At 49.4% G+C, this 576,716-nt stretch overlaps 2 protein-coding genes across 6 annotated transcripts; one reads left to right on the top strand and one right to left on the bottom strand.

Moving 5' to 3' along the window:
* Positions 1-55,680: 55,680 nt before the first annotated feature.
* TWIST2 (twist family bHLH transcription factor 2) lies at positions 55,681-108,061 on the top strand. The gene is made up of 2 exons (XM_004427734.3): positions 55,681-56,292; positions 107,349-108,061. The coding sequence occupies exon 1, from the start codon at positions 55,775-55,777 to the stop codon at positions 56,255-56,257; it is 483 nt and encodes a 160-aa protein (XP_004427791.1). The 5' UTR covers positions 55,681-55,774; the 3' UTR covers positions 56,258-56,292; positions 107,349-108,061.
* Positions 108,062-223,551: 115,490 nt separating this feature from the next.
* Positions 223,552-562,882, bottom strand: HDAC4 (histone deacetylase 4). 5 transcript variants are annotated; one of them, XM_087424602.1, is made up of 27 exons: positions 562,602-562,882; positions 517,990-518,231; positions 403,603-403,674; positions 362,994-363,238; positions 341,304-341,454; positions 331,852-331,972; positions 325,189-325,310; positions 313,836-313,967; positions 310,567-310,679; positions 306,581-306,697; positions 306,298-306,496; positions 299,006-299,244; positions 288,596-288,853; positions 285,354-285,540; positions 282,001-282,134; positions 278,540-278,645; positions 270,212-270,258; positions 265,977-266,084; positions 263,582-263,637; positions 261,656-261,743; positions 259,560-259,679; positions 258,615-258,712; positions 247,387-247,505; positions 245,405-245,538; positions 230,279-230,363; positions 229,003-229,144; positions 223,552-228,457 (listed from the first exon to the last, which is right to left on the bottom strand). In XM_087424602.1, exons 2-27 carry the CDS (start codon positions 518,009-518,011, stop codon positions 228,418-228,420), a joined length of 3,255 nt encoding a protein of 1,084 aa, XP_087280728.1. In that variant the 5' UTR covers positions 518,012-518,231; positions 562,602-562,882; the 3' UTR covers positions 223,552-228,417. The 5 variants fall into 5 exon arrangements, with proteins under 5 accessions (XP_087280728.1, XP_087280726.1, XP_087280725.1 ...); XM_087424600.1 differs by having other exon boundaries at positions 278,525-278,645; positions 331,858-331,972; XM_087424599.1 differs by having other exon boundaries at positions 278,525-278,645; positions 562,602-562,881.
* Positions 562,883-576,716: the final 13,834 nt, after the last annotated feature.

Raw genomic sequence — 576,716 nt, 5'->3', positions numbered from 1 at the left:
AGAATTCTCATTTCCAATGATCAGCAGAAGAGCAGGGAAAGTGATTAGAGAGGGCCAGTGAGTACCAGGGGACATCCTGGAAGACTTCCCAGGGGAGGTGATCTTTAAGAAGAATTCCAACGGGCAGAGAATCATGGGAAGAGATTTGAATAAACATGAGCAAAATTGCACTGTATTAGACATAACAGACTATTTCAGGAATTCATTCATTTGATCAATCAGTCTTTCTTGTGCCAAGTGCATGCAGGGCAGAGAGCCAGTTCTGGGGCAGAGGAAATAGACATTGCGGGGTTCATACACTTGTAAGAAGAGACCAAGTCAAAAGTATCACTACGAAAGTAACTAGGAGTGATAAATTGCGAGGCGCTGCTGCCAAGAAACAGACGAATGGGGCCTATAACAGGAATAATGGGGTGGGAGCTCCTACTGAGAAGGGGAGGTCACGGAGGACATCCAGAGGAGCAGAGACCTGAAGTCTGGGGGTGGAGGAGCGTGCCAGGGAAATCCAGTCGTGCAGTCAACGCTGGAGCCGAGAAAGAAGGGATAGGGGAGCAGGGCCTCATCTTACTAACCCCTGTCGGCCGAGGAAAAGAGTGCAGGCTTGCCCTAAGCGTGCAGCGGCACCACTGGAGCATCTTAAATACAGCAGTGATGCGATCCCGTCTGGGTGTGTAGGTCACCCTGGCCGGAGTGGATGTGGACCAAGACGGACAGAAGGACAGTGGGAAACTGTGGTTGTCGAAGGCCAGAGAGGCTCTGGGCGTGGAGAGAAGCAAAGGGCACAGGGACCACCGTGTTCCACCGTGAGAAGTGGACAGGGTTGGCACTGACTGGATGTAGGGGTGAGGGAGAAGGATGAATGGAGTTGCCCTGCCAGTTCTGCTCCAAGTAGCTGGGTAGACGATGGCCCATTTAAAGCGCTGGAGTCATGAGCACATGGAGTGTGAGATGCGTCTGGTCCAGCCGGGTGGAGATGCTGGACACCAAACCAACAGAGGGACATAGGAAACTGGAGCTGGGGGCTCCGGCACTTACATTCAACGGAGAAAGAGGAGAAAGGGGCTAGGACTGAGTCCTGGGGATGGTGGATTTTAGAGGGAGGAGCCTGGAGAGTGGCTGACATGGAGCCACCACAGAGCTGGGAGGGAAGCTGGGGGTGTGGAAGGTGGATTGTCCGGCATGACTAAAATGATCGTTAAATGTCATGGCACCCTCCATCTGAACGTGGACTAGCCTGTCCTCTGGTGTGCTGTAAGCCCTGTGGCCACCGAGTGCCTGCTTCCCTCGCCTGGGAGCAGAGACCCATTCCCAGCTTTGCTCTGACGCTCGGGACACCTGGGTAGGCTCAGACCCTCCGATGAAAGATTCCTGCTAGAGAGAGGAAGAGGGTCTGTTAGAGACGCTATTCAATGGTAAAGTACTCTGAAGCTGCTGGTGAGCTATAAAATGCATATGCACATGTGAAATCATGGTGATGATTCTCCTATTCTGCTAATTTCTGAGAAGGCCAGCTTCCCCGGGTCTGTGCCCTGCGGCTCTCAGCTCCAATACAACGTCAACGGCAGCCACCAGACGGTTCTCAACACTCGGAGCCTCGCACCCGGTGCCGGCCTTCCTGCTTTCTAGCTGCAACCTCAACCTGGGAGCCGGGGGCAACGCAAGTCTGAGGTGGCATAGAACATTCCAGAGGGTCGGACTCGATTCATCACCCATTTCTCTAGCCTCTCATCCATTTAGAGTGTTTTCGCTTTTTGCAGTCATATGTCAGCAGACTGCTTTATTTTAGGAAATTTGTTTCTTTTACCATCAACTTTCTGCAAAAGAGAGTCGGGGAGAACGCAGGAAGCCCCCACGTGGGAAATGACAGGCTCCCGGCTCCAGAGCCCACCTGGGCCTGCAGGCAGCACAACACGATTAATGAAAAACACGCCTGGTGTTTCCGGCTAATTTGGTTTCCTGCCAAGACAAATTAGCCCAAGTCGCTCCCGCTTCCCTGGGGCAATGTGGCTGGCCCTTTGGTCTTCTTGAAGCCGTAGGCCGGCTCAGCCATTAGGCCGCGGCACATGGAGGAAGGCTGGTCCTGCACGGTGACCACACAGGGCAGTTCTCCTTTGATGATCCATCAGGGGTTTTGCTAAATGCAGTGGGAGAGAGGGAGTTCCTCCCTGGTAGCACCAGGCCTCTCAGCCCATACCTGGCAGTCCCTCTGAAGCACTGGGGTGAGGAGGGGTCCGAGAGAGATGGAGTCGCGAATTAGCACAACCTGGAGGGAGGGGTGTTCCACAGAAGACAGCGGGACGTGGAATGGCAACCTCCACCCTCCGCTCCACCTGACACTCTCTTACTTTCACTTGAATCGAGAAAACCCTTCACGTGCCTTAGACAGGGCAAAGCTGTACCCCAGAGCCGTGCCCCTGTCCCTGTGGCTACACACATGCTCTGCAGCACAGAGCAAGGGAAGGTGGTCTGCTCAGTCCAGCAAGTACATGCTCCCATGTGGGGGCTCAAGCATGTGGCCCTAGCAGGCTTTTAATGAATAACCTGTAAGTCTCCTCTGGGGAGTTGGAGGCTTGGCACAGTCACAGTTCTCGCATAGAACCCATAAAAGAACCGAGTTCTAATCTCATGTTGAGTCAAGACCAGCTCTGAGCCTCCTTCATTTACAAACACTGATTTGGCACCTGCCCCAGTGCCCTGACAGGTCTCACAGTTGTGGGGGCTGAGTATCGGTCCTGCCCCCTCCCATGGAACTCGGTGACTGCACCCAATGACTGCAGGTCTTATTGTGAAGGGACACCTGGATCTGGGGGTGTGAGCTCAGGCTTCAGACTCAGACAGATGGACGCCCCTGAGCGTGGCTGCCAGCCCCAGCACATGCAGCTGTGTGGCCTGACCCAGCCCCAAACCCCAGTCACACATCTCAGAATGAAGATCCGACAGCTAGCTGAGAGTCGTGAGGATAGACTGATGCGACTCGATCCACGCTAGCCTGGGCCTTTGAATTCCAGCAGACAGGTCAGGAGGCCACTGCAGGCAGAAGAAATGGCCTGAACAAGAATAAAGGAGTGGAAATACGCCTGGTGTGCTGGGAGACAATGAAACCAGACATGGGCGGTCCCGGTGACGGGTCTTTGGTGGTCATGGGTCGGGCCAGGAGGAGACAGCACCATGGTCCAAATGGACAGACCTGGCAGAACAGCACCACAATTGGAGAAGACAAAGCCAAGTTCAGAGTTCAAGGTCAGTATAGAACAGGGGACAGGATGAAGAGTTGGCCTGGGGCTGGGAATGAATGAGCCACCTCACTGGGCAGGGGGAGGCCACAGGCAGGAGTCGCATTTTTTGTTATCAAGTTATTTTTGTTATCACCCCTTGTTTATAGAGACTGTGTTTTCCTGAATTATGCAAAGACTATAGAACACACTTCGTAGAATTAGCTTATGTGTCCTAGAGTAAAGAGCTTCCAAAAGCATGTTCTTGTACCACCTCTCAAGCAATCTTTTCTTCTTCTGTTCTGCTGGCAAATCTTTTCTGCATTTCCATGATTACAAAGCCCTGGTAGTTTTCCATCAACTGATTGTCTGGGATCTGCAGTTTGAGGGCTGGTGAGTGGGCTGCAGCGCCTTCCGAAAATACTGGTGCCTGGGAGGCCTTGACCTCGGAAAGTTTCTGGGCTGAATGGAGACTTCTTGTTTCTGCAGCCTGGTTCTCTCACTTTGGGCAAGAAATTTCATTTATAGCTAATCCAGATTCTAACTTATGTTATCTGTGGTTCCTTTTCCAGAAATAGTAAACAAAAAACTTGAAACTCTAGACTCTTCTACTCAGGGTCCTTCCCGTTCCAACCTCTACAGTTACAGAATTTATTTCTTCAGATGTGGGAACATTTCTCCTTTTGCAGCAGCCGTCTTTGTTGTTGGAGGAGAATTCTTGCACAAGCCTTCATAGTTGGTGTCTTTCAAGGAACTGGTCCATTTCATCTAAGCCATTGAATTGATCAGCATAAAGTTGTTTGTAATAATCCTTTATTCTTTTAGTATCTTTAATATTTGGGATTGCTATGTACACTTGATAAACTGACCCCTGTATCAATACGAAATAGTCTTCTTTATCCCTGAGGATATTCTTTTCTTTGAAATCTACTTTGTCACATGTTAATATCACCACGCTAGCTTTATGTAAATTAGCCTTAGCACGGCATGGTATATCTTTTTTCTATCCTTTTACCTTTAACCTATTTATGTCCTTTATATTTGAAGGGCTTTTTATGTAAGCAGCACAGACTTTGGGTCTTGCTTTTTATCCAATATGACAATATCTGTCTTTTAATTGAGGCGTTTAGACAATTTACATTTAATGTGATATTGATATGGTTCAGTTTAAGTCTACCATCTTGCTATTTGTCCCATCCATTCTTTATTCTCCCATTTTGCCCATTTTAGATTAATTGAATAGTTTTTATGATTCCTTTTTATCCCCTTATAAAGCTTGTTAGCTATAATTCCTTTCTTTGTTATTTTAGTGGTTGCCTTAGGGTTTCTATTATACATCTTTAAGTCATCACAGTCTACCTTCAAGTGATATTATACAGTAGTATGCTTCCATTTCTCCACTCCCACCTTTATGCTTTCTTGAACATTTCCTGTATTTTGGGTCTGCTGGTGATAAATTCTTTCAGCTTTTGTTTTCTGAAAAAAAAAAAAGGCTTTGTTTTACCTAAATTTTTGGAAGATAGTGTAGTTGGGTATAGAATTTCAGGTTGACAGCTTTTATGATTTTGTAATTTAAATATGTTGCTACACCATATTCCCACTTGCATTCTTTCTGATGAGAAATTTGTTGTCTTCTTATCTTTGCTCCTCTGTATATAAAATGCCATTTTTTTCTGGCCACTTTTAAGATTTTCCTCTCCATCACTGGCTTTGAGCAATTTGATGATGATGTGACTCAGGGTAGATTTCTTTAAATAATTTCCTCATGATTAAGGCTCATTCAGCTTTTTGGGTCTTTGATTTTATAGTTTTCACATCAGATTTGGAAAATTTTTTGACTATTATTTCCATTTTTGTCAAATACTTTTATATCTTCCACGTCTTTGCTTAACTTTTTGAACATATGGAATATAATTAGGATAACTTTTAAAATTTCTTTACCTGCTGATTCTAACGCCTGCATCAGGTCTATTTCAGTTTATTGATTTTTCTCTTCCTTGTAGGTCCTATTTGTTTCTTTGCCTGCCTGGTCTTTGATTGGATGCCAGATATTGTGAATTTCCTCTTGTCTGGTGCTGGGGGCTTTTATGTTCTTGTAAATATTCTTTTTTTTTTTTTTTAATTTTTTGTTTATTGCAGTAACATTGGTTTATGATATTGTAAAAATTTCAGGTGTACATCATTGTACTTCTATTTCTGCATAGATTACATCATGTTCACCACCAAAACACTAATTACAACCCATCACCACACACATGTACCGAATTATCCCTTTCACCCTCCTCCCTCCCCCCTTCCCCTCTGGTAACCACCAATCCAATCTCTGTCCCTATGTGTTTGTTTATTGTTGTTATTATCTACTACTTAATGAAGGAAATCATACGGTATTTGACCTTCTCCCTCTGACTTATTTCACTTTGCATTATACCCTCAATGTCCATCCATGTTGTCACAAATGGCTGGATTTCATCATTTCTTATTGTTCCTGTAAATATTCTTGAGCTTTGTTCTGGAATGCAATTAAGTTTCTTGAAAACATTTTGATCCTCTTGAGACTTGCTTTTGGTGGGACCAGAGCCTCGTTTAATCCAAGGTGCTTTTTCTCCATTGCTGAGGCAGGTGCTAGTATCCTCCCCAGGGCCCCATGAGGTTTTCCAGTATGGCTGGCTGGAACAGTTCCTATTCCCAGATGTGTGAGTGCTGGCCACTGTCCCTCTAACCATTCAGGCAATTCTTCTCCTGGTCTTGGGTAGTTTTCTTCGCATACATCTGCTGATCAGAGATCAGCTTAATACTCCAGGGTGAACCTCTGCAGACCTTCAGGGTTCTCTCCTCCCTGGTACAATGCCCTGCAAAATATAGCTGCATTGGTCTCCCCCAACTCTCAACTGTATCTTCTCAACTCGTGGGTCTGCTGGGCCCCAGCTGGGCCCCCCTCTCTGTGCTGAGGCCTGAAGCTTGAGGCAGTGAACCAGCCCATCATGGGGTCACTTCGTTTCCTCACACCCCATGGGGAGCTGTGTCCTTCACTGCCTGATTCCAGCGTCTGGAAAGCCATCGTTTCCTCTACGTGGTCTGGTTTCTGTCTGTGTTTGTTTCAGGTAGAAGGAAGTGGCAAGGTCTTTCATTGTGTTTCAGCTCTCTCCATCCTCACTAGATCTGTCTTTCTCATCTTAACACCCCAGTGCCTGGAACAGGGCCTGGCACTCAGTGGGTTCTGAATACATGTTGATTGCATGAATAAATGAATCCATGATGGAGTAACAAAGCAAGTAGCAGGCATTTTTCACAAGCATAAGAAGTGCAACCACAATTTTGTGCACTTATTTGTATATGAGTTTGTTTCTTCTCCATGATGCTCTTGAGGCCAAGGAGCCTGTTGAATTTATCATTATAACACTCTCAGGACTTAACAACTTTGTCTGGCATGCTTTAGGCTTTTAATAAATATTTGTTCGATGAATAAACGAGCAGGAGGCATTTACATGTGTGTATAAACAAATCTGGGTTGAGATATGAATATGTCAACTCTTTCTTTAAGCCCAGCAGCTCTGTGTCTCTATTCTCTGCCCCAGCTCTGCGCCTGACGATGCCAGCCAGCAGCTGACCTGACGAAAGGGGGAGTTGAAGGGGGCAGCGGTCCACTGCAGCATTCACTTTCATACGTGATGTCTTAGTATTTTCAAGGATTTCAGATTATTTTGGGGTGGAAAGAGGAAGGACAGAGAGAGTTAAAGCAGAAATGTTAGCTGCCATTGAAAATGAATCACAAGTAGAATGGTAACAAGAATCAATTGGAAAACAGAATGAGTCTTCATGAATGCAAAACCCAGGTCAGGCCTGGCAGGTAGGAGCTGCTCACGACTTCATCTTGATTCAATAACTAATCAGTCACTGCGGGCACCACCTTTTAGAAGGACCTCTCACCTTAAGGATGTTCTTTTATGCAGATGTGGCAGAAGGATACATGACGAGGCTGATGGCAGGGGCTTCAAAGCAGCTTGCATCAAGGAGACGGTGCTGGCCTCAAAGGGGGGGTTATAACATATTAACAGGACACAGGACACAGGACACATTCCCAACCAGAGAAGCGGCTGTGCCATTCACTTAGGGGATGGTGGGCTGAGACACAGGACACAACCCCTCTGACTAGACAAAAGCAGAGGCCACAAAGACAGGAGAGTAGAATGGTTGGAGAAGGAACTTTTCAATTTTTCTCCCCTTTCAGACTAATTTTGCCTGTCTGCAATCTGTAACAGGATGGGTTCACCAGCACAGCATTTCAAATGTAGCCTGTAGGTAACACTGGAATAAAACCAGGTTCCCGGCAGCACGGAGAGCCAGGAGGCCCTTGGAGCCTGGCCACCCAGCCTGCCCGCCTCTGAGATTTCGAAACCTATCACCCATGAGCCTGCCAGCCTGGGGTGCGCAACGTTTGATTTTTAAACCCTGGGAGCTTCCTCACCTAGATTATTTTGCCGTGTAATCAATACCTCACCCTAAAATATTTTATAGCTAGTTTTACTGTTAAATGGATTCTAACTATTTGGTGATTAGAAGATATTCTATTTTTGAGCAGTCTCAGTTCTTCAGCTGCCTCCATATGTGTTCTCAGTCACCTGAAGAAGCTGTGGGAAGCACTGAGCCCCCAGAGAGGCAGCCTGCAAGACTCCAGGAAAGAACAAACCCAAACCTGGCTCCACGTGCAGGGACAAAATCCGCTGTGTGCATCGCCCTCTGGTGGTCACGCAGCAGATGAACTGCTTCAAGGCAAGTTACAAGGAGACTACAGTTTCTGCACAACAGAAACATGTTCTCCGTTAGGAAAAGCATTGCTGATCATTCCTTTTTACATGTTCTGTGCACACACAGAACTGTAGGCAAGTGAGATGTTACATCAGGATTATTCTCCTCTGCCATAAGGAAATAGCATGAACATTAGATTTTTTTTTTAAACTTTAGAACTATAGATCGTCATTTTGGAAGTTCAAAATCACAGGATGTCCAAGCTAGAAGAAATGTCTGAGATGATCTTATTCAAATCCCCCTCTTGTAAAAATTGGGGAGATTCAAGTCCAGAGAGGTGAGTGACTTACCTAAGGTCACACAGCAAACTGCTGACTGTTTCCAGAGCAGAGCCCTAGGTACACGGCTTGTCGAGTGCTGGAAGAGGCTCTAGAAATCAGACAGCTCGGTCCCTTCATTTGACACAGCAGGAACCGGGAGAGCAGCGAGGTGCAGAGACTAGGGCCATGCAGGAGCCCTGATAGTGGGCTCTGGAGCTGCCTCAGCCCTGAGTGATCCCATGGGCAGGTGGGTCACTTCTCCCATCTGTGTCCAGTCCTCTTCCTGAGCTTGGACCACCTCTTCCCCCAGCCTAGCAGAGGGCCCTTGTGCCAGGACCAGACAAGAGAGGCTCGTGGGAGGGGTGACTGGACAAATGAGGCCCCGGCTGGGATTTGGGAAGAGCAGGGCCAGGATGAAGGACGCAGGACGCTGGTCTTGCTTGGATCTGTTTTCTCACAGCTTCTCTGGCCACTTCTATCTCATCTGATGGGGCCAGTGGTAGCTGCTCTGCAGCCTCATGATGCAGTTCATGAATTTTAGTGTTTTTTTTTTTTTAGTTTAGTGTAAAAATAAAAACGTTATTTCTTTTCTTAAATTGTTGTAAAATATACATAACAAAATTTGCCGTCTTAACCATTTTTAAGTGTGTAGTTCAGTGGCATTAATTATATTCATATTGTTGTACAACCATCACCATCATCCGTCTCCAGAACTTCATCTTCCCAAACTGAAACTCTGTCCCCATTAAACTCCCCACCTCCCTCCCCCAGCCCCCGGCACCCACACTCCTACTTTCTGTCTCTATGAATCTGACTACTCTAGGGACCTCACATAAGTGGAATCACACAGTATTTGTCTTTCTGTGACTGACTTATTTCCCTTAGCATAATGTCCTCAAGATTCATTCTTGTTGTAGCACATGTCAGAATTTCCTTCCTTTTTAAGGGTGAATAATATTCCATTGTGTGGATGGACCGCATGTTTATCCATTCATCTGTGGCTGGACTCGTGAGTTTTCTGTACAGTTCATGTGGTTTTATTGAAGTCTGGCAGTGAGGGCTGCCATCACACCCTCTGAGGGACAGTGACCTCACAGTGAGGGGGAAGTAATGCAATCACGTCACTCTCTGAGAGTGGACGTGTGTCCCTTCGGAGCCAGGCGTCCAGGAGGCCCTCACTCGAGGTCACAGGCATCTTGGGCAACCTGGCTTCCCTCCTGCCTGCTGAGGAGCTCTCCTGACCGGGACACAGCTCAGGCTGCAGCCCGGGATCAGATGCTGTTTGAAATTTCTAATTGGATTCAGAAAGATCCACAATCTGAAACGTCCTTTCAGCTGATCTGAAAACACAGGAAGCTTGTTGGTAGCCACAAAGGTCGTTCTCAAATGAGCAATTACCAAATGCAGCCGACAGAAATATCATTAGAGGGAGTGCAGGTGATAATGATTTTGTTACCGCGAAGTTCAATGCGGGAGTCAGCGTCGAGAAAATACAGCAAGTCCCTCACGGTGTTATGGGTCTCAGCCCACTCCCTCTCCACATACTTGCAATTCTCTTCAAAACAGAAGCTGTCCATAACTCGTGCTTTCTCTTACCTCTCACTTCACTTCACGTTCTCCCTGAATGTAAATGCCATGGCGAGGAGGGGATCTTACAAATCTCCCCTATTAACATTTGCTTTCTATTCAAGTCTGCAGCCATCCTTCTGTAGAATCCCCGCTGATAGTGAAGAAGTGCTGTTTCCTGCAGCAGCATGCATACAAGCCAGGCTGCTTCCCCCAAATCACAATTGCAACAGGAGGCCGAATTAAACAGCACACCACCCTCGCTGCAACTCTTTCACATTTCTTTTAGGGAACTTCATTTTAAAATCCTGCAACAGGATCACCATTTTCTATTCAAACAGGCTTACTGTTTCCTTCCAGATCATTAAAAGATTAGGGAGCGATAGGTAAAGGTAGCTTTTTCTTTGATTTCACGGAACACTCTTTGTGCAAACAGCAGCAGAAGCCCAGGAGGACCTGCGCTGGCTGGGGGCGCTGGCCGGTGAGCACGGAGGCCGCCGGCCCCAGGCCGCCCGGGACAGGAGCCCCGGGGCCCTGCATCCTGGGGCTGCAGGCACTGGGCAGTCTCGGGTCTCCAGAACCCACCGAGCAAATCATCAGGGGTTCCCTAAAGTTCAGTCAAGCTCCCCGAATAGCAAATAAGTGCAATGAGAGAAAGTTAACGTGAAGTTCAGTAAAACCCTCAACGATGAGTGATGAAGCTATTATTCTCTCTTTATGAACTCCAGCAAATTGCTCGGAAAATGAAAGTGCCGTGAAAGAAATATTTCCATTGGGAACGAGGAATGCCCTACGTGAAACGGTCCCTTGGACATCTTCTGGAGGAAGAAGCTATTTCTGTGACTTTAAAGTTTTGAATATATTTTAAGCGATAGCTTGGTTAATTATGACAGGATATTTTAAACAAACCTCCAATTTTTCCACCTAAGTGATCTTCCACTTAAGTCTTTTAAAAACTAATTTTTTAAACTGAAAACGTGTTCTCATAGCAATTTCTTAATTTCTAATAAACTTCATATAGACCATTTGATACTTAATGGAATTCTTTTTTAAATTACTTTTTAATTTTCACTTATTTGAGCTCTTAGAAAGCCGCAGGTTGCTAAATTAAAACTTAAATGAATTTCTTCTTTATAACAGTTAAGTATGTACCAAGGCCTTACCAAATTTAATTTAAGTGGCAAATCTATTTAATTAAAATAAAAAGTAATTTAAAATTATGCAGGAAAAGATACCATTTAAATCACACAGCTTTCTTTTTTGCTGTAGCTGGGTAAGGTTTGAATCTTCTAAACTCTTGAACTATTAAAATGAAGCAAAACCTCTGAGTAAAACATTGGCAAATCTAATGTCAACTTAGGTATAATTTCATTTTCATTAGTTTGCCTTTTTTCTTTAATCTCTGGCTTTATTGAAGATTCACTTCACTCTTCATATTTTGGTAGAAATATTGATAGTTCTGAGTGTATTTTCCTGAAAGGGTTTCCTCCGAGGAAAAAGATGGTTTTAAATTCTATCTTCCTGTTTTCAAGGCAGTGTTTCTGACACAGCACAGTGATATTTTCGATAAAAATGTCTATACCGAGCCTCTGGGTTTTCCTAAATTTGTCTAGATAAAAGAGAAGGACAAAAACGTTTTCCATCTGTAATTTTTTAATGTTATAAAACATTAAAATAACCTGCATTAAATTAGCACTGGAAATAGTATTCTCTGTCTCCAAACATTTTTAGAATTGAGAATTGTTTCTCTTCTCTACTTCTGGAGCGCTTATCATTCTTTTACAATGTCTATGCCCGTATTTACACATGGACACAAACACATTGCAAAGCAGAACACTTTTCTAAAATACATTCCCACAGCATTTAATGAATGTGTTTGGTCCATCAAAGTGTTGTATAATAGAGACTTTATTAAAAAATCTGCTTGGAATTATTGATTCTTTACTAAGCCTTGTCATAGGAAGTATATCTTACAATAAGAAAACAATATAACAGGAGTGGAAAGTTTACTGAAGCTGATTTGGTGCAATATTCCAATTGACGTTCACTTTTTAGAGGTCAAATGCAAATTCAACCACATCCAGCCCAAGTTCTGCATTTAAGTAGTCCTGTTTGTTTGGAGAAGAATTGATTGTCCCTTTGTCCAGGCACGAGTAAGCCAGCTCTCCCTGCTCGGACTCATGTGCATTATTCTATCTTTGCAATTTCCTGGAGCTGTCTTCTTGAAGCAGGCTATATAGTCTTTTATTTTATCATGCAAGTGCTCCCAACAGATTTATGGCAGTGGAGGCACCTGCAGGGAACCCCCCTTCTCATACACATCTGAAAACCCTGCCACGGTGTCTCTATCTTTAAGGGAAAACAAGTTTGTGCACTTTTTCTGGATTCATTACAGGAGTTGACTGCCCGGGTTAGATCCTGCTTGTAAAACTCTGCAGGTGTGTGGATTGTCATCCAGTCCAGCCAGAGAAACCGATGCCAAGGTTTCAATGCAATTAGCAGCGTTTCCTTTCACTCTTTTAATCAGTTGCTAACACCTCACTGTTTAATGTCACGGCGAGAACAGTTACAAACAACGTTGGGCGGACTCCTGAAATAATAAAAAAATCTCTGCTAAGTAACAACATAAAATCCATCATTATTCAATACAGAGGAATTTTGTTTCATTGTAACAAAACATCAGCTCTATTCCTGATGCTTTATTTTGATTGTGGAAATTCCTTTTTTGACAAAGCCATTTCTCTGCACAGAGAAACATTGTATCTTTTGTTTATTTTCATCAAAGTAGGGAATGATCTTTTCCTCGAGAGCAATTAGCCCTAGCCCTGTTTCAGAAAACGGTTGGACACAGAGGCTTAAAGAAGAGAATATTCCTTCAAAAATTACTAACCATTAAGCCGTAAAGACAACTTAGAGGTTATTTTCCTCTAGCAAATAACCATAATTTCCTTGAAATCTAGTTCTTTATGTAATTAAAGTTACTTATTTATTTGAGGATTTAAATGTGCTTTAACATTTTAAATGGCCTTAGTGTCTGTGTAAAAGTCAGCATTTGGAGCCCGTGTTGGGTTCAACTACACATGTAATTTTACCACTGCTCTGTAATGCATGTTGTTGTTCCTGTAATAATAGTTTAAAATGCTCGAGTGCCCAGGGAAAGAATCAGCAAGTCGTGCTATACCCGGGCTGGGGCTCTTACTATCCTGTACTTCTCAGAGACTCCCAAATGAGTCCCCAAGCTTGATTTCTTACAGCAAGGCAGAGAGAGTCTCGGAGCGTGTTTATTGATACAAAATGTTCAAGACTGACAGACAGGCCTTTTGGTATGATCAAGCGACTTTCTGTGCAAATCTTGTGGAATGTGGCATTCCAGACTTTAAAGGGAAGGGGAGATCGCCATGGTAACGGCACAGGGGGCTGGAGATGGGGATCCCCTTGGGAGCTCAAAGGCCAGCAGAATTTTAAGCATTTGCAACTTAAAAAAGAAGAAGAGGAAAACTCCGTAACTCTGCCAACTATGTCTACAGAAATGGAATACGATTAGAGGTTCCTCAGAAAGATCCAAATAAACAGCTGAAGCCTGCACGATATGCACTGGAAAGGATAGTCGGCTAAAAAAAGTACAGGTCCTGGCCTTTTCCATTGAAGAGGGAGATGCTGTTGCTGCCTAATGTCCGAGAAGGAGCAGAGTTCGAGGAAGAGGCCAGTGACCGGCCAAGAAGTGTCCCTGGCTGGGGTCTGCCCTGCCTGTCTGCTCCTCACCACCCAGGTTCTCGTGTCCCCCAGCTGGAAAACCCAGGGTAATCCAAAGGTGGGCTGGAGACCCCGCCGGCTGAGGTCCCTGGCGGCCTGGCTGAGCACACGGCTCAGAGACCCACAGAGCCCGGCCCAAGGCAGCCAGCACTTGGTTCGTGGCTCCCAACACTGGCAAGTCTGCATATGTAGAAACAGCTCCCATTAGCACAGAAACCTCCTAGGATCGAAAATAATAAACATAAGTGAGTGGAGTATTAAAATGACTGTAAACGAATGTGATTTGTGGTTGTAGCATGCGCGAGAGGAAAAAAAGATAACAGATTCGTAAATGGGGCTAATTCAAACACACTAGGAGCAGAACCTTATTATAGTGCTCTCCTCCCTCCCAAAAAAAACCATTCTGAAGGTGTAAAGCAGGAGTCCACGGTAGCTGGTCAACAGAGTCGGCACAGGCGGGCATCGGAGGGCCCATGTGGTCTCGGATGCCCTCGTCCTGAGGCAGGAGCCCAACAACCGGCCTGGCGCTTCTGCAGGGCTCACAGCCGGAGGCCGAAGGATAGATGGCAGTGGAGGCAAAATGCACAGAAGGCCTCAGGGAAACCACAAGCCAGCGGTGAGCCCAGGCATGGCCCAGCTCCCCGACCTCTTGTTCCAGCTTTGTTAACATGTGAGAGAAGTGAGGGCTCGGCCGTGAGTTCTCTGGATAACGAAGTCAGAAAAGTGATGCCGTTCTGGATATTTGCAGCTGGGTTGGTGCAGCCCTGCCTCCTGGCATGGTGGTGAGCCTGGCGTGCACAGGCCACCCCCCAGGCATGTCTACCACCATCTTTATCTCACAATGCCTCTGATAGGCACGAGCTTCAACAATTTGGAACAAAAATATTTCCAGTAGAGATGACGAGCGGAGATTCAGGGGTCCAGCGATCCCAGCCTCTTGGAGGAAGGCAGGGCAGGGGAAGGCTCTGGTGTCCCCGGCAGGGCCTGGCTTGATGCAAGGATTTCCCACCTAGCTGGTGACCTTGGGTGCCTCATTTTGCCTCTCAGAGCCTTTATTTTCCTGTCTGCAAAGTGGGTCTAATAATACCTTTGCCACCTCCAGGGGCAAGCAGTCAAAGAGAAGAACAAATCAGGCCCCAACGGAGTGAGGGGGAACAGAGGTGGGAGACAGGGGATGTCCTGCCTATTTCTGTTGTGACTCACCTATACAGTGAGGAATGTGACCTTCGTTCTTTTCCTGATTGTAAAAATGACCTTTAGTGGTTATGAAAGTACTTAAGGAAGTACAGAAGAGTGTGAAGGAGAAAATAAAGATAATTCCTGACTCAGTAAGAACCAGAGAGAACATTTGGTTATCTCTCCCCTTCCTTCCTGTTCCCTCTGACACTTGCAAATGGGCTCATGATATATAGCCCTTTTTTTATTGTGATAAAATATACATAACATTTTACATTTTTATTGCGATAAAATACACATAACAAATATACATACTGTTTTAACCATTTTAAGTGTATAGTTGAGTGGCATTAAGTTCATTTACATTGTTCTGCAATCATCACCACCATCATCTCCAGAAGTGTTTTAGTACCCAAGACTGAAACTCTGTCCCCATTAAACACTAGCTCCTCATTCCTCCTCTCGCCTCAGCCCCTACAGCCATCATTCTACTTTCTGTCTCTATGATTTAAGATTACTCTAAGTACCTCATATAAGTGGAATCAAACAGCATTTGTCTTTTTGTGACTCCCTTATTTCACTTAACACAATCTTTTCAAGGTTTATCCATGTTGTAGTATGTTTCAGAATTTCCTTCCTTTTTAAGACTGAATAATATTTCGTTGTATGAATGGACCACATTCTGTTTATCCATTCGTCTGTCAATGGACATGTGTGTAGCTTCCACCTCTTGGCTATTGTGAATAATGCTGCTATTAACGTGGGGGTACACATGTCTGTTTAAAGCCCTGTTTTAAATTCTTTTGGTGTATACCTGTACGTGGGATTGCTGGATCATATGGGAATTCTATGTTTAATTTTTTGAAGAACTGCAATATTGTTTTCTACAGCAGCTGCACCATTTTACATTCCCACCAGCAATGCACGAGAGTTCCAATTTCTCCCCTTCTTCTTCGTACTTGTGTGTGTGTTTTTTTCTTAATAGCCATCCTACCAGGTGTGAAGTGGTATCTCATTGTGGTTTTGCTTTGCATCTTCCTAATGATTAGTGATGTTGAGTATCATTTCATGTACTTATTGGAATTTGTATATCTTCTTTGGAGAAACATCTATTTAAGTCCACTAAGCCCATTTTTTAGGTTGGATTGTTTGTTTTTTTGTTGTTTGATGAACACAGATTTATAAAGGGTTCTTCTCACTTTATATATGGGGAATATCTTTCCTTGTAGATAAACGAACTTCTACATTCATGGTTTCCAGCCTTTCTGCCTCCCCCCCCGACCCCATGCCCTCACTCTTGAAACAGTGGGCCATGTAGTGGTTAAAGACACAGACCTTGGCTCAGACCCCACTCCACCCCTTACCAGCTTTGAATTCCTGAATTTTCTCACTGTAGAACGGAGATTCAGTAATGCTCACTGCATACGCTGTGTGGGTGAAACGAGCGAATCTATGTAAAACACTCAGAACCCCACTGGGAACACAAGAAACACTGTGGCAGAGTTAGCTATGCTGTTTGTTGTTTGTTTATTGTTGTTGCTGTTCCTCATTCTGTGCACTGAGTCTCCATTCTAGTCGAAGACAAACCAGAATCTTGGGGAGAAGGGGGGGCTTCTGGATGTGCTGAAGGATGAGCACCTCTGACACCTAACTTAATAGCTGACATATGCTGGTGGCAACATGTGCCCAGAGCTGCCTATGTTTGTTCTATCAACTCCTCTCACCCTTACACCACTCCCTATAGGTGGGCAACATTGTCTTCTCCCTCTGTGGCTTGGAAAAGTGACACCTTCGAAAGATCACGTCACTTATCCAAAGTCACTCGGCTGCGGGGGGCATGGTGAGGATGCAAACTAAGAGCCATATCCTCAACCAGCCCTGCAGGGATAATAGTTTGCCCTGACCTTGAACTGCTCTGTGTGATGTACCAGAATTTGTCTTGATTGTGGTGGTGGTTACACAACTGTATACATTTGTCAAAAGTAAAAAGGGTGTATTTTAATGAATGCAGACTGTGCCTTCCTAAAATAGGTTACACAATTTCCCTGCATGTGCATGAACATTTTTGTTTTGTTTTAGTTTGAAGGCATTTTAGTGACATTTATCGTGCTGTTCACTGTAAGAGACTCTCACCTTGCAAATGTGGAAACAATAGCATTTACCCGATCAGCATCGCCTTTCCTGGGAAGGTGTGAGCCTGCTGGGGAGGCCACGTGCTGCCAGAGATTATAGGCCGTGCTTTCCTGGGTCAAATGAGCCAAGTCTGCAAGTCTGACTTGGAGTTAGCACCTGCCAAGGAGCTCGGAGGCTGCAACCTCCTGCCCCCCTTAATTCTGAGCACTGTCACTGAGCCCAGAGGTTTGGGTCTCTTCTAGCTTTAAATTCTACCCTTCTTTGAGGATAAAAAAATTGTCATCTGACTCTGGCTCAGTTTGAACAACCTCAACCTGAGAGGTCTCTGGTGCCACAGTTGTGTTTTGGAAGCATTTGTAATTACATTTTTGCTTTATGGGGAGGATGTCTGCAGAGAAGAGTCGCACGTGTGATCACGCATGTGTGTTGGGGAGAGACAGAAACAAGGTGGCGGAGAGCTCTCCTGGTGGCCCTGCCGTCCTCTCCGAGAGGCTTCACTTGGACATCCACACCGCCCGGCTCTGCCAGTGCAGTGGGTGGAGAGCTGGTCACTGCGCCCACCCACATCATGGCATCCTGGGCCCCTTGCCTCCAGCCCCATGCCTGCTGGCCCCCTCTGCATCTTCTGCCCTCCCTCTTGGTCCCTGGAACCACTCTTGGTCTGCCCTAGCCCTGCTCTGTGCCAGCTGCACACCAAGCCCTTCCCGGTCCTCTCTCATCATGCTGTAACCTTTCTCCCAGCACCTTGTCTCTCTGAACACAACTCCCACCTGCTCTGCTGTTCTGGAAAGGGACTTTCAGCTCAGCCTGGGTGGGCATTTCAGACGTGGGACTGTGAAATGCACCTTGGCAGGAGAGAGAATACTTGAGTGGCTTTTGAAGGCAATTTTGTTGAATTAGGGTTGCTGGCATTAAAGACACACACACACACACACACACACACACACACACACACACACACTCTTTCTGCTATCCTCATGTTTTGAGCAAATTCCACGTAAATGTGATGGAGGGTAACTGTAAGTATCTCTTTACATATTAAATATTTTAAAACTAAATCTCACTTTCTAATGAACCACTGGCTATGTCTCCTTGATTCAAAAAATCAGTTAGGAATTTTGGAAGGTGATGGAGTTGTTTTGTATCTTGATCGTGCTGGTGGTTACACAGCTGTATACATTTGTCAAAACTAAAAAGGACAAATTTTTACTGAATGTAAGCCATGCCTTGATAAAAAACAGAAAAACAATAGGTTACAGAATGAAGTCAGTGGATTCGACAGATATATGAGCCACGTGACACCAAACAGCCCATTCGTGAACTTTTTAAATTTAATTCACTGAGTCAGTGGTTATTCCGGAAACTTGCAAAGAACCAATTCTGAATATAAACCAGGTTGTGGAGCACACTCTTGTTGTCTTTTTAGGTCTCCTCTCTTTGCTAGGAGTCACACTGCCTTCCTCCGGGGACCTCACCCTCCTAGACACGGAATGGTGGTCTAGAGCGGGCTGACCAGCAGAGAGCTTACCCTCAGGCCATGAGAGCTGCCACAGGACCCAGCAAAGGCAATCAGGATGCTTCCCCAGGGGGAGGGAGGGGCTGGTCTTCTGGGAGGATGCAGGCACAGCTGTGAGCCTGCGAATCGCTAGTGGCCGGTGCCAGGTGAAGGAAGACGAGGCGCAGGTGAGGGAGATGGAGCTCGTGGACAGGGGAACAGTGACAAGAGGAAGAGAGTCTCGACAGTGCCCCGCCCTGTTTCTGCCTGGGTCCTCCCGCAGCACCTCAGATCCCATCCAAAGCATAGATCGGCTCCACAGCACCGGTCCTCAGTGGTCGGGCAGCCCCCTGACCTTCTCCGGAGCAGGATGTCCTAAGTAACGAGCCGGTCTTCTCTGTTTGGAAACAGTATTGACTGTTTAAAGTGTCTTTTCCAACTTGGCCTTAAAAAAACGCACACAAGCTGTACAATTATCCGTGCACTTTAATCCAGCAATTTCCTTCCAAAACATTACCCTAAGGAAATAATTATGAATCTGTGCAAATGTTTAGCTGGAAAGATGTTCATTACAGCTTTGTTTATAATAGTAAAAATAGAGAAATAACCTGAACATAAAATAACAGGAGTGGAAGTGAGCCATGGCACACCCATACAGCGGAATGCCATGCAGCCTCGGGATGGCATTGGAGGAGAAGAGTTGATGAAAGGGAAAGATGTTAACAGCATGGTTTTGAATTTACCAAGCAAGCTTTGAAAGAGCATGATCACCTTTCCGTTGCATGGATGTGATGCCCAGGGAGAGGCAGGGGAGGATGTCCTCTGAGATGCTAACAACGAGCACTCTGCAAGTGGGACCCTCAAGGAGGCTGTTTTTTTTTTTAAAAAAAACTTACATTTCCTATTTTTTTCACATTGAACATGTATTGCTTTCGTATTAAATAGAAATATCAAATTTATAATTAAAGAGAAATAAATCAAAATAATAGCCATCATTCCCTTTTCTAAAAATCTCATCGTACAGAGGAGGAAATCAAGGCCAAACAGGACGGAGAAGCTTGCCGGAGTGTTGACTGTGGGGCCATTGAAGCCCCGCTGGGCTCCTCCCAGGACACAGGCTGCAGAGCAGCTTGGAAGGAGAAGATGATGGCAGCTACCCTGTGGCTCCGTGCCCTGTGCTCCCTGGAGACAGGGTCCCGGCCGGGTCCTCAAGATGACACTTTTGCTTTCGAGTCCCATTAAGAGAAGAAGGACCTGGATCAGGCTGGTAGAATGGCAGGCATACAAATTTGATTACTGTCAATAGCTGTTAAGATCACCCTAGTCTGTAAATACACCGTCTTCACTGCTTCTAAGTATACAGTTCAGCGGCGATGTTTTCTAGTTTTCAATGTACTCGTCTTTTGTCTCCTTGGTTAAATTTATTAGTAGGTATTTTATTCCTTTTCATGCGACTGTGAATGGAATTGTTTTCTTTTTTTTTTTTTTAAAGATTTTATTTATTTTATTTTTTCCCCCCAAAGCCCCAGCAGATAGTTGCATGTCATAGCTGCACATCCTTCTAGTTGCTGTATGTGGGACTTGGCCTCAGGATGGACGGAGAAGTGGTGCCTCGATGCGCACCCGGGATCCGAACCCGGGCCGCCAGCATTGCAGCGTGCGCAATTAACCACCAAGCCACAGGGCCGGCCCTGGAATTGTTTTCTTAATATCCTTTTCCGATTGTTCACTGTTAGTGTATAGAAATGCACCTGATTTTTGTGTGCTGATTTTGTACTCTGAAACTTTCCTGAATTAGTTTATTAGTCCTAACAGTTTTTTTTGTAGAGTCTTTAGGAAGAGGGAGGTGGGCAAGGGCAGATGAGCATCAACAGAGAGAAGCAGCTCGGAGAGAGGGAAATTCATGGAGGTCCGTGCAGGCAACTCTAAGAACTAAAAGATGGCTCAAAGGGCAGGAAAGACGTGCTGCACACCATCTACTGGTTACCAGGTGTTTGAGATAGCCTCACAGTTTTCTTTGGGGTCATGGATTGTCCCTGCAGTCCTTTGGGCTCTGCAGTGGCAGTGCAGGTGTAACGGAGGGTACGCTGGAGCAAGGAGGAACTTCTACCAACTATGGTGCAAAAAGAAGGTGGACTGAGAAACGAGCATGATGAGCAAAGTGTGCTTTCTCTCGGAAGAGAGTAGGTGAGATGACGTAAGAGGATGGAAAAGCCATTCCATCCCCACTGTCCACCGCTCACTCCTAGCTCTGGGTCTGCACCAACCGTGTGGAAGTGGAGCCTCAGGAAGGATGGGAAGGTGATAAGACAATGGCCAGCTGCTGAGTACAGGGGAAGAGACAGCATTGAAGCTGCCAGTCCCACAGTCTACACCAGAGGCAGCCAAAACTGACTTTACCTGCAGAAAACTGAACTTGTGGTGAAGATAAACTTTTGAAACATTATCACAAAATTCAGTTAAAAATAAAAAAAATTATGAGAGAAAATGATAGACAAAGAGGATAGAGAAAAAAGATCCAACCCATGATATAAAAAAAGAGAAGACGGAAAGCAAGTCAAAGTTATAATCGAAGAAAACTTTTCTGAGCTGTTTGAAAATTCCTGAGTATGCAAGTCGGGAGGATTCATCAACTCATTACTCAGAATGCTGTTCACATTTGAGTCAACATTTTGAAGAAAAGAGAAAGAAAGAGAGCCGAAGAGTAGATGACAGAAAAGTGAACGTGAAACTTAGAATTGATCACACCGTGTTTCTAGATAGGAGGACTAAATATCATAAAAATATAAATTCCTCCTAAATTAATTCAAATTCAGATTCCTGCAGGATTTCTCTAACTTCACAAAAATAGGTGCATGTGGGAGACGTCGTGTGAAAACAGCTTCCATAAATAAGGGAAAGGAAGGAAAATAATGGGAAGAGAAGGGAGACGATGAGCCCTGCCAGATATTACAGCAATTTCAATCCACAATAATGAAATGGATTTCCGGTCATTACAAAGGACCCAGCAGTCATGAGATTTATCTGTGCCTGCTCCAAACACTTAGAACTGCTGATTTAAACTTAAAATATTGAGCCAAGATAAGAAGCAAGAAAGGCAAATCTCCAGTTCCCAGAAATAAAGAGGAAAATCCTAGCAAATGCAGTGAGCAGAAGGGACAACTGCAGTGGGGGCTGGAGTTTTCACAGCAGTGGAGACTACAAGGGACCATGATCACGTAGAATCTGGAATTGCTCTTCTTACTTGAGTCTAGGAGATGAGCAGAGGGAAAGTTTTCCTCCACGCATGAACAGAGAGCAGAGAAATCTCTGTGCTCTGGTCCCAGGTCACGCCTGGAAGAAAAATTCCTTAACATAGCTGTGAAATGAGAAGGAACTCACCCTGTACTGTGTACAAGTGGGACGCCCCAACGCCCACTTCAGCTCTTGGGGGTGGAAATACTGTGCAGAACAACAAGCTCACAGCCCGGAATTCACTCTGGGTAAGGCCAGTGTTCACTGAGATGGATCACAGAACCCACTCCCCTACAGGAGAATTCTCACCCAGAGAACTAGAGTTAATGGAATAATCCGAATGACACTCTAAACAAAAATACTTTAAATATTCAAAGAGCCAAAGTAAGAGAAAGAATCCTTAAAACAAGAATAGGCAATTATGAAACAAAAATAAGCAAATTTGAAAAATAATCAAGTAGAAACCCTAGGTTAGTGAATTTTTTTTAAAGCTTCAATTATAGACGTGATGTAGCTGAAGAGAGAAATAGTCAACCGGAAAAAAGTCTGAAACCTCATCAGCATGAAGCACAGAGAGATGAAGAAAAATAAGTGGAAATACAAAGAGAAATAAGAGACGTGGAGAATAAAACAAGAAGCTTACATATCCACTTAATAGGAGTTCTGGAAAGAGAATGGTGAGACTTGGGAATAGGCCATGTTTGTAGAGATAATGCCTGAAATTTTTCCAGAATTGAAGGAAGGCATGAGTGCTATGATTTAAAAATACCCTCAAGTCCTGGACAGGATAAATAAAAACAAATTCACATGAAGACAGAGCATAGCAAACTGCCAAATACCAAGGATAAGGAAAAAAATCTTAAAAGCTTCCAGGGATAAGAAGGCAGGCACACAATGAAGGAGTAACAGAGAGGCAGGTGTGTGAATCTCATTGGTAGACCAGACGTCAGAACACAGCAAGCTACTATCAATAACATTGGTCAATACTGATTGAGGATAGACAGACTAAATGGACAGAATGGATAACCCAGAAAGAGAAAAGAGAAGTGTGGATTTGACAAAGGAGGCATCACAAAGCAGCGAAGACTGGGAGAATTCGTCAATAAATGGTGTTCCTATAATTAGTTAGCTATTTGGAAAAACACACAGTATATCTGCCTCATACAGTCACCACCGTTAAGATTAAAGTGTTAATTTTAAACATAATTTTATAAAATGTGGTATGAGTGCATTAAAAGTGTGTTTAACATTGCTGATGGTCAAAGAAATGCAGATCAGAGTAATAAGTTATCATAAGCAGAGATTTTTTCAAATGTTAATGTCCAGTGCTTGGTGGGGTGGGGAGTGTCTAGGTGATTCTCCTAGATTCTGGCAGGAGTGGGGTTACAAACCGAGAGAACACATTTGGAAAGTGATTTGGAAGTATGCATCAAAAACGATCACATGTCCATTGTCTTTGACCCAGTAATGCCACGCTGAATCTACTTTAAATAATCAAAAACGGAGACAGTGATTTACGCATGAAGATGTTCATGACTACCTCATTTATAGTAATGAAATCTGAAAATAACTGTGATGTCCATCATCAGGGATATGTCTTCAAATAAATAATGGAAAAATAAGAGATGAAATATTATACAATCAGTGTAAACTGTTTCCCAAGAGTTTTTACGAACAGAAAACGGACGTGGGACGCTGTTAAGCACAAAAAAGCAAGTGATAAAAAACGAACACTACGCTCTTTTAATGAGCACACAGCTGCACAATATTCTTGGTGGTAGTCGCTCAGTGGTAAATTATGGAAGACTTCTATTCTCCTCTTCATGCTTTTCTGTGTTTTCCATCATAAGTGTGACTGCTTTATAAGCACAACAAAATAATGAATGTTAAAAAATATTAAAGCCCTTGATAGAAAAAGAATCCTTTGATTTGAAGTTGCTCTGTGGTTTCAAGAATGGCAGGAAGTGTTGTCCCAGGTTCCTGTGTTGCTGGGTGTCAGAAACTTTTCTCTGGGGAGAAAGGATGCCATGTGGAGCAGTTGTGAGTGAGTGAGTTTGAGGACAGTCTTTGTTCTGGGACAAGCCATTTAGTGAGAAGGTTCTAGAATGTTAAGTGCCCTTATTCCTTAGCTCTCTGCCCTTGAGCTATACTGCCTGTCACCTTCTCTCCTTTCCACGGAGGACTCAGCCTCAACTCAAAGAATTGAGGCTGCCAAGCGGGAGACCAATTAGTACAAAGTAAATATTTCTCCACCGGGAAAATGGATGGAGGCCACCAGAGCACTCCTCTGAAGGCAGAAAACACCGGGTTCCGTACACCCTGGGCCAGCCACAACCAGAGATGAAAGAGACAAGAGAATGTCCCACAACCTCCTGGGCCGGGGCCGGCGGGGCAATTAGACCTCAGCATTTATTTATGGAGCTAATTTTTCGTGTATTGCTCCCATTTCCGTCTGCAGATAAAAAGCAGAGATAATCGGCTTGGCGCTCGAAGTGGATGCTTCAGGAGCCCCGTGTGGGGAGGGCTGTAAGCAGGAGGGTTCTGTAGTGCCTGGTTCTGAATCAGGGTCAAGGAATTCCAGTCCCCCACGGGCTGCAGTAGCTCCCTTCTCGCCACTGTGTCTTGCTCCATCCGATCTGTGGAGGGGGTATTTATAGGATTTCCACCATTTATGGGAGGCTCTTCCAAAAGGAAAAATAAGGCAGAAGTGATGTATTTTCCTACTAAAAGCTTATGGCTGCATCATTTTCTCTCATTACCCTCAATACATCTCCACTGCAGCATCAAAGCCCTCCTCAACCTTTGCCCCACCACATTTTGATTCACCAGCTATTTTCCTGAATTTGATCTCAGAGATTATTAATAATTAATAATGGGAAACCTACTGTCCCAACTGCTAGCAATCTCTCCAGCAAATATGAGTTTCTTCAGGAGTGTTCTTCAGGCTTTCCATCGTATCCCTGCACAGAACAGACAGGCTTCCAGATCACGTTTGGGGACAATGGGGAGTTTAAAAATTTATAGCGATTTGCTCTCACAAAATTTCTTCATCTGTCTTTGGACCTGCCGTTAGTAGCCTTAGGGTAGAAATTAAAAATAAAATAAAACCTCATACCTTAAAAACCAGTGGGGTGGTAGCTGATGAAACAAGTAATTGTAAAATTAAAGTATTTTTGAGCTAATTGAAAAGAGAATGGTCTGTTTCTTCCCCCTCAGAAATTACTACTGCCTCTTTAAACCTGAAATTAAAATACCAGAGAGAGAAAAAGGTTACTAATGTGTTTTGAGATTTAAAGTTAACTTTGTTATTTTAAGAATCTAGAAGTGCTTTTCCTGCTCAGACAATCATCTATCAGCATCCTCTAGAAGTTTTTGAAAGTCTCTTCATACCAATTGTACTGCCATTTTCAGTTAAAACATATTTAGAGAAACGTGAAATGATTAGTTAATTCAAACATACTCTATTAATCAGTGCCACGGAGAGGACTTTAATACTGATGAAAACATGCCTTGTGGGATAAACAGACACATTCTCTGCTGCATCTCTCAGGGCGTGGGATCAGATCCAATAACTTGAGAAAATAAATATGACAATTCTCCTACAAACCTTAAAAGTTAGTGTTAGTTCTGTTACATTGAAAAATAAAATAAAAGAGGCTTCAAACATATAGTAGCCTTGCTTTTTAAAATAGGCATGAAAAATCCAAAAGTCCAAAAGAATGAACAAGGAAGGAGTGCAAGCCAGTGAATATTTAGTTTCAGTTTTCAGGGGGATGAATCAATTAGTTTAGGTGTTTGAAAAGGATAACCTGGCCTTGTATTGGTGCATTTTCACTCCCAAGCCAAATAAACCACGTATACAGGAGAGATTCTTTATCTTTTACTTTTTCCCAATTTGTCTTCCAAAATGCACATGGACGTCTAGCTCATTTTCTGTACTTTTAGCTGTGTCTCTGAACAGTTGCTTATCATTTTGTAGTGGTTATTGTTATAAGCAGAATCTTATCTAAAAAATGATGAAGGAACTGGAAGAAAGGGCTACTTGAAAATTTAGGCTTGAATGTTCTGTAAAGAGGAGTCTCTGCTGAAAGCAATCCCTCTCTGGTTCTCTATTGTCTAGGGGAGGAGGAACTACCTTTGAGTATCTGTTACCTGTCTTGGGAGGCACAGGTGTGTGGGTGGGCGTGGCCTATCTAAGCTCTGCCCACTCTTGTGGATGTGATTCCGCAGACCTGCAGAGTTTGGTGTTGACTCTTTGAACCCACCTGAGGGGTCCGAGACTGCAGGCTTTCCTGGAGCGGCCGGGCAGGGTCAAGCAAGCCGCTGGGTGGTGGAGGGAGCTGCTGACATCAGCGGGGCCTGGCATCTTGACTTGCCCAGGGCTGCAGCCCTGAACTCTTTTCTGAGCCCAGGACAGAAAGACAACCTGGGAGATGCCAACTTTAACAAACTTATATATGACACTCGTTCTGAGTTAACACTTTGTTGGCATATAAGACCTCTCCATCCCACTCCCACACCCCAATAAAAAATTTCCAAAAATCTAAGTCCAAAGCACTTATACCAATGGAAGAGCCAAGTGCCCACGATGTAAGATAAGGGAGGATGCCAGCCTCTGGGTGGGAGCGCCACATCAATTTCATGGCCCTGGCTCCTCGCTCCCTCCCCCCCTCCAAACTTCAGCCACTGATGGGGAGAAGACAGGGTGGTGAAGCCTGCAGGGCTGCTCTCTGTGCTGTGCATGCTCTTGGTTGGGCTGCATTCTAAGCTGGAGTTCAGAGTCCTCTTTTCAGCTCATTCAAGTCATTGGCAGAATTCAGTTCCTTGCAGTTGTAGGACTGATGTCCTCAGCTCCTAGAGGCAGCAGTTCACAAGATGGTTGTTTGCGTCTTCAAGGTCAGCAGGAGAATCTCTTTGACCTCTGGACCATCTTTTACAGGGCTCACCTGATTAGGTCAGGCCCATCCAGGATAATCTCCCTTTTGACAGGCCCCACTCATTCTCAGGGGGAGGGGATCTCACAAGCGTGGGTACCAGGGGTTGGGACTCATGGAAGCCATACTGGAGCTCTCTCTATCACATTTTCCTGTCTCCACATGGTCTTTCCAGTATGGCAGTTTCAGAGTAGCTACATTCTTACTTGGTGGCTCAGGGCTCCAAAGTACCACGGTCCATATTTCTGTCTCTCAATGGTTCTTTCTTCCTTCCTGATGCTCTAAGAGTCTTTCACTCTCTTTCTGTTTAGAGAATGTCCTTAGCCTTTCCTTTAGAGTAAGTTTGTTGGCAATAATTTCCCTTAGTTTTCCTTCATCTGAGCACATGTTTGTTTTGCCTTCATACCTAAAGCATAATTTTGCCAGATATGGAATTTGGGGTTGACAGTTCTTTTATTTCAGCACTTGAAAAATGTTGTGCCACTTCTTTCTGGCTTCCATGATTTCTGTCGAGATACCTACTATCATTCAAAGTGTCTTTCCCCTAGGTAAGGTGTCATTTCTCCCTCATGATTTCAAGATTTTTACTTTGTCTTTAGTTTTCTGAAGTTTGGTCATGATGTGGGCCTGGGATTCTTTCAGTGTTTCCTGTTTGGGGTTTGCTCAGCTTCTCAAATCTGTAGGTTTATGTCTTTTGCCAAATTTGGGAAATTTTCGGCCATTATTTCTTTGAATAATTTTCAGTCTCTCCTCTTTTCTTTCCTCCTGGGAGTTCAATGACATGAATATTAGATCTTTTGTTATAATCCCACAGGTTCCTAAGGCTCTGTTGTTGGTTTTTTTTGCAGTCTATTTTCTCTCCATTGTTCAGATTGGATCATTTCTATTGTTCTGTCTTCAAGTTCACTGATTCTTTCTTCTGCACTCTCCATTGTGCTGTTGAGTCCATCCACTGAATTTTTGATTTTAGTATTTCAGTTATCGTATTTTTCAAGCATCAATTGACTTGGATGATGTCTTTATTTTAAATAGATTACATATGACTTTTTGTTTCTTTTGGTGAGGAAGATTGTACCTGAGCCAACATCTGTGCCAATCTGCCTCTATTTTTTGTATGTGGGATGCTGCCACAGCATGGCTTGACGAGCGGTGCATGGATCCATGCCTGGGATCTGAACCCGCGAACCCTGGGCCACTGAAGTGGAGTGTGCAAACTTAATCACTACACCACTGGGCTGGCCCCTACATATGACGTTTTTTGTGTGTGTGTGTGAGGAAGATCAGCCCTGAGCTAACATCCAAAGCTGATCCTCCTCTTTTTTGAGAAGGAAGATTGGCCCTGAGCTAACATCCATGCCCACATTCCTCTACTTTATATGGGACACTGCCACAGCATGGCGTGATAGGTGGTGCGTCAGTGCGCCCCCGGGATCCAAACCCATGAACCCCGGGCCATCGAAGCCGAGCACTTACCTGCTTGTGCCACTGGGCTAGCCCCTACATATGACTTTTAAACTGGTGTTTCTCTCAGCATATCATTCTATCTCACATTACGAACCTCACGTAAGGCAGAAATTCCTTTTAGTGATCACTGTGCACTTTCAAAGCCACAAAATCAAACCTCCGGAAATACTGTAAATTCAGAATGGGTCAGCTCCACTCTATAGAGATGGGGGTACCAGTATCCAGAGCTTACTTGATTCATGACACCCACCCAGGAAGCTTTTAGGGGTTCTGATAGAAGACACAAGTGTTCCCTCTGCACAGCTTAGTGACGAGATTGCATTATGGTGATGAGATCAGGCCGGAGGCCTTCCTCCCTACTGCTAGAGTTGGTCCTAATCTAAAGATCCTAAAAGTAGAGCCTAGAGTCCCAGGAAAACCCCTTTTTGAGGTCTGGGTTATGAGACAAATTTCTTCAGTTTTCAGACTCCCTACTTTAGTTGAAGCCTGAAGGTCTTAAATTAAAAATGGCTGATATGACTTGACGTTAACGCAGGAGCTTGAGTGCAGGCTCAAACACACAAATTTGAAATGTTAGCATGTGATTGACCTTTAGCTGGGTAGTTTTAAAGGGCCTGTAGGTCATTTGTGCCTGGGAACAACCCAGAAGGCTCATTCGCTCTGGGCAGGAATCCAGACCCAGCTTCTGGGGCCCTAAACCCGACAAGCCTATGGTCTGCTCTCTGGGGCAGCTGAGGCCACAGGCCCACCTGGCCTGGGCTATGAATGAGGCCTCTGCTGAGCCCCCTGTTGAACATGTGGGTCCTTCCCCTCAGGGCCATCAGGGCAGATGGTCAGAACAGTCCTCCCCACCTCTCTGCCATCGTAAAGCTCTGGACACTGCCTAGAGTGACAAGAAGCTGCCACCTTCACCCCCTCTATGCTCTAGCCCCTCCCTCTCCTCCTCCAGTGGGTCTTAGGAGACTGGAGTATCCACCATCATCTTGATCATCTGAGTGCTCTGTGTTAGGGCCTGTATTAAGTTTCCTAGGGCTGCCATATCTAATTATCACAAACTTGGTGGCTTCAAGCAACAGAAATTTATTCTCTCACAGTTCTAGAGGCCAGAAATCCACAATCAGGGTGTCAACAGGGCCACACTCCCTCTGAAGGCTCCAAGGGAGGATCCTCCCTCACCTCCTCTGCCTTCTGGTGGCTCCAGATGTCCCTGGTTTTGGCTGCCCCTCTAATCTCTGTCCTCGTCTTCACATGGCCTTCTTCTCTTCTCTCTGTGTCTCTCTGCTTCTGCTTCTTATGAGGACATTTGTCTTTGGATTTAGGGCCCACCTGAATAATCCAGAGTGAGCTCATCTTGACATCCTTAACTTAATTACATCAGCAAAGTCTCGTTTTCCAAATAAGGTCACATTCACAGGTTCCAGCAGTTAGAATGTGGACGGATCTTTTTGGGGACCACCATTCACCCCACTACAAAGCCCAATCACTCAGAAGGGCAGAGCCTGTTCCAAGTCCACCTCTGGAACCAAAATGTCCGTTCTTAATCAGCTCCTTCTAGGACTGTCCCCTCTTCTCTGGAATTTCATGTCCATGGTTTAGTTTGTTCTAGGCCCATCCAAGAACAATGCCGAAGGCCCACATGCGGGAACAACAGCCCGCTTCATTCTGACATTGCCCCCGTGGAGCAGGAAGTTTTCACCATCTCCTCAGGCCGGTAAGATGCACTCCCATGATAAAAATGTTGTTTTTTTTAAGTCATCTGGAAATCAGAACAAGAAAGTTCTCCAGTTAACTTTGCCACATCTGGGTGCTAGTGATTCATGAAGGAGCCTCGTTCTGGTTTTCATTTCAAGTGATGTTTACAAGGAGTTTAAGCGGTTGCCTCTCAAAGAGTCCTCTTTAATATATGGCCACTCACTTCTCACAGAGCCCGGCATCTCCCTTTAAAAGCAGAATAACATTTTCCACAACCATATCTTAGGAAACATTGGAAGGATTAACAAAACTCCTATTTGCAAATCAATTTCAGATCTACTGGTCTGCAAGTATAAGATGTTGTTATTTTATTTGCTAATTAAAACCATTTCCCTAAAATTTTGCTTTCCTCCCTAATTTGAATAACAAAGAGAAACAGAGATAGAACCACATCTGTTGACTCTTCTCAAATATTTCTGAATATGGGGTGGAGGGAAAACATGAGACACCAAGAGCATGACGCACAGACACCGAGGAAACCATGGATGTGCTGACTGGCAGAGGGTCAAAGCCAAATGGACAAATGTGTTTCTATTTCTGCTGGCAATTAAGTCCCAGCTCTCCAACCTCCAGTGCAGGATTGGACCTGTGTTCACTTCTCCTCCTTTGTGACAGGATTGATTCGGTGTTATCCTGGTCCACGTTAATTTTTTAACATACCTTCTTCCTCCTCTCCATCCTTGACTTCAATTTTCAACTCAAAAAATGTTGATTACATTAGAGTGTCCAAGGATCAAAAAGAAAGGAGGTAGATGGATGTATAGCAAATTAATATTAAATTAATACGAGGTTAAACCTAAATACTTAAATGGTCTTGGGAATACAATTTTTTAAAGGTTTTTAACTTAATGCAATTTGTGATTCCATACTGCCAAATAAGCCAAGGAATGTACTGTTTTCCCTTCTCATTTCAGCCATTTGGCATCTTAGACATCAGTGCCCTTTCTGACTCTTGTCTTGTGTCTAATCACATCTGTCCGAATACAGATAGAAAATACCACAGACCCAAGAGTGATTGCAGTTTCTCAGCTCTGTACAAGGAACCACCTTTCCAGAGGACAGGGACTCTGAGTAAACAGCCCTGGACACAGGGTTCCTGCTTGTAACTTGTTTGTTTGCGTTCGAAATCCTGAATAAGCAACCTTCAAAAGGAGATGGCTCTCTGGAGGGGCAGCTGTAGGCATTGGACAAGTTGACCAGTTCTCCCAGTTCTTTCAATTGTAGAGGAGTTGGAGCAGATGAAGAGAGTTGGACATTTGAGAGATAAGATGGATGGTGTAGAGCACACTTGTATTTGGTGCTCAGCAGACTCTCTCCCTCCTTGAGGGGGTAGCAGGAAGTCATACCTACCCTGGACTTGTCCTAGTGATGTGTGATGTGGGTGGGACTGACCCCACCTAGCTTTGTCCGTAGTCCCATACTTGTTTCTGGTAAACATGGCTCATATCATGCATCCATCACTGACTCCTCGCAACCCCACAGCCAGTTGGTCACAGGTCCGCTGAGGCCTCCTGAATACTGACAACAGTAGTCATCATCGCCATTTCCTTTATTGCTATGTGCCAGCTACTGTGCTGGGCTCTTTCCCTACAACTTCCCATAAAGCCCTGAAACACTGTCCTGAGAGCACTCAGGACACAGGGGCTCTCTGCATGGTAGATGAGGATGATGAGGATGATCATACCCACATTTTAAAAATTAGAAAACTGAGGCTTATGGTAGCTGAGTGATTTGTGTTAGAAAGTAGGTAGGGTCCAGGACTTGAACCAAGCCTTCCTACGTCTTTCCTCTTCAGCTCATCCTCCTGTTTCTTTCCTCTGTACTCCCCCCGCCCCCGGACTCATTTAGGCTCACCATCCTCACTCTACTCCGGGCTAGCATACAGGGAACCAATACCTCTGTCCCCAGCATTTCCTAGCCTACCTCCTCCACCCCTCATCACCAGAAGCAATTCCCTCTTGAAATCTTGAAGCAATCAAGCTCAAAAGCCTTGGCCCAGCATCCCACTCCTCCCCAGTCTGACCTCTTCCCACACCCGGGCCCCTTCCCTCCAGCTCCCTACTCCAGCCCTCCTTTCCAGGGAGACTATGCTACTCATTATCCTGCCCCTTCCACGTGCATCTGGTCTCGTACAAGAAACCACCACCTGCTCCTGTTCCTGGAGGACTTTGCCGTATGCCCTCCTCCTGTTCACACCCTGCCTTCCCTGGGAACTGGTGCCTGCCCCTCTCCTGGAGGAGTCTTCCCTGACACACAGGCTCTTGGCCTTCACCCCGACATCACTCCAGTGTCTTGTGTGGTGCTCTCTTCTCTCTCCACTTAGTCTGAGCACTTGCTGAGGTCAGGGCATGCGTCCTCCTCTGTCCCCCCCACAGCCGTTTCTTGGCCCTTTCTTTGACTAATTAAACCCTTCTCTCACCATTCTACCGTCAGGGTCCTTAGCAGCACAGCTCAATGTTGCTTCCCTTCATCCGTGTGATCCCTAATGTATCGGAACATACTCATCTCTCCTTCTGCTCATCCTCAGAACTCTAAACTGTGCTTCCAGAGCCTTCTGTATTCTCTGAGGTCTCTCTGAGCAGGACGGATAAGGCCTACGCTGATGGGGGTCTGAGCCTCCACCCTCCACACCCTACCTCCAACCAGAGCAGGAAGTCTTATCTACTCCATGTACTGAGCACTTACTAACCTCTCTGGGCAGACTCCTGGTTCTAACCCTGGCTCTGCCCCTTACTCTCCACATAGTCCTTGGGTAACACAGCCACACTGCTGCCTCCTTTTCCTCACCTGTAAACTGGAGAGAACATCAGCCCTCCCCTGACGAGTGCTAAGAATTGAAGGAATCAGTACTCAATGAGCTGAAGCTTCGTGGGATGAACAAGCCATGGAGGCTGGCCTTGGTTCTTGCATCCTTCCTACTCTTGGAGTTCACAGTCTCTGTGAGGTCACAGCACGTCCTTGGTAAGAGTTCTGAGCCAGCTGCGGGCCAAGTCAGCATCATTTCCTCCTCTCTGGGGCTCCGAAGGTGTGTCTTCAGTCCCTGTGGAAATCAGAAACAGCTTCCTGCTGGGAGCACTTAGCAGTGGTGAAGCCTTATGAAAGCAGAGTGAGTGATGATGGAGTACTTACTCTGTGCTGGGTGCTGCACAAAGCTGGCCGCAGGCATCTCCTTACGAGCCCGGGTGGCCCAGAGCCCACACTCTCCCTCTGTGACGACGCTAAAGGCCATTGACCCAGCTCTGGAATTGGAGCGCTTTCTCCTGACCCATCTCTCCAGCTCCTGCTCAACCACTGTCTGGACCACCACTGTCCCCAACTAGATGTAGGCTTCTCTTCCAAAGACACGAGCCAGAGAGATCCCATATGCCCTTGGCACCAGGGTCAGCTGGGAACCTGATGACGTGAAGTCGAGATAGAGTTGGAAATATAAGAACGGGGGAAGGTGAGCAAGGATACACGTCTAACAGTGAATCTTTCTCGGGATTTAAGGAACAAGATTCGGACTTCAGATAAAACTCATTGGCAAAGTAAGCCAACCACCGTGAAAAAGGGTGATATCATCAAGTTTGGGGTTTAAATGACAATGTGATGTTGAGGGTTATCCACTGGAAAAGGATCCAGAAGACGGCAATGAGGATGGCAGCTCGGGCTGAGGCTGGATGGAGCAGGTGCCCTGGTTCAGGAGGATCTAAACTAGGACAACCTGATGAATTCTGGCTCTCGTTTGCTTGTTTTTTTGTTTCTTTGTCATATTGTTCTATTTTCTCAGAGATTTTCCCAACTTTCATCTTTCAAATATTCTGTTGACGTGTTTATTTCAGGATTCACACCTTGTTACTGTTTTTTTTTAATTTTATAAGGATTCACTTTCATTCTCTGTTCCTTTTTCACATCATCATGTTCTCATTTCAAAGATGAAAATATCCTCTCACTCTGAAGACCAAATGATTTGTTAGGATATTTTTGTCCCCGAATCATTTCTATTTCTCCTAGTTGTTATGCTCTGAGTTGGCATTTTATGCCCTTTCTCCTTCTCTACCCCGTGTCTTGATCTTCCAGATAAAAAGCCTCTAGTTAAAACCTGGGACTTAGTTATTTTTGTATTCTATATGTAACTGTATCTGATTTAAAAAATGTGCTGGTCTGTACCATAGTTAATTGACTTATTTCCACTCTATATGTAGCTGATCTACAATTTGCTTAAATTGTAAACCGAATTGGGTTATAGTAGCTGGGTAGTAAAATGCTAATTTGGGATTAATGATACTAAATACAATTCATGCTATGGCATGGTTCTGTTCATATTAACTAGAGTTTCATGCAAGAGCCACCATCAAGGTGTACCCATGTCCCAACTCCCCCGATTCACAGCAAAGCCACCTCATTCTCTTAGGTCAGAACTGCTGGAAGTCTTGGTGCTTCCCACAGAGCTTGTGAAATGCTGTGTGACACTGGGCATCCTGTGCCTATACTGTTCAAGGCATGAGAACTCTGTTCTAACCATGTGACACACCCTCCAAGGAGAAACTGTGACGCAGAGAGAGGAGCAGAGGACAGGAACTCTGCTGAGGGCACAAGGGGCAGGGTGGTTTATAACTCCAGGATTCAAATGTTTTCTTATTCAACAGCTCAAGAGATTGATCCAGACACATATATTTTTTCACTCAAAATTGTAGGAGAAGCCTGGTAATTGGGAGACCTCGGTTCAAACTAATTCCAGCTCTCACTGGCTACGTGAGCTTGGGAAAGGAACTTCTGTTTCTAGGCTTTGCAATAAAAGGATCAAGACCAGCCCATCTGCTCTTCAATATTCCGATGCTGAGTGGTGACTTGGGGAAGGGATGGCATGAGAGAGGGATCCTGGGCAGCGTGCCCACCCTGGCCTCCCGACACTCCTCTACTTCCAGGAGTCCAGTCTTCCCATCTACAAGGTGTCATATTAGTAACCAATACTTCCACAAAAAGGGGGCTTATCACGAACTTTAAAACGGAAGGTAAGAAGTCACAGTTTACTCCTGATTCCATCTTCCTCTGCTATCAAACTCCCTCACTGGCTCTTCAAAGCAGACTTTGAAGAGAACGGTTTTTTTTGAACATCTTTATTTGCCCAAAATGGAAAGAATGATCTCATTAGAGCTGGAGCTGTGATTTCACTTTAGGTTCGATGGGAAGGATCAGCCAGCTCCTTGGCAACAAAGCCCATTAAACACACACATGTTCGCTAATAGCCAGCGGACGTTGGCAGAAGCCCTGTCATTTAATTCTACATAAACACTTTCTGTTCCATATTGCAGACTTTTAAAAAAGAATGTGCATTTGACTCTATTTCAATTCAAGGGGAGTTTAATTAGCACCTACGTAGGAAGGGCATTTAGGTATGTTTTGTTGGAGTGTGGACCATGTGTGTATGAGGTTTTCCCCCTTTAGGGAGCATACAACCTTATTGTGGAGACAAGACTACCTCACGTTTGACCATCAATAGTAATCATAGTAATCTTAATAATAACAGTAGCTAACACTTATTGGGCACTTACTGTGTACCAGTTTCTCTCGAGGCACTTTCCAGGGTTCACAGGGGTTGTCTGGCACACAGGACTGTCAATAAATGGTAGTTACCACCCAGACTTCACTCTTGTTCAGTGTCCTTGGAAGGGGCCAGTCCTGATTTGACCAGTGACTGAAGAGTCCTCCAATCTCGTCTAAGCACTGGAGAGCGGAGGAAGCAGCTCCACCCTTGGGCCCAAGGCTGACTCAGGGCTCTTGTCTCAGATAAGCTTTACCACAATGGACATTTTAACTCCTTAGAGTAGGAACAACCTAAGAATATCCCAAAGCCAACCTCCGCATCCTGATCTGTTCCCACAAAGTTTTCACTCCTGCCTGCATCTGCCAGGCTGCCTGATATTTTTGCAGCTTAAAAAGAGCTGGTCACGTGCTGGGAAGGCACACAGCGTCTAATCAGTGATGAGGATCATGCTGGTCCCGGGGACACTGAGCTTCCTAAAGGCCTGTGCAGGCTGACCTTCACTGACAAGCAGTCATGGAGACACGTCATCTCTTGCGCCAAGACCCTGAGTGAGACAGGTTTTTATGCCAAGTTGGTCCCCATTATTGTTCTAATTGAATTGTCAGCTCCTCCTAATGTTCGCAAGGTTTATTCCTTCAGATTCCTCAGTTTTACTCATCAGACAGCAACACTGAATGTCAAAGCTTCAACGGCACAAAGTCATTTTTAAATTAACAATAAACCAGTTAGACTTCTCTGTGACAGGAAAGGTCACAGCTTCCTTTATCCTAGGTCCTAAAATGTCCTAGTAACTATTTCCTAAATCAATTCACTAGTGTTCTGGGAGGTTGGTTTACTGTATTTAGGAAACAGCCTTTGAAGGGTGTGAAGTTGAGTTTCTCTGCACGCCTTGTGCCCAGCAGGACCACTGCCGATACAACTCAAGTGTATCATGGAGCGGCCTGACCACATCTTTTTGGGGTGGATTTTTGTAGTGAAAGAATAGTTATTGATTTTAATCAGACTTTATTACACATCCATCAAAGTTGTTTTCATATTTGGTGGGGCCCTGGCTAGGGAGACCCTTAGAAGGAAAATTAAGCAAATACAGCAATTAAGCAAATCCAATTGCCTGGAGGGACAGGAGCTCCCCAGGCCTGACTTCACCCAGAAAAGCAAACAGCATCAAGGGGGCTGCCAACGACCAAAACTCTGCCCCAGAGCTTTGGACTTACCCTAGATGATTGGTCCAGAAGGGAGCTATGTTAGTTTCCTAACACCGCTGAAACAAATTACCACAAGTTCAGTGGCTTAAAACAACAAATTTATTATCTTACAATTCTGAAGGTAGAAAGTCTGAAATGGGTCTCATGGGAGCTAAAATTGAGGTGTCAGCATAACTGCATTCCTTCTGGAGGCTCTAGGGGAGAATCCACTTCCTTGCCTTTTCCAGCTTCTAGAGGCTGCCTGCATTCCTTGGCTCATGGCCACATCACATCATCCAACCTCTGCTTCTGTTGTCCTATTTCCATCTCTCTGACTCAGACCATCCTGCCTCCTATTATAAGGAGCCCTGTGATTAAACTGGACCCACCCAAATAATCCAAAATCATCTTCCCATCACAAGACCCTTAACTTAATCACATCTGCAAAGTTCCTTTTGCTATGTAAGGTCACATATTGACTGGTTCTGGGGATTATGATGTGGACATCATAGGGCACCATTATTCTGCATCCATAGGAACAAGGTTCTAAGTCAGAGGACAGTGGTGCTCCTTCTGGGAGGGGAATCATGGGAAGTGAAGTTCCGTATTAGTCACAGAGCCCACACGGGGATCACATGTGGAGAGGGAACAGGGTCATTAAAGGAATGGCCTGGAAAATTCAAACAGTAAATGTGAGAATGAAAATGAGAACACCGTCTAACACCCACATTAGGCTTCACTCTTTTGCACTCTCTGTCTTAACCATTACAACAGCTTTTTGAGGTGTATACCATTATCATCCCAATTTACAGAAAAAGAAACTGAGGCTACAAAAGCTTAAGTTACTTGCCCAAGATCACAACTCTGAGTACATATGTCATAAGCGGTGAGGTCTGAATACAAATTGAGGCCTGAATGCCCATCTTTCTCTTTTATGGTGAGTTTAAATATTTCAGAAACATGAAAACAGATGTCCTAGCTAATGCTATAAGACAAGAAAAAGAAATAAAAAGTGCACAGACAGGGAAAGAAGAAATAAATCTGTCTTTGTTTGCAGAAGACGTGAATGCCAATGAAGAAAATCCAAAAGAATCTATGAAAAAACTCCTGGAACTAAGTGATTATAGCAAGGTTTCAGGATACAAGGATAATATACAAAAGTCAATCACTTTCCTATATGCTAGCAATGAACAAGTGGAATTTGAAATTAAAAACACAATACTATTTACATTAGCATCAAAAAATATGAAATACTTAAGTATAAATCTAACAAAATATGTACAAGATCCATATGAAGAAAATTACAAAATTTTGATGGGAGAAATCAAAGAAGAACTACATAAGTAGAGAGATATTCCATGTTCATGGATAGGAAGACTCAATCTTGTCAAGATGTCAGTTCTTTCCAACTTGATCTATAGATTCAATGTGACCCTAATCAGAGTATAGTAAGTTATTTGGAGGATACTGACAAACTGATTTTAAGGCTTACATGGAGAGTCAAAAGATCCAGAACAGCCAACACAATAGTGAAGAAGAACAAAGTTGGAGGACTGACACTACTCAACTGCAAGACTTAATATAAAGCTATAGTTATCAAGACAGTGTCTTATTGGTGAAAGAATAGACAGATCAAAGGAACAGAATAGACAGCCTAGAAATAGACCCTCATAAAACAGGTAACTGATCTTTGACAAAGGGGTAAAGGTAATACAATGGAGCAAAGATAGTCCTTTCAACAAATGGTGCTAAAACAACTGGACATCTTCATGCAAAAAACTGAGTCTAGATGCAAACCCTTCACTTTTCACAAAAATTAACTCAAAATGGCTCATAGACCTAAATGTAAAATGTAAAACTATAAAACTCCTAGAAGATAAAACAGGAGAAAACCTAGATGACCTTGGGTATGGTGATGACATTTTAGGTACAACACCAAAGGCACAATCCATGAAAGAAAGAATTGATATGCTGGACTTCATTAAAATTTTAAAAATCTGCATTGCAAAAGACAACGTCAAGAGAATGAGAAGAAAAGCTATAGACTGGGAGAAAATATTTGCAAATGAAACATCTGATAAAGGACTGTTATCCAAAATATGCAAAGAACTCTTAAAAATCAATGCTAAGAAAACAGACAACCTGATGAAAAAATGGGCCAAAGACCTTAACAGACATCTCACTAAAGAGGATATACAAATGGCAAATAAATAAAGATACTCCACATCATCTGTTATCAAGGAAATGCAAATTAGAACATTGAGATAACACAACACACATATTAGAATAGCCGAAATCTGGAACACTGACAACACCAAATGCTGACAAGGATGTGGAGCAACGGGAATTCTCATTCATTGCTAGTGGGAATGCAAAATGGTGCAGCCACTTAGGAAGACAGTTTGGCGGCTTCTTACAAAACTAAACATACTATTACCATATGATCCAGCAATCACACTCCTTGTTATTTACCCAAAAGAGTTAAAAACTTATGTCCACACAAAAACCTGCACATGGATATTTATAGCAGCTTTATTCATAATTGTCAAAATTGGAAGTAGCCAAGATGTCTTTCAGTAGGTGAAGGGATAAATAACTGTGGTACCTATGGACAATGGAATATTATTTAGCACTAAAAAGAAATGAGCTTTCAACATTGAAATGACATGGAAGAAACTTAAATGCATATTATTAAGTGAAATAAGCCAATAGGAAAAGATTACATACTGTATAATTCCAACTATATGACATTCTTCAGAAAGCAAAACTATGGAGACAGTAAAAAGATCAGTGGTTGCCAGGGGTTGGGGGGAGGAATGAATAGGAGGAGCACAGAGAATTTTTAGGGCAGTGAAAATACTCTATATGATACTATAATGGTGGATACATGTCATTATACGTTTGTCCAAACCCATAGAACGTACACCACCAAGAGTTAACCTTATGTAAACTATGAACTCTGGGTGATTATGATGTGCCAATGTAGGTTTTCCAGTTGTAACAAACGCACTGCTCTGGTAGAATATGTTGATAATGGAGGAGGCTGTGCACGTGTGAGGGCAGGGGGTATATGAGAAACCTCTTCCTCCCAATTTAGCTGTGAACCTAAAAGTGAATGAAGTCTTTAATAAAAAAAAATCATGGAAGTGCCATGGAAAGGAGACATTTTTCATGATCCCTTTCCAACAAAAAGTCCTTACTGGAAGGAGCCATCAGGTTAAGACCCTCAGATACTGGAATGAAGCATGTTGCCTGTGACGCAAAGATCTTTAGCCCATAATTCACGATGCCAACAATTTCCTGCTGATTCCTCTAAGTTTAAATCACTTTGACAATGTGCATTCTCTGTTTCATGTGTTCTTCAGATCCTGTCTCTTCACAGGACCATGCTTCATGATGTAAGCTATAGACAATCCAAGTTTGTGAAGTTGATTAATGTGTCATGTGTCAGAGAAAGGATCAAAGGTTGTGTGTGTGCATGCTCTAATATGGTAGTACGTCTTTCCAAAAGTTCAGGGCTCTGAGGCTCCCCTCTTTACAGAGAAAAGGAGGGGGAAACACAACCCCACTGAATAAAAGGAGAAAAATCAAAGGAAAATTTACATGGTATGAAATAGTTTCATGATCCAAAAAGATAAGAAACATCAGAATGAAGAGAAGCAAGGAGCCAAAGCACAAGGGTGAGCTGCTGAGTGACCAGCGCTGACCACTCCTCTCTCGTCATCTGGAAAGAAGTGAAGACGTCCATGGCTCCTGGGTCTGTACAGAGCCCCAGCTCAGAGCCGCCCTGCAGCGTCTGTGTACTTGACCTCGAACAAGTACGGACTCCAGGATAAATCCACAAATGTGTGGGCCAGCTGTCCCACTCAATGCAGACTGTAGATGTAAGAGTCTGCCTCTCGGGACTCTGGTTTTAATGTGTCAGTGCTGAGCCAGCCCATGCTTGGGTCCGGGAGAAGCTCTGGCCACATGAGCCAGCACCAGGGAAGGGATCTGGAGACTGGGTGGACAAAGTAGGAGGCTTCCTCAAGGCTGCTTCCAGGAGCAGAATCACGGCCGAGGAGAGTGAGAGTCAGTGCTCCAAGACCTGAGCAGTCAGCGCTCAGGGTGAGGGTGGGACCAAGCAGGAGGTCAGGGGTAAGGGGAACACAGGAGCAGTTGAGGGGGCAAGGTGCTCAGGGCACCAAGAAGCTTTGGCTGTGCTGGGGCACCTGAGCCCCTAAAAGTTGGATGCCTGTTTAATTTATTGTCCAAAAATGACGCTTTTTAGATTGAAATGGAATGCTATAATATTCACACCAGGACGTGTGTTTCACACTACCCATGAGGTGCTAGCTCCATATTGGTACTGTGGTTGGAAGGGCAGGAGGAAGGACACCACTGGGGACCTCTATGGATGTGCCTGCCTCATAGACACGGCCAGACTCTGTCCATGAGGGCCCTGAATGGGATGAATGGTGCACAGAGAGGATGCACTTTATGACATTAGATTTTACATGGGAAAGAGTTCACATCTGGAAAACCCCAGTCGTTCCACCTTTGAGAATTTATAAGTTAGCTCCCCCCAAGACTTGGAAGACTAGCAAAATTACTCAGACAAAGAGACCCATCCGATGCAAGTTGAATACAAGCTCTGGTAAAGAGTGATCTCAAAGACAATCTAATGCTTCTGCAGACCACAAATGGTTATGAACTGGTGAGGCAACTACATCATATACCTTCATATGCCTGAAACAATGACCAGCAGGGGACAGCTGCAATGAGACATCAATGAAAAAGCCTTTCAAAATTCAAGGCAGGGAGTAAAAAGCTGCAAGAGAACATCGCTCCAAATCTACCCATGAGAAGAAGCCAGATAATCTGTAAGGTCATGATTTTTCTCTGGTCCCTTAGAGAACTGAGGTCACAAGGCAACAGGTAAACTAAATTCCAAACAGTGACAAGCTCCCTGAGGAGAGTTGGGACACATGGATTATTTCATGTTTGGTAGAGCATAAAAAGAGGTAGTTAGCATAAAACAGGGAAAAAAGAAACAGCTGAAATGGAATGATTTCTTAAATGCTGAAGACAGGTGTATTGGGTGGAATGGCGGCTCCTAAAAAGCTGAATCCGCGTCCTAATCCCTGGAACCTGCTGCCTTACTTGGAAAAACGGTGTTTGCTGATGTAATTAAGGATCTTGAGATGAGAGATCATCCTGGATTATTCAAATAAGTCCTAAATCCAATGACAAGTTTCCTTATAAGAGACACACAGAGAAGACAGACAGGCAAAGGGGATGTGAAGACAGAGCAGAGATGCGAGTGAGGCAGCCACAAACCAAGGACGCCAGCAATTACTAGAAGCTGGAAGAGGCAAAGGCAGGAGCTCTCCCCTAGGGCCTCTGGAGGGAATGTGGCCCTTCCAACATCTTGGTTTTGGACTTCTGCTCTCCAGAATTGTGAGAGAATAAATTTCTATTGTTTTAAACCACCAAGCGTGTGGTAATTTATGGCAGCACTAATAAACTAATACAACGGGCTGACATGACAGCTTAGAATTCTAGACACAAGGGGAGTCTGCACTCACTTACCAGCTTTTTTCTATGGGCCTTTACCAAGTACTTCCAAGAAAGAGAGGGAAGGAGACGTGAGAGAGTTTTTCTCGGTGGTGCACAGGCACGAACACTTGCCTGCTTTATGGACCCTTCTCTACTATGGAGCAAAAGCCAGCTGGGGGAGGGCCAGCGCCCAGGGCCCAGGAAAAGATGCTCTGCCTCTGGAGGAGAGAAAGAGAAAAAGCATCTCCCGTGTAGGAAGGGCTGAACCCACCTTAAGCACAGGATCCTGCACTGGTACAAAGCAGAAGCTGGCTTCTTCCTCCCGGAGGAGGATCAGGCAACTCTCTCCCACCCAAGACCCTCCGACACACTAACAAAGCAGAATTTGGCTCTTATGAGAGAAAGGCATAAATGCTGAGAAAGCCTCATTCCTGAGACCTAGATGTATACCTAAGACTGAGGCTGGAGCAAGAGAATTGAGAAGCTGCTCCAAACCCTGCCATGAGGATCGGCACCAAGTAACAAGCAATCGCAGCCTCCCACTAGGAGACGGGTCAAGAACATGGAGAAATTCCTCTCTCTGGTACAGACGGATGGGGCACACTGAGAGCTGAGTGTACAGCGGGAATGTGGAGGGAAATCCCACAGCATTCCAGGCCCATAGCAAACACTGGGAAGCAGCAGCCTAGAAGTTAACTCTAGCAGTAAAGCTCGACACCCAACTCAACTACTGAACAGACTGGCTCCACTCCCACACCAACAGCCTGCCTGAAGATGCCCATTTCCAGGCGTGAATACTATTTAGCTCAGTCTCTACTGTTTCTTTCACATGCAATGTCCCACATTTAATAAAAAAAGAAATCATGAGATTCATACAGAGACTATAAGAGGTGAGTCATCATCAGGAAATAAAGGAATCGGAAGAACCACACTCAGAGATGACCTAGACGTCGGAACTATCAGACAGAGATTTAAAAGAACTATAACTAACACAGCAAAAGGTAGAGGATAAGATGGACAGCATGGAAGAATATATGAGAAATTTCAGTACAGAAATAAATATTTCTGTAAGATGAGTGAAAGGAAAATGCTAGAAATAAGACGTACTATAAAACTATAGAAATGAAGACAGTATATATGAACAATTGTATTGCAACAGAATAGGTAGTCTGGAAATAGTCTTACACATACACAGTCAATTGATTTTGACAAATTTGCAAAGAAAATTCAATTGGGAAAGAATATTCTTTTCAGTAATTGGTACTGAAATACTTGGACACCAATATGCAAGAGAAATGAACCTCAAATACTACCTCACACTGTATAAAACAAGTAACTAGAAGTGAAGCACACACCTAAATATAAGTAATTGGCTCTGGAGTGATTGAGGGCAGAGGAATGTGTTCCAGACTGCAGGAGTCTGATAAAATGAGGGAGGTGGGGGTGTGGACTCAGGATTGGTTGGTTTGCATATCAAAGGCGTGTTCTCAGGCAAATTGTTCGCTTTCTCCAGGAATTAGCTAACTCTGGGAGGGGCAATGTCTCTCTGGGTCTGCAAGGCCCCAAGATGTCAAATCATAATAAAAAACAGAAAATAAAACACATGATTAATGCACCCCCTCCTCCTAACCCCTAGCAATCACTAATCTACTTTCTGTCTCTATGGATTTGTCTATTCTGGATATTTCATATAAATGGAACTATATCAATGTGGCCTTTATTTTTCTGGCTTCTCTCATTTAGCATGATATTTCCAAGGTCTATCCATGTTGTAGCATGTATCAGTATTTCATTCCTTTATATGACTAACATTCCATTGTATGGCTATACTACATTTTGTTTATCCATTCATCCATCAATGGACATTTGAGTTGTTTCCATATTTTGGCAATTGTGAATAATGCTGCTGTGAACATTTGTGTACAAGTTTTTGTTTGAACACCTGTTTCCAATTCTTTGGGGTGTATACCCAAGAGTGGAATTGCTGGGTCATTCTATGACCATTCTATGGTCATTCTGTATTTAACTTATTGACAAACCACCAACTGTCATTCATAGTGGCTGCACCTTTTTCCATTCCCACCAGCAATATATGTGGGTTTCAATTTCTCCGTATCCTTGTCAACACTTGTTATTGTCTGTTTTTTGATGACAGCCATCTACAGCTGAACTTTTATACATTACTGGTGGGAATTCAAATGGTCCAGCCATTTTGGAAAATAGTTTGGCAGTTTCTTCTAAAGTTAAGCATACACTTACATAGGACTCAGTAATCCCACTCCTAGGTATTTACCTGAGAGAGAAGAAAATATGTCTAAACAATGACCTGAATGCAGTTTTATTCATAATCACCAAAAACTGGAAACAATCCAAATGTTCATTGACTGATGGATGGATAAACAAATTGTGGTGTCTCCATACAATGGAATAAGTCAGCAATAAAAAGGAACAAACTATAGATACATGAGACAATGTACATGAATCTTAAAAGCATTATTCTAAGTGTAAAAAGCCAGACACAAAAGTCTATGTCCTGTATGACTTCATTTTTATGACTTTCTGGAAAAAGCAAAGCAGGGACATAAATTAGATCAGTGGTTGCTAGTGGCTGGCTAGGGGGAAGCAATTGACTGCAAAGGGTCCTACTTTCTGGAGTGATGGAAATGTTCTTGATTGTGGAGGTGATTCCACATTTGTCAAAGATATCAAATTTTAAACTTAAAATGGGTGCATATTGTAGGTATATTATACCTTTAAAAAATGGTCGATTAAAAAACAAGAATGAGACCCAGTTCTCCGTGCCGTACTTGGGGAGATCCACTTTTCTGCTTTAGTGTATGGAATATACTTGCTGGCTGGCTGAGGATCTCAGTGTCTCAAGACATACAAGGGAGTTACAAGAAGATGTGCTCGCGTGGGAAGCTGGGCTGATCCCCACTGACAGCAGCAGCAAGTACTAGCAGGCTGTTTTTTTGTTTGTTTGTTTTTTACTAGAAGTTCATCTTCTCTTCCTCCTCCTCCTCCTTCCTCTTCATTGAGTTGACCGTTTTCCTTAAATTTGAGCATAAAGAAAATATCTGGTTATTTGAAGATTCTCACTACTTGCATTGTTATTGATTATATACCAAAATATTACCTGTGGAATTTTCATAGAAGAAAATACAACATTCCAGATTCCTTACAGAAATAATTAAAAGAACAGAAAATTAGTGCAAACTTTTTCTTCCTTTTAAATTGCAAACCTCTATATAGCCAAAATATTCGTGATTTGTAATATAAACTGCTCAGCCCTGAGCTAGCTGGCCGTGGGTTTCAAAAGGATTAAGGGTGTAGGAGTAATATTCATCCATCATACAGCCCTAAAGATACAACACATCTTATGTACAAAGTACTCCTGTCCGGGGAAATAAAGGTGATGCTTTTATCCTTTGATACTACTTTTATCCTTTGATACTGTTCATTAGTTTCTCCTCAGGGAGGAAAAAAAGTATTGGTCAAAAAAATAAAATAAAGCTAGTTTCACTTTATTTTCAGAGTTCAGATAGCATCCCCTCGGAGGTTAGGCATGAGGGCCTTTTTGAAGAGGAGGAAGGAAAAGTCATCAGGGCCAGAAAGGAAGAAGAAAGACAGAATTAGAGGGAGAAGACTGGAGCAGGCAGGCCTCGTGCCCCTGATGGGCTTCCAGCCAGAGGCAAGGCAGCACCCTCCATTGTCATGGGCGGGGAGGGAAACTGGAGTACCCTGGGTTGTTACCTAGTCATCTTCCCTGGTAGGATATAAAGAAATAAAGTAGGAAAATGAAGTCAAGTGAAATATTAAAAAACCTTTTTAAAAATATGTAGCCTAGAGCAGTTACATCTCGCCCCATGACCCTACATAAACACGGACCGACACACACACACACACACACACACACACACACATGCATTTTCTTCTTTAAACAAGGACATCCAATCGCTCTCTCTCCTGCTCACTTGGGAGAGCTCTGCAGCCCGGCTCCCCACTGCTCTGGTGACCTCTATAAAAGAGAAATTTGCCATACACCCAGAAGTGTTTCCCCCAGAAGATTTCTTTGATGCGTTTTTATATTCAACTTATAATCAGAGCTTTAATACACAAGTTTAATTTCAAGTTTATTCCTTAAAACATTTTAAGTTAAATCTGTATGTTTATTTAGACAAGCGTTGAGGACTTTTTAAGTCAAATTTTCAACTCATGAATTCCAAGTTTTCTGAAGGACATTTTAAAACATGTATATACTTTTAATTTAAGATCTGCGAAAGCTCAAAAGTGTCATGCAGAAGAGAGACCATAATTTCTAATTATAAAGTATTGGGGACGATAAATTCACATGACCCTTTCAGGAAAGTTTATGACCAGGCCACAACAGGGCAGGGACTTTATGAGGGGTCAGGGCATGTGTGGTCACCAAAGGCTCCCCTGCACATTATTTAGACAGATTAAAGAAAATCACACTCCCCATGTCCTGGCAGTGGCCCTCCCCTTTCTAAAACGCCACCAAGCATCAAAGTGTGACATGAAGCTTAAGTTCCCAAATAGCGATTTCAGTTTCTGAAAATAAAACCTAGATATCGTCATGTTAGGGGAACCATAGGGATCATTCACCCCAACCTGCTATTACACAGAGGGGAAACTGAGTCCCGCATGGAGGAAAGGACTAACCAAACTCATCCCCTACTCAGTGACAGAACACAGAATCCTGACTCTTTGCCATCCTGCTCTATCTTTCTTCAACTTTTTTTGTATTGAGATATAATTGACATATAATGTTATATTAGAATATTAAGTGTACAACATAACGATTCTACATTTGTATACATTGAGAAATGATCACTGCAACAAGCCTACTTAACATCCATCATCACACATAGTTACAAATTTTTTTCCCCTGTGATGAGGACTTTCAAGATCTACTCCCTTAGCAACTTTACAATATACAGTACAGTATTCTTAACTATAGTGACCACGCTGTGCATCACATCCCCATCACTGTCCTGTTCTGTTTCTAGTCTTCCGCACAGCCTGGTGCTGTGGCTGGGTTTTCTTAATTTTTTTTCTTACACGATGAAGCAGTGTTTAAATTGCATGTCTTCTTGTTCCCAAGTAGTATAACTAACAGCGAAAACATAATTATATGCAGCAAGCAGAGAAATGAGTGGATGTAATCTCCCTAGTTTATCCCAAGCCTACCTCTAGGGGATTCACGATTTCACTAAGAGAAGTCAAATCCTGTAGCTTCTCCCTCTTAAATCCCCCCTTATTTCCTCCCTTGCTCCCTCCAGCACTGCTGTTATGTGGTTCCTTGGTTCCTAGGTCCTTGGTTCCTGGGTTCCTTGGTGCCTAGGTTCCTAGGTTCCTAGGTCCCTGGTTCCTAGGTCCCTGGTTCCTAGGTTCCTAGGTTTCTAGGTTCCTAGGTTTCTAGGTTCCATGGTTCCTAGGTCCCTGGTTCCTAGGTTCCTAGGTTTCCAGGTTCCATGGTTCCTAGGTCCCTTGGTTCCTAGGTCCCTTGGTTCCTAGATTCCTTGGTTCTTAGGTTCCTTGGTTCTGTAGTTCCTTAGTTCTTTGGTTTTGTGGTTCCCTGATTCCCCAGTTCCCTAGTTCCTTGGTTTCTAGGTTCCATGGTTCATAGGTTCCTTGGTTCCTTGGTGTTGTGGTTCCCTGGTTCCCCAGTTCCCTAGTTCCTTGGTTTCTAGGTTCCATGGTTCATAGGTTCCTTGGTTCCTTGGTGTTGTGGTTCCCTGGTTCCCCAGTTCCTTGGTTCCTTGGTGTTGTGGTTCCCTGGTTCCCCAGTTCCCTAGTTCCTTGGTTTCTAGGTTCCATGGTTCATAGGTTCCTTGGTTCCTTGGTGTTGTGGTTCCCTGGTTCCCCAGTTCCTTGGTCCCTTGGTTCTGTGGTTCCTTGATTCCTTGGTCTGCTGGCCAGACTTTTGCAACAGCCTCCTAGTTGGCTGTCATCTTCCTACTGCTCTCAGAATAAAAACTGGTCATCATGTCTTTCCTTAGAACTCTCCTTTGGTTCTCATTGCCTCCAGAAGGAAAACTAAACTCGGTAATGGATCCTATGAGACCCTTGAGAGCCTGGCCCCAACCTTCCTCATAATGCCATCACATATCATATTGGACACACCTTGTCCATCAGCGCAGCGTCTCTTGCAGTGGGAACCTCCCCACCCTCAGGGCCCCCAGCTTGCCCTTGTGGTCCCATCTCATCATGAGAGCAACCACACAACCTGGCTGGTCGATCAGGGCTCCTAGACCCCCAGCCACATGGTGAAAGTCCATCCAGTCAGGGTCCCATGCCCGACTTCTCTAATGCCCAACATGCATTTATTTGTTGCATTCTTGCTGGAGTGTGGGGGTGGAGCAAGAGGGGAAGACACTTTAATTAGGATTTCTTTCCTAGAAAGATAGGAGGGCCCCTTGCAGCAAGAGAGAGTGAAGCTCACATGTAGAGGGAAGCATATCTGAAGGATGGAGAGGGAGAAGAGGGACACACATTGTTGAAACTCCTGGATCCAGCTAAGCCTGAAGCTGGAATGAGCCTGAGCTTCCCAAGTAGTGAGCCAACAAATTACCTGTGTGTTAAGCAGGTTTGAGTTGCATTTGTATCACCTACAACCAAGAGAGTGCTGGCCACTGAGCCCCCGAGCTCCCAGCCACAGGGATCGACCTATTGCAAGGACATCAACGCCTCTTTCATCCCGTGGGTCTTGACACATTCTCCTCTCTTCGTCTGAATGCTCTTCCTCCCTCCTCTGCCTGGTAGACTTGCTCGCCCTTTGCTGAAGTCTCTCCCACCACTCTAGACCTGCTAGTCTCTCCCTCCTCAGTCTTCCCTCAGCCTGGGTTCATAACTCCACTACATCTCTCAACAAGCAGTCTCGTGCAGTATCTGTTTATGTGGCTCCTTCCCCACTTCTTAGCATAGTATTAACCACACAGTGATAATTAATTAAAAGTCACCGTATCAATGATCTTCTGTCTTCAGTTAATTTCTCCCCATGGTGTACAATAGAGTGCGTGTTTTTGTTACAGCATGTGGTGAGGAGAGATGTCAACCGTGAGTCCTGTTCTCTCTCCACCAATCAGAGTCAACAGCATCTGCTGGTTCCCTTTGAAAGTGCAAAGTCTGAAGAGATTAAAACGAGTTAGGGGCCGGGGAGGGGGTGGGAGAGGAGAGGCCAGAAGATGTGAGTAACAAATTTGAAGATTAAAATCAAACAGGATAGGACAGTGAGAACTTAAAGGAACTGTTTGAGCAAACATCTATTCAAATTATATTAAACCATGGAAATGAGGTTTCTATTTGGGCAATCAGAATATGCATTTATTTGTTGCATTTCTTGCAGGAGTGTGGGGGTGGGGGAGAGAAAACAAGACTTTCTGATTCACAAATTGAAGTTAAGCTAAATTAAATCCAGCCGTGCCTAGAACAACAGTGGATGATAACCTCGTAATCCACTGCGCTTGGAAAGCTCCTGTGTGGTGAGACCTTCCCAGGAGGACCAGGAGGCGGGCTTGTGGGGGACCCAGCACCACCCGGCCCGTGAGTGCCTGTCAGCGGACTAGAAAAGGAGAGAGAGGGGTTAATGCCTTTGCAGCCTCAGTTTCCCAAGTCATGAAGTGGGGCTTCACTTCTGGCCCCAGCTCACTGCTGGCCACCAAGACCCCCCACCCTGAGGGGTCAGGAATGAGCTGCTGCCCACTGGAACTGTGGAGCTGGAGGGGGTCACAGGGTAACCTGGCTCCTGAGTCCACCTGGAACCCTCCAAGGAAAGTAGGGAGAACACCAAGCCACTTCCAAGGCCTGCTGTTTCTGCACCTGCATATTAGCTTTTTAACAGCTTTTAAATTATTCCAAGCAGCTTCCAATTAAAAATGGTGGCTTGTACATATGCATTTATCTCTGCTGTCTCCCTTAAATCCATCTAAAATTGGACTAAAGGAACCAAAAAGGAAAAAACCCAGAGCTCAGAGAGAACAAGAGAGGAGTTGGCAGCAGAACATACTTGGGAAGGCGGGACGAGGCTGGAGGAGTGTTGACCAACTCAGTGGACCGGGGAGGCCACAGAAGCCAGAGCACAGGCCAGGGGGCCGCCACTGAGAAGCGAGCTGGCTGAAGCCCATGCAGAAGCATCCCCTGCCCTCAGTCCATGTCAGGAGCAGGCACATCTCCAGATCCCCTCCCAGACCCCAAGAGGCCAGGTGCAAGCCTTCCCCCCAAACTTGGAGAATTTGAGCCAGAGAGGGGTCAGACAGGGGTTGGGGGTGGGGGGTACCAGGCAGCACCAAGAGGAAATATGAGGGCCTGTACTGAAAACAGGGCCAATGTGTGAAAATTCACATTCTGGATGGTGAGAGCTCTACCCAGGCTTCTTCTCTCCCTTGGGGCCCAGGACCCTGGAACTGAGGCTGATGCTCCAGGACAGGAGTGGAAGAATTCCTCTCTGGAGAGAGTGGCCAGCCACAAAAAAATAACTGACAAATACTAATGACTGGAGGTCTCCTCCAAATACGAGTGGGCCCCCACTGATCATCCTAAAGTAAGTCTACAAGTGACAACGGGCCCCCTTCACCAACACACACACATTCACATATACACACACACCAAGCTGCCAATCAACCTTTTAATGCCAAACTCTTGAATCTAGGCTTGGTGTTATGACTTATGTTAGACCACGGGACATCAGCAAATACGATAATAGGGGCCTGCACTTTTGGGGGCTGGGGTTGGAGTCCTGAGACTACAATGAGAATGAGCTTAAGCCAGCCTGCTGGAGAAGCCACATGGAGAACTGAGGTGCCCCAGCTGACAGCCTACCGATCACCAGATCTGTGACTAGAGCCACGAGATGACTGCAGGCACAGGAGTGACAGCAGGCAAGACTGACAAAAACCCCACCCAGCTGAACACAATCCAAACGGCTGGCCTGTGCAATTGTGAGCAAATGAAATGGGTAGTGTTTTAAGGGGCTACATTTGCGGGTGGTTTGTTAAGTGACAATAGATACCCGAGACAGACTTGGAGGATGTGAGGAAGTCAGTTTCGTAGCTATGGGGGGTGAGGAGGGGCAGCAAGTTCCAGGCAGGTTCATGTAAGGGTACAGGTCTGTGTGGGGGGAGCTGCCAGGAGGCCAGCATGAATGAAGCGGAGTGAGCCAGAGCCCTAGGACAGGTGGTCAGAAGCAATGAGGCATTATCATGGCCAGATTGGGCAGCCTTACAGATCACGGTAAAGAAGGGCTTTTACACAAAGTGAAATGAGCCCTTTCAGGGTTCTGAGAAGAGGAAGGCCTAGATCTGACTGCACCCCCATGGCACCATTTAACCTGTCTGAGTCACACGCCCTGGATGTCCTGGAACTGCCTGCCAGATCCAGAGGTTGGGGGATTTGGCAGGAATCCTTCATGGGTGGTGCTAGGTCCTGCCCCAAGGAGCATGCCTCTAGCTGTGTGATGTTAGTTAGCATGGATGAGGTTTGCAAAATGATGATGACATAATCCTATCGTGCTGCCTTCATTTATGATCTGGAGTATGTCTGTAGAGCAATATATTTTCTCAGCAACTCTTATGTTACTTTTAAGTATAATTTGATAAGAAAGGCTAGTTTGATTTGAATGAAGAATCAATCGTGAGTCAATTTCCTATCATCAGCCAAAGGTGACCAATAAGTTTTTTATTTGATTAACACTAAAAACTCACGGATTTTTACCATTTGATGTGTTTCCATCCATTGCAATTATTCTTATTGATTCTCATCTTGTACCATCTTTGGCCTGTGAAGGCATCTTTAGGTTCATTACTGAATCCTTCTGACATGACCCCAGGAGTCATTGATAGCTTCCTTATTCTGGCATAATAAGATGCTCCAGGCTTATCGCGTACATGTTTTCCCCATTTCCCCAAGTCAGCCATTTCTTCAAGGAGAGACCACAATCTGGACGCTAGTTGTGCTCATTGCCATTGGATCAATCAACGTTTCTAGGTCCTTTCAATGGCCAGGGCCAGAAAATGCACTGTTTAAGAGAAAATATGTTATGAGTTCATATTGATATTCCCAACAAATTTAGAATGACATGGTCTTACCTAACTTGTTTCACTTTTTATTTGTATTTCTTTTCTTTCAGGCTGGAAATCTTGATTCCCAAAGACACAAACATAACAACTTATTTGCTTTAGCTTACAGTTTCAGAATGACAATAGCAGTATTGTTACTAGAAATATGAATACTGAAAACAGTTTAAGCCTTTTTCGCAGTTCTTTTTGCCTTTACAGTATATCCCATTAGGGATGGATCGTCAAATTGCAGTGTTAAAGCTATCTTAACTTCTTCCAGTCTGCACGGTTAAGCCACCAAGATGATACAAAATTAGGAACATTCGTCTGATTTTGCTTTTGACTTTTTTAGGGATTTCTACTTTTTTCATTGTGATTTTTTTATAATTACACAAAACATTTATATGATTCCAAAGTCAAATCTACAAAAAAAGGTTTATGTGGAGGAACCTGGCTTCTGCTCCGGACCCTATACCCTGTTCCCTCTCTTATGCTTCTTATGTCACTGTTGATCTTTCCATCGTTGGTTTTCAATTGAAATTTGGTATATATTCCAAGTGAAAAAAAATCATGAGTTTTTTGCAAGAACGACTTTGATTAGATCTCAAAGGCATTTATAAATGTGTGCCAAAGGCCAATGTTAGTCCCACATTACAAGTGAGTGTTAGTGACATCAAGGAAACAAGGCACCCTGGGGAGAGCCCTTGGTGTCCATCTTCCAGACCACAGTCCAGAGTGTGGGTGTCTCAGTCAGAGTTCCGTTGTAGAGAACAGGGCCCACGCTGGCTGGTTTATGCGGGAAACAACTTATTAGAGGATCTGAGAGAACTGCTGTGGAGCCGAATAAACAAGCTCTGGGTAGAGCTTTCGGAAATGACTTCCAAACTGTACTGCAGACCTGGAGCTGCTGCTTCGTTGTACCAGGACAGCAGTGATTCCAGAACCGCCCTGGAATCAAGAGGCTGCTGCTGCCAGCTCCCACGTGACGCCACTCCTGTTGCACTCCAGCCCAGAAGATGGATGCTCTAGACCTACCTCCAGTGACCAGACACTGTGCCGCCAAGAGAAACCACGCGTCTCCACTCCTGGGCTTAAAAACGGGGCAGAGCCTGTGGCCCTCTTTCCTTTCCACATCCCACAAGAATGCATCTTGCAGACCAGGGCTGCCAGATTCTGAGAAAGGTCATTTTTCGCTTTCCATTCCCTCGATTCTGGAAGAAATAGTAGAAGAGGCTGGAAAGGAGAGCGAGCACCCATCCACCATACACATAGGGAGGAACAATGCTCTTAAACACTGTTGCGGTCACAGGTGTGCAATGGTAGAACCATTGTAAAGAAGGCTTGTCATATGCCCTCCTGAGCAATTTTTCAAAAGGAAACTTTTAAGGGGGATTTTTCAAACGAGAATCTTGCCTGTATGTGATGTGTGCCTTGGACCTTGGTTTGGGCCCTTTCTGAGTACAACTTCACCCCAGCGGTGTTCTTGCTGTAATTCAGGCAGATGATCGGCAGAAAGTGTTCAGATGCCCATCACCAGCAGGAAAGACAGAGAGGGGGGTGGACCGGGCTACAAGGCAGGCTCCTCTCCTCCCTAAACGCTCTCCGGGTTTAGAAGGAGGAATGTCACTGGGCTCATTTAAGCTGGGCCAGAAACGGGGGTCTGGGTCCTCGAACTCCCCAACCTGAGTGACACACAGAGTTGGTAAAAGAGCAGCACATCGCAGCTGTCCTGCGCCGAGTCGAGCCAACAGTGAAAGGCGAGTCGGGGGGAAGGAGCAGGCCGGTTCTGAGGCTCAAAGTCCAGGAAGGGCTGCGCCCTGGCGCCGCCGGAACGGCTGGGAACCAGGCTCCTCTCACTCTCTTTTTTGTTCCTTAAATTTTTATTTTAGAATTTTAGAATCTGTTTTAAAGAAACAGATCTAGAAAGCTATTTTGCTGCGCTGGATAAACTGAGGGCCTTCCCAGAGCGGGGTAGGGGGACGGCCAGGCGAGTGGGGCTGGGCGCGGCCACTCCGAAGGACCCTTAGTCCCGGGACTGTGAAGCCTGCGGGCCGGGAAGAAGCTGCAAACAGCGCTGTCGCGTCGCCACGTCTGTGTGAGGGCCTGCTCTTCACGGAGCTCTGCCTACGCTCCCCGGCTGCTCGGGAAATGTGCCCTTGAGCGACCGGGGGGCCCGCACAGGGCCGCCCTCCGGTTTCCCCACGCAGTGGTCGCGGCCCGGCCGGCCGGCCCGAGAAGCAGCCGAGGCCCGAGCGCTCTCCCGGCCCCGAGTTCAACTTCAATAAAAGGGTCCAGCCCGCCCTTGATCACGCGCTTGCCTGACGGCCCCGCTCAGGCCCGGGCCTAATTGAGCCCGGTCACCTGGGAATAGGTTCAAAGGCATCAAAGCTGTAAACCATCTCCAGGCCCCGAGCCAGAGCGGCCTGGCGAACAAAGAGCCCCCCGAACCACTTCAAACGCGCCCGCGCTCGGCGTCCAGATGGCGCGGGGCCGGGGTCCACGGTGCCGCCCGCCGAGGCCGGGTCCCGCGCTCCCGCCGCACCGCGCCTTCCTGCCGGGGGCTGCCCACGGCCGCCCGGTGCAGGGGAGGCCGCGCAGGCCGGGCCCCAGACGGTTCTGTGCCGCTCCCCAGACAGCCCTCCGTCCGCTGCCGACTCGCGAAGCGAAGGGGTTGCGCAGAGGCCGGGCCTAGCGGGCGCCCCCGGCCGGCTTCCCGCATCCCGGGCAGGACTGGGCAGGTGGGCGCGGCGGGCACCCGGCGCTCCCGCAGAGGCTCGCTGTGGCGCTGAAGGTATAGAGCACTTAGAAGGAGGATCTGCGAAAAACGTCGGGGCCGGGGCTCCCCAGCAGGTAGCGGTGAAAAACGGTCCCCGATACACGGCCTGGGCAGAGCGGGCCGCGTCTTCACGGATCTCCGCAGTGCGTGCGTGGGGAGCAGTGTCTCCAAGGGCATCTGAGTGTCCCCACGCCCGGGGTCGGGGCGTCGGGACCCCCGCCCGCGCAGGTCCCCCACACCAGGCCGGGCCCCAGGCCGCGGCGCGAACTCGCTGCGCGCCCGGAGGCAGCCCAGGCGCACCCAGGCCTGGGCGCCCCCGAGGGCTACCCGCCGCGTCCTCACCTCCTAGAAGCGTACCTAGGGTAGGACTCGCCTCCCGCGCCCCTCGCGCCCCGGGAGAGAGCCTGGAGCCCGGCGGGCCCGATCACCACGTTAAGGAGCAGACAAAGCCAGGTCGGCTGAGCCCAGGTTGCGGGGCGGCCAGAGAGTGGCCAGATGCCAGGGTGGAGGCGCAGGCGGCGCGCGAGGGCCCGGCCTCCGGGGTGCCCGCAGCGGCCCGGGCCGAAGGGGGAGGCAAAACTGAAAGTGCCGCGCCGGGGGGCGGGGGCGGCCGGCGAAGGCCCCAGAACTTGTCCTGCCCCCGGCCGCGGCGGCCAATCAGCGCGCCGCCCTCGCTCCTGACAACTATTTAGCAACCAAGCCCGGCTAGAGTTTCCAAAAAAGTTAGAATAACTTCCTCTCCCGGAGACCTCGGTTTTGCACAAGCCGGCCTTGAAATCAGAGCCTTTCGAGCAACTCGGAGAGCGTGTGCTCGGCGACCGCGGGCTTGGCCAGCGGCGCGCGCTTGGCGCCCGGCGCCCCCAGCCCCACGCGCGCCGGGCAGGCGCCATGGAGGAGGGCTCCAGCTCGCCCGTGTCCCCCGTGGACAGCCTGGGCACCAGCGAGGAGGAGCTCGAGAGGCAGCCCAAGCGCTTCGGCCGGAAGCGGCGCTACAGCAAGAAGTCCAGCGAAGATGGCAGCCCGACCCCGGGCAAGCGCGGCAAGAAGGGAAGCCCGAGCGCGCAGTCCTTCGAGGAGCTGCAGAGCCAGCGCATCCTGGCCAACGTGCGCGAGCGCCAGCGCACCCAGTCGCTCAATGAGGCCTTTGCGGCGCTGCGCAAGATCATCCCCACGCTGCCCTCGGACAAGCTCAGCAAGATCCAGACGCTCAAGCTGGCCGCCAGGTACATAGACTTCCTCTACCAGGTTCTTCAGAGCGACGAGATGGACAATAAGATGACCAGCTGCAGCTACGTGGCCCATGAGCGCCTCAGCTACGCCTTCTCCGTGTGGCGCATGGAGGGCGCGTGGTCCATGTCCGCCTCCCACTAGCGCCGCGCCACCCACGTCCGGACCGGCGCGCCAGGGTAGGTGCTGCGCGCGCGACGGGTGCCCTCCGTTGCGGGGGGCGGGCGGCCCGGCCTGCGCATCCTCCCTCGTGGAGGCCCCGCGGGCTGCGGTGGCGTGGATGGGACGCACTTATCCTGCTTGCAACAGATGGGGGTCTGTTGAGAAGTCCCCATGTCCCAGGGGCACCCCTGGGGCCTTTTGCAAGCTTCCATGCAGGGTGTTAGTCGGCAACGGACGGACTGGTGACTGTTGTATTTTCCATCCTTGTTGTTGCGTGGGGGGTCTGTGGGTGACTGTCGAGGGAGAACCGCCTGGGGCGGGCCAGGGACAGGGAGATGGGAACCAGTCGCCCTTTGAGTCCCTCGGAGCGGAGGCCGGCAGGAGAGCTGCCCGAGCCGGGTTGTGTCTGGTTGTGGCTTCGTCCTCTTCCCAGGGAGCAGCAGAGCGCGTTCATCGCGCAGACACTCAGTTCTCCCCGGCTGCTAGTGCAGGGCGACCCGGCCCGCGCCTCGGGGGCCCAGCTGTCAGCGCCTTGACCAGGCCGGTGGGCGCAGAGGTTCGGGCCGGCGCCTAGGTTTGCCTGGAGAGGGCGGGAGGACCGTGCCCTGCACTGGTGATTCCGGGACCAGTGCCCCCAGAGAGCCGGGGACGGCCCCGCGCCGGGAGCGTGGGACACAGGGCCAAGGCTGAGGCTCGGAGACCGGAGCGCAGAGGCCGGCGTAGACACCACGGCTCGCAACCCCCGCTGCCCGCAGGCAGGTGGAGCGGACCTCGGAACTGGGGGCCTCTGGTCCCAGCCTTGAACCTGGAGAATCTGGGAGGGGGCTCTGCCCGCGCCGCGTCCTGGCGTTTCACCCCGCAGGGGAGTGCCAGGGATCCAGGCTGGGAAACAGGTTTGCGGAGAAAGGGAGGCGGTGCGGGCCGGGCCCTGCGCGGGAGAAGGCAAGGGGGACACAGCTGCTGAGAGCATTGGAAGTTCTGGTTTCCTCTGGAAGAGCGCTTAGGGCGTCCTGCACCGGCTCCTTTCACCAGACACCTTGGAAGTCCCTTTAGACAAGCTCTAACTGCGGAGGCACCGTCCTTTCCGGAGGGCTCTGGGAGACAAGTGGGCATCTCCCTTTCAAAGGCTCTCTCGGGCAATGAAGGATGCAAGATTTTGGGGGGAGAGACGGGTTAAAAATCCTTCCTACTTAGTGTGCTTTAGTTTCTTGCTCATCTTGCAATGTTTTTATAAAAGTCTCTACTTCACACAGAAGGAATTTAGATAATCAAGAGCGTGCAGCCCCCCCCTTCTCCCTTCTCCCAAACATATCTATTTCTTTTTTATGTGGTTCTATAATATCTGCGCATGTTTCTGCTGTGGCCACGAAAGGCTGATCTAGCACAGGTGGATTTTATTTTATTTTTTTAAGTTTTATTTCTGTGCCACTGAAAATTCTTTGGATAAAATAGCCCCCTCAGATAATGATCGTTTTTATAGGTTTTTAAAAAAGAGTTTTTAGCAGAGAATAACTTATGGGAATCTTCTCCTATCTTTGTCAAAAACAGATGGAAAGTGTCTCAATCACATATTTCTCTAGCAAAGAAAGTTTGGATTGGCTGAGTACTAAAATGCTACAGTGGGATAATACATTAATTCTGGGTTTTGCTGCCTAAATTATGAGCCTCCATTAGTTAATTCCATTTACTCTTGATCCCATCCATAGTTTACAGCACATCTGAAATAAGAACAAACAAATGAGGAATGTCATCTTTTAAAAATGTACACATATAGCTTTGTTTAAGGAAAATGTCAACAGAATTATCATTAAGACTTCCCTCCAGAAAATTATTGAAGGCAAATACCAGGAGATATTACCTTAATGAAAATTTAGTAGGATCATTTAAAATTCATTTAAAAATAATTGCATTCCTAAAACCAAAAATCAGACATAGATCACAATGAAAGATTATATAAAATAAAAGGCAGTACTTGTAATAAGTAAATGAAAAGTGTTAAGAGTTTATTTGGGGGAAAAAATCCTTAAAATGTAAGAGATACATTCAGCTGGAGAGCAAATGATCTATATGGGGGCCCATTTATTTTTAATCTTATATATTTTAATATAACTGACTAGGTCCTATAAAACAGTTTCTTTAGGTAGATAGATACGCACTCTTTACAAGAAGAGAAGGGAAATATGGAAATTCTTGATACACTAATGATCCTGGACACACCTTGTTTTTCCTTATCAGGCATGTAGAACAAACATTTTTGTATCCTTTTTGTTTTTAACCCATTAGTCTCTATGAGTATAAATACAATCATAATTGATTTCATTTCCTGAAAATGTTGCTAAATGGCATTCTTTTGTAGCATTTAAAAGAAGCGTTAGTTATATATATTAGCAAAGAATTGTTAGACCTTTCAGCAAATTGTATGTGTTTTCAATGTCTAATGTGAGATGTTTTCACATATATGAAAAGAGCTGTGTCTAGACAAACAGCAACAAGAATAAAAAGCCTAAATTGTTCCTTGATATAAAGAGAAACACAGGAAATAGTGGAGAACGGCTGGTGCTAATATTTATCTTGACTTTCTTTTTTGGGTCTGGCATTTAAAAACATGAATAGACAATAAATCAGGTGTCTTTGGACAGTCAGCTGGTTCATCTAATTGGGAAATCTCAGAAGGAGTTTTCAGTATTCTCATTAAATGCCTGAGAGTTGGGAACAGGTCTAAGCACCTGGCTTAGAGAGTGGAAGAAGGTGACAATTACTTATTGGGCATTTTTCCTTTTTTCTGCTTTGTGGTTAAAAAGACCATCTCTAACTTCTGCAATGTGCACAGATTTTCAGTAGGTTACTGTACTCAAGAAACTAACTTTTTCCCTAAGAACTTTTAGTTACTTTGGACAACAGAGTATGACCCTCTTACCATCCAGTATGTGTAACCCTTTTCCTCCCTTCTGAAAATTTACTTCTTGGAGGTGCTTGTTGACTGCTACATTTGGAATGTTAGCTGGTCTCAAAAGAAAATTAATTCCCTATGGAGAATGGAAATGGAGAATCCCAGGAGAGATTTCGATTGGCCAGAAGAAGTAGAATAAAAGACTGAGGTACCTGAAATTATAAGTAATGTTTTGTTATAAAATACCCATCGATAAGATCTGATGTAGAGAGCTGACCTCTGTTATGTGGACATTGTTCCCTTAAATATCTGTCATTATTCCGTCAACCTTGCATGAAGGAAGTCTTGCTACCCATCTGGCCAGGGTGGGGGCTGGAGGTACAGGACTTTGAGAATGGCTGTTGGAGGTGATTTGAAATATACTGCTTTATTGAGGTTTTCTGAAAACTGTACTATTTTCAGACAAGTCTTGAGCCTGAAAGAATTGACTTTTCATCATCCTTGCCTCACTGTATTCTGGATAGACGGCACAGATGCCAGATTCCTTTCGCCTGGCAAAAAGATCATAAACTCTTTCTGAGCAGAGCACTCTAACTCATAACTTTCATTTAAATCTGGGCTTTAAAAAAAACAAATATTTTAATAAGCCAATTTTAAAGGCTGAACTTTTATGACAGGTTTTAAGCTTAGTATTTATATTAATCTATTCTCCCTGGTGTCTTTAAAAACCCTGTGAATGCACACTGGAATGTCTGTTTATGTTTGTGTCTTTTCCTGGGAAAGGATAAATGTGCTGCAAAGAGCAAACCAAATACAAAGCTTTCCACTAGCAAAGAGTTCACGAACGAGGCAATAAAATTCAAAGAAGAGATGAATAAGTTACTGGAGCCAAGAAACAGAAAGCCATAAAGAAGAAATAGAATCTAAGAGATACAGACGTGGATGTGTTCGAAAGGAAAGCCAAGATGAAACACTAAAACCAGAGACTGCTTAAAAAGATAGTCCACATGGTCACCTGAGTCTACATATGTGATGAAATTGTATGGAGCGAAACACACACACACACGCATACACACACACATACACGAGTGCACATAAAGCTGGTGAAATCTGAATAAGGTCTGGAGATTGTATCAATGTCAGTTTCCTGGTTGTGACATTGTATTACAGTTCTGCAAGATGTTACCACTGGGGGAAACTGAGTGAGGGGTATAAAGGAATCTGTCTGTGTTATTTCTTACAACTTCATGTGAGTCTACATTATCTCAAAATAAAAAGTTTAAAAGCAAAGATATTCCACAAGAATTTTTAAAAGATTTTCTACGTTCAAATGAGCAAATTATATAAGGAATTATTATGCCTTATCTCAGAGGAATAAAGTAAAAATGTGCTTTGAGCAAAAATCCATTTTTTCCTGATATTATTTGCATTGTTGCGCTTCTTTACAGACTATGAGGAATCTCAACATATTTCCAATATATAATTAATTACAGGTGGTTCCTTATAATTCTTAAACAAAGAGTAGAATCCCAGAAATCTGAGAGGAAAAACACCGATCAATACATTTATTCCTATACTAATAAAGAAAATATTTTTCAAAGAAATTTTAGGAACTATTTACCTGAAACTGACACAACATTAGCTTTTAAAAGAGTAAATCTACATTGACTTGCATGAAACCCCCACTCACACATACACAATTCTAAAGCCAATGATTTATAAAAATTATTCACCAAAAAGTATAGAGATTAAAGTTGTAGTATTTAAAGCCATACAGAGAGAGAGAGAGGAGAGAGAGAGAGAGAGAGAGGGAGAGAGAGAGAGGGAGAGAGAGATATATCAAGTCTTAAACTCAGTCATGGTTATTTTAAAGTAATATTTGTTTGCCCTAGGAACGTATTTTGTGTTTTGGTTCAGTAGTAAACCTTTGAATGCAATTTAGTTATATTAAATGTGCCTTAATTTAATGTTTATTTTGGAATGAGATACAGTGACATTAACGATGTGATTTTCATGCTGATGTAAACTAAGGCACGATGGGATTTTTCTTCAGTGATTACTAACGGTTGTCACGTTAAAAGGAGACTTGAATCAGAAACTGGAAAAGCCAGCACGTAACTTTATTTCAACATGAGAGGAATTTTTAGTCGTTAGTTTAAAATAGAGTCATTTTGAATCAAAACAGTGTTTTACGTGTTTCAAATATCTGTATTATTTTATCCACAATTCTATTGTTTAGAATAACATGATCCTGTGATTATGTGTAAGAAAGAACATGGTTGAGAGGGCTGAGTGCATGGTGTCTATTGAGGCTGGCAGGAATCGCCCAATTTCCCATCTTAATATCGTTTTCTTCTGTTTTTTGACCAGGGAAAGATTTAGATGACTTAGCTTCTCTTGGGGTCTCCTGTAGAATTGTAATTTTACTTCTCAAATCCTAAGAGCAATGACTTTAAAATTGGGCAAACCCCTCTTTAGATCAGAATTTCCCCGTCAAATAAATGAAGAATAGGGCTGAACCCAAAGAGTCTTCAGTTATCGAATTCAGTTATGCTGGAAAATACTGCTTTCTTTTTAGCTCACATTCAGCCTTTAAAAAATAGCCACCAGCATCTTTTGGAGGAAAATTGTAAATTTAGTTAGATTCATATTTCTCACTGTCTAATGTGATGGAGAATTCACATTTGTTTTTCTGGAAATACAGATCTGGTGTGTAACTGACAGGAAGGATTTGAGCAAAAACCTTGTTTTTTATTAACCCTTTGATGGTGACCCAACCCCATGGCTGAGGGTTGTGGTGTGGTCACAGCCAGAGACTTTTCCAAGTGTCAGGCAGAGCAACTCAGAACAGGAAAACCGAGGGCAGGTTTTCAGCCTTTTGCTCCGAGAATGAAGGAGTAGGGACCCTTTATCTAAATTCCCCATGGAGAACAGATGCCTAAACTTTTGTTGTTAATGCTATTTTTCTATTGCTATAGAAATAAAATGCCACGCTAGCCTTTCTGTTAAATTCTCTACAAGTATGTCCCTCTTCTTAAGAGATTCAAGAGGTTTTTGCTGCTTCAGAGGCAAGTGGGGGCTCCAGGAGGTACAGCTTGTAAAATAAACAAACTCTCTAAAAGAAAACACAGGCCAATAGTTTATAGTCTCTGACTCGACTGCCACGGTGGATTTCTTTGTGTGTTCTCCTTTGATTTAACATTCTGTAAGGAAAAATGCAAGCAGGCGGTGTGTTCTTTCAATCACGAGATCTAGAAATAAATGTTGAGTTGCTATTTCCTTTCATTAATCTCAGTTCTTTGAGTAGACTTGGTTTGCAGGGAGCGCAGAAGGGACCACAAGTCAAAAGCCATTTGCCTTGTTTGACTTTCTGGACCTGGGGGTGCGAAAGTGCCTGTTACCTAGTGGTCTGCTTCCATAACTCTGACTTTTAACTCGGTGGAGGAATAACCAGGCCAGCTAGCCTGCAGGGTAAGCAAGATCTATACTGATTGGGTTACTTCCGGAAAGCTTGTGTGAATTTAAAATCCCATTCTTAATGAAATTGCCTTAATAAGTACACGGTAAGGTGCTTATCATTTCTTTGGGAAATGCCTAAATTACTGCAAATTGGAAAGGAAAGAAGGGAGGAAAAGGCATTATTTTCTTTCTCAAATTGAGCATCCGTATGTCTCTATTCCATATAATTGGGTTCGATTGAAGAACAACATCATCATTGAAGAATTATTTTCTTGAATTTAAATAATTCAGGATTTCCTGAATTTAAATAATTTCCAGAATTAAATAATTCCAAGTTATGTACTATGTATATATTGGTTCCTAACTATGCAAAATCTTCAGAATGCACCCAGCCAACTGATTTGTCCTCTTTCGTGATATCTGTATGCACAGGTGGGAACCTCAGAGAGAACGATTCGGTTCTCTGTGCATTTTTTCAGTCTGGTGGGCATTTCTTCTCCAGCCGCTCTCCCTCCCACCCCGCCCCACACCCAGCATACACTCTGGTATTTATTCTTTAGCTGAGATCTCATCTTTTTATTATTATTAGCTAAAGTCCATGTAAGGTTTTGTATTATAACAAAGGATGAACAAAAAGCCCGTCACCAGGTTCCAGCAACAGCACACTTACACACGGGGAGTGAATGTGTCATCTGAGGACTGAGTTGCACGGTTCTGGGTGTCCCGAAAGTTCCGTGCAGCTCAGTATTAGATGTGCGCCCACACCCCCTCCCCACCTGTGGGCTTGGTGCCTCCCTCTCCTTGGTTGCCCATCATTGCTGTTTTCTAAGAAAATTTTTCCATTGATACTAGAACAAAAGTGCCCCCAATAGATGTCTGTACTCCAGGAAATCTGATGTGTCCTGTTTTTATTGATTTCTCTTGTGCAAAATGACCTGCTTCAACCATCCCAAAACTGTATGGGGACCGTGTGGTGACTCCATGGGTGGGTGCGTCCAGGACTGGTCTTTTCCCATGTCTTTGGGAGGGCTGAGGTAGATCACCACGCAAACGGCACTTGTCCCAAGGATCCCTCCTGTGTGATTGCGAAGATGTGATAAAGAGTCCATGGAGTGAAGTATTTTAAGGGCAGAATTAACTTAAGGCTATTTTGCTGGATGTTAAATTATTGCCAATTCCAAAACTCCCTTTTAGACTATTTTTTGAGGATAGTGATTTTCTTTTAATTAAACAATACACAAAAGGCTCGGACTATGATATATTTATCTATTCATTTCAAATGTCGCTATTATACTCTATTCATTTTTGTTTTATTGCATTTCAAAAGCAAACAATTTAATATAATTTCAGTGTCAAGCAGTTTAATCTCCTTGTGTGTCTCCAGCGACTCTGTAAACAATCTATTATTTACAATCTATAATATGAAAAGGGTAGCTTTTTCAGGAATGACAAGGTAAAAGAGAAAATGAGGATATGAACAGGAAAATGATGTGCAGGGAATTTCACAGAGAATGGGGCAGTTGAGGGAGTGGGGTCCCTTAGTAAGAAAACAGAAGGATCCAGGCTGGTGTGCGGCATGTCCCTCCCTCTACTCTTGCTGTGCATCAATCACCTCTCTCTCAGGGTCCCTCAGAAACCTGGAAGACAGTGGTTTGTCAGAACAAGCACCCTGCCTGCCTTTCCAGAAAAATGACACTTTGTAAAAATCCAACAGAGCCACCTTAATGCTGCCATAATAATGCTGCAGACGCGAGGCCACCCGGGCCACGGTGCCTTCACCCCCCATTTGCTCCCAGGCATCAACATCGCCCTGCAAGGGCATCAGAGAGGTGCCAGAGGGGGCCCCTGTCTTGAAGGAGCCTGCCACAGTCACTAGGTGCTTCAGGTGCCAGAGAAAGCAGAGGGTCCCCCAGAGCGGGGTGGTCAGAGTCAGAGTCACCGGCTTTACACAGGGGTGGGGACCCCAGGAGGAGGGTGCTCAGCTGGCCTGGGCCCTGTGTGATTTGGAGGGACCCTCCGATGACAGTGGAGGGAAGCAAGACCACAGACCCTGCTGGCTGTTTGCAAACAGCTGTGCACTGCCCTGCAGCTTCCCCAGACCTCCGGGCTGGACGGGCCTTGGAGCAGCTCGCTGATCCACCCTTCAGGTCATGCTGACGAATGTCCTCGCGTGAGCCCAGCGAGGCTCAGCGTTTGCCAAGGTTCGTGAAAGGAAGTGGACACTCAGCATTTATTTCCTCCTCCTGGATTTCATAGCTGTAGATAGGACCCTACAGTCAAATTCCACTTTAAAAGCCTCGGCTCCTCTGAAAACGACTTCCAGGAGAAGATCACGCCTGCCCACCTCCGAGGTTTGCAGGAGAAATAGAACCAGCCTGGCTCCGCTCACAGAAGCCAAACGACCATCTTGTCCTGCTCGTAAAGCATCCTTTTGCTGGGACAGCAGAACTCCAAGCGGTGATAAAACGTTACTTTCCCAGATGACACGCTTCATCCTCCTGGCTCGTTCCTCAGAAGTGTGTCAGTGTGGAGAGTCTCTGAGCCAATCTCTTGGACAATCAGCTTGTGTTGTACACTTTTTGAAAGTTACATTTAAGTATCATTTAATGTTAATTACATAATTTCGCTTTTTCTACCCAGAAAGAGGGAAAGGGAAAGTGAGGAGAAAAAAGCAATGCTGGCGTGCATTCCTGGCTCCCTGGGTGTGACCACTGTGCTTTCTCCTGCTTGATTCTGCACAACGTGAAGCAGTATTTAATGAATTCTGAGAGCTTTTAAATGTTCATGACTATATGTAATCAATGTGACTCCCCACGATGGATTTTTCGATTTATTGAAGTTGTCATTTCCAGAATAAATCACATGTAATTCTTTTTCTGAGTAAAATTCTCTGACGTGGTATTTTTCTATTTTGGGAGATTTTAATTAGACAGAAAACCAAGGCTGTTGCCTTCCTAGGGGCAGGCTGGGTTCCCAAATTAATCCCTTGGGCAAAAAACCCATCACTTCGTGTCTAGGGAAGCCACAGTCCCGAATACCACTTCACTGAAGTTGAACACAGAGTGGAGACGTTTTCTGCTCTCAGTCCTACGTTCTGTGTGGCCTTAGGTAACTGGTCTCTCTGGGACTCAGTTTCCCTCTCTGTAAAATGATGGAGTGAGTTTCTTATGGCCCTCCAGCTATCAAAATTCTAAGAGCCAATGTGACCCAGCCATTCTTTCCTAGGTATATATCCCAAAGGATTGAAAGCAGGTGCTGCAACGAAAACTCGCACACTCATGTTTATAGCAGCACTGTTCACAATAGCCAAAAGGTGAAAGCAAAACATGTCCGTCAACTGAGGAGTGGGTAAGTGAAGTGTGGTTTAGCCACCACACGGTGGAATATTACTCAGCCCTAAGAAGGAATGAAGTTCTGATTCATGCTACCACGTGGATGAGCCTTGAAAACATGCTAAGTGAAAGAAACCAGACACAAAAGACCAAATATCGTATGATTCCATTTATATGAAATATCCCGAATAGGCAAAAGTGGATTAGTGGTTGCCAGAGACTAGGGGGAGGGGGAATGGGATGTGATTGCTTAAGGGGTGTGGGATTTCTGTTTGGGGCGATGAAAAAGTTCTGAAACTAGATAGTGATGATGTTTGCACAACAATGTGAATGTCGTGCACTGCATTCTACCGAGTTGTATACTGTAAAATGATTAAAATGATAAATTTTATGTATATTTTACCACCAAAGGAAAAAAAAATCCTATGACTCAGACCAGGGGCCTCTCTGGTGACGATCAGGACTTGGGGGTGGAAGTATGCTAAGCCTTCAACTTTTCTCCACTTTCCAGAGACGTTATCCAGTTCATCCACATGATTCAATGCTTATCAGATGATTCTCGTCTAGTCCAGTTGTGCCTGCCTAAAAGCATTTCCTTTTCGAAATCTATTTCCTAATGTGCTCATTAAAAAAAAAAGTTCCTCAAACAATTCTGCTTAACACGCTGCTGCTTCTGCCCGCCCTCTGATTTCAGCAGCACGTTGATTGCGCCTCTGGCAGCCTTTCCACCGTAGACTGAGTTCTCACACTTTGGGAGATGGGGACAGGGGAGGGAGTGGCCCCAAGGTTTTGCGCTGCTTGCAGTCAATCCATAGATGAGAGCAGGAGCATTCTCTGCATCTGTGGTGGCGGTGGCCTATGAGCATTTAACCCATCACATCCAGCAATGGGCTTCCCAAAGCTCAGGGTCCATCTGCTAACTAGACCATTTCAGGCTCACAGAGACCCTCAAAGGGTTGATGCTCCCACGAGGGACATGATAATTCCTGAAAAATGGGGCCTCCGGCTCTGGGCCACTCTTCTAAGTAAACCTTCTGTTTCTCCAGTATCGATTTTCTAAGGGCTGGGAGCAGAGCAAAGCACAGTGATGTGCATGTGACCAGCATTGTGGGTGCTGCCCCCAGAGAGAGGGACCTGGGAGGAGGGTGGCATGAAATCATTCAGGGCCAGGTGGGTGGTTTTCTCTCCTTTGCTCTTTTTTCTCTTCTTCCCTCTTTCTGTTAACCCTTTGCATGCTTCCTGAGTCACCTGTATCCTTAGGACCCACCCAAGAGGGATGTGCAAGAGAGTGGCTCTCCCAGGGTTTCCTTAGCTGGGACTCAGGTCTGTTTCTTTTTTAAACACTATCACCTTCATAGTGTTATTCAGTCAGCATTTAGAGACACTTACAGAAACCCCGAAGATGCCACTGGGCTCGTGGATTGTTTGTGTTTTGAGAACCCAGACAGAAGGGCTCAGGAGAACCCGGAGCAGGTCCCAAAGCATCTTACCAGAAGAGTGGGTTGCTGAAGGCCAAAGAAAACTGTTCAGTTGATGCCGCTGTTGCCCTGTCCCTGGTCCTCTGCCCCCACCAGAGAGAAAACCACTGGGGAGGGAGGGAAGGAGGAGACAGAGTCCCAAAAGCTGCTGCCAGAGAGAGGACTCTAGATGGAGACAGAAGGACAGGACTCTGATTGCCTGCCCGACCCCTAGTTAGGTTCTGCAGTCAGCCTGACAAGGACCTGGGTCACTCCCACAGGCAAGACATGTCCTGTCTCAGGGTACCCATCCGTCACTGCCCTGTGGTTCCTCCTGCAGCTGGAGGCACGGAGCCCAGCTGCAGAGCGGACGCTCTTTGATTCATCAGCACGTTCTTCACATTTGTGGCACACTCGCTTCTCCCAGGGACACTCTGCTCTCCCCTTCGGCCTTTTCTGCTTCTTAGTAAGTGAACCTGAGGCTTGGCCATGTCCACTGTGCACTGCAGGCAGTGGGCCACTGGGGCCAGCACTCCGGTCAGGATAAGGTACATAGAAGGGGATCTCTCTCCTTTGGCCATCCAGCTGTTATTGAGAAATAGCATTCAGCTGACATGAACTGAGTTTGCACCCTTGGGTGCACAATGCACACAGTGCCCCCCCATCTAGTCCCCTGTTCTTCTCACTGTCCCGGAAGCTGGTTAGGCATGGGTGTCACAATGTCTACGCACTCAATTTCTCCCTTAGAAGGTCTGCTGCCAAAGGGAATAGAAAATCAGGCTTCCTGGTGAATCCCAGTGGGATGCGTTAATTTTGTCCCATGGAGGTCCCCTGGATCTGTCTGGCAGGGATCACCTACAATGTGTGGCCCCATCATGGATGGAATGTGGCTGGGACACCCAGGTCCGACAGAACCCAACAGTGAACATTCAGGGAACTGAAGTCACATTTACCAATGTGGACCTTCACAGCCTCTGGTTCCTAAAGCTGATCATTCGAAGTATAGCAAGCACAAATCACAAAGAAAAAGAATAACTCCGACTGAATTAAAATCTTAAACTTCTATATACCAAAAAACTATGATAATCAAAATTTTTAAATGAACTGGGAAGGAAATATTTACAACCTATTTTCCAGTGGATCAATATTCTTACTGGACAAAGAGCCTTTAAAATTCAAAAAGAAAAAAGATACTTACTTAGTGGAAAATAAGGGCAAAAAATATGAATTTACAAAAGAGGAAATTCAGTTGGCCAGTAACCATATGAAAAGTGTTGAACTTCAACAATAATCCAAGAAATTCAAAATAAAACAGGAAGATACTATTTTTTTTTTATTAAAGTGGAAAAAATGTAATGATAATCCCCAGTGTTGAGGAAAATGTGAGGAACCAGGCCATCTTGTCCCCGCCAGTAGAAGACAAATTGTAAAATCCTAACAAAGAGATTTTGACAACAGGTTAAAAAAGATTTTAAAATTGGAAATACCCTTTGAGCGAGCAATTCCACTTTTAGGAATTATCATAAGTGAATAATGGCGGATCTGCCTAGCAATAAAGACAGTCATACCAGCTTTGCTAATATTAGTGAAACATTTAAAATGTCCTGGGAAGTTGGTTGAATAAATTGTGGTTTATCCGTATAATGGAGCACTATACAGTCAGCAAATTTTGTGTCATAAACAAATACTTAATAATGTGAAGGAAACGGTTGGACAATGGAACAGATCGTATGATCCCAGGTTGAAAAATTCAGAGTGTGTGTGCTAGCATGGGTGAGTTTGTCTAGAGAGTGAGAGAGGCAGGAACGAATGTCCCTAGACCAAAATGTTCATGAAAGATCTTCCTTTCCTTCTTATTCTTGTTGCTTTTCTTTATTTTCCAAGTTTTCCACAAATGCTGTGTATTATTACTTTTGCAATTTGAGAAAACAAACCAGGGCTTTTAAAAGAGAGAGTGGAGGGCACATGCCAACCATCACTTCCTCTGGACTCTGGTTAGCCCTGTCCCCTAGTTCCGTGCTCCTGCAAGACAGCCTTTTGCCACCCCGCAGGAACGCTCTCCCAGGAACGTTCACTCAGTGTTGCAGTTTTGGTTTCTACCGAAGTAATGTAAGAAAGTGGCCTTACAACATATATTTTTGTATCTTCTCCAATCCACCACTCAAGACCCTGTCCATTATTTTAATGCAGTGCCTTTAATGTTAGGATAATTTGATACATTCTGGAATTTGATACATTCTACATACAACATGGCCCAGCCTGGCTCCCCGAGGAACTCACAGGCTTGCTCTGGGCAATGGGGGCTGTGGATCTTTCAGCTCTCGTGCCTTATCTCCTAGGCAGTTCTGCATACGGTGCTTGATTACAGGATTGTAATCAAGGATGTACATTGCTCATCCTTGTTCCCCGTTCGGTCACCCCCACCCTCTGTTTGGTTTCACTGTCCTCATTTTTCTTTATTTGCTTGTTCTTCTCTGTGTATTTGGGGAGATATGTTCTTAATCATAAACCACTTCGGATTTGTGGAAGCCAGTGGAGAAAATACAATGAACTCACTAACTGTTCCCCTAACCCAAGCTGGGAAGAGGAGCAAGAAAGGACCCCTCCTCATCTTCTGGAGGCGTTTGTATCCACCAGACACCGGAATCTGAAATTAAAATCACTCATCCGCTAGCTCCTGGCCTTCTGTGACTGATGGAGAAGGGTCAGGACTAAAGGAGAAGTTGGGGATGCCAATGGATTTTCAGCCCCCACCCACCCCTGTGGACCGGGTCTCCAGAACCCTGGAGCCTGGCTCTTTGCAGCCTCCTGTAATGTCTGAATCACACCTGCACCTCCCGGGGCCCTGAGACCAACCAGTGTCCCCAGGCAGAGCCCCAGACTCTAAGTCTCACATTTTCTTTCAGATTCTTAGGCATAATCTAATTTGCACTAGGCCAGTCTTCCTTCACACCCTGGGCTGAGTTTGATGCATACTTCTGGCAAATTCTGGGACCACACTCGCCAGATGATTAAATCTTTTCAGATACATGACTGAAATATTTGTAAGTTTCCGTCACCACCGGTGGCTGTGAGGTTTCCAGGAGGAAAAGCCCTGTGCGAGCACCTTCCTCCAGGTCCTCTCTTCTCTGCATGACACCCATGAGCCCACAGAGCAGCAAGCTGTGCTTTAATTCTCAACCTGAAACCACAGATGCCTTTTGCCGTAGAAACATAAAGAAACCAAGAGGTTAATGGCCGGCCGGGTTAGTCCCCACCGTGGGCCTCCTGCATGAATCAGAGCCGACTGGGGAGCAGGAGTGACTCAGAGCCGTGGCTTTTTGTCTTCTGGCTCTGCAAATAAACAAAGCAGAAAGGCTTGAATGGGACGCCAGGAGCGCAGGGCAGGAGGCAGCTCCCAGCTCCTGAGTCGGCCCGGGCAGGGGGAGCATGTGCAGTCAGGACCCTGGGACCAGGACCTGGTGTGACCAGGGCAGAGAGGCTGATGCTCACAGGGCACAGCAGGGCCCAGAGGAGTCAGGGGTTGGGGGGAGGTGGGCGCAGGCCTTGGCATGCTGTGCAGACATGCTGGGCCAGGGTCCACCCTGTGCCCGGCCCACATGGGCACACAAGGAGTGCTGCCCCATGCCCCGCATCCCCCCCTCAGAAATGCCTGTTGAGGACACCCCTGCAAGCAGTCACCCTCCTCTGAGCTCCTGTGCTCTAAGGAAGGGGCTCCTTGGGGTTTCCCCTCCTCAGACTCTCTGCAATGTCCAGAGTACACGGTGTAGGGCAGGGACTGGGTGTTAAGATCTGCGGAGGGGCAGAGGGCTCCAGAAGACCCAGAGGGTGCAGCTGGGGTGAGACCAGGATTCCGGGGTGGCATGGTGGTCTCCTCCCAAGACCTGGCTGCAAAGTGGTCTGAGGGGTCTCCTCTCTCCCCCTCCAAACTGCTGTGAAGGGTAGAGAAATGGCACAAAGCCACCCTGCCCAGGAAAAGTATCCAGGGCAGAGAAGATGAGCAAAGATGCTGAGCACTGACAGCTGAGGTGCTGATGCAGATCTGTCGCCACCCCAGCACTTGGCAAGTATGGTTATTTCAATCCAGAAAAGGGCACAATGAGGCTGGTGCTCTTACCTCCACTTCCCAGATGGGGAAACTGAGGGGCCTGGGGTGCTGAGCTAAGGGCATCCAGCTAGCAGTGGACAGAGCCAGGAACTGAACCCAGGCAGTCTGAGCCTTCAGCAGATTGTCTGAAACATGAGATTTTCCCTGTGTCAAATGTGGCGCAGCTCCTATTCCTGGGACGTGTTGTCACACTGGAGAGCTCTATTTCAGACGAGGTAGTAGTCCCCAAATGCAGTGGGCGGTTTCCTGCAGAGAGAGCGAGCACTGGACCTGGATCCTGGCTGGGCACCTGAGGCCTTTCCTCCAACCTGGCCACTGCTTGCGGGTGGCCCGGCCAGTTCACAGCCAGGTGGAGGCTGACCCTGCCTCCCAGGCCGCCCCAAGCACCTGTGCGTTTCCATGTTGTCAGGATTCAGTGAGGCGGACCTTAGAAATGCATGCTTCCTAACCCAGAGAACCCTCACTCTCATTTAAAATGTGTGGTGCAGGGGCCGGCCTGGTGGCGTAGCGGTTAAGTGCACACATTCTGCTGTGGTGGCCCGGGGTTCGCAGGTTCGGATCCTGGGCGCACACTGATGCACCGCTTGTCAAGCCATGCTGTGGCGGCGTCCCATATAAAGTAGAGGAGGATGGGCACGGATGTTAGCCCGGGGCCAATCTTCCACAGCAAAAAGAACAGGATTGGCATCGGATGTTAGCTCAGGGCTAATCTTCTTCAAAAAAATAAAACTAAAAGTAAAATAAAATAAAATGTGTGATGCAAATAATAAGCGGATTTAAATGCTCTCCTCAGTAGGGGACACTCCCCACCGTCTACACAATGCCTGTGTGTGATCCAATGTGATTCCCAATCAGGGAACACTTCCCGTCACTCCATACAGTGCCCAGCTGGTGACAGATGGGGCCCTTCTTCTTGGGCCTGTCCTCGGAACTAGTGGTACCCTCTCTCCAGGACATTCTTTTTTTTTTTTGTGAGGAAGATTATCCCTGAGCTAACATCTGTTGCCAATCTTCCTCTTTTTGCCAAGGAAGACTGGCCCAGGGCTAATATCTGTGTCCATCTTCCTCTACTTTATGTGGGACACCACCACAGCATGACTTGATAAATGGTACATAGGTCCACGCCCGAGGTCCCAACCTGTGAACCCCGGGTGGCTGAAGCAGGACTCATAAACTTAACCACTACACCACCAAGCCGGCCCCACCAGGACATTCTTTTTAAAAATTTATTTATTTTTTATTAAGACTTTACTTTTTAGAGCAGTTTTAGATTCACAGCAAAATTGAGAGGAAGGTACAGAGATTTCCCATGTATCCCCTGTCCCCACACACACAGCTTCCCCCATTATCAACATCCCCCAACAGCGGGGTCCATTTGTTACAGCTGATGAGCCTACACTGACATGTCACCATCACCCAGAGTCCATAGTGTACGTTAGAGTTCACTCTTGGTGTTGTGTGTTCTATGGGCTTGGATAAGTGTATAATGACGTGTTTCCATCATTATAATATCAGACAGAGCAGTGTCACTGCCCTGAGAATCTTCTGTGCTCTGCCTATTCTTTCTTCTTTCCCACCTGTCCCCTGGCAACCACTGATCTTTTTACTGTGTCTGTAGTTTTGCATTTTCCAGTTCCATAGTTGGACTCATACAGTGTCTAGTATTTTCAGATTGGCTGCTTTTACTTAGTAATGTGCATGTAAGGTTCCTGCCTGTCTTTTCATGGCTTGATAGCTCATTTATTTTTAACACTGAATATTCCATTGTCTGGATGGACCACAATTTATTTATCCATTCATCAACTGAAGGACATCTTGGTTGCTTCCAAGTTTTGGCAATGATGAAAAAGGCTGCTATCAACTTCCACGTGCAGGTTTTTGTGGGGACATAAGTTTTCAGCTCCTTTGGGGAAATACCGAGTGTGATTGCTGGAGCATATAGGAAGAGTATGTTTAGTTTTGTAAGAAATGTTCAACTGTCTTCCCAAGTGGCTGTACCATTTTGCATTCCCAGCAGCAATGTGTGAGAATTCCTTTTGCTCCACATCCTCGCCAGCATTTGGTGTTGTCAGTGTTCTGGATTTTGGCCATTCTGATAAGTGTATAATGTTATCTCATGGCTGTTCAGGTCATTCTTCACATTTTCATCCAGAGGCACCTTTCCAAGTCACGGATCTGATCTCGTCACTTAAACGGTTGATGGAATAATATTCGTAATGTACCCCGCAAAGTGTCTGGCATTCCCTGGACCCTGCTGAATGTCAGTTCCTTTACACCATCCCCACATGGGCGCTGCCCCAGGTGCCTTCAGCCGCGGGCCCTGCCTGCTTTTCCGGCGGAGCTGCACCTCTGAGCCCCGGGCGTCCTCCACGATGCGCTCCACAGGCTGAAGCGGTTCTGTCCGTTTCGCGCTGTGCCCAGCACCTGCAGCAGGGGCTGACGGAGCAGGTGCTCCATAAGAACAGGGGGAGTACATGGACAAATCCGTGTGTTTGTCTCCCGAGAACACCCGCCTCTTCGTGCTCTGTGCTGATCTCCCTCTGCTGGCATGCCCCCCACCTCCACCCTTCCTCTGTACCCCAGTCCAGAGCCCTCTTCTCGGGGGGGTTTGTGGCCATCCCTCCTGTGGCATTTGTGGTGACACCCCCCTGTGCTCTCCTGGTCGTGATACACCCCTCAGAGTGGCTCTGTTGCTGCAACTGTCTCCAGACGCGTCTGTCTGCTCATTATCTCCTGAACGTCTTCAGGACCACATCTTAGTTGTGTGTACATCGCCTGGCCCAGCCCCTGGCCAGGCACATGGTTTGTCCATAGGGCATACTTGTACGATGCAGAAATGCAGGAGTGGGGATCGGGGGAGGACCCTCTTTTTCCCTACCAAGTACACAAAGAAATTATGCTGTCTCTGTGATACAAAGACACATTTTCTCTTGTAACAGGAAAAAGAATTCATGATTTAGAATTCCCTGGCTGCCTTCTGAGGAGAATGCTCCTGGCAGCTTGGGGATCTTGGGTTTGCTGAAAACAGAGTCAGCCTCATCTTATAAGGGAGTTTTCCATTCTAGAAGCCAGTGGCAGTTTGTGAGAATGGGGCTGTGAAATTGGAGGGAACATAACCATAAACTGCTCTCTGCAGAAGAAAGGGGTGAAGAGAGAGAGAGAGAGAGAGAGCTGCCACAGTATATTCTAGCAGGGGAGATATTAAACAGAAGAGATACACGTGGCTCTGGGTGGAGGGGTATTGTGATTTTGGGGAGTGAAATGCTGTACACTGTAGGATGTTAATCTCCCCTGCCTTCAGCGCTTGCGCACACAAACACATACACACTCCTCAGTAAAATACCCATTTCTTTTTTATTTTTTAATAATTTTATTTATTTATTTTTTCCCCCCAAAGCCCCAGTAGGTAGTTGTATGTTATAGCTGCACAACCCTCTAGCTGCTGTACGTGGGACCTGGCCTCAGCATGGCCAGAGAAGTGGTTCATCGGTGCTTGCCCGGGACCCGAACCCGGGCCGCCAGCAGTGGAGCACGAGCACTTAACCGCTAAGCCGCAGGGCTGGCCCAAAATACCCATTTCTCACCAGGCTTTATGTAGTGGCTTTGGGGTGGGGGCACAATAAGGAGAGTTCCAGGGGTGGTGTGGGCTGCATGGGAGAGAGTCGTGGCTGGGAACCCTTCAGTAAAGCAGAAAAGAGCATTGCCCCCTGCAGCTGCAGAATGCCCGGCCTGCCTGCTCTGTGCCTGGGTGCCCGGGCCTGGCACTGAGCCGGCTGTCAGCAAGCATCCAAAGACTGAGTGCAAGGAGGGGTGGGGAGTCCTGTGCACAGGTGTGGGCTCCACAGAATCCTGTGTCACGTATGAAGTGCCTCAAAACCAGAAACTGAAATGCAGTACCGTCCTCATCGGAAAGGAGCTGATGGACGGGCTGGGAGGCTGGGGATGGAAGCAGCCCTCTCAGAGGTCTCTGGGCATATCCCCAAGGGCCTGGGAGATGCAGGAAGGAGGACAGTGCGGAACCACAGGGTAGGCATGTGCCAGATGGTGCCAGAGCTGGGCCGAAGCAGGAACCAAGGGCTGAAGGAAGCCTCAGGTCAGAGATGACGGCCAGCAGGAACAAGACATGAGGGAGACTCGCCCTGCCCGAGTGAGGCGCGTCCGCACGTGCAATGAATGGGCGGTTGATTGACGGCGTGAAGGGGAATGGAGGTTCCCAGGAAGAGTGCCGTGCAGGGAACGTGGCTGGCATTCCCGGTCACCTCCCTGACAAACACAGACTGGCATAGACCATGTCCCTCAGACGCAAGCCCGAGCTGCTGGGGCTCCTCTGGGTGCAGCTGCTCGTGGCTCCCGGAGGACTCGAGGGCCCTTGGACGTCGTCTGGTACAGCTGTTTAGAATGGAGTTCTTGGAGCCCTGGGGCCTTCTCTGGGGTGGAGGCTACAAGCCTCAAACCCAAGAGAAGGGGTGGGGGCTGAGCTGGTGGGCTCCAAGCTTCAAACCTGCCGGCTGCCCAGAGTTGACTCCCTCACTCTGGTCCACGGTGGGCTTCCGACGAATCTGCAGCCGAGCAAGACTTAAAAAAAATAAACAACAAGATGAGAAACTTGAGGCTATAGGCTCTGGTTCAGAGGCGAGGCAGTGAGTCTCAGCAAGGGGAGGGGCTGTTTTCCAAGTCATGCAGCACTGGGGGACCCTGGGTCTCCTTCCTTTGGCGTCACTCCATCGTGCCATCACTCAGCTGGACCACAGGAGCCCCAGCTGCCCCTCATGAGACAGGAGATGTTGTGTCCAGGGCGGGCATCCTGCTTGTGACCGTCTGGGAGACAAGCCCTGTTCCGGGTTTGGTGGTCCTCGGGCCTCGGGGCCCTCGCGCTGTTCTTTGCTGCTTACACATGCAGGCACAGCTAGCCGGGCTCAGCCTGGTGGAGGGAGGGGCTGAGTGATCGGCACAGCGTGGACGGGGCAACCTCTGATGGCTCAGCAAGTATTGCGGGAGCCCCTGTCTGCTGAGCACAGGGCAGGGACTTGCATTCATCAAAGACAAGCCAGTGATGGGGTGGGGATATTCACTGTGTTTTCTAGAGGCAGGTGTGGGTCTCAGTGGGGTTGTAATGCTTCAGGCCCAGTTCATGTGCTGGCTGGGGGCTGGGCTGGCATTGCAGCTACGCCCTCCTTTTTCCCAGTCTCCAGGGTCCTGTGATCTTGAAGCGAGAACAGTGCAGTGTCCTGTGCCCCAGGGGAGTCTGATGTTTGCCTGGGACTGGTTGGAGGTGTAGGGGGTAAAGAAGGACCAAATGCCAGGGCTCAGCACAGCCACAGCTGGCTGCTCTGTGGGGACTGATCCTCTGGGAGCAGCTGCTTCAGGGACTGACGCTATGTCGGAGGGAGTGCCGTGTGATAGGGCTGTGATGGGCGGCGGTGTCCAGGGGCAGTGTCAGACTGCGTGGAGTGGGCATGGGGGATGCAAATGTCTGACAGTTTAACTTGTTTCCTGCAAAGGCCCAGGCCAGGGAGGACGCCGCAGAGAGACATTGGTGCGTGCAAAGTGCGCTTGAAAAGTGAGCAACGTGGACTTGTTTGCACAGAGTGGGGAATCATGTCAAGTGCTGCGAGGAGCACTTTTAAGAAGGGATTTCACAAGAAGCCCTGGCACAGGCTCCTGCTGCGGCTTGTTTACCGCCATGGAGATGGAATTTTATACTTTCAAAAAGAACAATCTGGGCTCTCTCGGTAAAACTCTCAGGAGACAGGCAACAAAAGCAAAAATAGACAAATGGGACGACATCAACTCTAAACACTTCTGTGCATCAAAGGACACAGTGAACAGAGTGAAAAAGGCAATTTGTGGAATGGGAGAAAATATTTGCAAATCATGTATCTGAGATGGGGTTATTATCTAGAATATATAAAGAACTTCTAAACTTAACAACAAAAAAAACAAATAAACTGACTGAAAAATGGGCAAAGGAGTTGAACAGACATTTCTCCAAAGATGATACACAAATGGCCAACATGTGCATGAAAAGATGCTCAACATCACTAATCTTTAGAGAAATGCAGGTCAAAACCACAGTGAGATATCTCCTGACATCCATTAGGATGGCTGCTACCACAAAACAGAAAACAACAAACATTGATGAGGATGCGGAGAAATTGGAACCCTTGTGCACTGATGGTGGGAATGTAAAATGATGCAGCTGCTATGGAAAACAGTATGAAGGTTCCTCAAAAACATAAAAATAAAATTCATAAAATAGAAATCCTATTTCTGGGTATATACCCAAAAGAATGGAAAGCAGAGACTTTTAAGAGATATTTGTACACCTGTGTTCACAGCAGCATCATTCACAACAGCCAAAAGGTGGAAGCAATCTAAGTGTCCATTGGAGGATGAATGGATAAATCGAATGTGGTCTATCCGTACAACAGAATACTATTCAGCCTTAAAAAGGAAAGAAATTCTGACACGTGTTACAACATGGATGAACCTTGAAGACATTATGCTAAATGAAATGAGACAGACACAGAAGGACAAATACTGTATGATTCTACATATATGAGGGACCTAGAGTAGTCAGATTCATAGAGATAGAAGCTGGGCAGAGGAAGAAGTGGGGAATTGTTGGTTAATGGATATAGGGTTATAGATTTGCAGATGAAAGAGTTCTGGAGATTGGTTGCACAACGATGTGGGTATTCTTAACACTACTGAACTAGACACTTAAAAATGATAAAGATGGTGAATTTTATATGCTATGTGTTTTTTACTACAATTAAAAAAAACTTTCAGGAGGTGTTCTGCCATATTAACTGGAAGAGGAACAAGTCTTGGGTGGAGGGTCCCCATCATGGGTCCTGCCTGCCCCCATGCCCTCCACAAGCTGATGGTATCGCATCCCCCAGAGGGCCCCTAGCTGGGGTCCTGGGTCAGTTCTGAGTGTTCAGAGCCGACTTTGGGGCCCTCAGACTTGGAGGCCGGCCCAGGCAAGGGCCATTTCGTTTTCTCATTTGACCTTTACCCCCAGGGAGTGGGAGTTCTGGTTGCCGTGATGAGATTTGGGCTGACAGGGGCTTGAGCTGTAGGGCCAATACTCTGGCCAGGCCCATGTAGGGGCTTGACAGGTCAGAGGAGTGACCTCAGGTGCACAGCCCTGGGTATGTCAGGGCTTCCAGCACCTTCTAATTGGAAGCAATACTCACAAGTTTCAAAGAGAAATTGCAGAAATTGGAGCACCTGAGTGTCTTTTTATTTGTCTACGTTTAGATTTAGTAACTTTTTGGCCATCCCTGTGGAAGGAAGGGTGATGCTCTTTCTTTTCTAAGAATTGGATTAAATGTCTATTAATTTGATACAGATACGTATCTTTCGAGGTCATTCAAACAAAAGGCTTCAGCTGTTTTGCAAGCTGTGAATCGTGAAATAGCACATGCCTGGGGGAGAGGTGGGCCTAGCCAGGGAGGTGGGCGCATTGGGCCTATCAGATGCCCATTCAACTATTGGCACCTGGGAAGCTTGCTGGACAGATGACCAGTGTGTCCCTGTTCTGCAGATGGAAAATCTGAAGGTCACAGACTTACGGCCCTGAAGCACACGCTCTGTGGGGTAGTTCAGAAGAGCTGGTATTATGTGATGGAGTTATTCCTTCAGAACCCATCCTTCATGTTACACACACATTTATTGAGCACTGACTGTTTGCAGTCCTTATGCTTGGTTCTGGAGACGTACAAGTGGTTATGATTTGGTCTCTCCTGTGGAGGATTCACCATCCAGCCAGGGAGACAGGTATGAAAGCAACCAAGTATGATACTGCATGTCAGTGTTGTGCAATGGTTTGTGAACAAAGAAGAGACGGATTCATCTCCTGGAGACAGTAGGGGAGGCCAGACAAAGACGTGGCACTTCTGTGAATTCAGTCATTCAGTCAACAAATATTTGTTGTGCGTCTCCTATGTGCAGGGCTCCGCGTTAGAGGTTGGGGTTCGGCGAGGAGAAAGACTATCCTGGCCACTGTAGAGCTTGCCCTGGCGGGGAGGGAACAGCAGATAGGAACCACATCAAGAAGCAGACATCAGGTCCGTAGTCACAGGAGCTGTGAAGGGAAATAAAGCAGAGAAGGAGGATGGGAAATGACAGGCGACTGAGTCACAGCGGCCACTTAAGTCTTCTCTGAGAGGGCGACTCTTGAGAGGAGAAGTAGATGGAGTGAGGGGGCCCGCAAGATCGGGATTAGCAGGACTGTGCCAGGAGTGCCAGGAGAGGAGCCCAGGTGGTGGGGACAGCGAGCGTGGGGCGTGAGAGTGCCCAGAATGTGGGGTGTGCACGGGGGTGGGCAGGGGATAGCTGACGGAGGGGAGGGGTTGGGAGCTATGAGACATTCACATGCGCACATTTCCAAATGCAACTTAGTGTCCTACTAAGTCACCCTGCCAGGGACGGACGGAAGCAGCACTTGAACAACAGTCACATTTGAGAGATTTGCAAGTGAGCCTGTAAGGAATGTTCTGGAACATCTCAGCACCATAAACAAAATAATGAAATGTGTTTGTTCAGGTCTTGCTCAAGAGAAGCTGGAAGCCTGTGCTTCTCCTCCTCGTCTACTGTCCCTATCCCCAAACCCTTCCTGGGAATGGGGACTCTGTTGTGCATCGGTTCAAAACTGTGTTGGTAACTCACTCTAAATTGCTGATCCATATTTCTTCAAGAAAATAATAATTCACTTGCATTTCTACACCTCCTTGAGATGCGGAACTCATCTGGAAGACACAGGGTCCGAAGCAGAATGGTGATGGGTGGGGACCATCTTCCCACATTATAAGGTCCTGAGGAATCACAGACTGAGGCTAGTAACCCGGGGGGTTAGCGGCCACCATTTTTCAAGGGAAACATAACACCTTGGGGAGCACAACTGCCCAGATGCTTTCATTAAATCCTCCTGCGTTACTGAGTCCAGAAAATGGAAATCTAATTTACTTAAAAAACTGGACTTTCCTGCTGTGGTTATCTTAATTGCACGTGCAGTATTCCTCTTCAGTCCCACGTTATTGGGGCTTAAAATGTCCAATTTAGTTATTCAATTTTTTTTTTGCGAAAGAATGAGAAAAACATGTAAGGCTGCAGGCCCCAAGATGTCACAGTGTCCTTGTGCTTCTATGATGAAAGGCTGACCTTTTCCAATGATTTGTATCAGGGTTGGATGGTGGCCCAATGACTATCTCCCTGCTGGACACCAGTCTGCACCCACCCCCAACCCCAGTCCATTTCCAGCTGCCGGCGGGTATTTTTCTAAGGACACAAATCTTGGCTTTTTGCTCGTCTCCTGGAGAACCTACAGAGGCTCTCCTCCACAAAGGGATTGAGGTGAGCATCCCTTGGATGTCCCCTGTGATTCAGGTGGGGAGGTGCCTGCCTGGGCTCCCCCCGGTGCCTGAGCCCTCAGGATGCAAGGGAGGCTGTGGGAGTGGGACTCTGTGTCTCTCTTCCTGCTACACTGGACCTCTCCTTGTGGAGCACCTACACTCATCTAGGCTCTGTCAATGACTCTGTAGAGACTGCATGAAGGAACAAAAGCAAATGAAGGACGGCAGAGCATACGCAACTTGAGTGGATTCATTTTCTCTTACTCCCAGAAGGCTCAGGAAACAATACAGAAAATATGACCTACTGTCATTGGCTTTCCCACCTCTTAACTGGTTTGACTCAAGTGGCAAATCCTGGCTATGGAGATGGGACATCTGGAGGCTGTCACTGTCTCAGGCCACAGTGGACCCGGCTCTGTCTTTTCACTCTGGGGTGGGACACGGTGGACACTTGGCCCTTCAAGGAGACCTCATGACACTATGGACAAGGTCCAGCTGCAGCTCTTAGCCAAGGATAAGAAGGCCACTTCCGAGACTCCTCCAACAGAGCGGCCCACTGTGATAGACTCCTCACTGTTCCCCCTGCAGCCTCCTCTGTGGGGGAAAATGATTTTACCCAGAAGATCAAAGAAGAGAAAATTAAAAGTCTATGCAGTCCTGGTCCAGCATTTTAATGAAGGGTGCATCCCCTGTTGCTTTATTTCTCACGTGGCTGGTGCTCGTTGTTTATTAGGAAACTGCAGAACTGCACATCACCTTGAAACAGGATTTGGCTCCCCGTGAGCTGGACATATAGGAATAGATGGGAGCCAAGAAAATGCCGTGAACTTCAGCTCCCTGACCAGGGTCACGGGAAGGCTGTAAATCAGGCCAGACAAATTCCCATGATGTCAGTCACTCGGCCCAGTTTCTGGGGGTCATGGGTCTCTGTGCATTTCTCCCCCGTCCCCAAGTACCAAAAAAATAAATTAATAGATGGAAAGGTTACCTCACAGATCCTTGGCAAAGACCCCTGGAATAGCACAGCTTGGTCCCGAGTGAAGGTCTACTTCAGAAGAGTCTGATGCAATAGAGGAAAAATAAATAAAAGACAAGGGAAGCAGTTTCTTGTGGGGCTTCCCCATCTGGCAGGGCTGGAGGAGGGGGGCTTAAGAGTGCAGGGTGGAGCCTGAGGCCCGCAGGCTGGGGCTCAGGTCCTCGCCCACTTACTGCCTGTGGGTGTGGGGGCCCTGACGGAACTAAGACCTGGTAGCTCAGCCCTGCCTCTGCCCCCGCAGGTGGGTGTGGGTGACCAGCGGCCACTCGGGAGATGCAGCAGCTGCCGAGCCCTCGCCAGAGGGAAATAAGTTGGTCATCCGGGCAAGGTGTGCAGTGGGGACCAGAGGGCTCTCAGTGGCTCATAACTTTGCTTACTCCTAGGATTTTCAAAATTGGGAAGAGAAAAGCCTAGGAAAAAATGACTCTGAAATGTTTCATGTCTGCCTCCCAAAGAGATGTCAGGCTCAAAGTGTTTTCTCTTTCGGTGACTCCTACTTTCAAGGATCATTCAGGCAGAAATGGGGCCGCTCTGCTGTGTCAGCTACCCCTGGGGACTGAGGAAAAGCTCCCCTTTGGGGACAGTCCCCAACACACAGAAACTAGTTCAGAAAAAAGAAAACGTCTCGGAGTACTTGTCGGAACTATGATACCAAAACCTGTTGAAGATTTTAAAAACCCCAAAACAAACTGACCTATCTCATTAGGAACTTAGATCAAACTCTAGGTAAAGCATAAGAAAAATAAATTCAGCAATGTTTTGGGGCTGGCCCCATGGTGCAAGTGGTTAAGTGCGCTCACTCCGCTGCGGTGGCCCAGGGGCTGCCGGTTCGGATCCCGGGTGCGCACCGACGCACCGCTTGGCAAGGCATGCTGTGGCAGCGTCCCATATAAAGTAGAGGAAGATGGGCACGGATGTTAGCCCAGGACAAGTCTTCCTCAGCAAAAAAAGAGGAAAATTGGCAGATGTTAGCACAGGGCTGATCTTCCTCACACACACAAAAAAAATTCAGCAATGTTTCACAAGAGTAAGACATGACATGGAGGTTTTATTTATGGACTATAAGGGTATCTTAACATTCGGGAACCTTTGCCAGGTTTTTGACACACTCTGTTGATATGTGTCAAGAGCGGTAAAATTGTTCATCATCTTCTCCTCAGTTATGCAATTCAGCGCATGCACAGCCAAAAAAGAAAATAAATAGACGATTCTATTTATTCTATCTCAATAGATGCAGAAAATGCATTTGAGAAAATTTAATGTATTTCTGATCTAAAATCTCTTTTTCTGGGATTTAAAATTTCCATAAACTACAATAAAAAGATCCTTCCTCACCTTCATAGAGAGCGTCTATTTCAAAAGCGCTGTGGATGTGGCAGTCGCCTCCCTCCGCACGAACGTCAAGAGAGTCCTCCCCAACCTACTGTGTTGTAACCTTGCCTCAAACATTTTAAATGATTCTATAAAACAAGAAAAAGAAATAGAGATAAGATGACTAGGAAGCAGAATGGAAAACAAGATTATTATTTGGAAATGACACAACTGTCTACCAGGAACCTTGCCTCCCACCCCATCACCAAAAGAAGAAATCAATTCAAAACCATTAGAACTAATGAAACCTTTTGGAACGGAGGCCAATTACTAAGTGAAGATTTTTTGTGTGTGTGTGAGGAAGATTAGCCCTCAGCTGACATCCGTTGCCAATCCTCCTCTTTTTGCTGAGGAAGGCCAACCCGGGGCTAACATAGGTGCCCATCTTCCTCTACTTTATATGGGACGCCGCCACAGCGTGGCTTGAGAAGCGGTGTGTCAGTCCGCGCCTGGGATCTGAAACTGCGATCCCTGGGCCGCCGAAGCGGGTCGTGCTTACTGCTCCGCCACCAGGCTGGTCCCAAAGTGAAGATAATTTTTAAAAATACTCTCATACATGCTAGCAATAACTGATTACATCATATAATGAAAAAAAAAGATTCTGTTCAGAAAAACAAAAAATATGTAATACCTCATGTATACTTAATGAGAAAGGAAGAGGACTTGAGTGAAGAAAAATCTCTTAGCTGGGGAATCCAACAGAATATTTTTTTGACTGAGAAGCTCTGCTTACTGTGAGGCTGTTTGGAAATACCTATTAATGTGAACTTGCCATTTCTTTCTCAAATTAATTCACATATTTAATATAATTTTTAATTCAACAAGATTATTCTCAGATACACATGGGAGACTAAGACAGCAGACGTATCCAAGAAACGTGCGACAGAGAGAAGTGAGGAGGAAGGGCTGGTGCTGCCAGGTAGGGTATTTCAGAGCCCTGGTATTGAAATTGCTATGGGGCAGGTTGAGGACTAGAAGAAAATGGAATGAAATAGAGCCATAGAGAGCTCAGGAGTAGCCCGAATATAGGTCATACTCAGGTCCAGGTAAAGGGGACAGTTGTCATGAGTGGGGAACTATTCAGACTGTAATTCCAAAAAGGCTGAGGTCCGGCAGGTCTGCGTAAGAACACCTGTGGGGGTTGTGAGGACGGAAGTTCTCTGTGCATAGCTGTGGTGCCCTCCTCCCTGGCTGCCCCCCCTTGTCCGTGAGCCCACTATTCAGTAGCTAATGCCTGGGTCTCTTTGCCATTAAGGGGGACGCAGGATGTGGGCGCCACAGCCAGGTCGTGTCCCTTTATCAGATCCCATCTGGAACACCTGTAGATCCCACTCCTGCCTTTCAGAGTTATGGTTACACTTACTTTTTCCTACAATGTTCTAATCTAGAGTCAAATGGCAACCAGAGACTATAAACTCCAGAGCAGCACGAAGAAAAAGTGGAGGCTCCCTGCCCCGCCCCGCAGGCCCCGGAGCTGGTTAAGGCCGTGGAGTCCGCGTCCGGGCACGTCCTGGGGTCCTGGCCATTGTCAGAGACAAGCCCATGGGGACGCGGGAGCTCCGCACCGCTCGCCCTTGGATGCGGACACAGTGCGGGCAGCAGCACCGGTGGATCTGTTTTCCGGGTGACGTCACGATCCCCAGTTGAATGTGAAGACTGTTCCTTCAGGAGATAACACAGGGTGAAAAGATTTCCCCAAGACCATGGCAACTGCGCAGGGTTAATCTTAAACACGGGCCCAATAGCCGCCTGTGGCTGTAGGGACACGTTTAGTGGTGAGAACAAGACACTGCGGCAGTGTGGGGTCTGTGCCTTCAGCTGGAAACTCGAGGTACTCTCTCTTTATAGCCGACCACCTATAGGAGCTGACTTTTCGTTTTAATGTTTCATTAAATGTTAATGTTGCAGGCTGCGGTCAGAATTTGTCTATTAAACATACCGAGTGAAGGCATGTAATCGTATAGAAGGTCTGAGAACCCAAGTAAGGAAACGTGAGACCATAGTTTAAGAAAGAATTCTGATTGTATAGTATCAAGTGGGATGTGTGCGTTATGCGGAGAAGGAATCCAGCAGGCACGGAAAGCAGGAAGGGCTCCCTGTCGTGGGTGGAAGTACATTCTTTCCCAGCTCTGTCCCCACTCAACTGTGCGCCCCTTAGGGCAGGGGTCCATCCTTGTCTTACTGGGACCCCAGCATCTTGGAGAGGCGTGGGGTTGTGCCCTCCTGGTGAGACGGGCAGTCAGGGCTCTGTTGGACAGAGTCTGGGGGGAGGATCAAACATCGGAAGTGGATGCCCCGTTAAAAAGGTGACAGTCCATGCCCATCTGCCCCGGACTGTCCGGATTATTCCTGTTCTTGGAGCCCAATTATTAACAGTGCCCCTTTCAGTCTCAAAAGCATCTCACTTGAGACAGTGCATCATATGGTCATTCTGCCCAGCAAACACACACCCGCACACACGCGCGCGCACACACACATCATTCTGCAACGCTCTGCCTCTCCTTAGGGGAGGGGTGTGCATTAGAACCGCTCATGGAGTTTTCCTCTCTCTGCCCTGCTATCCCCGCATTCCAACATGCCCAGCTAGGGAAGTGAGTCACTCCCCCTGATTCTGATGTGCCCCCCCCCCCACCCCCCGAGGCCGGGGCCTGGTGTCAAGCCACGGGGGTTAGCAGGAGCTGCTGGCCATCCTGAATCAAACACTAGTCCCTGGGCTGTGGACATCACAGCCCTGCCAGCCCTGGCCCCGATCAAGCAGTGTTTGTAGGAAGCGAGCTGGACACAGAGAGGGGAGGCCGGGCATCCTGGTGTGGCGGGGGTCAGGAAGGGCTTCCTAGAGGAGTCAGCGCTCCACCCAGTGCTCGGAGGCGGAAGGAACATTCTGCAGAGGCAGGAGCAGCCATCTTTTATATGGCTCTTGTTTGTGGAGGGCCTGTCTCCAAGTTGGAGATAAAGACTATAGCCAAGTAGGGGAGACTTCAGGCCCCGAGGTGGGAGTGAAGTCCCCAGGGAGGGTATATGCCCTGTGGGCAGAAAAGGACCTTGGACAGAGCCCTGGAGCCACCAACCTGTTAGGACATGGGAAAAAAATGGCATTACTATTACTATTATTATTATTGTTAAATGAGCAGTGAGCGCCGTTGTCAAGACTGATGAACTCTATGGGGCTTGCCTCTTTCCAGCTGGTCTAGTTCACTGTGTTTATGTCATCTACTGGGGGGTAGTGGAGAGCAGAGTTAGTACCTCCTTCATCTTGGTGCCCCTCACGGCTCCCCTGCTCACTCATTCATTCATTCATTCACTCATTCACTTATTCATTCGTTCATGCCCTCAACCTGCCAGGCACAGGGACCAGTGTCCTCAGCAGCAGGGGGAGTTCCCGGTGGGCTCCTACCTGGGCGGGATTCAGAGGATGCTGTCCCACCTGGTGCCGTGTCTCTGCTCCTGAGCTGGGCTGGGCTTACTTTCCTGGTGGTGACCTCTCATCCTCATCTCAGCTCAGTTCCTTCAGCAGCCAATGCTTGAGCATCACCCGTGTTCACAGTCCTGGGCAAGTTCCAGTGGGAGTTCTGAGTCTGTACGTGTGTACGTAAGGAACCGCTTTCTGGGGGAGCTGCTCTGCCTCCAGATGGAACACTGGGCATTAAGGGGCTGGAGGGACGAGAAGGTGCCCACCCACTGTATGGCTGGGTTTTCCATCCATGTGAGCCGTCCGGCCTTATAGCAACTCCGTGAATAAGACATGGGCCCATCTTCTCTCTCTGTCTCTTTCACACACACACACACACACACACACACACACACACACACACACACACACACAGTCTTGCTTACAGGGTGCACAGCAAGTCAGGATTTAAGTCCAGGCCCCTCTGGGTCCGAGTTCCTGCCCATAACCGAGCCTCGATCTTCTCCCCTCTCCTTCCTCTCCCAGCAGGACTCTGGGTCCCTCAGGCCTAGGGGGCACTGTGTGGGACAACTTGCCAGTCACGTGTTCTCCCGAGAGCGTGGGAGCCCGAGGCCCCTCTCCAGCCGTCACTGCTGCCTACCTGCGTTCCCTGGCCTCCTCCCAACCCGGGGACTATTAAATAAGATGGCGGCTGGAAAACAGATCAGCAGTTTTTTCCACTTTTGTGCTGCAGCCCAAACAGAAATGTAGAAGCCGTTCTTCACCGTGCCAGTGTGCCCTGCCTTGCAAAACAGGCAGCACTCTAGAAGCATGTGTAAATTTAATTTGGACGAACGTTGACTCATGTTATTATAATTTCAGAGCCTCTATGCCTCGCCTCTGACTGGTCTTCTGAGCAGCAGCACCAACCCTGAGCCTAGCTTCCTCCCTTCTCTGGCCTCTCGACCAAGGAGTTAATGATCTGTAAAAACACTTAAATTCATGAGGAAACTCCCTGAACGGAGCAAATCTGTTTGTGCCTCACAGATTCATTTTGTTCCATGGTGAGGGCACTTACTGGGAGCGTCTCTGTTTGGAATACTGTGAAGTGATAACTCAATTTTAAGAGTTCTCCAAGAACAAAGCTTCCTTTATACACAAAGTAGAAGGATGCTTTCTGAGGAGCTCTTCAGAAAAGTGGGGCAGTGCCGGCTGCTCAGAGCCAGGGCAGTGGGGATAGCAGCTGAGGGACAGGTAGGCTCAGTCCAGGTGTGTGCCCGGGAAGGGCAGGGCTCAGCGGAGAGCCACGCTCTGGAGTGACAAATGTCTGAGCTCCTCTGGGTTTGATGGCGACACCTGACATCTTTACCTCCTGTGCTATTGGCCCAGTGCATTGGGGCAGCTCGTCCAGTGTGGCTCAAGGAACAGACTCGAGACGGCATGAGGGAAATATCTGTCGGTCAGAGCTGCCCCGAATGCAAATGGTTGCCCCATCCTAACACCATGAGCTCTGAGGGTGTTCAGACAGAGCTGGACAACCTCTGGTCAGCGTGGCCCCGGAGGGGTAGTTTTGGGTGAGATGGACATGAACATTTCTTCGAGGATTCTTTCCTTCCCACTTCTATTTTTCTGCTAATTCTTCTAGAGACACAAGCAAAGCTTTTGCAATTTGGACCTCCATTCTTTGCCCTGTTAGTTCTCCTGTGGTTCCTGAACTACCTTGGGGGACAGCTGCGGCGTTGGTGAGAATCCTGTTTCATTATGAGGTTGGGCTGGGGTCTGCTTCCTCTGCCCACTGAAGTCGCGCCTGGTGGACTGTCTGTGCTCCTGGGGGCCCAGACCCACGAGCTCATGGGTGCCAGCAGAGCCCCGCGGTGGTGGAGACGGGTGCCTTCACCACAGTACTCATTTAAAAAATTCTCTGCTGATTTTAAATCCACTCATGCTTACTTCTGCAGCTGCTCATCTCCGAGGAGCTGGGCTGGCTTACTTGACGCTAAACAGGAAAAATAGGGAGAGAAAAAACAGAGAGTGAATGGAGAAGGGACAGGAGACACAGGAGAAGCGAAGGAGGTGGAGATGGCCAGGCCAGCCTTGATCGCTCCCCACCCTCTAATTCCAACAGAAGGAAAGGGATGGGGATGTTGAAGACAAATCAGGGGAAACATTCAGCATTGGAGCAGAAGAGTTTTCTAGAAGTGTGGCCAGGGAGGAACTCTGAGCACACGGAGGGAGATGAATAAGGTGTATCCCCAGCTCCGGGGGTGTTCGGGGTTGGGGGGAGGACATGTGGACTCTGTGCCTTGTGGGGAGGGGCGCGGCTTTCAGGAATGAAAAGCTGAGAGGGTTCTGTTTTTACTGGTTTTCCAGCTGTAAGATGTACATAACTGTGGCTTTTCTCTCTGTTTGCGTCTGCAAGACTTCAGTAATTGATGGCCGATAAGAGTCGTTCCGCGAAGCCCGTAGGGTCTGGTTTGAGTCCATCCTTACCCGCAGCATTCAATGCTGTCGGCCCTTCCCCGGGTGTTTTTCTGAATTCCTTCCAGCCTTCTTCTTCCCTTCAGAAACCTTCCCGTCAAACCAACCCCCTCCCCAGGAAGGCACTGTGAGAACTCACAGTGCTAAACATCTTCTGGGGAAAACAGAGGATTCCACACCTTTAACCAGTTCTTTGAAACAAATTTGTCAGATGCCAGCTGTGCCCCTGGATGGAACACGTGAGTGAGCACTCAAATCTCCCTTGAGATTCTAAAAAATCATGAGACCCCCTCGGACCGTGGAGACCCCTGAGCCAGGTCTCCCCACTTCCACCTGGGAGAAGTGATGTGCAGCTTGGGAACAAGACATGACCAAGGTCACTAGGATAGCAGAGGGCAAAGGGAAGATGGCAGGGCTTAGCCTGGCCTGATGGAACCTTCCTTTGCAAAGTAGCCTTATGCCGGAGGGCAAGTTCTAAAACTGGAGTTCTGAAACTCCTCCTGGAGTAGGGTGTCTCCTCTCTCCCCCGCCCAGTCCTGCTCCAGACGTCCAGGTGTAAGCCCTGGTGGAAGATCAGAGGCCATGGTGTGATTAATTAATGGGCTTGAGGGATGTGGTTGCCTTGCACATGCCACCAGGCAGTGTGTGGGTGGTGGGAATGAGCAGCACTCTTGTCCTTGGCTGGGTGTTGTGTCATGAGGCAAAGATAGCCTATTGGAGCATCACCTTTATTACAGACAAAGGCTGAGATGAAGGGTCCTAGGGTCACGTAGACTCACCCCCAGTGCTGGCAGAGCTGGACCAAGATGGGCCTCCCCACAGGGTGGGAGGTTGTGGGGAGCCTGCTGGAAGGGTGGGGGGAAATGCCTGCTCCCTGCAGCCAGCTCCTGCTCCTAGAGGAAGATTCCAGGGCCTGAGCTGAGCACACTCTGTTTTCTTTTCCCAAATCCACCAATCATTGGTTCCTCCAACTCCCCTGGGGTGGCATGGATATGGATGCAGAGGGAGGCCAAGGGTTTCATCAACTGAGCCTCCTCCCCGTGGAAGAAAACATCTCAGTGTAGAATACACATGAGGACACATTCCCCTGAGAAGCTCAGAGCAATCTACAGTCAGTTCTGGCTCATCAGAACCTCCTTCAGCTTCTCCTTCCTCTCAGTTCTCAGATTTCTCCCAAAGAGTGGAGATGGCAGGGAAGCTGTGCCACTGTGGGCATGCCACCTCCCTCTCGGGGTCCCTGTTGCCTGGTCTTCAGAATGGTCTGCCTTGCTCCCGAGCTGTCAGAGGGCACATTGTGGGGCTGGAGGGTTCCCTCCTCTGGGCTGTGGTCCGCTCTTCCTGACCTTCTCCCTCCCAGTGCCCACATGGTACCCGCCAAAGCCCTGATAAATTCTGCCTGATTCAGCCAGTTTTATTTAGTCCAGGCAAAGAGGTGGAAAATGAAAAAGTGGCCTCTTGTGAGCTTATTGTACAGATTTGACCAAGGGACGAATACAGCCCAGAAATTTTATTTATGACTGCCCCTTATGGCTGCTAGTGTTCTTAATGTCCACTACGTCAGCCCATAGCCCAGCAGAAGGTGTCCAGGTCTGGGCATGGAGCCTTCCCCGTGTCCTGTGGGTTGGCACCAGTCAGCGGAGCAGGTGAGATTCTGTTTGATGATACTGAGAGTGATGGTAAGAATTCGCCATTGAGATCTCCAAGAATCCTGCAAACCATATTATAAATGCCCTTCACAGCCCTGGGGAGATGAAGGGAACATTATTGGAACACTTTAGGATCATTTCCTAAAGGGAACCAAGGTGGTTTTTACATTTTTAAAGTATGTTTGTAATCTTAGCTTACAATCATATTACTAATGATTTTCCCACTAAGATGTAAAACCTAGACTGAACTTTATTCTAAAGACCAACAGAACAGCTCCATGTTTTACTGCCCGCCAAGACCCACTTCTCGGGTCTGAGTCCCCAGCTGCTCGTGAAATGACATTAACCCCTGAACTCCTGTAAATATTCAAGGTCACAGCTTTACTTAGTGTTAATTATGTCTTCAACTCAACAATTAAAATACCTGAAACTCAAGCTAGACTATATTGGGGGGGGAAGTGGTTTCTTTCCACATCCTTTCGGTTCACTAAAAAATTTTCATGTATGTTGTCCATAGTACAGGTGTGAGGAAGAATTCAAATTCCTTCTGAGAGGATGCTGTAGGGTGCTGGTGCTGAGCACAGTGCACATGGTAATCCCTCATCCAGCCCTGAGTTTACCTTGCTCAGAAGTTGAGAAAGCATACTTGCGGGCTGTTTTGTGGAGCCACAGGGATGTTGGACGTGTGCGGCTCTCCCGGCTGCCATTTTGGTGCGAAACTCTAGGTGACACCTATAAGCTGAACAGGGCAAGTGGGTTGGGTGGGACGGCAGGGACAGGCGTGACATAGGAAGGATCGTGTGTTTGGTCAGCAGAAGCTGTTTCCAGGATGGATTCCCAGCAGCAAGAGAAGCTTCCCAAAGAAGGAGGTTTCAAGTGAGCCTCCCGTTGCCACACTTTCTTATCGTGGTGGAAGTGGACTTACCGAGAGAGCCGGGACAAAGGGGGAGAGGCGTTTTGTCTAGGCAGCCCTTGAAGACGGAACTTGGAGCAAACTCACTAACGAAGTCCAAAAACCCACTTGAACGGTGTGCAGCACCCCAGGGCAGAGGGGCCAAGAGGACTCCAGTGAGAGGCCAGTCTGCTCGCGCGCCTGGGGCTTTCTCCCATGCCCAGCACAGGAGCCGTCACAAAGCCCTGGGGCCGTCGAGCAGTGACACTGCAGCTCTCTCCACCACAACGGGCCTCCTGAAGTGACGGGTCCCAATGGAACCTTCACACCAAGGACACCATGCTGCAGTCCTGAGAACCAGGTGGCCACCACTCAGAGGAGGGAGGGGAGAGCGGGGGTGGCACTTCCCAGCCCAGTGACAACCTACCTTCCCTTAGCCCGCCACATCACCCTAGTGAAACAGGATGCAAGTTAATGACAACGACCCCATTGTTACCAATTTAAGGTAGAATACGTGTCATTGCATTCATCTTAGTGTTTTTGTTGGTTTTAATGAATATTTTTTAAAAAGTTAAGTTCTTTCACTGGTTCATTCATTATTCTGCTCTCCACACCTTTTCCCCCATAAAACCAAACTTCCCCAGCCATGATTCTGCTACCTGTGAATTTTCTAATGTCTGATCTCAGCATTTGGCAGAGATTAGTCTAATTAAATTATCAGTTTCTCAAGTGACCATCTACTTATACTTTTTGTGTTTTAGACAATCGTTTGTTTAAAAACCCTGCCTTGGCCCTTGAGGCAGACTCAGTGGTACACCCAGGCCCTGACTCTCTCCCTCCCACTCCTCAGGACCCCCACAGTGAGGCAGGGCCATGTGACTGTTACAGCCAGTGAGCTTCGGAGGAAGTGACAACATTTCCAGGCTGAAGTGTAGACGTGGAGAGACACTCCAGTCCCTCCTCCACTGCCCCGAGTGACCGGAGAGCCGTGCGTCACAAATGGTGCAGCTGCAAGCCCGTGGAGACTCGGCCAGCATGAATCCTGAGTGACTGCGTGGAGTGCAGCCCCAGCCAACGCGAATGAGCAAGAAGAATGAACAAGACATAAAGGACTGTTGCGTTGCCCCACGGAGATGTAGGGGCTCGTCTGTTGTAACGAAACCTCGCTTGCTCTGACGATGAGAAGGAGGACAATCTGATAACACGCGGCTCGCTCTCATGCTGTCCTGGAGTCTTAGACATGTATGCTTTGCTTTGTGAAATGGGTATTTGCTTGAGAAAATTGTCTAAAGTGAGTCCTTTCAGATTTGTTTTTAGAGGAGCTCAATTTAAAGGCACTTTTCACCAAAGTTTTTAATAAACCATCAAACCTTTCCAGGGTGTAACCATGGCTTCATTTATTTGTTTATTAAATGTGGATCTCCATACCAGATTTCCTTAAAGTGACTCTTATTGGATGTTGAAGTGTTTCACTCATTTTGCACTTTCCCTACCCATTATTTGAATTCTTATCTTTGATTCAAGGTGTATTAGCTTATTTTCAGCATCCAGCCTCTGTTTCTGGTTTTGTTGAAGCTTTCTTCTCTCTATTGATTTTCCTCCTTTATGTATGCTTGCAGGGTAGTGTTTTATTTTAAGTTGTGTTCAACTTGAATTCTTCAGAACTACACAGAACATCTGCGTCACATCTATTTATTGACAAAGCTTTATTAAAGAGACACTAGAAGGGAAGGTGGATTTCTGGATCTAGGATTATAGTAGACAGCTGAATTCCCTTATAAACATTGACGTTGACCCTGCTTTATATTCATGGGGTCTGTCTTGGCAAAAAAAGTACTATAGGATGTTAAGCTAGAGTAAAGCTCTGCATTAAAATGGGCAGAGAGAGGAGGGGGATTCCCACGTAAGGAGCAGTAGCCCTTGATTTCGCCAGAAATATCAGAACAAATATTCAGAGACCTTAGCTACTCAGCTTTGATAATAACTCCAAGGTCTTGTTCCCTATCTTTGGAGCTTAGCTCTGCTATCTTTCAAATAAAAATAGTTGTTTCTGGCTTCCAAACTCAAGCATATTGCTGCAATCAATGAAAAAGTACGTGGGAATATACGCAGCTATGCATGCTACATGTGCGCTATGATTCCCACAAGTGACCGCCCGGGCTGATTCTACCGGAAAAGAAGAAACCGGAAGTTCCCTTTGACACGTGAGCAATCAACAATCTTCTTTTAAGACAAGGGATTCCAGCACCCTCCTTGGGCACGTCCCAGTGCTGCAGCAGGTTCCAGAATGCAAAGAGGCTCCTTCTCCATCTGCTGCCCAGTCCCTGCCATCCTCAGAGCTCCTCGATTCTGCAGAGGTGTCGTGGAGGCAAAGTGAGAAGTCATGCCTGCAAGAGAAGCTGGGTCAGATCCAACTGTCATTCAGTGCCCTCAGTTTACACCGACTTCTGTGTGATGGGCCCGTTGGAAACAACGGGAGTGTATAATTTCTACCCCACACTGTGGATTCAGTAGGTAATGACTGGAGCAAACTCGGGACAAAGGTGATCCTTCTTGTGTGTGTCTATATATGGTATATGTATATATGTGGTGTATATGTATATATATGGTGCATATATATGCATATAGTATATGATGTATATATACATATAGTATGATACATATAGTATATATACATATACACCATATATATACATATAGTATATGATGGTATGATATGTATATACACACACATGTATGCATACTATATATATACCAAATATATAAATATCAAATATATATAAATACCAAAGGCACTAAAGCCACTGCCAGCCTGCTCTGCCCTGTCCATCCCAGTGTCTCCTGGGTCTAGAACATTCTGTGCATGATAGGTATCTGTCGTCGAGTGGTTGCATTTCAAAGAAAACTCTATTTGTATTTATACCATAAAATCATCCTACTTGAGTTATTTAACCTGCAGTGTATAGTCGTCCCAAATCCCAGTGAAGTCAGTACATATGACATGGAGCAGGATTCTGTCCCTTGGACGCCAGTGGCCTCATTTGTTAATGACTGCTCTGAACTTGAGTGTGTTCACGACAGATTTCTTAACACTAAGTGAGCAGCTACTATATGCCAGGTGTATGCCCAGGCTGGACGCTCACAGACGCTGACCACAGATCTCTGCAGGATGTCACAGCTCAGGCCTGGGTCACACCCACTGCAGCAGAGCTGGCCCTCAAGAGCCGGGCAGAAGTCAGCATTTCCCCATCGTGACATCCAGGGAGCATTTTTGTTTGTTTTCAAATGCTTTTCTCCCCCAGTCCTCAGCTTAGGAGGAGGTGATTAAGAGCCAGCGATTTTGTGAAGCCTGTAAAGAAGAAGGAAGACATTCTATACACCACACAATCTAGGAAATGGTTTCGCACTCAGGTTTTTTTTCCAGAAATCTGCGTACATGTGCAGTCATTTCTCATTCATGTCATTTTCTGTAAAAACTCAATGTTAAGGAAAATATAGCATAATTCAGGGGTTCTTTTCTATTCAAAAATATTTTGAAAACATAATAAATTCCATAAGATTTATTTGAGTATGTTGTACTTTATAAATGTGGGGTTTTAATCAGGAATATTGAATTTTTAAAAATTGAGCAATAATGAGCATATTTCTGAATCTCTTCACTTGACCCTGGGGGCCTAGAGCTATCTGGGGTTAGGGCATTACTCTGTAAATTCTCACATCAAGGTCAAAGTCGGGAAGGCTCAGGCGAGTATCTCTTCCCCGCGGAACCTGCCCTTCCCAGATCGGAACCGCCTGCGGGCCCCTGAGGTTTGCGGGCTCCAGGTGTTTGAGGTCAGCTGTGGGATGAACCGGAGGGCGAGAGGAGCAGTCTACCAAATGTCCATCCCCTGGCAGATCTACGAGGCGTGTGAGCAAAGGCGACTGCTTCACCCCTCAAGAGGGAGGCCGGGATTGTGAAAGGCATATGGAGGCCCAGAGACAAGAAAAAGGGGAAGTTCAAAGCAGGGGTCACCCTCGGCTGGCTGACAGTGCACTCTCTCTGGGAGCCTGGGTGAAGGTGTGTGAGCTGGGAGCTGAGGACAGAGGCTGGCGCATTTTCCAGGTGGAACAGCCAGTCCAATAAACCCCATGTCCTCGGGATCCCTGCTGCCTCTCCCACTCTCTCTGTTTGCCTTTAGAGAGACTGAGTACTGGTTCTGCGGAGCTCACCGAGATGTCTGTCTGTTTGAATTGGCAACCCCTGGGTGCAGGAGAATCCGTCTATGCAGGAGAAGCTGTCTTTAATGCAAGCAGGAGAGGTGGGACCGCTGAAGTTTAACAGTGGGGTTTTTCATGAACCGTTTATCCATTCTCCTTCCATTTGTCCATAAGGTGACCGCTTATCCATCCTTCTTCAGCTCTTGTTTGCCATTAAACCATGCACATTCTGTTTATTTCCTCCCGTGGTGGGGTGTTGCCTGGTACCCATGGAACCCATCCTGCAGCAGCCATGGACACCTTCCCTTGGGACCCCAGAGCCTTGGCTCCAAATGGGCAGTTGCCAGGCCGCCAGCAGGATGGTCGGTCTCAGCAACGACCATCCACAGCCACATGGCCTGTCCGGCCCGGGGTCACTCACTCACCCTGACCTGCTTCTATAGCTGATTCTACCTGAACTGGGCAAAGTCTTCAACACTTGAGTGTGTTCTAGTTGATTTCTAAATATGATGTGTTTCCCAACAGAGGTCAGTTTCATTCATACAGGTCGGAAGTTTTGAGAATATGAAATGGGCTAAAAGTAACTGAATCCAGAGCTTGGGAGGGAAGGGCCTTGTCCCTGTTGCCATAGGAACGGGTTAGCAGAGCTCCCGACCCCTCTCCCGACAGCTGGGATATCCACATCGCCTAGAAGTATGTCCTCCACGGCAGGACCCCCTGTGTGCTGTTGGTTTTTCCAAATCAATAACACATCACAAGCATCTGCCAAAACCTGGGTTCCCAGAGATTTGTAGGACTGGGGATTGGATCATAGTGGGATTCTTCCCATTGCTTAGTAAGGTTTTCGCATTCTTCTGAATATGCATGATTGTATGCATAATATTTTTAAAGCAGCATATTTTATCTGGGTCATTCGAAAAAAGAGTGCCCAATAAAATAGATTTAGGTGTAGTTATTTCTGTAAACTGTTTTGCATTTTAAAAATTGCCTACTATTCTGAGATTAATTTTGGGAACTAAAAGCTGGCAGTAGTTATGGAGAGTCATTGTCAGAGCCGATTCATTACTGGAAACAGTTTTATAGCCTCCATTTTTCATTGTTCATGGGAGATAGTCTCAGAAATGTTCATTCACACTTCCCAGATTCTGTGCCTCCCACTAAGAGATGGGGCGGCATGCTCTTCTGACAACAGGGGTCTGGGTGAGCTTCCCAGCTCTTCGTTCCTCAGCTGTATGACCTGAGCAGTTTGCCACCTCTGCCAGCCTCGGTGTGTTTGTGTTGAATTGTGGAACATGAGGGCGCCTCCTTCAGGAGATGGTAGGGAGTCTTCAGCAGATTCCTGTATATAAAGCCGGCCATCATTCCCAGTTCCTGGCACACTCACTGTCACTCCAAATGTGTGGAAGACTGTTCCTATCTAGCCCAGTCTGCACTTTACCGGACCTGCCCTCCTCAAGGTCACCTGGTGACCCCCAATTGCCAAGTCCAGGGTCCTAATTATCTTCTCTGAGGGTGGTCCTCCGTCCAGCAGGGGGCACCACTAGCCAGCTCCATGCGGTCCCTCTTACAGACTGGCCCTGCACAGCACGCCCACCTCCTCTCCCTCCGTGTGCCCCTAAATGTCTGTATCCCTCAGTTCTGTCACGGACAGGAGCACAGAGCTGGAGAACGAGCTCTGGGTTTGGGATCCAGAGGCCTGGGTTCAAATCCTCGCAAAGCAAGTTACTTGTTAGGTCAAACCTTCAAAGGGGAGGATAACGTCGGCCTCGCTCATGAGCTGCGTCTGAAGCCCCCAACCCAATTCTGGGGTCAGAGCTGCCCACCCTGCTGAGCGAACTTAACCTTCAGGGTGTCCCGTAAACCCTACTGCTCAGCCTGATCAGCACTGATCTTGTTATTTCCCCTAAATAGAAGAAGCACCTTCTCTCGTGTTCCTTATTCAGTTCCTGGGGTCACTACCCCTCCCGTTGCCCAAGTCGGACCCCTCGGTCCCCCCTCGCCTTTGCTGATTCTCCAGCACTGCCTTTGTCTTCCCCTGGTCCTTGGCCCGGCCCCTTCCTCCTGGACCGCTGCAGAGGCCGTCCCACCAAGGCCCTGCTGTGGGGTCTTCCCCCTGCTTGCTCTCCTTGGAGCCCACCCACAGTCATCTCTGGAAGCGGATTTGACTGTGCCAGTGCTCCCTTACGCTTTTCTCTGCCTCCCCATTGCCCTGTGGGGTCCTGCCAATCTCTGGCCCCTCCCCAGAGTCACCACTCGCCATTGCCACCAAATCCTCACCTTCCTCCACCCACCTCGCGTGGGCCCAGGAGCCCATGGGCCCTCTCACCCCTCCTGCCCCGGGATCATCCTTGAAGACCCACTCCAGCCCCTGAGTCTGTGAAGACCTCCCCACACCCCCCAGAAGCTTAACTGTTGCCTTCTCTCTGCTTTTATTAGGAAGCTTTTTATACCTTTATTCTAGCACTTTTATTTTGCTATAATCATTTATATTTATAATATATATTTATATTTTATAGCAAAATCATTGTGAATCTTTATGTCCCTTTACTATACGTTCATTAGAAAACACTACATTTTTGTTACAGTAATTTGTTTTGTTGTCTGTCCCCAAATGAACTGTGAAGTGGTGGGGGACAGCGCCCGAGTGCTCCTTATTACACGCCAGCGTCCTGCAGAGCGCCTGACCGCAGCGGACCTTCGATTAATGTGCCTTGGGGCTGATGCTGCTGTCGCTGGGAGGGCTGTGTCTTCAAATAGTCATTTGTCAAATATATAAACCTTTAGTAGGTCACTGCCCCTGGTCTGGGCCCATGTGACAGGTGCTTTGGGAGTGACATCAGTCATACGAGAGGAAGGATTTTGGACCCAAGGCTGGCAGATCTGAGTTCTGGTGGCAATTCTGCAGCCACCCAGTGACTTGAGATAAGCCACCCCCAACCCCAGCCCCCATCTCTTCATCTCAAATGACATCATTGAATGGATCCTCTCTAAAGGCACTTCCTGCCCCACCAGCCTGAAATAGGGCCCTGCTGGGTGATTTCTCATTCCACCCTCTTCCACTCGTGCATTTTATTTGGAAGCTGAATGTAGTAACATCTGGAGAAGCCATAATTCACCGGTTGAAGTAGTTCCTGGATTTGGAGGTCCCACATACTGGGAAGAGGCCGCATCCCCTCCAGATAACCAGTTATCTGGTTACTCGAGACTGCTAGCCCTCACTATCTTGGAGCTTGGGAGTGCCCTGCGCAGCATCCCGTGACTCATGGAGAAGAAATGGGAAGGCCTCCCTCCAAGGAGGGCTGGACGGGGTGAATACTGAGGAGCGCCAGCGGGAACGCTGGGCCTTCCTGCCGCAGCTCCCCCGGGAACTGAGCAGAGCTGGCCTGGGAGGCCTGGGGGCGCCAGGGTGGGCTCTGCAGGGCGGGTCTCTCCAAGGCCATGACACTGGGAGGCACTAAGTAGAAGGGACCTGAGGCAGAGACAAGCTCGCCCTCTCCCCGGGCTGTTCTCAGGCTGACTTCTCCTTGGCAGACACAGTCTGCCTCAATCCCTGAAGCCAAGGCCAAGGAGAGAGAGACAGAGACAGAGAGAGAGAGCTACTTCCAAGCTGGCGTGAAGTCCTCACTCCCCTGGAGGAGCAAAGCCAGCAGCTCCACTTCAAGCCACCAGGGAGCTGTGGAAAAGAAGCCCTGGCATCATAAACACGGTCACTCCACATGTTTCCTCTTTCTCACGCACGGCAGGCGAGCCAGGGGTCAGAGGCCCGAGTCCTGGCACCAGGAGAGAGGGCCAGCCTGTCCTCGCCTGTTTTCACCCTGCCGCCTGCGCCCCCAGAGCCCCAGGACCTAAGTGAAGGGGGCCCACGCAAGTAGTGTCCCCAAGCACGTGGCTTGCTGTGGAAGCAGAGGGGGACCAGAGAGCACAGGAAGTGTCAGTGGCACCGGCCGCACACGGGCACAGTCCCTCCAGAACACACAGCCTGTGCTAGTGTCAGAGCAGCCTTCTTGACCATTGCACTCCGACCTGAACGCACCAGAGCCGCTGGTCCTGGAAGTCCACAAGGTCGTCTCTGAGCGTTGCACACCAGGCAGCCCCTTGGACATTTCTCTGCAGGACCAGCAGAAGCCCATCAACCCGCTGGGTGTCCTAGGAGCTTTGTGGGTGCCATGGGGGAATCCCGCTCACGGACCATTCCTGGGAAAGCTGGACTCTCCAGAGGGGAATGGGCCAGGCCTCACCCCACAGAGAAGCTCCTGGATCTTAACTCTGACCCACTTTGCAGAGCTCCGTGGCCGGCGCCGTGGCCTCGTTGCCACTCACTGGCCTAATGAGAATCACGTGGCCGTGGCCTCCGTCTGACTCTTTGGAAAAGGGCCCAGGGGCCAGCAAAGAGAGACCAGAGCGTCCTGCCTGTGATAGGCACCGCTTGGTTCAGGGACCACTTACAGATAGTCCCTTAAAGGGTAGGGACACCCCAAGGGGAGGGAGGGACCAGAAGAGGGAACAAGGTGGCCGGGCACAGCGGTCTAGAGGAAGGTTGCGAAAACAAATTGATCTCACAAGTCCATTTGCTTCTTGACTTTTGTTGGCCTCAGAGAGAGAACAGAGTTAGCCTTTTGTCCGATCCTCCCCAGCCGCACCATCATCCCGTAGGGATGTTCTCAGGATCCTTAAACTTCTTTGAAAATCAAGTTGTAATTAGTAGCGTCCGACCTGCAGAAGGCGGCTCGGGCATCCGTCCTGCCATCCTCAGTTTTACTAGTGGATTCTTAAACAGTCATGGGGTGGGGTGTGCTTTGTCTGGCATTTTGGTTTCTCTATCCTTCCTCTGCTCTGGGCTTCCAGGCCCAGCTCACAGCCAAGAGAGGTGCACAGAGGTTGGCAGGGTGGGGAGGGGGCCTGGACTGTGAGGACACTCGCCTTTGTCCCACAGGAGATCCCCATGTGCCACCCTCCCCACCCAGCACCCAGCAAAGGCGGCGGGACCCCCCACCCCATCTGCCAGGGAGTGTGGTCCCTGTCCCCGGGCAGGCATGCCTCTGCCCACTAAGGGGCAGTCCTGTCTGCAGCCTCTCACTCTCCCAGTTACCCCGGCCTCATTGGAGCTCGCAGCCCCCAGGTCCAGCCTCGAAGGAGGCTTCCCGTTCTCTCCTTTGAAAGCAAAACCCTTCATTTCCTCTCATCCCTAGACAACACATTTGTCACAGAGACAGCCTGTGGGGCAAGGCGGCTCTGGGGGAGCCAGCATCCTGCCAGCTGCCTGCTGGCATTGCCCATCCTGGCCAGGCCAGCAGTGGGTGAGGAGGCTGCCCAGAGCCGGCCTGCACTCAGTGCCGGATGGGCTCTTCAAAGCCCTTACCCAGATGGAAGAAAATCTGATCAGCTGAGTGCGTGACCCTTCTCAGAGTCCCCAGGCACCCATCGCTGGCACACCTGCTGCCCGCCCATTTGGTTGGGTTATCATCAAGGTGTAGCCAGACCAGCTGGACACATGCTGGCTGCACAGCTGTGCCCACTGCGTGTCCCACTGTCCCCCAAACCTGCCTGCCTGCCTGAGGCTGTCCCTGGCAGGACCTGGGGGCTTGTGTGTCCGGGGCTCTCAGGCAGAATTGCAGCTGGCTGGTACAGCCTCAGGGCCTGGCTGCCAGCGATGGGGCCAGCCCCCAACAGGGAGCATCAAGATGCCCCAATTCTTGTTGCAGGCTTGTCTTTAGCCAGTTGTGTGTCTCCAGCAAGTCATAGCACATCCCAGCCTCAGCTGTCCTCTCTGAACAGGGATGTGAGTGATACAGTTCTCTGTGATGTGGCTTGGTTGCTGTCTTGTGGGTTTTCCTTTCCAGAACTCGGAGATCCCTCTTCATCTGACACCATCCACCTTTCTGGAGCGTGGGGACACTTCTGTATCTCCTTCCCAGCTGCATCTCCCCCATTCCCTCCACGTCCTTTGTCTTTTGCTCAGAAGCTGGGAGACTCCATGAGTCAGTCCCTGATTTATTAATTTTTTCATCAGTGTCGATTTTGCTTCCATTATTTTTTAAAATTTCTACTTCCATACTTTTTGTTATGGAAGTTCTATACTTGTCTCTTTCAAAGCAGACTATTCTTATTTTATCCACGCACACTTCTCTGGCTTCTCCCCAGACAGCAAATTCCGCTGTTTTGAAGGTTTGTTGCCCGTTCTCAGGCTGTTTGCATGGCGCTCAGCTTGGCGAATTCCCCTCCGTGGTCCTCCGTCACCTGATGTGGATCATCGTTTGTTATCAACTCATATTTATGGGATATTTGACAGATGATATGAAGTTAGTTCTATCCCTCCAGCCAGCTCTGAGGAGCCGTGTTCAAATGGTCAGGAGGCTGTGTGCAGACATGGGAGGGGATAGAGGCCCCAGCTGAAGAACAGTGCTTCACAAATGCCCGAGGTGGTGTGGGGCTGGCCAAGGGGGAAGGGCAAGACTCCCCAGGACAGGTGGCAGCTGTCAGCTTCTCCACCACTGTGCTCATTACCATTCATCTCTACCTGGCACATCCTCCCACCCCAGCCTGCCTGGGAGCCCAGGAGCTGAGGGGTCTTTGTTTTAGGCATAGTGAGTGGGAGGAGGGAAGCAACAAGTGGCGGCAAGATCGGACTGGCAGGTGGTAGCCCCTTCTAGTGAACTGGGCAGCGTAAGGGCGCCGTAGAGGTAAAGACTCCTTCACTTTTCATGCTGAAGGGGCCATGGGAGCTGGGGCAAAGCTCTGGATGTCCACTCTGTGCTGTGGGGGATGGCCGCACCCTTGGGTTTCTGTGAGCTTCCTGGCCTCCTGATGCCCACCTTCAGCCCCTCTGTTCTCCACTGGCAAAATCTCAGAGGTGTGTGTGTGCGCATGTATCTGACAGAGGAACCTTCACATCTGCGCCCGTCTCCCTCCACTCTGCTCTCTTCGGCAGTGTAGCAGAGCTCGAGGTGCCTGGTTCTTCCCCTTTCTGCTTGCAGAGTCTTACCTGTGCTTCCTTTAAAACAGTTATCACTGTCTACCCTGTGTTCTCATTGTCTACAAACATGTTTTTTTCTCCCTGTTGGATTTCTCTGATTCATCTCTGGGCTTTTTAAACAACTAGTGGCATCCCTGGGACACGATAGATGCTCAGTACATGTTGGAAAGATGATGAATGGAAGGAAGGAAGGAAGGAAAGAAGGAAGGAAGGAAGGAAGGAAGGAAGGATAGATGGATAGATGAATGGTGGGTAGATGGAGGGAGAGAAGCAAGGAAGGAGAAAGTGTAGATGGGTGGATGGATGGAAGGATAGGTGGGTGGGTGAGTGGGGGGGTGATGGATGGATGGATGGATCATGGATGGCAAGAAGGAAGGAAGGAAAGAAGGACGAAAGGAAGAAAGGAAGGAAGGAAGAGTGGATGGATGGATGGATGGTGGATGAATAGATGGAAGGAGGGACGGAAGGAAGGAAAAATGGAAGGATAGATGGGTGGATAGATGGAAGGATGGGTGGGTGGGTGAGTGGGTGGGTAGATGTGTGGATGGTAGGTGGGTGGTTGGATGGGTGGGTAGGTGAGTGGATGGATGGATGGATGGATGGGTAGATGGATGGATGGGTGGGTAGGTGAGTGGATGGATGGATGGATGGATGGGTAGATGGATGGATGGGTGGGTAGATGGATGTGTGGATGGATGGGTAAATGGATGGATGGGTGGGTAGATGGATGGGTGGATGGATGGTGGGTGAATGGATGGAAGGAGGGAGGGAAGGAAGGAAGAAGAGATGGAAGGGTGGATGGGTGGCTAGATGCAAGGGTGAGTGGGTGGGTGAGTGGGTGGGTAGATGTGTGGATGGTAGGTGGGTGGGTGGGTGAATGGGTGGATAGTTGGAAGCCCTTATAATAAACTCTTCCCCCTTAAGCCCACCCCTGCCTCACTCTCTGGAGACTTTTCATTAATGTTTCTTTCACTTCCTGTGTTAGGACTTGGGGATATGGAGTCGAATGAGACCCTTTGCTGTTATAACACTGATGGTCTGGTGTGGGAGAGAGAGCAGTAAATGCCCCTTCTCAGTCTAGCCTGCTCTGCAGCTCTGCCTGCACTCCCTCCTCGGCCGGGCAGGCAGATGCAGAGAGTGAACCACATACAGGATGTGCACACACGGTTTCAGGTGGCTCTTATATGTGGGAGGCAGTCTTGGGCCCCAGCTGTTTTACATTTGTTGCTGAGAAGGCCGCCCATATCAGGAGACATGGCTGGGGTCAGGGTGACATCAAGGGGGCTGGGGCCCTGAGGCTCTCGGTCAAGAAGACTAATGAACCTGCCGCTGGTTTCTGCCTGAGCCCTGGGCCCCTGCGGGCATGCGAAGCAAACCCTGAAATGCACCACGACTGGGGGATGGCCCTGGTCGTTTTTTGGCTTTTCATGGACGATACTGTATTTCCCCTTGGAGGGATGGTGCAGCTCATATATCAAAAACTGTAGTAATTATTTCCTCCCACTGAGGAAGGCTTCCATTTAGCTTTCTCTAGCTGCCCACCCCCTTATTAATTATCTAATTACAACCACATTCTCCAAGAGAGAGCAGGCTTTGACTTTCTGCCCAGGACCACTTAAAAAGGCTGACATATTTGGAGTACTCTGAACTTGAAAAAAAAGAAGTGTGTGTGTGTGTATGGGTTTCCGTGCACATCAGTTTTAGGGAAAATGTGTCTTAGCCTTTTTAGATCTTGGTCTTGATTCAGCAAAGGTTTCTAGAGTTCCCTGAGGACCTAGGCTTCAGTGTAGAGTTCTGTGGGGAGGGTGCTGGGGGCTGTGGGGAGAGGAAGCCCACACCTCCTGCTGCCCGCTGCTGAGCAGCATCAGACACACTGACACACACCTACTGACACACACACACACACTCTTACACACAGAGACACAACTCTCACACTGACATGTGCACTGACAGACAGACACTGCTGAGGATATCACCCAGCCCATATCAAAAATCATTCTGTGTTTCTATGCCTTTACGCATCCTCTCCCAGGACCTGGGATGCCTCTCCTTGACCTCTTCCCCCAGTGGCAAATTGTTTATGGTCACCCATCTAGCAGCCTTCTCCTGGGTGAAGCCATTCCTGACTCCCACCTCCCTCTCTTAAGTCCCTCTCCCCCCAGCTCTTGTTGCAGACCTCCTCTATCTCAGCACTTAATGCACAGCCCACAGAGCCTTTCCAGCAGCTGCCCCTGCCCCCGGGGCATCTCTAGGGTGAGGGCACGTCTTCACCACATCAGCTCAGCCCTAGTGGCAGCATGGGTCCCAGCACAGAGAGGGCTCTTGGGGGATTCTCCCTGAATGGACTTGCCACCTTTGGGTTCTAAAGGTTATCTGGTTGTTGACGTGTTTGTTCACCAGACATGGAAGTGAGCGCCACGTGCATCAGGCCCTGCAATGGGCGCTCAACATCCCAAGGCACCCAAGGCACTCTCCAGCCAGTTTTGAAGAATCCCTAATAAAGTTCAGTCTCCAGGGGAGGATAATGCCATAAATTCGGGATTGGTTGCAAGCCGGGTGTGCTGTAGCACTGGGCTCCTGCAGGAGAGAGTAGTCAGAAGAGCAGGCGACAGGCCAGAAGTGGCTCTAGCCATGAGATGCTGCCTTGGAGCAAGGTGTGGGAACCCTGTCCTCCTCAGTACCTTCAGCCTCCAGGTGGAGGGCCTGTGCAGCACACCTAGAGGTCCTTGACCAGCTGCTCGTGCCCAGCGATATTCTCCCCGTGCCCCTGGGGTGCCCACCACCATGACTGACGATCTTAGGCTACAGTCGCCAAGTCACTCTCAAGTCTGGCGATCGGACGCCCTGGCCCCGAGCTTCTTTCTGGCACACCTTCTCTAGCAAGCCTCATGGACACAGATGACAGCTTCTGTGGTCTGGGGGCCCCACTCGCTGGATCCCTCCTGTACGTGTCCCCTCTCCCTGCCCAGCATCACTCCATCAGGTCTCCCATCTAAAAACCCCTCCCTTTCAGCAACAAGCTTCAGTCCCAACCACACCTTCGTTACGGGAAGGTAGGGGTGTTTCAGGTAGAGCGTGAGGCCCTTGTCAATCGAATGGACTCCCAACCTGGTGCCTCACTGGCCGAATCCTGTGGTGGTGAGGTGGTAGAGGCAGGAGGAGGGGCTCTGAGTAACCCCTGGAACGGTTCTCTCACCAGGACACTCTGCAGAACAAGGACGGCCAACTGGGAGCCGGAGGCAGGTCTGGCCACAGCCCCATCTCGATTGATCCGCGTGTGTTTTTACAGATCAATTATGTGAGCTCGGGGCCTTGTGGTGATGGGACAGCTGTGTATCTTGATGGCGACGGAGGATGCCAGAGTCGACTGTGATGAGATGGCCTAGACCTACACACACTACACACACCACACACCACACAGCACTACCTACCACACACACACACCACTCACATAACCACACACATACACCACATACACACCACACATTTAACCACACACACAGGTAACCACACACACACATCAGACACACACAACACACACATAACGACATATACCACACACATAGCCACACACACACCACACACACATAACCACACACACGACACACCACTACACACCACACACGTACCACATAACCACACACCATCCATGCCACCATAAATAAAACTACATGCCACACACACACCACACACACACACACCATGCACACACACCACCACCGACCACACACATAACCGCACACACACATGCACGCACACACCACACACACGAGAGAAATGTGGATAAGCTCTGCACTGTGCCGCTGTCTATTTTCTGGTTGTGATGCTGCACTAGACTTGTGCAAGATAATACCACTGGGGGAAACGGGGGGGAAATGTACCTGAGATCCCCTGTACATTTTTTCACAATTTCCCGTGAATCTATCATTATTTCAAAAGCACAAATTCTAAAAGGAGAGTCCCCCCTTGACAGCTCCTGCCTCAGCAGCTGTCCCATCTCTCCGCGTCCTCACCTCCTGCACCTCTCTGTCCTCTACAGGCGGGCTTTGTTCTCCCCTGCTGCCCTGAGGCCCCAGTGGCTGCCTCCCTCTGACACTCCTTCCCTTCAAGGGTCAGGACTGACCTTCTCATGGGACCTGCCCAGGGAGCCGCTCACCCACGCAGTCAGTGCCAGGGAGCCTGCAGAGCACCGCGGGGGAGGAGACTTTGGTGGGCACAGGATGCAGAAGATCCAGGCCCTTGGGGTCTGGGAGCAGCAGGAGATGGCCCCTGGGGACAGCGGCATGCAGATGCCTGGTGGCCTCCACCACTGATCACCTGTCCTGTTTCTGCAGGAGGACAGGGCAAAGGCACGCATAGGAGCAGTGCCTGCTCTCTTCTAGCGCCTCTCCTGTCCACCCTCAGAGTCCCCGATGAGAGAGGCCCTGTGCCCCCAGGACGCCGAGGGATGCAGCCGCGTCTCACCCTCCCTCTTCCTTGTCTTCCAGACTTTCCCGCGGGGCTGAGGCGCAAGTGGACTTGGGATGCATCCAAGTCTGTAACTTCTGAAACCTGAACAACCTCAAGGCAGCCTCCCACCCACCGCTGCTCTCCAGCAAAGCCTTCAGACAAGGGGACAGCAGCAGCCTCGACTGGAAGACCCCAGACTGCGCAGCCTCCTCCCCCAGAGACGGTCCCCACAGAGGAAGTGGCCCTCACGGTCCTTCTTGCCAGTGACATGCTCAGTGTCATCCTTGCCACTGTTGGATTTTTCTTCTGGGTTTTATTGTTTTTTTTTGGGGGGGGTGTTATTCTTTCTGAAAATCTCTAGATTCAGGAACACATTTATGAGGATTTGGATGTTGGATTTGTATTTCCCTCTAAGTGCCTTTTTTAATGTATATTTTTTTAATAAAACAGAGATGCATTCCTGTACAATTCTGTTTAAACTGGACCAGGGCTCTCAGAGAAAGACCCTCGCGTTCCCTTCCCACCCCTAAACCTCTGCATGGTCGTTTCAAGTAAGCCTGGAATTCTTCTCCCCACTCTGCTCTTTCTGTTTCCCCGTGATTTTCTCAGCTAACCATTTTTTTTTTATATTTTCTGTTTCAGTGTATATGTTGCTTATTTGTTTTATTTATTGAGATATTTTTAACAAGCTCAGTGACTGCAATGTGGCTATGTATACTGCTCCCCCTCCCAGGAACAATAAAGATGTCTGTGCGGCCCTGGTCTTCCATCCCTCTCTACTTCACAGCACGAGAAAAAACGGCCTAAGAAAGTTGGAAATGGTCGCAAAAATGACTATCACTTCACTTTAAAGGGGGCAAGAAAAGATGTGAGCCATTTTATGTCATACATAATTGTAGAACTTTCTAGAAGCTACCAACTCTAACATGGTCGAGAGTATTAACAGATCCAGGTCCGGAAAGCAGGTGAGATTGGCCTCAGCCTCTTCTATGGGCCCATCTTCTCAGCTACTGCCTCCCTGCAGCCTCAGCTGCTACAAATTATGCTTTCTAGACCAGTTCCTAGTCTTTAGGTCAAGACTCACCCATCCTGTGTCCCACCCCTGCTGTCCAATGTCAGCTCCGCAAAGCCTTCCCCACCCCAGGTGGACTTCCTTACTCTCCCCAGATGTGACATTCACGCCATGCCTTCGCCTTTCTCCTAGTGGGTCGCAGTCTGTTCTGCATATGTCCAGCCCCTGTGTTGACCATGAGTTCACATGTACTTGTCCAGCTCCCAGCGCCTTGTACACACAGCAGGGCGAGGTTATAGAGGGAGCACCTATATGTGCAGATAAGGATGGAGCCCTTGCCCAGAAACCCCAGAAGGGCCATAGTCTGCAGCCAAAGAGAATCTCGCAGGGGTCTGGTCCAGGAAGGCAGGGAAATAGTTCAGACACATCTCTATGAGGGGCACAGAGTCCCACATCCCACCTGCTGGCCTCCTTACCATGTCCATGGACACCAGTGGGAGTTGTAGGTGGCCCCCAGGTTGACAGCTTCCAGCTGGGGAACTACAAGTCACCAAGTCACCACCCTGAGCCACCAGAAGCATGTCCCCTGGGGTACACCTGATACCAGGGTCTGCTGAATGGAGCTGTCCACAGACAAGAGACCATACAGACCCCACTCAGCTCCCAAACAGGATTCCAGGGAGTGGGGGATCTCTGGCAGGATGGTGGTGGCCTGGGAAGCCTCTTTCTTCACTCCTACTCCTGCTCCCAGGCCCACTGGAAGGGCAGGAGCTCTAAAACACCAGCCCGACCTCAACTTCCATCACCTGGCTGGATCCTAGGAGATCCTGGTGCAGCACAGCATCCTTTGGGGCTGTGCACCCATCTGGGGCCCAGTCTCTGCAGCAGGAGCCCCAGCACCCACCACGTACAACAAATGCACACACATAGGCACACAGGTGCACACGCAGACACGTGTGGGCACACGCACACCTAAACCCCTTGTAGAGACTTTGGGAAGACAGAGCTGGGCTGCTGTGGTCCTGGAGTGAGAATCTGCTCTTGCCCTGTGCTGTCCTACAGGGTCCTACAGAGGCCTTTGGAGGATACGGGGCCTCTCCTTGAAGTGATTCAAAAGAAAAACCATAACAAATCCTATCAGATCAAACTTACAGAGGGGACGGCCATAAAGAGCGGCTTTCCTGATTTCCACATTGCAAACTTTGTGCTTCCTCCTCCCAGAGCTGGAGCCAGTCAGTGCCTGGTCTGCCTGCAGAGCGGCCGGCCCTGGGTCTTGCTGTGGGTGACCAGGCCTGTGAGCTGCCTACATGCAAGCCCGAGGCCGGGGCTTGGCCAGGTGTGACCACAGTGGGGGCAAAGGACCTATGCAAGTGAGGATAGCCGCCCAAACGGGAGAGTCAGAGCTGGAGCTCTGGGGCCTCAGGCAAGGGACCCCAGGGCCAAAGTCCAGGGAAAGACCTGAGGTCATATCCCAGGACCCAGGACCCCTTCCAAGCCCTGGACCCCATTCCCTACCTGGACACAAACACACTTGGAAGGAGCCTCACTTCCTCCAGGCCTAGCCCTGCCCCTGTCCCTGTCTACCTGGGTCAATGCATGGCCCTCCCTGGACGTCACTGAGCCCACCTACCCACACAGGTCTACACATCAGGGCCCTATCCTCCCACCAGCCCCGGGTCTGTCCTGGGGATTCTCTTGACCATTTACCTTCAATTCTGAAACCAGCCACCAACCTTGGGTTGCATGGAAACATGTAGCCGTGAATAGTGGATCTACTTCCCATGTCCACTGCCCTGGACACACTCCAATATGAGGCTGCTGAGAGACGGGGTTGGGCGTCCTGGGATATACATGTGTATACGTGTGTGTACACATATGTATGTATGCATAGGTGCTCTCTTGTAGCCAACCGTTGGGTCCCAGAGATGGGAGTGTGGGCTCTGGTTCTGCAGGGCGGCTTCTCCTTGCCCAGGAGTGTGGTGGGGGCTGCTTACCTGTGGTAGCTCCTGTTCTGGGTCTCAAGGCTGCTCCCCTGGGGCAGTTAGAAGCCTTGGCAGTTGTGGCCTCGAGGACTCTCTGCGTGGCCCCAGTGTGCAAATGCTTGCAGGACACGTCTGTGGCCAGATGACCTGCGAGTCCCCAGAACAGTGAGGAGTGCTCTGAGCCACAGGAGCTCTCGAAAGGAAAAGCTCACCCCAAACCCACCTCACTTCCTACTCCATATTCACGGGGAGCCCGACGGAGCCCCCTCGGGAGAACAGAGCTGGCAGGCTGGGCCAGGTCAGACCCAGGGCAGCCCAGGGCAGACGTGGGGAGTGGGGGTCCCGGCGGGGCAGCTAGTGCTGGCAGGACTCTGCACCCAGCAGTGCCCCAGCATCACTGACCAGGCTTGAGGGAGGGTTTGGACTCAGATCCACCTGCGTGTCACGTCGAGAAGAGACGGCACCATGGGGGGTGGGCGCCTCTGTGGGATCCCAGACCCAGACCCCAGAGATTAAACATTGCCCTGGACTGGAGTACCAGCTAACACCAACAAGGTCTTGCTTTTTGCTTTCCAAAGCAACTGCACAAACAGAAGGTGGGGGCCCACAGGTCCTAGCCGCCTGAGGGGAAGCTCAGGAGGGGCGCAGAGCCTCCCAAGGCTGCCAGGAAGTAAATGGAGACTCCACGGCCTGTGTGGAAATGCAATGTCCAGGGAAGGCCTGCCGTGTGGCCCTTGCCCGTCTGTGGGATCCCGCTTGGCTCTGAGTGACACATTCTGAGGGGGACATTGACAGCCCTAAGCACCCCAGGAGAGGAGTGGGTGGCCCTCGCTGGGAGACCAGGCTGTCTCTGAGAAGCCTGGGGCATGGGTGGCATGATGGGAACTCCGGATGTCTGAGGAGGGGCCCTGTGGAGAGGCACGCTTAGTCCATGTGCTCGAGAGCCTGGAGCGCAGCCTGCAGTCATTTCTCCTGCTGCTCTGTGGGGCTCCTGAGAAAAGGTGTGTCCCTCATAGAAACAGTAACATTAGATATTCCTTGCACATATTGCCATGGCGTGAATACACGGACCTGGCCAGTCCTCCACACAGATGCCTTAAACCCACAGACTAAAACAAGAGTTTGCAGGGGTCTGCAGCAGGCCATGGCTGCACGAGGAGGGCACTGGGGAGAGTGGGAGAGGTGGCTGTCTGCCTCTGGCCCTCCCTGCATCCTGCTTCCCTGCCTGGGTCTTCACCCACACTTCTGCCTTCCGCTTAGGCCTTTTAACTTGGGGCAAGATGAGTTTGGCCATGAGATAGAGAGCTCCTCAGCCCTCTGCACATGGAGCACCTAGCTCACTGCCCCACACAGGGGGCTTCAGGGGACCCTCAGCAGCCTCCCAGGCCACCTGAGCTGCATGAGCCCTGCCAGGGCAAGTAATGGCCCGTGGAACGTAGAGATGCACTGATAACCTCATGGGAATGAGTGCTAGAACTTGATGCACAAAAGGATGGTGAGGACCCTGGTCCACTCTGACCCCCAGCCAGTAGGAAGACTCTGCAGTGTCCTACGCCTGAATGAAGCAGACAGCTGTCTGGGAGGGTCTGTAGCTCCAGGGTCTTCAACAACAGTCAGTATTTTCTCTGCCCCAGGCTCTTTGCTGTTGGCGTGACCACACTGCTTTGCTTTTCAGTCCCCTTGTCCCCCAGTGGACTTTACTTTCCTTCTGCAAGCCCTAGTCTCCCTGTGACTAGGTCCCCAGTATCCACTCTGGGACCTGCTTGCTGCCAACTGCCAGGTCTGTCCTCAATGAATGACAACTCTTCATCTTGACCCAGGCTGCCATTCAAGTGTGTTATGGGCTGAACTGTGTCCTCCCCAGATCCATATGTTGCAGTCCTAACGCCCAGCACCTTAGAACGTGACGACAGTTGGAGATAGTGTCACTATAGAGCAAATCGAGTTAAGTGAGGTCATTAGGGTGGGCCCTAAACTAATGGGACTGGTGTCCTTATAAGAAGAGATTAGGACACAGACACAGAGAGAAGGATGACCATGTGAGGACCCAGGGAGAAGATGGCCATCGATAAGCCAAGGAGAGAGGCTCGAAACAGCTCCCCCCACACACACCCTCAGCAGGAACCAACCCAGCCCACACCTTGACCTAGGACTTCCAACCTCCAGACCTGAGAGACCATCCATTTCCGCTGTTGAGCCGCCCAGTGTGTGGTGGTTTGTTACAGCAGCCCTAGACAAAGCTGTAAAGCTCCCTGCCCAGGTGTTTGCTCTTTTCTGAGAATAAAATGAGAGAGAGACGAGAGCAGAAATGCAAGGAACTCATGGAGTCGGCCCTCCTTCTCAAGATTGCAAATGTTTGGAGGGAAGAGCAGCGGATTCCTACCAATCGCCGCCTGCAGCCAGGCCTCTCGGAGGGAAGGGAGTGAAGGTGCAGACGAGGAGGACAAAGACGGCACGATGCTGTCAGTGATGCTGATAACTGGGTACTTGGACAGGAGCATGGCTTCCTGGTCCCCCTGAGGGTGCTGACAGAGGAAAATTCTCTGTGGACACAAGGAGAGAGGCTGATGCAGCCCCCCTCTGCCCTTAATCCCCCCGCCTGTGGCAGGGAAGGGGGGACGCCTTGCACCCTCGCTGTGAGCACGTCGACCTGCAGACAGCCATCCTCCATGCAGACTTCACGATGCAGAAAAAAAGAGGGCGCTTGGCTAATTGCAGAATGAAGGGCCAAAACTGAGGCTCTCCCAGTGGGTTTCCACCCCACTTCAGACGTTGTGTCCAGCCCAGGCCAGCCGCCATCTGACCGGTCACCTCTCCTTCAGAAGCAAAACGTCCCGCTTGGAGCAAAAATAATCCAAACAGGCACAAAAGCTTCACAAGCTGAGCTTCTACTTAACAATGCGCTGTTGGGGGCAGAATTCCGTCACCCCACCTCAACCCAGGCCCCATCCCGTAGGTATTCCTACTTCATGAGTCTTCCGGAAAGTTCTTTTCTCGGGGTGGCAAATGGAATGAGCAATTTGATCCTTCCCTGAGGTGTTTTCAGAGCCACCGTGGGAGATTTCTGGCCTTCCTATGTGATTTCCTGGTCCCTTCAGGTCGATTTAAATTTACTGAACTCGGGGCTTCAAAATCAAAGTTTGATTTAAGGGAGAAAAAGTCTGATTGCAGGAGCTGTAGAAACTCAGTGTTCCCCAAAGTGCCACACAGCACGACCCAGAGGAAGAAGAGGGTGGGCAGTTTTAACTGTGGGTCCGTCACGGTCAGACCTGAAACCACCTTCAGGTATTCTTACTCTGGAAAACGTTTCCAGCTGGAATGCGGCAAATGAGGTCCATCTCCTTGGGCAATGACAAAATCGAAAGGCGTTTAGAGACTAACTCGCCAAAATCTCGAGATCTCATGTCAGAGGAGGAAGAAAGAGGTCGAGACTTTAGGGGCCGAAATCTCCACTGTTCTAGGTTTTACTGTAAAATGTGTGCCCTTGGATAGATCTTTGCTCTTTCTTGTGCTTGAACTATGCGTGTGCGTGCTGGTTTTCTCTCCTGGCTGCAACTCCAGGAACTCGGGCTCCTTCTAAGTTCTGCTGGAAGGGAGGCGCACTGTCGACGTCTCGAGCCTTCTCTCTGCTCTGGATGTTGGATGTGTCTTGCTTCCCGTCTTGTGGTCCAGATCTTCTCACTAAAGCATTCCAGGCTAAGAGGCCTCCAGACATAATTCATGGGGAGGCTCGGCATGGGCCGCAGTGGGGCTGGAGCTGGGAAAGCCTCTCAGAGATCGTTTTGGCTACAGCACCCGTCAATAGATAAGCATGGAAAATGTCAGCAGGTGGTCCTGAAGGAGCAGGTGGGCCTAGCATCCAGCCCTTTTCCCATTGGTTTTTCCAAACACACCTTCCGGGTCTTCCAATCACCCACGGCCTGGCCTTAGCACGTGGTGCAGAGGCTCCACCCAGAGATACTTGGCGACAGCATCTGCCCCATGGGTGGACAGGCACCAGTTCAGTAGCTCCTCGCTGGACTCCGAGTTCCTGGAGCTTTGCACAGCAGAGCAGAGTGTCGGCGCCTGGCTGCACTCTTCACTTGCCACCTACCGTCCTGGAGTCGGCGTTAGTCCTTGTGCTTCATCCAGGTGTTTGGGTCTTTTCCAGCATGACCGTGCAGCCCACGTAACCTGCTAGGAGGGGCTGCAGGCTGAACCAGAAGGAGCCCCAAGAAACCGCTCCGGGAAGGCAGCGAGAGCACCAGCAGAGCCTGTGTCCAGGCTCCGAGCACACACGGATCCTGCGGCTCCCTGCCGTCGGGGCAGATGGACACACTGACCCGGGAGGTAGGGAGCTCTCTCTGCACTTCCATCAGGGCACAGCTGGCCATGGCCAGGAGCGTGGCTAAGCCTGGGGCCGGAGAACTTGGGGATGTCTTAGCCCTTGTGCTCCAGTGCCGAGGTTTGAGCTCACCTTCTGCTGGTCAGAAACAAATGAGGAGGGGAAGGAAGACGAACCTCCAATGGACTCCGACGCCACAACATGCCGACTAAGGCCTCCGCTTCGAGCCTCGGATGAAACTTTCGCTGCGCCAAGCCACGTGCAGTTTGGGCCTGAAAGATGCATGGATGGTTTCGATTCTGTTTTTACTGGCACTTTCTTTCTACTTTTTCCATTGTTCCACAGCTGTCATTTGCATGTGTTGCCCCATGTCCCTGGAATAAGCAGGGCAGAGTCACTGCTGGAAACTTAATCTGGGGGTCTCAGTTTCCTCAGCTGTAAAATGGGAAAACAAACCCAATTCTACCTTTCTTATGCGGTTTTGTGACAATAACTAAGATAATCTGTGTAAAATCATCTTGTACACAGTCTCAAAATGTGTGATTAGGATAATCTGCACAGAAGCACCGTGCAGATAAGGGGCGACCTGCCTGCACGCCCTGAATATGTCATCCAGCCTTCAGGTGACCCCCCTGGAACGAGCAGACAAATGACATCCCTGCTCTGGTAACGCAGTGCTGAGTGCCTGATTGGTTAGTTGGCTGGTTTTCAAGCCATGGGACTGATTTTGGGGCGTGGGACAGAGCGGGAGGAAGCCTGGGCTTGTCCGCTGCAGGGGCTGAGCCGAACAGCCCTCTTCACAAGTGCCTGCTCCCACCCATTCAGTACAGAAATTCAAGGAAAGTGTCTTCTCTGCACACACCCCAACTCACAAATGTTCTTCAGTTTTAAAACAGTGAGCGTGCTGTTAGCAGAAGCTCAGCTAAACCAGATGTCCTCGGTCCTCAAGCAGGGCTGAGAGCAAAGTTTCAGCCGGGGAGAGGAAGGGCCAGCAGGACACCTCTGCTTCCCATGCCCCGCAGCTGCCCCCACCTTCCTTAACCCCCCTTCCTGGTACCCCCACGTTCGGGGGAACCACCCAGCAAACCTCGGTTCCAGGGGCCCGGGGGAGGCTGAGACCCGCAGAGTCCCTTGGTTTAGATGAACATCTCAATGATCAAAGGAAATGGGAATGTGCCCAGAGGAGGTGCTTAGGAAGACGGGTGTCTGAGGCTCTCAGGCTTTCCTGGAAGATGCCCCAGCTAAGCTACAGGTCAGGGGACAGCAGAAGAATGACTCCAAAATCTGCTGTGTACTCAGGAAGGGTTGGGTCCCTGCAGAGGCCACGACGGCTGCTTAGGGTCTCAGGTCCCAGGAGCGGTCTGGGGGAGGACAGTGCTGGGGGCGCCATCTCACCTGGGTTCTGAGAGGTGGGTGATTAGAACCACAAGTGCTCGGGGGCAAGGAGACGAGCCAGAGGCGCAGCCCCCAGTGCAGGTGTGAGGGAGGCGGAACTGAGGGCCTGTGGGCCTGGTGCGCTGGCTGCGGCGCCGGGAAGGTCATGGAGCCACCTCCACGAACAGGGCACAGCCAGCCGGCCGGGCTCCCAGCCCGGGCAAGTGAGATACAAGGCCAGGCTGGGGTGTCGAGATTGAGGTGGCTGGAGATCTCGAGGTGAAATGTCCAGGAGGCATTTGGGGTTTGGATCCAGCACTTGGAACATGGAGGGGACAAATGTCCAGCACAAACGGGGGGTGTGGGGGTAAGCCCAGGTGGGGTTGCCGAGGCAGTGACCATGAGCAAGAGGACAGACGTGGGGGATGGCCGCCCACACTGCAGGGCGGGGTGAGTGGAGGAAGAGGAGCTGGTGCCTTGTGACCTCAGGAGAGCCCACAGCCGGCCGCCCCAGGGAGGACGGAGGGCTAAAGGCCTGTGCCCTGAGTCGAGGGGAGGCGGCGCCTCGCAGGAAAGTGGAGGAGTCTGTGTGTGGTCGATGGTGGGGAGCTGGGAGCCCTGGGCTGTGGTGTGGGGTGCAGGAGAGGGGACAGCCCACAGGGAAGGGTGTTCACGGAGAAAGACGGACAAGCAAGGGGAGGGGAGGGAGGGCGCAGAGCTCTGCCGAAAGGAGGAGAGCAAAGGGGCCTCTGCCAGAGGGCCCCATAGAAGACCAGGAGACAGGGCCATGGGGGAAGAGGTGGTGGGCATGGAGCATGGAGGAGCGTGGGCGGCCGGGCTGACCGGGGTGGAAGCCTGGCAGGAGGGCCCGTCTCAAGCATGGGGTTTGCAGGTCCGTGTGGATGGAGGCAGCAGGTGGCCCAGATATGCTGCAGAGTTGTAGCTTGCTTGGGAATCTCTGAGCAGCACATTCTCCGGGCCCCAAAGGGGGTGTTACTAGGGGGATACATGCCTCATCCAAGCCACACCACCCCATGGGGTTCTGAGCCCCGGGCTTCTATGGGGACACCTTCAGCAAGTGGTTTCCCAGACAGGTGCCTTCCAATGCATGTCACCGCTCCACGGCCCCATCACCTGGGGAGGTCTGGAGGGCTTGAGGAAAGTAGCTCTGGGTTGGGAAGAGGCAAATATGGCTCAGTGAACATCAAGACTCCAGCTGGGGATGACTCCCTTTCCTCAAGGCGGGGTGGGAGGTTTACAGCAAGGTCTCCCTCTGCAGAGTTGCTGGGGGCAGCATATGAAGCTGCCAATAACACAGAGGGCAGCAGGGCACCTTAGTGCTCTTGGTCTTGCTGCATTATCAAGCAGCTGGATCAAACTTCTCCTGAAGCTCCCTGAACCTATGGCTTCACTCCTGAGTACAGAGTCCTTGCTGTTTATGTCCATTTGAGCTGGATTTCCTGTCAGTTTATGAAGCAAGAAGTCCTAAAAGATAGTGCACTCAAAACTTCCACCAAAATAGACATTAGATCTTTGTTTGCTAACAATTGTCATGCTTGCAGAATTTTGAGGGGAAAAAAGAAAACTTTTTTGATACATCGGCATCATAATAACCCACATCCAAATAGTAACCTTTACAATGGGACTGAGGAAAATAGAAACTGCTTCCAGGTGTGATGTTCTGGGAATCCAGGTGAGCATGAGGGTCACCTTTACACCTGCCCAGGCCAGGAAAGGTCTGTGTGCATTCCTGTTCCTGCTTCTGGAAGAAGAAAGAACAGAGACAGTTTTCTGATTTGACAAAACACAACACAAGAAACAACCACAAAACAACAGCAAATAACCTGGTTTTTCCTCTGAGTCCTCATCTGTAAGGAAGGGATCACGGAAATTAAATATAACCTGCATGGCTCTTGGGGAACAGAAATGTGATGACATATGAGCAAGTCACCTCAAAAGCTGCAAAGGGTGACCCAGGCATGTGCTGTCAGTACTGGGGGCTGTGTTGATGCTCCACATTTTTGATGCTCCACATTTTCAATGAGATTGGAAGAAATTTCAGATGAGTGTTGAAAGCCAATTCCAGCCTCCGGGTTCCTGGACTCGAACGTCCCGGCTTAGGTCATGCAACTCGCGGAGGGGAGGACTCTCATTCCTGACTAAGACACCAAAAGTAAACATTCTCTCAGGTCAAGGTCCCCGAAAGCTGTGCTCATGCGTTTCTTGATCTCTGGGTGGCATTCCCACTGCATCAGCCATCTCAGGAGCGGGGGACTGTGCGGTTCCAGACCAGGTGGCGCCCACGAGCAGTGCGCCAAACCTCCGGTGATGCGTCTGTCTTGAAACTCATGTCTTCACGTGTTCAGAGCAGATGAAAGCTCTCAACCTGCCATCAGTGGTGGGGTTAAATATTTACCCAGCACACAGCAAGTATTTTTTCTCATTTATGTTTTTTTTTTAACAGACTCTTCACAAAACAGTACGTTACTTCTTCAGTCTTCTTGTTACTTCTTTGGTTTTGTTCAGATTTTAAAAACATCATTTTGATGCCAAGATTAACAAAATCTGGCTCTTTATGATGTTGGGAATTGACCCAACAATTCACAGATTAAAAAAAAAAGCAAAGCTAATCAAGTTGGAAAACGTTGCACATTCTGTTCATCAGATAGCCCTGCTGACCTGCAGACCTGGTTCCTCCCACTGTCCATTTTGGGAGTTGTAAGAACTAATGAAAAAACAAAATGAAAGCTCCCTGCCTTCGTTTTTATGTCCTTTGTGTTGCGAGTGTCTTCCTGCCTACAGCTCTTCTGTGTAAACAGCACTATCTCTGCACAGCCACCCCCGTCCCTCCTGCCTTGGCGGATTGGAGCAGGGTGGATACTGGACTCAACAGCAGCCAACTGCTAAGCTGCCAAGGGCCCATGGCATGGGTGGCCTGGCTCAAAAAGATGAGCTGGGCCAAGCAGAGTCCTCTTGGGAATTGAGAAAGATAGAGAGTGATCTCAGTGGAGGTGGGGAACTGAAGCCAAATGCATATATATCTGGAGTTACAGCAGGGATGGGGGCAGGGTGACATACAGGCCCTGAGCAAGCTAGAGAGATAAAGGAGCAGAATCCACGAGGACATGGAGAGAGCTGGCTGACAAAGGAGCCCTGCAGAGAAGCAGAGATGACTAGACTGCCCCGGGAGCAGGTAGAGAGAAGAGTCACCCAGATCCTTGATGTCTCTACTTCTAGACCAGGCCTTGGTCTACGGTACGTGGCTTTGTCCAGACATATTTTAGGGCCCCTCTCGCATCCTCTTGACCCACCGTCTTGCTCCAGGTACTACTGAGGAATGAGCTGCGTTTAGTGGTGTCCTGACCGCACTTCACTCAGGGCATCAAGTGTTTCTCATTCTCTGCCTAGGGCTTCCTGGCCATTTGTCACGAGATGTCCTGGTCCAATAGTGCAAGAGAGTCCACACACCCTGGGGCCACTCTTGGCCCATAGGACAGGAGCTGGAAGATAAATATCCCTCTTCTACGTCTCAGGTGGACAATTCTGAGCCCTTCTCCATGACTGTTCAGAGGACCTCTAGCAGAATTGAGCCCCCATTGCCTGGAGTATGACCAGCTCAGTGACGCACCCTCGGATCAGCTTTCCCTCTCTCCCTGTTTCATTCGCCCAGTGCTTGTAGTCTTTGTTCCCTGGATACTTTACAAAATAAGCTACCTATATAAACATATTATCTCAGACTCTGCTTTGAAGGGGAAGCCAAGCCTTTTCTTAGGGTAACTTAAATGAATCTCTCTTACTTGCAACAAAATAACTCAATCTAGAAGGTCCTTTAAAAAGCAGTTAGACCTTCTACTTCCAGGAACATGGCAAATTAGGTTACTCAAACCAAATTCCTGCCAAAAAAAAAATTGCTGTGAAAAAATTTTAAAATCTTCTTAAAAGCAATGAAAAGCAAACAAGATAGTAAGAAATCAACAGGCTAAAATATAGAGAAAAATGGATCCACAGAGAAAAACAGAGCATGTAGGCTGTGAGTGGCCCAAGGGCATTTGAAGATGCAAGCAAATTTGAACAGCACCTTTGATGCTCCATGTGTGCAGAGACTTCTCAGATGGGGAGTCTACGAAAAGACCCACTCCACATCGACCTGAGACACCTTGCTCTTCCCATACCACACTCAGGGGACTTTAGGGACAGGTGGCTTGGTGCTGAGTGGAATTGAGAGGAAAACCCACCTGTGAGAAGTGGTAAACTCGAGCCAATCCTGACACATGTTTATAGCCTAAATTTACGTCACCTTGGTGGCCAGAACAAAACAAGAATGGAATTTTTAAAATGTTCAAGTAACCCATAGGAAGACAGGAAAAAGGTAACAGAGAAATGAAAAACATAGAGACAAACAGAAAGCAACAACAAAAAAAGCAGACTTAAAGCCAAAACAGTGATGAGAGGAAAATTTATAGCACTAAACGCATACATCTGGAGAGAGGAAAAGCATCAAACTAATAATCTGAGCTCCCACCCAAAGAATCAATAAAAAGAACAACAACAAAAAAAATCCAAAACAAACAGAAGGAAGAAAATAATCAAGATAAGAACAGAAATCGATGAAATTGAAAACATAAAAGCAATAGAGAAAGTCGATAAAACAAAGGGTGTACTTTGAAAAGATCAATCAAATTGATAAACCTCTAGCAATACTGACAAAGAAAAAAGAGAGAAGACAAAAATTACCAATATTAATAATGACACAGAGGATGTCACTACAGACTCTTCAGACATTGAAAGGATAGTAAGGGAATACTATGAACAACTACATAAATTTGTCAACTTAGATGAAATGGACCAATTTCTGGGGAAAAAAAAATCTGCCACAATTCACCCAATATGAGATAGATAATTTGAATAACCTATAAGTATTAAGGAAATTGAATCTATAAGTTTAAAACTCCAAAAAAGGGAAGTTTAGGCCTAGCTGGTTTTTCACTAAGAATTCTACTAAATGTTTAAATAGAAATGAACACCAATTCTACACAATCTATTTCAGAAAACAGAAGAGCAGGGAACTCTTTCCAATTTATTTTATGAAACTGGTATTACCCTGATACCAAAACCAAACAAAGACAATACAAGAAAATAGAAAACTTTAGACCAATATCTCTCATAAATATTGATGTAAAAATCCCTAACAAAATATTGGCAAATAAGGTTCATCAGTATATAAGAATAATTATACACTATGACCAAGTAGGATCTATTCTAGACATGCAAGGCTGGTTTAGTATTTGCAAATTAATCTATACATATATATATATATATGTATATATATATATATATATACATATATATATATATAATGCATCATATTAAAAGGCTAAAGAATAAAAATCAAATGATTATGTCATTTGATACACAAAAAGCATTTGAAAATATTCAACGCCTATTCATGATGAAAAATAAAACTCTCAGAAACATGTGAATGGTGGGGACTTCCTCAACTTGATAAAGAGCATCTATTAAAAACCTACAGCTAACATTATACTTAATAGTGAAAGACTGAATGCTTTCTTCCTAAGATTGGGAATGAGGCAAGGATATCCACTCTTACCACTCTAATTTAACATATTGCTGGAAATTTTAACAAGTTCAGTAAGTCAAGAAAAGGAAATAAAATGCATACTGTTGGAAAAGAATAAATAAAGCTGTCCCTATTTTCAGATGACATGGTTTTCTCCAAAGAAAATCTCAAGGAGTCTATAAAAAAAAACTCCTAGAACTTGTAATTGAGTTCAGCAAGGTCATCGATACAAGATAAACTTACAAAAATCAATTGTATTTATATATAATAGCAATGAACACATAAACACCAAAATTAAAAGTACAATACCATTTACAATTGCTCCCAAAATATTGAAATTCTTAGGTATAAATCTAACAAAACATGTACAGGACTTATATGCTGAAAACTACACAATGCTGGTGAAAGAAATCAAAGAAGATCTAAATAAATGGAGAGAGACATACCATGTTCGTGGATTGGAAGGCACAACATAGTAGAGATGCCAATTCTCCCCAAATTGATATACAGGCTTAATGCAACGCCTATCAAAACCCCAGCAAGATTTTTTGTAGATATAGACAAAATTATTCTAAAATTTATATGAAAAGGCAAAGTAACCAGTAGCCAAAACAATTTGCAAAAGACTAAAGTGGAAGGAATCAGTTGACCCAATTTCAAGACTTACCATAGAGCTACAGTAATCAGGATTGTGTGATGTTGGCAAAGGGATAGACACATAGATCTATGGAATGGAACAGAGAACACAGGAATAGACCTACACAAGTATACCCAACTGATTTTTGGTAAAGGTGCAAAAAGATATTCATTGGAGAAAAGATAGGCCTTTTAACAAATGGTGCTGGAGCAATTGGACATCAAGAGGCAAAAAATGAACTTCGACCTAAGTATTCCTCTTTTTTTTTTTTTTATTTTTGTTTGAGGAAGATTGTCCCTGAGCTAGCATCCGTGCCAATCTTCCTCTATTTTGTATGTGGGTCACTGTCACAGCATGGCTGTGCCCGGGATCTGAGCCTGCGAACCTGGGCTGCCGAAGTGGAGTGCACAGAACTTGAACCACTAGGCCACAGGGCTGGCCCCTAAGTATCCCTCTTTATAAAATATTAACTCAAAACGGATCACAGACATAGATATAAATCCTAAAACTATAAACTTTTAGAAGGAAAAGGAAGAGAAAATCTTCAGATCTAGGGCTTGGCAAAGGGTTCTTAGACTTGATACCAAAAACACCATCTATAAAAGGAGAAATTCATAAATTGGACTTCATCAAAATGTAATAACTTTTGCTGTGAAATGCTCTAAGAGACTGAAAAAACAAATAAAATACTGGGAGAATATATTTGCAAAGTACATATCTGACAAACAACTAGTATCTAGAATATATAAAGAATTTTCAAAACTCAACAGTAAAAAAATTAAACAATTCAATCAGAAAATGGGTAAAACATGTCAATAGACATTTCATCAAAGAGAATTCACAGATCGCAAATAAGCACGTGAAAACTGTTCGCCATCATTAGCCACTAGAGAAGTACACATTAAAACCAAAATGAGAGCCAGCCCTGATGGCCTAGTGGTTACAGTTCGGTGCTCTCCACTTCAGCTGCCTGGGTTAGCTTCCTGGTCACGGAACCACATCACTTGTCTGTCAGTTGCCACGCTGTGGAGGTGGCTCACATAGATGAACTAGAACTACTTACAACTAGGATATACACCCATGTACTGGGGTTTGGGGGAGGAAAAAGGAAAAAGAGGAAGATCAGCAACAGATGTTAGCTCAGGGCAAAACTTTCCCTGCAAAAAAAAAAAGGAAAAATAGGCAACTTATTAAAAAAAAATGAGGTATAACTACTCACCTAGCAAATGGCTAAAATAAGAATTAGTGACATCAAATGCTGGTGAGGTTGTGGAGAAACTGGACCATTTATACGTTGCTGGTGGGCGTGTAAAACGATACAGCCACTCTGGAAAAGCAGTTTGTAAGTTTCTTAAAGGACTAAATGTGCAACTACTCTACGACCCAGCACTTGCACTCCTGGGCATTTATCCCAGAAAATGAAAACTTATGCTCACACAAAAACCTGTACACATGTGTTTATAGCAGCTCTATTCAACAGAGCCAAAAACTAGAAACAACCCAGACTTCCTTCAAAGGTGAATAGTTTAACAAGCTGTGGCCCAACGGTACCATGGAACCCTACTCAGCAATAAAAAGGAATGAACTATTGATACACACAACGGCCTGGATGGATCTCCAGAGAATTATGGTGAGTGAAAATAGCCAATTCCAAAAGATTACATGCTGTATGATTCTATTTATATAACATTGTTGAAGTGACAAAATTCTAGATAGAGAACAGAATAGCAGTTGCAAGGAATTAAGAAGAGGAGGCAGAAGGGGTGTGGGTGTAGCTATTAAAGGGACTACATGAGGGACCCTCATGGTGATGGACTGCAGAATGATGGAATGACGGAATGTTCTATATTTTGACTGTATCAATGTCAGTTTCCTGGTCCTGATATCATACTACGGCTTTGCAAGAGGTTACCATTGGAGGAAACCAAGTAAAGAGTACGTTGGATCTCTCTCCATTCCTTCTTAACATTTATTGATTTATTTATTGAAGTATAACTTATATACACGGAAATGTACAAATCTTGCATTTTGTCTAGTTGGATGAGTTTTAGCAAATGCTCACATTTGTGTAATACACACCCAGTCAAGATATAGACATTGAAAATTCCTTCATGCCCTTTCCTAGTCAAATGATGCACTGCCCCCCCAAAGGCAATTATTGCTGTGATAGCTATAAAAACTGAGTCACTCTGCCTGCTCTAGAGCTTTACTACAATGGAATCCTACAGCATGCACACCTTTATGTTTGGCTTCCTTCACTAAGTGCGTTTTTGAGACCCTTTTTGTGTTGTGTGTGTCTATTTTCTACAACTACATGTGAACCAAAAATTATCTCGAAATAAAAAGTTTAATTAAAAACAGACAAAAACATACATCAAAATAAAATTTTATGAAGAGAATACTGTGCACCGTGAAGAATGCTCCTCTGCACACTGTGATACTGTGGAAAGAGCAGCGACTGACACAGACCAGCGTGAGTACCTTGTGTGTCTCACAGCTGCACCTTTTAAAGGATATGACCTTGAGCCAGTGGCTACCCAGCTCTGAGTGTCCCTCTTTCTACGTGAAAGATGAAAGACCTCAGAGTATAAAAATCTTCCAAACTTTTCTCTTCCATGTTGCAAGCACAGTTTAGGTGACTGTGCCTGCTGATATCATAGCAACGTCTGTACAGGGTCTGTGCCTGTAGGTGTCATAGCAATGTCTGTACAGGGTCTGTGCCTGTAGGTGTCATAGCAACGTCTGTACAGGGTCTGTGTCTGTAGGTGTCATAGCAACGTCTGTACAGGGTCTGTGTCTGTAGGTGTCATAGCAACGTCTGTACAGGGTCTGTGTCTGTAGGTGTCATAGCAACGTCTGTACAGGGTCTGTGTCTGTAGGTGTCATAGCGATGTCTGTACAGGGTGTGTGCCTGTAGATGTCTTGACAATGTCTGTACCAGGGTCTGTGCCTGTAGATGTCATAGTCATGTGCGTACCAGGTTCTCTGCTTGTTGATGTAATGAGTGATGCTTTTTCATTTAGTTCCCTTGTAAGGCATGAAAGGACAAGGGGGCAGAGCCTGAACTTGCTCTTCTGCCTTATTTTTCTGTTTGGACCTCAGCACAGGCCCCGTGAGGTTCTGGCCAAGTCTGTCATGTTTCCTGGTGGCTCTCCATGCCCTAGTACAGTTTTTAGCATATCAGATCTGCTCAATAAAGTGTGGAACCGATTGACTTGCATGGTCAGTCCATTTTGGTCCAGCGTGCTAGCCAGCACTGCCAATCCCAGTGGAAGGGCCTAACCACTCAAGGGAGAGCCAACAGCCCGCGGGGGCTCCCTGCATTTCTGTGCACCACGGGGCCTATTCGCTCCACTTTTCCAAACAAACACAGCCTGCTCTGCTCCATCACGTGCATGCCCAGTTGTCAACAGGGCAATGATGTAGGTACATTGCCAAGTCCCGTTGGTGCCTATCTAACTTTTCCCAGCACACTAGTGTTTTGCACCAACAAATAACTAGCTGAATGCAAAGTGCACACGCACAGAGGACACGACAGGTCCTGGAGGAACACAGCATGCAGGTCCTGCCCTCTCACCCCGTGGTCCCTGTCGTGGCCCAGTGTCCACAGGCGCTGGTGCAGAAGTGCTTCCTGTGCGTTCTCTGTCTTGATCCTTGTCCCCACAATTCAGCGATGTCAGCCCTTCTCACACCCTTCCCGTCAAGCTGCCTTCCCTTTTTTAAGGTAAAGTCCTACATTCACCATAGTATTTCTGTATTAGTCAGGGTTCTCCAGAGAAACAGAACCAATAGGATAGATAGATAGATAGATAGATAGATAGATAGATAGATAGATAGATAGATAGATAGATAGATAGCTAAATATGAGGAGATGTATTATAGGAACTGGCTCAGGTGGTTATGGAGACTGAGAAGTCCCGCAGTCTGCCATCTGCAAGCCGGAGACCCAGGAAAGCTGGTGGAGTAATTCAGTCCAAGTGAAAGGCCTGAGAACCAGGAGCACCGATGTCCAAGGGCAGGAGAAGACGGATGTCTCAGCTCAAGCAAAGAGCGAATTCGCCTTCCTCCGCCTGTCTGTTCCACTCGGGCCTCACAGGATTGGGTGATGCCCATCTGCAGTGTTGAGGGCGATCTTCTTTACTCAGTTTACGGATTCAAATGCTAATCTCTTCAGGAAACTCCCAGACACACCCAGAAATAATGTTGTACATTATTTGTGCATCCCTTAGTCCGGTCAAGTTGACACATAAAATTAACATCACGATTTCTTCACTTGTTAAGAATCTAAGGCAGCTTTGTAACTGTTATTATTGCGATTACCATTCTCGTGTTGACATGTTGGTTACAAACTCGTAAGGTTTTTGCATTTGCAGCATGCTCACCTGACGCATCCCTTGCCCTGCACTGCAGTGCGAAGCTTGCAGCCCCCAGCAGTCCACACTGCTGCCTGCCGAATCCAGCCAGCCCACAAATGCCTCACAGAACCATGACTGAATGCTCGCCGTGGGCTGTGCCATCTTCTCGTCCCTTCCTATACCAGCTCCTGTGGGCTGGGTGCTCATCTGTACTCTAACCACTCCACATGGATCAAAGGTGAAGACAAATTGCCTCGTGCAAGTATAAAACATTTTATACCACCCACACGGAGGCCGTGAGCTCCTGTGCACACCCACGAAGTGCATGCACGGAGCTGAGCTGGGCATCTGTGTGTGGGGTGTGCTTTACAATCCGATGGGATGTGCTTCCTCCCAACTCTGAACGGAGAACAATGGATGTGGTCGACTTTCCAATCCTGCCTCCCAAAGGAGCCCCACGCTGTGGGTCCTTGGTGGCCCAGCCAGGTGGCCGTCAGCTCTGTAGCCACAGCGTCCAGTCACAGCAGGGCCTAAAGCCACTTGGAGAGAAAATACACGTTTGAGTGTGCTCCTATTCTCTTACGCACTCTCTGTCTGTGTCAGGCTGCAAATGGTTTCTGCCTCGTCCACTTTCCCCACCACACTCGGGAATGAATGACTCTCTCTGCTCCACCACCCAAGCTTTCAAGCAAAAGTTCGGTCAGCCAGCACGGCCTTGCGTAGTCAGGTCCAGCTGGAAGAGGCGACTTCCAACCCGTGGTAGTGACTGAGCGGAGGAGCCCGGCAGCTCCCTCAGCACAGGCTCCACTGTTTTCCTGGGAATCTAAACCCCAGAGCGTCCGGCAGGTCCATCAATCTCCCGCAGGGCGACCCCACAAGGAAGCCTGCCTGCCAGATGTCCCTGCCAGCTTTTCTTGGGAACACACACCCGGAGCCTGTGCACGTGTGTGCACACACACGCACACACATGCACACACCCCACACACACCCATTAATCAGAGCTCTGTTTCCATTATCGTCCTGACCTCACGCCAAAGCTGCCTTGATCAAGGCGATTCCCATCGCATGAGGACCACGGATGCTTTCCGAGGGCTGGGAGGGTTTCGTCAGCTGGGCTCTTTCCAGCATGAGTCACTGTCCGCCCCTTCTCCTTAATTAGAGTTCTGGGAGTTGCTGGTGTAACTCTGGTGAAGTCTAGAGAAATTAATCAAAGTATATCTTACACTTGAAATGCAGTCAGAACCACCATCCGGCCAAATCCCCCGACGCTGGCACAAGGACAGTTGGAGCCCTCCCTCCTTATATTTTTTAAATTAGTTTGCAATTTCCCATATGCTCAAGGCTTGCCTTCCTCCCTCGATCTGGCACTTTCCTCCTCAGTATTTTGCTCTGGGAGGCTTTTCATTGTTTTCCCAACCATGGCAATTTCTCAATCCACTGCGTAGCATCCGTCTTAATAAGACGGTTCTCACGGAACCTGGGCCCAGGAGGACCCCGGCACATGCCCCTCCTTGGACTGAGCCCCTGTGCATCTGTGCCCCTGTGCCACCCTGGTATGTGGCCACGACTGAGCCAGAACGGAGGAGTTTCCACCGACCGCCAAGCTAGACCCGCGTCCCTGCTGAACTCAAGCCACCCTCCAGCCAGGCAGGTGCTAGGACACGGGGTGCCCTGTGAGGGGCTTCTAGTGCGATGATTATCACATCCAAAATACCCCTCAGTTCACTTGAGAGACTGAAACACAAGGGGATGATGGCAAGACCAGACATGAAATTAGAGCTCTGATCACCACCTGCAGCTGCAAGCCCAGGACACTAGCCCCTTATGGACAGTCACCAGCCCAGGAAGCCAGCTGCTGTCCACAAGTCAGACTTGTGTTGTTGTAGGAAGTCAGACCTCCATCTCTAGGAACAGTCCAGGAAGCCAAACAATAACCCCTGAAACAACCAGCCCTGTTAAAAAAACAAAATTCACCGGAGGACACTTGAGGATCTAATTGGCTTTATTAAACCATTCATGAACCAGGCAGCCTCCCATCCAGCAGAGGAAAGGTGCTCCGCGGAGCTGTATGAAATGGGAGGTTATTATAAGCAGAAGGAGGGTGGGTAAGGAAGTCATTTGCAGAAGAAAAAGGACGACTTCAGGCCAGGACATCCTCTTTTAGGGGGAAGGAACCAGCAGGGGTTTCATCTGGTGGGTTCCCTCACCAGTGCTGGTCAGGAAACTTCAGATTGACCGTTATTCCTGAGAAAGGTTGAAACTGTATCTTGGTTTGCTGTCATGGGGGCAAATACCCTGCTTTGGGCCTGTTAGTTCTTTAACAGCCCCAAACGACCAGGACTTGATTAATAACTGACAGCTTCCCTAATTTTTGTCCCCGCTTCCAACTTAGGACCAACTAGAGAAAACCAAATAGGCGCCCCAACCAATCCCCTGGGACGCCCCACTTCTAATTAGCCCACCCACAGCTTCCCCAGCCACGGCCTCAAGGCAGGGCCCACCTGAGCCCCCTTTGTCCACTGTCAAGCTCTCCCACGCCTCTGCCTGCCTTGGTCTCTGCAAACGCAAGTGGCGGTGCCGACCCCCTCACTAGACGAGGCTCTGCATCAACAGCCCTCGCTTTTCTCATCTGGGTGGTCTGCGTTCATTTACACACACTTCACGTCGGAATGAGTCCCATTTCTTTGAAACACACGCAGCGTGCCCGGCACTCCTCAGGGACACACACGGCTCACGCTCCTTCTCCACGATGTTCATCAGTAGCCCTGAGACCCCTTCCGGGAGCCATTCTGCGTCTCAGGCTGGAATGCTCCCACGTATTGTGGGTCCCTCTAACTCAGTCTTTAAGGCTTTTGGAAGGTAGTTTGTGGCTTTGTAGGAGACCTTATTTGGTGGCATGAGGCCAGAAAGTGGCAACTCAGGCTCCCCAGGCTCCAAGTTCTTGGGCAGCTGGGGCCTCCCATGGCCCCTGCACAGCACATATGACCAGGGGAGACGTCATCGCTTGACACAGGGGAAGCGCCGTGGTGCAATCTGCTTTGCAAATATACCTCCAGCGTGGTATGGGGGATGAAGGAGATGGAGTGTGGTGGAATATTGGAAGGAAAGAAAGACATTCTTACAGTGACCCAGGGGAGCCACAGGGGCTGAAACAGGCAAGGAAAGATCGAGAATCTTGAGTCATCAAAGACCTGCCCTTTCCATGGAATCTCTTTTAAGAAGACAGACTCCATGTGACTTTTGGATTTCTAGCCCAAATGGCCCTAAGCTCTCTTCATGGTTTGGTGCTTAAAAGGATTAAGTTGGCCAGATGTCTTCAGAAGGATTTCTGCAGCACAGTGCCATACGTGTGTATACACAGTTGGAAGGGGGTTATCACAGAGGTTTTGAACACACCAGGTCACTTCTGAGAGTGAAAGTTATTAGTGATCACACCGGGACAACGAGCATAGGCTGAAATCATGGTCACCTACCTAGTTGACCAATAGGTGAGCTGCTCGCTGTGGAGCTAATCAACTATGGGGACAGTTAAAAGAAAACAAACACACCTTACTTTGAAAAGTGAGACCAAATCCCTGACATCGGCTGCAGCAGTTGCACAAAAGTGGAGAGACCGATGTTTATGTCCTGGAAGCGCTCTGGTTACGTGCACAACACAGACTGGGCAAGGTGCACAAAGTGGGAGCCTGCTCCCCTGCCGCCCTGGCTGGGCTCCCATTCCCTCTGATGGGCTTCCACAGATCAGGAAACCCAGGTCCCTAGAGCCTGTAGTGACTCAAGCTGGGCGGGGAGAAGATCCTTCTCCCCACATCTGCAGGAACACAGCCTGGCTCTGACACCGGGGTCCCTGGGGATTTGGAGGCCCTCGGACACAGGCATCAAAGCTCTGCCCATGGGCGCTGTCAGCAAAGGCTAGGCCCCCTCCCAGCCATGGGAAGGAGGTGAGCACCAATAAAGGGGCCAGAGCAGAAGTCGAAAACCATAGTGGACAGACCCCAAGGGCACCTGGACCAGACAGGGGGCTTTGTGGCCAGGGGAGCCCTCCCCCTGGAAATGCCTGGAAAGAGTCATGAGTCTCCCTGCAGATCAGGGCAAGTTCAGGAGCTTGGTGCCACTCACGCCCATGTGGCTCTACTGGTCCCCTCGAGCTGCTCACTTGTGGCCAAGTTAGGGTGACATGTTTATAGCCTTTTCCTCCAAATGTCATCAATCTAGAAGGTGTTGTGTTATCAGAGATTCTATTGCTGTTACTCATCTACAAGAACCATTCCTTCCACTTACCCTATTTTGAGGCCTTTAATCTTTTCCCAATTTTGCTTGAAAAGGAAGCAAAATTTACCAGCCCGTCTCTGCTCTCTCTCCATCCCTTGCTGATTATCATACCCCTAAAATAACAATCTTGTACCTTAAATCTCATTCATGTTTTCTTACCAGAGGATATTATCTCCAAGAATGTTCAGAAACAAATTATATCTGATAAACATGACTTGTGCATTGAAAGGAGATCAATCAGATAATTCATCAAACGAGAGGGTCTGTGGGCTCCTCATCTTTTGTTCTAAGACGGCGGTTCTCAGCCAGGGGCCATTTTTTCCCTACAGACGTTGGCAATATCTGGAGATGTTTTTGGTTATCACGTTGGGCCAGGAGGGTGTTAGAAGTTGTAGAAGCCAGGGGTGCTGCTAGAACCCTGCAATGCACAGGACGCTCCCCCCCCCGCCCCCCGAGAATGATCTGGTTCAAAATATCAGTGGTGCTGAGGCTGAGAAACCCTGTTCTAGATTAATTCCAAATAGCCCTCTAATTGGTTTTGTTTGGATGAGTTCTTGGCTTTAGTGACAGATTTCAGCTTTTTTCATATCTAAATTTATTTGTTTCCATTATTAATACAATCTAAGTTTATTTTTACTAATCTCGTCTATTTCCATGTTTATTATTTTTCCCTCCAGTTTCCTTAGACCTTCTTGAGATCATAATATAGACTCAGTTTGATCATTTTCTTTTTTTGATAAGGAGGCATTTCTAGCCCTGCAAACCCCTCCAAGTGTGCTATGGCTAGAATCCCCCCCTTTTCGTGTGTAATTTTTCATCATCTTCCGACTTAAGAAGCGTTTGACTATATTCCTCATCTCCCTGTCCATCCACTTGCTATCGAGGAAAGTGCCTTTTATCACTAAGTGGTGGGGCCCCTTCTTTACATTTTTGTCGCTAAGGTACCTTTTCCTGCTTTGTGGCCAGAGAAAGGAATGTGTGCACCAGCCCTTCTATGTGTCGATGTGCAGCATGTCCTTGTGTGCCATCAGCCGGGGGAGCTCTTCTCATCCTGTTTCATTTTCCCTGAACATCTATTAATTCTGCTCTGGCAGTTATCTTGATTTAGTTGTTACGGGACTGCATGTGATGGGGCAGAGACGGGGGTCTCAGATCTCCACTGCTCCCTCTGCCCTCCCTCGTCCTGCTCAGCTACCTCTGCCAAGGCTCCCACGGTGACCAAGTCCTCCCGGGTCACTCCGTGCCCTTCCTGGGACAAGCCATGTGCCCCATATGACTGGGCCATCCCTCTATTCTCAGGGTCGGGGCCCTGACTGGAGCGAAGGACAGGGACCCTGAGATGCGGATGGGGACAGCCAAGTCGACGCGCTAGCAAATGTGGAGATGGATTCCCCTGAACCGCTGGCCTGCACCAATGGCCCACTCCTCCCTATTAAAATCGAGTGCTCTCTCCCTCCCTGAACATGACCCAGAAGCCTCTGCCTCCTGAGACAACATGCCCCCAGGGGCCCACCCCAACCCTCCTCCTGGCCACCAGAGCAATAAGTCAAGTCACGTCACAGTGTCACCAAAATGGGGTCGTGGAACCTTGCCAGCACATCCCACAGGAGCCAGGAGGGCCGTGAGGGAGCCAGGTCAGGGGTGGAAGGTAAAGTCGCTGAGGGGGCGCGCTCAGGAGATGCATTGACGTGTTGTGCTTCTTCAGAAGCTTAGAGAAACCCTGCTCCACACAAATGAAGTAGCAGGGCAAGAACTGCTGTGGTGGACGGTGGACGGAGGATCAAAGGCTCAAATGCTGGCATGTGGGGCCAGCAGACCCACCCGAGGGCTGTGCTGCGAGCCAGGGCCCCACACGCCCTCCATTTACCGAAGCTGTGTGCATGTGCTAGCAAGGGGGCCCCAGCATCCCTGGGAGCTCAGGGGTGGCTGGCCTCTGTGGGCTGGAGATGGCGATGGGAGATACCATTACAGAGCCGGGCGCCCAGATAGCAACGGGGTAACAGAGTCCTGGGCCGTTAGAAGCTGAGTGGCGCTTGACCACCGGAAGCAAGGTGGGCACAAATGTGTGGTGAGTGGCGGGTCGGAGGGGCAGCCATCTCTACGTAACTACTAAAAGCACTCTGAACACGTGCGGCCTCCCAGCAATGCTAGCTGTCATTGAGACAGGGTGATTTCTCATGGCGATCTCGGTGCATCCTTCCCTTGGGGACACAGTGGGGGCACTCGGCAGGCCTGCGATGAACCTAGGGGGGCCTGTGGGGGCGCCGGGCCAGCTCATCCTGGGTGCTGTGGATGATTCTGGTGCTTGTGCGGTTCTGGCCGGGATAAAGCCTTCCCTTGGAGACTCCATGTGCGGGGGGAGGGCATGCTGTCTCCCAGGTGGCTGCAAAGGCAGGCCCGGCCCCCACCCTGCTTCTGCAGCCCCTACACCAGCCTGACTCACTCTGTTTTCCTTTCCCCTCAGGTCAGCCCGGCAGCTGAAATCCTGGCCACTTCTCTGGGGTCCTTTTCCTGTCGTAAAAGACATTCCTGTTCAGTACAAACTTTGTTTCTTTTATTTCCAGCTGACTGTGATGTTCAAAGAACACAATAAAAAAGTACCTTCCTTTAAAAACAAAAACAAAATTAAGGATCAGCTCTAGATTCCCACCCGGGAGAAGGCCCTCAGCCATTCTGGAACATTATCTACCCTCGTCTCTCCCCTTGGGTTGGATACATATCTCCTTCCAGAGGCACCACAGCCCAGAAATGTGTGTGCCCACCCTGGGCTTCACGGTTTTTCCTTGATGTGGCCCCTGGAGCCCCCAAGAACCCTGAGAGCAGCGTCCTCTCCCGGCCTGTCTAGGCCTCGGGTCTGCAGGCCTGACTCAGACCCCTGGAGAATTCCATGGGGCGGGGAGGCTGGCCCAGCGCTTGGGTTCTGAAGATCTCTTTTCTGGAGTTATGGGGGTGCATCGTCCAGGGGTGCTGCGAGAGGAATCCAAGTGAATCGCCCCAGCTGCAGGCCCCGCCAGTTGTCCTCTCGGCCTGTGCCCGAGGCCAGAGTCTCAGAACTGCCCCTCCTCCCACCCTGCCCTGCCTCCCCTTGGCCCCTGCGCCCACCTGCCCAGGATAGCAGAGGAGTCTCCACCCAGGCCTTTCTTACTTTGTGCCCCCCTGGCCCCTGGGGCCCCAGTTCAAGCAGATGCCCTCACTGACACCCCCGGGGAACAAGGTCCCCCTGATTCATCCCCCTGGGGTCGTCTTTGAAATGCCGGGGTCCCAGGAAGAAAGATGACCCACTGGAAAGCCTGCTGACCTTGGAGGCAGGAAGTGGACACTGCATGGGTTCCTCCACAGATGAGCGCCCCACTTTGGACAAGTTCATTAACCTCTCTGACCCTCAGTTTTTTCATCTGGGACATGGGATGAAGTTCAGGGTTAACCTGTTGGAGGGCCTTCCCCTGCTTCCCATTAAAACGGGGAAGAAAATTCACAAAAACCTGCGAGCAGCACTGTGAACTTTGTACACAATATGAGGTGAGGGTAGAGCTCATTGTATATAGGCATCCAGTTGTTCCAGAGCCACTGCTGAAAGACTGTCCTTTCTTCCAATGAATCGTCTTGGCATCTTTGTTGAAAATCGAGTGACCATATCTGCTTGAGTCTCCTGGATGCTCTGTGCTGTTCTGTATATCTCTACGGCTAACCTATGCCAGTGTCTTGGTCTCAATTTCTGTACTTTTATAGAAAGCTTTGAAATCAGGGAATGAAAGTCCTCCAACTTTGTTCTTTTTACTTATTTTTTTCTTTTTTTTGTGAGGAAGATTAGCCCTGAGCTAACATCTGTTGCCAATCCTCCTCTTTTTGCTGAGGAAGACTGGCCCTGGGCTAACATCCGTGCCCATCTTCCTCTACTTTATATGGGGCACCGCCACAGCATGGCTTGACAAATGGTGCATCGGTGCGCGCCCGGGACCTGAACCTGCAAACCTCGGGCCACCAAAGTGGAGCACACAAACTTAATCACCATGCCACTGGGCCAGCCCCCTGTTCTTTTCACTTTTTAAGAAATTATTTTGGCTCCTGTAGGTCCTTTGTACTTTTTATATATATATAAAATCAGCTTTGTGATTTCTACCCCCCAAAAAAGCTGCTAGAATTTTTATTAGGTTTGCACTAAATCAGATCAATTTGAGGAGAACTGACATCTCAATAACATTGAATCTTCTGATTCATGAATGTGGTATAACATTCCATTAAGAGAGACCTTCTTTAATTTCCGTATATTTTGTGCTTTTCAGTGCACCAGGCTTGTACATTTTTTGTTTAAATTATTCAGAGTATTCAATATTTTTATGCTATTGTAAATGATATTATTTTTAAAAATTTCAATTCTCATTTGATTCTTGTTTGTGAATAGAAATACAATCAATTTCTGAACATTGATCTGCTTTTCTGCAACCTTGCCAAACTCACTTATTCTAGTAGCTTTTTTAGAGATGTTTTGGGATTTTCTATATAGACAATCTTGTCGCCTGTGCACCTAGACAGTTCTTCTTCATCTTTTCCAGCTGGTATGAGTTTCAGCTCTTTTTGTTGTCTTATCGCCCTGGTGGAGCCTCCACGACAAGGTTAACTAGAAGTGTGAGAGAGACATCTCTGCCTGGTTCCTGATCACGGAGAGAAAGCATTCATTTTCTTACAGTAACTTAATGTTAGCCATAGACTTTTAGTAGATGTAATTTGTTGAGTTGAAAAGTTCTTTGCTATTCCTAGTTTTTTGGGAGTCTTTTCTCTTTTAGCCATAAATAGATACTGAATTTTCCCAAATGCTTTCTCTGCATCTGTTGAGATGTGACTTCTCTGCGTCTTTCCTGTCACCCTCTGGTGATCCGCTCTACTCCACTCGCTCCCAACCCGCTCCCCTCCTCAGATTTGGTCAGAGTGGTCTGTGTGATGTGTGGCAATTGTCTGACCTATTGAAGTGTGACATGAGAAAAGGCCCAAATTTCCTAGTGGGCGGGCACCTGCCAGGGAAGACTCTTCAGAATAGACCTGTCCCAACCAAGGGCCCAGACCGAGGGGGCAGTGATGCCTCCCTGATGGACAAACCCCGGGCCGGATGGGCAGGGACGGTGAGCAGCCCTGGAGAAGGGGTCCCTCCTCCAGAGCAGAGGGCTAAGGATTTGGTGAGTCTCCCAAGAGCCCAGCTCACACTCAAGACTGAGGCCCTGCACCTCGATGAGGACAGAGCAACTCAAATCAGAGGCCTCCAGACTGACAGCGATTTGCCTGGAACGTGCCTGAGCTCCCAGGAGCTGCTTTCTACCTTACAAATGAAACCAGAGTGCTCACCCATGCAGGGTGGGAAAATGTCCAGGCCCCAAAGGAAGCCTGCTTTAATAACTAATCCAGGAACCACCAACGCCTCAGGCAGTGAGCATTTCCCAGCCGGACACGCACTCCTGTGAAGGGTGACGTGTGGTTAGAAAAGCACTCACTGCGGGTGTTACGAATGGAGTGGCTGGAATAATGACTTTCATTCCTGACCTTGCTTCTTTCAGCCCTCAGTCAACATCGAACAATTCATTCTTACTGAGAGAGAATCTGGGCAAAGCAAGGAGAACATCACGAAGAATATTGAGTACTAAAAACAGCTCTTATTCCACATGTTTAAGCAAAGACAGTTAGCTAGGATGTGTCATGAGCTGGAGAAAAAAGCAGCTTTGAACAGCTAATGGAGTGTAGATGAGACATGCCGATTCTTTTAAACATATCTGGAGTCTTTTCCAGGATGACCAAGTTGTTCAAGAATTGTGTGGCAGGTGACATCATCAACTGCGACAACTCAGCCCTCTGCCCTGGCAGGCAGACATGTCCACTTTGGGCATGAGCTCGTGACTTGCTGTGGCCAATGGAGCGTGAGTGGCTATGGCCTGTGCTACACCCAACAAGCTCACACCCGCCCTCCTGCCCTGTGTCTTCAGCCAAGATGATGGGATGTCTTGGAAAGGGACACCTGCAGCCTGGACTCTCGACACATACGGCAGAGACACAGCCCCCATGGAGCGTGACATTTTGAGCTCATTTGTTACATGGACTAACTTAGCAAAAGCTGACTAATACAATATTGGAAGTACCCATGGATAAATGTTTAATTTGATTTTTTCCAGATGGGGTTTTTGTTCTTTAATGAGATAGTTAAACATTTTGCAAGGCATATAATCATATGCTTATTCTGTGACTTTAGTTAATTTTCCTCTTATCCATTTTAGAAAATAGTTAAACTTTTCTGTCTCATATTAACAAAAAGACAAAAGAATATTCCAGCTGTCAGACTCATTGGTTTTAGCAGCATACATCTTTCCTTTATTAAATGCATAGAAAAAGTTTGAGCTTAATTTGTAATAAAATACTGCTTTTTATGCTTAGTAGTTATCAATATTTATAGCATATTTATATAATCTTGATCATTAGTAACTAATATTAGCTGCAATGATATTTTTATCCAGAATAAAAAAGTTTTAACACTTAGAGCTTCATGATCACAAGAAGTAAACAAATTTTTATATTTCAATATATGTAAGTATCTTTGTTTTGATAAGAATAATAGGAAACAAAATAATAACAGGGTGATCTATAAGAACTTTCAAACATAAAAATACACTACATTAGGATAAACATCACTGGAGGAAATGAAATGGAGTTAGAGCTAAAGAAGAAAAAGGTGATATACAAAATTTCTGATAAATAGAAATTATGTATTTTCTGATTCTGTATTATGTATTCTGATTATGTATATCTGATTATACGTTTTCCAGGTCGATATTAGTAGGTGTGGATTCATTATGATATTTACATTCTAATGGATACATTTAAAAGTGTGGGACAACAGTTTTACTTTTAAGTATGTTATTTATAATATCATGGAAATTATAGACTTTGCAAATTTTTAACATATGATTAAAATTTGTAGATGTAAACTTAAAATGCATGAGGAGTACATAGTTTTTCCAATTTTTTTAAGAAAAAAGTTTGAGGACCACAGATCCAAAGCTTGCCTGGCAGTGTCAGAAGGAAAGGACCCAGAGAGTCACCCTTTAACCCTTTGACCTCCTGAGACACAGTCCTGGAATCTGGCCTTGAACCTTGGAGATGGTGTGATGTGCTGAGAGGTGGAAGGAGGGAGCCCAGAGGAGTTCTCAGCAGCCCTGGAGATCACCCCTTCCTCCTGGAAGCCATGGCAGCCTCCTTCTGCCGCATCCTCTACCTGCGTCAAAGCTGCTGGATCATTTCCTTGTTTGAAACTCTTCCCCAGTTTCCCTTGCCTTCCTGACCAAGATGCATTCCTTAGCTTGGAGAAAAAGCCCCTTCTGACTGTGTTTTGCTTATCCCTAAAGCCTTCTCTCCCACCACCCCACTAGCTGACTTTAAGAGTAAGACAATATAGGAGCCAGCAAAGGCTGTGAAGAAAAGATGCACAGCTAGAGGGAGAGGGAGAGGCTGATGGGGACATGGCGGGCAGAGCAGGCAGAGAGCAGGCTCTGTCCCAGAGGGTAGAGGGTCAGAGCATGAATGGGCACCAGGACTGCCACCTTCAGAGCTTCATGGGCATCTCCTGGCCCCTCTCTCAGCAGCCAGCCTGTGTGCCCATCCAGTGTCTCACGGGATCTGGTGTTCTGACTCCCACACATTTCTTAAACAAACCCCTCAGTGCTTGATGTGAAATGAGCCCTTCTTACGAAAAAAAAAAAAAATTGACTAACGAACTTTAGAGTCATAAAATTTCTCCTTGTCTCTTTCTCCCTAAACCCACTAAGACCTAAGTTCAAATAGCAGAAAATCTGTTGGTTCACTTGAGGGCAATTTTTATATTTTCAATACGCAGACTTCCCGTTTAGGAATATGGCGTACTTCTCTATTTTTTCATTGCCCTTTTAGCTCACAATAAAGTACTGCGATTTATTCACAAAGGTTTTGCACATTTCTTATTATTTTTATTCTTGGCGCTCTCTGTCCATTGTGAACAGTTTCTTTATTACATTTTTTCTTCTTTGACTTATTAAATGGAGCAAAACAGGCAGGTTTTCTAATACAAAATCCTGTGTTTCTGCGATACATCCTTCCTGCGGAGGACGTAATATTCGTTTAATAGACTGAGGTTGATTTTCAAATATTTTATTTCGTATTCTTGGGCTTCTCTTCGTAAGTGGCATAGTCTTCTTTTTTGCGTTATCTTTGTCAATTTTGAGAATTAAAGTTATATAAGCTTGTAAAATATATTGGGAAATGCTTTATCTTTTTTTATGTTTTACATCATTATGTATAACATGGGAATTATATGTTCTGTTAATATTTGAAATAATTCACCCTCAAGCCATCTACACTTGGTACCTCTTGGAGATAACACTTGCACAATGTTTTCAGATTTTAGTGCTTTGGGTTTGTTTAGATTTTTACTGTTTCTGAAATCAATGTTGCAATTTGTATATTCCTTTAAAATCATCCATTTCACTAAGATTTAAAAATTTTTAGCATACATTTCCACCATTTTATCATAATTTGTTGTTTCTTCCATTCCTAATTTTGCTTATTTTGGTTTTTCCTCTTCTTTTAAATAGGGCTAACCAGTGATTTTGTCCATTTTATTGATCTTATTTAAAAGAACCAGCTCTTAAATTTTATCTGTCAATTCTACTATTGTTTTTGACCTGGCATTTGTAAATTCCTTTATTTTTCTTTTGCAGTTTTTCATGTGTGATTTTTCTTTTTAGTTCAATGTTTGGTTTCTTTATATTAGGACTTCCTTATTTCATATTTAAGGTACTTAAGTCTCTGAATTTTCCTGATATACAGCTTTGACCCCAGCACCCGGTAGTGACTGTGAAAATACAGGGTCATCTTTAGCTTGTTTATATAATGCACCTAAATTGTTGTGTATACTACACTCACTTCATTATTCTTTAAATAGCCTTCAATAGAAACCTGTCTGGGCCTCACCAGGGAGAACCCATTATTTTTTTATCTGAATGCATGGAGTGACTTATATATAACTTTAATAATTTTTTTCGTGTCTGTCTACACCATGAAACTTCAAAACTCTAGATGGAAGTTCTGATCGTTATTATACCTTAAACCCTTGATGCAGTGACTGGTATTTAAATAATAATAATAGTAATAATAATAATAGACTTTTTCACTGCTTACCGGGCAATATGCTAAGATTTTTACATGCATTATCTTATTTAATCTTCAAAACAACCCTGAGAAGTCGGCACTCTTTCTCCCCATTTTATAAATGAGAAAACCAAGCTTCAGAGTGAGTGAGTTGCCCAAGGTGTTACTTCGAGGAAGTGGGGAAGTTGGGATTCAGACCCAGGCGGAGGTCCAGCCGTTGACTATTGCCTCTTCTGCTGTTTATTGAACTGGCAACTGAGTTTGCAGGTCCTGTTACATACTTGGCACTGGGTATTCTAATGAGAAGCTGCTATTTTATCCTTCCAATCATTTAACTGACTCTTTCCCCATATGAAATGGAAAGGATGTAGTTTACTACATTCTATAAAGGGCTCGATGGACATAGTTAGAGGTCTTGCTTCTCCTGTGTCCCAGCTTCAAATAAGACAAAAGCTGTCTTTCTCAGCTCTGTTTTGCAACCTGTAACCTTTTCTTCTCTGTCTCTTTTCATGTTCCCTTTTCTTGCCATTAGGAAGTAAATCTGCAACTTTCCCAACGAAGGCTACATGCCAGACATTCTTTCCAGGCCCTGGGCCCTCACTGGCAGCCTCCTGACCTCGCTTTCTGCTCAGCGGATTGGCTGGAACGAGGGATGGGACTTCAAACCTTCTCAACGTTCCAGCCGAGATGGGAACACCCAGGTATTTGAGAATGAAAATGAAAAAATATGCCTGCAACTTGTCACCTTCCCCCACTTCCCACAAAATGCAGGGAGGCCTCCCCACCTCCCAGCGTGGCTTTGGCAGTTAAGTCAGACCATGGTGGGAGAGCACTTTGGACCATCAGCCCGGCTGTCTCTGTCACAATTCTAAAATATTGATGGGACCATGGACCTCAGGTGCCCTTCACCCCAAATGCGTCCTGCACACTCCTTCCTGGTGACCAATCTATTAAGCAGCCCATCCAACCACACCACTCTCCAGCTTGGAGTCCATCCAAGACTCCAGGGTATGGCCAACCCCGGGCCTGCCAGGCAGGATCCAGAGATCAGCACCTGCTCACCACTCCAGGCTCACGTCCCACCACCACCACCTTCACCTCCCTCTCCAAGCCCCACTGCCGGCGGCAACATCCTCACCATCACCCCCTCCCCATCCCCACTCTCCCAGTACTCTGGTCCTTGCAGAGCCAACCTCCACCCCCGAGACTCGCATGTGTGACCCTCACCAGCCTTCTGCAGGCTCAGCACACTTCTCCTTTTGCCCCGAGCCCTCTCCATTGCCGTCACTGGTGGGGTGTGGGCTGTCTCTCCTACTGGACGGGGCTTTGCCCACCTTTGATTGTTACTGCAGTGCCCACACATGGTGGGTGTTTGCTGATGTCTGGTGAGTGTGTGAACAAGTGATCTTACTGCACAGAAGCCTCTGGGCCCTCTGAGAACTGAGGGTGACCGGCACAGGCCCCTTCTTTCGTGACTGCACCTGCCCAGCAGACAGAGAGAGTCCCGGGCAGGACTCAGCACCCAGGACCATCTAATGCCCCACTCAGATTAGGGCGGTCCCCAAAGGGCCTTGTGACAATTTGGACGAGAACCCTTCTAGGCTCTCTCCCTCTGAGGACCTAGGATTCCCACATTGCTGCCCCATAATGCCTCCAACCACGACACACAGGACGCCAATATCATTCTTCCAAAGATGCTGCCCTGGAGGCTGCAGTGTGCTGAATGGTGGCCCCAAACAGGCGTGCCCAAGTGCTAAGCCCTGGTGCGTGCGAATACGCCCATACTTGGAGAAAGGGTCTTTGTAGATGTGATTAAGTGAAGAATCTTGAGATGAGATCATGCTGATGAACTGAACAGGCCCTAAATCCAGTGTCAGCTGTCTTTATGAGAAGAGAAGAGGCAGAGGAGAGACCCAGAGAGGCAGAGACTGGAGTGACACGACACCAGAAGCTGGAAGAGGCCAGGAAGTTCTCTCCTAGTGCCTCTGGAGGGGTCGCGGCCCTGCTGACACTTTGATTTCGAACTTCTGGCCTCCAGGACTGGGAGAAAATAGATTTCTGTTGTTTTAAGCCACCCAGTTTGTGGTAATTTGTTATGGCAGCCCCAGGAAACTAACACAAGGCCCTTCACGGTCTCGCCCTGCCCCCCCATCTCCAACTCTCTCCCCGTCATGCTGGCTGCCTTCCTCCACCATGCGGGGCCACATCAGGACCCCTGGAATGCTCCTCCACAGATGTCCACACGGGGCTTCCTTCCCACCTGCGGTCTCTGCTCGAATGTCACCTTCCCCCCTGAGGCCCACGCAGCCCACCCCGTCCCAAATGCAGCCCACCTGCCACCCTTTTCCCCTGCCCCATCTTTCTCTGTCCCTGGAGCCCACTACCTTGCAACACACCCCGTAGTTCACAGATGCTCCTTGCTCACTAGCCGCCCCTGCACCCACTAGAACGTAAATTCCACCAGGCCAGGGACCCTGATCTATCTTAGTTTCTTCACTGACACGTCCCAAGCACCTGGAACAAGCACTAGCCCATAGTTGGTGCATGGAAAATATTGGTGAATGAATGAGAAATTCAAGAGCAAAGAGCAGACTTTCGTGCGAGGGTCTGGATAGAGAGGGAGGGCAGCCAGGTGGTCGGGGCTGAAGTGGGGGAGAAGTCCCATCGTGCTCTCCCTGGCGGGCACCGAGAGTTACTGCCCTGCTAGGGCACAGGAGGAGAAGGAGTCAGCCCGTGTGAGGCTCCAGGAACCGCAGACTCACTGGGATCAGACGTCCTCAGTGTGCGGAGGAAAGCCTGCCCCCATTACTAAACAGCCCTTGTTTTTGCGTGGATCGGTTTCACGTATTAAGTGTAATAGCAGATGGGGAGGCATGTGATATTTTCTCAGTAAATACCAAGCCGGGCTGGGATCGGCGTCCATGCCAGCTGACCTGCAAGTGGAAGGGCCCCGAGGGCTCTTTACCGCTAGAATAATGTGTTGTAAATTGTTGGTGCTCACTGCAGTTGGGGCTCTGGCTCTGCTGCTCCTCTCTCCATCCCATTAATTACTGCAGTGGAGGAAGCTGGCTCAGGACTCCCACCAAGGTGATTTAACTGGTGGGGTTATTCTGCGGTATTTGGGAAGGCGTTTTTCTTATCCACAGCATGTTCCATCTGAAGCCAAGAAATTCCTTTGAAAGGGAAGGCAGAGGGTCTGGGGGTGAAGCCACATATCGGGAAGCACCTTCAAGACCCAGATGCAGGCAGAGTGCCCGGGCGCCCAGGAGCAATCCCTGCCCGCTCCTGGACCCTTGGAGCCAGGCTCTGTGCTAAATGCCTTGATCTCCTCGAGGGCCCTGGGGAGGGGACCACGACATCCCTGATGTAAAGTGAGAATACAGAGCCTCGCAGGAGCTGAGACTTGCATCGCTAAGTGGCCAGCCAGGATGTGACTCCAGGTCCCTGTGGTGACCACTGTAGGCAGAGGGGACAGCTCCTGGTAATTTGCAGCCCCAATAAGCCCCTGCGATCTCCACTTGTTTTCACCCTCCAGGGTCTTCTGGGGCTCCCGCGGGTGAGACCACCTTCGCAAGGACCATGAGCTCACCAGCGTCAGCAGGGTCTCGAGTCCTGAGACAGGCAGGGGGTTGTCATCGGCTCTCAGTGACTGGGGCGGTTCCGACGCCTGACTCTTTGTTTAATTAAGGGTTCCCAGGCCACCCAGGATGCTTCGAGGTCTCAGCTCTGGGCTGTGCCTTCTGGAGCTACAAGTGTTGCTGGGAGATGATTAGAAAGTCCGCCGAATTGAGAGAACACCCTGTCTTTCTTTATTTAGATGGCGACTGTGATCACTGTGCAAACGTCTTGTCTTCACCTAAAACTGGAGGTGTCTGCTCCTCGGATGCGGGCACGTGCAGGGCCCCGGGTTTGGGGCGCATTTCTGCTCCATGACAGAGTTCTCCACTGACCTGTCTGTGTCTGTGGCTTCTGACCCCACAGGGCTCACCCTCCCTCGTCCCCACTCCCTCCTTCCCCATCAGCACCCCAGGGACTCCACCCTTCCATTCTTCTACTTTCTCACCCATGGGCATTCTCTTTCTATGCAGCATCTGAACTGATCCTTCATTACTCATGTGCTGACTTGTTCATGGGTTGGAGCGCTCAGCCTGTGACTTTTACTTGAGGACATTTGACTCTACAAGTCCTTCTCTTTGGCTGTCACTCATCCCCCATAGGGACAACTGACATAACTAGATGGTCCACTCTTTTCAACCAAAGACGATTTTGTACTCATCGGCTCTCAGACAAGCCAATTAGTCTCTCTCTTCTCACACTCACGCATACACAAAGTCCAGGGAGGTGTTTTCTTAAACCCACTGACCTGCATTCTCCTATCATGCAGCCGTCCAAATTGAAAATGGCTTCAGCGGCAGCGCTGCCAACGAAAACACAGCTTCTCACATGCCCGATGTCGGCACTGCGTTCAGCCTGGGTCTGCCCAGCCCCCTCAACAGGCTCTGGCTGCCACAGCCCAGGCACCTTCAAGGCCCTGCTCTTGCGACACCTCCTCTGTGAGGCCCTTCTGGGTTCCTCTGGGCAGACCGTCTCCCTCCACCTCCCTTTTCCCACTGCAGGGTCCTTATGCAAACTCTGCTCCAAGCCTGTCCTCCATGCTCATCTCTATAAATATTTGGTGAATTTAATGTCTTATATGGAAGAGGCATAGGCTATGATTGCCTGGTTGGCAGGGAAAAGATTTGAGAATGGCCCCAGGCCATGGAAACTCTTACTCCTCTCTTCCTGGATTGAAAGTTCTAGAGCAGATTTGTCGCTCAAGACAAAGTACAGACCCCAACATCAAATGCAAACAAAAAAATCACTGCTGAGTGTCAGGGGTCACAGGATGTAGTAGAGAGAGCCGGCGCCCTGGCAGCTTAATAAACCCTCTTCTTGTTAACTAAGTGGCCGGGGGCCCAGGGCAAAGGATGTAATCCGCCCCCCATCCCTGAGCTTCGAGCTTCAGCTGTCTCATCGCCTTGTGGGGAAAATAAGACAGTCTTGCAGACTGTGGTAAGCTTTTAGTAACGTCCATGACATAACGAGCATTACCCTGAGGAAACTCTTATCAGGTAGACCAGGGGGCAGCTAGAAGCTCAGGCTCCCCTGCTTCACCTGACCTGGGGCATCTCCCAGCTCCAGGACGCCTCGGTCTCCTCATTGGCACAAAGAGGATGCCCTTCCTGTCCTGTTTCACTCATGGGGTGGTTGTAAGAACGAAATAAGATAACATGAGAAAATGCTTTGAAAAAGGGGACATTGCACAAATGTGAGGTGTTGTGCTTCCAAGCTCTTATCTGCAGACCTTAGAGAAAAGAAGGGTGTGTTTAAGTCCTAACTATTCTTCCTTCCATGTGTTTGCACATTCAGGGAAAGGGAAGAAGGACTGTACTAGCCCCTCCTGCGGAAACGGACAATAGCCACTTCTTTGTCCCGTGTGGTCAGCCCTGAGGCTTGGGCTGAGGGCTCTCCGCCCAACTCGGGACGGCCTGGCCCTCTGGGTGCGCTGCCCTGAGGACCCCCTAGGAGACATGGCCCTGTGCTCTGGGCTTCCCTCTGTCTTTCCAAAGTCTGGCTTCCAGCCCCGAGCCGTCATCCACGTCCGCTGCTAAAGCGCGACCATTTGACCTCCCAGTTCCTTCTCAAAATACCCCTGACAGTTCCCTGGATGAAAATGCAGTGGCACTAAAAGAACATTTATGTGACAAGGCCTTCTAGGCAAGAATCGGCTGCAACGGGTTTGTTTAAAAGTGCAATCATTGAGCTGGGGCCTAACCGGCCACCTCTGCTGACCTGGCCCTAACCAGGGGGAGGACAGGCCACATCGGCAGGTCACAGCGGGAAGCCCAGGGGCTCGGGTTACCCAGAGCAAAGGTGGGAAACTCTTGGTGGTCCTGGTGGTCCCTCGGGGACCCGAATTCCTCCCTGCCTTCCTGCTCCTCCGGCCTCACCTCCCGGGACCCTTCCCTTACAATCACGTCCTCCTCAGGTGCGCTTCCGCCCACGTGGCCCCTTGCCGAGAAGGACGAGGGAGGCGCTTTCTTGCCAGTTTGTCGAGGACGCCACGGAGGTGCCATAACCCCAGAAGTTGTTACCAATTATTTTGCAAGATAGTAAAGCTGCCTCCCAGAAATCACACACAGATTTGATCGCATAAGTGACTCAGTGACCTGCAAAAAAGAGAGAGCGAGCGAGAAGCAGCACATCCTGGAAGTTGTCCTCGAGCTCATGACCCGCAACACTGCTGAAGCCCAGCCCTGTGACCGCGTTGACGACTCCTGATACGTGAGAAACATGATGCTGGATTTTCAGACTTGAGGGAAGACTGCTTGTAGACTTAACGATTTATTTCCATGTGTGCCACGTTTTGTTGATAAAGTTACAAGTGTTCGCTAAGTTACTCAGTGAAAAATCAGGAGAGGACTCTGCCGGATTCAGTCACGAGGCGCGGGACTAGAACACCCTGGACAGAGGGGCCCAGGGAGCTGCCCCCCGCCCCTTCCTTCTCCTTTGCCCCCTACCTCTGCCGTGTGCCATGCGAGAGGAGAGGGCTCACGGGTCCCCCTGCATCTCGGGATCCTCACCACCCCAAAAACATTTCAGTGTTCACCAATTGCTTGGTATCCCCCATCCTGCCAGCACCAGAATTAATCAGATGCCACCAGAATGCAGGAAGGGAGCCCAGGTAGACTGGCCTCACCTCGCCTGGAGCATGGTGTGGGGCGGGTGGGGGCAGGGGGTGAGGCTGTGGCAGCAGCCAGGACAGCAGGCTGGAGGCAGAGTGGCCGGGGTCTGGAGCCCCAGGACTATGGCATCCTGGCAGGAATCCTGGCTTCTGAGCGATGGTTTAGGTGGGCAGAGACGTGGTGGGAGAAATGGAGCTGAGTCAGCCTGAGGCAGGAGGAGGGGCAGAGAGGCGAGGGGCGGGGGGGAGGGCAGCCAGTGGGCATCACGGGTTGGTGGGGGGGTAACTCCTGTTACCCCCCCACATGGGCCAATGTCACACGAAGAAAGCACAACCCTCCTGTTTGCCTGGCCTTGTCCTGCCTTTTCCCAAACAAAGAACCCACGATTAGTTTCCTTCCAAAAAGGATTGGATTTTTCCTGAGCTCAGTTGCATTATAAATGCCTTGCTGGCTTTCCTAATAGAAGTGTGGTGTGCGTGACGTGTTGTGGTTTTTGTGTGTGTGTCTTTAGTGTGCGTGTGTGGTAGATATGTTGAGGTGTGGTGTGTGTGTGTGTCCTGTGTGTCAGGGTGGGGTGGAGAAGGGGTTCCAGGTCATCCTGCCACACCCAGAAGCATCTGCAGATGCAGGACATGACTTTAGAGAAGAGAGACCGCCACCCCCGGGCAGCCAGGGGAAAGGGGATGCCCTCGTGCTGGACAGTGAGGGATCTCAGTGTCACCAGGAAGGGGGCAGCTTGAGGGAAGTGGATGTAGGAAGGTGGGCCTGTCTGCAGGCAGATGAAAGACCCAACAGGAGCAATTCCTGGGACTGTGACCAGGTTGTCACATTTCCGGCCCCACTCTCCAGGCTGGGCCTTTCCACAGGAGCTCACAGGAGTTTATACTCATGCCTTGGGGTTTCCCAGGCCAGGCCAGAGGTCCTGGAGGTCAAGGGCTTCATGTCAGTACCTGGTAAAGGGATAAAGAATAAAGAAAGGTCAAAGGTCAATGTCAAAGAGGGAACAGACACATCTGAACCCTCCCTGTGTCCCCACATAACCTGGAGGAGAAACGGATGTTCTGCCACTGGTTTCCACCTTGGACTCCAGGGAGGGTGTCTCCGGCTGTGGCTGAGATCCCACGTGTGACACATCGTGGGAGAGACGTGTCGAGGAGAGAGATGGAGGCTGGGAACAAACACCTCTGAACTGAGCACTGTCCCCTGCCCTCCCGCTTCCAGGCCAGTGCCCCGGTGTCCTGGAGAGGGACTCTTAAGGCGCTCACAGGGCCGGCTTGGCCACCTCAGGTGCCTCTAGAGGCGGCTCAGGCCCACCTGCTGGCTCTTCACTTGTTCCTGGGCCTTGGACAGGTGTGGGCCTCACTGCTCCTCTTCCCTCACCTGTGACCGGGGGACAACAGCACCTTCCTCATAGGTCGTCAGGAGCATCAAACGAGATGATATTGGAAGGCTCGGACAGTGACGCCCAGCACATGATCCACAAACACGGGCTACCGGATTATGTCACTATTATTATTATCAGTATCATCAAGCCACGGTCACTGGTTGCCCTTTGCCACAATCAGCTTGCACCCAGAGGTGCAGAGGTGCTGACCTCCCACCTGCACCCAGACCCCCCACCTGCACGCTGACCTCCACCTCCATGGTAACCCCCACCTGCGTGGTGACCGCTCCCTGCACAGTGACAATTGCTAAATCTCAAGGCCAGTTGCAGGCACCCCCAATGATGCCAAACCTGTGGGTCCACAGGCACCTCCAGGGCAACGAGCTGGAGCGGAACCCATTCTCTCACTACAGAGCTTACCTGCGTCATCGCACAGGGGGAGCAGGAGAGGAAAGGGAGGAGGGACCCCAGGGAGGGCGCACGAGCAGAGGTCCCACCCCAGGGGCCGGGGCCATGGGAGGGCATAGCCCGTGTGGTCCGACGCTGGGGAGCGGGACCTGAGGTAGAGACGCCCAGGAAGGGGCCAGCAGGGAGGGGAGTCTTCACCACGGGGTGGACCCGGGCAGGCCCTCCCTGGCTCGGCTGGGTTCTCGCTCTGAGTGCACCACGCCGGGTCGGGCATCTGGGTCCCTGGAACCCTTGCTCCCACTTCCCCGCTTAGCCGGCTCTTAGCAGCCCTCTGTCTCTGAGCACAACTGCCCTCGCCACGTAGGGGTATACCCCACCCCTCGGACCATATGCCTGTTGTAGATCACTACTTGCACCTGTCACCCCTCCTCCCTGCGGTTCACCTGCCTGAGGAGGCCCCAGGCAGAGGGCAGCTCAGCCCAGGGCTCCCACATCCTCCTGGCCAGCCAGCACGACACTCAGCCACAGCTGCCCAATCTGGACTCTCCTGTGCCACCTGGTGGCTGCCATCTGCAACTGCAGAAGGCCTTGCGCTGCCCAAGGGGCTGACCGGGGCGGCCACTTCCAGGTCCCCGAGGCTGACCCAGGGGGGTCTCTGCTCCCCCCGGCCTGGAAAGCTTTGCCGGACCCCTGGTAGCTGCCCACATAGGCTGTGTTGCTTTTCTGTGGCTGGATCTGAGCCCACCAGGTTAGGACGGGGGACAGGGGGCTCTCTTGTCCCAGATGTTAAGGCTGTCCTTCTGTCTGCCCAAAAAGGCGGCCTGCTCTTTCCACCACCTCGCTCAGCCCCTCGGGTCCCCTGTCCTATTCAGTGCCCTCCTGTGCCTCAGGGGTCCCCGCTGAACAAATCAGAGGCAAGTCCTGGGGCCCCTTGAGTGCCTCCATCCGGTACACACCCTGAGCCCACATCCTCGCAGACAGCCGCCCCCAGGGCCAGATGGCGCCCGTGACCCTGAGGCCCCCATCCACTAGGGAAGGCGCCAGAGGGAAGAGTGACGTTCACCCCACCTTTACTCAAAAATCTCACTCTCAACCAGCAGCCCCAAGATGCATCCACGTCAGTCCCGCGAGGCCCATCGAGGCCCCCGTGAACGGATTTCCTGACACACTAGTCCCCTCGATGACTGGGACCTCCACAGTCTTCACTACTCACTCGTGTGTTTCAGGGACTCGCAGGCTGTGCACTGCACACCCCCGGAGACAAGACACGTCGCCTGGCACAGGGCCTGTGCCCCGGGGACCAGTGAACCTGCAGCTAGCCCGTGAGCCCACCAGCCGCACCCACAGAGCTCGGCAGCCTCGCCCCTCCTGTGGGGCCACTTGAGCTGCCCTCCCACGCCAGCCCTGTCTCACTTTTAGCTCGGTGACCTTAAGTGCCAGCGGCCTCGTCCAGGACAGCTAGTGTCTCTGGCCACTTAGCGGGGACAGTGTCGGGCTCCCGTAGAGTTACCGCAGGTACAAATCTCCTTCCTCCAGCCGGAGGCTGCGAAGGCAGAGGCAGGGGAAAGCAGCCCACCACTGGCACAGTGGCTGCCAGAGCAGAGCCTGGTGACGACCCTTGCTCTCCCGTGGCCGGCTGTGCCCGTGCCCACAGGCCAGGCCTGCTCCCTCCCCAGGCACCACAGCCTTGTGTGAGGCTGTTAGCTGCCTCTTGGCATCTCTGACCCTGGAGTCCAGCCGAGGAGCATGCAAACCCCAGCCTGAAGCCGAGAAGCTTCCGGGACGCCCTCGTGCACCCTGCCAGGGAGGAGGATGAGAGGTTGGGGTGGGGGAGCCCAGTGGTTGCCCAGCAGTTATACCCCAGGACCCCCTGTGGACCCCGTAACCTTGTGGGGCTGAGTTCCCTGCCTGGGGAGGGCCCCTTCATGCAGCCCGGTCTTCAGAAGCCGTAACAGACTCCCGCCCCACCCTGGACCCGCGTGGGCACCAGGCGCTGCAGGAACGCGGAGACCCAGGCCGGGCTGAGCCAGGCGCCCTCACAGACTCCTCCTCACAGCTCCCACCCAACAGCCGGGAGGAAGGGACCACTGTGCCTCCTACTAGTCGGGGCAGAGCAGGCAAGTGAGGACAAAGAGCTGGTCAGGGGACCCCAGCCCCCGCGCAGCCCCCCACAACGAGGGTGTCTGGGGAACTGCATGTGAGAACATCTCAGTAGGGGTGTCCCAGCACGTCAGCTGGAGAGTGACCAGCACTTGAAGACTGCCCAGGTACCGGGTGAACGGCGCCCCCCTGCTCCCCCCACCCCGCCTGCCCGCCAGGGTCTGCCTCGCCCTCGCCAGGAGCAGGCCCTCTCCTTGTCTGAAGGTTGGGCGGAGGGGGCGGTCGGCACACGTTTCTGGGCCTCACACACCCTGAGCCACACCCCTTGGCGAACCCAGCTCTGTGCAGAAGTGGAGTGGGCCCTGACAGCCGCTAATCCCAGCATCTCCTCTCCCCCAACAGTGCCCTGGAGAGGCCCGCCCTGGCCACTTGGCAGGTTTCCACTACTTGGGTCCTGGAAAGAGGGGAGTAGGATCTTGCTTCCCTCCCTTTCGGAAGATGTCCACAGCCCGCTCAGCCCCAGCAGCCTTTAAGTTCCTCAGATCAATATTTTCTCTCTTTAATTAAAAAAAAGAGAGAGAGAGATTTTAAGCCCCATTACACAAGGGAAACCTTGCCTTGGACATGTCTGGGCATATACTATACTAGCACATAAAGGCTCTGACAAGTCCTGCAGCAAATGTATCTGTTTGACTTGGTTCAATCCAGTATTCTGCCAACCTATGTGATCACGGAACCATTTTCATATCATACTTATTAGCATCCTCCTAAACTAGAGATTCATGGAACTAGGGTGACCAGCTCATCTCAGGATTTGCCTAAGACCTTGCTGGTTTTAGCAGGGAAAGTTCTATGTCCCAGGAACCCTCAGACCCAGGCAAACCAGGACAGTTGGTCATCCTACATGGAACCCACTTTGGGGAAACTGCTCTGATAAATTATTTCCAAAACACGTTCCACTTAACTCTTCTTCCTTCCCTTTCGCAGATGCTTAAAAGAAAAAAAATTAAAAAAAAGAAATAAACAGGAAAGAAATTCATGATGAGAGCTGCTAGACTGTTGAGCCAAGCTGAAAGCCCTCGAATTCAGGGGGAGGGAGTGGAATGGGGGTAGGGGTGGGATGAGGTGGTCACTTCGTCAGCATCAGGAAGGGAGTGCCCCCCGTGGGAGATGTGGGCATCCGTCAGAAGCCCTGTGACCCTGTCCAGACACTGAAAGATTCCTGGATCCCAAAAGGGCCAAATAATTCATGAGGCTTATATTTCATCTGAGACTTCACAGTTATTTATTGGAAAAATATCTTCTCTACTAGGAGGGGACGGGAAGAGGACCTTTCTCCTCCTCCTCCGTCTCCTCCTCCCTGTCTCCAGGCCGCTTGGCAAGGAGCTGCATTCCATCCCCATGCGGGTCCCTGGAGCCATCTCCGTGGCTGACAAGACAGAGATCTGTCCCCAGGTCACGTCATCAAGAAATCACCCTGGGCTCTGGCAGCCTCTGCCACGGATGCCTCTGACCTGGCCCACGTCCAGCGCATAAGGGCTATGGGGAAATCACTTTTTCTTTTAGACATGTTGACCTATTATTTTAAAGTTTCAATTTATTGCACTCATAGCATAACAATAAGACGGGAAAAAATCTAATTTAAAAACACCCACTATTCTCTCCACCCTAACAAATTGTGTTCCTGTTTCTCTCTTCCTTTCTGGCTATCGCACATGCACAGATATAATCGCTCCAGAGTTATAACCATGGTGCAAACAGAAGTTTGTGCTTTGTTTTTTTCAATAAACACATCCTAAAAAGTTCTCCCTGTTACCGTTAGTCTTCGTAATTACTTCAAAGAATGGGGCATACCATTCCAGTGAGAAAACCCAGAGTCATTTACCTACTCTTTCTCATAATTCAGACTTAGAGATTGATTCCAATTTCTTGCTTTATGACCAAGGTTGTAATAGCATCTTAACACATATAGCCTTTCCTCTGTCTGTATTATTTATTGGCATAAATATCTAACAGTGAAATCTGGCTCAGCTATCCTATGGCATTTCAGAGTCATTCGAACACTCTGAAGACAGAAAGATGCTGTTTATCATTGTGGCTGGGCACAAGAGGACACAACACTGATTTTGCTTTTGTTCTTTTTATAAATACAGATGACTACATAAACCGTAAGTAAGATTAAGAATAATTGCAGGGTGATGTCAGTGGGGACGGCAGAAGAAGGACCTCTAAAAATTTTCTATTTATAAGCTATGAGAACACTGGCAATAATTGTCAAAATCAACTTTCTCAGAGCTCTAGAAATTAACCAAAGTCTTGCTACAATCCAGGGAACCTTTATCCAGGAAAAATAGCCCAATCTCAATGAGAACAGTGGGCTCTGTCGCCTTTTCACCTGTTCCCGCCTCCCTCCCTCAGCTCTGCAGAAGCCTTGAGAGTCAGCGGTCCTACAATCTCAGTGAAGAGCAGCAGCCCGGCAGCCACTGCAGGGGGTTCCTCCAAAGCCCCGTTCCTCGTTCATCACTCGGCGCCTATTCGTTCCAGTTCCCTGGAAAATGGCAGTTGCTGATCATCTCAGCAGCCTGATGTGGTGATAATAATTAGGGAAAACAACAAGATGACCAAAAAACCTAGAAGGAAAAGCTCTAGAGATAAATGTCCAGAGGGGGCTTTGAAAAACTGAAAAATAGTAGGGATCTGGATGTCCATGTGTGTGTAGGGCTGTGTGCATGCTCGAGGCTGTGCACATGCCCAGGGAAGACTTGAATAAGGCTTAGGTCTCCCCACTGGCTGAACTGAGGCTCTGTGAAAGCAGGAAGTGAAGGCTTATGCAGAGATGTAGCCTGAGAGTGGAAGGATTGCCCCCAACCCTCAGAAAGAGCCCCTCAGCGAAGGCTGTGAGACTTATTTGTTCCAGGAAGTTAAGAAAATCTCTGTCCAATCATGAGATGCTCACTAAGCTACGTGAGCATAGACTTCCATGGTCACACATGACACAGAATAGAGAATTAGTTCAGGAAAGTTACTAAACATGCAAACACAGCAACAACAGCAAACCCTGAGGAGGAGAATCTGATTTTCAGAGTTGTCACAATATATTATTTAAAATATTCAGTTTTCAACAAAAAAGTATGAGCCAAGCAAAGAAACAAACAAGTCTGACCTATACAGGGGAATAAGAGCTGTCAGTAGAAATGGTCTCTGAGGAAGCCCAGATGTTGGACTTAACTAGAAAAAGAATTTAAGTCAGCTATTGTAAATATGTTTAGAGAGCTAAAGGAAACCATATCTACAGAACTAAAGGAAAATATGAGAACTTTGTCTCACCAAATAGAGAAGATCAATAAAGAGATAGAGGTTATTTAAAAAGAAGAAAAACCACTTAGAAATTCTGTAGTTGAAAAGTACAGCAACAAAAATAAAAACCTCACTCAAGGGACTCAACAACATGTCTGGGCTGTTGGCAGAAAGAATCAACAAGCTTGGACATAGGGCAATGAAGTTTTTCCAGTCTGAGAAACAAATAAAAAGTAATGAAGAATAATGAACAGAGCCTCAGAGACCTATGGGACCCCATCAGGCATACCAACATTTATATACTGGGAGTCCCTGAAGGAGAGGAGAAAGAGACAGGGGCAGAAAGAATATTTGAAAAATAATAGGCAGAATTTCTAAACCTGACAAAAACTCTTAATCTACACATCTAAGATGCTTAATTTACTCCAAGTAGATTAAACTGAAAGAGATCCACACCTAGACACATCATAATCAAACGGTCAAAGCCAAAGATAAAGAGGAATCCTGAAGGCAGCAAGAGAGAGTCAACTCATCACATATAGAGGATCCTCAACAAAATTGACAGCTGATTTCTCATCCAATACCACAGAGGTAGAAGGCAGTAGGATGACATAGTCAATGTGTAGAGAGGAAAAAACTGTCAACCAAGAATTCTATACCCAGCAAAACTACCCTTCAAAAACGAAGGGAAATTAAGACATTCCTAGATAGAAAAAATTCAGAGAATTTGTCACTAATGGACCTGTCCTACAAGAAATGTTAAAGAATATTCTTCCAGCTAAAATGACAGGACAGCACACAGTAGCTGGAATCCAAATAAAAAAATAAAGAACCCCTATAAAGGTAACTACATTGGCAAATATAAAAGACAACAGGCATGTATCTTTTTTTAACTCCCTTTTTTCTACCTGATTTCAAAAACAACTGCCTAACAGAATAATTATAAATCTGTGTGATGAACTTACACCATATAAATATGTAATTTGTGTGATAATAACAGCACAAAAGAGGGAGAAAGTAAAGGTTCTATATAAGAGCAAAGTTTTTGTATACTATTAAAATTATTTGCAGTAATCTGAACTAGATTGCTATATGTTAAGATGTTTATTGTAATCTTCAGGGCAACCAAGAATAAAATATCTCAAAAAATATATAGTAAAAGAAATCACCAGGGTATTAAAATGATACGCTGGAAAATATCTCCTTAATACACAAAAGAAGGCAGAAATAGAGAAACAAAAAAGACATAAGATATGTAGAAAAGGGTTCCAAAGCAATTCAAGGGGAAAGAATAGTTATTACAACAGATGGTGCTGGGACAATGTCTTAATTTTCTATTTTAGCCAATCTGGTGAGTGTGTGGCTGTATCCCCATGAACTGGTGTGTCACTCCTTATACGTCCTAGAGAAACTTGTGTGCATGGGTACTGGGAGGATGTTTCAGAATCTTCACAGCAACATTCCTTGTAATCACCCAAATGTCCTTCAGTGTATAACGGATAGATACATTGTGGTATATTTATTCAATGGATAATGAACCTAACAAAATACAGTTACATGCAGCAACATGGAGGAACTCACAAACATGATGAGCCATAGAGGCAAAATTCAAAAAAGTACATAGGATGCAATTCCATTCAAAACCAGGTGAAACTGTGTGTGTTTGGGGAGAAACAGAAAAACATGCAAAATAATAAAGTTGTACTCCTACCTCACACCATATACAAAAAATTAACTAAAAATGGATTAACCTAAACATCAGAGCTAAAATTATAAAGCATTTAGAAGAAAATATAGGTGTAAGTCTTCATGACTTTGTAGTAGGCAATGGTTTCTTGGATATGACACCAAAAGCACAAGCAACTAAAGAAAACAGTAAATTAAATTAGACTGCAAAATTTTAAACTTTTGTGATTTAAAGCACACTGTTAAGAAAGTAAAAAAAGCAACCCACAGAATAGGAGAAAATATTAGCAAATCATCTATTTGATAAGGGACTAGTATCTAGAATATATAAGGAATTCTTTTTTTTTTAACTTTATTTATTTATTTTTATTTTTATTTTTCCCCCAAAGCCCCAGTAGATAGTTGTATGTCATAGCTGCACATCCTTCTAGTTGCTGTATGTGGGATGTGGCCTCAGCATGGTGGGAGAAGTGGTGCGTTGGTGCGCACCCGGGATCTGAACCCGGGCCACTAGCAGCAGAGCGCGCACACTTAACCACTAAGCCATGGGGCCGGCCCTATAAGGAATTCTTATATCTAAACAGTAAAAAGAGAAATAACCCAATAAAAAATGGGCAAAGGATCTGAAAAGATGTTTCTTCAAAGAAGATATACAAATTGCCAATAAGCCTATGAAAAGATGTTCAACATCATAAGTCACTTGGGAAATGCAAACAAAATTGCAGTGAGACACCACATCTACTGGGGCGGCTATATCAAAAGGTGGACAATAACAAGCGTTGGCGAGAATGTGGAAAAATTGGGACCTTTATACATTGCTGGTGGGAATATAAAACAATGCAAGTACTTTGGAAGACAGCAGTTCCTCAAAACGTTAGAATTATAGTTGCCATATGACCCAGACAAATTCCACTCATATGTGTATACCCAAATTAAAACATATGTACATATAAAAACGTGTACATAAATGTTCATAGCAACATTATGCATAATAGCCAAACAGTGAGACAACAAACTTTCCATCAATTGATGAATGGAAAAATACAATGTGGTCTATCCATACAATGGAATATCACTCAGCCATAAAAAAGGATGAAGTGCTGACACATGCTACAACATGGATGAACTTTGAAGACATTATACTAAGTGAAATAAGCCAGACACAAAATCACACATATTGTGATTCCATTTATAAGAAATATCCAGAATAGGAAAATCCGTAGAGAGAGAAATTAGATTAGCAGTTGCTGGGGTCTGGGGAGAGGGGGAGGATGCGTGTGACTACTAATGGATATGAGGTTTCTCTCTGGGGTGATGAAAACGTTCTGGAATTAGATAGTAGTGATGGTTGCACAACTTTGTGAAGATACTAAAAACTGCAGAATTGTACACTTTAATAGGCGAATTATGGACAGTATGATCTCATTTTGGTAGAAAATGCGTCTGTGTATTACATACATTTAGAAAAAAAATCTAGAAGGATATATAATGAAATATTAACAGTGGCAATTTCTAGGATATGGGAATATAATGTTTCTATTTACTTATTTTCATTTTCTAATTTTCTACAATGAGAATATGCTGCTTTTTCAAAAAATAAAAGGTTAATTCTAATTAAAAACAAATGTCATTGCAAAAAATAATTGCAAAGCTAATTCCCATGTAACCAGGAAATAGCACATTGTCAGCCCCCGGAAGCCTTTCCCAGTTACAACCTCCTTCTATCCACCCACCCTTAAGGGTGGCCACTGTCCTAACCTTTGCAAAGACCATCCCTTGTTTTTCTGTTTCTCCCCAAACACGCACAGTTTCACCTGGTTTTGAATGGAATTGCATCCTATGTACTTTTTTGAATTTTGCCTCTATGGCTCATCATGTTTGTGAGTTCCTCCATGTTGCTGCATGTAACTGTATTTTGTTAGGTTCATTATCCATTGAATAAATATACCACAATGTATCTATCCGTTATACACTGAAGGACATTTGGGTGATGACAAGGAATGTTGCTGTGAAGATTCTGAAACATCCTCCCAGTACCCATGCACACAAGTTTCTCTAGGACGTATACGGAGTGACACACCAGTTCATGGGGATGCATTTCCTCGACCTTAAATGCCACCATTTCCAAAGTGGTTGGAACAATTTACACTCTCTCAGACACATATGAGAGTTCCTTTTGGGCCACACCCCTGGCGACATGCTGCCTTGTCATGCTTTTCTATTTTAGCCAATCTGGTGAGTGTGTGGCTGTATCTCATTGTGATTTAGTTTGCATTTCTCTGACCACTGATGCAGTGGAGCACATTTTCATTAGATTATTGGTATTTGAATGTCTTCCTTTATGAAGTGCCTCTTAAGTGTCTTGCCTGTTTTTGTCTTCTGAGTTCTCGTTTTTGGTATCATCACCGTGCAGAAATTCTTTGTGTGTCCTGGACGTGAGTCCTTTGGAAGGTATGGGTGCGGCAAATACCATCTCTCCCTTTGTGGCTTGTCTTTTCACTGCCTTACTTGTACCTCCTGATGAACTGGAGGGTCCTACACTTATTGGAGACCACTGTAACTATCTTTTCCTTCATGGTCAATTCTTTCTGTGTCTTATTTAAGAAATGATTTCCTACTCCAAGGTCATTAAGATCATTTCCTATATGATCTTCTGAAAACTATAGTTTGACTTTTGTTTTCAGTTTGTGAGCTGCCAGAATTGATTTTTGTGTGTGATGTGAGGAAGTGGTCTGTCCAGCTACTTGGGTCCTGTAACAAATTACCCCAAAACTTTGTGGTGTAAAACAACGGTATATTATGCTGACAGATTTTGTGGGTGAGGAATTCATAAAGGGCCCAGCAAGGAAGGTTTTCTGTTTGTTTGTTTGTTTGTTTGTTTGTCTGCTGGATGTCCTGCAATGTCAGGACATTTGTTTTGAGGGACTTTGGAAGGCTGAGAGCTGGAACTATCTGAAGGCTCATTTATTCACACATCATTTGATGATGCCTCTCAGCTGGAGAACTCAGTTTCCTTTCACATGGAGTGGGTTTCCCCATATGGGCTAGATCTGACTTTCTCTCAGTGTGGTGGCTGGGTTTCAAGGGCAAGCATCCTGAGGGCAAGAGAGCAAGACCCAGGTGTAAGTTGTATTGCCTTGGATGACCTAGCCCCGGCAGCCACTCAGGGTCGCTTCTGCACATGCTGTTGGGCACGGTGTGTACCAGGGTCTGCCCTAGTCCAAGGGAAAAGAACATAGACGCAGCTCTTGATGGAGGAGCATTAAGTCACAGTGAAAGAGAATGTGGTATGGGAGATATATTGGTGTAGCTGTCTTCCCAAAATGGCATCCAATTCCATTTTCCCATATGGATATCCATTGTCCCAGGATTATTTACGGAAAAGTTCATCCTTTACTTAATGATCTGAAATGCCATTTCTTGCATATATCATAGCCCTCTATATGGGAGATTCTTTTCTGAGCTGTTGTATTCTGTTTCATTGTCCTATTTGTCCATCCCTGGCCAGTGTCGCACTACCTTAATTATTATGGCATTATAATAAGTACAGGTGTTTCACAGGTCAAGTACTCACTGTGGTTGTTTTTCAAAAATGTCTTTATTCTTCTTGACTCTTCATGCTTTCTTATACATTTTAGTGTCATTTGGTGTCAAATTCCACCCCACAAAATAAATACAAAAATTTTGATTGAGACTGCATGAAACCTATATACCTATTTGGGAAGAGTTTACATCTTTACATATTAAATATTTCAGATCCATAAACATAATATAGCCTTCCATTTATTTATGCCTTTTTCAAAAAAATCTTTAAAAAAATTCTCTTTTCACCCCATAGAATTCTTGTGCATCTTGTTTAAGCTTATTCCTGGAGATGTCATTTTTCTTAACGCTATTTTAAATTATATGCTTTTCAGTTTATTTTTCTATTTGTTTCTTGTATGTAGAAATGTAATTGATTTTTGTACATTGATTTTATACCCAGAAACTCTGTGAGAGCCTTATTAATTCTAATAAGTTCCTCTTAGGTCCTTTTATGTATTTTTGTTTTGTTTTGTTTTGCTGAGGAAGATTAGCCCTGAGCTAACATCTGTGCCAATCTTCCTCTACTTTATATGTGGGTCACCGCCACAGCATGGCTGACAAGTGGTGTAGGTCCACGCCCAGGATCCAAACCCGTGAACCCAGGCCACCAACGTGGAATGCGCCAAAGCCAACAACTACACCATGGGGGTTGGCCCCACTTTTGTGTGCTTTTAAACACACAGTCACCACCTTTCTGAGTCATGACAGTTTTGCCTCTTGCCCCCCAGTCCTTCCGATGTTGCTCTATTCCTGGCTTCACCATGCTGGCTAGGACCCCCAGGACCATGTCAGCCAGGAGCGGGGTAGAGCACATTCTTGCTTTCTTTCTGATCTTAAGGAAGAAGCTTCATTTTTTCACATTAAGAATGATGTTTAACTATGGGTCATTTTGTTAGCATGTTAAATTAAGTTCCCTTCTATTCCTGGTTTGCTAAAATTTTAAATAAGTTTGATTTTCCTACACTGTTTTCTAGTCTATCCTGTGGTCATTTGTCTCCTTTTACCTGCTAATTAATTTTCCATGGTAAAGCAACTTGACCTTCTTGAGATAAGGCTACCTTTTTTTTGTGAGGAAGATCAGCCCTGAGACAACATCCATGCCAATCCTCCTCTTTTTGCTGAGGAAGACTGCCCCTGGGATAACATCCATACCCATCTTCCTCTACTTTATATGGGACACCGCCACAGCATGGCCTGACAAGTGGTGCATCGGTGTGCACCCGGGATCCGAACCTGGGCCACCAGCAGTGGAGCGTGCGCACTTAACCACTACGCCACGGGGTCGGCCCCGAGATAAGTCTACCTTGGTGTTCCCATTTGAGAATAGTGACTCTTAGTGAAACTGTCCCAGGCTCGGTGTCTCTGCCCAGGTCTTTCTCCGTGACCTCCTCAGCCTACCTGAGGACGCTCTCTTCAGGTAGGATATAAATAATAGGATATGTGCGTATATATATAGAAAAAGATTTATTATAAGGAATTGTCCCATGCAGTTATGGAGGCTGCAAGCCCCCAGATCCGCAGGGTGAGTTAGCAAGCTGCAGACGCTGGAGAACGGATGGTAGAAGTTTCAGTCTAAAGGCCGGCAGGTTCAAGTCCCAGGAAGAGCCGATGTTTCAGTTTGAGTCAAAGGCGTGGGAAAAAAACAGTGTTTCAGTTCGAAGGCAGGTAGGCAATAGGAATTCCATCTTACTCAGGAGAGGGTCAACTGTTTTGTTCCTATTCAGGCCTTCAACTGATTGGGTGAGGCCCACCCACATTACGGAGGGCAATCTGCTTTACTCAGTCTATTGATTTAAATGTTAAACTCATCCAAAAATCCCGTCACAGAAACACTCAGAATAACATGTGACCAAATATCTGGGCACCTGTGGCGCAGTCAACATGACACATAAAATTAACCATCACACTCAGGGTGGCCATTTTTACTGCAATTCCTTTTTGATCTGTCAGTTCTGCTCTTAGATGAGCAAATAGTGATGCTATCTATAGCCAATTCATCCCCCTATTTCCTCAGAGCACCTTTTCCTGTGGGAATGAATGCAGACCACCCAGATGAGAAAAGCGAGGGCTGTTGATGCAGAGCCTCGTCTAGTGAGGGAGTCGGCACCGCCACTTGCGTTTGCAGAGACCAAGGCAGGCAGAGGCGTGGGAGAGCTTGACAGTGGACAAAGGGGGCTCAGGTGGGCCCTGCCTGGAGGCCGTGGCTGGGGAAGCTGTGGGTGGGCTAATTAGACGTGGGACGTCCCAGGGAATTGGTTGGGGCGCGTATTTGGTTTTCTCTGGTTGGTCCTAAGTTGGAAGCAGGGACAAAAATTAGAGATGCTGTCAGTTATTATTCAAGTCCTGGTGTTTGGGGGCCGATTGTCACAGGGGTTGTTGTTTCACTTCCCTAGAGATGGAGGTCTGACTTCCTACAATAACACAAGTCTGACTTGTGCACAGCAGCTGGCTTCCTGGGCTGGTGACTGTCCATAAGGGGCTGGTGTGCTGGGCTGGCTGCGGCAGGTGGTGGTCAGAGCTCTATTTCTATATCTGGTCTGGCCATCACTGCCTTGTGTTTCAGTCTCTCCCTCCTCAGCAGGTAACTAAAGAAAGCAGGAGGCCCAAGGCTTCCAACCTGGTTTATCTGTTTTTAGCTGTAAAATTAAGTCAGGATCAGGCATCTGACTCAGAGATGGGGGAGATAATTACTAAATGATCCAGATTTGTTTAAATGTTTTTCACATGGCTCCCAAGAAAGGATCTGGGTGATTTGAAGAGGGCAACATTGTTTGTTTAGGGCAAAAAATATTTTAAAATAATGTAGATCGAAGCTTGAGGAAACCAACTATTCAAGATCTCGCTTGACTGAGGTCAGCTCTAATATGGTGCGTCTGTATCATGAGCTGAGCATTCACTTTTGTGGGGCAAAAAGCTGCTTTTCTAAGAACAAAAGCACAGGAAACCCTGAGACTGGTACAATTCAGGTAAATGAGTACGTGCTCGACCATCATGTCAAAAAATACATATTTTGATTTGTGCAAACAGCTTTCATCTTCCGTTCTTTTCTAAACATCACACAGCATTTTTCTATGGACTTAGATTGAGTTCATTGACGTTGGCTTTCATTGAACTTTCCCGGAGGTGATCCCCCAAGACTCCTCAGAGGTACCTCCAGAGCTGTAATCAGGGACAAGCTTAATTAGAGAGCGGGAAACCCAGAGAAACTTCCAGAGACGGCACCTCCATCCCTTCTCATTGCAAATAAACACACTATGAAAGGAGGGCCTTTCCTTTCGTTAAATCTTCTCTGTGGCCACTGCTTGGGAGTTACTTCTATATATTTGGGTGCATGGAAGTGATGTCACATTTGGAGTGATCAGTGTTCATAAGACCAAGTTTATGAGGTTACTACTTCACAAGCCGGCCATCTTCAAACCAGAAAGAAATGAAGGCGGCCTCCAAGCATCAGCCTCCCCAGATCCAGTCATCCCACAGAAACAGGCTTCCAGTGGAGGCGGCCTCCGCGGGCGGAGCTCTCAGAAACTGAGCGGGAATGCAGGATCCAGGCAGCCGGACTCTGACCTTGGGGCATGAGGCCCCGCCTTGGGGCTGGGGCCCAGAAGTTGACCATGGTAGAGGGCAGTCCTGGGGCTCAAAGCCCGCGTTCCTCTGGCCAGGGCTTTCCCCTCCCGCTGGGAGGTGCCGGGCCTCCATCTCACTGAGGGAGGCCCGTGTCAGGGCTTCTCCACCGCCCCCACTGCAGAAGGGGACACTGGGGCCATGTCCATAAGGGGCTCACCAGGGGCCGGCCAGGGCCAGGCTTGAGGAGAGGCTGCTCCAGAAACAGTCATGTTTACCCGGTGCTCCTGCAAAGGACAGCTCATTTTTTGTCAAATATGAATTTTCTAGTTTAACCATCTCCTCTGCTATTCCCATCCAACATTAGAACCAGACCCTGCAGAGCCCACAGGCCCGCCTGCCTGTGTGTGTTTAGAAAAGAGTGGCCCTTACACGGCTGTCTTGCGGTTCATCATCTGAAGTCACCTGTGTCACACCTGGAGCTCAGGTCGGGGCCCCGAGGATGATAGCCACCCTCCCCTGTGATGACAGGGCACCTGGGTGAGCCCCTCTACTGCTAGGCAGTACTGGGCAGCACTGAATATTTACTTGCAAAGGTACAGAGGAGTTCAGGGGCACCATCCCCAGGGAGTCAGGGCGCCGCTCCAAGTGTGTGGAAGGCTGCCTGCCACAGGGCCTCAACTGGACTCTAGCCCAAAGGGACATTAAGGACAATCCTGGGACGCTGCTAGGACCCAGGACTCAGCCCCACAGCCTTGCATACTGGGCTGCTAGAAGCACCAGGCCTACCCCCTGCCCATCTCACTGCCCCTCCACTCACCTCTCCACCCCCTCTAACCTTCCCTTGAGAGGCACCCGGTAGGTACCCCCCCCCTTTCCCCTCTCCTGTGGTCTGGCTCCTCCTGCCCACCCTCTCCCATCCCAGTCCCCTGGATGGCCCTTCTCTCCATTATTTAAATGCACAGAAGCCTCTCCCATTAAAACAACAGGAGTTGACAGTGGTGGTGGACGGTCATCTGGCTAAAACCAGAATGTGGTGGTCCTCCTGCCCATTTGGTGAGAGGTGCAGGAAGGGGGTCTTTGAATTCGGCCTACGTGCCCACAGCAGGTCACATTCTGGGAGAGCAGGGGCCTCCAGTCACCCCAGCCCTGAGGACATGTCCTAACACCCATGGGACTGGCGGTGAGCCAGGCTCTGGTCTGAGCGCTGCCCCTCGCCTGGGATGAGCAGCCCGGCAGAGCTGCCTGGCTGCACCCGGGCTGTGCACAAGTCCAGACTCCCCAGGTCAACACGCAGGGACGGGGGTCCCCTCTCAGTGATCCGGGATGCCCTCAGGTTACCTTCTTTCCGGTTATTATCAAAAAGCCCCAACTAAAAACTGTCCCAGGTAATTTAGGGAGAAATGCTCACTCTTGCAGGGAGATGCACCTTGTATGGAGGGCTCCAGGCTCAGGCAGAGTTGGGGTCAGGGCAGGCTGGGGTCAGGGGTGGGCGGGATGGGGGGGCGGTCAGGATGAGGGGCGGGGCCTGGAGAGATGTGGAGGCAGGAACTTGGCAGGGTCCGGGATCAGAGGGGACCTGGTAGGGGGTGGGCCCTGGGCAGGGGCAGAGGCGACAGCCAGGGCACCTTGGACCCGCAACATGGGTGGTCTTCCCTGCAGGGCCCTCCAAGACCCTCTTTAAGACACCTATGCCGTGGCGTTGGCAGGACTGGTTCTACATTTGTCCTTTTCAGTTGCAAGCAGCACCACCCTGTCGTCCCCACCCCACACCCTGTGCTCCTAGCCCCAGTCTCAGGGGAGGTAAGGCTTGGGGACAGAGCTGGATGGAGGTGGGCACAACCCTGAGAAACTCTCTTCTCTCTCCTCCAGCAGCATCTCCTGATGCGGCACTGGCACCTGCGCCATTTTCCAAGTCTACCTGGGGACAGTCACCTGGGCAGGGCCAGGAAGAGGGAGGCAGGCCATTTTATGATGTATCGGAGGCCCACGCCTCCTTACTTTGTTCCCCACTGGACTTTAGAGCCAAGGCCTCGAGTCACCAGGGGAGGCTCTGCCTGTCCCCTTCGGGGGACCACTCCTCATCTGCCTGGTTTCTGGGTGGAAGTCAAAGGACAGGTTGGGGGGCAGGGCAGGCAGGTACCTCGCGACCTCCTGACCCTGTGAAACATATCTGCTCTTTAAATGCTAGAAGAGCATAAAGATGGATGCACAAGGCCTGCTCACCACCCAGCACGGTGCCCACTGCGGGAGCACCCCTGAGTGAAGGGAGTGGCAGGGCACTCTTGAGACATAATTTGAGAACATAAAAAACAATGCGAGGCTGATTTCTTGGCCCGTCAAATGGAGAGAGGGTCAAAACAAAACAAAAAACCCCAAACAAGATAGATTTCGCAACTGGAGGAGGAAGCAGCTTTGTAAGTGGCCAACGAGAGCCTAATTAGAGACTTCCACTGGAGTTTTGCAAATGAATTATTTACAATTCTTCAGAGGGAAATGATTATAATAATAACCTTTACAATTCCAAAATTAAGCTTATTATGCTCTTTTCCTCTGCTCCAGAAATTCTCTGAGGTCTGTCATCAAGCAAAATGCAAGCAGGAGCGAGGCAGCCCTTCTCCCTGGGGGTGGCACCTGTGGGCCAGCCCTGGGCGGAGGTCATCCCGCGTGGACCGGGGCTGAGTGTTTAAAAGGGAAAGCTAGCCAAGCATCCTCTGTCTCTTCCCTCCCTCTCCTCCTCTCTTCTGTGATTTAAGGGTGCACTCTTTGCTCAGTCAGGACCCGAAAATTCGTAGAGGCTCAAAGAAGAAACCAAAGCATCTATTCCTGTTGGAACTGGCAAATTAAAATAAGTGATACAGCATTATGAAAAAGTAACCAAAAAATGAAGGGCGATTTGCTGCTGCCTTCTGGGCATGCAGCGGTGGCAGTCTGATGGGAAATTAAGCGTCTGTCTGTTTAGGATGCACAGCTGCAAAGCCATCGCCTCAAAAGAGCTGGAAACTGCTGGCTGATCCTGATGGATACCACCCAATGGGGTGCAGAGTCGACTCCGAATCCCCAAGAGGGTAAACTCGGGGCCCTCTGTGCAACAGTGAATAGGACGCCTCACCCTGCACCCCAGGGTCCCATGGCCGGCCCTGTCCCATCTGCTCACTCAGCCCTCATCCATGGCCCACCTGTATGTACATGGGGGATTGTTTGGGGCAGGCCTCTGGCTGCAAGCAACAGAACCTAACTCCTCTGAGCGTCAGCCCTAAGCCACCTTCATAGGCTCTCGAACCCACGAAGACATGGAGGCCCGAACTGGAGACACCAGGGCCCTCTTGAGGTTCAAGCCAGAAGAAGCAGTAGGTCCTGCCATGGGCGTGTCCAATCCCCGGGCAGTGAGGCAGCGCTATGGACAGCTGGGTCTTGTAGCGGGTCATGCAGACAGCTGTGGGCTGCTGGAGGAAGAGGGCTCGGCATGGACCTGATGCTGGGGAAACTGCAGCCAGCCACCCTGGTGGGTCCACCTCCAGGGCTGCATACCCAGGCCCAGCGCTCCTCCTCAATTCTGATTCTTTTTCTCTCTTTCCTTCAGAATCCCCTCCACACAGCAGTCTCCCTGTCCCAGGTCCCTATCAGTCAACCTACTACTGGCCTCATATCCCCTAGCCTCCCCAAATCCGTGCACCCTGCAGATGATCCAGGGTCAGCCTCCTTGGAACCTAAGCATTTCTCTCTCTTTCTACCCCCACCCCAGCGGTGGCCCTCCACCCTTGGATCTTCCTTCTAACAGATGGGTATGGCTCTGACTTTTGGGATCAGTTTTCTCTGGCCCTCCGTTTCACCTCTCATGCTTGGACGGCCCCACCAACCCGAGAGGGAAGGACATCTTCCAGAAGACACCTCCTCACCCTGACCTTTCTCCACTCACCTCCTTGAACTCTCTTGATGAGTCCTCACATTTTCTCTTTGGCACAATGTCCCTTTGAGGTGGCTGTATTAGAGAAGGTCATCCTTCCACCCCCTCCCAGAAGCCGTGGGACATAACCGAGAGATAATAATGTGAAGAATGTGATGACCACATGGCACTTTGGATGACGGCTTGCGAGGCAGTGCCAGAGAGAGAGTGGGAAGTGAGATGGTATTTATATGATGACCATGATACCCAAAATTTGTGTACTTGCATGGCAGGAATTGGGAGAAAACAGTTAGGTGAAGGTGCTGTGGTCTGGAGGTTTGTGTCTACCCAAAATTCACATGTTGAATTCCTAATGCCCTAATGCCCGATGTGATGGTGTTAGGAGGTGGGACCTTCAGGAGGGGCAGTGTCCTATAAAAGCGGCTTCTGAGGGCTCCCTGTCCCCTTCAGCCATGTAAGTACACAGCAAGAAGGCACCAGCTATGAACGAGGAATGAGTCCTCACCAGAACCCGGCCACACTGGTGCTTTGAACTTGGACTTCCATTCTCCGGAAACGTGAGCGAATTCCTGTTGTTTATAAACCACCCAGTCTAGGGCATTTTGCTACAGCAGCCCAAATGGACTAAGGCACACGTCTTCCATTTTCAATGCCTGTTATTGTTGTTATAACAGTGTTTGCACAAAAATAAAAAGGCAGCTTCTCTCCCTTGTCTCTTGGCTCTCTGATTCTGTAGCTGGTGGGCATTGTTCTCTCACAAAGCAACACTGAGAAGCTTGGCACTGGTTTATTTCTTGTTTGTTTTTTTGTTTTGTTTATTTTTTTGATACAAACCTCAGGCTTGTCAGAGGATAACCCAGAAAACCAGCATTAATGCCAAAACCTGTAACGGCAGGAAGAGTGGGATCAGCAGCTAGAAGCGATCCCACCTCTGCAGGGAGCCAGCATGGGGACAGTCAGCTGTTCTGGAACCCTCTGCAGTGGGGAGGTACTCCAAGTAGCTGGGCATGGCCACCTTCAGCATCAAAACTCTGATGCATTTTGGTAGAAATCTTTCTTTAAAAATGGATTACCCACTTCTCCCATCTCTTAAAGGAAGTGAACTAAATGATATCCTTTTCCCTAAGGACTCAAGGTCAGCAACATGCGCACAGTGCTCTGTTGGACTGAGATGCAGCACTGGGACAACCTCAGGGCTCGATTGACGGGGGGATCGGGGGAGACCTCAGGGAGACCTCGGGACTGGGCCCCTTGACCGAGAACTGTCTGAATGCTTCCCTGTGAAACAGCACAGCAAAGTGGCGACCTCTGTTGAAGCTGGGCGATAGGTACATGGAGGTTTGTGGTATTCTCTACTTTTATATAAGTTTGGAAATTTTCATAATAGAAAATTTTTAATTATTTTTCCTGTTTTGTATAGTTTTTCCTGCCATCCACGGAGACCCTTGGTGTCAGGCTGGTCAGATGTCACTCACTGCTCTTTCCAGCGAACGCCCCTTCCAACTTGCTTCTTTTCATACCCCAGGAGCCAGCAGTGTAGATGCTCACACTTGTTAATGTTCCACCTAGAGCACAGTCCATAGGCTCTGCCTGAAGGAGGGTGGGCTCTTGCTGGTGGACTTTGTCACATCTCTCCAAGGGACTTTCCCAGTTGGTGGAGGATTCCAGCTGGGCGAGGGGTCCTTAAACTTTCTTCTTGACCTTAGGAGGAGGGTTAGAAAAGAGGGAGTGAAGTCAGCAGAGATCTGAATCTCCTAGGGAAAAAAAACATGTGGCTTCCTTTATAACTATGGGGGGAAAGTCTTTCTAGCCATGAATAAAACTCCAGATGCAATTAAAGAAAAGAAAAGTTGAAAGGGTAAATGGCAAACTGAGGGAAAATGTTTGCAACGTATATCACAGATAACAGACTAATCTCCCTGATACATAAAGAACCTTAAAAATCCCAGGGAACAAAGATCCACAAATCTGGTGGGACAATGGGCAAAGACATGGAACAGATAATTCAAAATAAAATAAATATCCTTAATCGTATGAAAAGATGTTCAGATTCACTCACAATTAATTAAAATGAGACTAGTTACCATTTCTCATCTACCAGATTGGGAAAAAAGAAGTGGTGAGCTTGATAATGGACACTATGGGAAACAGACACTGAAACGTTGTTGGTTGGAATGCGAAACGGCATATCCTTCCGAGGGGGAATATGGCAATATTGAACCAAACTATTTATCTATTTACCTTTGGACCCAGTAGTCCCTATTCCAGGAATTTACCCCAAAGATATGCCCCAGCTATACGAAAATACATTTATACAAAGTTGTTTAACATAGCAGGGTGTTTTTGTTTTTGTTTTTTGTAATTACAAAATATTGGCAACAGGCTAAATGCCCACACGGAGGAAATGAGTTGACTAAACATCTGCACAGTGGAGTACGATGCAGCTGTGGAAAGGATGAAGGTTGCTCTGGAATGATGGGGAGTGAAGACCAAGATAGACTAAGTGATAAAAACGAGGTGCAAAGAAGTCTGTGTAGGGGGCTAACTCTTGTGTAAGAAGGGAAAGGAAATAAGAAAAAAGTATACAGACTTAGTTTTGCAAAAAGAAACCAAGATAAACTGGAAACTGATGAAATCAATTTCCTACAGGGCAGTTGCGGGTGGGATGGGAATGGCTCAGGGGGATCAGGAGGGATGGCTACTTCTCTGAGTCCACCATAGCCCTTTTTGACTTTTGGAATCAAGTCAATTTTTGCACATATTCAAAAAATTAAATTAAGTCAACAAAGAAGGAAGGAAAAAACCTAAAATTGCATATCAACAGAAACAGATGAACCCAACCACACATCAAACAGCTGACAGAACTGTGGCAGGTTGTATTTTCCAAAGATGTCTGTGACCTCATCCCTCATCCCACAAATCCTTCTGCAATGGACCTTGCTGTGTCCCCTATCAAGGGGTGGTGCCCGTCTGTCCACTGTCCACCCTCTTGAATTGGGAGGTTCCTGTGACTGTTTGGACGAGTGGAATACGTCAGGAGGGATGCTGGGTCGGCTCCAGGAATAGGCCCTTTGGCCTGGCAGCCTCCGCTTCCTCTCTCAGAGCCTGGAACCTCCATATAAGGGGTTCAGGCTCCTCTGCTGAAGAGGCAGGCCATGCAGAGGGGCACTGAGGCACTGGGTATGTGAGTGATGAAGCATCTTGGACAGCCAGCACAGATGGAACATAGCTTCAGCCCCTATCTGGCAGAAGTGATGCTGTGCTAGTTTCAGATGTGGCTGAAAACCAGCCCAGGAGTTTCCACTTTCTACCTCTTAGAGGGCTGAGCTGCTGTGTGAGAGCCCCAGGCTATTCTGCTGGAGAGAGAGGCAAGTAGAACGTATACTTGTATTCACCAAAATCACTGAAGCCATCTTAGAAAGCCAGCCCTGTTGAGTGTTTGGCCAACCCCAGCCTCAGCTGCTGACTGCGTCCACAGGAGACGCCCAAGCAAGAATCACTCAGCTGAATACAATCATCCTGCAGAGCTGTCAGGGAGAACAATAAGAGAGTTTCAAGCCTCCAAGTTTTGGGTGGTCTGTTACACAGCAACAGATGATCAGAACAATAACCACAAAGAAGAAAAGAAAAGAATTTATTTAAGTAACTTTTAAGAATAACCTCAGTCTAAAGAGAAAATTATATTTTTGCTGGGTATAAATCTTGGGTATTTTTGCTGGGTATAAAACAAAATGATTTCTTGTTGAAACTGTTTTGAGTGTATTCTATGATTGTGTAAATGAGTAATTTCACTGACCTTCTGAGAACAGAGAGAAACAAATGTGGAATAGCAGAAGGAAAGGAAGAACCCTGTGGGGTTAGACTTAACTAAGCAGTGTGAGTATGCACTTATGGTTTTAAACTGTGTGTGTGTTCTTACGTATATAGGTATCCTGGTTCTGTCTACTGAAAGGGCCTAAAGACAATGACACCCATCATCAATGAGCACATTAGTGGCCAGAGTTGGTCCCTAAATGCCATCTATTCTCCACTAAAAGAAACCAAGATTCCTTGGAAAAATGGTTGATTCCAGGGCTGAAGCAAACAAGATGAGCCTAGAATGTCTTGTTCTGCCAGAATGTAAAAAAAATGCTCAAGATATGATGGAAGGATTTAAAAGGAAGGGGCTCCCAGTGGTTGAACCTAAGACAACTTGAGCATCAAAATGAAGGGTGACAGCAACGGACTATAGTGGATTAAATTTTTAAAAGAGACCATGTTTCCATATTAATTTTAGAAAGCAAACCAACAAGAGGAGGGACGTTTTCTCTTTACAGTAGAATATCAACTAATAAATGTGGAAAGAATGACAAGAGTTAGGAAATCATAACTTTGCAACCAATATACTAATGAATGATTCAAGCAAGAATCATCAATGGATGCTAAAACCAACGAGTCCAAGTATATTAGGAAACGGTTTGTGTCCATAGTTTCAATGGAGCCCCATATTTTTAACTACTAAGAGAAAAGGGTATTTTTACAGTGGAGAGATTTGGCAACACACCCTAAGCAAGCAATCAAGTACAGCACCAACCATGGGACAAAGTGACTTCCCACACCTTCTGAACTGATGCACGGAGAAGGACACAACATCAGTGCAAAACTGCAAAACATACATAAAGGAGCCATCAGACAAACCCAAGCTGAAAGACATCCTACAAAACAACTGACCTGTACTCTTCAAAAACGTCAGGGTCGTAAAAGAAAGGACACAGCCATGTTCACAGCAGCATTATTCAAGATAGGAAAAGGTGGAAGCAGCTGAAGTGGTCCTGCCCGGCGCTTTACTGCCTGATGGGTATCAGCCGGCTTGAGAAAGATGTCTGCCATGCTCAGCTCCTTCCAGGGCTGATGAGCGCCCTGTGCAGCTGTTTAGAGCCTCACATCTTGGAACACAGTGAGTCCTCACAGCCCCCAGGGAGGAGCGTGAACAGTGAGGCTGATTTTCAGAGGAGAGGTCTGCCAGAGGTTGAGATGTCTACCCAGTTAGTGACAGAGCTGACTCTAGAGCCAGTCTCTGAAATGCCCTAGACCTGCTCCCCAGCCTCCCATCCCACCAGGCCACTGATCCAGGCGTGGTGTCTGAGCAGAGACCCAGGGCCACTCCATGGCGGGCTCCAGGCTGCCCTTCCCATCTCCCTGAGGGTCTGGGGTGGTGGGAGGCAGACTGGGAAGTGGAGCCCAGCAGGCCCCTGGGGCTGCACAAGGCTGTGCTTCCTGCTGGGCCTGGCCAATGCCAGCCCAACCAAAGATGGCCAGGTAGTTTGAATTGTGCTGAGGGCACCTGTGGGTGACCTGCCCATCCCCACAAATGGGAGGCAGGTGGCCTGGGTTCCATGGGGATCAGGGCATGCCCCCAGTTTTCTTTTCCTGAAAACACGACCCTTCTGGGAAAGCCATCACTTTCCCTGTACCTGCTTGTCCCCAGCTCTGCACACCCTGGTCCCCTTACTGTCAGAGAGCTGCAGCCTGTGCCCCTGGGCCCCCGCTTGTCCCCTCGGGAGGCTGAGCACTGGCTCTTCGTTGGTGCCACCTGAAAACCTTGGCTGCAGGCTCCTCACTGGCCCTGGGAGCTCTGCTTTAGCGTGTTTCCGTCAACAGTTCAGCGAGAGCTTCTTCCTGGGGCGCCGGGCTGAATTTCTTTAAAGGATGAAAAGGGGAGAAGTATTTGTAAAAACACAACCTGACAAAGCACTGGCCCTCAGCTCCTTGCTGGCTGCCTTGTAAAAACCGGACCAGCCTCTTGGCAGGCTCGCCAGGGCCCGGAGGTTCGTGGCTCACCCGCATTTCATAGTAAAACTTTCTGAGCTCACGAAAGATCATCCGAGGCCGGCTCTCCAAAACTGGCTGTTGTCCTCAGCGTGTGCAGCAAAGTCCATAACATTTTTATTGTTTTGGAAAGGGCCTGCTTGACCTTTCTATGACCTAAAATTAACACTTAAAGCTGGAGAGCACTTTAAAATATCACCTTTCTCCTCCATCCCTGAAACCCTGGTGGGCCTCCCTGCCGAGGACGGGCCGTTAGACCTGGGCACAGTGAGGGCCGGCTTTCCCAGAGGCTGCTGCTGGCCACCGTGGCAGTGGTGGCCATCGTGACCATCGTGACCGTCCTTCTTGGCCACTGAAGAGGACTGTGGGAAAGCACTTTCTTTGTCTACACTGGTGCCTCTCAATTCTCTGGTAACACCAAAAAGATTAAGACTTTTAATCCCACCTTGGACCCAAAACTATTGCCCTTGGCTGCAGAACAACAAAGAGCAATTAATGGAGGGCCGGAGATTTAGGAAAACAACAGCTGGTTTAACGAGGCTGAGAGGACCCTTTACGAGGCCCCAGCACCCCACCCACCTCGTCTCCGCAGAATGGCATGTGACCGCACCTCCAGAGACCCGGGATGCAAAGGTGCAGGAAGGGACTCACTGTGACTTTAAGTCAAAGATTTAAAGCATTTGGTAAACTCTGAGTAATTAAATGGCAAAACCGCCCAGGAAGGAAGGACCCCTGGAAGGAAGGTCAGTTCAGTAGAGGTTAAGGGAGGAGATCACTGGAATGGGGCCCTTCTGCGTGCAGGGGATCCGGCCGGGTCATCTTTAATTTCACCAGCACCAGATTCAGCTTTCGAGACGGAGAGCAGTCACAGCAATCCTGGTGGCAGGTCCCCACAAAAGAGCCAGCCACTTTGTGCGTCTGCGAGTTCCCCACCACAGAAGGCAAACTCTCCCTGAAGCCCATCTGGGATCCACCCACACTTAGTAAAGACGAGGATTTATTTATATTTTTGAAATAGGCATTTGTAAATATTAGGTTAAGTGTTATGTAGCTTTTAAGTGTAGCCTCGTTCACATGTGGGGGAGAAGGTTTGTATTAGAGTTCTGAGAAGTGGAATCGTGAGGGAGGAAGGCCCAGGAGGGAGAAATAAAAGGGCCACTTGGCAGCCGGAGCAGGGAAGTGGGTGAACCCGGTGGGTCTCTGAACCCCCCTCAGCTTCCTGACGGAACAATCGCTCCACAGGACCCGGCTATAGGATGCTTGCCTGTATGTGAGCTCTCCACGCAAGCTGGAAGGTTTTCTCATTCTGAGAAGACAGTGAAGCTCAGAGAGCTTCAATCTTGATCAAGGTCACGGGGCTGAAAACTGGAGGAGCCAGGGATAAAAATCATTCCTGCAGCGTGAAGCCTGGGCTCTTCCTGCCCCAGAACTCGGGCTTCCGGAAATCCTGACCCTCTGAAATACAGTCACGAAATGGAGAAGAACTTTTATTAAAGTCCCCTGAGCAGCCATAAAAATATCTGCGCTCAAGGCGGCCCCGCCCTGAGCTCCCAGGGGTTGTGTTAAGTGTGAAGTCAAGAGGGTGAGTGTCACGGGCTCGCTGTTTGTGCCTTCGTTCCCGTCTCAGGGAACAAAGACGTGCTCAGGACACGAGTTAACAAGGATTAACGCAAGAGAGACAGGAGGCCGGAAGAAGAGACGCCAGCTCCAGCTCAACGCAGCCCCCAGAGGACTCAGGACGCTCTTGTTTGTCACCTGCTGTGGGGAACTCTCCTTCCAGGCCCTGGCCAGTGCAGGCTGACCTTCTCCACTGGCCTGCGGGCTCGGCTATGGCCTTCTGACTCATGTCTTGACTTCTCACCCTCCCCATCAGAAGGACTCACTTGCCGCCTTTGTCATGATCCACGGTAGAATGTCCCTGTTGAGCAGAGCTCTCAGGCCAGGCCAGGTCAGAGGTCATCTGTAGTCCACCAGGGATGGCCTTGGACTGATTTCCTGTCCCCGGTCCAGGTGCTGTGGCCAGCATGATTTGGTCACAGGGTCAACGCCTTCGGAAGGGAGCTTTGGGCAGAAGATTTTTCCCAGAAAGGAATAAATTGGATGCACTGACTTCCCCCGATAGTGACCTTCAGCAGTCAGCACAGGAACAGGAAGGAGGGGGCAAGGCTCCGGAAGGTGCCGGGCCCACACTGGGTGAAAAAACTGATTTGTGCAAGAAATGCTCAGTTCTCAAGTGCATGCAAGCTTACGACTGTCCAGTCTTTGAGATGGTTGTCTTTCCCTCGTCACGTGGTATTTCTGCTTGTCGCTGTGTGGGGATTGCCGCTGTTCACAGTTATTTGCTCCCCTCCCCCAGGTGAGATTATACAGTTCACCTGCTGACCTCAGGTGGGCCTGAGACTTGCTCTGGCCAGTGAGATGTGGGCGAAGCGGGGTGGGACACTCCCAGGCTGGGGCACTCAGAGCAACCTGTGGTCTGGGTGTCTCTCCTCCTTCTGCCACAAGATCAGCAGTGTCCCAGGTAGAGGCTGCTCCATCAGCCTGGGTCCTGGTCCCAGAGTGGGGACAACATGGCGCAGGGCTGCAGCCCACCGAGGCAGCCTGGAGGCTGGGTGGGAGACTACCCCTGCGTAAGCCCTGAGACTGGATGCTTTTTTGTCCCTCAGCATCACTCGGCCATCCTGACCACAGGCCCTGGGAAGGTTCCGGCCTGCAACAGAACTTCTTTATCACTGAGGCGCTAGCCTTCTGCTATTTGTATTTGCTTCACATCCTTTTTCACTCTTTCTTTTTTAAACCTGTCTCCCGTTCGTTTATGTGTATCACTGTAAGCAGCATTTAGCTGAGTTTGGGGGATGGAGGTTTAATGCTACAGTCTCCAGTTTTTACACATAAGTTTATCCCTTTATATTTACAGTGAGTACCAAAATCATTGAAATTATTTCCATCTTATGTGATATTTCGTTTACCACAATTTTCCTTTGCTTCTTTGATCCTTTCTGCCTTTTCTGGGCATGATAAAGGTGTTTTGAATCCTTCTTTTCTCCTCTGCAATGGTTTGGAGGCCAGAGGTTTTATTTCTATTGTTGCACTGGCTCTCCTTCATTTTTAGCCCACATTCCTAACTCTACAATTTTTCTAACGAAGTCTAAAGAATTGACATCCTCTTTCTGAACAAGGAAAGAGATTTAGTATCTTTTACTATATCTTTTGTCATTATTATTGTTTATAAATGCAAAAACAATGACTAGTATTCTTAAGTGAGCTATTAATTGTATGGCTATGCTCTTCAATCTTTGGCAGGTGTAGGTGAGGGTTCTTGTTTATCCTCCTGCTAGACCCCGGGCGTGGGCTTCAGTCTGAGGATGTGCATCTCCCTCAGTTTTGGCATCGTCTGTACAGATGTTGCTTCTCCTCTCTTCCTTCAGCTCTTCCCTTCTGGAACTCCTCTCCACTGGGTGGGACCTGCCCAACCAAGCTGGCAAGTCTCCTAATGCTCTTTCATTTTGTCTTACGTTTTAACCTCTATCTTCACAGGATACGTTCTTGGTGAATTCCTTATGTCCATCTTCCAATTCACGTACTCTCTCTCTGACTGCATTTGTTCTAGATTTTATTCCACCAACTGGCTTCTTTTCTATCTCAGTGACCATCTTTTTCATTTCCAGGCTTCTAATTAGATATTTGCTGTTTCTATCATTTCTGATCTTTTTTGTTTCTGCCAATTTTTGCTCTTTTTAGGCTATAACTTGGCTTTTTTTTTTGAGATGCTAAAAACTTATGTTAAGGTTGCTCTAGTATTTTCATTTAATAAGGAATGAGTTTGTGGATTTTATTTGGCTTTTTTTGCTGTTAGTTATCCCAACAGATTTGTGTATTTAGATTTCCAGATACAGCTTGGGTGGAAGGAGGTTTTCTCTTCTCTCTCCTTGTATCTCTCTATCTCTCTCTCCCATTCTGCCTATCTCTCTCTTTCTCCCTCTCTCCTGTCTCTCCACCCTTCCTCCTTCTCTCCCTATCCATGCTTCCCCCCAACACACTCTCAATCCTGTCTGCCTAAAGATTTTACATGTTCCCGCCCAGCCTCTGGAGATCCCTCCTCGAACCAGATTTCACATCACTGGCTGTGAGCTCTCATCCCCCAGAACACTGGGTGTATCACAGATATAGTCACTGAGCAGGTGGTGCTCAACCCAGGTCCTAGATATGAGGCTGCTTCCTCCCACCTCACTGGGTCCGCATCTCTAGAGAAGCTGAAGACCCAGGCAGTACCCAACTGGAACTTTCTTTCTTCTTCCTCTTTAGAGCAGTAAGCCAGCCTCTGTCCCCACCCACCCCAGGTGGGGCTCTTTCTGTCACTGTTACTACCCCTGTCAATTCAGACTTGGAGCCCAGCATGCACCCAACTTACACTTCACTCACTGCTTTGTGTCTTCTATTTCTGTCTCTCAAATGTTTGTCTTGTTGTGTAGTGTGGCTGTGACTTTTAAAAATGTGTTTTATCTGTTGTTGCTCTGCATCAGGAGCAGAGAAGAGACCTCAGAGCATTAACTTAAAATGCCTTGTTGTCCAGAAATCCAGAAGGCTCATTTCTTTATTTTCTTAAGCCCAACTTTGAGCCCCACACAATGGGGCTGGAATAAAATGCAACATCCTCCCCTCCTAGAGTCACTCCAGAATCAAGGAGCTTCCATGGTGTCCAGGAGAGCACAAAGAGCCTTGAACTGTCATCCACCATGGTGGACCCTCACCAACACCCTTCTTCTGCCTTTGGATCGGCAGCTGTTCCTGTGCCATGCTTGTCATTCAGGAATCCTCGCCAAAGAAAAGAAACTTGGTCCCTGAGTTTGGCTTCCCTGGGGGCATAGTGTGGCCAGCCCTCTGAACTTCCTCCTTACTGGACTCGACGGCTGGGCTCTGCTCAAATCCGGAGCCCTCTAGGCCTGCCAATCTCTTTCCTCTTCCCAATCTCAGGGAATCGCTCTCTCCGACCCACTCACCCCTTGGGTTTAGGGTTTTATGAAATGGGTTTAGGTTTTTACAAAAGACAGAAAGAGCCTTTGGCTTCAAGCTGCTTTGGCTTTCTGCCTGGAAAAGAAAAATCCCTGAGGCAAAGAAAATCACAAAGAGCAGGGTGATCTGCTTGAAATCAGATGAGGGAGAGAAATCCAGAAAGCAAAATAAAGATTAATACTCCCCCCCAAAACTATCCCATCGCATGTCCTATAAGAGCTGTAAATGAATGAATGAGCTGCCATTCTGAGAAGCAACAATTCTTGGGGGAAGGTCTGACAGTCACCCAGCCCAGAAGCTCAGGAATGTGGGGACATTTAGTGTAGGGGCCACAGCCCACCCAACAGACCTGAAGGCATCACGTTATAGCCTCACGTATTAGGGGCTACTCATAGCGATGACCTTGAGTTCCCAACAAGATGGTGACTAATTTTTTTTATTGTATTCTGTTTAGTAAGTTGGGGGAGTGTGTTTATATGGTTTAGAATGCAGTATTTTTTAGAAGTTTGTCTCTCAAAGAGGTAAGATGCAATGATCTGGAAAATTCTTGGAAACACCCTATTTTGCAGCAGTGCTGGATCAACGAGGTGTCATGTGCCTGCCTTACTGTCTCACAGCATTGTTGTACAATCCTCTCACGGACTCAGTGGGGACGCCCTGGCAAGTCCCTCCCTCCTGAACTCCACTGCAGCCATCTGTAAAGTATGTGGGGTAGTGGGGTGAGTGGTGTCACCTCCAAGGGACGTGTCCACCAGGAACATCAGAACGTGACCTTAGTTGGAATAGGGCCTTTGTAGATATAATTAAGGTAAGGATCTTGAGAGGAAATCATTCTGGCTTAAGGTAGCCCTAAATCCAACAAGTGGAAGACAAGATGAGAGAAGAGAAGCGGAGAAGACACAGAGACACAGAAAGAAAGCCATGTGAAGCGACAGAGACGGGAGTCACACGTCTGCAAGCCAAGGAACGTCAAGAATTGCCAGCAACCATTGTAAGCTAGGAGAGAGGCATGGAAGCTCCAGAAGGAATCAACCTTGCCAACACCATGATTTTGGACTTCAGCCTCCAGAACTGTGGGAACATAAATTTTTGTTGTTTTAAGCCACCCAGTTTGTGGAAACTTGTTATGACAGCCCTAGAAAACTAATGCAGGAGGTTTAACTAAACAGTCTTAAAGATTCCTTACAGATCCACAGTCTGTGTATGTGGAACGCCTCTGAAGAACATAGCACAAATATTACTGCCTTTATCATCTCCGTTTTATCTTGACTCTGAGCTGGCTCGGGGAAGAGGCTGCCTTTCCAAGCTGCTGCTCCAGAAAGCTGAGCTTCAGCCAATAAAGCTCACGGAAGAGTGGCTGCGGGCTTTAAGGAGATCTAGCCAGGAAGAGAGGCGACTTAAGGGTCACAATAAGTGACCTCACATAGCTGAAGTCTTCTCATTTGGAAAAGAGATTAATCTTATTTTCGGTGGTTCCAGAGGAAGCTCTAGAAGAGGGGTCAGATTTCAGTTCAATATAATATAATTTCCTATTGGGAAGAGGGCTGCAGCCCTCGAAGAACAGAGCAGCCTGCCGCTGGCAGCTGTTGCACAGGAAGTCAGGGGCCCTCTGCCAGAGAGTGGGAGGGGGTCTCAGCCCAGAGGCTGGTTGGATCAGAGGACCTTAAGGCCCTTAAGGCCCTTAAATATGAGTTTCTGGAAGCTCAGTATTTCTTGGGCTGTTCGACCTCATCAATGCTATTGCAATCTGGTGAAATCAGAAATCTCCAGCAAGCAGGGCCCAGGAATCTGCTTTTTTGCAAAGAGCAATTGTGTCACACTGGGTATGGAGACATGGGCCACTGACAGGTGTTCCCCGAGCTCGACACACCCCGACCAAACAAGCTACAGCTGCAGGGGCTGACTCAGCAGAGGGCCATCCCAGAGACCTCACCTTCCATACCACGGGTACGGTCCCACCTCTTCAGCAAACGCCTTGTCAGCCTGTCTCTTCTGGTTTCTGAATTTGGACCAAGATTAATAATTGGAGGCAATTTCCTACAACAAATGCCCGGTTCTCCTCTTCCCATTTTTTCTAAATCCACCTCCTTCAGGACACCTTTCCTCGCTGCCCTTCCCTGTCTCTCTCACTGTCGAACTTAGAGAGCTAGCTCCTTATTTCACTGAAACCATCGGCATTTGTAGATGTGCTTCTTTGTCTGTCTGTTCCCTGGTCTTTCCTCTGTCTCTCCCGCTAGACTGCAAGCTCTGAGGGGGCAGGAACGACCTTTGTCTTATTCATTCTTACAGCCCGGTCCTTCCCACGGGGTCCTGACGCATAGTGGGTGCTTAAATACATTAGATTTAGGTGTAGCTGCAAGTACAGAGACCCCAAATTAGCATCGACTTAACCACGCACGGTTTTTTTCTCTCAAGTGAAAACCCCGGAGGCAGGCAGTCTGGGCCGTTTGGGCATCTCTGCTCCACAGAGTCCTCGGGGATCCAGGCTCCTTCCTCTCTCTGCTCTGCCATCACGAGCCAGTCCTCACGGTCTAAGATGGCTGTCCAGGCTCTGACCAGTGTCCCTGCGTCAGATAGCAGGAAGGGGGAAGTGATGATTAAGAGCCCAGCCACTTCCCTTGAGGACCCCCCTCAGAAGTAGCACGGAATACTCACACTTACATCCCATTGGCCAGACCCTAGTTACGTGGCCAGACACAGCTGCAACGGAGGCTGGGAAGTGTGGTTTTATTCCAGGCAGCCGTGCATGCGGCCAAAAAGCATTCCATTTGTCCCATGGAGACAACTGGCAGCCTCTGCAGTTGGGCTCGATAACTATCACGTAAATAAATAGATGCATCAGAGACCATTCTGAACCTATAGAATTTTCTGGTTACATTCTTCATTCATCAGAGAGGGCATGCTGTGTTGTGATTGATCTCTCTGCACATATTTTGTCTACCCCAGGTGAACGTCAAACCCCCGAAAACAGAGATGTCTTTTCTTTCTCTCCTATTATTCTCTCTCTGTCCCCACAGCTCAGGGCCCAATGCCTCACACACAGTAGGTTGCTGCAGATGTCTGATGCTGGTGATGATGGAGGAGAGGATGGTGATAGTGATGCTTTCTACAGGACTTGTTGCGGGTGCTCATCTGTCTTGAATGGTTTCCAAATGGGCTTTTCCTGTCCTGTAAAGTCCAAGACAAAGACACTGGAGAACAGGGCAGGGCTGCTAACCTATTCCAATCGGGAAAGGACTTCTACATCATGGTGACAGTGCTCCATCAATCCCTGAATCAATAGACAGTTGCTCTCGGTAGAGAGAGAAACACCACCCATCTGACTTATTTTTGATAAATAAGGGAAACGTGGGCCCCTGGCCCTGACAGGCCCTCTCTAGTTGCGGAGTAATTGATCTGCATCGCCCCGGCCCGTGACTGCATCTTCATCCTCACCACAGCCTTTTCCTCTCTGGTGAAGCAATCCTTTTTTCCAACCAGACTCATCAATTTGCCCTGAAGAGGATTTGTTTGTCCATCATATCAGGCTGGGATGGGAGCACATTTAAACTTTTATTGTGTATCTGAATAATATGTATACACTTTGAAGATCTTCAAGATAGGGAGCAATTCTTCATGTCTTCATCAGAGTTCACACTATTGCCTGACACTGACAAATGCTGGCAAGAGCTGTGGATGGGGCCGTGTCTTGCCCCTGGCAGGTCCAGACATCCCTGCGGCTCTCCTGAAGACTGGGGAACCTGCCCTCGCCCTGCTTTGGCCCCCAGTTGCCGGGTTCTCTGGACCCCTCTGCTCCTGGTGGCTCCACCCGCTGTTCTGCCCTGCCCACCAGGCAGTGTCTTAGCCTGTGCCCGGCGTTGGCGATCCCTCCAGGGCCCTCTGCTGTCCTCCCTGTGTCGTGCCAGGGCTGACCCAGGTCCACCTGACCTGATTCAACAGGTATCCTGAGATTCTTGCTCAGTTCAGCAGATGATGTTGGTCCTCTGTTGGTCCTCTGTTGGTCCTCTGGTCCCACAATGCTGGGCCCTGGGACACAGCTGTGAACATATTGGAGGTGGCTTCTGCCTTCTTGGTCTCCCAGTCCAGTGGTGAAGACAGATGCTCACCAAACAAAACACAAAGACATATATAATTTTGAAGGGTACCAACTGCTTTCAAAAGAGGGAGCACATCTAACTGAGGCTGGGGTCCCAGGAAGGCCCCCCAAGGAAATGATATTGAATCTGAGACCTAAAGATGTTAACCAGGCAAAGGGGTCATGGGGTTGGGGTGGGGGCAGTGCTCCTGTGGGGCACTAAGGGGAGATGAGCGGGACTCCTCTGGGAGCCCCGAGCTGGCCCATGGGGCTGGTGCTCGGCGATGGCAGCAGGGTGGCCTAAGGAGGCTGGGGAGTCTGTAGGTGGCCGGCGTGGGCAGGCCCTTGTGGGCATTTCCTGGTTTACTCTGGGTGAACGAGAAGCCACCAGTGGATTACAGAGCAGGGGAAGGCCAAGAGCTGGTTGGCATTTGTTCAGAGCTCTCATGCAGCCACACTGCTCCGAGCACTGTCACAAGAAAGCCAGGTTCCAGGCAGAAAGCAAAGGGGTCGGGGTGCCCAGAGACGCCCAGGATGGAATGCACTATGCTGGGCAGACCCCAGACCCCGCCATGCCGAAGAATAGCCATTGATATTGAAAGGAGGATCATGGAAGGGAAGGGGAAGCTTCCACTGCACAATTTTGCTTCAACGTCTCGGCGAGACCGGCTGTGATGCATCTGCTGGTCAGCCTCGCTCCCCGTCGGTCCCAGGGGATCTCCTGGAACTCGTGGTGGGCAGCATCAGGTTTAAGATGTGTTCAGGGGCCCATTAATCAACTTCAACCTGCCCCTTCGCAAGGGAGAGGCAGACTTAGACAAAGAAGGACCACGGTCGTGGACCACATGCTTCTCCACACGCAGCCAGTGTGACAGCCGTAAAATGACATTTCGTGGTTTTCTCAATTTCTCAAGACTCCTCGGGCTTCTTCCGTTTCTCAGGTTCTGAACCCGTCGTTGTCAGGGGTAGAAGGACACGGTGGATAAGGTCGCAGTCTCTGAGTTCAAACCCCCTTCCCGCCGTGGGGCCTGGGGCAGCTCCTTAACCCCAGCTCCTCAGTCTCCGCATCTGTAGGAGGGTTAACGATGCCGCCGCCCGTCTCACAGAGCAGTCGTGGAGGAAGTGAGCAAATGCGCGTAAGACTTTAGGAACGGTGCCCAGGGCGTGAGGGATGTCAGCTCCAAGTACTAATTAATTATCAGGTTTTACCGGAGTGCTTTTTTAATTAGTTTTTTAAGGCCAAGTATGGATTGAGCATAGTACACCTGTGTATCACAGATTTTGTGAATAATTAATTCCAGTTTTTAGCTTATCAATTTTTTTAATGTCTGCCTTATCCTTTTTTTTTAATTGAGATATAATTGACATATATTAGCTTGCTGGTTCTAATTTTGTTAGGTATAAGAGATTTTTCTTTTCTTTTATATAATCAAATATAGCAATATTTTCCTGTAGAGAAAACCTTAGAAAGGCTTTTCTTACCTTGACATCAGATAAGTATCCACATACATTTTCTTCTGGTTATTTTAGAGTTTGCCCACCGTTTGTTGAATAAGCCACCTTTTTTTCATTCATCTATCAAATACTAACTTCAGATGTGTTATGATCCATTTCTGGACTTTCTCAGGCATTCCAGACAGATCTCCTTCTAATTGTGTATCACTACCATATTGCTTAATTATCATAGTTTCATAATATATTTTAATATATGGATTTCAAATTTTCTATTCTCTGCTATGCTAAATTTTAAGAAGTTGTGGCTCCTTTTTCCAACTTTTCATTCCAGCAGGTGTTGAGGATCATTCAGAAGTATTTTACAAGGTTCCCTCAAAAAAACAAAACCAGAAAGAATTCTATGAGACTTTTATTGAAATTTAATTAAACATATAAATTAAGAAACTTGGAGGAGGGCCTACCTTTACAATAAAGAGTTTTGACATCTAAGAACATGATCTGTCTCTCTACTTACTAATTTTTCTTTTATATCTTTCATAAAAATTCTGTAGTTTTCTTCTCTGAAGACCTATGTCTTTCTAACAGAATGAATTCCTATTTTTTAAATATTTTTGTTGCTGATGCCAATATAATTTTTTCATTGTTTATTATAAAATATTTTTCTGATATAAAAAAGCAAATGATTTTCACATATTTAATATGTAACATACTAAATTGTCTCATTGGTTATAAAAAATTTTAGACAATTTTTTGAATTTCCTTTAGACGACTAAACCACCATCAAATGATTATTATATTGTCTTCTATTTTTTACTATCAATACTGCTTTATTTTTCTTCTCTTGTAGTGGCTAAGATTCCAGAACATACCCATGAATAGATGTGGGCATTTATGTCCTATTCCCGACTTTAATAGAAAATCTCTAATCATTCCCACATAGTAAGTGTGATGCTGTTTGTTGGAATGATAGATAGTTTCTTGATCAGATTAAGAAAGATTTTGTTGAAGCTAACTAGACTTATTGTGGTGATCATTTCACAATATATACAAATATTGAGTCGTTGTGTTGTAAAAAAAAAAAAAAAAAGACTTCCTCTATTCCTAGCTTTCTAAGAACATCCATGTCAATGATTGTATCCATTCAGAATGCTTTCATTGGCAAGTAATAGAATATATGACTAATAATTCCTTAAGTAACTGGGAGCTTATTTTCTTAGATGAAGTACTGATGAGATAAACTCTGAGATATTTTTATATCTTTATATATCTTTCACTCTGACAACAAAATAACATCATTATTGGGAACAGGGGTTCTGAGTTGTAGCCCCTTTTCTCTAATATCTGTAGATGTTTTTCCACTGTTTTTGGTGTCTAGTGTTGTAGATGAGCAGTCTGAAGCTATTCTGATTGTTTTGCTTTTTTAGGAAACATATTTCTTTTGATTGAAAATTTATTGGATTGTTTTTCTTTATGGAGAAACTACAGAGCTTATAATTTTTTATTCAAATTTATTTAGGTAAAGTTTGCATATAATAAAATGGATCCATTTAATTGTACATGTTGATGAATTTTAACAAATTTATGCATCCATGTATTTATTAAAATTTCCATTATAATCCCAGTCACTCCACCAGATCATAACTGATCTGATTTCCATCACTATAGATTTGTTGTTTCTAGAAATTTCATATAAATGGAACAATACAGTATGTATGCAGGGTTTGCAATTTTTACATTGACATAGCGCAGACTGAATCTTTCCTCATCAGTCGAACTTGGAACTTGATGAGCCCGTCAATGTGTAGTCTCCAGACCTTCCTTAACTTGGAGGTGTTTTCTTCTAATATTTAGTTATAACCTTTCCCCTATCTGTTATTTCCTTCTATTTCTGGAACGTCTATTATTCTCACATTCCATCTCCTGGAACTATCTTCCAAGTCTCTCAGGTTTTCCTTTGTTGAGTCTATCTCATTATCTTTCTGCCTTCGTCTGCTGAGATATTTCTTGTCCTTTTTCTTCCAGGACCACAAATCAGGGTATATGTCATCATCTCTTCTTTAATCAATCTGCTGGATGTTTTAATGTTGAAATCATGTCTTTAAGCTTCTGGAATTCTTTTTGGTGCTGGAATTTGGCTCTTCTTACATGCCCTTATTCACTACTAGTCCAGGTGTTCATCTGACTCCTCCCACTGGTTTCACTGGTCACATTTTTGGATGTTCACTCTGATATTCTCTCTATGGCTAGGAGCTCTCTCCCACCCCCCATCCATAGGGGCAGTTTTTCCTTTTTTCCTCCTTTGTCAGAAATTTGGGGCTCAGATCTGCTGCTGGAACAGCAGTAACATCCAGCAGGTGGAAAAAGCAAACGAATCTCCCACCCCACAGCTCTCAGATGCTCCTGAGCCCCTAGAGGAACTTTCTTTGCCCTCCTCCCTTCGTGGGTAGAGAGGACTCAACCCACCCATCCAGCTCTCTCTAGACGTTGTTACGTGGGCTTCATAGCCCTCTTCCTCGGGTCAGCTGACCCCAGGTCTGTCTTCCCCTGGGCTCTGACCCTGCCACAACCGACCACCCAGCTCACAAGGGTGAGTGTGTCAGCCAGCTGCCCCAGGCCCCTGTGGTCACTGAACTCTGTAGAGGAGCTGGGAATGGAGAGGGGACTCACTCCGGCCTTGGTGCTCCCCGAACACCCTCCCAATCGTCCTCGCTGCCACTGGATGATGTGACACGCTTTTCTTTTACAAAATACGAGTGTTTTCTATGTGCTGACCTTTTCTAGATGACCAGTGGCTGACAGTTGTGTGCTATTTGCACATGTTTTTTGGAAAAATAAACATAGTCTGCCCTTCAAGGTAAAGTTGACATTTTAATAAAGGATGAGAAAATAGCTTTTTTTTTAAAAAAAAAAAAAAAGATCCTATAGAGATTGTACTTTGAACACTGGTGTTTGGAAATTTTCCCAATGTTATATAATCTTGTGGCTTAAAACAAAATTTGTCATCCACAAAAATTCTTATACCTGGACACTTTAAAAACTTAAGGACAAAATTTTCTCATTTATTTGAAAATCTTCCAAATGATGGGATCTAGTGAGTTTTAACTCCATTAGTTAAAAAATTTAAAAATACAATTCTTCTCAATTAATTTGCAAGAACAAATTATTAACATCAGGGAAGAGGAACAGTGACTGGACAAAATTTTAACAAAAAGCTTTGCATAATTGTAGATGGGATTGAAAATTGAATGCATTTAGTAAGTACAGCCAGTTAATACATTCTCACGTTTGGACCTCTGTGACTTTGTAAGCAATTAAAATGAAGTTAGAAACAGACCTTTGAAGAGCTATGTCACAAACTATTAAACCAGGCACAGTCAGCAGCACTGCTCGCACTGAAGATACGTGTTCCTGTGTTTCTAAAGCACCCAGTAAAGTAGTGCAGTGGCATATGTGTATATTAAATAAACAAATAAATGTATTTGCTGGGTGTCACTTTACTGCCCCTCAGCTCCAAATCCTGCATTGTTGGCCCTGCTGAGCCATGCTGCGGCTGGGCCCTGTAAACACATCCCCGTGCCAGCTGGTACGTTAGGCTTTGTCAATAGCGGGGGCTGGAGGGACACCGTGAGCACCGCACAGGAAGGGGCTCCTCCTCCTGGTTCCAGGGTGTACCTCCCAGCTTGTTCCTGAGGGTGGCTACCAGCAGGGCATGGGACACCCCCAGCGAGTTTCAGCCCACCACCATGTGGGTGGCCTCCCAGCAAGTTCTGCCTGCCCTCAGAGGGCTGCTTCCCAGCCTGCTCCGGTGGCGCCCAGAGGGTGTCTTCCCTGGGAGTTTCAGCAGCACCCTCTGGGGTGGGCTCCTAGGAGTTCTGCAGACACCCTGGCCGGCTCTCCAGGGAGTCTCCAGGGCTCCAGCAAGCAGCTTCCCAGGGCATTTCTGTGGTACCCTAGAAGGCAAGTTCTCTGCGATCACTGACTCGACAGAGTTCTCTCTGCCCCTCGGTAGCTCGCCCCTGTTATGAGATAATAATTCCTGATAGTGAACTTTCCCTTTCCACGTTACCCTTTTCACGGTTGTTGTCTCCCGATCAGACCCTGCCTGAAGGAGGGAGCACTCACACAGGCCTGGACAAGGCTGCCTCAGGGGACGCACACCTCCTTGGTTGGCTGATGGTTGGTTTTCACAAGGAGGTTTCTTTCTGGGCACGTGTAGTTTGGTCAGAAAGTGGCTGGGCTCTCTCACTGGTGTTGCCTTTAAACCAGCATTCATTGTTTCAGCTCCAGGCCAGGAGAATGCGCCTCATTTATTTCTCACCATCCTTGCAACTTTAGCAGGAAACATGGGCGTCAGAGGGGGGTTGCAGGGACGCAGGGACAGAGCCACGGAGACTGGCCACGTGGCCAGCACAGGCGTTTCTGGCCTGCAGGTGCCTTTAAAGGGACCGAGGTGGGGCAGACGTGGGCAGGAGCTGGGCTTGGGCAGAGTGGATGGGGCACACGCAGAAAAGCCTCGTGGGGCGAGCTCTGCACACCGGCACCAGGGCAGCCAGAATCGGGGGCAAAGAGACGCAGCTGCTCATCCAGGGCCCCAACAGCCCTGGGTGCCAGGCCTCTGACAGCCAAGGACAGGGTCCTCCAGGGCTTGGGGAGCAGCCAGAATGCAGAGGCCGCAGAGTGAGCCCCAAACCCCCTGCAAGGACCACACAGGGATCACCTGTAACCACCGTGGGCCTCCTGCCTGGGCTGATCCAGGGCCGCCCTCCCTCCCAACTGTGGAAAAAAGCAGGAAGATACAGACTGGGCACCGCTGGCCAATTGACCATGGGTGAGCTGGGTGCTGATGACTACTGCAGGGTACTGCTGGGTGCTGCCAGGTACTGACGGGTGCTGCTGGGTACTGGTGAGTACTGCTGGGTACTGATGGGTGCTGCCGGGTACTGATGGGTGCTGCTGGGTACTGGTGGGTACTGCCAGAAGCTATTTTTTTGGCCTACAAGGTGATTTCAATGGCAACACACCTGGCAGAGTGTCGGTGTTGGTCTCAATAGAAGCAGCTTTCATCATGATGTCTGGGACCCAGTCTTCTGCAGGCATCTGAGTTATCAGCCCCTGGCATGCCACGTCTCCTCAAAGTCGGGCATCTGAGCCGTCAGCAAATGCGTCTTACGCCAGGCCCCATGGAGCACGTTCTGGGAGATGCTAGTAGATAGTACCCTAAGAGCCGGGAGGCCAGTCCTTGTCGAGTAAGTTCAGGGGACGCCTCATGCTGCGTCCCTGGAAGGCTCCCTGAGGCTTGCTACAGTGCCCCAAAGGATCTGAGAAGCCCTGCAACCAATAACATAAACCCCTTCAGTAGCATTTCCCAAACGCATATGAACACCGACTATTTTTTTTTTCTTATGCCACAAAACTCTTAACAACCTGGTAGACCAGGGTTTTGTGGAACCCCAGCTTGGGAAACTCTGGTTTGGGTCATCTTTCTCAGGGGAGAATACACCATTCACTATCTATGGGGAAACACAGGTTTTCCAAATATGCTTTAGAAGACCAGGCAGTGGGAGTATAAGCAAAGCCACAAATAGAATGGACATGACATCATTTCATTAACAACGCCCTTGCTTGAGCTTAATGTATGACTCTAGCATAGGACCATTCACAGTTATTCCATTTATAACGAGAGCAGTGAGAGGGGCAACAGGGGACAGGGAGAGACAGAGCGGAAATGTCATGCTGTGAAAGTGGGATAGTATACAGAAGTAGAGGGACCTGGCAACCGTGGAAGGTTTTAACAGTGTTCTGAAGCCCCTGGGCCTCCTGCCCTCCAGCTGACCATCTGGTAGGCAGGGGGTCAGGACATGCACAGCCAGAACAGTAGTGCAAAGTCGAGAGTGCTATGTGACAAGGGAATTCTGGAGAGGCTCAGGGAGGATGCCCAGGTGACCCTGAGGATGAGGTGGCCTTGGGTTGAACCTGGGTGGTGGCCCTTTGAGGATGGCCATTCCTGGCAGAGGGAACAGGCCAAGCCTGAGGCGGACGGTGGGTCCCATGGGGTTAGAGGGACGGCTGCAGAGTGACTGCAGGCTGGAGGGACTGAGGAAGCTGGAAAGGGGGTTGGTGATGGTAACCCTGGGCTCAGGACTCACGGCCTCGGACTTCCCGGAGGCACACGTCCTTCTGACCAGTAGGTGACCCAAGGCAGACCCGGGCTACCTCCCGGAGCCAAAGTTCCTTAGGATGCAAAACAGGATCCTGATGGGAGGCCAGGCAGGCCGGGAACTCACAGAGCCCCCTGCTCCTCGTCATGGAAGCCTGTGGACGCCTCGCTACAGAGCCTGGGCTTCACATCATAGGCAAAGCTCAGCCAAGGAAAGTCTTTTAGAACAGAGAGTGACCAATCAGGGCCACTTCTGGGGAGACCAACCCGGGCTGGGGCAACCTGGGGAGCAGATGGGGGGCCAGGGCGGAAGTTCTGCATGATACCCCCCAGGCCACCCTGCCTTTTCCGATGACAAGGTGGCTCTGCTGCAAACACGGCTCTGAAATGGCCCCTCCTTCCCCACGTCCTCGTAGGAGTGGCGCATCCTGGCCAATGCAGGTTAGTTAATCTTGAATCATTTTAATCTGCTCAGCGAAGTATTTCCACCTTTGGGATCTGGATGATTCATAAAAGAGACAGAACGCTCCCCTTTACAAAGGAGAGCTGAGCTTGAAGAATTTGACTCATGGGAGCAGATCCAAACATACATAATTTTTCTGCTAAAATTGGGAATGGAGGAGGGTTATCTGTGACCTCAAAGTTGCTTCACTGTGTTCCTCATGCACGGACATTTATTTGGCTGTTTTTAAAGTCTCTTTTAAAAATTGATGGGAAACTTGGCTGTATGTAAAGCTTCAATGAAAAGTTTTTAAAAAATGGGAAACGAAACAACTTAAATTTTTAGTGCTAAAGGAATGGTTATACAAATTAGCATGTATCTGTGCAAAGATGCATTGTACAGTCATTAAAAATAATCGGTGTATTTACTAGAACCAGACAAAATCATCGTGAAATATGTTAAACACAAACATGTAGTATCCGACAGGAGTCAGGGAGTCAGGAGCGCCTGCTGTGGAGGGAGGGGCCAGCTGGTGTGGGTGCCACTTGACCACCTTCTGGGAGACAGGGATGGGGACAGGAAGAGACAGGGACAGGGAGAGACAGAGAGAGACAGAGGGAGGGAGAGAGAGAAGCTTTGTGTAGATGGTGAGATTCTGGGCAAAACATTTTTAATTTCCTTCCATACTGTTTTAAATTGATTTAATACCAAATGAGCGAATGAAATGTTTTGTTTTTTCATGGGGAGAAGGTCAGTTGTTGCCGAATCTGCATCAAAGTTGCCTCTGATTCTGCAGCAAAACTTGCTCCTCAGGGCAGTTTTCCCCAAGGAAGGTCCGGCTGCTTCCAGCACCGCTGGTGGAGAGCTTCTGGGAAGATCCAGGGTGCCCCTCATCCCCAGGATGCCATGCTGGCTCCTTTAGATGGTCCCACTGGCTTCCCTCCCCGTACACAGACCCACATGACCCGGGAGGGCAGCAGTAGGGGGCACATCCCACTCCAACACGACAGAGCAAGCTGCCTGCCTGCTCCACCTTGTAGCCCGGGGGAGTTCAGTCCGTGTTCCTTGGGCCTCTAGCAGCTCCATGGGACAACCTCAGGGATGACCATGCTGGTGGGGGGCAGAGGGACAGTGCAGTGGTCATGCTGCCCGTGCTCTGTCGCCCTCAGCAGCTTGTGCACCGTGATCTGGTCAAGGCTTCTTTTTCAGGAATGGCTCCACTGTTTGGGGAAAATGATTTTCGGGACCCGCTGGTGTGGTAGGAAATGCATGGACTTGGAGTGCAGAGACCTGAGCTCCAGGCTGGCAGTGTGACCGTGGGCTGGTCACTGCCCCCACCCCCGTGGAGGCTTTCCTTCTTCACGGCACAGGGAAAGGGGCGGTTGAGCGTGGGGCTCACGTGTGTGGGCACACATCGTACCCGCGGACCAAGGCGAGGGAGGGAGAGCCTGGGAACCCCTTCATGTGGATAACGGCTTAAAGAATTTGGGGCAAGGGCAGCTTGGAGAGGTGGAGACAGGCTAGGCATCCTCCGATGGGAGCAGAAGGGACTAGCCTGTGCTGTGTCTGGTGCCAAGGGCCAAAACTGGTAGAAGGTACCAGGGAGAATCCTATCTCATATGAAACCAAAATCGACAGCCAGCACCACCTAGCGATGGAGAGGTGCCCGGGAGGCGTTGAGGACCTGCTGACAGAAGTGTGGACACGGGGCTTCAAGCAACGAAGCGGGGCCGTCTCTGTGGATTTGAATCCCATCCACCCCGTGCGGGTGGCGAGTCCCCAGCCCTGTCCCTCTGCCTGTGCATTGTGTTACGGTGATAACCCTGGAAATGAATGTCGGACGGAAAGGTCACCCAGAGCTGGGGCTGTGGAGGGACGGCAGTATGTCATATCTGTGCACGGCAGCTGCCATGTATGGAGTGGACATCAGTGACCATCTGCTTCTTCCTTAGAGGAAGATAAACCACGGGCACGTCTGTCCTGGGAGGGGCTCAAGTCACAATGCTCAGCAGGTGAAGGAGGGGTGCCGTCCTCCCTTTACATCCCATTACGGCTCCGCTGGGTGGGCTGAGAGGCCGGACTCCTGCGTGGGGCCTGTGCACATCCCTCCAACCCAGCAGGCAGCTACAGCACAGTCTTAAATTAACAAGGATTTAAAAAACTCACATGAAATCTCTGTACACCCACCTCCTTCCCATCAATTTGCCGCCCTCCTCGCAGTGAAGGGGTCCAGGCGGTGGGCGGCAGGGTCCTGCAGCCTCCTGCACGGCCGCGGCCCGGAGCCCAGTGCACATACTGCGTTGTTCCGCCACATGTGGTCTCCTGTGCCCTCCCTCGTTTCTCCCCCGTCCGCTCTCTCCAAGGAGGAAATTTGGCCCTTGTCTTGATTGTTGCTTTTTCGCAAGGATGTCAGAAATCTGGCTGGAGGTCCCGGCAGCCGCCCTCGTCCCCTGCCCCTGCCTACGCCAGCATTCCATCCCATCACGAACATCTGGCTGCATCTGCAAGGCTGAGAGCTCCTTCTGGGCACCAGTATCTTCTGGACCTAACGCCCCAGCAAAGGAGGACCCCAGCCCACCATGTTGGCGTGAACCTGAGGTTTGGCCATGGGAGGCGTCCCTGCCCCCCACATCCGCCTCTGCCCTTTTATCCACAGTCCTGCGAGATCCTGATCTAATCAGATAGCTGCCCTGTATCTCTCCGGAGCGCTTGCAGGGCGCTGGAAGCTCTTCGGCCGTGAGGTCATCTCTTGGCCTGCAGCCTCTAAGCTGATGCTCTCCAGTATTGATCCTGTCAGCACTTCAGGACATTGCAAAGGCTCCCCAGGGAAGGCCTTTTTAAATCTGTAAAGCCATCCCTCTGCAGGAGGACCCTCCCGCAGGGCAGCTTCAACTCCCAGGAGCAAAGGGCAAGGCGGTGGGGGCCCTGCAGCAGCACCCGGGAGGGCCGAGCGGGTGCAGTCACCTGCCACCCCCTGCATGGGCCCCTGAGCGTTCCGGAAGGAGGAGGTGGGCCTCAGGGCCTCGGATGGCTCCTGCCTGCCCATCAAGGGTGACCGGGCTGCCCTCCCACACAGGCCTGGAGGGCCGCAGCCCCAGACCGGACACAGCCTCCTCCCTCAAGGAGTCTGGCAGCAGGAGAACGCGGACTGAGCTGGCACCAGCGCTGAGTAGGCGCTTTATGTACCTGACCCCCTGATAGCTATCCTGACCCTCTGAGGGGAGACACGAGTTCCGTTGAGGATGAGGAATTCACCACAGCGGGAAAGACCAGAGACAAGATTCAAAACCAGACCCGCGTCTGCCCCCGCGCCATAAAAGGAAGGGGTCGGGAGCACCATGGGAGTGTCTCCACGTGTCCACTGGGGCTTTCTTTGGGCCCTGCCTTCTCCTAAGGCCACCCCCAGTCCACACTGTGGAGAAACAAAGACCTAAAGAAACCGCCAACCCAGGGACACCTCCCCTCCCTGCCCTCAGCCAGGATTTCTGCTCCTAGATGGGGCAGGGGCAGGGGGAGGGAGGTGAGGGAACGCAGGGGATGAGATGGAGAGGACAGTGGGGTGTGCTCACAAAGGCCTCTGTCCCTGGGGGCTCCCCTCCTGTGGACAATCCACTTCCAAAGGCCCTGGATGGGGGGCCTGGGGGACCCTCCCTGTGGATGGGGGTGAAGGGAAAGCTCATCCCTGCCCAGGGGGTCTGAACAGCCTTTTGGGGATGTCCCCACTCTTCCGGCTCCAGGGGCTGTGAGACAGACATGCTTGTCCTGCAGAGGATGTCACAACTGCACACACATGTGCACAGTCACACACGTGCACACCTCCACACACACACACAACCACATACGTGTACACGTGCACACACACACATGCTCTTCAGAATATCGCCATCCCCAGAAAGCAAACCTTTCAAACCAAAGCCCCCACCCCAGCCCACCCCGTCTGCCCCCCCTTCCTGCCTCCTTCCCACGCTGATTTACCGGCCCCAAGGCGGCTCCCTGCAGAGCATGAAGAAGCCCAGACTCCCCGTATTTCCTCATGGATTTCACTTCCTTGCCAGAAAAGTTCAAGGTTGGGTCAGATGCTTCCCCTTTGCACTCTGAGCTGAGTTTCCCCAGCCCCCTTCCCAGCCGGGTAAGCAGTGTCCCTTTGGGGGTGGCAGTCCCTGAGAAGAAAGGGTCCCAGAGCAGAGGGCAGGCAATGGGCACGCCCTACCGGGCAACTCCTGTGCAGTGCCACGTTCTCCTTGGATGTCCTGCAGTAGAGTCCTGTTCCCTCGTCTACGTCGCCCCTGGACAGGCACTGGGAGTGTGGGCAAGAAAGAGGTGGGGGCGGCTGTCAGTGAGTCAATCAGCAAACATATCTGGAGCCCCTTGTGTGTCAGCCTAGGCTGGACTCTAGGCATGAAGATGGACAGGCCAGCGTGGCCCTGACCTCGTGGGGCATCGGGTCTCTGCCTGGGACCCGTGTGCCAGCCCCTGCCTGCCTTCCTCTGGTAGGCTGTTCCCCTGGGCTCTGTTCCTCCCTCACCTGGCTGCCCCTTGTACTGGAAGTGTTGTGTGCACCCCAGTACACTCACACCCAGGAGGCCTCAGCAAGCAGTGCCGTTCCCCCTGGGAAACATTTTCTGAGGAGAGTCCTCAGAGGGAGAATCCGAGAGCTGCTGGGTGGCAGAGATGATGGCCACCTGGTCAAGCGCTATTTAGGGTCCAGTCCCAGCTCTGCCGACACCTCATTTTAACACTGGTTGTTGTTTTTTAATTAATAACCTCTTTTTCTTATTAAAAATCAATGTGCATTTATTGTTGAAAATTTAAGAGGCACAATTAGACCAGCAAAAATGACAGCCCTCTAACGTACTTATAACTCATCCTGCAGAGGGAGCGCTGGTAACCTCTGATGACCAGACTTGCAGACCTCTTTCAACACATAGATCACCAGATGTCTTTCCAGTCCCCAAATGGGATCATTCTGCATAAACTCACCTTTGGTTGGATAGTCCACCTGTTCCCGTTCTTCTACTATGAGGAGCAAGGAGTCAGTCAACGACCTTGTGAGTGAACTGTGGTCCACGTCCTGTTATCTCCTAGACTAACATTCAGGGTTCAGAGTCGCTGTGCCTCGTGTCTCCTTTCCTGCAGCTATGGGGTCCCAGTCTCTCATTCATGTGATGAGCCTGGAACTCCTTCATAAGGCAGGAGGATGGTTTTTCCTTACTTTCCTAAGGGCTAAGAGAGCTGTATTTCCACAATACAGGCCTGAGAACCGAGGCCTGATGAGCCGTGCTCCCAGGAGGAGACTGCCCCCATCTCCCCAGGAGCAGAGACAGGGACGTCCCTTCAAGATGGCGGGCTGACGCCACGAGATCCCCTCTCCTTCTTCCCCAATCCCCATGGAAATGATAGATGAGTAACTGAAATAACTCGCCCATGGCTAGGCTGGAGAATCTCCCTATCCGAGGGATTGTGAGGAATTTCTAGAAACAAGAGTAGATGGAACTCGGCACGTGTGTGTGGTGATGGGTTGTAGTTAGTATTTGGGTGGTGAACATGATGTAATCCATACAGAAATAGAAGTGTAATGATGTACACCTGAAATTTATACAATGTTATAAACCAATGTTACTGCAGTAAACAAAAAATTAAAAAATAAATAAAAATAAAACAGAATGAAAACAGAAAAAAAAAAAACAGTAAATGGGATCAACCTAGAGCAACATCGACAAAAGTCAACCTGCCAACGGAGCCTGGAAGGCAGCTTCTCTGTGAGACCAGGAAATCCCACACTCCCAGGAAGCACACTGAGATTGGGAGATGCAGGGCCCAGACTGACCAGTGGGCACCTGCTGTCAGACCACTCAGACTGGAATATGCACTGAGGGAGGCGGGGCGGGTGTGGGGGCCCTGAAGCTGAGAGTGGAGGGGCACAGAGCCCCAGGGCCCTGAAGGCCACCAAATGGAAGGGAGAGCTGGGTCCCCCAGGGACTTCCTCCCGGCAGCCCCCTCCTTCTGTCTCAATCTGGGGGGACCCCCTCCTTCTGCCAGAGCCCAGCCCGTTCCCACCCGTATCCAGCTTTTCAGCTTAGATGTGTGTTTTCTCTGCAGTTGATGGCTGTCTTTTTAACAAGGTTATAAAACTTCCCCAGAACTGCTAGTGAACACAAAGACGTGCAGAAAACAGTTGTGCTGTGAGGACATGCGGGTGTTGGGGAGCCAGATCGGCTCACTCCCTGGCCAAGTGACTCACGCAGAGCAGCAGTGGACCACCCGGAATCGGGTCTCTGTCACAAAGGTGACAGCTTCCTGCCGCCTCTGGGGTTGCATGGGAGGGGGCAAGTGCGGAAGGAGGAGCCCGCAGACGTCCCCCTCTTTCCTCCATCCCCCAGATTCAGGCACTGGCCTACGGTTTTGGGGTTCGCTCTTGCTGCACATTTGTTCTCTCTCCTGAAAATATTCTGAATACAAACGTTTCTGCATTTGTGTTGTGCGTTACAAATACGAAAGGCCGTCAAACTTGGGAAGGAAATAGTCTGACATCCTACCATTTAGAGTTCAAGTTCGACATCCTGGTCACAGACCTGGCCTGAAGCAAGGTTAGAGCGGGTGCGTCATCACCACCAAATCACTCTAGTGTGTGACAGCAATGAGATCCCCTTAAAATGACCGAGTGTGTCCAGTGTCCACCAAGGGGAGGCCAGAGGGCCAGTGAAGACTCTACACCATGTCCATTTCCAGCCAGCTCCCCCGTTCATCAGAGCGACCATCACAGGTGGCCAGCAGATGGCCCTTGTGGGGAGTGGGGCACACAGCCCATTGTCCAAAAGCCCCCTTACTGCCGACAGAGGGGAGAGCACGCGCCCCAGAGCGCAGCGGGCGGGACCTCGAGCCACCGCCCTGAGGCCGACAGAACTGACAGTGAGCTATGGAGGCTTCTGTCGTCTTTTGACTCGGCCGTGACATTCTTGTTGCATTTCATGAAGGTGTCGGTCCACAGTGGATGGGACATTTTAAAACACTGGTCCTTCCTCACACACTGTTGGAGGAGCACTCGTCTGAAATACATAAATAATAACAAAATCTATCCCAATAACACTATCAAGTGCCCTCAAGTTGCCGCTCCCTGAAGGAGCATCTGCCGCGGATGAGCACGGCGGATGAAGAAATGCACAGATTGCTTCTCACTGCTGGAGCCTCCTGGAGACGTTGCCCTGCGTTCACTAAATGACACTTAGATAATGCCCCCTGTGGTTCTTCAGTCATTATTCGTAAAGACAAATTAGACACGTGGATAAAAAATAATTTTTACAGTTCAAAGAAAAAGACTACAAATTGATGGATGTGGATCCAGGAGGTGGACCTGCCATCGGTGCCCTCCTCACCTCTTCCCCAAAGATTGTGGCAAAATAGCTGTGGCAAGCTGTGGGCTGGGGTTTAAAATAATGGACAGGTTGGATAAGCTATTTGAGTCGAGACCTAGGCAGAACGAGGTAGGAGCCACGTGCTGTTTAGCAAAGCTGGGTCCCCGGGGGCGGGTTGGAGGGGCACAAGCAGACATGGGGAGACCACACAGGAGTGGGGCAGACACACTGCTGACCAGGGATGCTGGCTTGGATGAGGGCGTGACGGAGGAGATGGAGAGAAGAGACTTACTTCCAGAAACATCTATGAATCACTCTCTGTTTGTGCAACACTGTGCTGTGACCCTGTGGGGTACAAGATCATGACAAAATGCCATCCTTTTCCCAGACTAGTGAGTCTTGTTTCCAAGTTAAGTGACGTCTTTCCTTTCCCTGTCACTTATTTTAAACCCCGAACCTAAGAACAATGAGAGAAGACCCCAAGGCCTCTGTGGGCCATCTTGGAGGTTTTTAGGGAAATGGGGCAAAAGCTAGTTTCCCTCTTTGCTCTGATGGCTAGACACTCGGAGCCTAACTTGCAATCCACCTCTAGCAACTGCACAGGTGGTGTGCCTTTGGGATTCCGTTTTGACTCCTGTCTCCAATCTCATTTCCTCTTCTTTTTGTCCCTTTGCCCTGGTTTCGTCATCGTGTCTATCTTGTTGGCTGAGCGCCAATAAAGCCTGGGGCTCAGGACCCTGTGCCTGCCTCGGCTTCTCTCCCCCATCCCACCCTACGAGGATGTGGCCTCGCGGGTGCCAACTTCTGTTCAAGGACCAGGGTACTCCACGTCTGTAAACACTCGTCAGCCAGAACCCCACAGATTGTCACCTAATTTCTTCCAAGTGGCGATGCCAGGCAGCGTATAAAGGGCAGCGGGAGGGCAGGAATTCCACCCTTTCCTCAACCCCAGCAGCTCCTACCTGCGCAGCCGTGGGCCCTGTGGGGAGCCCGATACCAGTTTGCCCCTCATCCTCTGTGGAACAATCAGGAGCTTAGAACAAGAGTACGGGCCATGCTCTCTTCCCTCAATCCCAAACCCCATCAGTGCTGCAAAGCCTGGAACCATCTCCCATCTGCTGTGCATTGAGATGGGGCATAGCTGAGGACTATGAGCTCTCGTCTCTCAGCTGATTAGGAACAGGGTCCTACAATGTACCCCATATTCCAGGTGAGGGAACTCTTCATCACCAGCGTCGTTCATAACTCACTTTTTCCCAGAGAATTACTCAGGCCATGCTGAAATGTGCCCAGAGGCCACATGGAGGATGCTTAGAAGCTGACAGCCCTTGGGGATTGTTAAAGCATCAGTTGCCCTTATATTTCTAATCACCAGCTTCTGCCTCACGGTTCCTGCTGGTACCCGGGGGCCGGCAGGATACTCACAAAGCTGTCCTGCAGTTTCAAACCTTTAATCCCCAGCTTTGCGCATCTACGAGACGTCCATGTGAATAAACACGTCTGTCCCTGGCACAGAGTGACCTGGGCCTTCCCGCCTGCTCAGGCCTAACTTGTCTGGGCCTCGGAACATGGCTGCAGCCTCAGCTACCCAGGCCATTTTTTTGTCACAGGATCTGAGACGAGAATATGTCGTGTATGATTGTGAAACTCAGTGTATAAAGCTTCAGAGTATCTGCTTCTTTGTGGGTTATTTGGAAATTGGTTCTCTCTCACCTCTAACCAAAGCTTTTTAAATGCCCGTGAATTTCTTGGGATCTTCCTAAGATCCCATGTCTGCACGTGAGGGGTGGTTCATGCACTGCTGCTGCAGACACACCTATTACAGCAATTAGGCTGCATGCCCACAAGGGTATACTGTTTGAGAAGAAATGCATCCTTAACTATGGCACAAATCTATAATCTATCAAATACAAAGAACCCGGCTATCTCTAAGTTAATTGCCGGTCATAAAATCTTATCTTAAGAGTTATGTTTATCATCCATGCTCACAATCATCCCAGACAGATACAGCAAGTTAGCAAATTTAGCACAAATAAATGGAGCCCTTTCACGGAGAAATTTAATGATTTTTCTCCCCCGATGGTTGCACAGTGAGTCATTTGATGACAAACTGAGTCAAGAGGAATTTTGCTAAATCAAGGCTTTACCCAGATAATATTAATCATGATACAGACCTGTTAACACTTTAAGTCTTTCGCAAAACAAGAATGTACAGTCAATCGTAAATGGCAGCCAGGAATCTTGGCCTCTGTTTCCAGAATCACTTGCCACCACTTTCTGAAAGGCTTGCTGGTTCCCTCCGCCAGTCTTGCTCAACGCCTCCGACAGCAGGCCAGGGCCTGCCTGCTCCAGGGCCCAGTGGGAGGAGGCTGGGAGGGCCTGGAGGTTCCGGCCAGGCGGCCGCTCCACCAGGATCCCCTCCACCCGCCTGGCTGCCAGGCTCCCCTGGCACTACCTCCCGGCAGAAGGCCCCTCACCTGCTGGTGTCCAGGCCATGGCTGTGGTCTACACTGCAGGGTCTTGCTGTCGGGCAAGACTGTGGCCCTTCTGGTTGCCCTCTTTGACTCTGTATCACCACAGAGAGAAAAAAAGACAGGAGGCTTCAGTTAACCCGCTCCACTCAGGACATCTGCCCATCCCGCAGCCCCCGCCCCCGGCCAGGCCTAACAGCTGACTCGACACGAAGTGGGGTCCTCGGCGGTGCCCCGGCTCACGCGGAGGGTGGGGAGGAGGGGGGAGCACAGCAGCTTTATGCTGCTTCCTGCGCTTTCCGTAAAAGAAAGAAACATCATCTCCATCGCCATCTGTTTTCTTTTTCAGATAAAATCTATTTTAGGACAGAAGTATGCGCTCCACTTTACCATGCGTGCCTCCCCAGCACTTGGACGTGGCCTCCTCCGTGGGTGGCTGCAGCTGTGGCCCACTCCATCCCTCCAGCATGCTCAGAGCCGGGCAGGGGGTCAGGCCCCGAGAGCGCCTCCCGCTCTGGCGAGCCCAGAGAAAGCTCGTAAATAAAAGTGTGCGAGCCCCCACAGGTGCCTGCCGCTGTCCGGGGCCCCACCCCAGCTCCACACAGGCTGCAGGACCCCCGCACCCCCAGGGCCTCTCCCAGCCTGGTGAGCCCCCTGCAGGCGTCCCACCAGGGGCAGCGTGCTGACCTCTGAGACTCAGGGTCAAGCACTTCGACGGGTACTGCTACCTGCACTCTTCATCTCCCTTAACGCCCGTGCAGAGTGGGTTAGGGTCTCCGGAGCAGCAGAATCTGTTTTAACTGAAATACATTGTCTTAAGGGCTTTGCAACCAGAGAGATGAACTCCCTGGAATTCCAAGGCTAAGATCTGGTGGTCCTTCTAGACCGTGATCTCAGAAAGAAGCAGGCCAAAGCCGGGGCAGAACTTCAAGCCGCGTTTTCGTGCCTGCAGCCGAGACGGTCACACATCCCGGGTGTTAGCGAGAGGACGTCGGTGTTTGCCCAGCCAGGGTGTCCCCGCATTGTCCACGAGGGCGCTCTTCCTGGTCAGCACCACCCCATCCCACCGCCACAGCCTCTGAGCACCACCGCGCAGCTAGCTCTGGTCACCTGGGCAGCTTTAGCCAAACTCAAGCCCTGCCCCTCTGGTCGCACGGCCTAAAACTCAGCTTGGCTGAGTTGAATGGCTTAAAGCAACTGTTACCTGGATGTTGGTGATAAGGAGAGAAAATATATAGTTAAATATACGATAAAAGAAAAAAAAGTCTTGCAGCCCATTTTAGCAGTGAGGACACACACATTCTTAGTCAGCACATTAAGTGCATTCCTGGGGGGTCTGCCCCTGGGGGCCGTCAGCTAACAGGAACAACACGGTGCTGGAAGCAGGGAGAGAACAAAGCAGGAGGGCCCACTGCACGGAGGACCTCAGACACAAACCCTCCTGCCGGCCAGCGTTCGGTCCATTTCCATCCTCCCCAGGACACACAGCTCAGCCCGAAGGGAGCCTCAGGGAGAGCTTGAATCGGATTCACGGTGGTGTGTTTTGAAATATTGGCAGGATTTGTAGGACACCAGGAAAAATAAGAAAAAATAAAAATAACAAGGATTTAAACAACCAACAGTGGAGAAAAAAGAAAGAACTGGCCTGAGCTATGCAGAATAAACGTTTTTCTCTAATGATGGAGGGCAGCGCTGAGGAAAGAGCCGGAATGCCACGGCCTGCAGAGCCCACAAGGACCGGCTGGCCCTTGGTCTCCGTGCAGGCACCAACGGGGTCAATCACGGGGGTGGAGGAGATGTCAACGTGGAAGATCTCGGAATTTTCAAGATGACCCTCCCTGAGAGTGAGAAGAGAATATTCTCCCCATAGCTAACAAAACTGACGGAGTTACAGACCCATCTCCGGGCCTCAGTGTCTGTGAGATGTATCAGCCCAGCCCCGGCCGCCATCAATCATGTTAGCACCACGTCAGGTCTAAGTTTCCAGTGCAAATTTGGCATTTCTCAATTTTTCAGACTTGCGCTCCTGCAAAGCTGCTCGCATGCACAGGCCCCCAGCTGTGCCACCACACTTGGTGAGGTCCTGTGGGCAGGTGTGGCCGGCACAGCACGTCCCTGCAGGGGGCCTTCAGCAGCCCTGGAAGGCCCCACACGCATGGGGTGGGGAGGCCAGAACACCGGGCCACCAAGCCCTTCCCCTCGTCACCCCAGGAGAGCTTTTATATTCTAGGAAGACACAATCAGAACCAGATGTCTCTCCAAACAGGGGAAGGGCCAAGGCACGCCCTGTGCACAGAGCCACTGAGCGTCCCCAGGCCGGTGGCTTTTGTCTGAGGGGTGGGCCGCTGCCACCCGCGCAGCCGGGGCCCTGGGCAGCCTATGGGCAGCCAGGCACAGAGCCGCACTCAGGCTGGCTCGGGGGCACAGACGCCCAGGCGTGGCACAGGCTTGAGCGTGGGGGGCCAGTGGCTCCACCCTTAGGCTTCTTCTCCTGACTTCCCGGCTCTGCTCCCCCTCTTCCTCTGTCCCTCCCTGTCGCCTCGCCCTGCCCAGTGCCCCGGAAGCCTTCCAGCTCCAAGCCAGCCTCATGATCTCTCAGCTCAGCTTTCTCAGTGGCTGACTCAGCCTTGGTTTCCCACAGCCAAATTCCCAATCCAGCTCCTCACCGTGAGCCAGCCTACAGGGGTCATAGGATCAGAGTTGCTGGCCTGTGCATCAGAAGGCTGTCCTCAGGATATGGGACCATGGTGGTCCAGAGGGATGGCCTATGACACCGAACCCTCACCAGAGGTTCCCAGGATGGCAGCAGGAGGCAGGAGGCCCTGCTTCTGTTTCCTTAGAAACAGCGAGGAAGCCTCTCGTCTCAGCCTGCGCCCACTTTCCAGCCTTTCTCAAGCCACAGCCGCTGCCTGCTGGCACATGAAGCCCTCTTGGCAACTTGCACTGCCCCTGTCTTCCTCCATCCAACCCCCTCAAGCCATCCCTTCCTTCAGGAATTATGGACAAGTACCTGTTCTGTGCCCACTGAGGTAAGTCATGGTCACCATCCTCAAGGAAGTTGCCTCCCAAAGAGAAACAGACCAATAATCGCAGAGGACTAACGATTGCTGGGGTGGGCCCTGTGCAGGTGCCACGTGAGCACGGAAATCCAGCCGCCTCAGGCAGCACCGCCCACCAGACCCCTCTGCATGGTGCAAGCATCCCGTCCCCGCACTGTCCAGCACGGCAGCCACCAGCCACGTGTGGCCATGGAGCACCTGAAATGTGGCTAATGTGACTGAGGAACCGGACCTTTCATTTCATTTCATTCTAATTAACTTGGATTTAATGTAAATAGCCACCTGGGGCCAGTGGCAGCTGTATGGGACAAAGCAGGCCCTACAGGACCCACAGAAAATGCCGCCAAATATCAGAATCAAGACATTTGTAAATACAAGATTAAAAACAACGTGAGCAGCTGGTGAGACCCAGGGAATGAAATCTATATCTGTGACTGGAGAATGTTAGCATCCACAGTGTCCATAGCTGACCAGACATAACCCTGTGCCAAGAAGAAACGCACCCAATGGCAATGAACCTGAGCGCGTGCACATTTGCTCAAGAGGCGACGTGTTCCAGCCACCAGTCATTAAAGACTTGAAAACCCAGCAACCCTCAGGAAGCACCATACACCTAGAATTTGAAAACCAAGCACAAACATTAAACCCCAAGGTTATGAGGGATGGGTGGTCACACCCTGGCCCATGCGAGGGGCCCATCTTCCCCAAGGTCACAGAGAACAGACCAAGAGCTGAGAGCTGTCCCCTCCTCACCCTGGCCGCACTGTTCCAGAGGTGTTAAAGGTTCAAATCACAAGGGATTTGGGACTGAGGGGTGCCGGGGGGTGGAGGCAGCATTTTGCACAGGGAGGAATTTATTTAATGAATAAACACTTTGTCTATGTTTCCTGGAAGTCATTTTTCCCGCATAAAATGGCTTTATCAGTAGGATCTCACCACCATTCCCCACTCCTGGGGCGGCGCACAGCACAGAGGTTAAGATCAAGATGAGGCAGCTGTGCCTTGGGCTCCGAGACTCTGCCGGGTGCTGGCGTAACCTTGGGCTGTGCCTTCAGTCTCACCTGCAAAATGGGGATGGTGACAGCGATACCGCTTCCAGGGCCGGCAACGAGACAGGATGAGCGGGTGTTTGAACAGCTCCTGGAAGTGCACCTGACCGTGGCAAGCTCTCCGTGGGTGTTCCGTACATAAGGATTTTATGTTGGAGGAGCGCGGGGATGGCAGCAAAGGATGAAGACAGCTCCCGCACGTGCATGAGGGATGCTCCGCTATCAGCAGAGGCTCCCCGGGGGTCGGCTCCATCGCCTGAGAGCCTCCATCTGGAAAGGTTGAAAAGCCAAAGGCCGTATGGCCCCTGGCAGGTTGGGTTTGGGAATGAGGAAGGCTGCAGAGACCAGGCTGTGCTGCAGGCACCCGGGTCTGGAAGCATCAAGCCCTGCTGCTGCGGCCGTTCGCCATCCCTTCTCCAGCTCCCCGGGCGGAGAGCCACAGCTGCGGCAGCTTCCTGTGACCCGTGTCCTACAGGGGAGGTCTCAGAGATGGTGGGCAGGAGGTCCAGCTGGGAACCTGAGGCTTGAGCCCTTCCAGCAACTGTAGGCACCTCATTCCTTGTGTAGAATTCCACCTCCTTAAAGCACCTGAGTGGTTTATGGTTTCCTGCCTTGAGCTATGATAGACTCCTCAGGAACATGGAATCCCACGTCGCCATGAAAAATGAGATTGGATCTGCTAATGAACCCGTTTAAGCATTCACTTAGATTACGACAGAGCCTGCAAAAACTAAAACAGTGGTTTTGTTCAGATGTTGATCTTACAGAGAAGTTTTCTTTCCCAATTTATTTATACTGAGGTATAATTTATGCACCATAGAATGTACCCATTGTAAGTGTACAATTCAATGATTTTCAGAAAATTTACAGATTGTGCAACCATCACCATTACCCAATTCTCAAACATTTCCATCACCCCAAACCAAAAACTTTCCTCATGCCCATCTGCAGTCCATCCCTGCTCCCACACCCAGCCCCAGGCAACCACGGACATGCTTTATGTTGCCATAAGTCTGCCTTTTCTGAACATCTTATATGAATGGAATCACACGATATGGAGTCTGTGCAGCCGTCTCCTTTCACTAAGCATCATGCTCCACATTCATCTAGGCTGTAGCATGTGACAGTGCCTCGTTCTTTTTTACCCCTGCATAGTATTCCCCTGTGTGCATAGACCACTTTTGTTCATCCAGTCACCACATCCACACATGTGGATTGTTTTCAGTCTCTTATGAGTAATGCTGTTTTCAGCATTCTCATACAGGTCCTTGTGTGGACACGTTTTCATTTCTCTTGGGTGTTGTATTAGTCCATTTGAGCTGCTATAACAAACACCAGAGACTGAGTGGCTTATAAACAACAGACATTTATTTCTCACAGTTCTGGAGGCTGGAAGTCTGAGATCAGGGCGCCAGCAGATTCTGTGCCTGGTGGGGGCTCACTTCCTGGTTCACAGACAGCCATCTTCTTGCTGTGTCCTCACATGGTGAAGGGGGTGAGGGAGCTCTCTAGGGTCCTTTTATGAGAGCACTAATCCCATACATGGGGGCTCCACCTCATGGCTTAATCATCTCCCACTGGCCCTACTTCCTAATACTACCACCTTGGGAATTAGGATTTCAACATGTGAGTTTGGGAGGGATGCAAACCTTCTGACCGTAGCAGGTATACACCTCGGAGTGGAACTGCTGAGTCATATGGTAACTCTATGCTTAACATTTTGAAGAACTGCCAAACTATTTTCCAGAGTGGCTATACCATTTTACATTCTCACCAGCAATGTGGCTGGACCATCTGACATTCCCACCAGCAAGGTGGGAACTGGAGGGGTCCAGTTTCTCCACATCCTCATCATCCCTTATGATTGTCTGTCTCTTTTTATTTTTATTTTTTTTGCTAAGAAGATCAGCCCTGACCTAACATCTGTTGCCAGTCCTCCTCTTTTTTTTTGCTGAGGAAGAGTTGTCCCGGGCTAACATCCATGCCCATCTTCCTCTACTTTATATGGGACGTTGCCACAGCATGGCTTGACAAGCGGTGCGTCAGTACATGCCCGGGGTCCGAACCTGTGAACCTCAGGCTGCCGAAGTGGAGTGCCCACACTTAACCGCTATACCACCAGACCGGCCCTGATTGTCTGTCTCTTTGATGACAGCCATTCTAGTGGATGTAAAGTGGTATCTCGGTGTGGTTTTGATTGCGTTAATCCTAATGACTAATGATACTGAGCATCTTTTCATGTGCTTATTAGCAATTTGTACGTCTTTGATGAAATAGCTCTTTATATCTTCTGCTCAATTTTTAATTGTATCATTTATCTTCTTATTGAGTTGTAAAAGTTCTTTACATATCCTGAATACAAGTCCTTTACCAGATACATAATTTGTAAATAATTTTTCCCAGTCTGTGGCTTGTCTTTTCATTTTCTTAATGGTGTCTTATGATGTGCAAAAGTTTTTAATCTTGATGAACTCCAATTTATCATTTTTTTCTTTTTATGGACAGTGCTTTTAGTGTCAAATCTAAGAACTCTTTGCCTAAGGCAAGCTCCCAAATATTTTCTTTTGTATGTTATTCTCAGAGCTTTAGGTTAGGTCTATGATCCACTTTTAGTTAATTTTTGTGTACAATGTGAGGTCTAAATTCATCTTTTTGCATGTGGATATTCAATTACCTTAGCACCATTTGTTGAAAAGACTTTCTGTTCCCTATGGATTTTCCTTGGCACCTTTGTTGAAAATCAAGTGATCATAAATGTAAGCATTTATTTATGAACGCTTAATTTTTATTCCATTGATCTATATACAAATAGCATACAGCCATGATTGTTGTCACTTTAGAGACAGTTTTAAAATCTGGTAGTATATGTCCTTCTAACTTTGTTCTTTTTCAGAATTGTTTCAGTTATTCTGAGTCCCTTGCATTTCTAATTAAATTTTATGGTCAGTTTGTCAATTTTTACAAAAACATCCTGCTGGGATCTTTATAGGATTTCATTGACTCTATAAAACAATTTAGAGAGAATTATGATGCTGAGGATATTGCATCTTCCAATCATCTAGATCTTCTTTAATTTCTCTCAGCAATGTTTTATAGTTTACAAAGTAAAAGTCTTGCACTTACTTTGTTGGATTTATTCCAAAGTGTGTTAATTCTTTTTTGATGTGCTTGTGAATGTAATTGTTTTCTTAATTGCGCTTTCTTATAGTATGTTGCTAGTACGTAGAAATACAAAGGATTTTTGTGTGTTGATCTTGTATCCAGTAACCTTGCTGAACTCATTTATTGAATTTATCAGTTTTGTGGATTCATTAGGATTTCCTACCATGTCATCTTGAATAAGGGCAGTTTTACTTCTTCCTTTCCAATCTAGATGCTTTTAATTCTTTTTCTAGCCTTATTTTATTAGCTAGAACCTCTAGTAAGTGTTAAACAAACAGAGAGAGAGCGGACATCCTTGCCTTTTCCCCAATCCTATGTGGAAATCATTCAGGCTCTCACCAGTATGTAGGATATTAGCTGTAGGATTTTTTAGTGACCTTTATAGGAATAAAGAAGCTCCCTCTATTTCTAGTTTGTTGAGAATCTTCATCATGAATGAGTACTGTATTTTTTCTAGTGCTTTGTTTGTGTATGTTGACACGACTGTGTGGTTTTTCCCTTTATTCTATTAATGTTGATGTATTACTATCTTGGAAAAACTCACTGTTTTTCTTTACACGCTCACACAGAACACTTCTGTGACCAGGGTTCTCCACACATCAAGCAATTCTGTGGCACCAGCTGACTGTCCTACAATTCGATTCAATTCTGATACTAACTGGAGTCAGCACAGACCCTGCAGGTGAAGGGCTCAGTCCCACAAGACTGACCTCCTCCACTTCAGACACCAATTGCGAGTCCAGGTTGTCACTTGTGCTTCCGACTGGCTATAAATTGGAGTTCCCATGATCCCCTCCTCAGGTTCAATAATTTGCTAGGACAGCTCATAGAACTCAGGAAAATACTTACTTATGTTCATTGGTTTATTATAAAAGGATATGATAAAGGATCCAGATGGAAGACATGCATAGGGCAAGATACAGGGGAAGGGGTGCAGAGCTTCCATGCCCTCTCCAGGTGTGCTACTGTTCCAGGATCTCCATGTGTTCAGCAACTTGGAAGCTCTATGAACGCCATACTTTCAGGACTCTTATGGAGGCTCCATCACATAGGCATGATCAATTATTAACTCAGCTTCCAGCCCATCTCCCCTCTCCAGAGAATGGGTGGTGGGGCTGAAAATACCAAGCTTCTAATCATGGCTTGAGCTTTCTTGTGACCAGCCCCCCATCCAGGGCCCCACCAAGAGTTGCCTCATTAGAACAAAAGATGCTTCTATCATCCAGGAAATTCCAAAGGATTTAAGAGCTCTGTGTCAGATACTCCGGTTACTCAAGAAGTTACAAGAGGTCTGTGAACCAGGGTCAAAGATCAAATATTAGCAGGAACTGGGGGCAGAGACCAACATATGTATTTCTCATTATTTTACTTACATTAATTGATTTTCAAGTGTTAAACCAACCTTGCATTCCTGGGATAAATCCCACTTGGTCATGGTGTATAAACCTTTCTGAATGTTGCTAGATTCAGTTTGCTGATGTTTTATTGTTAAGGATCTTGGGCTCTATGTTCATGAACATTGGTCTGTAGTTTTCTTTTCTTGTGATATCTTTGCTTAGTTTTTGTATGACAGTAATACTGGCCTCATAGAATAAGAGTTATCTCTTCCTTTATTTCCTGAAAGACTTTATGAGGGATTTGTATGTTTCTTTGTTAAACATTTTATAAGATTCACCAGTGAAGCCACCTGAGTCTGGGCTTTTTTTGGAGAAGATCTGTAATCACCAATTCTTTTTTTTTTTTAACTTGCTATAGGCCTACTAATGAGTAAATTTTAACTTTTTTTGGTAATTTCCTTTAATGTTATAATATTGGTGATGTGACTGGGATTTTTTGAGAAATTATAAGTGTACAATAAGTAAGTAAATAAATATAACAAACACTCCTTCTTACCAACAAAAATAGTCAACTGTTAATATTTATTTATATTTGTTTCCAATAAAAGCCAGGAGAGAAAATAATATCAGCAAAATGCCAATTATGTTGATGAACAAAAATGAGTATACAAAATAGTTTTGAATCAAATAAACTAAACAGCAAATAGCACATACATACTGATGGAAATCACTAAAAATCTATGTATAACAGGACCACCAAATAGTGTGGAGGAGTGTTACTGGGGGAGAAAACCAGAAAAGCCTTCAGAGGCTGCTTGGAGCTGGTGCAACAATTTTAAAATGTCAGGAACCCTAAAGACAAGGCAGCCATTTTCCTACATGATCGGCTGAATCCAGAGACTCGGTGGAAGTTTAGGAATTTTCTAAAAGGCAGACTGAAAATTCCTATATGTTTGAAGTGTGTGGAAACAAAGACCTGCTTAGGAAGGATTCCTGTTTCAAATATGTGGCTGGTCTGCTCCTCAAGGCTTCTGCCAAATCTGGGCAGCAGCAGAGCACAAGGTTGTGGTGCAAAACCTACGACTGCGGAAGACGGACTGAATCCCACCTCCACCCCAAGTCTTTCTGAGCAGGGAGACAGAGGCCTGTTATTCTTGTAATCCAAAGCTCAGAAGCATCTCCTCTCAAAACTCTGCAACCAGAGGTAAATCAAAACCAAAGAAAGCTGTAGTCCAGCCCTGACGCAGCTTGATTCTTTTTTTTTTTTTTTTGCTGGGAAAGAGTCACTCTAAGCTAACATCTGTTGCCAATCTTCCTCTCTTTTTTTTCTCCCCAAAGTCCCAGTACATAGTTGTATATTCTAGTTGTAAGTCCTTCCAGTTCTTCTACATGAGCTGCCACCACAGCGTGGCTACTGACAGATGAGTGGTGTGGTTCCGCACCCAGGAACTGAACCCAGGCCGCTGAAGCAGTGAGAGTGCTGAACTTTGACCCCTAGGCCATCAGGGCTGGCTCCCAGCTTGATTCTTTATAATTTTATTTACTTATTTTTTCCCCCAAAGCCCCAGTAGATAGTTGTATGTCATAGCTGCACATCCTTCTAGTTGCTGTACATGGGATGCAGCCTCAGCATGGCTGGAGAAGCAGTGCAACGGGGCATGCCTGGGATCCGAACCCGGGCCGCCAGCAGCGGAGCTCGCGCACCCAACCGCTAAGCCACGGGGCCGGCCCCAGCTTGATTCTTAAACAGAAGCATAAACAGAGAAAAGGAGGTGCCATCTCAGGAAGAAAAGTAACACCGACCTCAGACTCTATGGCAAAATACCCATATACAATCAAAACTTATGGAACTGATAAAGAAACAGGAAAATGGCATTCACGGTCAAGAGAAAAAATAGTCAATAGAATAAGACCCTTGGATAATCTAAAATCAATGGTAGAATTTAGAAAAGGACTTTGGTATAACTACATTAAAGAAAACAGAGGAAAAGATGGACAAAATGTATGAAAATATGGGGAAATTTAAGAGAGAAATTGAACAGGTATTTTCTAAAACCACACCAAACTGGGCAGCAAGGAGTGGTGAAAAGAGCCAGGGTCAAGATCCAAGGACCCCGACGATCCCTTGCCCTGCCCCTGCGGCTGGGCTTGCAGAAGTCCATTTCAGTCTCCTCAACCTCCCTCCTTCTGGCTGCGAGTGGGGTGAGGCCTGTGGTCACATCCCAAGAAGCTCTTTGATTCCCAGGATGCTGGAGGTGGCACTCACAGCCCCACCCACACCTGCCCCGAGAGGGATGACCTATCGCCTGTGCTGTGTCCCGTCCCCCAACACCCACACTCAGGCATCCCCTGGCCAGAGGCTCTCCCCACTGCGTATTCGTGTCCTTCCCTCTTCCTCTCCTTGGCTGAATTACCCTCCTAGAGAACTAACCCCTATTTCACAAGAACACCAAACTGCATTTCTCATCTACTCACCACCATGACCTGGAAAACTACACTTCCCAGCTCACTTGGCAGCTGCTGTTCTGGATGCGATTTAGGTTCCGCCCAATTGTTAGGACTCAGGTGAGATTTAGAAAGCAGAAGTGACCTGGTGTGGCTGCTGTGGGCAAGGTTAGCAAGTGTGAGTGTCCTGGTGGTGAGAGCCCACATCCCAGTGTCTGGACACCAGCTTTGTGGGTGTGAAAAGTACACGTGGTGAGGGCAGCAGTGTTAGTCACAACAGCGGGTTCCTGGTCTCAGTCCTGGGTTCAGCAGTGGGACATCTAAATCGACCATGCAAGTGGACCCCTGGCATTCACCCCTCAGCCCTCAGTGAGTTTTAAATCCTGACTGCCCATGCTGAATCCCCTCTGCTTCTAACACCAGAAGTGGATATCTCTGACCCCGTGGGTGCTGCATCCCCCTTGTGAAGAATCGTCTGGAAAGTCCCACACTCACTTCTGCTCCCACACCATCAGCAGAACGTAGTCACACGGCCACAGCCACCTGGAGGGGATGGTGGGACACACAGTCCTTTAACTGGGAGTGTGTGGCCCTGAGTATAATTGAGGTTCTGTTACTGAGGGGGTGGGGAGGACGACGGTAAAACTGGCAACAAGCAGCCTCGGCCATCGATTTCCAGGAATTCAATCTCTTTAAAAGTCTGGTCAGCAGAACAGTGGCCTGAAGGTCATCTCTGAGGTTGACCTCAAGGTTTGTCCTTGCCCATCCTGGGTTTTTTTTTTTAATCAAAACGGTGAATGAAGACATTCAAAGATTTGTTTACTAAATGTCCAGCTGGCAGAGGCCAGGAACAGTTGGAAAATGAATTTAGATTCCAAGAGATCCTGATTGGCTGGAATGGAGACTGTAACTAGAAAGCTGAACTCTCACGATGAGGAGTGGATCCTGCCCTTAATAGTCGAGCCCCCGGCAGAGCAGCAGTCTGAGAATAACCAGTTTCCCTCCACCAACTGAGGGGGACCTGTGCAGGCAAGCAACCCCTGGGGAGTCCAGTGTCCTCACAGCCACAGGAGGGGTGTGTCAGTTTCCTGGGGCTGCCACAACCAATGACCACAAACTTAGTGGCTTACAACAACAGAAATTTATTCTCTCACACTTCTGGAGGCCAAAAGTCCTACATCAAGGCGTCGGCAGGACTGCACTCCTTCTGAAGGCTCTGAGGGAGGATCCTCCCAGCCTCTTCCAGCTTTGGGGGGCTCCAGGTGTCCCTTGACTTGTGGCCTCCTCATTCCAATCTCCCTCTGTCTTCACATCACTTGCTCGTCTCTCTTCTCTCCTTGTGTGTGTCTCCTCTGCGTGTCTCTTAGAAGGACACCTGTCACTGGATTTAGGGCCCATGCAATTAATCCAAGATGATCTTGTCTTGAGATCTTCAACTTGGTTGCATCCACAAAGACCCTCTTTTCAAACAATGTCACCTTTACAGGTTCCAGGGGATAGAACATGGACATATTTTTCTGTTAGCCACTATTCAACTCACTCTGAGGGTTTTAGATAGTAGAACCTACAGATGAAGAAGGAAACGTGTGCAAAGTGCCTGACACAGTGAAGACCTGTAGACATGCCCCCCCACCAAGTCTCTTCAACTCATAAAGACTGACCCATCCTCACTAGTCAGGAGGCACCAGTGATATGAAGTTCTATAAGTTTACCATTTGAAGGTCGGGACTTACTAATAATCCACGTGAAAAAGCCTTGCGTATTTTTAGTCTTCTAGCTCAAAAGGAGCTGATAGCGAGGTGCAAATATCCAGACGGCAGTATTCCTGGAGGCCGTGTGGTGCAGTCAACATCGTGGCCTTGAGTCGGGAGGCGGCCCTGGGACCAGAGGTGGCTCTGCTACTGAAAACCAGTGGTTGAAGCTCAAAGTTTCTTAGCCTCTTGGAGCCCCAGTTTATTCTTCTGTAGAGTAACGCCTCCTTCTCAAGGCTGTTGTCAGTTTTAATTGAGTCAGATATGTAAGCATGTAGCTCAGTTCCTGGAACATCATAAACCCCCAATATAGCAGCTCTTGTTGCAACCCCCATGTTGAAATCATGGAAACACGGGGTCCTGACGGAGTGAAGGCCACCTGGGTTGGTAGAATGCGGGTATGCACGGACTGTGTGGTCTGAGGAATCGAGGCACTGAGTGTCCATCTTCCAGGAGGCGGCCCTTGGGGGACGTGGTCACGGTGCTCATGCTCCTCACTGACATCACCGGCCTTCCTACAACAGTCCTCCGCGGTCCTCTTCCTCCCTGACCGGTCTGGGCACCGGCCGATGGAGCACTCCTTCCTCCTTGCTGTCCCTGAGGCCCCCGGAGCCGCGCACTCTGGGGGTCCCCTGACTCTCCTCCACTTTCTCTCACTCCTAGCACATCTCGCCTTCCAGCACACAAGACAAATCACTTTTTTGTTGTGCTGTGTGTCTGCCTTTCTGTCCACACTGGAATGTGAGCCCCTCCCTCGACCTCACTCCATCCGCCCAGACAGTGCCCGGCATGTGGCCGGCACCCGGCAAATCCACATGGAGCAAATGGAAGCAGAGATAAGCGCCCAACTGTGGGGCCAGCAGGAGCAGAGCCATTGCAGGTGGGGTGGCCGCTTCAGCCCAGCATTTGGCAGAGCTCCCCAGGGGTCCTTGCTGCCCAGACGTCAACAGCTGCTCCCTGGGGCAGTGGGCTCCACTGGGGTCCTCCAGCAGAGAAGGAGGCTCCACCACAGGGCCCTAGAGCTTCCCACCAGGGGAAGTTTGCTTTTCCTCAGGATACTGGGGAATGGTTTGAGATGTCTGACATTTTCAAGCTGCACCACTGTCACCTCCATCATCTTCTGACCAGGGTCAGGGGTGGGGACCAAGGGTGGGCGGAGCATCTGGACGCAGCTGCAGTTCCAGGCAGCACCATCAGGTGGCGCGGGAATCTCACCGGCCTCTCCAGGTGGGCCCCAGCAGGTGGGGGCTGGGCAGGAGCCCAGCCCTGGGCTCCCCACTGCCCCCCAAACACTGCAACCTCCTCTCCCTGGGGCGCCCTCTGGTGGACGAAGTCTCCCCAGCTCTCACAGAGCCCCCCGAGTTCAGCATGTCCACCTCTCCCCGCTGCGCTCTTGCCCAGGTGAGGAGGGGGAGGGTCCCAGGCTCCCTGCCCCCAGGGTGAGAAGCCTGGAGAAAACATTCCCCACGCACTGGCTCTTGGCAGTGACTTTTGAAAATCCGTCAGCTTAAGTTAACAATGTGTGAAAGCATCGTTCACACTTGGTCGAAAGGGTCTGGACATATTTAATACAAAAAACCTGCCTGGAGTCGATGACATTAATCTCACGTCCCCAAGGCCTAACGAGCAGCTTTGTTCCCCAAACCAGCGTTATCAGGGGTTAGGGGGGAGTTGGAGATTAGCAGCGCCCAATCCAGGGCGGGGCTGTGGTTTCCAGTGACACCAAAACCCAGAGGGAGAGGGGAGACGGGGTTCCAGTCACTCAACATAAAATGTGCCCCACATTCAGTCTTCCTACCCCTCTGCCAAGTGGCCTGAAATTTTGAGAAACGGAAGACTGTGAAGTGCGCCTTGCTTGCCCCGCGGGCATGGTTTCGCAGCACCCTCAAAAGGCGTCCTGTGTCTTGTTCTGGGGTGCTTGGGGTGCAGCTGGCTGCTCTTGGCGGGACACCCCCGAGAGGCCCACCTCTCAGGCAGCGTTGGTGAACCTGCAGCGTCCCAGGGCCCCACTGTCTGCCTGGCGTCTGAGCTGGCTCCAGGAAAGAGGGTTTTCCTGCCAGGCGCCCAGCAGGAGCTCACGGGCACCCACAAGCAGGGACCGGGCACACCCTGGCCACGAGGAAGGGGCCCGGATCTCAGGGGGCTGCCCCTCCCGTTTTGCGCCCTGCATCCGTCGGGCCGCCCTGCTCTGGCTCTTCTCTGGCTTCTCCTCCGATCAGGTCACACAGGCCTGTGACCGGTGCCCAGCCCACCCCCTTGGGACGTATCCAACACTCCCCCGTGGCTTTTAGCTCTGAGGTCCGAGGGAGAATCCAGCCTGCTCTGACCGTCACATCAGTCCAGCCAGGCCATGCAGGCCACTGCTGGGTGCCCGTCCTGACCACATAGGATGACTTGGGGCAGAGGGTCCCAAGCTGGTGGGGTCTACCTGAGATGTGACCCTTGTCTTCTGTGCTGTCTGGTGCAGCCTGGCCCTGACCGTGGCGGTGCCCGATACACGCCGTGAGCACCTCTCACCTGCCACATCTTGCTTGAACCTGGGGACAAAAAGAACAAGACGCTGTCCCTGTGCCTAGGAGCTCTGCAGGGGGCGGAGGATGGCAGTCACTCTGCCTGTGGGCACTGCAGGGGCTGGACCACCAGGGACTGGGGCAGAGGACTTTAGAATTGTCCTGAGATGCGGGAGCTGATGAAGGCCCCGTGCTCTCCTCCCAGAGAACATCGCACGCAATGGCCAGGGGGATCCCAGAGCCCTGAAGCCCCCCCAGGATCCCCGGGACCCCAGGTTAAGAACCCCTGAGGTTGCGGGTCACCATAGGCACGTGATGGCCCTCAGACGTTAAGCCAGGCTGTGCCAAGCGCCACCCTGGCCCACCAGGAAGGCCTCTGTGAGTTTCCTGGGGCTGCGTAACAGAGCACCAGCCTCGTCGTGTGGCTGGTTCTCTTCCCCCGTGTGTCTCCTCTTTGTCTCGTGTAAGGACAGCTGTCATTGGATTTGGGGCCCACCTGGATGCTCCAGGACGGTCTCATCTTGAGATCCTTAACTTAACTACATCTGCAAAGACTCTTTTTCCAAATAAGGTCACATTCACAGGTACCAGGGGTTAGGACAGGAATATGTCTTTTGGGGGCCACCATTCACCCCACTACTGCCTGTGTCAGTCAGACGGGGCTGGCTATCAGAGAGGAGGGTCTCCCCGCAAATTCGGGCAGTGCCCCACCCCACCCAGCTCAGTCCCAGGAGGGGCCGCAGCCAGGTCAATGGCGTGCCTGCCTCGGGCCCCAATGACCCTGTCACTGTCCGTCCTGGTCACTCCCCTCACTGCTCTGGGCGCCTCCAGCAGCCTCTGGCCGTCCGGGGAAGCGGAGACCTCTGGGTCCCGGGACTGACTTCCCGCTGCTGACCAGCGACATGGACCTGCTGAGCCCAGTCTGCTCCCAGAGGGTCTGGGGCACGGTCTCCAGGGGAAATCGGAAGGCAGGACACGGCCTGGGGTCACTGTCCAGAGGAAGCAAATGCCACTCTGAGACTCTTGGGGACAGCCCAGCCCTCCCCAGCCACCTCTGCCTGTCTCTGGAAGTCTTCGCAGAGGATGCTCCACTTATACTGAGGGTCAAAGGATGAGGAGGGGTCAGCAGGAAGACGTGGAGGAAGGGCATGCCAGGGCGAGGGCCCAGCAGAGGCAAAGGCCCGGAGGCGAGACTGGTGCAGTGGGTTCTGGGAGCCCTGCCAGCAAGATGGAGCAGGTCTCCCACAGAGCGCCTGAGGCTCTGTGGGGCTCACGCTCGTGAAAGCGTGTGTTCTGTGCCTAAGCGGGCTCAGGGAGAGCTGGACAGACCCCAAGCGGGGTCCCTCGAGGCAGAAACTCTGAGGCAGGAATCCTGTTCTTTAGTGGCAGTGGGCACTTGAACAGAGGCCGCAGCTTGGGAGGCCCCTGTGGCCCGGGCGGCAGGACAGCGCTCAGTGCAGCGAGAGGGCGAGCGGAGCGGGGAGAGCCAGGCAAGAGACAGCGCCGGGGTCCCCCGGGCTTTCCTGTGTCCGCGGGACGCCCGCCCTTCATCCAGCACCCCTTCCTCACCTGCCCCTGTGGGGGGGTCTCTGTCCTGGCAGCCTGAGAGGGCGTCATTCTGCTCGCTTAGTAGCAGTTCCAGACCTGCGTTTGTCATATTTCCACCTTCCTCAAATACATCTCATAAGTGACGGTACCACAACGTACGGTAGCTTCTCCAAGCAGAGGGCCCCCCACCAGGAAAAGCTGACTTACGGTGGGCCCCTCCGTGCGCCCTCTGCACCCCGGAGACTGGAAGGCAGATGCCCTCTGGGCTTGGGGGCTGGAGCTCAGGGGAACGTGGTAGAAAATACTTTCCACGCATTTTACATTTTCTTCGGAACAGCTATTAAATTCCTTGTGGAAACTGTTCTGTGGGGCAGAGGCTGGGAGAGGCAGCTTTGAAGCAATCTTCACTAATGTAAATATGATGTATTATTCAGGGTAAGATATACTCTCCTCTAAGAAAAAAGGAAACGGTGTCTATCCACAGTGCATTACTGGAAGGCGCCCCTTCTCTCTCCTCTTTGGATGCATTCTTCCAAAGCACAGCTTTTGTTTCTGCTATGTTTACACTGCGGACGACACTTTGTCCTCTGTCCACCCTGACACAGTTCATCCAGCAGCGAGCCAGTGACGGGCAGCCCACCCCGGACGGACGGCACCGACGCGCTGACCACTAGGGCACCAACACGCTCCCAACTGTTAAATATTTCCAGTTCTTTCCGACGTTTCCTTAAATAATGCTGAAATGAGCATCTTGGTGCAGAAAACGTGTTCTGTCATTAGATTTATGTCCTTGGGACAGGTTCCCAGAAGTGAAATTACCAGGTCGAGGCACAGCCATTTGTAAGCTTCTTAATAAACATTCTCACGTCCGTCTCTAGCAGCGACCGTCCCACCAGCAACCCACTCTGGCCACACACCCTCCCGGCGGCAAATAGATCGGGTCAGTTCAATATATACAGCCCCCAAAGTAGTGTTTCTCCTCTGGTGATTTTTTAGATTGTTCTCAAGGTCTGTTAGCTTTCTGTGTGTTTACTGAGCAATTGTATCTCATCTTCTGTCACTTTTCTGCTCATGGTTGTTTTTTTAATTTGTATGAGCTTTGTGGAGATTGTCAACATTGAATCTTTGTTGCGTTGGCTCCTCGGTTTGTTTGATAAGTTCAATGTCATTAGATTGGAAGTTTTTATATTTTATTTAGTCCGATTTATCAATGTTCTTCCTTTGTGATTTCTCGTTTCTATTACGTCTTTCTAACTTTTCATTGTGGAAAAGTTCAAACGTACACAAGAGGAGAGAGAACAGTAAAGAAGCCCCCGTGCTCCGGGTCCGGCTCCCTGTGTCCACACCCCCACCGGCTCCGCTCACGCAGTCAGATAATTTTGCAGCACATCCCACACCTCCAGCATCGCTCGCACTGGCTTCTTTCTAGAATCCCACTTCAACTACCACACCACTCCTGTGACTTGTAAACAGTCTTAGTCCTGCGCTCACCGGAGAGAATGCAGACCATAAACCTGGACCTTCTCTCAAAACGCGTAGATGCTCCCTGTCGCCTATTCCATCCACCCAGATGTATTTTGACATTCGGTGCAAAATATCAATGGTGGTCTTTCTCCAGACAGCATAAGTAGTAACTCCAGGCCAGCGCATTCACTGATCTTTTCATTTTAAATTCATCAGAAGTAGCTATGTTTCCACCCCAGGCTGGGCCTGAGTTCACGGGTCTGATAGCACACGTCAGGACGCTCGCGGGCTCCACATCTCCTCCCCTCTCTCACAGTCTGGACCCCTGTTACTGTCTGTGAACTCTGCCCGGAAACTTTGGAACTGTTTTGTAAGACTTATAACCACACGTCCTCCAGGCCATTTGGACTTGGGGTGGTATTTACTGAGTCCCTCCATAAAGGCAGGTGAGGCTGGCATCTTTTTATCAGAGTCTCGGTTTATTTTGAGGTTTCTGGAGTCTTCTTTGTCATTGCCCAGCTCTTCTTCTAGGGGGAACTGCTGCCCGTCCCACAGGGGTGAAGGGGGAGCGGAGAGTGTGGCAGAGAAGGGATGAAGGGTGCAGCTCGAGAAAGGGAAGGAGGGAGGGAGGGAAGAGGAAGAGAGAGAGGGAGGGAGGGTGGAAGGGAGGAAGGAAGGAGGGAGGGAAAGAAGGAAGGACAGAAGGAAGGAGAGACAGAGGAGGGAGGGAGGAGAGAGGGAGGGAAGACGGAAGGGCATGCCCCCTCCACCTCTCCTCCATCAGTGCTGGGTGGGCACAGCCTGCAGGTCAGAGTCGAACCTTCCCTGCTCAGGTGCTCCCCAGCCCCCACCCCAGTCTCCTTCTAGGGCAGGGCTGCTCCCTCCAGGAGCCCCCCGCCCCCCAGGCCAGGGCACACGCCACCTGCAGCCTTTCGATTCCTTTCTTCCCACCCTTTGAATCCCACCCCTGCCTTCCCGGTAGCTGCATCCAGTCTTCACTCAAACCTTGACCTGCAGTCAAATCGTGATCACGTAGACCTTGGCTGTGTCAGCCTAGGTCACATCATCGTGTGTTTACCTGTCAATCACTAGCAGTTGTTTCATTTCAAGGGGACTTTGTAAGAACTTCACACGGTATCAGCCTGAAGTCCTAACGCCCATTAAGGATTCAAGCTGACTTCCAGGAGAGACTGAACTCATGTCGATATTAAGAACGCATCAGGGAGATATAACACCCAAAACCATACTCAAAAGGTTTCAGTGGAATCACCTTCTGGGTCCTCAGAGTTTGCAATATTATCTGTGTTACAAGAGTCAGATTTAAAAGACACTAAGTATTTAAAGTATAACACAATTTAGTTGCAAACCCAAGCTTACATTTTCATACACTCAAGTATCAGATAAAGGACTTTGAAGCAGCATAAGAAACCAAGAACGTTGCACCTATTTTAGTTTTTGTGCATAGATTCCAATACTTGCATGAATTAAAATGCCACGCTTTTATCCCAGTTTTCCAGATTGGACTTGCACTACCATCAGAGAAATAAAATATGTTGTTACTTTTGAATTCAAACCACAAAATAGTTTAATCTGCCAAAGAGTTTACTTTAAACATGAATATTAAGTGCATTTGAAAATTAAAATTCAAGTCATATATTTATTTAAACCATATAATATTACCACCCTTTAATTCTTGGTTAAAAGATTTAGTATCAATGAGACGCTGAATGGGAGGCCTTTTCAATTCGTCATTGTCACCTTTCAGCGTTCATTTTTTTCTGAAAGAAAGTGTGGGGTCCATAAGCTTGGAATAATTGCTTACCTACTGCTGATTTAAACACATTTAAATATCTAACTCGTGCAGAAGGGGTCATGGTGAGACAGCTTCCCCGTCCTCAGCTCCCTAATGGAATAGTTGACAGTCCAGTGATCACGGGAGGAGCAGGAGCCCCCGCCTCTGAGGGGCGCTTGACCGAGGCTTGAGCCCCAGTCTGCCCAGGGTCTGGGTGCACCGAGCCCTCCTCTGCACACGTGGAGGTGCCGGCTGAGGGACACCGGGGCCCTTAAACTGGTTTCTCCCACAGTTACACTGCAGGGGAAATAAGACGGAGGAGAACCACTGGTTAGGAGACGTGGGGACACGTCCATCAGATGCAATGTGAGGCCCTCCCCCGAATCCTGATGAAAACAAAGAAGCTGTGAAAAACACAGGCAAACAAACAACATAGAAAACGAGACAAGCGGGGAAATTTCAACACCAAGTAGATATTTGATGATGTTAAGGTACTGTCCGTTTTAAAAGCATGACACAGTATCATGTCGTGTTGAAGAAAGGGGTCCTTATTCTTTGAGGGGTGTCTGCTGAATATTCACAGGTGGATGATATGCGTCTGGGATTTGCTTCAGAATCATCCTGTTTGGGGGTGGGGTGTTGACTAAAAAAACTCGGGGTTTGGAGCAGGTTGATGGACACGCAGGGGCTCAGCACGATTCTCGCTGCTTCTCTTACGTTGACTTTTTCCACTACAAAAAGAGAGTAGGGAGAATCTGAAGACTAGAAGAAGATATTTGAAACTTATAATGCATAAAGGATTAGCACCAAAATAGATTTTAAAACTCTCTGCTTCCCAATTCTGATAACCAAACAGGTAAATGGGCCAAGAAGACTTAACCCCAGAATCATTCATTCAGCCTGTTTATTGAGGTACTATCGGGTTCTAATCTCAGGGGATACAGGAGTGACCCAGACAGTTGGGAAGCTTATATTCTAGTAGGCGAGACAGACGAGCCCACAGGATAAGAATGGTCACGTCAGTGGGATGGAGAGCCTTGGGGGCTTTGAACAGGTGCAGAGTGATCCCACTGGAGCACGGAGCGTCGGCAGGGTCATCCTGGCTCCTGCGTTGAGGAGACTAGAGGGGTGAAGGGCAGGAGTGGGGAGACCAGGCAGGAGAGAGCTGCGGGGACCCTGGTGAGAGATGGGGCGCTGGGCCAGGGGGCAGTTGACTGAGTGAATGATGGACACGTAAGCTGACAAGATTTGCTGATAAACCAAAGTGAATAAGCCCACGAGAAGATGATCAGTTTCACTCGGTGTGCGGTGGGCTGCCTCCAGGATGGCCTCCAGGGATCTCTGCCTCTTGGTGCTGTGATGCTCTTGGCAACTTCCTCCCCTTGAGTGTGGGCTGGCCTCTTGCTTCTAAGTGACAGAATGTGGCAGAAGTGGTGGCAGGTCACCTCCAAGCTCAGGGTATCAAAGGCCTGTGGCTCTGTCCCGGGGCCCTCTCTCAAACTCTCCCTGCATCACTTGCTCTGGGGGATGCCAGGTCATGAGGCAGCCCTGTGGAGCGGCCCATACTGCGAGGGACAGAAGCCTGCCAATGGCCATGGGAGTGCGCCTGGAAGTGGGTCCCTCACTGACGAGCCCGGGCCAACAGCTTGACCGGCACCTCGAGAAAGATCTTCAGCCAGAGGCACCCTGGCAAACCACACCCAGATTCCTGCCCACAGAAACTCGGAGTTGGGAAATGTCTGTCATTTGAAGCTGCTAAGTTTTGGGGTAATTTGTTACACAGCTATAGATAACAAAACACTCTAACTAGCGAACATGCAAATTCAAACAAAAAATTACATATTCACGCCTAACAGATTGGCTGAAATGAGAAAGTATGGTAATAGTAAGTGTTGGTGCTACCATGGGAGACCAAACTCCTTATCCAATCAATGCTGCTGGGAGTGGTTCCCTCACTTTGGGGAGCGATGGTTACTATCTAACAGAATGAAACTAGGCAGAGCCAGCAACTCCACTGTGGAGAGAGCCCCCCACAGATCTCCTCAAGAAGAGACACAGGATACTCTGTTCAGTGTTACATGTGGATGAGAAAAATCAGTAACAACTTACACAACTATCAAAAGAGGGATGGTTACGGGGGCTGGCCCAGTGGCGTAGTGGCTGTTTGTGTGCTCCGCTTTGGTGGCTTGGGGTTCTCTGGTTCGAAACCTGGGCACAGACCTACACACCGCTTGTCAGGCCATGCTGTGGAGGTGTCCCACGTACAAAATGGAGGAAGACCGGCACAGATGTTAGCTCGGGGCTAATCTTCTTCAAGCAAAAAGAGGAAGATTGGCAATGGATGTTAGCTCAGGGCCAGTCTTCCTCACACAAAAAAAGAGGGATGGTTGTATCAAAGTGGGATCTTCATACAATGAAACACTACCCAGCACTTCTAACGAATAACCTAGAGATGTGGGCATCAATATAGGTAAATTTCAACACACTACGGAGTCAAAAAAGCAAGAAGCGAAGACATTTACAATACAACGCCAGGTACTGTAAATATATACATCAAAAACACTAAGATTTACTTTTATAGAGATAAAATTATGCAGCAAAAATGCAAAAACATGGACAAGGAGTTCACTCACCAATCTCAGGGCAGTGTTGACTCCCAGAAAGGGAAGGGGAGGGAACGTGGGGCTGAGCTGTATCTGCTACGTTTTGTTTATTACGTTTATGGCAAAATGCGAATATGTGTTCAATTTTAATGGTGGACACACAAGTCTGTTATTTTCTCTCCTCCATGGTTGAGGTATTTCATAATTTCAAAAGGTAAAAAAGTATCAATTCTTTATAACATACATTAAAACATAATTTTCAGATAAAATGATCCAAAAGATGTGTCACAAAAACCCTACAGTGTAATGAAACTGAAGAGAAGCTGTCCTCAGGAATCTCCTTGCCCTAGAGTCAGGCTATTCTTTCAAGGTTGCTTTTCCCTTCTGTTTGTTTTCTTAGAAAAGAGAATTCCTGTTAGAATAAGATCCTCTTGTTTTGGGTAAACTAATAAATATATCCTGATAAACATCAACCTTAAGCATGAAAAGGCTCTGGTTACATTCTAGCCCCTTACCTCTTCACATCCCCTCCAAGTCAGCTATCACTGCAATGATGCTGCATAACAAATACCCCCACCTCAGGGGCTCCACCTCCAGGCATTTCTTGCTTGTGGGTTGACTGGGGCGGCTCTGCTTGTGTTGGGGGTCAGCTGGGATGGCTGTGTTCCACACGCCTCACTCTGAGGCCCAGGCACGGAGGTCAGAGACCCCTGGGTGTTGCAGGTTGGGTTCCCAGAGAGCAGACCCTAAGGTGGAGTTTGGTGAGCATGATGCTTTTTGAGGAGTGCCCTTGGGATCAACAGCTGTGAACAGGACAGGAAGGACCCAGGACCTGGCAGAGGAAGGTGCCCAGCTGTGAAGGAGGCTGCCAACACCACCAGGAGTAGCTAGGACGGCCCCTGAGTTGGGCCCAGGTGGCTGACCTTCACCTCACCCCCTAATTAATTAGTCACTGGATGTGGGGCCCGGGAAGGGGTGGGAGCTTCACCCGAGAAGGAGAGTGGTCACTTAGGGGTGGCGGTGTATTCCTGGGGGGCCGCGGCTGGGTGTCTACAGACTCCCGCCTAGGGGAGAATGTGTGCCTGGCTGTGGGAAGGTGGACGGATGAGCCTGCCCTGGTCCCCTCCCTTCGGCCTTGTTCACCTCCGAGGTCATTTCCAGCCCAGTATTTTGGGGAGAAAACAGTGCGAGGACTTAAATTATTGGACATGTAAAATGAAGATACTCCCATGGCAAAGGGTGGCAAGGCTGCCAAGGAGTCTGGGTCCAAGGGGCCACCCCCATGGGTTCAAGTGATCCCCATCCAACCACGTGGGAGCCCGCGGTGCGGGCGGGCCAGCCCCACAGGGTGCCCGCCAACCAGAGCCAACAAGGACGAGAGCACACGGGCAGAAACCAGAGATAGGAGGGCAATTAATGCTGTCTTTATTTACACCACAAGAGTAACAAGTTGAAGGATGAGGTACAAAATACTGGACTCCGGGGGAAGCAGAAAGAGTCGGCTGTCGGAGGAGGACACCGTGCTTGGTGAAAATCCACCCACATGAAACAAAACAAGAATGAGAAAACCAAGAACAAAATCTCCAAGTCCACTGAGCAAAAGAAAGAACCATTGGAAGGTCCAGACAATCAGAAAACTGATGAAATTACAGAAGAAACAGGTCTTGGCTCCCCGCGCGGAACTCCCACGGGGCGCGGACAGGCATCAGGTGGGATGTGCTGTCGTTACAACTGTGTTTTCTACAACATGTCGGTAATAAGCTCTTGGGTGAATAGGGTCAGCCCCCCTTATATAGATATTATAGATATAGGTTTGTCACTCTCATCAATTGGAAAATGGCGCCTCCAGTACGGAGCACACACACCAAAAAACCAAACAAACAAACTGTCTGCTTTCTTTTTCTTTCAATAGGAGAATTTTAATCATGTCAGAGACAAAGTGAGCTGAGCTCAGAACAAGCTCTGCTTCATTACAAGGAAGAAATGGTTTCCTTTCGATGCAAAGTATAATTTTAAACCACAGTGCTCGCACAGTTCACGACTGCTTAGTTTAAAGTGAAATCTTAGCCATACATCATCTCAAAGTAATTAAAAAGTCAACACAGCTGTGCGGAAAAGGGGCTCATAGGGCTGCCCGGTTCTCCATTGGAATAAGCAGTCAGAGGGCCGGTGAGGGGGGCACACGCCTCGCCCCGTGCAAGGAGATAAAAAGAAATGAAACAAAAAATTCCTCCAAGTCAACCAGAGAGAGACAGGCAGTTCGCTGTGAATTCTGCACAGTTTCCCGAAAACACTGTTTCCACATAAATACAATAAACTCTATTATTGGTATGTCACAAGTGCTAGATAAACTTTTTTTTCTTAATATGACAAATGTTTAAGTAGTCCTTTTTATTTTTCTTACAATAAAAAGTACAATTTCTTAAGAATAAGTTCAATAAGACGCAAACGTTCCCCCCCACTCTCCTTCAAGGTTTTGTTTTACAGAAAAATTTCCACCGTTTGTAACTGCAAATGTCATGAGAGGAGAACAGAAAGGCATTTTTCTTCTTCCCCAAAGCTGCCGAGTTTGGCGTGCAAAATCCGTATACAATATAAAGACATGCCGGCCAACAGTCCATGCAACCTCCAGATGTAGGAAACCTAAAAAAATATATCATATATATTTCTATTTATATATTTATATATGTATCAATGCCCAGAGAACACGTGGGCCCAAAAGTCTACAAAAAGAAGAATGGAATGAGCACGTGGCTGTGACCAGGGAAGAAGGAATGTTCTGATCAAAAATTAACAACAATCAACTCCACTGCTACTGCTGCAAAAACCAGACCCGCTTTTGTGTCAGACCAAGACAAAACGGTCCTTCCTCTGGAAACAGACTTGTAAAAGAAGTAAAGAAAAACTGAAACACTTTGACAAAGTGGCCCTTCGGAACCGGAGGGGCTGCCAGTCCCAGCCGGTCGGGCGCGGCCCCGGGACGGCCGCCTGCTGGTGGGGCTCGGGCGCAGCGCGGCGCAGCCGGAAAGCCAAGAGGGCAGGGTTGACACCACGCGTCCCGGCGGCGTCGTGGGGTTTCCCACAAAGGGATATAAAGTGCTCGCTTGCTGATCCCCGGCCAGTGCCCTCAAGGCCTTTGCAAAGGAAGAAAAAGGCTAGAGGTGCAGGGAGCCAAAAGGGGAGGTGTGAGGAGCCCTCCGGGACGCGGCGTCCCTGCCGACACGGGGCAGGCCCCCACGGTCTGCCCTGGATGGCCGGCCGTGCAGAGGGCTGAGTGTGTCTTCAAAGAAAAAAAAAGGCTACATGTCATGCTCTACGCACGTCTGTGAAGCTGGAGCGAGCTGACAATGAAGCACGCTCCCCCGGCCAGGCCTCTGCAGAAGATGACTCCGCTGAATGGGGTTGGAGGTGACCCCCACAATGATAACGTGACCACCAAGAGGGCCATGTTATCCCATCATCTGTACAAAACGTGAGATGTCTTCCTCCCCACGAGCCGTGGCTGGCAGTGGGAGAGCAGGCAGCAGGGGGTCCCCATGGCACTGTGCGGAGACCATGGAGGCCAGAAGAGCCAGCCGGCCACTGGGCCTTGCCATCACCCTCACCAGGTGGATCGAGCTGCCCCCACACACCAGCTCCTCCTGCCAAGTTGGGCTTCAGAGTGGCCAGTTGGGAGGAGATAGCCAAACATGTCCCAAGACCTTTCTGTCCTGCTCTCAAACCAGTGTCCTGGATCTGACCAACAGCATCCTGATGACCAAGCCGATCCAAGAAACTGGATTCATTTGGTCAAAAGTCGGCTGTGTCAGTATCTCTTTCAGAAGCTACCCTGTAAACGTTACCAAACTCAGACACCTGGCCTGGGGTTCCCTCCGTGGGCACGCTGGGCCTGAACTTCCTCCCACAAGTCTGAGCTCGATACACACTTTGGAATGAAATTGGCGGCTTCAAGTGCTGGGAAATAAGTTACCAGTAAAAAGTGATGGTCAGTTACTGTCCAAGAGAAAAAGAGCCAAGACTGGCTGCCCTCATCAGGATCTGTGCTGTCCCTGCAGGCTGGCAAGGCAGCAAGGGCCTCTGCAGCCACCGGCTCCAAAATCCAGGGCCCGCTGCTTCCAGCCAGGGTCTGGGCCATGTGGCTGCAGCAGAAAAACCAGGAATGGGGACCAGGCCCCACTCTGGCCCCATGCATTGCTGACATACTTAAAAGGTCTTTGGAAAACTGAAGCTAAAATTCTATCCTGACAACGTGGTCAGAGAAGTTTAAACACGAGTTTCATGATCGCCGATGGCCCGTGCTATCCGGCAAGGTACCCAGCTCGGCGCCATGTGCAATCCTCCCCACACCTGCTACGGAGGGGAACATAACCCACCCCCATCACACTACTGCTGTGGAGGGGACGAAAGCCCCTTCGCTTCTGGATACAGCTCCTATGACAGAACCAGGAAAGACACACGGTCAGGACCACCATGAAAAGACCTCAGACCCCTCTTCTCATTCGATGCTCACTTTGTGAAAATAAGCTCTGTGGCACAGTTCCGTGCACTGCAGAAAACTGCTCGCTGTACAAAAATAAACAAAAACGAAAACCATAAAAAACACCTTGAAAACAGTTAAAAAAAAAAAGTACAACCAAGAATTTAGAAAGGAAAAAGGTTGAGACATTATTACCATTCAGAAAACTGGTAAATAGTGAGAAAAAATGTAAAAGTCACAAAACAAGGCTTATTCAGGATCTCTTTGTGAAAAATTCATACAAAAATCAACAGCAAATTTATATTCTTTGCTATAAAAACTCATTAGGTACATATGTGCATGGAGGCTTGGCGCGGGTAGGAGTTCTCTTAGAAAATAATTAGAATGAAATACAAACGTGCAGGGTAGCTGCCCAGTGGCGAACGTGTTGGCGATCTGAAAGCCGTCCAATCTGGAGTTCAAAAATACACGAGTGTCCAACGAGATCCCTTTCCATAAGCACCTTGATATCTAAGTCACAAGTCATTCATTCGCCAGGGACCTTTACAATCTGCATTTATTATATATATATACTTTTTCTATAAATGCATTATAAATATTTTATCAAGATTTCATAAGAATCAAGTTTCTTAGCTTGGAATACATTGGAATATATATTATACATATATATATTTATTTATACCTAAAATTTAAGCAATACTTCATGCTACTTGCTTTTAATAAAAAGCATTCCGATCGTAACACTGAAAGTGTGCCCAGGACATGCTTCACAACCAAATGGAGATGCTCAATTATCATATGATGTACGAGAAAAGAACACTTTGGATTCATTTAAAATTTGTTGGACTTCAAAACCCCCAACAGTATTTGCCACTTTTTTGGAACTACCTCCATTTTTCTTCAACAGCAATAAAGCAAAAGGAGGGCTGCAGGACTGCAGCCCTCTGGAGCCGCCAGCTGCGGCCTGCGCCCGCTCTGAGCGCCGGGCCAGCACACAGCAGCCTCCTGCCCCTCGCAGGGCACTGTCAGGCCCGACCAGCCACAGGAAACCGTCCCACCCATTCCTGCTGTTTATTTTTTCTTAAGGCATTGTTCCTCAGACTTCAGAAACCCCAGCCACAAAAATCCATCAGAGCAATTAAAAAAAAAGGCACAAACTCGCATCTTCCATAGGCTTTGAGAAACCAAAGCCAGCCCTGCAGGCTCACATTTCTGTTTTGTCCAGTTTTTTTTCCTTAAATGCTCGTCCACTCTGTCCCCCACCCGGCTGCACCCCCCGCCGCACACGGCCCTGGTTCACAGAGGCAGGCAGAGCCGTAGAAAACGTCCTCTTTAAAAAAACATAAGCTACAAGATGAGTTGAGTGGTTTACACGGAGACTGTGGAATTGTGGGTAATAACCAAACTTTAAGCACCAGTTTTAATCAAGTTTGTTTTGTATTATTAGATCTTTGATTTTCTTTTCCTCGTGTCAACTGAATCGGGCAGCTCTGCCACGAGCCGCCGCAGGCTTCCTCCCTCCCGGCTTCCCTCGTGGGAGCCGAGGGCGGCCTGGCTTCCGTGCGCGTCCGTGTGTCCGCTCGGCCCGGCGTCTGTCCCGGGTTCCGCGCACTGCTGCCCCGCCCGGAGACCCGAGGGTCTGGGCAGCCAGAGGCTCCCCGGCGCCGCCCGAGCCCTGCCGTGCCTGGCGCCCTAAGAACGCCGTGGCAGGACGCAGAGTAACAGGAACTTTTCTTGGCGGAGCTTCAAGACAGAGACAAACAAACAAGAGACCCGCGGCTTCGGGAGAGGCTACAGGGGCGGCTCCTCTTCCATGGGCTCCTCGTCGGGTCTGCGGCGGCGCCCCAGGCGGAGGGGAAGAGGGTGTGAGCCGGCGCGGGGGGGGGGGGGGGGGGGGGGGAAAGAACCGATGGGAGGGTTAACGCAGCACCACTGGGCTTTCCCCCCACCTCTGCACCTCCTCCTTCCAGCAGGACCGCTGCCCCCACCCTGGGCCCCCACCCTGGGCCCCCGCCCGCCTCCCACTCCAGCTTCCCGCCCCCAGGGGTAAGTGTCACTGGGCCCACCAGCTCAGGAGTAAAGGTTCTTCAAGGGTTTCTAAGGGGCTGTCACACTGGACAGAGGTGGCCATGCTGGCAGGGCGCTAGAGTCGATGAGGACACCACCCTCCATCCCTCCCCCGGGGCTAGCCCTGGTGCGCTGGGCAGGGCGTGTGGAGAAGCCTCGTGCTTCAGACACAAGAGCAAAGGTGCAGGTCGTCCACAGGATGTGGCCCCATTCACAGACGTGCCGGCAGACCCGTGGCCTTGGCGGCCCCGAGGGAGTGCCCGCGGCCTTGGTGGCCCCCAGCGACCAGGGCAGTGCAGGGGCGCTCACCTCTTCTCGGCCGGCTTCACGCCCACGGACAGCGAGGCCATGGCGGTGACGGTCTCGGCCTCCTCGCTCTCGCACTTCTGGGCCTCGACCAGCGAGCGCCCCGCCGTGGAGGAGGGGCGCTGCAGGGAGCGCCAGTACTGGCCTGGCGGGGGAAGCGCTGTTACCGGAGCCGCAGAAGAGGCTCCCCGCGGCCCAGGGTCTCAAGCATGCCTTATCACGGGTGACTTGAAAAGCACCCCTCTTTCAGGAGGCAGAAGCCAGGAGCGGCCTGGTTTCAAACACACAAAGACCAGGACTCTCCAGAAAAGCTTCCACGTTGCGGGGCAATCAAGTCTGCCCTGAGGCAGGAGCTCCCTGGATGAAGCGGGGGTTCCCGCGGGGCCTGGCCCCTTCCTCACTGTGGGGCGGTTGTGAGTGGGGCCGCTCCCTGACTCTGGGCGCAGGCGGGCGCAGGAACACTGCTGCCCAGAGGCTGAGGGGGTCTCCCACCCAGACCCTCCGAGGCGAGGGGAAAGTGCAGGGAGAGCTGAGCACGGCCTTCAGTGCTTCCTTCCACGCAGGGGCTTCTCATCGGGAAGCCAGTGAGAAGGGCTCTGAGGCCAGGAGCTCAGTGCTGGCCAGAAAAGCACAGAAGAACAGAGGGCAGACCCCTGGTTTCCAGCCACCTACGAGACAGTCTCAGTGATTTGGGTCATCCTTAGACCTAAGACAAAGAGCTCTGATGAGGGCAGGGCACTGTCAGTTCACCCGAGACAAGGTGTGCCTGCTCTGGGCCAGTCCCCTTGGTCACCAGGACCTGCCGCTGGAGGGGAAGTGCAGGAAATGGGGGCCCTGCACCCTGCGTCGGGTCTCTGCAGGGCCCCGGGTTCTCTGAGCTGATTGAATGGGGATTCTCTGGTCCAGGGGACGAGACCAGACTCTAGGACACAGGTTCATATCCAGTCCCACCCCTGCTAGCTGGGGACCTGGAGCAAGTGACGTCACAAGACTCCTTGAGCCTCAATTCTTTTGACCTGTGACATGGAGCTGATGTTACTGTTCTAGTAGGTTGTGGGGAAATTAATGGGGGTGAAATGAGTCTCTACCAGCATGTCAAATGCTGGCTGAAAGCAAGGCCTTGTCACGCAGGCCTGGGGCAGCGGTGGCAGTGACATGGAGAGGGGCACAGGGGTGGGGACCTGTGGGACAGGAGTCCTGTGCCCTCCCTCTCGCCCGTCCCCCTCCCTCTCACACCCCCAGCAGGGCTTCCTTGCTGAGCACTCTGCCAGTGACTTACTGTGGATTTCAATGACCTTCTCCATGGACCGGACAGCGTTAGCATTGGGTCTCTGCTGCAAAACCTTTTCAGGAAGAGGATCAAGCTGGAAAAAAGTAAATAAATATATAGTGAATAGAAAGGATGTCAATATAATCCCCATGTGCGTTCAAGTGGGATGTTCAAAGTCAGTGTCTGTCTCTTGAGTGTATTTGCTAACAGAGAAGAGAAAATAACTTTAAAAAGCCAAATAACGTGGTTTTGGTCTTTATTATATGAACTTTTTGCAAAACTGTATTTCTTTTCTTTATGGTGTTTTTCCCAGGAGACCATCAGGCGTGTTTGTGGTTCCCACATGGCCAGGACGACGGGCAGTGTCCAGGAGCAGGCTGGAGGAGGACATCAGCATGGGGTGCACTGTTTTTACCGTGGCGTAACATTGGGGAAATAATGATTGCTTTCTGGAAATATCACTGTCACATCCCTGGTCTTATAAACAAGAATGCTTGAGTATCCCCTGTTCACGGTTTTCTTCCAATAACAGGAAAAAAGGTAACTGGAAGGAAATGAGCGGAATCTCTCACAGAGGGAACTATGTTCAGGGTTTTTCCTTAAGTGCTGTCAGCTGAAGATAACAAGGAATAGAGTGATGAGTCAGGCGAGGGCCATCGGGCAGACCAGGGCATCCACAACCTAACAACTAAGCACGGTGGGCTGAATAGATCATAAAAACTCAACAACAGTTAAAAAACTTTAAATAACTGGACCAGCCCACAAAACGGGGGGAGATCTGCTGGGGTCTGGAACAAAGCTGGAACCTGCCCAGAGAGGTCAGATATCCTGGGGACAGGCCCTGGCCGCGCAAGCCGGGGTTGGAATGACCGCAACCTCAGGGGTGAGCTAGCAGAGCAGGCACACACAGACAGCGTGCTCGCAAAGACTGGGTAAGGAAAGCTTTGTGCTCAGCCCCCTGAGAACCTGCCTGGTTCTAAACACTGCAAGTAGAGGGCTGCTACTTGCAGTGTCGGCCCCGTGATGCCGGGCGCCTGGCAGAGCAGCTGTCCATCCTCTTGTGAGGCACAACCCCCCAAACCAGGCCGCCTATTCGCGCTGCCAGCTCAGTTCCAAGAAGCAAGAGTTCCCGGTCAAAAATGTCATAGAGCACAGAAGTAAGCCAGTATGAACTTGGGTCAGGAGACACAAACCAGGTGCTAACAGCATTCTGCAGTACAAGGACGCAGGCTCCCTGGAGAAGTGGCTGGATCTAGGGCTGGGGGACCCTGCAGAGTAGAGAATAAGGAGGGGCTCAAAGCCAAGATGATGGGGCACCTCAGAGGGGCCCACACGGGGGCCAATCGGAAACGGATGCATTACATAGTACCAAATTATAACTCAGAGTATAAAACAAATACCCAGGAGTCCACACTGAAATAAGTAAGTGACTGGATAAATAAATAAATGGGGAGAAGAGAGACACCTTCCTGAAGAAGAATTTCAAATGACTTATGTGCACACCCCCCTCCACCAAGTGGAGCTTAACACCTCCCCCCCGTCCCCTCGAGTGTGAGCTGAGCTGCACATGGTGACTTCCATCCCAAGGGCACACATGCAGGAAAAGGGAACTCTATGGTGGAAAAACCTCAGAAACACCACTCTAACCAAGTGCTCACGGTCGGCTTCAGCACAGATGAGCCACACGGATGGCACCACCGGGGAGGAGGCGTTGGGAAGACACTTGACCTCGGGGCTGTTCCTCCTCAAACCCTTCCCCCAGCCCAGTCATGAGGGGAAAGTCAGACAAACATAGACGGAGGGACATGCTACAAAATACCTGACCGGCACTCCTCACAACTGTTGGAGTCATGAAAAACAAGGAGACTGAGAAACTGTCATGGCCCCGAGGAGACCAAGGAGACGCAGTGCCTGGTGTGCTCTGGGGTCCTGAATGGGACCCGGAACAGAAACAGGGCATCGTGAGAAGACGGGCGAGACCTCAGCACGTCTGGAGTGGAGTTAACAGTGACGTGCTGGGCTGGTTCCCAGGTGAGATGCACATCCCACTGACGGCAGATGGTTACAGCAGAGGGGACTGTCTGAGGGGCACACAGGAGTACGCGTGCTGGCTCTGTAACTTTCTGTAAATCTACAACCATCCAAAAATAAAAAGTCTATCAAAAAATGCAGATTTAGATCCTCAAAGATTGCAGTTATAAACTATAAAGTAAGCAAGTTTAACATGTATTAAAAATAAAAGATATTAGTGTATGATGAGAGAACCAGAGATTACTCAAACTGAGCTGCAAGACTTGAAAGAGAGCCAGACAGAACTTCTAGTGATGAAAACCCAACTGGAGAAATTAGAAACTCAACAAATCAGCAAAAGAGAAAGTTAGTAACCTGGCAGCAACGACTGAAGAAATGACCCTGAATGCAGCTCAGAGACGAGAGGAGCAGACAGAGAGAGAAGGCACCTGTTCCTTTATTCCTCTATTCTCATGACCCCATGAGAGCGGGGAGAGGATTATAAAGGTGCCAATGGCTGAGGGTTTTCCAGGATCAGGCAACGGCCCCAATCCTCAGTTCACGATGGGAATAAGATCCAAGCAGAAAGAATTAAAACAGAAACCCACCTCAGGCACATCAGAGTGAGACTGCAGAACATCAAAGACAAATGGAGAATTCTGAAAGCAGCTAGAGAAACACACAGTCTTCAAAGGAGCAGCCGTGAGCCAGGCAGACTGCTTCAGAGCAAAGGAAGCAAGGGGACAGGGGTGCAGTATCTTCAATGTGTCAGGAGAAAAGGATGGTCAGCCCAGACCTGTAAGGCCAGTGAGACTATCACCTAGGAATGAGGGTGAAATAATGACTTGAAAGGGGAATGCTATAGGATGTGCTTCAGGCAGAAAGAAAATGATCCTAGATCATGTCTCACAAAATTATCTGAGAAATGAGGAGTGAAGAGCAAAGAAAATGGCATAGATGCAGGAAAAGCCAAATAAATAGGCACCACATAAAACAAAAATAACGATGTCTAATCAGTGAAATTAAAGAAAAAAAGAGGGACAAGAAACACTAGTCAGTGATTGCACATGACCTGGGAGCAGCGCTGGGGCCGCCCGATTTAGCAAATGAACATACAGGACACCAGCTGCATTTAAACTTCTGATAAACAAGTAATTTTTTGGTGTAAGTATGTCCAACTGGGGGTCCTGTGTTGGACCTGCGACCCTACCCAGGGCCAGAGCAGCCCGGCCAAGGTGTGTGGGGAGGGGTGAGTCACTGACCACGTCGAGGGTGCATGTCAACATCTGCAAGGATCACCACTAACAACAGCAGTAGGGTGTGTCTCCTTCCACTCGGTAGAGGGAACAAATGGAATGTGGGGAACCCTCAGTTGTGTCAAGAGAAGGCAAGAAAAGAGAAAAAAGAAAGAGCTACCGAAAGGGGGGCAAAGTTCACAGAACAAGATGATAGACATGATTATGAACAAAACAAAACAGCACGTGAGCAAACCAACTGTACCGACCAAAGTTTCCACTGACAGCTAGTCTGCTGGACTGGATATAAAAAATAACAGTGCAATCCAGCCTCAGGCTGTCTGTAGAAGAAACATCTGCAACATAGGAGGAAGGCTGAAAGTCAAGGATGAAAAATGGTACATGTGGGGAAAAGGAGGCCAGGAACACCTTAAACATTTGTCATAACAGATTTAAGGGAAAACCTTAAAGAAGGTCATAAAGAAGGTCACTATAATGGCCGGCCCAGTGGCACAGCAGTTAAGTCTGCGCATTCTGCTTTGGCGGCCCGGGGTTTGCCGGTTCGGATCCCAGGCGCGGACCTACTCACCACTCATCTAAGCCATGCTGAGGCAGCGTCCCACATAGAAGAACAGGAAGGACCTACAACTGGGATATACAACTATGTACTGGGGCCTTGGGGAGAAAAAGAAAAAGAGGAAGAATGGCAAAAGATGTTAGCTCAGGGCCAATCTTCCTCAAAAAAAAAAAAAAAAGTCACTCTATAATGATAAAAATTTCAATTCATCCAAAGGATATAATGATTTAAAATTTGTACATATTTAGTAAAATTGCTTTAAAACATATGAAGTAAAAATGTGTAGAACGTAAAGGAGATAAAGATAAATGTATCATCATAGTAGACTTTGATGTGTCTTTCTTAGATGGAGCAGAGAAGCAGACAGAAATCCATAAAGAAAACCAAAATGTGAACAGCAGCATTAGTGAGCTTGGTTTAATGGACATAAACAGAACTCTGTAAAGCAGACGGAGGAGACACGTCATCTGAAACACATGTGGAACGTCTATGCAGGCTGACCATGGACTAGCCCGTGAAGCAAGTCTCCACAAAGAACAGATGCCAAGCAGACAGCCTTCTCTCTCCACAATGCAATATTTAGGAATTGATAACGGGAACCACAAGCCCTTATGGTTGGAAACTAAAAAACACACCAATCATAGGTCAAAGAAAAAGTCATAACAGAAATTAGGAAATGCTTAGAACTAACAAATAATGAAAATGCTACATATCACAGTGTGTGCTGCAGCTGAGTGCTGTGCTGAGGACACTTATAACCTTAAATGCGAACATCAGAACATAAGACTGAAAAGAAAATACTCAATTTAAGAAGTGAACAAGAGAACAGAACAGTCTTAAAGAAAGAAGTAGAGAAAATACACAGAAAAGGGGCAGAAATAAATTTTGAAAAAAGAAAAAAGATACTGTAGCTGAAAGTTGATTCTTTGAAATGACTAATTAAATTGACAAGTTCTGGCAGGACTGATCAAGAAAACTACAGAGGAGTCACAAATAAACATAACAGGAATGAAAAGAGGGCCATGACTACAGGTACAGCAGAGATGGAAAAGATAATCAGAGAATACTGTTAACTTTCGTCAACAATCCTGAAAACTTGGCTGAAATGGACAAACTCCTGGTAAAATGTAACTTTCCAAAATTAATTGAAGAAACAAGAGAAAATGATTGAATCAGTTTTTCCCAAAGTATATCAGTATCTTCCCCAAGGAACCCCATGGCCAGAAGAGCCCTCCTAGTCAAGGAACAGATTATTATGAACCTCACTCACTCTTCCAGAGGACAGAAAAAGAGGTGACTTCTAACTGTCTACGTGTCCATCCATCTATCCATCCATCCATCCACCCATCCACCCATCTATATATCTGCCCACCTATCCATCCACCCACCCACCCATCCATCCACCCACGCATCCACCCATCCAAGTCACCCCCTATAAGAATAAATAGGAAAAAGTCTAACAGAAAAATGAGCGAAAGACATGAACTTCACCAGAAGAGAAAGCCCAAGGGGCCAACAGACACATGAAAAGATGCTCAGCCTCACGTCGATGAGGAAACGACCATCTACACCACCCTGTGTGCTGTTTCACCACATCAGATGGGCAGAGGTCAAAGGTGAGAATGCCAAGTGTTGCTGAGGATGGTCACCCACTGCTGAGGGGGCCGTGGGACAAACACTCTGCCTTTATCTCATAAAGGGGGGCAAACACGTTCCTGGGACCCACCATGCCCTCTCCCAGATGCCCACCTCAGAGATGCAGCTGCACTCGTCCCAGGAGACTGTGCAGGGAGTTCACCGTAACTGACTGGCACCACCCCCGCGAGTCCCAGGCCAGAGGAAAGGTAGGAAGGGAGCCACACCGGGACCGCTGCACTGCCCCCAGCTGTTGGGCCCCAGCCGTGAGGACGGGCAGTGTTCCTAGGAGTGGCCTGGTCAGCTCGTCCTTTGCTGAGGGTGACACAGCGCAGAGCCCCAGGCTCCTTGCGGGGCATGAAGCTCGAGCAGAGAAGCCATTTAGATTTGAGGTCAGCACTGCAGCATCACCTGCTGGGTCCTGACTGTTACGTCCCAACCCTAACATTACGCCGGAATTTCAGTTTTACCACTTTTAAGAAAAGAGTTGTTTTAAAAAAGTAACTCATTCCATAAATTATCTGTCACTTTGAAACAGTGGGCTACGTCAGAGCCTGCACGTGCATGTGTACACACATGCGTGAGAGGAAGTCGCTGGGAACCCTCTGAAATTAAACCCTGGTTCTGCTGTTCTCTTGTCCTCCCCTCCTCTCCAACGCTCCCCATGGCCAACGTCCCCGGCGGGATCCGCACACTGGGGCTGGCTGGCCCTCCAGGGTCATATGTTGCTCTCCTCCCAATACGCTCTGCCATGGTCACGTCCAAGCCCTGTGGTGCCCACGTCCCTGACTGTGCCACGCCCACTGCCCACTCTGACGGCAGCTGCCCTCGTCTCCAGCCATCCCAGGACATTGGCCTGCCCCTCGCATCCTGGCTCACCGTGCTCTGTCCCTTGCACCTGGCAAAGGCGTCTGCGAGTGGAGGTCTCATAGTGCGTTTGCGTAAGGGATGAAAAGAAAAGAAGGGTCCTCACCCTGTGCTGGCTCCCTTGTCTGTTCTCTCTGCCTGTTACGAAGTTACATGGAGCTAAGGGAAAAGAACGTGAGAAATAGCGGGGAAATGATCTAAACTCTTCCTCAATTGCATTGCCTTTGGCTTTTCTGGAAAATACTTTCCCTGACGAGAAAGCAAGAGCAGATGCCTGCAACAGGATTTGAATCGTCCCCACTGCGGCTAGGGAGAGCGTGTGGCCTGCCTCCTGGGTCCCTGGGAGAAGAAGTGTCACAGGCGGAGGGAAGCACAGGAAGGGCAGCGTCGCCCGCAGTGACGGGTTGTGTCTCTGCCGCGTTCACTGAAGAGTGGAGGAGAGACAGAACGCATGTACCTGGGTTTTGAGGATGAGGCTGCAATGCAGAGGTGGAATAACAGCTGGGAGGACAGCACGCTGCTGGCTTGCACTTCAGCTCTTCCAACAGCCGACCATGGAGCACCTGCTGCTGCCGGGCTGTGCTCCAGGGCCAGAGACGCAAGTGGACAGCTCCTGGCCTCGACTTCCGAAAAACGTTCCGGGAAGCAGGAGAAACTTCATATCTCAAAGTATTACCCCCTTGCTAACTGGGATTTTATTCTTTCATTTAACAGATGTTTATCGAGCAGCCTACTAAGTCCCAACCACTATTCTGTAAACTTGGGATACGTCTGTGGACAGACAGACAAACATCCCCTGGCCTCACAGAGCATCATACTAGTGGGGAGAGACAGCCAATAAAGTAAAACCATAATGAACAGGTAAATCAGACGGAATGTCAGAGGTGCCAAGTGCCACGGGAAAACAGAGCATCAGGGTGCGGGGTGGGGGTGGGCAGGTCACTGGGTGTGTGTGGCAACCAACGTGGGCCTCACTGAGCAGGTGACGTTTGAGCCAAGACCTGGAGGAGGCGGACCGGGGGACCCCTCAGGCAGTGCAAAGAGCAAAGCCCCACTCCCCGGGGAGCACGCTGCCGGGGCAGGCATGGGGAGAGGCCAGAGTGGTGGACTGACCGCAGGGAGGGCGCGAGGGGTGAGGCAGCCTGGGTGCTGAGCTGAGCAGAGGGGTGACGTGGACTGTCCCTAGAAAGCAGCAGAGCGACGCCTCTTCTACAGGAAGGGCCAAGCAGGGCAGGCGGCCACAGGGAGCAGAGAAATGGGTGATGGTGCCCACTCGACAGAGGGATCTAAAGGCAAGAGAGGTCACCCAGTGCCAGCAGACGAGTGACCGGGTGGCCCTGCCTGGCCAGAAGGAGCCCATGGGAAGTGTGGTCCAAGGACTTGGAGCACTGGCAGCACGGCCTGTGCGGCCGCCTACCTGTGTGTCCTGGAAGGGGAGCTGTGCTGGAGCGGAACGTCATTAGAACATGACCTCAACGACTTCTAACGCCGTGCTCGTTCTGTGCACCCCCGTGGGAGATGGCCCTTTTGGGGGAACAAACGGACTATAGTCAATGTCGTGTCCCGAGCCTGATAGACAGGCCTCCACGCCCCCTGAGGGCACGCTCACTCTCACATGAGTCGGCTAGACTTCAGAACCAAATCAGAAATTAGGCTTATGTTCAGCTCAGTCTTTAAGGAGGCGGCCTTAGCAAAGTGGGGCAAGAAACACTCGGACAGCATCTGCCCTCGAGGAACAGAAGACTGGGGGCCACGTGGGTTGCTTTGGTCTGCTACAGCTCTCTAGTTCTTCGGTGTCTTTATTACGTACTGAAATCACTTTTATACTCTGTAGTTAAAGGTGCCCACACTTTGAGTGAGAAGAATCAAGACTTTACAGCGTCCTAAGAAAACAGTCCTTAATATATCCCGGTAGAACCCGGGTCAGAGTTTGTGCTTTTCTGAATATATAAAACTTTACTGTGTTGGGAATATCTGGGCCAGCCAGGAAAACTAAAATGACGGAGGCACCAGGTGCCCGTCCCCACAGGGACCTGTCCCAAGCCCCCTGGGAGCCCTTCTCTGGCCAGCACCAGGCCGTCAGAGACCCTCCGGGCAGCCACGGTCCTGGGCCATGCTCGGTCAGCTTGGTCACCTTCCTGCACTCACAGTCCCTGTCCAAGTTCAGATGGCCCGGCCACCCCAGCAGTTGACCCGCCCTTCCGCCCTTCCGGAGGAGACAGAGGATATCACATGGGGACTACCCGCAGCTCTGTGTCTGACCACATGCCCCTGCCTGCCTCTCTCCTCCCTCTCCCCTCCTGCCCCCGGCACTGCACCGGCTAACTCCCCCCATTTCAACGTCTGAGCAGGTGGCTGCCGAGAGCTGTCCAGCCGGTGCCCCTATGTGCTCGCCCTTCTTTCCAGAGAAACTCTTGCAGCTTTCTCAGCCTCAACACAGCAGCTTCCAAAGGACCGTTGTCAGCTCTCATCTTACTCTGGAGCATGTGATACCACAGAACACCCCCAGGAAGGTTCTCTGCCCTCTGTCGCAATCATGACGCTTTGTCTCCTTCCCAACCTGCTGCTGACTCCTCTGCAGAGGGGCCTCCCAGGGCCTGGGTGGGCCAGCCGCCTGGTTACTGCTTGTGGCTTCAGTTCTGCGCCGATGGCGTCTCCACCAGATCCGTGCTGCCCCGAGCACCTCCATGGCCACTCCCGGGACCGCACACTAGCTGGCTGTGGCCCAGAGAAGACCCCCCAGACCTGTCCCTCCTCATGGTTGTTTCAGGGGTTGCTTGAGAGATCGGGGCTGTTCCCTCCACCGTGGTGAGCACCAGGAGGGCCGCCTGCCTGGTTAGACTTGGTAGCCTTGGTGCATGGAAAGGTGCCTGGCAGCACAGCAGGAACTCAGTAATTATCTGGTGACCAGGTGGTACCCTCTGTTCGTGGCCCTTCTGGTGAAAACGCAAATGCTTATGGATGTGACAGGTTGGTTTCCAAAAGACTTTCAAAAAACAAAAATAAACCGTAAGAGGGCTAAAAATCATGATTCCTTCTGAAAAAAAGTTAAAGGACAACTGAGACTCAGTACCCAGCAGAGGAAGTGCTCCTGGGGCAATGCACACCAACCCCCCGACCCACAGTGCCTCGTGAGGCGGGTCACGGCCTGCCCTCCACCCACCGCTGCCTCAGTCTCCTCTGCAGGGTGGGGCAGGACAAGGCCCCGCAGCTGGGCTGGGGTGGGCCTAGTGCATTCGGGACGGGCATCAGGAGAAGGAAATGACTCTCAGAAGCGGCGGGAGAGGCCTCGGGCCGCTCTTCTCAGGCAAGGCCCCCCTCACCTGCGGGGGCAGGATGGCTCCCTAAGGGGTGAGTGTGCCCCTTCCCCTCTCTTCTCTGTGGGAGAGGGCTGGGGGACATGACAGCCAAGGACACGAGGCCCTGGGAGGGGGAACAGTGGCTCCAAGGCACAGCTGGGACAGGAGGCCCACACTCCCGGTCCAGCTTAGCCCTGGCACTTCTGCACGCTGCTGCGCCCAGGAACTGGACGGGCGGCAGTGTGCTCCATCGTGATGCACTAGGGAAGCAGGTGTGCAACATGGCGGGTTCTCTTCAGGAAGCAGATGTTCAGAAAATCCCTCCCTGAGGAAGTGAAGAGGTGCGTAGAGAACCAGGGCAGAGAACGTTCTCCTGTGTTGTTGGACCTCGGGCCAGCCCACTGCATCTGCCCCACTCGCCTCATCTTGACTTCCCCAGCTCTCCTGTCTTGCTTGTATTTTTGTAGTTGTTGAAATCCTCTTGGAAGACCACAAGGCATTAAAAAAAAAAAATCAACCACAAAAGCTGAGTGCTGTGAACACAGGGGTTTCTGCGGCCTGGGCCCCACAGTGGGAGCTTGGTGGTCAGTGCCCGATGTATTGAAACCTGCTGGACAGGTGGGAACACAGGCCCAAGTGCGTCCGGACCCAGGAGGACATCCTGCTCTAGAGCTGCCCTTTGCTGAGCCAGGCGGCTGGCGACCAAGGTAACTCTCTCACCCTCGTCTTACACAGCGGGCTGGAAGGTCAGCTCCTGCATCCCACTGTGACTAGAGGACAGGCCAGGAGGACGGTCTAGCTGTGTGCAGGCACAGCTCCGTCCACTTAAGGATGGGGCGAGGCCCACCTTCCCGAATGTCGGTCAGCAAGGATCTAGGAGACTGGCCGGAGGGAGAGGCGACTCGTGGCCCTCAGCTAGGAACACATGCACTCGGACCCCGCGCCCTCCACCAGCTGCAGGCAGCGGGTGTGCCACTGCTGGCCTGAGGTGAGCATGACCGGGAGTGTGTGAGCGTGTGCGTGCGAGAGAGAGGGAGGGAGAGCCTGGCTGGAAGCAGACAAGTCGTCCTCAGACTGAGTGATTCCGTGTCTCTCTCACACACACAACTGTTGTTTTTAATCACTCAGCTTTTTCACATGCACACCTTTCACAAAGTATATGAACGTAACAGAGGAGCTCAACTCCTGAATGAAACCTTTTCTCCCAAGGCTGCAGGCTCATGGAATCCTCGACTCATCTAGGAGGGGGTGGGATGAAATGGCAGCATTCAGCCCTGAAATGCCACGTGACTCAAGAGAAAATGGGCCCAAACGAAACCTTGCCTTTGGGGTGACGTTTGACATGAGAAGCGCCCGCCCCCACCTGCCTGGGAAGCCCCTCTCTGCCGGAAGCTGGACACGGCTCGCCCCAGCACCCCAGCCACTGGACCTCCTGTACTTCTGTCCACACCACACTGTGTAATACGTTTAAATGATATTTCATTGTCAACTGTCACCGATAGCTGCAAATAACTTAAAGCTGAAACTCTTAAATAACGGCTCCTAGGAGCATGGCTGACCTCAGACACAGTGCTCTCTTGGGGCAGCTGCTGTGGCCTGCTGCTGCTCCGCTCCCCCACCTCTATGGTTCAGCTGTCCTGCCCCAGGCAGCAGAGCCCCCTGCAGCTCGCCGCTGTCCACAGCTGGCCGCCCCTGTGTGTGCGTGCCAAACCCTCCAGCACGCCGTACATCACTCTCATCAAAGGCCATGGGGCAGGGGAGAGGGGCTCGGTCCAACTTTCTTGCATTAACAAGATTTTTAAGAGACCTTGATAAAACTAGAGCTTCCTGCTTTTTTGATGTGTTTCAGTAAAAGAACATTTTCTTGTTAGAAGAGCAAACACTTTGGGAGCAGGAACAGGCCTTAGTTGAAAGCCAAGTTCTCTGTCGTCATTTTAAAATGACTAGCTCGAAGAGTCCAGAAGCTTTAGAATGGTTTGAATATACAAATTAGTTGTCTTTTAACTCTAGCAGAAAAGGGGGAAAGGATTGTTTTATGTGAAGAGAGGATAAGTGAAATGCTGTGGGCACTTTAAAAAGCAGACTGGTATTTCACCTGAGAATATTCAAGCGTATCACTAACTGGCTGACCAGAAACGAGATGCACCAGGATCGCTGATCCACTTGTGACTCAGGTTAAAACCATCACCATGCGTGATGAGGAAAGGCTGTCAGGGGGAGGGGGAGCCATCCCCAGGTGCGCCCACCCCAAGCCCACTGCCCCCACCCCATCGCTGGCCAGACCTCCCTAACCGAGGGCGGGGGCACGAGCTGGGGCTCTGAATGCCCTGGGGCATGTGGCTGCACAGGCAGTTCCTCGCAGGGAACAGGGCCACGGTGACTCTGGCCCTCGGGGTCCTACTGTCGCCCGTGGTGCAGGGGTCTAGACTGCCCCCTCAAGCCTCGAGCTCAGCCGTCGAGTGCGGCTGCTCCAGGAGGCATGCGCAGGGTCTCACTGCTGTCCTCCGACTGTGCTCACCTGGTCACTGCCCTCCTCAGGAGTGGCCCCGGGGCAGAGAGGCGCCGCACTCCCCAGGGATGCCCCGCCCTCCTCTCCTCGCTGGGCTGTCTTGCACGGAGGACACATGCAGAGCTTCCTGAAGATCTAACCCCAAACCAAGTCCTCCTCATACTCAACTCTCAGCTTGCACGGCTGCTGCTGGGACTTGGGTGCAGACCTCACATTTGTCTCCAAAGGCCATCTTGTCAGCTCTGTCCACGCTGAGCCTGGGGGGCACAGGCCCCACGCTTCCTCCTCCTGTCCACAGTGTGCCTTCTGTTAGTTCACTCAAGTGACAGGCAACAACACTGACTAGAAATGACTCAAGGACAGAGCCCCGCGTCACATCACTGGAGACCTTTCTACAATCTGTCGTCCCACCGAACCTTGTTGCATGCAGTCAAATTCAATACAGTCGTCCCTCCTTATCTGCGGGGGGTACGTTCCAAGACTCCCAGTGGATGCCTGAAACTGTGCACAGTACTGAACCCTGGATATACTGTTTTTTCCTATATATACATACCTAGGATGTTTAATTCATGAATTAGGCACAGTAAGAGATTAACAACAATATCTAATAATAAAATAGAACAATTATAACAACATACTGTAATAAAAGTTACCATAGATCTTAGCAACCTCAGCATATGATTTTTGTTTTCCTTATTAAGTCAAGAACTTCCACCTTTTCACTTAAAGCTTCTTTATGGCTTCTGTTTGGCATATCTGAATTGCCAGCATCGCTACTCTTGTGCTTTGGGGCCATTACTAAGTAAAATAAGGGTGATTTGAACATAAGCACTGCGATACCGTGACAGCCAATCTGATAACCAAGACGTTACCAGGTAGCATCTACAGCACGGATACGCTGGACGAAGGGATGAGTCACGTCCCAGGCAGGATGGAGCAGGAAGCCGTGAGACTTCATCATCCTACTCAGAATTTGTAAGTTTCATAAAAACTTTACAAATAGTTTATTTCTGGAATTTTCCATTTAATATTTTGGACCGCAGCTGACCACAGGTAACTGAAACCGTGAAAAGCGAAACCGCGGATAAGGGGGACTACTGTACGTACCTTCAAGGACCTGCTTGAAGCCCCACTCCGCACCTCCCATCAGAGCCTTCAAGTGCCTTGTGGGCCCCGCCATCTACTGCGCTTCACTGACGGGGGTCTAGGAGGGCAGCCTGAGGGACAGCCAGGCCTGGCTCTCAGTGACTCGCCTCCTGGAGGAGCCCTAGCCAGCTCTGAACCTCCCAGGGTGAGGCGCTGTCCGGGAGGGAGCCCCAAGGACGAGTCTACAGCACGTGAGACGGGCTCTGACAGGGGCCTCCCAGGCCAGGCCGTCTCATAGCACAGACCTTTCCAGGGGCTTCTGGGCCTTTTGGCCTCAGCGTCTCCCAAGAGAGAGGAGGGAGAGGAGGTTGGGGTGGGGGCCTCTCCTCTCGCGCCGACCAGCAGGACACCAGCCGGCTGAGCAGTGCCGGGCGCCTCCTTGACCCGCAGCCCTGAACGTAACCCGACGGCCTCTTGGGTTGTCTCCACCTTGGCCTCCCCACCAGCGCTCCTCAGACTGTGCCCCTCTCTCACCCACTTCTTCTTGACTGGACATCGGGACCTCCCCAAGTGGCCTGTGGATCCACGCATGCCCTCCTCCCACCATATGTGGTCAGGGCTGCATTTGTGGTATGGCCTGGCTCTCCTGACTGTGTGTCTGTCCTTAGGTCAGAGCCTTGTCACTCAGTTCCCCTCAACTCTTGGTGGTGACCAGCAGGAGGGTGTGTGCAGAGACGACGGCACCCTCACTGGACACCCAGTAAGCCCGACCCTACAGAAGAGTGTCCTCGCGCATCGCGAACCTGGAAAAGCCCCGTTTCTCTGATAGGGTGGGGGGAGGGGAGTCCCAGGGTACGGCATGAGACCAGAGCTCACGAGCTGCCTCCAGGTGTCCCCCATGTGGGCCCTGTGCCCCTCGAGGCCCTGTGTCTGGCAAGCTTGTGGCCCAGGCACCTCCCTGCTGCGGCTTGGGCCAGTGATCCAGGGCACTCTGCCTGTGCTCCCCCAACACCAGCCAGCTTGTTTCTAGGACTACGTGGTAACGCCGCCGCAAGCAACAAGAGAAAGCCATGCCGTAGGGGAATGTGAACCTGCCCCACGTTCCTTTGATGGGGTCAGGACACAGATCTGTGGCCCCATATCCACAGGCCTGTGGGTGAATTTAGTTTCAGGAAGAGCACATTTCAGAAATTCAAAACGAAAGCTACAAACCAGTTTTGTGTCATAAACTTCAGATGCTCAGCAGGCTGGACACCACACTGTCACCAGCAGCCCCTCCCCTCCCACCACCCTGTCCATCCACAGCTGGGGTGGCTCTCCTGCCTGGAGCACCAGCACCCGATGTCACAGGGGAACAGAACACTCCCTTGAACCCTCAAAAGTTCCCTCTCCCAGTCCAGAGCCTTTGCGCTCCGGCTGTGCACGCCAGGCCACAGCATCTCCCTGACTTCGCCCTGTGGCCTCAGTGGTATACAGCACAGAGCCCTAACCCTGGGTGTCACCTGTGGGGTCAGAGCAGCAGACAGGGCTGCTGATCAGGAGCTGCCGTGAACCGAGGCCCAGCCTCCGACCTGCATAGTGACACCCCCCCCAGAATGTGCCTTAGAAATTCCTGGAACTGACTGCCCGTGAAGAAGGACACCAAGAACTTAACATATTCTCCACGTAGCCCACACATAAAGGTGGGCACTTTAAAACATAGGATCCTGAACCATCACTTTAAGAGAAAAGCGTTCTTACAATCCTTTTGTCTTTCTCATCTCCTTCTGGCCATAATCACAGTTTTGTCAAATGTATAATAGTCCTATTAAGTGCGGGTGGGAGGGAATATTCAGCACCGAGTAGAAGCGAAGTGAAACAGCCCAGGTCCACCCTGAGCCTGTGCATGGAGTGGCTGCGGCCTCCTGGTCCTCCTACCTCGTTTCCCAGCAAAGCAGAAACACATGCTTCCGAGGCGTCGCAAATGGCCGTGAGGTCGTGGCCCCCCTCCAGGGCCAGAATAATCCGGCCTCCAGCCAAGCCCATCAGCTGCTTCGTCAGGTACCCGAAACCTGCAACGGAAACGCGAGATGCAAGTGGAGAGCGGGGGCGGGCCGCGGGCTGACGCCTGGCAGTGGATCAAAGCTCCAGAAATGCATTACATCACGTTACGGAGACCCAGGGGGCTGGCACACCGAAACACATAATAGAAGACAGGTTTGATTGTAATAAATTCATCGAAGAATTTCGGGCTGGGATTCTTTTTGATCTGTTCAAGAGTAGGAATTACAGTTTCAGGGCTTTGATTTTATAATGCCGCAAATCATCTCATTTGGGGGATGGGGAGGAGCCGCGGGAGGAGCCCCTCAGCTCTCTCATGCTGGGACCACTGAGGTCGGGCTGTGGTGAGCAGCCAGGACCCCACCCCACAGTTGCTAGGGCATGGCTGCATCCTCCCTGAGGCCCAGGGGGTTCTGGCCAGCCAACGTGCTGGGCACATGCGTGCATGCGCACATGCAGGCACACACATCAACATCACGTGCCCCCCCCCCCCCCCCCCCCCCCCCCGCCCAGGACTCTCACACACCCGCGTCTGGAGCGCCTGGCTTTCATCAGTAGCCACAGTCCCCCCACTGCAGCCACATCACCCTCCCATTGGCCAAAAGCGCCTGACGGGTAATGATAATTACCACCCTTGGCCAGGACAGTCTGCCATTTATTAGAGAGCTGGTGAGACTGCGCCACCCTGATCAGTGGCTCCATCACAGGCTGGCCATCAGCAGACCAGGCCCAAGGCTGGGCTGTGCTCCCTGACAGCTGCGGGTGCTGGCGAGGCAGTAACTTCCGAAAGCCTTGGCTTCCTCTCTGCCTGATGGGGATAGTGACACTGGCTTGAGGCTGCCATGAGGATTAAATGAAGCTCGGGACATAGCGGCAGCAGCAGTCTGGACCAGGCGTGGAGGGGCGCTGGGCATGGTGCACACTCTTGGCCCTCTGCCTGGTCACTTGGTCGGCCACTAGGCCCACGGCCAGGGGGCAGGAGGATGCTGAGAGGCGCTGCGCTGGAGCACGGCCACCCCAGGGCCGCCTTTTGTTTCCATCTTTCTTCTCTTGTGAGCCCACATTCTCTCCGTGTGAGGGACAGGGACAGGGATGGGCTCTCCTCCATCATCTGCACTGACGGGGACCAAGGGCCACAAGGGGACCCCAGGGCCTCATACAAGTCACCAGGGCCATGTCCAGGAGCCCTGGAGAATCCCAGATGCCTCGACTGCTGTGACACCCGGGGCACCAGGCAGCAGTGGCTGGGGTCGGGGGTGGGGAGCGGGGCATCCAGGGCCTTTCTGAGGACCTGAGGCTCAATGCCAGGAGGTCTTCCATTGCTTTGTGATTTGCTGTGACAGAGCAGAAGCACAGGCCACAGCTACCACTGGGCAGGGCTCTTTTCACAGCCATTCTGTCTCCTGGGTTAAAAGCAGGGCCATCATCCTATGCAAATCCCCCAGAGCATGCACAGAATTTGGGGCTCCCTCCTCCCTCCAACTCTGAGGTAAACCTGCTTTCAGCTATTTCCCTCCACACAGGGTTTAGGGCCTGCTCCCCCTCTTCAGCGTGGCGACATCGGGCACTGCGTCCCAGCTGACAGAACGTGCACCCGGGGTCCCCGAGCTCGCAGGCTGCACGACCTCATGCCAGCACGACCTCCAGGGCGGGGAGTTCCCGAGGCCTCCTGGTCTACACCGTCCCACTGCTTGCCCAGCATTCTCTGGGGTTGCCAGCACTATCAGGTTTTCGGTAAGACGTAAAAAGGACAGTTTCCTTCTGTTGTCACTAAAGGAGACTTGAAATACAGAGCACATCTGACCATAAAAGCACAGAAGCTTTTATGGGTGCTCCGGGCAATCTGCAAGCCCACTTACACTTGGCGGAGAGGTTGTAGCCGCCGAGAGGCGTGGGGTGGCCCTCCACTGCGTCGAAGCCTGATGACACCAGCACCACGTCCGGGGCAAACTCGCTCGCGATTGGCATGACCACGGTCCTGCAAAGGGCGGGAGAAGGCGACACTGGTCAGCCCAGGACACGCCACGGAAGAGGGCTGGACGGTCGCTGATGGCACCCGTCCCCACTCAAGGTCTGGCGGCTCCTCACGGGAGCTCATCTGACTGCTCACACCCGTGAGAAGGTCAGCCCAGGTGTGATCACGGCTCGTTTCACAGGCATCCCAAGCCCTCAAGCCCCGACATGAAGGCTCAGTGCCCGCTCCAGCACGGGCAGTGCGGGCACGGGCCATCTTCTGTGCACTTTGAGGGGATCTGTCACCCCCACGGCACCAGCTGCACTGACCTGGGGCGGCCCAGGCTGCTAAAGGTCCTCCCCAGCCCGGCTCCCTCCTGCAGGTGGGGCGGCTCTGCTCACTTTACACTGGCCCTGACTCAGGACAGACGCAGTCACTGCCCCCAGCCACTGACTCCAGGGGGCCACGACAAGGTCAGCAACGGACGACCAGATGACCAATGAGCATGTAGGCAAGGGCAATGCATTGGGTTAATTAAAGAGCAATTCTGCACTTAAGATCTTTAAAGGGAAAGCCGATGATCAAATTTAAGAAAACTGACAGGTTAAAAATATTTCTTTATTCTCTGAGAAGTCCAGTGGTTAAGTTATATTAGGGGAACAAGGGATACAGTCTACTCGAAAAGTGGAAAAAACACTTCTTAACAGAAAACACCCCCCTGGGAGCTTGCAGTCCATCAGCCCGTCCTGTAAATACAGGCACTGTGTTACAACTGAGCATCTATGACAACAGGCGGTCAAGCAGTTTCATGTCTTGTAAGCTTGCTTTATCTGATTTGGAATTAATCACCATGGACTTCCGAGTCTCCCTCCTCCCCTCGGGGGTGAGGTGGGCAGAATCACAGGTGTCCGGGCCTGCACTCCTGGAGTGGCTGAGGAAGGCGGACCATGATTACTCACGCACACCGTGCGACTCTGCTGGACTCGTCACTCGACCCCTCGCTGGAGAAGTCCACGTTTTACGACTCCTCCAGGTTGGAAAGCGTTCCGCCTACTTCTCAGAGCTGCTCAACAAGTTCCTGCTACACCAAAGGCCGGGTCCGTGTTCCTGCAGCTTCCGCCAGCACGCATGCCCAGCTCCCATCTCTGAGTCAGTTTCCTGCAGACAGATCTTCCAAGGCCCAGGCGGACAGGCGCTCACACCTGGGAGCGTGCTGACGCTCCCTTCCCACACTGCAGAGCTCTGGAACGCCACCGCCGAGGGCGGCACAGCTGGCCGTGGAAGCCTCCAGTCTCTCTCTCAGCTTTCACTACAGAATGAAATTCACCGTTTAGGTCAGCGAAGTCAACTATAAAGTACCAACTTTGGCCAAAAGAAACAAAAATGCTCACAATTAAATGTTACTCCACCCAGGAACTATTCTAGATTGCAGTCGTATTGAGAAGTCCCTCTGGTTTCAGGTGGTGGAGGTGAGGAAAAGCCCAGAGAGCTGCACACAAGGTGGAGATCCGGCCGCCCTCCTGTGCAGGATCCACGGGGAGGAGCCGAGCTGAGGACGCGGGACGCCAGAGCAGCCGGGACACCGAGTTCCCACTCGAGGGAACACGCAGCACCCACCCGGTTCTGAAAGACCCACAGAGTGAGGGCTTCTGAGAGAGAGGAACCTCTGCTGTGCGATGCGAGAGCCCTCCGTGGCTTTCATCTGCTCGGGTCAGACGCTGAGATGTCTGCCAAAAAAAAAAACACACCAGCTTCCCACCTCGCCAGCCGAGCAACTCACTTCTGGAACCTCAAACTGGGGCATCACAGAAGACTGGGGTGGGCTTTTGAACATCTCGATGCTTTTATTTTTCTTTCTTCTGAGGCTGTGCCCCGTTCACCCAGTTTCCTCTGGAACCATCTCTGCAACAGGCTGAGTAAAGCAGCTTCAAAGGACCCAGGGTCTGCGCCTTGGGGACCATCATTAGGGGCCTAAGGAACACGACATGGGACTGTCCAGACTAGAGCTTGGCGACCTTTCCCTACAAGGGCCAGAGACTCAATATTTTAGTCTTCAGGCCACACGGTCTCTGTTGCCACACTTAACACTGCCCTTGTAGTGCAAAACCAGCCACACACTATACATGAACACGTGAGCATGGCCAGGTTCCAAGAAAACTTGACTTAAAAAAACACGTGGTGGGGGCCGGCCCCGTGGTTTAGCGGTTAAGTGCGCGCGCTTCACTACTGGCGGCCCGGGTTCGGATCCCGGGCGCGCACTGATGCACTGCTTGTCCGGTCATGCTGAGGCGGCGTCCCACATACAGCAACTAGAAGGATGTGCAGCTATGACATACAACTATCTACTGGGGCTTTGGGGAAAAAAGGAGGAGGATTGGCGATAGATGTTAGCTCAGAGCCGGTCTTCCTCAGCACAAAGAGGAGGATTAGCATGGATTTTAGCTCAGGGCTGATCTCCCTCACAAAAAAAAAAAAAAACAAACCCACAAAAAACACGTGGTAGGCTTTGGCCTGTGGGCCATAGTGTGCCAACCCTTGCTCCAGACTCCTGTCAATACAACTTTCATAAAGTCCTTCAATGGGTGACACCAGCCTCAGACTTAATATGTCTCTGTGTCCACCGCAATGCTGCCACAAAAGCTCGACAGATTCTGTAAACATGAAGTAGGAAATGCCGCCTTTTAAACAAAACATTTCTTCGGAGCATGCGCTGGAGTCTGTGTTCACAGTCCTGCCATGGCGGCCGAAAGTTGAAAAACTCAGTCTAGGCAGTGGCAGGATGGAGAGAACGCCTCAGAATCCAGGGAAAGCCATTTGCTTTCATCTCCATGATCGGCAGACGTGGTCTGTCTTCCCAAAGGCACAGGTCACGGTCCCCTCTCTGAGGACCTGGGGTTTCCTCGGGGGCTTCTGACGGGCAGCAGGGCCCAGCGAGGCCACTCTCGACACTTGCCAGCGGCTTTCACTGCCTCCGTCAGTCCCTGGAGACCAGATTTTAATTATTTTAATGACATTTCTGTCACATAAACTTTGTCTTCAGGCAGGATAACTGTTTCAGCCACGCTTTTGGTATGGATTTTAAAGCCAAGACATTTTTTCAATGAAAACCACAGACATTTTATGCAGACACCAGCTCATTCACAAAGAGCTTCCACGGCCGTTTTGAAGCAAGTGCATGTGGTGGGCTTTAGAACTCTGCTTTGAAGTGCTGCTGAGCGATTTCATTTCTAATTCCCCTCACAAAATTAAAAAACCAGCCCTGTTACAATCATCATTAAATGAAGTCAATACCAAGAGAGTCCCTGGCCTCGACGCTCGGTGTGTGGCACCACTCTACAGCCAATCAAAACAACATATAAAACACGGCTGATCCCCATGGGTGTGTGTGCGGTGTGCGTGTACATGTGTGGGCACGAGCTCAGGAGGCTGGGATGGCTGACGTGAGTGCACACACTCTCATTTGTGTTTTCTTGGGTTGGACCCTCTAGGTTGTAACCCCAAACACTTGCTAAAGCTAAGAAAATCAGAAGTGGCACCGGTGCTGGGCGTGTGCCGGGCAGGTCTCCAGCACTGACGGGTGATGTGCCCTGAGAAACATCCCCTACTCCCGACGGGACTTGTGAGAAGCAGGCTGAATGTGCTCCTGACAATCCCGCCAGTCTGCCTTCCAGAACTCGGGCCTCTCCACCTCGCCTGGGACCCTCACACGGGAGGGAAGCTGAGAGAACATTGCTACTTAATAGGTGCTCCCAAGAGAAGGGGTAACTGGCCACACATTTTATTTCCAGAATTAAATTTTAATAAACAACTTAGTCTCTGAAAATAAGATCTAAATATGTGCTGTAGACCTTCTCTCTACCATCGCTTTAAGGTGTTTCTGTGGGGTCACCTTTGACCTTTTGCAGGGCAAGCTGAGGGCAGAGAGGGGTGGGCTGGGAGCTTCCCAAGGCAGCAGACCCTCAACTGCCCGCTTAGAGGTGGGAGAATGGGCAGGTCTCCGAGAGAACAGATAGGCAAGTGTCCACCACTGATGACCCCTTAGTGTGGGAGAGGAGTGAGCAGAGGTTATTAGGAACAAGCACCAGGTGTCCCAGGGACCCCCTAAGACCCTACCACGCGCCTGTCTCCAGGGCTGGAGCTCAGATGGGACAACGCCCTGCAAACCGCATGCCCAGCAGAGTGTGAGAGCGACGCTGCCTTCTTGGCATGCCGTGTCTGTGCACTCGGCTCACAGAGCAGTCCCATGTGAGGCCCGGGACGTGGCTCCTTTCCTGCCCAAGGCCTCGTCAGGGCCTGCTCGGTCCCAGCGCCTTCGTTACCAACAGCACTGTGCCTTCCCTCAATGCTGTAGCTCATTGGCCAGCCCATGCCTGCAGCCTGGCAGACACATCTGAGTCCGTATCCACAGGTTTCCACGGGCTGGGCATCCAGGATGGGTGCAAGCCAGCACAAGAGACAGGGAGAGTTGAGGGCGACTTGCTAATGTGCAGAACTGTGGCTCCCTCATCCGCCCCCAGCCCGGTGATATCGTGGGGCATTGACAGCTGACAGAACTGGGTTTTGTGAGGCACCATGAAACATCAGATCATGGGGTATACAAACACAGAATCTCCAAAACCCACAATGGAATCGAAATGCAATGATTAATTCAACAGCTGGTTCCAACTTCTGGAAGGAAACAACCTTTCGATTTGTCCACCGCCATCAGAGCCCTACACAAAACCCACCAAGCTCACGGTCAACACAAGCTGGGGGGCGCCTGGCCCGGCCCGGCTGACGGGCCGCGGGGCTGTCACCCCAGGGCCTGTGCCCACCTGTGCCAGGGAGCAGCTGGGAACTTGGGGGGCAGTGCTGGAGACCCCAATGGAACCAGGTTCAGGGCCGACACCATCCTGTGTCCCTGGCTCCTTCCCGCCACCCAAGTGCCCCATGAGCATCACCCACACACACTTTCTCCTTTCATGAGGCGCCCGGAAGCTCCCGTGGCCAGGGCTTCTGCTCAGTGGGCATCCTCAGACAGTCTTCTTCCCTCCTCGTTGCGTTTGTGGCTAAGCTTGCACCTAGTCTGGAGCAGGGAGGGTCCCTTTGAGCTGGAGCCGCCTGACGGAAGGACAGCTGTGGCCGAACTGACCCACTTTTACAGGAAGTTGTGGCCCTCGGGACCTGACCACACAATTTTAACAATTACAGCACTTTGATAGTTGAAAAATGCCAGGCAAGTTCTTGCTTTGAGGGCCAGGAAGGGGGCTGGTGTTTCCCCAAAACCGGGAGTCAGTGCACACCTGCAGGGCGGGCTTGGCCTTGAAATCAGCCCAGCTGCAGTGTTGCCTAGCTTGGTGCTTCGGGAGTTCCACCCGCCTCCCTGCAGAGAGCCACCCAAACCCATCGTCTCCACCACAGTCGCCAGGACAGTGGCTGGAGCGACTGTCCGTCAAGGATTCGAACTCTCCTGAGAGTCAGAATCAGAACAAAGATAAAAATGATGGGAACCCAACTGTTCCGGCCTGGCCGCCACCAACAGCGATGCCCACCTTGGCTCCCCGCTCACAGCCCTTGCCCATAGGCACTGCCGCCAACCAACGTGCACAGACTACGGGCAAAGCTGGACACTGAGGCCAGTGTGAAATCCTCCCCCACTGAAAAAGACTAGGGCTCCCTGCTCCCGTCCCCACTAGGCCCCACCTCGCTGCTCTGTGTCCCCACAGCCCCTTCCTGCGTGCTCTGCCTGCTTCCAGCCTCTTTACGCTCTGCTTTCCCAGACTCGGTCCTGGGGAGGCAGGAGCAGCCCTCCTCTCCTGCTGCAGCCTCCTTGCAGGTGGAGTAGGCGCCCTGCTGTGGACCCTGCCACTTCCTGCCCTAAGCTATTCCCGCCCTCCTTCACTGTCTCACTCACTGTCACTCCCAAAGGGTGTGGGCACCTGGCTCTGCCGGCTTCTCCATGCCCCTCCTGTCATCACCCCAGGAGGCCTCACGCCCCGCACTGTCCTTCCCTCACTGTCCCTCCCTCATGGTCCCCCCAGCTCCACTGCCAGGGTCCCTTCATCCTCCCCCTCAGTGTGGCCACCCAGCACTCCACGTGCTCCCAGCTCCCTGCCCCATCACCATCCTCGGGTCTTCACCCACCTTGGACAGAGGCTCTTGGACTGATCGCACAGGCCTGTCTAGGCCCTGGAGCCCCTGGCCGCCAGTCCACCCGCCTCACAGGGCCCGCCGTTCCCCCAGCACTTGGCACCCCCTTCCTTTCATGCCTCTCCGGGAATAAAATGCCAGACGCAGCGTAGCCTGCTGAGGACGCCCCACACCCTTGACGGGGGGCCCACCCACCAGGCACTGTGGCCACCATGGCTCAGGCCTCCCAGCCTCGCCCGCCCGCCTCCCTGCTCCGCTGTGTGAGGCCAACCTTGGTCTCTGCCTCAGTATCCCCGTGTTCTCTCCCGGTTTCCCACCTCGTGCTGGGCAGGCCTTGGCTTCGACCTCCGGGCCTGCGTCTCCCCCAGCTCCTATCCCCTCTCCTCATCCTTGGTCCTCAGAGAGCAGGTGTTTGCTCTCTCACCCTCACATCCCATTCAGTCCCAGCCCAGAACATTCTGCCCTAACCTCTACAGACTGTCCTTCAGTGGCCTCCTAACTGCCAAATCAGAGGGACACTTTCCAGCTTTTTCTTGAAAATCTGCTCAAGTGTGAGTGTCTTCAGATGAACCTAAAACCTGTTCCTCCCAGTTCTTCACCTGGTACCCCAGTCCTCCTCTCAAGACAGTGACTTGAGACCTCACTGAACATGACCCCACCCTCACTTCCCCTCACTCACAAATATGTCCCAAGGCAGCCCCCCTTCCACTGCTACTCCCCGTCCTGGTCAGGCTCCATCATCCTTCTCTGGGCTCATCCACTGGACCCAGCATGGTCCACCCCACACCGGAACCAAACCTGTCACCAAGCTACCAGGAGACAGCTGTCACATGTGCAGACCAGCCACCTTGTTGACCTGGCCAGCACCCCTCAACTCGCTCCTTGGCTGTCCGGGTCCTGGTCAAGCTCCCCAGAGGCAGCTGGGGCGGCCCCACACAGACAGGTGGACCACACCTGCTCCCGGGGGGGCCTCTCCTCCCGTCACCTGTCCCAGGCTCACCCCTCGGCGACTCAGCCAGGAAGCTTACTCCCCCGAGTGGGCAGGTGTGCACGCACGGTGCCATCACAACCGCCTCGGTGTGCTACAAACAACTGCTTAGGGCCCTGCCGCCCAGCTGTGTGTGTGTTCATCTTTTACACCAGCGAGTACAGGCTGAGGGCGGGTACCGTGAAGGCTGGCCATGGGTACCATGAAGGAGATTGCTAAACTCTGAGTTTTTGGCTTATACTTTTTGCTTCTGAAATCACCCTAGATTGTCCTCAGATAAAATATTCACATAGGAGAAGACGTAGATGCCCTTCAAGAGATATCATCGCCTTTAGAAAACAAGGTCCAATGGTTTGGGTCAAATCTCTTCACAACAGTGGGCGCTGGACCCTGGGCACAACCTTTATGGTCAGACACAGCCTTGTGAACGGATGCAGTCAGCGCCAGCCAACCAGACACTCACGAACGGTTACAACAATGAGTAATATGGATATTGTACCCCAACAATAAAAAAAAATGTTTAAAAGAACCCCAAAAATGTCTTATGGAAGTAGCAAAAATTAAAAGAGCCTCAACCTTCACGTCATCCTCGAAAGGCTGGGGAAAATGAACCTGCCCAGTTGTTCAATTTAATGGCAAATCTCAATTCATAAGAGATTAAAGCTGCCTCTTTAGAATATCCAGCTTCACTGACATCTTTGGTAAACTTTATAATATCAGATTTAAATCCAAATTACGATTCGAAAGCAAAACTAATCCCAGTTTCGTTTCCTCACTGCTGAGAGGTGGACGCTCGTCAGCGGCGCAGGTAAGCGAGGGGTTAAGGGAAGAGCATCACCATCTCCTCCCGGCCCTAAGCCCTCAGCCTCCTCAGCAACTTCAAAGCCGTCTGGCCCTGTGCTGGTTTGAATTAAGGTTCCCTTTTCTCCTCCGAGTCTCCGCCCGAGGAGAAAGTGCCGCTGCTGCTGGATTTCATTAGGGGCAATTTTCTTATCTCTTCTTCATCTTGGGCTTGATCTCCTGAAATGCAATGTGGCAGGCAATGGGTCTGAGTAACAAGGTGCTGCTTTTAAGGCACACATTGTCCCAAGGGGCCCTCCAAAAAGGGGGAGCAGTGCAGAAGAAAGGGGAAAGCGGATCCTGACCCTTCCTCCCCCATCCAATCGATGCCCAGGGAACCATAAATTGTAAAGTTCAAAGTGCTCTTTTACATTAAAATCAATAAAAAAAATCCTGGAACAATTTTCCTTTTCAAAGAAGCTATTTAAGCTTTAAAAAGTTCATTTGATAAGGTATCATCATGTACACATTTGGCAGAAGATGAAAACAGAATGTTAGCGGCAACAAAGAGTGAAAGGGTCATTTTAAATGCAGGCCAGGAGGCTGGGGGGCCAGGAGGCTGGGAGGTGGGGGGCAGGAAGATGACCTCCAGGCCCCGCCTCGCCCCCCACTCTGCCCACTGGCCGGACCCAAGGTGCTGAGCATTTCACCCCAGGGTCAGAGTGCCTAGGGCTGCTGAGACCTGCCAGGAGGGCCAATCCAGTCGAAACCTGGCCGGAAAGAAAGAAGTGATCTGCAGGAAGAGAGAACTACTAGTTTTTACCACTTCCAACCATAGTTTAAAGAAAGTTCTGCCCACACCAGAACTTGGCCACATTGGGCCCCTGGGGCCTCCGAGTCACCAACGTCCACTTGGACAGTATTTACGCCTCTCACGGCAGGCGTCCAGACACTTTATTTCCAAAGAAGACTCCTAAGAGGGCTGGGAGACAGCAGAGTGATGCCGCTCGGTGGGCGTTCCAGGCACGGGCAGCAACAACCCCCGGGCGGTGAGGCTGCGCGGCTTCAGCATCCACAAAGCTGATCTTCACTGTGCATGTTAGCAAATTTTCAGATGTTGTATCTGTTTGGGGGAGTCCTTCTTCCTTAAATTAGGCAGGGCAATTGTCAAAATTATACTATATCTGATCAAGAATAAGAAGCATTGAAATTAAACCAATGAGATCAGAGGAAAAAGTGACTCAGGAGAAATTCAGAATGGGCCTTCTAAGAGGTGATGACTCCTACCCGCATGGACCACTGTCATCGTTTGAGCAGCTGACCTTCCGCCTCGATTTAACCAAACGTGAGCCGTTACTACTCTGAACCGCTGAGCGGCTGGGGCGCGTGACTTATATCACCAGACCCTGCTGACCATTCTGAGGTTGGGGACTAGGACCCCGTTTTGAGGTTAGCGAGCAGAGGCGGCGAGGGGTCATGTGAGGGTCTCCACAGAGCACAAGGCAGATCTGCAGCAAAACTCTTATAGATATGGCCTTTTATGGACCCTCATCCGCCACAGAGACAAGCACACACACAGCACATGTGCACGCACACAGGCACCTACATACACATACAGAGACATGCACACACACTGCAGATGTGCACGCACATGGGCAGCTACATACACGTACAGAGACATGCACACACACAGCACATGTGCACGCACATGGGCACCTACATACACGTACAGAGACATGCGCACACACAGCACATGTGCACGCACACAGGCACCTACATACACATACAGAGACATGCACACACACTGCAGATGTGCACGCACATGGGCAGCTACATACACGTACAGAGACATGCACACACACAGCACATGTGCACGCACATGGGCACCTACATACACGTACAGAGACATGCGCACACACAGCACATGTGCACGCACACGGGCACCTACATATACGTACAGAGACATGCACTCACAGCACATGTGCACACACACAGGCACCTAGATATACATACAGAGAAATGCAGACACACACAGCACATGTGCATGCTCATGGGCACCAACATACACGTACAGAGACATGCACACACACAGCACATGTGCATGCTCATGGGCACCTACATACATGTACAGAGACATGCACACACACAGCACATGTGCATGCTCATGGGCACCTACATACACGTACAGAGACATGCACACACACAGCACATGTGCACACGCACCTGCAGAGACACATGCATCACACACACACACGCCTGCAGGCATGTGATTTATATTTGGATAAAGCAGGACAAGAGCACGGAGTTACAGAGAGAGGTAGAGAGAGAAATTCACCAGAAACTTGATGGGACTCTGATTCCTGGTGCATTGATGGTGTTTTCTAATGAAGACTGAAAGTCTGTCAGGCTTCGCCACCGAACAAAATTCTCCCCACAAGGGCCTTGGGGACCCGCACTGGGGCAGGGGGATGGCTTTCTAGAGCCACTCATTCCATGGGGCAGGTGGGAGCCACCATTTAAAACAATAGGGAGAAAACCTGCTCTGCCAAGCATCCATCATTGGCGGCAAGAATTACTTCAATGTGGCCCAGATCAAAGTAGAAGTAACCATTTGATGGCAAAAGCAAACGCTGCATTTAAAGAAACTCGCCCTGCGGCTGTATTCTAGGGGACCAGAGTAACGCAAAGGAAGCGGGATGAATGCAGCGAGTCGCCTCACGATTTTTACTTCAATAAAGGAGGAATATTTATTTCTGTTTCCCATCATCTCACAAAAGATTTGTTGGAAGAAAAATTAGGAGTTTATGAAATCTTTCAGGTTGAGTGTCCACCTTTCACTAACACGACACTTTCTGACAGCTGGCACTAAACCCCTTGCCTCGGTCCCCATCACTTTCTTACTATCAAGACCCAAAATGCAGTCCTGTTATTCATTTAACGCACAAAACAGGAACACTGAAGACAAAAGGGAAGAAGACAGTCTCAAAGATTCCACCTTTGGCTTGACGCACAAACTGAGAGAAACCCCCAGAGCCCCGGCCCTCCAAAATGCAGTTACAGAAATGTTGATCTCAGCAAGGTGCACCCTGGAGGCTGCTGGAGGGGCCGCCCTGAGATGTGTCCGGTGTGTTCACACAGGGGTGAAGGTCAAAGGAGAGCAGTGACATCGAAGATGAGCAGGGGACAGCGGCAATGTTTCATAAACGCCCCAAGGGACCAAGAGCCAGCACACTCACCTGAAGGCCGCCAAGTACTCAGCGTCTCCCATGGGTGGGTCGAGGCCACCGGTGAAAGCCATGTTGACGTTGAAGCCCACGCCCGGCCCTGTGCCCACCTGTGCAGAGGAGAGAAATGCACGTCACAGACCCTCGTGTGGGGACCTCCCTGGGCAGGATACCTGAGCTTGGCAGCTCCACCGCAGAGCCTGTGCGCTGTACTCCTCAGTGTGTGTCACTAGCGCCACCAGCCCCCATAGCCCCTGATGCGCTGACCTCAACAGAGCACTTTCACAGAATGCAGGGGTTCCTATCCGCCTGCTGGCGTGGGGAGCTGCCCCTCTCCCCCGAGCAGCCTGCCAGTGCTGAGGCCCCACAGCTCTGTGCTGGGTGTCCTACACCAACAGAGGGCAGCCAGAAAAGGTGTAAGTGAGGCTGTCCTTTCCGACTTCCTTCCCAGAAACAAGACCCAGAGGCAGACGAGCCTTCTCCCTTCGGTGGGGCCACCACTGTTGGGGCCTCTTGGTTCAGAGGGCAGGCTCTGCTGGGGGATCGGGGTGTCATGAAGGAGCCTCTGAGCCTGCTGTTCCCGGAGCCCACCATGTGGCACCGGACAGGTGAGAGGATGGGACAGGCGCCCTGCCCAGGGACAGGACAAGCAGCGTGGCCTGGGAACGCGTTTCAGCTGCACGAAGCAGTCTTTCCTGGGGAAAGGAGGGCACTCCACGCTTACTCGCTCATAAAGACTTCAGCTTGCCTAGATTAGAACCAGAAATCATCTCCAGTCTCTCATTGTACTTCAGACAAAATAAAGCCCACGTGTGCTCACGCGACGGCATTCAGGCCGACGGCCGCCTGAAATCACCGTCTGGGGCTCATGCGAACAGGAAGCCCTGGCTTCTGCATCGCAGGTTGGCCCGCCCTGCCCTTCTCTGTCTTGCACATGGACCCGAGGCCCCTGCTGACCTCGTCAGGTGCCCCGCTGCCCGGGAAGAAGTTCCCGTCGTCGTAGCGGTGTAGGGAGATGTACAGGACATTCGGGTCGCTGTAGAACGCCTGCTGGGTCCCATTTCCGTGGTGCACGTCCTAAAACAGCAGGGAGAACGGACTCAGCGCCAGGCAGGACACCTCTCGGGCTCACAGAATAACAGCGCACCTCCGGCAGGGCAGCTGACGGCCCGGGGATGTGAGCTGGGGACCAAGGGAACAGAGGAAGAGGCCCCAGGGTGGTGTCCACGTCTGTGTCACCATCTCCCTTGCTCTGAGCACCACAGCCCACTGCAGCTTCCTGCAAAGAGGAAGGGGCTGGTGTTTCAGCCCCGCCTGGACACCATAATTTCCCAGACAGAGCCATGTGGGCAATTTCTCGACCCTGCTGTGTCCATGAAGTGAGCCATTCCCTTGGCCCCCACTGGGAGGGATGTCGCTGACCTGTTCATTTCTGGGCACACGTGAGGAGCCAACTCTGTGTCAGATGCTGGGATATGGCAGGAGACCATCCCACGGGGCTGACTGACAGGCGCACATACGGCACAGGGGTCCCAGGCCCCAAACGAAAACAACACACTGCTTTCCTGACTACAATGCGCACGTGTTAAAAGCGCAACAGTGGGGCAGCTGGGCCTCCACCGGGCCTGCGGCCGTGCTCTCCCTGGGGCCAGCAGTCTGCTTCACGCAGCGTATAATGTAAGAAGCTGCACGCAAGTCAGTGACTTGCACACCGGGGGCTGCACAGTCTGTTTTCCCTCTTTATAAAAGTGACCTGTGCTCACTGTAGACGATATGCAAGGTCAGCTCTAGACAAGGATTAGCAAGAAACATACACGTGATCCCAACTACGGCCAGGCTGCTGTGCAGACACGTCACGGCTTCTGGGGCGTGTGCTTCCCATGCCTCATAACTGAGGCGACACTGCAGGTGCCACTTGCAGACGGCTGGCCGTAACAGCGTTCGCACGTAGCTTGCAGTTCTACGATGTACCACACAGACCTCGGCCTACTGCTTAGACACGCCTGCCTGCTGGACACAGCAGCTGCCCCGCCTCATGCGGCCTGTTATCACTCACGCTGTAATTAACTGCATCCCACTCACGGCTCCACCAGCATTTCGCATACGCCCTCAGGAGGAGCTGAAGGAAGGGCTCGCGGGGGCAGAGGCGCTGGTGTGGTGAAGCCCAATGCTTCGTGTCTTCCCTGACGCTCCCTGATCGCGCTGCCTCAGCGTCTAAGCCCCTGACCTCTGTAAGCAGCGCCCGCCACCTAGGGGCTTGCTGGTACCCTGGTTGTGTTGTGTTTTTCTTTTCCCAAACTGAGGACTTTGCTACACAAATGACAACCCCACCTGAAGCACCTGCTTTTTTGTCCTTAAAAAAAGTACGAAATAAATCATAGATACCAAAGACAATACTCCCTTCTTTCCTCTCTCTCTCTCCCTATATAAACGGCTTGAAAAAGACTAAAATGAACACCTTGAATATCCATCTCCAGTATGAGAATCTGTATACCTATTTTGGAGTTCAGATATCACATAGCCTTTTTAAACTAGAGTTTACCCTTCGGGCAGTGGGTTGTGAGATGTGGCACCTCCTGTAGGAATAAGGGGAAGGAGGTGAAACCAGCATAACTTGAGTCGCCCGTGCAGAGCACAAAGGGTGTTTCCATCAGGAATGACTGCCCAGCACAGCCCATGCGCTCAGATCAGATGTGCGAGGTCACGGCCGGCACCATCTCCTCCTGAACTCCCACTGCCCAATGTGGTTTTGCCAAGGATCACCCTTCGGCTGCTGCCCCCAACCATGGGCACATTTCTAGACATTTCAGGAACTGGGTTATCGGCAGGATCAGCTGACTAAAGCTGTAAAACAGACTCGTAACAGGTTTGGGCTTTTATTTTCTGCATGTTTGAGGTAGTTTCCGGAAACCTAAGATCCCCAAGTCCAAATGTCCAGGGAGGCAGAGATGCCTGCCTCCTTTCTCCAAACCCAGCATGTCTGCGGGGGGGGGAGGAATGAAGACGGGCCCTCGTGGCTTCCCCAGCTTCTCTCGGGAACAGGCACCACTTACCCAGTCCACTATGAGGGTCTTGCTCACGTTCAGCCTTTGCTGGAGAAGCTTGGCTGCAATGGCCACGGAATTGAAGTAGCAGAACCCCCTGAGGGTGAGAATTAGGAGAAAAGGAGAAAAAATACGGGTTTTGAACAGTTTTTACACAACTGTGATAGAACCATCTAGAGTCCCGTGAGATTCTGATCAAGCAGCTTGGAAATCTTAACCTATGCTTGTGATTGCGAGGCAGGCATACACACACACAGATACACCCTGTGCAGGCAGACGCGGGGTTCCCATGGTGAGAACATCCATTTCACTTTATACCAATGTTCCCCTTGACTTGCCCCCAGAACACTTCCTGACCTCTCAAGAGACACTACGGTCCACAGAACACAGAAGTTACTGAGACATATGATGACATATACAGTCCCTCCAGTGATGAACCGTAATTCTAGAGTCTTATTCAAGAGAGCGAGAAAACTAGCTAAGAAAGTTATTCCAGTAAAGATGAAAATCTTCTACATCTCAATTTCCATTTGCCTGAATTACTTCAAAACTGAGAGCCCTGGGCTGTTTTATTTCTGGAATCCAGGCTAGCCATCTGAAAGCCCACACAGCCCAGGATGCATAACCTCCCCAGGCGGCAAGCCCTGCCATGCTGGCCTTGGCACAGTAGCTGCCGCAGCTCATCGAAACACGGAGAAGAACTTCACCTGGAAACATTCCTTTGTATTTCATTGGTCTACCTGGGTTTACTATTGAGAATATCCAACAACTTAGATTCAAATTAGAAAAATAACTTCGGAGAAATGGAACAAACACAACCCTGCTCTAAGAAACATGGAGTGTTCTGGAACATGGAGTAACCATCATTTCTCAGGTGAGGCTGAGAGACTCTAACCGAAGTCCAGTCTCGGGTAGTCACGATGGCTTCTTTCTACACGCAGGAGGCTCCCTTCTGAAACACCGATCTGATCGCCCCACTTCCCTCTCTGCAACAACCAAGGCTTCCTCAGGAGGCGCAACTTCAGCCTGTGGATCCACCTGGTTCCAGCTGCTCCTGGGACTGGCTCCTGCGCTTCCTGGCTCCTCACGACAGTGCTCCGTCTGCACTTTCCTGCTCTGCCATCTGACCACTACTCGTTCTTCAAGGCACAGCCCAACGCCCCCTCCCCTAACTCCCCCCGGCAGCAGTGGAGGCCACTCTGTCTCCAGAGCGCGAGCAGCCGTGCTCACTGCAGGGGTGTCCAGGCCCCAGATTAGAGATGGCACGTCCAATTCACCTCCCCGGCAGCAAAGGCCCTTCATGCCCAATCGCTGAGGCCGTCAGTCCGAGTGACCTTGTCCCAGGTGGGTCCCACCTCGACTGGTTCTCCACAGTCCACACGCCACGCTCGCCACCTCGGCCCGCTCCTCAGCTGTGTGCACAGCCAGGCGTACAGAACCCGAAACAGAGTCCAGAGAGCAGCCCATGTGATGCTGACCTTGGGACTTTAGCCTCGTTAGTACCAACTGTACGCGGGTCAGCTAAAGGCCACATGTAAAAAGACCTGAGGGGTTTGACCTTGAACGTTCTAGACAATGAAGTGCCACATGAACTTGTTCTGGTACAATTTAAGTTTTCCTCTCCCAACGTTTTATAACAAACGTAACTAGAGGACTTCTCTAGACTAACTTCCATTCCATTCGTCCCATTCGCCTCCTCATCATCACCCATCAGTGAAGCTGCCCTACGTGGCCCTATAGCTGTGCCTTAGTGACTTCATGCTGGATGGGGGACACTCAGGAACTGTCGATGTGCAGGGCACAGTACACATCACAGGGGGGCTTGCAAATGGCAAACCAAGCTTCTTCCACTCCCCTCAAAGCAGGCCCAGCCCCTTAAGGAGAGGAGTCAGAAACCTCCACCCCGTGCCCGCGAGTGACCGCATGTCTACTCACATGGGTGTGCTCTCCTCTGCATGATGTCCTGGAGGGCGGACCACGGCAAAGCCATTCTACACATGACACCAAATGGGGGGAGAAACAGGGATGAAAGATTGGTTTCATATCAGCGAGAAAACTGTTACAGAATGTACTGGAGGACACGGTTTCAGGCTGCACCCCGGGCACACAGCCCCAGGATGGGATAAAGGGCTGGCTATAAGCATTCCAAAGACCTCTGGGTCCCTTCTTTTAAAGAGGCCTATGGGTTGTCACAAGTCGCTAAGATAAAAGGTGAATCTGTTGCTGACTTTGTCTTCGACAGCCTGCTGGCAAGGCTGGGTACCGCTTAGCTCGGGAATCTGGGCAGGAGAGAAAGGGGCGCTCTGGGTCCCCCTCTGAGCATGACCAGCATCCCCAGGAAGCAACTTGATGGAGACCCTGACTGCAGAGGAAACAGAAGGGGCTCGCTGCTGGGCAGACCTCGTGCCTAAGTTTGGCCTTAACATGAACGTCTCTGTCATTATTGCAGCTCAGTTCCCAGGCGAGAGGGCAGCGCAGAAAACAAACAGCCCGATACCACCTAGAAGGAGTATTTTGAGGCTGGAAAGGAGCTACATGCCCCCGCCCCGTCCCCCGTAGGACCTCTAGGTCACTCACGCTTTAAAGAAGTAACTGCAAACCGCTCTGTAGCTGCCGTAATAAAAATGGTTTAAACAGGGATCTCTTGGTCGCACCAGCACCAGGACGCTGTGTGGTCAAGGTCTGTAACAGAGCCCCAAGGGCCAGCTGACCGCCAATGACCAGGCTGTGAGAAGTGGTGCTCAGGCAGGCACGGGCGAGGGAGGCACTCACATGGAGCCCCCTCCGCCCCCAGCACACTCAGGATTGGGGAACCATCTCCTGTCCCTGCACAGACACTGCGTCCCGGTTCTCAGAGTGCAGACCACAGACCCAGGGTCCCCATGCCCCTCCGGGGGGCCCGCTTCGTAACAATCCTAAGGCTCTATCTGCCTTTTCCACTGTGTAGACGTCTGCACCCATGGTGTGAAGGCAATGCAGGGTAGACGGCCAGAGCCGTGGTGGGAACCAAGGCAGCAGCCTGGAAAGCTCGAACACTCAGTATTTTTCTCCACCACAGGTTTGCCGGGGGGCAAGGCAGTTCCACTTAAGAACGGCCTGGATGCAGCAGGAAAGCTGATCAATTTCCCTGACTCTCCACCCTTGAACACACGTCCTGTCACATCCGTGTAAAGAAGTGGGGAGGCCGTGTGAAGAGCTCTGCGGCTGCCCACGGACGAGGCCTGTCTCCGGGGAAAGGGACTGTCTGAGCTGCAAGCCAGGCCAGCTCCTTCTTTCATGGAAAACCAATTTTCCTCCAAAGAAGGACTGAAGACAAACTGGTCATTCCAACTTGGGTAAGTTGAAGACATTTCTCAAAAATAAGGTGAGCCCGTCACCTCAAGGACAACAACAGACAGTTGTAGTTGTCAGGGATGAGAGTTGAGCTTTTGAGTGAAAATTAAAAGTTTGGAAAAACCTTTATCTGCCACTGTGAGCATCACGGCTCTTCCAGCACTCAGACGACCCTCCTGATGAGACGGGGAGTGATAGTCACAGTTTCAAAATTAGCGATCTCTTGGCTACTGCATAGTAAAATGTGCCAAGATTTGCAAGATCTAGGTAATTCAATGAGCCCCTATTTCCAAATGACCAACGCACTGTTACAAAAGTCACGCACGGATCTATTCAACGTGCAAGAGGCCAATAGATTTTAATGTCAAGGAGAAGGAAAAGCTAATGTTGTTTCAGGTTCCACATCATAACTAATTTCCAGAAACTACCACTTGTTGAATTTTGGTGTGGCATCAAAAAATATCCACAATTATCTGAAAAAGCTATTAAAATACTCCTCCTTTTCCCAATTCTGTTTCTGTGGAAGGCTGCATTTTCTTCACGTACTTCAACCAAAACAACACGTCGCCAGGCTGACACAGAGCAGGTACAAGCATCCAGCTGACTGACTAAGCCAGGCAGTACTGTTATTTTTAAGTAATAAATACTTTAAAAAGTTCTCGGTTTTAATCTCTAATATGGCCAATGCCGATGACATAACTCATATAAACAAAAGCTCTTTGGGTCCTTCTTATGAGTGTTAAGTGTTCCCAAGACCAAAGTCTCTGACACCCGCTGCACTGTTATAGGTTTTCACAACTGTGGGAGATGCTTCCTTTGAGGCAACAGTGATTGACAGGATTGGGTCCACCCTCACCCTGGATGGAGCTGTCCTCCTCATCAGTCGCTTCATGCCTGTCTGGAGGGGAATTGCAGTGGGCTGACCCCTCCCTCTCCCGCTGGAAATCTCCTGGCAGGTTTCCTTCTAGGAGCCCATGTCTGCTGGGTCCTCACTGACCTTCAGCTCCCCCGTGGCCACCTTGAAGACCAGCTCTACCACGCAGCCCACGGCCAGGCGGGCCGCCCCCGATGAGTGCACCTCGTTCCATATGGTGTCGCTGTCCACCTGTGGAGACAACATTCATGCAGTGAGGCCGACGTCTTCGGTCGGTCACCCTCCCGCCTCTGGGTGGCCGTGCAGCCTCCGCCCTCGGCTCTGCCTCTGCAGCCCCAGTACCAGAGCCTCTCGTCTCTTCTCTACCAATTATAGAACATACCCAGCTCACCGGCTGACTTGTTTTTTGAAGACATGCCAAAAAGTACTAAACAGAAAAAGAACAGTGAATGCACCAAAAATATCACGCATGTTTTTACCCCTTTCTGAGGCGTCATTTTTTTTTCTGAATTGCCTCAAAATACTTACCTAGTTAGTTCCTTTTTTTTCCCTTACTGCAAGTGCAGTTAAAGTTATACTAATAATCAGCAAAATGAAATGTAAGGAGAATTAGAATGAGAGGTCTCTGCAAATATGACTTTATTCTGTGCTGAAATGAATTCGAGATCCCAAGGTTTGACAAGAGTAGTTCAACAACAAGAAGGGAAGTGTGGGGCAGGGAGGGAGGAGACTCGAGGATCCTTGGGAAAGCCCCCGGTGGACCGTTCGCCATGCTGCCCAGGTGACGGCACGGCTGCCCACTGGCTGTTCCACTTCAAACAGAAGAACGTGCCCGGAGCAAACGTGTCAGGTAATTTCTGTTTGTGTGCTGGTTTATTTATTTATTTAGGCACACTAGATTTTTTTTACAAGCTATGGCTAATGTGGGTGAGAAAGAAGACAGAGAGACTTCGGCAACCAGTTCTGCAGAGAGCAAGTCTCCTGCGTGAGCCTGGGGGGCGGGGGTCAGAGGGCCAAGATGAAGCATGTGGCCCCCGGAGTCAGATCAATGGCGCCTGAGCCGCCGTTCCCAGGTGTGGGGTAACCGGTGCCTTGCACATGCACTTGGGGCTCATGTGCCCTTCTTGGGGCCTCGCCCAGCCTAGTGAAGGTTCTGAGAAGTCATACAATAACAAGCTGATCTACCTGTCACACGGTGTCTGCTGAGTCTATCTGAGGAGGCCTCCTTCCCAAATTAACCTCCTCTGAGAACTGAATGCTCTGGGACTCTGGGCTCAGAGGGCCAGGGAGCACACAAAGAGGTGTCAGAGCCAGACCTGTGCCTGTCCTCACCCTTCCCTGGCCCAGGTATGTCCAGGCTCACCCAGGCTCCTGCCCACCTGACAGAGACACTCATTATTTCGAGGGGCAGATGGATTTCTTTCAACGAAGCCTTGAAGCTTCGTCTTCAAAGCACGATGATTTAAAATATATTTATGAGGGGTTCAAGCCATTTCCTGAGGAGTGTTATTCTGCAAAGGTTATTCTTTTCAATGACCAAACCTCTATGTTCTTTAAATAGTTTCCAAATGTCAAAAAGAACGCTCTGCACTTCGCTGACTCAATTGATGCTGCACTCCGCAGCATCAATACTCAACTTTCAAAGACTGGCTTCTGTTCTAAATAACACTGCACTGTTATTCACTGAGGCAGCCATTCACACAGAACTCTTCTGGGCCAGGTCCTTCAGCTGGAGAATCCATTCATTAAAATCGAAGGTGAAGGCCCTCAAAGGAGAGCCATGAGTCTCCTGAGCTTCCAAGAGGATGATGATGTCCTGGGCAGGCTGGCCCAGAGGCTGCACCTCTGAGGACCAAAGGCGATTCAGGCGAAAGCACTCAGATGATTTCTCCTCAAGATGTGATGATTTGGCTTTTAGGACTAAGTAGCCAGAGCTGGGAGGGAAGATGGCCTGACCCTCCATGTGTTTTGAAGCGTCTTTATGCTCTGCTCTCCTCCTGCATGACCTCCTCCTGTTCAGAAGGTCCTGTGACATCCTGCCCAGAGCAAGGGACAGAGCCCCAGCCCCACTGCAGGACACCAGGCTGCCACTGTCCCCAGAGACCCTGACAAGACCTTCGGCTGCTTCAGGAACTAAGTCCTCTGGCTGCTGGCCACCAGCTCCCCATGGGCCAGCCTGGGAGGGTTGGGCTGGAGGCCGGAGTTCCAGAAGCACAAGGCTCCACAGGAGCGTGACTCAGACACGCAGCATGGCCCCAGAAGCAGGCTCTGCTGGGGGCAGGGCGGCAGGGCACTGACTAACGCAGGAGTGGGAACCAAAGGAACAGCAAGTGGCCCACTCCAAGCTTGCTTAAAAGACCCAGGACGACATGGAGGCCACTTCTTACAGAGACTTAAAGTGGACAGACTGCGGTGGCCAATTCTGGGTGCGCCGCGGCCCTTCAGATGCCATGGGGCTCGGGGCGCAGCACTAGGTGCCAGGGGCACCCAGAGCCAGCCAGGGGGCCACTCAGGCAGGGCTGGGCCAAGGACGGCACGGAGGACATTCCCCGACACCAAGTCCTCAGTGACTTGTAACAGTCACTAACAAGAAACTTGCAACAATCAGGAGGTGAGCAAAGCAGAAGTGCTTGTTATTTGGTTTGAAAAAAAGGTAAAGCAATGTAGAGCCTCTACTTAACATAGTTAAGGAAGAATGAGTTGTAAACCTTGATGAGCGCCATCACACAACCTAAATGTTAATTCAGTGATGTTCATTTCGGGACAAGCAGAGTGGCCTTCCTCATCCGCTTCATCCCCCGACATGCGCCTTCCTGCCCACTCGCTGGCTCCTGGGGTCTCTTTGCTTCCCCGACACCCCAGGGCTGCGGCTGCCCCTACAACGGAGAAAGTCCACACCAGCCAGGGTGGGAGGGTCGCGCACCCCGTTCTCTGCCCTCTTATCAGAGGTAATTATGGCAAACAACTGAAGGAGGACAATCCCTATAGACACCCTACGGTTCACACTTGCCCCTAATTGCTCTGGCAGGCCCCCTCTGCACCCAGTTGGACTTGCTGAGATTCTCCACCGTCTCTGGGCTGGACAGCACTTTGTGCCGGATGTGAAGGTGGGTGCTGGCTGGCCTGCGGGGCTGAGATCTGGACTTCACACTTGGGAGGGGGCCGTCTGGCTCCAGTCCCCAGGTCTGAGTTCCCATTTAGCTTCATTTGCAAATTATAAATCCTGCCTCGCACGGCGTGCTGGCTGCAGGGCAGTGCGAATCTGAACCTTTTCAAGTCTCGCCAAAAATTTGCCCCGAATTAAGAGATTGAAGCCTATTTACAATACAGAATAAAATAACTCTAGGAGGGCTTGGTGGTGGTATGAATAAATGCCATTTATTCTCTTTCTGACGGGATAATTTTCAAAGCAGAGATTTTTGTAAAGACTCAGGAAGAAAACAATTTTGTTTCATTTCCATAACAGAATCCAGACCTTGAGCTTCACCCTCGATCTGTAATTACGCACACACTCTGCCGCTGTGCAGTTTCAGCCCCGATGGCTGTGTTGTCCACACGGCCCCGTCTGGCTCCTCCGTGACCGGCTGCAGTGTTTTTCAGGCTGCGGGACCTCGATGGCCAGCGGCTCGCTGGGAGGAGGCTCGGTCTCGCCTTCAAATTGCAGATCTCTGTTCTTGCCCCCACCCCGCCCTCATCCAAGAGGAGGGGCGCTAAGAGGGGAGCCCTTTCTTTATTAATGAGCAGCTCTGGCTGTGGAGACCTGACCTGCGCTGCGCCCAGACTGCAAAGTCCTTCGTAGTTCAGGCCACTTCAGGGTCAGGGAAAGCCTGAGTCCCCCTAAGTGTCTACCTGACTAGATCTATTTAAAAGCATCATCTCTCATAGAAAAGCAGCCAACACAGCCCCACTAGCAGCTCTGCAAACTCCATGTGCCCATAAACATCAGGCTCCCGCAGTCTGAGCTTCACCTGTGGCTTCGGGTTGGAAACTGGATGCAGGATTACATGGACCCTCCCAAGTGATGGATTCACGATCCAGGTCGAGATGAGCAGACTCCTGCACCACAGGCTAGAAGGAGAGACGAGCCTGCACACCAGGGCCCATTTCCTGAAGCGAGCTGTGGGTGCCAGACGACCTTCCCTGAGGAAGGTGCCTGAGTCAGCCATCAAAACGCTTACAGGCTCACAGGGCCTTTGAAGCCACACGTGTGAGCGGCGGGGCCCTGCCCACCAGACCCTGTTTATGGAAAACACCTGGCAGCAATTATCCACTCTGCAGAGAGAAAGGCAGCGATTTCTGTGACCACTGGGACCCCGAGAACAAACAGGACATTATTTACACATTAAAGAAATACTTACCCCGACACCACCACAGGGCAGCCTGACAAACACCGACGTGAGCGAGCCTGCGGGGAGAAGGAGAGCCAAGATCAGGAGGGCAAGGTGACAGGCGCCCCAGCCTGCGCAGAGCACGGCGTGGGCTCTGGAAACACGGTGGGTCCCTCACAGGCTCTGGTGCAGTGTGCACAACGTGTCCAGGAACCGCGGGGCAGACTGGTCTCAGAGGTTCAGCTGCCCTACACGAGCGGCCCGCAGCAGGGGCACTTCTGGTGGGCGGTGGGTCCCAGGCTGGCGGGGCACAGCCTGGTGGAGGCCTCGCATTCCCCATGGCAACAGCCACTCCTCACGGCCGGGGAGGCACCCATGGCTGCTTCTGCCTCCAGCTCGAGCTCGTGCACCTGGCATGGAACAACCTGCGCTTCCAAAGGGAGCAAATGTTGCGGTCAACAGAGCCAACCTGACTCCTCCAGTGAGCACCACTGCCAGCCCTGCACTCCTCCTAAGTCCCGAGGCGCCGCAGCCCCCAGCTATAAACGAGGGAAAGAGGCCCAGAATTAAACACCCATGGAGAGCCCTTTAGACAGAAGGATCTTTCGGGAATGCGCAGCCCCTCTGCCCATTTACAAACGTTCAAAGGTCACTTGGACGGTGCACAGCTAAGGACCCGCACAATGTTAAAGCTGGCCATCCAGGAAGGCCTGCCCAGGCCCACGACGCAGAGGCAGGACCCCTCTCCCATGGGGCTCAGCCCTGTGCCCAGACGACAAGGCAGGACTGTCTTCTTCAGGAGCCGGCCAAAGAGCCTCCCCTGCTGCCTGGCTCTTGGGCGGGGCCCTGGCTGCTCCCCAGCTGCCCTTTGCCTTGCCCCCCGGGGCCTTCAGCCTTTCCTGGCAGGTTCCTTCACCCAGCTTGGATCCCACTTTATGGACCTGGCAGGGCCATGCCAGGGAGGCTCCACTCCCACCATCATCCTCTGCCTGATCCAGAACACTGGCTCCTGCTGGGATGCTCATAAATCCTCACTCCTGGGGCCCCAGGCAGAAATTAGGTCTTAGGGTCACAGAGCCTGGTCTGCCTCTTGTCTGGACGGCTCACCAGCGGGGTGGCCTCGGTGAGAACTGAGTTTTCTCACGTACCAATGAGAATGGTTCTGCACCACAGGGTGCTTGGGGGGGCGAGAGCGATGGCGGCAAGAACCCAGGAGAACAACGGGCACAGAGCAGCTCAGTGACATCATTCACTTCTAAACCGAGGACTGGTCTGTGTCTGCGCAGACGTCCCTGCCAGGCCCCTGGTGCACAGAACGGCGGAGGCAGGGTCAGAGGGCAGTGGCGGCACCCGCAGCCCCATGCAGAAGGTTCAGAGGAACAGGGAACCTCCTTGAAAAGGTAAAAACCACCCCCACTTGACGGGGAGAACGGCAGACTGATAGTCTCCAGGTCTGTCTGGACACTGCAGGTGCAGGCGGAGGCTCCTGCCTGCAAACAAGACCCCTTCTTCATGAGCTGGCCGCGAGTTTCAGAGGGGTCTGTGCTGTGTCTCCACGTTGGCCTGGGCGCTCCCGAGGGTCGGTCTGTGCCCACCTCATCCTGGCTCCAGCCTAGACGACACCAGGCACTGAGCCTTCAGGCGCCACATCGTAGACCAGGCTCCTGGCCTCACCCCTCCTGTCACTCTCTGCCGACCAGCCTTGCCTACCTTGGATACTCTCGCATGATCTCACACTGAGGGCAACAGCGCATGCCATGGCCATGTCCTACCCTGCCACCTCTGCAATGCCTGAGCTTGCAGGTCCCCCTGGGTCTGCTTCTCCCTGTGCCCCACCCGCTCTGCTCCATGCCTTGTCTCGCCAACCGTCCACTGCCTGGATCCATGGCTCCCAACCTTCGTTCCCGCTGCCGCACATGGACGTGGGGCACGTTCTAACATCAGTTAAGCTGCTTCTTGACGGAGCCATGTGGCCTCCAGCCCGTGTCCGAGAGGCACGTGCCCCTTGCTCTCCCTTGTACCCCCAATGCCAGCTCACAGCCGGGAATGAGTAGATCTAAAAGCAGATGGTGGGCTGGCCAGCAGGGAAGTGACGTGCCTGAGCAAGTGACGTGCCTGAGCAAGCCCCTAAGGAGGGTGGCTCCTTAGGGGCTTGCTCAGCCTGCACTGCAGGGAAGCTGCTGGGAAGGAGAGGACAGGCTGGTGGAGCGGGACCAGGGCAAGGAGAGAGGGGCGCGGGCGCCAAGCCTCGCATTGTCCGGTAACAGATTCACCTAACGGCCATTTCATCAACTGAATCACAGCTCACATGCCACTCCCTGATGGGGCCCTGCTTTCCAGAAGTGGTAAATGGCCCCAGGTGACCACTGGGGCTCGCAATGGCTTCATGACAGCTCCTTCTCAGATCACTAACTATTCCAACACACAGGAGCATGAGCTGGAGATTTAAAGAGCTTTCTCCCAAATAATTCCAGTGCTGGTGTATATGAATTCATATCCATCTGTGTGTGTGCATGTAAATATGGGGGAAAGAGGGCTCTGCTATGAGACTGGATTTCTATTTTTGATTATACCCAATAATGCCCATATTAAAACCACAAATCATCTGAGTAGTTTGAGTTTGCTCATTATCCAGCAAGCAAAGACCAAAACAATAAAAAACCGGCAGGATATTGTGTTCAGACACGGAAAACTATGCTGGACGGCCAGCAGGCATGCAGTTCTCATCAGGGAAGCTGTTCTGGTAACAGAGGTCTTGAGGTCCAGGGCGGATCCCAGGGCAGCTGATCTCCACCTGCCCCAGCCCAGGCCCTGCTCCAGGGCGTCCTACACTGGCCTACTGTGGTTTGGGGCCACCATCACCCACGCCAGGCCACAAAACCTCTAGGCTGAGAGATGGGGGCCGATGCATGAAGGACCACCCTTGCTTCTCCAATCACGGCGGGCGGGCTGACAGGCTGGGTGCTGATGGGTGTGGGGGAGACCCTGGTTCTTCTTCTGTAGCTACTACTGCTCCTCACAGTGTGCTGTGAGCAGAGGGGTCTTCCCGTGACCCGTCACCTGAGCACTGCCAGGCGCTTACACGGTGCCCCCAAACTCCTCAGCCACCAGAGCGGGCCCCTTTCCAAGTTGCCACCATCAGAAGATGAACCCCCAACTTCCAGGAATTTCCAGGGTGGGGATGGACCAGCCCCCTCGAGTGTCTGCTGTCCCCTCAGCCAGCCCAGCCCATCTGTGTGTCACTGCTCTAACTACACAAGCCTTTCTGCATAGGGCTTAGAAATTTGTGGATTCAATTAAAAGGGGAAGGGAAATCACACAGTAGTGTTTAAACACCTAATTAGGGTTATGGTAACGACATCTAAGGTAATCACCAGCTATTACTCTGTCTGGAATACTCAGACTGATCGTAATGAAGTTTCTCAGTTAGGACAATCCTCAGAACTTTAAAAATAGTCCTTGAGTGGTAAGAAGGTCACCGAGTAGGTGTCCTCATCGCAATGTGAACAGCATTTAAAACCCAAAGTTTAGCAGAAAAGAAAAAGGAAATAGAATAATTTATAATATCATTGATGTAAATTAAACACACACACACTCTCAAATAATATACATTTTGCAACGACACACTTGGCTAACAAAATAAACACTATATATACTCAAATGGCTGCCCACTGGGAGAGGAATGGGGTATGAAGATGGAAAAATGTTTCCACAAAGAAACCACAAACGAGAGAGGGGGCTTCAAGGAACTGGCGATGTCGGCCTGAACTGAAGAGAGGGCGCAACACCACCCACGAGGCAATCGATGGTCCGTCAACTGGTTGGAAAGCTCCAGATCCCCTCAGCACACCCACCGTTTACTGTTCCCTAAGGATCCCACATTTCCAGTTTCTCTCTCTCATTTCTGATCATCTATCCTAAACCTAGTTGGAAACTAGCTTAATAACTCAAGCCCGCCTCCACCTTTGACATGGAAACACTCCTCCAAATTACTTTAACCTCCTACCCTGCTGAATTTCACAAGTTTCGAAGACTAAGGTCAAAAAGGGCTTTCGGTAGTGGGTTGACCAACAGCCAGCTCTTTGAAGATGGACAAGGAAGCGTTAGGGTGAACCAGGAAGAGCCTTCACCACTTAGAGAATGTGGGTAGGCCAGCGGAACTGCGCATGTTCAGGGAGAGCCCACACCTGATGCCTCTCAGTGCCTATAGGGACCACTCTCCAACTTGAGGCCATCCAGCAAACTCCCAGCAGCTACTGAAGTCAGGGGGTTACCAGATCTGTGCCCTGGCAGCCCCAGTGAGATCACGGGACACACAGGCTCCTCTCCAGTGCTGGAGGAAACCACTCCAGGCAGCCAAGGCTCCTCCCTGGAAGCAGTGACAGTTCCCGGAGGATCCTGGAGAATCCTGGGCACTGGGCGCTCTCTTACACTTTGTGTAAGCAGAGGACCAAAGTGCCTGTGAGGCCATGGCACCTAGGACAAGACGGGCTGGAGGGAGTCTCGGGGTCACGCTCTGGCATCAGCTTTCCCGAGGTTCCGAGTGTGTCTTGGGGAACAGGGCTCAGGAGAGGAGGAGCACCTGGTAGGGCTGTGCACGAGGCCCAGGACGTGGCTGGGAGGGCAAGGGGCTCTGGAGGTCCTTTCTCAGCCCACCAAGACCCACCTCCGCTTCCAGGTGTGGAAGACCTGGGTGAGGGAAGTGAGCCCCGGCCGATCAGGCGGCAAGGCCTGGAGGGAGAAGCAGGAGCTGCATGGCCGAGACGAGAGGAAGCCAGAGGAGACCCTGGGACAGGCCCCTGAGCGTCCTGGTCTGGTCAGCATGGCGGTCTAGTGGCATCTGACTTGTTGGTGCAGACAGCCCAAGAGGCAGGCTCTCAGCCACACTGTTCTGGGAACACGGCCACCTCCTGGACCTGCCTTTGCCAACCTAGGGGGGCTGGCCTCTGTGATTGCTGTGGCCTGAATGTTCGTGTCCCTGCAAAATGCACGTTGGAATTCCTATGCCCAGTGTGATGGTGTTAGGAGGTGGGACCTTTGGGAGGTGATTAGGTCACGAGGGCAGAGCTCTCATGAACGGGATTAACACCCTTATAAAGAGACCCCACAGAACCCCTCCTCCTTCCACCATGGAGGACACAATGAGAAGTCTGTGACCGGAAGAGGCCCTCGCCGACCATGGTGGCACTCTGACCTTGGACTTCCAGCTTCCGCAACTGGGAGCAATAAACTTCTGCTGTCTATAAGCCGCCCAGTCTGTGGAATTTTGTTACGGCAGCTGGGACGGACAAGACAGGGGTGGACCTCCCGCCCGTGGCCCAGAGGGCTTCTCTTTCAACCTCCTTTTGTTTTGGTGGAGCATGTCCTCCAGCAGCCTGAGAGAGGATGCATGAAAGGCGACATTCCTGAGACCTTGCGTGTCTGCACGTGCCTTTATTTCACCCTTATACTCGACCAATAGCCTGGTTGGATAACAACTTCAGGCTGGCAAGAATCTTCCCTCAGAGCTGGAAGACCTTGCTCTGCTCCTGAGGAGCAGACCCGGCTGTCTCCCTGGAATCTTGTGGCATCTGGCCTTGTCCCCGCTGTTCTGAGATTTTCCAGTGGCTCCCTGGTCGGGGTCCGCACAGTCGGCGGCTCGTCCTTCAGCTCTGAGACCTGCTCATGCTTCCTCCGCGATGCTCTCTCCCTGCCTCTCCACTTTATCCGGAAGCTCCTGCTCTGCGGGCCCCGCGTGCCTGGCACACGCCTTTCATTTCCTCATTCTTCCTCCCTGTTTCCAGCTCTTGTCACTTGTTCGCTCTGCTTTCCAGGGAACTGACTGGACTCATCATCCAGCCCGAGGATTCTCCATTTCTGCAATTGTGTTTATCGTACTTTCTCTGAATGTTCTGCCTTCCGTTTCTAGTGCACGTGTTCACGTTATATGAATGGAACAGCTCCTCTCCTTAAGGATAGTGACGACAGTTTTGGTTTTCTTTTGTGAAATGAATGAGAGAAACCTGAACTAAATCAGAGTGGGGCAGGCCCGTAGGGGGAGCTCTCAAGCCCTATCGCACGTCGTCCACTACTCCATCAGGAGGAGACGTGCCCTGGCATCTCCACAGGAGTGTGTTCACCACCTTACTACTCAGCAGGAGGAAAGATTCTCCTCCCCGCCCAGAAACAGCCCAGCCAATGAGAAACTGCCTCACCCATCCAATGAGAAGTAGCCACCACCCTGCACTGCTACTTCCCCCAGCGGACTTGGGTTCTAAGCAGCCCCTCCCTCTCCCCGTTTTCCTCTATAAAGCAGCCCCCTTCCTTTGTCCTCGTGTGGTGGACATAGGGTTTGCCTATGGCGTGCCATGGCATGCACATCCCGAACTGCAGTCCTTCTGGTCGTTCCCGAATAAACTTGTTTCGAGGGTAAACAACTGGCCGATTCACTTCTTTAGCTGGCACTTGAGGGTCCTCTCCATCTCCCCCCCACCCCGGAAGTGTGTCCTCTGAGCTGCTTTGTTTCAGACTCTACCTCCCTGCTAAGCACTTCCCAGGTGTGGATAATCCTTGGTCGCCCGCGCATGCCTAAGAGTGAGGCTCTAAAGGCTGCTGGAAGTTCCAGCTGACACGGTGGGCTTATGAGTTGTGAGCTCCTGTCGGGGATCTTGGGGGGCTGTTGTCAGGGTGCCCCCAATGTCAGCTTCCTTTGGGCTGCTCAATCTCTGAAGAGGGGTCTCCTGTCTCTGCCTGGGGGGTAAAGGTCAGCGTGCTGGGAGCAGGGAGGGGTGGTGTGAGGCAGGCTAGTGCCTTCACCCTGCTCTGTGTGTGACGTCCAGCCCAGCCCAGGGTCCCTGTGCCTTTTCTGTCCAAGGCCATAGAGCTGGGACGGCGTAGGGGTGCAGGCCTCTCAGACCCCTTTGGCCCAGACCCCTCCCTGCCCTGACCCTGGGCCCGGGGTCTCTGCAGTTGCCATCCCTGGGCTGTCTAAATCAGTGGGCTGTGTCAGGCGGTCTCTGTCCGCAGTGCTGGCTCAGGTGTCCACTTCCTTACATCTGTTGTCCGGCACCGCTGTCTATCTGCTCTGCAGCCTCCAGGCTCTCCTGCTGCTGGCTCCTTTCCTGTCTCCCCGAGCAGGAGTGTTGATGTCTTTTAAAAGCCCTGTTACTAGAGGGCAGTAGGGCACGGACAGCCACCTTGGGCCAGAACCCACGTTTCCTCACGGCCCCACCAGCTCCACGCTCTCCGAGGGCAGTGGCCACTTCAACCCCATTGGAGGATTCAGCACCTTCAGGGTGTCGGGCACAGAAGATGTGCTCCCTCAGTGAATGAGTGAATTAATGCATAAGTGAGTGAATGTGTGCATGAATGAAGGAAGGCCACACTGCAGCGGGATCCCCACGAGGTTCACAGCTGCCCAGCACAGGGCCTGGCGCAGAGCCGACCTTCCCAACATTTCCAAAGAAACGAGGAACAGCGACAGCCCACCCCTCTCCTCTGCCCCGCCCAGTTACCCCAGTGTTTGTGATGCCCGGACCCCCTTCTCCCTATTTTGCCTCAGGCTCAGGGAGGAGCTCATGGGGGCTTCTCTCCCCAGGGAGTGGAGGCAGAGATCACAGAAGGAAACCCACGGTTGGTGACTGTCCCAGTTCAAGGTGGCTAGGAAGCTGGGCGGAAATTACCCAGGAAGGCCCTGACCGGGGTGGTGTCGCGTGGGGAGCCCAAGGGGCCCTGCGCGGCTGTCAGGACCTGCCTGCCTCTGTTGAAGATGCCCTATGGCGAGACTCTCACCACCTCCCGGGCAGGAGATGCCTGTTGAGAAGTTCTTTCTGTCAGGCCCCGCTCTCCCCTACGATCCCTCATGCAGGGCTGCCTGTGCGCCTCACCCCGCAGCAAACACTCTCTGGGCCATCTGTTGCCTTTCCCCTGATGAGCTTTCAAGTGGAGCTCAAACCGATCCAGGCTCATAGCCGGCCAGGGCTAGGCTGCAGGTCGGGAGCTCGAGGACCCTGATCAGCCTCTAGCATCTAAGTTCTGTGACTGAAGATTCTGCAAAAACAGCAGTTCTCAGCCCATTTTCTACCTAACACACTGACACAACGCATGCAACCCGCGGCCCTCGTGAACGCCAAGGGTGAGAATTTCTCTTCCAGCCCCTCACCTTAGAACCTGGCCTGGGCACCACGGGGAAGGGCCATCCCTGTCCCGGCCGCCCGGGCAGAGCCTGGTGAACTGCCACCGCCACGGGGGCCGAGGACGGGACAGCGGGCCGTGCTTCTACAGCCAGGCGCAGAGCGGCCTCGAGGGAGCGCAGGGCTGGAAACACAACCTCGGGCAGTAAAAGTAAAGAAGGCCTTGAAATACCTAGAAGTTTCTTACTGTCCAGTTTCTGCCTGTTGAGGGGGTTGGTGCCATAGAGCAGGGTGTGTGCCTCTGAATGCACCGTCTGCAGCTCCTCCAGGGTGGCCTTCCGTCCGCGGATACACTGCAGGGACAGAACACAGACGATGCTCACACCTCCCCTACGCGTCTGGGTTCAGTTTCAACAGAAAACAATTCCCACGAAAACCACCAGCCAAAAGGAAACTGAATTTTATATGTGCACAAGCACAAAATTATTTGGTTATTGCAAAATAAAAAGCAAATATCACCCAATAGAATATTTTAAAAACGTTTTAAAAATATTTTAGAGGGTTTACACTTTAATTATAACTTTGAAAAACATTTAAAAAGATAATTCCAGCCTTCAAGGCTTTAACCTTCACTGTCACACAAATGATTTGGCATCAAATTGTTACCTTGCTTTCCAACGGCTGGGGTCTCGTCTTAAAATAGAGGGGAACTGCCAGGGCGGGGCAGCTGCTCGCTTAGTTCTCATTTGGGGGAAGCTGGACCCCGGGCACCCTGAGCATCGCTGAGCAGCAGGGAAAAGCGGACCTTCCTGAGAGCAAGTGCGAGAGCCTGAAGCCTCAGATCGCTGTCTGCGGTCCTCTGCATTTTTCTTTGGTTTGGAAATTCCTCAAATCAAGACTCCCGGGCTACTTTCAGAATTTTCCCCAGAAATTAACATGAAAATTACTATTCTTTAGTTGAACTACATTTACTTAACCTATTAAAAGTGAAATTAAAGTTACCCTTTTACACTGAAGTGGCTTTCAGGTTAGCATAAGACGGGAAGAGTCGACCCTGACTCTGCGGACTTGGGGGTGATGATCTAGGGCATGCCTGGGCACACTGAGGCCAACACCATGCTCCCCTGGCACAAAGGCAGGCCAGGGGCTGCTCTCGCCCCTGAAAGCTCCAGGGAGGGCCTGTCACTGCTCACAGTAGTATGACAGCTTCCCCAGAGACGCCCACTGATGTAGGAGGTAAAGAGCAGAAGGGCTGGACACAAGCCCTCTGCGCCAGGTCCCTGCTGGCGCAACCCCTCAGTGTGGAGAGGGTCATGGGCCCGCAGGAAAGCTCTCCCACCCCGCTCCACGCCCTTCACCACCACACCGAGCCCAACGCAGCAGCATGGGGGAGGAGCCCACCCCACAGAGCCCCCCGACAGTCGTCCACCCAGAGCTTGGGGCTGCCCGGGAGGCCTGGGCTCTGGGCTGGCTCTGGCCTCTGAGTGGTCGGGGACCCTGGGAAGCCACAGCACCACCGGTCCCTCTAACTTCTCCTCTGTCAGGGGCCAATTCCTACAGCGTGTGTCCAGTGCCTGGGCCCTGTGCTCTGCTGTCTCAGAGGCCTGCGCTGGGAGCCTGGCCAGTGAAGGCAGGGACGCCATGTTTCCTTGGGCTGAGTGACCACGCGTCACCCTCTGAACTGGGAGGCGTGCCCCGAGGTGAGCGTCCCCACACGTCAACGGTGCCCGCTCTGCATTCCTGATGGGTGTGCAGCGTGGAAGCCCCACGCGTCACTTGGTCTCTTCCCGACCGTCCTGCCGGCTCAGGTCTGAGCCCATGGCCCCACAGACCCCTGTCCTCTCTAGTACCAGGACCCCTGCGGCCACATCCCCCCTGTTGGCACATCCCCCCAGGGTACCTAAGGAAGGCGGAGGGCAGTGTGGTCTCTGTTCGCCTGTGTGTTTTCACCTTCTCCCCCCCAGCTGCTGGCTGAGGGACTTCCTCAGGCCTGAGTGGACCCTCCTGGGGGGGCGTGAGGGGGTAAGAAGTAAGTCACAAGGACTTCGGACGCCCCGAGCCGCCCCTTGGAAGATGAGCAGGGCCTGGGTCAGGCTGGTCCCGCGGGCCGGGCGCAGGAGGGGGAAGGGGATGGTTTCCTCGGAACCCGTGGCTGGGGCGCTGCTGCCCCCCAGTGGCGCAGCCTCGTGGATCCCAGAGCAGGGCACCCGCTCCTCGCCCAGCAACCCCGGGGTCGCTCTCCACCCCAGCAGGCACTTCAGGACAGGACGCGGGAGCCAGCCTTGGTGCCCCTTCCCTCTCCAAAAATCACCTACCACCATAGAGCCGGTAACAAAATGGGGTCATTTGAAACAGGTGGACAAACTCCTCACTATTCCGGCTCCTACGGGAGGAGCGGGCAGACTCATGGACAGGGATTCTGGCCACACTTGCTCTCCTGGGCCTGGCCCGGGGGCACTAGGGCTGTGACGGATGGATGTGGATGGTTTTCCTCAATCGCAGGGCTCTGGCTTTCCAGAGACACCCCGCAGAGCAGCACGTGCCACCCTGCGTCCATCTTAGTTTCGAGGGATTCCCAGTGTGTGTGGGGACGCAGCAGGTTCCCCACTTGGTGGGCACGTCAGGGGCTGGGCGCCATCATCCTAGAGCTGCCAGCCCCACTCCACACACAAGGACACTGGCGCCCCAGAGCCTGGAGCCCTGCTCTCCATGCTCACACTGTCGCGGGGCCTCCCTGACACCTGCTCAGACGCCTCCCCCGCTCAAGAGCTCCAGACCCTCGTGACAGCTGCCCTCCAGGGCAAAGGGCACGAGTCGGTCACTTCATGGAAATGCTGCGCCCCCAGCAGAAGGAGGAAGGAACCTCAGGAGGTTACTCAGCAAGCCTTCCAGTCCTCGTGGGACCCAGGGTCCACTGCAGCCACGTGTGGGGCAGAGTGAACTCCGACAGGTGGGAGGGCTGGGGACCAAGCCCTCCTCGTCTGAGAGCTAGTGTAGCCACCACCACCACCAGGCAGCAGGGAAACTGACGACCAGTCCCAGATATAGGGTCGTTGGAACCTTCTCACTGGACTTAAGAGTAGGTGGGGTGGCGATGTTGTGCCTGTGAACCAAATTCCAAGCAGACCAGACTCTATCCCCACTCGGTCTGTGCCGGGCAGGAACTTTAATTCTGAGAAACACCTCAAAGGCCTAAGGCTCTCCCCACACCCCTGGAGAAGCTTTTGGAAATGTTAAAGTGAGAGACCATGCAACAAAAAAAACCCAACAGGACTGAGCTCCCTTGTGGGCCTCCAGATCCTGCCCTGGTGGCAGAGGTCCGAGGACAGCCTGGCTGGGCGTCCTGGGCACTGACACAGCAAGGGTGGGAATGGTTTCTCCAGGGAAACGACCAGAAGGAAAACAAGCAGCCGTGGGGTTCAGCAAGAGCGTGCTGGGTAAGGGGGGGTGCAGGACAGAGGAGTACAGGACAGAGGGGTGCAGGAGAACAGAGGGTACAGGACAGAGGGGGACCTTCCTGCAGGGAGGACTTGAGCTTTTGGGAGAGCAGCCTGGGCTTCTTCCAGAAGGCAGGCCTGTGCACCCGCAGTGCCCAATGTCACCGTGGAGATGCTCACAGGCCCCTCCCCCAGGCTGTCACACAATCCGCCCCTGATTCCCACAGGCCTGCGCGGCCACCCTCCCTGCTGGCCTCGGGCCTGGCCTTACCTCACATTTGCCTCGGAGGCCGGTCTCCTGCAGCCGGGACCAGATGCTCTGGATCCTCCCAGCGTGCTCCGGGTGGCTGTTAGTGTTCCCACAGGTGCACTGGTGCTTCAGCATCAGCGTGTCGTACACGAGGCCTGCAGCAGAGGGCAGAGGCGGGCACCGTGAGCGGGGCTGCCGGGGGTCCTCAGCAGCCGCCCACCACGTGAGGCCGAGCCCCTGCTCACGGCACTGGCCAGAACATCTGAGCCAGCACCGCCAGGGTCGGGGGCAGCCGAGTGGCCTGCATGGAGGGGAGCAGGTCAGAGCCCCACCCCAAGGACTCAGCCCTCTGGGTCGAAAAGTGTGCGGCATTCACATCACAGAGGATGGCGCTGACTTCCAGAAACAAGAGTTTGGTCCAAAGATGCCAGTCTACGTGGTCAGGGGCCAACCTCTCTATGAAGTGACTCTGGTGCCCTGAGAACTGTTTGAGCTTCTTGGGGTTCAGAAGGAGGACGAAACTCGGTTCCTGCCCTTGGAAACTTCCAGAGTCGCTGGGACAAGTGTGTGAAAGCACACACACAAACAGGCAAACACAAGTGCACTTAAAATTCACACAGAAACGGATATAACCGGAGTCCAGAACATTGTGTGAACTACCTAGGTTTGCCTGGTCATTTGGGACGCAGCTGAAAGCACAGAGCCGGCCCGCAGGGAGAGAGGCCCAGCCAGCCCCAGAGCCAGCCCATGCTCTGCTGTGGAGGGAAACGGTGACACTCCCAGACCAATCAAAGTGCCCGATGTCACAGTCAGGAAGACGCTGTGAAGTGGCTGTATCCCACACATCTGGAGATGAGGCTGGAGATGGGGGAAGGGCAGGTGGGTGCTGAGTGCACCCCCAAGGCTCCCTCCAGGGCGCACCCCTGTTCCATGCCCCCTCCTGTTAGGGGAAGGGTCGGCCCCCAGCTGACATCTGCCAGGACAGGTGCCCGCTGTCCCTGCTGCAGCACTATCTGTGTCACCTCATACACCTGGGCTGCCAGGGTCCTGACAACGGGAAGGCCAGGCTAGGTGAATGGATGCCCTCGGCAGACAGATCTCTGCTAAGGGGCATCTGTTGTTAATACCTGCTCATTCAGGCAGAGAAAGGCAGGAGCACTGTGCTGTAAAGCACTAGCTATAGTCAGACAGACCCATGCTACAACCTCTGTGTGTTTCATGCTGGAAAGTGGTGCCAGCATCACCACCCACCGGGGAGCAGAGCTTCCAGATGAGCCTGTTTCCACAGGGCCCAGCTGGACACCTGCAGGTCCCGGACCTCCTCACTCAGTCTCTTGTGAGTCAGGCTTATAGGAGTCAGTCCCCCTGCATTGGGGGAATTCTGGGTGTACTAGCAAAACTGAGTGGTAGGGGTGGGAGGAAGAGGGATGGGAATTCTGGTAAAAAAGCAACAGGTTAGGAGCAGGCTTACAGGACCCAAACGCAGAAACTGACGATCAGTGAACTAAGGTGTGTGGAAGACATGTATAGACAAGTGGGTGCATTTAGTGGCTTGTAATGGCCATACACACCCATATATACAGGTCTACACATGTACATACACATGGCTATATGACATGCATGTACACAAGTGCGTCAACGATCCAGACGTCCAGCAGGACAAAGACTAGGGCCCACCCATTGAACAGCATCACGGGGATAAAACAGTTTGCCGATGTTTACTGGGCATGTGGCTGGAACCTTCAAGCGGGACACCGCTGGGATTCCCTCTGACAGCTGGCCAACTGGAGCAGAGAGCGACGGGGAGGGAGCATGAGTGCACAGAGCTAAGGTGGAGCCGCCAGGAGGCCACGCAGCCACTCTCCGGGCCACACGGATGGGGGAGAGCGGGGGCGAGAGCCAAACGCACACGGGTGCGAGAACCCGTTTTTGTCAAATAAACGGTGTCTGCGTCCGTCTGTCCATCTCGCTGTGCACAGAAATCACTCTGGAAGATTTACACCAAACTCCCAGCAGCAGCCACCCCCGGGGAGCGGGATCAGGGGCAGTGCGAACTTCTCAGAGCGCCTGTCCTGTTTGTGTTTTCACAGTGAGCATGTTCCGTTCTGTACATTTTGTGAAAAGGAACAGTGAAGACAAACTGAGCAAGCACAGCTACAGGCGGCCCGCAGGCCCACTCCTGCTGACGGCACGCAGACCCGAGGGCCCGCGTGCGCCCTCCTGGCCCGTCCTCGTGGCAGCCTCCCCACGCGCTGTGGGCCTGGGGTCTCGGAGCCACGCTCTTCTCATCCCAGCTGGTGGCCAGGCTTCCACTTCTGAAAGGGTCACCTGCTGACTCTATTTGTGACCCTTTGTAGTTTTCTTTCTGAAAAGCAGCAATTTAAGTTCCAGATAACCACTACTTAAATTTTTCTCTGAATGTGAGCACAATCCTTCTAAGACCCGGCAAGAGGACTCCGCCACATTTAGACATTACAGTGTGCGGAAAAAGGCGACGTTTTACGAGGAGCGGAAGCATGAAACCATTCTGCCGAGACAACTTTTTCTTAACGTGCCGGTGAGAAGAGACATGAGGTGAGAGCACGTGAAGAGCCATCTGGCTGCCCTCCCGGCAGGGCTGGGGGCCGGGTGTGGGACTGCGGGCAGCGCCGGGCCTGCGAGCCCGGAGCCTCTGCACCTGGTGGACGGACGCCGCCTCCGCCCACCAAGCTCGCACTGCTGACTGCTGGAGCGGTGTCTTCAGGCAGAAACCAGCTTCCTGCCAGCAGACGTCGCCCGGCTCCCGAAGGGGTGGGGTGGGCGGCACGAGACGGCGCAGATGGAAGGAGCACGACGGCTGGCAACGGCGGGAGGACAAGTCGATCCAGAAAGCAAGAGCCTGGGGGCTGGCTAAGCTCTGTTCTCACACGAGCGTGACTCACAGTGTGGACACGATTCCCGTCGGTTCCCTGGGCCTCACGGTCAAGGCCCGGGATGTAGGCTCAGCTCAAGGAGGGACTGACGAGAAATGGCTAGTTCATTACCCTGCTGACTACAGATGGGAAGCCCAGCACAGACCCCCAGGATAGCAGAAGGGGTGGGTGAGAAGGGAGCCTCAGTGATGGATCCATCTGCTCTCCTACCCAGTCTAGGCCCAGGTGCAGGAGTCGGGCCAGGTGCGAGGTTGCCGGCCCGCCAGCCCTGGAAGTGGCCTGTCCTCGACCCCACGCCCAGCCTGACACCTCACCCTTTGGACAGCACAGTCCCCAACGGGGTGCCTCCCTTGCTCTGCTCCAGCTGCTAACCACGTCTCACACAGGGGCTCTGGTCCGCAAGGCAAACAGGGCCACCCACGGCCCCACCCATGGCCGGCCTGCCCTCCCCGCACGCATTACCTGTGGTGAACCTCGGCTTGGTGGGGGGCTCCTGCACAGACATGGGGAAAGTGGCAGACGCTGGGGACGACTGTGCCCGGGATAGAGGCCGGTGGCCGCCGAAGGACACGGGGATGCCAGCGGCCTCCATCGACGCCTGGTAGTTCCTCAGCTGGTGGATCCGCTGCTGTTCCAGGAGGAGGGCTTGCTGGGGGGAGAGGAGACAGTGCTTTCGTTGGTAATCTCCCACCTCCGGGCTGCAGGCTACACGGCGTACCCCTTTCCTGCCATCATTCCTCCATCCATCACTCACCCACGTGCAGCACACGGCGGCAGAGCCACTGGGGCAGCCAGACACCCGAGGAGCCCCAGCCTCCTGCTCGTTTGTTGTTGTCTTGGTTTGGACCAAGAGTACTTGATCTGTACGCCAGAAACTTGGGGAAAAAGCCCATCACAGAACAGAAATGCTAACTCTTCACTAGCGACCCTTTTCCCTCTCCGGGTCTCTCACCATCTCACGTCACTCGAGGATGGAGAGAACGGCTGAAGCAAAGAGGAAAGAAACATCCTGCCAAGGCTCCAGACGCCCAACCAGCAGGGCATTGCGGGGCCAGGAGGGTGTGGACGCACCTCTGAGGAGGTGGGGACCCAGAAGGATAATCCCCAGGACCCTACTTTAGCCTTCTTTCAGCAAAAATAACCAGATAATAAGAGAGTGAGTTAAAAACACACTTTGATGAAACATTCTTTTTCACCAAAGTTACGTTTCTTTGTGAAGAGCTGGCTTCTGTAAGCACACGATACTACACGGACCTGAAACAGGAGGTTTCAACACTCAGGGACCTCGGGTCTGAAGTGGTGGGTCTCTGCTACCCTCAGCAGCAGGGATGGTCTGCTCCCCGCGCAGGGGCACCGCTGCCTCGCCGTCGCTGGGCGGACAGTGCTAATCCACCACGTCTCTTCTCTCCTCGGACCCTGAGCCAGGGAGGAACACACGAACGAAGACCCCAGAAGGGCTAGAGAGGTGGACGGGAGAGGGTCTTGGACCCAGGGCCACTGCAGGGGTGGATGCTGGGTCTGTGGAGCGTGGGGCACTCAGCCAGGGGCCTGGGCCCCGAGGGAGGGAGACCCTGAGTGCGTGCCCCCTGGGAGGCGGAGTGGGGCCAGACAGAGCGTGGTGGAGACGCGGCTGCGCAGCCCGCCTGCCAGCCCGTCCTGAGGAGCTGCAGAGCCTGCTCCCCAGGCCTCCTGAGACCGGAAGGAAGGCAAAGCATGACGTCCCGCCATCCAGGCCGATGGGCCTCCACGCCTGCGAACTCCACCACGAGGCGTGCCTGGGTTTTGATGAACAAATCTTGTCATCTGGGGAGACCAGGTCCAATGCCCCGGCCCCGGGCGAGGAGCAGGCGCACGGCAGGCTGTGGGGCAGGGCCCATCCAGGGCCGTAAGCAGAGGGAGAGCTCCTCCCTGCCTGGGCTCCCAACTGCCTGCCCTTCAGAAGCAGAGGCAGGAGGGGTGGAGGAGGAGAGCCCGAGACGCTGGGGGCATCTGGACGGCAGGCCCGGAGCCGCCTCTCGGCAGACGAGTTGGGAGTGCGAGGCGCCCCCACGGGGCCTCCCTCCCCGAGAGTGGGTGTCCCTCCCACAGTTCTGCTGAGGGGGCTCCCTGCCTCCAATGGGCTCACAGCCGCCCAAACCCACCAGCACCTCTCCCGGACACAGAGGCCACGAAACATGGGATACCCCGACTGATGTTTATGTCTGCAGGCTGCTCCACGTAGCACCAAGTTCCCCTGATAGGGAGCCCTGCCCATTATTCTCCAGAGAATACAGAAAATGAGCGTTTCTAACAACTGTCTCAGGCTTGGAGCACAACTAAACAAACACTGACCACTTCATCATCCACACGACGCTAGCCCTAAAAATTTTCCAACTCTGTATCGGTGTACTAATAACACTGATTTCAGTTCTACTAAGAGACTGGCTTCCTTCATCAACGCGCAAGGCCCTCCCACCCACACGGGCATGAAGCCCCCTCCCGGGCCGTGACCACTAGGACAGCCAGGCAGGCACGAGCCTGCACAACAGAAAAGACGGCGGCTTCCTCCTGGCGTAACCTCTCTGTTTTCATTCAGTGTTGGCTCCATCACACTTGGCAGAGTAGTGGGTTAGTGCCTGGGGTGCCAACAAAGTGGCCCGAGAAACGAGACAGGCCGCCCTCTGCATGAGAAACAGAAAAAGCACTATAAAGTCAGCCGTGGAGGGTGTGGCCTGCTGCCAACCCCGAGGTCTCAAGAGAAATCTAAGAGCTGATTCTGTGTGTCAGGAGTTGTGGCAGGGGCCGAGGAGCAGCAACGGGCGCACACCTCGGCTGTCAGAGGGGGTACCTGGCTGGGTAGCTGGCATGAAGCCTAGCAAGAAGGGAGCAGATGAGCCAGGGCCCCCATACCCCAGACGCAGCTCCACCCCTGGAGGAAACGATCAGACTCTACCTCATGGGCGCCCTTGGCTCTCACGTCCTTTATCAGGAACAAGCAACCTCCCTGGTGGCACTCGGGCTTCTAACACGGGGTTTCCGACTTGCTGGCCAGCTGTCCTAGTGTTTTGTTGACTTGGCAGTTTTATTTTTCACTATAAATTAATAAATCATTCATTGGATCTATTCATCAGTCTCCTGTGAGTTTGGTTATTCTCTGTCAGTACCTGGGGACCTTACTGGCTCTGGGTACCTGGCTCACACTGCTTTTCTGGATCTGTAAGGCTGGTCACCACTGCCTCCTTGGCCCCAGGTAGGTCAGGCCTACCTTTTTGATCAATTAAGAAATCAATCTCCCTCTCCCTGCCTTTAGTGATTATGCTGAATCCTGTCAACACTTGAATTTACGTTATGGATGGCCTACAGATCTGAAAGAAAACCATCCCCAAGGAGTTTGGGGCCAGCATTTGCTGGAACGCAGGTGCATAAATGCTCACAGTGGACAAATGGCCAGTGTCTCTAGTACAGCTACCATAAAATCGGCACCAAACCACACCTACCACCCACAGCACAAGGGAGACGGCCGAGGACCTGGACAGGCAGGAGTGGAAGGAAGAGGCCCTCCAGTTTCCACTGACCACCCCCAGAGGGCACTGCCCTGAGGGGGACATGGGCCACTGCCCGAGGACCCGGCCCCCATCCACTCTCCTGCCCCACCTGGCCCGTCCACTCTCTCCTGCCCCTGTCCGTCCTCTCCCACCCCGCCTGGCCCCCGCCCACGTGGTCACCTGTCTGAAGAGCAGCTCCTGCTCCGTGGGCTGGCGCTGGCCTGGCTCCGCCTCTCGTGGGGGCTCAGCCTCCTCGTCGTCACTCTCGATGGGCTCCTGCTTCACCCGCACTCCGGCCAGCGCGTGCGCCTCCTTCTGCCCGGAGAGCCGGTCCAGGTAGGGCTCCTCCAGGAGGGCCTGGTGCTCGCGGAGCTCCTCCTCCGTCTCCTCAGGGTGGCTCTCGGGCTGCCGGGCCGGCTCGCTGGCTTTGGGGATAATCTGCAAGGCAGAGGCAGCGGGTGATCCAGGGTGACTGGGACTATCGGACAGGAACAGGCACAGCTCGGTATCTCAGAAACAAAGGGAGGGACGACCCTGAGGGTATGTCCTCGTGCTGAGCTAAGGTCACAGGCCTGGTCATTCACCCACATAAGGACGCCGGCGCTGTCCGCGGTGCTGGGAGAGGAACTCCGAGGCCCCAGCCCAGGTTCTGCCCAGCCCCGGGAGGAGACAGACTGGCCCGCCTGGTGTGCCAGGCTAGAGAAGCGTGATGAAAGTCAGGTGTCAACCCACATCTGCAGCTGGGCGCGAAGAGGAGAGGCCAATGCTATCCCTGCTCCTTATGGCCACAGCCGCTGAGAGAAACATTGCCCGACACTCCTCTACCTGCCACCCTACGAAAATTCGCATCCCCAGTGCTTGCTCCCAAGTCCCAGGTCACTGCGATGATCGTGGCCTCTCAGCACTCATCAGGGGACAGGTGGCTCTCTCCTGCTCTCCTCCTCTGACCTGCTCACTCCTCGGTCTCTCTGTCCTGGGACTGCTCCTCAGCTCACTGCACCTTTTGGGCAATCCTTTCCCTGCTGAAGCTTCCACGTGCTGGCAACTCCCACATGCAGATGCCCAGCCCCGACCTCGCTCTTTGTTTCCAGACCCACCACCCGACGGCCTGCTAGACATCTCGGCTCAACGTGGATGCCCACGGGTACCCCACACACGGCCCAACACTGAACTCAGGGAGGTTTCTTCCAAATCTCTCCTTTCTCTCGGACTCTCTCTCAGCAAATGGAATCCTCTCCAGCTCCAGCTGCTAAGTCACAAACCCGAGCACCTCACTGACTCCTCCCTCTGGTGCCCGTCTGTCACTGCCCGCGCGCTGCTCACCTGAAGTGTCTCTGGAGTCGCCCTCCCCCCTGTCCTCACTCTCCTGCTCCCTTCCTGCATTGGGCAAGGACATCTCCTGCCGAGATTACAGCCATGGCCGTCTGGGAGGCCTTCTCTAGTCTATCTCCGCGTGGCAGTGAGCTTCAAATGTGCCAACCTGACCATGTGCTGCTCCCCTGCTTAGAGCCCCCTAAATGCCTCCCCACCATCCTTACTTTGTGAGCTCCTCCAAGATCTCCCTCTGACCTCCCACTCCAGCCACACCACAGCTGTCCACGCATCACCACACCACATGCCCCCTCGTCCCCATCCTCCACACCTGCAGGTCCTCCGATGGGCTCCCCATGGCTTCCCTCCCTTACTGGCCCCTCTGCACTGGGCTAACTCTGACATCCCTCAGGCCTCCAGTGCACAGCTTCTCCGGACGTCCTCTGACCTCCAAATGAAGGCTGGGTGAGCCCCTGCGTGCTTCCACATCCCTCTGTGCCTCCCCACCGCCCCAAGTCTAAGGGTCTCTCTTGACACATGATCGGTCTGTCCGCCGCGGGAAACAAGTCGACGGCAGATGGGCCTGGCCCTGGCTCTAAGGAAGCGTGGACTGCCCTGAAGCCCTGGTCGAGTTCTGAGTGAGAGAACAGTGCTGTTGTGGAAAACAAATCTTCCCAGCATGTTCTGATTCTGTTTCTAGAAGGAAACTGAGGTTTTCAAGGCAGCCTCGTGTTTTTCACTCCTGAGGATTTGTATTTTCACTAGTCCTCAGAGAACTGCCTGCCTTCTCACCCACAACACGACAGGGCACAGTCTGCCCCACATGGGATGGATTTGGTGGGCACTTTCTGCAAGCACAGTGTCCTATCAGCTCGTTACCAGGGGCCAGCTGTACAGGTGAACACCAGGCCCCGGCCCCAGAGGAAGACTGTGGTGTAGACACGCACACGAGACATGGCTGAGTTCGCACCCTGGAGCACCTGCCCTGCTTTGATGTAAGACAATAGAGAGTTTAGACTGGACTAGGGATTTATGTTATGTGATCATCATTAAACTGCTTATAATAAACATTTTACAGTAAAGCATGACTGTGAAAGTTGAGCCAGGGAACCCACTGGGCACTTTCTTTATCTCCAACCCCACGGCAACTTCTCAGAAAATTTCGACCCAGCACGGGGAACAGAGAGCAGAGAGCCGGCCAGAGCAGGGTTAGTACAGATCCCAGGAGAAGGCAAGCCGGCGAAAGCAGGAGAGAGCCAGGAGGATGCGTACAAGCCAACAACTCGATTCCAAATGAATCACCTGCCAACCTTGTCCCAGTTGCTTTGACAGGTTTCTTACATTGGTTTATCAGAAAGCGTTTTAAAAAATCTTGGCAATTGTGAGATTTGTGACGGTCTCTTACTTGTCAACCCCATCCTCTTCCTGCACACCTGGAGCCCGCGAGGCCCCACTGTGAGCTTCGTAGATAGACCAAGTCCACTCAGGCAGGTGCCAGACTGTGACTCCCTGGCTGGAAGGGGGCAGGGAGGACCTACTCCCCAACAGCAGAGGGCGCTGAGCCTCTCCTGGGCCTCCGGCATCCACAGTCATCTGGAGCAGACCTCAGCATATGGCAACAAAAGCCTCGGCTTTAGGGATGACAAGGTCACAAACTCTCTCCTCTCCTTTGTCCCTGCAGGGCCTGGAGGAGTCTGACAGGTAACATGATGGGGTTTACTGAGTGGTTTATGGGAGGTTTACTGAGCAAGAGAGAGGGAATTGAGAAGGTGGCTAGGTGACAGACACAGTGAGTGGATGTCACAGCAGAGGGGTTGGGCAAGGGCCCACAAGGAGGGAACAAAAGCAGCCAGGATGGATATGGGAGTGGCATGGGCCTTCAGGGTAGACTTCTGATGAGCTGGAGGCCAGGGTGCAAAAGAATTGGCAACAGGGCTGAGGATACAGGGACAGGGGTCAGGGTGGAGGATGCGGGGATGGGGGCTCACACAACAGGGTGAAGGATGCAGGATGGGGGCTCCGACAACAGGATGTGGGGACAGAGGCTCACACAACAGGGTGAAGGATGTGGGGACAGATGCTTAGAAGGTTCCCAACACCACGGACTTGGCCCTCCAGACTACAGGGGAGAGAGGCTGTGCTTTCTCAGAGGGGTGGCATGCTCCTGCCTGTGCTGCAGAAAGATCTTAAACGGTCAGACTGAGAATGGGGCGGGGCTGGTGAGCACCTGCTGGGAAGTGACACACTGGGGGCTCAGCCAGGCAGGGCGGAAGGCCAGCAGCGGGCTGGATCCAGGTGCAGTGAGGGAGGGCCGGGCAGCAGCATTGGCTCCTGGTGGACGTAGAGAGTGAGCAGGGGTCCCCGGGATACTGGGCAGGAGCAGAGGACGGCTGCTGCTCAGATGGAGGCGGCTGGCCAGGGCGGGAGGGCAGGGCAGGAGCCCGGCTCAGAGACGCTGAAACCCAAGCGCCTGGTGGACCGTGAGGAGACGCCCCCTGAGAAGCGGATCCGAGTGTGGGCTTCGGGAGACAGGTCAGGGCTGGAGACGACTGTCAGGAAGCACCGAGCAGACGGACAGTGGAAGCCGCGAGCACAGGGGCTCCACGCACAGCTCCCGGAGCCAGTACTGCAGGGGTGAGAGGCAGGGAGCACAGAGACAAAGGAAACCCGGAGAAAAGGCCAGAGAACCAGAAGGAGAGCCGGCGTGTGCCAGGAGAGGGCTGAGGGGAGGGAGACGGGGCGGTGGGGCACGCTGTCCTGTGGAGGAGGACACCTGTAGGCTTGGAGTCAGCTCTCGGACACTCACGAGGAGGCAGGCAACGCGCCATGAGCCCGGGAGAGGGCCGTGGGGAAGCGTCTGCGCCAGGTGGGAGCAGGTGTGGGGAGCAGGCGTGGCCACCTGAGGCTGCTGACCCTGCAGGGAGGTGACACGGAGGTGGTGCCAGCTCCTGAGGGACCCGGGGGCCGTTCAGAGGCCCAGCTCTGAGGAGGTCAGTGTGTCTGAGGACATGGGGCCCCGGCGCCCCTCCTCGGGGTGGAGGCCCGGGAGAAGCGACTGAGGGCAGAGGGGCCAGCCAGGGCCCTCCGGGGCTTCGGAGGAAACCAGCTGTGACAAAATCGAGACTGTTCCCGCAGAGGAGAGAGAGGGGCCGTGGGAAAGCATGCCTAGTGGACAGACACGCTCCAGGCCTGGCTTCCCTCCCATGGGTTCCTTAAAATTTCAGAACTACAGAAAAACGTCAAGAATAGCGTGAGGAACCCCACGTGCCCTTCACCTGGATACAAACAGCCGGACGGACAAGAGATGGGGGCAGAGGTCACCTGTCCTTCTGCCAACCCATATGAGGGCTGGCGGTGGCCGCACGACCCCACCTGGGAAACACGTCTGCACGTGTCTGGCCTTCCCCACACAGCCACCCGCTGGGGACTCGCACTGATGAATTCAGTGACGAATCTACCCTGTTGTACGTACTCCAGTTTCCTCTGTTGTTCCAGTAACGTCACTTGTGGCCTTGTCTGGTCCGATTCGGGTCCAGACGCAGACCACACGCTGTGTTTAGGTGGCCTGTATGAGGCTGACGCTGCAGAAGTGTCCAACCGGTCACTCTGTAAGATGCCCTGGATGTGGAGGGGGGTTATTCCCTCAGGAGGGGTGCAGGAAGGAGTCTGGGGCAGGGCACTAACGGGGACCCTGGGTGGGGGTGTGTGTCCCGGCACCGGTGGTGTTGGTCCATCAGTGGCTGAGGCGGCTGGGCGGGCTTCTCAGTGGAGAAGGTGCTGGCTGCCCGCTGATGTCAGTTTGCCATCTGTGGGCTGCATTCTACTTCCTTCCATGAAAGACGCTAGGAAGGTTTAAGGGCTGAATGGGTGCAAGTCTCAGAAGTTTCTGGTTAATGTCCTGTGGCACTCTCTCCCACGTGACCCGGCTTTCCGCTTCCAAGTCGGCCTGGGCTAGGAGTGCAGCGTCCACTCCCTTCCTCCTTTATCTTCACTGTCTTACAGAGCGTCCTGAGGTCACAACCCTGTTCCTGTAGCCCTTTCTGGCAGGGCCTGGCAGGGGCGTGGCTGGGGGCCGCAGCCCTTGGAGGGTGTATGGGTGGGAGATCTAGGCCAGCAGAAGGGAAGGAGGGGGGCTGGCCCGGTGGCACAGCGGCTAAGTGCACGCACTCTGCTTTGGCGGCCCGGGATTCGCAAGCTTGGATCCCAGGCACCGATGCACCACTTGGCAAGCCATGCTGTGGCGGCATCCCATATAAAGTGGAGGAAGATGGGCACGGATGTTAGCTCAGGGCCAGTCTTCCTCAGCAAAATGAGGAGGATTGGCAGATGTTAGCTCATGGCCAATCTTCCTCACAAAAAAAAAGGCGGGGAGGAAGGAGGGAGGAACTGGAAGATGGCAAGGGCCCAGCCTGCCCGGGGAGGCTGATGACGGTCAGAGCGACACAGCAGAGTGGGAACGTGGAACAGCCTGCTCACGGGGTGAAGGCCCCAGTGCTTCTTCTAGCACCTTCTCAGCTTCCTTGGAAAATGAGGGCATCTGAGCAGAGGCCTCCAGGCCCCCTCCAGAGGAGTTAGGACATTCTGGGCTTCCATGAGAGACAGCCTGGCTCTGGTGAAGGACTCCCGGAGGCCCGGACCATGCAGACCCCGCTGTCCTGAGGCGCTCTGGGTGGGGGCAGGGACCCGAGCTGCCGCCAGCTCCCTGTAGCTCACGTCACAACCCGAGACACAGAGAGGCTCCCCCGGGGGGGCCTCAGTATAGAGGATGCCTGGGTGGGATGTCACCACGGCAGTGGCAGGTAGCTTGCGTCAGTGGCCTCCCTGTGATGCAGAGCAGGCTCCATCCGGCACACGGCCACCAGGGGTCTTGGCTCAGCAGTGACGCAGGTGCTCACGGAGCCAGCCCCCTTGGCCTCTCTGCCTTGAGATGCAGCCCTGCTCTCCACCAGTGGGGCTGAGGGCCGGACCACACAGCATAGCTACCTCGGGAGGTGATGCTCCCACAGGCGACACGACAGTGGAGATGCTGGCAGTGAAACAGCAGCAAACTGGACAAACAGATCAGCTCTTTGTCTTCCAATGGCCTTCTGGCCCTAGGAGTCCCCTTTATCAATTAAACGAGAATGAATGCAACTCCATATTCAGAACAGTACATTTTCTAAAAGTCAGACCAGCGTTCAGGGCCAAAATCTAACTGGTAAACATGCCAATATTAATTACACCACCCAAATAAATGAGTCCAAGTTCTCCTCCTCAACATTGAGAATGTTGAGGGGCTGGCCTGGTGGCATAGTGGTTAAGGTCGTGCGTTCCACTTCGGCAGCCCGGGGTTGCAGGTTCAGGTCCTGGGTGCGGACCTATGCACACTGCTCATCAAGTCATGCTGTGGCGGCATCCCATATATACAATAGAGGAAGACGGGCACGGATCAGAGCAAATCTTTCTCACAAAAAAAAATTAAGAACGTTGAGCTAAAGGGAAACACGTCCACCTCCGAGGGATGCATCAACCGCCAGCACCATAGGTCCAGCCATCATGTGATGTTCAGGAACCCTGCAAGAACCGCCTTCAGCAGGAACGCCTCCTCACTCCCACCGGAGCGGTGCTTTCAAACACTCGCTTCTTAACAGAAAGAAAAACCCGTTCCTGCCTCTGACACGTTTCCACTTTACACAGACTGCACCACACCTGAGGTCATGCGCAGGCAAACACAAAGGGGTGATTTCACTCCCAAAGTTTAAAGCTCCACTAGCCCTTTGATGGCATGCATTCTCCAGAAAGTTCCTTCACCCAGCAAACCTTTATTAAACACTTCTGTATGCAAGGTGCTGGGCCCTGACACAGACGCTAACACAGGTGGAAAGCCGCGGTGAAGGGCCGGCCCCGTGGCTTAGCGGTTAAGTACGTGCGCTCCGCTGCCGGCGGCCCGGGTTCGGATCCCGGGTGCGCACCGAGGCACCACTCCTCCAGCCATGCTGAGGCCGCGTCCCACATACAGCAACTAGAAGGATGTGCAGCTATGACAGACAACTATGTACTGGGGCTTTGGGGGAAAAATAAATAAATAAAATCTTTAAAAAAAAAAAGAAAGCCGCAGTGATCACTCCGATCATGGGCCGGAGGTGAGCAGGGCCAGCTCCTGGGTTCATCATCTCCGCTTCGCAGTTTCCTCAGCCAAACGCGGCCGTCTCTTGGCCGTGGACCTCGGGGAAACTGCGGTGGTCATGGAGGGCTGAGGGGGATGCAGCAACAGGGAACGCCTGGTCTCTCTAAGGGGAACATCGCTGAAGCAGCTGCACCCCAAGGTCGAGGCTGGACGAGCAGCAGATCAGGCAGGAAATGGCTGCAATCCCCAGGCACACAGGCCAGGGCTGCAGGAGGGAGAGCTGCCAGGAGCCGGGCTCCAGTGCCGTCAGGTAAGGAGCCCGTGAAGAACGCCATCCTCCAAGATGAAGGGCAGAAGCACCGGTGCTAGACGGGACCAGACACGATCGTCGCTCCTGAGCATCCCAGGAGAGCGGTGTATAAACATTTCAATCAACTGTCGTTCGCTACCGTAAATCAATCATAGAACAGCACCCAGGGAGATTACCCAGTTTCTAAATCATTCTGTTCAAGAATATACCACATATGAATAGGTGTTTCCTGTCTTCCTAAAACCTCCTACCCCATCACTCAGATAATGACATAATACAATTAAGAAGCCCAAGTTTACATTAGAAGGATGAATGTGAAGTGCCTTTGACACCTGGGAGTGAACAGATGTGGCAGCTCCCGTCTCGTCCCCAGTGAGCAAGTGTCTTTCCTGTCCAAATGGGGGCGGCACTCAGTGGCCCCTCCTATCTCTGTCACTGCCCTGTGCTGTCTGGCTAGGAGAGCCTGTGGGGCCCAGGAGGGCTCTGGGGTGGCGGTGATGACCTATTTCCTAATGCCTGATGGGCAGCAAGGGCCTGGGCTTGGCCTGCGCTGGGCATCTGGTCTGGGGCAGCCGGCTACTCAGGAGCCAGGCGCCTGAGGACCCGTCCCCTCAGCCCTGTAATGGGGAACGCACTGGGGTGGATTGGGTGACAGTGGCTGCCAGCTCTGAGGGATGCTGCTCGAGCAGCCCCACTGTCCTGGATGGCCATGAAATCAAAGCCTGTGGACCACTGTGGGGGGCTGGGCCGGGCTCAGTGGTGGAGCAGCCCTGGGAAGATGTGCTGTCATTTCAACAAGCAACACTCTGACAAAAACACACTGGACATCTGCCATAGGCTGGCACCATGCCAGACACTTGGGTCCACCAGTGGACAACAGGAAGACCCCATCCTCGGGGGCTGATGTTCCAGCAGGGGAACCAGACACGAACACAAGACACAAGGAGTGGACACCTCACTGGAGGACAGAGGAGGGTAAGATAAGAGGACAGGGCTGGGGAGCAGTTCTAATTGGGGGCTGGAGGCCCATCGAGAGGTGACAATCAGGCTGAGAGTGAGAGAGCTGAGAGCTGGGAGTGTGACAGTGAGAAGATGCTCCTTCTTTAAAGATTAGTCTTCTGACCCAACACCTAGACTGGGCTGGGACTGTAGGGCTGGAGCGAAGTGAATCAGGCGAGGGTGAGGAGCTGCCAGTGCCACTGGTCAGGGCTGGCTGCACGCAGCAACTCACCCTGACAGGGTGGGCTCCCCCTCCACCATTTCATCTCCACACTGGCATGGGACTCTAGATACATGATTCTTCTAAAGTCTCCTCCACTTATGCCAAATAATCTCCCTCACCCCTAATCCTTTCCCCTCTACCCTTTCTTTCCTCAGAGAAGCAGACAGAAGAGCCCAAGCACGTCTGGCACATGAGGACTGATGACCCAGTCCACCTGAAAGAGGGGAAGCAACGGGTGAGCTTTCACGGCAAAGATGCATCGAGAAGCAAGTCTAGCCATCCCCAGACCACCAAAGTTCTCAAAGTGTCTTTCAGAAAATCACCAAAGCTGACTTCTATCATCTCATCCTCTGATTTTAATAGCTTTATTGTGATATGTCACATACCATAAAATTCACACTTTTAAATGGTATAATTCAGTAGTTTTTGGTATAATTAGAGTTGGGCAACCATCACCATAATCTAATTTTAGAACATTTTCATCATCATCTCAAAAAGAAACGTTGTGCTATCATTGGCAGTCACTCCCCATGACCCCTCCCCCAGCCCCAGGCAACCACCAATCTACCTTCTGTCTCTATGGATTTGCCTATTCTGGACATCTCATATAAATGGAATCACACAGTACGTGGTCTTTGTGTCTGGCTTCTTTCATTCAGCATCATGTTTTCAAGGTTTGTCCACACTGTAGTGTGTATCAGTACTTCATTCCTTTTTATGGCTACATAATATTCCATTGCGTGGATGTGCCACATTCTGTTTAACCATACCCCAGCTGATGGGCACTGAGGTTGTTTCCACTGCCTGGCTATCATGAATCATGCTGCTGTGAACATTCATGTACCAGGCCTTGTACCATCCTGCACAAACAGCTGTGTGTTCTCATTTCTCTTGGGCACATACCTAGGAGTGACCTGCCAGGGTATATGGTAACCCTGTGTTTAACCTTCTGAGGAACTGCTGGACTATTTTCCTAAGTGGCTCATCTCATTCTCTAATATTAAAGATGCTTTATTTCAAATGTCAGCATTTGAAAAAAGTTACTCAGAATAGTTGTTTTCATATTTTAACAACCAGCATAGCAACACTAACCTTCCCCACTACTTCCTGCTGAAAATGGGCCTTGTGAGTGACTTGTAAGACTCTGCAGGTACGTAGACCTCTGTGGGCTGGCCTGGGCGTAAAACCCTTTCTGACGATAGTATTCCAATGGGCAAGCACATCGCAAGTGCCAAGGAAAATGTGTTTCTGGGTCTCCAGGCCATTGTAAGGCTGCGGACCTTCTTTTGTGGGTTTGCTTAGAGAAGATAAATGTCCTTAAGAAACTCAAGAAAGAAGTGTCGGCCACGTAGGATACACCACGCAGTGACACAAAGGCTCCACGTGCACAGCCTGTCCAACTGCACTTACTCCTGCTGACGGGCACGCAGGGCCCAACGCCATGCCGGCCACCCTGTGGAGAGCAAGCGCTTCTGAGATCTAGCCCCACACAAACGCCCAGCCCCTGCCCCGTGTGCTGAAGACTGCGCCCACTGTCCCTCTTACGTCTCCTGGCCTCTCTCGAGGTCAGACAGGGGCCGCTGCTGGACAGTGAAGCTGCAAAGACGACACCACTCGCGCGGGCCGCGCCGGCAGACCCACCTTGTTCATATGCAGCTGCTGCTGCTGGAACTGCTGCTTGTGCTTCTCCAGGAACTGCTGGTGCTGCTGCTGGATGACCAGGTGCTGCAGGGCCTGCGCGTTCTGGGGCAGCGGGGCCGACTGGGTGCGCCCCAGTGGGCGGTGCTGCCGCAGCTTGTGGATGGAGGGGGACACCCGGTCCGTACCCACCAGAGACTGTGCGTGCAGGGGCAGCGCTCCCAGGCCTGAAAGATACCAGTCTGAAGATAATATGGAGGAAAAAACAGCAGAGGGGAAGAGGAAGAAGAGAGGAGGGAGAGAGGGCTGTTGAGTAACTGATGGAGGCCACTGGGAACTGCAGCTGCCAGCCCGGGCGCCTCCTCCCTGAAGCCCACCGAGGCCTGACTCCGGCACATGCCGCGTGCCCTGAGCTCGGGCTTCAGTGAACAGAGACCGTCATTTGGAGGTAAATGTCTGTGGACACCCAGGTTGATGGCGTAAACGGGCGTCCTGTGTGACGGGCTTCAGAGCAAAGTCGCCCTGCCCGAGAGTGGCCCTAGCACAACTGCCCCTCAGAGGGGCCCAGGCCCTAGAAAGGTTCATTTTGATTTGGACAGCACTGTGGGGGACAAGAGAGGCACACATCCTGCTGAGGAAGGCTGTGATGGTTCTGGTGGCCTCCAATGTGTTCCGGAAGACCACAGATAGGGCTCTTTCCAAACTGACACAGAAACTAAGTTTAAGGGAAAAAAATGGTCCTTAGGGATCAAATCATTTTAAGAGTCTCTTAAAGTGTTGATGTTATGCACAAAGAGGGCATTAACACTTTAAGAAGTCCTGACACATACTGTCAAAGTCTCTTTCTACAAATTTCTACAAAGGTTTTGCCAACTTACATGCCACCAGGAAAACGGCTGCTTTGCCACACCTGTACTAGACTGAGTGTTTAATTAAGAGGCTGTGTTGATAGGAGGCGATTTTGTTTTAATCCGCATGTGAATCTTGTTTTAAAATCCAAGCTCTTCATGTGAACTCAGGAAGCTAAACATTTTTCCTTCTGTATGCTTTTCATCCATCTGTATGTTTTCTTTTACAAATCGTTGGTTTAGGTAGTTTACCATTTTCCATGGTTCTATCAGCAAAGGGTCTAACAAACCACTTCCCCTGCTGAGTGTCTGTTCCCCTGGCAACCCGAGGTGGACACACTCTAAACAACACTGCTCAGGATGAAAACGACCCCGGGGTCAAGGGTGTCTGACTGGAAGAAATGGCAAATGAACTGCCCAAACCAGCATTCAGCTGCCCAGAGTGCACGATTCCTGGAATGGCACACGTGCTCACACCTGCCCGAAGTGGCCCTGCTGACAAAGGGTGGCTCCCGCCCTCTCTGTCCCCAGGGACTCCAAAGCCAGTGGGGCTGTGTCATCAGATTTAGTTGAGCCTAAGACCCATGGTGGGCAGTGCACTCAATGTTTTTCTTGTCCCTTCCTGGGGGCTATTTCTAACTTTAAAAGCCTATTTTGTATACAAATAGAAAGAGCGCACACACAGGAAAAAGAGATCCAACCCTAGTAAAATTGGCCCTCACCACTTTTTCAAAGTTAGTCAACTAGAGTCCCTTAAACCACCATCACTTTTCATCCAACCCCATTGTTTTCTGGAAAGACAAGTTATCTTACATTTTATTATCTGCTTGGCTACTAAAGTGAATAATTCAAAAGGTAAAATCATTCCCTCAAGTTTTCTAGAAAAGTTAAAAAAAAAGAAAGACATCATCGTACAGAAGGTATTTCAGAATTTATCAACTGTTGATCTAGGAATTACGGGGGATTCAACTATTTCACGGAGGATTTAAGGAAGTTGGCCACACAAAGCTGCATTTACAGGATTAAAGGTTATCTAGTTACCAAAAAGGTCCCTTTTCAGAAAACAAGAAGCTAAAATACATTTTCCTTAGTTTTCTGTTTGCTTTTTTGGTGAGGAAGATCAGCCCTGAGCTATCATCTGTGCCAATCTTCCTCTACTTTGTATATGGGACGCTGCCACATCACGGCTTGATGAGCAGTGTGTAGGTCCACACCTGGGATCCAAACCTGTGAACTCTGGGCTGCCAAAGCAGAGAGTGCGAATTTAACCTCTACGCCCCTGGGCTGGCCCCCTTAGTTGTTGTTTTCTTAAGCCTTAGTGGACACCCAAGAATGGAGGCAAAGTAAGGGACAAAGCTACAGAGCCCATGCTGGGTCAGCCAGGCTGGCCCTGCCTCGTATCCGCACAGAGGCTTCTCTCAGTTCTAGAAGGAAAGACTAATCCCAGAGATTCGGCTTGCAGGTTTGACAGAGAATAAGGAACAAGGCACTCAAATGGGCCAGGTGGCTGTGCTTTGGCTTCTGCAGGCTGTCGTGCGGCTCTCCAAGAGCTTTCCTCCCCCGCTTCTGAGGTTCCCAGCCACCCTCGGTGAGCAGAGACACTGCCTGCACTGGGTGGACCTCCCTGAGGACACGGGCTGGTGTTCCCGCGGGGACGCGGCAGACGGGAAAGGCCTGACTCTCAGACCCTGACTCCGGCAAGTACTCCTGCCTGACACGGAGCTGCCTGGGGGGAGGCCCTTCAGCTGGACCCCGTTCTACTCTGTCTCCCGCCCTCACCTTCTCTCAGCCTCATCCCACCCACCCCCAATTTCACTCTAGTGCCTCCCGGGGTGTAAGACTCCGGGGCTACCACACCCAGGGACAAATCTACCGATCGGCATCATACAAAACTGAACATCCTGACCTTTGAGTAGCAAACCCATTAGTGGCCAGGTGGTTTCCGATTTGGAAGATAAGATGATCCCTCAAATCATGAACAACAGTTCTGATGACACACCTCTGTGTGGTTTTCAGTATGGACTATAAAAGACTTTCAAGCATAAAACCACCGTGTATTCAGATCGAATCCTGTCCTAGGTGACCCGGCTGCTGGGCCAGAGCTGGTGAGGTACAGGGACAGAGCCAGACTCCGCAGCACGGCAGACCTGGGGACCCTCTCCGGGCAGGGAGGCCTGGCCGCCTGGGGCCTCCTTCACTGAGCACCAGGGCTGGCTGGGAGGCTCCCCCAAGGCTTCCGTTCTTCCCACCCACAGCAGCAGCAGAAGTCCCCCCAGGGCCCGGTGTACCGACAACACCCCACCCTGGTGTTGGAGCTGAGAGAGGAGTCCCTGTGTTACACCCTTGCTCCTCCCAGTGGGACTGGGGCTGGGCCAGCTTCCCTGGAGGTCCACACTAGAACATGCATGATAAAAATGACCCTTCTTAAGTGAGCACCCTGGCATTTACTCAGTCAGCCAGGGTGTAAAACACTTAGCACTAATTAGTGAGTTTGCAAACAGAGGCACACCACATCAGATATGGGGGTTAGAGAACTATAGAAGAGGAAAAGTCAGATTGCTCCGGCATTCGGGACTCAGCTCTGAAGCGCTGGCCTTTGCATGGTGGGACTCTGTTTACATAGATGAATTTACACAAATGAGTGACTTATGCTGCCTGTGTCCTTAAAAATCCATTGGGTGTATTCCGTTGCCCTGCATACAATGGCTCAAGTTTTCAAAACCCTTCAAATGAGAACAGACAAGGCAAGAGTCAGGTCTAACTGGTGGTTTGCAATCCTGCTGCACATTAGCATAACCTGGACGCTTTAAGAAAACCCTGGGCAGTAGGGTCCCATCTGGACCCGTCAGTTTCTGCTGGAGCCTTGGGGTAGGGGGGGCACTGGCCAGAGCTGAGGATAGCAGTCACGCCATTTTCGGGCGCTATCAGGACTAAAAGGGAGTATGTAATCACTGCTACAGAAAACAGCAGCAACCCACACTCAGAACTGTGACAACGGGGCAGCAGCTGCCTGTCAGCTCCCCTTAACCACACTGGCACGCCACATCCCAACGAGTGGCCAGAAGGCTAGAATCATGGGTGACACAGTCCCATCCACCAGGTACAACACCCCCTCCCTATACTTGGCCTTTCTCCACCTATCACCTGTCGACTGCTACCTAAGGTCTCAGTGACGACGCCACCTCTAGGAAGCCTTCCCTGACACTCACCCTGCTGCACGGCCCTAGCCCCAGCCTTCTCCTCCACATGCCCTGACTAAAAAGCTCTTGGGGGGCCCGTCTCCCCGAAACCTGGTGTATGGGAGACGCTGGTTTGACAGTTCTGTTCATTGGCCAAACGCAGTTTGTGTCTTGCCTTGAAATGGTCACTCAATCCCCACTCCCTGCCTTGGCTAGTCACTCAGAGACTCAATCTCGGGGACTGTATCAGGAAACTCTGCTCTTTTCAGGAGAAGATTCAAGTAAACGATTACTGTCTGCTGGTGCGTCATGTGGGCAGCTAATGTCAAGACCCCATGAGCCACACGGAGGCGGGGCATCACATGCACCTGAGGGGAGAGGGGACGCAGCACCGAGACCCTGCACCTTTGCTCCCCTGGGACCCGGGCCAGACACTCCCCCCACAGGGCCTCTGTTTCCAAGACATTTGTGAAACGGAGTTGTTCTAGCTCTGACATTCCATCCGTCCATCCACTGTGACTATCAGCAAGAAGGGAGGTCTGTGGGCCGACCCCTTGCAGAAATTCAAACAGACACAGGCAAACCCACGGTGATTCTTCCTGGTCCTGCACAGACACGAGCTTCTCGGCAACCTGACTTTCCCTCGGTTCCATCCCAGAGAGATTTACTGTGTACCTATCATGCGTCAAACACCGTGTGGGTGCTGGGAGAGGAAGGGCCATCGCAAAATTGTAGGAAAATGCAGTCTGTTCTCCAGGAGGGAGGGGGTCAGGCAGGAGGGACGGAAGGGTCAGCAGAAGCTGTGCCGAGGCAGACAGAACTGCACCGGATGCGGGCAGAGCACAGCGAGGAGGGCCGCGCCTGCGGGAGCGGGGCCTGAGGGAGGAGAGGGGCTTTCAGAGAGGGACAGTGGCTTCCAGAAGCCACCTTCAGCGGCCCAGTCAGGGAGAAGGAAACCAACATGTGTGGGTGCTGCACAGGGGAGGGGAGGGAGAGGCCCAGAGTAGGCCTGCTCCTACGGAAAGAGCTGGGATGTTACTCCAGGCCGGCGCCGGCCCATGGAACTTTCGTGCTGATGGAACGCTCCAGGTTCGCAGTGTCGGTAGCCAGCAGCCACACGAGCGTTTGCTACACGGCACCTGTGACTGAGACACCGAATTTTAGTTTGGTTTTAACTTTCCACTTAAATGTTCATGGTCACATGTGACTGGTGCTCCTGCACTGCAGGGCACGGCTCTGGACAGGGGGAGGGCCTGCCAGGCCTTGAGAGGCTGGTGGAGCTGGAGGACAGGATCAGAGGCAGCCACCCGGTCACGAGGCGACTTCCCACAAGGGTGTAGGGTGATCCTCAGAGACTGGAGGCAAGGACATGATCCCAGGGAGGGAGCGGGGAAGGGCCCCCGAGACCCTGGGAAGGACAGGGCCTGGCTGGCGAAAGCAAGGGAGAGAGTGAGGTTGAAGGATAACAATTAGAACACCAAAAGTAACTACCACAACTGTAACAGCCAACATCTAAAGACGGCTCACCGGTGTCAGGTGTCACCCTGCATTAACACGCACAACTCATCTAACCCTCAAAAACTCAACGAGGCAGATACTCATATTATCTCCACTTTAAAGAAGGGGAAACTGAGGCACAAGGTGAATGGGAGACTCCCTAAGGCCACAGAGCTGGGGATGAAGGAGACTGTGCTGTTGCCTGCAGTTGGGGTGCCCGGGATGACGAGAAAGCCACTGGAGAGGCCGTGCAGGAGAGAAAGGGCCCGTGGATTTGGGGGTGGGTGGGCAGGCAGCCATGGTGCGGTGGCACACAGCAGCACAGAGGCGAGCCTGCCGGGTAAAGAGGGCAGAGGCAGGACGGAACGGGCTAGGGGACCTGATGCCAAAGGGCCTGAGAACTCACCCACCAGTGAGTCTCAGTGCCAAGAGGCAAGCTGTCGGCAGCCGTCGTAACAAAAAGGGTTGCCAGACCACACACAAAGGGCAGAAGAAGCAACCTCATCAACCCCACCAGAGGCCGAGCTCAACACATTTACTGGAGAGGTGAGATTTGTGCAAAACTGTTACCAAAGCCCGAGAAGAAAGGGCTATTTTCTAAGAACCTGAGACACGTGAGATTAAGAATGCTATTTAACCGTGGACAATAAAGTGATTTCGAGGAGACGAGGCGAGTGATAAACAGACTCCTCTCTGATGAAGTGAAATGAGCAAGGGTCCCAGAAATCACAAAGAGGGCCAGACCCACCTGACGTTTTAAGAAATGATACGAGGAGATTCCTCCTCCACTCGCACTCCTGACACCCGATCTGGAGCGCCTAACAGCTCGGATGCGATTTTAGATACACCCTCATGATCCAAATGCTCGCGAGCCGTCTCCTGAAAGCCAGGGAAACGCACCGCGAGGGCTTCTGCTCCCCCAGGTACACTGGAGACCCCTCAACCCTGTAAAGGGCAGAGACACCAACGCAAGCCATGTGGGGACACCGAGGACACACAGACACAAAGGGGCACTAGTGGAAAATGGAGTTCGCCGTCTACATGGCCACCCACGGTGGCAGGACACGGCCCCTCACACCCAGACCAGCCTGGTGACTCCACAGAACCATGTGCTCCAGAGGCAAATGAGCACAAAACCAGAAAACCAAACCCAACCCACCGACCAGACCCGCACTGCCCATAGGTCAGGACTCGGTGACCACCCTGACGTTACTGTAGATTTTAATTCCGAACAAATAAACAGATTTCCAGGAAGCCAAACAGATGGTGCACAGATGTGAGACGACAACGCACAGCAGGGCATGCTCTCGTTTCACGGCAAACGCCCCACATTCCGTCATTCCTTAAGTAACGCTTTTACACCGTTATTGCTATGCAAATTTCATAACAAATTTCCAATTTTTTCTAAATATAACCACCCCTTAGACATAGGGGCATATTTTAAAAACATTTTTACTGCTAATAGGAACTATTTACCAGAGTCAATTCTGTGCTTCCATCACATGTTCAACTTGATCCAGATGGAAAAGCAAATCAGAAGAGCCGTCAACCTCCTCTCGAGAAATTAAACTGACGGCACAGCCGACATCTATTTTTATTGCCTCCACCTAGCTTTGCAAGTGAGCCTTGGTTTATCCAACATTCCCCCTGATGTGAGACGAGCAGTGCACGGAAATCCTGGGGTAGAAACAGCTCCGTTGCCTGCCTTCTCCCCGAGCCGACAAGGCCCACCACTGCCAGAGCCCGCGCCCGAGACCCGCCTGGTGCTCACCTGTGACGAGGGGCGTCTGTGCGGGCGGCTGCTCCAGCAGGACCATGTGCTGCAGAAGGGGGTTGTGAGCCGCCCCGCCGTCTCGCTCCAGGGGTGCCGTGCTCAGGTAGGGAGTGAGGTGGGTGCCGGGAAAGAGGGAGATTCGCTGTTGGAGGGCTGGGAGAGTGAGCCTCTCGGCTTCCTGCTGGCCTGCCGCCCCCTGGAGAGGCACACAGGTGACATCCAGGGTTATGGCCCGGTGACAGCCGCCCCACACCACACAGCCCCAAGGACGCCTACTTACAGTGGCAGGGCCGGTGGCAGGAAGACCCAGGGTGATGTTAGGCAAGGAGGGTGACGTGTAGAGGGGGAGCGGTGCCACGGAGCCTTCTCGCGTCACGAGTCTGTGCGCCAAGCTGGTCTGGAGACAGAACACATGACGGCGGTCACACAGTCTACTACGGCCAAGCACTGGCAACACACACCAAGAGAAAGGACAACAGAGAACACTCCAGGGCAGGCCAGGCCCAATTCTGAGATACCGGAGCACAAAAACACACAAACAAATCAAAACATACACGCGAGTACGACACTTAAAGCATGGCTTCACAATCCATCCAACTCTTGCTTGTTTTTATTCAAATTGCTTATGCATCACAAAACTATCAGAAGAAAATCTAGGATAATTTAACTTAAAAATATATTCTTATATATTTATAAGTTAAAATAACTTAAAAATATATTCTTAGAGTTGGAAAAGTCTTTCCAAACGACATCAGAAGCAGAATCAATGGGAAAATATTGATTAAAAAATCCCCTAAAGGCAAATCCCTGTAAAAGGCAAATAATGGTGACAACAATATTGACATCTAGGGTAGGCAACAGTTAATATATAAAGAGCTCACAAATCAAACAATAATTAACAAGGAGAAAAGTGTATGGCAAAGACGAAGGACAAAAGGAGAACAAATATTTAAGGAGAATAAACTCGTGAAAGAAACCTCAGCATCATCAGTAATCTAAAAACATATTTAAAAACCTATCAAGTTGGCAAAGATTTTTAAAAACTGATATCATCATCTTGGCCCAGAAAAACAGAAACTGCTGCTGGGTGGATTACAAATTGGAGTACTCTTTTTGCAGGACAGTTCGGCAATCCATGTCAAAAGCCTTAAAAATTGATCTAAGCTTTGATCCTCAAACTCCACTCTCAGGAAGAACTCTTAGGAAATAATCTGGATGCACGAAAAGGCGTGGCGACAGGAGTGCCCCCTGCAGCCACGTCCACGGAGGTGAAGGGCACTTATCCAACAGGAGGTCAGGAAAAGTCTCGTTGATTGCTTAGAAATGTATTCACGGTGTGTCGGTAAGTTAGAAACAGAAGCTGTAGAGCTGCCCACTCTTTACGTAGCAGATGTAGACTGTTCGAGCGTAAGTCAACAGTAGAGATTATTAGGACAGACAGAAAGGGGCGACAGCAGCAGTCTCTGAGGATCTGAATCACTGTGATGTTTCACATCTTTTTGCTTCCGGAACGAACATTCTTTGCTAAGAAGGACACAGTTTTATTCACTATATCACCAACATGATGGACACTCACTAAGTATGCTGAACGAATGAGCAAACCACGAAGAGAATGAGTGAGCGATTCTGCATGACGAGTAGGGGGGTTGGCAGATAGAAGTGTGCATGATGGGAAATAACGTTAGTAATGAACACATAATCGATTTTTTCTAGTCCTTCTCACAGTGGACTATGTAATTAAGGATGAGAAACATTTTGAGTGCTTTAAAATTTCACGTCCAAGGAGAAAACCTACGAGCTGAGGGTTATTATAAGTTGTTGTAAACAATGGTGGACTGTCTGCAGTCCCCACTAGAAAACGAGCTCTCCGCTGTGGGAGGACAGAGCGACGACCCTCTCCGGGTGCAAGTGTGGATATTCCGGACCGTGCAGAACTCCCTAGGAGCCATGTTTAATGGTGTCATATTTCGGTGTCATGTGGAAACACACACACCTTATAGACCTTGTCCTCACACTGTAAGAAAACAGGGAGGACTGGCTTTCTGCCCCTGGAGGAACTTAGCGTGCTCGTCCCAGGGAAATCGCTCCGGGCAGCTCTAGTGTGCTCACATGTTCAACTGCACAGCAATGGTAAAGGGCTCCTGCGAAAGCGCTTGTCCTAGACAAAAATGTTTTTACTGCAAGTAGAAGAAATACCAACAGCTATGCTTTAGAGAAAATGATTGAGATTGCCAAGGAAAGCACGATTCCACTGTTTTATAATTATCCAGGAACAAAATAGGCAACCATTCCAATGTTTACAAAGTTATAACTTCCTCTCTATAACCAAGGCTATTTTTTAACCTAATTTCTCTTTAGAAATGAAGCAGCCTTCTGAGAATTATCTGCATTTGGATTTGTCCACATCTGTGGTGCTGGCCATCTCCATATGCCCTGTGATGGGCTCGTCAGCCTCCCGCTATTCCACAGGAAGTCCAGGCCGGGGTCAGAGCGCCTGCCGGACACACCGCCCTCCGGATCACCCTGGGCTTCTGAACTGGACAGAGCGCCTCCACCGAGGAGGAGTTCTTGTCTACGGGTCGGGGAGCCCTGCTTCCTCTGTGTAAAGGAGGTGGAGGGTGGGGATGCTGAGCCTCCCTCAGTCCAGGGGCCTTCGAGGTATAACAGTGAAAGGAGGGGCAGAGCCAGGCCGGGGACCCTGCTCCCGCTGTGCCTCCCCACCCGCACGAGGACCCCATGCCACCTCTGGACCAGAGGAGAAGGAGCGGCCAGCCCTTGGCTTTAGGAAGCACGGAAGTTCTCAGGGAATTGTCCAATTCTAACAAAACTTGAAATCCACAAAAGACATCCACATGGGATCAAATTTTCAAAGCCCAGCCCTGCCGATGATAATGAACATCTGATGTAAACCAGGAACACCTGCACTTTGTGCATTTCTTGTGACTCCTTTGACATCGTCTATAAATCTGCAGTAGCTTAATTGACATTAACACACGATTTGTCAAAATTAACACATAATTTAAACCAGAACCATACAGACCCACCCACAGAAGGCATCCTACAATAGGAACCATTAGGTACATAACTGCCCATATTAAATAAAAATCAGGGTCCATGACTGCTATTGACAAGATGTACCTAGCATGAACATCTTGTTCCAGGAAGCAACTTTCAGGCTGAGTTCTTAGGCTAGTTACACGGAGACCTCAGCTATGACCTCATCCTACAGAGAAGGATTGTTAAAACTTTTAATAATCTAGTAAGTTCTTAAACAGGTAGGTTGTTGACAAGGACAGGTAGTAAAAGAAATAGATGTATGAAGGCAAAAGAAGAGAAAATTGAGGTTAAGCAAACTAGAGGCAGTCATGCAAAATTCATTCCTGTAGCCATCTTTGTTTCTAAAAATCTGTTTATACATAAAGTGTCTAGAAATTTGAAATGAAAAAGCTAAGCACTTGTGCCTGTGTATCCCAACGAAGATCTGCTGACCCTCTGGAAGGGCAGGACTCACTTCTAAATAGTTACAGAGGAAACTAAATAACTGCATCTGATTACAGCCTCCTGAAGTTCGGAGGAACTGCGAAAGAACTCAGAAGAACCCCCCACTCAGCAGAGCTGTCTGCAGCACAAAGCAGACGGCACTTCTGGCTCAGTTCACCGGGAAAGCCACTGCTGAGGCGGCTCCCCCACGCAGCCACCCTACCCAGAGCCGCGCTCTGCCAGCGTGGAACTCTCTGCTCCTCCTCACCTACTGGTCAGTGCCTGCCCCTCCCAGGCCACCCAGGAAGCTGTGTGGAAGCATGCCCTGGGCTGGCCGCCTGGCCCTCGATTCCTGGGGCCTGGCATGGGGCTGGCCCGAGGTGGGGGCTCCAGAGACCCTTGTGGGACAAACGGAGGGAGCCCAGTGAATAAGAAGTGAAATGAACCCATGGAGTGAAGGTCCTGGAACCCACTGCCTGGGAAGTTGCCCCCACCCAGGTCTCCACAAGGACACGACCGTCAGACAGCCCCGGGGCCTCCAGGCTACTGAAGAAGCCACCCCCCTCTCCCTCTCGAGTCTGACCTCATTCCCTCCAAGTGATTCCAGAACCTTCTCACAGTGTCCTTTCCAGGATGCCTCCTTCGTCAGTTTCCCCCACCTCAACCTGGAAGGTCAAGATTGCAGGGCAGTTGTACAAAGTGGGCATCTGAAGCAACTCAGATCTCTGACTGGGCCTCGGGGCCGGCACGGAAAAACGCAAGCCAATAGGAGCGCTGGGCACTGACCTCGGCCGGGATGCTAGGGACGGCGGGCGCGATCCCGTTCTCCGTGCTGACGTTCCCGGAGCTGTTGTTGGGCGAGCTGGGCGCGGAGCCTGGGGCACTGCTGCACGCCGAGTCTGCGGAGGGGAGAGACAGTTGTGAGCCTCACTCGGCACGGAGGTCCTGGGCCAGGACACGGGACATGCTTTCCTGGGCCTGAGCTGGTTTGGCGCCCCATGGATTTCTGCTTTCAGCTTGCTGATTGGCAGAAACCCCATCAAGAAAGCATATACCCTCAGTCCCCAAACAGGGACAGCGGACATGACCAGGGCCCCCGAGCAGGGACAGCGGACGTGACCACAGCGCCTGAGCAGGGACGGTGGGGCTAACTCTCTATCTTCAGGTTAGGGACTGCCTCAGGAGCTTGGCAAACCTACGGCTCCCAGGTGCCCCACTTGAGCCTTTTAAAGCTGTGCATTATCAGTTTTATTCCTCTTGTGAATTTCAAGATGATCTTAAACACCAGAAAGATAAGCTCTTAAACAAAATATTCTAACAACAAAAGACCAGGAAACACAGAAGCCAAATGACTGTGAACTGTGAAGGTCAAATTCACTGTGCTCACTGACAGAGCCACCCACACTGGTGTTCACTTTGAACTAAATCCTCTCATTTTTCCTACATGATACCAAACACCCAGGGGAAAGTGCAGCTCGTGGCTTCTGCGACTCATCAGTCATCTGAAAACACACCGAGATATTCTCCAAGGAAGTGTCAGGTGTAAGGGGCTGCCCCCTGCTCGTTGTGGGCACGCTCCGAGTTGACTGTGACGGAGGAGGGGCACGTTCACCCCAGCTCTCCTTCCTTCCACTATCGCTCTTCCGTGCATGCACGCTTCAGGAAGCCGCTGTGACCGTCGATGGTAACACAAGGGCTCATCTGGCTTTTATGTGTTCTTGTTTAGTTGAAAGGCATTTTAACAATAACATCACTTGGTAAAACCTTCCACAGAAAACTAGCCCTGACCTGCTGTCTTTGCTCCTCTGAGTGTCCGCCGTTCACAGTCACTCGCAACGCTCAGACCCTCGTCCCCAATCTGGACTCGCACAATACACAGGTCAGGAAGGAATGGCAGGCTGGGACACTGAGGGGAGGCTGAGGGACATTTTCCCTAAGGAAAGCCCCGCTGGGGGTGGTGTGCTGAGCCAGGCCACCTTTCAGAGCCGGAAGGTGGAACGGTTCCCAGCAAAGCCTCTCCCACGGCCCCCAGGGCTCCCCCCAGCCCAGGAGTGCGCAGGTACTCGCTCACACCAACTCAAGTGCTGCCCGAGCCCGCGAGAGGCTGGTGACCACAGAGCTGCCTGTGGCTGCCCCGTGGGCCAGGCAGATTCTGAAAACTGGTTCCAGATATAATGCTAGGTGTCAGTGAGGAGGACAAGGGTGACGATGGGGACAAGAGCAACCATTCCACAGCTCCCAACCCGGCAGACTTGGTTCCAAGAGCTGTGCTTCTGTCAGCTCCTTCATCCCTCAGTAACCCTGAGGAAGGCACAGAAGAGGAAACTGAGGCAAAGAGAGGCGATGTCATGCCCCCAGCTCACACGGCTGGAAGGAGATGTCAAGGGCAAATGTATATCTCAGTTAATCTAGCAGACCGTGAACGATTTCTTCCTCTGCACCAAGCAGCCGTCCACCCAGGAACATCCTCACAGCAGGTGTCTGCACCTGCCAGGGGCAGGGTCCCCCTCCCACCCCTCCGGGGTTCACAGAGGCTGCACAGGTCGGTCCACTCTCCCAGGCATGATAATGAACTCAGGACCCAGTCCCCACCCCGCCCCTCCTGCTCTTCCCCGCCCTCTCCCTCTTCCATGAAACACCCAATCCAGAGCCCGCTTCTCCACCTGGGAAAATCATGCTTACTTGCACTGCACTAACTGGGATCCACTGAGAAGGCCACCTGGGCTGACAGGTGTTACGCTTACTCCGCCTCCGCCCATCTCTGACCGTGGCCACCACCCTGCCCTTGGGTGCAGTCCACCATGACCCTGCCTTGGACACCTTTCTGTCCTTGTCCTGTCTCCAGCTACACACTGGGTTCCATCAAATCTTTCTTTAAACGTGTGTCTCCTAGTAGTATCACCAGATAAATACTGTCGCACGCATGCACGGGAAATCAGGACAACGTTTTGGGGCAATAAGAAATAGCTGGCTTTTCGTCCATTTTCAACTCAATAATGTTGATTATTTTTTCATTCCACCTCCAAGAATCTGGTCGAAGGAAACAAATATAAGCACATAATCATCATGACATTATTTGTACCAGCACAAGTGAAAATACCATGAAAGGAGCCAAAAGTGCTTGTGACTAATATCAGGTGAAAAGGATCTAGAGTGTATCTATGGTAGGAACTCAGCAGTCCCAATCGGGACTGGGGTGTGCCTCTGGAAGTGGGATGCACCCTTAGGATGGCGGTGCACCCTCTGGATTGGGGTATACCCTTGATGCATGGGAGGCACCCCGGGAAGTGGGGTGTGCCCTCAAAACAGGAGGTGTGCTCTATGGAAGTGAGGTATACCCTCGGGGTGGGGGTGTGTCCAAGGGCAGCGTGCACCTCGAGGTGGGGTACACCTTGGGAAGTGGCGTGCATCCTCAGGAAGGGGATATGCCCTTGGGAAGGAGGGTGCCTCTCAGGAATGGGGTCCTCAGGACACCGCTCTGCCTGGCGGGTGTACTTCTGCATGTCGACCACTAGATGGGGGCCGAGAGCAACGTGCTTGCTAAGAGCTGAGAGGAGTGAGCTCCCTGCTTTCCGTCTGCCCACCTGTCGGACTCTTGCCAGGAAGGCTTTAACGCTCTCCAGTGGTTCAGATGCTGTTTAATGGGCAGTGGAGCAAGGCAGAAACATGTGATTCACCACTAATAGGCAGGATCGGTTAAAAACCCCACCTTCGGAGAAACCTCAACTTACAATTCCTGTAAACATCTCGTGCAACGTCAGACCGGACGGCTCTCGCCATGCCTGGGCCCAGGCAAAGCCAGCTTTATTGACTGATGCTGGGAGCAGAGACAGGCTGTGCAGGGATGTTCCTTGAGACGCCCCTGCTAGGGCGCCCACTGTGGTTCTCAGCGACCTGTGCTGCTGGAACCAGGGGAACGAGAACACCTGGGGCCCAGGGGGCCACGCGGAGACGCAGGTTTCAGAGGCACTGAAGGAAAGGACCACAGCAGGAGGGCCTCTGGGGAACGCAGCGGGTGGGCAGGCAGTGGGGTCATAACTACCCGTCTAACGTACCTGCGACATCCAGTGGGCGCTTTTTCAGAGCGGTGACCACTGGCCCATCTTTCCTGCGTAACAGGGGGCTGCTCCGTCTTTCAGCCACTTTCTGCTTTAGCCTGGACCGTAATTTCAGATTGGGTTCAGAAGCTGCACGAAAAGGAGATGTCATTACAGCCAGGCAGACACAACCAGGGTCAAGGTTATCTCATTGGCGTTTATCTCATTGGTGGTTTAAAAATAGCACATTGGGTAAATATTCGCTTAACACCAACATGTTGTTCCAGGGCAGAGCGAAGGCCGAGTTCCTGAGGCCTGGGTGCAGAATGTTTTAGTCCCAAATAAGGAACAAAACATGCCTGATGCCTTTGGCTAAATCTCTCCAGACACGGGGCTATATATATATGTGTGTGTGTTGGGCAATCCCACAAACGACGTTGTCACTGCGTTTTACCAGTAGCTGGAGGAAAACGGACCGTCAGTGGTCGTTTCAGTTTGGCCCATGAATGTTATTACGACTTCTACATCACACACTTTCCTGTCCACCTGCATATCAAAACTCCTCCCACGGGTAACAGCCCAGAAGCTGCTGCCCGCTCAAGCTCCCAGCCCCTGTGATTGGCACCATGAGGGCGCTGAGGCCAACTCTGCCCCGCAGAGAGGATGAGGGACGCCAGCTCTCCACACCTGAGCACAGGCAGCCTCTGTCTCCCTCAGACTCCCCTGACCCCAGGGCACAGTGTTTCGGGTGGTTTGGTTCTGTTAACAGCTCTGCTGTGTGGCCAGAGCCATCTGCAAACCTGCGACCCGAAGCCCACTGCACTTCCACAGCCTCTGTACCAGGAGCTCAGGCCACCCCAGACCAGTCAGTCAACCTCTGGGGCAGGAGGACTCTGGGGAGCTGGGGTGCTCCGTGTGAGGCTGCCTCGGGAAGAGGGGTGCCTCACAACACCTGGGGCACGCTCCATCTGGATCCCCGGCACAGGAACCTCCAACTCCATGAGGCCAGAATGGTGGTGAGGCCACACGGTGAGACATCTGAGTTCTGACGTTTTACTTGACTACTTTCAAGCTTCTACTACTTGTAGATTTGCAAATTAGAGAATTTTTACCTCTTTTTTTGTTTTTAGTCAGCAACCCTGCTGTTTTTAATCTTTCTGGAACAGGAAGTTCACTGCTCTCCAGAGCAACAAGCAATACAAGTGAATTTCCCCCTGGAATCAGAACTAAGATGGTCTGGGTTATAAACATCAGCCCATGCATGCAGCTCACGGCCACTGTGAGTCCACCTCTGGGGAGCACAGCAGCAGGGCTGACAAGTCCCGGGACCCCAGGTGACCCTGAGAGAGGCCAGGGGCAAAGAGCAGCTGCTCTGTGGGTCCTGGAAGGAGGGGGCGAGGCAAGCCACCACAATGAAGCTTCCCAGAGAAATCAAAGACGTGCTTTAAGACGGCGCCAGACTTCTCAAGACGCTCAGCCTGCTCTGAGGGAACAGGTACAGGGAGAGATGCTCTTGCCGCTAGCCGCACTGGGGTATAAAGCACGGGCCCGCTCACTATAGGACTCCCATGACGAGAGACGAAAAGGATCCAACTACAAACAGCCTTCATGGCTAGAGGAGCCACTTCCATTTAGTTGACACTTATTTTGAGACCATTGTAGACTCACATTTCATTCATTTCTATTTTCACATTGAGTTTCTAACTTATCATTATTTAAAGAGAAAAAAAAGCCAAAACCCCATCTGGTTAATAGGCAAGAAAACAATACTTCTCCCACCACCAGGATCTCAGCTGAAACGACCTGCGGTTTCAGCAGGCGTCTGTCCGCCTCGGGACAGGAGCTGGGGGCTGCGCGGAGAAGCCGCTTCGGAGATCCAGGGCAGGCAGTCCCCATGCAGGGAGCTCGTGGGCCCCCGAGCCCGGTGGGAGGGCCCCTCTCGGTGGCCACCCCGACGTGGCGGAGCGGGACCCGTGTGGCATCAGGAGATGGTGTGTGGGTGGGAAGGTCCTGACGCAGTCACCCTGGGCCAGCTACGGACCAGCCGTGCTACCGGGACCAGGCCCCGACCCCCTGCAGGCCCTGCAGGTCATCCCCCATTCAAAGCACTGGGCTGAGGGACGGCACAGACAGATCCTGCCCCTTGTCCATCCTCCCATGTCCCCCAGCCTGAGGACCCCAGACTCCTGGTGTGACTTACAGACTGTACCGGACATGCCCCACGCCTCTTCCCACCTGGCCCCTCCCCTCCTGACCCTGCCCGCCCACCTCCCCCAGCTGCTGCTACTTGTCCTCGGGCCTCAGTCAGCAGCCCTCCCCAGGCTTCCCGACACCCCCCCGCCCACGGCCGCAGCGCCTCCTTTTCCTCACAGCAGCCATTCCACTACCTGAAGTTATTCTGTTATCTTTTTCCTGGTCTCCCTCAGACCCACTACACTTGAACATGAAACTGACGGATCTGCGCAGCCTCCCTGATTCCAGGTGACCTCACCAGTGCTCATCTTGCAGAGGAGGACCCAAGGCAGGACCCACCCCACCCTGCCCCTGCCGGCCCCACCTGCTGGGCCCCCATCATGAGCAGGGCCTGGGCAAAGTGGACACAAGGAGCTGGCGTCCCAGATGTCAACAATTTCACTCAAGACAAGGACAACAGAGCATTAAACCAAGCGGGAAGGCCCTGCCTGCATGATGGTTTGAGCGGACAGGGCGGCTCCACGCTGGCACTGCCGGGGGATGTGTGAAGCCAGGGCCCTCCCTGTCCCTCTGGGCTCTTCAGAACCGACTCCCCTACGGAATGTCCCGGGCAGGGCTGGGGAGGGGAGCTGAGCAGCAGGCGCGTGGACCAGGAGGGAAGGGAGGCAGCCTCTTTCCGGGGAGCCCTCAGTTGGCCCCTTGTCTAGTTTTAGGGCTGAGCTGGGCAGTGAGCTGCAGCAGAGGTCGCACCTCCCTACAGCCGCTCCCTTTCCTCTGGCGAAGGCCCCTTCTCTGGCTGCCTCAGGTCCGGGGATCGAGCAGGCTGAAATGAGCTATACAGACTCCACAAAGAAGACACAGGGACCTACAGTCTCCCTATTTACAAGCACATTTCTTGAAACTTGCAAAATGCCTGTAAACCAAACAGCTCTGCAGGGCAGCCAAAGCTCAGGATGCAGGCGAGTGGCCACCTGCCTGCAAGGAGGGCGGGCCTGCAAGATCTCACTGGCCCCGTGTGGGGCCACATAGCCACAAGGCTCCACGGAGCGGCTCTGACTGCACCTGAGGTCCTCAAAACGCAGGTCAGCTCCCGACGTGGCCACATGGAGTGACTACAGAACTGTGTTTTGCCCCTTCTAACAGGGACGCAGGTAAACTGACAGACCAGAGCATAAGAAAAGAGGCGTCTTAGAAGAGTGGCTCAGAGCAAGCGAGGGCTAACGAAACAGGAAATATGGAGGGTGCTGTGTCCATGATCGCAGTGCCTGCCCTCCGGGTAACACGTGGAGGCAGGCTGTTTCTCCTTAAAGGCAATCAGGTCAATGACAGACTAAGGCAGACAAAACCATTCTATCTCAACCTTCAACTTCTACCTCATCCCCAGCACCTGCCTCTCGGTGGGCAGGAAGGACCTCCATGGAGAAGCAGGCCTCTCAGTGACCCCACCATCTGGACACTGACGTGATGAATGCTTCAGTTCTCCCCGAGACCCAGCACAGCATAACAGCTCCCAGTGTCGGAACGTTTTAACTGTTCACAGTCGGGTGGACAGAGGGAACAGAAGTGCACCTGGTATGCACACAGAGGTCAGTTTATCTGGAAGCAACACTGCTTTGTGGGCCTGAGTCCACGCCCAGCTGCCAGCGAGGAAGCGAGAGACTGAGCGAGCAGGATGCTCAGAACGTGACCGAGGCAGCAGGCACATGGACAGAGCACAGAGATAGTGCACGTGCTCCTAGCTGCTCCTTCCTGAAATCCTGAGAGGACAGTAAAGGAAGCTTTAAACACTATGAAGCCACAAGGACAAAAGAAAAAGTGTTGAAAGAAGAGATTTGAAGAAAAAATTGAGAATTTTGAAAAATGGGAGTGAAAAGGTCCAACATCAAATTAGTAAAAATGCCAGAAGGGGATAGAGCAAGTAGAGCAGGGAAAATCACTAACAAAGTAATTCAAGACATCCTGCTCCATGAGAGGAGACCTGGTGTCAAGGGGGCTCACCGTGGCCCAGGGCAACCGAGGCCCCCAGCAGGTTCTGGAAAGTTTCAGAACTCTGGGGACCCAGGTCGGCCTCGAGAATGGCCTCAAATTCTGCAAGAACCACTGAAAAATGGACGAATGAGTTGCTACTAAACACTCATCTTCTGAACATTTAGGGACTCTCCCAATGTGTCCAGATGGTTCTAGATGCTGTGCATAAGTAGTGGACAAGAAAGACAGGGCCTGGCCAGGACTCTCTGCTGCACAGCGTGGGGGCACCGGCCATACTGTGGTCCGTGGGAACACACCCCAGGAGCTCTGCAACACAGCCACCCTGGTCCCTGCTGCATTTTGCTTACGTTCCAGTAGGGAAGATAGAAAATACACATAAAGATACCCAACTATACTAACAATGACAGAATTACTCATTAAAACATCAAAGGCAGCATGATTTACTCATGCATCAAGTTGGTCAGCATGAACTGTGGTGGTACTCTCTTGGGCGGGGTGATAATGGACTCTCATAAGCTGTTGGCGGGGTATAATTTGCTCAGCATTTTAGGAAATGTGTACTTTTTGAATTGGCAGTTTCATTTTTAAGAAATCTACCCTACAGAAATAATCACACAAGTGAGCAAAGTTGCCCATATTTGTTGACAAAATAAAAACTAGAAAACAGTTACAACTTATATAATAGCCACATATTGGAATAATATAAAAAAGGTATTATCTTTATACAGTGAAGTGGAATCGTGTCCACAATATAATATTAACTTGAAAATAAAGTTACAGGACAAAATGCAAAGCAGGTATTTTTGTTAACAGAAAGACAACTAGACATACGTGTCGCACACGCACATATACACACCCTACACACAGGCACCGAGAAGTATCTGGCCAGACAGATACCAAACTAGTAACAGAAGCTGTCTCTGGGAGGCAAGATTCAGGATGTGGGAGTTTATGTCTTAGTTTATTATAAGCACACTACTCATGTGATTTTTTAATGTAAAAAAAACACTCTACATGATGCTTAAAGGCGGTGGGCTTTTCCACGCCATCTTTTCTACTCCATCGATCGTCTCTGCAGCTCGTTTCCGTCGGTCGTCGAGCTCAGTGTAGTCTTACTATTGAACAGAGAAACGCGCATTTGAACAAGTTCAGTTCAAGATCTCATCAGGTACTTTTCATACTAGAAGGAGCTCAAGTTTGACAGATGTGAAAGTTTGCAGGATGGAACACAGAATAGCGTGAGCCAATTTCTCCACATAGAAGCTGTCTAGTTTTTAACCGTCCTCTCCGTCTCTAGAAGTTTCTTTGGAAAAGCAGAACAAAGACTTTTAAAAATCCTTCTGAACACACTCATACGTATTTTTTAAGAGCACGAAGTCGATGGAAGACAGCCCAGCACAAAAGCCCCCGAGGCCCGAGGGAGGCTGCCCACCAGGCTGGAAGCTCAGCGGGGCCCCCTCTCCTCGCTGAGGCAGGTCAGAAAAGGGTAGAGTCACAGCCCCAGCCCGAGCAAGAGCCGAAGGGCCATTGATCACACTGCACCTGATGTACAGAAAACCCACCTGAGTACAATGTGGCAGTGCAGGCGCTGCCCGTTCCTGCCCGCGCCACCAACACGCGCCGCCATTTCTGCAAACTGCATCCGAACAAGACACAGACCACACGAGACACAGACCGCCAGTGATTGGCCTCAGCTGTGCATGACACAGCCCCTCCCCACATTGCAGAGACCGAGTCACGTATCACAAACCGGGCCTTGTCCCGTCCCCTGGTAACTTCAGCGACGCCACACTGAGGCAGAATAAACTACTAGTCATCTCATTCAGCTCACTAGTCCGCAGGGAAATTCATTTGCTTATTGATAACATTTTGCAGCTACACTGATGGGAGATAATCACTCTGGTTCTCCGCAGGCTACTGACCGCTGCTTCACCTCCTGCAGGCCTCTCGGAAGGTGGCAGGGGCGTGCTCAGATGCAGGCTACAGGCTGCGACCCTGGTGCCCGGAGGCCAGCAGTCGGGTCAGGGTCTATGTGGACACTCATGATGGGGCCTCAATCCACCTTATTTGTATTTGGGGTAAAAACCTGGCCTTGACCTCCACGTGTCCAGGCTCCCTCCCCGGCCCGGCCCCACAGGTCTGCCCTGATGTTTGCCTCCTCCCGTGGAACTGGAGGCCGTTGAGAATCATGGCCTGTGCCCTGCCCATCATACCAGCTCAAGGTCCAGCACCCAGGACGTGCTTGACAAACGCTCACTAAATAAATACTATACAGAATTAGTAGGTGGCGAGGCCTGCTGCTGCTCTGGCTGGGGTACACTGCACGGCCTCGGAGGGAGCACACCCCAGAACCTCAGCTAGGCCCTCCCGGTTACGTGCAGGGAACTGAGTCTGGATCCCAACTTATTGAGAGGTGACCGGGCAAGGCAATCAGCCTCAGCATCCACCACCAGGTCCATCCTGGTGCAGGACCATCAGGAGCATGGTGCCCTGAACCAGCGCGGCCTCCTCCCGACCTGCGGTCAGCACAATTCTCAACAAGGCTAAGGGGAGCGGCCAGTGATTCTCCCAGCGCATCAGCATGGGGTTTGTTTCCCAAAACAAACAGCGAGCACAATCCGGGTCATCGCCAGCCAGACCCTGGTGTCCACCAATAGGACGATGTGTCTGAGGACCTGAACAAGTGGGTTCTATGTAGTGCACGACCTTCTCTGCTGAGGTCCAAGAAGTCGCTGACAGAATGAGCAAAGATTTGTGGTGGGGTGACGACGGATTGTTTTGTTCTGTTCTGGTCTCATTTCATTAATCAGAAGTCACATAAGAGGGCAATTTAAGAATCATTATTAAAAAAAGTTCATGGCAGCTAATATCTTTAAAAATATAAAGATGAAGATGCTACTGGAGAAAAATAAAATCCCTAAATATCATCAATATGACAAAACTCAGTTTGCTTTTAAAAGTGGAAAAGTATCATTTCTTCAGTATGAATATGGGATCGACGCTTTGCTTAAATGAACTCTCTGGTTAAGCCGTTTGATGCCCCACAAACCCCAGGAAGGATCCACTGATGGAACTAGGGATCAGCAATGTCGAACAACTGCCAGTACATCTTTCATTACAAGATTTGAAGAGGCTCAGAAATTCAGTCATGGTAGTCTTTGAAGCACCACCCGGAAGGGGCAGTGGGAAGGGACAGCACCACCTCACCTGCTCTGTACCTGTCCAGGAAAAGACCCCAGCCACATTCTGGTGGGAGGTGGCAACCCCCTGCTGTCAATCACCAGCAAAGGGGCGGGGCCTCCAACAGGAAGTAGCAGCTGGCCCGGCCCTGGGCCTGGTTCAGGGCAGTGTGAGTCCCAGACTTGGGAGGTGGGTGCTCAGATGGTGAGGATGAGCCAGGAGCTAGGAGATGAGCCCTGAAACCCCAGCAGAGCAAGGCATGCCTTGATGGCCAGACATCTGGCTGCAAACATTGGTGTTTATTTCCGTCTTGTCTTCCCTAAGGGGCATTCAGCAATTGGTTCCCTCCTGTTCCTGGCCGAATCGTGGGCATTGAGGGAAGGGTCTGGGCGCTAAGTCTGGAAGGAATGGGTCATTGGCAAAACTGAGGGAGGCACAGAGGTTCAAGAACTTCCCCCAAACCACAGGGCAGTAAGTAAGAGCTGGGTATAAACCCTGGCAGCATCCGCCCGCCAGCCAGGGTGGCATAACTGCCTGAAGATGCAAATGTTCAGATGAGTGAACGTGTTTTTCTCATGAGGCAGAACAGGTGTGAATGTCATCCACAGAGGCCACCAAGCACACGTGACAAATGCATGATGTGCTGAAGAACAGCAAGAGGGTGGCTATGCATTATGTGTTCACATATCATGTAATTGCCCTTTAAAGACCAAGAGGTGGGGGGCCGGCCCCGTGGCTTAGCGGTTAAGTGTGTGCGCTCTGCTGCTGGCGGCCGGGGTTCGTATCCCGGGAGCGCACCAACGCACCGCTTCTTCTGGCCATGCTGAGGCCGAGTCCCACATACAGCAACTAGAAGGATGTGCAACTATAACATACAACTATCTACTGGGGCTTTGGGGGGAAAAAAATAAATAAATAAAGTAAGACCAAGAGGTGGGCAAATTGTGCGAGGTCAACGTAAATTAGTGTCAAGTCGAAATCATGGGATTAAGTGTGTATCATGTTTATTAAAGATTATCATTTTAATTCATTCAGGCACTTTGTAACTAAAATCTCATTTAATGAAGTCTTTCATATTACTGATTCTTGCAGAAACGCACGGATGTACATTATTTAGAATGAACGATGTCAAAGGTTTGAAAGCAGACACTTCTCGGATGATGCAGGACACCTAAATACACTCTACTCCCTTAAGTAGTTTAAACCTTTCCTCTGAAATCTTTGTATTATTAATATTATTAATGTGGCTTCGATGCCTTTTTAAAAAACAGATCATGCAATCAAGCTCTGATTAAGCTCTCCTGGAGCTCCGAGCGTTCTCACTGGCTCTTCCTGCGTGTGGAGAGGAGCTCTCAGCCCTCAGGGCAGCAGGGCTGGGGGCAGCGCTGTCTCAAGAGGTTCAAGGCAGACAGAAGGTGCTGGGGACCCTGCTTCCATCGGACCTAGAAGCACAAGACAGTGCAGGAGCCGGCAACCCCAAAAAGTGGAGGAGGTGACAGGGGCCTATGGGTCAAAGATCACAGGCTACGCAGCTCTGAGGAGCAGCGGCGGGTGGAGGGCCAGGCTGTAGTCCACTGTCCCGCACCCTGAGTCTACAGGACTTGCTACAGATGATCCGTGCCAGGTTCTGTGTCTTGTAAGAGGAGCCGGTCCCCAGGCGGTGCTGATCTTGTTTGTCTGGGAGAGGAGAGGACTAGAGCACACATCCACTGATAGGCAACCCCCCACACCGGGTTCTATTTTGAGTGGGAGGTGTGGGGCCAGACGGGACAGGTGGTATTCCCTGTCCTTTGCTGGGACCTCAGAGGGAAGAGTCAGATGTGGTTTCCAACAAGGCAAAGGCCCTTAGTGAGACACTGACGGCTCCGCTTGGGGGCCAGGCGTTCAGCCCTCGCCTCCTCCTGCGTCCACTGCTCCCAAGACCTTGGGGTCCGCACCCAGGGCGGGAGGAGGTGCACCCAGAGCTGGGAGGATATGGGTGTGCTTAGCCCAACTTTATTGATGAGAAACTGAGGCCAGGAGAACCTAAGGAATCTGTCATGGGGCACAAAGCAACAAAACGAGAGGAAAGATCCACCCAAGCTGTCTGATGGTGGAGTCCATGACCTCCAGCCACCCACCTGACCACCCTCACGCCCCCAGAGCGAGGCCACTCCCTGTCCTCACTCTGTCCAGGGCCAGTGCTCCCCAGGCAGGTGCGTTCTTTGCCTCTTCTTCCCGGGGGTCTCTCTCTGAGCACCGTGCCTGCTGCTCACCGTGAACTCATTTTGCTGATTTGAATTTGGTTAATTACAGCACCAGTCTCCAGAAAGGGGGCATGGGCAGCAGCTTGGGAGAGGCAGCCCCAGATCCTGACAGACGCTTCTCTCTGTCCAGCCCGTGGGCTCTCTCTCCGTGAAACCCAAGAGCATGCTCAGAAGACGAATGAGTGAGAAGCACACACGCACACTGAAAAGGAAAGAAGCTATGCGTTCACCGGCACCAATCAAGTGATTTCACTCATTTCACCTAAATGAGACCCTGCCCACAGCTACAGGATCTTCCGCTCTGACTCGGGGGCTTCTGCCAATCCCTCGATCATCCTAGTCAAGGACTTTGGGGTCCAGCGCCAGGGATGTGGCCATCCTGACGTGCCACTCCATCTCACACGCCTGGAATGTTGCTCAAGTCTTACTGAGGCTGAGCCAGAGTCCCCCTCCCCGCAACTTCTAGCTCCTGATTCTGGGTCTGCTCCCTAGCCTGCTGCCCTGAATCCTCTCTGGGGCACAGCCCCACCCACCAAGAAGCCCCAAGTCTTCTGTCTTTAGGATGGGGCGGCAGGTGAGCCCCCAGCCCCGCCCTCCAATGCCTCATCACTGGGTAAAGGAGCTGCTTTAAAACATTCTGTCCAGAAGCGACCAAAATCCTTTGGCTAAAACAAAATTTGTGTTTATGATGAAGAAGCTGTGCCACACAGACTCGACTAAGTCGGGTGCCCCGGAATTTCCCACACTGCCCTGTGGCCATGGGCTCCACCTGCTGCATCTGAGAGCAGGGCATCTCCCTCCTCCGCAGCCTGCTGCAGCTCAGGCCCTCACCTCTTGCGAGCAAAGTCTCCGGAAGGCACTCCTTGTCTGGCCTCTGCCCTTCCAGCCACCCCAGTGCACTGCCCACGGCCACTCTGATCTTTTGGAAAAGGCACTGTCCACTTAAACTATTACCGCTGGAGAAAGTCCGAGAGCTGTTTGTGTCTAAACATCCTTCTCCTTCTGGTTTATGACAGACTGCTGCATACAACCCTGAGATGTCCACCTGAGATGTCTCTGCAGGACACAAGGAATTTCTTTCTCATACAGATTTCTCTCCCACTTTGAGCCCCCCAGCTGCCCCTGCTGCCCGGGCTCTGCCCAGAGCCAGCGCTGAGGGCCAAATGCTGGCTGGCTTGTTTGTCTGCTGAAAGACCTCGAGGCCCATCAGCAGAAGCTGCTGTGTCCCTGCACCCGCCAGGGGACGCGTGGCTGTGACAAAGTACAGCACACCACCAGACAAACAGTAAGCTTGAATGTTGTTTAAAATGAGTTTGAGTGCTCCACTTCGGCAGCCTGGGGTTCATGGGTTCAGATCCTGGGGATGGACCTACACACTGCTCATCAAGCCATGCTGTGGCAGTGACCCACATACAAAGTAGAGGAAGCCTGGCACAGATGTTAGCTCAGGGTCAATCTTCCTCACCACAAGAGAAAAAAAAGCAGGTTGTTAAATGAGTTTGAGTTTTAAAAAGTAGGTGTACATACATGAGGTTCATTGCTTTTGGTATCAATCATAAGGGAATGCTTAAGGATGCAATCATAAGGGAATGCTTAAGGATGTCATTTTTAAGTGATGCTCTAAAAAAAGCAAATATTTAAAAACAAGCAGGGGGTCCCCTCTGAGTACAGTATCACAGCATGGCTCAGCACTCGGGCGATGTGGGAGGTGCTAGTTTAGAGCCCATCCCCACCCCAGGCCACAGCAAACCTCGGACACTGACCTGTTTTTCTGAGAGGGAAGTCATCTTTGGCGTCGTACATTCCCAGGACCGGGTGGTTGTAGGAGGCCGACACCCCACTCTGGGGCGGGGAACTCTGGTCAAGGGAACTGTGCTGCGTCTTCCTGGAGAAAACAGGCACAGAGAGTTGGCTTAGTTAGCCCAGGGCACGGCCCGGCGCGGCGTGGCTATTGAGAGTAAGTGGACATTGAAGCCCAAGCAGGTGTCCCCACGGATGGCCCCTCCTTTGACACCTCGGTGGACTGGCCTCCTCTCTGGGGCAAGACTGTAATGAAACAACAACCAACGCTGACCACAGACTCCACCGCCTGACTCGCAGTGCGGGAGGTGCAGCCGGGGTCCTGGGCCCGCTCTCTGCCCTGCCCCCCTCCTCGCAGGTGGCTCCTGCACCAGCCTGTTCTCTGGCTACCGGGGTTACCACTGCCACAGAAGAGCCTGTCCATGGGGCACAGGGGGCAGAGGCAGGCAGGAGGGCTCCAGGGGTAAGAAGCAAAGGTGTGGCTGGAGGTGCCGAGACCCAGCAGGGATGCTTCGTGAATGTGTGCTGGTGACGTCTGGGGTCCCTAGGGCATGAGCCACATGCGGACTTCCCTTCAGCGAAAAACATCCAGTCTTCATCACCAGAATGAAATCACCCCGTCATTTCCCCTTCCTTGGGGCGGGGGACGGCGTGGGGGGTGGGTTGGCAGTAGCCAACAGCTTCTGCCCTGGTAGTCAATCTATGACATTCACTTCCTTTATGAACAGCCAGGCATGACCCAAATCCTTAAAATGGCTCGACAGGAGCCGGCTGCCACAAGGAGGCTCAGAGGAGGGAAGGAGGGGGAGTCAGATGATGGGGGTGCTGGCTGCCCTCAGGATGACCATCGGCAAGCTTTCTTTTGGTGGGACTGCCAGCTGAGTCTTGCTGGAAGCACCGAAGGTGTAATGAATTCTGTGAGTCTTTAAACCATGTAATCTGCTTAATGACTTGAAACAAATTTGCCAACTTACTTATTTGGAATTTGTTAGACTATTTATTTGAATACACAGTACTCCACATGCACGCACCTGGTGTTATTTGAATTAAGGATGTGAGCTCATAAATGCTTACAGATGGATATTTAAATATTTGAGAGCCAACTCGTGTAAAGAACGTGCCGATCACAGAGACCAAGTCAGTGGGCACAGCCCAGATGTCCAGGCTGCGGGGCCCAGAGAGCCCTGAAACACAGCCCTGCCCGGCCGCACCGCCACCACCGCCAAGGGCGCAACTCCTCCATCAGGACGTGCTCTCACCTTCCCAGGCAAATGCCAACGCAGCCAGGGCTGGGAGCTCAGGGCCGGGGCAGGCGCACCCACACGCAAGCTGTGCCTCGCTGTGGGGTCACCTCCTCAGGCAGGAAGCCCTCCTTCCAACTTGTAGTTTTACCAAGACCACCCTAGGCCTCACCTTGGGGGCCAGTCTCTCACAATCTCATTAAAGGTCTGAGAGCAACACTCTCTTTACCCAACAACATCTTCAGACGGTATCCTAGGGGGAACGCAGCCTTGGCCAGTGTAAACCTCTCCTTCAACGTCAAGTCACAACCTGGGAAAGAATTCACTTTCTCCTTCATAAGAAACATGGACAGACCTGTGTGTATCATGTGATTTAAAAGGACAATAATTATTATTAACAGAATATTATTATAAATAATAATAACTATTGCTATTATACTTTAACAGTAGAGTTTATAGTTAAGCCAGAAGTTGGAAAAGCTATATTCATTTCAGATCTACTAGATTTTCTCTTCTGTTTTGATCTCTTGAGATGCTTCTTGTTGAGCCTTAAAATGAGCTAGAACAGGAGGCCCCAGTCATGGAACTCTGCCTGTTCCATTGGCCCAGGGCTCTCAGCAGAGCTGCCCTGCATCATCCTAGGGAGAGAATTCTGGGGGCCAGGTGCACTGACCCATCGCAGACAAATCCAGAGACTCATGTCACTACTGCCCGGCTTCCCCAAACTGTGCCAGAGGAACACAAGCTCATCACAGGTGCCCTGCACGGCTCCTCTAGAGGCTAAGGGCTCTCGAGGGAAAATGCACCCACTGGCCCTCGGGTGGGGCCCCCATCCCTACTCACACCACACCTGGGGCCGACACACCGTGCCCCCAGTGAACAACGGTCTGGGAGTGTGAGCAAACACAAAGTCCTATCCTGGCTGCACGCACACTCGCACACTCGGACACACACGCACACATGTTCTCTCTCTCACATACACACTCACCCCCCCCACACACCCTTATACCCAGGGCAGAACCTGAGGAGCTGCTCCTTCCATCAACCTCCCCCTGACCAGGAGGGACCTTCCACGGCTTCATCCTGGAATCACCGGCAGCCTGGGGAGGAGGAGGCTGGGCGGGATGCGGCTCTGTGGCACCTCCACCTGGAGTCTTGGTAGACAAGGGGGCACCTGACCACAAAGGCAATCCTTACTGAAGATGGGAAAAAGAATACTGCTTCGTTCTTTCTAAACATGACTTTGACTGTCATACAAAATAACACTAAACTCACGTTCAATCATTTAAATTCTATCAATAATTGGCCTTTTCCATTATACCTTATTTATGCAAGTGATTTAAAATAAAACTCTTAATTGCTTAAACCAGCACTGTCCAACAGAAATGTAACGTGAGCTACATGCACAATTTTAAATTTTCCAGTAGCCACGTTAAAATGAATAGAAATAGGTGATATTAACTTTTTTTTTTTCTGGTGAGGAAGATTAGCCCTGAGCTAACATCTATTGCCAATCCTCCTCTTTTTGCTGAGGAAGATTGGCCCTGAGCTAACATCTGTGCCCATCTTCCTCTACTTATAGGGGACGCTGCCACAGCATGGCTTGATGAGCGGCGCATAGGTCTGCTCCCGGGATCCAAACGTGTGAACCCCAGGCTGCAGAAGCGGAGCGCGTGACCTTAATCACTACGCCACCGGGCCGGCCCCGATATTAACTTTTGTATTCTGTTTAACCCAATATAGCCAAAATATTATCATTTCAACACGTAACCAATCTAAAAACTATTAAGGAAATATTTCACAGTCTTTTTTTCATACCAAGGCCTTGAACTCCAGTGTGTTTGATGCTGAGAGTGTGTCTCGATTCAGAACAGCCAAGTTTCAGTGCTAGGAGCCACATGCGGCTTGTGGCTGCACAATGGACAGCACAGTCACATGGTGAGTTTAAAGTGGGGAGCTCTGAGACACGGGCACACCATGGCGCTACTGGTCCCGTAAAGACAGGACAGTGTCACCTCCACAGAAGGCCCCTCTGCCCTCTCGCAGGCGATCTCCACTCCCCCAGCCCCAGCCACTGACCGGCTCCCCGTCCCTACAGACTGGCTGTGCCGACTCGGACTCGAGAACACACATGAACGGCATCACGAGTTACGACTCTGTCCAGTTTCTCTGTCCAAGCGTCACGTGTCTAGACTCACTCAAGTTGCCGCAGGTGTCAGCAGTCCGCCCCACGTCCCGCTGAGCAGAGTCTAGCGTGTGGATGTCCCTCCGTCTGTCTCACATTCACCGGTTGGCGGACACGAGGGCTGTGGCTATTCTTTGGCAATAGTGAATAAAGCCGCTATGACCGTAAGAACACAAGTCCTTGTACAGACAGAAGTTTTTATTCCTCTTGGGTAAATACCTAGAAGAAGAATGGCTGGGTCACAGGGCAGGTGTATGTTTACCTTTATAGGAAGCTGCCAAACTGTTTTCCAAAGTGGCTGTGCCATTTCAACCCCCACTGGCCATGTTTGGAAGCCCAGGGGCTCCACACCTTCACCAACAGTTGATCTGTGAAATGTCAGCATCCCAGGGGGTGTGAGGCGGCGTCTCACTGTCGCTGTGAGCTGCATTTCCCTGGTGACTAATGATCATTTCACGTACTTACTGGCCATTTGTATATCTTATTTTGTGAAGTATTTGTTCAAATCTCTTTATATTTTTCAGTAGCTTGCTTGTCTTTTTATTATCAAGTTATAGGAGCTCCTTACATATTCTGGATACAAGCTCTCTGTCAATATATGCATTGTGAATATTTTCTTCTGGTCTGTGCTTGCCTTTTTACTTTCTTAATGGTGGCTTTCAAAGAGCAGGAGTTTTTAATTTTGATGAAGTCCAATTGTTTGAGTTTTTGGTTTATAGTTGATGATTTTGGTGTCCTAATAACTCTTTGCCTGTCTCGCCCCCAAGGTCGTGAAAACTCGCTCTATCTTCTTCTACAACTTCCATCGGTTTAGCTCTCAGGTTCGGTCCACAACATTCGGGCTAACCATCGTGTGTGGTTGAAGCTGGGGTCAAGGTGCGGTTCTTTCCCTGTGAAGACCCAATTTTCTGACAAAGTTTTGCCATCACACCACCAGACAACGGGATAGTTCCTTCCACGTTTGGTTTATGGTGACAAAACAAGACAGCTGCCAAACTCCACGCAAACAAACCCGTCCCCACTGACTTCCTCCAGACCAAGTTCTTCCCACGTTAGCCTGCACACCCCAAGTCCCTCGGAAGAGAGGGCACTCCCCACCACGCACTGAAGCCAGGGCAGGCAAGCCTTGTCAGGCGGGGGGGGCCTACCTCAGGGCCACCCTACTCACCAGGGAGCAGCTGTGTCAATCCCTCCTGGACCCTGGCCACCCTGGAGTCAAAGCCACCTGCCCCCAGGCCCATCTTCCCCTTCCCACTCCCAGGCATCCTTGTTGACCCTCCTTCCTATAACTCCCCCCTCACCTCCACCTCTCAGTACATGTGGCCCCATCCTCCTTCCTCAATGACCCATTTCTGCCCGAGACACTCCCCCTTCCCCACATCCCCCAGGAGTGGAGGGGATCCATGTTCTCAGCCCACAGGTTCTATCCTCTCCTCATGTACAAGCCCATCATCACAGCCTCTGTCCTGCCAGCCTGGTCTCCCAGCCCACTTGGGGGATCCTGGCACTGGCCACCTCAATCTTCCTCCATGTACTGTGGTCATCATCCAAGAACTCTAACGTGGACACCACAACTCCTGCATCCCACGACCTGACCTCCGCCGGGCCCACCATCTTCTGACCGCGGCTCCTGAAGCCCTCCCCAGAATCGCTCCTCCTCTGCAAGGGTTCCTGGTGCCTCCCCACTCACTGATCACATCTTCTGAACATTCCATCCCCAGCTGTCCTGGCCTCCCGCCCTCCGGCAGATCCAAGAGCGCCTCTCTCCCTCTTGCTGTCTTTACAGGTCTGGGGTCCCAGGTTCCTCCAGTGCCTCCCAGTTCCTGAGCCCCCACCCACCCCAACCCGGCTTCCCTTCTGCCGTTTTCACCTTGAACCTCATGGATGGCATCTCAACTGCTACCCAAACTACTGCGCTTTGCTGCATCCGCCTGGCAAACCCCTTTACCCCTGGTGGGGACGATGGAGCTTTCCTACAACAAAACCTGGTGGCTGACTGTCACTAGCAGGGACACCCTGGACTGGTGCCACCACAAACATGGGGTCTCCAACGGCACTGCCACCAGCACTCCTAACGAATGCTCCCACGCTCAGGGGCTCATGACTGTCGTTTGTGGCTCTTCACAGACCACTGTGGTCTTCACTCTTCTGGGCGAGTTGTGTCACTGGCTGAATTTCATAAAGACCAACAGCATGCTTTGGTGTGAGCGCAACTTAAGTGTCTGTGCAACGTGCAGTGGCTACAAAGAGCTTAAGGGGAGCAGACGAGAGCCTTGGATTAAAAACGCCCTGTTGTGTTATGACAACTCATGTCATCTGCTGAAATAAATGGGATCACTTCAGTGGAACCTGGTGGTGTTGGAGTAGAAATAGCTGTCTGCTTTGGGGCTTGAGAATGGTTAACTTTTTTTCCCGATGAAATGAACGAAAATCACATTTTGATTATGAAAACTACCCTATGGAGGTTCTTCAAGAAATGAAATTACTCTTGAAAGCTATATACTGTAGAAAACTATACATCACAGCAAAAATCTGTGAATCACCCTTGATCATTCTTTAAAGCCACGTAACTTTCTCGGCACTCCATTCCAAACTCAGCCTGTGTCAACGGCCAGCTCCTTTGAACTGTGCACGGGCCTGGAGGGAAGATCCCTCTGCACACAAGCATCGTTACCGAAGTTAAGAGTTTTTTTACAATGACACATCTACTTTTTTCAGTTCTCAGCACGAACAAGGCTGTTTTGTGGTCTCTGTCAGTTATGCCAGCTCTGGAAGAGAGTTCTTAGTACAAAAATAATAAAAACACCACAGGTGCTTATTGACTTGCCTAAGAATCAGTAAGACATTGGGTAGAAAATCAGTAGGTGCATACAGACAATTTAGACCAGAGTTCCAGCTTAAGTCGTTCCTTTTGTGGCCAAAAAATAATGTGAGAAGCCAGACATAACAGCCAAGCGCTAGCACCTTGAGCATCACTCAGTCATTTAAAGATGGACTCCCTTCCGTCTGGATGACCATCACACACATTAACATCAGACACTTCGGTCACACCCAGGTTTGCTATCGTGCTTAGGGAGCTTCTCATTCCACACCCTCCCACCCAGCTGTAGAGGGCGAAGAACTGGGTCAAATCTATCAACGGATCACATGCTACTGGGGCCCCAGAGGGGAGACCAAGGTACCTCCACACCCCCACTTACCCGTACCAGTAGCGGGGGTCACTGGAAATGCAGTGGTTCAGGTTCCGGTGGGCCAGCGCCTTCTTTTTGTTGAGGACAAACTCTTGCAGCTTCATCTTCACTTCTGTGCTGGCCACGGCACCTGGCGTGGGAGGAAGCACAGAGACGGGCGATTGGACCTGCCCCAGGGAGGCAGCGGAGGGGATGCCAAGCTGTGTGCCAGGAAAGGGAGAGGGATGGAGACAGTGGGATTCTAATTCGGGATGCTGCTGACGCCAGGAGAGCTCCTCAAAGAAGGACAGGAGTTTTAATAAGAGGTCTTCTTTCCGTGAAGATTTTTACATAATTGCATTCTATTTAAAAAACAGATATAATCAGCATAAAGACTCATTGTTACCTAACACAAAACCCACTTCTGAAGGAAGTTTTAATATTCTTACATAAAAGAACATTCTGAATTAAGCACTGGCAGCATGGTGGATCTTTTCTCACTAGAGCAAAAGAAGCAGAATCGCAGAGAGGAGGTTTTGTGCAAACTGAAGCATCACGGGGGACGGGGATGACGCCCGCTTCCTGGGGGGGCTCGCTGTCACACTCCTGCAGACGAGCAGCCAAGTTCACTCCCAATCGAACCAAAGGGAGGTTTCTGTTCTTTCCAGCCGAGCAGCTGCTTACTTAGGCAGAGTGCATCTCACCACATGGGACCAAAGTCGAAATCGTGTGTTTTGCGGTTTTCTTGTGGTGGCGGCGGTTAGTCACAGCCCCATTAAAGAAAACTGGCAAGTTTGAGAAATAGACACGCACAAATGAAAGTCCAAGCCCATCGCCCTAACAAAAGACCTGCTAGCATCTACTCTGTTTTCCTCAGAGCTGCAATCAGACTCTGCAGCACTTTCCTATCCACCTTTCCATTTGGCAACAGTGTAAGTATTGCCCCTACATTACCATATAGAATTCAAGCAGCATTTTTACTGGTGGGAAAACACATCACGAGGTGAGCGAAGCATAGATTACAAACCAGTTCCTGACTGAGAGGCATTTTAGATATTCCTTTTGTTGTTGTTAGAAACCATGTTGCAGAACATTTATGAGTAGATATCATCATGCACATTTACATTATTTCCTTGGGAGAGATTAGCAAAAGGACTACATCTAACAAAAGTAATATTATAGCCCTTGAAGCATCTTCTAAATTGCTTCCCAAAATGCATCCACACTGACCACCTTGTGCCCTCCTATCAGCCAAGCAACAGGGGTGGGTACCTGCATCTTTATGAGTACTGGGGTTACACTTGATCCTGTATCTTTATCTATCAGTACTCGGGATTACCACCTGACCCTGTGTCTCTACGTATCAGTACTCGGGATTACCACCTGACCCTGTGTCTCTACGTACCAGTACTCGGGATTACCACCTGACCCTGTGTCTCTACGTATCAGTACTCGGGATTACCACCTGACCCTGTGTCTCTACGTATCAGTACTCGGGATTACCACCTGACCCTGTGTCTCTACGTATCAGTACTCAGGATTACCACCTGACCCTGTGTCTCTACGTATCAGTACTCGGGATTACCACTTGACCCTGTGTCTCTGTGTATCAGTACTCAGGATTACCACCTGACCCTCGTCTTTATCTATCAGTACTTGGGATTACCACCTGACCCTGTGTCTCTACGTATCAGTACTCTGGATTACCACTTGACCCTGTGTCTTTATGTATCAGTACTTGGGATTACCACCTGACCCTTGTCTTTATCTATCAGTACTCGGGATTACCACCTGACCCTGTGTCTCTACATATCAGTACTCGGGATTACCACCTGACCCTGTGTCTCTACGTATCAGTAATCGGGATTACCACCTGACCCTGTGTCTCTATGTATCAGTACTTGGGATTACCACCTGACCCTGTGTCTCTACATATCAGTACTCGGGATTACCACCTGACCCTGTGTCTCTACGTATCAGTAATCGGGATTACCGCTTGACCCTGTGTCTTTATGTATCAGTACTAGGGATTACCACCAGACCCTTGTCTTTATCTATCAGTACTTGGGATTACCACCTGACTCTGTATCTTCATCTATCAGTACTCAGGATTACCACGTGACCCTCATCTTTATCTATCAGTACTCAGGGTAACCACCTGACCCTGTGTCTTTACGTATCAGTACTCGGGATTACCACCTGACCCTGTGTTTTTACGTATCAGTACTTGGGGTTACCACCTGACCCTCATCCTTATCTGTCAGTACTTGGGATTACCAACTGACCCTCATCTGTATCTATCAGTACTCAGGATTACCAGTTTATCCTCATCTTTATCTATCAGTACTTCAGTGTGTCATGGATGAGAGTCAGAAAGCAACAAAGCCCTTTGGGAATAGGGTCCTCTACGGCTGCAGCGGGACCAGAACTAGATCATCCAGAGAACACAAAGAAAGTTCACTAAACTGGTTCCAGAGCATGTTCAGAAGGTTCCGCCATGACACACAGGCTTTTGTCTCAGGCCCTCTTAGCGCTGAGGAAATAACCTCATCATCACTCAAGAAGAAGAGCTCTGTGCACTGGGTCAAGTCCTGCATGCAGTGTGCACCGGCAGCGGGCAGAGTGGCCCAGACCTGGGCTACAGACCGGTGACGCTCAGTGCAGAGGGTGCAGCGGAGGCGTAACTAGACCAGGCGGTTGGAAGCGACCGAAAGTACAAAATCGCTCCTCTGCTTCCAAGCAACGCTCCTCAGTCCCTCCTGACATACCCAGGGCTAGACTTGAAAGCTGCTTTTAAACACTTTTATCCTGTCTTCCCTGTCTATAAGCGGACCTGTCAGAACGTCACATGCCCACAAACAATGGAATCTGCTCACACCCAGACACACAGTCACTGGGCATTCCTACAGCCTGTGGGCACCAGGTGGACAACCAAACAAACACACCAAGGTTAACTGTATCAGTCCACAGAGTGCTTCCCAACCAGGAGGAAGAGGAATTGCGTGGTGGTGGGGAGACGAGGGCACAGGGCACAGGGAGCAATTACAGCAGCAGAGACGCAGATCTGCCAGCAAGTGTAACCTACTGATAAAGGAAAGGACAAGTGAAATGAGGAGCTCAGATAGCTTTCACCTTTCAGTGCTGCTGGCAGTGCAGGGAAGCGATCAGACTGGAGAAAGAGGAGGAGGAAACCCAGATGGCCAGTCAGAGGAGATGACCCCCAGGTCCTTCCAGAACTGCTGTTCCGGAAGGAGTGGGCAATGCAAAGCAAGACAAGAATCAGTCTCAGTGTGCAGGATAAGGACATTCCTCAAAATTTTCCAGCAAACCAAAATTGTGTATTAGTTAGCTTTCCCTTCTCAAAAAATACCTATTCCTGTGGCTCCACTTTCCTTTACAGGACGGATGCTTGTTATCCCCCTGCGAGCACTCTAGGAACACAGCGAACCTCACGGTCCATGTTTAGGATGTCTCTTACTCTCCCTGCTTCGGCCACACTCCTGGGCTCGCATCACGGGCTCCTGAACTCCGAGAAGGGCAAAAAGCAAAGGCCCAGTCCCAGCAGGGAGGGCATGCGATAAATCGCAGTGACAGGGAAAGACAGCAAGACATGACAAGGGGAAGCTGTCCCCCTAGAGGAGACACTGGCCCCTGACCCTGGCCAGGGCTGTGGTACCTCTGAGGCACCCGCCAGGCCAGGACACAGAAGGTGCCCTTGTCCCCTGAGCCACCTGCAGAGTCCTCCCAGGAGGAGGTGTGTCTGCAGGGCTGAGGGATCCCCAGGGTGGCCGCGGACAGGTGTGGCCCCTCAGGCAGCTCTAGGGTGGGAGAGGGCACAATACAAGGCTCTTACAGAGTCAAAGGAAAACAAGCCCAGCTCCCAGAATCCAGACTTCCTCATCCATAAAATGATCTAGAAGATTCCTTACTGATCTAAATGAACTAAATGAATGCCACAGTGCCTCCCTGAGGTGTCACACCAAGTCCACTTTACAAGAGTGGGCAGATGGTGATGTGGTCACAAGAGTGGACCTTGCCCGGCCTTCATCTGCCACCTTCAGCAGGGGGCTGATTTACTGGGTCGCTCCTCACAGGGGGCAGTGGGCATGACTGCAGTTCACATCCTCACACCTCCACACAGGCCTGGCCTGCAGCAAGTGCAGAAGCACCAAGCCACAGATGCACGACCGTGTATAGTGCAAAGGGCATCTTCTCCTTTGCTCTTTATAAGGAGAGAATTCGAAAAGGAAGACGCTGATTCTGATCCTCATCCTTCTAGTTACAGACTCATCTCTCAGCAGATTTCTCCACTTTAAGTGAAAGTTCTAGAATCAGTAAAACACATCCAATAAATGAATACCAAATGTCTCTAATTTTTACCTTTTTAAAAAAAATTAATTCACGTTGATTATCATTCATCACTTGACAGGGTTTACAGAGACCTGACTAAGCGCCAGCACTGATCCGGCCAATGGGGATGAAGAGGTGAATTAAAGAGATGAAGTCCCTCGAACACCGGGGCAGAGAGATCTGGGAACAGGCGAGTAAGTGAAGACGCGGCAGGGAAGGGAGGAACGAAGAACAGCAAATGCACCGGCGGGGGCCGCAGATGTGGGGAGGACCTGACCAGGTGGGGCCAGGGCCGAGGGGCTGCAGCAGGCCCCGAGAGGCTCGGGAGCACGCACCGCTGGACACGATGAGTGAACGACAAACCTGCCCCGTATTTCCAGCCTGGCTTCTCCTGGGAGTCACACCTCTGAGGAAGGCACGGCCTCACGAAGGGGACAGAGGATTCCCTTCAGGATCAGGTGCTCCGTCTGTTAACTCTGGCCTTTGGAGCCATTTTTAAACAAAGTGAATGACTTTCCTCAAGCGATGGCACCTTGTTCCCAACCAGGCTGTGCTCGTAAATAACAGTGAAAAAAATGCAGTCATGTTAGTTGCAAAGCACTCCGAGGACAAAGACTTGCCTTCTAGTGGACTTTTTTCCCTTTAATTTATGTTAAAAGACAGTATACATTAGATTCTTAGACGTAGTTAACCTAAATAAAACTTAACTGATTAAACATGGTGTGTTCATGCTGAATGAGATGAAAACCATCACAAATTCTAAGAATTCACTGTTCTATCAAATTAGTCGCATTAATTGGTATCAAGAAGTAAAAGAAAACTGCAGATTTAAAATTAAAAGTATTGTAAATGTTTACAAGTGTAACAAAAGTCAATTAAATATTCAATAAGAAATTCATAAAAAAAAAACCTAAAAAACAGAACAACAGATGCCTTACTCTGCATTCTCGAATGCTTAAAAACTGGAGATGTTAATGCCATTTGCATTTCCCCACAAATGCCCTTTAAGCATAAACAAGAACATCCTTCATAGGTGAGGGCGCCTGCCGCGGCCCTGCTTACATAAGAGGCCCCAAGTGGCGTCCACCACAGTGGCCGGCCAGGCCTGCCTCCGCACAAGACCACACTCGGAGGCTGCGAAGCCTACAGGAGTGTGCCAAATGCCCACACTGTACACAGTTTATTATTAATAATAAAACCTGACCACCCAAATCCACAAACTGAAAACCGCTGGGGTGGCTGCTCGTGACGAGCCTGGAGGGAAGCAGAGAAATGCCAGCGCTCCAGTGAAGGGGGGCGACGCTTCATAGGTCCTGCAGAAATTGTTTTTGACTTGTAAACAGATCTCACATGTTTTCTGGACTTAAATCTTTTCATATTTTGTAAGCCTTCAGATGTTACTTTCAGTGGAAGATTCTCGTAAACTAGGAGGACTAATTTAGACTAAGAGCTTTTCAGCAATCTGAAAAACTGGTGTTTGTTGGTTAGCTGGGGCATACATCAACCAGCCAATTGTGACAATTTAGACTTCCATCCTTTGATAAACGCTAATTCTCCCTCCTCCAAAGAAAAGTACATAAGTAGGATGCACGTTGAGGAACAAGTAAAGCACAGGAGAATGGGAATGGAGCACAACCCGAGTCGGAGGCCACGTGTGAGTGTAGCCTCAGCACGCACACCCGCGGCTCTGGCCGACGCACGCATCCTGCCCTGCAGCAGAGCCCCTCTCACAGGGCACCTCTGAGGCCCGGCTGCTGTGGTCCACGGGGTGGCTGTCTAAAGTGGAAGGCAGCACCCAACGCTAGGCCCCACGTGGCAGGCCATGGAGCCTCTATGATACTCAGATTCCTAACTCACTTGACTCACAGTTCTTAGCCCCGGCTGCACGTCAGAATCACCCAGGGGGTTCCAGAGATGAAAACACTGATGCTGCACTCCACTCCACCCCAATGCATTGGGACATCTGGGGGGTTTTCCTGGTTCCACGCAAGCACCACTCATGTGGTCAGCGCCCTGGCAGCACCCTCAGCCAGGAGGGTCCCTCGACACGAAGGAGTCAGCACACACGAAACAAGCAGTGGTGTGGAAGAGGAGTGTCAGCGGAACCAGCAGGCCGGGTAGTGAGAGCGATGAGTGATGACACGTCTGCCACGTCAGCACACTGCAGAGGGCCCCAGTCTGTATTCAGAGACCAGGGGTGCATGTAGCCAACCGAAATCTGCAACTGAGCTTCTCCTGAAGGCCTCCCGTCCTCCCTTCAAACCTCCACTGTGGGCAATCACGGAGCCCGTAAATCATCATCCACCTAATTGGCGTGGTATAACGAGGTATACCATACAGATTTAGTAACTGCTTGCAAATATTGGTAAAAAAGTTAGATTTCATGTGGAGTAAAAACTCTCCTGATGTGCCTTCAACATTGAGACTCTATGGACAGTTAAAGCAAAAATACATTTAAAGTATGTTATTTCAAGAATAAAATGCTGCAATAACTAATGATTGTAAAAGCTGTTAATTTTATATATAAAAACAATTACTAAGAACTTACAAATAGTTAAATAGAGAAAAACTAAAAATGAGAATATACTAGCTACTTACTTTTAGGAAAAAATAATATTCTTTTTGAAAAAGAAAATATGTATAAAAATGTACAAAATAATATAGGCATAATAAAACAGATTAGATTATATTTGAATTCTGATTTAGAAAAGACTGATAAATTAGGCTACATTACAACCGAGAACTCCTGTTGTTTAAAAGGCATCATTAGGAGAGTGAAACAGCAGAGACCAGAGTGGAAGGAGATATTTGTGACACATAAAGCCGACAAAGGGCTTGATTCTAGAATATAAAAAGAACAACCCCAAACCAAGAAAGAGAGAACTCAACAGAAAAATACGCAAGAGACGTGAAGAAGTACTTCATAAGAAGGGAACATCCATTTGGCCAACAAGCACATGAAAATGTGCTGAGTCTCACTGGTAATCACAGAAATGCAGCTGAAGCCACGAGGAGGTACTGCCCAGCTGAAGTCAAGGTGACGGACAGTAACAGTGTTGGTGGTAACAGGGAACAGGACTCGCACACGTGGCTGGCGGAGGCAGAAATGGGTACAACTACTTTGGAAACCCTTTGGCCTCACGTGTGGCAGTCGACCACACGGAGGCCCTGAGATTCCCAACGCCGCTTCACATCTGCCCGTCTGCACCAAGAAACATGAGCAAGAACGTATGGAGCAGCGTTATCTGTAACAGCTCTGATCAGTAAACAGCCCGAGTATCCACCAACTACAGAACGAACGAATATGGTGGTGCGTTGTGAGTGGGACAACACGTAGCTATGAAGATGAATGAACTCCTGCTACACACAACAGTGAGGACAGATGTCAGAGCATAATGTTGAGTGGAAGAAGCAAAACACAAAAACCTACATATTAATGATTCCATTTATACAAATTTCAAAAGCAGGCAAAACCAGTCTTTGGTGTTGGCGTCAGGGGAGGGGTTACCTTTACGGGGGGCACGTGGGGCTCCCAGTGCTTTACTGGGTGGTGGTCAGCCGGGGACGTGCACCTGTGGATAACTCCCTGACAGTCCTCACACACTGCAGACTGGGTACTTTTCTGCATGTGTATCATACACCAATAAAAATATTCCCAAAGCAACTTCAGAGAGCAGACTTGACAAGAATGCTTTGAAAATACATCATCTTACGCTGTTGTGCGTATGTAAATTAAAATTTAAACAAAAGCTTGTTAAAATGACTTGTATAGATGACTTGCCATTTTCAGTGGTTGAAGATAAAGGATTTTTGAGGTCTATGGGTATTAGCGAGGTGAGCTTTAGAGAAGTACATCGTCCTACCATCATTACCCCAAATCCCGATATAGGAGAGAATGGTCCATCTCGACTTACTTTCGGTGTTACCAGAGATAAAACAAGTTCAACTGAGCACTGGGGCCCTGGGCAGAAACTAACCAAGCCCAGGACGTGAGCATGCACGTGCCCTGCGTATCGGGTCCTGGGTTGTCTTGGAAAACAGCAAGGTGTCAAAAGAAGGAAGCACAGGGGCCGGCCTGGTGGCGCAAGCAGTTAAGTGCACGCGCTCCGCTACGGCAGCCCAGGGTTTGCCGGTTTGGATCCCGGGCGCGCACCAACGCACCACTTGTCAAGCCACGCTGTGGCGGCGTCCCATATAAAGTAGAGGAAGATGGGCATGGATGTTAGCCCAGGGCCAGTCTTCCTCAGCAAAAAAAAAGAGGAGGATTGGCAGATGTTAGTTCAGGGCCGATCTTCCTCACAAAAAAACAAAAAAAACAAGGAAGCACAAACACACAGAAGGAAAGTGTTCCCTTCATGACAACCTGGGAGGGACGTGGTGCCCAGTGGAGGACATGCCAGACTATACAAAGACAGGTCATGTTGGCACTGTCCTCACTGCGTGAGCCCAGGGCACTGTGTTCAGTGCCTGGGTGGTCAGAGGGGCTGTGGCCTCTTCCCTGATAGACACAGGGATTCCCCCTAATTTCCCAAAGTGGGAAGGAACAGCACACAGAATAGTCTCCTCTCCTCGCTAAGGTGAAATCCAGGCATTTCTCGGAAGATAGCAGACCACACTGGTCTTCAGACGGACACACGCTGCCACCACAGACATCAAAAATTAGGGTCAAAAGAGCCAATGTGAGAACCAAGCTGTGGGTCACTGTGTAGCCTGTGCCCCCTCAGCTGTGGGCTGTCCTACAAACTAATACTTGGTTTTCAGGCACTCACAAGACGCTCTCAAAAGAAAAGAACTTTGAAAAACTTAGGAGTGAACTCCCAGGTAAAACTCACTGTGCAGCTGGTATGCTTTATGGTTAATATTTTTTAAGTCCATTAGGAGTCTGCCAAATATTCTTTAAAATGCTTAAATCAAACCCAAAGTCGTGCTGAATGCCCTGGCAGCCCCCACAGGAAGATGAAGCCCTGGACTCCCGCTTGTCTCTGAAGCTGAGGGTGACCTGAAACAGCCACGTGCAGCGACTCCACCTGCTACAACCGGGGGGCGGCTCCCAGCCCTCCCGCCGCTGCCCGCGGGCCAGGGGGCAGGGAAGCCGGGAGGGGTGCCGCCCTGGCGGTGGGCCTGGCACTTACTCTCTTTGCCTTTCTCCTTGTTCTTGAGCTGCTGCAGCTTCTGCTCGCGGTGCTGCTTCTCCAGCTCCTGCTCCTGACGGTGTCTCTCCAGCTTCCGCTGATGCTCCAGCAACTCCTGCTGGTGCTTCATAGCCAGCAGCTCCTGCTGTTGCTGTGCAGGGAAGGAGGAGACAAAGACGGTCAGAGCCCCGCTCCGAAAGAGAAAGAACAAGACAGACATACCCAGGAAAATTTGTGAAGGACCAGCTCGTCTCTGCGCTGGTGTTGCCACTGGGGCCTTGTTCTCATCTGCACAGCCAGCATTTCCAACGAGGCTACCTCGGCTCTGTTCAGTCCCACACGAAGGAGGGCTGCTCCAGGCCCTAGATGTCTCCTGACCTTTTAAATGTTAAAAACGAAAATAAAAACCGTGGAACTGCTAGAAGAAAATACACACAACGATTTATGTAATCTTGCAAATTGGGAATGTCTTTTTGAGAATGAGACAAAAGAGTGTGAACTGGTACGACCACTTTGGAAAACTGCTTGGCACTTTCTTACAAAGTTAAATGCAATCCCACTCCTAGGACTTACCCAAGAGACATGGAGACACATCCACACAAAGCCCTGTACGAGGCAGCTTTACTCACAACAGCCCAGGCTGACATACCCCAAATGTCCCTCAGAGGTGAGCACACGGATGAACGGCATGTATTCAGATGCTAGAACACTATCTCATGATGAAACAGAATCAACTACAGACACACGAAGAAACACCATGGGCTGTAAACCAAGAAAAATAAGCATGCCCGGGGCTGACAGAGGGGTGTGAGAAAATTACAGGAAAGAGCCAACACTCAAAGATTCTATGCATATGAAGTTCTAGAACAGGAAATCCTAAGATCTGATGATGATAAACCAGAAGGCCGCCTCCTGGGGTGAGGCAGGAAGAGGAAGGCAGAGGGAACATTCTAGGGTGTGGACCGTCTGGTGGAGGTGGCGTTTCCACAGGTGCTCACACTGTCAAAATGCATTGAACGGCACACTCAAGATCTGTACGCTTTGTTACGTATAAATTAGATCACATATTTTCAAAAATGACATCACTGACTACATAAAAAATTATCTTTATCACAGATACTATAAACAAAACTAAAATGCAAAAGATGGAGAAAAATTCTGCAATATATATACCAATAATCGTCACATAAATGGCTATTGTAAATTAATAAGAATATGATAGGCAGCCCACTGAAAAGGTAAGCAAGCAAGAATGAGAGATTCACAGAAGAAATGGTTAAAAATAAAAGGGAAAAGATGTTCAACCTCACTAGTAATCTAACCCCACATTCACTTATCACATTGGAAAAGGTGAAGAGGCACAAGCCCGGTGCTGGTCCAGCGCTGACCTGAGTGTGTGGGAGAGGGTCCATCAAGCAGACACCAGAGAAGTCTTCCTCAGACAGCCATCGGTCCCGCCTCCAGTGAAGCTCCTCGGGACACACCAGGCTCTGCGCCCGGGGCTGCCTTCTCGGCGAGGTCGCTCCCCTCTCTGACTGTCTCTCTCTCTCTTTGTCTCTATCTCTATCTCTCCGTCACTCTCACTCTGTGTCTGTCACCCGCTCTGTCTGTCTCTCTGTGTTTCTTTCTCTCTATCTCTTTCTCTGTCTCTCTCATTCTCTCTCTGTCTCTGTCTCTCTGTGTTTCTGTCTTTCTCTCCCTATCTCTTTCTCTGTCTCTCTCTCTCTGTCTCTGTCTCTCTGTGTTTCTGTCTTTCTCTCCCTCTCTATCTCTTTCTCTGTCTCTCTCTCTGTCTCTGTCTCTCTGTGTTTCTGTCTTTCTCTCCCTCTCTATCTCTTTCTTTGTCTCTCTCTCTCTCTCTGTGTTTCTGTCTCTCTCTATTTCTGTCTGCCTGGCTGCCTCTCTCTCTCTGGGGCTCCAGCTACACAGACTTTCCTTCGGCTCTCACACTAAGCCACTTGAAGTCCTCAGGGCCTCTGTGTGAGTGACCCCACAGGCCAGCACTTGGAGACGGTCAACCTGGCTCCTCCTCCCCAGCCATCTTTCCCAAGCAGGGCCCTGGGCCCTCTGTCCAGCACTTCCCACGTAGGCACCTACTCTCCTTGTTACTTGTTTCTCTTGGTCTCTCCCACTAGGCGCAGGGTAGAAGGAGGACTCTGGGTGAGCTGGTAATCTGGCAACCCAAAGTCCCCGGAACTTTCTACCGAGGAGCTTTAACATACAAGCATCTTTCCCTCAGATGTAAGTGATCAAATATGTAAGATGGGGGGCAGGGTCGGGGGAGGGACGAAGCATCCTTTCAGCCATTCACAGAGGGACGATGGCACCAACAAGAGTGATGACGACGCGGTTGTTGAAAACCGACATTTATCGAGGGCTCTTCTCCGTGCCTGACATTTGTAACTGACAAATGGCCATAACCATCCTCTGAGGTGAGTGTGTCACGGAAGAGGAAGCTGAGCGACAGGGTGGCCAGTGGGTCAGGGCTTCCATCCAGATGGCGGTTCTGCCCCGAGCACGCAGCTCTGGTGATGAAGAGGACAGAGCAGGGGGACAGTGGGTGGGTGTGCCCAACGTGGGCGCCGGCATGGGCGTGGCCCTGGCGGGTCAGGACCACACACCTGGGGCATGCCTAGGGGCCTCACACAGGCTCTTTTCTGTCTCTAGTCGTTGTACGATGCCACATTTTACTCTCAGAACAACAGGTTTAACAAATGACAAGCAAGTGGCTTAGGCGTAAAGGAGCAGATTTAGAGGAGTAGGGATACAGCCAGGGGACAACCAGGACAGAGTGAGGCGCACACAGGCCTTGGCCCCGCACGGCTGCCCGAGGTCCCCGCCATGTGGTGGGGGTCTGAGGGGAGGGGAGGAGGGAGCAGCCCAGCTTTCCTAACTTGCCCACTGTGCCCAAGAAAAGTTGTCGACCCGGAGACATGTGTGTATGTGCATGTGAGTGTGTGCGTGTGAGTGTGTGACGGAGCCACCCTCCTCCGTGGGCACCAGCCCTCAAGGTACATCTGGCCGGCCCTGGGGAGCAGGTGCTGTGTGTCCAGGAACATCTCCAAACTCCTGCTGGTCCCTTCTTCAGAGGCAGAGCCTGGGCGACCAGCTGGCTTGGTGCCCTGCACACACTGCACCCGCCTGTGCCAGCCCCGGGCAGTCACCACTGGGAGCCACCTCACTGCCAGGGGAGGAAGGGTCCAGGCCACAGAGAAGGTGAGGCCGGGCCCCTTCCTGGCCAGAGGCCCCCAGGGAGATGGGGAGGCTCCCACCACCTGGGCCTCACCTGGCTGCCTGGGCCCCAATTCCCAGGGTGGACTTTTGTCAGTGTGGTAGTGTGGAAATGATCCAGTGTCTTTCGTCAACTAGAGCAACACGTAAATTAAGAAAACAGGATTTCAGATTGCTTAGAGTTCCTTCCTGTTAAAGATGCAATATGTCGCCATGTCTGTGACTTCTGTGAGGTTCAAATCACATTCTACCAAAAATGTTACAGAAAAAGAATATCATTTGTGAAAATGTATAAGGTGGAAATTCTCACTCTTTCATTCTCTAAATAAAGCTGATAACCCCGGTGTGGGCGCATATGTGCTAGCCAGTAAAAATTACCTTCAGCCAAACTTCAGAAGAAGCTGGCGATAACAATGAATGAGCAAAAGGGACAGAACCACCAACTTATAAACGCCAGTGTGTGTGGGACGCCCGGCCACTGGCCCAACCTTAGGGTAGGGTACCTGGCAGACCAGCCCTGCCACACCGTCACACAGAGTGCTGCCGGAAACTCAGTGCCTGGCCTCAAGACAGAGATCATACTGCGGCCCCTCGCTGGCCCACCTGGGCTCTGCCTCCGCAGCCAGCACGGCCAGCCTCCCGGCCTCCTGGCCCTGCTGCTGTGGAAGTGGCCCGATGGCAGAGTCCCTGCAGGACTCAGGGCTGGTGCAAGACTCATCAGCAGGGCCTGGAGCTCTAGCTGGGCGGGTCTGGTCACACCTGTGGTCACATACACAGCAAGGGTTTATGGAGTGCAGAGTAAGTGGTCAGCATTACTGACCACAGAGGACCTGCAGCCCCTGTCTACAACCTCGGCCACCTCTCGCCTTCCACAGAGGGGAAGGGACTCATTTCCAGCCAGGATCACAGGGACAGAACAGCAGAGAAGTGGGTGTAGCTAGACCCAAAATCAGCACAGGCGGGAGGAGGGACAGAGGCCACAGGGCCCTGATGGTGCCCAGGACAGGGGCCTGCACAGAGGAGCGAGCATCCAGACCCCAGGCAGCAGCGCACACTTCCCATGGGAGATGTTGCTCCTGGAAGGCAGGTGCCTGGGGCTCAGAGATCACGTCAGGCAGCAGTGTGTGCAGGGGAGGGGCCAGGAGAGGGGCCATCAGGGATCAGTGCCCAGCGGTGGGGTTCATGGACACCATGTGTCACCTCTAAGAGCTTGCTCATGGAAAAAATTACATTCCAAACAAGCCACTTACATGAACTGGGGGATAGTGGACTGAACAGGCAGGTACCGCCCACGCTCTTTTCATCACCACTCCCTGGTTTGCCACTTGGGCGGCACAGACTTCCAGAGGACTTTCTGGGTGGCACCACCAGGCATGGTCAGAGGAGAAGGCTGAGGCCAGACTGCCCAGATGGGAACCCAGCTCTGCCCACTCCACCCCTCAAGTACGTACCTCCTCCCTGCCTCTGTTTAGTCCCAGAACCCGTCTGCTTGGGCTGCTGTGAGGACAAATTGAGACGATATCTGGAAAACACTTAAAACAGGTCTGGTACTGAGCTCACATCTGTATTCTGTCATCGTCATCACTGTTAGAGGTTTACTTCTGAAAGATGGCGCCTAGAGAGCTGGACTTGTGGACGCTGCCACGTCATCCTGAGACCAAAATGAGGCCGCCCAGGGACTCCAGGGAAACACAGCACAGTGGAACAGAATGTAGGAATGAAGTTTTTATCTCAAAACTGGCTTCCTAATTTTGCGGTGTTTGTTGCCAACAGTCAATACACTTTGGTTTAACCATGAGGGCCTTCAGTTCCTCCAAACCGGCATCACTGTGCGCATCTGTTAAGATCAGCTCAAGAACTTTGCTAATTTCAAAACAATGGTGTTTTCTTATGAGAGGAAAACAAAATTACACCTTTGTGACAAAAGAGTAAATGAAGTGGACATAAAAGGTGTCCCTCATTATCAGTTTCATTCCCAGAGACTCGGCACTCAGAGCTGCACCATGGGAAATCACGCTCATTCTTACTGAGAACAGAGCTGCACACCAAGGAGGTACTTCTGCCAGAGAAATATTTGTTGATCCGTATAGATTCAGAGAACCCCACCTAAGGGCCTCATGGCTGTGTCCACAGGTAAAGGCACTTACTGGGTGCCACCAGGCCACCATCAATAGCTCTGGGACTCTACCTGCATCGCCAGTCTTAAGAAATGTACAAAACTTGGCTTCGTGACGTTGCTCGGGTCAGGAGACCAGTACCATGATATTTGGAGCAACGGAGCTTATAATTAAGTATCCATCCTCTCTTGGTACTTCCTACACCCCAAAACTGCTGTGCACAGCCCCGGGGTCCCTTTCAACTGCTCAGTATTCACGTAATGCATAAATGAGGAGCAGGGAGAAATTCGCTTAATATAGTCTCACAATATTTACTTTTCAGCCAGAACCCAGAAGGAAAGCGACATCTTTCAATTATCACTACAAAAAGACTGGACACAACAACCACAGACACTGGTGATTAAAATTCACAGGACGACAAAACTCCCAGAAAAACAATATTGTCGTGGAGTTTTAATGAAAGTAGCAATTACAAACTACGACTCTGGTTCCCCAAAAATGCCCCAGAGCAACACTGCACGGTCTTAGTCTTTGTTCTGTTTAGACCACACTCTACATCAGCAGATTTATACGAGGTAATAACCTGTACGTTAAAGCCCATAAACCAAAGGCTATGGAAGAAACCAGACCCTGACACCCCCCTCAGTCATGTGTCATGTGTCATTTCAGGCCTGTCACTGGGGCTTTGGACAAAGTGATCCTATACACTCACAGTTCCTGGACGATGAAGATGAACTACAACGTGAGGAAGGCGGCCTTCTCCTCCTCCCTCCCCACAGTGAAGCATCATAAAGGCATACTTGCCCCCATCAGCTCCCCGAAAGAAGTCCCCACGCCGTCCCTTGACGGGCAGTGAATGAAGGTGTGTCACGGGGTGCAGTGTTCAGGCTACGAGAAATAGGACTTTGAGATGTGCTAATTTTTATGTTAGGTAAAATCTGCACAGTTATTTGCGACTAGTACCTTGCTAACACGTATGAAGGTCAAGACTATCCTGTGGGAGAAGGAGAATTGCTGAGAAGCTATTTTTTGCAGATTGAAACTATTATGAGCAATTTAAAGTAAGATGTCTACTATTTAATTTTTCTAAGAAAAAACAAAAACAATAATAATAATAAAGGTCGCATTAACTAGAGTTTCATATCCAATTTACTTTCAAGACAACACTGAGCTCAGAATCAAAAATCAGATCCCTAGAATTCAGCTTCTTTGACTCTGACTTTGGAATTTAACTACAAATATTCAAGTGGAAACCCAACCAGATTTTTACTTTAAAAAGTCAACTAAACTAAAACCCCGCTACACTGAAGGACAGAAACTGGGGACAGGTGCACATCCACTGCCCCAGCAGAGGAGAGAGACCTTGCTGGGCTCTGGCAAGCTGGCACCCGCCCCACTCAGAGCACCTCTGTTTTGTCCTAACAATGGAAGACGACAGATCATTAGAAGCAGCAGCAGTCAAGTTCGATGAAAGCACATTGATACCACTACACTTAATGAAGAGAGGGACTGTCCACAACGCTGCTCAAAACCAATCTCCCTGGCCCCAGGGTTCTGCAAACACTTACTGCTGAGGCCACGCCCATTTAAGAAGTTCCCTGGGCCTGAGGTGCCCCGTGTCATGGGCGCTTGCTGGGGCGGGTGTGGCAGGTGCCTGCGTTTCAGCACAAAGGGTATCCCGAGGGCCACATGTGTACTGGGAAGGGGGTCCCCAAAGGCCACGGCGTGCTCAGGAGCCCAAGGATGTCTAATGGCCACACACACAGACCCCCACAGGGGCCAAGTGCCCTATGAATTAACAGTGGCTTCTTTTTAAACGCGAGAGTGTTTTCCTGATTTTAAATGCACTACAGACTCATGGGAGCAAATGTGAAAATAAGAACAACATGAAAAATCACCCATATCCCTACCTCTCAGAGGATACTGATTCAATGCCTGATGGTACCTTCAGCCTAGTCACACAATTAAATCCTGACTTCAAATAAAATCCCACCAACCAGCATTTTCCCATCTCTCATGTTAACTGGCCTCAACAGAAACATTCTTAAGTTGGATTTTTATTAACCATTAAGGGTCCAATATGTTTTGTGCCAGCCTGCCCCTAAAATTATGCTACTCATGCAGAAATGAGGCACTGTGAAACGGTCTCTGAGCCTGTCCTGGGGCACATGGCAAAGGGGAGGTTATAGGCAGCCTGCCCACCCAGCCACAGCTACCTGCCTACTCCCAGGCAAGGGTGTTGCGGGCTCATTTCACCCTGCTCAGCACAGCCCTGATCACAGATGATGGGCGCCCTCCACTTTTCCTGTTTCTCCTCCTTGTTTGCAGGCAGAAAGGCCCCAGGCTGGTGGGACGCCATACCTAAACACAGGACAACCGGGGCCAGGACAGAAAGGATGCAAGAGCCGGACCAGGCTCCACACACAGATGAGATGGGTGGCAGCACCACCAGGTGCCCACGTGACCCACGTCCAAGCTAAGCAGATGAGGCAGGCAGGGCCTCCCTTCCACTCTAAGCACAGAGGGACTCCATTTCAAAAGGAAGGGGTACAGCGAGGGTCAGGCCTGCAGGCTGCTTCTCCACAGCACCCAGCCCTGGCGGTGAGTTCGCCTGCCCCCTACACCTGCTGTCACTAATGGCAGAACCAACAGACACTAATGGCTGCTCTCACCACCTACTTCGCTGTGTTACCGTGAAAAGGTTAAATTGAGAAGAAAACACACAAAATTTAAGCGCCTTCTTCGCTGAAGAATGCACGACATTTTAAAAGCCTGGTGTGGCCAGCGCTGAACAGAAGAACACAGTATGCAATGCTGGACTACAACGGGGCAAGTCCACTTCCAGCCAGAACCGGAACCCGGCAGCCCTGTGTGTGACAGCCACTACAGGCTGGCCGCGAGCTTCGTCTGAAGACGCTCAAGCTGCCCGTCAGGCGCCACCGCAGCCGCTTTCGAGGGAAGCGCAGGACGAGCCCAATTACCCTCATCTGCCAGGACACAGTGTCTGATAGAGCAAAACAAACAGGGAGTCTGCTCTCCCCGTGGCGGCGGCTGTCGACCTCCAGGAACGTGCTATTTGGCCGTGGTATTTATAGACCATTTGGGGCTAAAATGTTGTTCCCTACGGGGTCCTCAAAAATGGAAACATTTGCATCTTTATCTCACTGGATTTATGGGCTCAAATCAGAGGCACCCTCATTTTAGTACCTTCAAAATCATCCCTCCCTCTTGCCTCACTCATGGCACAACCAGCAGTGCTCAAAAGCCCCCCCGCTGTGTCATCCACCCCGCCCACCCCCCCGCTCCATTGGTGTAAGTCTCCTTTCTCCTACAAGGTTCGGCTCCCAGGAGCTGCATCCTCATGCAGTCCACTGGAGGGTCTCTCCCTCTGCAGAGCATCCTGCCTCCCTCTCTCCCTGCACTCACCCTCACCTGGCGACACTTCCCGGGGGCCTCCAGGCGGTCTACGGACTCAGACTGTGTCTGATCTCAGACTGTGTCTGGTCTCTTCTTCAGACCTTACCATCCCAACACACAGCAGGTCTAAGCGAGCCCACGAGAGTAGGGAACCAGATCAAAGGCAGCATATTCCATCAGCAAACAGTGAGGAGCAATGAGAGAAAAGCATGTTGCAGGTCGACGCAGGACAAGGTTTTTGGAAAGAAACAGAAAGTTCCTTCTCTTCTACAGACCACAGGCAGCCTACAGTCTAGAAGGCACAATTAAAGGTGAGCAGGACACCTTACAAAGCATGAGACTCCTGTGCCATGAATTCCTGGCAGCACAGGAAAAGCAGGCCACAGGAGGGCGGCTGGAGCGGCCATCCATGCCCCTCGGGGCAGCGGGTCAAGCAAGGCCACCCACCTGCCCACAAACAACTTCCTTGAAACCCAAAGTGCCAGGTTTATAAGCAATTCCTTACTGTAAGAACACTAAATAGGTGCAGCCAGGTTCAGGGTGACGCAGGACTTCTGGCAGCACGCAGCCTGGAGTTTTCCCAAGTACCAGGGTTACAACAATCCAAGCGCATCCTAATGGCTCATTAACTGCTGCCTCAGGTGACCCGGAAGCCAGGCCCGGGCAACATCTCTTCAGCCACCTGCGACAGGTAATAAAGAGAGTAAACATCATGGCTGGGCTCCCGGTGCCATAAAACCAGGCTTCCTTTAAATTTTATCCCTCTCCCTGCAAGGAAAAGAGTCACACTCTCAACTAAATGGCTCTTAAAACTCTCTCCTGCCATGGAAACAGCACAAATCACACTAACAGACAGCTATATAGAAAAGTTCATCCTCACTAGTAAAAAAGGACATGCAAATTAAAACAGTGTGGGAATAATTTTCATTTTTAACCAATTAGACTGGAAATACCTGGTGAGGCCTGGGTAAGGGAGAGGACCACGTTGAATACACCTTGGGAGGGAGCATAAACCTGTTAGGAGGGCAATTTGCGAGATGCTTTAAAATGTGTAACATGCATACAATATTTTTCACATGAAGGGATTTATTCTGAGAAAGTAATTGGGCAAGTGTGCCAAAACCTACCCAAAGGATGGTGCCGGCTGTCTGGCTCATGAGCAGGAACCATGGGGGTCCAGGCCCTGTCCCCTGGGATGGCACCAGCTAGACAGATGCATCAGGCATTGAGCATGGAGGACCCGTCACCATCCTACTGGCACTGCAGGGTGGACACGGAGGCTCCAGCTCCCAGGGTCACAGAATTCAGCCCCAACTCCGGATGCTTTGGAGCCACAGTGGGGGCTGTCATCTGATGCTGGGAACATGGGAGATCTGTCAGCCCCCGACCGGGCATTCTCAGATTCCTTCCCATGGTCCACGAACCCATGGGGTCCTGGTGCTGGCAGGAACAGGATCTGTCTGAAAACACCATCCCCGGAAACACATCCTTTGAAGAGTCAAGTTTCCCTCTATGATGCAGCCATAGTCAGTCACAGCAAAAATCTACTAGTAATTACGGAAAACTAACAAAAAGCAACTGCTGGGTTGAAAGTTCCATTAATAAGTGGAAGAAAGGCTGAAGAGAACTACAGATCAGAGCCCAAAATAGGTAAGTCCCAGGGGGCCACAAAAGCCGTGGGTGCTACAGAGAAGTCTGAGGGGCCAGGCGTACCCAAGGTGTGTTCTGCGGGTCAGTCCTGCTCTCGGGGTCTCCCCATGCCTGCCCCCGCTGCAACTCCCCAGCCCCTGGGGCTCTAGCCACAGCTAGACCCTCTCTCCACACACACATCTGTATCTTCCCTCTGCATACACGTCCTAGAGGCATTCAAGCCAAAATACGAGAGAAGCTTCTAGAAGCATGCAGTGACCCTGGCAGCTGCTCATTCCCATGGCCTGCCACAAGCTGGCCCTGGGGACCCCTGAACCCTGACCACTGGGAGAGAACAATGACTCTACTGTGTGTAGAGGACACCCCAGTGCTATCTGGGCACTCCTTGGGGATGCGGATGTGGTTTGTAACCCGCATCATGCTCATGACTTGCCTACGCCCCACCCCGTTTACTCTGTGAGAGGTCTGACGCAGTTCACCACTCCAGCTCACTTTTGGTTTTCTTATTAGAAACAATAGAATGACCGATGGTTGAATTAGAGGTCGATTCCCTCTGTGTTCACATTTAACCATCAGTTTACCAATCAAAGGTCCATATTCTTGGAAAAGCCCAAGGACGGATCTGCTTTCACTCTCTTGAACACGGTAAACAGGACAGAATTAAATGGAGCTATTTTATTTTTTCCCCTTCATGGTATTATCCAACACGTGTACAGGATATTCTTACAAAGATATGGCAGCCCTGACTGTGATCCATTTGATTTGTTTTTATTCATTTGAATACTTTATGTATATATGTAAAATCAACTAAGTAACTAAGAAAAAAGTCTGGGTTCAAGGGGTCCCCTTGCCAGCGCGTGGCCGGCCATGGTGAAGGGCAGCAGCAGTGGTGCCCACTGCTCTGGACACTTCTCTCCTGCATTTGCACCCTGATGCCTGTGATGACAAAGGACACAGGCTGTGCATATGGACGGTCTAAAACAGAGCCATGTGTGATGATTATGCCTTCGAGATAACACTGCCTTATTCTAGGTACTCTGTCCCAGGCACATAACCTTGAATACCCAAACCCTTGAAATTTATAATTAAACCCATACTAAGAATTAAGAATAAGTTCCAGACAAATACCAGATGATGCTACTTACATGAGGTGCCTAGAGCAGTCAAATTTATAGACAGAAAGAAGTAGAATGGTGGTTGCCAGGGCTGGGGGAGAAGGGAATGTCCCAGGAGCTAGTGTTTAATGGGGACAGAGCTTCAGTCTGAGCATAAAAAGTTCTGGAGATGGTGGTGGCAATGGTTGCACAACAGTGTGAATGTACTTAATGCCACCGAACTGTAAGATGGATAAAGTGAATTTTATGTTATGTATATTTACCACAATTAAAAAACACATGAGTTAGGGGTTTGGTGGTTCTTCAAAGAGTTAACACAGAGTTGCCACATGACCCAGCAAGTCCACTCCCAGGTATATACCCCAAAGAACTGAAAATGGGTGCTCCAACAAAACCTGTACACTAATGTTCACAGCAACACGACAACAGCCAGAAGGAGGAAACAACCCAAATGCCCATCAACAGAGGAAGAGATTAACAAACTAAGGAATATCCACACAGTGGAATATTACTCAGCTATAAAAAGGAATGCAGTTCTGACACAGGCTACAACACGGATGAACCCTGAAAATGTCATGCTGTGAGAAGCCAGACACGAAAAGCTACCAATTGTATGATTACATTTATATGAAATATCCGGAATGGGCATATTCAGAGAGACAGAAAGCAGATTAGTGCTGCCTGGGGCTGGAGGAACGGGGGTATAGGGAGCACCTGCCCAATGGACGCAGGGTTTCATTAAGGGGGATGAAAATGTTTTGGAACTAGACAGAGGTGATGGCTGTACAATATTGTAAATGTCACTGGACTATACACTTTAAAATGATCAAATGATGAGTTTTATGTCATGTGAATTTTACCATAATTAAAAAAATGAGTGAGGGAAAACCTAAGTATTTTCTATAAAAGAAAAAAAAAGAATAGTTGTGTCTTATGGGGAAATCTGCATCCCTCTCTGGGCTCTATCAGGGAGAACGGGTGTAGTTCTTGAGACAATGACATGGCTGCTGCTCGCTCAACGCTCTTGGACGGACATGGAGGGTCTCCTGGGGCCTCACAGCAGCACTACCGATAACAGGTTAATGGGAACGGAGACAGAGAAAGGCTGAGTAACCCTGGGCAGAGAGCAGGTGTTCACCCACGGGCTCCATCCTGCCTGATGGGCATTAGGAGACAGCATCCTGAACTGGCCAAGGAAACAGGAAAACTCACATATAATGAAAATGACCAAAATCCTGATTAGTACTACAAAACTATAAAACAGCTCAAAAGATGATTTAATTCAACGTTTACCTAGCACCCACCCCGCAAACAAGCTCCTCTAAGAGAAAAAGGCCAGGGTCTCTCCACACAGGATCCAGGAGCGACCCTCTGCCCTTGGAGAGCCACCTGCTCTTATTCACTGACGGAGGCAGAGAGTGTGGGTGCTTGACTCAACACCATAGGAGAAATGTTATGGGACCCAGAGACGGACACTCCCAAAGTGACCCTGAAGGAGATCCACGACATGGGGAAGAAAGGTCCAACTTTTTCTGGTACTCCTATAAGCCAGACAACAGGATAGGAGAATGGGCCTCAGGACCCCGAGGCAGTGAGTTATCCACACCTGGGGGTCTGGCGTTGGCAGCACAACCACAGTCCACAGTACAGGTAGGGCCCCAACCCACGGAGGTCGTCACAGATAACTTTTCCAGGCCTCAAGGTGGTTAGGGAAGTTTTAGCCAATGCAGCTAAACAAAAAGGAGGACACAATTACTAACTGCAGATGACAATATTATCTACCTAGAGAACACGAAGTAACCAATTATAAGTTTACTAGAACTAATAAAAAATTCTACATATTTGCTGGCTAAGAAATAATAATAAAATCAAGAGCTCTTCTGTACAGTGACAGTAACCAAGTAGAAAATAAAATGAAGAAAAACATTCTATTCATAATAAAAAAATATATATAAAATACCCAGGAATAATTAAATATAAAACCTATAAGCCTTACATGAAAAAATTAAAACAAGGCTTTTCATAAGGACAGAAGAAGCCTCAAATCATCAGACAGTAACACTGTGTTCCTAGATTAGAAATTTAACATCAGAAAGTTATTAGTGGACTTCATGTTAATTTATTAACTTGTTGTAACTTCAAAAAATTTCCAGAACAAGTTTGGGGGACCTGACAGGAAATGATTCTGAGGTTCATCTGGAAGACTAAATGGGCCAGACAAGCTAAGGAAAACGTAGAAGGAAGAAAATGTGCGTGGGGAGGAGACACGCACAGTCAGATGCTGAAATACGGGCAGATGCTGAAATACGGACGCTGTGTGGTGCCGGTTCAAGGATGCAGAGACGGGGGAGACGGGCTCGGCCAGATGAACGTGCACGTCTTATGGGGTACAGGCGGTATTTTTAATCATTTAGAAAAAACGTTTTGCTTCATGAATGAGGACAGGACAAGTGGATAACTATTTGATTACAAACAAAACTAACAGCCAAATGACAACATACGACGCACACTGAAATAATGCCCTTAATCTACAAAAAGCACTCCTATATCCATGAGAAAAAGACCAGCATCGCAACAGAAACACAGCAAAGAAAACGACAGTCAGTAGAAAAAAATGCAAGAAGTCAACAAGCATATAGAAATATGGTTAACCACGATGGAGGAAATGCAGACATGATGTGAGACAGATCCAAAATATAACGTGAACACGTCCAACAAATGCATCAGACTGCGGGGCGAGTCCTGGCTCCCTCCTCTGAGAGGGGCAGTCCCCGCACTGGCCGCCCGCTGTTTCCCGTCACTGGGGGAGTGAAGACGGGGGGCCCCTCTCCTGGGTCAGGCTGCGGGTGGGAGTGAGGGTGCCCGTGGGGTGCCCAGCAGAGGCGGCCACCACCCAGGACGGCTCAGTAAGTGCTCACTATTGTGGTTACTATTGCTTTGCTATTTTGCCCACGGAATAAGCAAGGTGTGTGTGTGAGAGAGAGACACACATACACACACACCCAGACAGACACATGCACACTCAGGACTGATACGGCTTTTAGAGAGAGACATGGCCATAGGTAACAAAACATAGAAAAGTAGTAATATCTTGGGTCAGCAATACCATTTTTACTTTGTCTAGACAGATGCATATGATTCACGCACAAGGAAGCTAAACACAGATGAAAAACTGGAAATAACCTTAATGTTCAACTATTAGTGGTTGTTTAAATTCATTATGGTTCATTGTAAGACTACAACAAAACCATTAAAGTCATGTTTTTGATGTCTATTTAATAGTACAGAGAAATGTTAACAATACAGTAAACAAAAAACATAGGTCAGAGTAGGATCCCAATTCCATAAAACTACACACACACAATCTGTATGAGATTACAGAAATACACTCTGAAATGTAACAGCTCTCATAGCTAACAGCACTGGAGTAACTTTCTTCTTTGTAATTTCCAATTATTCAAAAATTAACACTAAATGACTTTCACGATCAGAAAGAGAGATTAATTATGATGAAAACTTTCCTTGTAAAAACGACACTGCCTGGGGTACAAACACAGGCCCGGCCCTGCTTCTTGCCCACACACAACCCCGGGGGAGGCTGGGGGCCTGAGACCTTCCTCGCCCTCCCACTGATGCTCAGGCCACTTGGTTATCACTCAGGTTATCACTCGGTTGTTCCTCCTGGGCTGCGGTGGATTCCCTACCTGGTAGGCTACGGAGGAAGGTTTGTGGGGACCATCCCGTAAGCAAACAGTCCAAGAGGAGGGCAGACATCTGGGTAACCATGGCCGAGTGAACACAGGCATTCATCCCCACTCCTCTCTAAAAACCACTAAAGGGACAATGAAACAATATTTTTAAAAAGAGATAAAAATCCACAGAACAGAGATCACAAGAAGGGCTGGAGAGCAGGTTTGCCTTCAGAATTTTGGAAGATGCAGAGCAAGTGAGTGAAAGAAATGTCCTCAGCAGAGAAGGCTGTGGCTGCCACCAGGGAAACGAGATGGCAGCACTTCTGGTTAACGCCCAAACATCAGGCTCAACTATTAAATTGTGTCCAAAATGTTTCCACCAGTGAAGCTAAATGTGTGCTACATTCCCAAAACAAAAGTATAAATATTTGCAAAACATGAAAAAACATTTACGAAAACATCAGTGCCCGTGGATGGAGGTGAGGGGACGGCACACCTGAACCCAGAACCAGAATATGGTGGGTGTGTTAACCAGACAGTGATTCTGGCTGGCACTGGGGGTTTCCAGTGTCCAGGCCCACAGCCCTGCCCCCTTCTTCCTCTTTATGGTGCAACCTGACTCCTGTCCAAGTCAGTGCTGTGCTGGTCCCGCTACAAACTCTCAACCAGAGTGAGGGTCACTCCTCTGTGCACCCCGACTCCTGTCTAAGTCTGACTGTCATGGCGCCTCTCCCACCTTCTCTGAACCAGAGTGAGGATTCCTCCTGTGTGCACCCTGACTCCTGTCCAAGTCAGTACCGTCAAGGTGCCTCTCTCACCTTCTCTGAACCAGAGGGAGGATCCCTTCTGTGTGCACCCCGACTCCTGTCCAAGTCACTACTGTCACAGCGCCTCTCCTACCTTCTCCGAACCAGAGTGAGGATCCCTCCTGTGTGCACCCCGACTCCTGTCCAAGTCTGACCGTCATGGCGCCTCTCCTACCTTCTCTGAATCAGAGCGAGGATCCCTCCTGGAGCAGACTATTGCACTAACGGCCCCTGTTTGTTGCAAGCCCCCCCAGTATCCATTCCCTTGGGTATAGTCCCATCAGAATTCTCACCTTGGCCTTGAGCCTTGAGCCTTGCTCTGGCCATTGGGGCAATAGCATATGTGACATAAGCAGAGGGTTAAATCACACTCGCCCTCCTGCTGAGCTTGGAACTCTGAAACCAGCAGATAGACCGCTGGCCCCTAACAGCTTGCCGACCACCAGACCAGAGAGTGAGATCATTCTAGGTCACCCAGCCACCAGGCGGCTCACAGCTGATCACAGGAGCATGGAAACGAGCCCAGACGTGAAGAGCAGCTCACATGACCCTCAACAAACAAAATGACTGCTGTGGCAAGCACTCTATTTGTGGTGGTTTGTCATGCAGCAAAAGCTAACAGAGACCGTCCTGCAGCAGCATCTTGCAGGCTTATAAAGTGACAGTGACTGCCACTCTAGCAGGAAGGACCTTGTGCTGGCTTATATGCTACAACTGTTCTCCTTTATGCATAAAATAAATATTTAAAGCATTGATCCTGATCTAAAGATGTAACCAATTCAGATTTCAGACACTTTGAAATACAAAAATCATGTTATTGCATCATTATAGTTAGAAAGCTTGTGGTACAAGAACTACGAGATTGACAGTCATGAGTGCCATCACTTGTGTTTGCCCACAGTGAGAAGGGCTTATGGGTTTCTCAGATTGTGGGACTGGATTTGCATCAAGGGCACAGGGAACGAAGCCAATGGGAAGGGATGAAATGGTTAACTCCAATAAAAGCCAAGAGCTGCATCAGAAAGGACCTGTGGTTGTTGCACAGTGTGTGTAAGCAATATGCACCACGCAGACACAAGAGCGGAGACCCCAAATAGTTCTTTAATCAGAAGGGTGGTCTCAGTATTCGAAGGCACCTGAGTAGTGGCAGTGCACGCATGTGCGTGTGGGAGGGAGGGAGAGAGCCAAGTGGGAAATTACTATGTGGGATCTTGACTGGAAGGATGAAGCTGGCCATGTAGACCAGGAAGCACGTGCCAGAAGAGACCTTGGGCCTGGGAAGGCCGGCAGGAGAGATGGCAGCGGCAGGTTCTGTTGGCTGACAGTATGATACTTTTCCACTTGAAACACGAGAAACATATTTCTTGATAAAACAAGAAAAATTAAAAATAACACAACAAACCTCCAAGGTAGCAAATCTAGATAACAGTCTTTTAATCATCCATGCTGTCCCAGTTGACGAAATGCTAACAATTTTCTGGGCATAAACACCTGCCACCCCCAAACTCTCTCACTCTTCCAGCCCTCTGCCTCGGTTACAGGCTCACCCAGGACCCCATTCTGGGGAGAACTACCAGTGCAGGAAGGAGGTGAAGCAGCCCGACTTGCAGAGAAACGGCATCAAGTACGAGGGTAACACTGCCGCTGAAACCTATACAAGATCTTATTTATCCAAAGTTAACGATGTAAGTTATATTTTAAAAACTATTCCCTTTTTAATTATAAAAGTCTCTTCAAATTCACTGATGATTTAATGACACTAATTAGACTGTGTGCTCAAGAAATCCGTCTGACAAACACCACTGCCAAATGTCACTAAAATATGATGGCTCATGAGGAGTTTAAATCATCAAAACAGAAGCGACAGATGTAATGACACAATTACACAGTTTAAACAGCTTTTATGATCTCCGTTTTAAATGGGAAAATAAAACAAACAATTAAAACGCAGACAACATGTAACCTTGAGATTGTTCCCGTGCGTCTGAGAACCAGGCCCAGGACCACGTTCCTGGGGGCTCCCCTGGTCCCCCGGAGCACCCGGCCCTGTGGTCGGGTAAGGTCTCCCAGGGATACCCAGCCTGAGAAGTGCCCCACCGGCCAGGCCGGCCCGGCATAGGCTGCACGGTGCCTGCTCTGGAGCCTGCAGAGGCTGATGTGAGGCCCCAGAGGGAGACTGCTGTCCACCTCCAACGCAGTGACACGACTCCTGAAGCGCCACTGTGGGGAGAAACAGGGTCCGGAGGCAAGTCCAGCCTTGCCCTAAAGCGGCAGCACCAGCCTCAAGTCTCAAGGGTCTTCTGATGTTTCTTTGCTTCCTAGCACCACCTCCGATGACCCTCACATACATTGGGCTTATTTGTCAATTTCTCATTTATGTTTTCTCTTGTAAAAGCTACAAATTCAATTGACACATACGTGAGAACATAAAAAATTAGTGTCTTTCTTAATCCTAGTTGGCACAAAAAGCCACACTGCAAGTTTAGGGTCCATCTTCCAATCATATGCTGTTTGAACGCTCCCTATTATATTGATGGATGAGGACGGGAGTGTGCAAAGGACAGTGAAAATACAGGGAACAAATGCAATTCAACAAGTAGCTGCCGAGTTCTCTCCTCAGCCAGGCGCTGTGCAGGGCCTGCAGGGAAGCCAGAAACGAGCAGCTGTGTGCAGAGCGAGGGCTGTGAACACAGTACCAGGTCAGAGGCTTGAGAGGATAGGAGACCTACATGGCACACAGTGCTGTGGCCTCGAAAGACGGAGAGCAGGGACGGGGCCCCACTGGTCTCGAGGAGGCCAGGTAAAAGAGGACTACCTGAAATAACAGGCAAAGACAGACCACAGTGATCCTTCAGATTTCTAAGATGAGATAAAGATATGGGACTGTGATGGCAGAAGTTCAAAGGCTGCTGTCGAGTAGAAGAGTAACTCACGCCCGACACGGGGCGAGCACACGCCCTGGAGAGGAGAGAGCTCAAGTCTAGTTGTTTAAATTGCTTTTAGGAGTCACAGAAATGTGAGGCTACAGCTTCAAAGACAATGAAACCGGCAGCCTGTTGAGGGGGACTCCTGCCAGTTATGAAAGGCCTGCAAATCAAGGCCACTGTGTGGGCTGCAGGCAGTCACCTGGAGTAACTTCATCTTTCTGTGACTTTTGGCTGACAAGTGACCATTTCCCGCAGCCAGCCTAACTCAGACATTTCTCCCAGTCCCAAACCAGAGACACATCGTTATGCTCACAACCAAACACACCATGGGCCAGGGCCCTCAGCGGGATGCAGGCCCGTCCATCGCAGAGCAGAGCAGCAGCTGTCAGAGATGCGGAGGCTCTCGCACCAGCAGGTCCAGGCCGCTCAGCATCCCACCGGTCCTTCCTCTCTCTGTGATCCCAACAGCCAAGAAGAGCGGGGGAGGGAGCGTCTGCGCTCAGTGTCGGGGAAGTAAAGGGCATTGTGCTTGCCCTCGTGGACCCCTCAACTCCTCCATCCCAAACCCAAGGATGCTTATTAACAAGCAGAGGATCACAATGGCTGTGGCGGGCCAATCACCATAGAGACTGGTGACGTCTTTGTTGCACAGGACCACTAGGTCGCTCAGCGTTCTAAAGGCACAACGAGAAGGCCTGGACCTCCAGCAGCTCAGGAAAGCATCCTCTCCTGGCTTTGTCCAGTGCTGACCTGAGAGGGCCAGCTGAGTCAGGGGGAAACAGCAGCGGGAACAACAACCACCCCAAACCAACAAAAACCAAAAGATCAATCAAAACTCCCAAGACCCAGGGCCTCTGATGCAGCTTCCCAGCACTCTCTGGTCTCATGAGGCCTTTGGAAACGCAACCACATGCTCACACGTGGTTCCGTGAGTGTGGACTCAGAGCTGCCTCCAGGCCCACTCTCAGGAGCCACTGGGCACTGTGCTGCAGCTTGCTGAGCCAGATGACACCACTGGGCAGCCTCGCCCAGCAATTCTGCTGATGATTCTACAGATAGAACTGATCCCACCGGCCTTGGCACATTTACATTCCCTCATCTTTTCAACAACGATTATTAAATGAACACACTGAGCAAAGTGTTTTACGTCTACAAGGAGGGGTAACCAGGATCCTGCAGATGATGGAATTCCTGGCCAGAGGCAGAAACAGATGGATGTACCAGTTATTCTGCATGGCACTGGTGGGCACCGGCGGGCACCGGCGGGCACCAGCCATCTGGGTGCAGGCTAAAGCCTGAGGAAGCAAGGCGGGCTGAGTGACATCCACCCATGGGCCGTGTAGGTCTCTCGAACGGGCGTCTGGGAAGCATCAGGCAGCACAAGGGTGTAGGCTTTTAATTCCCCACCTCTGTGCTGTCCAGTGTAGTAGCCACTAACCACAGGTGGCCACGGAGCGCCTGAAATGCAGCCCGTCCAAGTGGAGAGGTGCTCTGCGCATCTGGTCCGCAATGGTTTACTGAGACTCAGCACGAGCAGAACTTTTATACTGATTACATGTTGAAATAACATTGTAGAAATATGAGAATAAATAAAATATATTAAGATTAATTTTACCTTTTGGTAGCCAGGCTCCCAATGGCCCCCAGTGACCCCTGCCTCCTGGTGTTCACCCCTTGTCTAGGCCCCTCCTGGGATGTACTGGGGTCGGTCCGTGTGACCAGTAGAACAAGGCAGGGAAGGGGTTACGTCACTTCCAAGATTAGGTCAAAGGAGACACTGAGGCTTCCACCTTGGTTACTTGAATCCTGGTCTCTTGGATTGTTCCCTCTGGGAAAGCTGTGTTGGGAGAGGCCCACGTGATGAGGACCAGAGGCCTCCTGCCCACAGCCACGTGGTAAGCTCGGAAGGGGATCCTGCAGCCCCAGTCAACCCTTCAGATGAGACTGCAGCCCTGAGAGCTTGACCGCAGCCTCACGAGAGACCCTGAGTCACAACCCAGCAAAGCAGCTCCTGGGTTCCTGACCCACAGAAACTATCAGATAACAAGTTTGTTGTTTTAAGCTGTGGGGTAATTTGTTACATAGCAATAAATAACTTACACAATCTGTCTTTTCTTTTGCTTTGTTTTATGGTGGCTACTACAAAATGTAAAGTTACCTATATAATTTTAGTATACCCTGTATATTTCAATTGGACCGTGTTGCTCTACATGGTTCTAAATACAGTGAGAGCAAGTTATGATCACAGACATCATAATTGGTCTGTCGATCGCATAATATAACTTCATTACATATCACTAATACATGTTTCTTTCCAATGTATTTAATTTTAAAATCTGAGATCAGATTAAATACTTGTAAAGAGTAAGTATAAAGATGAAGTAATATTTTGATGCTGCTTCTGGCTGGTAATTTTTCTATTTATAGATACATCATATATTTGTAGATGAAATTAGATGGTAAGTATTTTCCCTATTTTAAGTACACTTCTACACCAGGACTCTCAAGTGCTGTTTCCCACCACAAAAGCCACAATTTACTTAACCAGTGCCTACCGTCAGACACCCAGGTGTCCGCTAATTTGGTATTAACAGCACAGCAAGGTGTACGTAAATCCTAGTGTTACAGCTAGTTATTAGGAACAATCCTTAGCAGGAGAATTTCGGTGCTACAAAGAGCATGCCATTTCCACAGGATCCCGAGATGGGCAGCTCCTCCTGGACGCCGTGACTTACTTTTATGTGCTCGTGCAGCTGGGCCTCGTGCTGCCGGGAGAGCTGCTCGTGCTGCCTCTGGAACTCGGCGATGAGGATCTGCCTCTGGAGCTGCTGCTTCTGCTTGAGGGCCAGGAGCTCCTGCTGCAGCTGCTGCTCCCGGAGGGTGGGCTCCGTCACGGGCAGTGAAAATTGGTGGTCCAGGCGGAGGTCCATGGGCACGGCCGGGGGGGCGACTTGCAAAGGCAGCGCCGAGGCCACGTCCACTGCAAAGAAAGCACAGCACAGAAGCGCCATTACTGCAGCAGCATGGTGTCCCTGGCCGAGCTCCACGGTCCCTCCCAAAAAGCCACCGGCAACCGTCAAGGGGTGCCCATGTGCTAAAGGACATTTTACACTTCAGATGCCTCCTCCTGCCAGTCTTGCCCAACAGGCTCAAAAAGCAGGACCTGGAGGCCTGTGAGGGGTTCCATTCCTCCAGCGCAAATATCAGTGGAAGGTCAGACCAGGATATACAGTTGCACAAACTCTCTTCCCTCCACCCCCACCCTCCACAGGGGAGGCCCTGCTCTCTCAAAGGACCCTGCGGCAGGCCAAATGCCCTTTCTGACATCATTTTTGAAAGTCCACAAAGAGAAAAAGAAAGACAACAGCCCTGAAGAGAACTAAACACCAATGAGAGAGCGAACTGGCCTGCGCTTTTCTTCTTCTTGTTCATGAAGCCACTGAAGAGTTTGTGCGTGAACCACAGAACAGTGTGTGCCACTGAAGTGGTCCAGAAAGACGCCCAGGACGGAGAGCCCGTTTCCATGGTGAAGTGAGCGCCCTCTCGGACAACATGTTTACCGACTGCAGCCAATAAACTGCTCCCGGCTCGCCTGCACCAGCACACTCATCAGGGGAACGTGCTTCTGGACCTCACGGAGGAACGGGTCTCCTTCACTGTACTAATTCACAAAGGAACGGGTCTCCTGCACTGCACTAATGTACTGCCGAACACAAGCTACAAGTGATTTTGATTAGAAACAGAAGGTAAATCAATCTTACTGCTCACAAATCAATACCAAATTAAAGTGAGAAAAGGAGTGTAGAAAGAAAGTTTTAAATCATGGATATCACAAAATAACTCCCTTTACGGCAGGTTTACTTGTGAGAAGTACTTGGGTGCACGCAGGCCTTCGCTGTAAGCCACCGTCGCCTCCAGCGCGGCCCAGGGACATAGCTGTGGGGCTTCTCAAACATGTGGTGGATACTCCCTCAGGCTCTGCTCATAAAATCCCATGAAGAGCTGAGGTGAGAGTACAGCCAGCCTGAGCTCCTCCCACAGAACCCACGACAGAGGCCCAGGGGCTCTCCCGTTCCTTCCAGAAAGCTCCCCCTACAACCTGCTCTGGGCTCATTTCTTCGTCAACTGACACACAACAGACCTGGGGGCCCGGGGGCGGGGGGGTGGGGGTGGGGCAAGGCTCAGATGGGAGCCCAAACTCAACAGGCGAGGGCCACCAAGGACCAGCTCCTCACCTTTAGGACCATCTCTGCCCGGACCCCCTGCAGTCGGGCCATCTTATCCACTTGACCTTGTCCCAGCGTCTCCCTAAGAGTGGCCCACCCACATGCCCGAGGACCTGATGCGCAGATCACAGGGCCCTCCAATCCCAAACATAACTCCGTTCCTCAGGAAGTCTGTGCTCCACAGCCCACAGCCCATAGATTCCAGTAAAACGGCCCATAAGTGGAACCGCCTCTCGAGACAGAGCATTTCTGTAGTCAAAGCCCAGGTGGCAGGTCTCACGCTGGCCGTTCTACGAAGCAAAGCTGGGAAACGCTGCTTCTGAGGCTGAGGCCGGCTCTGGCAGAAACCCTGGGTTCTAAGCCCTGAGCCAACACAGTCACCTGGCCTCACTGAGGCCCTGTCCTTGACTGAAATGTGGCCATCATGCCTGCAGGGCACACCTCATGTAGGCAGAGGCCAGGACACTGCCTGGCCTGGGACAGAGCGGTGCCTGGGACATGGGGCTCTCTGGCTCCTTGTCACCATCTTTCCCTCCTCAGGACTCACAGCCAATCCTTGGCTTCTTCCCATCTGAAGCGCCCACGGCTGGCTGATGGAGGCCCAGAGCCTAGAGCAGCTGTAAGGCAAGGCATGCCTGGGCCCTGGGCCACAGGCAGTGGAGAAAGAGACAGAACCGCCCAGGAGGCAATCGGAAAATTCTCATAATTGATCATTTTAAGAAAATATCTAATTCTCCTCTCTTTTAAGCACCAACAAGCACAGAATAAATAATAGCTGATTGTTTCTCTTCTGTTTCTTCCCCAAATCAGTGAAGTGCAACCCTCAACTTTTTAAAGATTTTATATATTTATTTATTTATTTATTTCCCCCCGACAAAGCCCCAGTAGATAGTTGTATGTCACAGCTGCACATCCTTCTAGTTGATGCATGTGGGACACGGCCTCAGCATGGCCGGAGAAGCGGTGTGTCGGTGCACGCCCAGGATCCGAACCCAGGCCGCCAGCAGCGGTGCGCGTGCACTTAACCGCTAAGCCATGGGGCCGGCCCTCAACTTTTTAAACGTACTTATTTTTTTTCTAATTGGGTATCAGCCTTGACATATTAAAAGGTTTTTATTTGATATTTACGTGAGAAAAATCTACACAAACTGTGTTTTCATGAACAGGACAGGAAGGGTAGTATCCCGACCCCCCCACCACAAGCTGGTCAAGGCTGGATTTCATTAATTTCATTTCTTTTTTTGATCATTTTTATTATGAAATATAGAAAAATGGGAAAACTGTGTAAATAACACCAGTTTTATAAAACCTCAATATTTGCTTCAGACTTTCTCTTCAGGAATAAAGTATTACAGAGCACAGGGAAGAGAGCTCAGCACACAACCTCAGAGAGAAGAAAAAGAGAAAGTGACTCGACTTCTTAAAGGAAAGTTCGGTTCACGTTTTCCTTGCCCAGGAGGGGTATGTTACCCTGCTTTCACAGGAGGGCACCGCTGACGCTTCCTAAACACATCACCCCTGCGGATGAGCACCAGGTCCTCCAGGCCTCTTTCTAGCTGCATCCACGGGTGCACCACAGCGTCTCCATTAACCTGTGAACCTGCCCAGTTACTTCAGAGATCACAGGTGAGTTACTTAACAGACTCCTCGGCCGGTCTGCCTTTGCTCTCTAAGGATAAGCCTGACTCGCTGAGTTCTACACACCCAGTCACTGATGGATTTAGCCCGCGACTGTTTTATTGAGAACGTCTGAGTCACGTTCGCGGGTGAGATTAGCCTATAAGGTCTCTCTCTCATACTCGTTTGTCTGGTTAAGCAGTGATATTTTAGCTTAAGTAAATAAGCACAGGGAATTCATGAAATAATCTTATTGCCCTGTATTTCGTAAGCTGTATCACCTCGTTTGCTCTACAGCGGGTGGGGCCAGGTGTGACCCCCCCACTTATAAGATGTGCCATGGTGACCTAAGATCTTGTGCAAGGCCATCCCTAAGATGCTGGGCAGAAGAAGACCCATCTGCTGCTCATTTTAGCATATTCTCTCCTATTTCTAATTTTTCATAGATGGGGGTCAGGGAGACCATCAGAAATGTCTAGTAGTTAATCTCTTTAAATGCACATAAGACAACCTTTAAGGTATCCTTTTTATTAACTTCAAAAATATGATGGGCCAAACGTTTCTACACACACTTCCACTTACTGAAGAAATATGCAGGGCCTCTGCTCTGTGCTGGATGCTGGGGACAGTTGCCTGTCCAGCCTGGAGCAGGCCCACGTGGGACACCAGAGAGGAGAGGCCAGTGGGGCTGATGGAAGGCCCTGGGAGGGTCCACACAGGGGCTGTATCTCCCCGAGATGAAAGTGGCAGCGTGAGCAAGGACCCAGGGGTCCCGGCGTAAGTGGAGGGTGGTGGGGACACTGAGGGAGAGGAGGAGCCCGGATCCCTGCTCAGAGAGAAGCCTGCATCTGTAAATCCTGGAGTCCCCGCAGGCCCGGGCGGGGTGCTGCCCTCCCTGGGCAGCGAGGGGGAGGCAGGCCTCAGACCCAGAGGGGCCGGCAGCAGGGTTCTGGGGGCTGACAGAGAAGAGGGTGGTGGCCTCGGGGAGGATGCTGCAGGTAGAAGCAGCGGCTCAGCTGCTGGCCAGGCTGGGCTGTTTCAATGGCTCCTTCTGAGTAACGGGGTGAGGCAGGCTGTGCATACCCACCACACGCCAGTGCGGTTCAGTTTGTTTACTCAAACTTTTCTCAGATTCTCCTGGGCCTGGAATCACAGGGAATCTGATAAGGCAACACTGCCTGGAAGCCCTGGTTAGTCATTCCACAGACACCCAAGAGTGGATGGGTCCAGGTGAAGGGTCTGCCGAAATGGCCAGGAGACCTGTAGAAGCACCCCCTCCTGCCTGGGGTGCACAGACGGAAGGCATATGTGGGTGCCAAGGTTGATGAGCAAATGCTGTCTCCAGCAAATGCTATCTCCAGCACAACGTCGTCATGTTCTCCAAGTGTTAGAAAGGGATGGAAGTCCTGCCTCATTTACCATTTTGTGGTATCACATAAAACTTCATTCTTCTGCTAAAGAAAGTTAAAAGCAGAGCAAAGAGAATGAAAAGCTATACGTTACCCACGTCATATATACCATAACCAACTACTGCCATTTCGTCACCCCTGAAAACAATGCTGCATTCACAGATAGACCCAAAAACAAGCATTTGAAACTCCACGGGGCAAGGAGACCCACGCAAGGGCCCCCTGAGAAATGCTGCCTTCCCACTTCTAATATGCTCAACACTGGGAAGCCAGGTGGGTGGGGGCAGTGGCCGACGCTGTCTCCAGGCCCTGCCCTGCACACCAGCTGCGGAGATCAGAACCACAGTCCCCATTCATTCCAGCTGCTGGCGGGTGCGTCAAACATGACTTGTACTATTTTGGTATCAAAAACTATTTGAAATGCCATGAGTTCCCAACAGAAGCTGCTAGTGCTTTTGACCCAAAGCGCCCTGAAGAAAACAATAAAACCTTTTCTACTTAAAGAATGCAGCATCAAAACAAAAAAGCCTGTATTCTCATGAATATTTTATGGTAGAGCAGAAAATTGCTTTTATAGGTTGTGCCTTGAGAAACATATTAATACAATCAGACTCATGACGTTAGTCAAAGCACAAAGACTATATTCAGAGTTTCAATGAGAAATGGCAAGGCTGTGCTGTGAATTACAAGTTCTCAATCACAAACAGAAAAAATCTGTTAGTCTCTGTCTATTTTTTTTAATAAACGATCATAAAAAAGGACACTAATTTTCCATTACATGGGTTAGGTCCTCCTTCACAACACCATTTCATGCCATCATATAGATTTGCAATAAAGAGAGGCACTATTCTTTAGAAACACAGCCAAAGTTTAGGGTCTGTTCAAGTAAAGAATGACTCATTCAAATCTCGGGAAAAATAATAGATATTTCAACTATGTAACCACGATTTCCTCTGACACTGACATTTTCCCTGTGTGTGAGCGAGGGAGAGAGACTGGAGGGGGGGGTGGGGAAGGGAGGGAAAAAGACAGAGAGGGTATATTAGAAATGCATAACTTATTTAAAACTGTTTTCATCTTTTATTGTGAAATGTGTCACACACACTGAAGTACACGTATGTTAAGGTAAAAGAAGAGTAATTAAGAGAACCACCTCCTCATGAAGGAGCTGGGCATCACTCTCTGTGCCCTCCAAACCATATGCCCCTACCAATGTTCTGGCTTCATTAAGCATCCCCTTGTTTCCTTTAGGGTGATAACATCTACGGATGTACAGTTGACAAGAGTGACCCCTGGGAAACCAAGGGCCACTCCCACTGCGGCATCAGAGAGGGCAATCATGTGGACCACACAGCCCTGCATCCTGCTTCTACATCCACTATGGCCCCCCTGCAGTCCTCAGGTGTGAGGCACACAGAAGGCCCCGTGGAAAAACGTGCATCCTCAGGTGAGTGAGGCGGTAGGGCAGGGAGGAGAAGAGGGACAACATGGTCCAGAAAGCTCAACAACAAAGAAGAGTCTGGGGCAGGCTCACTGGCTTCTGTCCTCAGGGCAAGGGGACGGCACATTGCACAGGCAGCTTGGGGGCCAGCCCTCCCTCCACACACCTGCCCCAGAAGCAAAGAGCTCCAGCCCAGCCTGGTGGCCCAGTGTCTCCTGCACAGCCCCATCTTGGGGCAGCCTCCTCCTCCAGGGGATCCCCTTTGTCTCTGCCCTGGAGTAGATGGCCCGATTCCTCCATCCCACTCATTTCCTTCCTTGGTTCATTCTCTTGTTCTGCAGGAACTCCAAACGTGTCTTGAAAAAGAAAGCATGGGAAGTAAATTCTGCTTGTCCAAGAATGTATTTATCTTCCTCTCAATGTACTGCTACTTTGGCTGATGGCATACAGAATTCCAGCTTGAAAATCATTTCCTTGAGGATCGCGAAGGCACCGCTTTAGGGTCTTCTCGCTCCCGATACTGATATTGAAGATGTGAAGCTGTTCCAATTTCTGGATCCTTTGACCGTCACTTGCTTTTTCTCTCCGGATGTTGGTAAGATCTTCTCCTTGTTCCCAGTGTTCTGAAATTTCAAAATCATATGGCTTGGGGAGGATCTTCCTTCATCCACTGTCGGGCACTCAGGCGGCCCGTTCACTGTGGCCGCTCCTGTCCTCCAGCTGTGCGGCATTTCCTACAATTACTTTGTTGATGATTTCCTTTTTTCTGTTTTCTCCTTCTGAAACTTCTAATATTTGGGTGGTAAGTCTCCTGGAACGATCCTCTAATTTTGTTTTTCATTCTCTCCTATTTTCCTTTTCTTTGTCTTATGCTCAACTTTAGATGAGATTTCCTTAAATGTATAATCTAACCTTTTCACTAAGTTTTGCATAATTTCTGCTATTATATTTTTAACTGACAAATCAAAGAGCCACATGCAGAGAACAAGGCCCCTGAACGTCCTTTCTTATGCTGTCCTGTTCTTATTTAGTGAACAAAGTATCTTCTCTAATCTCTGAGGACAGCAAGGATGACTTATTAAGAGCTTCTTTTCTCTGCATGGTCTCTTGTCTCCTCCAAGTTGTTTGTTTTGCTTCTATCATCCCGGCTGGAGCACTGGCGGGTGCTGGGCAACCCCAGGACGTGTCCCTGAGCGAGAGTGGAGGCGTGGGGCCTCGCTGGAAACTGTGGGTGGAGTGGGATTCTCAATGCCGAGCTTCACTGGAGGGCGCGTGCAGCTAGTACTACTCAGGACACCCGCGGCTCAGTACCCACAGCACTCCCTGCTTAGGCTGGCACACTTCCCCAGAGAGGAGGAGCCTTCCCATCTCAGCCTGGAGGGCAAGGCTGAGCCTTCAGGGTACTGAGTGAGGGTCTCTGCACCTGGTCTCATCAAGAACATTGTAACTCGTGCCCCTGTTCCTGCACAGTCCCAGGCCCGGGCGTCTGGATTATATTCTCCAGAGGAAAAAACCTCCAGTCCCCCCACCTGGTGGGGGGACTCGGTCAGGCAGCACAGCGGGGCAGGTCGTTAGGGGTCTACCTGGTCCGCTTCTATGCTCCCCTCTGTCTTGGCCCATTCTCTTTTCATTCCTGCTCCAGAGGGAATGGGGCTGCTCTGTGAGGATGGCGGGATGGCGGCATTGATCTGGGGGGTTCTCGGCTTCACCCACGGTTGGTCTCTGGTTTTTTTCTGGTCTGCCAAATAAGTTGTGACTTATGCATCTGCTTTCCAACTTCTAGACTGTTGTTGATGTTATTTCCTCTTCTGTTCTCATTTTTGTGAGCTTATGACCTTTCTCCGGAATATATATTTGTATTTTTTACGGAAAATTTCAAAAATACACAAAGGCAGAGGGAATAGTATAATCGACTCCCATGGAGCCATCACCCAGTTCCAATAACTGTCAACTCATGGCCAATCTCATCTCTTCTCTACGCCCGCCCACAGCCCTACCTTCTAGCTTATACTAAAGCAGACCAGCCATCACATCCCTCTTTTAAAAAACGTAATCAAGTACCATCAACATACCCAAATAGATTAACAACAATGCCATGATATTATCAAAGAGCGAGAAAGTGTTCCCATTTTTTAGGGAGTCTCATACACGTTTTTTAAACTTTATTCAAATCAAGACCCAAATAAGGTCCATACATTGCAATTGACTGACATCTCTCAAATTCTTTCTAATCTAAAGGTTCCCCCCTTCTTCTCCCTTGCCTCTGCACCCCCTCCAATTTATGGGCTGAAGACACTGTTCATCTGTCCCGTGGAGTCTGCATGTCTGTATTTTGCTGACTGTACCTGGGGTGCACACGAGCACCGCTGTCTCGGTATTTGCTGTAAACTGGGAGTGGGCTCTGGAGGCCTGATTTCCAGCAAGACCACCTTCCTAGGAGCAGTTCTGTACTTCCTCAGGGAGCTCCTCCTCTCTCCATGGCTTTTTTTTGTGTTTTTAGCAGCTGACAGTGATCGCTGCCTAGATGATGTCATCAGGGTTGCCAAGAGTGCCTTTCTAGTTCCATCATCCCCTCTTGGTTTGCTAGCTAGACCATTTCTATAATGAGAAAGGATCCCAAATCAACTAGCTTGTTACTCTGATAAACAGTTTCTAGAAGAAAGGCAGGGCAAGTGCTTTACTCTCTTCTTTTATTTGCCAATTCTTAATAAGTTGGTCCCCCAGCAGCCTCCGTATGTGAGCAATGAGGAGGGTTTTGTTTTTTCAAGACCATAATGAACTGAGTCCACTGTAGTTCTGTTCTAACACTCAAATGGTCCCCCATCAAACACTGGGAGCCCTTCAGGTTGGCTCCCCAGCCGCTTTGAAACCCACTAGTGGTCTCTGGGAACAGCCCTCTGGTATGCTGTGACAAGATGTTCTGGGCTCTTCTTGGGCATTTTTTGATCCCCACATGGAATCAAGAAGTTTCTCCAAGGAGAACTGGGTCCCTTCAGTGGGAAACAGTATTTAGAGACCACAGTCTGGGTGCGGAGTGACCACTGCTTATGACATATATCTTGACTGGAGTTTTTGTGAATTTCAGCAGTGAGCGAAATTAGATACATGTGTTCAATCTGCCATCTTGCCATGGAACTTGGGAATGCCTAGCTTATTAAAAATATCATTCAAAAGGACTGAACAGTCATAATCAAGTTCCATTCAAAATACTCATTTATATGCAACATCATTTTCCCAAAAGGTGTTCTTAACTGAATTACAATGATTTTATTTAACATTGTGTGTGTCTCGAGGGAAGATGAGGTGTACAAGTCAGAAGTACTTTTTAATGTAAAGATTTTAAAGTATTCTGTAGGAAATATATATAATGTAAGTGGCTTTTACCTTAGCTTCATATGTAAATGAGTATATATATTTTCTCTTTGCCTCATTTAGATGTATATATGCAATGCCAAAGAAATAAGCTTATGTTAACAATTCACTATAATTCAAATTATGCTAAAAAACTAAAACGATTGTGGCACAAGAAGAAGCTGTTTATTGTTCTGTTTTCAATTGAGATAAAAATGTAAAGAAATAAACATAAATATATATGGAGGTATTTATAGATTTTACAGATGTATTTATGGGACTTTTTTTTTTTAAGCTGGTGTGGGCAGGGAGAGATATGCATCATAGTCAGATTATTTTAAACATACCCCTTTGAGTTGTGTTTTCGGTGCATGTGATTTCTTTGCACAGTTCTAGAAATCAAGGGGCAGCACACGTGTTTAGGCCCTGGATTACCTCCTGCTTCTGCAGTCCAGACAAGAAGGGAGTTGATTACTCTTCAAAATCAAGGAGAAATATACCAGAGCAGAGCATTTACTCTAAGCTGGAGGCAGGGGAGGATGTCCCGGGCAGGCACACAGCCCTGTCCTCCTCCTCCTCCTCCTCCTCACTATGGGATCACAGGTCCTGTGGGCTCACCCCGTCCTCCTCCTCCTCCTGGTCATCACTACGGGATCACAGGTCCTGGGGGCTGACCCTGGCCTGAGGCTCTATATGTGCTAACTCATTTAAGGTATAAACAAACAACTCCAGAGATGCTGAGTGATACCAGCTCATCCGGGTCTGACAGGTGGGGAAATTGAAGAGCAGAGAGTCTAGGCAACTTGCCCAAGGCCACACAGCAAACGCAAACCCAGAACTGGAACCCGGTTACCAGTTATCGGTTATCGTAAGCACAATGTGGAGGGGGAGGGGGGAGCTCAGGGGCTCACAGGTCACCTGTGGTGGTGGCTCTCAGGCTGGGGGGTGCCAGCAGCACTGGGACTTGGGAACAACTTTGGGCCCAGGCCCTCTGCGGCAAGCAGGGTCTCTGGGGGCTCCAGTGGTGCTCAGTGATCAGGCACCCCAAAGCCCGAGAGCCCCTGCTCCGGAGCTTTGTGGAGACACCCACAGGAGCACTTTCTACCCCCAGTGGGCCTGTCTGACCCCTTGCCTCCCTCCTCATGGCTCCGGCTTTGGTTTCGGTCCTGACCAAAGGCCGGGTCCCCCCTGTAATTACTGGCTCGCTTGGGTGCCCTGCAGTTCAGTGCTCTCCATGAATAAATTCTCTACTTTTCCTCAAAAGCTCCTGGGGCCAGAGCAGCCATGGGATCAGCCAGGCTCTGCTCAAGGCCAAGACAACAGCCCCACAGGCACAGCCAGGCTGAGTTTGCACAACGAACCAGCACCAGGAAGACAGGGTTAAAAGTGCAGCCAAATCTGCTGAGCACAAGAGACAGAAGCGGAAAAGCGCTGAAACATCATTTTCACTGCTAAAAATAAAAAGCTACAATTAACACCAGGTGTGTGTTTTACTCCACTGTTTCTTTATTTACCTAAGTCAGCTTTCACCTCCATCCAACTCGCACCACCTCCCCAAACTACAAGTTTTCAGAATGTTTCTCCCTGGCAGAAAGTCTAAGATCCATCACTACACTAATAAGGCATGGGACTCAGCCACAGTACCTGCCACCAACTGGGGGCTTTCCCACAGCTGGTGAGGATCTTCCTATGGCCTTGCTCCCCGCTGCAAGGTCCCTACTGGGCTTCTCCGAGTTGTCCGCTAGCACCAGAGAGAACATTCTAGCAGAGAAGGTAAACCTGCAGTGCTGCTGGAAGGGTTTTCCCCACAAGCGTACTCTCTCTGTCTACATCCTGGCAAACCAACGTGGGAGACATGAGAGCATGAGATGGAGTCTATTCATGGAAACCAGTTGTGCAGTCACCAGCTCCAGGCAACAGGGCGGTATTCCCAAGCAAATCTAGTGAGAAAAATCTAGGCTGGGGCCGCTGTGATGTCACCTCTCAGGACATCCAGTAGAGAGATCTAGTCTGTCCAAATGTCCACAATGTGAGGTCACAGCGTGAGGAGATGACAAGGCTGTCACCTGCAGCCCGGGGCATGATAGGAGCGTGCCTCTGGGTCTGGTGTGAGCTCAAATCCACCCCGTGTCCTGGGAGAAGGCGCCCTGGTCTCTGGCCTCCTTTTTCCTCTGTTAATCAGGGTAACAACAGGATGCCTGCTTGTTGTAGGGCAACATGGGCTAACGTGAGAAGTGCTGGCACGTCGCTGGAGCTGTGTGTGTGACCCGGCGTCCATCCTGGAACCAGGATGCACCCTTGAACCCAGTGTCATCCGTCATGAGGGCTGTGCACATGTGGAGAGAAAATTGCTCGGGGTGTCCGACTCAGCAGAATGGGCATTTGGGAGAGGTGGGCGGAACTGAGCCAATCTTGCCTCACGTGCTCCTGAACCCTGTTCCCATAAGCACCTGGAAAGTGCTTTTTACACTGAGGGAATACGGCAAGATGAAACCTGGCGGTCAGGATGCCGGGAGTGATTCCAAGAAGGGTGCCAGTTTGCATGTTTGACAACTGAGAGCAGAGCTTATAGACAAGTGCAAGGAAGAGGGCAGGCCACAGCCACCTGGGCAGGGGCAAGTCAACCCACACCCTGACTCGAGTATTACAGCAAACCAGCCCTGCTCTCATCCATTCATGGGCACCAGCCACTCTACAGACCTCAAGACAGCAGGCACTGCCCTGGAGCATCCAGCCCCTCAGGCAGCTCGGCCTTCCAGAAGCTTCCAGGAGCTTCTAGAAGCACAGCCTTCCATGACCTCAACAAGTCAGAACGAGAAGAGACGAGACGAGAAGAGAACGTCCCAGCCTGGTATCTGGGGTCGGATCGGCAAGCACAGAGCGCTGGAACCCTTTCTTTCACAGTAGCAGAGCCCAGAAGATTCCCAACACCTAATAGACTCCGCCGCCCTCCAAGCGAACACAGACGGGCCTGGGGGAATTTCACTGTCTGAAGGAAGCCCACTTCACTGGCAGGCGGGGATGGCAGCAGTGGTGAGCACCCGAAGGAGGATAATCCTGCTTTTCACGTGAGCAGGAACTTCCCTTTGTAATCATCAAGTTATTTCCAGCAAAATCAACTGTAGGTTCATACAGGAGTCAAGGATAAAAACATGGCTGACCATGCTCAGATTTTGGAAAATTCCTTTTTGTACTTTAACCAGAAGTGAAGAAGTCTGATTGGAAAACACAATAACGAGGGATTACACTTTCAGGATCCCAGAAGGAAGGACCAGCAGCATCACCTCCCTCTCCTAGAATTACAAATCAATACAGGCTGTTTGGGTTTTCGGGTGAAAACTCCATTAACTGAAATAGACTTGGGGTTTTATAAAGAAACAGATTGAGGTTGACCGTATCAGGACCATCTTCTTTAAAAGGCGGTGTGGTTACTGCTTGGAGGATAGATGCACAGATGTGGGCAAGGAAGGATAAGATGGCAGCCCACCCACCGTCATCTCTAGCTATGACCTCACGGGGGCAGCATCGTGACCAGATCTGCGCATCACTTCCAAGTCCCAGGAATACAGACAAATCCCAAGCAGCCCACCTCCCAGCCAAGACCACCTCTGATGGCTGCCCCTACTCAACACAACGCAGCAGGCGGCTGGTGGCCCTGCCCCCATGCCCTGGCCCAGGCCTCCTGCTTGGCAAACGGCTGTATTCACAGCAGCACAGGTGAGGGGTCCCTGAGAACTGACAGACCGGGGACCAAAAAGGAACTGTCAACTTCAGGTGATAGGAACAGGACCCAGAAACACTAGCTTTACAAGGCACCACGGAAATGCAAGTCCACTTAGTTTCTGAAGCAGAGGGAGAAACAGACACTGGCTGTCATTTCCTCAGGCTGGGTGCTGACCCTACAGCAGTGCCTAGGAGTTTAGGTCAGATCTCTCTCTCCCTCTTTGTCTCCCTTCCTGAAAGAAATAAAAAGCCCTTTGCAGTACAGGAGAACAAAGGGAAAAGAATTAAGACAATGGAGCAGAATTTTGGCTATCTTAACATTTCTGTGTACATCTGAAGTCATTGTTTCTAACGATGCCCCTGCTCCTCTCCCTTCTCACCACCCCCCACTGGGCCCCCCCCGCTGACTGCTGAGACTCCCCATCTTCCAGCCCGTCTGTCTCCACACCATCCACTGAAATGAGTCAGTGACCCTGCCGCCTGGCCTTCCTGCCACCCAGCCAAGGAGGGTCAGGGCCTGTGTTTCAGTCCTGGAGGTCGGGTTCCAGGGTGTGTGCTCCCAAGTGCGAACTTCAACTTAGGTCAGACCTCTGCGGAGGCAATATCTGCAGAGGCATGGCTGAGAATTTTCCAGAACTGGTAGAAGACATGAATCTGCAGACACAGAAAGCACAACCATGCAGGAGAAAACAAAAAACAAATCAAGACAATTTCAAAGCAGAACTGCAGAAACCAAAAACAGGTGGAGTGAGGTTGCCCCACAAGGGACAGGCAGTCACAGCCAGAAAACAGTGAGCTGTCTCTCAGCACCAAGAGAACACACTGGTCAGGCTAGAGTTATGCGTCCAGGGAAACTGTCTTTCAAGAATGAACGTGGAATATATACAGATATGTGCCAGGTTACAACTCACTAACAAGCCTTCAGGTAAGGAGAAAGCCCAAGAAAGTCTGGGAGGCAGGAAGAAAAGGTGAGCAGAGAAACTGATAAACAGAAGATAAGTCCAAACAAACATTTCCTAAACAGGATAGGAAGAAGAATAACCACATCCACTTGTAGAGTTAAACCAAAGACAATGGCAAGATTGCAGGGAGGCAAGTGGGAAGGGGTCATGAGAGCTGGAGAGTCCTATGACCCCCACACAGCTGTGGAGCCTGAGGCAGAAAATACGACTTCAGACATTTAAGTTCGAAGAGTAACGTTTCACGCTTAACTGCTAGAAACAGAGTATATGACTTCCAAATTGGGTAAGGTGGGGAGGGGGAATCAAACAAAATTTTAAGGAGGAAAAAGAAATACGGCTGCTAACCACACACACACACACACACACACACACACACACAGTGGGGTACCTCCCGATGGAAGTGACAGTGCATCTATAAAGTTTTGCCAAAAACAATGACACTTGAATCTGATCAGACCTCTAGATCTGACTACCAATTTACACGACACCCAGGCAACAGAGGTCCCTTTTACATGACAAGACTGGGATGAAACCAAGCAAAATTTAGAACAAGGGAAAACTCTACAGGACAAACAACCCAGCATCTTCAAAGATGAACTGCAAGGGTCAAAAAATAAGAATCATAAAAAGGAGGAAAAACCTACAGGTTCCCTGGAGACTTCAGGAGACACACCAGTCACCATGTATGAACAGTGACTGGACCCTAAGTCAAACAATAAGCTAAAAAAAAAAAAGTTTCTAACACCATCAGGGACAGATCAACACTGGGTGAATATCTGATAAAATAAGAAAATTGTTCCTCTGTCTAAATATGAAAATGGCGTGGAACTTATGTTTAAAACCAAATGAGCCCCCACCTTTTGGAGATACAGGCACTGGAACAGTATCCGTTACAGATGAAATGATACGAGTGGGATTTGATTCAAAATGACTGCAAGGGTGGAGGTGGGAGTGAGCACGGGCACAGACAACATGCAGCTGGACACGACCTGACACTGCCCAAGCTGGCTGACCACGACATGCGGGCATCTTCTACTATTTTCTCGCTTCTTAATGTGTCAAAAATTTTCTATGATACAAAGTTAAAAAATTTTTTTAAATTACATTTCTAAATGTCTAATGGGTCGAAGAAGAAATCATTACAACCACTTAAAAATAATTAGAATAGAGGCCAGCCCGGTGGTGTAGTGCTTAAGTGCTCCACTTCAGTGGCCTGGGTTACATAGGTTCGGATCCCAGGTGCGGACCTACACACTGCTCATCAAGCCATGCTGTGGTGGCACCCCACATACAAAATAGCAGAAGACTGGCACAGATGTTAGCTCAGCACCAATCTTCCTCAAGCAAAAAGAAGATTGGCAACAGATGTTCGCTCAGGGCCAACCTTCCTCACCAAAAATAATAATAATAATTAATATGGAAAGATAATGAAAAAAGTACATATAATAATTTGTAAGGCTCTGCTCTTATGGTACTCAGAGGAAAACTGATAGCCTTAAATGCTTATATCTGACAATAATAAGAATACAAATTAATAAGCTAGGTATATCTTTAAGAAGTTAGAAAAACAGGGCCGGCCCCATGGCTTAGTGGTTGAGTGCGAGTGCTCCACTGCTGGTGGCCCAGGTTCAGATCCCGGGCGCGCACCGACGCACTGCTTCTCCGGCCATGCTGAGGCCGAGTCCCACATACGGCAACTAGAATGATGTGCAACTATGACATACAACTATCTACTGGGGCTTTGGGGGAAAAAAAGGAGGAGGATTGGCAATAGATGTTAGCTCAGAGCCAGTCTTCTTCAGCAAAAAAAAAAAAAAAAAAAAGAGGAGGATTAGCACGGATGTTAGCTCAGGGCTGATCTACCTCACACACACAAAGAAAAGAAGTTAGAAAAACATTAGAAGAAATCCGAGGAAAACAGGTGGAAGGAGATAATAAATATACAAATGAAATGGAAAATATTCATTCCAAACATTCATACATACCAATGCAATAAAGAATTTGTTCTTTGAAAAGACCAATAAAATAGACAACGTTCTGGTGAGAGTGATTTAGAAAATGAGAGACAAGCACAAATTTAAAATATTAGGAATTAAAGAGGTCACCTAACGAGATATGGCAGAAATTGAAAATACAAGAAAACACAATGAACAACTTTAGGCCAATCAATTTTAATGCCCACATAAAATAGACACATTTCTAGAAAAATATAACTTTCCAAAGTTGACAACAAATAGAAAACAGAAACCTTGTAATCAGAAACTAAATTGATTCAATGCTTTCCAATCTTCCCACAAAGATTTTAGAGACAGTATTATCGAACTTTCAACTAGCTGATCACGCAATTTTAAACAAAACCTTATAGAGAAGAGAAGAATAAAGAGCACCTCTGAGCTCATTCTACGAGGCTAATATAAAACTTTGTTACCAAAACCAGACAAAGACAGCATAAAAAGAAAAATTACAGTCCCGCTCATGAATACAGCCACAAAACTCCCAAATGAATTATTAGCAGGCTTAATCTCGCAGTCTATAAAAAAGATAACAGACCAAAATAAGTGGTATTTTACAATGAGAAGTGCAAGATCTATATAGAACATCCATAAATGTAATTCACTACATTAATAACGAAAACAAGCATATTATAAAATCCAACAACTATTCATTACAAAAGCTCTTAGTAAACTAGGAACAAAAGAGAATTTCTTTAACCTGAAAAAGGGTATCTATAAAAAAGCCACAGCAAATATTGCTTTTAATGGTGAACCTTGAACAAGACGAGATTCTAGCCAATACCATCCCAGAGGAGCCAGCTGATGGGGCAAAAAGGGAAGAAAAAACAGCCACGATTCACAAACTCTGTGATTGCCAATACAGAATTCCCTCCATCAAAAAAAAAGAATTACAGAGAAGATAATAGAACTAGAGGACATTTAACAAGGGCAATATAAAAAAACTAACTGAGTTTCACTATAACACAACAAGTAGAAAACCTAACATTAAAAAAAAAAAAGTACCAAAAATTAAATCTAACGCAAGATAAGAGAGACCTTTACGGATAAAAGTTATAAAAGACTGTTGACAGATATTTCAAGTGACTGAAATAAATGGAGACAGACCATATTCAAGCACAAGAAGAATTACCATGATAAAGGTATCGGCTCTCCTCAAACTGCTCTACAGACCCAATGCAGAGCATTTCATGAACTTGACAAGCTGATTCTCAAACTACATGGGAGAATAAACCCAAGAGCAGTCAAGGCTCCTGAAGAAGGCAGTAAGGCGTCCTCTGCAGGTAACTATGGAAACGGTAGAGTAATGTTTACTCTTATGGAAGGAAGATGGAATTCATCCCTATTCACACCATAGGCCAAAATTAGTTCCACCCACATGAAGACTCAAATGTGAAAGGCAAAATTTAAAAACTTGTAGAAGATGCTATTGGAAAATATGCTCGAGACCTTGGAAAGAAAAACTCAAGATGCAAAGAATGATTACCACAAAAGACACAACCGTCCAGTTTGACTACATTTACATTAAGTACTTCTGCTCATTACACATTGCTTAAAAGTGAAAGACTGAGTCCTGGAGAAGATGGTCAACATTATATATAACTGACAAAGTACTTGACAAAGGACTTGTACCTATAATATATAAGTAACTCCTATAAATCAGTACAAAAAAGACCAAAAAAAAAATGGCAAGAGATATAAATAGGCTTTTCAGAGAAGAAGGCTCTGAATGGCAGGAAAAAAATGGGCTAAAATGCTGGACCATATTAGTAATCAGGAAAGTCCATCAGACCCCCATGAGGTCCTGGTTTACACTCACGCATTGTGAGGTTACCAAGGGTTGGAGAGGCTACAGGCAGCGGGCACGGGGCAGTCAGCAGTAAATGAGAATGGACCTTTGGGAAAACCACCAGCTTTCTCTTATGAAGCTGAACCTTGGTTCTACGACTCAGCAATTCCACTCCCAGGCATATCCAGACCTGAAAACTTCCTGCACATGTGCACAGGGAGAATGTGTGAGAACATTCAGTACAGCAGGATTAACTGGAAACAGCCACCAACAGATACACTGTGGGATGTTCAGAATGTGTCAGTGTCTTCAGCAGCGAAACAGGACGAGTTACAGCTACACAGAACGATCTGAATGAATACGAGAAACAATACTGAGTAAAAAAAGGCAAGCTGCAGAAGACATTTGGTACAATACCACTTTTAAAAAGCTCAAAAGAGTAAAACTAAGCAGCACGCTGTTTGAGGAAGAGGAAGCTTCCATCTACGGCAAAACTAGTTTGTAAAAGAAAGCAAGTCAACGACAAACAAACAATTGAGAACGGGGGTTTATGTGAATGGTGAGCAAGCTGCATTCATGACTAGGCCTGTGAGCAAAAGGGCCCATGCCCCCCTGGGGAGACCAGCCCCCCTGAAATCAGCCCAGGGAAATGCCTTGCTCCACTTTTCAGCAAACATGGCTCATTTGGGTCCTCTGATAATAAAGGACAGAATGATAGTTCAAAATTCTACCTTCCTGACTTCTCAGGAACAGAGTGCATTCGGCATGTACAAGAACAGCATTTACACAACGATCATCACTGGGTTCACACCTGGAGGGAGGCTGGGGTGAGGGTGCTAGAACTTCCCAGTGGAAACCACCCTTCCTTCACCCAGGGCACCTCGGAGGGATGAACAACCTTCCTCTACCTGCCTGGTCATAAAGAGCATTTCCTGTAGGAGCCCCATCACGCAGGCCTTAAATCACACTCCACAGTACTGAGGGGTCATTTATATTTAAATATGTCGTCAAAAAAGGGGCAGACATTGGCTTTTTAAGACCTATTTGGACATCCCTTAAAAGGTGAGATGAAGAAATCTTAAATGCTACGCACTTGGGAATTAATTATAAGCACTATTGCACAATGACATCATGTAGCTTTAATCCCCTAAAACCACTTGCTCACAAAAAAGTGATTTAAATTACATTTTAAATTGACCTATCCAAAATTAACTTTAAATGACAATTTCTGACAGAAGGAAATATAGTTTCTTCCATCTTATTTTTTTTAATGGTGTAAACACAGAATTTGTGCCCTCACAATACATAATCACTAACAAGTATAAAATCCAGCTTCCAGAAGGCTGGAAACAATTAAGGAACCCTCTGTCCTCCCCAAGGACCAGCCTTGCTGCTCCTCCCAGAGGGCTGAAAGTCCCAATAGTGACGATGCCCGGGTTTGGTCCAAAGGCCCCTACAATCACCCTGACTGGGTGTTAAGTGAGGATGAAGAAATCAATAGTACAGAGTTTTACCTTCACATAAAAGAAACTTCAGTGACACCTGCATTTGAAAACGCCATTTTCAAGTTACTTGCTTAACTTGAATGATGCGGTCCCCAGCCGACTATGAGAGACACTGCTCCCAGGCTTTGTCTGAAGGAAGGCCTGTGGGCTCCATCCCCAATCATTCAACAGCTAGAGCTGCAAAAGCAGCTTTAAATCCCACGCGGGACTTCTCCCACTTTGCGTTTACTGAGCCTCAGACATTCTCTCGTAAGCCACCTGACGCATTCCCCGGAATCCAGCCTCTTAAAATATCTTCGAGGGCTCGTACAGCCCCTCATGCCTTTTCTTTAAAAACAAGTAAACAAAAACCCCAAAAACAAACAAACAGAAGGCAGTGGCAACGTGCATCACGGTGGGCCTCGTGGGGAGGGGCTGAGGGCTCTGCGTGCACCGAGTCCACACGGCAGTTAGAAGATAAAACACAGTCCATTCCCCTTGGCCTAATGTTTCATAAAGATCATCTCACTGAGTGTAGGGTCATTTTAAATGAATCTCCTTTACAAATGAAAAATGTTCTGAAAGACTTCTAAAAGTTCCTAAAGTGATCAATGAAGATGTGGGGAGGGCAGGTTTTTGTTTGTTTCACAAAGAGTTTAATTTTGAAGCCCAGTTGACAAGTGTTTTCAAGAAGGAATGGGGGCCGGCCCTGTGGCGTAGTGGTTCAATTCAGTGTGCTCCACTTCGGCGGATCGGGTTCGCAGGTTCAGATCCCCAGTGCAGACCTACACCACACATCAGCCATGCTGTGGCGGCGACCCACATATAAAGTGGAGGAAGACTGGCACAGATGTTAGGTCAGGGCTAATCTTCCTCAAGCAAAAAAAGAGGAAGATTGGCAACAGATGTTAGCTCAGGGCAGATCTTCCTCAGCAAAAAAAAATAAAGTAAAAAGAAATGGATAAAAGTGATTGTGAACCACAATGTTTCAAATTTCTGGAGTATTATTAGGAGTCCAATTAGTCTTTGACATAAATTGTGAAAGTACAAGCGTAAGAGGTCTCTATACCCAACCGCCTTCTGGCTGAGCCGAGGGGGGTTCATTCTTGACATTTAAACAACTGTTCATTGTAAAGAACACAGGCTGATGGTGCTCACCCCACTGCCTCCAAAAACTCCACTCTAAGAGCAGTAACAAGAAGACATAAATCTGTCCCAAAAATCCAATCATGCAAGGAGACAACAGCCATAGAATTCTAGAAGCTGGTGAGTGGCTGGCAGAGCAGAGCAGAAACGGTGCTGGGGCAGCAAAAGCTGATGCACTATGGGGTAAGGACCGTGGGAGTGAGGCCTGTATCCCAGGAAGGAGCTGCGCAGGGGCTCTCTGGTAAGGGACTGTGCAGAGAGAAAAGGACCACAGGTCATGGCATCTGGGACCTCTAGGAATGACCAGGCTCCCGCCCATCAGCTGGCCGGAGAGACGACGAGTCAACACGTCCTGGGCAGACACTGAGGACAGCTTCCAGTGTGAAAAGCAGAAGGGCAGACCAAACGGGTGCTCTCTGCACAGCCTTCACCAGCTTACTGTCTGGCCCTCACTCACCCCCAACACGCAAGGGTGGGGAGGAGGCCTGGGGTCTCTGTTGCTTTCTAGGGCCCCCACTGAACCCAGAACCATGCCAGAACACGGAGATGGCAGCGTGAGGAGGAAAAGGGAGGGCTGGACACTGTTCACAGTCCATGACCGCATGAGAACTTCCTGCAAAGCCGGGCCGGGCAAGGGGGGACCTAAGGGGCCACAGTGGCACAGGGGGATGCTGCTCGCTTGGCCACACTGCTGCAGACTCTTCCTCAGTGGGAGGGTAAAAGGAACTCATTCATATCAACCCAACCCAACCCAAACCAAACCAAATCACTGTAAGCCAATCGCACTGCCAGGTGCAAATGTGAGAGAGTGCAGCATGAGAATGAGCACCCACTCCTGCACTCTGAAGACCGCTACTGAAACTCAACCCTCACTCAAGGGCCTCGCCCTCCAGGAGAAAGTGCCCACACCCTAGAGTTCACCTTCCAGCAAGCCTGCCACTGCAACCACATCCATCCATCCACCTGCTGCAGACCCGTCAATCTTCTATTCCAACCAGCTTGGGTCCACATATTCACACGAAGTCTGGTTTCTTCAGCTTGGAAAGGGGCCTGAGCCATTTTTCCCAGCTCCAGCGACAAAATATCAGGTGTGCTTACACTAGGAGACCATGCTGGGACAGCCCTCAGGCGCACACGCACTGAGATGAAAACACTACACAAGTGCTGGCTGACATGGACAGGGCTGGGCCTCCTCCCAGAGCCTCTCCAGCGTCTGCAGTGAATACAAAGAACAAGCCTTGCCCACCGTGGAGCACACAGCCTCATGGGGAGGTGACAACAAAGGAGATAATTAGATGAGCCAAGCGGCAAGTAGGACAAGTAGATGCTACTAACCGCCTGTGAATCTCCATTTGACAGATATGGAAAACTGAGGCACAGAGAAGCAGAGAAACCTGCCTGAGATCACACTGATAGGAAGAAGAAAAGCTGAACCAGGCCCAACGTAGTAAGAGTTAACAAGGCCATCCTGTGCACTAGTTTCCTGTGGCTGCCGATGTAACAAGTTCCTACAAACTGAGTGGCTTAAAATGACACACACTTATCCTATAGTTCCAGGGCCAGAAGTCCAGAATAGGTTGTAGGGAGCTAAAATCAAGGCATCAGCAGGACTGGTTCCTTCTGGAGGCTCCAGAGGAGAATCTGTTCCTGGCCTTCTCCAGCTTCTAGAGGAGCCTGCATCCTTGGCTCCTGGCCCCTCCTGCCTTCAAAGCCTGCAATCACATCTGCCTGACCTCTGCTTCTGTCCTCACATCTCCTTCTCTGATTCTGAGCCCCCTGCCTCCCCACTATAAGGACACTTGTGATCCCACTGGGCCCACTCAGATAATCCAGGATGATCTCCCATCTCAAGATCCTTAATCACATCTGCAAAGTCCCTTTTGCCATATAAGGTCACATAGCCACAGATTCTGAATTAGAGCATGGACATTTTGGGGTTCCATTATTCTGTCAACTACACTCTGGCTCTAGGTTGAGATCAGACTGGGAGGCCAGGACAGAAGCAAAAGACAGGTGGGGAGGCACCTGCATGGTCCAGGGAGAGGCGTGGTGGTGTGGACCACCATCACAATGGTGGAGGCAGTGAGAAGCAGGCAGGTCTGCACATATTTAATTTAACGACTTCACTGAGTCATGTTTAACATTTCACCCTTTTCAAGTGTACAATTCAATGATTTTTTAGAAAATGTGCCAAGTTGTCCCAGCTCAGCACAGACAGCCAAAGAGTCTACAACTCTTGGTTCACCAGAACTCACTGTGAATAAACAAGAAAGGAGCAGCCTCTCTGGAAGGCAATTGGGAATGTGCATTAAAATCCCTTCATAAGTATTTCTGCCTTTGACTCAACTCATAAAAGTTATGTTGTATCCATATCATGCACCCAAATTCTTTTTAAAATATATTTTAACACATTAAATCCTAATTGTTAAAAAGGTCAAATATATAAACTCTTAAATATATATACATATGCTTAAATTTTATATAGTTTATACATTTTAGTTAGGACCATATAATGCACACTTTTTCCCCTAGTAATCACTGTGAATATTTTCCACATCACTGAATGTAAAAATACACATATATGTTTACATATATATGTTCATATACATATACACACACATATATACATAAATATGTAATATATATACTGAGAATTCCATTCAAGGGCAAAAATGGAATGTTCTCATTCATGTTCCTAGAGAAAAAAATAAAAGGAAAAAGTTTCCAAAAAACATTGGCTCTAAAAGATTATATTTTAATTGTATGCCCTTAGAATAAACAGGACTGATGAGGACAGCGACACTTTAATGACACTGTCATTTGCCAACCATGTCCACCTGCTCATCACGGGTGCCTGGAGAGAGCCGCCACCAGGTCACGGTGGACGAGGTGCCCTGTCGCCCACGCCTGCTGTGCCCTGGACCATTCATAATCAGAACCTTCTGAAGAAGTGACGGCTTGTTTAAGCTGGTTTTTACATTTTATGTTGTGCTGGGGGTTCACAGCGTGAGCACTCAGGTTTCTCCTAGAACGCAATGCCCTTAGGAAACGCAGTGTCTGAAGGTCTCCTTCATGGGGTGAAGCTCTACCAGCGTGACACCTGCCCTCATTCTGCCCTTAAACGCATTCCTCCCAGGGGTGACTTGCTCCCCCGGGGGACCTGGTCAGGGACCGCTGCACCACTGTGGCCCCCACTCCAGAGGGCAACCTGCGGGGATCCAGCACTACACCCTGCAGGCGACTGTCCAACACGGGGGCTCAGCATTCGGACAGCACTGCTCACAGAGGAGCCACAGCGTCTAATCTCAGTGCTCCTGGTAAGAAAGGTGACACTCTGCTCCATCCGCCTTACTCGGTGTCTTCTCAGCAGATGCAGAACCTGCACATGAAGGAGGGCCTTTCTGGGCACCTCATAAACTCAACAACTTCTAAACGCAACAACCCCTGGTTTAGCAGAACAGAAGTAGCTAAAGATAGTTTAAACAAGTATTCCATTTCATGCCATTCTCGCCCCCCCACCCCCCCCTCAGTATATAACCCCCAAGGGTAGTTCACTAAAAGCTCTCTTATGAAAATGGAACCCCCTTGGCCACCCCAAGGACTTGAGGGCAACCACCAGACATTGTACGTAGGATCCAAGGCAGTGGCAGAGCCCAAGCCGCAGCCGCAGCCAAGGTCACTGGGCCTGGGGTTGGGGATGCCCTCCACATGGCTCCGCAGGGGGCCCTGACAGCCGAGGCAGAGCCTGAGCGCAGCACGGCAGGACGAGGGGTTCCAGAGCTGGCATCTACTCCCCTCAGTGATGATCAAATTGACGCAACTTTTGGAAACCTTGAGTTAACTTAAAATTCTTTGCATTTTAAAAGGAAAGGGTAATAAACCAAGATGTGGGGGAAGAAACTTAATGTAGTCTTTTTCTCACCTTTCTTAGTGATAAACCAATACCATTTTAAGGTTTGCTGTTGTCAGTGCCATTGAGACGATTCTGACTCCTAGCCACCCTGTGAACAGCAGAGCAGAATCCTGCCCAGTCTTTTTGCGCCATCCTCTTACCTTCCGGTGCTATGTCAGACAATGCTCCGCTGCTATTAACAGAGTTTTCATGGGCAATTTTTTCGGAAGCGAGTGGCCAGGTCCTTCTTCCTAGTTTGTCTTAGTATAGAAGCTCTGCTGAAACCTGTCCACCATGGTGACCCTGGTGGTATTTGAAATCCCACTGGCATAGCTTTCAGCATCACAGCAACATGCAGCCCCCACAGTGTGACAAGTGACAGACAGGTGGTGTGGTTCCCTGACTGGGAAACGAACTCGGGCTATGGCAGGGAGAGCACCGGATCTTAACCACTAGACCACCAGAGCCGGCTATTTTAAGGTTAACCAATCAATAAATGGTAGTGTAGGTAATATTTATACATTATAAAGAGACTCACCAGAACTAAAAATAACACTATAAGTAACAAAATCAGAAAGTGTAAAAGAGAAAGCATAGTGTACTAATGATCAAATCTCTCTCAGGATTCAACAAATCCTGTCTAAAGTTGCCATATCCAGAAACAGCCGTTTAGCTAAATACATGAACCTATAAATGGTCCCATAATAAGATTTAAAAAGAAGGTGCAGCCTTCTAAATGACCAGAAGGACAACACAACCACACAAAACTAAACCAGAGAAAAAGCCAGAAGGCCTATGAACAAGAAGCCAAAAAACAGAAGCAGGTAATACAGAAAGTAGAAGATAAAACTGGGTGAAAAACTTAGAACCAAATACATCCATTGTGTCACCAAATGTAAATGGGATATATTCACACAAAAATCACCAAATTGGGTAAAAAAAAAAAAAAAACTGAACAATATATCATCTACACAGGATCCTCTAGAGCTAAAAGGCTCAAATTGAATGGAAAAAAGGCCACAATGGGCAAATAGTAACAAAAAGAAATCTGAGGTCAAAATATCCGTATCACAAAGAGTAAATCCAAAGAATGGTGAAGAAGAGACAGGCCCATTTCACAGGTGTGAGGTGCACAATTTACCACGAGAATCTGATTGTCCTGGAGAGGGGTGCCTTCTAGTAAAAGACAGGACACAGAGGATGCAGAAAAACAAGAAGAGACGGCAGAAACAGTGTTAGCAGCAGATCCGAACTTGCTCTTGTTCACTTATGACACCAACTACACAAAACACGAGCACGCAGAGGGCTGGAATAATATAATTAATACTTCAGCTAAGATATGCTTCAAACTCTGGATCATGAAAGAATTTATGATTTCTTTTCAAGCCCTCACGGAACATTTATAAAAATCAGTGCCACGTAAAGAACACAGAAGACTTCCAAATACACACGCAAATACACAAAGTACAGACCATCACCCCCGAGCACACTGCAACAGAACTAGAAATTAATAAAACCAGTAGAAAAGCAAAAATCCAGCTATAGGAAAACTGAACACTTGTCTCTTAAATACTTCAAATCCAAAGTAAAAATGAAGAAAGTTTATAAAATAATGAACACATCACATATAAAAAATTTTAGCAACTGCCTAAAGTTGAGCTCAGAGAGTAATTCATAATCTTATGCCTAGGTAATTGTAAAAAGGAGTCCAAACAAATAAATTAAGCATGGGATTTAAAAAGTTAGAAAAAGAACTAAAAAATTAAACCATATGGTGTTCAAGGAAAAAGAGGAAGGAGATAATAAAGATCAAAGAAATTAAAGGAGTTACTGATTCAGGAAACAGAAAATTCGCAGAACTGAAAAACCTACAGTGTGCTATGCTTATGACGGGAAGGGAGAAACGTGGAGAAGCTCACAGCTGAAGAAGGCTGTCGGGAACCAGTCTGTGGCATTAGAAACACAACTCCTTCATTATGAAAATCTCCAATGATACACAAAACGAGACAGGAATGCAGCCAACACCCAGGAATCCAGCTTTAACAATCACCAACATTCTCCATTTTGTTTCATCTATTTACATCCATTTTTTCTGTAATGTCATGGAATATCTTAACTTTAAATTGATAAAAGATGGAAAAGAATCATATATTTTTAAAAACAAATTTTTCTCATTAATGTTACAAATTTAAAAAATAATTATAGATCCACAGGAAGCTGAAAGATAACAGAGACGTCCCATACACCCTTCAACCAGGTTCCACCCCGGCTGCCTTTCAAGGTGCACTGAGAGTGGGAAACATGAAAACTTGAAACCGAAGAAGAACAATTTCCACGTATTTCAGCATTCCAAAGGACTGCCTGAATGTATGATAAATTCAAAACCCTCATTTTCAGCCCAAGTCTTCATTGGTGGCGAGCCATCTTCATACGGCCCACACAGCTCAGTTTGATTCTTTTCTGATGCGTATTTTTTCAAAAAGTCCTATTAAATGACCAGCTGAAACTACTGAGGTTATTATGAGGAAACAAAACTTTTCTTAACAGATCACTTAAATGGCTTTTTTCTTTAGAGTAATAAGCTGTATCAACAATGCAGAAAGCTTTACTCAAAAACGTGTTCCAAATCCAATTCCACAGGAAATAAAGTTACTTAAATACAAACATGGCTGTACACCGGCTGCCATTCAGGGGGTCCGACAACCCCTCCTATTCAGGTATCAGAGGACACCACCTTGCCACAAGTAAATCTAGTTCAGAAACACATTAACCATCTCACTTCCCTTTTCCTAGCTTTCATGCCAGACTCTGATGTTATTTTAACAGAATCTTGTGTGCATACATTCCTGTGCACTGGCTGTACCAGCTAGGGTTCTATGGGGAGAGAGCACAACCACCTGTCCTCCTGTGCTCTGTGATTTAACGATGAAGCAAGGGTTAGATTTCCCCACTCCCTATTTCACAACTATCCTGAAAGCTCTTTAGAAAATCCTTTTAATGTTTCTAATTTGTTCTGTATCCCCCAAGAAGAAAAACTGTCTTTTGGAAATATTTGCAAGCTCAAATTGAGCAAGAGCCATAAATAAAAACCTGGCATGCAAGGAACTTGGCTTTCAAGAAGTGTACAAATGTACTTCCGGGAGACTATAAATAGAACCAGGCCCTACCCTGTGCAAAAAGTGGTGAAATGTGCTCTAAGGTCTCATTTACAAATGCAGCCACTAAAGATAAACATGACCTCCAGAAATAAGTGACAGAGCAGTCCATCTGAGGCTTTGTATCATAATTTCATAAACAAGGTGTTAACTGGACAAGAACTCTAAGATCACACAGTTACAATGCAAAGGCAACAAAATAAAAATAATAAGAAAAAAACGAATATTTGTTATTGAGCACTTGTTACAAGTGCTCTGCTTCTATTATCTCCTTTAGTCCTCACAAGCCACAAAGCTGTCCCAGTGGTGACCGGACACCACAGATGGGAAAACCAGGGCTGCAGCAGTGTTAGCAGCACGCCCAGGTCACTCAGCCAGTAAGTGTGGACACCTGGATTCAAATCCGGCCACACCCCTTGGAATACCTGCTCCCTTACTTGCCCACACTCTGGGCCTGGCCGTGCTCACACCAGCCAGCAGAAATCATAAGTTACTCTCTGAAAGCCATTTTGATTACCCTAAACTCAACGGATAAAAATACATTATCTGCAAATTAAAAATAGTTCCAATGGTCCAGGAAGGCCACAAATCTCCTCTGCAAGTGTCCTTGCCATTTCAGTTACAGAAGGTCAAGTTTACATAATACAAAGAAGAACGCATTTCAGAATTTCCTTCTTAGCAACCTCCGTTTGGTTCTGTATTTCACCTAACAGCTGGGCTGTAGTAGGAAGCAATATTACTTAATAGTAACAGTTGAAATATTTAAAAATAGAAGGTGTTTCTTCCAGTTGGCAGAAGGAGAAGAAGAGAGGGCAGCAAAGGGGCCGGCCTGAGCAGGGCTGTATTTCTCAGGGTGAGCTGGCCTCTTCCAGCATGGGGTGAGGATGGGGGGCCGCCCTCCTGGGCAGCAATGAGCATTCCACCTGGGCTTTCTGGAAACCTCAAATGTCCAACAAGGAAAGCAGCATCTTTCAAGGGCTTTGTGGGTCTTGGGGGGATAATGCAACAGGCAGTTGGAAATGTGGGACTTTAGTGTGTGTTGGGGGAGAGGGGGAGCAAGGGGCTTAGGTTCAGACTTCAGTGTCTAGAAGAAACACCTGGGATGCTTGTTAAAAATTCAGCCACTTAACGTACGTGTAACTTGGGAAAGTGCCTTGGCCTCTCTCAGCGTCAGGCTCCTAACCTGCAGCTACCACTTAACACCCCTGTAGGGAGAGTTAAAGGCGGGAACGTGAAGTGCTCAGGTGAAGGGTGGGTGGGCAGCACTGGGATGGTTACCTGTTGCCATCATTATGGCAGTACTGCTGTAATCACCAGCGCCCCAGGGCTGTGATGCTGAGCTCTCCTGCTTAAGGCGGCACATGCGCCTGCTTCCACAGCGTGAACCCACACTCACTGTCACGGTAAAACACAGATCCGGGATGAGGTAACGCTCCTGAGAAACAGCGATACTCCACAAAGTGTGACTTGGTGGAAAATCCACTGGTTAACTTTAACCAAACATTGTGTGTAAAAAAAAAAAAAAAAAAAAAAGGTATAACTAATGTCTACTTTACAGACATTGCATGGAGATCCACTCCCTTGGGAGATTCCATTTCCATACCATCTTTTCACCAAAGACTCCCGATTTTAAGCCCCCAGCCTTGGTCCCTCCCAGGGTGGGGCTCATGTTCACCACTGCCTACTCAACAGCTCTAAGGGGGCATGCCTTTTCAACCATCTACGTGTCCAAAACCAACCCTCATCTTCCCCCCAAGGTCGGCTTCCTCCACATTCCCCACCTCAATTCATGTCAACTCGGCCATCCCAATGCTCAAAGCCCAAATCCTGGAGTCATTCTTGACTCTGTTCCCTCACAGCCCATCTGCAACCTCAGTAAATTCTATCTCCTTCCAAATATTTCGAGAATCTGAACAGTTTTCACCATGCCCACTGTCTCCACCCTGCCTGAGCCAGCCTCCCTGTTCCTCCCTCCCCATGTGGCCACCACAGTCATTCTCTGCAGACGAGGGAGGCGCTGTCATTCCTCTGCTCATTCACTCAAAGGCAAAGCCTTACTGTTTACCATGGCCTGCAAGTCCTTCTGTGACTGCAGCAGCCCACCGCAGATGTTCCCCAGTCACACGGCCAACCTCCTCTCCTCTCCTGCCTCCCGGCTGGTCCCGAGCGCTCTCCCCTCGGGCTCTGCACTGGCCACTCTTGCCCCTGCAAGTCCTTCTGACCTGCTCCTTCTCCATTAGATGCTTGCTCCATCATGTCACCTCCACCAGGCCTAACTACCCCTTCTGTAAAATTCCGAATCTCTTCACTCCTGACCCCCACTCTGCTTCCCTGCTACACAACTTACTCACTGTATTTATTGGTTGTCTTCTCCCCCCAGTGTAACATGAGCTCCGCAACTATAGGGATCTTTGTTTTATTCATAAACATGTGTATCGCAAGTGCCAAGGGCAGTGACTGGCAGCTCGAAGGCCCAGTCGCTATAAATGAGTGAATGAATGAATGAGCCCAATGTCTCAACAATGAGGCCTTCCTTGACCACTTTATTTAAAATTGCAGAACCCACCCCCACAAGAATCCTGTCCTTTTTTGCTTTCTTCCTCCACAGCATGCGCTACCTTCTAACACTTTCTAATGTTCTACATAATTTACCACCACCGAGCTTGAGTGAAGGAGCATGTTTAGAATCCAGCACCCAAAACTAGAGGATACAACTCTTTAAGCACATATTGAAGATTCATAAAAATTGACCATAAAGCAAGTCTCAACAAAATTCAAAGATTTAGTAATTTCTAACCATAGTACAGTAAATTAGAAATTAATAACAAAAAGACTACTTGACAAACTTCATACCTTCAGATGAAAAACACATCTAAATATCTTATTTTTTCAAAGAAAAAAGAACCATCAAACAAATTCTAAAGAGGCTACAAATTAAATACTACAAATTAGAACTTAAATACTACAAATTAGAAGTTATCAAAAGCAACTCCATTTGCACCGAGAGAGGTCTACAACTTTAAACGCTGACATCAAAAGGAAGAAAGGCTAAGAATTAATGTGCTACAAGTTCAACCTAAGAATTTAGAACAAGAATATCTGAATAAGCCTCCCCAAAGAACAGAATAGAGATAAGAACTGGAACTAAAGAAACAGAAAATAAATGTACAATAGGCTATCAGCAGAGGCAAAAGTTGGTTCTTTGAAAGATAATAAAACAAAGCTAGACAAGACTGATAGAGTGCCCTCTGCTCCAACACCACCAGATCTGTACATCCCAATTCCGCAGCAAAGGGTCTAGACTCCTACCACCACCAGAGCTGCCGCTGTGAAACTCCTGGAGGGAGGGAGGGAGGGAGACAGGGAGAGCAAGGGAGACAGGGAGAGAGAGGGAAGGAGGGAGGGAAGGAGGCAGGGAGGTGCAGGGAGGAAGGGATGGTGGGGCTGCCCCAGGGGAGAGATGGAGGACAGCCTGGCCACTGTGGCCTCCCTTCCAGTGGTCCTTCCTTGAGGCTGCCCAGCATGGGGTGCTCAGCAGGCACTGTGGGACTGAAAGGAGCGTCAGCCCCTTCCCCTGGGGCTCCTGACTGAACCAGCAGGCCAGGCCTCCTCTGCTTCTTTCCATCGGCTCCCACCACCGCCCACCGCCCAGGGACTCTGTCAGACCCCGGCTGCACTGCGCTGCTCTGGAGCCGGCTGGGGGCACTCAGAGGGCCTGGGTGGGGTCTAGGGCGAGCTGGACAGTCCGCAGTTCTCTGAGGCTCCAGAATCGGGACTTCTGAAAAGACAGCACTTTTTCCTCCTGGAGGGCAGCTTGTTGGTGTGATGGAAACCTTATGGTGTTCAAGTGTGACCACCAAAAACTACAATCGCCTTCTGTGGGACAGTAACAATAGAGTGGGGACAACGGTTAACAAAAATCGTCTCCCCGACCCAGGCTGAATGCGCTTTCAGACACCCACCATCGAAGGGGCTCACAGACTCTGTGCATACACTCCCCTCCCACTCTGTGGCCCTGAAGTATAGACACAAAGCTGGAAATGAAAGAGAGGAAAAGACAAAGAGCACTTCACCCGCAAACCGTGTCCCGATGCATCACTACCCTGCTGGACAACCTCTGGCCATCAGTGACACTTGTAATGCACAAACAAAACAAAATCTGAGTTGGAAAAAAATCCTTTCCTCCGCCTAATCATCACATTCAAATATCCCACGAGGATATTAAGGGATAGTTTTCTGTATCAACACGGGTCTCCGGGTCACTGCCGCCATGGCCACACATTTTTCTGTAAGATGGAGAAACCGCCAGCTGCTGACCTCCCCACCTCTGGGCCCGTGTGGATGTGCGGCAGGTTTGAGGCGCACCAGGGCCCGGTGAGACATTTCTTAGACGGCCCTGTAACCAGTAAATGTTTGCTTTCTTACGTTTCTATTCCTTTCTTCAGGCCACACAGTAAGCTCTTTATAACTCCACGGGTCTATGGCAACAATGACAATACAAAATTTAATGGGGTGGAACAGCTTGTGATAAACATAAATCACTGGAACAAACCAATTCCCACCCAGGGCAGGGATGGCCTTTATCTTCCTCCCTCAAGCACTTGGGAGGCTGAAAGAACACAGCTGGGGAACGAGGATGTGCTGGGCGGAGCACGGACTCGGTTGGGGTGGCGGGAACTGGGCTCAGCCAGCCAGCCGTGGGGAGGCAGCAAAGAGGCACAGGTGGAGAATTTCTGGTTAAAAATGGCAGACTGAACATCAGCATTTATCCCTGCTCCCCAAGATCCCACTAAACAGTATATGGATTATTTAAAAAAAAAAAAAATCACCGACACAAATGCAGACAAAACACAAATAGCAGAGAGAACAAAGTTGTGGAAGTCAGAAAGAACATGGGTGAATAATGGGTACCCACCTTATCAGATACAAGAAATTGAATCACACTTAGTGGGGGGGAAGGGAGGGAAGGGAAGGGTTTCAGCAGCAAGCCCCCCAGGGCTCAGGAGTTAGCAGCACCAGGACCCCCAACCCAGAAGATAGAACATCTGTTCCAGGAGAAGAGGGGCCCCAGACCCCTTCTGTGCCCCACACAGCTAGCGAAGCCTGGAGACTCATTCTGTGGGGAGAGGGCACCATGTGGATGAGGATGAGCATGTGGAAGTTGGCGTGCTGCTTGTGAGCTGCCTGGTCTTCTTCCCCAGGAGGCAGGTGGCCCAGGCCACACGCCCACAATGAGGTTAGCAGGGTTGATCACTCCCTGGAAGACGCACCAGAGCAGGGCAGGGAAGCCCCCAGCTGCTGGCACTACCCATACCTCTAGGGGTCCCCCAGCTTCTGGGTGCCCTCCCCTAAAGATGAGCAGACAGCGGAATCACTAGACAGGCCAGGAAAACTGTCACCACAAAAGGCAGAGCCCAGACAGACAGACAAGAGGACCTTGGGGGAGCCCACAGCACAGCAAGAAGGAAACAGGCAGATGGTGCCGTCCCCCGAGAGAAGGGCAGACACACTGTCCAGATGGTGATCAGGATGGAAGGCAACCTTGGGAAGACAAGGGGACCACGCCTCAGGATTCTGAGGGAAAACCGTTTCCCAAGCCCAGTCAAATTCACAGTCATATACTAAAGTGTCCACAGGATCACAAGCCAGAGGGTGGACCACATTATCACTCAGAGGGCAAATGTCACCTACTTCACAACTGTGCCGGGTCACCTTCCCCAGATGAGGGGCAGGGGGCTGCGGGTGAGAGCTGGAGGGCACTCTGCAAATGGCACCCCACCTCTGCCACTCCAGGGTCGCCTTGGCTCCCCGCTGGCTGTGTCCCCAGGAGGAGGAGGCCTGCTGCCAGCTGGGTCTCATATCCAGGCAGCAAATCTGACACCTTCCTCCTGAGCAGCAGACGAAAGGGGGTTTCTGCCATGTTCAGCCCTGCAAACCTCGATGCCCACATCCCTCTCTCCAGTTTCCTAGCATTCATAATTGTATCACTGAGAGCCCTTGGTTTGGTGAGGTTTAAGTGAAAGAACAGGAAAACTCAAGGAAGAAAGAAAAGAGAAAGTAGGAAAAGAGAAATCAAGCAGTGGTCCAAGCAGTGAGTGATGGAAACCAACGGGGAGCTGTGCCATTTTCTCTCCAAATCCAGCCAGCCCTCGCCCTCCTGCACACTCGGAACCTACAGCAGCAGAGGCTGTGTTCTATCAAAAGCCCAGAGAATGTAATGAGTATAGTGCTCTGCCGCTGAATCCCGATATGCCCAGTGCGGCCATGCAGTCCCGAAGGCTCCCAACTCTAAGACACCGAGAGCCAGGCTGCGGGCTCCCAACCCACTCAGCTCCCAGGAGCCCTTACAACCAACAATTAAGGCCAAAGACGGTGCGTGACATGGGGACTGACAAGGGAGAGGGGCTGGTTAAGGTCACAGAAAGCAGAAATGAGAGCGCAAGGCTTGTCTTTTCTCAGGGAACACCATCCTGAGGCATAAAAGCAAAAAATCCAAAACTTTAGCCCCTAAAGAACTATTTTGTAAATTCCACCCGGAAGTGAATTCATCAGACTCGAGAGAGGAGTGGCAGGGCTGTCCGTAACTTGCAAAGGTGTCTGATGGGAAGGACTGGGCGCCGAGGTCTGTTCCCAGGCAGCAGCCTTGGTCACTCTTCTCTCTGAAGCTCCTGGTCCCAGGCGGAGGATGGATGGGTCATGAGCATTGCCTCTGCCCCGTGTTTCTGAAGGTCGGCGTGGCCAAGCTCTTCACTTCAGGTTGAGAGCCTGAGGACAGAAGTCATGCCCACTCGTGCCCCTGCACAGCTGTTGGCGAGAGGCCGGGCCTTGCCAGCTGATTCATGGCAACATGAGTCCTCTCTCTGTGGGCCAGGACAGACTCGCCAGGCTCAGCATTAAAGACAGATACATCAGCATTAAATATTAAGCAGGTTTGGGTGCTTGATGTAGGAAAAAGCAGACATGTCTGTAACTTCATAAAAATACAGCATTAAAAGAAAGCCCAGGCAGATGTGAACCCTCACAAGAGGCATTCTAACGCAATTCACAGCATTTTTGCTGTTACACTTCCCTGCCCCAGCTGGTTTTGTTTCACTTTAAACAGCAGTCCTAGGGGTGCCATCACAAAGGCTTCAGGGCTGGCAGAGGGGGAGGCGGTCATGCCAGAGGAAGCAGCAGAGCCCAGGCTGGGGACTGCAGACCAGAGGGTACCAGGAAGCCACAGAGGGGTGAAACAGAAGAGGGGTGAAGAGCGTCACTGAGCCCCTCCTGTGTGCCACACACTGTGCCTGAGAAGCCTGCCACGTCTTCTGGTCACCTAATGCTTCTGCCAGGCTAGTAGCCATGTGATGCCAGAGAGGCCGCCCAGGCTCAGAGGACAAGCCACCAGCTCGAGGCCACGCGGCCAGTCAGAGGCAGGTAGACCCACTGCCCCAGGTCTGCTGGGCTCCCAAGCCTTGCGGCAGCTCAGCCAGGCCCGGTCTTGATCCTGCACTCACTTCTTTTAATACAGAGCCCAAAGTGGGAGGGCAGGAATGGAGCCCTCTCTAATGGAGTACGGAGGAGAAGAAATGGGACAAAAAGACATTCTGCCTTTGTGCCACATGGGATGCTGCTCCTGGCACCACAGCATTCCCAGACACAGGCGGTGCCCATGGGAGCTCACAAATCTGACGAGAAGGGGACAACGAGTCGGGGGAGAGGTAGAGAAAACAGGGCTCCCATGCAGATTCACAGGGAGGCCAGTTGGGAGACCAGGAAAGACTAGAGAAGGAGATGTTTGAGATGGGCAGGGCTTGGAAAGTAACACCTCTTAAAAATTCTGAGTGGCAATAAATCTTCAACCGTGGACAGGAAAGAGGACTCTGAGGATTCCTCAGCACCACACCAGGGAACAAGGCGGTGACTCAGCAGGATGGTAAAGGACAGCGCCCTTCTGGCCCGGAACTACTCTTGGCTATAAATTCACCTGCTCCCCCAAAGCAACTCGGAGGCCCTCCCAACAGCTCATAAATGCACACGACACCTGTATGGCCCCTGGCTAAAGCTGTAATCGCCCTCAGGTTGTGAATTCATATGGGCTGCAGTCGTCTACATCTGGCCTTCAGGTCCCGGCTATTCACACAGGCCTGCAGGTAAACTTGACAGAGGGAAGTCGAAAAATCCTCAGCGTTTGTCTCAACTAAGCAAACTATGGGAATCTTTTTCTAATTTTTCAAACTGTTGGATTTTACTTTGATGTCTTTATGGTCAATAGTTCATTTTTCTCCAAAAATCAAAACGAACAAGCGAACAGGTAAAGCACAGCAGGCAACCTATCATGCCGGTGCACACAGTGACACCGGCCGGCAGACGTGCACTGCCCGCCCCGCCATGCGCCTGTGCGCCCTAATACAGCTGGGGGCAGCCCAGCCTGAGCGCCAGCCCCAAGCTCATCACTGAGGACGTCCCCCCCTTCACCTGCCTGAGGAGAACAAGGAAGGTTCAGAGAGTCCAGACGGGCACCAGAAGAGGAAACCAAAGAGAGCTCTGGTACTTCAGCGGGAGTCACCCTTAGGAACCACCAAAGGCAGCCATTAATCCTTAATCGTGCTCCCTCCAAAATCCAGAAGCCCCAGCTTTACATTAAAAACACACAAAGGAGTATCAAGCAGAAAGTACTACAACTAAGGCTTTGTTACCCAGGAATCTCTTTAGGAAGATAATTAATAGCTTCTTGTGCCAATGAAGAGAGATTTCCGGAAGGTTTCCCTGAGGTCACATATGTTCTCCTATTTATTTTGGCTTCACATTTCCTCTCAGCAAACCAAACAACAATAACAACAAGACATGCCCAGGAGGCAACACAAGCTTCAGGCACCAGCCAAGCTCTAACAGTTGCTGACCCAAAAGTCAAGAAGAGGGTAAGACATTCAATAACCCCTTTGCCAGTGCAGTGGTCAAATACCCTTTAACACTTGGGAATCCATGGTTAAGGCCAAACCTCACTTTTTTTATTAGTTTGGACAAGTTCTCTAGAGTTTCTGTAGTTTCTTCAAGATTCCAGATTTCTCTTTTAAAAATTGCACCTTTGTTACAGAGCTTTGAAAGGAAAGCTCCCTAGCTCTGACAGAAGCACATGTTCATAGGGGTGACGTACAGAGGGTGACGGAGCAGCATCTTGTATCTGAGGAACCTGTGGAAGATGCTTCTCTTTAGCCCAGCTCCCCATCCTGAGGATCAGCAGCCATTTCCCCTGTTGGCACAGAGGTTCATGACATTCTCTGAGGCTACTGTTTCCCGATAGCACACATGGAGAGCAGAAATGGGTCCCTGCCCCATAACTGATACGCTGGGTGACCCTGGGTGAGCGGCCACGCCTCTGAGGATCTCACGTTCCTCCTGCACAAGATGGAGGTGCCAACAGCAGCAAAGGCACTTGGTTGCTGGGATGAGTAAGTACAATGATGGACCGAAACCCTCAGCATGCCACTGAGTTAACAGTAAGTGCTTACTATTTGCATCCTGTTATTATTCAGGTTCTGTTCTCCTCCACTTTGCTCTTGGACACTGGGGCCTTCTCCTCGAACCCCTTCACTCAATCGAGGACAATCTACACTGTCCAGCACTAAGCAAGCTCACTTCCAGTTCTGGAAATCAACACCCAATGTGTTCAGTAGAATGTATCTTTTTTATAATAAACATGCATTTTCAGGAAAAAAAGTCTACTACTTTAACAAAATTACAATTATTTGGAAATGAATGACTTCAATGTTTTTCAAGCTCCCTATAACTCAAGCACATGGCACAAGTGGGGGTGACCCTGGGACCTTTCTCGGTCTCCCAGATGGCCATTGCTCACCTTCTCCCCTGTCCTCAAAGTCCAACATCCTTCCCCACCTAACTCTGAACTGAGGATGTGGCTTCCTAACTCTGAGGGTCACCTGTCCACAAGCTCCTGCCACCACACCCTCCCAGCCACTGCGTCTGTGCCCCAAGTCCCCACCTGGGAAGGAAAATGCCAACCTTTAGGAAGGGCGAAAGGGTGTGGCCTCGTGACACTCCCCTTCTTCGAAAAATGAAGAAATACGATGATAACATTGAGTAACAGTAAGAGAATATCTGTTACATCTGAGTAGTAGGCAAATGGTTGTGTGCGTTCTCTCTTTTATCATACAACTACTTTACAATTAAAATTTTAATAACAAGAAAAAAAGAGAACTACGAAAAGAAGGAAAGGCTTATTTACATATGAGAAGTGAAGGGGGCAGGTGAAGAAGGTGAAGAACTGAGAATGAATCCAAAATAAATGGCATTTTGGCTTTTTCCTTCTACGATACAGACTTTTCTAATGAGTATGAATTACTTATATGAATCTCAATCTAAGATGGCACACAAATAAAACGTACAAATAGTGCTTTTTTATTTGAAGTGAGCCTTTATAATGACTAACTGTATTTAAAGAGCACCATTATCAGAAAAAAATCGTGCTGAGTATCCCACCACTCACAACCAGGAACGGCCAAGAAATGAGACAAAGCCAAGGCTGAGGCGGCCGTGGGACACTTTTCCTACTCAGAGTAGAAGCTGTGCATCCCAGGGAACAATTCCCACGGTGAATGTTGGAGCAATTCCTGCAAATTATACATAAATATATATATATATACATATATCAGCTTATTTTCACACCGCCAAGTGTCAAAAAAGTACTTAAGATTACACTCAATTGTTAGAAAATGTGCAACAGCCAACTGGGATTGACATAAAAATACTTCCATACTTCCTACTTCCATATCATAAAAATATGGCTTTAAAGAAATTTTCATATTAATTTGCAAATTATTATTTAGCCTGAGATTAATATTTCTTCGTAGAATGTATTCTACAGTGGGTTGAAATGACCAAAAATGGAGTTTGAAAGAAGGCCCTTCACTTCAGCAGGTTCTAAGGCACATCTCAATGTGCAGGCTTCACGGGCAATGCTTTATACCTACTGCCGTGTATGTGCGCCTCCTTTCTCTGCTGGCTGCTCACAGACACTGCTTTTAGTCCGGTTTAGAATCATGCTGCAAACACTGACCACCAATGATGCAAAATAAAATGCAAAAAACACTAGGAAGCGCAGCCTTATCCTTCAACTTTGACCAATGGGAATCTGGTTATGAGGAAGTTAAACGACTAGCTTCAATTTCATGAGGGCACCCTCCCCAATATGCCATCTCTGAAGTCAGGTGGTTCCCCTTAGAGGAAGAGAAGGGGTGTAACAGACAATAGGGACTGTCCTGGGACCCTGACTGGCACTGTCACCACTACATCACACACTATCTTTAGGACCAGTCAGTGGGACATTAAGAGACAACATGTATCCAGGAACTACTAAAAATCAGATACATGTATTTGATCTTTAAAGGAAGCCTGCAGAGAAGGCATCATTATCTCCATCTGAGAAATGAGAAAAGAAAACAGATATTAAGCAACTTGCCTGAGGTCACACAGTCAATGGGTCCCAGGATTTCAGGTCCCCTCTGTCCAAAACTGAAGTCCACGGTCTGTCTTTATCCTAAACCAGGAGTCCCACATTAAGTCTCAACAGGCAGGGTGTGCTCCCCAATCCAGAAAATTAATTTGAAGCCCACCTCTCTCTGGTTCACTTGGAAACGACACATATTTCCCACCTTTTCATGGCCAATCAAGCTTTCTGAAAATCTCTTCCTCCACCTCACACCTGGGTGAGCACCAGGAAATTGTCTTAAAATGCCCAACTACACAAGGACTCAGTGTTTAAGCAAAACTAACACTGGCAAAATGAACTCCAGAGAAAATGAAAATCAACACTGTGTACTTTACCTGGGCCAAAATAAAAAATTGAGCATCTTCATCTACTATTTTAAAGCACCCCTCCTCGGGCCTCAGTGTCCTGGGGTAAAAAGCCACCTCTTGATAGGTGGGAATGGAGGTGTGAAGAAGAAGTGTGAGGACAGGAGAGAGAAGGGAGACTGTGGGCACCCCTGCGGGGGGCAGAGCACAGCCCCAGGGACACCAAGCGCCTTCTAGGAGCACTGCAGAGAAACAAGCGGAGCATTGTGTCTGGGGAAACGCCAGAAACGATCCTTGGCAGACCTCAGAGAATCACTATGCAAAGAAAGAAACCTCTTCTTTGATACCTCCAGCCTTGCTTCCAGCTTCCACTTCTCTGGAAGGGGGGTCGAGAAGGTGAGGCAGTGGGGAGGTCTGATGGGGGCCAGGGCGGAGGCAGGGGTCGGCGCACCTTCCTGTCCCAGCCAGCCCTGCCCACAGAAGGAGCGAGCAGAGCAGGCCACGGGAAGGCTGGGGTCCAGGAGGTGCCGCAGAGCAAAAACCACAGAGACGGAGGCCTTCAGGACACGGAGAAGGCAAGGGTCCAGCAGTGCTGCCCTGAAAATGCTGGCTTAAGAACCCATGTGGAGCTGCGACACTAGTTCCCTTACACCCCAGGCCTTTAGGAGGGTCGTTTTCTTCTCATTCAAGTGGAACGCGAGGCTCTGAGTTGACATCCCAGAGGACACGAGACGGGGGGAGGTGAGGTGTTTTACAGAAACAGAAAACAAAAAAAAGTTTCCACGGCCACATAGTTTTGGAAAACATTGCTTAAAGCATCATATTTAGAAATATTATACACAGAACGAGAGATTTATAATCACAGTTGATGCTTTTTGGTTAATTAAAGAATGCAAAGGTGCTTACAAGACAATCTCATTGACTCACTTGACCAGCGACATGCCTGGGCCCGTGGACAAAGCACAACCTGCCCGTGGTCCTGTGGCTGGCTGGCTAGCAGCCTGGCCACACCACAGTGTGGAGCTTCTGGCCCCAGCTCAAGCTCAGCACTCTTGCCCACAGACTCTCGTATGGATCAGGGCCTGGGGGTCTACCTCAAATAAGGAATTTGCACTTTGGGGAAGAACACAAGCTCTAGAGCTCACGACAGACAGGATGTGCATTTCTCTGCCTCTTAAATAGCATCAAGCCAACGCCCATTTCATTTCCAAAACGGGTGCCCCAGGAAAAGAGCACCCGACTTCACTGGATCTGATAACCCAGCCCCTTTCTCTCCATACTCCCCCAGTGAAGTGGAGCCTTCGGGTGAGCCCGTCCCCACCAGGACTGCGCGTGCTGACTTACCTGTGCTGGGCATGTGGTTCACGCGGGCAGGGTTCAGCAACTCCACTGGCTGGTCTCGGCCAGAAAGTCCATCTGGAGGACAGAGAAAGCATTTGGCTTCAGAAACTGCTCGCATTTCACTGAACATACTTGATACTCACAATCTTCAAGGAGCAACTCCTTGCAAACAATGGAAATGCGTGTGTCCTTACTTTTAAAGGAGAATGGTTTTAATTCCATCACAGGTTATTTTTACTTGCTGAATCAGAATATGAAAGCCCCTTCGTATAGAATAACCAAAACAGTCCTCAACAGAAATACAGCAACACTGATTTCTGGCCTGGAGGGCATCTGGCTTAACTGTATTGTTTTACTTCAGTTTAGCAACCACATTATACTTACTTGTGTTTATCAGAAGTCCGCTTTTCTGCACAGACCACAAGCACTAAGATAATAAAAACAGAAGAGCTACTTATTCTGTTCCCAGATACTGACCAAGGGCCCGGGTGCTAACAGAAATACAGCCCCGGGCGGCCCAGGCCTGACAGCTGCGGGGTGTGCTTGCAGGACAGCCAAGGAAACTGACTAAGACACACAAATATGCTTTTAGGGAAGAACTCGGCCAGGTACTTACAAGTTAAGGAATCATGTCTTTTAAATCCACTTTTAGATTCTACTCAGGCTCTGCTTCTATCTTCAAACTAACTGCAGAGCTGGGACTGGAGCCCATCCACACCTGCACCTGGAGCAGGCTGCACTGGGACTGCCCGAGAGCATCCATATTCTCTCAGACAGAAGAGAAAGAAAGCTCTGGCAAAACTTCCAGGAATCACACTTTTCTTTTAAAATTAGCTCTGACAAGTGGTGTAACATGGCCTACAATGGCAGGCACGTCATCACAGACGCTGATGTGGCGGTCATTCTCATTACTGGTTTCACAGAGCAGCCATCAGCTCCCTTAGCCAGACTTTCAAATCGTGACAAAAACAAATAATATCAGGTCTACGGACTCTGTAATAAAACCTTGCTTTTTACCCCAGATGGATAATACCTTAGCTGCCTTCAAATTTAGTGTTACACAACCCCTGGTGTCTTTGGAGATGTGCAAAACCCAGGGGCAAAAACAATGACCCTGAGATCAAAAAGTTCGCTCTGAGGGGCCAGCTCGGTGGCGCGAGCGGTTAAGTGCGCGCGCTCCGCTGCAGCGGCCCGGGGTTCACCGGTTCGGATCCCAGGCGCACACCGACGCACCGCTTGTCAGGCCATGCTGTGGCGGCGGCCCATATAAAGTGGAGGAGGATGGGCACGGATGTTAGCCCAGGGCCAATCTTCCTCAGCAAAAAAGAGGAGGATTGGCAGATGTTAGCTCAGGGCTGATCTTCCTCACACACACACACACACACACACACAAAAGTGCGCTCTGATGGGCCCACCCCGTGGCTTAGCGGTTAAGTGCGCGCGCTCCGCTACTGGCGGCCCGGGTTCGGATCCCGGGCGCGCACTGACGCACAGCTTCTCCGGCCATGCTGAGGCCGCATCCCACATACAGCAACTAGAGGGATGTGCAACTACGACCTACAACTATCTACTGGGGCTTTGGAGGAAAAAAATAAATAAATAAAAATTATAAAAAAAAAAAAAAAAATAGTGCGCTCTGAGATCTGAAGACCCTCCCAAGGAAGGGAGGGAAGGCAAGGCGTGAGGCCTTCCAGGTGCCTGCCACCGAGGGCTGCGTGAGTCACACTCACTATGCCCATGGGAGAGGGACGGGCGGCTTGGGCTGTCCGCCTGCAGCGAGAGCTGCTCCGTGCAACTCAGAGAACCGAACAGTAGGGTCTGGAGTCTCCTCTCCCATAACCAGCAACGCCCTCCCCAATTCTGGCAACAATGGTATTAAAATAGCTACAAGAAGACACAAGGCATTTGGGGATTAAGACAGTCCAGAGTCCAGGCCCCTGAAGTCAGGAGAGGGACGGACAGGCCAGAGCTCTGTCTTGGATGCAAACACCAGGTGCAGACAATCACCCCAACTATTTGCACGGAGGGCTTTTCTCAGGAACACGACCAGCCCTGAGACCGCCTGAGCCTGAACCGTGAGCCCACGCCCGTCGTGTGAGCACCTTCACTGCCCCCAGAAACAGACCTCGGGACTCGGGTGGGAAGTTCTTTTAAACCTTTTTTCCTAAAAATAAATACATGAAATTTATTTCATTTATAAAAAATTCAGAGAAGCATATACATATTTTAAAAAATCCTAACCCCACTGTAAACACTTTCAGAAACACCAAAAGGCACTTTTGAAAATCCTAATCTAGCTGCAGTTTTCCGATGGGCAGGGGTCAGAAGCAAGGCGCATGCAAAACCATCCTCTTCAGGGCTCCGCACTGGGATCTGAGGAAGCCCAGAGCATTCTTTGTGGCTCCCACCAGCCAACATGTGTCCCTCTGAACGGCCCTCCTCCACGGTCATTTCCTCAATATCCACCCTTAGCTTCCAACTGAGGGAAAGCTCTAGAACCAGAAACAGTTTAGAAACCCAGAAGCCAGCCCAGTGTCCTCATTTTACAAATGAGGAAACCCTGGCTTCCAGGGGCAGTTAGAGGCAGCACTGAGGCCAGCATCCTAGCTCATGTAAAGACCTTTTCTGGAGTTTGGGATTGAACTGCTCATGCCCGCGCCAAGCCCTGCAGGTCTAACTACTCCAAAGCCACACGCACAAACAAAGCATAACAAACACGTTACTTCTACCCACACTAAAGCAGGAGATGCATCAGATCTCAATGCAATCTATTCCGAGTGTTAAGGATACGTGGTGTTAGTGTACTCAAAAGTATCGCCCACGTGTTTTAACTCAATGTATGGCTTAGCTGAGTCAGCTCACAGGAAATTTCTGGGCACTAGACTGGAGTTAAGTCCCAGTTAGTCATCAGAAATAAATTAATCGTATATACGAACTAGCTGGCACACCAGAAAACCCCACCGTTTGATAAGAGCATGATGGATTCCGTATGTAAGCCTGAAGCTTGACACGCCCCATCTGGTTCAGGGAGAGGGACACCACTGGGGCTGGCTGGCACAACACCCTGTAAATTCAAACCCCGACCCTGACATTTTCACATCCTTGTGGAATGATGTCAGACTTAGGAAGATCTGGACTGAAAACTATTCTGATTTGCATTAGGTTAATATTAAGCACCCTGCCTCTCCAGAGAGAAGCCAGCGTGTAAAACTGTCTGAAAACAGCAGGAGGGTCTCTGAATACATAGGCACCACAGAGGGACCATCACGGGCATCGGCCTGTCACCCGATACTTGCAGCACAAAGCCGGAAGCAGCCTGAGCCCTCAACAGCTGGAAATACTACCAGCAGCCCTGCGCTGTTCTCTCTCCCTGCTCCTCCACAAATCACTCATTCACCCAGACACCATAAGCAGACTCCACGTTACTCATTCTGAAAGGAGGGTTACAGAAGCCAAAAAATAGGTATTTTCACAGAAGTAGAACAGTGATGAGCAGGCCCCACCCCACAGAGCTGAGCAGCACCGGAGTGCCCGGGAGGCGTCTCTGGGCAGAAGCAAGCAATAGCACAGTCCCCAAGCACAGACTGGGCACAGGAAGGTGGGGCACAGAGAAAGGAATGGGTTCCCGGGCGTCCAGACAGGCATCAGTACCTCCCAATACTGGCTCCACAGTCCTACTGTTTGCTGGTTTGGGTGCCCAGACCGCCAATCGTGGGTGTATGGCCCTCAGCATGTGGTGAGGACCCCAACATCACAGGGCAAAGACCCAGGCTTGGGGCCACAGGAAGCACAGAGGCGTGCAGGGTCCTCCTCTAGCCTCTGGAGGATTCAAGTCTAATCACCGAGAAAAGATGTGCCGACTCCACAGAATGCCTGCAGTGGGGCCGTGTGCGCGCTGGGGATGCACAGCACAAACGCAAAAGTAGGAAGACAAGAAAGTTGGCCGCGTTGATGAAAGTGAAGCAGCATCGTTGCTCTGCATCACAGGGACCAGAGCTGGTGACAAATTCAACCGAGGGCCTTACAAATCCAATTCCATACCTCAGTTCTCGTAAAACAAGCTTCAAGATGTGCAGCTGGACAAAGTCCTGAGACAGAGCAGGCATACAGAGAGACTGCATTTGAAGGAACAGGGGCTACAAGGGCTGAGAAAGACAGTTTAGAACCCAGATCTAAGCACATCGCCAGCACATGACCACGTAGACACGGCAAAGAACACCCTTCACCAGGAAGAAATGACAAACGGTGAGAATACAGCCACGTGGCATATGCAGCAGTGCCCAAGATGACACTGAGATCCATGAACCTACACGGAATTGTTTCTTAATGTTACATTGCTTCAGACGCCATATTCCAGAGTGAGCTAACACGAAATGAGTAACGAGAAGTGTAATTTCCACATTTATCTGCCTCTGTTGAAATTTCTAACACTGGGGAAAAAGCAGTGGTAAGAAACTAAACACTTACACGCAAGGAGATAAGGAAGAAGGGAATCAAAGTACCACTTCCTCTCGGGCCATGAAGCACCCGCTGCAAGTAGGCTTCCTTCCTAATCTGTGTCCACTTGAGAATCTAATTTTGGAAACTCCACTGTATGGGACTGTGTACTTCATGTCCTCAAATGGCATTTGAATTAGCTCAGGGAGTGGAAGATGAGCTGCATATGCAGAAGGGGAGAAGCTGGGAGCACGAGTGTCCTCCGTGTCCCCTTCACAATGTGACTCACCATGAGTGTGCACACAGCACACGGTCACAATGCAAATGGCGCTACCCGAATCACGCCTGCAAAGAAACAGCGTGGTCAGCTTCGAGATTACAGGATCCAGCTTAAACATGACGGTTCACTGTAATTCAGCATCCTCCCCATGGACAGCACAGCTGGCTTTCAGAATTCCACTCTGTATGACATGCAGGGGGGTGTAGCTAACGAGAATCATGGCCTTGGTTGCCAAAGGAACCTTTCAACTCGCCTGGCCTTCTCCCCTCCTTCTACACATGGGGAAACGGCCCTGCAGGGCTGAGCAATGTACCCAAGACAATGCAGTTGGTGCCCCCAGAACTGGGTCCTGTCTCACCGAGACCAGTCACAAGCCTGCCCTGGACCTGGGGCAAAAGGTTACTCACCAAGACCTGTGCCATTCAACCCAGGGCTTCAAATCACCAAGGCCGAATTCCCCCGCCCCCAGGAATGTGCTCTAATCAGGATTAAGAAAGAAAGAAAGACAGGGAAGAAAGCAGGAAAGGAAAAAACACCACCGGAAAAATAAAGAAATGAAAGCACATCACGGTTATAATTCATGCCCTCCTTCCCTTTTCAGGTCCACAGGGTCTTCCACAGAACCCGATGGAAAAGTCAGGCAGGTATGAGAGGCACAGGCCCAGGGAGGCCCCAGGGCCCCCAGCTACAAGGAGAGGTTGTAAGCCCCACAGTGAAGACCTGCGCAGCCGCCCACCTCCTCCCAAAGAGCACGGGGTCAGACCACGCACAGTCAATCAAGTACTTGCATAATGTGGACACTGGGTAATTTCTGTGACAACTCCCACATAATCTATAGGACAAAAAAACGAAACAAAAACTTCAGACACCGAATAAAAAGGCTCAACCCCTTCCCTGATATACATAATTAAAGAGGATCTGCATTTTACTGCCAACAAGAAATGATGGTTCTTGGACCAATAAAGATAGGCCATGAAAAACACACACAGAGGTTACCTGGTTAGAGATGGGAAGGGGAGGGGAGAGGAGGAGAGGAAGAGGGAAGTAAGGGGAAGGGAGGGGAAAGGAAAAGGGAGAAATTGTATGATTTCCACTAGTGGGAAATAGCCTCCTACCCACCCCCCCTACACTACCCAGTCCTATGCTGGTGGGACGAACCGGCATCTCCTTGAGGTTAATGTGCCCTTTCCTGATGACAGATGATACCAAGTATCTTTTCACATGCTTCTTGGCTATTCTGAATTCAAGTCTTTTGTCCATTTTTTTGTTAATTAGGTTGTCTTTTTCTTACTGCTTCAGGGGGATTCTTTAAAAATTCTGACCATGAATCCTCTGTCAATTAAAGGTTGCAGGTATCATCTCAGCGACTACGCCTTCTCATTCTTTAAGGTCACATTTATCAATCTTTCTTTTAAAGCTTATTTATGCTTTTTATGTCAGGTTCAAGAAATTCTTCCCTACCTGGAGGTTTCAAAGATATTTTACCATATTGTCATCTGAAAGTTTTGTGGTTTTCCCTTTTATATGTAAGTCTCTCATCTCTCTGGTATTGATTTTTGTATGTGGTATGAGGCAGGGTTTTCTGTTTTTCTGTCTTCTTCCACGAGAACAGCCAAATGTCCCATCACCATTATTAAGATGTCTTACTTTCATTACTGATCAGCAACATTAGTTCTGTTACAAGTCAGATCTCTGTCCTATTGGCCAATTTGTTTACACCTATGCCAATAATCATACCGTCCTAACTATCACAACTTTACAATAATTCTTAATATCCAGCAAGGAAATAATCCATCTACTTTCTTCTTCAGAATTATCTTGGGCTGTATTGGTCCTTTACTCCACCACATAAATTTTAGAATCAGCTTGTCAAGTTCCACCAAAAAAAGAAAAAAAAAAAAAAAACTCTGACCGGGACTGCATTGTATCTAGAATTTGGGGAGAAGAGAATCTTAAGAATATTACATCTTCCAATCTATGAACACAGAATGTCACTTCATTTTATTTGTCTCAGAAATGTTTTAGAATTTTGAGTATAAAGTCTTGAACATCTTTAGATCTATTCCTAGGTATCTGATGTTTTAAGTAAAATATCAAAACTGATATTTTAAATTTTGATTTCTGTCTGCTGGTATATAGAAATACAATTAATTTTTATGTATTGGTTTTGTATCCCAGCATCTTGCTTAAACTCAAATTCATTCTAATCATTTATATGAAGTTATTCTGAATTTTCTACTTGCAGAACCTTGTCACCTATGATAACAACAGTTTGTGTCTTTCCCTCCAGACGTCAGGCCTTTTCTTTCTTTTTCTTGCCTTATTCTATTGGCTGGGACCTATGGTATTATTGAATGGAAACCGTGATAGAGGACACCTTTGTCTTGTTTCTGATCTTAGTGGGACTGTTTACAATGTTTCACCAATAAGTATCATGCTTGCTGTGGGTTTCTGACAGATAATTTTACTAGGGTAAGGAGGTTCCCTTCTATTCCTAGTCTGCCAAAACTATTTTCAAGTCATATATGTGTGCCAAATTTTATTGTTTTTTTCTATCAATTCATATTAATAAATAATTTCCCCTTCCATCTGGTAATATGGTGAAATTCCCTTTCTCACGTCAAGGCAACTTTTCATTCCTGCAATAAACCGACTTGGTCAGGTCCAATGAGTTCTGAGGCAGAGAATAAAGTCATACAGATATAAAGCAATTCCATCTAGGCCTGAAATCTTTTCTACTTTTGATTCCAAAGATTTGAAGACCTAGCCCCACATTTCAACCTTAGTTCATACCTCATCTGTGGTCATGAACATAAAAGAATTAGACAAATTAATATTCTCAAATGTGCTTAGTAGGGATTAATATAGGTGACAAAAGTGAACTGGGGGTGACGAAGCTGTGTGTCACCCACTTTATATAACAGCAGTGTACATATGTCATCATTCTAATAGAGCTGGTTTTCAGACACATGGTAATGGAATCCTGGGTGTTTGGCAGCAGTAATAATTCAAAGTCTTCATTCTAGCCAATCTTCCTATCTTTTTTCATTTTTTTACACAAACTTTTGACTTTAGAACAGTTGTGGATTTACAGAAAAATTATAAATAGTACAGAGAGTTCTCACATACTCTGCACCCTGCTTCCCCTATGATCAACATCTTACATTAGGACGGTACGTCTGAGTTATCATTAACTCAAGTCCAGACTTCATTCACGTTTCCTCAGTTTTTCCCTGATGTCCTTTTTCTGTCCCAGGATCCCATCCAGGAACCCACATGACATTGAGGTGTCACATCTCCTGAGGCTCCTCTTGGCTGTGACAGTTCCTCAGACTCTCCTTGTTTCTGATGACCTGGACCATTTTGAGGGGAACTGGTCAGGATTTTGTCCAATGTCCTACAATTGGAGTTTGTCTGATGTTCTTCTCATGATTAGACTGGGGTTGTATGTTTTCAGATGGAAGACCACAGTGGTGAAGTGCCACTCTCATCACATCATGTCGAGGACACATTCCACCAGCATAACACATCACCATTGATGCAGCCCTTGATCACCTGGCTGAAGTGTGTTCATCAGTTCTCTCCACCGTAAAGGTGCTCTTTACCCTTTCCATCTGACATTCTTTGGAAGAAAGTCACCTTGCACAGCCCACACTTGTAAAAATTACATGAGCTTTCCTTCCCCTACTTCTCAAGAGTTATTATAAGAGGAGTGGACCTGCTTAGGGAGGCAGCATGGAACACTTGAGCAGAGGGCGGCCTGGGTCTGGGTCCCGAAGGAGAAGGCAGGAGCCAAGATGAAGACATGCAGGGCCAGGCCGGAACCACACCAGAACAGCTGCTGTGCTTGGGGAGGGTCAGGTATTAAGGCCCTGAGTCACCAGCCTGCTTCAGGCCAGCTCTGCATGCGCCCAATCTGTGATCCTGGGCTCCTCAGTCTGCATTTCTCAGACTCTCTAAAACAGGGGTAGCAACAGACCTACCTGGAAGATTTGTGTGAGAATTGATTCTGTATCTCAAGGGCTACCCAGGGCCTGGCGAGTAGATGTTCTAGTTAGTGGCAAGAATGATGGTATTCCTTCCCCTTCCTCCCTCTTCCCCCTCTCCTCTAATCTCTCGTGAACTCAAATCTAATAGGGAACTTGCTAGAATGTCCACAAAGAGAACAGCTTCCTCCCTAGTAAATATCTGAGCCCTAGTGTCTGAGTTTTGGCTTCCATTCTGCTGCTCAGATCTGTTTATTGCTCCCTTGTATGTGTGTGATGAGCAGGAGGTTCTGGAGGGTGAGATGGCACCGTTTCCTGGACACAGGGCTGGGCATTCTGCCAATGGAGGCGGCCTCGAGATGGAGCAGACGCGATGGATGCACCGTGTTCTGAATGAAGGGCCTTAGCTGAGAAGGAGGCCTCGAGCACCTTTCCTGTCATTTCAAATCTGGAACCATATGCAGTTCTCTGAGGGCAAAGGTGGCCTTGCTCTGACGTTGGGCATACTGAATTGCACAAACGCCTGAGGGCTGATGTTCAACAGGAGAGGCCCCAGGTCTTCTTAAAAACTAACTTAATCAGAAAAGTCAGAATTCCTGCAGTAGGAATATTTGTGTTGTTGTGTATGTGTTGTTATTATAAAACTCAATGCAGGAAAAAAGTTTAAAAAATAGATTAGCTTTTAGAAGAAGGACAAATAAGTATGAGGTTCTCTTGCCTGGTGAAAGATAGCTTGTCTTTGGCCTGAATGAAGACGGAAGCGACGGCCCCATCTGCTCGCAGGCCTGGCAGGGAGAAAGACAAGCCCAGGGCCCACAGCACACAGCAGGTGTCTGTGAGAAGGCAAGGCAGGCCGAGCTCCCCCACTGAACACTCCCCCATCTTCTGGACGGCCTGTTGCGCTGCGTGATTATGCACAACCCCTCTCACATACTGTGCAAGTCAGTGTGGAGTAAGTGGGGTGTCTCTCTGGATTCAGCGGCCGCTGTGCCTTCCCACAATGTCAATGTGAAGCTGGCATTTCCTGCACCTAACCTGAGTGACCTATGGACTGATTTTACTAGAAATTCGATCCCCTTGTTCATTTAAATTATAAAAGGGGGCTCAGTACATTGAAATGTCAGCTCCTAGATGGAAATGATTCATCAGGTCAGCAAAATACTCAAATGCCCCCTCGGCCCTTCCCTGACCTGAATACCCCAGAGGGGTCTCAAATTCCCACCCCAAGCCAGACTTGCCCCCTTCCATCCCGCGTCCCTCCTCTCTGCTTCCTGCCTCCTTTGCTGAATGCCCGGCCATCCCCCCGGGTACCCCCGTCCTCAGCCCTCCCTCTTTCACAGCCCTGGTCCAGCAGTGTCCCGGGGCCCAGCCAACATCGGCACCCGCCCTGACGCTCCAAAAACTCAGGCCAACCAAATGGGCAGCTCCTTGGGTGAGTTCTGCTAACAGCCTCCAGAGTCCCAATCCATTAAATGTTTCTTCTCCTCACTGCACAAGTTATTGAAAAATACCAAAATTCTATAATAAAGCTTGTGTCTGCCCATTAACATGAATTAAACTCTAATGAGGTAAGTGTTCTGAATTCCTGAGGCACATCCAACACAGTTTATGTGTATTTATTAGAGAAAAAGAAAATGGAAGATACATTCTTTTTTCTAAGCAATATTTTTTCCTTCAGGAAAATCAGGCAGACTTCTGAAATGTCAAGGCTAATCTATGAAGTATTCTTGTCCTCCTCTAAAAATCAAAACTAGCTCTAGCTACCAGTTATAGGAAATATGAGTTTAAAGGAACGTATTTGCAGGATACCAGGAGGCTGCGATCAGTCGAGCGTGGAATGAGAAAATCTCCAGGACAAGTGACCCAGCTCCTCCATGGGGGCGGGGTGACCTGCTACAGGTTAGAGATTTCAGACCTGTCAGTCAATCCCAACGTCTGCATCCTGATTGGGACAACTGTACAAAGACTTTTTTTTAAGACAACCAGTAAAAATTGAACATAGCTTGGGTATAAGATGATATTTGGGAATTATTATTCATTTTGTTGAGTGTGATAATGGGATTGTATCTGTTAGAAACATACACAGAGGTATTTATGGGAAAATGCTGTGGCATCTGGAATTTGTTTTAAATTCTCCAGGAATTAAAGGTGAGGGAGGAGGACTGATGAATGGGAATGGTCCAAAAGCTCAGAGTTTAGAAGGTTGGAGATGGGCACAAGAGCGCTCACTATACGAACTAAAGTCTCTCTTTTTTCGAATGTGTGTGAAATATTCCATAATAAAAATTTTCAAGAGATGCCAAGGATAAAGACAAGCCCTTACTTTCTATTCCATAGCATTTGTTCTCCTTAACATCTGCCAGATCATCAGTCTAACTAGTTGTCTCACTAATAGTCGTAACAATATTCAGTTTATTACCAGCCCTAGCTGTGCAAGCAAGCAAACCCTCCTGGTTAATATTCCACTCAGCCAACAGGTCCTGGGCATCTGAGATGTGACAATGAACAGGCTATGGGGCCCAGCCTAAGTCCAGCTGAACTCACCCGTCGTGGGCAGGACCCTAGCTTGTTCTGTGCTCCAACGTGGGGTCTACGTGATGCCAGCCGGTGGACCCCCAGGCCGTGCCCTGCTTCTCTCGCACACCCAGCAAGGCTTACTTTCTAACACCTAAACTTATAAAGGGCAAACAGGACCAAGCGTCCCAACGGCCCCTGCCCCAGACACTGGACACCACACAGCACGACTGAAGCTGAGAGAAAGGAGAGCACAGTCAAGAAAGAACCACAGAAAGAAGAGTCACAGCCCGTCACTTGGGAATTTTCTTTGGGAAAATTCAAAAGTGGAAAAACGCCGCCTCGCCCACACCTATTTGAGATAGGATCCACAAAACCAGAGAGCTTTGGTCAGGAGGAAAGAACACATGTCGAGCTGTGACCACAAGCCGCAAGGAGGAACATGGAAAACGCAGAACTCACACAGCCAGGAGCGGCCTGAGGGCAGAGAGGGGTCTGTCCTGTCCCCACAGGGTCCTGGCTCAAGCACAGAGCTGGACAATGCTGACTGAGCGAGTGACGGAGAGGGGACACGAGGGAGTGAGTCAAAGAAAACAGCTTTGCGGGTGGGCACCCCTGGAGTCCAGGCAGCAGTGTTCTGGAAGGTCAGCTAAAGCCATGCTCTGTTCTCTCTGGATAGAGGCAAAGTTTCCTGGAGGGTTTCTCAGCAAGTCTTTCATATGCTTCTCCAGGAACCGGTCTGGTCATTCTCCTCGCTCCCTAAGAAGACAACACTGAGATTGACAGCTCTCAGCTGCTCCCCACCGAGCAGCACAGCCCAGCTCAACCATTAATAAGTGATTTAGAAAATCAGGAGAAAATGTCCTAGGCTGCCTTTGAAAACAGATCCGTCTCTGCTCCAGAGAGGATGTCCATCTGCCCTGTGGGGAGGATATAACTGCGTGAGTCACTCCAAAGCTGTTTTGTGGAGCGCTAGAGGCGTAGGAGAGGAAAACAACCTCGGATGGAAGATGTGCAGATTTCTCAGCGTCTGCACAAGAAATAACACCCAAGAGAAGTTACATGGGAGCACTGCAAAGAACACACAAGGAATCCGTACGTATCTCGATGACTAATATGACATAGTTTTCTGGATAGGCTCCCTTGGATGAAGTTGGTAATGACAAAAAGGAAGGTAGTTATCAGCAAAGACCGAAAACTAGCTCTGATATCTACTTGTACATAACCGCACTTTCTCTGACGGCTCAGACCAACCTCACGTTTGTGAAAACCCAAAGGCAAACTTTCTAAGTTGTACCTACCACTGTGGTTTCTCTGCAGGCGTCCAATTTTCTGAACTAAACACCTCTTAACTGCCGAGCTGCCTAATGAACAAAATTCCTACCTGAGTTAAAGCCCTCACCTGGACAGAGCGACCTCTGTGTGGGAGGAGGCCATGTCCTGGAGTCTGCATGGCCCCGTGGGAATCGGGGTCAAACAGGCGGGCTTCCATCCACGTATAGGTTCATCAGTAATCATGTTACTTAAACTCAGACTCAGGTCCCTCATCTGTTAAGTAGACATGTAGACTGATATAAAGAGAAAATAAAATAACACCTAAAGAATAGGACACAAAATACGTTCCTCCCACTTCTCCTGCATTCAGTTACGCTCACAGTCCCACCTGAACACGGGATGTATGTTCTGTCCCGCGTCAAGGCATCTGACTGGGGCAAAATCGTCTCCTGAAAATGTGAGTCAGCAACTAAAACCACTTGATGGATGAGCATCCTTCCAGAACACTTTCCACACTGCTGAGCATTAAAATTTCGCTGAAAGGTGTTTGTGGTTAAGTGATAGGAAGCCAGAAAATAGGTACATATTAATAAGCAGCTCACGAGTAATGAGTCACTAACTCATAACAATAAACCAAAAATGGCCGTTGGGAGAAAGTCCGCGCAGTTAACTGTGTTAAGCATGTGGCTGGATTGCATTTAAGGGGGGAATGCCCGCCAGGAGGCCCGAGCAAGAGGGAAAACGGAGCCTTGGGCCTGGCTCACCCTTTCCCCAGCAAAACTGGCCCCTAAAGCATTTCTCCTTCTTTATATAGAAAAAGGCTTCTTTGCCCTGCTTCCTATAACGCATCGTTTCAGAAGTGCTGAGCACAGGCAGACTCAGCTAATGCTCCACCACACCGGGCCATGCAGGGACCAAGAGCCGCTGGGCCTGACCCCCAGCACAGTTGCCCAAGGGACACGTGGCCCTAGTGGTCCATCCGGCAAATGTCTGCTGACAGCATGTTGTAGCGATGGCCAACAGGCACCCTGGGTAGAAGGACTTTCTCCCTGAGCACTCTTTAGGATGATATTTGCTTCAATTCACTAAAAGTATATTTCGTTTTTCTAAACTATTGTTCTTAACAGATCCTGCCAGAACTAAACCAAAATAACAATAAAGTTTACATTCTAAATTAGAAATAACAGCTAACTTGTATGGGGCACTAATTATGAGTCAGACACTCGTCTGAGTGTTTCATCCATTTTAGCTCATTTAGTCCTCACAGGGAAACAAATGGCATAAATACTACTACTGCCCCCATTTTAAAGACGACAAAACTAAGAGAGAGAGAGATGACGAAGCTCATCTCGATCAAGGTTGGAACCAACTCTGCAATTCCACCTCTCCACACTTACCCATTTAAGCTACAAGGTCCACATCACATCATTCATTCCTTCATTCATTTATTAATTTAACAAATTTTAGTGAACTAGTTATTGAGTGATTGCCATAATTCTGGGGACACAGCCTTGAACAATATCAAGTCCCTGCACCCCAAACTTCCACAAGTGAAGAGGAAATGACACATACATAAACAGATTGTGTGGCAACATGTGCTGGAAATACAAATCACGTGGGCAGAATGTGATTGGGGGTCATTCCTTTAGATAAAGTGATCAAAGAAGGCCCTTGTAAGATGGTGACATTTGAGCAGACACCTAAATGACATGTTAGAAGGAGCCATGTAAACTATCTCAGGGAAGGGCATCCTAGACGAGGGAGCAGAAATGTAAGGCCCTGAGGTGGAACAAGCCTGGTGGGCTCCATGTGGCGGAGCCAAGTGACCAGGGGCAGAACAGGAGGAGACGGGTCAGGGCGGCACGAGGGCCAGGCCATGGGTCCTGAAGGCCACTGTGAGACTTCAGTTCTGACTTCTGCTTTAAAGGCTCACTGCAGCTGCCGGGTAGAATATTAACCAGGGCCGGGGGCACTGAAGAGGGAGAATGGAAGCAGGATAGAGAGCTGAGAGGCTTTTTCTGAGGTCCAGAGCTCAGAGGAGGATGGTCACCATGGAGCTGGGAGAAGTGGTCTGATTTGGGATCTGTTTTGAAGGTTAATCCATCAGGACTTCTGGATGGAGGACTAGACGTGGGTGTTGCAAGGCAAAGCCACGCACTGAGCTGCAAAAGACAAAAAAGCAAGGATTGGCGGATGGTATCATGCTCGCTGGGGGAGAATGCTGGAAATCAAGAAGGCAGAGTTTACTGACCTTGTTAATTCTAAGAGACCTACTCGCCCTTTTGAAGAGCAAACACAACTTCGAAACTTCCTCTGATAGTTACTTCATGACTTTCTCACACACACACAAAAACAACAAAACACCAAAATGATCAGGATTTGTGTCAATGATTCAAAATTCAAGTTAATATATATTTTTGTCTAGATTATTCTACTCATGTTGCCAGTTTGTAAGCCCTACTGCTGCTCTCCCCCTAGTCCTAACAGCATTCTTTACTGCTGCCCTAACTCCTGCCATACAGACACCCAGCATCATCTTCTGAAATATTTATTAATATCTTTAACTGAGTTGCTAAAAAATAAAAAAATAAAAAAAGTGGGGGGCAGTTTAATGTTAAATGATACACACTCTGCCCAGAAACCTTGTGTCAGGAAAGAAAGTGAATAAAATAGATCTAAGTGGTCAAAGTATGTGTCATTTACCTGGCTGCCTGCTTCCCATCAGTTTTCATTCCTCTTACCCCACTACAGATTAGCGTCCGTCACTGAAACACATTATCCAGGTGGAAGCTCTTTGTTCCAGAATGCGGCCCTCGCCCGGAGGACAAGCCTCGGCTCGCACTGCTGTAGAGCCTCTGGAACATCTCCCGTGGGCAACCCGCAGCACCTGTCACACTGTGAAGTTGCTATATGTTTCCCATCGTGAGGCACAGATGTTCTCTGGTTAAATAAAATGCCCTGGTTTAATTTTATATCTCTAACAAACACTGTCAGGAGCTGAGTGTGCTCCAGACGTGGCATCAGGTGCTGGGGCCCCCGTGCTGACAGAGGCACAGAGTTTGCCCCCAAGAGACATGGGCCTTGGAGGAGGTGACCAAGTAATAACACCATTTCATCCTCAGCACCCAGCCTCCAACCCTGGAGATGTACCCAGAAACTCTGGACTCCTTTACCAGAACCAGTGGGGGCGACAGTGAATTGCAGACTGTGCCAATGTGACCAGAGACTCGTGTCCATGTGACCCGAGAACCGCCGCCCTCCCAGTAGCTCAGTCAGGGCAGCTCCACACAGTGGCTACCTGTTCCCATCTGTGCTTAGAGGTGGCCATGGGCTCGAGCCTTCCTCCAGTAGCTCGTCTTGGGGCAGGAGCAATAGGTACAGAATCAAAACACTGTTCCAAACTGCAGGCCATTGGTGTGGAAGCATCCAGAAGTCCCATTGGCTTCAGTGCTCACCATCAGCAGTGACACCTGATGATCAGCTCTCTTGACATCTCGACCTTTCTCAGGAGAGGCACATTTCAGGGGATCCAGCCCTTAAGTGGCTAGGAAAGGAGCTTCCCACCTGGAAGCTGCCATGCCCCACCCATCCGCCTGTAACCTGGATGGAAAGGACCATTTTCCATAGCCTGACCCTGGACCGTCGTGTTCCAGCAGGGCCCTGCTGCCAGAGGTCGCGGCAAAAGGAAGACAACAGAGGGCTGTCTCGTGAATTACGCCAGGAGAAGCTGCCGGACCTGGAACTTGGAGAAGGGCTTCCTCTGATTGTGTGGTACCCCCTCCACCTCCACTGGGCACCCCATGTTTCATCGCAAGCACTGCGTCAACTTACAAATACAGCCAACAAGTCAGAAGAGGGCCTCCTGACGGGCATGTGGTCCTTCCAGAGTCCCAAGCTCACACACGCTCACACATGCTCACATGCACGCCAGGTAGAGGGGCTGATGGGAGAGTGAGGAAGGGTCTTTCAGTAGGACTGGTTTCTGTGTCCTAAGCTTTAAACCATTTCCGGAAGTTTTATTTTCTTTAATTTTTGTACTACCTAATAATATATAGTACATTGCTTTTTAAACTGTATCTATTTTTTAAAGTTTTTAAAATATAATTTTATAAAAACAAGAGGAGGACGCATAAATCACGCCACCCAAATGCTACACAGCATTTTGGCTGATTAGCGGAGATTTCTAGTTCCCTAGGCACATTGTGTGTAGCTATGATCACGCTGTAACCTGCAACACTGTCCTCTGGTTGACATGCTCACATGTGCCTCCCTATAAAAAGCCTAGAATATGCTCCCCCACTGCACAAGACCACTAGTTATTCACAGGTGTAAGTGTGCATTCAAGATAATTTCATCGTCCTATCTGATTCAAGAATACCACAGCACACCCCTCCCTCCAACAAAACCAGCTTTTCTGGGCCCTCTGAAAAGCTGGTACCAATCTGCAGAAAACACTGTTACATTTCTGTTACACACAATATGGACACACCCTACAGATACAAATTCCCAAAATCAAGACTGACTAAACCTTATCATTATTCCTTTCATAATCGTCTTTATACAACACAAACTTCACTTTCTAAAAATACAGTGATTACACTGTATCGTGCTCTATTTTAATCTTCTAAAAATAGAGCTACTGACAGGAGCAGCAATTTGCTGTTAGATGTTAACTATGCTGCTGTCGGTGACAGCACATGGATTTCTTTATACTTCTCAGTCCTCTGTATACTTCTCAGCCTCTGGTTTTCTCACGACTAGTGAGGAGGCCTGGGCACCTGCCACAGGTGGCACTGAGGTTCGGGCTGTGAGTGCAGAGCCAGGTGCCTGGCGCCAAAGCTCAGACCCACTCCCAGGGGCCCTTGACCTCACACAAACGACAAGACCAGTCCGGGCCTCATCTTCCACATCTGTAAAATGGGTGAAATGATCCTCTTCACCCTACAGGACTGAGAGGAACAGATGAGGCTGTTAAATACTCAGGCTGCCTGCCTAAGCCACCCTGCCTGACACCAGCTCGCAGGACCTGCCCACGAACAGCAGCATCACGTGCCACGGGAAACCAAAGCGGTGGGACCCGGTCCTCCAACTTGTGCTTCCATCAGCAGGTTGTTATTTGCCAGGTTTTAGAAGTAATTAAAGAGGAAAATCACAAGCACAAGGCAAAGCACAGAACAGGAAGGAAGCTTTCGCTGCCAGAGCTCTACTCTGCTGTCCCACGAAGGCCTCCTCTCGGACGGACAGGCTGACTCCAGAGGACAGACACGGCCCTGTGCCAAACCAGAAAGCGGCAGACTCTGCCCACACAGCCAGCACGTTAAAAATGGCTTTTAAAAATAAACTTCCCAAATTTTGAAAGCTTCACAGTTCTAGGAACAGATACACCCAAATTTTTACACTACAATCCCTATCTTCTGTGTTTTGTAATGGAGTAATTTTTGAATTAAGAAAAAGTAAAAACAAAATCATTTCTCTCCTGCTCCTCCTGCAAGTACATGCACACTCCTACCATGCAGACTGTTCTCTACAAGCAAACCACCAGCTAACGCTCCACTTGCCGCTGGTTCCTGAAGAAGCGCCCACGGGCCTGGGTGGCTGGAGGCTCCACCTGGCCAAGCCGCCGGCCCTCACGTTGTCCAGCACTGTCTCAGGCACAGCAGGAGCCCAACGCACATTTCTATCCCCAGAGTTTTAGATTATGATGCACTGATGACATGTCTTCATCGTCTCATAAGATGTTATAATTCTTGGAACAGATCTATTTCATATTATTTAACATTCAACTCAGGTGAAAAATCCCGTTCCACTATGTTAGTTTGCCAACAACGAGTAGAATTGCGGGGCAAAGGAAATCCGTAGAAATGACACCAAAAAAAATCCCACCTTTCTTAATCTATAGCCAATTTCTTTAATTTTTACACCTGTATACACAGATTATGTCCGACCACTTAAGCATGAAGGCAGTCCGTAACTAAAATGAGCACTCTCAGGTAGATACTCAGTTCTGATTGACCCAGCATTAAAATATCCAGACAATTAGGAAGAAGGGCAAGGCTTCTACTCAACTACAAGAAAAGAGGGACTGGGAGACAACAGTGGTGCAATCTGTGCTGTTGGCTGATGCTCTGAGTTAACAGGGACACCTGTGGCAAAAGCCAACCTCACACCTTGGAAAACACAGATCCTACTAGTATCCAAAATACAGAGTTGAGCACTATACAAAGTTAATCACAGCTTCAGGTGCCTGAACCTTGATAGACTTAATCAATAAGGACCCCTCACCTCCTACTACAAGAATATAGAAATGGTGAGTGTAAGATAGATTAAGTCCCAGCCCAATTTTATATACAGAGTTGAGCTTAAAAGAAAGAAAGAGAAGACCTCAGTTAACAGGAGGGAAAAGCAAAGAGGGAACTCTGAGCAAGTGAACAAAGATCCAGCTGCCGTTCCAGAGTCATTAAAACTGGCCCCAAGGGGGGGCAGCAGAGATGGCCATGAGCTTGTCCCAACAGAGAGCTGGAACTAAGACCCCCACATAAAGAGAGAACTCCAGAACTGCTATCGGGTCTATGACAATGGGACTGGACAACTCCACCCCCAGCCAAGGAGGCAGAAGAGGATGGCCGGGAAGAGGCTCCTTGGAGAAACTGAAGCCCTAAGCCTGTGCCTGTGTGGGTGTGGCCTCCAGATTCACATTACTTGAGCAGTTCTGGAATCCTATGTCTAGAAATTAAGGTAAAAACTAGTCCAGAGCTTGGGAAACCCTGGAACCCCAGGAAAGCAAAGAAAAATGGCTTTCTAGGGCTACATGCACAATCCAAGGCACATGAGACACCCAAAGGAGGAAGAATGGGAGGGAGGGAAGCAGTGAGGAAGGTGGGGAAGGAGGGAAATCACCCTTCTGCTGATGAGGAGTTCACAAAGAAAACAAAAAATTACAAATGGCACATGGAAACAATCCACTATGCTTGAATCAGTCATCACAACAAAACAGAGAAATGACTCCAAAATATCTACAAATAATAAAACAATATGGAAAAGACTATTAAAAAAATGAATGTTTTTAAAAAGACATTAAATGAAGGAAAGAAACAATTCTGAAAGACAAGAACCCCAGAAAAAGAGAAATGTAAAGTTGTTAAAAAGAATAGGAAGAATTTTCTAGAATTGAAAATAGCAGATTAGATACAGCTAAAGACAGAAATAACCAACTGGATGATAGATATAGATAACTAACTTGAATGCAGCACAAAAAGGAAAAAAAGATAAAGGAGAAAGGCTGGTCCAACACAGATTTACAGTCACATGCCACACAACAACGTTTCGGTCAACGATGGACCAGATATACGACAGTGGTCCCATAAGATTAGTACCATGTAGCCTAAGTGTGTAGTAGGCTGTACCATCTAGGTTTGTGTAAGGACACTCTATGATGTTTACATCATGGTGAAATTGCCTAACGACACATTTCTCAGAATATGTCCTCATCATTAAGTGATGCGTGATTGTAGTACGAATTCCTAAATTAAAGAATGGGGAAAATGTAGAAAAGGTTATATCCAAATAGATAATGAATGAGAATATTCCAGAATTCCAGAGACATAAGAGTCCCTAGATTTAAAAAGCATGTTCCATCCCAAGCAGGATAAATAAGTACAAATCCATACCTAGACGCACTGCAACAAAATATCCATATATCCATCAAACATGGAACAAGATCCTAAAAGTGCCAAGACAGAAAAGACAGATTACCTAAGAAGAAACAACAGTGGACTGAGAGCTAACTTTTCAACAGCAACAAAAACAGCCAGAAGACAATAAAATATCCTGCAAGTGTTGAGTGAAAAACTTGCCACCTATAATTCTATACCCAGCTAAACTATTATTCAAGGACAAGGGAGAAAAAAGACATTTTTCTGACTAACAAACATTCAGTGTTTACCACCCAGAAACCACTGCTGAAATAACAACTAAAGAATTATTTCAGAAAGAAGAAAATCATATCCAAAGTGAAAAGAATAAGATGCTAGAAGCAAGGGTGAGGTGAAACACTAGTAAATATGTAAGTACAGATAAGTACTGGATACTAAATTAATACAGAGTTTCATATAGTTCAGAGGCTACTTTCATGATCTGTAATACTGTTTCCTCAAACTTTTGTTTCATGTGCCTGTGTGTGTGTGTGTGTGTGTGTGTGTGTGCTTCAAAATCACTATCTAAAACACCTGGTTGGTTTCCTCTTAAGAACAATGCAAACCCTAAAAATAAACGAGGTTCCATCCTCACTTTGACAGCTAGGAAACCCATGGCCAAATTTTAGTTCATTTTTTAATAACTATGCAGGACTTAACGGCATGCATTTCTGGGCTCTACTTCTCTTTGACAGACCATCATTTTTCCCTTGCTCGATTTCTTTATCTTTACTCTTAAACAGTCTTCATTAATGAAATAAGAATTAAGCATAGCTGTCCTTGAAATTGTGCAGGTACCAAAGCACTCGACACACCAACTCTCTGGCTTCTTCTTATAATAAAGAAGAGGCGACCAATGAAATATGACCCAGTTTGAGTAACTCTTTGCAAAACTCTGCAGAAGCAATTTAGTATGACTGAGAACAGGGTAATGGCTCATCAATCCTTCTTTATAACACAAAAAGCAACCAAGAATATGACTGACAGCAATCAATGCAGTGTTCCACTTGACACCATATTTGCATGTCAGAGAGCCCTTCTCTGAAATCAGCTACACTTGTGCAAAAGCAACTCTTTGTGAGAAATAATCAGCAAAAGATTGCTTATCCTTTGCTACACACAGAAATTAGTTAAAAGTAACCAGCTCTTGGAAAAGGATAAACCACTTTATGCAAATACTTTTGCAAAGGCTCTCTATTAATGCAAATATTATGTTTGTCTTTTATTTGAATGCAAACAGCATCTGTTTTGCACAGTCAATGCCATTACTTTGTAGTTTGTGCTGAGCAGCTCAAGTGTGTTCCAGCTGCTTTTTAGAGTTTGAAACAGATTTCTAGAGAGCCAGAGTCACAAAAGAAGTTCACTGAAGAGAACAGAAAGCAAGCAAGTGTAGTGGGGTACTTGGGGAGGCTTCTTTACTTTTAAGGCAAAAGACAAACAAATCCAAGAATGAATTCCGGAATTTACTTCTGGAGAGGTTTGGCTTTGTGTGTGGGATTTTTCTTTTTCAATAGTTTTGACTAAGGAGAAAATTAGGATTGCCTTTTATAAATTCCTTTGCTGGACAATATAGTGAGAAGAACAACACATGGTGGAAAGGAAAAACTGGGCAGCATCAGGCTGCCATCAGAGCATCCGACCCACAAGCAAGGTTGGCTCCCCTCAGAAAGCTCTGACCTTACTCAGCAGCATCCTCCTACTCTTGCAGAGGAGGGTGGTGATCCGGAAAGCTCCTTGCCAACACTGACCTCCTAAGATCACTGGACTAATAATTACTTTTCTGCCTCTGCCACAAGATCAAGAGGGACAAAATCTTGTTAGTTTTTGTATCCATGACCCAAAACAATCAATAGTCCAGCAACAGTAGAGACTGGATGGATGGATGGATGGATGGATGGATGGGTGCGTGGGTGGGTGGATGAATAAATTATGTTACAAATGAGGAAACAGATAATATGAAAAAAATTGACTTAAGATCTTTCAGATTTCAAATATATTCAACTTCCAAATATCTACCCAACCAGAGTACCTGGAAACAGTTTGACCTCAAAACATTAATAATACTAATTTTACTATTCCATTTGTATGGAATGCAGATATGTTATCAATCGGATTCAGCTGACCAAGTTTCTTCACAGAACGGGCTATCAAGAGAGAAGAAGAACCTGCACACTTTCAGATGTCCCTCAAAATAACTATCTGCTCTCACATAAACTTGCCATTAAAACTCCAAAATACCTATTTGGACAAATAATTCTTTGGGTAAATAACAGACTAAACCATCTAATAACCCCCTTTAATAATTAATTTAGTTATTAATTTCATTTCAAATTAACTAATTTTCCCAGACACACCGCTAATCATCTTCTGCTATTCTTCTCTTCCTCTAATTCATACAGGAAGGGATTTTGTTTTTGACAAAATACACTCTGAACATCAATATTTGATGGATAAACATGACTTCAAAAAACGACGAGTGCAAGATAAAGGTGAAATAGATCATTTGGCCTAGTCTCACTACAGAGGACAAGAAAAGCTAAAGCCATGTCAAGAGGAAAATGACCTAAAACTGCATATATTAGGGTTCCATTTCAAGGGTTTAGAAAAGAACAGCAAATTAAACTTGCAGAAAGTAAAAGGAAATAATTAAAAGCAAAAATTAACAAAATAGAAAAGAGAATAGTTAGAATTAACAAAACCAAAAATTTGTTCTTTAAAAAAACTAATAAACTGGAAAGATATCTGCTGAGAATGATAAAGAAAAAGGATTTTGATTGTCACAACTGGGAAGAGGGAATGCTTCTGGAATCTGGTGGGCAAATTCCAGACATGCTGCTAAACATCCTATGACACAGAGGACAGCGCCTCAAAACAAATGTCAGTAGTGCTGAGGTGAAGAAACTCTGCTACAGATCCTGCAGATATTAAGAAGATAAACAGGAGGATCTTATAAAAACCTTTATGCAAATACTGATAGAACAGAAAAACTGCTAAAAAACACAACTTACCAAAACTGACATCAGAAGAAATAGAAGATGTGAATAGTCCAATTACTTCTAAAGAAATTTAATCTGTAACCTAAAATTGCCCCACAAAGAAAATTCCAGACATAGATGACTTCACTGGAAAGTTCTATCAGCCTTTAAGAAATAATTCCAATCTTACACAAAATGATCCAGACAACATAAACAGAGGAAACACTCCTCAAATTTTTTCATGAGACAGCATTATCTTGATACCAAAAATTGACAAGAGGATGACAAGAAAAATAATTACAAGTCAAACATTCATTAACACAAAAGTGAAAATCATAAAATATTAGCAAATTGAATCCAACAACATATAGAAAAGATACTACCTACATCTTGGTCAATGTTGGTTCAGTTCAGAAATGAAAGGCTAGCTTAATATTAAAAAAAAAAAAATCAGTAAAATTAGTCACATTAACAAAATAAAGAAGAAAATTTATATCATCTCAACAGAGACAAAAGAAGCATTTGATAAAATTCAACATAAGTTCATTAAAAAAACAAAAACAAAAACCTCATAGGAAACTACAACATAAAGCCACAACCTTGATTTGATAAAGGGTTCTTATAAAACAGAAGACCTGCAGCTAACCTCTTATCGATAGTGATGTAGTGAAAGCTTTCCCTCTGAGACCCAGAAACAGACAAGAATGCCCACTATTCAAACTGTACCAGTGCTTCTAGCTAATGCACTAAGGCAGGAAAAAGAAATAAAAGATATAAGAAACAGAAAGGAAAAATAAAACTGTCCTCATTTGCACACAGCACGTAGAAAATCCAAAAGAATTTACAGATAGTACTAGAATTCAGCAAGGTCAATTGAAATATGCATAATCTGCTATACATACAACATACAAAAATCTGTTGTATTTCTGTGTACCAGCAATGAATGGAAAATAAAAATTACTAACAGATACCGATCATAATAGTATCAAAAAGTATCAATACGTAGGAAAACATCTAACAAAAGATGAGGAAGATCTTTGCACGAAAGAAGGAAACCTGGCTGAAGGAAACGGAAGACCTAACTGAACAGGGTCACTCCCCGGCTCTGGGCCTCCTTACTCCTTGCTCAGACACTTACACAGGGGTCCCCCCAATACCCCTGGCCTCCCACCCCATCCTTCCTCTTCCTAACCCATTTAACACACTCTTGCCAGACTCTACACCCACCCCCACTCCGAGTCTGTGCTGACGAGCAGCAGTCCATGTGCCCTGCACGGGGACGGGGGTCTGGGAGCACACAGCACCATCAGTACAGAGCGCTTAACCAAACCGCTCACTCCTCCAGGCCCAGTGAGGCCAGAAGGGGTCAGAGATTTCAGAGCGCAGGGGTACACTGTAGGGGCTTAATAAATGCCCACTCCGGTCAGGGTCTGAGCTGCAAGCTCCCCCCACCAGAGGCCTCGGGATTATCCAGTCCTAGCTTGTGCCCCAGGTCGCAGCCCACAGGTGGGAAATATGGCCTTGGAGAGAGGAAGGGGGCAGGGAGGGAAGACATGAAGGTGAGGCGTGCTTTATTACTCCCAGAGCATCTGATGACACTGAAGAGAACCAGCTGTCAAAGTACAGTCCACGCCAGGGAGAGAGGGAGGCTGCAGACTCAGGCGCCAAATGACAGCACTTCTCCGTCTGGTCTCTGCACCCCAACTTGCTCCTGACTCACTTCCTCACTCCATCCTGGGCACTGCCCCTGAGAGCTGAGAGGTGCTCTCAGCATTAGTGCTCTCAGCAGAGGTGAGGTCCTGCTGAAAGACAGCCATCGGGGCGTCCTGGGAAATGGGGTCCCTCTGCTGGCTGTGCATCCAGGCCTGTCTGCAGTGCCTGGTGGCACACACGCACGCTTGCTGTGGTATCCCACCTAACCAAGGACGTGGAAGCTCTCTACGTACGAGCGCGGACTCAGGAGCCAGACGTGGGCTTCAAATCAGATTCCCTGCTTGTCAGCTGTGTGATTGCTGTCACCTTTCTTAATCACTATGTGTCCCAATTTCTTCAGCATAAAATGGGGAGACGACACTTGGTGCCCATAGCCTTGTTGTGAGGATTAAGAAGTCACTGCACATAAAGCATCTCACACAGGGTCTATGCATAGTAAATGACCAAGTTTGCACCATCCTTCAACGTGGGACAGAATGCCCCAGCTGGCCTGCTGGCCGCATCTCTTTCCTCCCACAGTCCCAGCCCTGAGGCCAGAACTGCCTCTACAAATGCAGGCAGAGCAGATCATTTTGGGGAACAGCAGCCTTCAGCAGCTCTCTAGCACCTGAACAATGGAGTCTGGAGTCCCTGGTGGGCAGAGGAGGCTCCTCCAGCCCGCCCAGCCGGGCGCCCAGGTCCCCTGCCCATGGTGGACTCAAACGCAGCCTCCTGCCGCGCATGCCCTCACCAGGGCCCCAGCCCAGCCTCCCCTTCCCATGGAAGGCAGGAAGGCAGCTTCCATAGCACTGTGCTAACAGGCCCGTCTTTCCTGACTGGGGTCTCTTGCCCTGAACCTGAGAGGCAGGCAACACCCAGGCAAGTGTCTGACACCCTATTCTGTCAGCAGCGGCAAAGAAAGCCCTGCTCCCAGTGAGGAGGGCAAGGGCCAGAGCACTGGGGGGCCACCTCGGCCAGCAGGGGTCGCCCTCTGCGGCTGGCACAGAGAAGCTGGTCTGGGAAGGGCTGGCCCAGCTCTCCCATGAACTGAGCAGGTCTCCCCAAGTTCCAGAAAGCCAGCCCCCACACTGAAACTGTGTCGGCACTAAGTTTTCACATGGCCATTCTGTTCCTTACTCCTGTGGGTGTGAATTGGGTGAAGATTAATATCACGCAGCCCACTCTACAGAGGTAAACAAACCAGAAACGTGCACGAGAGACAGCCACTGATGCATGCGGAATTTATTGTAGAAACTCAGTTCCCTCTTGAGTACACATCATGACCCATAAAATATGCCAGAAATGAGAATAGGGAAGGAGGGAGGGGTCTTCAGACCAAAAGTCAGAGGAGGGCACACGGCTCAGAGTCACCACCTGAACACGTCCCCCACTGAAGAGGAGGCACTGAGGTGGCTCCCACAAGCTCGACTGGGTTCCACAAAGACGAAAGCCAGTCTCACCAGGCTGCTGGCTTCCGGGTACAGCACGGAGTCCTTGAGGATTCCTCTTTATGTACATCTGTGCGACAGCCTGAGACGACGTGATGAAATACTTCTCAACTATTACCAAAACCCGACACCTTGCTAGCTTGCTAAATACCACACAGATGCCCCACTGCAGCCTCTCCAAGGAAAACCAGGTCCACAGGGAGAGCCTTCTGGTTCCTTCCACAACCAGAGTTGCATAAGGAGACCAGGCCAGGTGTGGACGTCTCTCTCCTTCCTGCAGGAGCACAGGAACCCCTGGAAAAAACTGGGGGGCAGCTTCCTAAAAGGGAGACGGTTGAGACATGGGTGGTGCCCCAGGGGCAGGAGAGGGGTCAGATGTGCTGGTGGCCGCTGTCAGAGGGCGACTGCCTCCAGAACCTTCCCTCACTGCCCCAATCGGAGGGCCAGACTCCCTCCAACTCAGCAGCATGTTCTGCTACCAGTGACCCGTGGCAACTGAGGAGTCCAACAAAGCGTGTGTCCAGAGAAGCCCGAATTCAGGTCACCTGGGCGTCATGAAAGTGCTGTGGGGACAGTCTCCTTCGTGACGTCCCACCCCCAGGGGACAGCACCTTCCTCTTGAAGGCTGCAGACACAGAGGCATGAGGCAAGTCTACAGGTGCCATGCAGGGTCTCTGAGGAAAAAGGCAATGTCCCCCTGGTGGGTCGAGGTGCCTGTGACCCCAGCAAGGCTGCAGCCTGTGGCTGGTCCCACCAGGGGTCAGCACTCCCCAGCCCGGGGAGACAGCTGCCCAGCTGCACCGCAAGCGGGGCTTCCATGGGGGTTTCAGCAGCAACCGTTTCTTGCTCTGGTATCTCCTTGAGGGAATCCTAAATTTCCATGATTTGAGACAGAATTTTAGTGGGATTACAAAAAGCTTGGCTTAATGCCAGAGGCCACAATAACACGCTTTAGAGACAGAGTAGCAATTTGGTGCTCCGTGGAATTATAAATGGAAGGGATGTATTTTCCTTGAGATTTTAAAAATAATTAGGGAGAAAGGGAGAGAGAGAAGCCTTTGTGAAGGCAGAGTTAAAATCTAATTAGAAACAGACCAGGGTCTCCTCAGCTCGCCCTTCTCCTTGCTTGACCAAATCAGAGAAGAGGTAACACCATCATTGCACAAGACCCATCTCCGCCCTGCAGTGTCCGGAGCTCTGAGCCATACGGCTTGTCCCTGACGCTCTGTGCCCATGTCAGAGGCCTCAGCCTCACAGCAGCCCCGAGGTCTACACGCCCAGCACACCCAGCAGAGGTGTGGCCAGGCCCAGGTGGCGTGTGGGGGCCACACGAGGACACCCTCGGTCCACAAGTGTGAGAGAAGGATTCTGAGCCTGCCCCAACACACTCAGGAAACTGGACAGCCTGCATCTCTGATGAGCTGGTGCCCTGGGTGAGCAGAACAAGTGTCAGGCTATGGAGGGGGCTCTCTCACTGGAAGGTCAGTGCATCCCTGAGATGTTCTAGAAGCTTCTGTGGTCCACCAAAGGCCTCAGGTAAACCCCCAGGAGAAGCCAAGACCTGGGAAAGGCTTATTCTGTAGATGAAGACACTTGAGACTGGAGGATCAAGCATCTGCCCTACACAGACAGGTCCTTTGCCCAATGCACACCGCCACAGTCACTGCTTCGTATCCAAAATATAAAAACACTACATTTCTTCAGTGTCTGTTTACTGTCTGGGCTCCAGCCTCTGCACCCAGAAATCAGAGTTGCTCCAATGATACAAGGGACACCCAACAGCTGCCCCGATGCCCACTTGCTAGAACGCCCAGCCCAGCCCACCACTCACTCCTCAAGCAGGTTAACATCTGCCCCTTGGAGCGCAGGCTCTGGTGCAGAGCAGGCGCAGAGGTGTCCATCTCTGCACCCGGGAGCTCCCCAGGCAGGGCAGCTCTCGGTACCAACATCCAAGGGGCTTTGCTGCGCCTGGTGGAGGGCCTGCACGTGACCACTGTCAGAGAACGGGGCAGCCAGCAGATGGGAGCAGGGGAAGGAAGGCAGGCCTGACACACACAGCTCACAAGGAATCGCCTAAGGGTATGTTCTAGAAGGGCCAGTGGAGATGCTTGGGAGGGCCTTAGAAGGCATCAACCACATCTGAAAGGATTCGAAAGAGACAGAGGGGCAGAGAGGAGGGTGACACTGCAGGTGCTGCTGCCCCTGGGACGGGAACAGCGAGCCAGTAGCTGGCCTGGGTCACCCAGCGCTCAGCTGCACATCACCTCCTGACCTCCTAATCGAACGTGGCTGCCCAGTGACCCCGAGGAGGGGCTGGATGAAGGGAAGGTGGAGGGTACACAGCCGTGGGAAGGAAGAGCGGCTCACTTCACTAACTCAAACAGGAAGCCTGGCCTGAGGTCCTTCCTGGACTTCCACTATTCCCCAAGCCAGCCCACCCACGGGAGCTGAACTCCAGAGAAGGAAAGCCGGACTCCCAGCGCACTCATCCAGACTTCACCTCCATCACTTCAGCCATCGTCAGCCCGTACTGGAGCATCATTGAAGGTTAAATTAGGCTTTGGTTTGCAAATTTAAACACAGCCATTTCCAAAGGCAATTTACATTTATGAGCATGCCAAAAGAGTGTGGGGGCAGGAAATGGGTTTTGTTGGGTTGGTTTTTAAATGTCTGTTAAGAATGTGCTAATGCAAGACTCCTCATGAAGGTCACTCAGCAGATGCAATGGTTTATCTTGGAAAAAGAAATGTGGTTGCCCAAGGCACAGACCGGACCACCGACCACACGTGACTAAACAAGAAAAATGGCCTGAGGATGAGTTAAGGCTCTTCTAATCCTAGTTGGTCAACAAAAGACTTTTAAACAATACTGTATTTACCTGCCTGCCCCAACCTGCAGAGAAGAGGGAGCTAGTGCCCCAGTTCTAAGAACAAATCAGCGTTTCTTAGTGGAACTCAAAGCCCTTCATGAGCACCTCTGTCTCCATCCATCTGCCAGAAAAGAGGGGGCAGTTTCCAGGCCCGGCAGGTCTCTCTCCTAAGAGGGCTGCACCTTGCTGGGGCCTGGGCCACGGAGGCGGGCAGGGGTAGGAGACCCGGCAGCCGAGGCCCCAGTGAAGCCAAAGACCTGGCGTGAGCCCTGGGGCCCGCCCACCTCCCTCGGCTGCTGTTGAGCCCCCCAGCCTGGCATCACCCAAGAACACCACTGCCCTGGTCAGCCTGTGTACCAGGCCTAGCACGCAGCCACCTGACCCCCAGGTGACAAGGGGCCCTCCCCACACAGGTGTGCTGACCCCCAGGGTCAAGAATGCCTCTCAGAGAAAAATCACAGCTTCTAACAACACTCCAGAGGTTTCATAAACGGAGCCTCGACACACTTCCTTTTCGAACTTGTGATTTCTCAGCAAATACAGTAACAGACTTTCTTATCAGGAAATCACTCTGACACCGTCAATGGATGTGATTTCAAACATCACTCCTCCCAAGAAGACAAGGGCTCACACTCAGAAACAGGCTTTCTAAAAACAAAGAAAAACACCCGTGTCTGTCACCTCCCAGCGCCAGCCTTCAAAGCCACAAGGCCAAGCCACTCGGCTGTCCCTGAAGGCCTCCCGGGCACAGCAAGGGCAGCCCCGGCGGGGGGCGAGCGAAAGCTGACGGGCAGCCACCTGCTTCCGAGTCCTGTCCCAATTTGAACGAGCTGTCCCACTCTCGCTGCCTCAGTGGGCACTGGACCCACGCGTGGAAGCTGATCACGTCTGAAATGCACCAGGGCCCGGCAGCTCCTGCCGGGGCCACGTCTCAGCTCCCGCCAGGACCACCGGGGCCGCGTCTCAGCCCAGCCACCACCCAGGGTTCCACGACAGTGGTCAGCAGACTTCCCAGCCCCAGAGGACGCCGTGAAGGCAGCAAACATCCATAACTGTTCCCGGAAGGGCTCCACATACTACAGCAGCTATAGAGAGAGCTGCACACTCAAGAAATTAGCCACAAGCCAGAAACAGCAAACCACAGCTCCACAGCACTTCCTCAGGAGGAGCGCCAGCAGAGTGTAAGGGGCCAAGTGGACCATGAGGGCTCTCACACGAAAGGGCCTGCGCACAAGCAGCCCTCTGCCTCCAGGTGTTCACTACATGGTGATGGGAATGAGATCATGGGAGAAAAGCCAGACGGTGGCCCCTCCCGGGGGCCCGTGCACCTGGGTGCAGGCCTCTTGCATCGCCCTCGCCAGCCTCTCCCTCCACCAGGGACCAGAGACTACTCTAGGTCAGTTGGTCAGTTTGCAACAGGAAGTCTACTGTTACTCATTGTTTCTAGCTTCTGGAGTTTTGGATAGTAATTCCTCATCTTCCTAACATGTAGTCTTTTAAATGCCATCTCATCGAAGAATGAAGGCGTTTTTCCTAAAAAGACAAAGATCACCAAGCATTTTTCAAAACACTGTTCACCAAACCATAAGCTGTACTTGAATTCCATGCATACGTCAGAATTTTCTCTCTTACATAAATGAAATCAAACATTTACCAAAATAATCAGAAAATATTCATTCGAGTGTCACTTTTTTATTTGCCTAATTCTTCATTCACTCCCTCTGCTGAGCTCCTTCTCCTTACAAGTTACGAAAGGGTGCTGGAAGGAGGCAAACTTAATTCTCAGCAAGCCCAGAACCCCAACAGTGCTGGCGCTCCCCAGGCTGGGTCAGTGGCCATGACCGGTGGCTGCAGCAGGCCAGGCCGCTGATAGCCCACTGCAGGCCTGACCTCTCGGGGGCCAGGCGGTGGCCGTCCTGGAGAGAGCAGGGCCCGCTCTGCACCTCGAAAAGAGCAAGCAAGCAGGAGATCATAGAGATTGGAGGAAGGTTTAGAATTTCTCGGGCTGAAGTACGATTATGAAAAGATGCTGAGTAGACAGCCACACGTCAAGGATAAAGATATTCATCATGAAAGTAAACAAATTTCTCTCCCTGGTTCTGACTTATCACAAAAAGGAATCAAAATACTTCGTTGGTGCTTACTTTCACCAAGCGTTTCCACAAATACACACGTGCTTTATCTCAGAACAGCCTGGGAGACCGGGGCCTCCGCATCACTAAGAAGCACCTGGAGGCCTCGGGAAGAGGGTGGCCCAGCTGGTGAGGGGGTGGCCAGCTGACCACCCAGTCTCCTGTCGGTGAGGTGAGGCCCCTCTGGAGGCTGCGACAGAGAAAAGGGAATAAGATTTCCCAAGAAACTGCAGAAGCCAGGGTGTGAGAACAGAACTTGTTTTCGCTTTTTCATCCACCATTAACCAAGAACAGGAGCAGACAAAGAGTGGGAAGAAAGGACAGGTTCTGGGAGGAACCAACACCTGGCTTTTGTGCAGAGAGGCCCACCGGGGACCCCAGGGCACCGAGACCCCGAGAGGCTTGGGGCCAAGGGGCCAGGTGGGGAAAAGGCACAGGAGACCCCCCCCTCGAGCAGAGACCTAAAGGCCTCCTCAGCCCCCCAAAATGAAAGAAACAGCTAGACGGAAGAAGTGACACCAGCCGCCTGTGAAGGAAGGCTGACAGCACTGGCAGGGATGATCACCACAGCTGAGCTGAGAGCACCTTCCTCCAGGCTGTTGCTTGTGAAAATGTCAACTAGAAAACACTCCTAATCTGCACATCAACACTTAATTTACTAACAGATGAAACCATCCAAGCACCCCCATGGCTCACATGTACATACAAAAACACATCGACATACACGTGTGTGTGCGCGCACGTGCGTGTATAACAAATACAATGCAGAGTTGGCACACCCAAGCAAGGGTCAGGACCGATTTCTGGGCACTCGCAGGGTGACTTCCGAAGGCACCAATTCCAAGTCCCTCAGCTCGGCGCTGCAACTCCTCCAGCGCCCAGGAATTGAGGCTGGTCCATCCTTCAACTCAGTTTCCTCCACTGAACGAGCAGGACGATGTCCCTCCCGCCAACTCAGGAGGGAGACGTTCTTACACCTGCCCCCCAGATCTGCTACTGGGATGCCCTCCAGAGGGCTCCCCTAATCGGCCAGGACCACCGACTCACCATGTGCTCAGAAGCCGAGCTCCTGCACTGAAGATTTATATGGGAAGACAGCTCAAACCATTTAAACTTAGACACTGCAACTCCTACAAGGGTGCTGTAATCTGGGAAACGGCGCACCGGGCACACGTAACAACGTGCAGTTCCAAGGCCAGCGGCAAGGCTCTGCTCCTCACATCCTGGAGAGCTTTATTACACCCTCAGCAGGCTCGCCAAGGCTTCCTCGGCACCCGCTCCTCAAGCCAGCACAATGGTCGTACCTGATCTCGCCCCTTAAACGATGTCCTTACACAACACAAACAGGCTACTCTGAGAAAAAGAATCGCTTCTGTACAGGTAGCCCTTGAGGTCACAGAGCCACACCACCTTTCTGGAGCCCGAACATCCTCAGGGCAGTTGACAAGGAACCTGGCCCTGGAGGCAGAGCCATTGGCCAAACCAGAGCAACTGTGCTGTGCACGTAAACTCTGCCGCCCGTCCCACATCAGTATATGCGAAAATTCACAGGCGATAAAGACAGAAATTGACTGATGCTGATGGTAACACAACAGGGGCAGAGAGGGAAATCCTTAGAAAGCCGAAGGGACGTATGTGTAGCCTCAAGAGGACACTCATTAGTTGTCCCCCCTTGTGTTCCACAGAAAGAACAAAAAGCAAGGTGACGACGTGCAACAGGTTAGAATTATTGCAGTGAAACAGAGCGAAGTGTAGTGATGAAGAAACAGAGGAGACCTTCACAATGAGACTTGAGAATAAGTATGAAATTGTTGGGGAGCTAAGACACTGAACACTTACACCCTCGTTAGGGATTTGACAATACTTTTAAGTCCCCTGGGAATTGAACCACTGCTCTCTGTCCCAAAAAATAAGTCTTACTTTCACTCGACATTTTTATAATTTATTATGCACACAAACAGGGAACTATCTATTCTTTAAATCACTAAACCAGGCACTTAATGGAAAGTAGTAAGACAACCAGCTGATTGATGTGAATAGGTGTGAATATTACCTGCGAGCAGCAAGTGTGGATTTAAGTGGCTCTTAGTTCAGACCAATATATACAAAGACCTCAGAAAAACCACATGTGGAGTAAATTATATACTGGTAGGCTCACTTTTGGCAAGGAAAATACAAAGCAACACTTCCCCATTGTGAAAGATGGTGAATATGTGGATTAATACTAAATATATCCTAACCAGTCAGATAGCTCAACCACTACTTGCAAATCAAAGGAGTGGGTATATTTGACAAAGACACACAACTCTTCACTTCCTCATCAAACCGTATCTGAAGGAAATCAGAAATTCAGAATTAAACACAGTAAAAAGGTTGGTGTTTAGTATGTTCTGTTTTCAAATGGCCAAAGACAGCAGCAGCCTATTCTAAAGTCGTCCAGATTTCACAAGCTGCATTCTAAGTTTCAAAGTTGTCACTTTTTAAATTGCCAGGAACACTCAATGCGATGGAGCCAGCAGTTCAGAAAACGCCTCCTGGTTCTGGTGACTGTTCACAGCGACAACAGGCATCCTCCCTGCAGCTTCCATCCACTGACTCTGGACCCTCCTGACTTTCAGGCAAAGGCTGCCGTCACCTCCATTTTACAGACATGAAGCCTGGGTGGCTGAGTCTGGCGGCCGCAGGTGACTGGGGGGTCAGGTCTGCACCCCGCAGGCAGGTTGCAGAGTCCCTGGTCCTAGCCTCGCTTCTCAGGATGTGCATCTCACACACAGAATTCTGATGACGCTGTACCCCACAATTAACACACCAACCAGGGGAAATGTCCATCTGTCCATTACACGGAGGCTTCAAAATGCCTTGGAACTTTTGTCTAGGGGGGAAACTCTCTAAAGCTGGGATATTCAACAAGACCAGCAATACCAATCTCAACGAAAATTCCAAGTTCCAACAAACTATGCACAATAATGATGAAAAATCGCAGTTAAAAAAATCAACAAAGAAAGTCAGGCTCTCTGTGAAACCTTCAATTTACTTGGCCGTTTTCCCATGGACATCCAATTAAAAACAACTGAGGGAACAGCGCATCGTCAGAACACCGCAGAACGGAGCAAGACCATGAAATAGGCTCTCCTAACAGCCCCGAGAAGCCTTTAGCATTTACATTTTGAAACGAGTGGAAAGCCAGGAGCCCTATGAGCAGGACTGATTTTCAATCCGATTTGATGTCAATAAATATCTCTGATATGAGACCAAAAACACAAGCAATAAAAGAAAAAATAAACTGACTTCATCAAAACTAAAAACTTTTGTGCTTCAAAGGTCACCATCCAGAAAATGAAAAGGCAACCCACAGAGTGGGCCAGAATATTTGCAAATCATATATCTGATAAAGAAGTTGTAGCTGGAATATATAAAGAACACTTACAACTCAACAATAAAAAGGCAAATAACCCGGGGCCAGCCCGGTGGCATAGCGGTTAAGTTCACCCACTCCGCTTCGGCGGCCCAGGGTTCGCAGGTTCGGATCCCAGGTGCGGACCAACATACCACTTGTCAAGCCATGCTGTGGTGGCATGCCATAGAAAGTAGACAAAGATGGGCATGGATGTTAGCCCAGGGCCAAGCTTCCTCAGCAAAAAGAGGAGGATTGGCAACGGATGTTAGCTCACGGCTAATCTTCCTCACACACACAAAAAAAGGCAAATAACCCAATTTTAAAAATAGGCAAGGATTTGAATAGACATTTCTCCAAAGAAGATGTACAAATGGCCAATAACCCCACGAAAAGATGCTCAACATCATCAACCATCAGGGAAATTCAAATCAAAACTACAATGAGATACCACCTCACACTCACTAGGATGGCTGGAGTCAAAAAGACAGATCATAACCAGTGCTGGCAAGGATGCAGAGAAATCAGAACCCTCATATACAGCTGGTGGAAATGCAAAACGGTGCAGCTGCTTTGGAAAACAGTCTGGCAGTTCCCCAAACAGTTAAACATAAAGTTACCATATGATCCAGTAACTCCACTCCCAGGCATATACCCAAGACAAATGAAAACATATATTCACGCAAAAACCTGTACAAGAATGTTCACAGCAACACTATCCATAATAGCCAAAAACTAGAAACAAATGTCCATCAACAGATGACAAATTAGCAAAATGTGGTCTAACCACACAATGGACTTTATTCAGCAATAAAAGGGAATGGATACTGATACACGCTACAGCACGGATGGGCTTAAAACATGAGGAACCAAAGAAGCCAGTCACAAAAAGGCCACATACTGTATTATCCCATTTAAACGAAATGCCTGGAAGGGACCAATCTATATACAGAGAAAGTAGAGGAGTGGTGGCTGGGGCTGGGGAAGGGCTGGGTGAAATGAGGCGGGACTGCTAGCAGGCAGCACAGGTCCAGAACTGGCTGCAGAGACGGCTGCATGACTCTGTGAAGGCACTAGAAACTAACGGATTTGTGCACCTGAAGTGGGGGAGTCGTACGGGACGCAAATTCAGCTCAGTACAGCTGTTACCAAACCAGTCAATAAGTAAATGTCTCCATCTCCCTGTTCTCGTCAGTCCCTAGGCAAAAAGCCTTGTCCTCTTTCTTTACGCCCCAGGAGCCTTTTCCTTCCATCACAGTTCATCCACAGGCCTGGGACACCGTCTGCCACTCTGGGCCTCGGCTTCCCGGTGCGAGGAGGCCTGCCCTGCCTGGCGCTTGGATAGAGAGGAAGGCCTAGCCCAGAACACCAGGCACGTGCTCTGCCCACCACGAAGCCCTGCAGGCTGCCGTTCCATTGTGCCCTCCTCCAGGACTCACCCTGCAGCCGTGAGTGGACGGAGGCCTGCACTACATGAGCCAGGCAGCCCCAGAGCTTTCTGGCCCTCTCAGGGTCCCCAGGGACCACCCACCCACCCCTCCTGCCTCTGTGAGCAAACTGCCTGTTCTGGTCACCGTTCCAGCATTTTTGCACCTGCAGGAGGCAGGGATGGCAGGGGAGGCTGTCCAGGACTGGTGCAGTGCCTAGGACATGGGCACTCAAAAGGCACGTCCAGAAAGGAATGTAACCTTCACAGGACGTCTGCTCAGTTATCCCTTCTCTGGCCCAGAGCATGAACAGACAACAGCTGTCTGACTGGGACAAGAGCTGCAGGAAGACGGCCTCCTGGGGCGTAGGGAGAGCATGGAGCCAAGCAGCCAACCCCAAAGGAAAGCCAGGCTTCTGAGGAGACTCAAAGATCGTTCCGCTTTTCCTGATGAAACACAGGGAAGCGGCACCATCCGATTGTGAGTGCCAGCCCAAGGCACACGGACCCTCTGCTCCTCTGCAGAAGGGAGCCGGGCAGAACCCACGCCCTCTGGCAGAAGCGGCAGGACACAGGAAGGGCTGGGTGGCAGCAGAGCTAGCTGGTGGGATGAACACACAGGGCATGGCCTGGTGCTGGAGACCCTGCCCCAGGAGGACCAGGGGCTGAGGTGGGGCAGGGAGGACACCTGCTCACTGTCAGGAAAACAACACTGAAATACGACGTGGAAATTGATAGATGGAGTGATGGGAAACCAACTGCTTTCTCAGAACACAACACCGTTAGGGCAATAATTAAGGAAAACGGACTCTTTGAGACAGTGGGCCAAAAGGTGCTGTGAGAAGGGCCCCAAGAGCACACGTTTCCCAGGGGCCTCCACTCACGCACCCGGCCCTGCTGCGGCCACCACCGCCATCAGCACTTCAGCTCTTTCCCACAGGCACACCTGTCCTGCGGGGCGGGCGCCATAGCCCCACGCCGTCTGAACTCAGGCGGAGCAGGCAGACAGCTGTAGGAGACAAGAAGAGCAGAGGGCTCACTCTGGGTCCCGCATTCTGAGATGGGCCCTCATTGGTTTGCCCTCTCACCCGGAGCTGCACCTACATTCCTGAAACGGCTTCTTCCCTCCCTGGTAACCCGGCCAGAGAGCCGCCTACAGGTGGCCAGCAGTCACAGGTCAGAACTGCATGTATGAAGGCTGGGCATGTGGAAGGCTGGATAACGGCCTCCAAAGATGTGCACATCCTCATCCCCAGAACCTGAAAATATGTCACTTTAGACGGCAAGAGTCTCTGCAGCTGTGATGAACTTAAGGATCTTGAGATGGGAGATCATCAAATGGCTGATTCCAGTCTGGGGAGCCTGGAACATCTTGTCATACCACAGCGAGGAAGCTATCAAGGACAACGTGGGTCTTATCAATGGACTCACAGGCCAGCTCGAAGGGGCTCCCACTGGCCAAAGATGGGACAACTCAAACACCAACAAGAATAATAACAACCAAGGATTAAAACACATGAAGTACACCTAAATCCATTAGTTCACAATTACGCTCAAAAATAAATAAGTTGATGAAACCTATTGGTCACCTTTCAATGATACAAGGAAACTAGCTCATCACTCTGAAAACTGGCAAATGCAGACAGCCTTCTGATCTGAACTTTCTCCCTCATCTTCTGCTTACGGCCTGAGGAGGCAGGGAGGTGTCCCAATATCACTCTGCAGCCCCCCAGGAAGGAAAGAGAGAAGCTGGGTAATGACCATCAGAACTGCTAACCAGCCAATGGAAAGTGGAAACCCCCACGCCAAACCCGACCTGAATCTGACCCAACCTGGAGACTGGACCACCAAGCCACCAGAAACAGAGGACGAGGGACACAAAATACCACAGGACAACCAGCCAGTTTCTTCAACAGATAAACTACAAGGAAAGAGAGGGAGAGAAAGTATGTATGGACCTTAGTGAACACTTATTTGAACAGCACCCAGAAAAAAAAGAAACTAAAAAAATTTAGAGACATTTGGAGATTTTAAAAAGTGTCTATTTGACAACATTAAAGTATCAATGTGTCCACTATAATAATGGTATGATGGTTAAATGTTAAAAAGAGTCCTAATCTTTGAGATGTGTACAACGGAAGGATCGCTCCCTAACAGCCAGTGGGGGAAATAAGGCACAGACGGAGTGGTACTGCCCCTGGTCAGCTGCTGCTGAAGCCAGCGGATGGCCACCTGGCCACTCATGGTTCTGTCTTCTTTCACTTTTGTAAATGTTTGAAATTTTCCATAATAAAAAAATAGATACCCAACGAGAATGCTGGATGTGGATTCAGTGGTTGCTCTGCTCTGTCTCATTGCTGCTGTTTTGGTGTTTACTGGCTGTCTGCAGGTTGCTGCAGACACAAACACAAGCTGACAGTTATGGAAGGTCCACTCTCTCAGCCCATTCAGAGAGAAACTTCTGAAGACAGGGTGCCTCGCGTGCACTTAAGTCTCTCTAATTCCCTGGAGCAGCTGCTCCTAAGCACATTTCTGGTCATTGCCAAAAGGGGGTAAAACCAGGATCATCCCAACAAGCCCTGGAGTTCCACCTCATTTTCAGGGCAAAGGTGTGGGATTCACCAGGAGGTGAAGGCTGGGGCTAGGGTGATGTTCTCCTAAGATGCTACTTCAGCTGTGATCACCCAGGTAACCAGCACATCAGCTACAATTTAAACTACAATAATAACAAAAGTAACCCTTACAGTAAAAATGAGAACCTAATTTGCCTCCTTCAAACAAAACTAAACAAACCAAACCACGAAACTGCTGGTGTGATGGGAACGCGCCCCAGCGGCCCGGGGCGGCACAGAGCACAACTGTCCCCGTGACTCCACCGAGTGCAAACCTCAATCCAGGGGCTGCTCCAAAAGGAGAAGGTCCAGAAGTCCCTTAGGCTCATTTTAAAACAAACTGCCGCCCCATGTTGTCTCCCAGGGTGTCCTTTCGAGCCTGCCCCTCCCCATTCTGGAACAGTCCTCTCCACTGCACTTCTCCCAGCTGTAATGGGGGCGGGGGGGGGGGAGTGGGGGGGGCAGTGACATCCCGTTTTAATTAAGTTTTTCTTACAAGGAATCTTTTCAAAGAGTCATGTCCTAAAATGATATTGTGACAGGGAAGAAAAGATCAGCGGCCTTGCCTGAAACTGTAAACATTCCCATAACTGTCAATATGTCCCCCTCGCCACAGGATTACACATAGGAAACCAGAAAGAGCAGAGAGCCATAATTACCACTGCACCCATCTCCTGCGTGGCTAACGGCGGTCTCAGGAGGGGAAGAGAGGGGGCGGAGGGGCCGGGCCGGAAGCCACCCCAGGCCAGCAGCCCAGACCACCAGGACGAGCGGCGGGCCGGCCCTCTGAGGCTGTCCCTGGCAAGTGTCCCCCGCGCTGGACGCCAAGCTGCCGGCAAAGCCTCGCTCACTGCTGCTTTCTTCACATGTGGTTTGATTGACGCAAATCAAGAGGCAAGCAAATGATTCATAATTGTCCAAGCACAGGGCTCACACAGAAATGGCAGGAGCTCAAGCTTGCTGAGTCACCAAGAAATGTCCCCAGGTTCCAGCAGGCACCGCCAGTGTGAACTTTTACACACATGCACACATACAGGCTCCTGAAAATGCAACCGTGGTGGCAGTGCTGCAGCATAAAGACAGCAACGCCCAGACTCGAACCCCGCCAACAGAACTAAGGCAGGGCAGACATGAGGGGGAGAGAAGGGTGGCAATGACAGCGACCACCAGCCCTGCGCCTGCACGGCCGGTGTGCGTGAGTGTGTGTGTGCTGGGGCACGCTGGCGCCCTTGTCCACCAGTGCCAACCTCAGCCCCAGGCTCCTTGGTTCCTACAGCCCCTGGTCAACACTTCCCGGGTCCTCAGGTGCCGCACACACCTATGATGGTGAGGAGGAGAGATGGAAAGCCAAGACCCCTGCCTTCCAGGAGCTCACAGGGAGATGAGAAGACAGAAGGCCCCAGAAATCCCTCCAAGGGATTTCCCTTGGACCAAGTGCCATTCCAAGGGGCCATGTAAGGGGCAAAGAAGACACAGCCCCCACTGCCTGCCTGGGTCAGAAAAGCGTCCCAGAGGAAGAGAGGCCTTGAAGAATGAGGAGGAACCTACTAGGTGACAGGTGGGCTGGCTCCTTCCAGGCAGATGGAACAGCATGTGCGAGGCACAGCAGGCTCAGAGAGCACACAGAAAGGTCAGGAGTGGCTTTTTGAGCTTCCCAGAGAACGGGCAGGGCAATTTCTTTCCCGTTTCCTGTCTCGTTAGGCCTTCCCGAAGGTACAAGATGAGGGGCCAATGCCGGGAGGGAAGGTGGGCAGAGGAGAAGGGCCTTCAGTCTGAGCCAGAAGCACAGACCCAAGTGGACACGCAGGGCCACACCCTCAAGAGGCATGGGCCAGTTGAGCGGAAAGCGCATATTTCAGGTCTCCACAATGTTCACATTAACAGCACAGTTGTGACAGACAACACTCTTCCACGCAGTTCCATCCCAATGCCAGAACAGTTCCTGGGAGCCACTGGCCTAAAGCAGCTCCTAGCACTCAGGCTGTCAGGTCTGGAGGAAACAAAACAAGTAAGACAGACAACTCTTCTCCCAGCAGACCCACCCGCACGCTGTGCTCCCCACCAGCCAAGGCCACCTGGAGACTGGGGTCCGAGAAATAAACGTGCGCTCACCACTGGTCAGACTATTAGGTCTTCAAGCCCCTCCACAGCAGATGGCAAAGAAAGAAAGAGAACAGATCAGCAAGAGAGCATCAAACGAAGGGGTGAGGAAGGGGTGGTTCAGTTAACTTGGGCTGTGCCCTACGGCGAGGTGTCTCCACCAACCAGCACTTTCTGCAAGGCTACCAGAAGCACTGGCTTTAAAAATACTTTGACAATCGGGGCCGGCCTCTGCTTCGGCGGCCCCGGGGTTCGCAGGTTCAGATCCTAGGCGTGGACCCAAGCACCGCTTGTAAAGCCATGCTGTGGCAGGCCGTCCCACGTATAAAGTAGAGAAAGATGGGCACGGATGTTAGCTCAGGGCTAATCTTCCTCACACACACAAAAAATATATACTTGACAATCTAATTTGCAAAGAAAAATTAAAATGTTTAAGTACAGAGACATATCTTGTGTCATGGATTAAAGTAACTTGCAGAGGGTTTTGTCTTGGCTTAACTTACCTTCTAAGAAGGTTCTAGACCCTCCCTCAACAATCACTTCCCTGCCTATGAACACTTACGCAGCACTCTTCCTCTTTCAATGGGAAAGACTGTGATTCAGGGGCGGCTACAGAGACTGGAAACCAGAGAAGGGCAGAGCAGGTATATGGTCACATGTCTCCCAAGGGAGAGGAGCCTGGAGGTGACTTCACCACAGCAATGGCCCATGCTCACTGTGCCGACCTCCAGACCTCAGAATGTTGATCTCAGGGCATTTTCCAATTCAAATTAAATAACAGCCTCTACTTGCAAAAACAAAGCCATGATTTGCAGTCCCCCATGAGACTTGCCTCCTAGAGGGGGAGGCCTGAGATCTGTGCTTGCAGAGGATACTCTCCTTTATGTGCTGAAAGCAGGGACTGAATAAATGAACTGTTAAATGAATCAATGAACAAACTGTTTACCTGGCACCAGGCTAAAAGCTCATACTCAATCCCCTAAACCTTATAATAAATGCATGAGGTGGGTCTCATTATACCCATCTCACAGAAGAGAAAAATCGAGGTTCAAAGAAACTACATAATGTTCTCAATATCTAGGTAGCAAAGCTGGGATTCAGACCAGCCTTGCTGACTCCAAAGTCAGTCTTCTTCACTGTTCCAGCAGAAAGCAGACAGAGTTTCTATCCCCTAGACAGAGCACGAAGGGAGATGGTCCAACCAGAAGGGCAGGGTGTGACAGAGGCAGAGGGAGGAGGGAACTTCAAAAAGAAACAAAGGCAGCAGCAGCAGCAAAAGCAGAAAATCTCCAGTGAATCACCCACTGTGCCGAACACAAAGAAGGGCCTCCTGCAAGAGGTGACCAGTGGGATCCAGCACCAGCCCCTGCCAGCCCGGCTGCAGGGAAGAAATGGGAAGGAGGCTGTTCGTGAAAACTGATCCCACGCCTTCACCAGAAGAGACACGGATGGCAGGAGAGCGGCCGCGTGACTAACTAGAGGTGTGCATCCTGGGAACAAGAGCACACGCCAGCCTTCTCTCTGGTTGCTCCACGAATCTTGGAGGACCATGTACAGACATTTTAAACGAGGCCAAAAGCTGTGAGGGCAGCACTAGAGAGGTTTCCGTCCCCACATTCCAGAGTCAATCACCATGGTCCATGGAGCATCCCCCCTCAGGATTGTCTCGTTTTGTGACCCGATACGGAGGGGACCCTCGGACTCTCTCTCCAAAGTGCACTTATCTACAAGAATGCTGGGATCCCAGGCTTGTCGGCTAAGGAACTAGTCACGTGTTGACGGAAGTTCTTCAAATCACCTGAGACACACACTGGCTCTCTTTGTCAACCCTGGAAAACATGTTTGTCCAAAAAAAAATACACACGCCATCTGGAAATTTACATTTTCCATTCTCTCCCTTGTAATTATGCTGACAACCCAGGAGACAGGGACGAAAGTGAGATGCAGTGTGCCTCGTACTCCTGCGATGCTCAACTGAAGAGAGCAGCCACAGACCCCCAAACACTTTTAACCAAACCTCCTTCATGTTAAAATCCATCAAGGATGTGGGTGAACACGAAGCTGTTTCTGGGAAGTCGGCGACCATCGCACGAGGCGTTCTTGGTAAGCATGACTAACCCGAGCCCGCTGGGCCCTCTGGGGGCCAAAGTGGGGCAGGGAACACAAGACGGATGAAACAGGCAGCTGCTCGCCCTCCACCGGCCCCAACACTGAAGCCTCAAGGCGACTTCAAGAGGGTGGAGAAGGAAACCTGACCCGCGTGGGAGCCCTCCCATTCCCGCCGGAGACGCACAGAGCAATGTGGTCCTGCCTTAGGAAGCATCGGCGTCAGCACCCCCAGAGTGCCCACTGTTCAGATGACTAGAGTCTTCCAGCTCTTATCCCTGTGTGTGTGTGTGTGTGTTTGTGTGTGCGTGCGCACACGCAGGCACGCACCATCTTAAAAACAAAACACACACTCTTTCTAAGCACTCCATCCACCAAAGTAGCCCATGTCCATGCACGCTCTGGGGCAGAGTAGACTGGGCAGCCCTAGGAAGCCGGACAATAAACTAGAGAGTGCAATCACCATCAAGAAGAAAACCAGCCAGAAGTGGCCTGCAGAGGAGGATGTAGGAGTGCGGCTGGAAAGGTTTCTATCGGAGCTGAGATTTCAGCTAGAGCCTGAACGAGGTGCGTCCCTATAGGTTCCTAAAACCAGGAGGGAAAGGACTCCAGGCAGAGGGAGTGGCAGGGTGAAGGGAGCCCACAGTGAGCGGTGGTGCAGACCCGGATGGAGCCAGAGCCCTCTCCCGCCACCCTGACGGGAAGGCCCCCGGGGTGAGCGAGAAGAGGCCTGACCACACCTGGTATTTCCACCATAAAAACACGAAAGACCAAGAGTGGATCAGAGAGAAATGCCATCAAATAACCAGGAAGTGGTGAGCTTTAAGTACTTATTACCTTTGTTTTCAATAGGCTTTATTTAGCTGTAAGTTTACGTAATTTCATTTTCATAATGGCTGTGTTGGGCAATCAGCTCTCGAGAGCCAGTAGGAGAGAAACAGGCGAGACCCACAGAGTTCTGGGGAGGAGCCGTCAGGAAAGGGTGACCGTCTGTGTGTCAGGGTTAGTAAAAGAGAAAAATCAAGAACGTTTCCTGGACTTCGCGCTTGAACACCTGGGCTGGAGGATGGGGCCACAGTGACATGGAGAAGCTGTGTGGTGTTGTAGCCATGTGAGATGGAGATGCCTCTGGATATGGAAGTGGACAGCTGGCCCCACGAGGACGTGCCTACAGTGGGTGAGGCCAGCTCAGGGCACCCAGGGTAGGGCTCCTCCAGCTAGCTGTAGTTCTGATCTGCTGTACTTTTGTATTTTGTAAAGTACTTTTGTAAAAGTACTTTTGTAAAATAGGAAATTTTGTATAACGTCCAATTACCGCAAACGGCTCTCAATGTCCACTCTCCCCTCCTTCTTGTCATGGGCCGCTGACAAACTGCGAAGAACAGGAAGGAGTCCCTTGGAGCGGGCCACTGCAGTCAGAGGAGTGGGGGACCTGAAAGTGACTTCAGTGAGCTGACCACGAATGGGAGACAAGGACACAGATGGCAGCACAGGCTGCGTTCTTGATGGAGGTGGCCAGTGTTCCAGGTTCTCTAGAGCAGAGTCTGACTCCAGGGTGTGGGTGGAAGGAAGAGCCGGTGTGAGGCGCGAAAGAGGGCGGCAGTGAGCAGGTATAAGAATGCATCATGGAGCAGCTGCTGGTTGGGGCAATTATGGCCAACAGAATGTTCCATCAAGTGGACCCATGTAGAAGCCTTAGGTGAGCATCTCAGGCCTGACTCCCTGGGGGAAGAAAGGGGCAAGCCTTCCTCCACTGGCTCCCATCCCCCAGGGGTCAAGAGTGACCCTGCGGGACAGCTTCCACCTGGGGCCAGTTGACGTGCATGAAAGCCAATCAGGTGTCCTCGGCCTTCCACCCCAAGAGAAGCAGAGGCAGGAGGCCCAAGGCAGGTGAGAGCCAAGGCTGCACCTGCGTGAAGCTGGGCCAGCGTACACAGAAGGATCGGCCCAGTAGAGGCAGGATGGGAGTTGAGGCTAAGAGGATTTGCGAGGGTCCACAGAGGCGTCGCACGCAGAGCGGTCACACATCCCAGTTTGCCCTTTCACTCTTAAGAGTGTCCTAGTTTGGACAATAAAGTATACGAGCATCCTATCAACACCTGAAGTCACACAGGAAGTGAAGGAGACAGTCAGGGCAGGAGGCAGACCCAGGATCGGGGAAGCTTTATTCTGTTGTGTTTTTTTTTTTTAATGTAAGTGATTAGAGTATACTTAGAGGCTCAGAAAGAAAGCCAGTGACAAGTGACTGAAAATATAAGAAAAATGACAGGGTATTCAAGGTGAAAGGAAGGCACGGGACCAAAAGCAGGAAGGAAGTCAACATATCATGTGTCTAAATTTATCCATCAATCTAGCAAATGGCTAAGCAAAAGATGCCCCACCCTCCCGTCTTGACAAACCACCCTTTGGGGCACCTAGGAGGCCCGGCTTCAAGTCCAGGACAGGAGAGGGCAGGGTAAGCATCTGAGAGCGGGAGGGCCGACAACAGACCAGGATGGAGGTTGAGAGCCGGGTGCCCAGGAGAGTAGGGGTCATAATTCTGAAGTGAGACCAGAAAGCAGAGCGGACATCTCCTCCAGCAGCATGTGCCTGCTTGGGGAAGGAAGGGGCGATGGGGACAATGATTTTGATGGAGGCTGGAGCTTTGCCGCGTGAGCGTGATGGGGGTGGAGCGTGGGGGTGGGTGCCAGTGAGGATCTATATCGCTGGACCTGGAACCTCAGCTTCGATGGAGAAAAGGAAGAAGGGTACAAGGCTGGCAGAGGCTGGGCTTCTGGAAACACCGAGAACTTCCTCTTCTGAGAGTGTGGCAGACAGGCCAGTCTTACAGCTCTTGTGCTATGGAAAACCTAGATTTTGAACAAAAGATAGTTTCTGTGGTGTGGCTGGGCTCACCGCAGTGAAGGGACCCCCCAAGGAGGTAGAAATGAATACCTAAGAGAAATAAAAACAGCCTGGGTTGAGCTGAGAGCAGTGACACATGGATTAGAGCGAGGACGAGGCCAAGGCAGCACCCAGAGGTGCTGGCTCAGGAGGCAGGGTGCCTGGTCCCGTCACGGAGCCCCAGACAGCATTCCCACAGGGGCGCCAACAACAGGCTCCCCGAGAAAGCGCATGGAATTCTTGTCTGAAGAAAAGCATCCTCCATTCCAGTCCTTACATTTTCCACATATGCAGACCAACTAAACATGAGCTCCCAACCAAAGACAAGCGGACATGCAAAGAAATGACTAAAAGGCAGCAAAGACATCAAAAGACAGGGTCAAATATTTCAGACACTTGTATTATTAAAAACATGATATAAAATTTTTATTTAATCTGAAATTTTAAAGAAAAAACGCATTAATGTTTTATCCACTCATATGCATTTTTCTGTATGTATGTTTTGAGTTAATAACAAATTGACTAAGATACTTGAAAAAATTAAAAAATAAAAAAATAGGAAGTAACAAAACTGTCACAATCAATTATTTTAGAAAAAGAACAAACCAGACTAAACGATGAATTAAAAAAAAAAATCTCAACTGATAGTTTAAGCAATAGATACCATGCAAAACCAAAAAGAAAATTAAGTGAATTAGAAGATAGCTATGAAGAAATTAGTTGAACAGAGGGAGGCAAACCTGAGAGTGAAAATAGAAGGAGAGTTGAAAAGATATGAAGAATAAAATGAGGGGGCTGGCCCCGGGGCTTAGCGGTTAAGTGCGCGCACTCTGCTACTGGCGGCCTGGGTTCGGATCCCAGGCGTGCACCGACGCACTGCTTGTCCAGCCATGCCGAGGCGGCGTCCCACATACGGCAACTAGAAGGATGCGCAACTATGACATACAACTATCTACTGGGGCTTTGGGGAGAAAAAGGGAAAAAAAGGAGAAGGATTGGCAATAGATGTTAGCTTAGGGCCAGTCTTCCTCAGCAATAAGAGGAGGATTGGCATCAGATGTTAGCTCAGGGCTGATCTTTCTCACAAAAAAAAAAAAAGAAGAAGAAGAAAATGAGAAGGTATAACATTTGTCTATTCAGGACCCTTGGGGGAAAGAATGAAGATAATGGAACAATATTTGAAGAAATATTGGATGAAATGTCTAGAATTTTAAAAAACATAAATTCACAGGCACAGAGAGAAAACTTACAACAAGAAAGAGCATCCCCCACAAACACATCATCAAGAAACTGTGACCCAGAAGACGGAAGAAGGTGTTACCAGCCGCCACTCAGAAAAGACAGACCAGGAAGGAAGGACACTAAGCTGGTGTCACACCGTCCACCGCAGAAATGGAAGCCAGGAGACAGAGGAAGAACATCCTAACTGTCACAAAGTGAAAAAAGAAAATCACCTTAGATTTTATAAAACAACCCTTCAAGAATGAGGGCAACATAGAGACATTTTCAGGTAAACAAAAAACAGATTTTATCACCAACAGACCTTCTAAAGCTATTCCTAAAGGAAAAGTACCAGGAAGAGAGAAAACAAGCCCAGAAGCAGGGTCTAAAAGCAGGAAGGAGGGACACAGAGCTAAAACTGGCCGAGCGCTGAAGGTCCTGGGGATGGAGCGCTGTACCAGAACAGCCAGCCATGTGTTAGCATCCTACCTTAGGACGGCGCCTGTGTCACAACTAATGACCCACAGGGACACATTACTATTAACTTAAGTCCACACTCTATTCAGTTTCCTTAGTTTATCCCTAATGCCCTCTTTCTGTCCCACCTAGGACACCACACTGACATTAGGTCTCAGGTCTCCTTAGGCTCCTTTAGCTGTGCCAGTTTCTCAGACTTTCCTTGTTCTGATGACCTGGACAGTTTTGAGGAGAACTGGTCAGATACTCTGTCGAATGTCCTTTAATTGGGACTTGTCTGATGTACTTCTCATGATTAGATTGGGGTTGTATTTTCAGAAGAAGACCACAGCAGTGAAATGCCGTTCTCCTTATATCACACTAAAGGTGAATACTATCAACACAACTTTCAAAAACCAGAGTGAAAATAACAATACTAAGTGTCTGTTGGACATGCCTCACACTGTACATAAAGGAAATGTGTAGCTTACAACAGGAGAAAGGCTGAGAATTAACGAGCTGCACATTCAACCTCAGAAGTTAGAGAAAGAACACCAGACTCCACCCAAAGGAAGTCAAAGGAAGACAAGAGCAGAAATGTAAAAACTTAGAAAGCAAACTAACAGCTAAAGAGAACCAACAAAGTCAAAGCTGGTTCTTAAAAATTTATTAAAATAAAGATTGATCAAAAAGAAGGATAAATAATACTTGAAATGAAACTACAAATCCAGCAGAGATTGAAAAAGATAAGAAAATATCACAAACAACTCCCCAGCTATAAAAATAAAAATTTAGATGACATGGACAAATTCCTAAATAACTAAATTAACACAAGAATTAGAAACTCAGACTATTAGTAACTATTAAAGATATTAACCAGCAGTTAAAAATCAACCCACTGGGGCCGGCCTGGTGGCACAAGCAGTTAAGTGCGCGCGCTCCACTGCAGCGGCCCGGGGTTCGCCAGTTTGGATCCCGGGTGCGCACCGACGCACTGCTTGTCGAGCCACGCTGTGGCAGCGTCCCATATAAAGTAGAGGAAGATGGGCACGGATGTTAGCTCAGGGCCAGTCTTTCTCAGCAAAAAGAGGAGGATTGGCATCAGATTTAGCTCAGGGCTGATCTTCCTCACAAAAAAAAAAAAAAAAATCAACCCACCAAGAAAACATGAATCCCAAATAGTTTGAGATGAATTATTCCAAACTTTCAAGGAATAGATCATTCTAATCTTATACAAATTCTTCCAGAGAATGAAAAAGTTTTTGACATTAAAAAAGGAAAATTACAGGCCAATACAACCCAAGAACAGAGAGAAAAAAATCCTAAAGTACTACCAAACCTGATCTGGCCTAGCATAAAAAATACAGTATTTATCACAAACAAGGTAGATCTATTGCAAGAAATCAAGGGACGTGTGACAGCAGAAAATCTCTTAGTATAATTCACCCATTAAGAAATGAAAAGGGAAAACCATACGATCATCACAGTAGATGCAGTGAAAGTTCCCAGCTACTGAAATACACTCATCCACAAACTTAATCTGAAAAGAGGAATCTACAAAAACCTACGGCAACCATCACTCTTAAATAGGGAAATGTCAGAAGCCTTCCATTCCATGGCAAGGACGACAGAAGGAAGCCCAGTATTTCTGTTCGAAGCTGAACTGGGATCCGTAGCCAGCATAGTAAGACAAGGAAAATAAACACAGCAATTAGAAGAAAGAAGCAAAGCTGTCATCACTATGGTTAATGTTCTTTGTCTTAGAAACCCTGAAGAGCTACAGAAAAACGTTTAGAAATGGTAAGATTTTAGGAAACTGATTGGATATAAAAATAAAATACAAAAATCAACTGCATTTCCATACACTTGCAACAGAAAACTTGATTTTAAAAAAAGGTATTGTCTACAACAGGGGAAAACACCCCTAGAATCTGCCAAAGAATAAATCGAACACAACACGTGCAAGGCCTTTAGAGAGAAAATTATAAAAATCTACTGAAACACATTAAAGCAATCTATCAATGGAAAGATAAGCATGCAAAGGAAGGGGAAGATCCAATACTGTCAAGATGCCAGTTCTCCCCAAATTCATCCACATATTCAATGCAATTCCAATCAAATGTCCACCTTGGTTTTTTTAAGGAACCTGTCCAGTGTGCTCTCATCTCTGGAGGAGTCGCGCCCAGGGGGAGCTGGGACACTCGCAGAAGGAGGCAACCGCAGGGAGGGAGCTCCTGTAAGGAAGACAGTGCTGTGCTGGCCTGAGGCCAGGCTCAGGGCTCACGTACACCTCAGCAGGCAGAGGGGACAGAAACAGCCCCAACTTGACATATGAGTGAGCTAGGGGTGCAGCATGCCTGGGAAAGGGTGGAAAGTTTCATACGTTATGGTTCTCAAAATGGGGAAAAAACCGCAAGTGATCCCTACCTTGCACCATACACAAAAACCAAAGACTTAAATATGAGAGACAAAACTTTAATACAAGGTGATCTTTATGACCTTTGAGGTATGGAAGGTTTTTGTTGTTTTGTTTTTTAACAAGCATTAACTACAAAAGAAAAGGTCTATTTGTGGCTTAGGCAAGTTGTGATTTTAGAGGAGCAATTTTTGCATATAACCTTTCTGTGTGTTATGATACAGATGTGTTTGTATGTGTATTTCTGGACAAGGTAAGCTGACTCAAATGTTTTAAATAACATTTTTTTCCTGCTTTGCTCACTGAGCCTTTGCTGAATCCCAACCATGTGCCCAGCACTGTGCCATCGGGACTGGAAAGACGACGCTTACAATTCAGGGAGAGGAGGCAGCACACGTGACAAAATAAAAACAAAAGCTGCGTGAGCAGCAGTTACTGAGCCGCGCTCTCTACGGGCACAGCAACCCTGTAAAGCAGGCCCTGCTCAAATCTCACCTGCTCTCAGACATGAGCCCACAGGGGACTGAAATGACTTGCCAAGACCACCCAGCCCAGTGGAGGGCCCAGGACCCCAACCATGGGGGGAGCCGCTCTGCCCACCCTGTGTCCTGCCCAGCTTTGAGACCACCCCTCTCATTACACTCAGTTCCCTCCTCTGACCGCGGCTGCACAAGTCCACATAACTCTTGTTGTGTAATCATCCCTCAAATGACTCCAAAACCCATCCTCTGGGGGCTCACCACTTCTCATTTTAAAACAGCATCCCCATCTTTAGTCACCATTTTAGCTTTAGGTAAAGTGAATGAGAGAATAAAATAAACGGGGATCTATCAACCACAGAGAATATGTGTTATTTTCTAATCAGAGCATCCCAACCAGCAAAAAGCTATCAAGAACTCATACAAATTTAGACTCCGAAAATTGGCTTTATCAACAGAAAGACTCTTAATTTAGAATCTCAAGTGTATCAACAATTTTTACTAGATTTAATTCATTATTTCTTTTCCAAATGTGAGCTAACACTTTCCATATTATCAGACCTTACTCTTAACGTGGTTCCCTGTCTTCTGAGTTAATTCCTCAATTAAAACAAGGTCAGACTATGGGGACACTCAGCACCAACGACTCGGGACATCCAGCAGTAATGAGCAGCCCATTTTACATTGTTGACAGACACCTCTGTATGTGAAGGGCAGACAGGTGGTAAAACTGAAGACCTTGGGAGCCTCCAATATCAACGACAGCGTTTGGAGGGACGGAGGATTCAGAGGATCAATCTTCAGAGCGAGCAGACACACACACACACACACACACACACACACACACACACCCCCCACGACGTCCTGTTACCACACTGTTCCTGCACCGCCACTGTGGAGCGGAGGAGGGGTTTACAGCATCCATTCAGCAATTCTTCATCCCCAGGGAGGACGGGATTGAGTTCTTTCCTTTAACAGTTTCATCCAGTCGTGACTGATGGGGTGAGTGAGCCAGGCAGCAAGAAAACTGATGAAAAACGCAACTCAGAGGGTCTCTTGCCTGAACCTGGCAGTGTGTGCACAGGTCAGGGATGACCCCACATCTCACCTGAGTGCCTTCAAACTGAGACCCGAGTTCCCAGTGAAGAGAAACCCTAACATAATCATCCCTAGGGCCTGTTCACACCACTTTATCGTGAGGCCTGTGCCAAGTGCCAGGAGGCTACAAGAAGACTGAAAACTGTGGCAAGGAGGGAGGTTTCAGGGCATCGCTGGTCTGCCAGAGCTGGCCCAGCCGGCCTCGGCCAAGCGCAGGGCTGGGGCCTGGCCACGCTGGCCAGCGCACAGGCCGACAGCTGTGACACCACCGGGCGGGCACTGAAAATAGCTGGGCGTTTGTTTATGTCGCCTGTGTTGACAGACAGTGTCGCAGCCCTCAGGAGGGGCGACCTGGGGTGAGGGCTGCTTGGGAGAGGGACATACTGCCAAGAGTGGGACTTCAGGGGAACGTCATCCAGAGACTGTGGAGCAAGAGGATGGCTCGGGAAACAACCGAACTTGACCGCTCCTTTCTCGAACTCTGGCTCTCAGGGGTGCTGATGCAAGTCAGCCACGGCAGGGCCTGAAGCCAGCCTGCTGCTGAGCCCTTGCAAATGAAAACAGCTTTAAAGGACAACCCACAATTAACACAGGAACAATTATCTTCCTAACTTAGGTTAATTTCTACTTCGCAGCACTAGTTGGCAGGTGGCGGGGCAGCACTGGAGACATCTATGTGGGTGCTTTTTATTTTGTTCTTCCAAGTCCACACATTCTAAATATCCTAAAGAAGATTTAAAACATCCAACAGCACCTTCTGGAAAAAGGTCCTAAGCTCTAGATGGCCTGTACAGCTCTGAACACAGGCTGGAGGCCTTCTCCTGGAAGTGGCTGGCTGCCTCTGCACGAAAACAGCACCTGTGTCCCCAAGAGCTCCTCCTCCACTGCCCAGTCCTTTATCTACACACCCCAGTGGGGCCCTGGGCAGGGTTCTGCTCTCAGAGCCCGAGCTCCCACTGCAGCCGAGCAAGCAGGGCCCGGCCCCCCGCCCTAAAAGTGGGGCCCTGGATGTGGGATGCTCTGCAGATGCGGCACACACAGCCTGCGGGCCCTCGGAGTAAGCCCCAGTCTCCAGGAGGACCGGCAGCAGCCCTTCCAAGAACACCTACCTGATGCCGCCTTCCCTTGGCACAAACTGTCACAGTGGCGCCCAGAGGCCCCCAGGCCTGCCTCACGGTAAACACAGTGCTCTTCTGCGGTGAGAACACAGACCCTCTCAGCATTTTGTTTGTTTGCGGCATGACACACGGGCCTTTGAGAGCATCCACAATGAGAATGGCAATGGAGGGTAAACACGGCCATCCCGGAGGGCAGCAAGAAATCTCATGGGCCAGCCTTGACCAGGCAGCCCCAGCAGGAAGCAAGAGCAGCCGGAGGCCCCTTGGCAGGGTCTGAAATCTACAGACCCCCCCCACTATGACCCTCATTTAAAACACACATCTTTGGTCCCAGAAGAGCAAGGAACAGTATCCTATCTGGATGTTAAGGCCAAAATAACAGGTCAGGCCAAACAGGTGTGCAATTCAGGAACACCCCAATTCTCCACAACCGGAACTACTAGTAAGGAGGGGTGTGGGGTGGGGGAAGATACTGTTTCTTTTTTTTCTTTTTCATTTTTTGGAATAGGAGTACGATGGAGGCTACATTTCATGTGGATTTTTGGGTGGGCAGTCCCTGTTAAAAGGCAGCCCATTAGCACTCAAAGCAAAGCCCATTCAGGCTCTTAAGTGAGATAAGAACATTTTCAACTTTAGTTAGCACCCAGACAATAAACAGGAAACTCCATTAGACATCGTTTTACTTTATTTACGTATATAAAAAGGAGCTATACATCCCTCTAGAAATAAAACGGGACTGCCACCTGGCCTGCAGGTATGGGGGCCAGCTCCCCGGTGGCCCATGGTCCCCCGCTTCCCAGGAAACGCTGGCCCTGGGGCCACCACCAGTCAGCCTTGGAAAGGGCTTCTTGCCCCGATGCTTGCTCCGACTCAGCAACCCTCAAAACCGCTCTTTCCAGAGTGTCCCTTGAGGGGCCCAGGACTTCACGGGCTACGGGCTCCCCGAAATAATGGACTGAAAAAGGCACTTTTCCAATGAGCTCCCTGGATTTGAGACTCCAGGGCCTGCCTCCTCCCGCCCAGCTTTGCTGGTGAATAACTGTAAACATCTGGCAAGACTCCGGGGTTCCAGAAAACTCCATTTTAGAAGTGCCACACTGCACTCTCTGGTGGGTGCAAACTCCTGAGGTCAGCTCCCACAGACCACGAGGGAGGGGCAGCCAGGGTCCCCAACTGGCAAGCCGAGGCAGAAAAGTGGGGCGGGGCTGGGCCGCAGACACGGGGGTCCTTGGGCAAGTCGCTTAAGCGGTGCAGCCCAATCCGCTGCAGTCAAAGGGGGTAAGAGCAACTGGGCAGGGCAGGACCTGATGAGAGCAGAGGTGTGGAAGGACCACAGGGAGGGGCTACCAGTCAAGAGGCAGGAGACAAGCCAGGCAGGCGCCTGGGGCCACCACGGTGTTCCTGCAAACGGATGGCCTGATCCCTCTTCCTGAAGGGGCCCCACTGCTGCGCACAGGGCGCCACAGGGTGTGCCCTCCGCCCAGCTTCCCTTCCTTTCGGGTCTTTTCACACCCTGCACTGAGACGCTAACCTGTGTCGCCCAGACACAGAGCTCAGCTGTGTGTCCTGATACACCTAAATGGATGGCACGAAGACCTGGGAGGCAGAAACACAGGCTCCACCCTTCCTCAGAAGACTGGAATGGGAAACTGCAGTAGCAAGGACTTCCTGAGCACCTGCTCGGGTCCTCGCATGATAAAAGCAATGGGAGGACCTTAAGTCAACCACCTGCAGTGAGAAAAAAGAAAGCAAATTTGCTAGAAGACATGTCTAGAAAGAGCCAGGCATTCAAATCGTCCCTTCTCTCCCCAGCCCCCACCCTCCACTTCCTGCCACACGAACAGCAGTCACCTCTCGCAGGGCAGGGGGCTTCAGATCACATCTACATGCTCCAGCACCCCGCTGACTCAGACGAGGACCACACTCACTAGGCACGGGCCACCATGAGGGAAGGTGAGTAAGGCCCTGAGGCTGGAGGGACTTGGCCTTGCTTCCAGGGACGATGAAACCCATCGATCAGATCTACATTTTGGAACGGTTCTTCTGGAAGCTGTGGGAGAAGCTGATGGGAAATCCAGGGTCTACTCAGCTTCCAAGAGAGAGAAGGTGGTGGCAGTGGGGACAGAAAAAAGCAGAGGGATTAAGCGGGTTTTTAGGAGAAGAAACAACTGCATCCGGGAACCTAAGGAAATGCTGAGGGTGGAGAAGGGAGGAGGCCTGCCTGGCCCAGGTTTCGGGGTGCGGGGTGCCTATCTTTTCCTGGGAGGGAAGAACAGTGGTAGGGAACAGTTAGGGACAAAGAGCATATCCACGGGTGCCCCAAAGTCCACCATGGGCGAGGCTCAGTCCAGCAGACAGAAAAGGGAGCTGTCGGGGCTAAGCCTGCCCAGGAGCTGGAGTAGGAGCCAGAAGAGGTGAGCCCGGAAGACCTCAGAGGTAGCCCCGCTCTGGCCTCAGCTTCTCAGCATCTCCCTCGGGGACACTGTGAGTGTCACGTAGTCAACACTGGTAAGCCCTCGAACAAGGCAGAGGGCCAGAAAACCTACGCTCCCGATATTACTCAAGGAATGAGAGTAATCAACAATTAGCCCCAAAGACTCGACCTATCTAATAGCAGAGACACTGTCGGGTCAACTTGGGGATGACATCCCTCTAGTACCACTTGCGCTGCCACTGACATTCGAAAACGGTTTTCTAAACCAGTCATGCGCTGCATAACGACGTTTCAGTCAACGACGGACCAAGCATACGACGGTGGCCCCATAAGATTGGTACCATACTGCGTAGGTGTGTAGTAGGCTGTACCATCTAGGTTTGCGTAAGCGCCCTCTATGATGTTCGCACAACGACAAAATGGCCTAACAACGCGTTTCTCAGAACGCGTCCCCGTCATTAAGCGATGCAGTAAAATGGTAAATGTAAAATGCAAAATCTTACATTCAAGAAGCCAGTTATGTAGAACAAACGAGACACAACAAGGACACAAGAGAAGGGACTGGAAAGAAACACACTGAAGTGGTCACAGCCGTGACCTCAGAGTGACGGGATTAGAAGGGATTTTTCATCCCCTGTCTTCAGATGTTTTTATTCTTTTAAAAATTTCCTAAAATACACAGTTCCCACCTTTATGATTAGAAAAAAAGAAGAAAGCACAATCGTTTGTTCAAAGAAAAGGCTCTGGTTGGTTTTACTTTACAATTTGCTCCTTCTTTCACGCTCACCTTCTCCAAAGCGTCGCTGTTTTGTCTAGTTTACTGTTCCCGTTGAGCTTCATTTTATATCTTAAATAAAATGTCCTCACCAAAACCGACAGCAACAACAAAATCACTATCAACGATGTTCTGCACAAACAGACCTGAGAAGGGGCCATCGTCTGCCACCTTCTTTCTAAACCGGTAAGGGGCTTCTGAGGATCCCGGAACTCAGGGACTTAGATGATCCTTCCAGACACTTCACTGCTCTGTCGCAAAGTCACACTTCATTTGCAGTAGCTTCTTTCAAGGACCCACTGCTCGACCTTTCCCTCAAGTAAGAGCCAGTAATTGGGGCTCACAAGCAGCGAGCACTCCTATGAACCAATGGGAGAACTGGGGATGGCAGCATCCTCAATGCCCCCATTTTACAGAGCAGGCCACTGGGGCCCACAGAGGCTCAGAGACTGCCCAAGGTCCCCAGGCAGGCGAGGACAGCCCCCGAGCAGGAGCCTCACCAGCCTGACGCCAGCGGCCTTGCCCTTGAGCACTCTGCTTGTAGTCAGAAAGTCATGACGCTCAGAGCACACATCTGCACACATGCGCGTCATGCGCACACATGTGTGCCTTGGGAACAGACGCTGTCGCTGCCCCAAGGAGGAGCCTTCATTATCAGCCTGGTGCTGGGTCCCTGCCCCCTCGTCATGCTCCGAGAGGTCACAGCCCCTGTCCTGGAGCAACACTGCCCAGCTCAGTTTCTGTTTTTCCTTCTTTCACTGGTTATTGTCTCTCTTTTTCAAATGCAGATGGACAGCTGAGCACTGACACACAGATTCTAAAGGTCCCCGGACTCCCGCTGCCTCAGACACCCTGCAGGGCTTCCTGGGATCAGGGTCACAACGCTGCTGGCATTTAAGAGAACACTCACCGTTTTTTTTTAGGATTTAGCATTTATCTCATAATTTCTGGCTCTTTTTCCTTGAACATAAGTCATTAAATAACAAACGGTGGCAGTACTTCCCAATCTGCCTGGGACAATGAAATGGGTGCTTGTCACACTCCCTGACTCCAGAAGAACTTCCCTGGGGTTAAGGGTGGGGCACAGGAATCGGGGTTTTCTACCTGAGCAGTGGAGAGATTCTCGGTAGCAAATAAATTTAGAAAACACTGGATTAATGGTTAAACTCCCTCACCAGGCTTGTCTACATCAGACGATCTCAGAACTCTTTGCTCTAATTTCCCTTGACATTCAATATTTGATCATTCTTGCCAAAAAAACGCGACAGTGATCTAGATGGCTTCCAGAAGATGTTCCCTGGGGTGCAGGAAAAAATACCAGAAGTTTCACTTCTGTTTATTTTTATATTTAGAAAAAGTAATTAGCTTTATGCTACTTAACATAAGGGCTGGTCTGTGCCGTCACCCTGGGCACTGCTGGGGACACGGGGAAGCACTCCTGGAAGCCAGGACGGAAGCATGAGACGGCCCCCGGGCCTGGGCCCCTCCCCGCCTCAGAGCCCTGACCAGAGCGCTCTGTGGAAACTCTGCCAGAAGCAGGGGCCAGGGTGAGCGAGCGAGGGCGCACTCGCGGCCTCAAACTTCCCGAGAGGCAGGCGCTGGCACACACCTGTGAAATGGGGACAAGGGGCATCTGTAGCTCCATCAAGGCGGTGGCCTGCTCAGAAGAGGTGGGACTCTGAAGTCAACTGCACTGCAGAGAGGAACCCCACGCTGTGCCGGGAGAGTGGTGCACGGTGCCGCTGATCGGCCAGCAAGCCACAAAAGAGCCTCATTGAAGACGTGAGCTCAGCACAGGTGCTCAGGTGACCCGGAGCTCGCACGAGCCCTGAAGAACCCCATGGTGTCTCCTTTCACAACATCATGTTTTTCTCAAGAGAACGTAGCCTCTCTACCCCAGCTGTCACCTGCTACTTCTGGCCAGACCCCAGGGCACCCAGCACATCCGCCCAGGAGGCTGCGGCAGGTGCCACGGCCACACTGTCCAGGTGAGCCCGCACTGCTTGGCCTCCTCCAGGAGATGGACGCCATCTACCAACAAGTCCAAACCAGGTACACTTCTGTTTCTGCCTCTGGTTGCCACGTGATGATGAAGGAGCTGTTGTTGTTTGTTTCCTAATTGGAACTCCTCTAAATAAGTGACCAAGGGAGGCAGAACCAGGGGCAGACTTTGAAACAAAGCACAAAGGAAAACATGCTTTGTACATCAGTACAGTTAAAGGTTTGAGGGTGAACCCACACGCGGGTGGTCTGCTCGCCATCGGTCTGCGGGGTCACTGTCACACTGCAGGGCTCCCTTTGGAAGCAACGGTGCTTCTGCTGGCCATCCCTCTGTGCAGCGGCCCATGTTGCCGCCGTGGGGGAGCCGACTCGTTCCCACTCAGCACTCCGCTTCACGCAGGTTCACTCCAGGAGCCAGGGGCACAGGAGCAGTGGCCCAGCAGGAAAGGGTACAGTGACTGGTGCCAGGCCTCGGCACTGCACCACCCAGGAAGTCTCCCTCTTGGACTTCCCAGAGAAGCAGGAGAAATGCTCTTCCCAAGTTTTATTTAAAAACAACACTCACATACACACACACCTTAAAAATGGAAACCACCCAGGCCTGTGCACCCTGCTGGCATCTTCTTCACCAACTGCGATCCCTCTGCACTTGGTCTTAGTAGTCCAGGGAGTAGTTTAATTGTTCTAGGTGTCGGCCCAATTTTTCTTTAATTAGAATTTTTGTTCAAAGTATTCTGCATCCTGCTAGAGTTAAAAAAAGAAATGGTCACCTCCTGGTACAGCAGCCACTTCAAACAAGACATCAGGAGGCACTGGTGAGCGAGGCCTCCCCGAGAGCCAGCTCTAAGATTGCCTGACCCCATGGAGTCATTCTTGAGGCAGGCCACTGTCTGCCTGGTAATCATTCTTCTGCAGGACCCCCTTGTCTCCTCTGCTGGGTCTGGGTTACCCCCAAAAGGCTGGCATACTCTCTCTGCACACAAGAAGGGACCCAGACAACACTGTGGAGGAGGCACAGGAAGGGCAGCTGGGTCTTCGGAGCGCTGCCACGCCAGCACATGCTGAACGCTCCCTCCCAGCGTCTTCTCTCACTCGGTCTTCACAGACACCCGACGAGGTAGGTGTCACCACAATCCCACCTGACGGGCAGGAATTGGAGACACATGCAGGTCAAGTCACCAGCCCGGGGCCACCAGCAGCTCAGACTGGAAGTGGAGCCCTCCCGCTGGCTCTGTAGACAGAACCCCAGAGCCCACACGGCACCCAGCACCCCCTTCTGCGGCACGGGGTGCAGCAGGACCACGACTTGACAGGCATGTGAAGGCTCTGCCTCTATGCCTGTGTTTGGTTCACTGCTGTCGTTGTTTCATCACTGCGTGACAGCCCAGTGGTCACCTCACTGTGCTGCAGCTTCCCTACCCATGAGAGAAACCTCCCTGATAAACACATGAGAATTCACCTTGCCCGAGTTCCCTCACTGTGAGCCCCATCTGTCATCAGCTAAGGAGGCCCTGCAGGTGTCAGGCCACACGAACATCACACAGACTTTCCCCACAGAGTCACTGTGGTCCAAGACCTCGCTCAGGACAGTGCCTCCCCCTGCTCAAGGCCAGCAGACACAGGCTGGGGACAGGCCCGCTGCGCCACCTCAGAGACCACAAGAATTAAAAGAGAACCTTAGGGGGGCTGGCCCCGTGGCTTAGCGGTTAAGTTCGCGGGCTCCTCTGCTGGCGGCCTGGGTTCGGATCCCGGGCACGCACCGACGCACCACTTCTCCGGCCATGCTGGGGCCGTGTCCCACATACAGCAGCTAGAAGGATGTGCAGCTATGACATACAACTATCTACTGGGGCTTTGGGGGAAAAAATAAAATAAATTTAAAAAAATTAAAAAAAAAAAACCAAAAACCCAAGGGCCTTAACACAGGGGCTGGTCTGACCCAGGCCACAATGCAACAAAAAAAAAAAAAAAAAAAGAGAACCTTAGGAAGACTGTGTTCATCACTCCAGAACCTTGAGAAACTTTGAGAAAATTGAGACCTAGTGAGTAACAGCTAATTTTCCAAACAGAAATGTAAATGGTGTTCTTCCAATGAAGGAGTGACAGGCCCATTCCACAGCTGCCTCAAGTCCAACATCATGACCGATGTTGCTGTGTGGGCGTCTGCCCCTCACCACCGCCATTACCAATGCAGACGAGAAGATGCTGAAAAAAGACAGGGATTTGGTAAAATATGGAAGAGATACCCATGCATCATGGGTCTGTAAACTTGCTGAAACCACAAAGGACAAATATACACACAATATATACACACGATAAAAAACCAATGGACTAAAACATAAATAAGAAACACCAAACACTTCTAACCAAACGCTGGGATGCAAGCAAGCTCAGAGCACGGTAGGGGAATGTCTGGGCATTCTGAAAGCAAACAGACTTGGATCCAGTCCAGGCTGCACGACTGATTTGGCTGGTCCCCTGGACAAGCTGTGGCTTCTCTGAGGCTGGCAGGCCACCTGCACATCACAGGGGGATGAGAGAAGATGCTTTCAGAACCTGACTCATAGTAGGGACCCACACTCAGCACAGCCCTTGCATCTCAGGGGAGACACGGGGCACCTCAAGTTCAAGTGCACACGATGCACACACTCTAGAGTCCAGCGACCCTCACTGTCGCAATCCCTTTGTCACCATCGTCACTCGAGTTCACAAGTCTCCCGTGTGGCAAGCGCTTTATGGGAGATTCCTCATTTACCTTCACAACAACCCTCGGGGTATGCGGCCCTGTCCCCCACATCCTCATTCTAAATTCTGCTTCATCTAAATCCCAATGAGCAGTGCACGAACGATCAACGCAAACATTTGCCACATTGACAAAGCCCTGAAATCATAGGTAAAGCTCACTTATCCAGAACCCAACAATGTGAAAATCATCACACTCCACCTACAGGGGCTGTACGTGGCATTTACCTTAATAAATCAGAACATTTCAGAATTATTTTCATCTAATTACTAAGAACCTCTCATAGACTTAACTGTGTCCTACGATGAATAACAATATTTGCTCAAAAATGTACTGTGTCAGGAAACACCCCTTCTTTGTCAAATATTTAAAAATTGGGAGTGGGTGGCAGCCTGCCACCATGAATAGTCCCCAAAAGTCAGCACATCAATGATCAAAAGTTTTTCTTTTCACAGTAGAAAGGCTGCTGCCAAGCAAAGCTATTTCAGATAGAGGCACACTGTGGCGCAATGGCCAGGACAAAGGCACTATAATTTATCTGAGCAATTTAAGTGCAACACTTGTGTGGTCTAATCCCAGACAGATGCTCTGGCTCCCCTCGTACAGCTACAGCGCTTGGATGCAGAAACAACAGGTAAGGGCACTCTGGTGGGGTGCCCTTTACCACGCATGTGCAACGCAAGGGCAGCTACGTGTATTTATTCGCACTGAAGTTTAACAGGCTAGTGACCAACACTTACTTAATGGCTAAGTAATTTCCAACAGTATCCACCACAACAAAAGAGAATCCCCTGAGTGAGAAGTGTCAAGGGTGGAATCATGGAGTGAGCTCCATCCACACTGGCAGACTCCCAGTGAGTGACTTCACAGACCCTGAATTGAGTAAAGCCCATCTGGACATCCGCTTGCCTGCATGTCCAGCTTCCCCGCCCTGCTCAAGCCGCCTGCTCCTGGTGCACGTAACGCGAGAGGGACACACCACACAAGCCAAAACAGTGCTGGGACTCTGGCAGAGAGCCTGCAGGGACACAGCTGAGGACAGAGCAGATGGGGAGGGAGAGGAGACCAATATAGGGTGGGGGGAGAGTGGGAGAGGGAAAGAGAAAGACAGAGAAGAGGGGTGATCCAGCCTGAGGACCTCTGCAGTTGTGTCCCATGAATTCCTCCTGAATTCCATCAATGAACCCCTTTTCTTGAGCCACTGGGAGAATGTCTGTTCCTTGCAACCAAATGCACCCCGCCTAGAACAGTCAGTGCGCCCGTCTCTGTATCTCAGGGCACCTCTCGCGCCATCTTCCAAACAGCCTTGAGAAGGATCATAAATTCAGCAAGTACTGACGTTGCCCAGGCCACTCACTGCTCCCAGATTCCACTCCAACACACCCACTTCTCTTTTGGATCCCAAACGGGGAATCCAGAAGGATTAAGCCTTCTCTTTTCAAACAACTGAATGAAGAACAGATCCTCAAGCCCTCAATCTAGAGCCTTCCTTAGAGCTGCACTGTAGGTAGCCACGTGTAGCTACTTAAATTAAAATTAATTAAAATTAAATAAAATTAAAATTCAGTTCCCCAGTCGCACTAGCCACATTTGAAGTGCTCTACAGCCACACGTGGCTAGTGGCTACCATATCTGTCAGTGCAGCTGCAGACCATCTCCACCATCGCAGAAAGTTCTGGAGCAGAGGACCAAGGAGGTCTCTTCTTTATAGGGCTTTCTTTGCATCCAGCGTCTTTTCCTCTTCCTCCAAGCGCGCAGGGAAAAAACCCTCCCACAGGTACTCGACCCGGCGCTGTAAATGTGGATTAAGCTGGAGGGAGCCTTCTGCCGAACAGGAGTGAAAGCCCAGCAGTGGAAACAGCACGCCCTCAGGGCCCAGCGAGCCCAGGGCCTTGTAAAAACGCCCACCTTCCCCTCACCAGTTCTTACAGAATCTTTCCAGACTGCTCTTTTCCTCCTTTCTCCTTTTCCATGACTGCATATTGCTTGACGGTGGGAAGAAATGAGAGAGAAGGAAAAAGCAAGAAGCCCATTTTACTCATCCTATCCATCCATACCCACGTTTTCCAGAAGGGCTGCAGGGGTACCGGTCTTCACCCGGCCGTGTGAGAGCCCTCCCTGGGGCAAGGGCCCTTCACTCTGTGCTTCTCTCCTCTCTGGGACCAGAAGGGCTAGGAAGGCAAGCTCTGACCCTTCCCCATGCCCTAGTGGTATCTATTCCTCCACGTCTGCTCCTGTTTCTTCCCTCAGCCCCAGTGGGGAACTAGACCTTTCCACAGGAGCCCCTTCAGGCAAAGACCCCAGCAACCCTCACAGAAGACGCCTGGCTCCCACCTCCTTTACTTACCAGCCAGAGACACCCTCTGGAAAGGGGAGCACCTCCTCTCTCTCACTGTGTTCTCATTCTGAAAGGCCTGCCTCCCATTCCAGCCACTATCAGAAACGATAACAGGTTTTGTGATGTATTTTTATAGTCCGTGAGCTTCTCACTCTTGTGGAATGTGCCTCCTGCCTGTTGGGCCCAAATGTAACCGTCCTCTCTATCTGCTCTTAAAGGAACCATGAGTCTCAGACAAGAGTAGCAGGGCAACATCTAATGATGCCAAGCTGGGCCTTCCACGTTGGTCCACATTTCTGAATCCTGCTGATGCTTTATTCATTTGTTTCCTTATGAAAAATGTAACAGACAAATGTAATCAACGCTACAGTGCAACTACAGGTGTGGTTGCTGGACGGACTCTGATCACGGTTTGTTTCCCCGTCACAAGCCTGGCTGCTCACTACTGTTGAAGAGATTTATAGCTAAGACCGAAGCTACCTAACTTTTTCTTCTTAAAAAAAAATAAACAAAGAAGGCCTCAAGTCCTTCACTAGCACGTCATCACTGTGGAGTCAGGAATAATTCATTCCGTAGCCATGGTATGAGGGTTCGGCGCATTCAATAACCTCCGATGATGCTATGAACAGACAGCTCACCAGATCAACCAGAAAACCCCTAATTCACAGCTCTCTGTCCATGGAGAAAAGGAAGCTGTAACTTCTGTAGGCCTCACTGAAAAACTAAGGACTCTATTCTGGTTGGAAAACAGTATTCTCCAAGGGAGTGTGTTGAGCCTTCATGGTGAATGGGCAGGCGGCAGCCAAAGCCCAGACGTCTACATCAGCCAAAGGAACCACTGCTTGGAAGTTTCCAGGCACCTTTGGGTGGGTCTGCTTCAGAGTCAGCACAAGGTGCAAGTGCCAGCAAATCCGCGTGCTGCTCAAATTAAGACTGACATCTAATCACACAGGCCTACCACTAAGGCTCGCCACGCTGGGAAATGGGGGCAGAGAGTGGAGGCCCCCCATGGAATCCAGGTTCTCGAAAAACGTGGCTCTCCTCAACGAAACTCACAGATACGTAGCAGATGGGAAAGAACAGCTTCTTTCCTGGGAGAGGACCCCACATGCTCCAAATATCTCACCCAGTACTTTCCCTTCCACGGTGGAAGGAACCAAGTATCCCAGCAACGTGTGGTGGAGATGGCCCAGCCACCAAACCCTGGTCCAGGCCCCCCAAGAGAACAGTGCCCACCTCTGCTTCCCCTGGGGCCTGAGAGCACAGGACACGCTCGTGGGAGCATTTTAAATGAGCTGTGGATCAAGGAAACCATCTGAAAATCGTTCACTCTTAAGAAAGCAAGTACCGGGCCGGCCCCGTGGCTTAGCGGTTAAGTGCTCGCGCTCCGATGCTGGCGGCCTGGGTTTGGATCCCGGGCGCGCACCGACGCACCGCTTCTCTGGCCATGCTGAGGCCGCGTCCCACATACAGCAACTAGAAGGATGTGCAGCTATGACATGCAACTATCTACTGGGGCTTTGGGGGAACAATAAATAAATAAAATTAGAAAGCAAGTACCCTCACTCCTCCCAGCTGTCCCTCTCGGGTTGAGTTCCTCCCCATCAGAGGGTCCTTGCTGAGCTTCTTGGACATGAAAACTGTTCTTCCCGAGCAGGAGAGAAAGGAAGGAGCCCGAGTCAGGGAAGGGACGGGGAGTGTCCCACCTCGTTGTCCGGAGTGGGCACTTGGAGGCCACCTCAGTGTGGGGACACCCAGCCAAGGCCTGTCCCCTCCACATGCCACCCAGCCCTGGAGGACTGGCCTCTCTAGCTTGATGACAAGATAGAGCAATGACGGGCATGGGTGCTCTGAGGGACGGGGCTCCTGGGTAGCCCCCAGAGCTTGACGACTTGAAATAAATGTTTCTTGCCTTTTATCTACTCAAACGTATTTACTTTTGTCTTTCTCTAGTGCCTGGTTGAAATTTCACTTCCTCTCCTCATCAAGACTGTCTTCTACTGTAAAGGGAAATATTTTTCATCCTTTTGCAATCATCTCCAAATGTCTCCAGTGTGGCCCTCGGGTGTGAGCAAGCCCTGTCCTGGGTGACAGGCCCTCGGGGTGTGAGACCAGCAGTGGAGCCCGCCAGCCCCGTCCCAGCACCCGTGACTGTGGACGAGCAGCCATGCACCCAAGTCTGCTTTTCCGCTTATTTCATCACTACAGCTGTTTTGCTTTGTTCTCTTCTTGAAATCCTCCTGTCATCATAAGGTTTTCAGCTTTTTTTTTTAACTCACAGTTGAGAAAACCAACCAGTTGAGTTGTTGCCTCAATGATTTGCTAATCAAGTGAAAAACTCAAGTCAGCCCTGAGCGCTGCCCCTGTTATTTGTAAAAACAGCTCATTTGTAAACTGCAACCTGCAGCAACTCGAGTCCTTGTTCCTCATTCTTAAAACGAAGCTTTGGCAACTGCGTCTTCTGCATCCACAGCAGGGCCCTGCGGTCACCCATGCCTCCTGGGAAGGCCTGGGCCCAAGAGTCAGGGACCCTGGAACCCACTCAATTCCCAAGGTCCCCGTCCCCTAGTGTCCCTGTCAATGTTCAGCATCGAGGTCCCAGCTTCTCCCCCAGGAAGTGCGTACTAAGGATCCGGGCCTCTGTATCCATCGGCCCCCCCAACCCTGCCTGCCCCTCTCCCACCTCAGCCCCTCCCCTTGCTGAGTGCACCCCGCAAGGCTGCCAGCCGAGCTCAGAAACCAGATTGCCTGTATCCCAACCCCAGCTTCCCCATGGATGACAGCTGACCTCAGACAAGTTGCCTAACCTCTCTGGGTCTGTTCCTCATCTGTAAAACGGGATAAATGCAGCAAATGCGCAAAGCCAGAGCCAGGAAGCCCTCAACCCACGTGAGCTCAGGGAGGAGCCGGCAAACCCAGTACCTGGTCCAAGAATTTTTATTATCTGCTGCTGCGAGGATCAAATGACATAAGCCATGTAAACAGTGGGCAGGTCATGAGCATGAAATGATACTCAGTGATGGCTCAGTGTTACTTCCATTATTAATAATTTGAAAAAGATTAACACACCAAGCCCTGCTGAATTCTCAGGGCTCCCGTGAGGCTCAGCGGGAATAACATAACATACGGGAAAACATCCTAAGAACTCAGTGAGCAAAATAAATTGTTCAAGTCCGTTTAAACTTTTTGCTCCTTCAAAAGGCATGCTGTTGTAAAAAGGGATCCGGACCTGACGAAAAGCTTTACACAGATGACGATGTTCCCCTTTCCTGGCTCCGTAAACACCACCATGTCCCGTTAGAAGCCCAGCCACTATACTGTCCCCTTGTGCCTGCAGACACCGGGGGTAACTGTTTGTTTCCCAATCTATTTAATAGGGATTAGGAACAACCTAGTGCATATGTCCCAAGCAGGAACAGGATTCCACATGTGATTTTCTAAACTTAGCAAAAAAACCCTATGAAAATGCAAATGGTTTGGAGCCAAGAATTCGTGGTGACCCACACAGCTCAACAAAGTGCATACGGTGAGATCCACACAGTCCAGACGTCATCCTTTCCTCAGTTACTCGGCAGCATCCAGCACTTTCCTCTAGCCGGCCTGGGCTGTGTCAGGAGATGTGGGCCTGGATTGCAAGCTCTCTTCTTAGCAAAACCTTCATGTGGGGCAAACACTCTCATCACCATGCTGGCACATGCTGAAGGCTCATTAAGAGTTTTTTCAATCTAAGTACAGCCGAATCAATTTGAATAGCATGAATATAGTCACATTCATCTGAATTTTTCTTTTTTTGCTATGTTTTCTAACTGTAACTACAGTAACCAAGTGGTCAATTTTTTTGCATGTTGGTCATCTGTAGGTTTCCCAACGCAGTGGCAGGTCTATTGGTAGACAATGTAGAGAGTTTGTTTGGCAAATCTTCATCCTCATTACATTTTCTGGGCAATGGTAGGAACATTCCTCATTCCTTCTGCCCAAACAGCTTTGCTGAGCCTGGTTCAGTGACGCACTGTGAGTCTGCATTTCCTTTACTGGGGAGTCTGGGTCTCCCTGCAGGCCACGCCATGGCAGCGTCTGTGAACGCTGGGGCATCCTCCCTAGGCACTAGAAGCTGGCGGCAAGACAGCCCAGCTTCTCCTCCTTTCTTTATAGAAGCCGCTCTGCCAGAGCCCAGAAAGGGGCAAGGAGCTTTCTCATTTTTATTTTTCTTTTTTTGTATTTTTGTATATATAACGCTATTTTTGCATGAACTATTTTCAAAAGAAAATGCCAAAATAAGTTCTAGAAGTTTCCAGATTTGTAGGCAGAATAAATGAGAACTCAGTTTGGTTTTCAATCATGTTCAAATTATTTGCCTATGTGCAGCTTAGTTTCGTTTAGTTACTAAATTTTAGCCATCCCTAGACGAATGGACCAATGAAACTTGTATTTCAAGTTTAAATATATTTATACACACACGCACACACGAGTGTGAGCACACGATTAAATTTGTATAGATGAATCTAAAGTTAGCACTTTTCCGACGCCCATTACCTAAACACGTTGGGAACACAGCTGTCACTGCCCTCACAGGCCATGAATCTAAGCAGCATTCAGGATGACCACACAGGCAGCAAACACAGAGAAATACCAAGTCACCAGTATTTTCGATTAATGAAGTACTGTGGGTAAACTCAATGTTATGGTACTTCCCCCTAGCTGAAATTATTCCTAGTGTTCTAGACTGCCTGGCTTACTAGGTGAGAATCATTATATTTACATAATTATTTAATGACTCAATGTCTCAGAGAATACTGCCACTTGTAGTCAGTCTTGCTTCTAGAAACTGATGATGGATCTGGGTTCACGGGGACCCCAGCTCCTCCCGGGGAAGTCACTTTTCTGAATTAACCCCTGGTTTCCCGCTGATTTCCAATCATTCCCATCGCTTCATACACCTGGAAGGCAGGAAGAGCTCGGCTCCCACAGTGACTCCCAGAGCCCAGGGGTCAGATGTGAGCCGCTGACGCAGGTCAGAGGCCAGTGACCGCAGCTGGGACTCTGACTTCCCGATGGACATGCGGGCCTCAGAGGCCACCCCGGCCAGGCCCATTGGCTGAGTGGCGCCCAATGGGGGCCGGCAGTGTCTGACTAATACCTGATCCGAGGCCAAGTGAGCCTGTGGCAACACCCGTCTGGGCCCCACCCTAGACCTTGTCTTACGGTCATCAGCAATGACCACACTCCAGTTTCAGAGCCTTCACAATCACCACGCAAAACATAAGTCGGAAAAGATGCTCTTCATTTACAACAAACCGTCGGACACCTGCTCAACAGCAGGGCCGGACGCCTGGGGCAGGGTCCCCAGGCCCCCATGTGCCCCCAGTTCTGCCCAGCTGATGGCAGGACTGAGGCCCTTGGGCAAAGCACAGCCAGGCCCCAGCACCTGCCTGGTTTTCAACGGTATTAAGGGGGTTAGGTGGGGGCAAAGAGCAATGGCAGGACCCCACCCCACTCTAGATGCTCCAGATGACTGGTTTCCCACTGAGCCTCATGACTGGGACTGTTCAGTGAGAGAACCTTCTGGAAGGGGCTTCTGAGATGCATGGGGATATTTGGGGGTGCATGGGGAGGGCCTGAGCCTCCTGTCCCCATCTCCGCAGGGAGGCCCATACCCCAGCCTGGCAGGATTAGGGAGCAGCAGGCGTCACCGGGGCCATAGTCCAGGGAGTGACACTGTCCATTTTCAAGGTCATCTTCTGGCCTTAAACACTTCAGCAAACTTTGCTTTCTTTTGGCCTCAGGTGCCTGGAAGGGTCTGGAAACCCAGCATGAAGGACGAGAAGAGCCCTGGGTGCAGAGCTCGGGACCTGGAGTGGGCTCCGTGCCCTAATGGCCGTCCTCAGCCGGGTGAGGGCTGCGCCCAGGACCCTCAGGGAAACATGAACTGTTTTTAGAAACACGAAGAAGGGGTTATATTTAGAAACAAAGCACCACAGAGCCCGAGACACGACAGCGGCCTCCCAGCGATGCCCGACAGCCACTCCTGGGACCCAGGGCGGGAGGGGCTGTGTGGGGCTGGTGCCCAGGCCCCTGGAGGAGGGGCGTCCTCCACGTCCTTCAGCAGCTCCCACACTCACCCAGGAAACACTGTGCTGCTGCTTCCCCAACCTCTCATGACTCACTGTGGGTTCTGAACACGTTTCTCTAAACAGTCAAAGGACAACTCCTGCTCAAGAGAATGATTTCAGGACAAGTTCTACTTACTCAGATAATTTTCTAACAGCCACATTGGGCCTGCCAAACCCTGTCAGGGTGGATTTTGTTCAAGTTCTTTTAGAACAAGCAAAATGGAATAAGGCCATTCGAGCATTCTACATTCTCTCCCAGCACCACGGGTTTAGGAACTGTCGCACACTGGTCTCTACAGCACCACATTTTGTCAACATCAGGATCTCTGCCCCTCACTTCTGATGTTCACACGCAAAGTGAACACACAAGGCCCAGCAGCAAACACCCAGGAAGGTCCCTCGTCCGCCCAGAAAAGAAGGCCACACAATCACGGGCTGGGAGAAGCAAGACGGCCACCTTCCTGCGGCCCTGCCAGGGCTGATCCCAGCCGCAGCCCCTAAACCTGAGACTCTGGGCAAGTCATTCACCCTCTCCTGGCCTCAGTTTTCTCATCTGTGAAATGGGGGTCATAAAAGTACCTACTTGTATAGGCGTGTTTTGAGGATTATATAAGAAATTTCATTCAGACACTTAGCACAGGACCTAGCACCCAGAAAGCACTCCATGAATATTAGCCATCATTTTATAGACAAGAAAGTGAGAACCCAGAGGGAGAGTCCATCATCCTTGGGACTAGCCAAGACCTGGTTCTGCCTCCCTGGGCTGTTGACACAGGATGATAATCTAACATGAGTGGCACTGAGCACAGATTTTCCTAATAAGAATTTCACACTTCCATGAGGCTTTAAAGCAACCCAGGGGTGAGGCACCATGGCCAAGGTTCCTAGGTCTCTGTTTCCAGAGGGTCTTTTGAACAAAGTAGGAATCTGCAGATCTCTCTGGAAGATCAGCTACCAATGAAAAATAACAATAACGGAGACATTTTTGGTGTTTAGACCAGAATGAAATATGCAACCACTGCCCACGGCAGGCCATGGCTCCAGGCGAGTGAGGCACCACACTCCTGATGTAGGAGAGTTAGTTTTTCATATTTAAAACAGGGAAAGGTCCGTGTTCATGGTAGAGTCCATGCAGAGCGGGGTAACGAGGCCTCAGGGTCCCAGGGAAGACGGAGCACCACACTGCAGCCGTGCGCAGGGCTGGCCCCTGCAGACCTCTAGAGTTGGCAGTTGGCTAACGGAGCCCCCACCCCTGAGAGCCCTGTTTTCCAGCAGCTATCTTTCCCCACAGACCTCTGCATGTGGCCTGAGGTCCACTCCCTGCCACACAGTCCAGCCCGTCACCAAGCGACACTCCGATCCCCTTCGTTCTTGAACCCTTCGTTCTTGAACCCAAACCCTTCAGGAGTGCACTGAGGCCAGTGTAGGTGACATGATGACACCGCTTGCCCACTCGCTGAGATTAAACGTCCTAAGTGGATTCTAGGTGGCAAGTCACCAGGTCACTCAGAACGACGCTCTGGACTTAACGTAACAGAGCCGGAAACTCCTTTACAAGTTTCTTAAAAAAGAGTTAATCATACTGAATGTGGACTTTACCTTCAGCCAAGGCCTTTGTTTAGATCCCAGAAGCCCCTCCAAAGCCAGTCCTGCCGGGGCACCCGGCCCGTAACGGAGGAGAACACTCACGGCGTGCCCTCCCGGCGCTCAGTGATGAAGAATTCCATCGCTCCGCCCTGACATCTGGTTTCTATTTCATACCCAATGTTGTCACATTACATAACAAGCAGATGATACGCGGGGTCGCCACAAGACTTTCAGCTCAAGACTCCCAGAGAACGCCTCAGAATGCTGTTTATATTCGGGCCCATGAGTGTTCACCAAATCAGAATTAGTGAGAAAGCCACCCCATTCCAAGCTAAACTCAGCACTCACAGCTAATGCCCTCAGCAGCGAGAAACAAGACAACGCCTGCTCGGGTACTTTTATTTGGACTGAGTTCCATTCCTAACTTTGTCCTCTCATTCCACATTCAAATGTGAGCGAAGCATAAGGTAGCTATGGCCTGAACTTAATTTTCCGGAACCTGGAAAGACGCCTCAGCCTTGAAGATGTGCAGGAAGGTGGCCGCACACTGGACTACGGTGGATCGAATGAGAAAAGGCCAGGAGCCTCTGCCAGCGGGACGGGTGGGACCAACCAAGGGGAGAAGAAAGACTTCACGGCACACAGAGGGAGAACATTGCAGTGAATGTTCTAGAAGTTCTGGAGCCTTGTCTGGGAGCAAACACTCCACCCTCCCCTAGGCTTACTTGGGGAGGCTTTGAGGATCTCTGTTAAGAAAACATGCCAACCACACGCTTCAGGCTCTCAAGGTTGCGATGTCCAGCGTGGAAGCGAGGAACCCCTTCCAGGAGTGTGCTCCAGCAGCTGCCCCTTCCAGGGCATCTCAACCCACTGGAGCACGGGGAAGGGGAGCCAGGGCCGCCCTGGGGGCCAATTTCAGGCACAATAGGGAGTTTCTCCAGAATCGCCTGGAGCAGCCCGTCGGCTTTGGTCCTGAAGAACCAGACGCCACGGGGAGGCGCCCACCTGACAGCAAAGCACCTGCGGGGCTCCCTGCAGGGCAGAAACCACACCGCGGAGCCACAGAAAGTCTCCTCGGCTGAGTGGTCCAGGGCAATCACTCAGCCTCGGGGTGAACCGTTCTGCCCAAGGGGAAGTGAGAACTTAAAACTTTCTTATTAATACACAGGAGCAGCAAGGCCAACTTGACTGGGAGAAAACCCGACGAGCAGTGGACTGGGGTCCGGTCGGTCCCACTAGCGGAGGCGCAAACCGGGGCTACCCTGTGTTTCCCATCTCCCCCAGGCCTGGTCCAGGGCTCCAGAGGCGGAAGGACAGCACTGCGTTTAAGGGATTTTAGATCTCGCCGTCCTCACTGAACCAGGGACCGTGCGTGTTTGTTGGGGAAGAGCTATTTCAAGTGCGACCTTCCACAGGCCACGGCACAATTCAGCCGTAAGAGGGGGCAGGGTCCCCGTGAGAACCTCAGGTTGGGGCTAAGGGAAGGCCCGGCTAAGGAGTGGCAGTTCCTTGAGCCCCGCAAGCAGAGCAGGCCAGAAGGTCAGGCAGAGGAAACAGCACAGGCAGCCCCTCACGAGCAGGACTGGCTTCTGCCCCACTCAAGTGCAAAAGCTGTGTAGTCAAGGGGGATGAGCAACAGAGGCCCCCAAAATAAAGCTAGGACCTAGACCCCGACACCACGGAACAGACAGAAAACGTGCCCGTGAGCAAGAGGTTCAGAGAGCAGATGGCTGTGGAGGATGTCACGGAGCCCTCTGCAGCCTCGGCCACATCCCCGGCTGACAGCTGAGGGGCTTCTGGAAAATGTCCTGTAAAGATATTGTCATTTTCCTAATCTGGAGTCCTTGCTGTGGACAGTTGTGCTGTCCTTCGCTTACTGTGTCGCTCCGGTTACCGGGGCAAGGGGAGCGGCCGAGAAGAGCCACTGTACTCCAGCAGGGGAGGCCAGGCCAGGGTCACATGCGCAAAGGAGGGCCACCGAAAAACACACCTATCCCTAAGAGATCCACCGAAGAAATGCTTTAACCCCACCTCTATGACCTGACACCTGAATCACTGCTGTCCCTCAGCAGGTCAGTCACATCCAAGGCCACGGCCTCTGGACATTTAAGAAAATAAGCCCTGACTTTCATCTGCCTGCGCCACGTTATTACACCAACGTGGTACCATATGCTAAGAAGTGTCTTTCAGCATTCAGCGAATACCCACGGCTATATGACCCTGGCAGGTCTTTTCAACTACCTGCAATTTCACTCGAAACTATTCAAATGTTACCGTGCACCGACCATGCGCTGGCCCTACACTTAGGAAGCTTCCCATCTGGGGGCAGTCAGACTAAAACAAGAAAGGCCCCAAAATAAGGAAACAGACCCTCTGCCCCTCACAAGCAGGGTCCCCATGGAGGTCTGTAGGCCTGGAGCGCCTGTTTGCACATTAGGATCAACCACAAACTTGTGCCTAAACCAATGGGGTGGGAAGACGGATCCAGCCCCCACGGGTCTAACAGGGATGACGGACAGGACAGAGCACTAAACCCTGCCCCGGGCAGCACGTCCAGCCATTCCCCGCCAGCTCCCTCTCCCCGGCTTCCCAAGAGCCCCGGCTTGCCCCTTCTCTCCCCCAGGGCCCTCTCCACTGACCAGGGTGTCTCCAGTCCAACCCTGGGGCAATGTCTGCATGTCAGCAGGTGTGGGCCTCAGACATGCCCTTCCCTTCCACTCTCACCCACTTCAGGTTCAGATTTGTCATCTGAATTCAGTAGAAGTCCTGGCTCTGTGGGTTGCCAAGGATGAAGGCCAAACCTGCACCTGCACAAGCAACAAGGAGGACGGGCTGCAGAGCCCCTGGGGCAGCTCCCAGAAACCAGAGAACTTTCAGAAAGGTGGGTGCCAGGCAGCACGGGAACCTCAGGGACCAGTGTCACCATATGTCCCAGGTCTGTGAGCCAGTGGTCTGCCTGCCTTCTGTCCCATCTCGCTTCTGCTTCCTTGGCACTAAAAATTGAGTGTGGCAGCTCCTGGGCCTACACATCCCCAGTTCCACCACAGACGCCCCAGCCCCAATTTAGAAGACTCTCAAGGAAGGGGCCTGCCACTGGCATTCCTACCTGAGATCAGGGTCTCTTCCCTTGGGGCAGGGGTACGTCTCCTATAAAACCAGAAGAAACCAGTGCCTGCTATAGGTCCCTCAGTGCCTGAGCCTTGTTTGAGAACTCTAGACAAGAGCTGCGGGCCTGAGCCTGTGGGCCAGGTCCGTGAGGAAGGCGCCCCCTGGCACTACTGGCATCTGACCTGCACCGTCACTCCCTGCCGGCTGCCTCTCACTAAGAAGCTGAGCCTGGACAGGGCCACCAGGCAGTCCTCGGGGCCTTAGGGCAAAGGTGAGAGTCACTGGTACTCACCATCGTGTTGTACACAGACAGCCACTGAGAGAGAATGAATCCCTATCAGGTGGCCTTGCAAACCAATCCTATGATCCTCTCTCAATAGATGCCAATGCTGTTTACCCACATTTAAAAAAAATCACACAGGCATGGGATGAACTGTCTGGCTCACAGTATTTTTTTGCAGGTGAAGCAGTATTAGTTCTATTTCACAAAGACGACGACAATCTCACAGAGTGGGGCGACCACTTGGCAGCCTCCTGGCTGAGCTTCACAGCACCCAGCCCCATCCAGGGCTCTCCGCACCCCCGGGCGCCCACCATGCCCATTCTCACGCTCAGGAGCCCTCATGGCATGCAAGTAAAGATGCCTAGAGTTATCGGCACACTTGTTTTGCACCATGTTGCAATGTTTGGCACCAGCAACGCAGTGCAGCCTTGAGACAGCCACCGTGGGCTGTTATATCGGGCAGCATTTGTCAGGTGCTGTGCAAATAGGAGGATGAAGTGTTCTTAGCTAGCATCAGCTGTCTCGATCCACAGACACACAACACCTAGCATTTCTTTCTGAACATCTGAGAAATGGAAAAGCCTGAGTGTTACCAGCAAGTTGAAAATGACAGATTCAAGAAATGAAATGACACTGAACACCGAGGACTTCACAGGAATGGAAGCCCCCGACCCGTGCGTACGGGGAAGGGCTCTGTAATTATTTCACAGGTAAGTTACAGAGGGGAACACGACGGGAGAGGACAGCCTGGCTCCTCCAAAATCACACACAGGAGACTCAGTTTCTTACAGAACTTAATGCTTCTGTTTTAAACAAAGGTTAAAAAGCATGTTTTAAACTGCATTTTTACACGAATTCCCCTGCCGCGGCTCTCTAACAGCACTATAGATGACGAAGCAGCAACCTATCCCCAGGGTGATGCAGCGGGGGACTCTGGCCCACGCCTGCCATGTCCCTCGGGTGGCTCTGGGCCTCCCTCGAGAACAAAGAGCTCAGAAAGCATTACTCTACAAGGCCCCCCAGAGCAAAGATCCCGTGGTTCCCTCAAGCTCTAAAGTAACGTGGAGGGAGACAGACAGAAAAGACTGTTCAATAAAGGTCTTAACGAAAATCCGAAGTCACGAAAATCACAACAGATATTCTCAGTTTAGACTTGCAGGATCTCAGCAATAAGATAAAACTGTCACTGTCAAAAGGCCCAGACACCAGTGCATGCTCACTGCTGGCCTAACACACTGCCACCTCAAGGGAGTCCAAGCGGGGGTGCCACCCTGGCCAAGGACTGGACACCAGACCCAGCCAGGCGAGCCCGTGGAGCTGGGGAGACGTTCACCAGGGCTCCAGCAATTGCTCCCTCATAACTAAGTGACCTCAGTGCCATTGCCATGACCTCTGCCCTGGACTCCAAGGACGCAGCACACAGCGAGGAGACAGTCACCCTCCCCCTAAGAGTCCATGAGGCAGCCACGCAAGCCCACCTTCCCAGATTGCACACACCCTGTGTGGAACGCAGCACAGCACGTGCATCCCCACCTGTGGTCACCCGCAGGGTCAAAAGAATGCACCAACGTATACACACACACGCATGCATGCATGTGCACTTTCTCATTTCTTCCTTTCTTCCTCAATTATTTGAAAGAAGGCCAAAGCCAGATAGTAAAATCCAGGAGTAAAACTCTCCCCTATTGTCCTCCATTCTAAAGCAAACACTTGACTGTTATTTACAGTTTTGTTAAGAAAAATGAACCACTTGACTGCTACAGAGGAAAGCCAAACTCATTCTTTTCTTTATGTATCCAACCAAATTAAAACTTTCATGTTGCCTTCTATAACAACAGAGAAGAGCGTCGGGAACGAGGACCGTGGCGTTTTTGCCAGCACACCCGAGGACGCGCAGCTCATCTGTCTGTGATGGTCCTTCACGGTACTACCCTCCACTCCGTCCTGAAGCAGACAGTGGAAATCAGGGTCGTCCCTCTGTTCTGCCCCTGCAGACACAGCCTGGCAAAACGGAGAGAGGGCTTCAGCAGAAGGCCAGGCCCTTGGTCCAAGGCCTGGGGCTAGCATGAGCAGGTGACCTTCAGGCTTCAGCCAGGTTCCTTCCTGGCTTCTTCATCTGTAGAATGAAGTTTTATAGCTCCCGGGAGACGTTTCCAGCGGGCTAGCCCGCACACAGGGGTGCCTGAGGGCGGGGGGCTAGAGGAGGAGCTAGTAGTAACAAGTTCCCTCGCTCAGGCTTGACATCTGTGCATGGGAACGTGAACAGGTCGCCGGGAACGCAAAGAGGTCACTGGGAACGTGAGGGGGGAGGTTGGAAGCTCTGCCCCTTTATCTGGCCCCATCTGTTCCTCTTACCAACACACAGATGCGATAGCAACAAAGTCTGGCTTCTGCTTGAATTCATTTCACATTTTAAAATACACTCCTAATGAAAAGCAACAAAAGTACTTGACAAAACCAGCTGATGTAAATGTCCCTGCAGCAGCCAAAGACTAATTTTAGCAGCGTACAAGTAAGGGGCTTAGAGCAGAGCCCGAGGGATGATCTCACGAGGAACGTTCTCTCTGAAGATAGAGATGGGGACTAAACCAAACTGGGCCGCACAGCTCACCGTGGGCCGCTCTTCACGGTGGAGCATGGCTGTTAGAACAGAGCTCTGACCTAACAGTTTGGACTCTCCATAGGGTCTCAAGAGGCCCACGGCAGGTAGAAACTATTGCAGTTTTCCACGTCACTTAACAGACATGGCTGGTCAGGCCCTCAGCATCCTCGTACTGACTGATGTCAGCTCTCCGCCTGACATCACATATAGACAAAGTTTGTTTCTTGTGAAAATAAGTACTCTCAGAAGAAAGCCAACTTACAGCGCTGGTGACAGAGCAAGGAGTAGGAGAAGCCTCTGTGTCTGGCAATGTGGCAGGCTAAGTTTTTAAAACCTTCTACCTGCACAGCTGGGTTGGTGGGAGAGTAAGGAACCGCCTCAGAAGGCAGGAACTCTCACAGGAGAGTGAATCCGAGAGGAAACGACGTGGAGGCCAGCGCCTGTCCTGAGGCCACCTGCCTCGGCTACAGCTCATTGGGTCACTCTTAATGGCCACCTGGGCTAGAAGACCAAGCTGGAGGCCCTGGGTAGGAGGGGAGTGGACTGCGGTTCCCCCAGTAGGGGTAGCCAGAAAACAGCCCGGCTGAAGGATGCATCCATGCCCGGGGTTGATGCTGGCTGAGAGGGGGCAAATCCAGAAAGAAGGTTCCCCTGAGATCCATACCACAGATCACCCTGCAGTGGTGTGGGGAAGAATCCAGACAATCTCCGAGACCCGACAAACACCTAAATGCATCCTGAAGTGCATCCCAGGTGGGGACACCCAGGCTCGGGCTACCCAGCACGGGGCAGAAACAGACACACATCCTCCCTGCATGTGGCATGTTGTCAACCCCAAAAGAATGTCCACAAAACGCTATAAGGGCATAAAGTTGCAATAAAAATCACAAAGCAGGGAAAAATCCCAGGGATTACGGGAAAATCTGATCTGACCAAAAAATACATCTCCACAACGGGCTTGAAGAAACAAACAGGGTCATCCAAGGGTCACACTGGAACAAGCGACTATCCAGGACCATCACTCAGTAGGGGCACAACCCCGGGTCCCCTAACCCCTCTGTACCTCAGCTTCTCATCTGCCAAGAGTGACTGTGACAGCCAAAAATCTCCCCAGAGGAACATTTAAGGAGTAAGTGAGATTTAATGTGTTAGCTATTATTACTAATATCAAAAATGGTCAGGCACATTTGAAAATGATCCATATAGAACTTATTGAAATAAAAACTCTAAAAATCAAAATTAAAACTAAATGAATGAGTTAAATAATCAATTAGATAGAGCTGAAGAGAGAATCAGTGAACAGTAAAATGGCACTGAGGAAATAACCCGGAACGCAGCACAGAAAGACAAGGAGATGTAAGTATGAGAGGCTGGAGGACTGCAGGACAGAGAGAGGTACGCGAACCACGTCTAACCAGAGTCCCAGGAGGAAAGGAGAGACAAAAAGAAAGAGACACTGAGTCAAATGCATGAGGGCTACAAAAGCATTCAGAAAGAAAAACAAAGAGCCTGACCAGACACTCAAACATCCTATGAAGCCCCTGTGCTTAAGACAGTGAATGACTGGCACATAACCAGGCAGAAACAGATCCAGTGCACAGGGAACTCCAGTGCAGGATAATCACTGGGACAAGGAGGGGCTGTAGAATCAATGGTACTGGGACAACTGGGTAGCCACTGGGGAAAAGGTAAAATTAGATCCAAACCTAACACACACACAAGAGTAAACTCTACCCGGATCAGAGACCTAACTGTAAAGAATGAAATCATACAAGCACCAGAAGAACACATGGCCTGGTAACAGAGGAAGACTTTCTAACCGCAACTCAAAATCCAGACGCAGTTAAAACAAAGAGAAAGAAATTGAGACGTTTGAACCACAGGGGCGAGGGGGTTCACATGGCAAAAGAAGCACCACAAAGAATTCAAAAAACAGCTGACAAACTGGGAGAAATTATTTGCAATATATCTCACAGATAAAAGCAAACATCCCTTACATATAAAGAACTCTTAAAAATTGTGGGAACAAAGACCAAAATCCAAACAGAAAAACAGGCCAAAGGCATAAAGAGAGGAAAAGGCCCCCACAAGGAGATTCCATTTCTTATCTATCCGATTGGCAAACAAGTAACATCCTCTGCTCTCCAAACCGAGAGGGAACGGGCACACTCGTACGCTGCTGGTGGGAATGCAAATTGGTAGAGGCTTCATGCAGGAATATTTGGCAAAATCTAACAAAATTACCTATCTGCTCATCTTTCGGTAGAAATCACTTCTGTAAATGAAGTCTGAGGATGAACTCCGACGTCAGGAAGGTGTATAGGCACAAGGTTATCCACTGAGCACCGTTCTCAAGAGCAAATGCTGGAATGCACCTAGATGTCCGGATGTGGAGAGAGGCTGAGTAAGTCACGGAGCACAGGAGACCGTCGGAGAGAGCGAGGAGGAGCTCTGTGGAGGCATGCGAGGGTTGCCGGCACGTGCTCTGAAGCGGAAAGAGCAAGTGCAAAAGAGCTACCTGTAGGGTGTTCCTTTTGTGCAAGAAAGAAGGCAAAATGAAGTACCTGAACCTGCTGTTTGTGCAGAAGGCAACTCAGGAGGGCAAGGGTGGGGCTGGGGGTGGGGACAGGGTGGAAGGACACGGGCATGGCAGCGGTGGGGGACACCACTCCTCTGAGTCTGATTTCTCATGCAGTTCTGGCTTTAGGAACCACACGCATGCTTTACATACTCAAAAACTGAAAATAAATAAAATCAAAAAGTATGAGGAGGGGGGAAGAAAACTCGAAAATGAAATACCAATAGAAACAAATGAATCAGACCACATTTAAAATGAATAATATAACTACACTGGGGTAGGGTGGGGTAAGGGGCAAGAACTATTCGAAGTAGCTTTAGGACACCCTGTTTGGACTGTATTTGGACTATACACACTAAACAAATAGCGACCTCTGGTTAGTGGGTGTCTTTTTCACAGAGGCACAGATTAACAATTTCTTTCTGAGCGTTCTGGGACTGAACAAATAAGTAAATATATTATGGAGGCTGGGAGCTAAGTTTCTCATTGTTGGAGGAGGGAGTAACAAATATGGAAAAGAGGTAGTTAACAGACCTTGTAAGGTTGGATTGCAATTGGATGTATTGGTGTGAGCTCACGGAGTTTACATGTATGTACAGGGAAACAGATCTGGATGGGGTGTGAGTGTGTGTGTGTACACAGACATCCATTTCCCAGCTCTGTATGCTGAAAAGGCCTAGAAGCAATGAGAGCATGCAGCACACAGAACTTGCTTTCTAAATACCAGTCCCTAAAAAAAGACACAGGGCTTCCTTGGAGAAACCGCTGGCTCCAGGGCTGGGGCAGGGAAAGCACCAGGAGACACCAGACCATCTTACTAGATCAGAGAGTAAAGAGGGCTCAGACGTCCAGAGGAGCCAGCATGAAGGGGTGTGCCCACTGGCCAAACCAGGACAATTTGGGCACCAAAATGGATGATGATAACAAAGGATTATAACCCAGTTAATAAAATAGTCCATGAGTCCAAACAAATGTAAATAAATAAACAAATAAGCAAATAAGGAAGAAAGGAAAGTTCTTTACAGGAGAAAGCCAACTACTGAAAGTAGTCAGAATGACAGGACTAGAAAATCACCATGGCTACCAGCACCACCACGGCAGATTCAGGCAAGAATCACCAATGGATGCTGAAAGTAGGGGTCACTGCTTGGGGAATAACGGAGTATTAGCAGAGTCCCAGAGCATCTCCCCACAAGATCCTTCTGAATTACAACGGGAAGAATAGTAACTCTGCAGTGGAGAAGCCAGCAACACCACCATACCCAAGGGGTCAGAGTCAGCATCCCAGAAATGAGTTAGGTGGACATCCGGACCCCTGGACATGATGCACTGAGAACACAGCACCCCTGCTGCGGACTCCAGCCCAAAAGGCATCACTTGAATCTCATCATGAGGAACCCCAGAAAACCCCAAAGTGAGGCACCTAATAGCTGCCCTGTACTCTTCCAAAATGTTAAAGTCATGAAACATAAAAAGGCTGTTCCAGAGTAAAGGAGACTTGGGGACATGATCACGCCATGTAGGACTCAGGATTTCTCCTAAGAGACAGGACGTTATTAGGACAACTGGCAAGATATGAATAAGGCCTATGCTTAGATAACACCATTGTGTCATTGGTAGTTTTCTGATTTTGATCACTCTGCTGAGTGCTGCTGAGAGGCTGCCCTTGTTTCTAGGTGACACACACTCAATTAGCTGGGAGGAAGGGCGTCATCTCAACCACCAATTTTCAAATGGTTTTGAAAAAAATTATTTGTATAAATAAATGTATACAGTACTTCTTTGTAGGATTCTTGTAGCTTTTCTGTAAGTCTGAAATTATAGCAAAATTAAAAGGGAAAACAAAAAAAGTTAAGGGCTAAAATTTCCCCAGAATTTTTGAAAGACACTAATCTCCACATTAAGGAAGTCCAAAAAATATCAACATGGATAAATGAAAACACTCAGCGAAAATGCAGAAAATGCTGAGAAGACTAAGACAGATCACAAAAGCATCCAGAGAGAAATGGCAGATTCCTGCAAAGGAAGACACGATGTGGGCAGGAATTAAACAGTGACGGTGGAATTTAGTAGACCAACAATATTTTCAAAGTGCTGGAAGAACAACTGTCCACCCAAAACTGTCTGCCCTGTAATAGCAGACAACAGTGCAGGTGAAAGAAGGCCATTTCAGACAAAAAAAAAAAAGAGAATTTACTACTCTAGGATCTTACTTCGAAAAGGTATTACTTTCAGCAGAAGAAATAAGATGAAAAAAGAAAAAATGGTACTCAATTAAAATATGTAGGTAAATATAAAGAGCAAAGACTATAGAAAGCAATAACAATAACAATAAAAGATTAATGAATACAACTTTAAAATTAAGAAGCTGTGTTCATCAAGAGAGACCACAGAGGGAAAGACAAGACATATCTGTAAAAAGCAACGTATGTATCTAACAACGGCTTTGTATCCAGCTGCTAGAAGGAAATACATACCCACACAGAAAGAGAGAGAGATATCAATTCCACAAATCAATAAGAAAATAAAACAAACAACTAAACAGAAAAATGAACTTCATATTAGAAGACATAAATGCCCCGAATAAGATGCTCAAGTTCCCTGGCAGTCTAGCGCAAGCACAGTGAGGTCCAGTTTCACCCGACTGGCCAATACGAGGCGGTCTGCCACGACGAAGCACTGGTGGGGTTAGGGAAAGGAGTACGCGGTGCAGCCACGCTGGGAGACAGACTGGTGCGGCCACAGAGAGCTAAACATCGCTCACCATGACCCCGCATCCCAATCCCAGGTAGGGACCCTGAAATATCCGTGTACGTGTGCACCAGGCAGCACACAAGAGAATGTTCACAACGCCACATCTGAGGATAGCAACATCTGAAAACAAGCCACACAGCCATGCACAGGAAAATGAATGAGTTGTGAAAATTCAAAAAATGGATTACTGAACACCAAAGAAAATAGTCAATTACAGCTCCATGTACAAACAGGAATCATTCTCCAAAATATTTTTGTTTAAAAAAAATCATAAAGTAAAACATACAGTATGATTCCATTTACATAAAGCTCAGAAATATATAAAACTAAAAACATATTGTTGAGGAACATGTACAGCCATGTGCCGCATAACGACGTTTCGGTCAATGATGGACCGCATACAGGACGGTGGTCCCATAAGATTAGTACCATGCAGGCTAGGAGTGTAGTAGGCTGTACCATCCAGGTTTGTGTAAGTACACTCTGCGATGTTCGCACGACGACGAAATCACCTAACAATGCATTTCTCAGAACATATCCCTGTCGGTAAGCGACGTGTGACTATACACATAAATTTTTTAAAGCCCAGGAATGATGAGCAAAAATGTACAAGTCCTGATAATAGCCTCTATCTTATAGAGGGGAGTGAGCACACTGCTGCTGGTTCTATTTTTCTTCTTTAAATGATGACATAGGTTCGATATATTCTTCAGCAGTTAAAATATGTCATAACTAAAACTTAAAATAAATATGTGTGGAAAAAATCAAAAAAGAATGAGTAAAGTGAGCTAAGAAAGTGATAAATCAACACAAAATAAATTTGGAGAGAATTACAGAGAATGGAATGCTGAACTCCACCAGCCTCTGACAAAGGATATGGGTAAGTCCAAACGTGCTAAATATAGAAATAAGGAAACATATTTTGTTATTCAGAAATCTAGAAGTTTATGTAATCAAAACTATCTCCTTTGTTATTGAACCTTTCTATTAATTATTGGCAAATACAAAATAGAGTGGCTACAGTGGGTTTCTTATAATCTACGAATTTACCGAGTCTGTTTTTTTATGTTAACCTATTCTGGTTTTTCAAACCCTGATGGAATTGTTGACACCTCACACAATACTGAAGACGTGTGCTCAGTACACTGCTCCTGTTAGTACAAGGCCTCCAGAGTTCCCAACTGTGAAAAAGGTTTGCTTTTGCTTTTGAATATCATTAACCTATTTACAAAACTATATATTTCCTCCCAATTGGGGGATTTTTTTTTAGTAATTATGAAAACTGGAGTAATCCTTTTTTTAAACATTCTCCCGTATTTACATGAATTCTATAGCTTTCCTGGTAACACAACATTCCTGTAGTAAAACTCTTGGTAATGAATAATCATATAAAGTGTTCCCATATTCTTTTCTCCAATATTCTGTTCAGGGCCTTACATCTCCGTTCATAAGTAAAATTTGCTTATAATTTTTGTTTTATCGTTGTCTCTAACAATTTCTAGAATTAAGGCACTTTCAGCCTCCTAAAATTAGATAACATTTTTCTGGGTTTAGAGGCAATCTTAAAGAGGGCCAACATTGCATGAACTTTGGGAAAACACTGAGTAATCCCCTAAGGAGTAGGTGCTTTTCTTTTAAGAAACGTTCCTTTGGGTCCGCAATCCACAGAAGTCCTGCTTAGTGACAACGAGGCACTTCCTCCTGGCAGAATAAAGGATGCTCTTCCTCTGTGTCCAGTTTAGACGTTTCATAATTATGGATGCTCAGGCATAGCTCTGACTGCAGCCATCTAACTCCACCTAAATGCTGAGAACACTTCAAATGAGAAAATATTTTTCAAGCCTTTCCCTCAGTATTTTTCTTCCTGGTACTTTCTTTTCTGTCCCTTCAGAAGCCCCTACTATTCTGCACTTGGCACAGGCCACTTTCGTGCCACAGTTAACGGGGCCCTGCTACATCTCTAGGCCAGGCCCAGCGCCCCTCCTCTGACTGATTTCTGCCCCAGGCTGGATGTTCCCACTGCCTCAAACACCCTTTCATTTGAGCGAGTGCAGGACAGGGAGGCTGTGCTTAAATTTTCTAAGAACAATGTGAATTCTCACTTTTATGACCAAAAAAAAAAGTTCATTTATTGAGAATGTTTCTATCTAAACTTCTTATTGGATGGATTTTCTTCTTTGCTCTTAGATCTCTCCTGGTTCTTCCTGTCTGTTTTCTTTATTACTTAGCACTTTTAACATTGTCATTGTTTATTTTCAGTGTGACTATATTTACTCTGTCAGTTCGGGTACAGAAGAAGGATTCTAAAGATCCGCACCAGTCTACTGTCCTCCCTGAGGTTTGCCTTTTTGCAAAATGACAAAATGTTAAATGAGAACAAAAATTCTAGCAAATTTATTCTTCATTAACTAGAATTTATTTACGTAATAAGCCATGATAATTTATAACTATATGTATGCATTGTATTTATGTTACATTAAGTGATCGTTTTAAATAGATGCAAATCCTCTTTAGCAGTGCCTGCCGGATGGGGGCGGCTCTAGCATCCTTGAAGCCTACCGCCCACCCCGGGGGGCGGGGGGGACCATGGAGAAGCCCTAACCTCCAGGTCTGGCGTACCGCCCCCCACAGGTGCACACGCACCGCAATAAGATCAACACATCCCCCTGCCAACATCGCACCTCCTCAGCCTCCTCAAGGCCTGAGGGTCAGAACACGGAGGACAAAGTATTTTTAAACGCTTTTAAAAAACATATTGATGTCAACAACAGACAGCCTACAAGAGCAGTTCTCACAATTGTTAGTCTCAGGGCCCCTCCACCCTCTTAAAAATTATTGAGGACCCCAAAGAGCTCTTGTTTACACAAAAGCTTTTGTTTATACCTATCAATATTGACCTTATTAGAAGTTAAAACTGAGAATTTTTTTAAATATTCATTTAAAAATAATAATGAATGTCATTAAATGTTAACATAAATTACCTCTTTTCATGAAAAAATAAGTACCTTTTCCAAAACACAAAGCAATGAGTGAGCAGGCAGGCACTGTTTTACATTTGCAAGTCCGCTCAGTGGGGGTTAGTGGATTGTCATCTCTGCTTCTGTGCTCCGCGCGTTGTGATGGGTTGTTTAGTGGAAGCGATGAAGGAAACCCACCTCACAGAGCCGCGGCTGGAAGAGGGGAGCCTTTCCACAGGCTTTTTGGAAAATCAAGGCTATCCCCGTCTGACACCGGTGAAAGCTGGCTCGGTGGCAGTAAGCTGCTGCGTGGACCGTGAGCCACCCCTGCGAGCTCTGTGGACCTGGCTGCACCAGAACCTGGCACCGTGAGGGGATCCTGACCCCGAGCGAGCCTGGGACCAGCACGTGGTCATGCAGAAGGAACCGCGTCACTCAGATCTTCCCCACGTTGACACATGTCAGCAGACAATATGTGGAGGGTGCACATGGTCCAAAATTCTCACTTTCACTAAAAGCTGAAATGTCATCACTGGCAACACACACTGTCGGCTGTTTTCCTTAAAGTGGCAGCCTCGCTTCATCTTTAAGAACATATCTGGCAAGTGCTCAAGTCTGAAGACCCAGTTTGTCTGCAGGGTGCTCTTCTAAGTACGTACGGCATCGCATGGAAATGGCGGGTAGTTCAGCTGGCAGCTCGGTGGCACACAGCTCCTCCTGGTCTCATCATGTGATGGCTGCACTGGGTCTGGGGCAGGAGTGCTTGTGCGCACTGCCCACTTCGTCACACACAACATGAACAAGACGTGTATGCCCAAGGGAGAGAAAGACTTACAGACTTGATAAAAAGAATACTTGTCCTGCCTCATCAAGAACATTCCCAAGTGGAACTGGCTTTTTCTGCATGAATGGCTGGCAGTGACGAACCCAAAGACCACCGGTGCAGTGTGGGGCCAGGGCCTACTGCCTGCGATGGCACTGGCAGTGTTACCCACCACTGTTTCCGCCCACCAGTGGAGACATCAATACCGCAAAGAGGAAAGCAACGTCTCAGTGCTCTTATAAATATCGTTTTGACCTCGCGACCACCCAAAGGATCCTGGGGACCCCAGGGGCCTATGGACCATAACCCGAGAACCATTCATTTACAAGAAAAGTATGATAAAGCAATAATATATATTTATTAGCATAATACACCCCAAAAGGAGAAAAACATCGTAAATCTTGGAATGAGGTTAAAAGTAAATTACACTTGCTAAAGCAAAAGATTGTGTATGAAAAAGAAAATGCAGTTTTTCAATGATTACCACCTGGAGGGGGAAACAGTTCAAGATCAAGTTTTCTTTTTCACAAAGTCATTCAGTGAAGTCACTGAACCCATCACAAGCTCTGCCAGGGAAAACTCAAGCACCGGGGTTGACAGCAGAACTCAACTCTCTGTCCTGCTTGAGGATGAGGCTGGGGTGGAGGAGACACAGTTCTGGACCTCTCTCTGCCTTCCTTGGGAAGAAGCTGTCCCAGCCTGTTGGTTCCACCTGCCCATCTCACGTGCCCTCTGGAAACACTGGCCTGGGCTTCCCCAGCTAGGTCCCCGCGCCCACCCCTCGTCCACGCCAAAGCCATGCCAGCGCCAGGGACACCTCTTTCCTCCACCTCCCACCCACCTGCAGGTCCCATCAGCTCCACCTTCTAGCCACGTCTCACCTGAGGCTGACCCCACACCGGCTAAGCACCCCAGCTCTCGCCTGTGATCTCTCGGCAGCTGCCTGACTGGCCAGTGGTCCTGCCGTCACTCATGCCCCTCCCTACAGTCCAATCACACCAACCAGCCCAGAGTATATTGTAAAAACTTAGATGTCACTCCCCTGGTCAAAACCCTCCAGAGCCCTCATCAGATACACGCTAAATCCACACTCCTGACTGTGCCACTCACTGTCCCTGTGCACCCTCTCCATCCTCACCTGCTGCAGCATTTCCGCAGCACCAACACCTGAAACCACACTGTAATGCAGAAATGCCTACGCATAAGAGCACAAATTACCTGAAATAATTCCTTGGGCAAGTGACCTCCTTTCCCAGTGCCCCAGTTTCTCATCTGTAAAATGGGGGTATCATAGGGATAATAACCTATCCTCAGTTGTTATAAGAATTAAATCTGCAAATATGTAGAAAGCACTTAGAAAAGGGCCAGTTGCACAGCAGACCCACTCACTGTTCGCCATTTTTACTATTACATAGTCATTTACCCATCTCCTGCTTGACTTCCCCACCAGCACTGAGTGGCCCTGGGTGGGTCTGCTCCCGTATAGCTCACCAGGACACGCCGGTGCTAGAACTGCCTGGCACACAGGAGACACTCAATAAACGTCTGTGGATTGAAAGAGAGTGAGGCGAGGATGGGAAGTGGCTGAAGAGAGCACTCTGCACAACTTCCGTCCTGCTTTGGTGCAGGGGGCTGCGACCTCACACAGGTGGCCCCATCCCCCACAGCCCCACACCTGGGACAGACGAATGACAACACCAATCTCAGCTCCGAGCACCAGAGCAGACTCCTGTGGACCTCTCCTCTCCGTCCTCCAGTGAAGGAACCCATGAAGAGCTGCTGCTGCTGGCGGTGGAGGGGCAGCCCCATAAACGGCAGGTGGGGGCACGGGCCACTAACGTCTGGGAGGGCAGCCTGGTGAAAAGGGTTACAAATGTGCACCCTTTGTCCCAGTAATGCTATTTCTAGGCCTTTATCCCAATAAAACAACAATAATAAAACCAATAAGCCACAAATACAAAGATATGTGTCTAAGAATGTCCCACTGAAGTGGTATGTACTACAAAAAAAAAAAAAATTAAAGTCTCATAAATAGAGGATTTTTAAGTAATGAAATATTACGTAGCTATTAAAATGTCATTTTCTCGTATTATGTACATCACAGGTATAGGTATAGATAGACATATGCATATAGATATCCTGTTGGAGAATCTATACAAAACGTAACCTGTGATTTTTCTCAGAACTGCATCCCTCTCAACTAATGGTAGTCTGGCGGGGTAATGGGTGTATTTTCCTTTCTTTTTTATATCTTAAGGCATTGTCTGAATTCAAGTTAAGATGAGATATATCTTCACTTTTAAAACCAGGGGAGGGAGTGTATTTTCCCCTTTATTAAATAAAGTGCATTCACAAAAACAAAATCAACAGATTAAGTCTGGTCGATGCTTTGAGAGCGGGTCTTGTGGAAGGACAGCTGCCGGGTGCTCGGCAAGATAGGACAGAGCCACAAAGCTAGGTTCCTGCCTTCCAGAACCCGCAGCCTGACAACACAACACATCGTGTGGAAACAGGGAGGAAGGCTGCGTTCCTGCCTCTCCCTCCGTCTCCTCCCAAGCCGGGACTGCAGGGGAAGGAAGATCCGGTGGGAGAGCAGCAAGCAGCTTGGGCAAGGTGCCCGGGGAAGGAAGGGTTCGGGGACAACTGGGTCACACACCTACGGGCCTGTGCCAGGCAGAAACGCCCGCCTCCCGAGCAGGCAGAGAAGTGTCATAAAACACTCAGTCTTTTTAAAAAAGACAAGAACACGCAATGCTCTTAAATTTTTTATCTTACAAGGAACAGTAAAAATTTCAGAATGAAATATATTCTCTGTGGCTTCCCCTAGGACATGAGCTACAAAAAGTGTATCTGAATGGGATACACACACAAGGGTGTGCATTTATTAAGCACTGACAAAGGCTGATGATACTTTGAGAATTCTTTGACAATTAACACAATTCAAAGTGTGAAACTGGATGGCAGCTAAAAAAAAATAAACAGCCATAGCCTAACAACAGGGAACTTGGGGTATCTGAGGGATATCTTCAAACGTAAAGTACTGAGATGATCCTGAAGTTCAAACCCACACTGGACACGCCAAGGCAAAAATTTAAACACAATTAGCTGACAGAAACATAGCCCTGAGCCATCCTACGAGAAAACCAATTCTGCTACAACTCACCCATGTGAACTTAACGTGGAGAAAGATCTGCACCCCACATTCTCCAAGACAGAAAGGTTGCTAGAGGAACGAAAATTAAAAACAAGAGAACAACAGCAATTTTGGTGTTTAAGTAGTTTCAATTAAATACAAGAATAGCAATATTTAAACTCATTTAAATAAAATGAATAAATCCTATAATTAATAAATAAAGTTCCCCAGGGAAGCCTGTTGCTATGGTACGCTTGTTCTGGCAGGCACTGGGCAAGGCCATGGTGTCCATGTATGCACGCTGCAGTTTCCCTGCTGGTAGCCCACCTGCCGCCTCGCAGCAGCCACCACACCACAGGTCTCTGGGAGATACCAATCAGGACTTGGTGGAGGCAAGCTGAGAGAAAGTGGCCTGCCGAGTCCCACTCACGTGGGGCAACAGGTAACGGTCGGCATCAACAGCGAACCTAAGCTGACTGCTGCCTGTTCTGTCTTCTGGAGAACCCCATGTCAGCCATTCTCAAACTCTCCATCCCCAGAGAAGTGGGCAAAACCAAAGGTGGAGGGATAAGGTGCCGACATAGGGACATGGCGGCAGGAATTGGAGCCAGAGAAGGAGAATTGTCAATGTCAATGCAACATCCTGGTTTTAGAAGAGCAAGATCTGTACCGACCTGGGATTGTAGCTATGGTGCTTCCAAAGAAAAATTTTAAGAGCAAGTCACATCCTCTTCAATAAATGGTGCTGGGACAACTGGACATGCACAGGCAAGGAATGAATGGACCCCTACCTCACACCATATGCAAAAATTAGCTCAAGATGGATCAATGACCTAAATATAAAAACTAAAACCATTAAACTCCTTGCAGAAAATGAGAAAATCTGCAGGACATTGGATCTGGCAATGGGGTCTTGGATATGACACCAGAAGGACGAGTAACAAAAGAAAAAATTGATAAACTAGACTTTATCAAAATTAAAAACTTTTGTGCATGAAAGGACACTACAGAGAGTGAAAAGACAACCCACAGAATGGGAGAAATATTTACAAAGCATATATCCAGCATATATGAAGAACTCCTACAACTCAACAACAGAAAACAAACAACCCAATTAAAAATGAGCAAAGGGGGCCAGCATGGTGATGCAGCGGTTAAGTCCGCTCGTTCCACTTTGGCAGCCCAGGTTCCCAGGTTCGGATCCCAGGCACAGACCTACTCACCACTCATCAAGCCATGCTGAGGCAGCGTCCCACACAGAAGAACTGGAAGGACCTACAACTAGGATATACAACTATGTACTGGGGCTTTGGGGAGAAAAAGGAAAAAAAAAAAGGGGGGGAAGATTGGCAACAGATGTTAGCTCAGGGCCAATCTTCCTCAAAAAAAAAAAAAGAAAAAATTAAAAAGAAATAAGCAAAGGACTTGAATAGACATTTCTCCAAAGAAGATATACAAACAGTCAACAAGCACATGAAAAGATGCTCAATTTGTTAGTCATTAGGGAAATGCAAATCAAAAGCACAATCAGATACTACTTCACATTACTGGAATGGCTATTATTAAAAAAAGGAAAATAACAAGTGTTGGCAAGGATGTAGAGAAACTGGAACCCTCCTGTATTGCTGGTGGGAATGTAAAATGGTACAGTCACTGTGGAAAACAGTTTAGTGGTTTTTCAAAAGTTAAACAGAGAATTACCATATGACCTAGCAATTCTACTTCTAAGTATATACACAAAAGATTTGAAAGTAGAGATTCAAAACAGATACTTGCACACCAATGTCCACAATAGCCAAAAAGTGGAAACAACCCAAGTGTCCATCAATGGATGAACGGAGAAACAAAATGTGGTAGATATACACAATGAAATGTTATTTAGCCTTAAAAAGGAATGAAGTACTGATATATACTACAACATGAATGAATCTTGAAAATATTGCACCACGGGAAATAAGCCAGACACAAAAGGACAAATATTGTATGATTCCACCTGTATGAGATACCTAGAACAGACACATGCATAGAAACAGGAAGCAGACGAGAGGTCATCAGGGGCTGAGGGAGGGGGAAAGGGAAGTTAGTGTTTAATGGGGACAGAGTTTGTTTGGGAAGATGAAAAAGTTCTGGGAATAGAGAGTGGGGATGATTACCTAGCACTGTGAAAGCACTTAATGCTACCGAACTGTACGCTCAAAAAAGGTTAAAATGGTTAATTTTACATTAATTATTTCACTACTACAAAAAAAGAAGTATGGAGAACAAAGAAATTGGTATATATGTTGGTAAATAGACTGAAATAACACCCAAGTGTCAAAAGAGAAGACAGGACTGCTTTATTAACCACTGCGGAATCACCTTCAAGACAGAAAAGAAGAAAGCCAGGGGTTGGAAGAAGCAACAGTCAGCAGCATGATTTTAAAACCAGGACGATCTACTCGAGTTCTGGGCCTTTCCCCCGGGCATCCCAGCAAAGCCAGCTCTTGCCACATCTCCATCCCCAGAGCACCACATCCACAACAGCTGAGGACTCTCCCAACGGCGACCTGGGGCAGGTGAGCGGTCCACACACCACCCTGACCACACAGAAGACGCTCCCAGTCGTGTTCCTCAAGAGCAGCTTGACACAAACCCACAGACTCCACCTTCTCAAGCCCTGCGCTCAAGGCACAAGATACAAAGAGCAAGGGAGACCACATCACTCACTAATGGTTCCTAGCAATCTGCACCTGTTTCTGGAAAACACCACGCTTTGACTACTGACTATAACGATTAACTAACGGCCTTCCTGAACAAATGTTTCAGAATCTCTGATATGCAAAGCCCCAAGGAAGCCAAGGAGCTGGGGCTCAGACAGGCTGGCCAGGTCCCGGCTTTGCATTCGCCAGCCAGCAGGTTTCTTTAAGATCAGAGCTTAGCCTCACTGCCCCGCCTGTAATGGAAGTATCACCTGTCCCATTTAGATGACTCGATGGCATAAAAGGGATCAGCTTAGGCTTCATAAGCATTCCCTCCCTACTGAGGGGCCAGGGGATACAGCAGAGAAGTGGTGTGGCCCTCCCTCCTGCAGTAGAAGACACACTGGAGTCCAGACACTTGCTCTCCCTCCTGTTCAGCAGAGCCTGGTCCTCACGGAGCAAGACTTGGCTCTTTGCTGCTCAACTGGAGTAGGGCAGTCTCTTCTCCATTTTACACAAAAGTTATTATTATAGACACCTCGGATTTGTTTTTAATTTATGGATCTTCCTTAAAATCATGGTCATTACCACAGCTTGTGCTCACAGGCATAAAATGAGCAGAAACTGAAGATCCTGAAATCAGAGGATCAGCTCAGATCCCTGGCCAGGTGTGGACTTGGCCTAGGGGCCGCTGTTCTACCTAAGGGACGTCCTGCAGGGAACTGTGCCTGTTTCAGAGGATGGGATTCAGAACACAGAGCCTTCACACAACTTCCCAAAGCTTGCCTGTGCCCTGAAGGAGGCCTAGAGACCCACTGGCCAAGTTCAAGGGCATAGCCAAATCCCAGCCAGTTCCCAACCCTCCTGCTTCCACCAGCTCGCATCCATTTCCTCTCCTGAAGCACAATGCAGGCCCACCCCAGGCCCTGTCCACAAGGCCCCTCACTACACGTCCCTCAGCATCTGCCAGCTGCTGCCCTATGGGACTGTCCTCTCACGTGCCTATTAGGAATGCAGCTCCTTGAAGACACCCTGCAAATCACAATTTCTGCATCGTCCACCTGCAGCAGCTCAATTACTATTTGCCATCTGCCGGAACCACCCAGGAAAAAACTAGAGGCCCAAACTCTTTCTTCTAGCAACCCAAGAGGAGCCATGACACAGGGACCACAGGGACGTTTTGCTGGAGCATGCTAACTAGTAAACCAAGGACAATGGGGAGAGCAGTTCATTTGTCTCTGCCTCTTTTGATGACACCAGCAAAGCACTGCAGGGCGCCTCAGGTGAAATAGTTCCACCAAAAAAAAGATCAGGACAAATTCAGCCCTGGGGCTCTGAAGATCTCAAATGCTAATGAAAAAGCCTGAGAATGAGTTTTACAGAAGGCTGCAGGAAGCCTTGGGATGCGGCAGCGAGGGACATGCTGTACAACCTCTGGGCTTCCCAGAGGCTGAAACGACGTTCTGAACCCTCACACACAGGGGCCTTTCTAAACTGTTACAGAAGACCCACTGGACGAGGAAAATGCTAGCAGTGATGAAGACATCGTATCACTAAGATGGGGAACTGGGAGGAAGCAACACAAACACTCCACTAAATAAATCCCATCTGTGCCCAGCAGCCACCCCTCTACCGCCCGCAACGACAGAACGTGCATTTGCCAAGCTGGGGGCCCTCTGGGAAAAGGCTTTGTCACGGACAGAAAGGCACTCGGCTCCTTTATCTCCAGCTGCCCATCCTGGAGCTCCGAGGGCAGCCAGCGCTGGCCGAGTGTCAGGAGCGGTGGAGCTGGGCTTGGTGTTTATGTCTGATCCAGACAACGGAGGGTTTATGACGATTTACTGACGCAAGAGCTCCCCGGCGCCGCATGCCAGAAATTAATCAGGGGAGGAGGAATTCTTTTTAAGAAACCACTTGGCGGCCGCTGCCCTGCCTGAAAGGCTGTGTGTAAGCTGAGCTCTTCCTCCAGGCCCTGGGCGGCCACGGAGCAGCAGCACGCCCAGGACTCACAGGCCACAGGGTCAAGCTCAGGCAGAGCTGGCAGGCAGGGAAACCAAGGGTCCCTGAACTGGGGTGGGGAGTCCTGCTGCACGGCCGGCCCTGCCCACTGCCAGCCGCACCTCCCCAAACAGAAGCCAGGGCTGTGCTCTGGCCCTCTCCAGGCCCAGTCACTTCAGAGGGTCTCATTCTGATGGTCCAAGTGGACCACTGCCAGCTGTGCAGATCCTAAAGGCAGGTTCTCCCATTGGAATGACGGGTGCCCCCAATCTTTGTCATCTGCTGGTAAAAACCCTTTCTCAAGAGTTGGGTTTTAAAGTTTACAATCACTAATCACCAAAGGAAAACAGTTAAAATACAAGAGTTAGATCCTGGTCCCTTGTCCTGGTGCAGCAGGGCTTCCCAGCAAGGCCGGGCCGTGTGCCCAGGAGGGCAGGGGAGCACTGCTGTCCCGGCTTCTCTCCTGCTGTCTTCTGCGCGCCCCTGCTCTCACTGGGCTCCCCCTCTCCGTACTGCCAGGGCCCTGGGAGCAGCAGCAGGTGGGACCATCTAGACCAGACGGGCAGGTGGTTCTCAGCGGGGGAGGGAGGCTGACATGTGCAAATACCCTTGCTCGAACCTGCTTTGAAAAATGATGCCAGGGTCATTCTGAAGTTTCAAACACCAAAGGACACAGGGCATTTATACTTATCAAAAAGGGCATGAGTCTGACAAGATTGACTAAAGTGAAACTTGCCAGGCGCTCTGGCCCTGGGCTTTGGATGGTTCCGGATTCCCGTGATGATGACAGCAGCTGGCATCCTGGGCAAGACCAGACACTGGGCAACATGCCCGCCTCATTTAATCCTCAGGACGACCCTATAAGGTGAAGCCTCTTGTGTCCTCCTTTTTCAGAGGGAGCCAGCCCAGAGGGAGGGTCCTGGTCACCAGGGGAGGGACTGGGGTCTGAACCCACGCTGTCCACTTCGAGGCCACACGTGGAGAGCAAAGGGGAGAACAGGAGGCACCCTGGGAGTGGCCCCAAGTGGCCTGACTGTGGGCTTTCCACGGCGGCAGAGCCAAGCACTGCAGCCAAGTGGCCCAGACTCCTGCTCCCCCAACTGTCACCGGCGTACCTTCCATTTCACTTCCCGATCCTTCGAGCTGTGAGGAGGACACTGAGAAGGGGCAATGGCAGTTACAAAACAGAGGTGATCCTCCCCTGCCAAGATCTGCTGGAGTACCATCCTCTGACCCAAAAGGAATACGCACAGCTATGCGACTACACGCTACACCTCTGCAGTGCTGCCAACAGGGGGCACTGCCTCCACCGTGCCTAACATGACCCACCAACTACTCCAGGTAAGCCCCCACGTCATGATGTCATGGGGGCTGTACGCACCGCCACAGATGCTGGTGACGGGGCGAGGGAGGCGGGCCTGGCGCCGGCTTCGGCACCTCCCAGACCACAGGTGGGAGCTCGGTTGTGGAGGCCACTGTTACCTGGACCAAGGCAACCGAGAGACCATGGGAGGGAGGGGTCCAGAGCCCGTACTCAAAAGGACAGGCACCCTGAGCCACAAGAGGAGACGCCGTGCATGAGCAACCGCAGCAAGTGGCAGCTGTGAATTCTGCCCTCTTCTAAAGGCCTGCACGGGGACTGCTGGGGACCCCGATCAGCTGCCTGGAAACCTCAGTGCCCACTGGGCATCAGGGCTGCAGGAGGTAACAGGGAGAAGTGCAGCTAAGCAGGACTGCCAGAGCAGTGGCCCTCCCTGCCTGCCCACTCTCCCACCGCTCTAAGAGTCTGCTCTCCATCACCAAGGAAACAGATCGCCATTAACTCTGAGGAGTGGCAGAGGCCACCCCACCGCAATGTCAGCTAACCTTCACACCATATTTGTTTTGTTATCTGTAAGGAGGACAAGCATTCTGGAAAAACAAAATAACCGTTTTACTGCCATGCAGAGATGATCATAAACCCTTGCCTCCTGGGGGTATAAAAAATGCTGGCTTCCTTAAAACTACGAAATCTGTAATTTAATTTCAAAATAAAATTGTACTTATTCTTAAATGATTTAAATTAGCAATTACGTAAATAAAATGCACTTCCAAATGTAATAGACCAAACATGGTATTTATAGCCTAACCGTATTATATGAAGTGCATGGGTTACAAAACAGAAAAGGTAAATTTTAATGTGGAAAAACAGTTCCCACCCACAGCCTCCCCATCCCAAAACAAGGCCATTGACGAAGAGATGCTGTTGCACTCCCGCCCCAAAGTATAAAAATCCTTACAACGTTTATTTGCCGACCTATGGCTTACTTTCAACCTTTCGGCCTTGGCTGTCCCATGCATGTGAGGATCATGAAATCTCAGAGTCTGAAGGAACTAAGATAGCATTTAATTCAGCCTCCTGTCTCAACACGTGACGAAAAAGAGGCCAAGAGAGACCAAGGGTCGCACTTGAGCTCCACCATGCCCAGTGGGGAAACCAAAGCTGGTACAGTCATGACATTATGGCATGAAAAGCAATGTCCCACAAATTATTTCCCAAGCTAAATCTGGGGTAAATTCTTCATTCATATTTGGGGAAGAAAAAAAAAACTTGGTAAAAACCAAGAGGGGGAGGGAGTGAGGGCAGGCAGGCTGGCACAAAGGGGCTCAACAAGTGCGCACTGCAGCCAGATCTGGGCGATGTGACCATTTATAAGGTGCGACATAAACCACCTCATAAAATATCTGAATAAAAGCGCTATAAGAGCAGCTCAAGGCAGCAGATACATTTCAGTCCACTTTAAATTATGCCCTGCAGTTATTCCCCTGCAACATAAAGATCAATGCAAGCCCGTCCAGCCACCCTGGGACATCTAACCAAAACTGAATGTGGACGAGGGGAAACACATTGAAATTACACACCTCCATCATGAGACTGAGACCTCGATACCTGGCACCAACAGGTAAACCTCGCCTTCCACTTGGCTACAGCAAACTGGTTTATATCAGATGAACCCTTCAGCAAAGGAAAAGGAAGACTGGTTAACATATAAAATACATGTATGTATTATGGAGGCTTTGGGATCATACAGCTATCAAAGCAGCCACGACCTGAGAGGCCAAAACATGAGAGAGAAAGAAAGGAAGAAGAGGGCCTATTTTGAGCCCATTTTTCCCCGAGAGGCATCTGATGACATACAAGCCTCTGCCCAGGGAAATGGAGAGGGTCAGCACCTGCCAAGGTGAGGGGTCCATGTAAACACCCAGCTCACAGCTGAGAAGCTCATGCACTAGGAGCAAGGACAGCAGAACTAGACCCAGACTGACTTAATCGACATACGTGGAATCGACAAATCTTAACTGACATATTCTCTTCAAGTAGACATAACACATTTATGAAACCGACCATACAATGATAAAGAAAAACTCAAAGAATTTTCAGAAACTGAAATTATATACAGTAAACTCAGTGACCATAATGAAATTAAACAAAAGCAAAATACTAAAAAATTCACAAATGGTTGAAATAAATACTTTTCTAAATAACCCATGGGTCAAAGAAGAAATCATAAAGAAAATTAGATATTATTCTAAACTGAATTATAATGAAAAATGACATTAAAAAACTTGTACAATCCAGCTAAAGCTATATATAGGTGGAAATTAATAGCTTTAAGTGCATATATTACAAAAGAAGAAAGTTTGAAAAAAAAATTCAATGATCTAAATATTTATTTCAATTAGTTAAAAAAATAACAGCAATGTAAATCCAAAGAATAAAATGAAATAATAGCAGTAAGAGTAGAACTTGATTTTTTTTTTTTTTTTGGTGAGGAAGATTGGCCCTGAGCTAACATCTGTTGCCAATCTTTCTCTTTTTGCTTGAGGAAGATTGGTCCTGACCTAACACCTGTGTCAATCTTCCTCTATTTTGTATGTAGGATACCACCACAGCACAGCTTGATGAGCAGCGTGTAGGTCTGCACCCGGGATCTGAAACCACGAACCCCAAGCTGCCAAAGCAGAGTGCATGAACTTAACCACTATGCCACCGGGCCCACCACTAGAAACCGATTTTTTAAAAATCCCATAGAGATAATCAAGAAAACAAAACATTGTTGTTTAAAAATATTAATAAAATTATCCTAGCAAGTCTAATGAAGAAAAAAAGAGAAGGAACAAATAAACAACATAAAGAATGAAAAAGGAGGTATCATTACAAATCCTACAAACATTACAAAGATAATAAGAGGGTATTTAAATGACTTTACATCAATACATTTGAAAATCTAGATGGAATGAAAAAACATCTGAGAAAAACTAAAACTGCAAATGAAAAACCAAAATGAAAACTGACACAAGAAAAAGTAGAGAATCTGAATATTCTTACATCAGTTGAGGGTGTAATTTACAAATCTTCCTACCAAGAAAACTCCAAGAGAGGTTTACCAGTGAATTCTTCCAAATATTTAAGAAAGAAACGTCAATCTTATATAAACTTCAAGAGAATCCAACAGGAGTCAGCAAACTATGGCCCACAGGACAAATACAATCTGTGGCCTGATTTTACTGCTAAGTAAGACTGGTTTTTATATTTGTCAATGGCAGTTGAAAAAAATTAAAAAGAAGAAGGAGAAGAAAAATATGCAAGAGGCCATATGTAGTCTACAATGCCTAAAATATTTACTATCTGACTCTTTAAAAAGAAAAACTTTGCTGGGGCCGGCCCGGTGGCGCAAGCGGTTAAGTGCGCGCGCTCCGCTGTGGCGGCCCGGGGTTCACTGGTTCGGATCCCGGGCGCGCACTGACGCACTGCTTGGCAGGCCATGCTGTGGCGGCGTCCCACATAAAGTGGAGGAAGATGGGCACAGATGTTAGCCCAGGGCCGTCTTCCTCAGCAAAAAAAGAGGAGGATTGGCGGATGTTAGCACAGGGCTGATCTCCTCACAAAAAAAAAAAAAAAAAAAAAGAAAAACTTTGCCAACACCAGGAACAGAAAAAGAGGACAACTTCACCACATTTTAAGAGGCCAGCATAGGGCCGGCCCCGTGGCTTAGCGGTTAAGTGCGCGCGCTCCGCTGCTGGCGGCGGGGGTTCGGATCCCGGGCGCGCACTGACGCACCATTTCTCCGGCCATGCTGAGGCCGCGTCCCACATACAGCAACTAGAAGGATGTACAACTATCTACTGGGGCTTTGGGGGAAATAAATAAATAAATAAATAAAAAAGAGGCCAGCATAACCTTAATATCAAAACCTAACAAGGATATTTCAAGAAAAAAAAACCACAGGTCAATCTCATGAATTCTGATGGAAAAAATTAAGCCAAATATAATCAAAACAGATCCAGCAATATATGAAAAGAAGAATATGTTAAAATCAATTTGGAATTACCAAAAATTGTAAGATTGGCTCAACACTCAAAAATCAATCAAGAAAATTTACCACATGAATCAAACAAAAGAAAAGCACATGATTAATAGATGCAGAAAAAAATCTAATACATTAAAGTCGCACCAAATGCAAGTGCCATTCTGTAGATTGAAAAAGATCAACTATCTGCAGTATCACATGGTTCAAACTAATATTTTAACCAGTTTTCATGAGAAAAATTTGGCAAACTAAGAACAGAACTGCATTAGTCTGATAAAGCCTATTTACACAAAACCTATAGCAAATTTCATAGATAATGATGAAATGTTTAAAAAAAATTTCCCTTGATATCCAAACAAGACACAGATGTCCACTATCACCAATTCTGTTAAACATTTGATTGAAGGCCCTAGACAATGCAACAAAGCAAGAAAAAGACTTAAAACTTTTAAAAATTAGCAAAGAATAAAACATTCACTATCAGTACACATCAAAAACCAAAAAGAATCTAAGACAAACGAGTATAATAATAAGCAAATTCTGCAAGCTGTGTAGAGACAAGGTCGCCATAAAAAATTAGATTTCTAAATATAAACACACAAAAAATTAATTTAAAAACAGAATGGCATCAAAAAAAAAAAACCTAGAAGTAAATCTATCAAAAGAAATCAAAGACCTCTACACTGAAAACTATAAAATGTGATTGAAGAAAATTAAAGAAGACCCAAATAAATAAAAAGATATGTTCATGGATTGGAAGACTTGAAACAAATCGATTTTATATGCCAGTCAATGCACCCCTGAAAGAGATTCCCGTAGGTATTCTGCTGAAATCGAAAACTTGATTTTAAAATTCATATGGAAATGCAAAGGATAAGAAGAACCAAGACAACCCTTAAAATGATCAGAAGTTGGAGAACCCAGATTACCAGACACTATGACTAATTATAAAGCTACAGTTAGTTAAGACAGGGTTATACTGTCACACAGATACACCAGCAGACCCATAGACCAGGATGAATTCCAGAAACAGACCCACATATACACAGATACTTGACTTATGACAAGGTGACATTGTAGAGCAGTGGAGAAAGGATGAATCTTTTTAATAAACACTTTTAGGCCAACTGAATTTCCAAATGGGAAAAGTAACCCTCAATTACTACCTCACACCATATTTTTTAAAAAAATCAAATCCAGGTGGAGCACAGATCTCAATGTGAGTGGTAAAACAATGAAGCTTCTAGAAAACAATACAGAGCATCTCCATGGCCTTCAAGCAGGCATAAATAAAACAGCCAATAAATTGGACTATGTTAAAGTTAAGAACATCTGTTCATCAAAAAGCATCATTAAGAAAGTGAAGACACAACCCACAGACTGGAGAAAACAGCAAAGGAAATAACAACCAACAAAGGACTCAACCCTTATCTATATAAATAACTCCTACAGATCAGTGAGAAAAAGACAACCCAATTTTTTAAATGAGCAAAAGACCTGAATAGGCCCTTTACCAAGAAGACATCTACCTGTTCAATACATATACGAAAAGATGCCAACATCTTCAGTAATCAGGGAAATACAAGATAAACCACAGTGGCTAAAATGAGAAAGAATAACAGTACCAAGCACTGGTGAGGGCAAGCTAGTGGATCTCTCATACGTCAGAGCATACATAAATGGAAAAACTGATCGGCACACACATACCTCATCAAAAGAAATGCATACTGATGCGGACCAATAGACACACACAAGAATGTCAGGGGAGCATTATACGTAACAATCCCAAACTGGAAACCACTCACATGTCACCAACAATTGAACAGATAAATAAACTGTGACATGTTCATACAATGAAATATTATACACCCATGGAAATGAACAAATGGCTCTAAGCCACAGCATCAGTAAATCTCACAAACATACTGAGTGAAAGAAGCTAGACGAAAAAGAGTAAATATTTTATGATCGCATTTATATAAAGTTTAAAAATAGGAAAAATGAATCCAAGTTGTTAGAAGCTGGAAAGGTGATTCCCAGGGGCAGGGGGAGGATGGTGCAGGGACTGAGGGAGACGCATTAGGGGCTTCTGGGTGCTGGAATGCTCCATTTCTTGATGTGCGGGGCAGTTATAGGTGTTTCCTTTGGTGAGACTTCATCAAGCTAAGACTTACAGTGTGTGCCCTCTGGACGCTTGTTACACACCCATAAAAAGTTCACTGAGGAACCGGAACGCTCAGGGCAGCACTGTTCACAGCAGCGGTAGTGGAAAGACTGGAAACAAACTCACTACCCACCAGTAGGGACTTGTTAAATGAATGACATCACATCCATGCACAACCATAAAAAAGAAGAAGAAAACTGTTTTTCCACTAACTCAGAATAATCCCCAAAGGAAAAAATGTAAAAGCTAGGTGTCCAGTGTCTACAAGTATACTAGCGTTCACGAACAGAGCACGAGCGAGAGAGAAGGTCTACAAATCTCCTTTATTTTTTAGCTCAAGTGTCATCAACAGACTTTATTAAAAATTGAGTCGACAGTGCAGAGGGTTCCCATATACCCCACTAACAACAACCTGCACCAGCCTCCCCTTCAGCAACATCTCACATTGCTCTGGTACATTAGTCACAATTAACAAACCGATATTGACATATTATTATGAACTAAAAGTCCATACTTCATTAGGATTTTCATGGACTCCCCTGAGGTCTTTCTTCCACCCCAGGATCCCATCCAGGATCCCCCACTGCATTTAGTCATCACATCTCCTTAGGCTCCTCCTGGCTGTGGCTGTTTCTCAGACTCTCCCTGTTTCTGATGACTCTCCCTGACAGTACTGGGGGGACCAGGCAGGTACAGTATAGAACACGCCTCTACTGGAATTTGATGTCTCTCTCAAGGTGAGACTGGGGTTCTAGGATATGGGGAGGAAGATCGAATGGGTAAAGGGCTGTCCTCGCAGGCACAATAAACACCCCGGATCCAGGAAGGCTGAGAGCGTCCACTATGCCCTGGACCGACACCAGCGCCACCGCTGCCCACTTGGGGCCCTCCCGCGCCTCTCATCTCACCGACAGAAGCTCTGTCAACAGAAAATGGTTACCTCTTTTCCAACTGGAAGAAATCAGGACTCACGAGAGTAAACAAAATGAGGCCTAAACTGGGCAGACGACAGAGAAAAATTAAATGCTGCCATCCTCATTCCACATCGTGGTGATTAGCAACCAAGTCAGACAGCCGATGCTGGGCCTGACATTTTGTCGTTCCTCCTTTCCTCTGAGCTCCCAACCTGCTTCCAAAAAGGAAGATGAATTCACAACACATCCACATAGCAGCCCAGGGCCCACGTCTGCCCCTGAACATACGGCGACAGAGGAGACAGGATGCACTCCAGCAGCCTGGCTGTGCGTGACGAAGCTTTCCAGGAACGGCACACGCCCGATGGACAACCACTTCAGCTGAGGTCTCAGACCCGGCCCTGGTGGAATAAATCAGCAGCTTGGACCCAGCCCAGGCTCGGGACAAGTGACAAATAATGAGAACAGGCATGCTGGCTTGTTTTTATACACTGCTATCTCTGCGGGGGGGGGGGGGGGGGGGCGGGGAGAAAAAGAAAAAGGGAGGGAACCTCTCAGATTTCTACTCCCAGGGGAGTCTAGTCTTAGAGAAAGAACCAGAGATGAGTCTGAGCCAGGCCGGGCGTGCAGAAGGGCATCCCCTAGACACACCAATGGCCTTGGAGAAGAGTGCAGTTCAGCCTTGCCCATCGGCCAGTTGCACAGACTGCTCACAGAGAAGAGGGCTGTCCCAAGGATGACCAAAGAGAAATCTCAGCTCTCAGCTGGGTGGTCCACGCCACCAGCTGCATCTCTGCGAGCTCGGTTCCCAAGCAAATTGCTCCTCGACCTCCCAGGGTGCCTCCCTTGCAACCCAAAGCTGGTGCATCCTGGAGGCCTGCCTGGCTGCCTCTCCCTCACCTCCCCACCTCCCTCTGCACGCTGGGCGGCGCAGCCTCTCCCATCACCCTCTCCTCTCACTGGAGCGTGGCTGGCCCTCATTCAAGCAGTATCTGAATCCCTTTGATTGTGACGCCTTTTCCAGGCTCTGCAGAGCACACCAAATTCTGTGTGCTTCTCGAAACGGAACCTCAACTGCCCCCTCCAACTGCTGTGACCATCAAACATCACGGATTTATTAACTCACATGCTGCTAGACAGCAACGTCACACTGAAGTTCAAAGTTTGTTTTTTAAATCCAAAACTAGAATCTGATGTTCCAAATTGACATATCACTATATAAAATATGAAAAAATAAGTCCATATTATTTTTCTCGGGCAGTTTTCTAAATCTGCTGCAGTTGTCATGAGATTTCCATGGATTTTGATGGATATACTTTAGAACTGACCGAGACTACTATATTCAATGAGATTCTGAACTCAATCAATCCAGAAGATTCCAGAAGCATCTGAGGCAAAAGAGAGACTCAGCCATGGAGAGCATTTCAGAAGCCCCTGGTGCAAGGTTCTGGAGCAGGATTCTTGTGTCGTGTGGGGCGTGGCCAGAGCCTCACAGCTCTTGCCCCATGTTGAGTCTATAGGAGCTGCGTTTCAGCTTCCCAGTGGTAGTTTTACTTCCAGCAAGAACATGCTTGTAAATTGACTTGAAAGGTATCCAAAAAAATTATGAAGGCATAGGAAACCTGTATTTAACAAAAACTTGTGACACTATATATTTAGTTTACATAAAACCAGAAAATACAGAACCTAACTTTATAGAAAACAAGATATAGATAACAAGATGTTATCTTGACGAGTGATTTTAACCAATGTCTCAAAATGAATATAGGAACTCGTACACAGGGCCACCCAGCCGCTCCTGTCCAGGTAAATACTAGCTGCTCTCTTGGATCGAAACCCCTCCAAGCAAGGACGAGCATGACCATCCACCTGGGTACGGTGGGCCAGGCCCGGGGTACACTGCACGTCCACCTACTTTCTGCTGTAAAAGGCTCTGGGTTTTGACTGTAAATTCTCTACTTGGAACAGGGCCTCTCTACTTGGAACTCCATTCCCCACTACCCCAGTGAAGGCCTCTCGGGGAGAAGACCCGAGATTGCTGTCTGCCATACCCTCAACTCGATCACGCTGCACATGCGGGCACTGGCCTGAAAGCAAGACTGAAGCCGGGTGGGTGTGCTTCTGAAGGGCCAGGGGCTGGTACAAGGAACACAGCCCCACCACAAGGAGGCCAACAGGCAAGAAAGCCCCCGACCTTCCTCAGCAGAGATGCATGGTCAGCACACAGAGGCCAATGGACACAGCTGCCTCTGCCCAGTGGCCCATCCAGCCCCTTCCCCTGCCCATCCCCAGGTGAAGCCCAAATGTTTCAGAACTGGAAACTGTTGAGAAATGCTAAAACAATGTTCTCTCACGCAATTTAAGCAACTTGAGAAAGACCCAAATTATTCTTTCTTTCTCATAGATAGTTTGATATTTGAAATCAGCTGAGCTCCAGAGCAGATTCATCCCATGGGATCACACCGAGTCTCCCACAATCCACGCGGAAAGGCATTAAAAACACCATCTCCTTAGGAACTACAATTGTTGAGGCCACATCCATGCAAATCAGTCCACCAAACCCACACATAACAGGATCCGCGCAACGTCAGAAGGAATAAGAACACCAACAAACATCGCTCCCTGTGGTTCTCAGGCATCGAGTCCTGTGACCTCACGGAGAGTTAAGGAAAGCCTGGCCAAGAATCGAGAAAGTCACCTCTACGTCCAGGCAGAGCCATCAGGCCGTGTGAGTTTCACCCTCAACAGAGGTGCTGGCCAGCTGACAATGGACGTACCAAGATGGGACACCAAGAGGCTGGAAACCTGAACAGGGAACAAGCAAGGGTGGGAACCCCCTCGTCCCAGGTGTCTTCCTCTCTGACACGCCCAGGCTGGGACGGTCTCTGCAGCCGTCCAGGATACATGGTCTCCCAGCTCATGACAGTCACCCATCACCTGCCAGGCGCTGCTGCTCCCCAACCTCCAGGAGCCCCCAGCTCTTCTGTGAACCATGGCTGTGCCAAGCCGGCCACAGAGAGGCTGACCAGTGCCACTCACCTGCTAGTGTGGACACGGCCCCACCTGACCTTCCCACACCACTGTGACAAATAACGTTTTACAAAATGCTGCCCCTGACTGGGGAATTCTCCAGAAGGGAACCAAATCACGGAAGGATGTAAAAGCAGACAGACCACAGAGGCCCCGATGGGGATGGCCTAACAGAACTCCTAGCCTGCCACTCAAATCCCAGCTAGTGTGTTTCCTAAAGGCTGGGCTCCTGGGGCGGGGAATACTGCAGTGGGGTTTCAGCAGGTCCTCCATCCGCATGAAATTCAGATTTGTCTCTGCATCCTTCAGCCATCAAACGGCCTTCACCCTTTATCTTCCCATTGTAGCTGATGGAAAGTGGAGAGAAACTCCTCCTCTCAAAAAGTCTTTAAGGATGCTGACGTCTAAATGCATATTTAGAAAAGAACCACCTTCCCAAATTAAAGCATCACCTGCAAAGATGCAAGGCTCCCCACCACGAAGACCCCACTGATGCATTGACAGCCTCCGCTCTAGAGCAGGCACCTTGCCACCCCTTTCCTGATGCAGAAGACCAAGGATGGGGAGCCTGAGGGAGATGGAGGCCACCGAAGATCTGGTTCCTTCTTCAGCAGCCACATCCTAGTCCCCGTCACTCAGAAGACTGGGCCGACTGCCAGTTAACCGGTGACTGCAGGCACCCATCAAATGCCCCCAGTGGGGATCCTGACCTCCTATTTTCTACCACCATCAACACCATTACCATCAGTGACTCAATTTTCAACATATACAAAGTATCTGGCACTACAGAAAATAAGGTTCCTCATGTCTTGCTTCTGTTAACACTTCCCAATGAAAATCTCTGCTTCCTGTGCCTCCATTTTCTCCTAGCACCTTCTCAAATTTTCTAAAAACTCCTTATCTACCAGTACCTAAGAAAGAAGTCAATTAACTCTGCCCTCCTCCCTTCCCTGATCCTTCCAGTGAGACGACAAGAGAGCATTCAGTGCCCGGGAACCATACATGAGTGGTTGGGAATGAAAAGTGGAGCCTGCAGGTGTTCGGGCAAAGACAGCGCTGGGCTGCGTGGCCTTTCGAGCACAAAAGAATGGCAAGCAAGTCTGCATCCTGTACGTCAGACCACAGTGGGGAGACGGGGCTTTAGGAATCTGTCAATCAGCCTTTGATTTGGAGTAAATCAACGTGAATGTGAAAATGAGGATTCTGATCACACTATTCAATATTAGAGGAACTTGCACTAAATACACCTTTACTGTAACAGGTGTGAGCAGGTCACAAAGGGCTCTTCGTCCAACACCTAGAAAACCTAAGTGTGCTAAGGATGCTCCCAGGGAATCCTCCGTAACTCCCACAGCATTTCACAAATCCTACTGAATCAACAAGTCAATGAGAATTACAATGAGATTATTATGGTTACAATAAGAGCCTAATTTCTACAAAGGATTTCCTAGGAAAACTCATATATATTTAAAAAGGAATAAACTTGGCTATGAATGCAAACGAATCAAAACTGAATCTGTAGCTTTTCAAATGTACATACTCTCTCGGCTTCAGCACCTGACCAATCGGATTGTTAGGAGGAATCTTCTAAAAAATGGCCTAAAAGTTTAAAGCTTAAAAAAATAAACTGCCACCAACCACAGAAGTTCCTCTAGTGGAAGGTTCTGACAGGTTCACAACAATCGTCAACATCGAACGTGTGCACGGAGTCAAAGAGCTCATCTGAACCTTAGGAGAATGTGCTTATGTGCAGAAGTCAAATTCCTCCAGCTGGTGACCACAAAATAACGAACATCAAGATGCTTAAACCAATTTTACATAATTCTTTACAAATGCTATTTCAAATGGAACAAAAATAAATAGATATATCACTTTTAAATCAGTCTCATCACTATCTTTCAAAAGTATACAGTATCAGTAAAAGTTAGAAAACGGTTGTTAACTTGCACATGTGTTTTAATGTTAAAATCTCAAAAACTCCAAAGTTGTATTTCAGCATGGTATGTTCCAGTTCTAAGTCAGGACCATAGCATTCAGGTAACAGCAGTGGGAACACTGGGCAGAGAAGGAGGAAGAAGAGAGGATAAGGGCTGAGGGCGACACGAAGCCTGAAGCCCAACAGGATGAAGGCCGCCAGCGAACATCTGGGCTTATGACGCCAGGAGATGACCGAGAGCCGTGAACCCCATGCGGTCTTGCAGGGAGCGGCCACCTCACCATCCCGCATGGACCACACTCCTACAGACCAGGCTCCAAGCCGCCAGGGCCTCAATCCGCGAGAGGCAGAATTTATCTTTTCTATTTCTATTTGTTTTGTAGGAAGGGGGAAAGAAGGGAGGGGCAAATATTAAAATAACATGATAAGGTTTCTTTTCATCATACACTGCTTATCATTCCTTCCAAAAGGCCAATATTCCCAATATCTTACTGATTAAGTGGCTAAAAAGCAAACCAATTTAAAAACCTAAAGCCAGATACGATTCTAAAAGTTTACAGTTATTTCTCATTTGATTTTTTTAATCATTATAATTTCCCTAAAAGTGTCCATTTTTTATCATGTTCTCATGAAATAAGCAAACAAAGGCTCTTAAGTAGAAGTAAAATGAAAAGTTTCAACCAAAATCTCCTGAAATAACCTGGTATGCCGGTCACCCAGTCAGCTCTTTCAATCCCAGCTTTCTAAGGACTGGCAAAGAGAAGCTCAGAAAAAGTTCAAAAATATACTCAAGACACACGGCAAGCTGCACAAAAGCCAAAAAGTTCTACCACAGCAAAACTACGCTTGCTTAAGCGACGGAACACAAAGCAAGTGTCCCAGGGGAGGGCACAGCGCGAGGGAGCAGGCAGGGGACACGAGACCCACAGTCCCTTCTCCACGCCTACAGGGTCTTGGGACAGGGAGGGAATGGGATGGCATAAAACGAGGTAGCAGCAGCCCTTCCTGTTCCAGACCCCACTTACCCGACACCCATCTCTCCACTCCCAGTCTCCGTCCTCTGCCATGCCAGGCTCTTACTCCAGGGTCCTGGGCACAGCCCTCCATTCGCCACCTAAGCAGGCGAGCTCCTGCCCTGCTTTCTGGACTCACCTCAAAAGTCCTGACCTCACACATCCCTGCTGGGGGCCTCCATGCCCCCCACCCATACCCACTCACCGCACGAACCACACTGTACTGGGGGGGCCTGTTGCCTCCGCCTGGCCTGGCCTGGGAGCTCCATGCAAGTCAGCAGGATTAATTTCTAAGTGGGTCCAGTGTGCCCTGCATCTGCCCAGCAGAGGGACACACATCGCTCAAGGGTAGATGACCAATTCTGGCTCCAGGTTGGCCTCTGATGCGCTGCCTGACCTTAAGCTCAGTACTTGACAGCAGTAAATACTGGTTTCCCCATGCATAAAACAGGAATAATGGTGTTCTAGCTCATTTCACAGGGTTATCAAGCAAAACAAATGAAATAACTGTAAAGTACAATTCAGAACGAAGTCACGATTCATTTTGGCCACCTGACAGCCCAGCAGGGTTTGACTTGGAGTCAGCAAGTAACCAGTGTTGATTTATTACTGTTATAAGTTTTAAACATCTCCAGTTACAGAGAGCCCTGCACAGCCCAGCGTCTGGAGGTGGTTGCACACCTGCACACCTGTCCATATTCGACCTGCCCCCCATCGCCAGGCACCTCAATTACGGCTTTTCTGTTCTACCACCAAGCTGCACTCAATGGCTTCTAATGATTCTCATACCGGGTTTTCTATGTCAAATACATACCAGGAGTTCATTCTTAAATTTCAATATCATTAATCATCCAACATTCAGCATCTCAGAACTCAGAAATTTGCATTTCCACAATGGTGGCTTTGAAAAAAAAGGACATAAATGCAAATGTTCCACAAACTGTATAAGAATTTCCAGAGATTGCCAAAACAAACCATCAATGCTCCATTGACAGTGAATTTTCTGAGCTCTTCATAACGACTGAGTATTCGTGATTTTTAAAAGACAAAACACAATTTGAGAATTTAAAAAAAAAAAAAAAGTAGGTTGAAAAAGAAGTCGTTATGTCTCCATGATTTCCAGAACAAACCTTGACTGATTGAGATCCCAGATAATGATGGCATGGAGAATCCGGGACAGTGACAATTCAAGAGCTGCAAATGCTCCCGTGCCAGGCGCTGGGAGAAGGCCTGAGGGCGCCGCGCCGTAGAAGGAGACACACAGGGGTATTTCTGAAACCCTTCCTTTAGAAAGCAGACCAGCAGTACAAGAGGCTCACAAGTCTCTCCCATCCCAACGCTATTCTGAACAACCGAGGCATCCCTGTCGGCCCTCTCTAAAATACCTGCATTCGGCATGGCGCCAGGAACTGGTCTACTCTCCCCGTGTCCTCAGGGCTCAGCCTCGGTCCCCTCTGCCCAGAACCCCCCAGGTCTGCCAGCCACTGGGGGCTCTCATGCCTTCATAGAAAGGTCATGAAGAAGCTCTTCTCCAGCTGTCGACAGCTGCTCCCCGGCTTCTGACGGACATGAACTCAGACCCTGCCTCCTTGCCTAAGCTCCAGGGACTCCTGCCAGCTGGCTGCACCTGCCGGCCTGCACACTAGCCCTCCTGAAAGCCTGGGCCTGGGCCTCCCCGGGCCTCACTCAAAGCCACTCTCTGCTTCCCAGCTCTCCACTTGCCTCTTGGGGTCCAGGGCCTCACTCAGAGTCCACAACGAGCATGTCACCAGCAACTCAGAATCTTCTTTATGTTAATTGCAGGTCCTCAAAATTCATTTCCTCCCCTTAAAACTTTGCAATATCCCTGAAACGTTTAATCACTGTGAAGCATGATTTAAATGACATAAAAATGTTTCTTTCTGAGATAATCTCTGTATTAAAATATAATAACCTTGGAGGCCAAATTGGTTGAAATAAACAGATTCAAGATCAAACAAAGGAAGACTAGAGCATGAAGACTGAAGGAAGCCCAGACCCCCAGCTCACCCCAGCCGCAGGGCAGAGCCTTCCCCGGGGAGACGCACAGGGTGAAAACTTGACAACGGTTTGAAGAAATCAAACTATGTCGAAACTCACTAATCACTAAGTTATTGTTGACACAGACTTTTTAGATGCTTTTATGTGGATGGGATAGTTCAGACTGGACAAAATATTAAGAAATCACAGAATGGTCCAAATTAAAACACTGATCTTAAATATACAAGTTTCCTTCAAAAAAGTTATTCCGTTTTTAACTAAACACTAAAACATGCCTCTGACCAAGATGCAGGGGGAGATAGGACACTTGAATTACTCAATTCCAGTCCTGCTCAACCAGTTTTCCATCACAAGCATGGTTTGGATGGCCACACGTGGGTCCTAGAGACTCCATAACGGAGCTCCCTAAGATTTACAGTGTTTCTCATTAAGACTTTCTCTAGACAGAAATGTTATTGCAAGGAAGGTAAATTGCACTGGAGGGGCAGGATGGTGTTAAAAAGGTGACCCAGTGACAGACAGTGTCTGGTTTTCTTGTAAGCCATCCAAGTTACCAATATCCTAGGCACATTTGAACCACAAGGCCATGCAGTATGTCATGGAAGGGAAATGAAGGAAGAGAGAGGAGAAAGGGAGCCTTTGCTTGTCCTGCTAGGAGGCCCCCACAGCGAGTCCTCAGTCCTGAACCGAGGACTCACCTTCAAAGCAGAGCCGTGTCCTAATAAATCCATCCTGACCTGTTTCAGCATATCCCCAACAGGGAAAGGTTTGAGAGCTGGATTAGCCAAGAAGCCTAACATTTCAGAACCTCTTTTCATTCTTCTTACTATCAAAGAAGAGTTCTTCTAGGCTAAATCAATCCAGGCCCTTTCCTCGGGCCGCTCACATCATTAGAAATAGTTATTCAGAGCAATAAAACCCCAACAGTTAACAGCTTTTACGTCAGAGGACCAGGGCCTGGCTCTGGCAAAGTTCAGAAAGAACAGCAATAAAATCATAATGCATACCTCACCCAACACCAGAGGGAGTTTTAAAGAAAAACAGGGGAGAGAAAAATTATGCACATCAAATAAAAAGGTCATTTTATCACCAAGGCAAAGCCAGATTGCGCTGCAAGTGTGAGGGGAGGGGCCAACGGCAGCTGGACTCTACCTGGGCCCGACGCACCCAAGGGAGCGAGTGGGGGGCACAGGAGCAGCGGGGGCCCTGTGGCAGGCGGGCGGGCCAGGAATAAGGTGGGAGAGGGAGGGAAGGCACACAGCCAGGAGAGACTGAGAACTGTGTGTCAAGTGATGCTGAGACAGAAACAGGACTCGCTCCTTGGGTTGAAGAAAAGAGACAAAGAATACCTAGAAATTCCCCTTCAAAAGAGCAAACTGAATAATGGAGGGTTAATTATTTCTCTTCCTCCCCAAAATCTACTAAAATGACAAAATACAAATAAAAATATGAAAGGATTTATGGCAATGCTAGACAGCAGGAAAATAGCATCAAATGACGAGAAACTTGGAGGAATTTCCTAGAAAATATAAATCCCATGGGATCAAAGTGATGGGAAAACAATCCTACTGAGCAGTCCATCACCCCAGGCAGGTAACAACCTCGAAAAGGAGGGAGTGTACAGATTCACAGCTCAGCCCAACTCCCAGCCCGAAACACTGCCGACAAGAAGTGCTGGGGTGGCTGGTGGGGCGACTGGCTGCTGTGCCGATCCAGGTGGTGGCAGGCACTGTTTGGCACCCCTTAATGTAGCTCTGGGAGGGAGGGTGGACCCCTGAAGGACACCTGAGCACTAGGGAGAAGTGGGAGGCCCCAGGGAGCTTCAGGCCCCGCACACACCACCACAACAGACATCCACATACGGAAGAGAAGGGAAGAGGCTCGGGCTGGCAAGGCAGACCTGCCCTCACCAGCTCCACCCCATCTTCAGTCTCTGACCCACCAAGAGGGACAGAGACCACAGGGGTCAGTGGGTGGCAACAACAGCCATTGCAATAAACATCAACGGGCAAATTCCCCACATAAAAGGCAAAGACTCTCAAGGAGAAAAAGCAAAACCCGGCTCTCTGCTGTTCACAGAGATAAGCTTCAAAGAGAAGGCCTGGGAGGTTAAGATAAGTGGGTTTGTTTGTTTGATAAATGTTTGTTAGCCAAAAGGAATCAAGGGCAGAAATACTTTTAGGAGACATAATAAACTTTTGGGCAAAGAAACATTAAACAAAAAGAAATACATTAAACAAAAAGAAAAATGTATTTCATGAAGAGACCTGGGCTACCAAGAGATATAGTCATTAATTTTTAAGCACTGAAAACCACACTGAAACACATAAAGCAAAAAATGGTCAATAATGCAAAAAGAGTATTACAAGCTATAATCAAAATTTCACATTTTCCCAGAAATCGAGGAGGCCAAAAAAAACAGCAAAGCTACACTGATTTAAATAACTCAAGTGAGTTAATATGTATAGAGAAAATAACAAATAGAGAAAGAACACATACATATACTCCTATATATAAGTATATAATATCTATGAATGAGAAAACTTTACATACAGACCAAAAACAAAAAACAAAAAGAAAAAAAAAGCATCCTTTCTCTTCAAACGCCTGGGTGGCATGTACCAGATTTGATTACGTCTACATCATGTCATACAAAAATGCGCACCCCCTTTTATACAGTAATGTGAATCCAAACAATAATTTTCCCCTAGCATGCTGACAGGAATGAAATAGATTGAACCCACCCAGTGCTGGCACAGATGAAGAAAAATATGCATCCTCATAAACTGTAATTAAGCAGATAAGTTGAGACAGAGTTTCCGGAGCAATCTGACAGTAAACCTAATGTTTTAAATGCACATGCCCAACGACCTAGCAATTCTACTTCTAGGAATTGATCCAACGGAGATACTTATAGAAGTGTATGTAGAAAACGTGTGTACAATAATTGTCTGATGCCAATTTGGGGCTATAAATAGGGATGCACTATAAATATGGCTGCAACCACATAAACATCCATCTACGGGCTACAGAAATGGGACAGTTGGATTGATATCCATGCTAACATCAAAAGATGCTTGCAATATATTAAAATGGAAAAAATAAAACACAGAACCCCACATATGGAATGATTACTCTCTATTAAAACGTTTACACACACACCCCTATATGTTCAAGCACAAGAGAAAGGCAGGCTCTCAATTCCACGGTGGCTCCTCCAAGTGAGAGGGAGAGAGCTGGGCACCATTCAGTGTCGACTTTACACACTTGAATCCAGACTGCTTCATTTTGTTTTACAATGACCATATATCATTTCTTTATTTCTCTCAATACATGAACAATTTAAATCAATAAAGCCTTTGTATCTAAATATAACCGAGGATCCTGCTCTCCAACTCCAGATTCAGATCCAGATCGCAGACAACTCCGATCCAGGCCAAGAGAAGGTGTGTGAATATTCTGGGGCAATCCCAAAGGGAGACCCCCAGACTCTAAGACTTGGCCTCCACTCTACTGAGCTGGACCCCAAGCTGCACTGACAGAGACACCGGTGCCTCATGGACGCCCAGCATCTGTCCAGGGGCCACCAATCCCCCTCTCACATGGACGCAGAACAGACCTGAAATCTAAGTGCCTCTAAAGGCCCCGACGCATTGGCAGTGGCAGCAGGCCCGGCAGCACATGGTACTGGTTCTGCAGGAGGCTGAGACCTGTTAGGCAGGACAAGGCAGGACTCAGGCTTCCCTCGGGTGTGTGCACTGTGACTCTGCCAGGGGATAAAGAGAAGTCCTACATGCATGTGCCCATAACACGCTTCTGAAGCTAAGAGCCAGACAAAGGTGGTTTCCAATGCCGTTTGGCCACATGTTAGCTCTGTGTCCTTAGACAAGTCACTTCTTCCCTCCAGCTCTGAGATTGCTGGGGCACTGTGAAGACCAAAAGCTCATGAAACGCTCAGCGCAGTATCTAATAAAGAGCACTCATCACCAGGAGCAATTCTCGAGGCCACCTGGATGGGTGTGAATCCTGTGCTTCTCAGACTCAGCCCAGAGGCCCAGTCACAGAAGCACTCCCGTCCCCCCGACAAGTTCCCCAGAAACAAAGAAACTGGATAAGAAATTAACTCTCCAAATTTCAAATTGGCCTTTAAACATCACCCCGCTAAAGCGCAGTGCTTTTCTCCTGGCATCCAAGAAACGTGTGCACCTCTCAAGTCAGCCTGCAAAGCAAGGCCAAAGACTTCACCCCAAATCCCTGCGAGGCCTTTATCAGTTGTTCTTTCACTGAGATGAAGAACAAACAACCTTCTTTGCACCTGGTGCTGTCATAAACCATCAGTGGCCATTATCAAGAAAAACAAAAGTCTAAAATCCAGCGAGCAAGCTGCAGGCACAGAGCTCTCACATCCGTGGAAGAGAGCCCTGTTGTCTGCAGGAGTGAGGGCCGGCCTTACCTGGATGGCTTTGGGAGCTCATTGCTAGCAGCGTCTACTCCTTCAAGAGGTTCAAAATGGCTCAAAATTTCCACGTAAACAATAGCTCCAAAGAGCTCAAAAGTTCCAACGACACATACAAGTACAGCCAACGGGCAGGCTTGGACCACAGCCACAGAAGCTCCGAGTCTCGCTGACCACGTCTCGTAGGCCACGTAATCCAAGAGGAGGGCAAGGTCTCCCACTGGCTCTCAGGAGGTGACCTGTGGGGTTAGAGAAAGAGGAGAGGCTTCTGTGAAGATTGAAGGCTCTTGTCTGGACAGCAACATCCAACTAAGGAAACAATGATTTCGTTTTTCACTCTTGTGTTGACCATGGGTTGGTAAAACAGTTCATCTGGAATGGTTTCTACCCATACAAATCACTTGGGATTTTTGTTAGTAAATGTGTGTGAATATGTGTAAAAACATGTCTGTAGAGCAGAGTTTCTCAGTCTCGGCACTATTGATGGAAAATTTTTAAAAGAAAAGTCACGTTAAACCCACTCCCACCACAGGTTTTTTCACTTCTGTACTCTCCCATCCAGCCTGCATCCACAAACATTCCTATTTTACATCGTCGCAATCACAGAATTTAAGTCTAAATTCAGCTTCCCTCACTTAACATTATACCTTAAATGTTTCCCCATGTTTCCATCTTCAGGATTACCATTTTCTCAGTTTATTTCCATTTTCTGATATAGAAGTAATGTGTGTTCATCACAGAAGAGTGTTTCAAGTCATCCACGATACCATCACACAGAGGCCAACACTTGCTAATATTCTGACACTTGTTTCTTTGGCTTTTCCCATACAGACTGCCAGCTCTACAGCTGTACATCCTATACTCTTTGCTGATTTTACAGCCGGGAATTTTCCAGTGTCATTAACAACTCTTGGTAACACCATGTGAAGGACTGCTTCCCATTCCATTCGTGGTAGAAGCTGCCCCTCCCCGACTTCAGGTGGCTCTGATGAGCCTGCCAGTCACAGGGCACTGTCCCCAGACTAAAGGGTGGCACGTGACTCAAGCTAGGCTCATAAAATCCTCTCTCCAAGACCAGACTCTTCCACAGATCAGTCACTGAACACAAGGGCCCAGAGACAAGTCCAAGAACTCCAACCACCAAGTGTTGGCCTCTGTGATGGCATTATGGACGACTTTTTAAACTGTTCTGTTATGAGCAGGTATTATTTTTATAATCAGATTACGGAAATAAACCGAGAAAATATAATGATGAAGATTCTAATTCTCCTATTAACCTGGCTCAAGGCCCTTCTGAGGCCTCTCTTTCAACTCTTCCTTTAATAGTGGGACAAATCTCTGTCCTTGATTAAATTATTTGAGGATTCTTTTCCCCCCTATGGTTTATAACCAAAGAACTCTAAACACTCATCACATAAAGGATTACTCACTGAAGGCTGGCTATTGAGGTAGTTTCCAATTATATGTTGTCTGTAAGTCTGTGAGTGACATCTTTACGATTATTGTTCTGTATCTGGTTATTTCCTTAGGAAACACAGTGACTTATTTATCTCAGGTTCAGAAATTTTACTCATCTCTTGGTCAGAAAGAAACATCATTATCTAGAAGGCAACACAGATGGTATATTTTGCAAACCTTTGCAAAATCTCAGATGGCTCTGCATCCTTCACACAAAAATCACAACCTGGCTGGGTACAAAAGTCTTAGATCACAAGCATTTTTCCCTCAAAATCTTTAGACACTGCCCCACCCTCAGCTCTAGGTCACCTCTGGGAGCTGAGTTGTTTTTTTTGTGAGGAAGATCGGCCCTGAGCTAACATCTGCCAATCCTCCTCTTTTTGCTGAGGAAGACTGGCCCTGGGCTAACATCCATGCCCATCTTCCTCTACTCTATATGGGACACCGCCACAGCATAGCCTGACAAGCAGTGTATCAGTGCGCACCCGGGATCTGAACCAGTGAACCCTCAGCCGCCGCAGCAGAGCACGCGCCACTTAACCACTTGCGCCACTGGGCCGGCCCCTGGGAGCTGAGTTTTGATGACGCTATTGTTGTCATTTTCTTCAGTCTGGATTCTGCTACGATTTTTTTTTCTTTAATCTTGAAATTCAAAACTGTTGTCAGAAGATATATGGTAAGAGTCTCTTTTCATTTATTTTGCTCCAAACATGAAGCTTTCAATAACTATAGATCTTCTTTCTGCTCAGGAAAATGCTCTCCCATGACATTGTGATTATTATTTTTGTTAAACTTGCTTTGGCTTCTTCAGAGATTCCTTACTATTTGGCTGGCATCTCGCCATCATATCCGGCCTCTCTCGCCACTGGCACATCTGTTGTTTATTCTGCATTCCCAGGCCTCTTCTCAAGTATGTTCTCCACGTCGCTGCTGCTATTTTCCACGATATCAGTTTATTCTTTACAGCTTCTATTACAGATTTTAACTAAACCTTAAATTCTGTTCTCAACCATTTCCCTTTATAACTCATCCCATAATCCTTCCTCTCAGCTGACTCCTTCCTCACGACCTTCTGCTCCTGTCTGTGTTCTCCTGGCCAGAGTCTTTAGAAAATTATTTTTCTGATTTTGATTGTAAATCACGTTCAGAGGTATAGTCGTCTTCTACCTTTCAGGATATTTCCCTTTTCCCCACATTCTGGATACCATTTGGAGGCCCATGGTGGGGGTTATTTCTGTTTATTTGTCCTCAAGTAAGAATAACTCCAGTCCAGACAGGAGTTTTGTCAAAAGGCTGTGTACACTTGCTCCTACCCCGTTCTGCGTCCACTGTAACGCTGGTTAACAACGCTCTCGGCGCTACACCAGTGGCACTGACACACACGCTCCCAGACAAAGGCCCCACGTCTAGCAGACTCTGATCTAGTGCAGTGCTGCCAGATGCGATGGACTCTTCTCCTAACTGTGGATTAAACAGAATACCAAAGTTTCTGCTCCTGTATGCAGAAGTAATATATATTATTTCAATATATATTGAATATATACAGTATATGTTTCCTGGAAGAACCTCACACTTCACAAAATTGCATACTAAAAATACTGGAGCTTATGAAAAAATAAGGTTGGAGCACACTATTCAAACGGCAATTTAATAACCAGTGCACTACAAAAATCAATAATAACTCTAATAAAAACAGTACCATAGTTTAAAAAAAAGTGAAATTCCTAATAAATAAAAATTCCAGTTAACGTAGAATTTTACCTTTAAAAAAAGGTGGCAACAGTTTGACGAGAGAGGATAAAAGGAAAAATTGAAGGTTCTGAGTTATGGAATCAAGCACAAAACATATAAAGATGGAGAAAACCATGCAATAAACACTTCTGAGAAAGAGCCTGCAATCAAAATGGGTAAGAGGCAGAACCGAGGTGGGGAATGTCTGCACACCACAAACAAAACAGCATACCCCCACAGATGGCTGAACGTCAGCATCTGAGCGTCCCTGACGTTCAAACCCTGTTTCTTTACGGCAGAAATCACTAATGTGCTGAGAAAAATCTGATACATTCCAGCTCAACTTCTGCATTACTGATGTCTCTCCCCCAGCAGCACACGAGCTACTTTGTGTCCTAGAAACATGGCTTGTTACAGGACGGAATGTGCCTGAAAGAAACTACAATTCCAGTGGATTTGTTTCCTAGGGTTGCCATAACAAGTACCACAAGCTAGGTAGCTTAAACCAACAGAAACTTATTTTGAAGTCCGAAATCAAGGTGTCAGCAAGGCCATCCTTCCTTGCCTCTTCCTAGGTTCTGGTAGTTGCTGGCAATCTTTGGCATTCTTTGGCTTGCAGCTGCATCACTCTGATCTCTGCCTTTGTCGTCACATGGCTTCTCTCCGGGTGTCTCTGTCTTCACATGGCCATCTTCTTATAAGGACACAAGTCCCACTCGATGAGGGGCTCCACTGACTCCAATATGACCTCATCGTAACAAAACTGATCACATCTACGACGTCCCTATTTCCAAATACGGTCACATTCTGAGGTACTGGGGTTAGGACTTCAGTATATCTTTTTTGGAGGGGATACAATTCAATCCATAACACCCAGTGTGCACCGCACCCAGGGCTTCTCCTGACTGCTCCCATCCTAGCCTACCCACTATTGGATGAACTCAAATGGTTCCAGAAAGCCACGTGCCCCCATCATTTTACAATCCTCTCCATCATACCCAGACCACATTCTACGTAGACCAGCTCTTCCTGGAAGCTATCAATATCAACGGAGGGGTACACATGGGGCAGAGAGGCACAAGGTTTGAAAAGCAGCGTAGGGAAAGCTGCCCAGTGTTCTGGCTGGTTCGGAGGATGACTGTGAACAAGAGGAGAGACAGTGGGGAAGCAGTTTCCCTCCCTGCCCTCAGGTGAACCACTGTCTGCATCACTTGGCCCAGGTCCTCCGAGTTCAGCACACTGAGTCTATCAGTAGATGCTGTACGCCGGGTCGCTGAGTGGAACCAGAAAGGCTTACCAGAAACTTCCAGTCAGTTGTTGGTTGATAGTACAGCATTAACGGCTAAGAGCACAGACATGAGAACTAAAACTGCCAGGGTCCTGGCCTCCGGATTTGAACCTCAGAGCCCCATTTTAATCTGAAGGCGACCTTGGACAAGTTACTTGACCTCTCTCTGCCCCACGTCCTAACCTACAGGAATGGGAATGAAGACATAGAAACAGAACTGTGAACTTCATAGAGGAGTTTGAAGGACTACACAGGTTAACACAGGAGAAGCACCACGTCAGCACTGGCACAGAGGAAGCATCCCAATATTAGCTACCGATGCTATCGCTATTTATTTTAAACCAAAAGCTTCTAATCACATTTTTACAACTAAAAATTTCCCTGGAGATCATTAGAATTCTGCTTCTAGCCAAAACAAAGTAACAAAGACCAGATTTACTCTCCCACATGAAACACCTAAAACAGACAAAATGTAGGAAACTATGGTTTTCAGACACTGGACATCAGGCAACACAGGACGGTAATGCCGGTGAAGAGAAACAAACAACACAAGCCCCAGTCACCCCAGGTGTCTGCCTGGAAAGCTTCCTGGCAGCAGTGCAGGAGGACACAGAAAACATCTGCAGAAATATGGCTTAAATTTTCCCAAATTTGATGAAAACTGTAAACCCATAGATCCAAGAAGTTCAACAAACTCCAAGCACAAAACACGCAGACGACTCCCCCAAGGCACAACAGAATCAAATTTCTTAAAACCAGTCTTCAGATAATGTCTTAAAAGCAGTTGGGAAGAAAAGCCACATCACAGACAGAAAGACGACAGTAAGCACAGCAGCAGCTTTTTCAGGGGAAAGAAGCAAGCCAGGAGACAGGGGAGCAACACTTTCCAAAGCACTGAAAAGAGGGGGAAAGAAGAAAACGAAGTTGCCAGCCTAGAATGCTGTTTGTTTGTCAGTTCCATCAAATGGATTCCCACTCTTAGGGACCACACGCACAGCAGAGGGGAACCTGCCTGGTCTTTCTGCACCATCCTCTCACCTTCTGGTGCTGTGTCAGACAATGCTCTGCTGCTACTCATAGGGTTTTCACGACCAGTGTTTTCAGAAGTGGGAGGCCAGATCCTTCTTCCTAGTCTGTCTGAGTCGGGAAGCTCCGCTGAGACCTGTCCCCACGGGTGACCCTGCTGGTACCTGAAATCCTGGCGGCACAGCTTTCAGCATCCCAGCAACATGCAGCCACCACAGTGTGACAACCCACAGACGGGTGGTGTGGGTCTGTGACAGGGACACAAACCTGGGCCACAGCAGGGAGAGCGCCAATCTTAACTAGACCACCAGGGCTGGCTCTAGAATGCTATACTCAGTGAAAATATCTTTCAAAAACAAAGCTGAAACAGAAATGTTTTCAGATATTCAAAAGCTGAAAATGTTTACCATCAGCAGACCTGCACTCAAAGAAATATTAAAGGAGACCTTCAGGCAGAAGAAAAATAATAGCAGGTGGAAACAGATCTACAAAGAGGAGTAAAGAGCATCAGAAATGGGAACAATGTAGGTAAACATAAAAGATTCTTCTTTTAAAGTTGAATCTCTTTAAAAGAGAACTGTTTAAAGCAAAAATAATAATGTATTGAGGATTTTATATCATAGGCACTAATAAAACACATGTCAAAAATTACACAGAGAAGGGGGAAATGGATGCATATACCATTGTCTGTTCTTACACTAGACATGAAGGGGGGTAATGTCACTTGACGGTAGACTGTGATGAGCTGAAGACGACACAATAAACGCTAAAGCACCACTTAAAAGAAAGAAACAGCGTTTTTTATATATATAAGCATTTAAATATATATAACTGTTATATATATATAAACAGTTAAGTCAATAAAGGAAATATAATACAATCATAAAAATGCTCAATCCAAATGAAAGCAGAAAAAGAACAAAAAAGAAAAGTGACAAACTCTAAACACATAGCAGGATGGCGGCTTTCAACTCAACTCTATCAGTGACCACATCAAGTAGTCTAAACAGCCCGATTAAAGGGCAGAGGTTGTCAGATCTATGGATAAAAAAGCAAGAGCCCACTTCGCCAGAGTATAAAGAGGAACCATGGAAAGTGGGACTGAAAATGGTTTGGAGAGAGGAGGTCGTGCGTTTTAGGTTGTAAAATAAATCTTCCCCAAGCATCACCATCACAGACCCAACTCTATGCTGCCTAGGAACCCATCCAAGTATAAAGACACAAATGAGTAAAAAGTAAAAGATGGAAAAAGACATACCATGCAAATACTAAGCAAAATAAAGCTGTAATGGTTACATTAATATCAGACAAAGTAAGTTTTAAAGAAAGACTATCACCAAAGATAAAGAAGGCCATTTCATAATGATAAAGGGGTCAATTCATGAGGACATAGCAATCCCAAACATTTACGCACCTGATAACAGAGCTTCATACGTAAAGCAAAAACTAATAAAGTGTAGAGAAATGGACAAATCTTTAGTCACAACCGGAAATTTCAACACCCTGCTCTTAGTAATTGCTTAGAACAAGCAGACAGAAAATCAGTAAGAACAAAGAGGACTTGAACAACACTATCACCCGACCTGACCAACACGACATTTATAGAACACTCTACAAACAACAGCAGAATCATATTCTTTTCAAATGCACACAGAGCATTTACCAAAAGAGACCATCTTTTGGGCCATAAAACCAGTCTCAACAAATTTAAAAGGACTCAAGTCAAGTCATACAAAGAATGCCCTTTGACTAAAATAAAATTAAATTAGAAATAAATAACAAAGACACCTGGAAAACTTCAAATTTTTGGAAAATAAATAATATACTTCACGGATGAACAAAGAAATTGAAACAGAAATTAGAAAGTGTTTTGAAATGAAAAAAAATGAAAACACAATATATCAAAATCTGTCGTGCTCAGAAGGAAGTTTACAGCACTGAATGCCTATATTACAGAAGAAGGTCTCAAGTCAGTGACCTCACATTTCACCTTAAAAAAACTAGAAAAAGGATAAATTAAACCCAAAATAAGGAAAAAAAAAAAAAGACAACAACAAAGAGAAGAAATCAATGAAACAGAAAAGAGAAAAATCAATGAAACTAAAAGCTGATTCTTTGAGATAATAAAATTGATAACCTCTAGCTAACCTGATAAGGAAAAATAAACAGAGAAAGAAGACAAATTAACAGTATCAAGAATGAGAGAGGGGATTAACTATAAACCATCAGATATTAAATAGACAATAAGGGAATATTATGAACAACTTTATGCCAATAAATTTGACAATTTAGACGAAACAAACAAATGCCTTAAAAGACCCAAACTACCAAGCTCACTTAAGAAGAGAGAGACCATGATCAGAGCACTGGGCATCTTCATGGCTGCTGGACCCATCGGGGGATCCCGTCTCCACCCTGACAGTCACGGTTTTTGCCTATGATGATAGTCAACTTCCCTCCTTTCTTCTGCATTTATTAATTAGAATTCCGCTGCAAGGATGAGCTGTCACTTCTCCATCTTTCTGTTTAATCAGTTATTTATTTATATCAGTGTGGACTTGTGGAAATTTATTTTATGCTGTGTGTTATAATCCAATACCATCATATTTATTTTGCTGCTCAAGCTTTGGCCACTAGGAGCTCCTATGTTTTTCTGACAAGCCCCCACCCCAATCTTTTTCCTTTTTTTAGCACCTCCTTAGTTTCTGGTTCCACAAGAGGGCCCTGTCACGGCCCTGGAATCGGCCCTGGAATCACCCACTTCTCCAAGGAGCCCTGGTTCCTTTCTTTGGAGAACTGTGTGTAGACACCGAGACCTGGGTGCCCGATGTCATGCTTACCACTGGGTGTCATCGTAGGCCCCTCCCAGCAGACAGCATGCGTGCATACTACTGACACATTTATATTCCTGTATCTATTGGATTATACTTTTAAAATCATGGATTTATACTGATACCTTGGATTCCAATCCAACATCATGGGGTGGATTTTAGTCTCCCCCTTGCCTTATTTCTCCAACAGTGAGAAACCTGGATCTTATTACCCACAACATATTTTTTCATATTTGTTCTAGTATACACATCAAGTCGTTTCTGAACTGCTGGCCCACACATGCGAGAACACATCCACGGACGAGACTCCAGCATTTACGTCCAATTCCTTTTGCCTCCAGCCCCGTGGGATGCAGCCAGGACACGGTTTTCCCAAGTCACGCAGGTCAGCTCTTCCCTCCTGCCCCAGCAGTGTCGCCCGCTCTGCACCTGTGACAGAGCTCAATTCACAAGTCAGGATTCGTATTTCATTTGGGGTGCTCCCACATCCTGGTTGGTTTTAACTGTTTGTTTATTTTTTGGATACGTGAAGAGTAAGAAATACAAATTTTTTTAAGTGGAAAAAAATGTATTCATATTGATATTTCCAATTTAAATTTAAGATTTTACAGGGTTTTAATGTAAATTTCTCTTGCTTAAGGAAAAAAAGCTTTTGTATTATGGAAATTTCAAACACGTATAAAGTAAACAGAATAGTATAATGAGTCCACAGCACCAGCTCAACAGCTATCAGCATCCTGACATTCCCACTTCACCTATGTCTCCTTTTACACACGCTGAAATGCCCAAATGCACAATTTTGAAAATGGGTACACCTGTGTAACCCTATTACCATATGAGATTTTTCTTACTTTTAAGTGCATTACCAAGCTAATGAGATAAACACCTTTGATATAATTTATTCAGAATCCAGCTCTGTTGGAAACAGTGGGGCTTTTCAGAATATCCTGTCCTCCGAAGAGGGAAGCAGAAGGTCCCTGAAGGTGACTGAGCAGTACAGAGAGTTTAGGGTGGGCTCTAGGGCAGGCCGAGGTGACAGTACCAACCTAGACACAGACCACCCATGTGGGTGGGACCACCCTCCCAGAGCCAGGGCTCCGACCCCTGAGGAGTGCGAAGGAGAACACTTCTTCCACTCAATCCATTCCTAGTGGCCATCGGTGGCCCCTGCCAGCCCAGAGATGGTCGTCCCCTGGCTGCCTCTGGTTAATGCTGTCTCAGGGCCAGGCTGTGCCAGGGCCCATGGACTCCTGAGAGAAAGGCAATGAGAGCTGGGGTTTGGAGAAGCAGAGACAGGAGGATCTGGAAGACAGCGGGCCTGGAACGAGGAGGCTAAAGAACCAATTCTACACCCTGATAGACAGACTCTCAATGCCTGGTCTATGAGCCCTTCTTTCTGGAAGCAAGAAACTAGAACAGAGTGCTTGAACCAAAGGAGGTTAAGAACTCGGGTTCCAGAATGTAGGCATGTTAGAATAAGGTGTCCTTGTCAGGGGCTCATGGTCACAAGCAACAGAAATGGACCATGGATGATCTAGGAAAACAAAAGGAACCTCCCGGAAGGAAACCAGGTAGCTGGAGAACAGGCTGGAGGGATCAGGAGGCAGGAAGTAACGGATGGTCCCTGCAGGAACCTTGTCTGGGACGCATATTCCAAGGGGCCCACATCTGCTGGGCTGTGACCCATACCTCCCGGCCAGGGCAGACCTGGACATCTTGCCTGGCAGCCCCACCAAAGTGAATCGAATGGGAAAGGGGTCATTCCCCAGAGAGCTGAAGCACTGTGACCAGAAAAGGAAGAAATAGGACTGTGCAGACAAATGCCACAGAGAGCTGCAGGGGACCCCGAGGTCGGAGCTGGGGAGAATAAGTCATCAGAAATTATGCTCATCTGGGCTCCAACAGTGGCTCCCTACAGCCAGGACTATTAAGGTCTTCCCGGTGCCCAACTTCCTGCAGCAGGACTCCGCCAGTTTGGGCTCTGGCTTGTAATGGCACATCTGCTGGCTCGTCCGACCGATGTCTGCCTCCTGCGCTCAGCTGTAAGTTCCATGAGAACCAACAGGGATACGTCTGTCCCTTCACACCACTGTACCCAGCTCGGGAGAGAGGCTGGACCAGGAGGTGGGAGGCCTGAGCTCCAACTGGCCCAGCCTTGCTGCAGCGAGCTGGATGACCTTGCACCAGTCTCTCGCCCTCTCTGGGCTGCTTCTCCCCCGTAAAATCACTGGTTTGGAGTAAGTCGGCATTCACCAAGTGTTTTCAGTGGAACTCACAGGAGAGGCTTTAGGAAAAAAGGCTCAGTGGGCAAGGTGTTTGGAAAATACCCGTTCTCCAGCACTGCTTAGAGACCTGTGCACGAGCACACGAGTGGCCCTGGAGAGCCAGGTACAACAAGCCACGAACCTCCCGTGCCCGTCCCTCTCTGGAACTCTGCGCCCACACGTCCGTGGGGCTCTCTCCCTCACTCTTCTCGACCTATCTCCACAGGGAGGCTTCCCGAGCACCCAGACGGCAGCCCACCACCCCATGCATCACTCCCATCGCTCTGCTTTCTTCTCCCAGAGCTCTCTTCTCTTTCTGATATTGCATTATCTATTGACATTATACAGTACACTTTCTTCACCATCCGTCAGCCCCTGCCGCCCCGGCTGGAATGGAACCTCCGTGACAGCAGCGACATGGCTGCCCTGCTGGAGCCCTGGAATGTGCACACAGCAGGCATGCAACAAAACTGTGTTGAATTCAATGAACTTCTGAAAAGTTTTCCTGAACCCACAACAGAAATCACCTCAAAAGGGGCTGAGGTCAAAAGCAAATTGCAGAAGAAACAGTTCTCTGCCTTTCGGAGGTCACAGGAAAGAAGCTAAGGACCACATCTAATGTGGAAGATTCCAGAAATCCAAGTGTGTGGGTCCTTGGCATGCCCACTGCCTCAGAGAGAACCGCAGGAGCTGCGGTTAGAAAGGAAGGTGACGGGGAACTAGTCCCGCAGCACATCCAGGTTAAATAGGAATCTGCACATCTTCGCGAAGATGGTGGGACGGAGGGGGAAATTAAGGAGTTAAGAACAAACTACTTTACAGCCGAAAACTACATTAAACTGCTGACAAAGAAAGCAACACCTCAACCCCACCACAAAAGCAAAATCTTTCATATTCAATCCAAGAGGAGAACCTCTCAATAAAGCTGTCTGACTCGTTTACCATATTTCTTCTCTTTTCCCCCATTTCCATCAGCATCTCTTTAGGCAGAAGGTCTCTGACCCAAGGAATACTCACAATATGAAAATGTACTAGGAATTTAACGTTTTAATAAAATAAAATTCAAGAGTGACTTAGTTCCTTTTATCTTGATGTAAACGTCTAATGCTACTTTACTAACCAATAGATTATTGCTTTTCTAAGAAAACACACAGAGCACACGGTACTAAGATCTCAAAAATTACAAGAGCTTAAGATTTCTGAAACCTATTCATGAAGAACATTTGAAATTCATATCTGTACTTCTCTGACTAAAGTATATACTTCTGACAAATAGACAAACGTTGAACATATTATGAACACACTGCTCTTATGATTGCATTCTTTCCTGATTTACGACATAAATTAAAAGCTCACACTCAGGAGAGTAGCAGTAGTGAGGAATCTGACCTGGAAGAACCTTTAGAAAGGAGGGTACGGTCACTCCACTAATCAGGCAGTCTCTGACACTAGTATGTATTTATATAAAGACATCTCTTTCTTTATTTTTATTTCTGCTCCATACAGAATAAAGGAAACTAAATGCGTCACTATGGCTTAAGTGTGTGCTAACATTTCCTTCACCAAACGTTTGAATCTAGGATTACCTACACTTCTTCCTGCCTGCAGCTGCCCTTGGAAATTTTAGTTGACCCAATTTCATGGAATAAGCCATAAACCTTCCAAAAAGTAAAAAGTCTTAGAAACTATAAATCCCTAAGAGAACATTCTTTTAAAAATCTTATTAGATGACCACAAATAAATGTGGCAGTGCAAGGAGGACATGTTCTCTCACTCAGCGCAGTCCTCTGCATCCCGTCACATGGGCAAAGAATGACCACAGCTCAAAGTCCATACTCCTCCCTACCATGGCCTCAGCCTGCCAGGCTGGTGGGGGAACAGCGAGCTGTTAGTGAGACCAAAAAGACAGCCAAGAGCCACACAGCCCACAGCATCCCAATGTGTAATGATGGATGCAAATCGTCAGCTGAAGGCAACAGAGAGCTGTACCCTGAATCGGGAATGGGATCAGGATAACCCCCTCACCACTTCCATTCAACACCATACTGGAGATGCTAGCCAGGGCAATAAGGCAAGAAAAAGAAATGAAAGGCACAAGCAGGGCTGGCCCTGTGGCTTAGCAGTTAAGTGGGCACGCTCCGCTGCTGGTGGCCCGGGTTTGGATCCTGGCACGCACCAACGCATCACTTGTTAGGCCATGCTGTGGCAGTGTCCCACATAAAGTGGAGGAAGACTGGCATGGATGTTAGCTCCGGGCCACTCTTCCTCAGCAAAAAAAAAAAAAAAAAAAGAGGATTGGCATGGATGTTAGCTCAGAGCTGATCTTCCTCACAAGAGAAGAAAAAAGAAAGGCACAAGCATTGGAAAAGAAAAAGATACTGCATTATTGACAGATAAAGCACTGCGTACATAAAAAACCCAAAACAATCTACCAATAACCATCAAAATTTCTAACTGAACTTAAGATCACTGGGTACACGGGCAATATACAAAAATCTACTGTATTTCTACATACCTGCAACAAACAAATAGAAAATAAACTTTGAAAAAAGCTACCATTTACAGTATCAGCAAATACCCAGGACTAAATCTACCAAAAGATGTATAAGAACTTTATACATCAAACTATAAAACATTATAAGTGAAATTAAAGATCTAAATAAATGGAGGAATATACCATGTACATGGATTGGAAGATCCAATATGGTTAAGATGTCAATGTTCCCCAAATTCTTGGTAGTCAATGCAATCTCAATTAAAATCCCACCAGAATTTTTTTGAAAATTGACAAGTTAATTTTAAATTTTACACAGAAGTACAAAGCAATCTTGAGGAGAAACAGACCTGGAGGACTTACATTATTAAATATCAATATTTATTATAATCCTATGTAATTAAGACATTAGTGTAAGAACAGACAGATAAAACAAGGAACAGAATATTCCTGAGTGAGACCAACACAAATATATTAATCTGATTCTGGAAGAGTCCACTCCAAATCCATAGGGAATCAGAGTCTTTTCAATAAACAGTGCTTGGGTCAACTGCTCTCTACATGGAAACAGAAATGAACCATGACCTGGGTAGCACTCCATCACGAAAATTAGTGTGAGCTGGATCACAGATCTAAATGTCAAAGGTAAGGCAACAAAGCTTAGCCAAAAGAAAACAAAGAAAAATATCTGCAGGTAGATAAAGATTTCTTCAACAGATTTTAAAAATCTTTTTTTTAATGCACAGACCATAACGGAAAGAAAATGATACATTACACTGCATCAAGATTAAGAACTTTCGTTTATCCGAAGGTCCAGTAGAAGAAAGAGTAAAAAGTCAGCCCAGCGAGCAGGAGAAGATGGTCAGCCCGACAGAGGACCAATACCCAAAACATATAAATAATTCTTACAATCGTTAGGAAAAAGGCAGACAACCCAAAAAAAAACGGGCAACAGAGACGAACAGGTACTTTTACAAAGGAGGATCCCAAATGGTTAATCACCACAAGAAGACGGGCTCAGCATCTATAATCACAGGAAAATGCAAACCAAAACCACAGTGGGAAAATACAAATGGCTTCAATTTAAAAGCAAACCAGAACCAAGTGCTGACAAGGATGTGGAACAACTACAACTGTCATTCTCTGCCCTGAGAGTGGGAATGACAAGCCACTCTGGAAACCGCTGGGTGACATGTGCTAGAGCCACACATACACAAACCGGCGCCCCCGCAAAGCCACGCCGGAGGACATACTCGACGGAAATGCACACATTTGCTCACCAGAGTCATTTATGAGAATCACATAGTAGCGTTATCTGTGGTTGCCAAAAACTGGAAACCTCCCAAATGTCCATCAGTAGACTGGATAGTCGAATGGACAAATAAATTGTGGTATAGTCACATCAGAGAATACTCTACAGCAATGAGAATAAACAAACCACACCCAGGAGCAGCAGCACAGATGAACCACAGAAACATCACATTGGCAGGAGCAGACACACACACCAGAGCACATGCTGTGTGACTCCAGGTGTATAAAATTTGAAACCAGGTAAACCTAATCCATGCTGTTAGAAGTTAAGACAGGTTACCCTTGGGAGTCGGGCAGGGAGTGTGTGGAAGGAGGAACAAGGGGGCGTATGGAATGCTGGGCACGTTCTGTTTCCTGATCCAAGTGAAGATCGGAAGAGAGTTTACTTGATGGAAATTCACCCGTCTAAACAACTCTGGCTGGGAGACAGAGAGAGAATCAACCACTCGAAGACCATCTTGCATCAAAGAAAGATCCAAAATAATACCTACTTGGTTGCTCCATTCCACTTGCACTATTTTACTTCAACTTTCTGGGCAATGGATAAATATTTTATAGTTCTTGCTACTATATTCTCACAATCAACATGTACATGGAAAATATTTGCCAAATTACCCCTCCTTAAACAAGTAAACCTCCCAGAAACAGCACAGGGCTCATTCCGAGTCCACGATGATGCAAACACAGGGAGGGCAATTTAAACGGAGGGAATATATGGAAGTCCCTTCAAAGAGGCCCTAAGTCATTATCACACAAAAAAAAATCCATGAAATCATTTTTGATTTAAATATTTTTCAATTGACTAGTTAATTTAACTTGAATTTAATTAATTAAATTTAAATTTAAATAAATTTTAATCAAAAAACAAACTTGATTAAGTGCTTTTTCTGAGTCTTATTTATACGGTGAGCTTTTTAAATAAACATTGTTTTGTTCAGGAAACATTCTCAATGAAATATGGGCTGTAAGGGCTAGCAATTAATTATGTTTTCTAAGAGTGTCATTTTATGATAGATGGCCACATACGAGAAGACCGAAGATTTCTTCCCCATGATTTGTTGGGACAGATTTATATTTTAGTTGTATAACAGGCTCTATACTTGAAAGTAATAAAACTCCATTTCAGTATGCTCTAACAAGAGTAACATGAGAAGCAGTTCCCCAAATCTGAGTAATGCCAAAGCAGGCTGCGCTGAGCAGAGGGCTACAATTCTATCAACCCAGACTCCTTCCATCCATTCTCAGGAGCCAGAACGCTGGACGCTGAGAGGATAAAGGAGCCCGGCACCAAAAGCAAGCAACACCAGGGCCATCGGGGCTCTCGCACACACACACTCGCACACACAAACGTACACATACACCCAGGAACAATCGTCCGTCAGGAGCAACATGGCATCAATTCTCTCTACAAAAGAAAACAGCCTCCCAACCCTTTGGATCCCTTTTGCAGATGGCCACGTCTATTTATGGATAAAAAGCCACATTCTAGCTTTAACATGTATAAACTTCTTGATAAAATAAACTCTTTAGATTATGGGTCCAAATAGATAAAGTGTCCAGATAAAACAATACTTGTTTCCATTAGCTGCTAAATAAAATAATTTTAGAGGAAGATTCCAGCAGACAGACAGACAGGGGTCCCAGGGATTTGACTTTTAAGTGTAAAACTCAATGGATCATTTAACATCAAATGGCCATGAGCCCACATGAGACAACCAAAGGCCAGGGGTGTCCCAGGCAGATGGCTGCAACGCCCCCCCCGCCAAGGAAAACGGGGCTGAGATCAGTGCCCTACACGGGACACCCCCAGGGCAGAGGACACACCGCCTCATAACCTTTTGACTGTTACCACCATAAACCCAAGTACATGCTGCTTCACCAAACGCACACATGAAACCCGCCAGCCCTGACAGTCATGTGAGAATGAAAAACAGCAGACCCCGTGGGCCCAATGACTGATCAACTCCACTAATAAAGCTTAAACCTGTTCCTTATCCTTCTCCCAACCTGACAGAAACCACGGCTCCTAAAAGTGGTTGTCAAAATGTGGTCCACGGTTCCTAGGGCCATCCCCCTCAGACCTTTACAACAGGAGGTCTGTGAAGTCAAAACTGTTCTCATGATAACACCAAGATGGTATCTGCTTGTCTCACTGATCCTTTCACAAGTGTACAGGGTAGTTTTCCAGAGGCCACAGGACGTGTGAAATCACAGCAGATTAAATGCAGAGGCAGGAATGAGAATCCAGCTGTCTTGACTAAGCCAAACATTAAAGAGACAGGCAAAAATGTAAAATGACGCCTCTCTTCTCGTATATACTTTGTTTTACAAAATGATTATTTTTCATAAAAAGGTATGTTATCTATATTATTATGTAATGGGTTTATTTACTTTTAAATGAATAAAAGTTTTTAAATTTCTGTATTAATTTCCAATATAGTAAGTATCAATAGATATAAGCCATTTAAACAACAGCTCATTGGGGTCCCCACTAATGTTTACGAGTGGAAGGGACCCCGAGACCCAAGTTGGAGAACTGCAGCCATGCAGACGTATTCCCAACATTCTTCCTTAGGAGACCCAGCTCGACATCCCTGAATGTCAGATATAAGAGACGTGAAGCTGCAGAGAAGAAAGAATCTAACTGTGAGGCATTCAAGGAACACTGACAGAGGCGACTTAGATCCTGAATTGAACTGAGATCCCACGGTTCAACATCCCATTGTGCACCATTTTATTTTTTCACTCTTTACATGGAAGTGGTCTCATCAAGGCAACAAAACAGCTTCTGGAAATAATTCAGGATTGACAGAAGCCAAACAAATTTGGAAAACTGGAAACCGACCAGCCTATTAGGTCTGAAATGCATGGGCCCACCCAGCTGCCCTTGTTGGCTTCCTTCTGGACAGACAGCTGGGTCCCCGAGACGGAGAGGGCCTCTGACGTCTGAACTGCCCACAGTTCTGAGCTCTGGTCCCAATAAATGCACGTCCAGACCAAGAGCGAGTCCATGCCCAGAGCTCACACCACTGGCAGCAAGGGGAGATGGCCGGGAGCCGCAGGGACAGCAGCGGACATGCGGAAGGGGCATTCCCATCGCTGACCCAGTTTCCTAGGGAGTGTGGGTAGAATTCAGCGGTTCCTTTAAATTCCTACTTTCTAAACTTACTTATTGTTGAAATTGTTTACAAGGAGCACTTTTATGATAAGGAAAAAAGCAAAGCTATTTCTATTTAAAAAGCAAAACTGCTGCAGATAATCAAGACATGGGCTAACAGCCAGCCCCTGCTTTCATTTAGGGACACACCGTACAGGTCCATGTTAGGCACCTGGTGTCCACGAAACCAAGAGAGAGAGCACGCACACCCGGGGCCCACGCCGTGGGACAGCGCACCCCACCCCGTCTCGGCAGGCCTGCGGCCGTTCTCTCAGGAAGAAGCAGAGAGCGTGGTCACTCTCATAAAAAACATCAGTTAAGAACTCGAGAAGAGAGGACAATTCAGGATGCAGAGAAGGAGCTGGCACGAACGTCACCTGTGGAACTGCATGGACGGTGCATTTGTGTCCTTCTCCCTCCCGTTAGCCTCCTATCTCCACCTGGGGACACGGAGACTCCCAGGACTAGCCGGTCCTGTCACTTCCACTTCTGTTCTTCCTTGTGGAAAACAGACAACCTGCAGTGTGGTTGGCTGCACACTTCACGTCCAGACAGTCATCCGCCCGCTCCATGAACGTGTAACCAGCAGGTTCCTGATCTTTCCCAAGGAGTCACACAGGGAAATGCATTTAAAAACTACAAATTTGATACTAGGATACCTGACCATAAACCATCAGCAACCGTCCAGAGAGCGAAGGGTAAAGTAGAAAGCTCCGTGCTGATGGGAACATCACAAAGTTCTGGAAGTGTCTGAACTGGATAGAAACTCCGACCCCACTGGAAGATCAATCGGGCAGGGGCTCTCCGCCCCCAAGGTGGGGAGGGCAGGTACATCCTCAGGGGACAGGAGACAAACCAACCTGAGCAGCCTTTTAAAAGACTGTCACTGAGCAGACCTGCAAAGCTGAATCCACCCAAAGACGGCCCAACCCAATCAGCATGGTGGGCTCCCGACGCCCCGTGTGCCTCACCAGCCCTGTGGCCTGTGAAGTACGGCCAGCGCTTAGGGTGACGTTCTATATCATATGATCAAAGGCAGTCCTGGCGGAGAGCCATCTCTTGGTCTGTCTTTGCTCCCCAGCCAGGCACCTGGTGGAAAGGCTGGGCGCTCGTGTGGCCTGGAACACCTGGAGGGGCTGGGCAGAGGGTCTGGGCGGGGGGCCCAGGGGACCGATGGCGAGCATCACTACAGTCAGCCTTCTTCTCTTGTCCTCGTGACCAATCTCTGCATGGCACTCAGTCTTCTTCTCTCCAAGTATTACTTTAAAACCGTCCTTAGGCTAAATTACAGACAGCTAAATAAATCATCAGAGCTGAGTGGGAACTGTCCACCGAGGGTGAGCTCCTAATCTGATAACTGACAACAGCTGTGGTTTAGGACCACTGCTCTCACCCCGCCCTTCGAGAAGCCACTGTCCGCCACACGGCGTCCATCACAGGGCTTCCCACACGGCCATCATCCCCTAAAGTGTCCGCCAGGACCCAGCCCCTCGTCTCAGCCACAGGGCAGAGGCTGGCCTGGCTGGGGAGTGGGCACTGGGCAGAGCTCCCCCTCCTCAGGCCTCCGTCACCTTGTCTGTGCAGACACCTGTTCTGAGTCGGCACCAGCCCCAGTCCACAAAGGCCTGGCTGGTCACTGCTGCCGGCGCCTACACAGGTGCGCACATGCACACTCACACACAAACACACCCTCACATACTCAATGATACACATTCACACTCACACACCCACAAGCAAACACACGCCCTCACACACTCACATGAGTGCAGCCCAGCGCAGGAGACCTTGCTCACCCAGGCGTGGCAGGGACGGGTGGGACGGAGGCCTGGAGCTTTGACTACAGTATTGCCAAGGGCATTTTGCACCAAGATGGTGAGCTGAGCTCATGGGTCCACCCCCTTCCTTGTCTCATTAAAAGAGGGTCAGGGAACAAAAAAGGTATAAATCCAAAATAGTGTAAAGGCCCATGGGGGAGGGGAGGCATCAGCAGTCAGAGATTTCAACAAATTCCACAAATATCTGGAAAATGCAAACTGATAAGAGTAAGCAGCAGCATCCAGGGAGGTACAAGGCCCGTGGCGCCACACCTGCCCAGGGTCATCTCTGAGAGACCCCGGGCTGCGAGGGGCACGTGCAACGAGGGCAGCAGGAGGTGCCTCCACGAGTGTCCACTCGTGGAGCTCCTGGAAGGCTGGCTGCCTACCCCTGCAGGCAGTCCAGGAGGACAGCCCTCCACCCAGCACTGAGGCGTCTATCCTCCCCCAATCCCAAGCACTGCTCCCCTCGGCCCCATTCCTCCCCTCAGCTCCCTCATTCCTCCCCTCGGCTCCTCATTCCTCCCCTCTGCTCCTCATTCCTTTATGAAGTGATTCTTCATCCATGTTTCCACTTACAAAGGGCAACAACACAGCACAGAGACATAGAAGGGCAATCTGTCTCTCCAGTCACCACTGCCCAGGCCACCAGGGTCCTCCCTCAGGTCTGGGGTCTGCCACTGCTCCTACAAATGGACACAAGCTCGCAAACACACTGATGGGCTCCCCTTCTGTCTTTACCAAAAGAGAACCACACCACACGACGCTCTGCAACTCATCTTCCACTGAAACATCACAGCCTGCCCCGTCAGCCAGCAGTGCGGGCTCTGTCTTCTTTCTATGTTATTTATGCATAAATGCACGTAGATATACACTTTACATAAGTGGACAGGAGACACATTGCTTTATTTTTAGAGCAGTCATCTTTTTCTTTCTTCTTCCTCCTCTCCCCGCATCAACCACCCAACAGGTAATCTTTGTATGGGGACAGTCCACACTTTTCTCCATTTTCTCACACACAGACACACACACAGATATATACACACAGATACACCCACATACACACCCCAGGTGGTCACTGTTTGCCCGACAAAAATGAGATTTTATCATACAGATTTCTCAGTATCTTACTTTTTTCATTCAACAATACTTCTTAGAATATTCCATCGCGTGGTTGCGCCAAAATTTAGCCAACCACGCCCCTACTAATGGGCACAGACTTTCTTCCAAATGTTTCACTACCAGGACCATTTAGCACGAAAGCATTCCGTGCAGGTGCCTGTGCTTCCCCGGAGCACAGTCCAGGGAGTGGGTGCTGAGTCCAGGGATCTGTGTGTTTCCCTCTTCAGAAAATGTAAGGGAAGAATTTCCCAAGAGGATGCACCATCCACACCTCCTCCGGCCTCGGCTGAGACCACTGTTCTCCCTACATCCCCTCCTGCACAGACACCGTCTTTGCTTCTGTTGCCACTCTGGGTAAAAAGTGCAGTCTCTCTTTTTACCTCTGGGTAAAAAGTTTGCATCTCCTGGGATGCAAACAGGGAGTCGGAGCATCTCTTCCTTCTGATTTGCTCCCTCTGTGCTGCCCAGTCTGTGTCCAGCTTCTAAACTTGTCTTTCTCTCCAGTTTATGAGAGGCCTCTGGATAACAGAAACATTATTCTTTTCTCTGGCAGACGTTACATATATGTTTCCAAAACTCTTAGTTACTCATTGACTTTACTGATAGCATCTTTATCCAATCAAAAGTTTTAAATTTTACACTGTCCAACGTGGCCTTCACAGCTCCTGGGGATCCTGGACCAAGGAGGAGGGCGATCCCTGATGCCCAGCCCATCTCTAGAGATTCCTATTGCTTTACTTTTTACATTCACACCTTGAGTCCATCTGGAATTCATCTTCCCTTCCTCCTTAAAGATGAACAGAAATTCACCAGCCATTTAGGGAAAAGTTGAAGCAAGAAAAAAAAGCGACCAAGATAAATAGAAAAACTGACCCCAGAAGAAACAGAGGTAATTCAAGCACCTCTCACGAGCAAGAGAGAGAATGGAGACACTAATGGCAGAAACAGCACTGACGGCTGCCAACACGAGCAGTCGGGCCACAGGAGAGAACTCCTGCCTCAGGCAGGTGAATGCTGCCCAGACCAAACCCAGAGGAACTGGACGGTCTCACTGAGTAAATCTGAGAGAACAAAGTTAACGGCCCTTACTGGATTCACAGGAATTCCACCAATGGGGAACCAGAGACCTAGGTGCCGGACGGGAACGATGAGGATGACGATGAGGAGGGTGATGAGGAGGATGACGATGACGACGACGATGACGGTGATGATGACGATAATGATGATAATGATGGTGATGATGATGATGGTGGTGGTGGTGATGACGATGATGACAATGATGATGAAGGTGATGATGATGGTGGTGGTGGTGGTGGTGGTGATGATGATGATATGATGATGATGACGATGATGACAATGATGATGAAGGTGATGACGATGGTGGTGGTGGTGATGATGATGATGGTGGTGGTGATGACAATGATAACGATGATGACAATGATGATGATGGTGCTGATGATGACAATGACGATAAGAGGAGGAAAGTTTCCCCAAATGAACATACAACAAGACTTTAAAATGAAGGGGTCCCCTATGTGCCAACTGGGATAAATTTTGAAAGTCCCAGACTAAAACTTCAGAACGCCAGAAGAGACGATCCTACAGTTTCAGAGAAAATCAAAACATGACACCTAAAAGTGAGTGAGAAGCAGGCTGGCATAAGGTTTCTCGTCAACAACATAGGACCCGCCTGCCTTGTCTCACTGGCTTCCGAGTTCTGATGGAAAATAACTTTGACCTAAGAATTCTGTACCAAATCAAAGTACCAACGAAGGCAGAGGGACCAGTCCCTAAGGATCATGGGAAGGAGAGCAAGACTGGGGCGGGAGGGAGGGGAGAGACGGTGGGCTCAGAAATGAAGACAGGGAGGGTGAGGTGTCTGTGGGAATCCGAAGGGAGACATCTGAGGGGCAGCTGAAGATTAAGTCTAAGGCTGAAAAGAGGGATGCGAGCTAGATAACACATGTGGGAGTTGTCATTATGGGCGGTACGGGAAACCTCAGGAGATCTGAGGGAATCAGCCCAGGAGGACGTGGAGCATGAGAAGAGGGCCTGGAGGGCTGTGAGAAGCACCAACCGGGAGAACGGGCTGAAGAGAAGGTGAGGAGGACAGAGCAGCCATACAGAAGGAGGCCAGCGAGGCTGGAGGCGTGGGAGCCAGGGCCCAGGAGGGGGCACAGGTGTGACAGGAAGGCCGTGGAGGCTGGCACTGACCAGGAGGCAGAACCCCCAGTCTCTCTGCCCACCAGGTCCCATCCCACCCTTCCATGCGTTTACTTCCCCCAAACAGTCCCTGAACGCCCACCCTGTGCCTAGTGCCCTGGACCAGGCCACTCACCACTTTTCCTAACGCAGTGAGCCAGGCAGGTGGTGGAGACTTGCCCAGGACTGGCCTGCAGAGCACCTGACCTGAGTGAGGCAACGCTTCACAGCCATCCACAAGTGGCACTGGATGCCACCTACCACCTCGCCTCCCACAGACAGCGCAGTACAACGACACGCTACACACTAACTCACCATTCTGTCCAGTCCAGACAGCTCACTCCTCTCAAACACATGGTTGCAAACAGCCCCGCTGAGGAGAAGTCCGGTTTGGAGATTTGCACGGGGTGGGGAGCTGCACCAGGGGCCCCGGCACTGACAGGAGTTCTCGTGAGGTGTTCCCTCAGCAGCCCCCAGGAGGACCAAGGAGGTGTGGGTCCCCAGGCTCCACCCCTGACCAGTTACTACCCACCTGGACTGCGGGCAAACCCATTGAGCCTGGGCTGTCTCCGTGCCTTGTGGAGGGAGTGTCGGAGAAGAGGACGTGTGCCAGGTAGTCACCCCCATCGGACTGCAGGTAATCACCACATCATGGTCATCACCACAGCCACTGGGCCACCCTGGAGACCATACTCATCTCACACTGTGTTGTTTCCACATGGCCTCAGCGTGTACTTCAATGGCCCTAAAGCAGGGTTGGCAGATCTGGGCAACGGTATTCCACCCCTCCTGACCCCAAGGAAGGCACTGTCTGGTCACGGTCCCCCTAGGCGGAACCTTCTAGACAGTCCTCTGGGCTGTTGCTGCACACCATGAGGCAGGAGATGCACTCTATTGACTACCCTGGCCCTAAAACATGTGTCCACTGCTGTCAGTAACGAGGCCTTCCACCAGCCATGCCCAGGACCTACGACCTCCCAGCCACTGCGTACATGGCCCAGGTGGAGGTGATTCACGCCAGCAGCCACACAGCAGACAAAAACCAGGGCCTGGGGCCTACTCTTCCGCCTGCCAATCGTTTCATTTGCCTTGGACCTTGATCCTTCTGAGCTCCCATTGGTGTCCTTGAATAGAGACGGAGTGACCACACTTGACTGACGGTTAAAAAAACAGCAGCCAGGGCTGGGTGGGGGACACGGGGAGATGGCGGTCAGAGGGTCAAACTTCCCGTTATGAGATGAACAAGTCTGAGGATCGGATGTGCAGCGTGGTGACTACAGGTAACAACACTGTACTGAATGCTGGAAATCTGTGAGTAGATCTTAAGCATTCTCATCACAAAAAAAAAAAAAAAGGTAACTGTGAGGTGATGGATGTGTTAATGTGCTAATTAACCTGCCTGTAGTAATCATCTCCCAATGTATACATACATAAAGTCATCACCTGTACACTCTAAAGGTATACAATTTTATCTGTCAATTATCCCTCAATCAGAGGGAAACCCCAGCAGAGACCAAAAGAAGACTATGCTGCTGGGCTGCTGGCACAAATCGTCACAATGCAAGCTTGCAGCTCGGTGGGCAGATCCCTGCACGACCCGGCTCTGTGAACAAGCCCAAGGAAAACGTTGCTGGCACGTGGAGACAACCATACAACAAAATGTGACTGCACCACGATGACAACGGGAAAACGCCAGCACCGCACACACGAGTGGCCTCCAGTGGAGGCATTTACTGGAAAGGGCAGTTTCTGCGGGACAGCTCCTCCTGGACAGCGATGCCTCCTCATACCCTGAGCAGCCGGGGCACGGCCACCGGACCTGACACGCACGCCCCTGAACACTCATGGAGCCGAGGGGCACACCCTAGTCTGCAGAGCAGCCGCCCACAGTGCCCGGGGCCTCCTCCTAAGGCCCCTCAACTGCATCTGGGTGACGGCAGTCTTGGCTGCTAGCGAGTCTTCCAAATGTCACTTCCTCTCGCTCTGTCTCTGGTCTTCTCACTGAAAGGAGTCACCTCTGACGTCAGCTACACAAACCCAGGAAAACATCACCGGACAGCTCCGCCTCGCCTGCATATGTCCCATCAGCATGTGTTTGCTGCCATCTGGTAACTGCAGCAGCACGTTTACGTGACAATGACAGGGCACTGTCCCCATAGACCCTCACTCCCCCAGCAGGGGTCGTGCCCAGGAGGCTCTTAGCGCATTGGCACTGGGAGGCCCCAAGAAGTCCGGAGCGACTCACTCTCACAGGAGACCATGCGCAGCCAGTTTGAGAAGCACAGTCCTCACCCCTAAACACAGCACTCCTGTCCTGCTGGCTACACCCGGCCCCAAGGTCCTCCCGGCCACCAAGGGGGTCTACACGGCTGAGATGTCCCCACATCTCTGTGTCACTTCGAGTAAGGGAAGGCAGGCCTCAGGGTCCTGCCCTCTGCCCCACTGAGACCCAGTGTGTCCCCCCATCTTTGTCACCTCCAGTAAGGGAAGGCGGGCTTCAGGGTCCTGCCCTCCGCCCACTGAGACCCAATGTGTCCCCCCATCTTTGTCAACTCCAGTAAGGGAAGGCAGGCCTCAGGGTCCTGCCCTCGGCCCCACAGAGACCCAGTGTGTCCCCCCATCTTTGTCAACTCCAGTAAGGGAAGGCGGGCTTCAGGGTCCTGCCCTCCGCCCACTGAGACCCAGTGTGTCCCCCCATCTTTGTCAACTCCAGTAAGGGAAGGCGGGCCTCAGGGTCCTGCCCTCTGCCCACTGAGACCCAGTGTGTCCCCCCATCTTTGTCAACTCCAGTAAGGGAAGGCGGGCTTCAGGGTCCTGCCCTCGGCCCCACTGAGACCCAGTGTGTCCCCCCATCTTTGTCACCTCCAGTAAGGGAAGGCAGGCCTCAGGGTCCTGCCCTCCGCCCACTGAGACCCAGTGTGTCCCCCCATCTTTGTCACCTCCAGTAAGGGAAGGCAGGCCTCAGGGTCCTGCCCTCCGCCCACTGAGACCCAGTGTGTCCCCCCATCTTTGTCAACTCCAGTAAGGGAAGGTGGGCCTCAGGGTCCTGCCCTCCGCCCACTGAGACCCAGTGTGTCCCCCCATCTTTGTCAACTCCAGTAAGGGAAGGCGGGCTTCAGGGTCCTGCCCTCGGCCCCACAGAGACCCAGTGTGTCCCCCCCATCTTTGTCACCTCCAGTAAGGGAAGGCAGGCCTCAGGGTCCTGCCCTCAGCCCCACTGAGACCCAGTGTGTCCCCCCATCTTTGTCACCTCCAGTAAGGGAAGGCAGGCCTCAGGGTCCTGCCCTCCGCCCACTGAGACCCAGTGTGTCCCCCCATCTTTGTCAACTCCAGTAAGGGAAGGCAGGCTTCAGGGTCCTGCCCTCCGCCCACTGAGACCCAGTGTGTCCCCCCATCTTTGTCAACTCCAGTAAGGGAAGGCGGGCTTCAGGGTCCTGCCCTCGGCCCCACTGAGACCCAGGGTGTCCTGCCTCACTTTCCCACAAACAAGCAGAGTTTGGTCCAGTGGGACAAACCTGAACTCAGCCCTGAGGTGAGCAGGCAGGGAGCCCCCATGCCCTTCTATTCTCATCATCGTCTTCTAATGAGGGACAGGGCCTGCAGCATGTCCCAGCTGGTGCTGGAACTTGGCACAGAGGAGTGAGGGGTGAGGAGACCACCTCCAACTCCAGGATAGTGACCCTCCCTTGGGGTAGGCATCACGGACACAACTCATGAGCACGGGGCCCGTGGACAGATCAGGGCAGAGACAAACGGCCATGCTCTGCTCGGGCACCCCAATTTTCTACCCACGTTGTTAAGCTGCTATTTGAGACGATATCTCCAAATACCGGACTGAGCACCTTACCCGTTCAATTTTTACTCATCTCAATGACCTCTAATTTTCTCTGCAAACTGAAGTTCTATGGAAATCAAAATGCCTGGTTTTCAAACTTTCTTTGTTTTTCAAAAAGACGGAGGAGGAGGCAAAGTGTCAGCTGGCAGTGGAGGCTTCAGGGGAAGCTGGTCCCGGGATGGCACCTCTGCCCAACAAGACCCAGCACCCTGCACTCGGCCAGCGGCAGGCGTAGCAGTGGGGACGTGCAGTCCACACGGCAGGCCCCATGCGCACGGACTGGGCCGGGCTGCTCCCCATGTGGCTGCACAGCTGAGCCCCGGTCGTCCATGGAAGTGGCCCCACGGTCTTATGTGGTGGCTCTGGGCCTCGTGGTCCCTGGAGGAGACAAGCAGGCAGACACCGACCGTCAGGGGTGACGAGGACCGGGAGGAAACCGAAGCAGTCAGGACAGGGCGGGGGCCAGGGTCAGGGCCACTCTGACCAGGTGACGCCAGGAAGAGCTCAGAGGGAGGGAGCCCTGGGATCCTGGGGGACGAGGGGCTGGTCACATGTCTGATGTCAGCCCCCCTGGCTGCACTGGTGCCTGGGGCCCCCAACACTGTCCCCGGGACCCCCTCTTTCACTCAAGAGTTCCCCTTTGCCTTGGCAGTCAGGGGATTCAGCCTCAGGTACACCTGCCTTTCCAAAACAAGGAAACAAACTCATCTCTCTGCAGACTTCCGACCTGCGTCTAGCTACCCAGGAGCCACCTCCCTTTCCCTCTCTCACTCTGAAGGAAAACGACCCCTGCTCAGCCTAACACGCACTGAGCACGTTCGAGAACCGGCAGTGCCTGACCCAGAGCGGCGGTTGGGAGGGCAGCACCAAGGCCGTCCCCGGTCCAGGAGAGATGGACACAGAGGGAACACACAGCCACAGGGCTAACAATTTAAGGGGGACAGGGAGCCCCAAGGAGCAAGTCTCCTAGGGAGGGCGGGTAGAGGGGAGGAGACGACTCCAGAAAAAAAGCTTGTCCTCTGAAAGGAAAAGGAAGGAGAACCCAGACTGAGGGAAGTGACTGCACGCGTGCGCAGGGGACAGCGGCTGGGGCGAAAGTGGCTTGGCCAGCAGGGAAGGAGGGTCTCCTGCAAGTCCTGGGGCCCCTTGCAGGTGTGGGAGCACGGAGAGACACAACCAGGCTGCATCCAGGGAAATAAGAAAACGTGGTGACACTCGACATGCTGGGATTATCAAGAGACATCAAGACCTCAAACACTTCTCGTGTCTGCAGGTCTCCAACCCGCCCCCAGGGCCACCTGTCCTGACCACAGTCTGCCTCTGCCAGGCCTCCGTGCGATCCTTAAAAACTTCCATTCCGGTCAACCCCCGCACCCCCCCTTCCCCCCAAGGAAAGCTCTTCAAGGCCCTGCTCCCTGCTCCTACAAGAGAAAGCTGCCAGGGGCACAGGAGGCCATCTTGGCCTGAGCCAGCCCAGCGCCCACCCAGCTCTCAGGCCACCCTGGCTCTGGCTGGGCCTCTTCTCCACCCAGAACGGCCCCCCACCACCTCCTTCACCTGGGCCCCTGCCCTGGCCTTCCGACTCCAAGCAGCCCTGCTGGGCCCCAGGCTGGGTGTCGTGCCCTTTCAGGGCTCCCCTCAGCTGCAGGGTCACCCAGTCACTTCCTCCACTGGAAACCACGAGATCCTTTGAACTCCCGACCAGCAGCGCTGCCACATGGAAGGAAGGAGAACAGAATCACGCTCCTGAACCAAGGAGGTAACAGTGGGGGCATAGCCAAATCTCCTTCAGGGCCTGGCTGCAGAGCAGCTGGTGTGGCAAAAGAGGGGTTCAGACCGAAGGCTCTAATCTGGCAGGTGGAGGGGGAGGGGTGCCCAGCAGGACACAGGTGAGGGGCAAGCCACCATCCAGGAGCACGACCACTTCACTGGGGTGGGAGGTCAGATGGGAAAAAGGAGCTGGGGTCGCAGACAAAGCATAGGCTGAATCAGCAGCCCATGAGCCGGGTCATTTGGGGGAAGAGAATGACATGATCAGGCTTGGGAATTTGGACCACAGTCATGAGGAGGAATAATGCTGCAGAAAGCCACGCTCTGCAGTGACCCACACAACTGAGATCTCCTTGTAGATTAAATATGTGCACACACACGTGCATAATGTATTATATAATATTAACTTGATATATAGTACATTGTTACAGACATGTATTACATATAATATGATATTAACATACTATCTATACATACACATATACTTTATAGAGATGCACACACGAAGAGTTATTGTATATCAAACATCTTTCCCTTTGAGTTAATAAACGTTTACGGTAACCATGGGATTGATGGTAACCTTGTGTTTCATAAGAACCACTTATCTTTAAAAAAAAATCTAATAGAATTGATGTGTGATGGGTAGAGTTCAGTTTTGCAACATGAAAAAGTTCTGGAAATCGGTTGCACAACAATGTGAATATACTTAACACTCCTGAACTGCACACTTAAAAATGGTTAAGTTGGTAAATTTTTTGTTATGTTTCTTACCACAATTAAAAATAAAATTTTTTTTAAAAAGCTAGACATACACACACACAAATCCAATGAACTACCCAAACTGCATGCTGAGTGTCATTCTCCACTGAGCCTTGGAATCCCAGTTGAGAAAATAAAGAAACGCACCAGTTTAGACTTCCCAGCACCAGGCAGGCACTTACTACCAAGGTAGGCCACCATTTGGTGGCATATCCAGGATGCGACAGAGCAAACAAATGTTTGCTTCCTGATAACCTGAAGTGACTGAAACCAGCACACACATCAGGACGTTTAAAGTACACTGGTGGTGACTGAGCTGTCACCTGCACACGTGACTGCCATGCAACATTAGGATGAAGGAACAGAGCCTGAGGATCCAGCGGAAGGGCGCTGCCTTCTCAACTGCCTTTCTCCGTCATCACAATGAAAACACGCATCGAGTGAAGCTGTAGTGGGAGACAAATGACTCTGGCTCTTCGTTTTAGCATATTCCAAAAATGCAATTTACCATTCAGCATATCCTCACCTTTTATGTAGTCACTACAACACAAACAGGCCTCTTTGTTATCTCTAACTACATCTGCCTGCAAAACATGCTTTAGCTGGGAAAATGTAAGTTCTGGGGGAATCGAAACCTATTTTTTAAATTTGAAAGAGAAATGAAAAGAAAAGGAAAGCAGACAATGGGAGAGAAAAAGGGACATTTTAATCACACGCAAAAAAATGTAAATGAAAGCTGACTCCATTTCCTCACCCAACCTGGTAAATGACGTATGTAACTTGTCCCCAGTGGTTTCAAAATGACTATTTAATTTCTATGATAGTGCAGTGGAACCGAATCCATCATGGTCCGAATGCAGTGTCATTTAGTATTCTGCACTGGAGGATAGGAGGGTTTCCCAAACTCGGCACTAGCAACATCAAAATCGTCTCAGGGTGAGAACCCTTGAAGGAGCCTCCAGCCTGTGTGACTCCATCTGAAAGGGCATGTCCTTAAGGCACCACCCCCAAGTCCACGCAACACACACAGGCTCCATCGGCCAGGACCAGCTCACTCTGCACAACATGTAGCTCCGGGGCTGCTCAGGCCCCCAAAGCAGACAGTGATGCAGATCACACACGGCCCCACGGGGCAACAGGCCTGGATTTCACCTGAGGTCCCCCGGATCTCGGTACTCCTCACAGCAATCAACTACGGCAAGAATCACACCAAGAGAAGCTGGTTTCCCAAGCTAGGCAGGGCATGCGCCCACGTAACAGATTAAAATTAGGCACCCTAATTATTATAACTGTCATCGTAAAAGCCAGGAATACCATTTTTTAAAAAAATAAATAGGAGAATTAATGGATTTCTTTATTTGCTTGCATTTGTGATACTCAGGTTGTCTTTTATTATCAAGACAGTCATAAAAAAAAAAGCTTCTGCCACATACGCAAATTAAATCATTAGTATTTTTCCCAATTACAGTAACTGCTTATTTGTATTGCTGATCTATTCTCTCAATTTAGTTCCCTTAATATTAATGATATTGAAAATGCTTTAATAAAAAAACTCTCAGGCAACACAAGAGAAATAATTTCCATTAGATACCTTTCTGATCCCATAACTGTCGACCACCCAGAAGTGATCAGTCCTCATCAGTCAGATCAGTCACACCCAGGGATGGGCTAACCCCCTGGAGCCACAGGGCTCTCTTCTCTACCGGGCCAACAGGAGCTTGAGCACACAGGGCCACGGGCAGGGGGTCTCCCAGACTCCTCCCCAGAGGCCCCTCCCCTTGCAGGGAGCTCCCCTGGGCAGGGCCAGCCCAGAAGAAGCCAGCCTACCCCAGGTAGGAGCTTTCTGTACAGCTTATATTTTATCTAAAAAATTAGGTGAAATGTCCATTCTGCTGCCTAACACATCCATGTCACATGCACGTCTGTTTTAGTAGTACAGTGTTTTACATAACTATCCAGCTCACTGATTTCACTCCCTCTCGCCAGTCTTCCAATGCTCAGGAAGCCACACCCATTTCCCGTGGCCGCCCCCTCATCAGCTCCCGCCCAGCAGCACAGGTGGAGCAGCCACGGCCAGCTTCCTCGTGCCCCGCGCCCACCTTCAGTGCCCTCACCACCCTCACCAGCCGGGAGGCCCTGCGCTGCTCCAAGCCTCCGTTTCTTCCTGTAAAGGACCCAATCACTAGGCAGACCCTTGTCATTCACACTTCACTTCCGAGGTCTGATAGTTTGTGAGCAAACTTCCCTGTCTTCGAGTTACAAATCCGAAAGGAAGAGATTAACACTGGCTATTGGGAGATGGAGCTTGGAAAACAGATTTGATCGAGTGCGGGCCAGGGGACAGAGAAGGGGCAGGGAGCAGGGGCCAGGGGTAGGGGGGCTGGAACAGGGGCCAGAGTAGGGGGTGACCTCTTTCTTAACTCAACTAGAACAGGTGTGTCGGCCTGGGCTCCTCTGAGAACCACAGAGAAATCCACAGCAAGTACATGGTCCACAGTGAAGCAACAAACAAAAGTTCATTTTCCAAATCCGCCATGCTGCAAGACCACCTGATAATCCATGACAATTTATTCCTTTCTGTTCCAAGTAAAACAGCACCACACAGATGCCACCTCCACAGCTCAAACATCAGCCGAGGTGCCCTGGCCGCAAGGGGCCAAACTGGCAGCAGCCCCCACGCCCTGACCTGGCTCGAGGCTCTCCCACAAAGACCGCGGTAACAGGGGGACATCCCAGATAGTGGAAAACAGAAAAACGGCCGTGAAGGGGCCTGGGTGACTCCAGTGACCAACAGGCTGCAGCCCTCCACTGGAGCTCCCTGGGTTCCTCTGGACCAGCCTCCAGACCATGCCTGGGCCCTGGAACGTTAACCACAGGACACTGTGACGGGAGGAGAGCTGAGCCTGCAGGAAAGCCTGTGTGCACACCAGCTGCAGGAGGAGCTGCTCAGCTTTCCTAAGAAAAACCAGCCAGAGTCTAGAAGACAGGGAAACACGTCCCAAGGGCCCATGGGAAGCCATCCTGGCCCCACGGGACCCCCAGCCCCTTTGACAGGACAGCACACACTCAGATCTCCCTGATGTGGAGCTACTGTCCTGAGCACACAGTCTCAGTCCTGAGAAAGTCAAACTTGTGGGGATCAAAAAACAAAGTATCTACGCTAACAGATGAGGAACTGGGGGAGAATTGCACTCCGTGGAGGGAGAATTTCATCACCCCAACCGTCGTCAGATGCACCCTCCTTCCAGAAACTCCACTGTTCCTCATTAAGCAGTGGGTGGCTAGAGGCGAGAGGCTGAAGTCAGCCGACAGGAATCACGAGAGTGGAGCCAGACTTACATACTTCACACGTGCCCCCATGTGTGTGCATGCATGCACATGTACATGTCTGCATGCGTGTGTGCATGCCTGTCATGTGTGTTTGGGGGGGGCTGTGCACTCGCCAGGGCTGTACATCCCAGAACTTAACTGTGGGCTGAAGCAGAGAGGGAGAGAAGGGACGGGTAACAAAGGGCCTGGACGAGGTCACCCACTGAAGGAGCTGCCCTGCCCACAAGCACCAGTGTGGCCACAAGTAGGGGCCAGAACATCTCCCCACTCACTCAGGCCAAAAGGCCACCTCCAGCCTCAGTGCCACCATATAGGCTGCTGGCTCCTCACACTGGCCACCTGTGCCCCTGCCCAGCAAAGGCCACAGGGCCAGTCACCACCAACACAACGCCCAGGAGGGCCTTCACCTCCCACCTCTGTGAAAGGCCCCCATCTCCCCCAGAAGGAAAACTTCCGGGAGGGGGGTTGTGGCTATGCAGGTCTGAGGTTCTGGCTGGGACACCTTCCACACCTAGGGATGTGCCAGGGCCCAGCACTCTGTAGCAGGAATAGCTGCTGCCTCTCTGAGCACCAACCTGTGCCAGGCCTGCACCCCCGCTATCGGGACATCACACTTAATCCTCACGACAGCTCGGCCAGGTCAGGGGTTCTTTGCTCTGATTGTGCAGAAGAGAAAACTGAGGCCAGGAGAGGCTGGGTAAATGCTTCAGAGCAGCTGGTCCGTGGCTGCACCAGGAGCGCAGCCGGGACCTTTCTAAACACCGAGCCCCACGCCACTCTGCTTTTCCCACCCAGAAGTGCATCCCAGAATGTGCCCCGCATTTCCACCCAGGGGCAGCCAGCTTCACTATGCTCTCCAACTAGTGCGTGAGAGAAAGGCGTGGGCTCGGAGCCAGCTGCCTGGCTCAAACCCAAGTTCCCCCGCCATCAAGCTACCCTGCTTCGGATGTCAGCTTCCCCGCATCAGCTGGGAGGAGTAAGGGTATCCGAGCCACAGGGGTGCTGAGGACTAACAGGTAGTAGTTAATACCAGCACAGTGCCTGGCACTAAAGAAATACCAGGTGGGGGCCTTCCCAACCCACGGGCACGCGAACCTAAGGAAGGGCAACGGCATCTCTCATCTCATGCCACACGGCACATCTGAGAGCGGGCCACCGGCTTCTGTACCTCGTTTGATCCTGGCAACAATCCTCTATGGCAGAAATTCTCAGGCCTACCTTGCAGATGTGCAGACTGAGGCGCAGGGAGACCGGATAACTGACACTGACACACCAGAGGGTTCTGAAGCCTAGACTTGAAGCCCATGTGTTTGATCCCAAAACACCCCTTGCCTGCAGGAGGCAGATGTGATCAGTCGGGCTTCTGGAACTGCCAGGCCTGGGCCACGTTTCAGCCGGCAGGACTTGCACCTTGGCTCTCAGGATGCCTTCACATTGGCCCACCTTGGCATGGGGCAGGAGAGCCGATGTGGGTTGTCTCTTCCCAGAGCAATCTCAGACAGCTGCCTTGGTCATCTTAGGTGGCCTGGGCACATCACCCTGAGGGCAGCGGGACCAGTCAGTCAGAAGCACCCACCAGGATTGGGAGGCTCAGCCCCTTCCATCTCGTGGCTCCAATGTCCCCACTCTGACAGCCCCTCCATCCAGAGAGTCAGCCATCAGAGGGAGAGAGAGGACGCGCCCTGACGAGCTTCTATTACCTCTGCCCACCTTGCCAACAGGTCAGTTCCAGCCACATGCCCCTGACTTCCAGGGCCCAGGGTACACCTAGGAAGAAGGAAATGCAAGGAGGCCGGTGGGCCCCACATCCACTGTCACCGAGTCCTGGTCAAGGTCTCACTCCCAGACCCTGCTGAGCCCCTCCCTCCCCTGTGAATGGGGACCATCCTTTTCTCGATAGAAGGCTGCTGCAGATTCCGGGAGACAAGATCTGTGACATGTACAGTATGGCGCTGCGCAGGGTGGGCCCACACGAAAGGCCGTTCGGGAACTGCTGCTGAGGCTGTGGAGAGCAAGGCGCTCCATGGAGGATGCGGTCCACTGTTCCCTCCTCAGCACCCATCCTCTGTCACCCTCCTTCCCACCAGCAGTGATTTCATACGAGGGAAGCTGACTCCCCAGCCAGCTTCTGGAAGAGGCTGAGCCACTCAGAGCATTCCGTACCCCCGGCCACAGCAATGGTTCAGAGGTGGACAAGTGACCTAAGCCAGAGCAAGCAGACTAAATGCAAGACTTTCACTAGGACAAAGATGCTTTCTTTCCTGGTGGGCACGAACCAGCAAGTCTGTAGCCCTGACAGCAGCTGGCAGGGCCATCTTAGGACCAGGAAGCTAACTCTCCCAACAGAGGGGAAAGAAACAAGCCTTTGATGACGCTGTGAAGGAGCTGGATCAAGCCATGCCTGAGCCCTTTATTCACCTATACTTTCCCAGAAAGCAAGTCAATCAATTCCCTGCAGCACACAGTACTCTCTGAAACTGCCATGGAGAGATCCTTTCTGATGGAGCGCTACCACAAACATCCTCCTGCTCAATACTGAGAGCTGCTCACAAACAATCCTCTTAAAGTGTCTTTCCCATAATCCCAGAGAGGACACAATGTAGTCCCAGGTCTCCCTGCACCTCCATTCACCAGAGGTCACCTGGTGACCTACAGCACAGTCACACCTGCACCCACACCCACAGAGCCACCTGTGGAGGGCTGGGCCCACACAACACGAGAAGCACCCAGCTTCTCTCATCTCCAAGTCCTTCACCACTCTCCCTAAGGAGCACTGCCCCTTCGCCCTGCCATCAGGAGCCAGCACCAGGCCTGCAGGCCCCTCCACCCAGAGCCCGAGCACCCAGGCCACACAGGTTCTCTTGAGCCACTGCTGCCACGTGGAGTAGCCTTCTGACAGTGGCAGCAGGTAAGGAGTGCTCTGTCCTTAAGGCTCCCAGCTGGTGCATGACAAAGAACAGTGAAGATAACAGGACACTGCATCTGCAACACGCATCCAGGTCGTCCCAGGACAGCTCCCTTTTCTGGAACACCACAGCGTCCTGGATAGCGAACACCCGGCACGAAACGTCCATCACTCCAGTTCACGCATCACCCTCGGAGCCAGGCACCTCAGCACCACCCGCCTAGCTAGGAAACACACTGCAGCCAAAGCCCAGGTGCAGCTGGACAGCCTCCACCGTGGCCCGGCCCTGAGTGCCTGCCACGCACTGCGGCGCCCTCGGAGCTCAGGACATCCACGCGCGGTTTAATGGGTGCTGCTGCGCTTTCAAGAACAGGATCTCTGTGAGCCGTGAAACAGTGCCTACGAGGACAAAAACAGACAACAACTTGCTCCCAAATGTGACTGAGGCCCTGAGGGGAGGCTCACCCGGCTATGACCTCGGCAGATAGATGCCCTGAGCTGGTGCAGGGGCCCCAGGGAATCCTGCAGTACATAACGGACACCAAAGGCCCAGGCACCCACAGTCCCCTTGCAGATGGCATCCCAACTGAGACCTGCTCGCACAGAGGGGAGGAGAAGGGCCGAGCATTAGGGAGAAGCTCCCACGCCCAGCACCCCTTTTTGGCCTCCCCGTGGTTCCCAGGGAGGAGGCCTTCTCCTATCCTACACACTGGACATTCTACTCGCAGAGGTGAGGCAGTGCCAGCCAGACAACAAGGTCATGGTGAAGCTAGGATCTCAACCCAGGTCCGACTGGACACCCACGTCCTTTCCTCAGCACCCCTGAGCCACGGAAAACAAAACGTCTACATCTGGGGAAACACCTCTTTACACTACAGGCAAATCAGCACCGCGATAAACAGCATCAGCACATCCACAAGTCAGACCCTTAGCCCCACACCCCCAAGGAAACCACCTGGGAGAAGAAAGCACCCGAAATAGGAGCAGAGTCCCACTGCCCACCTCTCTGCTCTTTCAGCTCTGCCCGTAATTAGAAGAATTCTGAAAAGAACAGCTTCCTAAAACACAACCCACATTTGGAAGATCACTATCCATTCTGACACAGAAAGATATTCTCACCCTGGGGAAGAGTCAGGGGACGCATCTTACACTGCTGTTTGCTAACTCCATATCCCAAAAGGTCGACTCTCCAATCAGCCCAGGAGATGAGCTGGACGCTCCTCCACTGGGGGTCCAATCTCGCCGGGGGCTCGCAGCCGCTGGGGGCAGAGGAGGCCACATGCAGCTGCCCAGAGAGAGGCTGGCCGGCCCAGCCCTCACTTCCTCACTTCCTCAGGGATTTTGGTAGGAATGACAGTGAGGATGTTGCAGGTTGACTGCTGCCCGAGCTGACAACTGAGGATATGCTCAGGCTATGGCCAAGCTGGCCAGATGATAAAAGTTCAAGGAAAACAACCTGCTTAGCAGAAGGTACTCGTGAGGACACAGAAGTAAGAACTAAGTGCCCCAGTGATGTGTCCTTCGATGCGTCCCTCCAACCTGGAGGGCCTGGGAAGGAATTACGACACAGCTCTTACACTGGCCAAGAAAGGTTTCCCAAGAACGAGGATTGAAACCACCTATTATGACCTTTTCAGTGCAAAATCTTATGTAAATTTTATCCACTCTAGTGCTTCCGACCGATTCTTTATGAGCCTTTTTAAAGATGCACAAGGCCGAGAGCCACACTCCACCTCCCGACTGGTCATGCTCTCCATATTCACTAAGTAACCACAGGCCCCCGCAGTCCACAGCCCCGAAGGCGGAGCCAGGCAGGACAGGCTCCTCACAATACTCTAACCCCTCAGCCCTTGGGGGCTCAGCAGTTCGGAGGGGAAAGCCTCAAGCATCACCCTGGGAGAACCCCACCCATCGCTGACCTGCTTGTGTGCTTCACGTTCTGTGGATCTTCTAGGGCCCTGCTTTCTGCCCCCCTAACTCACAACACAGTGCCAGCTGGGGGCCAAGCAGGGCTCAGAATCAGTTTTTGACTCCCACTGTATAAAACCAACAGCAGGATTAGAGGCTGGCTCAGGTTCCTTCCAGAATGTTCTCTAAACTGATTCCTACGGAGCTCAGGTCCTGAGCTACTCTAAGGAGTCCTGGACCTAGAAGAAGGCCTGACACAAAAGAAGCTCTCGGTCACGTTGGCCGAACAAAGGAAGAGAAGCAGCAGCCACCCCACTTCAGGATGTGTCCCTGTCACAGGGTGAGCTGCCCTGGCTTCCCACCCAGAGCCCTCCATGACCGCGGCACAGGCCAAGCGCACTCCCGAGAGGGGCTGGCAGCGCCAGGGCCACCTGGGGGCCCCCTGGGAGGTACCGCGCATGCTCACTTCCCTCACGGTGCTGCCCAACCAGGTGCACCAAGAGACGCCAGGACATCGCACCGCATAGGAAACAGAAAGAAGTTCAAAAACCCTGATTAAATACCAGCAGTCTGCGCACACGTGACGAACCAAGGGAGTCCTCACAAGCCGAGCGCCCCCAGCCAGCCCATCCCTTTGGCCAGCTTATCTTTCCTCACATACTCTGGCCTTGGAGCCCTCAAAGCCCACCCACCAACCGCTCTGATGGTCCTTCCACCCAGAGCTATGACCCCACAACTGTGGCTCTGGCTAAAAAGGACCACACCCTATCCCCAGCAGCCTTCCTCTCTGCTCCCCGACCTGGGCCAGGCTTCTCCATCGCCGCTGCCCCCACCAAGCCCCCAGCCCCCACAGCCTGGTGCACCTGTGTGTTTATCCTCTTCCTCCCTGTCCCCACCAACGTCTAAGCTCCTTGCGGGCAGAGGCCAGGTCTTCCTGATCAAGACTGGGGCCACAGGACCTGCCTCTGCACCTGCCACCAAGTCCTCCCACTGCAAGGAGCAGTGGTCCGACTCTGTCCTCGCAGTCCCCTCCCACGTTAAACTTCCTACTTGGCTTGGATGCAGGCTTAGAACTTGCAGAATAATAACTGAACAATCAGAAACTTTTAGGAAACACACTCCCAACGCCACCACCACTCCCCCTACCAAAGAGAGGCCAGTGGGAGGGTCGGGAGGGGTCACAACTTCTCTTCCCAAGTTTGGAAAAGACCCCCTCCAGCAAATAGCACCACATAAACCAGATGACGGCAGCTTCCAAGGGAACACGCAATTCCATCACAGCAATTCCATCACCGCTTGAACAACACTCCCACTTGGAGGGCCAGCTCAGGCTCTCAGGCCGTAAGAACCGATTTATTGTTTCAGGCTCAAACATCAATCCAACAAAAGCACTTGACTCACCCAGACGGAATACTTCATAAACAATAGTAAACTAACAGAGCCCAACATTCACATTTTTTAACAGAGCAGACTCCAAACGCTTATATACACAACCAAAGTAAGGTATCAAATTAAAATCATGAGGTTAAATAAGAAATGATGAAATAATGTCATTAATTCCAATTTGAAATAAACAGAGGAAAATGCCTTTAATGAAAGCAGCGGCTGGCCACCTGGAACACAAGCCCTGGCCGGTCTGGCCGAGGACGAGCCGTGCACGCTCGCCTCAGCCATGCACAATGGCCCATTTGCCACTTGACAGCTGTGTGTTTCAGGCCCTTCTTCCCTCACTCCTCTCTGCGTCACAGAACCCACTTCACTTGTATTTATGGCATCTACTTAAAAGCACGTAATCTCCAAAATCAGGACCAAGAAGTTCCCAGATTGTGGCGGGGAGGAAACAGGCAATTCCAGAGCACAGGCAGAAACCAGAGGTGCCAAGAGGCCAAACACCAGTCCTCATCCAGGCTCTCCACCCAGAGCCTATGCTGTGCCATTCATCCAGCCACTCATTCATTCATTCAGGGAGTGCCTACACTGCCAGGCACTGGGCACAAAGCAGGCACGAGTCCTACAGGGTCCCTCAACCCCATGGAGTCCCCAGCAGTAAGAGAAGTGACACTAAACCACTAATGTCACAATGAGCTATAAATTACACAAAGGATCCTGCTAGGACAGACGAAAAAGGATGTTAGGCCACGTTTAACAGGGAACCAAAGGATGAGCATGGATTGAGTAGTCACAGAAGAGGGATATGAAGAGAGGTAGTTCCAAGAAATGGGAACAGTGTGTGCAAAGGCCCTGGGGCCAAAGGGGGCTCACAGACAGCAAGGAAGCAAAGCACGTGGCGAGCTGAAGCTCAGCGAACAGGACAGGTGCTATCAGATGAGGCTGATAAAACAGAGGCCAGGATCAGGTAGGCCTTCCAGGATCCTAAGAACAATGGGAAGCCATGACAGGGTTTTGAGCAAGGGAATGATGGGTACAGACCTGCTTCGGCCAAGACCACCTAGGTACCATTTGCAGCACAGACTGTGCAAAGCCCGCCCAGACCCAGGAGGCCAGCACCCCCTTAAAGAGCTTACAAGTGAGTCAGAGAAACAAATCCCCTAGATTCTTCTAATGCTAAGCATATTTATCAACTTCCCAAGAACTTAGTTTTCCTCCTTTATAAATAATGAGGCCGAAGAGTATTTTTTTTCCCAATGGAAATGTCAGGCTTTTTAAAAAAAGCTTACTATTAAAAAGTAATATATGTTTACCGCAAAAATTTATACAATACCAACATATATAAAGACAATGAAAGCCCCTCACAGCCCACTTCCCTGACCCCTCAGAGGGCCCCCATTATCACCTTAGAGACATAAGTACAAAAAGCAGAAGGGGTCCTCTGGGTCCTGCTTGGGACCTGCTTTCTTTAGCCTGTCTGTGAGCCTGTGCACAGACATTCCACTGGATGGAAATATCAAAATGTATTTAATAAGTACCACCTTTATAAACAATGTAGCAACAACAGCCTGTACATATCTGGATATCCACAATCATATCACATTCTTTCCTAAGAATAAATTCCAATAAGAATTGCTGGGACAAGGGGAAGGAACATTTAAAAATTTGACACATAAAACTTTTCTGGAGGGTAATTAAGTAATTATTATTTGCTCTCTGGAGAGCAAATAATAACAATAATAATAGCCAACAATTATATTTTGCTTACTATGTGCCAGGCCCTGTTCTAAGCACTTTGCACATATTAACTTACTTAAATTTCACAAAAACTATATAAGATACGAATCATTATTATTGCCATCAATGGGTATTATCAAACTCAACCTCTGATAATATGATGGGTGTATATGGAATCTCCTTTCAGCTGAATTTCTTTACAAGTAAAACTGTTTTTTTATTATTAGCCACTGTGATTTAAGTATTTATGTGCTCTGCTCATCTTGCAATAGAGATGATCATCCTTTTCTTATTGGTTTGTAAAAGCTCTTTACATATTGACTATTAAGCTCATATAGGCATAATAGTATATTTTTTTTCTCGTCGTCTCTTAACCTCGCTTATGGAATCCTTTGCCAAAGAGACTTTTCTTTAATTTTTATACTATTAAATCTGTCAATATTTTCTCTTTAAGGTTTCTGGCTTGGTGTTATAACAAGAACAGATTAAATAAGTGGTTTTTCAAAGTTTCTGATCCTTGCAATGCTTTCTTCCAATAAAACCTTCAAGGTAATCCTACAGACAAAGGAGTGAATGCCAAACTGCTCTGGTTGAAATGGATGTGGAGCACCAGGCGCCCCCTGCCCGCCCACCCTCACCTGCCTCCAGGCAGCCTCAGGAGGAGGTCCAAGCATGGGATACAACAACTACCAGCTAACATGATTAAGATCCCTTCTGGTTCTACAATGCCACACACGTAACAGAAGACAGCATGAGAAAGCCAGAATTACTTCCCAGGCCCTACCGGAACTCAGAGTCAGCTATCACAGCTCCAACAGCCAACACAACACATTCCACAAGATATTCCAAACTGTCCTGTTCTCAAAGAGGCCGCGCTCTCCCAAACACCTTGATGATGCTGAATTTCAACTTCAAGACCATCACTGGCCTGGAAGCAGAGGCAGGGAAGAGAGGAAATCACTCTGGGACTTGATACAGCAAGGGGTACCAGATGCTCCATTTCACTTCTATCTCAGGTTCCTCCTCTGCAAAATGGGTATAGCAGGAGCCACCTCCTAAGGCTGTGGGGATGGATAAATGAGATATATATACAAGTACTTACAATAGCACGTGGCCCAAGTAGATGCTCAGTGAATATCAGCTACTGGTCTGTGTTACAAGTACTAGTATTATGATCTTTGCTGGTAAAGACATTCTGGTTCCCACGCCAGTGATGCAGATGCTGCTCTGTCCCCACGGTTACATGAAGGGTCGTAGCGGAGGCAACCCGTGTAGGGCCCTGGACCTTCCTTCCAGGAAGCAAGTAGGTGGCGCATCAGAAAAGGCAGCGGAGAGGCCAAGAACAGCTGCAGATGCCACAGCCCACCTTGTACCCTAAACAGGCCCCACCCACCCCTTCTCCTCACTCACATAAGCCCAAAAGAAGAAAAGGGACCTTATGAAGAGAACTCATTGATCTTGGTTCAGTTACATTTTTTCCCCAAAAGAAACGCCCTGTAAACATAGGTTGCTAAGGTCTGTTAAAATGCAGATTGACTCCAACCAGAAGATGCTGTACCTTCCTCTAAGGTCAAAGCCAAGAGCCCTGAGCCCACTGCACACCACAGCATATGCTGACCATCTGAGACAGAAACAAAACCCCCTCCAAACTCGACCCCTGCCCTCCACCCCAGGCCCAACGAGGGGGCTGCAACCTACAGGGAGGGACTCGCCCTCCGGCTGGAACAGCAGGAGCTCAGGCCCAGCTTCTCAGGCTGCAGAACAAGGGCAAAATCCGAAGCTTCCACGGAGGCTGGACAGGCATGTATCCCCTCTCATTCGCTGCCTCTCCCTCACTCCCTACATCAGGTATTAATCTATTACTCATAGCAGCTTCTGAGCCATGAAAGCCCAGCCGTTTTCAATAGAGAACGAATGGTATGGACGAATTCTACAGGAGTCATGACATGTTTCTTCTGCTCCGGCAGTTAAGACGGCACAAAGTCCCTTTCCTCTGGTGCCACCCCCAACATCAAAGGATGAGAATTCAAAGCCATTCATGCAGCATTGAAACCTCACAATGAAGCTGGAAAATGGAAGTCGATTACTGGGCATAAATATGCAGTAGTTAAAAAGAAAGAGTTATAATGAAATTAAACTGCAGCAACCCCACGATGTGTGGAAACTTCCAGAACTCAAGTCCTCCTGGTAAACATCAAGAGAGCCATCCATATAAAGCAGGTTTCTGACTACTGAAAGTCAAGATCTGCCGCTCCAGCTGCACATGGCCACGGTGCCATGTTGTTCTGTCCATCTTGCTACAGTTACAGCCCCCAAGGCCTCTGAGAGCACAACATTTGGAGATTTTTATTTTGCATGGCTGCGAAGCTGCTGACCACAGAACATTCTCTCTTGGCTCAGGGCTGCTTAGGCCACATCTGTCCTTGGTCCCTAGGCCTTCCAGGCCTCCGTGCAGACCACAGTCATCCATCCCCCAGCCCCCACCCCGGCCCCAGGGCTCCCCCAGGGGCACTCATGCTGCCAGCTCCCCTTGCAGGAGAAAGAACTAACCCTAAAGAGGGCAGTGTTACATCTGCCTGCCGCAAAAATCCTGCTTCTTTTCTGATTGATTACTGCTCTCTTTAGGAAGGTATTTGATCTTTAAAATAAAAGTCCAGAAGACAGAAAGCTAGAGAAGTCTTACAATGTGTCAGGGTGTGTGTTTTTAAGGCAGGAAAATACTTCCCTCCCACACAAATGTGAGTTCTGGGGAAAGATGCCACAGATCCCAGGGAGTGGAATATCTGGGAAAGCTTGATCAGAATTAAAAATAGATAATGGAACACAGATTGTAGAATTCTCAGGAGCTACCTGAAAAAAAATTAAATCTCACATCTTTTTGATATCCAAAACTCCATCCTGATGAAACTTCTAACAGGGTGGCATTTTGCATTCCCAATTATAATAGAGTAATTGTGTTGCCATAGTTACTGCAAAATTCTGCAATAACTTTTGTTGCTTTGTAATTGCTGTAGTGTATATTTGTGTACAAGCAGCTGAGTTTTCTTAATTCAATCTCTCTCGCTCTCCCCAATCACCACCACCACCTCTCGTGGCTAGATTCTGAAGCCACCACACCAGCTTTCACAGGACGGTCTCTCAAATAATACACCGAATTATCAGAAGCAATTAAAACTCCAGGCAACCGTGATCGTATTACAAAAGAAAAAGTGAAACCAGGCCAAGGAGCAAACCCACCAGTATTCCCTCAATCCTGCTGGGCAGGCGCTGGGCGAGGGCTGTTTACATGTTTACTCCCAGGCCTTCCATGCTTAGACGGTTTGTGGGAATAAACAAAAAAGCCGGAGAAATGCGGGGAAGCAAAGTAACAGGCCCGGTCCTCCCCCACTGAGGGCAGGCAGAGCTGCTCTCAGCAAGCAATTACATAGGTCTCTACAGTAATGCAATTAGGATTTAGTTAAGAAAGTCATTAGTTTTAAAATAACTTAAGTTTAATTTCTGCCACGCTTTATTTGAAAATTGTGTCACAGCAGGTCAATTTACAACATGCAATAAAGAAAACACTCATAGCAGCGGCTGCAAGTTATTACAAATTTTTGATGTGCATTAAATGAGTACACTGGGTTCCACCCCCGGCCTTTCCGACTGATACGCACGGTCTCCTGCTATAACAGTGTCAAATAATTCAACGTTCAATGTAAATACGAGATAATTCGCTTATAATTCCGTGGTGTGTGTTTGCAATGCCGGGAAACGCCGCTCCCATCCTCCGGGCAGGACGGAGCCACGTCTCGGCCCGTGGAGATCCTCCGGGCACCCCCTCCGGGTCGTGGACAGACCCCACCCCTCCCGCGACGGGCCGGGGGCGCACCCGCCGGCGGACGGCGCACCCCACGCCGCGGGCCCGGGAGGGACGTTTTTCTGCAAACTCACAGGCGTGACAAAGTTACATAAACGGCGCGGCGGGCTCCGGGGCCCCCGGCCCACCTGCCGAGGGCTCGGCCTGGACGGCGGGCGCGGGGCGGCGTGCGCCCCCCGCCTGGCGGCGGCCCTCGTTCTCTCTGGGCTGCAGGGGAGGTCCGGGCGGGCTCGGCTCCCGCTCCGGAGAGCCCCAGCGCTGGGCGCGCGCGGCCTGGGCGCACGGGCCGGGCCGGGGGCGCGGAGCCGGGCGTCCACCTGCCGGGGCCGGGCGGCTGCGGGCGGGGGGCGTGGAGCGGCGGCCTGCGGCGGGCGGAGGGGGCGGACAATGGCCCGCGGCCGGGCCGGGGCTGCGCTTACCGCGGCGGCGGGCGGCGGCGGCGGCGGGCGCTCTAGCCCCGCGCGGGCGCTCCGAGCCGCATCTCCTCAGCCTGCGCCGCCACCACCACCACCCCGGCGGCGGGCGGGCGGCGGGCGCTCGGGCGGCGGCGACAGCGGGGACGCGGCCGCGGCGCGCCGGGCCCAGGCGGCTGAGGCGGCGGCGCGGGCGGGCGGGCGGCGGGCGGGCGCGCGGGCTCGGGCGCGGGCGGCGGCGGGGACGGTGCTCCGCGGCGGCGGCCCCACAACCTCCCCTCCTCATTCACAAAAAATTGACCCACGTTGAACCATGATGCTGCTCCCCCCGCCACCACCGAGCCGGGCGCTGATAGGCCACCCGCGACGCCCGTCAGCCGCGCCGGCCCCGCCCTCCCGCCAGCGGCGCTGCAGCCATTGGCTGCGGCGGCCTTGCATCACCTCCCCTCGCGAGCCCCTCCCTCCTGCCTGGTTTCTAATGAAGAACTCGTCAATTACGGCTCGGCCCCGCCCGCCGCCCGCCCTCCCCGGGCGCTCGGCCGTCCTACCATTGGTCTTCTGGGACACCCGGTACAGCCCCGTCTGCTCCCGCCCCTCGTCCCGCGGCGGCCAACCGCCAGACCGGACGCTCTACGGACGGCAATGATGCTCCACCCCCGCCCGCCTACCCGCACATGTCTTGGGCCCCATTGGCTGCCGAAGCTGCCAATCCCCAGGGCGGGGCTACTAAACGACGCTCAAGGCGCCAGCCACTGGGCGCTTCGCGGTTGAGAAAGCACAGGGAGCTCGAGCGAGTAGTGATTGTAAATACGGCCTTTGGCCCTGGCAAGTGCCCCTCGACCGCCCTCGAAGAGCCGCCCCCCACCACCCTAGGGCTCAGGACCGCGTGCCTGGCGGGCGCACGCCGCGGCGCGGGCTGAAGCAGGGAGCCGGTCAGGCCTGGCTGCGGCCTCCATCTTGGGTACTGGCAGCGGTCACGTGATGCTGCGTGCGCCCGGAGACGCAGGGGCCGCGCGGAGGACGAGTGCGCAGACTCTTCGGGCCCCGCCCTGCCCCGCGGCGGGAACGCGGCCTCCGGGGCGAGGGGGCGTGGGACGGAACCAGCGCGCCTGCGCTGATGGGAGTGGTCCTGGGCCGCCTGAGGCGACGCCGCCGTGGCTGCCGGGGCTGCGAATCCAGGGTTGGGCAGAGGAGGTGATGGGCTCGCCGTGTGATTTCACCTGGGTCCTTGGTGCTCCGGGGTCCTTGCTGGCCCGAGTGCCCAGCCTTTTGAGGCTGCCGGTGGGGTGGTCTGCGCCGCGTTAAAGGACCCCATGTGTCCCGCAGAAGAGTGACAACTTTTCAGCCTCCGTGCCCGTAGTGTTTTTCAGAATCCCGTGTGTTCACCAAGTGAGACAAAGTGTGCCCGTGCATGGGAGCCACAGGGCTCGTGATTCCCACGGGTGTCCTCCAGAAACTAAATGCTGCTGATCAGCCTGTCCTGCGTGCTCAGACCTGCATGAGAATACACCTGTTGGCAGTTCTTGGAGGATCCAGTCTTGATAGAAGGAAAGACTAAAACAATGGTATTCAAATTGCAGCATTTTATCGTTGTTTTGTTGATAAAACACTTCTTTTCATAAAGTGCTATATGGAATCTATAGTTTAAATTAAAAGAGATCTACAATTAATTTGCTTCCGTGAAACCTTATATCATGCAGGATACTTTGAAACCTCTCAGCATGTTTCACAACCAAAAATGGTGAACACTGCTCAGAAAGCTTGAGATCTTAATAACCAAAGTCTGTTAAATATGTTGGTGCTTAACTAAAGCAGCATCTTTCCTAGAAAGCAGAATCAGGTAGATCATTTAAGAACTGCATCCAAGGGATTGTTTTTTTCCTCAAATACCAAAATGTGCTTATTTCTCAGGCTTTGGTAACAAGAACCAGGAGACAGAATTACACTGAACTACACACGAAGATATACAGGGATGTCAGAGGGAACAGGAGTATTACCTATCTTGAGAACTTGGTCATGAAAGAAGAAGAAAAATCGATGGAGAAATTGCCAGAGGTGACGAGGTTATCTGAAATTACCTGCTGGATTAAAGGAGGGAGACACCCTCCCTCACTGACACCCTCAATACTCATTCTCACATCAAGGAAAAAAGACGCTGATAAATCTTCATCGCTTGTTAACTTAGTGTTATGGCCCAGATGCTTTTTCAAGGGGGAAAAGAAACAGTATTTCTGTTTTAATGAAAATCGCTCCTTTGTGGTTTTATGTCCTTTTATTTGTTTTGTAATGTGGAATTTTTGAATTTTTTTCTTTCAACTCTCCAAAACTTAAAAGAAAATCAGAAAGTAGCTCAGTTTACTTGTCAATCTTAGAATAATCCCAGAGGCAAACAGAGCTGAAGCCTGCGGGAGTATCGGTGATAAAGTCAGGCTGTGGGATGTTGGCAGATGTGTGTGATTGCTTACTTTGAGGGCCTTTCCTTCTAGAAATGAGCAGAGATTAGTTTTACTATCGTTCTTGATCAGTGGCTTTTGGAGGAAAAAATGTAGCTATGTGGATAAAAATACAATTTTCAAAATGAAAATGCACAGTTTTGTAATATGTTAAATATCTTGAAAAAATAAGTAATGATTAGAAAACCTTGTGGTGGTCTAGTGGCTAAGATCTGGTGCTCTCCCTCCCTCCGCCTGGGTTTGTTTCCCAATCGTGGAACCACACCACCTGTCTGTTGGTTGTCATACTGTAGCGGCTGCATGTTGCTGTGATGCTGAAAGCTATGCCACAGGTATTTCAACTATCAGCAGGCTCACACTTGGTGGGCAGGTTTCAGTGGAGCTTCCAGACTAAGACAGACTAGGAAGAAGGACCTAGCTACCCATTTCCGAAAAAAATTGGCCATGAGAACCCTATGAATAGCAGTGGAGCATTGTCTGATAGAGCTCTGGAAAGTAAGAGCCTGGCTCAGAAAGACGGGGCAGAGTTGAGCTTGGCTGTCCAGAGAGTCGCTAGGAGTCAGAATTGACTCAACGGCAGTAACAAAAAAGAAAACCGTAGGCGTTGTGGGTAGAAATGCCTGTCCTAAGCTTAACTTTGAAGCGCTTAACTTTGAAGCAAATGAATAGTGAATTGCAGAATTTTAAAACAAAAGACACAGCTGAAGAAAATTACCACTAGTGACCTGGCTGATGATGGAAGTGGTACCCTCATCAATTTTCATGTAAGGTGAAACAGGATCAGTGACTGAGTCACATTTAAATGATAAAAATTAAGGAACAGGATTATTTAAAGTGTTCAATAATCAAGAGAAATGCAGGGAAAATGCTGCATATAGGTCTAGTAAAATTAATTTTACAAGTGAAGAAAAAGTGACATGAAAGAGTTCTGGGATATCCTAGGTGGGATTCACTAAAAGGTAGAATTGCATTCAGAAGAATGAATGGTCCCATTGCTGTGTGGCAGTTAGGCCTCACCTGCAGTCCTGAGAGCGCTTCAGGAAGCGAGGCACCTGGTAACTGTCGGGCCAGCATGCAGAAGAATCACACTTTCCTTTTTTTGGAGAAGAAGGACTTGAAAGTGTGTGTGGCTGTGTGTGTCTTTAGGTCTCTGAAGGGGCTGTCTGGCTGAAGGAGATCTGTCCACAGCCTGTCGGAAGAGCTCAGTACAATAGAGTTCTGCACGGTGGAAGGAAGGTCTCTAACGCTGGAGCTGAGCATGAGCGGCATGGTCAGGCACAGCCCAAACACCAGGGAACGTCCAGGTGGGGCTCATACAAGGGCATTTTATAGAAGAGTCTGCAACGCTTTGCTTTAGAAAGAAAACAAATCCCATTGTTAACAGAAGGAAACAAATCCTTTGTTCAGAAATAAAGACAGCCCCAAAGACTCAAATTAAAAAAAAAAACAACCCTAGAATTAGAACTTCAGCAAGGTGGCCAATTATAAAGTAAATATATAGAAAAAACAAGAACTTTCAGACATGCTAACAATATTCAGTACTTAGAAATGCTTACATTATTGAGCACTCGCTATGGGACAGGCATTGTGCTAAACACTTTATATGCATTAGAAAAACTCGATGGAAAATTCCCCATCACATTAGCAAAAGAACATTTTAAATACCTAAATGCAACATTAAATTCTGATGGAACTCCATGGGAATTGACAAAATGGTGGAATAGTTCATCTGGAAGAATAAACATTTGAGAACAGTCAGAAACAAGAGTGATGAGAGAGAAAACAAAACATACCTGGGCTCCAGAATGAAAACAACATGGACTGGCCCAGAGCGATGGAAAATAATAGAAAGTAAAGAAACAGCCCGCAGCAAACACAAGAACTCCTGCCGATATCCAGCCAGTATGTGACTCGTCTGTCCCAGCTGCTCTGGGTGGGCATCCTTACAGGCTGGTCAGTGCCTGCACCATACCAATTGGTAACTATTTTGAACATCACCCCTGTAAGGATTTAACATACAATCAAGGTAGCTTTTCAAATCAGTGAGAAAACCATGTGGGAGGGCACCTGCTAATCATTTGGAGGGAAAAGAATAAAGTTGGATTCCTACTGCATCAGATGGAGGAAAGATGTGTTAAAAACATAAAAGCCATAAAAGTACTAAGAAAAAACTGTTAGTGGACCTTCCATAGAGTTATGGAATATCCAAATACCATCAACAATTGTAAGGGGAAATATTGATATATTTGACTATGTTACAATTAAAGTTTTGGGTACAATCAGCAGGGAAATAAATCCCAATTGTGGCATATTCATACAAAGGAATATTACTCAGAAATAAAGAATGAACTACTGATAGAGGTGGATGGACGTCAAAAACGTCATAAAAGAAGTCTGATACAAAGAAGTATATACCGTACGACTCCGTTCATGTGGAATTCAGGACCCAGCCTAAAGAATCTATGGGGGCAGACATCAGAAGCCTGCTTCTCTCTGAGGGTAGGGGGCAGGCAGAGGATTGACTGGGAACCCCAGCACCAGAGAACTTCCTGAGTTAATGGAGATGGCACACATCTTGATTGGGGTGGAGATCACACAGGGGAAAACACTTACCAAAATTCAATGAATTTAAGAGCTGTGCCCTTCACAGGGAGATTTTACCACCAAAGAAAAAATATTGGAGGCAGTAGCTGCCCTAGTTTGAGGGGGAGGGGTGGAACCTCTTGGTGCATCAAAAACACAAGTTTACAAGACAAATGACTGGGCAGAGCGTTTGCATCATGTTCCATAAAGGCTGCATCTCCTTCATGAGAAGGAGGGCTTTCAGAGCTGAGAGACAAAGATGAACATTCCAGAAGCAAGACAGGCAGAGACATGAACAAGCAACACAAAAGGAGAAACGCCCAATAAACATGACAAGATGTTCCACTCCCTAATCATGAGAGAAGCGCCAGGCTTTCTCTATCTATGTGATAAAAACAAACGTGAAGAAATAAACACTATTGCACGTCGATAGTGAGTGTCAACTGGTGGAGACTTCTAGACGGCTAACTAGACACAAATAAAACCTTAACATTTTGCATAATCTTCCACCTGGTGAATCCACTTCTAGAACATCTAATGAAATAAATATGGATGTTGATAAAGATTTAGCTAAAAGAGTCACAGCAACAATGATTGGGAGATATATATCTCCAAGTTTCTATTAAAAATGGGACATTTAATATCATGGAAAGAAATTCATATTAGTTGTCAGTGGAAAGGAAGGCCACAAAATATCGTTATAATATGGTACTGTTTTTATAAATGAAAACATTTATAGACAGAAAATACAGGAAAAGTCGATCAAATTCCCAATGCTTGCTTCTTTTTTTTTTTTTTTAAGATTTTATTTATTTATTTTTCCCCCCAAAGCCCCAGTAGATAGTTGTATGTCATAGCTGCACATCCTTCTATTTGCTGTATGTGGGACGCGGCCTCAGCATGGCCGGAGAAGCGGCGCGTGCGCACCCGGGATCCGAACCCGGGCTGCCAGCAGCGGAGCGCGCGCACTTAACCGCTAAGCCACAGGGCCAGCCCGGCCCCCAATGCTTGCTTCTAAGTATGCGGAAGATGAGAGACTACTGTTCTCTTTTTGCTCATCCTAGCTTTCTAGATTCTCTGTTGAATGTGTATTACTTTTGTAAAAAAATAAACAAAAAACAAAAACTCTGAAAGGGCATGAAGTAAGGAAGCTGTAGCTGAGACAGGCCAGTAACTGAAGTGCAGGCTGCAGGACAGGTGGGGAGAGAAGCTGCCAAGTTTGAGATGAAGGCAGCAAAGACCATTAAGGTATGAATAGAGGAGGCGGAGTTCAGTCTCCCAGCCCTAGGACTTCCATCTCTTCCAGGCACCTTCTCCCTGCAGCTTGCCCCTCAATGCTCCTCCCCAAACCCACTCCAGATGAGGATGCTCAGCCAGGCGATTGAAACAAGTAGTGAGGGCCTCCTGAACTGGCATAAACAGAATGGCTGGTATGAAACTCACCTGGCGCCTCCCACCCAGGTTTCTGGCTTGGATCATTGATTAGATGGAGCTGTCCTTGACTTTGGTCCTTGACCAAAGATGGCAATATCCTCTTGTTTGTTTGGTTTTCATTTGTTATGCTTGAGATAAAATTTGGGGGTGATCAGCATATAGGGAGTAGCTGAAGTCACTGGAGATGGTGAGGCCAGGGAGGGAATGGGTGGATGGTGAGGAGGATGGAAGACAGGGGAAACCACAGGAGGAAGGAGGCTGAGAGCGCCTGGCACCTGGAAAGAGTTCTCAGCACAAGGCCATTGCCATTTCAGGGAAGCAGGAGTTGAATGAATGGGAGATGAGGAAATAAGTTTGAGTATGATTGTGTTTTGAGGAATTTAATTATGAAGTGTCTTAGCCTAGGTCCCCCAAAGCAGAGCCTGACACAAGGGCTTAAATGCCAGCAGCTGCTAGGGCATGTGATCTCAGAGGGCAGGGAGATGGAATGGGGGGCTGGGGACATGGGACCAGGCTGTGTTACCCAGCTGGCCAGAACTGTCTTCCTGGGGACCTTTATCCATGAGCATCCTTCATCCAATGGTCCAGGGTTACGCCCTAGGTGAGACGTCCCTACACTTCCAAGTCCAGCAAGCCCAAGTTCCGAGAGAGTCCCGTGGGCACCACACCCTGGGAAGTTCTAGGGCAGGAGACCAAAGTGAGGATCCCCAGGTGGCACCTGAGGAGCCTGTGGAGAGTGGCCGTTGCAGCAGGGCTGGGATGGGAGAGGGCCCAAGGGAACTGGAAACGGTGTGCTAAGCAGGTTCCGCACACAGGCGGCCGCAAGGTTCAGGTTCGCCCGCCGTCTCAGTGAAATTACTCATAGCACCCCGTTAGGCCCAAAGGTGTCTGGGTGTGGATGGCAAGTTGCGTGGTCACCCGACGGATGCATGAAGTGAAAAGGGAGCTGGTGTGGGAAGACCTAGGGGAAGGATTTTTTTTTCTCCCAGTGCAAAAACTCCAGCACGTCTGTGGCCGAGGAGGAGGAGGAGAAGGAAGAGGCAGTGGCCTGAGATGGTCCTGGAGGGCAATGTGGAGGACGAGATGGAAGCTCCAGGCCATCCCTAATATGTGGGTCTTGGGGCAGGAGGCCGGTGGAGGCTCACACACTGCATGCCTAAAAACTTGAAAAGAGCAAATCAGGCTAACAAACTGTTCAGTCAAATGTGCCCTGTGTGTCTCCCTCTGACACACGTGCTCTGTAACTGGAATTTAGAGCTCCTCCTTAGGGTTCCATGCCAGAGTGGAGCCCCGGCCATGGCTTGTCCCCTCTCTCTTCCTACCTCTGGCCCCATCATGCACCTGAACGTGCTTCACTTTCATCCTTGCAGAGACCCCACCCCTCTGGTCCAAGCTTTCCCCTACCTGCACATTTGGCCTTCCTGCAGCCCAAGGGTGCCATCTATCTTTGGAGAGATGGACCTGAGGAAGAGGCCCCTGCGTGGGCTCAGGAAATGGGTCCTGGTCCTCTGGACAGAGAATCCTGGGCCCCAGTTACCTGAAGCAGGATCTAGAAGGGGGCGCATGGGCCCCAGATGGGCATCACCACTTGGCCCCATAGACTTCTCACCTCAGGAAAAAGATTTGCTGGTGGAGGGTCAGAGTGGGTCCTGGGGAGCGTGAACTCAGGCCAGGGGCCCCTCTTGCTCAGGTCTAAGGGAGATTCTGAAAAGCTCAGGCAGAAAAACCCTTGACCAGAAGAAGACTCTAAAGGGAAAGAAGCAAGGGTACCTACTGAAAGAGACACGTTTCTAGGTGTGGGGGCAGGATGGCACCTCAATTTTATAAAAGAATTGGTCCCAACTGAGAAACAGGTGCCAGGGAAGGCTAGTACCGATAACAACCAGCAGCATTTGGCATGCCTGCTATAAGCCAGGTCTGTTGGAAACAGCTTTGATGGGGTGTCAAAGAGGGAGCTGAGTGGGATATAAAAGGGATTGCTAAGTGGCACCAAGGGCCCCACAGAGTCAAAGGTGGTGTGTTTGTAATGATACCAAGGTCGTTTGTCTTTTCTGGTAGGGCTCAGAAGCCTACGTGCAGAGAACTCATATGTTTGGATGGATGCGAGGTTGATGGTTGGGATGAAGGACAAAGGAATGAGGACTCTGAGGGTACCAGCCACTGTGATGGACATGATCCACTATGGGGGCCAGGCTGGATGGGTCAGGAAGGGGTGACGGATAGAAAAAGGGCAGAATGGAGGAACTGGGGGTTTCAATGAGACGCATCAGCAGGAGGCGCAGTTTAAGGGACTGGAGGAACTGGAGATGTGGGAGGCTGTGGAAGGATGCTACAACTTGCAGTTTAAGATTTCAGTGGTTCAGGAGAGGGCAAAGTGCAGGATTCTGGCAAGGTGGCCCACTAGTTTACCCAAAAACATTACCAAAGACGGAGGAATACTGCCTAAAAGATAGCACTTTTAAAAACACATGGCTAAGCACATAAGAAAGTAAGGGAAATCCCCAGAGGCCAAAAAAAGAAGGAAGTAAAGATTAGAAATCTCCTACACTGGTGTTTTAATTAGGAGGAAGACTGCCAATCTCTCTAACCCGGGGGCTTGCATTTAAATACCTGACTGGAGAGTTGGCTATGAGGCTCCTGCATGAAGCTGGGGTTGTCCACTCTGCGTCCTTTGTGAAAGGACAGACTAGAAAGAAATCTGCCCCCTGGAACAGAGACAAGGAAGAGCATCTCTCTCACCACCTTGGCTCTCAGTGGGGAAAAGTCTCCCCTGAGTACTTGTCTCAGGGCTGTCCTCGCTTGGGTTTGAATTCCTATCACCTGCAGGATCCCGGAACCCTCAGGCCAAGAAAGGCACATAGGAAGTAGTCCAGGTATGGGATACTCTTCCCGTGTCTGGCAGAAGCAGACAGCTCTAACAAGGGACACACCCTCAACCCGCAGATGAAGCCCCACTCAACATGAGCTCACAATCTAAAACTGTAAAACCCGAAGGAAATATTCACCATGGGCAAGAGTCAGCAGGTACATAAAGAACAGGATTATATCCCCCCACCCAAGAAATTGAGATAATATAAGTGAGTTTAATAAAATTATGTTCGAGATTACTAACAAAGTTAAGAAGAATTGAGTATGTAACAAAAGAATAAGATGCTAGGAAAAAGAAAAGATGAATTATTAAAAGAACCAAATAAAACTTCTAGAGATGAAGAATGTAGTTGTTAAAATTAAAAATTCAGTGGGGAAGATATATACAGCATATTAGAAACAACAGAAAACATTATTAGCAAACTGGAAGATAGATCTGAGGGAATTATCCAAACACAGACCAGAGAGAAAAGGAGATGGAAGCAAGTACTTAGTAGGAGATGGTGGCTGCATTGGTGTCCTGAGCCCGTCTCCTCTACCCGGGTGGGGGGCACCCAACCCCCAGCTGCTGGAAGAGTTGCCTGCTAATGGCTCACAGCTGCATCCCTCTCCAGAGAGCCGTCCTTGGTCAAGAGAGTCACCTCACCTGGAAATGCTCGAGCGGTTACCCCCTCCCCTCCCAGAGGGGGAGCTCCCAAGGCTGATGTCTGACTGATAGAAAAGGCCAGCCCCCTGTGATACAAGGCATACTCCTGAGCTCCCCCTGGGATCCAGCAGAGCTGAGGTTTGAGCCTAAATTGCAACTTTGCTTAGCTTCTCCCCTGTCCTCATTTTTTTACAGTTTCTTCTGAGAGCAATTCCTCAATAAATTATTTGCACAAGAATCCTCGCCCCAAGCTCTGCTTCTGGGGTATCTGATCTACAACAAGGCATTACAGGAGAAGAGGATGGAGGAGGGGCAGGAAAATGGCTCAGAAGTTCCTAGAACTAATGAAGGAAGAGGATCCTCAGATTCAGGAAGTCCTACAAGTCCTGAGGATGAGAAATAAAAGTAATGACACTCTGGACATATAGAAGTGGTATTGCGCAATGCCAAGAAGAAAGAAGCTTTCCTAAAAGCAACATGAAAGACATGACAGATTGCCTGCAAAGGAATTTTCAAAAGTCACATTTTCAAAGTGCTCAGAGAAAGTATTTGTTAGCCTGGAATTCTGTGCCAGCTAAACTTTCATTCAATGCTGAAGGTAAAATCCTGACATTTTCCAGACAAACCCTGAGAGAACTAAGCAAGGACACACTTGGGGAGAAAGGACATTAGACCAGAAAGCAGACAATGTGGGTCCTCTGCCCAAACCCCTGGGTACTCACAGCTGCAGAGCACCAGGACCCAGAGCTCCTACTGCCACGTTTGCAGCTCTCTGCCTGAGGGCAGCCTGGAAGTGCCTGGGAGATTAGGCCCTGGAACAGCCTTCTGATCACTAAGAAGAGTTGTAGACATTCGGAGGGGTGCTCTGGGCATTTTCCAGATGTCCCATCAGGATGAGCCGCAGGTGCCCAAAGCAGTGAGCTGCACACTGTTTGTTGGCTGCCTTCCTTCCCTTTCTCACATCCCTACTCCCCTAACCTATGTCCTGGGGTCACCTCCCAAATAAACATCTTGCACTCAAACTCTTGTCTTAGGGACAAGCAGGAACCCAACCTAAGACATGGTACCAGAACTGGTCCTAGGAAGCTGACCTTCAGGTTGAGATCCCATTGCTGGAGGGACGTGGGGCGGTGATAACCCTGGTGTGTCCTGGCATCGCAGTTACTAAGACTGGCTTCTCAGTAGGTGGATGGGGATGGAGCAAAGAGGAAGACAGTGTTCTGAGTAATGCAGTGCTCCAGCACTTGGAAGATGCGGAGGAAAGGGCAATTATAAGGATGGTGGAGTTGATTTCCCGGTTATTGGCTACAACAGAAGCCCTGAACGAACACAATAGGAGCCAGCCAGCAAATGCCTCAGGGCATAATGCAGAAGGTGGCATTGAAAGAGGCGCTCAGCTTCTGCAGGTGGAGGGCAAACGGTGCTGAGCTTTGAGTGCGAGCATGGCGGAGTTACAACGGAGGTGGACTTCGTACCCCAGCAGGTTTCAGTTGCTAAAGTCAAGGGCCTGGTGGGGAAGAAGCAGGATCCTGAATGTAGAAAAGGAACATTTCAGAAGGTATGCTGAGAACCTCAACCTCCGGATTCTCCTAAACACTCTGGGCCAGCAGAAGTGGCCTCCCCGAAGCTGGAGGAGAGGCCAGCAAAGCCTCAGCTGAGAGGATGCCTCACAAGGTGATGCTTGCCCAGCTTGAGACCAGCCCCACCTTCCCTCCTTGGTTCTAGAGCAAAGGTCAACTCCATGCATGGTCCAGGTGGGGGGCCTACAGCTCCTGCTACAGGAAGAAAGGTATCACTGGATACAGAGCTACAGGAGTTGACCAATAGTGTATGGACAGGAACAGGAAGTCTTGAGGGTACTGACCAGGGAGAGCAGAACAGAAGCCAGAGAAGGATGAGGGTATTGACATTGGGGTCCTCCTCTGTGACTCAGCATTTAACATCCTGCAAGGACACCAGGAGCCAGAGCTGATAGGATGCCAGAATGTCCCCTGGAAATGTGGAGACAGTGGCCAACAGTGGAAGAGGGGCAGGTGCCACACCACCTTGGCCCTGAGAGTTAGGTAGCTCTGGGCGCTGGGCATGCTGGAAGGGATTGAGGTGGCTCTGAGTCTTGGGGCCACATAGGAATTCTTCCTACCATGCCGAGTCTGTCTCATGGGGGTCTAAGGGTTTTGCAGACGCACACTGTGGTCATTCCTCCAGTCCCTGAGTATGGATGGTATTGATTCATGGTACATGTTAAGATTTGTTTTGTGGCCTAGTATACAACTATGGGGTTACCTAGTGGGTAAGATTTGGTGCCCTCACTGCCTTGGCCTGAGTTCGTTTCCTGGTTGGGGAACTACACCACCCATCTGTCGAGTGTCATACAGTGGTGGCTTCGTGTTATTGTGATGCTGAAAGCTATGCCACCAGTATTTCAAATACCAGTAGGGTCACCCATGGTGGGCAGGTTTCAGCAGACTTTCTAGACTAACACAGACTAGGAAGAAGGACCTGACCACTCACCTCTGAAAAAATTCGCCAGGAAAACGCTATGAATAGCAGCGGAGCATTGTCTGGTATAGCGCTGGAAGGAAAGAAGATGGCGCAAAAAGACCGGGCAGGGTTCCACTCTGCTGTCCACAGGGTTGCTAGGAGTCAGAATCAACTCAATGGCACTAACAACAAACAAAAAAATGTCTATAGCCAGTGTTTGTAAATGTTCCATATATGCCTGAAAAAAAAATGTGTTTGTTAACTTAGGCCTGCAGAGTCCTCTTGATAAGTGAACATTAGTTTAAGCTTGGAGTGGACGTACATAGCAGACAGCAGAGCCCTCCCTTTCCTTCCCTCCCCTGTGGAGTAACACTTATCATGGTAGCAAAGGCCAAGTGGAAGCCCCTCAGCGTGTCTCCCTGCCCTCCTGCCCCCTGCCCTGACCTGGACAGCAAGTCAGCTGCAAGAAAATGCTGAGCAAAGAAATTGTAAATGTGTGCGTAAGTCTAAGCAGGCATGAGCTATAGCAAACAATGAGATAAAATAAGATGATAGATGCTTTCTAATATACAATAACAAAGGAGAGCTTATAAGGCAGCAGGAGATATTGGAGTTTAAGCATTTTAAGATTCTTGTATTGTCTGGGAGTTTTAACTTTAGATTTTGTTAAACGAAAAGTTCTAGTTACAAATTTTAAAGAAAACACTAAAACGCTTGAAATAGAATATGGAACTTCCAAAGCAGGCGGGGGAGGTGGGGAGAAGAAAGGAAGAAAAGAGGGAAAAAACCTGTCAGTCTAATACAAGTTAGGGAAGAAGAATAAAAGAAGCATGGAAAGAGCGGATGAAGAGAAAACCCAGAGTAACACTGGGGACTAAGTCCAAATATATCAGTTAGCACAACGAACGTAAACATGCTAAGCATTCCAGTTAAAGACAGATTGGGTTTAAAAATACAATCCATCTCCCTACTGTTTACAAGTGATAGCCATAAGCATGAGAATATTGAGAAGTTGATAGTCTGTGGAGGCAAAAAATGATGTTCTAGGCCGCCACTAATCAAAACAAGTCCTTGTTATTATAATATCAGTAGAAATTGACTCTAAGGAAAGAACGCATCAGAGACAAAGGTGGCCACTACATAATGGCAAGAGGGACACTTCGTCAGGGAGAGATATCAGTTTAAACTTTTTTACATATAGTAATTCAGCCTCAAAATAATATGAAGCAAAAATTTTCTAAATTCCCTGGAGAAATTTATAAACCCACAATAGTGGAGAACACCAGTCTTTCAATAACTGATAAACAAGAATTGAATAATAAAATTAACAAGTTTATACTAATGTTCACATATCAAAAGAATTCTGTACTTCTAAATTAGCAAACACATCTTTTCAGGTATATATAGAGCATTTACAAACACTGGCCATGGCCACATACTAGGCCACAAAGGAAATCTCAACATGTTCCAAAGAATCAATACCGTACAGGCCTCCTTTTTTTACCAAAATGTGATTGAGTTAGAAACCAATTACAAAAAGATAACTCCAAGAACATCTTTAGGCAAATTATTAGAAGTAAGAGAGCTCAGCAAGATTGCTGTGTATAAGATTCATATATGGAAATTCATTGTGTTCCTATACACCAGTTAGAAACA

The sequence above is a fragment of the Ceratotherium simum genome, chromosome 37 (genome assembly GCF_057802395.1).
Source record: "Ceratotherium simum simum isolate JZ-2026a chromosome 37, ASM5780239v1, whole genome shotgun sequence".
NCBI classification, from domain to species: Eukaryota; Metazoa; Chordata; class Mammalia; order Perissodactyla; family Rhinocerotidae; genus Ceratotherium; species Ceratotherium simum.
This window is presented reverse-complemented; position numbering and strand designations above follow the sequence as displayed.

Excerpts from the sequence above, each read along its gene's own strand:
- HDAC4 (XM_087424599.1), bottom strand. The coding sequence starts at position 518,011 with ATGAGCTCCCAAAGCCATCCAG. Across the intron at positions 403,675-517,989 it reads GAGCTCCCAAAGCCATCCAG|ATGGACTTTCTGGCCGAGAC; the intron begins GTAAGGCCGGCC and ends TCTGTCCTCCAG. Across the intron at positions 313,968-325,188 it reads CTTCCCTCTCAGAAAAACAG|CTTCTGAACCCAATCTGAAA; the intron begins GTCAGTGTCCGA and ends CTTTTCGTGCAG.
- TWIST2 (XM_004427734.3), top strand. The coding sequence starts at position 55,775 with ATGGAGGAGGGCTCCAGCTCGCCCGTGTCCCCCGTGGACAGCCTGGGC.